A 470,181-nucleotide genomic window follows, 5' to 3' on the forward strand; every position below is an offset into this window, starting at 1 on the left:
TGTTGGCATTGTTTTACAGGATATCTCTAGAACTTATTAACCTTGCAAAGCTGAAACTTTATGCCATTGAAGAACCTTTCCCTCATCTCCCAGCTCCCAGCCTCCAGTACCAATCTATTCTCTGCTATTATTTTGACTACTTGAGATACCCTCTATAAGTGGAATCATGCAATATATGTCTTCCTTGATTGGCTTGTTTCACTTAGGAAAATGTCAAAATCCAGAAATAGCAAAATTAAAACCACTGAATCAATAAATAGTACTCAGTAAGAGTTTATTGTGGATATAAGAACAGTTTTTGAAGTGGAAGCCTTCAAATTCCAAGACTGATGTCAAACTCAGGGGCATGACATTACATGATGGTTTACAAAGTGAAAATAAAGAAGTTGTTTAATTTTTACAATGATTAGTTATTGAAGTGAGAGTTTCAAAAGGCAGAAAATGATTAAAAAGTGATTTTTTCCCTTTTTTTTATTGGGTTCAATTTGCTGACATATAGCGTAACACCCAGTGCTCAACCTGCCAAGTGCCCCCCTTAGTGCCCATCACCCAGTCACCCCAACCCCCCCGCCCACCTCCCTTTCCACTATTCATTTCCCAGAGTTAGGAGTCTCTCATGTCTTGTCACCCTCACTGATATTTTCACTCATTTTCTCTCCTTTCCCCTTTATTCCCTTTCACTATTTTTTATATTCCCCAAATGAATGAGACCATATAATGTTTGTCCTTCTCCAATTGACTTATTTCACTCAGCATAATACCCTCCAGTTCCATCCACATCGAAACAAATGGTGGGTATTTGTCATTTCTAATGGCTGAGTAATATTCCATTGTATACATAGACCACATCTTCTTTATCCATTCATCTTTCGATGGACACCGAGGCTCCTTCCACAGTTTGGCTATTGTGGACATTGCTGCTATAAACATTGGGGTGCAGGTGTCTCAGTCTTTCATGGCATCTGTATCTTTGGCGTCCCCAGCAGTGCAATTGCTGGGTCTTAGGGCAGTTCTATTTTTAAGTCTTTGAGGAACCTCCAGACAGTTTTCCAGAGTGGCTGCACCAGTTCACATTCCCACCAACAGTGCAAGAGGGTTACTCTTTCTCCACATCCTCGCCAAGATTTGTTCTTTCCTGTCTTGTTAATTTTCCCCATTCTTACTGGTGTGAGGTGGTATCTCATTGTGGTTTTGATTTGTATTTCTCTGATGGCCAGTGATGCAAAGCATTTTCTCATGTGCTTGTTGGCCATGAATCTGTGTTCACAAATTTCTCTGTGAAATTTCTGTTAATGTCTTTTGCTCATTTCATGATTGGATTGTTTGTTTCTTTGCTGCTGAGTTTAATAAGATCTTTATAGATCTTGGATACTTTTATCTGATAGGCCTTTTATCTGATAGGTCATTTGCAAAAATCTTCTCCCGTTCTGTAGGTTGTCTGTTAGTTTTGTTGACTGTATCCTTTGCTGTGCAGAAGCTTCTTATCTTGATGAAGTCCCAATAGTTCATTTTTGCTTTTGTTTCTCTTGCCTTCATGGATGTATCTTGCAAGAAGTTGCTGTGGCCAAGTTCATAAAGGGTGTTCCCTGTGTTCTTCTCTAGGATTCTGATGGATTCTTGTCTCACATTTAGGTCTTTCATCCATTTTGAGTTTATCTTTGTGTATGGTGTAAGAGAGTGGTCTAGTTTCATTCTTCTGCATGTGGTTGTCCAATTTTCCCAGCACCATTTATTGAAGAGACTGTCCTTTTTCCAGTGCTTTGTCGAATATTAGTTGACCATAGAGTTGAGGGTCCACTTCTGGATTCTCTATTCTGTTCCATTGATCGATATGTCTGTTTTTGCGCCAGTACCACACTGTCTTGGTGATCACAGCTTTGTAGTACAACCTGAAATCTGGCATTGTGATGCCCCCAGCTATGGTTTTCTTTTTTAATATTCCCCTGGCTATTTGGGGTCTTTTCTGATTCCATACAAATCTTCAGCTGATTTGTTCCAACTCCGAAGAAAGTCCATGGTATTTTGATAGGGATTGCATTAAATGTATAAATTGCCCTGGGTAGTATTGATATTTTCACAATATTAATTCTTCCAAATCATGAGCATGGAATATTTTTCCATCTCTTTGTGTCTTCCTCAATTTCTTTCAGAAGTGTTCTATAGTTTTTAGAGTATAGATCCTTTACCTCTTTGGTTAGGTTTATTCCTAGGTATCTTAAGCTTTTGGGTGCAATTGAAAATGGGATTGACTCCTTAATTTCTCTTTCTTCAGTCTCATTGTTAGTGTATAGAAATGCCACTGATTTCTGGGCATTGATTTTGTATCCTGCCACACTGCCGAATTGCTGTATGAGTTCTAGCAATCTTGGGGTGGAGTCTTTTGGGTTTTCTAGGTACAGTATCACATCATCTGCAAAGAGGGAGAGTTTGACTTCTTCTTTGCCAATTTGAATGCCTTGTATTTCTTCTTGTTACCTGATTACTGAGGCTAGGCCTTCTAGTAGTATGTTGAATAGCAGTGGTGAGAGTGGACATCCCTGTTGTGTTCCTGATCTTAGGGGAAAGGCTCTCATTGTTTCCCCTTTGAGAATGATATATGCTGTGGGCTTTTTGTTTTTTTTTTTTAATTTTTTTAATTTTTATTTATTTATGATAGTCACAGAGAGAGAGAGAGAGGCAGAGACACAGGCAGAGGGAGAAGCAGGCTCCATGCACCGGGAGCCCGACATGGGATTCGATCCCGGGTCTCCAGGATCGTGCCCCGGGCCAAAGGCAGGCGCCAAACCGCTGCGCCACCCAGGGATCCCGCTGTGGGCTTTTTGTAGATGGGCTTTTTGTAGATGGCTTTTAAGATGCTGAGGAATGTTCCCTCTATCCCTACACTCTGAAGAGTTTTGATCAGGAATGGATGGTCGATTTTGTCAAATGCTTTCTCTGCATTTATTGAGAGGATCCTATGGTTCTTGTTTTTTCTCTTGTTGATATGATCTATTACATTGATTGCTTTATGAGTGTTGAACCAGCCTTGCATCCCCAGGATAAATCCCACTTGGTCATGGTGAATAATCTTCTTAATGTACTGTTTGATCCTATTGGCTAGTATCTTGTTGATAATTTTTGCATCTGTTTTCATCAGGGATATTGGTCTATAATTCTCCGTTTTGGTGGGATCTTTGTCTGGTTTTGGAATTAAGGTGATGCTAGCCTCATAGAACGAGTTTGGAAGTATACTCCATCTCTTTCTATCTTTTGGAACAGCTTTAGTAGAATAGGTATTGTTTCTTCTTTAAACATTTGATAGAATTCCCCTGGGAAGCCATTTGGCCCTGGACTTTTGTGTCTTGGGAGGTTTTTGATGACTGCTTCAATTTCCTCCCTGGTTATCTACCTGTTCAGGTTTTCTATTTCTTCCTGTTCCAGTTTTGGTAGTTTGTGGTTTTCCAGAAATGTGTCCATTTCTTCTAATTGCCTAATTTATTGGCATATAGCTGCTCATAATACATTTTTTAAATCGTTTGTATTTCCTTGGTATTGGTGATGATCTCTCCTTTTTCATTCAGATTTTATTAATGAGTCTTTTCTCTTTTGTTTTTAATAAGGCTGGCTAATGGTTTATCTATCTTATTATTCTTTCAAAGAACTGACCCCTGGTTTTGTTGATCTGTCCTATAGTTCTTCTGGTCTCTATTTCATTGAGTTCTGCTCGAATCTTTATTAATTCTCTTCCTCTGCTGGGTGTAGGTTTTATTTGCTGTTCCTTCTCCAGCTCCTTTAGGTGCAAGGTTAGCTTTTGTATTTGAGTTCTTTCCAGTTTTTTGATGGATGCTTGTATTGTGATGTATTTCCCCCTCAGAACTGCTTTTACTGTATCCCAAAGATTTTGAATCATTCTCATTAGTTTCCATGAATCTTTTTAATTCTTCTCTAATTTCCTGGTTGACCCTTTCATCTTTTAGCAGGATGGTCCTTAACCTCGACGTGTTTGAAATCCTTCCAAACTTCTTCTTGTGGTTTAGTTCTAGTTTCAAAGCATTATGGTCTGAAAATATGCAGGGGATGATCCCAATCTTTTGGTATCAGTTAAGACCTGATTTGTGACCCAGTATGTGGTCTATTCTGGAGAAAGTTCCATGTGCACTTGAGAAGAATGTGTATTCAGTTGCATTTGGATGTAAAGTTCTGTAAATATCTGTGAAATCCATCTAGTCCAGTGTATCCTTTAACGCTCTTGTTTCTTTGGAGATGTTGTGCTTAGAATATCTGTGAATTACAGAAAGCGCTGTGTTCAAGTCTCTCAGTATAAGTGTATTATTATCTAAGTATGTCTTAACTTTGGTTATTAATTGATTGATATACTTGACAGCTCCCACATTAGGGGCATAAATATTCATGATTGTTAGGTCCTCTTGTTGGATAGATCCTTTTATGATATACTGTCCCTCTTCATCTCTTACTACAGTCTTTGGGATAAACTTTAATTTATCTGATATGAGGATTGCTACCCCTGCTTTCTTTTGAGGACCATTTGAATGGTAAATGGTTCTCCAACCTTTTATTTTCAGGCTGTAGGTGTCCTTAGGTCTAAAATGAGTCTCTTGTAGACAGCAAATAGATGGGTCTTGCTTTTTTATCCAGTCTGAAACCCTGTGCCTTTTGATGGGATTGTTCAGCCCATTCATGTTCAGAGATACTATTGAAAGATATGAATTTAGTGTCATCATAATACCTATTCGGTCCCTGTTTTTGTGTATTGTTTCCTTGGACTTCCTCTTTCTTTTATAGAGTGCCCCTTAATATTTCTTGCAGAGCTGGTTTGGTGGTCACATATTCTTTCAGTTTCTGCCTATCTTGGAAGCTCTTTATCTCTCCTTCTATTTTGAATGAGAACCTTTCTGGATAGAGTATTCATGGCTGCATGTTCTTCTCATTTAGGACCCTGAATATATCCTGCCCACCCTTTCTGGCCTGCCAGGTCTCTGTGGAGAGGTCTGCTGTTAACCTAATACTTCTCCCCATAAAGGTTAGGGATTTCTTGTCTCTTGCTGCTTTAAGGATCTTCTCTTTATCTTTGGAATTTGCAAGTTTCACTATTAAATGTCAGGGTGTTGAATGGCTTTTATTGATTTTAGGGGGAGATCTATCTCCTGGATCTGAAAGCCTGTTTCCCTCCCCAAGTTAGGGAAGTTCTCAGCTATGATTTGTTCAAATACACTTTCTGGTCCTCTGTCCCTTTCGGCATCCTATGGAACGCCAATTAAATGTAGATTTTTCCTGAGGCTGTCATTGATTTCCCTTAACCTTTCCTCATGATCTTTTAATTGTTTTTCTTTTTTTCCTCAGCTTCCTTCTTTGCCATCAACTTGTCTTCTATGTTGCTCACTCTTTCTTCTACCTCATTAGCCCTCCTTGTTAGGACCTCCAGTTTGGATTGCATCTCATTTAATTGATTTTTAATTTTGGCCTGATAAGATCTAAATTCTGCAGTCATGAAGTCTCTTGATTCCTTTATGCTTTTTTCCAGAGTCACCAGTAGCTTTATCATTGTGCTTTTGAATTGGCTTTCTGACATCGAATTGTAATCCAAATTCTGTAACTCTGTGGGAGAGAGGACTGTTTCTGATTTTTTCTTTTGTGGTGAGTTCTTCCTTCTAGTCATTTTGCTCAGTGCAGAGTGGCTAAAAAGAAGTTGTACTGTTAAAAGGAAGGAAAGGGGGCAAAAAGAGGGGGAAACAAAAAAAAAAAACAAGGAGGGGTATCCTCTCATTCTATATACTTTAAGTCCCTCAACTTCCCCTGGAGCTTTCCAGCGCTGCTTGATCAAGAGCTTACTCTTCCCCTGTCCTTCCAGCTGATCTTCTGGGGGAGGGGCTGCTGTGCTGAACTGAATCTCAGGTGTGTGTACCTAAGAGAGCTGCCCCCCCCACCCCCCGCCAGGTGCATGGTTTGGTGGGAGCTGTTTATCCTGTGAGGCCCCTGCTCCCTGGCGGCCGTGCTCAGTCCCAGGCGCAAGGTGACACCAGGACGAGTAACAACAGTGGCGGCAGCCAGCTCTCCAGCCCTAGAGTCAGCTCCTGCCGTAACTACCTCAGTCTCCCAGTCCGCAGGGGCCTGGATGCTCCGGGGGCGGGGGGTGCTGATCAGCACAGCTCCGGGCCGCCCGGTGGCAGGAGCGGCCTGAGTTGCTCCCGGGCCGAGCAGCCCCTCTGCCTGAGCTCCTGTGGGAGCTGCTCCCAAGGCCCTACTGGGTGCGCACTCCAGGCCTTTAGGGAGCTCCGCCATGGTGTGTGGCGCGCTTTCCCCCCCAGCGCAGGTCCTCTGTTGGTGCCCCTGGGAGCCTGAGGGCTTCCCCGCCCCTCCTGGGATCCTGCCGGAGCTCCTTGCCTTTCCCTCCGGGAAGATTGGTAAAGTTCCTTCTTCTCCGGGACGGGGCTTTCCTATCCTGGAGGCTCTTGCCACCGGGCCTTAGCCCGGCTCCTCGAGGGGACCCCTCCCCCACTGGATGCTTTTTTATTTATTTATTTATTTATTTATTTATTTATTTATTTTTTTCCATCTTCCTACCTTGATAGAAGCATGAACTCTTCTCACTGTAGTATTCCAGCTGTTCTCCCTTTAAATCTCAGGCTGAATTTGTAGGTTTTCAGGATGATTTGAAAGTTATCTAGGTAAGTTGGTGGGGACAGGTGACTTGGGGACCCTATACTTCCGCCATCTTGCCCCTTCCTGAAAGTGATGGTTTTTAATCAGAGAATGGTTAAAAGTGATTATCTTATATAATTTTTTGGAGGATGGCTTGTTTCTTTTATAAGGATCGACCCAAGTTAAGTTTCAGCTGGTTTTGCAGAATAAGCTAAATTAAGTTTCATTTATATTGCTCAATGTTTTTGTCTGCTCAGGGTATTTTCAAGTCTCCTCTCCATTTTGTATTTAATTTTAGCAATGTCCTCTGGGTTCATCCTTGTTGTCACCTATGGCAGGATTTCCTTCTTCTTAAAGGTGAATAACATCTCATTGTATGTATACATATTTTTCTTCATTCATTCATCTGTTAACAAGAGATTTGGGTTGTTTCCATATTGTGGCTATTGTGAATAATGGTTCAATTAACATGGGAGTAAAGATATCTCTTTGAGATCCTGATTTCAAATCTATTGAAAGTATACCTGAAAGTGGATTGCTGGCTCATCTGGTAGTTCTATTATTACATCTTGGAGGAAACTCCATACTATTTTCCACAGCAGCTGCATCATTTTACATTCCCACCAATAGTACACAAGGGTTCTAATTTCTCCATATTCTCACCAGTACTTGCTATTTCTTGTCTCTTTGATAACAGTTATCCTAACAAGTGTGAGATGATAGCTTATTGTAGTTTTGATTTACAATTCCTAATGATTGGTATGTTGGGCATCTGTTGGCCATTTGTATGTCTTCTTTGGAGAAATGTCTGCTCAGATCTACTGCCCATTTTAAAATCAGGTTATTTGTGTTTTTGCTATTGGGTTGTAGGCATTTCTTATATATTTTAGATATTAACACCTTTTCAAATATATGGTTTGCAAATATTTTCTCCCACTTTGTAGACTGCCGTTTTCACTCTCTTGTTTTCTGTGCAGAAGCCTTTAGTTTGATATAGTTTCACTTGTCTGTTTTTGTCTTTGTTGCCTGTGTTTTTGGTGTCATAATGAAAATGTCATTGCTAAGACCAATGTCAAGAAGTTTTCCCTTAAGTTTTCTTCTAGGAGTTTTATAGTTTCAGGTGTTATGTTTAAGTCTTTAATCCATTTGGAGTTTATTTTTAAGTATGGTACAATAGAAGGATCCAAATTTGTTCTTTTGCATGTGGGTATCCAGTTTTCCCAACACCATTTGTTGAAGAGACTATCCTTTCTCCATTGTGTATTCTTGGCACTCTTATAAAAAAATCAGTACACCATTTATGCATGGGTTTATTTCTGGGTTCTCTATTCTGTTCTTCTGGTCTATATGTCTGTCTTTATACTACACTGTTTTAAGTACTGTAGCTTTGTAATATATTTGAAAATCAGGGTACATGATACCTGTTGATCCATTTAACTTTGTTATTCTTTCTCAAGATGACTTTGGCTATTCAGGACTTCTGTGGTTCAAAATACATTTTAGATTTTTTTCTTTAGATGTCACTTTGGCCAGTTAGAGAAAGACAGATACATGATTTCACCCATATGTAGAATTTAGGAAACAGAACAAACAAGACAGGGGGGTAAAAAAGAGAGAGAGGCAAACCAAGAATGAGACTCTTAACTATAAAGAGAAAACTGATGGTTGCCAGAGGGGAGGTCAATGGGGGGATGGGTTAAATAGGTGATAGAGATCAAGGAGTGCCCATGTGATGAGCACTGTATGTTATATAGAAGTGTTGAATCACCATATCGTATACCTGAAACTAATATTACACTGTATGTTAACTAACTGGAATTTAAATAAAAACTTAAAAAAAAGTACCTTTGGAATTTTGAGGCAGATGGCATTGAAAAATGAGATTAGTTTGTTAGTGTATAGAAACAACTGTTTTTATCTGTTGCTTTGTGTCCTGGAACCTTACTGAATTGGTCTCTTAGTTTTAAGAATTTGTGTGTGTGTGTTGGAAACTTTAGGATCTTCTGCATGTAAATAAAATCATATCTACAAACAGAGATAACTTTACTTCTTCCTTTCCACTTTGGATAACTTTTATTTATTTTTCTTGCCTAATTGGTCTGACTAGGACTTCAAGTACTACAATTGGCAAGAATGGGCATCCTTGTATTTTTCCTAATCATAGATGAACAGCTTTCAGGTTTTTACTGTTAATACAATGTTAGCTCTGAGCTTGGTCATATATGGTCTTTATTATGTTGAAGTACATTCCTTCTATACCATTTGTTGAGTTTTGATCATGAATAGATCTTGAATTTTGTTACATGTTCTGTTTCTCTTGAGGTAATTATATAATTTTTATCCTTCACTTTGTTAATGTAGTATATCACATTAGTTCATCTGCATATGTTGAAACATCCTGGCATCCCAGGCATAAATCTCACTTGATTGGTGTGAGCTTTTTAATATATTGTTGAATTTGGGTTACTAGCACTTTTTTGGTGATTTTTGCATGTATGTTTATCAGGGATATTACACTGAAATTTTCTTTGCTTGTGACATCGTTGTGTGGTTTTGGTATCTGGATAATGCTGGACTTGTAAAATATGTTTAGAAGTGTTCCCTCTTCTTCAATATTTTGGAAGACTTTGAGAATGTTGGTGTTAACTATGCTTTAAATATTTGGTAGATTCACCTTTGTACTCTCTGGTCTTGTACTTCTTTTATTGAAAAGATTTGGTTACTGATTCCATCTCTTTACTAGTAATTGGCCTGATCAGATTTTCTATTTCTTTATGATTTAGTCTTGGTAAGTCTTATATTTCTAGTAACTTATCCACTTCTAGATTATCCATTTTGTTGGCCTATAATTATTCTTATTAGTTATTTATGATCTTTTGTATGTCTTTGGCATTAGTTACACTGTCTCCTTTTTCATTTCTGATTTTATTTGAGCCTTTTTTTCTTAGTTTAGGGTTTGTTAATCTTGTTTATCTTTTGAAAGAAGTAGCTCTTAATTTTATTAATTTTTTCTATTGTTTTTCTAGTCTCTGTTATTTCTGCTCTAATCTTTATTATTCTGTATGCTAACTTTGGGATTGGTTTGTTTTTCTTTTTCTAGTTCCTTGAGGTATAAAGTTAGGTTGTTTACTTGGAATCTTTCTCTTTTTTAAAGATAGACATTTATTGCTGTAAACTTCCATCTTGGTACTGCTTTTGCTGTATCCCATAAGTTTTGATATGTTGGGTTTTAATTTTCATTAAATTTCATTTAAATGAATTTAAATTTCATTAATTTTCATTTTCATTTGATTTCTCCTTTGATTTCTTCTTTGACACCCCACCCCTTTTTCCAGGATAATGTTGTGTAATTTCCATATTTCTAAATTTGCCAGTTATCCTCCTGTTACTGATTTTTAGCTTCATATCTTGTGGTCAGAAAAGATATGTGGTGCAATTTCAATTTTAAATTTGTTAAGTTTTGTTCTGTGGCCTAATATGGAGTCTATCCTGAAGAGTGTCTGTGTGTGCTTGAGAAGAATGTGTATTCTACTGCTATTGAGTGGAATATTCTGTATATGTCCTTTAGGTCCAATTGGTGTATAGTGTTGTTGAAGACCAGTTTCTTTACTGATTTTCTTTCTGAATGTTTTATTCACTGCCGAAAGTGGGATATTGTCTCTCTCTATTATTGTATTGTTGTTTCTGTCTTCAGTTTTATTAATGTTTGGTTTATATATTTGAATGTTCTGATGTTGGGTGTAAATGTAATTATTATAGCTTCCTGGTGAATTGATCCTTTTGTCATTATATAATGTTCTTCTTTGTTTCTTGTGACCATTTTTGACTTAAAGTCTATTTTGTTTGTTATAAATATAGCTATGCCTGCTCTTTTGTTTACATTGTGTGGAGCACCTTTTCCATTCTTTTATTTTCAGCCTATGTGTGTCCTTAAATCTAAAGTGAGTCTCTTATTCAGCATATAGTTGGGTCTTATATTTTATCCATTCAACCACTGTATATCTTTTCAGTGAGGAGTTTAATCAATTTATGTTTAAAGTAAATATTAATATATAAAGACTTAAAATTGTCATTTTCCATCTTATATTTGTTTTTGTTTTTCTTTATATGCTTTCCTTTGTACTTTGATTTTTGTAGTGATGTTCTTTAATTTCCTTATCTTTTGTGTGGCTTCTAAAGGTATTTTCTTTGTGATTACCATGAGGCTTCCATAAAACATCTTATAGTTTTAACAGTTTGTTTTAAGCTGATGAAAACTTAGCCTCAACCATAAACAAAAACTCTACACTTTTATTTCTTTCCCTAATACATCTTTGTTATTGATAGCATTAACTATCATTAACATAAAAGGAAAATACAAGATTTCATCATTAAAAGCTTGGGCTTTTGGGGATCCCTGAGTGGCTCAGTGGTTTGGCGCCTGCCTTTGGCCCAGGGCATGATACTGGAGTCCCAGGATCGAGTCCCGCATCAGGCAACCTGCATGGAGCCGGCTTCTCCCTCTGCCTGTGTCTGTCTGTCTGTCTGTCTGTCTCTCTCTGTGTCTATCATGAATAAATAAATAAAATCTTAAAAAAAGAGCTAGGGCTTTGGAATGAGAAAGATTTAGCTGTGTTGGTCAGAATTCTTTGGTTGGATGTAACAGATGTCAGTCAAGTTAGCAGGTATCTGTATCCAGATATTCAAATATTATCAGTGACCTCTCTCTCCCTCTTAACTTTTCTTTCCTCTATTTTGGCTTCATTTGCAGGCACAGTCTCTCCATTTCCCAGCTCTATGCATTTGTTGTATATATAGTGAGCCCAGAGAAGAGGGAATGCTTCCTTGTTTAGAGGATTCTGACTGGCCTGACCTGAGCTGTATGTCTGTGGTAGGTAGAATTTTAAGATGGTTCTGAAAATTTCCTACCCTTGAAATACACAGTATCCTTTTGCAGTTATTCTGTAAAGCACTTGTTTGGATGGTATTTTACAGACATAACTAAGGTCCCCAAATCAGTTGATGTTAAGATAGGGACATTGTCTGGGTGGTTCTGATCTAATCACACAAATACTTTAAATCCAGGTCTTGAGCTCAGAGATGATGACATCAGAGATTTTAAGTATAAGAAGCCTTCAACATACTGTTGCCAATTTGAAAATGAAGGAGGTTATGTGGCAAGGAATGTGGGTAGCACCTCCAATCTAAGAGTGGCCCAAAGCTAATAGCCAGCAAGGGAAAGGACCTTGGACCTACAAAGGCAAGGAATTGAATTCTGCCAATGACAAGAATGATTTTAGAAGTGGACTTCTCCCCAAGATGCTCAAGATGAGAATGCAGCCTGGCCAGCACCTTGATTTTAGCTTTGTAAACTCTGAGCAGAGAATGTAGCCCTGCTGTGTATAGGCTTCTGACCAACAAGAATTGTGAATGTTATTTTAAGCTTCTAAGTTTGTGGTGGTTTGTTATGCAGCAATAGAAAACTAATACAATGCCACCCCTGAATCAACCATCGTGGCCGGGAGGATAGGATTCTCTAGCTGGCCAGCCTGAGTTACATGTCTAATCCTATATTGGGAAAGGCTAGGACTGAGAGTCCCTGGGTGAGATGGAAGGTGGTCAAACAAAAAGTAATTCTGGGCAAATTACTTAACCTTGCTGTGCTTTGGTTTCCTTATGTATATAATGGCACATTAAAGAGTACCTACCTTTTATAGTTTTGAGGTTGCTTAAATGTGATAATGCATGTCAAGTGCTTAATGTAGTGCCTGGCACATAGTCTGAGTTCAATAATGGTAGCTAGTATTATTGTTAATGAAACCAATTCAGGCACACTTGGCAACATTAGTTATAATAACAAGAGTTGGAGAGAAGGAGAAGTTGCCAGCTCTTCTCTAGGTTTACCCTATAGCCTAGAAGGATGGTAACACCTTCCAGGACACAATGGTGTCCTGCCATTATGTTAGGGTTCATCTCTTTTTTATCTAGTATTTTGGCTGGGGTTTGGTGGTAGAGAATGAAGAATGAGCTGCAGGGGCTCACAAAAACAAAAATAAAAAGAGCTACATGATTAAAAGTCCAGGAAATAATGGCAGTCAAAGAGTTATGGTTTCTCATAAAGAAATATTTTCTTTTGGGATTCAGTGTTTCCATGAGTGCCATAATCACTTTTGGAGGGCAAAATGTAATAAGAATTATATGGGCCAAAGAAGATGAATGCTCTGTGGACATTCTCTACAGGAGAGTACGTTTTTAATTTAAAACATCAGCATATGCTTGTTCTCTCTGAAAGCCCATTGCTGGGAATCCTGGTTAAAAAAAAAATCAAGAATCCTAGTTACCACTAATTGATACCTTAGATCTCAGTAGGAACCCGCAGATGTTAACTGCTCACTGATGCACTAAAGCTTTCTAAGTTTCTCACAAAGGTTTAGAGTCATTGTGAAATATTTTCTGGAAGTCCATGGATTAGTGAAGTTGTTACCTGGGGAGGTGCTGTGAGGCCTGAGCTAATGTTGTAATACAAAGTCTCTCTGGGAAGAGCATACTTGGTGGGTTTCTGAGTTCTAAGGATAAGTGTTCGGCTGGGAAGTACAGGGAATGTTCATGTAGTCCCAGCAGAAGGAAGGCTTCAGATTTTATAGAATCTGAAGCTTATGGAATTTGAGGAGGTCCTCTTCAGGAAATAGATTTTAACTAATTACAGTAAAAAGAGTTGTACTTCTGCAAATTTTACAGAACCATATGACCACGTGAAATCATATGAGAGGGCCACCCAGGGTTCTAGAAATATTGCATACATATGTAGTAAGGCTATATTGGCTTTAGGGTAAATCCACCTCTGCCTGGCAGTGAGATTCAATAACCAACTTTTTATTTAGACGGTATGATCTGGAATTAGTGTCCTGCAGCCTGTTTTCACTCATACCTTTGGCTCACTGAGTGGTCTCCGGCAATTCACTTGCTCACTTACAATCTTAGTGTTTTGGTTTGTCCTAGAAAACATAGATTTTTACCCCTCTTCTGTGAGTGTGGCTGCAGCAATAACTATTTTTAAGGTAATATCTTTCCTTGGGAAGAAATACATATTACAACATTTTTTCATCCTAAATTCATCTTCTGAGTGACCTCAGACCCAGTGGAGCAAAGGCTCAAATTTAAAGTTGTCTTTTCATGTCTTTACATATCCATCAATATAACAATGGAAGATGGAAAAGCCTTTGGCTTGAAAACCTGTAAATTCTCCACAAAACCTATTTAATAAAAATCATGTATTGTTATAGAGACTAAAGTGCTATCAGAGAGCAGTTAATAAGAATAGAAAGTAAAACACAAAGTTTTCAAGCAGGTATTTCTAGGGTTACTTCAATATATATTTAAGGGAATGGAGGTATGAAAGTGTCTCGGTTAAAGTAAAAGTGAAACATAGTGAACCAATGGAGACACCAGGCTTATCTAGACCAAATAAGACATCTGCAGAATTCTTATGCTTTAGTCTCCTAAGGAAAGTATCCCAAATGCTGCTTTTGGGTTTTGAGGAAGTATGGTCACTTTTTTCAGTTTTGAGCCTGATTGATATATGTTCTTATTCAAGTCATAATAACTGTCTAATGTGAATTGAGACAAAGATTCTGAAAACTTGGCACTTGTAAGAACCAGATGAACACCACTCACACTATTTGAGACAGAATTGTTTACCCCTTCCTCCAGGTTCCCCTGACATAATCTGATATATTTATTTGTCTTTTTAATGTAAAACCAAACCATGTTGGCTTTCCCCTTCCATAGCTGGGGGACTTAGGTGTAACTCCCAGAAGCACATCCTGAGACTAGATCTGAGTGTAAGCAAGGAGTGGCCAGGCAGGACAGGGAAGCCAGCACAGGGTGTAGCAGCGGGCAGGTTACCCACATTTGGGATTGGGGTAATGCACACCTTAAAGCTGTCCCATTTGGGGACGCAACACTGGCTAATAATCTAACTTATTTGTGTCACTGGCTGAGAGCTGGCCTGGGGGTGTTCCCTCCCCAGTACCTCCCTCCTACCCAGGCAACTCAGCTGTCTCTCAACAGGTAGAGAGGCACAGGTGCTTGTTGTAGGAAGCTGTGGGCAGGTGTGGGAACTTTAACTGACAAAGGAGTAAAGGAAGGAATATCACAAAAGACATAGGACTTAACTGGAAAATGAAAAAAAAAAAAAAAAAGAAAAAGAAAAAACTAAACAAAAAATCCCTCTAGGTAGTTTAGGTGAAAATTGTCCCTTTTATTTTGGCTTTGGTTGTGATTTCAGAGCATAATGCTTTGTTTTTTTGTCTTTTTACTATGTTTTTCGGATTTTAAAGTCCGTAAGTGCATACAGTTTTCTCTAATTTTTAAACCTTTTCCTCTCCCCATTTTGACATTTGCACTTGGAGAACACTTGAGTTTTGAAGATTTTGGACCTCCACCCCAGAAAGTGGGAATTTGGTTTTTCCCTTCCGAACTGGAAGAACATTTTTATGAAGAATTTTTGTCTTGGAGAATTTAAACAGTGTTACCCAAGGTTGTGTCTTTAAGGGTGGTTCATTTTCTCTGACCCTTTGTTACTCAAAGTAAAGTACTAGGAGTCCTAAGAAATTTTCTGTTCTTGTACATTATACTGATTAAGTCAGGATTAATTTGATTTCAAAGCTAAGAACAGTGGTAAAAACTTGTTTACAGAAATGCATTTTGGAAGAGAAAAATATTGTCAAACGTGTAGTGAATGTTTCTTCAGTTTATTGTTCAGCCAATGAGGAGAGGGCATTGCCTTTCTTTTTACCATTAATCACTTCTCAATAAACATGAGATCCTGTTGAGCATCAAAAAAAAAAAAAAAAAAAAAAAGGTAAAGGAAGGTACCAATAGCTTCTGTTAGAGTATGAAATCACAATCTCAGTGCTGGAAGTAAATTTTGAGTTCCACTGTACAGAATTCAATTTCTGTCATTGCAAGATGAGGGTTGGAGACTAAATTCTAGTCATTTTTGTCTCTAACTTTGAAATTATTTCATTGGCTATAGATCTTTCATGTATGTATGATCCTGTACAAAATCATGCTCAGAATTCGATAGGTCGAAGTGTATTACCTAGAAGTGTATAGGGATACCAGCAGGCTTACAAATACTTTGGAAATGAACAAATTCAAATATTTTCATTCTATACCAACATTAGCACAGGGACTTTTTTTTTTTTTTTGAGTGTGCTAATAAGTGTGATGTGACATGTATCTGAATCAAAATAACTGTTCTTTTGAGGTGTTGGAGAAGAAAATCAAGTAGGGAACTTAGTATTTAACTTGAACCTGGTTTTAAAAGTGGTCATAACTCAGGCAATTGCTGAAGTTCAATACAGTGAAAGGTTAGATATTTGAAAATAGCAAGAGAATGATTTTCTGTATTTATCTCTGAGCTCTTCTTTCTTAAAAAGGGAATCAGAGAACAGTGTGTTTTCCCTTAGCGACCACGTTGAACTTTAAACTTGCCTGGTTCAAGTTTTGTTGTGTCTGCTATTGATCGATGCAGGTAGGAGGATTTATGGGTGCTCCACTGTGAACAGCACCGGCCAGAGATGCAGGCAAAAATCTCTTTGTGACTCACACTGGGAGCTGCCCCTCCGGAGCCAGGAATATCCACCAATAAATACCAACACAGGGGGTCAGAGGCATGCAGAGGAGCTACAGCTTTTGCCCATCCTGCGAAGCACCCTGCTGCCAGGGGCCCCTCTGAGTGTTGAAGATCTGTCCCCAATCTGTAAATAGTCTTAGCATCCCTCACAGCAGACATCTGCAACCTTCCTTTGCCTTGCACTCAGGGAATAGGATTATTCTAATCCCATGGGGACCCCGGGGCGGGAGTCATGCCAACTTTCTGGGAATTTCTAGTGATCTGAACTTTGAATTACCCTAATGCTACTGCACAGATGTGACTGTGTTGGCTGATATATTTAATTAAAAAAAATTTTTTTTTTGAGAGAGAGAGATAGCATGAGTGTGGGGGAGGGGCGGAGAGGGTGGGAGAGAGAATGTTGAACATTGCAGAGCCCTAGCCTGGCTCAATCTCAGGACCCTGAGATCATAACCTGGGTAGAAATCAAGAGTCATGGCTTTACTGACTGAACCACCCAGGCCCCTTGCTGATATATTTTAAATGCCTTTAAGGACCAATTACCATAAAATAGTAGAGATCCTCACACTTCAATCTCTTTATGAGTCATTGGGTGAATTTGTTAAAATGCAGATTTATGGGCCCTTAATAGTTGCCATATGGAGCCCATAAATCTGCATTTTAATATTTCCTAGGTAGATTTCAAGATGGATGCTCTAGGACTGCACCTTGAGAAATACCTTGTCATGTGGATCCTGTTCATTTTAACAGTGGCATAGGGAGGATACCTTTCTCACCTTTGAGTAGAGAGCCACAGCTGAAAGTAAATGAATTCTGGAATTATGTGTGGGGGCCAACACACACTCTCTCAGTTCATGTTGGAATGTATTTAGTTAAAAATTATATATTTAATATAGTGCATATATCTAGTTAAAAAAAGCTAGGAGACTTTTCTTAAGCCTCTGTACAAATGTAACCCAAGCAAGTAAAGAAAGAACCCCAAATTTGCTAATAGTGTAGATGTCCAAGACCATTCAGTCTTAAACAAGGTTTTGAGAGCTAAAAACAGCAGGCACCTAATGCTGGGGAGGATTTTGAAGGTGATATGAAGCCACCATGATGTTGGATAGAGAGAGGCAGAGACCCTGAGGGCAGGCTGTGGTTTAGCTCAGAGGGCTAAGTTGTGTGTCTTCCTTTGTGATCTGTCCTCTTTTCCTGTTGTTGCCCTGGTTCTCAGGCTGAATGGATCCTCCTATTGCAAGGAAACAGCATTTCTTAGCATAGACAGACTCGTTAGTTCCAGTGTGGATGTGTCAATGTCACAGTTTCTACATTTGTTACACTTCACCCTGAACTGATTATTATGGAAAGTTAGTCAGTGCTTGCATGGCATATACTCACTTCTGTACAAAGCCATATTGCTTTTGTCTGTTATTTCTCTAGACTTGTCCTCATTTGAGCTATTGTTACCAGTATCATGTACTATGTAAGGAAACTATAGGTTCTCAAACTCTTTGGAGTAGCAAAACTCAATATTTGATTATTTGAACTTACATCATAGGCCCTAAGCCCCTTTCAAATGTAACCAGAAAATTTGGGGAGACCCTTTGGAATATTTTTGACTGAGTTAGGCTTTTTAAAAATTTCATCTTCTTTTGTGGCATATGTATACAATGGAATATTACTCAGCCATTAGAAACGACAAATACCACCATTTGCTTCAACGTGGATGGACCTGGAGAGTATTATGCTGAGTGAAATAAGTCAATTGGAAAAGGACACAAATTATGTGGCTCATTCATTTGGGGAATATAAAAATTAGTGAAAGGGAATAAAGGGAAAGAGAAAATGACTGAAAATATCAGTGAGGGTGACAAAACATGAGAGACACCTAACTCTGGGAAATGAACATGGGGTAGTGGAAGGGGAGGTGGGTGGGGGGTTGGGGTGACTGGGTGATGGGCACTGAGGGGGCCCCCTCACTGAGGGAGCACATGGCGGGATGAGCACTGGGTGTTATGCTATATGTTGGCAATTGAACTCCAATAAAAAAATTTTTTTAAAATTTCATCTTCTTTTAGCTATTTTAATTTTTATATAGGTCTATTTATTAGACTTCTATGTATCTGCTTTACACTGTGGAAGTGTATTGTAAATAGAATTTTTCTTTCAATTATATTTATCTTTCTTTCTTTCTTTCTTTCTTTCTTTCTTTCTTTCTTTCTTTCTTTTCCTTTCTTTCAATTTATTTATTTATTCATGAGAGACACAGACTGAGATAGAGACAAAGACTTAGGCAGAGGGAAAAGCAGAGGGAGAAGTAGGCTCCTCTCAGGGTGCCTGATGCAGGACTTGATCCTGGATCCTGGGATCATGACCTGAGTTGAAGGCAGGTGCTGAACTGTTGAACCACCCAGGTGTCCCTATTTTTAATTGAAGTATAATGAACATATACTATAGTAGTTTTAGATGTACAACATAGTGATTCAACAAGTATTTACATTACCAAATGCTCACTCTAAGTGTAATTATCATGTCATTGTACAAAGTTATTATAATATTATTGACTGTATTCCCTAAACTGTAGTTTCATCTCCATGATTTTTTTATTTAATAACTGGAAGTTTCTACCTCTTAATTCCCTTTACCTGTTTCATGTATTCCCCGTTCTCCTCTCCCCTCCAGTGGTTTAGGTTTTTGGAAATCCAAGGTTAAGATTTTCCTTGTTAGATTAAAAGGATGGTTGTATGCCAGCCATTTCCTAAACTGCACAAACATGGATCACATTGCCTACTGGCTGGTTTCACTGAAGTGCAAAGAGAATATTGTGGTTGTGAGAAGCTTGACTCAGTTGCCTGAGATTGAGGACCATGCTGAGTTATTTTTTTATGTCCAGTATCCGGCATAGTGCTGGCTCATACTCAATTCTAATTAAATTGTACTCAAGTTCAGTTAATTGTTGAATGAATCAAATAAAGTTTGCAAGCCCTGGTGATTACATCAAGAATAGTAATTTACCAGATGAGAGAGTTAGGCAAATGGGGCAAATAACTAGCATGTATGTCACTGCTCTCTATTCTTGATCACTTAGCAAGACATTGCTAATGCATTATAATACCTTTTCTTGTTGGGCCAGGATGCTACCTCTTGATTATTTTAAACACAGAACTCCAGCAGAACCACTACCAGTCAATCACAATGGGGTTTGGTTGTGTGTGTGTGTGTGTGGGGGGGGGGGGGGGGGCGGGATTGAGGAAAAGAAAAGGAAGATTTTTTTTTTTGTCAGTTCAGTACTAAGGCTTAAATAAATTAATACTTTTTAACTGCCAAGAAGGTAAAAATTTCCTAGCGATTGCAAGGAGACTTTATCTTCCATGCCCACTCATCGTAATTGCTGGTGGCTGTTTCTAGCCCTGTTTTAGAATTCTGAGGTTGCAGGTAAGCATCTAAAGAGTCAACTAATGATTTTTGTCCTGGGCACATGAAAGATGAGTGGGGACACTCTGCTTGACATTTTCCATCCCTACCTGGCAGTATTTTTAGCCCATGGGCTATCATCTACACAAGCAGGGCAGTGGGAATAATGGAGTTGGGAGGAAAAGACAGTAATAGAGAAGAAGCAGAAGGAAGGGACGAGGAGAGGCTCTGTGCGACTTGAGGGAGCACTATGCAGTGGGCAGTGTGACAGGGTGTCACCACCAGGGACTCCAGGGGTTGTGTTGTCATTTCAGTGCCATAGGCTACCTGTTTCTGTGCTCAACTGTCATGGTCTAAATTGCCATTCTGTGCAGTAACTGCCACATTCAGAAGAAAGTTACATTGTGAATCTAGGAGTCATAATAGCAATGGAATTGAAGGGAGAAGAACGAGGGCCATGGGATTGAAAGGAACTCAGGGGAAGTAGTTTTAGTGCTTCAACACCCCGGCCCTCTCTACCCTGCCACTCCTATCCCAGCATTGCTATGGGGTTTAGGTAGCAGAGAGAGGACAACAAACCTCTTGCTACAAGATTTCATTTTTTATTCATCCATACTGTGGGAGGCTCTCTGCAAGTTATTGGGGCTTATTCAGAGATGAATAAGAACTGTGGTCCACCTTCAGGGGGGTCCCAATCTGGTGGTAATAAAAGATCCATCAACAACAGCACCCATTAAAAACGTGAGAAGCATCAAGATATATGTATGAACAAAAACTATTAATTCTGCCTGAGGGGGTTGGGGAATTTCAGCTGTGAAAAATATTTAATAATGCTGTACCTTAGGAGATACTTACTTTGATAGATTGTTAGTAAGATAAATAACTTGTCGTTGAAAGGGAGCTTCTAACCTAGTATAGAATTGCAAAGTAGATACAGCATACTCCACTGTATTGATGGATTTATTAGGAAGAGCTGGTAACACTTGAGTATGTCTTTCCTCTTTAAAAATAATGTACAATACATGTGCATTTAATGAAGCAAACCAAAGACATGGATAAATTTGCTGGTCGGTAAAAGACAAAGTGCTTTTTCTACAAAAGCCAATCTTAAGTGTTTGCTGATTGAAGTTGAATTTCCTGATGAAAAAGCTCTATTGCCTAAGATGACCCTAGAATACTTGTGTTTAATATCAGTACTCTAGTGATTCCTAAAGGCAAGAAGTCCAAAACAATCTAATCTTATTTATGTGAGGCCATCTAATCAGTTTGGGGCTGGTAGGTGTTAGTGTTTGCAGGCCTAATTGCTCATTGGACCATCCACTGGAGTCAGAAACACAGACAAAGGGAATCTATTCTTCTGTAAGAATGTTCTTCTATTGCAGACCTAGTGCCCATTGGGGATTTTCATTAAGTGGACTTTGCAGTGGGCGGTTCTGCTTTACATGCCCAATGGTTGCTCTATTGATCTGATCTTCTCAGAGGGTTGGCAGGCATTTCATGGTTTAGGATTGCCCAAAACATTTGGAAGGAATGTTTAATTTTAGCCCTATTTCCTAGATCCATCCTATTACCTGCCATGAAGTCAGGCCATTAGTCCCCAAGGAGCTTACACTAATTAAAGGGCAAGGTTCAAGAGAACATGCTTCTTGTTTCACCAAAAGCTTTTTATATGAAATAACAGCAAGAGTATATGGATAAACAGTCCAATAAAGATAGTGGGTAATTTCAATTTATATGGTGAGAAGTTGAAGTAGTCTTTTGGGAAGAAAAACTTGAAAATGAGATCATTGTGTAGATAGCATTTGCAGTAGGTTCTTTAGATGTGGCACCATTACTCGAAATAGGAAGTATCAGTTTGGTCAAAATCCATTACAGATTTAATTGGGAGTCAGAAGTATACAAGAAATTGTGTGGGTTGACAATATAAACATTACAAAAAGGTCAAAAAGCCTTCAAATCTGAGAAATTCAGACCATTCAGGGACTGACAAAAGAGATTTGAATCTATAGAGCAATTTGGAGTCAATTCGGGGTGATTTTGTTTCTTAACCCTTCTGACAAAAAAAAAGAAAAATTTTCTTCTGGGATTATACTGTCAGATATAGTGAGTCTGTTTCTCTTTTTATATGATTACTTACTATTTATCAGCCTTTATGTTTTTAAAGGCAAATATGAGCAAATGTAGTATATGTTTCTCTTGAGACATGGACAGAGCCAAATAAACTCATATTATCTTTCCTTTTTCTCTTTCTTGAATTTCTAACAAGATAAATTTTTTTCAGTCTATATAAATCAATCTACACTATAGGATTATTATGTCAGAGATAGAAGGGTTGTCAAGCAAAACCCTGTATGATTTATTCTGCAATAGAATAATCCCACCTCTGAACATAGTAGAATTCTTTATTTTTGGAATGGACATTAGGAGTTGAAGTATTTATGTTGTAATAATTGTCATACTGGGATAAAGTCGATTGCATAATTCCAATATTCTAAGGCTCTCTCTGTCAAATGAATAAATAAAAATATCTTTAAAAAAAACCCAAAGTAGTAATCTATAGACCAAATCCAACCTTAGACTCAAAAATAGATTTATAAAAAACATTCAAAAGGCATCTTTTGCTTGTATTGGGAAAGGCAAATTTCTCTTCTACCATTGTTCCCAGCTGAGAAATTATAACCAATTTCTTATGTATCTTTCCAGAGATAGTTTGTTCACATGTGCATATAAACAAATATGTGTCTATTCCCAAAGTCCAACCCCCAACTTTATACCACCCTTCTGCTTTTTTTCTTCCTTCCTCCCTCCCTCCCCACCCTCCATTCTTTCTTTCCTTCCCTTTCTTACCATTCTTTCTTGGAAGTCATTCCATTTCAGTATATTATTATTCTCTAATTCTATACTATGGATGCGCCAAAATTTGTTTAACTCTTTCCCTATTAATGTCCATTTTGGTGCTTGCAAATGTTTGTAAGTTTTGTGTGACTACAAGTACCACATCAGATATATGAGTGTATATCTATCCCATGGATAGATTCCTACATTTGTTGAAGTGAAATTGTAGGTTGGAGGGGTAGGTAAGGACTGTTGTAATTATGCTGTTGTTAAATAGTCCTCCATGGTGGCTGAGTGTATTTGGCCTCCCAGCAGCACTGCATGAAGGTGTCTTTTCCCTCCCCTTTGTCAGCCCAGTGTACTATCTCACTCTTTGATCTTTGTCAACATAAGGGGAAAATATCATCTCATTGTTTAGAGTTTTTTCATATGTTCAGGAGCCATTTTCACTTCCTCCTCTTTGAACTATTCATAGCCTTTTAAAATTCAGTGTTGGTCTTTCACATATTGGGTTGTATGGTCTCCTTTTAATTTAGCAATATTAGCTGTTGGGATGTATGTGTAAATATATTGTGGTTCTTTATTTTTTAATTTTTTATTCTTTTAAAGATTTTATTCATTTATTCATGAAAGACAACACAGAGAGAGGCAGAGACATAGGCACAGGGAGAAGCAGACTCCTGCAGGGAGCCTGATGCAGAACTTGATCCTAGAACCCCGGGATAATGCTCTGAGCCAAAGACAGAGGCTCAACCACTGAGCCACCCAGGTGCCCCTAGGTTCTTTATTTTTTTAATGTGTTGTGGTTTTTTTTTGCCTTTGCCATGTGGAAATTTGTGCTTTGCATATTTTAAATTATCAGTCTTTTATTTTGTGACTTTTGGATTTTGTGTCAAACTTAGAAAATCATGAGTTATATAAAAACACTTCTGCCATGACACTTCTCCAGGTATTTTTATGTTTAACTTTTTACTTTTAACGTTTTAATCCATCTAGAAATGATCCTGGTTCAAAGTGTGGATATTTTCCCCATAGCACTATGCATTTTTCCCAACACCATTACCCTTTTTCCTCATTTATTGGAATATCACCTTTGTGACATCCTAAATCATTTGGTAGTTTTGGGTCTATTTCAGAACTCATTGCTCTATCTGTTCATGTACCAGAGCACTGTTTTAATTATTGAGACTTTGTAATTTTATAAAAATTTAGTGATACTAGCTTTTCTTATTGCTCTTCATTATCAGAGTTTTGTGTGTATTATTTTTTTACATGGACTTTAAAATTCACTTGTTTGGTTAAGATATAAATTGGTATTCTTATTGGGATATTATTGAATATTTAATTACTTTAGGAAGTATTGACCTCCTTGTAGTATTGGGTCATTGTGTCTAAGAAAATGGTATGTCTTTCCATTTGTTCATGCCATTTTTTTGTTTTATTCAGTGACATTTTAGACTTTTCTTCTCAATATTCTTGTATATTTCTTGATAATTTCATTCCTTGGTGATGTGATGTATGGGGTCATTTCTCCTATCATATCTTTTATTTGTTATCTTTGCTTATATGAAGCTATTGATTACTCTTATTTTAGCCTATTCCCTTATTGAATTCTCTTATTGTTTGCAGTTAATTAGTTTGAATGTTCTATAGAGATAGATCATCTGCCTAAAAAAAATAATAAAAAAAAGGACCTCTTCCTTTCCAACATTTTATACCTCTAACTCTTTATTTTTGGCAGATTCTATTGGCAAGTAATATTAGTTAAATGTTAAATAATAAAGATAATAGGCATCATTTCTTGTTCTTGACTTTTGTGAAAATGTCCCTAGTGTTTTCTTATTAAGTTTGGCTTTAAAAAAAAATTTGGCTTTAAATAAATAACTTGGTTAAAAAAATAACTTGACCATGTTAAGACAGTACCCATATTTTTCTATTTTACTGAGTGTTATCCTTTCAAGAATGGTAGTTTATTTTTTATTTTTTTTAAATACATCTCTACAAGCCTCATGTAATTAATTACATACATTGTATTATTCTTATAAAGTGCTGCTAGATTTTTGCTTACAAATATTTTATTTAGGATTTTTGCACTAGTATTTGTAAATGAGATGCATCTGTAATACTCTTTTTTTTTTTTTTAATTTTTATTTATTTATGATAGGCACACAGTGAGAGAGAGAGGCAGAGACACAGGCAGAGGGAGAAGCAGGCTCCATGCACCGGAAGCCTGACGTGGGATTTGATCCTGGGTCTCCAGGATCGCGCCCTGGGCCAAAGGCAGGCGCTAAACCGCTGCGCCACCCAGGGATCCCTGTAATACTCTTTTTTATGCTATTTTGTCAGATGTAGCTACCAATGTTATACTTATTTCATAAAAATAATTTAAAAGTTCTGGTTAAGGGATCCCTGGGTGGCGCAGCAGTTTGGCGCCTGCCTTTGGCCCAGGGCGCGATCCTGGAGACCCAGGATCAAATCCCACGTCAGGCTTCCGGTGCATGGAGCCTGCTTCTCCCTCTGCCTGTGTCTCTGCCTCTCTCTCTCTCTCTCTCTCTCTCTGTGACTATACTATCATAAATAAGTTTAAAAAAAATTAAAAAAAAAAAGTTCTGGTTAATACCTGTAATCCAAGCACTTTAAAGAGCATTGGAATTAATTATTTTTCAGGATTCATTGGAATTATCTTGTGAATATACTAGGCTTAGTGCTTTTGTTGTTTGAAATTCTTTGACATGTTTCTCTATATTTTTAATGGAATTTATTTACTTTAGATTTTTCATTTCCTTCGTCAGTTTTGGTAAATGGCCTTTTCTGGAAAGTTATCTATTCCATACAGGTTTTAAAATTGATTTCCATAGAATTCAGCAAGTTCTATGCAAATTAATCTCTTGTGATTCTTTAAATTCTTCTGTTTGGGCTTCCATTTTATCATCTTGTCTTGTATATGCAATTTTTCTCCTTTGTTTTTTTCTTGATAATGATACTTAATTATTCACCCTTTCTCTTCCTTCATAAAAAGTTTTTGTATCTAATTATGAGTTCTACTATATCTCTATTTCTAAGTTATTACTATTATATTGTCTTTATTAATTCTCTTCAGATATTTCCCTTTTGTTAATTTTGCTGATCCATATATAAATTTTAATGTTGGATGCTTGTGTCATTTATCTTTATTCTTTATTATTCAAATAGGCAGTTAAGGCTATCAGTTTTTCTTTTAGCACTGTGTTAGCAATATCTTATCCTGATATGTTGCAGTATCATAAAATATTGTTTTCCAGAAATTTGGAATTTTGCTTTTTAGTTACTATTTTTTTTCCAGTTACTATTTTACTCAAGAGTGGTTGAGGGGGAATTTTACTGTTTCTAGATGGAATTGTGATTTCTACTTTTCCCAATTTACATGGTTATCTTTGGGGTCTAATACGTTGTTAATTTTTGTGAATGTTTACGTTTACATAAAATGAAGGTATAGTTTCAATTTTCCAGGGTGCAGAATTTTATATTTATCAGTCAGATCTCTGTTGTTAATCTTTATTTTATTCTTCTATAATTTTACTTATTTTTTGTCTATGCTATTTGTCAATAGACCGAGAGAAATGACTTCAAATCTCTTTCTTCTAATGTATTTCTGGGTATTTTCCTTTGAATTTCCTATAATTTTTTTTTTCTGTATTCATGACACTGCTGTTCTTTGGTACAAAAATATTTTAGCAGTTGTATTCTTGTAAATTTTACAAAACGTCGTTATAAGTAGATTTATTTGTCTTGTCTAATACTTTTTGCTCTGAATTCCACTCTGCCAGTTAAAATCATAAACCCTGCTTTCTTTTTATTTGCTTTTGCTTGTTAAAACACTTTCTCTTTATTTTCACTTTCTTAATAACGTTCACTTTTCCGTTTTATAGAATTAGGTTTTGACTTGTGATTCAGTTTTCGTCTTTCAATTAGTGTAGGCCATTTAGATTTATTGATATGGCCCATATATTTGGTCTGGATTCTATCATATTAGTTTATGCTATATTTTCTACTTTGAAGAAATTTTTACTTTGTGGTCTGTTTTCATTCGATTTGCCTCTGTGTAGTTTTTCTGGTAGTAAGAAGTTTGCATTTTTGTTTTGTTATCTTTTAATTATACTTTTATGTAGTATCATTAGTTCCTTCATGTTTTTAGATTGTACTTGTTAGTTTCCTACTATATGCAGTACTGAAATTCACATGTTCCCTCTTCCTTCCCCTTCTTTTCTTTTACTTTATTAACTTATTTCAATCAATACTACCAGCTTTTTAAGTGTTTCCCTTTGAACAGCTAAGTATGTTTAAATTTATATTATCTGACTCTGTTACCTTTGACATCCTTTGATTTCCGTGTATTAAAGATGAAGAAAGCAGAAAACTTACCACCTTCTTTCACAATCCTCTCATAATTTTAGTTAGTTGTATCATGTTAAAATATTCTTTCTTTTATTTATAGTGAAATACACTCAGTGTTCATCATCCATCTCTTGCTTCCTTTCCCCAGCTATATTTTGGTTGGATGAAACTTGTCATCCGGTAGTTTTCTTAAGGAAGAATCATGGCAATATTCTCTGAATTTTTACATATTTTAAGGGATTTGACTGAACATTTTATAAAACTTGAAGGATAGCTTGACTGGTCATAAATTCCACAGCTCACAATTCTTTCTTTGATAATCTTACAGGTATTGATTCTCTGAGTTTTGGCGTTGGACTCTATGGAGAAAGCTAGATCAGCTTTATTTTTTTTCTCTCTTTTCCTATCTATTGCTTGATATTTTTGCCTGGCTGTTCCAACATTTTGGGCTTATTTTTGAAATTCAAGAACTTTTCTAGTCTATGTCTCAATTTTGATCATTATGGATTAATTATTCCTGAGTCATTTCCTCTAAAGGAAAAACTCACAAGATTAAACATGATGTATTTGTTATAAAACATCATTTAAAATATAAATAGCGGGAGGCCTGGGTGGCTCAGCGGTTGAGCATCTGCCTTCTGCTGGGAGCATGATCCTGGAGTTCCAGGATCAAGTCCCACTTTGGGCTCCCTCTAAGGAGCCTGCTTCTCCCTCTGCCTATGTCTCTGCCTTCTCTCTTTGTCTCTCATGAATAAGTAAGTAAAATCTTTTTTAAAAAATGTAAGTAGCCCTCTACCAATGCATAAAAGAGCTTACATTTCCATTAGCACTAAAATACTCATTCAAATCTATTTTGTACTTATTAATGTCACTATGAATGATGGATATTTATAGGTCTAGTCTATCCAACAAAAGTTTGATGGCCACCTATGGTAATGGAAGTTGATGAAAATCATTCTAGGTCTTTCTGTACTTTATTTTGCTTCATCAAGACAATCCTATGTGTAAATTTTATTATTATCCCTATTTTATAGATCAGAGACTGAGGCTTACAAGAAACATGTAGCTTGCCCATGTCAGTAAAAAGTAGAGCCAGGATGTAAACCTAAACCAATTGACTCATAATCACTAGATCACCCAATTGTCTAGCTATTTAGATACCTTTCTTGATTCAATCTATCATTGTACCCTTCTTATGAAAACCATGTCCTTAAAGGTTTTTGAGCTTTAAGTCCAATGAGTTCTCAACTAGAGGTGATTTTGTTTTCAGAGGACATTTGTCTGAATGTCCTGAATGTCTGAAACATTTTTGGTTGTTATAACTCAAGCAAGAGGTGGTGCCACAGGTTGAGTAGAGGCCAGGGATGCCATTAAACATTCCACAATGTACAGGACAGCCTTTGCACAAATAATTATCTAGTCCAAAGTGTCCATAAAGCTGCTGTTGAGAGATTCTGACTTAGATACTGATTTTCTTGAAAGAAAAGTCCTTTTTCATACTTGTATAGCTCTGTAACTTAACATAGTGTTATGACAGAGAAGATGCATAGAAATGTGACAATTATTTTTAACAAAAATAATATTTAGATATATTTTTTAAAGTTCCAATACTCTTTAGAATTTCATTCCTTCAGTGCAAAAAAGGACAAGTAACCAGCTATACCTTATTCAAGATTTGACCTGGTTTTTAAAAAATTGCTTCTTCTTTCTTTCCTTGATATAGTTTTAAACCAATAAATATTTCAGGAATATTTGTCTCATTGAGTTAAAGGGAGGCTGTTCATTAAAGAACTTCATCACCATTACTGATGAAGAGCTCCAAATTAATTATTTCCTGATTGTATAGTACAGTATTTATGAAAATTAGTAAGAGTGGTTCATTTTTCTTTGAGGGTAGAGAAAGAGCTTGTTAGTATAATGAAATTGGACAGAATTGTCAGAGTTTCTATTTAAAATATCATTTTATTAATTAGTCTTTCTTTCCCTTCAGGGAATGAGATCAACACTGATTGAGATTTGCTCAAGATCACTTTCCTTACGTGAAGCTTACCTTTCAATTTCACACCACACTTCAGAACAAATAAGAACACTTGTACACTATAGTTATAATAAAGTCTGGCCACTCCAAAGACAAGGTCCGTTGCCAAAATGATTATTTAAGAATCTCTCTCTCTCTCTCTCCTTCTCTTATACCCTACCCACCCCCCATAAGCCACATGTATCCAAAGCCAGAACTTGTATTTATTGCCTCTGGATAGGAATGTGGAGGAGGGGCACAGTATTCTAAGTAAAGTATCTTTAAAAGGTAATAGTGATATGTCCAACAGGGAAGTTCCTAAAATGTGGCTTCAGTATTCAAAGCTATATGTTTGCAATTCCTCAATAGTATAATACCAGAAGCTACCAGTCAAATACTTGGGAAGTTTTAAAAACATTTCAGGAAAATGATTTTTACTGTAGGCTTCCATAAGCTCACAAAAAATTTTTTTTCTTTTAAACTGGTGATAAATCTTTTTTATCTTAATGAGCTCTCTTAGTAATTGAAGGAAACTGATTTAGGAAGGATGAATTGTGCATTTTAGAACAAAAATAAGAAGCATAACTAAGGTGTTTATCAGTATGAATTCCTCTGAGAGATGGTAAGTGCTCTTCCTAACAAGTTTTCCAGCTAAAGGTTCCCATTAGCAGCTGTTCGGTCGTTAATTGTCTTTCTTCAACAAGTAGTCACGGAAAGGTTTCATGGCACCAGAGTTCTTTCTGTGTGTCTCCTCCATCCAAATTCAAAAGCATCGTTAGAAACATCTGGAGGACAGTATGACAGATAGCACAATCCTTCTGGTACTTGTACTTCCATGTGTCTCTCGATGTCTTCTTAATTAGGATGCAAAGTAAAAGTGACAGAGCTGTTGCTGGTGAACAGGCAGCAGCTGGCACCTCCATGAGAGGGGGCAGATTTAGCAATCGGGGGTGTAGCATAATAATTCATATGCCCTGACAGACAGGAACACTTTTAAAAAGGGATGTTGCAAGGTTCTTTGCTAGTCTGCTGTTATTTCCTTGCTACATTTTGCAGCTCTGTGTGATGAGAATAAATGGGGCTACTCCAGTTCTACTAGATCTCTCACTTCTGAAGCATGCAGAACTGAGTTCAGGGGAGTTGAGTTTCCTTAGGAGATAGTGGGAAGAATTGAGATATTTCTTTAGGAAGGATAACCTGCATGTAGTCGAATAAAAATGTCCCAAGTCCTTCTAGAATCTCTTGGTGAGGGAGTTGATTGCATGCATTAAGTAATCAGCATTGTTAACGTGTGGAGGGTAGGAAAGTAAACCTTTGAGATAGGGTGCCAGAGTACTGTTTGTAAATTTTAGAATAAAATCACACATGTCTGTAAATTGGAAACTGTTATCTCTCTTCTTTTTTGTGAGATGGCTGTAATGGACAAAGAAAAGGTGATTTTTGTGCTATATTCATGGAATTCTCATATTCAGACTGAAATGGGAAAAATCAGTTTTGTCAGCTGGTGAAAATTCATCAAATTGTTTACTTTTCAGTATATATAAGGTTAATAAAACCTTAGAAAAAGTCACTTACCTGTTGCACCCTCGCAAAACCAACTGACCACAATAACTTTGCTCCCTTGCAATTGACCAAATTTAAAAATTTGCTTATTTACAATTGAAATGGGTTGTTTTCATACTGGATAAAACATGGTGTTGGTGTCCCACTACTTTGCCACTGGTGAGCTATATGTGAGTTCCAGGAAAGAGCTGCAATTCCTCTGAAGTTGACTTTCTCCATCTGTAAAGTGTAGCTAATTGTATCTGCCTTGTAGAAGTGTTATGAGGATTAGTGATCCCCAGCATCCAGCATTGCATCTGGCACATGGTAAACCCACCATAATTGGAAGCTAGTAACATGATTATGATGATGATTGATGACGATGATAATGTAGCTTGTAGTCCTGCAGGAAATGGAGGCAAAACAAGTTTAATGTAGCATAAAAACATATTCAGGTAGTTGTTCAGAAAATATATATTGAATACTTACTTGCTGTAAATCACTGTAGTAGTAATTTGGGGAAATAGTAAAAAGAATTGTAACTAGCTCATGCTGGCTGGGTAGGGTCTCAGATTGATCTTCTTATCCTAGATCTAATATGTGATGTTTCTGGAATGAAGTCTAGGCATTGGCAGTCTGCTTATCAAGGGAATGGCCAGGACCATTCTCTATGGTGCTCAACTTCTTTACATCCTCAAACACTAAGAGAGACAGTACTCTCTGTCAAGTCCAAGGCTAAGCCTTTGCCAAAGTCTCTCTGAGGCTTGAGTTCGCAGGGCCAGTAAGAGAGACCTGAAGCCACGGTTCTGCTGATCCTCAGACTTCCTGTGCTCCCTGCTGTCTGGGCTCCTGCTGCTGATCCCCCAGTTGATGGGACTGTGTTCAGTATCAGGCCTGAGAGAGGGTATATATCTTTTAGGCTCCTTTATACATTGTCCATTAGGCCATGGGCTATTTCTCTTTGGGGCCAGTTGTAGTCTGGTCAAGTACTGCAGCCTCCATTTCTGCCCCAATTAAAATACTCCATTTTTCTTATTCGTCTTTGAACCCCTCAGAAAAATTTTATTCACCTTTGAAGGCCCAGAATAAACATTAGCTCCTGACAAGATTCCACCCGGTCTTTCTAGGTATAATGTAAATCCTTATTATTCTCATTCTTTTTTTTTTTTTTTTTTTTTTTTGCACTGAATCCCCATTTCCTATTTCTCTTACAGCCTTCATCACATATCCTGATTTATGGTTGCCCATGTAAAGATGGTGCATTTCTGGAAGGCAGGAAATGTCTAACACATTCTGGTGTCTACTGAGATTAGAACACATTAACTAAGTGCTTGTTAAATGGCATTGATTTTAGAATCTTATCATTTGACCTCAAAACATATATAATTATAATAAATCCTAAGAAAATAGAATAAAAGTTGCTTACATTCACTTTTGGAATGTTTGGGGCCAAAGAGAGGAGACAAGGAGGCGAGGAGCTTATAAGTGAATGTGGATATGTATAATGTTCTGGGAATTTATTAATGAAGCTGTAAAGCATCTCAGTTCTCTTTGCTCAACTCCCTACTGGAACTTCTGCTCTATTTGAAAGCTGTTGTCTGGATCTCATCTTTCCCTTTACATTAGTGGGGGAGGTAATTAAGTGTTCCAAAACCAAATTATGTTTCAAAGTTCTATCTTTGTGTTGTGTCAGGTTTAGGACAAGGAGTAATGCTTTCTTTACTGATTTTTTTTTTTTAAATCATTGTAGGAGGATATTACAAATTTCTTGGCTTCTTTCTTTACCAGACTTGTGCCTCTCTCAGGCCCAACCTATGTTAATACTCTGATTTCCCTTCCTCTCTTCCATTAAAGTTACTCCAATAGGATATCCATATTTTCATAATTCCACCTCCAGTGCTTTGTGACAAGAAGAATGACCCACTACACATATGAAAGGAATTCCTGGTGGAAAGAGGCTGAATTGGGAGTCAACAGACTGGAAATCTAGTCCTGGTCCTTAAGTGGGTCGCCTTAGGCAAGTCCCTTAACCTCAAGGAGCATCAATCTCCGATCTGTAAGAGGAGCAATCAAATCTATTTCATGGTGTCTAGAGGCGAAACAGGTGACTGTTGGTAATGTGGCTAGAATACAGTAGCCATTCAATAACTCACAGAAATTGTAATTACTCTTGTTGCTATTATTATTATAGTACCCTTGGATCTTTTCTCTACCATTGTGCACATAGCTTCAACCTGGGTCTTTTCTTTCCTAAATTTTTTTTACCTCACAGTCTCTCTCCATTACCTTATCTCTAGTTGCCCACAAAATATGGGTGTTCTGCTTATCCTAAAATCTCACATGGACAGGATTCATGATCTGCACCCTCAGTTACTTCAGCATTCTTCCCTCATTGCCATCAAGAGCCCCCACATTCTTCTAACCCCCTCTGCGGAAGATGTGGTGCCATCTCTCCTTCATTGTTCTCCCTACTTGCAGCTCTGAACAATTCTTTCTCAGATTTGTCCCTTTCTACTATTACCCTTAAGTCCTAGCAAATGTTATTTTAGATTTTAAATCATTTCAATAGTATGCAATACTAGGCTTTCTGTCTTCAGTCTTCTACTGTCTTCAGTCTTCTTCTCCTACTTCTACTAGGCTACTGCTCAGATCTTTGTCCTTGAAGACTGATTTCATCATATCACTGGGTAACTCAAGAATCTTTAAAAACTCTCTGCTCTATAATGCAAAGATTTTCACTTTTTGGCCTTGCTTTTATTTTCAAATAATGACAAAAATCATTTACTCCCAATTGATCAAAGACAAGTTAGTATTTTCATAGGAAATGAGTACTTAACTCTAAAAGAGAAACAAAACATATATATAATATTAAAAAACTGTTTATATATAGAGAGAAATTTTAGGACAATCATTATATAACCTATTAACACATCTTGCAGAATCTGAGCCTTGAATTTCTTTCCTTCACTTCAGCCCTGAAGTTGGCATGGCCTCAAGTTGGTAGAATTCTCTCTCAGAACTTGCTTTTTTGGGGGCATCCAGGTGGCTTAGTGGTTGAGCAACTGCCTTCGGCTCAGGGCATGATCCTGGGGTCCTGGGATCGAGTCTCACATCGAGCTCCCTGTGGGGACCCTGCTTCTCCCTCTGCCTGTGTCTCTGCCTCTCTCCCTGTGTCTCTCATGAATAAATAAATAAAATCCAAAAGCAAAAACAAAAAAGAACAAAGGGTCTTGCCTTTTTTTTTCCTCCCTGGGTAGAGTCCTAGGGTCGACATCTCCTTAGATCCAGAGCTGAGCTTCCAGAGCTGAGCTTCATCTCAGCTCTGGCCAGTGGCTTCTCCTAGACCAAGTCAGCCAGTGTTGACCACTTATATGAAGAATATTCTGACCAGGACAGCCCAGAGCTCCCTAGCCTGAGGTGGAGTGGGCCAGTGAGTACCAGGTTGCAAGAACAAGTCCATGGCACTTTCCTATTCCACAAAGTCTGTGCTTTGTAGGGCCTCCTCATTCTTTCCTACTTCTGATCTGGGTGATGGCTCTAGTTTGATAACTTGCTAAACAGAAGTGATAGGCCCTGATCCTGGTAGACATCATGACCTTATAGGTTCTGTTCAGATGCCTAATGGCTGTCCCTGAAAAAGGGATCTTACATAATTCTAGTTCTCACAGACTCTGCCCATAACCCTGAGAAGCTCCTTTCATTCTCTGTTCCAAAATGCAATGACAGTGCTGTTCCACTCCTACTTGACCCTACTGTCTGCTGGCAATTTCCTTCTTAGCAACAGGTTAAGGGTGAGCTTTACGTAGCCCAGTCTGTTTCCTCTGTATCTGCTTTCTCAGCTTGAACTGGAGCTTTTATTTCTGTAACCTGCTGAGCTTGTCCTGTTCTGGCTCCTGCAGCTGCTGCTGGGTCTCAGCTGTAGATCTTCAGCAACAATTACTGAGAAAGACAAATACCTTTCTCCAAAAAGAAAACAGTTTGCAAAGTCCAGCCCTGCCCAAATCACCGGGGTGTTAGGTTCTCACAGTGGTGCTGCGTGTCTCCATTCAGAATGACTAAGGGGCCCAGAAACTGCTCAGTGCTCCCAATCTGAGCATTCTTCTTTATAAAAAAAAGTTTTTGCTGTGGAAGTCCCCCAATCATCACTTCAGTTGACGTGTTTGAATTGCACTGAAGTCTTTCACAGGTTGAAATTTGAAAATTTTTATATGACCACTTAATTCTGTTTTAATGTCCTTTGCTCCTTTTTTAAAAAAATTTCTTTTTATTGGAGTTCAATTTGCCAACATATAGCATAACACCCAGTGCTCATCCCATAAAGTGCCCCCCTCAGTGCCCATCACCCAGCCACCCCATCCCCCCGCCCACCTCCTTTTCCACTGCCCCTTGTTCGTTTCCCAGAGTTAGGGGTCTCTCATGTTCTGTCACCCTCTCTGATATTTCCCACTTATTTTCTCTCCTTTCCCCTTTATTCCCTTTCACTATTTTTTATATTCCCCAAATGAATGAGACCATATAATGTTTGTCCTTCTCCGATTGACTTATTTCACTCAGCATAATACCCTCCAGTTCCATCCACATCGAAGCAAATGGTGGGTATTTGTCATTTCTAATGGCTGAGTAATATTCCATTGTATACATAGACCACATCTTCTTTATCCATTCATCTTTCGATGGACACCGAGGCTCCTTCCACAGTTTGGCTATTGTGGACATTGCTGCTATAAACATTGGGGTGCAGGTGTCCTGACGTTTCCCTGCATCTGTATCTTTGGCGTAAATCCCCAGCAGTGCAATTGCTGGGTCATAGGGCAGATCTATTTTTAAGTCTTTGAGGAACCTCCAGACAGTTTTCCAGAGTGGCTGCACCAGTTCACATTCCCACCAACAGTAAAAGAGGGTTCCCCTTTCTCCACATCCTCTCCAACATTTGTTGTTTCCTGTCTTGTTAATTTTCCTCATTCTCACTGGTGTGAGTTGGTATCTCATTGTGGTTTTGATTTGTATTTCCCTGATGGCCAGTGATGCAAAGCATTTTCTCATGTGCGTTTTGGCCATGTCTGTGTCTTCCTCTGTGAGATTTCTGTTCATGTCTTTTGCCCATTTCATGATTGGATTGTTTGTTTCTTTGCTGTTGAGTTTAATAAGTTCTTTATAGATCTTGGATACTAGCCCTTATCTGCTAGGTCATTTGCAAATATCTTCTCCCATTCTGTAGGTTGTCTTTGAGTTTTGTGGTCTGTTTCTTTTGCTGTGCAGAAGCTTCTTATCTTGATGAAATCCCAATAATTCATTTTTGCTTTTGTTTCTCTTGCCTTCATGAATGTCCATGCTCATGGATTGGAAGAATTAATATTGTGAAAATGTCAATGTTACTCAGGGCAATTTACACATTTAATGCAATCCCTATCAAAATACCATGGACTTTCTTAGAGAGTTGGAACAATCATCTTAAGACCTGTGTGGAATCAGAAAAGACCCCGAATAGCCAGGGGAGTATTAAAAAAGAAAACCATAGCTGGGGGCATCACAATGCCAGATTTCAGGTTGTACTACAAAGCTGTGGTCATCAAGACAGTGTGGTACTGGCACAAAAACAGACACAAAGCTCAATGGAACAGAATAGAGAATCCCAGAAGTGGACCCTCAACTTTATGGTCAACTAATATTCAACAAAGCAGGAAAGACTATCCACTGGAAAAAAGACAGTCTCTTCAATAAATTGTCCTGGGAAAATTGGACAGTCATGTGCAGAAGAATGAAACTAGACCATTCTCTTGCACATACAAAAAGATAAACTCAAAACGGATGAAAGACCTAAATGTGAGACAAGAATCCATCAGAATCCTAGAGGAGAACACAGGCAACACCCTTTATGAACTTGGCCACAGCAACTTCTTCCTTTGCTCCTTTTTAGTTGTTTGTCATTTCTAACTTGATTCAGGACCTCCCGTTTCTTAGCTTCCAGAATCCGGGGAAAGCTGTGGCTAAGTAATACTCTTAATCACAAGCTGTAGCTCCCTCCTTCTCACTCTTTCTCCCACTCTGCCCTTTCCCTCTGACATCTCCTGTACCTCTTTCCTTGGTTTTCCTTATTTCTAGAGGAGCTAAGCAAACCTGTGCTGCATTTCCCACACTCCCCAGTTTTTCCGTTTCTTCTTCAGGCTTACAGCAGATTTTGCTTCTTCTCTCATCCCCTCTGCCAACTCTGCAGACCTTCCAAACTTGGCTCCAAGTGGCTGTCTCCCTGGAGGATCACTGTAACACAGCCACTGTTCCTGTAGCCATGTGGAGTCCCCAGAGCGTTTTCATCAAGTTACCAAGTAAGCCTCATGTAGCTCAGTTCTCTTGTCCTGGGTGATTCGTCAGAATTTAAACCCTTAGCACTATTGTAACTTGCATGTGGAGATGTTATTTGGTGGGTTCTCTGCTATTTCTGTGTGTAAACTCAGTCTTCCCACAAAAATGCTAAGTCTCGAGAACAGTAATTCTTTGATTTCTCTTAGAAATGCTCAGTTTCAAAAAAAAAAAAAAAAAAAAAAAAGAAATGCTCAGTTTCCAATTAGTACCACTGTTTAATGGGGGCAGTGCCTGAAGGAGGATGGTGTGACACAGGGCAAGTACTTCACTCAGGAGAAAGGGAAGGCTGGCCTCAGTGATCCCAGCCCCCAGCCCCCCACAAATGCCCCCCCCCCATGCTGAAGCAATGCCTTGTGATCAGTGGGCAGCCTGAGGCTAAAGGGAAAATCAGTCACACTGATCCTGTCTGTATTGAAAATTTTATTATTTTGTTCATCATGGATATTTTTTGTATTCGTTTGATTTTGAAAGCATTGCATCGAAGTAGGATCTATCTTGATTTCTCCATGTTGTGGCACCCCACTTACCTCACCCTAGCGCCTATCCACTGGGGCTCTGTCATCAAACATGGGAAACTTTTGCTTGTGAATTTATGTGTCTGCTGAAAAATGGGAAGAAGAGGGGCACCTGAGTGGCTCAGTTGGTAGAGCATTTGACTCTTAATCTTGGGTTTGTGAGTTCAAGCCCCATATTGGGTATGGAGATTACTTAAAAATAAAATCTTTTAGAAGAATTTTAAAAAATAATAAAAAGAAGGAAAGTAGAGATCCACTGACTTTGAGCAGTAGCTATGGAACTTCGGCAAGCATCTGACTCACGTGGAGGACTGGTCAAAACACAGATTGCTGGGCTCCACCCCTGACTCAGCCCAATCCGGGTAGACCAAGAATCTTTCTAGCAAGTTGCCTATGAAGCTGATGTTGCTACAGGGACACTGCTTTAGAAATCACTGACTTGGGAATTCCTCTGTGTCTGAAATTATTCAGCATAGATGAGGTGGGCACTCAAGGTGGGTTCTCTTTACTTAGTCTCTGAACACTTTTCTCCTTCCTTTTTTTTTTACTTAAGTAAGACCATTCTCAGCTTTTAGTTTTTTACAATGACTTTTCAGGGAAAAAATATATATTTTTTGTGGGCAGGGGAAAATGTCTTTATTAATTAAGCCTCAGAAAGAACTCTATAATATATTCTTTAAGTGTACAACCTGGTACGTTTTTACAGATTAGCAGACTTTATTTTTTTAGAGCAACTTGAGGCTTAAAGAAAAATTGAGCAGACAATATTCCCTACCTGCAACCACATAATTTCTCCTATTAACATCTTTCATTAGTGTGGTACATTTTTCACAATTAATGATTCAGTCTTAATATTGATATATTATTGTTAACTCCAGAAATTTAATTAGGGTCACTCTTTGTATATTCTATGTATATTTGACAAATATATAATAATGTGTCTCTACCATTACAGTATCATATAGACCAGTTTCACTGCCTTAAAAATCCCTTGTGCCTCCGCTATTCCTCCTTCCCTCCCACCTTCTGAACGTTTGGCAACCACTGATCTTTTTCACTGTCCCCATAGTTTTTCATTTTCCAGAACGTCTTATAGTTGGAATCATACAGTATGTTGTCTTTCAGATTGGTTTCATTCGCTTAGCAACATGCATTTCTGGTTCCTTGATCTGTTTGTGGCTCTATCGTTCATTTCTTTTATTAATGAAAAATATGCATTGTATGGATGGACCACAGTTTATCCACTCGGCTATTGAACATCTTGGTTGCTTGTAAGTTTTGGCAATCATGAACAAAGCTGCTATAACCTTTGTGTGCAGGTTTTTGTGTCAACCTAAGTTTTCAACTCATTTGGGTACACTGAGGAACTACAGTGAGTTTTAAAACCTGCCATCACTGTAATTCCAGTGGAGAAATATTGGCATGGGCATACAGTCCTCGAACTGAGCACTGCTAGTACAGCAACTACTGCTTGCTACTTTTATTTTTTTTTAAGATTTTGTTTATTTATTTGGCAGAGAGAATGCACAAGCAGAGGGAGTGGCAGTGGGAGAAGGAGAAGCAGTCTCCTTGCTGAGCAGAGAGCCTGATGTGGGGGCTCCATCCCAGGACCCTGAGATCATGATCTGGGATCATGACCTGAGCTGAAGGCAGACACTTAATCAACTGAGCCCCCAGGCGTCCTTGCTTGCTACTTTTTATGGAGTCAATGAGTTTATTCATATAAGACACCCAGAAAAGTGCCTGGCAAATAGTAAGCACTCAATAAAGATTGCTGTCATGATCATCATCATCATTATCACAGTTACTATGCTTCAAACCCTGTACTTGGAGCTTCATGTACTTCATCTCTTCTCAAAGAACTTGGCAAGTTAGGATTCCTTTTTCTTGCTTTTTTTTTTTTTTTTTTAAAGATTTATTTATTTATTTATTCATGATAGTCACACAGAGAGAGAGAGAGAGAGAGAGAGGCAGAGAGAGAAGCAGGCTCCATGCAGGGAGCCCGACGTGGGATTCGATCCCGGGTCTCCAGGATCGCGCCCTGGGCCAAAGGCAGGTGCTAACCCGCTGCGCCACCCAGGGATCCCCCTCTTTTTCTTGCTTTTGTATGGCTATCTGAAGCTTAGGGAGATTAAGTATCATGTCCAATGTCACAAAACTAGAGAGTGGTAGACAAAGACATAAACTGAGGCTTTTTTGATGCCAAGGCTTTAAAAACACTTCCATGGCAAGGCAAGAGCAGTTTATTTAAAAAGATTAGAAAAAAATAATACTAATAATTAAACATTGGTGTTTTTTAAAAGTCATTCTGAAAAAAAAAACAGGATTAATTTTATCAATGCTTGTGAAAAAATGCAAAACCATTGTGCTTTAATTACATGCCGTAATCATGAGTCTAACAATGGTAAATGGTTCATTGTGCATATTTGTACAAATTACAAAATGTGTTATAATTATTCCTACATTGTAAATAAATGGCAAGCGACTACATGCATGAAAAACATAATGAAATGACTTGTCAAGTACATTATTCTTATTAATGCAAAGGAATTCCATGTCACTGGAATTAACTTCTACCCAACCCCCAGATCAGCATTCCAGTCATAGCCATGCCTTTCTAAACTCCCCTGCTTGTCTCTGCCACTTCCTGAGATTAATAAATTTCTTTACCATTTTCTCCCAAAGTCTTGGGAATGCCACCTTTAGTTGCAGTGGTTAAATGCTTAGACTCAAAAGACAGACAGGTGTAGGTTCAAATCCTATGTCTACCCTTTATGAACTGTGTCTTGATGTGGGGAACATTTCCTGCTAGGCCTTGATTCTTCATGCGTGCAGTGGTGATAAAATGGATCCTAAGGGATTGTTGTAAAGATAAAAAAAAAACCCACTATGTGTAAATAAATATACACTTAGCACATGGTCTGGAGCATAAAAAGGATCCATACATGTTGCTGCTGTGATTAGGGCCGAGTTCTCATAAATGCTCTTTAAATGGTAAGTCAGAGATTCTGCACCTTGGCGAGATGGGGATGAACGTGTGGAAACAAGAGGGTATTACTTAGTGGTAAGTAATATTTTAAAAGATTCATTAAACACAAATCAAAATTTTATTTCTAGACATTTTACACAGAACCGAGGAGACACTTAACAATGAGACAGGTCTCTTGTATCACAAAACTCATGTGCCAGAGGGGGAAGATAGGTATGTGAGAGTATAAAGTAACGAACAATAAAGTGTCATAAAAAGGTACAAACACTGGGGCTCTGGATAGTTTTGGTTTCTGGCAATAGTAAACCACGAGAAAGAGCACTTAACTGCTTACCGTCACCTGATAGAGACCTGCAGCTAAATTCAAATCCATGCAAAATGAAGCCTTCTGGAGGTAGAGCCACACAGAGCTGGTGCATCTGCAAATCCAGCTGGAATGCGACTGCTAAAGCTTTAACATTGGTACACACAAGTGGGGTTACATTCAAGTTCTGGGCATAGCATAACTCTAATTTTGGTTGTTGATATCACATACAAGAAAAGAGCGCAGTATCAAATATTGAAGCTATATTTAATGCCTCAGTGTCACATTTCTAACCAATAGCTATTAACCAAAAAAGCCACGATTGACTCCTGGCCACTTCAGAAAATAACCTAATAACTTGATACAGAAATGAGAAGCTGAGAACCACAGGCTCGCTGTGAAAGATTTCTATGGCTCTCAAGGGGTGATGAAATCCTTCTATGGACACTGAGACTCCCTTGTAAACTTCCTGTGAGCTGCTTTTCTGACTTACTCATCTTTGTGTCCCTCAGGTCCTAGCAAAGGTCCTGTCACTCAGACTCTTGTCAAAAAGTTTATTTTATGTAAGTGGATTGCATTATTAGATTTTAAAGACTTGCAAAACTACTGAGCTGTTCCATAAAAAGAATGAACTTAATTAAAGCATACGAGGCCTATGATACATAAGTAAGAATTAATGCTTGGGGAATTCAATTTTTTTAAAGGACTATAAATTAACACTCTAGAAAGTATCTTTAGCTAAGTGCTTGTTATTATATTTATTAATAAATATAATTAATTATAATAAATAATGGCATTCTTCCTTTTTGTAGGAAAATAATGCTAACAACTACCCGTGGGGAAAATGTTTTAAATTGTTTCTTCCAGAAATGAAGAATAGCATTTTGTTCAGTTGTCCATTTTCTTGACTAGTTTTCATTAGTTTTACTACAAATTTGTTATTTTTAATTTTTAAATTATAAAATTCCAAACTTAACACTTGTCTGAAACAAATTTAGGAATTAAAAATGGAAATCATTCATTTCCTCCACCTTCTGTTCCTGATTCTGACTTTTTGGTGTATCCTCTTTCTAACATATGCATCAACCTATGTCCTTCTCATTTTAAGCTAGTCTTTTATATAAATTCAAATTTTATCTAGGCATATATCAGGATGCTATAACCAAATACCATAGACTGGGTAGCACACAAACAATAGGAAGTTATTTCTCACAGTTCTGGAGGCTGGAAGTCTGAGGACAAGATGCCAATATGATCAAGTGAGACCGCTCTTCAGGTTGTAGCTTCTTGCTGTGAACTCCTGTGATGGGTGGGCTTTGGGAGCCCTGTGGGAACTCATCTAAAAGGCTCCTTTTGGAGTAAGGATTTAAACATGAATTTTGGAGCACACAAATAGACCATAGTAGCACACATAGTAAAAGTACTCAAACAAAAAGGAGAAAAATATAAAAATATAAAAATATAATATAAATAATAATAATAATAATTGTCATCTCTCCCTACACCTAATTTCCATTTCTCAAAATGAGTACTAGTATTTTCAATTGCTTTTATTTTTTTTTTTTTTTGCTTTTATTTTTTATCTTCTGGAGCTTTCCTTTATAAGTTAAATAAAATATTTATGGTTCATAATTCACAATTTATATGTTATGTTTTAATTCTAAATAGTGAAAGATGAGGAACTTTGTACACATAGTTTCTTAACCACAATCCTTCCAATTTCTTGCTTTTTAAAAAAGGATTTATTCTTATTTTTCAAGGCCAGAATCTATATTTACAAAATGATCTTTAACTATGATTCAGCATTCTCCGATTTATCTGTAGATTGTTTCTAAAAACTTAAACCAAATAAAAATCACATAGTTATTAAATATTCTTCATTGCCAAGTCAGGTTTTCTTTTTGCTCTAAAAAAATAAAGAACTAAAATACTGTGTATCTGAACACTACTACTGAGAAAAAATATATCCTACATGCCAAAGAACATGGATTTGCATCTTTAGTTTTTCTGTCTTCTTTTAGGTTAATGCTTGGTTGCTATGGTTCCTTGTATCTCATTTTGTAGTCTTTCTTGCATTCTTTTTCTGTTTTGCTTTTTTCTAGAGAAATCATTTTCCCACGAGATGGATGAATGTAAACTTTCCAAATCCATACAAAGCTGAAAATATTTTATTCTTATATTTGATAATTTATATAGGTATAAAATTTCAGCTTGAAAATTATTTTTCCTTGGGCCTTTGAAGGTGGGCAATTTGGTATTCTAGAATTCAGTGTTATTGATGAGAAGCCTGGTGCCAGTTGTGTTTTCATTTCTTTGTAGGTAGGTGGGAGTCCTGTTCTAGCAAAATACTTCATGATTCTAACTTGTAGCTATTTGCTGATTGAATCAAATAGCTCTTAAAAACTTATTAAATAACATTTTTCTGTCACTTTTTTAAAAAAGCTTTGGGAATTACCTATTGATCTTCTATATTATAAATTGAAGATTTATCATTCAGTTCCCCAAGTAGTCTTCCATTCCACCTACCTTTCAATGAACTGATAATTTTGATTAGATCAGTATTAACATTTTTATGATTATGACCATGCAAACTTTATTCAAAGCTACTTGTATATCTTTTTGCTCTCCCTAGAGTAATTCACTTCTTTTTTATGTTCATTTTTTTTTACATAACCTCAAGATTTTATTGTCTTCATGATATAACAAAATATGAAGCTTAGAACTGGATTGCTTGGTCCTTTCTCTTCTTATCTCCTCCCAGTTCAAAATGCTTATATGTCTTAATAGCCAGCATTCTTTTAGATCTGCAATTGGGCTCAGTGCATTCAAGCCTTGGTGCAATCTTTGTAGTTTTCCTCTGGAAAATTGTCTTTGACTGCCCATGATAGCCACCCTGCTTCCTGTCCTAACATCACTCTCTGGGCAGAAAGAGAATCTTTGTTTTTCTTGTATTGTCACTTTGTGGGGTTGATGCTTGACACACTTCTTGCAGGAAGTCTGGTGGGTTTTAGGAACATTGACCATGTTTGTGAGAATGCTATTGGCCTGGAAAGGTTTTTTTACGATAGTTTTAAAAATCTATTTATCATTGATTTATACCCACACTTTCTGCTAATTCTTAAGTATTCTTTTGATAAATATTTGAGCACATGTGGTATGTCATCAATTTTTTTTTTCTTTTTGGAGAATCTCTCTGGAGATTTCTAAACTTCTCTAATTTGGACCTGTTTCTTTCCAGGCTTGTTGCATAGCTATCATCCTGGGCCTCCTTGCGCCATCATTTTGGGAATTTCCTTACTACATGTGAGTTGAATGCCTTGTTCCAGAATCTCACATTTTATTTCTTATTTGACTTATTTGACAGTTTGGAAGAATGCCTCTTCCTGCAGATTTCTGAGAAACAGTGCATGGGATATAAGCTTTGACATCTTAGATTTCTGAAAACATCTTTATTCTACCCTCATATTTGACTGATGATTAACTGGATTTAAAATAAATTCTGTGTTGGATTCCATTTCCCTTGGAATTTTTGAAGACGTTCCATTTTCTTCAAGTTTCCAGTTTTGACATTGAAAAGTCTAATACAATTTTGATTCTTTTTTTTAGATGTGCACACCACCTATTTTTAGCCTCTGAAAGTTTTTAGGACTTTTTCTTTGTTCCCAGTATTCTAATATTTATCCATCATATATCTAATTTTGAGAGATGGTTTTGCTCTGAATGCTTCTTATTAAAAGCATCCTAATTTTATTTTATGACTATAATATTTTCTTTTATTTCTCTGAGAATATTAAAGATAGTATTTTTCAAAGTTTTCTGTAAAACAAACTGTTTCCTTCAACTTTCTTTACTCTGAATATAGCTTTGGTCTTTTCTATTAGCTTTCGATATCTGAAGATATCGATATATATCGATATATATATAGATCCTTGGTTCTATGTTTATTTAAGAATAGGGCACTAAAAAGCTGATGGGAAGCTTTGTGAACATAGTTTGAGCTATTGACCATTGGTTTTCCAACAGGGATATTGACCAGGCAGTTTAATTGGACAATTCCTGATGTCAGTGTCCTTTGGTCTGTTCTTTTGGGTTGTCTTATTTCTCAGAGAAGAATCTTCTGGTGTTCTGTCTGAAGGGAAAATGCATCACTAAAAACATTTTGGGATCCAGGTGGGAATAGGGCACTCAAGATTCTGTGTATACTTACCTAGACTTTGACTTACTTCTCTGTTTTTTTTTGTATGATAACTGTTCCCTCAGCTATATCTCATTTCCCCTAGTCAAGAGATTCTGTTTAGTTCAAGTACTCTAAGTCAATAACCATTTATCTTTCTGTTTCCAGCTCCCTATTGTTATAATCTTTCTTCATGTTCTTTTTATCCTCATTAATATTTTTTATTTTAAAGATTTTTAAAGTCCTTCATATTTATTGTGATAAGTGATATGCTTGGATTTATGCTGCATGCTATCCTTTTTGTTTTCTAGTTTCCATTCAAGAACTTTTTCCCCGTTTGTTCTTTCTTGGATAGATCATTTTCTGTTCCATTTCTACCTCCATCCTGAGGTTTGGAAATCCTACAATCTTTGCATTATGTTTCTCATTTTTGGTGGTTGGTCTTAAAAATTTAATAGCAGTGAAGATTTTTCTAGCAATATTTTTAAGTCAATATCTATATGATTTCTCCAAAAATGGTAAGAACCTTAGAATCCTTATATTTCCTATTTCACTTCCCCCAGTTATTTACCATGTTGAGATTATCTGAGATTTTAGTTCCAGATTGTCAGAAATGTTTATGTACTTGTTATATTATTTTATTTATACCATTATGTTTTATATATTGTATAGTATATACATGGTATATAATAGATGTATTTATATCTTATAATTATATATACTATGATACAAATGACACAGTATATATATTATAGTATTATTCATATTATTATTTTTGCTTATCATTGCTTTTTTGGATCAAACTCTTAGATTCATTTTTTTGTTTGCCTTTTTGTCTTTTTTTTCTGAATTAAAACTGAATCATTCATTGAGAGAGAGTTTATTGGTTCAAAAAAATTCCGATTCCTTTTATGTTCAAAGATGTATTTATTTTGATTCACTCTTGAATGATAATTTTCTGGACCTAGAATCCTAGGTTAGTTTTCTCACATGATTTTTTTTTTTTTTTTTTTTGAGAAAGTGAGTGGGAGTGGTGAGAGAGGGGCAGAGAGAGAGAGAATCTCAAGCAGGCTCCATGATCAGTGTGAAGCCTGACTTGGGGCTTGATCTCATGATCTTGAGATCATGAACTGAGCCAAAATCAAGGGTAGGATGGAATGCTTAACCAACTGAGTCACTCAGGCACACTCCCCATATGAATTTGTAAGAGATGACCCCAAGAAGACATTTTTGCACGTACTGTGGATGATGAGAAGGCCTATGTCAATCTGACACTTGCTTCTTTATTTAGAATTAGAATATTTTCCCTTTGTGAAGCAATTGAGATTTTTGTCTTTCTCTTTGGAGTTCTGGGTATACACTATAATGTGTCTTTTTTTATTCATCCTGTTTGGCACTTAGTGGGTCCTCCCATCTTGGAGGTACTGTCTTCAGTTGTTGAAAATTGTCTTCCATTATTGTCTTGAATATTTACTACCTTCAATACTATATAATCTCCTTTCTGGGATATTTAGATAAATATTAGAACATCTGGGTCTAACCTTTTAACTTTTTTTGTTGTACATTCAATGTCTTGAGTTGCTTTGTGGAAGAATTCCTCATTCTGATCATCTAGCTCATTAACTTACCTTTTAAAAAAAAAAACAGTTTTATTTATTTATTCATGAGAGACAGAGAGACAGAGAGAGAGAGACATAGGCAGAGGGAGAAGCAGGCTCCCTGTGGGGAGTCTAATGTAGGACTTGGTCCCAGGACCCTGAGATCATGATCTGAGCTGAAGGGCAGACACTGAACCACTGAGCCACCCAGGCAACTCTATTTTTTTTTTTTTTTTATATATAAATGATCAAATTTCTAGTTGTCAAGACTTATACTTGATTTACTTTATAGATGTCATATTCACTGTTATGATTTTGTGGACATTATTTTTCCTAACCCAAAGGTTTATTCTGTTTGCTCTGTTTCCTCAGGGTGTGAACATTTCTGCTTGTTATGTTTGGTGATGTTCTACATCAAATACTGGTGCCTCATGGTTTTGCATTATTCTACAGATTGGAGCCTCCCTGTTAGCTTGTCCACAAAGCCTGCCTTTGAAAGAGGGTCAGTGACTGGAAGAGAGCTTATATCCAGAGGACAATGAATACCAGTTTCTCCTCCTTTTAGCCAGGGCTTAGTTCTGCATCCAAGGCCTAAGTGCTGCAGTCATAATTTTTACAAGGCCAGCATTTCTGTTGCTCAACAGCACAGCCTGTGGGCAGGGTGGGGCACTTGTCTTCTTAGCTGCCTCAAGGCCTACTTCTCCCTCCAGTAACTGTCAAGTCTGAGCTTCAAACACATAGGTCTCCTTCTTCTTTTCTCTTTAGTCCTTTTTTGCAGGTGTTTTGGTTTGTGGTTTCTTCCTTTGATCCCTTTTGACTTCTGCCTTTTATGAGTCCTCAAAGTTTCTGGTTCTATAAAGGTGTTCCTTGCTTTTCATTGTAGAAATGAATACTAAAAATTTTTTGTTGCTATTATTTCTGAGGATGGTCTGAGAAGGTAAGGCTATAGCTGGTGCTTAGTCTGCCATTCTGAATTTGAAGCTCCTCAATTTCATAAAGGAGCAGTTTTCAACTGGCCTTCTATGGCAGTAATACAGATGGCTAATAGAAACATCTTTTCTGCAGCTAAACTGTTCCTGGGTTTGGATTCTATCACTTACTAGCCAAGTGACTGTAAGTAAGTTGCTTAATTTCTCTGTGCCTCAGTTTCTTTATTTAGCAAATAAGGATGATAATAATAATAATACCTGCTTCAGAGAGTTGTTATAAAGATTGAATGTGTACCTGGCTTTTGTAAGGCCTCAACAAATGTCAGTCCTTTTAACTCCAGAAATTGGAAGGGGCTATTTGGCTCAACTGGCATTTAGCTCTTTGTGAATTATCTTGATGAGTGCCCCAGGTTCCATTTCTGTTTTTTGTATTAGTTGACCTAAATCTTGAAGTTTCATTGAACACTATAGTTTTAAAGTACTGTTTCCCTATCCTGTGTCTTTTGTTCGTTTGATCATGTTTGCTTTGTCTTTTCCTGGTTCCTTTGGACTTTCTGTTCTTCTGTGATAGAGGTTTATTAAAAAAGCCAATCACTTTTCTACCATTTCAATAGGACACAAGATGAGGAAAGATTCATGATGCATATGCCCAGTTTTCCATCTTGAATCTGTGTCCTGGCTTAGGGAAAGCTAAACTTCCCAGCTAGAATTGGCATGTAACCTGTGGCCATTGGCAATGGCACAGCATTTTATCCCTGAATACTGCACTGAATTACAGTTTTTTTTTTTTCTGGGTTTTTGTTTATTTGTTTGTTTTAATTTGCTTGCATTTCAATGACTCACAGTTTCTTCTTTCTGTGGCTAATCACACAACAGCATGGATATTTATGAAACTCAGCCACCCGTTCAGACTAGAACATTGGCACTTTTATATCTTCAGCCATAAGGCTGAGCAGCAGGTTCTGTTTCCAAGCTAGCCTCCTCAGTGTCTCACAGCCCCACATGTTCTGTTTCTTTATGGTTCACAACTAGGAAAACATGATTCTTTCAGGAAATTTTTCTTACATTGCTCCAAGAGCAAGCACAAGGTCTGGGACTAAGTAAACCTCTTTAAATTTTAAGATGGAAAAGGGCAAAAAAAGAGCAGAGTGTAATAAATTCAGATTGATTTGAATTTACTAGATTAGAAGCCACTCACTGGTTTAAAAACAACCATCTCGTAAGAGATTGAAGCAAGCTGTATTAATGGATACCACTCTCTGTAGGAAATAGTGTAGCTTGTGTACTATTAACACTTATCTTTTATAAACTGGGTCTGCATGAAAATGAATTTATGAGTGATAATAGTAATAGGTATTATTTAAGAGAAGAGTTTAACTTGCAAGGTGCTATATAATCACTTACATTCAATAGTTAAAATGGTTTAACTGTTAAGTGTGGTGCTGGGGAAAATATTTGGGGCTGCAGAGAATTAACACAGATACCCTTCTGTCTGTTTCCAACCAAATAAAGAGAGTCTTTCTCTTTTCTGAAATATAATAATCTTAGATTTAGCTGTGTGGGACACATTTCTCTAAGTAAAGATACCACTAATAGTCAATCTGTAGAGAAATACAAATAGCTACTGGAAAGCTATTATCCAGATCCTTAAAACTATGGTTTTAGCCAGAACTTTCTTACAAAGACATTGCTTTCACGTCTGTAATTACTAAAGTGTATAAATAGCCCCCAAATTAAAGCACAGTACTTTCTTTATTCCCTCTGCTCTGGAGATTAAAGTACACTTGACACCAGGGCAAGGCCTTGTGTATAATACTCTCATATCACTATGCCTACTTTGCTCAATTTAGACCCAAATGGATTGTATGTATTTTTTGGAAGATTTTTTTGGAGGATGCCTGCAACTAGGTGCTAAGTATTAGATGATTTTAAACCTGCAGAATGCCGAACCTTGCAGTTTTGTTCTCTTATACCCAAATCAGAAATACTCGGTGTGACTTCCATTTATTTCACTCACTACCAAACTAATACTAAGGATGGGTTAATAAGTTGGGTTAAAATGAATGAGTGTTTATTAATTAACCAGCCCAAGATAGTTTTTTTTTCTTAAAGATTTTATTTATTCATGAGAGACCCCCCCCCCGCCCCCACACACACACACACAGAGGCAGAGACACAGGCAGAGGGAGAAGCAGGCTCTAGGCAGGGAGCCTGACATGGGACTCGATCTTTGGTCTCTAGGATCACACCCTGGGCTGAAGGCAGCACTAAACCGCTGAGCCACCCAGGCTGCCCAGTCCAAGATAATTTTAAAGTTCACAAGAATTTGAAATAAAATATGGGGGTAGATTTCTGTTTAACTGTGACTCCTCCATAGATGGTGGCCCTACTGGTATTTAAAAATTGGGGTTGTGACATAATATTTCTAGCAGCTTTCTTACCTCAGAGTGGGAAGGCTTATTTGTCCCTGAAGAACAGAAATTTTCAAACTGTCCCAGGGATATCTGAGAGTTACCTGGAGGCTCTTGGGGTCTGTAGAAGAGGTTGGTTGTTGGAGAGAAGACAGCTGACTCAAGGCCAGATGCTACCCTGTTCCAAACTCATACCTTCACCAGCATAAACTCACAGGTTCTACTGATTTTATACAGATTGTGCTTCAACATAAAATTTCAGTTAATAAAGATTGTTCTCCTCAAAATAAAATAAACAAATAAAACTCCCTCATGTTTGGAAACTGGCGCTTTCAAAGAACATGTGTGATTCTTTCTGAGAGTAAAGTTATGTGTACGAATTTTGAGATTTTTCTGAAGGAAATACCAGTCAGAAGGATTGAAAACTCACTGTTCTCTGAATTCTTCTCCAGGAATTGGAGGTGGGTTGGGGCAGCAAGAGAATTAGAAGCCACGTATATTTGCCTTCAGGGACTGGATATGTCTAGCTTCAGGCTCAATTTGTATTTAGACTCAACCAACATTTGCAGAACTCTTGTATGTCTAGCCCCATGCTAGGAGTTTTTATGTATGTTACCTGGCCCATTTCCCAAAGCATATTTGAGGTATATATTATTATCCCTATATTATAATTTGAGGAAACAAATACTCATGGAGGCTAAATGTTTTGTGCAAAAGCACATGAATCCATAAGTGGTAGAGCCAAGATTTAAACCTAACTCCTCAGAGAGCTTTCTTCTATAACATGATTTGGGTCTTAGACCCCAAAACTCTGAGGGTTTATGTATTATATCCTACTTCCATATTATTAGTACTGTTTGTGATTTAAAGTATATTGTTAATGTTCAGTAAGTAAGTGAATAAATTGTGGTCTATCTAGACAATGGAATATTATTTGGCACTAAAAAGAAATGGACTAGCAATTCATGAAAATACATGGAGGAATCTTAAATGCATACTACTGAGTAGGAAAAAAAATCTGAAGAGTCTACATGCTGTTATAATTCCAACTATATGACATTCTGGAAAAGGCTAGGTTATGAAGACCATAAAACCATCAGTGGTTGCCCAGGGGTTGGGGAGAGGGAAGCATCAATAGGCAGAGCACAGAGAATCATTATACATTTGTCCCAACCCATAGAATGTACAACACCCAGAGGGAGCTGTAATGTAAACTGTGGACTTTAGGTGATAATGATGTGTCATTGTAGGTTCATTGGTTGTGACATATGTACCACTCTGGGATGGGGCAAGTTGATAATGGGGGAGGCCATGCATGCATGAGATTAGAGGGTATATGGGAAAATCTCTATACCTTCCCTTTAATTTTGCTGGGAACCTAAAGGAATATAAAGCCTTACTTTAAAAAAAAAAAGAAGTATATTTAATACTAAAAACTGAAAGTATATTTATTATAGGTAATAAAATTCTACTGTGGGTGAAATGACTCACTTTTACAATGATTGCACAAGGATGCCTTTGCATTTCCTGGGTTTTCCTACCCTTACAATAATAAGCCAGGGCAACTTGGGGAAGTCAGAGTATAAGGACAGCCAGGTTCAAGAACTCCTGTAGCTATTTCAGAGGATCAAGGTAATTACTTACAACCCACCCCACAACATTCTCCATTTTGAGGGTTTTCCAGTGGTTTCCCAGTATTAATAAAATACATTTTAAAGTGCTACTGATTTTAACCTGGAAGAAATTTCCCATATAGTTTGGAAGCAGGTTGTAATAAAAAGTAGATTTCATTTACGAGTGTTTATTTAGGGTCTAGTGAAGTTTTCTGACTTCTTGATGTGATTATATTTGATAACCTTTTAGTATTTGGATGTATTTTCTCGAGTTCTAAGATAATAACTATCCAAACTGTACCCAGAGAAGTTCTTTTCTTATTGTACCAAATTATGATGCTTTCTCAGCATTACTCAGTATTATTGTGTTCTTGCTTTTTTAAAAAAATTGTATTCTTATTTTGTATTTATAAAACACTAAGCACAAGGTGGCTTGTTAAATATAAGAGCTACTGCAAATATTTCTTTGAAGAAATGAAAACACTGAATCAGCATTGCTGCAACAAAGTTGGAAGCTGAATGTGTTTTCTCCTCTCGTGTCATTGGATGGCCTCTGCTTTGTTCTTGAATGTTCCCCGAAAGTCACTGCAGATTTCTCATACCAACTTATCTATAATATTTTTGGATAAAAGAACATTTATAGTTTACTACACATATATACACAAATATTTATGTATATATGCATATACATACTGATGTGTGCAAGCTGTGTAAAACTATTGATTGTCCAAGTCAGACCATAATTTCCTGGCCACTGTAGGATGGTGGGAATCATATCATATCAGCTCTTGGCTTCCAGAGCCAGAAAATAAAGGAAATCTTATGGAATCATTCTGCATGTTACTAAGAAATACATTTCTTGGGATAATGAAAATTGTCCAGGGAGTCGAATGCCCTGGATTCAAAGTCTAGTTCTGTTTCCTATTAACTGGATGGCCTTGGCAATGTCATCTTACCTCTATGTCTTCGTTTTCTCTTAAGTAGAATGGTGCCATTAGTCTCTAAGTCAGAAGGGCCTGCTATGAATAGCTGCTACTTAACAAGTACTTTCTCCGTGCTGGTTGTGGTGGAAAATGCTCTAATACATTAGATCATTTTATGTTACCAACAGTTCTTTGAAGTTAGATATTCTTAGTTGACCCTTCTTAAAGAAGTTAGCCTGCTTGCCCAAGGGCACGTAGTCAGTGAGTGCCTGAGATGGATTCAAACACAGATTCATTTCTCTGGACTCACAAGCCCATGTATTAGGGGGAACTGTAAAATTACCTTGTAAATTGGAAGGTCTTGTAGGTAAGGCATTTCCTTTGGGGAAAGGGAGAAAGAGAGTGAAGAAAGTGGAAGGGAGTAGAGAGGACAAGAGATGAGAGGGGAGAGATCTAGAAGCTGCAGGACTAGCACAGGGGCTGTTGTCTCTGTGTTCATGCCCCCCTCACCCCCAACTGAGGGAGGACGAGGAGATAGAGTGTCTGTGGACTGTGTAATGTTCACCTATCAAGTCCTCATAGTCAGTTGCACACACACATCTGCATTATGTTAGGACAATTTCTTCCAGCATATTCTAGGCACCTTGGTATAGGCAATTAGCCTTTTTGGGAAGGATACTGAACTCCTCCAGGTAAACACCCTGATGGATCCCAAAGCCAGACTGAAGCTAAGAGTTTCACCTTCTTCATCTGAGAGTCCAGATGAATAAACAAGACCTGTGGAAAAGGAAACATTCACAAAGCTTCTGCTTGCATAGGAAACCTGTTCATCAGAAGCCGATGTAGAAGCAGCCAGGACTCCCTAGCTGCATCTAGGAGCTCAATGGATTATTTTCCAGTCCTCTAGTTTCTTGATGCTATTTGAAATTCCAGTGTATGGTCAGTTAGCTAAGAATTGACTGCTCAAACTAAAAAATGCTAAAGATCCTTGCAGATTGCTATATTAAAACTTTCTTATCTGCTTAAATGTTCTTTACTTTCTTATACTTTATTGATTGCAAGCCCCCCCACCCCCACCCAAAGTGCTTTCTTTACTTCACTTCTCATGCCAAAGGGAAGTGGCCTCTTGAAAAGTAATTTCCATTTATAGAGGGGGAAACAGAAGGATTTTTGTTCTTTTCCATTGCAGGTCAGGGCCACATGAGTAATGAAGCCTTAACAAGCAGAGTAATCAATCTTTAACAATCGAGTATTTCTGTGGACACAGAGGACTTAACGGCAGCATTTTACAAAGGCTAGGTAGTGTCTCATAATAACAACAACAGTGAAGAATCGACATTTATATAGTATTATTGAGTTTATAAAGCATTTTCACAAGTCTCATGTAACGTTACCTCCAGCATTTAATATGATTTTAAAAAGTAATAGCTAACATTCCCTGAGTCTTATTAAGTGTCAGGCAGTTATATGAAACCCGTTCACTGCATTCTTTCATCAGTCCCCAAGACAACGTTATGTTTCCTCCACTGCCTAGATAAGGAAACTGAGGCTCAAAGGAGTTAATGACTCACTCAAGCAATCATCACTACATTGCACTTTCTATTTCTTCACACCCACACTGCCTGCAGAAGGCTCTGTTTGAATCATTACCTACAAGGTTAATCCACATCTCAATATTGGGATTGCCTTGGAGGAGATGAAGGCTGGGGGAGAGAGGTCCTTAGCCTCTGTCACTATGTGTTTTCTGAACTGTCGATCTGCAAGGTGCTAGGTGCTGTATAGATAAAAGACTCTGTGATCAAGTTAGTTTTTGAACTATTGAGTTATACAAAACTAAACAAGTTTTTTCCTTAAAACTTTTTTTCCATTGGGGGAAGCTGACCTAGGTTATTCCCTCAAAACAAGAGGCAGAGCTAGAAGGTGAGCCACTTCAGTCTCTCAGGGTCTGTGACCCATTCCTCTTTCTATCCTAAAAAATAGTTGGAAAAATACTGAAATGAAAGTGGCTTCACTTAGAAAAAGTGTATTAAACAAATATTGCTGCCCAGAGCCATACCCTGCATCTGATGTCTTTCCTACTTCCAACACCAGCTTCTGTGTTCCAGTTCAGAGCCCCTCTCAGCGCTTGCCCACCCTCCCCAGGGCAGCTCAGGGCAACATGTAGGACTTGGGAGGTGAAGGGCTTTGAGACCCAATCCCATCTCTGTCACCCTCCAGCACAATTGCTTTAGGTAAGTGTCCCCCGCTCTGTGTTTCCATTTCAATATCTGCTTTTGCAGATAGGAACAATAATATCTACCTCATCTAGTGTTTGTGTGGATTCCAAAAGGGGTTTGGTAAATATTGGCTTTGCTGGCTCCTTCTTGAGTAACATCAGCAATATTTTATATTAGCCACAAATCTCCATGTTATCCCTTAGCCAAAAAAATTGAAGATATAATGTATTTCTCCTACACAGCAGTAGGATCAAAGTGGACAGTGCTTTGGGAATCTTTTGTCCTTAGCATAATATAAGATTCTAAATGGACTTAAGAGGAACATGAAATAGAATACCCAACTCTTCCAATTCTATAGCATGGCACCATTTGTAAGCACTTTCCATGCTTAGTGTCAAACCTTACCTGTCCCTTCTGTTGAGGTAAAATCTCACTCTTACATGAAGAATCATCTTACCCTCAGGGACTTTGGAAAAGTGCACTGAGCCCTCTCCCTCAGGATGTGCCTTCCAATATCTGTTATCTGCTGTCATGTTCCCTCACAGTCTCCTCCCCATCGCTAATAGGGAGAATAAGGGACAGGAATCTGAATTGTTAGAATGATCCCCCAACTAACCATTCTATCTCCATAACTCATGTCTTTTATACTTTTTCCACACTGGAGAGATTTTTCTAAAACAAAGAGAAAACTTCTAGCTCTTCTGGAAACCTGTGGCCCCTGAATGAAACCAGAGTCCTTGGCAAGGTTTTCCCAATTTAGTCACAACCTCTCTTTCAAGTTACTCTCTCTGGCCCTCTCCCCTTCCCCTTGGCCTTAGTTACCATAGTAGACACACCCTCTTGACTCTGAATATGGCATATATTTTTATATATTAGTGTCTTGTTCAAGGTACTTTCTTTGACAAGAACATTCTATTCCTTCTTTCTTCCAGGCATACTTCTATTCGTTCTTAAGACTCAGGCTAAATTTTGCATCTTCCAACTTCCCCAGGTACTTATTTGCTTTCTTCTCCAGGCACCATAGCATATAAACATCACAACAGATAGAGGACTTATAACCCTCTAAATCAGTGATTTGGTTTATAATTGTCTATCCCACTAGACTATGAGCTCCTAGAAGGTATGGGCAGTGACTTGATAATCTTTGTGCACCCAAGCACTTAATGCAGTATTTGGGGCAACTTGGAAGATGCTTGATAAGTGTAGTTGAATAAGTGAATGAAGAGTAGAGGAGTGAAAGCATCCTTCTACCTCATGAATGGACAAACAGCCAGGGGCTGCTTGGAGTCAGGAGAGGTTGGTGGTTTGAGACTTGCATGTTCTGAGTAGAGTCATTAAAGTTTGGATAATTGTATCCCAGACTTAGCAATACCAGGAGAATATGTGGCTAAAAGTATGAAATGAAGGGGGGTGACTGTGTCTTATGCTTTTATCCTTGCTGGCTGGGTTGAGGAGAGGGGCTTAGGTGTGGCCCTGAGGGTCTGTGCAAGAATGTTCATTTTTTTTTGTAGCCAGAGTTGCCTTATTTTTACTTCTTTATTGAGTTATAATTGTCATATAATATTATGTTAATTTCATCTATATAATATATTTATCCAATATTTTTATATATCATGAAATTATCACCTTGATAAGTCTAGTTACCATATGTCACTATACAAAATTATTACAATATTATTGACTATATTTCTTATGCTATATATCACATCCCTGTGACTTATTTATTTTATGACTGGAATTTTATACCTCTTAATCTCCTTCATCCTTTCATAACCACCAGCTTTTTGTCTGTTTTTTTTTTTTATCTATGAGTCTATTTCTGTTTTGTTTGCTCATTTGTTTTGTTTTTTAAACAGCACATATAAAGGAAATCATATAGCATTTGTCTTTTTTGTCGTATTTCACTTAGCATACTAGGTCTATCCATGTTGTTGCAAATGGCAAGATTTCTTTCTTTTTTAATGGCCGAATAATATTCTGCTGTTTATGTATACCACTTCTTCTTTACCCATTCATCTATCCATGGTCACTTGAGTTGCTTCCATATGTTGTCTATTATAGATAATCTGAAATAAATATAGGGATGCATATATCTTTTTGAATTCGTGTTTTCATTTTCTTTGGATCAATAATCAAAGTGGAATTACTGGATCATATGGTAGCTCTATTTGTAATTTTTTGAGAAACCTCCATATTGATTTCCATCCTGACTTCACAACTTTACTTTCCCACCAATAGTGCATGAAGGTTTCCTTTTCTCCACATCATCACCATCATTTGTTATATCTTATTGTATTTTGATAATAGTCATTTGTACAGGTATAAGGTGATATTTCATTGTGGTTTTGATTTGCAACTCCCTGACTGGTGATAATGATCATCTCCTCATGTGTCTGTTGGCCATCTCTATGTTCTTTTTAAAAAAAATATCTATTCAGTTTCTCTGTTCATTTTTTAATTGAGTGTTTTTGATGTTGTTATTGAGTTATATGAATTCTTTGAATGTTTTGGATATCAGTCCCATATCAGATATATCATCTGCAAATATCTTCTCTCAGTTAGTAGATTGCCTTTTCATTTTGTTAATGCTTTCTTTTGTTAGGCAAAAGTTTTTTAGTTTTACATAGTACCATTTGTTAATTTTTGCTTTTGTTGTCCTTGCCTGACAAGACCTACCCCAAAAAATATTGCTAAGACTGTGGTGAAAGGGCTTATGCCTGTTTTTTTCTAGGATATTTATGGTTTCAGGTCTTTAATCCATTTTGAGTTTATTTTTGTGTATGGTGTAAGAAAGTGGTCCAGTTTCCTTCTCTTGCATGTTGCTGTCTGGTTTTTTTCCAGCAGCATTTGTTGAAGAGGCTGTCTTTCCTGTTGCATATTCTTGCCTCCATTGCCATAGATTAATTGACAATATAAGTAAGTTTATTTCGGGGCTCTCTATTCTGTTCTATTCATCTATGTGTGTGTTTTTGTGCCAGTACTATACTGTTTTGGTTGCTATAGCTTTTTGGTATAGTTTGAAATTAGGGATTGTGTTACCTCTAACTTTGTTCTTTGTCAATATTACTTTGGCTATTCAGGGCTCTTTTGTGGTTCCATGAGTTTGGGAGATATTTATTCCAGGTCTGTGAAAAATGCCATTGGTATTTGGGTAGGGATTGCATTGAATCTATAGTTTGCTTTGGTTAGTTTGGACATTTTAACAGTAATTAGTTCTTCCAATCCATGAGCACTGAATGTCTTTTCATTTATTTGTATTGTCATCAATTTCTCTCATCAATGTCATAGTTTTCAGAGTATATATCTTTTACTTCATTGGTTAAATTTATTCCTAGTTATTATAGAATTTTGAAGCTTCTTGAAAAAATTGTAGACTTTGGGACTCTCCTACCCAATGTAGCCTAGCCCTGAAAGTCTCTGAAGACTTGAAAAGTAAGTGATCCCCCCCAAAAGATGAGTCAGACTATCAGAGCAGAAAGCTCAGCTGACATGGAGAAGAAGGTGTAGGATTAACTGAGAGAGGGCAAGCCTCCCTGCGTTGGTGCATATGGACCTACATACGTGCCCAGCTCTGTGGTCAAGATAAGAAAATCTCCCTTTAGAGGTCTAGATTTCCCTTAAGTCACCTCCGCTTAGTCTGCTAACTTCAGCAAGTTTCCTTGGTGGCAGAGGAGTCAGGACTAGAAAACAAGTCATGACCCAATTAAGTGATCCTAGAATCTGAAACAGTGCCAGCTGCCACAGAACAAAGCAAGTTTTCAGGGACCAAAGGGCCCCTGAGGAAATCAAGAGAAAGCAGTTTCACTGGAAGTATGTAAATAAACTTTCTCATTTGATGAATAGGCATGGCTCCAAGTGATCAGCCAAGGGGATTTGTTACCTTGGGGGTGGCTGTGGAATTTTCTTTCCTGGGGATTAAACAGCAGGTTACATTTCTATCTGTCAGAGTTGTTTAGCAGCGAACCGTCCTGGAAGTGGGGAGGGAGTGGCAGCTTGAGGAGATTAGCCTACCCTTAATTATGGAATATGCTTTAGAGGAGGTATGAGGGGAACCGTGTATGATCTGTAGATGTATTTTTATCACAGGCAAGTTCCCTTCAGTTAGCCATGGAGAAATGGCTTGTTTCCTATGATGATTCAGAATTCATGGGATTCAGCAGGCTAACTGTGTCCCTTAATCAGTATCCAGAATAGTATAAGAATTCTGGAAGCTGAACAGATAGATATAAACTGAAAAGTTGCTGTAGCTCATCCTAAAGACTAAAATAGCCTTTAAAAACTTGAATTAGTAAGATTATAAGCAGGTTGTTAGAATAAATAACCACATACTTAATGTGAGAGGTAGCATAGTGTAACAAATTAGCCCTCAGCCAGACTTTAGGTTCAAATCTTTACTCTTCCCACTCACTAGCTGTGTGATCTTGGACAAGTTTCTTAACCTCTCTATGACTCAGTTTCTTCTTATAGAGAAGGAGAAAATAATAGTTCCTGCTTCAAACAGGCATTCTACATGTCTGATGAGTTCATTTGTGTAAAGCATTTAGTGTATAGTGCCTGGCATATGAATAGCACAACATAAAGTACAATATGGTAGCTGTTATTGAGTTTGCAAAATATGTATATATAATATATCTCTGTTTTTTCCAGTTTTATTGAGATATAATCAACACGTATCATTGTCTAAGTTTAAGGTATATAGCAAAATGATTTGAGTTCTAGAAATTGTAAAGTGATTACTGCAGTAAATTAGTTACTATCCATTCTCTCATACAGATACAATAAAAAGAAAAGGGAAAAAAGGAAAAATTTCTCCTGTGATGAGAACACTTAGAATTTACTCTCTTAACAATCTCCCTGTGTATTCTACAGCAGTGTTAGCGGGAGTCACCAAATTTATCTTATCACTGGAAGTTTATACCTCCTAACCACCATCTTCCAATTCCCCTTCCCTTCAGCATTCTGTCTCAGATAACCAGAAATCTGATCTCTTTTCTTATAAGTTTGATTGTTTTAAAGACAGTATAATGCCCTCAAGTTTCATTCCAGTTGTTGTAAATGGCAAGATTTCCCTTTTTTTTTTTTTAAGATTTTATTTACTTATTTATGAGAGACACAGAGATACAGAGAGGCCGAGATACAGGCAGAGGGAGAAGCAGGCTCCATGCAGGGAGCCTGATGTGGGATTCGATCCCGGAACTCCAGGATCATGCCCTGGGCCGAAGGCAGGCGCTAAACTGCTGAGCCACCCAGGGATCCCTCAGGATGTCCTTTTTTAATGGCTAAATAATATTCAGTGTGTGTGTGTGTGTGTGTGTGTGTGTGTGTGTGTATCGCAACTTCTTTGTCTGTTCATCCACTGATGGGTCCATGGATTGTCCCTATATCTTGGCTGTTGTAAATAATGCTCTATGAACATGGGGGTGCAGACACGTTTTTGAATTAGTGTTTTCGTTTCCTTTGGGTATATTCCCAGAATGGAATTGCTGGATCATGTGGTAGATCTATTTTTAATATTTTGAGGAACCTCCATACTGTTTTCCATAGTATCTGTACTAATTAACATTCCCACCAACAGTGCCCCAGAGTTCCCTTTTCTCCACATCTTCATCAGCATTTGTTATTGCCTGTCTTTTTAATGATGGCCATTTAAATAGGCATGCACCTCTAGTTTTTGTGTGGCCAAATTCCACTTGAATATAATAAGAGTATAGAAATGAATATCTTAGGGATTCTTACACTGAGTAGAAATGTCATCAGCCATGATCCTGGAGTCCTGGGATCCAGTCCTGCATCAAGCTCCCTGTGAGGAGCCTACTTCTTCCTCTGCCTATGCCTTTGCCTCTCTCTCTGTGTCTCTCATGAATAAATATCTAATATCTTTTAAAAAATCTCACACATCCTTCAAGACCCTTCAACTCTTGTCTCTTCCTACGCTCTCCATGAAGCCTTCCCAGACTTCTCCAAGGAAATGATTTCCCCTTTCTCCATATCTAATAATATTTTTTATATTTTTTAGGATTTTATATCTTATATGTCCTCTATATAAAACCTTCTTAAAAAAAAAAACCTTCTTTGTTGTGAGTGCTTGAAACCATTTTTTGAACTGAAGTCAATTTTGTAATGTTTTCTAGGAAAGACTTCTATTTTGGAGATGTCAGGTTTGAGTATTACCACCTATGTTTCTGGTAATAGGCTTTACTAGAGAGAGTGATTGAACAAAACTTTTATTCTTATGTAAGAAAATGTGTGTTCCTAGAAAAGGGCAGAAGTCTTTGCACCCAGGCCCAAATGTGTTACTGTATCATATTCTGATCTGTATCTTTTAACATGGACATTGGTCAAGTAAGATTTAGTTTCAAGTATAGCATCTGGGGGGGATGAAGGGTCTATCTCTAAATGAGGAAGTGTGAAAATTGGGAATGTATAGCCTGGTGAAGAAAGCTCTCATCGCCCTCAAATATTTGAAGAGTTGTCATGGTGATGATAAGGGTTTAGACCCTGAAATGCTTCAGAGGATAAAACTAGGACCAGTGGATGGAAATTACCAGGAGGCAGATTTCAGCCCAATATTAGCACAGTCTAATAACTTCTGCTCTTCCTCAGTGGAAGAGGCTGCCTTAAACAGCAATAAGCTCCCCAAATGGAGGTTTTTGAACACGGCTGGACAATCTTCTGGCTGTGAGAGTAACTCGGTAGGAGATTGGGCTTCATGACCTCCAAAGCCCCTTCTACCCTGAGATTAATTGATTTTATGGAAATCTGTATTTGTGCAAAGGGTGGTGGGATAAATATCCTGTATTGTACTGCATTTTGGATGCTGGCTAAGTTAGAGATTTTTTTAAAAAGTCAATGGCTTATTTTGTTGTCTTTCCCAAAGAAAAGTACATAGGGTTTCACTTAGGGATTAAAAAAAATCTATTTAGTTTGAATTTTTTGTCTCATAGCTTAAGGGCAAGGGGGTACTGGCCAGGTTTTCTATATGGTGCCAGGCTAAACTTGCTCCTTTGAATCCTATTTTGAGTCCATATTTATAGGCTGCACTTGATACTAGAACTGTATTTCTGTGCCTTGATAATTAGTGCAAAGATGCTCATGCTCTGCATATATGGAGGCGAAAGAGCTATTTGTAATCTTGTACTAACCTGAATTTCCTGAGTGACTTGAGCAGTTTTCACACACTTTCTACACTCCTGTGGATAATGACATTGCTAGCTTACTCTCATGCTGTTAATGTATTCATGTGTATTCTGTTTAGGACAAAAAAAATGTGCAGTGTTGGTGAAGTGGTCCCTTCATTTCCTCCTCCTCTGATCTCTCCTAAACAGAACCAAGTCTTTCCTTCCATTGATAAAGACCATGTTTGCATTTTCAAAGTAATTAGCCATGACTTCTTTTGCATTTTTTCTATGTTGTTTGTAGCTTATAGTCATATCATTAGATGCAGAACTTGCATTATACCTACTATTGACTAAATAATTTGTATCAAAGACTCACGTGTTCCTGCTATAATCTTACTGTGAGACAGTCTGAGCCAGACATTTTCTCATTCACTCAGTTATTGGAAAAGCAAGAAACTTTGCCTAATTCTTATTTAAAAGAAAACAATGTCTCAACTCTACCCCAATCCTGTACTATCTCTTGAGTTTGGCACAAAATAGTAAGGTTATTCTGGAAATTCTAGGTGTCTCAGGGCAGTTGGAGAAATGAATTGGCTTTAATTAAATTCAAACATAAATAGTCTTTCGGTTGAGGGGCGTTCCTCCTTGATTTTCACCTGCAACACTTACAGTAGAACAGAGTAATTGCCCTCACTATACTTATTTTGGGAAAAGCTTTGTTGCGGGCAGCTCTGATTTAATTAAATGGAATGACCTAAAATGGAATTCAGTTAATTCAGTTAATTTAAGTGACAATGGAGAATGTTATATATGTTAATAATGTTTGCATTAATTTATATTAGCTTTAGAAACTATTCTCCTTAAAATAATTATTGAACTTTATAAAAAGACCTTCTGAACAAACAAAAATGCCCCTGTCTCTAACCTAGAAGAGGAGGCAAAGAGAAGAAAAGTGCCTTTGGTAATCATTCACCTCATCACTGTTCTCTGTTATTGGGAGTATTTGTCTTTTTCTCAAATTCATGAACAATAGAAATAAGGAAGGAGTACCCTCTCCCCATATTCTACTTAAATCATTGGGCAAAAGTTTTGGCTAAAAACAGGCTCAATTATCTAGTTTTTCCTTAAGATCAAGAGGTAGCCTTCTAACACATTTCTTTTCTCCATGCTTACATTTTGTGCTGTTCTCAGTGTTTTATTTTGGATGTGATTGGTTTCACATACCACCAGATAGAGCAAAGAGAGAAATAATTTCCCCAGGAGGTCTCCAAGCTATTAGGATATTACTATAGAAACAGTCTGCCAGCACTGACATTCTCACACATCAAAATTTGTTTATATAGAAAATGAGGTATATAAACCATCCTGATTGCACTTGTCCCTTTCCTCAACCAACTGAGCCATGGTCTGGGTTTGGATTTTGATGTCATTCTCACAATTATTTATTCCACTAAATTAAAATCAGTAGGTTTCTCTTTGGTTATACATTACATCTGCAGCATGTTCTAAGGCAATCTGCATACAGAGTACCTTGAGCATCTTGCTCAGTCACAGAAATGTGATCAGAAATGCCATCTTATTTTATCATGTTGGATTTTGTTACCCAAGCTATATTTAGATTTTTAGGAGCAAAGTTGGAAGCTCATCATCACCAACTTTAATCCTCAGAGGTCAGGCTCTCATCTACATGGTGGCAGAGAGCTGTTTGGAAGGACATGCTGTCATCTTTGGTGTAAAACCCGTAAGTCTTTAGAAACTCTTGGTTTAGATATTAAGCTCAGATTTATGTGCTTACTAAATCACCATAGCTTTCCAAGTGTCAAGTTGGTTGTAACACCTTGAACTAAGAGAAAAATTCAGAATGAAACTTTAAAATAAAGGATAGAGCAGAAAGGGCTAGAGGAATTAATATTTCTGCAATCTGCTTTATAAAATCAAAGATGCTTTTTAGTTTAAAAGGGTAATGGCATTATTTCCTGCTTGCTGAAATGTTTTTTGTTTTTTTTTTCTGGAGGAGGGGGGGTTCTTTTTTTTTTTTTTTTTTTTTTTACCCAGCAACTTCTCTTGGCCTTTTTAGCATCACACTACATTTTTGACCATGAAGTAGTCTGCCTTATGAAAGCCAGGCTGTTGGGAGGCTGTACAATGAACAGAGAGAAGAAATCTCAGGGAGAGAATGCTTCCTTCTGGAGTTGCTGGTGTACTTGAACCTTCATAATGTCACCACTGTCTGATATTAACCTAACAGCACAAACAGCGAAGTATGTTACATACAATATTTAGGCTTCAATTATTCCACTTATTGTGTACTTAAAATCAGCTCAACATACATGAAAGGGAGTTTTTCTACCCCCATTTTTAAAACCACATCATCTGCTAGGAAATTGACACAATCCAAGTCTCTTTTATTCTTTATTTGATGGTTGTTTGCCACGAGAAACTGTCACCAGTTGCTGAGTGTCACTTCTGCAGTCAAAGTCTGAATTACTTATCGCTTGGGGTGAGATGGAGGGTTTTGAGGGAACAATAAGGATGTCAGGGTTAAGGCTTTTCATTCTTTGTGGAGTGTGAACACCATGGGCCCTGTAGGTGCAAGTAGTGATACTAGATACATTCATGCAGCACGGCTCAGAGAGTGTCGGGAAAATATATGAGATTAAGAAGGAAAACCCAAGGGATAATGCAGAAGGAGATACAAAAATGCTATAGTGAGGACAAGCAAAGGCAGGTAGGGGGCAATCCAAAGACAGAGCTGCAGAAGTTTAATTAGCTAGAGAACTGAGCCCTTATTTGTTCTCTGAGTAAGAACCAGGTTGTAAATGGTGATGTCTGTGGCATTTGTCTCCAGTGTCCCTATCTGCCATTTCTATGCCCTTTCCCTTCTGTTGCCAGCCTCTGAGCTCTTTCAGCTCTGTTTTCATATTCTTCTGTGTTCTAGATATACCATTTGTGAGTGCTATGCTGTTCTTTCATAGCTTCTCTGGTCTTTAAAATTTATCATGTCTCATTTTGAAATGCTAGATGATAGTCATCACTTCCTTTGTGACCAGATATTGTTTTTTTTCTGGCATGACGTAATTATCCCAGTATAGTTGACCCTTGAACAACATGGGTTTGAATGGCGTGGGTCCACTTACATGTGGATTTTTTTTCAGTACAGTACTGTAAATGTATTTTCCTTATGATTTTCTTAATCTTTTCTCTAGCTTACTTTATTGTAAGAATATAGCATATAAGACTTATACAAGATATGTGTTAATCAACTCTTTCTGTTATTGATAAGGCTTTCAGTCAATGAAAAACTTAGTAAAATTGGTTGGGGGACAAAAGCTATAGAGGGATTTTCGAATGTGTGAGTGGTTGGTGCCCATAACCTCTGTGTTGTTCAAGGGTCAGTTGCATGCAACTTGGGCTGTTTCCCCTTTGTTCTTTTATTTGCATGGGGCTCCATCACAGTCCTTTTCAGTGACTCATGGCAAATGTCATGACTTTTCCTGTGCTTTTAGGAGTTCTTTGTAGGAGGTGGAGTATACAGGATAGCTTTCCTGGACTCATGGTTGTTGCCAGACATTTAAAAACATGGCCTTTTCCTGGAGCCACCTCTGATTCCCTCCTAGTTGTCTGTTTGCCTCCATCTCTAGCGTGCTTGTTCTGCTCTTGGATTATATCCTCATGGGTTTATCTCAGGGTGCAGCTTTGTTCATTTGAAAGCGGTTTGTTTGAGGACTCTGAGAGCCTTGATTGTGATTGCTTAGATCATTCCTTTCCTGCTCCATCTTCTGTCATCGTCTGACCCCTCTGGGTCTCTGGAGGCTTTCTGCACATACTCCTGGTGAGAGCTTTCAGAGCTCCCGCACGTTTGTGTGGTGTTCCAGGATCCCCCCAGCGAGTGTGATTCCTCCCTGTGGGTGTGATCCCTTGGTGGGCTGCTTCCTGTTTCCCAGCTCAGTAATGTCAGATGCCCTCTGCTGTTTTCCTGACACTGGGAAACACCGGAAGCTGGAGAGATGAGGACAGAGACCTGCCCCTCAGCCTCACTCATTTTTTGAGGATTCCTTTTCATAGAGGTTCTCTCTCTCTTCCTCTCTTTTTTCTCTCTCTGCCTCTCCCCACTTTTTTTCTTTTATATTACACTGTTTTGTGAAAGGATTTGAAGAGATTCACAAACTTCTCCAGCAAGCTCCCATTATGTTCCTTTCAGAAGGTCCCCTGTACTAGTCAGGATTCTGCCGAGAAACAAAACCAGTAAGGTGTATATATATATATATATATATATATATATATATATATATATATACACACACAAGAGGAGACTTACTACAGGAATTGGCTCATGCATTATAGAGGTGAACGATGTTCCATGATTTGCTTGACTGTAAGCTAGAAGACTAGGAAATTCCATGGTGTAATTCAGCCTAAGTCAGAGGCCTGAAAACCAAGACCTCCCATGTGATTGTGGAGGAGATGGATGTCCCAGCTCAAGCAAAGAGAGCAAATTCCTCTTGCCTCCTCTTTTTTGCTCTATTCAGACTTCAGTGGTTTGCTGATGCACACTGGAGTTGGAGATCTCAGTCTTCTTCACTCAGTCTACCAATTCAAATGCTAATCTCTTCCAGAAACATCCTCACAGACACATCCAGAAATAATGTTTTATCTATTATCTGGGCATCCCTTAGCCCATTCAAATTGTCATATAAAACTAACCATCACACCATTCTTCCCCTTTTCGTTTAAATTGTTCCTTCTTTGGGTTCCAGGGTTTCAAATCACTGTCTTTGGACCTCCTACTTCTTGATGACTCCAATCCATTTTTATAGTTCCTTCGTCTAATTGCTCCTCTGTATGTCATCATCAAGGGCTGTATCTTTAGCCTTTTCTCCATACTTTTTCTAAGCAATTTTTACTGCACCGACTATATTAAAATCTTTTTCTGTCTGGTGAAGATGTCTTTGATACGTATCCCATTCTCTGTTAAACTTCAGACCCATGTTTCAAGTTGCTAATCAGATGCACAACAGGTGAATTAAATTTGGAAGATTCCAAAACTAAACACTTCAGCTTCCCACCAGAAACTATTTTACCTTAATTCAGTGGCCAGAATTAGTTTCTCAGGAACTAAGTAGTCATTCTGAATTCTTCCCTGGAATCCTCTATTCTGGAAATCTCTAACTTCTGTCAATTCTAGTACTGCTATAGACTGAATGTTAGTGTCATATTTTAACATTTCATATGTTGAAATCCAAACTCCTGATGTGATGGCATTAGGAGGCAGGGCTTTGGGGAATTGATCAGATCATGAGTGTGAATTCTTCATGAATGGGATTGGTAGCCATAGAAAAGATACCCTAGAGGAGATAATGTATGGCATGGTGAGCATAGCTAACAATACTGTTATATATTTGAAAGTTGCTAAGAGAGAAAATCTTAAAAGTTCCCATCACAAGAAAAAAACTTATAACTATGAGGTGACTGATGTTAACTTATTGTGATCATTTCACAACATATACGTATATCAAAACATGTTGTGAACTACTATAATTATATGTGAATTATATCAGTAGAACTGATAAAATATTTTAAAAATTAAAAGATTGAAATAGAAAAAATTTCTACCATTTGAGTTAACATTACATAGGTTGATATTGCCTTAACACCATTAAGATAAATTAAGCCTTTGTGTATTTTTTTAAAGATTTTATTTATTTATTAATGGGAGACACAGAGAGAGCAAGAGAGGCAGAGACCCAGGCAGAGGGAGAAGCAGGCTCCACGGAGGGAACCCAACATGGTACTCAATCCTGGGTCTCCAGGATCAGGCCCTGGGCTGAAGGCAGCGCTAAACCGCTGAACCATTCGGGCTGCCCATCCTTTGTGTATTTTGAATAAATGTACTGCTAAGAAATGTTTAGTAAGCTATTATATTTTCATAAAAAGGGATCTTATCTCGGTGTATATCAACATAGTTTTATAAATATCACTAATTTTTCACATTAATCATTGTTTTTAAAACTTAATGTAATTGAGCAATGCTTCAACAGCATTGAAACAGCTCGAGGCAAAGGAATTTAGCAAATAAAGTAGTAGATTTATTAGTATGAGATAAATTCTTGTCTCCAAACACCTATTTGCTATCAATGGGATCAGTCTATTCTAGAATATGGCTGGGAAATTTTTGTCACTTTGAAATGCTCTTTCCTTTGCTTTCAAATTTTCTGGCAAACAAAACACTGTTCAGAAACTCACTATCATAAAAGGAAAAATAGATTTCTGATCTTTTTCTTCCCTCAGTCAAGAGCAGCTTATATGTTCTTCTTTGACATTCTCTTCTTTTGATACTTTATTTGTAGACCCAACTTCTCACACCCGAATCTTTTTTCTAAGGCATACATTTTTTCATTTTTACACACATATAATCCCTTTTTGATATATGAAGAGCTTCTTTCATTTCATTAATATGTTAGTACATATAAGCAAACTTTTATCAATAGCATTGATACTTTGTTTACTTTCTCCTCCAGATTCTCCCATTAAGTTAGAAACCCAGGTGGTTGGGGACGCCTGGGTGGCTCAGTCTGTTGAGTGGCTGACTCTTGATTTTGGCTCAGGTCATTATGTCAGGGTCGTGGGACCCAGCTAGGCCTCAGGCTCTGTGCTCAGTGTGCAATCTGGAATTCTCTCTCCCTCTTCCTCTCCCTCTGCCCCTCCTGCTCATGCTCTCTCTTCCTCTAAAATAAATAAAATAAACCTTTAAAAACAACCAACCAAACAAAAGCAACCTGGGTGTCTGGTCTCTATCATTATTCTGAAATAATTTAGTCTAATACATTGGTTGTGATATCTTTATTTTTTGTTTAACTAAGAAGGCTTTGTTGGTACCATCTTTAGAACATAAAAACTGATATTTACAGCTACCTGTTCTATCATTATGTGCCTACAAAATTATTTTAATATTTATTTAGTTTTCATATTTTATTATTTTAAAGATGTCTTTTGAGGTCTTCACTTTACAGCTTTAAATTATTTTGTTTTGATAAAGAAAATTTGATAAAGATATAAAATATTTTCTCTTAATTTGAGTAGTATAATTCTTCTTCCTTTTTTTTTTTTTTTTACAGAAATGAGTATTGTTAAAGCAATTGTAATCCAGTGCCATATTGGAGTTAAAAAAGGAAAACTATTCTAACATGTTTTTCAGAAAGAAGATTATTTTCAAATAGGCCAGACCAATTCCAGAATAGGAATCAGCCACTAGAAAAATTTAAACACTCAATACTCCTTTTTAGAAATCTGATCAAACCTCATGTTAAAATTGAGAAGAGGGATCAGAAGTTCAATGGTTCTCTAAAAATATGTGGATGTTAAAAAAAATTTAATGAGTCTTGCTTATAATATGTAAATAAAGAAATGCATTTGATTTTTGCAAAATCTAAGTCATGCAATCATTTTATATGAAGAATGCTAATGGAGCAGATTGGATACTTCTTGAAATTTAGTTGATCTGACTCTTAAAAGCTTTAGGGCATACTGCTGCCCAGGAGTTTGGCTAAACTAAATTTTAACTCCCAGTTTGCACACAGGAGTACATTGATGAGAGCTAAAACTTTCCTTGTGGAAATATGCTTTTAATGTCTTTTCTGGGAGTTGTCGGTATAGCCAGGTGTGTCTTTCCTCAGATCTTTAGAATATCTGTACAGGCACATTACTTTATAGTGATATAATATTACTGTAGGGAAATGTTTTGAGCTTTGGATTCACAAGGGAGATGAGATGCAGTTTGTGGTTTTGACAGGGTGAGAGCCAGGCTATGGCCAAACCAAATGAAAGTTAAATAAAAAAAGGAAGAAGGTAGAAAAGTGTTAATCACACTCTTTTTATGTCAACTCCTGATTTCTCCCCCCTAAATTATTCTTCTGTTCCCATTCCCTTACCAAAGGACCCCTGTCTCATTCACACCATTAATTTGGTTCCTTAGGCCCCAAACTTTTTTGTCATCATTGAATATTTCTTTCACATCCCACATCCAGTCTACCAGCAAATCCTGTTGGCATTGCATCCATAATATATCACAAATTTGGTCATTTTTTTACCACTTGTGCCTCTACCATTCTAGTCACCATTCTGGTCACTGTTTTTCACCAGGAATATTGCAATGGCCTCCTAACTGGTATTCCCTATTTCTGTTCTTGCCCCCTTACTGGCTTTCTTGGGATCCTAATGTGATGCTTTAAAAATGTAAATCCGATCATTTCACTCCCCTGCTCAAATTTACCACCCCTTCCCATCACATTTGGTGCAAGACCTCATATCAGTGGTTCTCAAACATATATCTCTGCACATTAGAATCTCCTGGGGAATTTTGCTATTTATCTTTCTTTGGGTACCATCCCAAAACAGCTGGAGTCAGTTTTCTGGGATTAGGAACTGTGAATTTTAAAAGCTCTTCAGGAGGCACCTGGTAGCTCAGTCAGTTAAGCATCTGACCGGTTCAGGTCATGATCTCAGGGTCCTAGGACTGAGCCCCACATCAGCCTCCCTGCTCAGAGGGCAATCAGCTTGTCCCTCTCCCTCTGCCCCTCACCTTCTCGCCCCACTCATGCTCTCTCTGTTTCTCTCTCAAATAAATAAATACAATCTTTAATAAAAAAAAATAAAAGCTGCCCTGATGTTTCAAAGGCATACTGACGGTTGAGAGTCTTTCTGGCTACCTCTCTGACCCCATTGCCCATCTTTCTTCTCTTTGCTCTTTCTGATCTACTATGTTGACTTCCTTGTTGATCCTCAAGCTTGCCGGGGATATTCATAACTCAAGGCTTCTTCACTCATTGCTCTTCATTTCAGTTAGCCACATGGCTCATTCCCTCACTACATTTAGATCTCTGCTCAAATGTCACCTTCTCTAAGAGGCCTTTCCTGGCCATCTGATCTAAAATAAGTTATCAGTCCTCATCTTGTTCTATGCCATTGCCCTCTTTAGTTTTCTTGAAATAAGTGTTAATATTATGGCACAGCTGCTTGTTTGTGGGATTTTCCTCCCCTTGTGTCTCACCACTAAAAATCTAAAATTGAAAAGGCCCAAGAATTTGTCTGATTTGTCTATATTTCAAGTTTGTAGAACAGTTCCTAGCACATAGATATTGTAGAATCTTAATTCGTATTTATTAGCATTTAAAATTTATTCTTAAGCTTTTTTTTTCTTTTTTTTTTCTTTTTTTTTTTTTTAGTTTGGGCAGTAGTAGAAAGGATACCACTGCCTGACATCTGTGTCTTAAAAGTTTAGCTTTGCCTCTTACTGGCTTTTTTGGTTGCTTGTTTTGTTTGAACCTTTTTGGAATTTCCCCACAGTCCGTTTTCTGTGAAGCCTGGCCTGGGCACTTGCCTGCAGTGCACTCTGGGGCTTGCCAAGGCCCTGTGGTCCCTAATGAATCTCAAGGCCAAGGGGATGGGCGGAGCTCCAGCTCCACGTGAAGTAAGTACAGCTGGGAAGGCTGCAGAGTGAGCCCAGGAAACTGCAGTCGCCACTGTTTCCCCCAGACCACATGAGGGTCACAGGGAGGAAAACTAGACTGCAGGAAGGACCCAGCGGAAAAACACCTGGAGTTTTAAATCCAATTATTGCCCAATTATTTCAAGCTTCCGTTAAAGATGCAGGGGAGGTAAAATGGAAATTAGTTGTGTTTATTTACACAGTGATATAATTGACATGTTATATTCATTTCAGGTATACAATGATTTGAAATATGTAGTATTTGCAAAAGATGATCGCAATAGGTCTAGTTAACCTCCATCAGCACATTGTTAGTTTTTTTTCTTGTGTTGAAAGTTTTTAAGATTTAACTTAGCAACTTTTTAATATATAATATTGTTAACTATACTCACCATACTATTCATTCCATCTCCAGGACTTACTTATTTTATAACTAGAAATTTGTACCTATAGGTCACCTTCACCCATTTTTTACCCCCCTTCTCTGTATCTGTGAGTTCCATATTTTGTTTTGTATTTGGATTCCACACATAAGATCATAGAGCATTGTCCAACTTCTCTCATGTAGCGTATTGCCCTCAAAGTCCATCCATATTTTTGCAAATAGCAGGATTTCCTTCCTTTTTATGGCTGAGTAATAATCCGTTACACATATTTTCCACAACTTCTTTATTTTTTTATATGTAGATGGACACAGGTAGTTTCCACATCTTGGTTTTTGTAAATAAGATGGTAGCAAACATAGGCGTGCATATATCTTTTTGAGTTAGTGGGTTTTTTTCCTTTGGATAAATACCCAGAAGTAGAATTGCTAGATCATACGGTAATTCTATATTTAATTTTTTGAGGACCCTCCTTATTGTTTCCCATAGTGGCAGTACCAATTTATATTTCCCACCAACAGTGCACAAAGTATTCCCTATTCTCCACATCCTTGCCAACACTTGTTGCTCATTGTTTTTTTGAGAATAACCCTTCTAATAGGTGTGAGACAGATTTATCTTTCTTAGCACTCTATGGGCCTCCTAGATTTGGATGTCTGTTTTCTTCCTCAGGTTAGGGGAGTTTTGGGCCATTATTTCTTTCAAGGAGTGCCTGGGTGGCTCAGCTGGTTAAGCATCTGACTCTTGATTTTGGCTCAGGTCATTATCTCAGAGTTGTGAGATTGAGCCCTGCATTGGGCTCCATGCTGAGCATGAAACCTGCTTGAGATTCTCTTTCTCCCTCTGCCTCTTCCCACCCTACTTCTAAAAAGTCTGCCCTTTAGACTATAGCTATGAAGGTAAGCTAATAGGCTTTTTCACGGAAACATAGGGACTTTAATCTACTGTCTCTCTACTCTGCCCTGGGGTGGGACCTAGTAAAAATTCTTTCTCTGTTTGTTATAGTCCTGTGGGACCCACATACGTAAACCCCATTGGCCACCAGATCCAGGCAATCAAATTATGTCTTCTGGGCAGTAGCCACAAAAACCAGGGCTCCAGACATAGGCATGATGGCTTTCCTGGAGATACTGTTGAGCTGGAATGAGACAGAGGAAGAGCACAAAGATAGTATTTGCCAGCCTCTGTAGTCTTTGCAGAGTATTTCACTAGGCCCCTAGATGTGTGTTAAATTAGATGCCTGCCCCTTAGGCTGATGCTTTAAGATAAGCAAATAGATCTTTTTCCCAGAGCAACTGGGCATTTTAGTCCACTGCCTTTGTGCTAGGCTCCATGAGTGCTCACAAATCCTTAAGAACAGTGTCTCAGTACAGTAAAGCCTTGTGGGTCTTATGGATGCAAATCCTACTGACTTTCAAAACTAGATGTTTTAGGGTCTCGTCTCTTATGTACACTTAAAATTGGATTACCAGATGCAGGGTTCAAATCCTCTGTTCCTTAGAGAGAGACTTGGGTTGTGGCCATCCTCCTGATTGTGGGTTGCCATTCAGGTGGTGTGGCTTATGGCAAAATTGTCTCAACCTCTCCTATTCATTTCAATGTGTGTTTTTTTTTTCTCATCTGCTTGATGTGTGGGAGTCATTCATCTAGTTTTTGGATTTCTTTCAGAGCAAATTATTCTGTGTATAGCTATAGATTAGGCATATCTGTGGGAAGAGGTGAATTTAGAGTCCTCCTGAGTTGCTGTCTTGAACCAGAACTCAATAAATATATATTTAATGAATGAGTTAATTAACAAAAGTAGTTTAATTCAATGAAATATATATATATATAGGCTGCCTATTATGTCATAATCATTGTAGGAGGTTCTTCAAGCTATGAAAAGAATAAGATATGGTTTTCTTTCTAGGCAGGGGAGGCTCCCATGCCAATGGATAAAAATAGAATCCATACTCCTGCATGTGCTATAAATATGTGCTAGTGGCAACATAGGGATATTCACACTGGTGTATTTTAAGGAAGTTTCTAATATATACTTTTATTAACATGGAACATACAGTAGATGGGTTTTTCAACATCTCTTTGCAACTTCTTTGTACCTTTCTTGGCAACAAAAGCTGGAAGGCTAATAGTATTTTCTAAACTCTTGCAGTTAAGCTTCTGTATGCAATTTAAATTTGTCAATCAGATGCTTATATAGGACACCATAACTCAGAACTGATTTAAGGGGGAAAAGAATCACTGGTACATGACCTGTTCACACTGCTGGCATGGACTGAGCAGATACTATAAGACTCTGAAGTTAGCAGTTCCTACAGCCACTTTTCAATCCTAATATCACTGTGCTTACTGTAATCTGTACCCTAAACTTCTTTATTACTTCATTTGGGTGCCGTTGCCATAGTTTTTGAAGTAATTTTTGTTGGGTATACCATTCTAGATTGACTATACATCACTCTCCACCTATTTTTAAAGATGTTGCTATACGTATTTTCACTTGCATAATTTCTAATGAGAATTTTGCTCTTTTTTTATCTTTGTAAATAACATGTATTTTTTTCCTCTGCCTGCTTTTAAGATTTTCTCTTTATCACTGGTTGTGAGCAATTTGATTATGATGTGCCTTGGTGTAGTTTCTTCAGACTTCTTGTGCTTGGGATTCATTGATCTTTTTGCCACTGTGGATTCATTAATTTTGGAAAATTTTGAACAATTATTCCTTTAAATATTTTCCACCTCCTTTGAAGTTGTCCCCAGAGCCTACTGATGCTTCATTTTGTTTTCTATTATTCTATTTTTTTTCTCTGTTTCATTTTGGATATTTCCTATTACTGTGTTCAAGTTCACTAATCTTTTCTCGTTTAATATTCCTTAAGTCTTAGTGTATTTTTTTTATCTCACCTGTGATAGGCAGAATTCTAAAATGGCCCCCCGAGAATTTTTGCCTAATCTCCAGAACTGTGAATATGAAGAGATATCAGGTTCCCAATTATGTAATGCTACATAACAAAAGGAATTTTTCAGATGTAGTCAAAGTTACTAGTCAATTGACTCTGGGTTAGTCAAAAGGGAGACTACCTGGGTGGGTCTATGTAATTATAGAAGTCTTTAAAATAAGTGAATTCTTCAGGATTGTTATCAGATGAAACCAGAGATATATGAAGCACATGAAGGATTGAGGGTACTGTTGCTGGCTTGACGATAGAGGGATTCATATAAAAAAGATCTAAAAGTAGCCTCAAGGCTCCCAGTAGCCTCTGGTTCATGGCAAGCAAATGGAGACCTCAGCCTTATACCCACAAGAAACTTGATTTTGCAAACTACCTGAGTGATCTTGAAATTGAGTTCTTCCTCAGAGCCTCAAGATAAGAGTCTAGACCAGCCAGTAGCATAATATCAGCTATCTGAGACACTAATCATCTACCCTAACCAGTCCCTCCTGGACTTCTGACCCATAAAACTATGTACTAATAAGTAGGTGTTGTTTTAAGCTAGTAAAATGGAAGCAATGGAAGACCAGTATATCATACTTTATAATTTTTATCTCTAGAAGTTTATTTGGTGTCTTCTTTTATATCTTCCTGTCTCTACTTAAAATTTTAAGCATAAGGAATGTTATTACAAAATTGTTTTAAGGTTCTTTTTTATTATAAAAATTGTTTAATGTTCTGCTAGTTCTAATATCTTTGTTAGTTCTGTGTCAGTTTCATTTGTTTGATTTATCTATTATTCATTGTGAATTAATATTTTTTTTTTGTTTTTCATGCCTCATAATTTTTGATTAGATGCCATACATGATGGATACTTTGTTGGGTGCTAGACATTTTTCTTTTCCATAGCTCTTCTGAGTTTTGTTCTGGGGATACAGTTAGTTTACTTAGTAACAGTTGGATTATTTCAGGTCTTGCCTTTAATATTTGTAAGGCAGCACCAGAGTTGTATTTAGTTTAGTACTATTATTATTTTTTTCACTCAGAGGCAAAACCTTCTAAGTACTCTACCGGTTCCTTGTGAGTTATAAGGTTTTCCAATTTAACTGGTGAGAATACATGCTATTCTTGGTTCTCCGTAAGTACTAAGATACTATCTCTTATTCTTTCAAGTGGCTCTTTTTCTGGTAATTTTCACAAATGCATGAGCTGATCTATGCTCAGGTTTTGAGAATTTAGACTTCTCTGTGAAGCTTGCTCCTCTCTGGTATTCTTATTCTGCAAACTCTAGCCTCCTTTGTCTGCTTGGATTCCCATCTCTGTTTCTTAAATTCAAACATTCTACTAGGCTCCACCCAGGCTCCTTTTCCCTGTGCCATAGCATGGAAGTTCTCTAACTGGGCAATTATAGTGATTACCTCATTTGTTTCTTATCTTTCAGGAATTATTGGGGCCTTCATTGCCTAATGTCTACTTTCTTGAAAACTGTCGTTTCATTTGTTTTCTGCAGCTTGTGTGTGTGTGTTGTTTCAGGTTCAGTCATAAATCTGTTTACTCCATCTTAGCCAGAAGTCTTTCATTGATCTTTTGACATTTGGTGGTTTGTTGCAATACACTGCTCAAATCTAGAAAACATATCTTGTTAATAAGTATATATTGTAAGGCATAAGTCAATGAATGGCATGTATGGTGTACCACATTTATTTACACATTTAGTTCCATGTTGTTTTGATATACAATTAGAATTAGACTACTATTCAAACCAGATTAAAGTTGCCATTAGAGCATAGTGGAGAGGGAGATCCCTGGGTGGCTCAGTGTTTTAGCACCTGCCTTCAGTCCAGGGTATGATCCTGGAGTCCCCTGATCAAGTCCCCTGATCAGTGCCACATCGGGCTCCCTGCATGGAGCCTGCATTCTCCCTCTGCCTATGTCTCTGCCTTTCTCTCTGTGTCTCTCATGAATAAATAAATGAAATCCTTAAAAAAAAAAGTGGAGAAAAAGGCAAGTTGTGAGAATGATCAGGAATTGGCAGGAAAAGATATGGCAAAAATAAAATGATGAGAAAGGAGGAGGACATATTGTAAAAATCAATGTGGTAGTAGTGTAAGAGGAGGAATTCATTATGTAATGAATATGTGTTTTCATGTGCATGGGGTAAGGCTATTCTCTTTTTTCTATGTCTCTGTACTACTCACTTCTATACATGCATCTTTCCTACCTGCATTTATAGGCATATAGCTCTAAATAGAGGATATGATAAATGAGGATGGTTGTTCATTCCTTTAATAAGTAATTTTTATTTGTTATCTATTCTAATTGAGGCTATGATAAAAGATGCAAGTCTTAATAAGGTAGATACAGTTCTTCATCCAAAGGATGGTAGAGTCTAGCAAGGGGGACAGATAATAGACTGTAACAACAGACTTTGTTGCTAAGCTAAGTGCAAACAGGGCACTAATGGAGCCATAGAATGCCACCTATTCCAGAGCTGGGTTGGAGGTGCTCAAGGAAAGCATCTCTGAGGCGAGATTTGAAAGATGAAGAATTGGGTAAATAAAGGGGGAGAGGGAGGAAGGGAAGGGTGTTCCAGGCAGAGGCAACAAGGCTAGTGTCAACAGAGAATGGTTTTGCAGAATGGCAAAGCTCAATATGGGTGAAGCAAGCACTGTAGGAGGTAAGGGAATTTATTGGAAAATTTGAGAAATTTGGGGGTAGTTTTGGCACTTTCCAGGTGTTAATGTGAATGGTGGCTAGAGTCTAACAAGCATCCACCCTAAGGATTCCTAGTCATGTTTCCTGGATATAAACCTGTCTGCAGAAGAGACACTGAGTGGGAAATGAGATCTTTTTCTTATATTGGTTTTCCTGGGTAAATCCCTCTCTCATCATTTTATAGCTAGGAGCATACCGACTACATGATAAAATGGGGGATTCTTATAGACTTTATGTATGTATTCTGACAGATTGTAGAAACTCAAGACAGTGTTTTTATCTATTTCAAATAGTTGGACATGTTGCTTGTGACTTTTGCAAATGAAGAAATATTTTGTGATTTATTTTGCAAATAAAGCCTGGGCAATATGAAGCAATGGATAGGTGACTATGTCTTGAAAAGTTTTGTTTTTCAGAAGAATATTTGGTTTTCTTTTGAGCTTTGGGTGGGGCATTTGTGTGTCTTAAGCATCTGTTTCTTGGTCTGCAGGAATAAAGGAGTGAGGATGTAATAGCAGTCAAGGTATAACAAGTGAGGATGTATCACAGTGACTCATATTTTGGCATTTTAGAACATAAGCCAAGCAATTTTTTAATTGTCCAAATGTGTAGAGTGCTAGGAACAGGGTAAATTACCTTCTTCGATCACTCAAGCAGTTATAAATCATTGATTAAATATTTAAAGTTCTTTCTGTTATTTAGAGAAGGCCGATAACTTTAAATTTGCATAATATCTCATAATAGTTTATTAAAAAATGATGCACAATGTGGAAAGCAATATATCATTTAAATTACTTATGAAGTAAAAGGATTCACCTTCCCCTGCCTTGTGGTTTATTGGAATAATTTTGATTGTAAAATAGTATTTTCTTTAAGAGAATTTGTACATATTTTTGTATTAGTTTTCCAGATATAAAATGAGGAAAGGAAAGAATAATTGTAAATTCTCTATCCACTGGTGACCAGTCATTCCAGACAACAGAGGTAATATTAGCGTGATTGTCTTGAGCATCTGTCTGGGCTCAAGTTGGAGCTCTGCAATTCCAGCTGTAGACTTGAGCTTGTTATCTAAACTTTCTAAGCATCTGACCATCAGTTTGCCCACCTGTGGCACAGGCATTTCAATAACACTTTTATTGTAAGATTGCATTGAGAATTAAATTAGTTTTTTCATGCTAGTACTAGGCATATATTAGAGGCTCAATACATGTTGACTATTATTATTCTTATTAGCTTATAGTGTGGTTAAATGTTTTGGCTCCCTCTGAGATCTTTATGAAAACTATGGATGGTTCTTCAGAAAAAAATACTTGTGCTCTGGACATTTTACATGTATTTTCAAGAGTCTCACCAACCCCTTGAGGCTTTTTCATAATTAAGAGCTGATAAGAGGGGGTTACATCCAGTATACATGGGGAGAAATTAGATGGATAAGAACAAGAATGTTTATATATAAGAAAAATTGGTAAATTTGATAATGGGAAGATATGGGGTTCCCTTCTGTTGGTATCTATTTTCTCATTGAAATAAGAAATGAGAGCTGTTGGTTGAGAATAGGGAAAGTAGGGAGTGTTGGAGCCCTAAGGAGAGAAAAATGAAAAATCGGGAGAATGAGAAAATGAATTGCATAGGGGAAATAGAGCAGGATTGCCAGGCAGTGCTGGGGCCCACTGGAGATTTTTTTTTAAGATTTTATTTATTTATTCATAGAGATGCAGAGAGAGAGAGAGAGAGAGAGAGAGAGAGAGAGAGAGAGAGAGAGAGAGAGGCAGGCAGAGACACAGGCAGAGGGAGAAGCAGGCTCCATGCAGAGAGCCTGACATGGGACTCGATCCAGGGTCTCCAGGATCACGCCCTGGGCTGCAGGGGGCGCTAAACCGCTGCGCCACCGGGTCTGCTCCCACTGAAGATTTGTGACCACAAATTCAAAAAGAGACCAGACAACTGTTTAAGTACAAATGCAGAATAGAAAGATGATTGAGGGTAATCAGGCTTAGGTATTTCCAGATGAGTATCATGGAAAGAGAGGCAAGGGAATTGTGATATAATATTTCTCAGGTGACTTCACCTATCCCTTGTTACAGGCTTTGGAGAATCATGAGCCATGGGGTGACATGCAGACCCTCTGTTACTGGGAAGTGGTAGGATATCCATCGTGGCAGAAGGGCAGGAGTAACCTCCCTTCCTCCTACTTCTCCATTCCTCTCTTCCTTATTAGGAGCCAGAGGGCTCAGAATCTTCATCTGCTGGGCCTTGTAGGGAGGAAATGCCTTTCTGAGATGGGGCAGGGAGGGAATCTGTACTCTAGAATAGATATTTGTGCCTTTTTCTAACTATTACTATCTTAAGTAACTATATTATACCTAATTCCATCTTAGGGAACTACATTTCTGACAAGAGAGTGTTCTGTTGTATTTTCAAAGCATTCTTTGATAATCTAAGTATTTATGCCTTTAATAAAACATTTTACAAGAAGCACTTTGTCTATAGAAATGCAGCATGAGCTGCATTTCTGTTGACTTAAAGGGGGAAAATATATGCCTTATTTCACTTGCCTTAAAGCCTAGGAAAATAAAAATAAATGAAGATAAGGGGTATAACTTTCCTTGCTCTTTTTAGAAAAGTGTTCTAAATTTCTCTATGTATTTGACTCCACTGGTAGCATTTTATTTTCTCCATCAACTTATTTCTGCTAAACCCTTGAGAACAGGAGTTGCTAGCAGTTTCTTTCAGATCACTGCCAGAACTTGCACTATAATAGAACATAACCTAGGGAAGCCACAGGACCGAAGGAAAGCCAACAGTTTCTGCCCCTATCACCTCCAAAGGATCTGGGTTTCTCCTTTCAAGACTGAGTTCTAGGAGTACTCTTTCACTTCCTCTTATGTAGAGACCTTTGTTTCTCAAGCAAAAACTATTTTACCAGCTGGTGTGGAAATCCAGTGCATATCCTACTCAGGCAGGAAATTGAGAGTGTGCTCTTTTCTGCTATCCACTGTAGAGAAGCAACATGAGATGATAGTGGGAAAAGGTAGGCTTTCAAAGTCAGCCAGACATGTGCTAGAATATTGATTTCTTGCAATTTGTAGTAATTTTTCTGAGTTTGACCTGTAATTGAGGATTTTATTTTCTCCTCCTCATCATCTTTGTTGTCATCTTCCTTCTCCTCCTCTAGCTCCTACTTCCTTTCCAGGGTATTCTAGCTACAGACGACAAAAGCATTGGTGTCATAGTAGTTTCAACCATAATAAGGATTTAGTGGCTTGTGAAAGTGGAAGTCGCAGGTAGGACAGCTTTCAAATAACTTAATCTTATGGCCCCTCCTTCCCGTTTTTATATTTTTTAGCCCTTCTCTCTTTTGTATACTGAATTCATTCCCAGGTTGGCAGCAGTTCAGGGCTTTGCATCACAAAGAACATTTTTTGAGGAATGTCCAGAATGTCTTCCAGAAGGTGAGGAAGAACTTTTGCAGAAGCCCCAGGAAGCCTCTCCCTGGTATCAGTGGGTCACATGACAATTTACTAACCTCTGGAAAAGAGGATGAGATTTCTTTTATTTTTGTTTTCTTTTTTACTTAAATTAGCCAACATATAGTGTATCATAAGTTTCACATGTAGAATTCAACAATTCTTCAGTTGCATATAACATCCTGTGATCCTCACATCACCTGCCCTCCTTAATGCCCATCACTCAGTTACCCCATCCCCCACCCCCCTCCTCTCTAGCAACCCTCAGTTTATTTCCTATAGTTAAGAGTCTTTCATGGTTTTTCTCCCTCTCTGATGACTTCCCATTTAATTTCCCTCCCTTCTCCTATGATCCTCTGCTCTATTTGCTATAGTTTACATATGAGTGAAACCATATGATAATTGTCTTTCTCTGATTGACTTATTTTGCTCAGCATAATAACCCCCAGTTCCATCCATGTCAGTGTAAATGGTAAGTATTTTTTCTGATGGCTGAATAATATTCCATTTTATATATATACCACATTTTCTTTATCCATTCATTTGTTGATGGACATCTCAGCTCTTTCCACAGTTTGGCTATTGTGGACATCGCGTCTATAAACATTGGGGTGCAGATACCCCTTCGGATTAAAACATTTGTATCTTTGTGGTAATATGGAGTACTACAATTGCTGGATCATAGAGTAGATCTATTTATAGCTTCTTGAGGAACCTCCATACTGTTTTCCAGAGTGGCTGTACCAGCTTGAATTCCCACCAAAAGTGTAAGAGGGTTTCCCTTTCTCTGCATCCTTGCCAACATTTATTATTTCCTGACTTATAAATTTTAGCCCTTCTGACTGATGTGAAGTGGTATCTCACTGTGATTTTGAGTTGTATTTCCCTGATGCCAAGTGAAGTGAAGCATTTTTCTGTGTCTGTTGGCTATTTTTATGTCTTCTTTGGAGAAATGTCCATTTATGTCTTCTGCCCATTTCTTGACTGGATTATTTGTTTTTTTAGGGTGTTGAGTTTGATAAATTCTTTATAGATCTTGGATACTACCCACTTATCTAATATGTCATTTGCAAATATCTTCTTCCATTCTGTAGGTTGCCTTTTAGTTTTATTGACTGTTTCCTTTGCTGCGCAGAAGCTTTTTATCTTGATGAAGTCCCAATCGTGCATTTTTGCTTTTATTTCCCTTGTCTTTGGACATGTGCCTAGCAAGAAGTTGCTGTGGCTGAGGTCAAAGAGTTTGCTGCCTGTGTTCGTCTCTAGAATTTTGATGGGTTCCTGTCTCATCGGTCTTTCATCCATTTTGAGTTTACCTTTGTGTATAAGAAAATGGTCCAGTTGCATTCTTCTATGTGTGGCTGTCCAGTTTTCCCAGCACCATTTGTTGAAGAGACTGTCTTTTTTCCATTGGATATTCTTACCTGTTTGAAGATTAGTTGACCACAGAGTTGAGAGTACATTTCTGTGTTCTCTGTTCCATTGATCTATGTGTCTGTTTTGTGCCAGTACCATAGTGTCTTAATGATTACAACTTTGTAATACAGCTTAAAGTCTGAAATTGTGATGCCACCAGCTTTAGTTTTCTCTTTCAACATTCCTCTGGCTATTTGGGGTCTTTTCTGGTTCCATACAAATTTTAGGATTATTTGTTCCAACTCTGTGAAAACTGTTGATGGTATTTTGATAGGGATTGCACAAAAATGTGTAGATTGCTCTGGGTAGCACAGACATTTTCACAATATTTATTCTTTCAACCCATGAGCATGGAATATTTTCCCATCTCTTTGTGTCTTCCTCATTTCTCTCATAAGTGTTGTGTAGTTTTTAGAATACAGATCTTGTACCTCTTTGGTTAGATTTATTCTTAGGTGTCTTATGGTTTTAGATGCAATTATAAATGGGATTGATCCCTTAATTTCTTTTACTTCTATCTCATTGTTAGGGTATAGAAATGCAACTGATTTTTGTGTGATTGAATTTATATCCTGCCACATTGCTGAAATCATATATGAATTGGAGTGGAGTCTTTTAGGTCCTTTCTTTCTTTCTTTCTTTCTTTCTTTCTTTCTTTCTTTCTTTCTTTCTTTCTTTCTTCTTTCTTCTTAATATTTTATTTATTCATGAGAGACACAGAGAGAGAGGCAGAGAGATAGACATAGGGAGAAGCAGGCTCTCTCAGAGGGAGCCTGACGTGGGACTTGATCCCAGGATCCTGGGATTTTGTCCTGAGTAGAAGGCAGATGCTCAACCACTGAACCACCCAGGTGTCCTACTTTTGGGTTTTTCACATACAGTATCATGTCATCTGCGAAGAGTGAGAATTTGGCTTCTTCTTTGCCAATTTCAATGTCTTTTAATTCTTTTTGTTGTCTGATTTCTGAGGCTAGGACTTCTAGTACTATACTGAACAAAAGTGGTGAGACTGGGCATAACTGTCATGTTCCTAACCTTAGGCAAAAAGCTCTATTTTTCCCCATTGAGAACGATATTCGTTGTGGGCTCTTCATAGTTGGGTTTTATGATATTGAGGTATTTTCCCTACATTCCTACACTGTACAGAGTTTTAATCAAGAAAGGATCCTATATTTTGTCAAATACTTTTTCTGCATCAATTGAGAGGATCATATGGTTGTCCTTTCTCTTATTAATGTGATGTATCATGTTAATTGATTTGCAAATGTTGAACCAACCTTGCAGTCCAGGAATAAATCCCACTTGGTTGTGGTGAATAATCCTTTTAATGTGCTGTTGGAGCCTATTGGGTAGTATTTTGGTGAGAATTTTTGCATCCATGTTCATCAGGGATATTGGCCTGTAATTCTCCTTTTTGTTGGGGTCTTTGTCTTGTTTTGGGATCAAGGTAATGCTGGCCTCATAGAATGAGTTTGGAAATTTTCCTTCTATTTCTATGTTTTGAAACAGATTCAGAAGAATAAATATTAGTTCTTCTTTAAATGTTTGGTAGAATTCCTCTGGGAAGCCATCTGGCCCTGGACTCTTGTTTTTTGGGAGATTTTTTATTACGGCTTCAATTTTCTTGCTGGTTATGGGTCTGCTCAGGTTTCCTGTTTCTTCCTGTTTCAATTTTGATAGTTTATATATGTTTCCAGGAATGTATCCATTTCTTCCAGATTGCCTAATTTGTTGGCATATAGTTGCTTATAATATTTTCTTATAATTGTTTGTAGTTTCCTGGTGTTGATTGTGGTCTCTCCTCTTTCATTCATGATTTTATTAATTTGAGTACTTTCTCTTTTCTTTTTAATAAGTCAGGCTAGGGGTTTATCAATCTTATTAATTCTTTAAAAAAAAAACAGCTTCTAGTCTCATTGATTTGTTCTACTGTTCTTTTGGTTTCTATTTCACTGATTTCTGCTCTAATCTTTATTAGTTCTCTTCTGCTGGATTTAGGCTTTATTTGCTGTTCTTTTTCCAGCTTCCTTAGATGTAAGGTTAGATTGTGTATTTGAGACTTTTCTTATTTCTTGAAAAAGGCTTGTATTCTTTTTTTTAAAAAAGATTTTATTTATTTATTCATGAAAGACAGAGAGAGAGAGAGAGAGAGAGAAAGAGAGGCAGAGACATAGGCAGAGGAAGAAGCAGATTCCCTACAAGGAGCCCAATGCAGGATTTGATCCCAGATCCCGGGATCACACCCTGAGCCAAAAGCAGATGCTCATACTGCTGAGCCACCTAGGCATCCCAAAGGCTTGTATTCTTATATACGTCCCTTTTTGGACAGGCTTCACTGCATTCCAAAGGTTTTGAAGAGTTGTGTTTTCATTTTCATTTACTTCCATGAATTTTTAAAAAATTCTTCTTTTATTTCTTGATTGACCCACTCATTCTTTAGTAGGATGTTCTTTAACCTCCATGTAATTGTGTTTCTCCCAAATTTTCTCTTGTGATTGAGTTCTAGTTTCAAAGCATTGTGTTCTGAAAATATACAGGGAATGATCTCAATCTTAGTACCAGTTGAGACCTGATTTGTGAACCAGTATGTGATATATTTGGAGAATGTTCAATGTGCCCTTCAGAAAAATGTGTATTCTTTTGCCTAGGATGGAATGCTCTGTATATATCTGTGAAGTCCATGTGGTCCAGTGTGTCATTCAAAGCCCTTGTTTCTTTGTTGATCTCTGCTGAGTTAATCTGTCTATTGTTGCTTGTGGGGTATTAAAGTCCCCTACTATTATTGTATTATTATCAGTTGTTTCTTTAATTTTGTTATTAATTGGTTTATATAATTGGCTGTTCTCAAGTTAGCATAAATATTTATAATAGATCTTCTTGTTGGATAAACCCTTTAAGTATGATATAGTGTCTCTCTTCATCTCTTACTACAATCTTTGGTTTAAAATCTAATTTGATGTGAGGATTGCTATCCCAGCTTTCTTTTGATGTTTGCTAGCATGACAAATGATCTCCACCCACTCACTTTCAATCTGGAGGTATCTTGAGTTCCTCTGGGACCCCAACAATTGTAATATTGTTTCACTTTATGGTATCACTGATTTCTTGAAGCCTCCCCTCTCATGGCCCATTAGTTGTTTTTCTCTTTTACTCAGCTTCCTTCCTTTCCATCCTTTTGTCTTCTATGTCATTGACTCCTTTTTCTGCTTTATTTACCTTTTAGAGCATCCATTTTAGACTGTATCTCAGTTAAAGCATTTTTAATTTTGGCCTGATTATATTTTATTTCTGCACTAAGAGATTATCTGATGTCTTTTATGCTTTTTTCAAGTCTAGCTAGTAACTTTATAATCATTATCTTGAATTCCAGCTCTGATATTTTACTTATATCCATATCAATTAGATCTGTGGCAGAGAGTATTGCCTCTGTTCTTTCTTTTGTTGTGAATTCCTTCTTCTAGTCATTTTGCCCAGAAAAGAATGGATGCACGAGAAAACAAAATAAAAAATATCAACTATGACCCAAGTGAAATACATACTAGACAAATCCAAAGAGGTCAGAAACCAAAAAAGAAAAGAAAAAGAAAGAAAAAGGGGAAAAGGAGAGAATATAATCTCCCAGGTGGATGAAGCAGAGTGATCCACTTGGTCCTAGGTGTATTTTGGTCTGTTAGAGGACACTACATCTCAAAATTGTAGAAAGTCAAACACACACACATACACACACACACACACACACACACACACACACAAATTGAGTACAGCAAAAGAATACATGTATAAAATGTAAGTATAAAAATGAAAGTTAAAAAAAGACAACAAAAAATTGATAAGAAACTAATTGAAAAGGAAAAAAAGAAAAAAGAAAAGGAAAATTTTAAATTGAAAGATAAAAGAATCATAAGAAAAAACCCTCATATTCTATATACTATTTCCCTTAGTGTTGGAGTTTTGCAGTTCTGTGTAATCCATAAACTTGGTATTCACCTCATGTTCTAGCTGGTCTTCTGGGAGAGGGGCCTGCTGTTCTGATTATCAGGGGTCTCTGCCCGAACGGAGTTGCACCACCCCTTGCTGGGAGTCTGGGCTCAGTGTAAGCTGCTTTGGGTTGCTCTATGAGGCTATTGTTCCCTGAAGTCTTTCCATGCTGCTTTAGAGGATAAAAATAAAAATAACCGTCACCCAATCTCCAGCCTTGGAGCTGAAAGATTGTGGCCCCCCTCTCTTCAGCAAACCCTCAGGGAAAAGTAGTCTTTAGTTTTGTGTGGACCAAACTCTACAGACTCACTCGATGTGCACTTGTGCTGCTCCTCCTGGGGGAGAGAGGAGGGTTGCCTCAGGCCTGCCACTTGCACGGCCCCCACTTGGAGAGGGGTTGCCCAATCCTGCAGTTTGACAAACCAAACTGACAGCCTATTCCTGGACTCCCTGACCATAGCTGGTTTCCCTGCTCCAATGCTTGGGAACTCTGCTGGCTCAAGTACCCTCGTTCTTTCTGTGACCCCAAGTGTCCTGAGACCACGCTGTCCCACTTTGGATTGTGCCCCACTTCACCACATGAGCAGCTTTTAGGCAGGGATGTCTCTCACTGGAGCAGACTTCTAAAAGTTCCAATTTTGCCCTCTACTGCTAGATCACTTTGTAGTAGCTGGCTTATGGAGGCTCCCCTTATCCCCACCATTTATCTTCCAATACATCCCCTCAGATTCACTTCTCTACACCTCCTACTTTTCAAAAAGTGGTTGCTTTTCTATTTGTAGAATTACAGCAATTCTTTTCTTACATCTCAGATTGAATTCATGGGTGTTCAGAATGATTTGACAGATATCTAGCTAAATTGAAGGGACCAGATGAAAGAAGTCCTTTACTCTTCCACCATCTTGCCTCTCTCTGATGAGATTTCTTTTAGACAGCTAAGACTCATCCTAAGAACTGGAGGTGGGGTTAACTTTCTCTGAGGCTGTATAGAGGAAGAGAAAATCTATGGAAAGAAATAGAGACTTTGCTAGGAAGGAATAAGGTGGGAATGGATGACAGGTAGGTAAGAAATATCCAGTCTACCCAGAGCTCAGGCACTACTCTCTCTTAGCTCTTCTGCTTATAACAAGTAGGATCCTTCTCTATTTGGTTCCTGGTTAAGATTGCTCAGGCACCTGGTCCCAGAGGTTGCTTACATCTACCAATATCATTTTCCTGAAGTAGACTTTCTGGGCACACAGCCTATACTAGAGTCTTAGAGACTCTGCCCTCTTCCTTTGTCACTCATTCTTTCTTTGTGCTTTTGGTGGACTGGCTTTTCTGACAGGGTTTTGTACTTTCTTTCATGAATTAATTTTCTCCTTCACATTCTCACCATCTGAGGCTTCCAGGTCTCATTTGAGATTCATGTGCTCCACTCAGTGAGAACTACTTTTCCTAGGAGCTCATCATCTGGTCTTTTCTTGTTACAGACTTCAGCATCAACTTTGAAATATCTAAAATCCAACTATGTTTGATTAATCTCCACCCATTATACCAGATTATTTTCAATATCAAATTATCCTCATTGTCATCATCCAGGGACATGGACTGGGTAGAGGAGAAAATACATGGACTGCTACTGGAGTAGCATGGAAGATTCACAGCTATAATTCCATTATTGTGACAAGAATGACTTCCCAGCTTGTGGAGTGGAGGATGAGGCTCCATCTTCAACATGAAGAATTAGTCTGCTTTCTCTGTTTTGAGGAGTTGCTGCCACTGAGGAAAGGGAAAGCATTGTGTTCTTGTAATCATATACTTACCTGTGACTAATTTCAAGGAATTTTAAAGCATAGTCCCAATTTTTCAAAAACACATATTAAAAACTTATTTACTACAAGGTTGTTTTTCACTCCTGACAGCAACTATATGTCATAATCTGTCAAACTCCCTCCAGGGAGGAATATGTGTTACTGTGAATGAAGGGGCTGACACAGGCCCCTTTCTTATGTTCTCTTCCAGAGACAGTACTTTGTTTTTTTGGAAAGAATAGTGGCACTAACTTGGCACTTATAGATGCACATGTTAAGACCTTTTACATATATTTAAGACACTTATAAAAGGGTCAAGGATTCAAGGGATATTATTTTCATGTTATTATGTAGTATTAGTCAACTTTAACTGAGTGTAAGCTATGTGTGCTAAGTATTTAGGTGTATTGATTTGTTTAGTCTCCACAAACTGCTATGAGGGTAAGTGGTATTATTATTCATCTGTTTTAGTTAGGACCCAGAGAGATAAAGTAATTTGTCCAAATTAACCCAGTTGGTAAACAGAGCTGAATTAAAACTAGCACTCTGTCTCCAAAGTGTTTATTTTCACCACGTGCACCTCTTGGAAGTCTGCACTGCACCCTTTTACCACACATCCCTTGCATGGTTATATGTTGTGTTACTTCTCTTATTTTTAGGACTAGTCCTCTGTTGTCTTTCTTTCTTGGCTCCTATTCTCTCATTCCTTTTCATGATTTCAGTGTCCTTTCCATGTGGAGACAGGTTCATGCCAGCAAGGAGTGGCCTAATGGGGCCTGAGGGAAGAACCACGTAGAGTTGAGAGAGGGGTATTGAACTGGATGAAATCAGTGAATAACAATTAATTCCAGGAAATCAAAAAGATTCCAAAGGTCTAGAAAAGGGGGACCCAGAATCTTAGCAGATAGAAAGTTATATACAGTGGCCTTAGTAGGCAGTCAGACAGTTGAGTAGGGGGCCATAGACCTGTTTCTCACTTGGGCCTGTCCATCACTTGATCCACCCTATTTCTAGTTTTATTTGTGGTGACCAAAACTTTTATGTGCCCTTCCCAGCATTGTTTCTGTGACACATCTTTATTTTGCCTCCTGGTCCCACATAAAGATCCCTGCATGGGGCCTGCTTCTCCCTCTGCCTGTGTCTCTGCCTCTCTCTCTCTCTGTCTCTGTCTCTGTCTCTCTCTCTCTGTCTGTCTCTATGAATAAATAAATAAAATCTTTTTAAAAAATTAAAAAATAAAAATAGGCAATGGACCTGAATAGATGTTTTCCCAAAGAATACATACAAACAACTAACAGGTATATGGATAATCAGGGAATTGCAAATCAAACCTATAATGAGATATCACCTTATAGCTTTTAGAATATCTATTCTCAGAGGACAAGAGATTCTTTATATGAGTGAAATCGTATGGTATTTGTTTTTCTCTGACTGATTTATTTCACTCACATGTGGAATTTAAGAAACAAAACAAAGATATAAAACATACTCTTAAATACAGAGAACAAACTGATGGTTGTCAGAGGGGAGGTGGGTGGGAGGGATGGGTGAAATAGATGAAGGAGTTTAAGAGTACACCTATCTTGATGAGCACTGAGAAATGGATAGAATTTTAAAATCACATTGTACACCTGAAACTAATGTAGCACTGTTAATTATACCTGAATAAATAAAAGATGTAAAATCAGGAAAAACAAAATATTGGATGAAAAAAAAAGATAGTTAAGTGCTGGCAGGGATGAGGAGGAAAGAGAACTCTTGTACAATGTTGGTGGAATATTTTTTCCACATGGAAAACAGTATTTCTCCATGAAATTAAAAACAGATCTACCATATGATTCAGCAATCCCTTTTCTGAGTATATCCAAAGGAAACAAAATTATTATCTTGAAGTGACATCTGTACTCCCATGTTTATTGTAGCATCATTCACAACAGCCAAGATGTAGGAACGACTTAATTTTCCATCAGTGGATGAATAGATCTCTCTCTCTCTTTCACATGCACATATACACACAAAGGAATATTATTCAACCTTTAAAAAGATGAAAAGGCTGTAGTTTATGAAACTATGGATGAAACTGGAGCACATTATGCTAAGTGAAATAAGCCAGAGAAAGACAAATACTGCATGCAATCACTTATATGTGAAATTTTTTTAAAAAAGGTGAAGCTCATGGAAACATAGAATTGAAAAGTGGTGGCCATGGGCTGGGGATGGGTGAAACAGGGAGAGGTTGGTTAAAGGGTGCAAACTTTGAGGTATAAGATGAATGAGGTCTGAGGTTCTAATGTATAACATGGTGACTATAATTGATAACACTGTATTGAATAATTGAAATTTTCTAAGAGGGTAATAGTTAAATATACTCACACACAAAGAAGAGGGTGAATACATGAGGTGATGGATGTGTTAATTAACTGGATGGAAGGAATCTTTTCACAGTGTGTATGTATATCAAATCATCACTTTGTATACTTTTAATACAATTTATACACAGTTGTATTTCTCAATTATACCTCAATAAAGCTGGAAAAAAGCCCAACAAACATTTTCTGGAGCCTTTTCCTGTGATGGTGACAGTGAGAGAGAGAACATGGGAGCACATTCTGTGTGAAGTTTTTTCATAGGGGTCCCTGGAATTAAAACAGAAGTAAACTTTCATCACTACATGGGATGGGATGTTATGTTTGTCTAATGAGCCCTTATATTTTCTCTCACTTTTCCATTGTCTTCAGCTGTAGGATATCTGAAGCAGGAGTATGTGTGAGAACAGAAATTTTTCTCAGAGACCAAAGGTACATGGCCTAAATGAATCATGACAAAACGCTGCCTGGTGTCTTCCCAGGTGTCACATATATGTGAGAAAAGGGACAAAGAAGAGGTAAGTATTGGGTAAGGACTATGGGAGGTTTAGTGATTTGCTGTTGCATGTTTTTATACTCTGTTGAAAATGTACAATTACATGGCATGCTGATTTAAATTCATTTTAACACCAGATATAAAATTCTCAGAAGAAAGATTACCAACTTGCCTATTTATTAAAAATCAAGCAAGCTGTGGCTGAAAATGTTTAATGAAAATAGACTCTTTGGGGGAAACCATGCTGAACTATCGTTGCTTAAGGGACTGTGTGCAGATTCCTATTACTGGCAAGGTACTCACTCCATCAGCGTGAGTGACATCCTTCTCTCCTCTGGCCTTCCGCTCCACTGGCTCGTGGCTATTACCATTCTCAAGGTTAAGCTATGAACAAGAGTGTTGTTAGTTGGAAGCCTGAGAATGTGAGAATTTCTCCCTTTTGGTCCTAATTCTGAATAATGTTCACTAGCAATTCAAGCCTTTTTTTTCCACCCATAAAACCAATGTGATTCTCATACTTCATTCTTTTTACTTACTGAGCCTCAGTTTCCTTGTTCTATTAAGTAAAGAACATAGATTTCAGAGTTTCTTTCTAGCTCTGATCTCCTGTGGTGTCTGTGACCTGACAACCTTGAGAAAAGGACAAAAGTAGTTCATCAGTGAGGAACCTCATTTTAAGTATCGGGAGTTTCTGGAAAAAAAAAATGTGTCGAAAATTGAATTTTAAACATGCCCAAAAAATGGTTTCTGAGGGAAATTTTTAGTGACCTGCTTTGGAAAGTTCTTTTCTCCAACTTTATCTAATTTGATGTGTTTTGATAGCTTGACTTAAAATAACCACTTGTCTGTTGTTTTCTGCCTATAAAATACAAACTTGTTTTGCCAGATACTTGTTAAATGGTAAAAGCATCAATAAACTCCTCAATCTCCATGGTGCTGTGTGGAAATCATCTGAAGAGAGTTGAATATATAATACTTGCCTCTGGGAGAGTGTCTGATATAGCAATTGTGTATATAATGAAGGACAAAAAAAACAAAAGAAGAAGTTATGATATTTTAATTGAGTACAAGGAATAGCAAATATCTCAAGTGATATACTGAGTAAGTTTTTATTTAGTGGAAGGGAGAAGACATCATCTCCTGTAGTAAATTAAGAGCACAGGTTGAGAGACATCAGAATTTATGAACCCACAAAGCGAAAGAGAGATGCCCTCATCGATTTGGGGAGAAGTCTTGAGCATTTGATGACATCTGGAATACTTGAAAATGTGAGCTTAACTCATCCTGAGGAAGATCCAATTTTTTTTACTATAGTAGGTGGTATAGTGTCCTCCCAAAGATGTCTATACCTATTCCCTAGAACCTGTCCCTGTGTTACCCTGAATGGGGTGAAAGGGACTTTTGCAACTGTGATTAAGGTCGGGGAAATAAAACTGCTCTAATTTTATCAGTCCTTTAAGCCAGAGAACCTTTCCTAGAGATGTGATCAATTAAAAAGGATCAGGGAGATGGGGTGTCACTGACTTTGAAAATGGAGGAAGAGGCTATGAGCTAAAGAATTCTGGTAGTCTCTAGAGCTAACAAAAACAGATTCTTCTTGAGAACTTCCAGAAAGGAATGCAGCCCTGCCAATACCTTGATTTCAGTTGACGAGATGTCTATGAGACTTCTGACCTACAGAACTGTAAGATAATTAATTTATGTTGTTTTAGGCAATTGAATTTGAAGTAATTTGTTACAGCAGCAATAGAAAAACAATATACTTACTCAAATTCATACCCACGTAAATAAAAACTCTGATGTTTGAATGTTAAATGACTTTACAAAAAAAATAAAGATTTCATCCTCAAAATCTCTTATATTATGCTCTGACATGGAAGTGTTTATGTCTTGCAATACTGAAACCAGATCAAAATAAAAATGGGGTGCTTCTTTAATTTTTCTGACCACCTGTGGTCTTTCTTTGGCTTATGCAGGCTGATCTTTTTTTGGTGTATACTGGGCTTTCTTTTGGGGATGATGGCTCTTTGCCTTTCATCACTAACTTGGCTTAAAAGCCTTTCAATTTGTACTTTGTCATTTGAATTATTTTTGTTAAGTGTTTTAAGGTTTTTATGGAGACTACAATATTCTAATCTTTTTCTTGAGATTTCTTGCTTTAACTTATGCTTGTTTTTATTTGTATGTATTTTGAATGAACTTGGTTTGCTTGGTCTTTGTTCTTTCTCCTAATGTTCAGATTCTCTTGGCCTTGAATATTGAGACAAGATCTACCCATTCACTTGAACACATTTTGTATAATTTAATATGCAAATAACTCATTATAGGGATTCCTAAGTATAGAAGCCTCCAGGCAAATATTTTCTATAGATTTCTTCTGGGTCTCCCACTTCAAGGAGACTTGATGACATATATCTAAAGACTTGCCCTTTAGTCTCTTTCATCCAAAGGATGAAAGTCTGTATCTGGAAGAGGACCTTCACACAATCATATCACCCCCCCAATCTGGGATTTCTAGTGTCCAGAACTGTGAGAAGTAAATTTCTGTTTTGTAAGCCATCCACCCTGTGGCATTTTGCTATAGCAGCCTCAAGGGATTAAGACATCCCTCTCAAATTGACTCACTTAAAAATTGTGATTATTAGGCTACAGAGAAGTCTCGTAGAAGTCCTAAAAATGCTGAACAACTAGTACGTAGGAAACGCAGGCACTAGGGTAGCATGGGATTGCTCAGCAATCAGCTCATGGACTTTCTAATACTTTATCACTTGGAAGCTTTTCTTTCTCTTTGTCTTGCAACAGTCTGAGGTTCTCAACATCTCAATACAAACTTCTAGAAGAAGAATATGATTATCTTCCACCCTTTCCCACCGTGATGGCTCCTGGGACAACCATCTTGCTTGGGACAAGAACATGGATTAAGTATGGCCATTCAGAACTGGCCCTTATTGGGGCAAAGACTGGAAATGACTCCTAGAGAAAGTGCTTTGGTGGAGTGGGACATGTCTGGTCCCCCAATTCACATGTCCCACTCCTACTGCTCCTCTTTATATCCTCTATATTTTAGGTTTTTGCCCCTCAATTGGTATAACATTTTTTTGGTATTGTTTTCCTGCTTTTACTTTAATACTCTTTTTAGAATACAACTTTGGGTTTTCTCTTTAGCAATTTCTTATTACAATTAAGACACATTCTGGCCAATATTTTATCTTGGAGGTTATTATCAGCAGACTGAGTTCATTTCTTATCTTGTCCTTACTGCCATCAGGAGTTATAAGAAGCAGGAGACATTTGATTCCATCATTTCTTGTAGCAACAGCTCCTCTGGGCTATATGACCCAGAGATTATGACCCTATTTTGAATTTTAAAATGATCATTCTGGCTGCTGTGTGATGAATATAAGTCATAACAACACAGGAGACAAAGTAGCATAACCAACCTAGATGCTATTACAGTGGTCCAGGGAGGAGACAGGTGTGGCTTGGACTAGGGTGGCAGAAGTGGAAGCTATGTAAAGTGATCAAATTTGGCATTTATTGTGAAATTAAAGTCAATAGTACTTGCTGTGGTTGGATGTGGAGATTGAAAGAAAGGGAGAAGTCAAGAGTAACTCCAAGTGTTTTGTGGTATTTTCAGTAAATGTGGATGTTCATTTACTTAGCCAATGAATACTTGAGAAGAAACATGTTTAGGGAGAATGGGAAAGAATCATATCAGTTGAGCTCTTGACTTACATAATTATGCTTTGTTTGAAACATTGTCTTCATTTAACTTTGGAAAACATCTCTTGGCTTTTTTCCTGCATGCCTCCCACTCATTCTGTTTCTTTTTAAAATCCTCTTTCTCTTCCCAATTCACAAAGATTATAATAATGTAAAGCTACTTCTTATTTTTTTTCTGCCTAGGTGATTCTTCATCCAATCATGTAAATACTATCTACATGTGATTTTTAAATTTATGTCTCCAGGCCAAACATCTCTAACTGCAGGATCATATATAAATAACTTCCTCACCAAGTCAACTGGTCTAATGGACATCTCAGACTCTTGACTTTACCTTTTGGGCAAAGATTGATATTTCTCAGAACTTCACGTATTCTATAGCGGGCCTTTTTGATTTTTCAAACTATATCCTTAGGTTATAGACTTTTAATGTAATAAACTCACTGGCTAGGGCTTTTTCCTGGCCATTATATTCCAGATTTGTTTCATCCAAGAAATGCTATTGGAGAGCTTTTTTAGGGGTTTCTTATCCAAAGTTATCCTATAACTAGACTTCTGAAAGTGTACTCAGGCAGAAGTAAAATGTTTTATGACATGGCATAGTAATACCTTCATTATGCTCATTCTGTTGGTGAAATTTAAATCTCTTCATTGTTGCTAAATAATGGGGTTGTTAAAAGGTATTTGATAATTTCAAATATTGAGGTTTGGATCCCTGCTGGATTTTTTCTCATTTATTTACTTTAATATTGAATGAAATATTTTCAACATATGGATCTCAGGAAGCAGGATGACTGATGAGAAGTGTTTGTTTAATAATTTGATATTTAGTCTTCATTTTAGATAGATCATATTGAATTTTATAAGGTGTAAAGTTCAAAATAGATTTCAAAATATGATTCTTAGTAGGCACTCTGTTTGCCAATGTGGTGAGGGGGAAGGGCATAGACTTTGGGAGTCAGATATTTCTCAATTCAAACTCCAGCTTTACCACTTTCTAGTTGTGTGAACTTGGGCGAGTGTTTCAATTCTGTAAGTATCCTTTCTAAAGGAGGATATTTTTGCAATGAGGATTAAGTCAGGTTGTGTTTGTTAACAAGTTAGCACGCTGTCTGGCACTGAGTTATATCTCTTTCTTTATTACCTCCTTTGTTTGCTGAGTAAGTCCTCTTACAATGAGTTCGTTCAAATTTCAGTGTAGAGTTACTGAGATACTTGAAATTAGATTTCTACTGCCTGCTGTTCAGTGCTTTTCCTTTTAAATAGTATGCCAATCTTGTTGCCAAATGATAATTAATATATTCTTTTAATATCTAAAGTAGCAGGGGTCCCAGATTAAATCTAAATTATTTCCTCCCTAGGGTTCTAGGGGTATTTGATGGATCTTTGCTTTATCAAACCAAAGAACCTCATAGGAAAGAATTCAATCTATGAGAGGGAGAAATGGGGGTAAAATTCTGGTTTCAGGGCAATGGGCTATAGGGCTCAGAGAGGCCAACAGTAAGCTGAGTGTGGACCTTTGAGCCCAGAGCTAGACTTTAATCTAACCAGGCTCTTTGTGTTTCCTTGGAAGGCTTTTTAAAAATTTAATTTTAATTTTATCAGAGAGGAGTCTTATGCCTTAGAAAAATTTGAATACTTTGGCATGTATTGTATATAATGTTGGGACTTGGAGAAAATTTAACTCAGAAGTCAAAATGAACATTATTCATGCTAATGTTATGCTACTACTTTCTTCATATGCCTATAATATTTTCCAGGACTTAAGTTTTTTTCATCTAACATTTGGCAGGATTCTTATTTCTATTTAAGTTTGTAGGTCATGACTAATGTTCATCAATCAATTAATGTGCACAGGACATCAAAGTCAGCTGAGTTTATAGCCACTTATTTATGAACTTGTTTTATTATTAATGATTTCTTAATTTTTATTAGACACAGTTGTATCAAAATCACTTTCTTGAGTTTGCAACAATTTGTGTTTATCTCCATTTCACAATATGACTATTTAGAAAATATTCTTTTGATATAATGTCTATTTCTCTTGGGTGTGAAAAATAGATGTTTTAACCAAGGCAATTGGTTTAGATCTCTATTAGAAATATAGACATTTTTTTGTCACAACAAAGCATTGGATACATAAACTGATAGGCTAAATTAGGTTGTACAACTCATAAGAAACAGAGGAGGAACAGTACCCATCAATAGTAATTTAACAAATTGCTATTGTAACAAAGTAACAAAGTGATTTAAACTTATCAAATGTATTCCTGAAGTATGATCAAGCAATGAGTTTTCATCATCAAGCTCTTTTTTGAGAAGCAGTTGTTTTCAGTCCTTATAGTCATGTGGGGAGCTTCTAAGAAATGCTGATGCTCATGCTCCTGGACAAATCAGAATTTGCCTATATAATTCTAATATGCTGCTTAGGTGAGGGCCTGCCACTTAAGAGTTGAATTTAGCATTCATTAATTTCTGAGGAGAGCAGGTGAATATGACTTTCAGGGCAGCCTGAGGAGAGCAGGTGAATATGACTTTCAGGGCAGCCTGAGGAGAGCAGGTGAATATGACTTTCAGGGCAGCCTTGTGGGGTTTTTTTATATCTAGCCTGGTTGCTTGTCTGAGGAATTTAAAATTTTATGCCTGAGATGGTTCTAAACATTTATTATGGGATCTCTTGAAGTATTCATTTTCACCCTCCCTAAGGAGGGTTGCTACTAGTAACAGAAATAGAGTTCATAAGTGTTTGTTTGTTTCCCATCCCATTCACTTGTTGGGGAATTCAGATTCACACCTTTGATCATTTGCCTATACAATAGAAAACAACTGGCTAAAGAAAACTCAAGCTATGTATTCAGTTAACAGCTAATCTGCATTCGGGCAGTTACTTCAAGCTGCTCTGGAGGCTGCTATCATCTGTCATGGGAGGTATCCAGACAAAGGTATTAATTAAAACTCATTAGGATAGTCAAAATGGATTGTCTATTTTGCTTCCATCTTCATTCTCTTGCATCTCCATTAGTTTTACAGTCATAGCCTTGGCTGTGACTCTAAGTTTTGTTTACTTACCCTCTACATAGATCTGCCAATTTCACACCTGCATAAGTTTGCCATGCCTTCTCGGCATGCTCGCCTGGTGTCCTCACTCCTTGGTCCTCCCACTCATCCTACATGCTTGCTTCCCAAGCCTGCATCCCTATGCTGCCATTCTTGCTCCTGTTGTTCACTTGCCAACATCTTCTTTATCTGTCTCAACACTCATCTATTCTGATGCTCTCTTCTCTTGAGCCTGAGCTCTGTATCTATTCTCTCTTTTGACCTCTACCCATTTCTGCTAGCCTCCATCCACCCAGGAGACTTAACCATGAATTTCTACCAGATTATGTAAAAAAGGGGGTAGTTTTCCTTTCCTAAAAGAGATTTTAACCAAGCTTTGTTTTTATTCTATTACTATGAAGGCCTTTAATATCGGTGCTTGCCTGCATTTTGGTAAAATAACCCATTGTAAGATAAATGGAAAATTCTCTACAATGTATAATTAGAGTATATTATAAAATTGCATATACTCATAGAATATTGGGACAACAGGGAGCAATTAGCATGCAAAATACAACCTGCAATTATAATTAATAATAATTACATATAAGAGTATATAATTTTTATGTCTTATAAAATATAGCAAGGAAAATAAATCTGAAGCTGAAGTCTTATGTCTAGAAGAAGTTATGTCAACTTAAATAAGCATCAGTCTTTGGTGAGTGAGAGTAATAAAAAGGCCGGATCAATGGACACTTCTGCAGACAAATGATATTTTCTACCCTTATGAGCATAATTTCTGTCCACTGTAGGACTACATCAAAATCAAGTTTGTGGGTAATTTGAGGATCTGTGTAGTTCAGACTATGTCCAACATTTTATTGGGAATTTCATGTGCATTCTGGCTGTGGGAAAAAAAAAGGCATGTTTTTTTAGCTCAAATACTGTTTTTTGATATATACTCCATAGTATATATCCAATTAGGTTTCATTGGAATTAATGATTCTCATGGAGCTTGCTGAAACAAGGATATTTGACCATTTAAATTTCTGAGCATGGGAGTCCACATAGTACACAGAATATGCACCATTATAAAATAAATCCTTTTTATTTACAGTGATCCAGCAAAATCTGAGTGTCTTTGTATATAGATAACTAACAGAATTGGAAAATCAGGTGAGGAAAGTTCAAGAATAATATTTCCAAAGAAAGCTGTGGCCCAATGTGAATATTAAACATTAATGTTTAAAAGTAAAAAAATAAAAATAAAAAAAATAAAAGTAAAAAAAAAAGTCAAATTTTTGCAGAAGATTCTCTTGATGAAGCAATTCTGGAATTTTTATACTGTCTGGAAGACAAGGCAAAGATCTAGCTTTTTATGAGTGCTTGACATAATGTGAAAAGTGTTATTTTGTTTTCCCTTAGGGGTAAAAGGATAATAGGACAGTCCTAGATTCTCAAGATGGATTCTTATCTAGATAAGGTACAGAGGAGTGTTCCTCTTTATGCAATTCTCAGTCACTTCAGATGGGAAGGTCTGATTTTTGCTTTGTTGTGATATTAAAGGGGGGCAGTTTAGGGTAAAATATTAGAAGTTATGGCTTTTTTTTTTAAGTCTTATTGCATCATTAAAATGTCAATCCTTGAATGGAAAATGATAATTCACATTTTATTCAGAAGTTTCTGATTCCTAGAATTCTTAATAAAAATTCCATAGTTCCCAGAAACAAGTTTCAATGTCTATAATTTATGCTATTGAGTTGCTCTTATAACTTATGTAAGTAAACATAGGGAAGCATCTTTTTCTAAAAGCTTCCCGGAAAATGACAGGCAAAACATTCAAAGATAGCAATCAGTTTTGTGTCATGATTGAAGTACTGGGGGGATTTCCATATTGATCTAGACCAGTAGTTGTCAGAGTACCCTTCTCCCCCAACAACAATATTGGTATCACCAAAAGGGTGAGGGCAGGGCAGGGTAAGTGTCCTTAGGAATGCAAATTCTCTACCCCTACCCCAGATCTACTGAAACAGAAATTCTTCAGTTTTCTCTTCAGGAACCCAACAATCTGTATTTTAACAAGCCCTTCTGGTGATTCCACTGCATGCTAAAGTCTGAAAAATAGATCAGTGTGTCTATCCAACCATTCATTCATTCAAAATAGCTATTGCCACCAAATATGTACCATATACTATTCTACATTGCTATGAAGGAATTGGAGGCAAGGAAAGTGATAGCAAAAAAGGGAGGTAAAAATTGCATATCCGGATCACCTTTGGAGATTTGTCTAATTAAAATTCCTAGATTTCACCTAATACCCCAGTGAACCACCACCTTTCCTTGTATTAGTCATGCCTTCATCCAAGGAATAGGGAGGGCAGAATGGTGAAAGCTTTCCTAACCTCTGTTGAAAGGACAAAATATTGACGGAGGATCCCTTCTCTGTAGGCAAAGGCTGCGCACAGAGCAAGAGGAGAGTATTTCCACACTAGAGGCATCATTTGGTGGCAAGTCTGTTTACTACATTTGCAGGAAGGAATAGGAAACATACAGAGATAATAGAACTTCTAAGGAATGGGTGTTTCCAGGCATCACTCAGCTCAGAATATATTTTTTACAGTAGATATTTATAACACTCTTCCTGTCGCTGAGGTACAAAGCACAGGACTCTGGCAGAGCATGTATGGAATTTTAAAAGAGGAACTTAGGTTCCAGCCAAATTGGACCATCACTTTTTCCTGAACATTTCCCACCTCCTCCCATTTCCTAGGCTTTGATCAACCTCTTTCTGCCATCTGGAATGCCTCCACCTCATTTCTACTTCTCAAAATCCCATAAATTTACTAAGGCACAGTTAAAAAAAAAAAATCCTGTTAAAAATACTGGCCTGATATCCCTCTGCCCCTCAATGTAATACAATGTCTCCTTCCTTCAGTTTCCTCATAGCACTTGGTGTGTACTTTTGTGTTATGGGCCCTATGTTCACACTGGCTTATGTAGAAATATGTGTGGTTTCTAAAAATGAATCTAACTTATCATCCACCCCCATCAGCTGTAGAGAAGACTTGATTTTAGCACTTCAAGTTTACTCATTCTCTAGACAAGTCAGGATTTAAATTCGGTCAACTTAGGTTCATGCCTTCTACCAGGGTTGGTGGTCCCTTATAAGTATCACTCTTCTCCTTTCAGCCTCTGGAAGGGAAGCTCAGGGGCCTCATGACATAGGGGAAGCAGGTGTGCATAACTGGTCTTCTGTGACATCTCACTGTGTCTGTTCAGGAGGTATCTCTGGCTGTGTTGCTCATCTGTGCTCTTGGTATGATCAGTCTCTTCCACTATCTTCTCTTTCAACTCCCACTGGTGTGGCTGTCCCCAGAGTCCCCTGGCCTTGCAGCCTCTGCTAGGGGTCCTCTATCTCCCTGATGCATCATTCTCAAGTAGGCTTAAGGACTCTTCTTCACACACTGAGGTTCTTCATTTTTCAGATATCTTCCATGCTTTCTGAAAGGACTCCAGAGATTTTTCTGGGTTATTTTCTAGAGTAGAGGGTGGGGTTTATCTTAGACTCTCTCAGCCTAAACACAACTTGCTACTAATTCTACTCTGTGGGCCACCCTGAGGAGTGAGGAGTGAACTGGGTCACTCTCCTCCAAAAGTCCCTGGAGGAAGTGATGCTTAGGGATCCTGCATCCTGAGATAATGGGACCAAGACAGAAGCATATCAACTCTCTGGCTCTTTCCTCAGTTTCCTCCTCCAGCCTCAGGATGGGCTTTCCTCAAATCCCTCTTCTTTTCCCTACTGTCTCCCCATTCTATGTTTACAGCTAAAACTCTACAATTCAGTCTTCTGTGCTTGGCAGTTGGTATTTCAAAGCACATCTTTGAGTTTCTGAGAAAATGCTTGCCTTTCATGAATCTAGCTCTTGTATTTGAAAGCTAGGGGTTTTCATGTCTATTGTGAACCGTCTAAATTAAGAAAGTCATAGTGTGGCTGTGACTTCTTTATTCTAGGCAGAGTCACTCTCTCCTTGAAAATGGTGAGCATTTCATCTTTGGTGCATGGGGAGCCCCAGGGTGGAACATTTGATTGGGAGTGACAAATAAAGATATTGAAAAACAAATGAAAAATTTGACTTTTTCTGCTATGCCTCTTTTGGTTTATCACATACTATCTTTTATCATATTACGTATCTTCTTGTTTTCACATACCTCTTCTACTTCTCTACTAATTCTCACTCAGACTTAACTTGACATAAGGGTGGGGCCAAAGGCCTGTTCATCTCTAGATGCTTCTCAGTGCCTAATGTGATACTATCTTCAGAAATGTTCCTTGCATAGTATTAATTCTCAATATTTTATTAAGATTTTCTCCTATAAAATGGCTGTATGTTCATTACTGAAAAATATTTCCCTTGCCTGTGTCATCTTTTTGAGTTGCTTATTTAAATCTGAGTAGAAAGTAAAATTATCTCAGGAATTTGCCTGTGATTCCCTGAACTTACACTGCCTTTATTTATAGTGATGATACTAAAAACCACCACCTGATATTGATTTTTTAAAAAGGCACCAGTACTCATTAGCTTTGCCTAATTAAAGGAGTGCTCAGATAGATTCTTATAGCTGTTAACCACCTCTGTGAGTTCCCTACTCTTCCTCTCCTTCCCTCTTCCACCCTTCTTTCCCTTTTCTTCTTCCCTCCTCTCCCCCTTCCTCCCTCCCCTAGCTCACCTGAACATGCATTTTGAAAGCAGATGTATAGAATCCAAAGGAAGTACTTAAGCACACTAGCGCCTGAAGAATGGATCTAGGCAGTTATGATGGGCTAGTTGGCTTGCTCATTTTAGTTCTCCTATGTCCCAGCTTGGAACCAACAAGAACCTTGAGTCTGGTCTCTGAAATCTGCAAGATTAGAAGGATATTAGCAGGGTGGTTTTTTTTTGTTTTTGTTTTTGGTTTTGGTTTAGGACTCTAAAAACAGACTTATTATTCAAAATAATAAAAATTTGCGGGCACAAAAGGAATATCTATCTACCCATAGTGTTAATATAGATAATAGATAATACTTACTTGTTTACAGATTTGTTATTTCATAGATCAAGATTTGCATCTTTAATTCTCAGAGTTATTTCAATAATAAAAATATGAAACCTGCATATATGAATCAGAGTCCTAGAACTGACTTGAGCAGGAAGGGAATTTATTAAAGGAATAGCATGGATAGAATTGCCAAGAGTCTGGAGCACCTAGCTCAGACTCCATATCCATAAGTCCCTGTCATCATAGCTGCAGTGTTAGGTGCTTCACTTAGGTTGGCAACCTGGACCCTGCTGGCACAGAGCTCTGAAACTGCTGCTGCCAGGGAACCTGATATTGCTGCCGCAGCTACCAGACATAAGGGAGCTTCCCCTTCCTCTCATGATGCTTGCTTCTTTATGTTGCTGGCTGGAGCAGGTGTGTCTGATTTGGTCAGGTGCTGGCACCCTAGTTGCAAGGTTAGCTTTGGAAAGTGAGAATCTGACAGGCTTAACTTAGGTAATGGAAGAGAGCTCTGCCTCCCAACAGGACTGCAAGGAGAAAAGATTTTCAAATGAAGAGTGGAAGGAGGTTCAGATGAATGGCAGCCAAAGAAGGAGAGATGTGGACTTGATTGGAGGTAGAAGAATTGTGGGGGAGGGGCAGCATGGGTGGAGGGCCATTTGCAACAATTGGGCTCTTCCTTACCTAGGGAAAGATCTCTACGCTTTTGTTTTTGGAATACAGCAACAAAAATATTGGGAAAGAATAAACTGCTGGGCAAAGTTTGGTATCTATCTAACTAAATACTAAGTATTTTTATGTCCTCATCATTTTCCTTTTTCTTTTCTTCAGTGTTCTAAATAGAAAACTTTGGAAAAGAATAAAACTTTAAGTTAAAAGCCTCCAGTTTTATATGTAAATAATAGCTTAGCATAATCTCCCTTAACATTTTGGCTTTATATGCTCTCTCAGTGTCCCTCTCTCTCTCTCTTACGTAATGGGCATAATATATAAAGCCCAAACCATTAAAGGAACTGCCAGAGAGCAAAAGAACTGTTTCTTTTTGATTTCTTGCCATAGCTTTTCTGACTTTGTATGTCTTAGGCATCTAACAAATGAAATAAATAAATCATTTAGGTGAGAGCTCATGTTAAGAAACATAAGAAATATAATAAATATGACAGGCTTTTTCTAATTGGAAGAGAATAACTTTCTACCCTAACAAGAATCTTCTTATACTAAGGCTACTGATGCACTCTCAGAGGATGGGATGTAAAAGTTTATGGTGTCTCTGACCATTTCTCCTCTCAGAAGTCAAAATAAGAATGGTAACAGCAGCAAAATTACAGGTGTTCAATTTTATCTTTGATCCAGCCAGGAAATATCTGAAATTCCAAATTATAGTATATGAAGATGGAAAGTGGATGTGCAGGTGTTCAACCATTTAGCAGATCAAAAGTAGGTTGAATCTAAAGAGATGTATGTGGCATTGGGGGAGGTTATGAGTGAGAAGCTGGCTGATTTTTGAAAAAAAAAACACCTATAAATTGACTCTAATATCTTTAATGACATAAAATAAAAATGCAAAGCTATAAAACAAATATAGTCAGAGCAAAGAGCACTTGAAAATTCAAAATGATACTTGAAATTAAAAATGCTCATCATGATTTGGAAGATAAAATCAAGGAAAACTCCTAGCAAGAAAAAGCAATAAAGAAATGAACAGTAAGGGAGAAAAACTAAGACAATTAGACGTTTAATCTAAGCGGTCCAGTATACTAACAAATAGCAGTTTCATAAATAAAAAACAGATACAGTGATGAAGAGGACATTTTCAAAGTAATAATAAAAGAAAATTTCCTTGGATATGGGTCTCCAGATTAAAAGGGTCCACAATGTAGCAAGCACAATGAATGAAAAATATACTCCTATTGAACACGTCATTGTGAAATTTCGGAACTTCACAATGGATAGAGAGATAATTCTAAAAGCTTCCAGAGAGAAAAAAACAGACATATACAAAGGATTATGAATTAGAGTAGTATCAGCTCTCTCAACAACACTGAAAACTAGAAGAAAATCTTCAAAATTCTAGGGGAAAATTATTCCCTCCTTACTTGCAGATTCACATATATATTTGTTTCAGTTTTGCTAATTCTTGACCCAGTTAAATTGTCATTCAAGTATGGGAATAGAATAAGGTTATTTCAAATATACAAAGTCACATGCAAAAATTCACTATCCAGGGGCACCTGGGTGGCTCAGTTTGTTAAGCATCCAACTCTTGATTTCAGCTCAGATCAAGATCTCAGGGTCATGAGATCGGCCTATGTGGGGTTCCATGCTCAGTGCAGTCTGCTGGAGTTTCTTTCCCTCTCTCCCTCTCCTAGTACTTCCCCCACTCCTCTGCTCATGCATATGTATGCTCTCTCTCTCTCTCAAAAAGTTTACTATCCGTGCAACATTTCCCCCACCAACTCCTAAAGGGTATGACCCACTAAATGAGAGAGTAAAAGAGAATTTTATGAGATATGATCTAGGAGAGAAGCAAAGGACTCAGGACTCAAGCTATGCATCCAGCCTGGAAAACAAGCCCATTAGATTGAAGTGGGAGGATGAGGTGCTCCAGCAGGGTGCTTTCTGGATCATTTATCTGTTTGACCATTTAGAAAATTTTAGGAGAAGCATTTACAGAGTTGTTAGAGGGTTTATGAAAATTTAGCTTAGTTTCAAATAAAAGCAAGCAAAGGAAGAAGAAGAGACAGCAATTAACTCCAGGGCAAAACACAAAGCAAAAGAGAAGAAATGTAATCATAGTACATGTCATGGCTGAGCAGTGAATGATGTTTATATATGTATATGTTATAAACGAGAACATTAAATAGGTATCTAACTAAAAAATGTCATATAACCTTTAGGAACTGGGCATTATAAAAGAGCTAGAAACCCTACAATCATAATATGAAGTCAATACGTGTGTATAATTTTTAATTAGGAGATAATAGATAAATTGTTACTTAGAAATAAGGAGGTAAATGACAGAGAAAACTGCTAGCTAGAGATGAAAGTGGTTGCCTGGGAATGGAGATTAGAAGGATAATTGAGTGTAGGACATTTTCACTTTAGCTCTGTTTGACTTTTTATACCATGGGCATGCCTTGGTTATAGATATATATATATATATATATTTTTTTTTTTTATGATAGTCACACAGCGAGAGAGAGAGGCAGAGACACAGGCAGAGGGAGAAGCAGGCTCCATGCACCGGGAGCCCGACGTGGGATTGGATCCCGGGTCTCCAGGATCGCGCCCTGGGCCAAAGGCAGGCGCCAAACCGCTGCACCACCCAGGGATCCCGCCTTGGTTATAGATTGATTTGACAAGATAGTTTTTGAGTACCTACTAGATGGAAATAAGTTCTGGTTGCTCTGAAGAAGTTAAAAATGACAAACAGATTTGACCATGAAGGAGCTTCCAAAAGGGAAAAAACATATTTGAAAACTATAAATCTATATTTATCAATTATAACCTATATTACAATCTTTATATATGAAGCCCATGAATAAATGACCACAGATATGAGATGTCTAATAAAATAGCCACTAGCCACATGTGAATATTTAAAATTTAAATTGATGAGTTTAAAATTTAATTTTAATATAATTTTTAAAAAAAATTTATTTATTTATTCATGATAGACAGAGAGAGAGAGAGAGAGAGAGAGGCAGAGACACAGGAGGAAGAAGCAGGCTCCATGCCGGGAGCCTGACATGGGACTTGATCCCGGGGCCTCCAGGATCACGCCCTGGGCCAAAGGCAGGTGCTGAACCGCTGAGCCACCCAGGGATCCCTAAATTGATTCGTTTTAAATAAAATTTAAAAATTCAATTTCATTTACACTAGCCACATTTCAAGAGCTCAGTAGCTACATATGGCTATTGGCTACCATATTGGATAATACAATAAAGAGCATCATCATCGAAAATTCCATTGGACAGTGCTGCCTTAGACCATCCATATTTGCCCATGGGTCCTGAGTAATGAAAGGGCAAGGTTCTAGCTATATACCTATTTGTCCATTTGTTTGGGGACTCAACAGAGTAGGGATTGGTGTAGATACATTCCATCAGATTGAAAGCAAGCTGAAAAGCTATTTCTTTACATTTATAAGAAAAGTCTGCTGAGTTCTCACATCAAGTATTCTGGAAAACTGGCAGAAGGATAATCATTCTCCAGCACTTCTGCTTGAATGGCTAGACTGCTATTCCTAATTATACAGCTGCCAGTGAGAGCTGAAGCTTGTCCATAGAAAAGGAGATGCTTTTAGGATGAACTCATCCTTCTCTTGTGCAGGAAGGGTGGAGGCATAGAGTGAGGTGGACACAGGTGAGATTAAAGAGGAAATCCCTTTATATCAATGTTTCTGAAAGACTGGTCCTCTTCTATCTGTGTCAGAATCTTCTAGTGTGTGTAGGTGTACATGGTATATGTGTGTTTGTGTGCTTTGAGGGATAGGAAGCCAAAGCTGTTAAAAAAAGCTTTTTACTGGATCCCACTCTGAACCTAACGAAGTAGAATCTCTCGTGGTCAAGACAAGAAATCTGTATTTTTTTAAATTTATTTTTTCAATATAAATTCTATGTGGTTAACATACAGGGCAATATTGGCTTCTGAAGTAGAATTCAGCAAATTACCACTTATACACAACATCCAAAGTTCATCATAACAAGTGCCCTCCTTAATATCCATCACCTGTCTAGCCCATCCTCCATTTATCTCCCTCCATCAACACTTGATTTGTTCCCTGTCATGAAGAGTCTCTTATGGCTTGTTTCCCTTTCCTTTTTTTTCTTTCCCCCTTTCCCATATGTTCATCTATTTTCTTTCTGAGATTCTACATACAAGTGAAATCATACGTATCTGTCTTTCTCTGACTGACTTATTTCACTTAGCAGAATACACTCTAGCTCCATCCATGTCATTGCAAATAAAGATTTCATTCTTTTAAATGGCTGAGTAATATTCCAGTGTGTGTGTGTGTGTGTTTGTGTGTGTGTGTGTGTACACGTCTTTATCCATTCATCATTTGATGGACGTTTGGGATCTCCTCATAGTTTGGCTATTGTTAATGCTGCTATAAACTTCAGAGGGCATGTATCCCTTGAAATTTGTATTTTTGTGTCCTTTGGATAAATACCTAGTCATGCAATTGCTGGATCCTAGGGTAGTTCTATTACACTTTGAAGAATCTCCATACTGTTTTCCAGAGTGATTGCACCAGTTTGCATTCCCACCAACAGTGTAGGAGGGTTCCCCTTTTCCTGCATCCTTACCAACACCTGTTGTTTCTTGTGTTGTTAAGTTTAGCCATCCTGACAGGTATGAGATGGTATCTCATCATGGTTTTGAAGAAATTTGTATTTTTAAACAAATTCCTTAGGCAAATATTTATATGTTGAAGTTTGAGAACCTTACGTAGTTAAGGTCTATGCTACATTCTTACTGAGAAGAAACTGAAAGTCGCTATCTGATTCAATTGAATTGGATTCATAGCAAATACTTAGGCATTTATGTGCGTAAGATGTATCTTATGAGTTTTCTTGTATGTCTGATGCGTCTTCTATTAGAAACTCTATTAAAGGGATCCCTGGGTGGCACAGCGGTTTAGCGCCTGCCTTTGGCCCAGGGTGTGATCCTGGAGACTTGGGATCGAATCCCACGTCGGGCTCCCGGTGCATGGAGCCTGCTTCTCCCTCTGCCTGTGTCTCTGCCTCTCTCTCTCTCTCTGTGACTATCATAAATAAATAAAAATCTAAAAAAAAAGAAACTCTATTAAAGCAGTGTTCTAATTATTAACTACATGTTAAATCTCAATGGAAACTTAACTATAAGGTATGACATCCAGGGAGAATAGACTTTAAACTCTTTTAAATATAAAAATCTGCCCAACTTTTAGAGACTGTAAAAAGCTTTGTCTTTAAAATAAAAATTACCATAGAACTTTGGGGCATGTTGTCCTTTTATTCTGTTCCTTGAATAAGACATCTTAGTTGGGCAAGGCCCTACCTGTTCTTGGGAAGGTGTGGTGAGGAGTGTTGTGGCATGAAAAGTGCCTAAAGATTTACATTCTGTTGAAGGGTCAGAGTATCTCAAAATTATCTCTAAATTTACACAAAATGAAGCAAATCTCTTGCCTCTGAGATTTAAAGTTATTCATACATATCAGGTGAACTGAGGAAAGGGTTCAATGAAGTCAGATTATGGGAAAGGACAATAAAGCTCCACAGAAAAAGCTTGCCATTAGAGAAAAGATAATCTGGACTGCTTAATCCTGGAAATGCATTTGACCCAATCATTACTGTCTTGCACAAGTCTTTAAGGAAACAGATTGTAACAGAAGGACTTTAACACTAAAAACTATGGTGTTAGAGCCTAGGCAGTTTTAATTTGGGTAGTCTGAATTGAGTATAACAAGAAAAAAGGAGCATTAAAATTTTTTAATTTAAGTATAGTTGACGTACAATGTCATATTAGTTTCAGGTGTACAACAGTGATTCCACATCTCTGTACATTATGCTCACTGCAAATGTAGCTGCCATCTGTCACCATGCAATACTATTATAATATCATTAACTATATTCCCTATGCTATGCCTTTTATCCCTGTGGCTTATTCATTCCATAACTGAAGGCCTGTATTTTTTACTCCCCTTTACCCATTTTGCTTCTCCCCTACCCCCTTCTTTCTGGCTACCATCAGTTCTCTGTATTTATAGGTCTGATTCTGCTTTTTGTTTATCTATTTTTAAAATTTTTTTAGATTCCACGTATGAGTGAACTCATATGGTATTTGTCTTCCTTAGTCTGACTTATTTCACCCAGCATAATACCCTCTAGGTCATCCATGTCATTAAAAATGACAAGATCTCATTCTTCTTTTTATGGCTGCATAATATTTCTGTGTGTGTATGTATATGTGTGTGTGTGTGTGTGTGTGTACATGCCACATCTTTATCCATTCATCTATCAATTGAAACTCAGTTTGCTTTCATACCTTGACTATTGTAAATAATGCTTCAATAAACATAAGGGTACATATATCTTTTCAAATTAGCATTTTCATTTTCCTTGGGTATATACACAATAATGGAATTATTGGATTTCTGTTTTTAATTTTTTGAGGAAACTTCATATTGTCTCCCATAGTGGCTGTATCCATTTATACTCCAGCAACTAGTGTGCAAGGATTCCTTTTTCTTCACATCCTCACCAACACTTGTTATTTTTTATCTTTTTGATACTAGCCATTCTGACAACTATAAGGTGATATCTCATTGTGATTTTACTTTGAGTTTCCCTGATGATTACTGATGTTGAACACCTTTTCATGTGTCTGTTGGCCATCTGTATATCTTCTTTGGAAAAACATCTTTTCAGTCTTCATTTTTAATTGGATTTAACTATCATCCATGAAAGTTACAAACATGTACAATGGGCAGTGTAGCTGTGAGTAGTTCAATCAGGCCCTATCTATTTGGAAAAGCAGCAGGAAGGAGCCAATTCTAAAGTTATGATCTCCTGATAGGTGGTAGCAAGAGAGTTTGAGAAAGATGGATGATGTAGTAATGGGTAAAAATCTGGGATATGGCCATTAGAAAACTTACTTGAACTGAATAAAGCTTTTGAAACTATCACTCTGGGTTCTACAAAAATTTGGTAATCTAGATTCCTTATAAAGAAGTTGATATCTAGAAGAGCTTGATCCTGGGAGTGAATTGGCAAAAAGAATTGATTGTGTATAGATTATAAAGTAAAAGAAGGAACAGGAAAAAAGAATCCTGTAAAGAAGGGGTTGGCAAAGTATTTGTAAATATTTTAGGTTTTTCAGGCCTTATGGCCTTTGTCCCTTTGTTGCAACTACTCAATTCTGCTGTTATAGGGCAGAAGAGTCATAGACAATATATAAATGAATGAGCATGGCTGTGTTCCATCAAATACTTTTAGTTTTACATATAAGAATCATTCATAGTTCACAGGCAGCACAAAAACAGGTGCTATAAGCATAGGTGTTTACCAATCTATGCATTAAACTAGAAAAGACGAAGAGACTATATTTTCTAGCAGTATAAAACCAATGACAATGTTTTAATATTTGCCTAATCTCTTCCACAGGGGCTACCAAGTAATCCAAAATGAAAATGCATATTATTCCCCAGGCTCAGAGTGACTAGGGTATTAGGTGGAAAGTAGTAGGGCTCAGTAGGGAAAATCATGATAGTCAATAATTTTTATCAAAAAAAGCAGAAGAAGAAAAAAAAAAAAGCAGAAGAAAGGGTGCAGGGGCTTTCCTGTTACAGCTGCTAAGCATAAAGCATTTGGTGGTCATATTTTTGAAAGCTGCTGGTGACTGTAAGAAAATAATAGAGTGAATTGGTCCTGTCATATTTATTAAAGGGATAGAATTTGAATCAAACCAAATATAAACCAAGGGAATAAAAATGAATCATCTGGTTGTATCTTGGTGTTCATGTTTCTTTAAATTTTGCTTCAAATCATTTATTAATTTATGGTGAAATCACTATGATTGTCTATAAATGTTGATTGTGTATAAAGAACACAAGATGGAAGAAATGTGAATTTGAGTCCCAGCTCTAGCAATTAGCTGTATGTGTTTGGAAAGTTAACCTTTCCAAATCTCTGTCCTGTTTTTTCTTTTTTAGGATTAAGTATTTGACTATCTTAATCTGCAAAGTGACTTCCTGATCTAAAATTCTATGTCTGAATGTATTTAAAATGTTCAACCTAGGGGCACCTGGGTGGCTCAGTGGTTGAGTGCCTGCCTTTGGCTCAGATGGTGATCTCAGAGTCCTGGGATGGAGTGCTGCAATGGGCTTCCCATGGGGAGCCTGCTTCTTCCTCTGCCTATGTCTTCTCCTTCTCTCTGTGTCTCTCATGAATAAATAAATAAAATCTTAAAAAAAATGTTCAACCTGAAGTGTGTACAAAACAATATGCTCTCTTTTATTTCAGAATGTTTTGGGAAATGAATATATTATATTAAAAATGGGAAGACAAAAAGTGAAAAAACAAAGGGAGCAAGGAAGGAAGAAACAGAATAGAGCTAATGGAGAGAGAGACTAGACTTCTCTGATTAAAGTTCAGTTTGTAGATTTGGATTTGGAACCATGCAAATATTTCACATAATTCTAAAATAAAATAGTAGAAGAGCATTCTCATAATGGAAAGGAAATGAACCTGTTTATAGAGTTGGTGGCAAAATAGGAACTAATTCAAGTAACTGTAACAACTCAGTAATTTGATCATGCATCCTAATAGAACGTATCATCTTAAGGACAAAAAGAACTTAAAAACTTTGTAACTATTTTCAGTAAGCACATTATTGGGGTTACTTTTTTCCCTCATTCTGATATAGTATGGTGTTATGGAGATATGAGATTTTTGGTATAGGAGAAAAGAGCTAAAATTATCAGACTTATGAGATTAAGCACAAATATATAGATCAGAATTGAATTGGAGAGAATAGTATAAAATCATAATATATTCTATTTTGAAGAAAATATGTTTTCCCTATCTCTATTTCTGACCCAGTAGCATACTAAATACATTAAAGCACACCTTACTGTCCCAGCAGAACGAGACATTAGTATTTAGGTTTATTAAGTCTCCTAGTTCCCTGGTATATGGACTGGTTCTCAAAGTGGCCGAGAGCCTGGCTGAAGAGTCATCCAGATGGAGCTTCCATACCAGGGTGAAGTGAATCATTAATGGCAGTGGAATGATCCTTAGAGAGGATTAATGGAAATCATGACCAAACTTAGAGGTGACATACTAGTGATAGCCAATGTGGGGTTGATCAGCATGGGAAAATCATAAAGCTTTGGCTTAGCTGAAAGCAAACAGACCACGAGTGTGCTAGTCCCTGATATTAGCCACAGAAAATGGAATGCCAGGGGAAGCTAGACAAGGCCAAACTCACCTTAGCAGCCTCTATACCCACCTCATAGGTGAGTATTCAGGCAGGGGGCCAGGTCTCTCTTCCTGACTAAGGCCACGAAGTTATCTGAGCCACACTCCTTTCCCCACATACCCAGACATTATTTTGGAGCAGAAGAGGAAAGAGCTCTGAAATGTTCTTCATTTTCCTGATTTATATATGCCAAGTCTGAGTTCTGTATGGACACATTTTAAATTGTTGGGTTGAGATTATTAAGTGGGACCAAACAATTTGTTCCTTGTCTGCAACTCAGTGAATGGTGCTGATGAACAAGACCAGATCAATTACAGATAAAATAATAGGGCTATTTTTTTTTACAGATCTGAATTGTAAGGTAATTTCCATCTCACCAGTTTATTAAGACAGTCATTAATAATTTTCCTCTTTTTAAGAAAACAATCATTTACCAGTTGGCTATTGTTTCCTTAAATAAAACAGTATTTACCTTACCAGCTAAATGAAAAAGGTGCTCTCTCACGCACATACATAGACACACACATACACACACACCTTAAGTGTATAGTTTCTCAGAGTATATATAGAAATATGCCACACTAGGAAGGGACCAGGGACCTCTTCTCAAGGAGTTGCAAAGTTAAATACTCACAAGCACCCAGATAGAATGGGTGAGAATGGAAATGATGAAATCCCACTGGGTGGGACTGGAGCACCCTGGGGAGCCCATACTCTGCCAATGGGGAGGAGGCCAATGTTCTGTTCTGGGGTTAACAGATGTTATAAGACAATTGGAAGTCTAACCTTGTAACTGAAATCTGTTTTTTGATATTGGCACCTAGACAAAACAAAAAGAAAAAAATCCTACTATGAGAGCCAAACATACCAAATCTGCAGATTGGATTTAACTCAAGGACATCTGGTTTACAACCTCAAATCTAGTCCAATCATAGGTACTTAACACATTAAGAAACTGAGCTCAGAGAGCCTGTGACTTGCCCAATTGTTCAGTAATATTTTAACTGCCTTAAAGGTTGTATTATTTCTGAAAAAAAAATTTTAGTTATTTGCAACAGGGGATATGTAAAATGACTCAAAATACAATAGGGACATGATATATAAAAGATTATTATTTTTTAAAGATTTTATTTATTTGAGAGAGAGAGTGTGTGTGTGCAAGAGCACAAGCACAGGGAGCGGCAGAGGGAGAAGCAGACTCCCCACTGAGCAGGAAGCCCAACACTGGGTTCTAATCGCAGGATCCCAGGATCATGACCTGAGCTGAATGCAGATTCTTAACTGACTGAGCTGCCCCGGTGCTCCTATGAAAGATTATTTAAGGCCCTAGGTTAGCAATCAATGTTAACAATTGCTTGTATACTTTTCTAGAGATCTTCTATGCAACTCACCTATGCTACTGTATTTTTGTAAACAATAAAAATATCTTTATTAGCAGATGATATGATCCTTTTTTGTAGAAAATTTAAAAAATCTATAGGTAATTTATTACAAATAATAGAATTGAACATGGTGGATGGATATAAGGTTTTGTTTTTAACAAAAGTCAACTCCATTTTTTTACACCAGCAACAAATACTTAGAAAATACCTGGAGAGTATCAGAAAATATCAAATAAGTACTCAGGATTAAATCTCAAAAAATATATGCAAAATCTCTATGGAAGACTATAAAATGATATATATATTTAATATACAAAATAAACTATGAAGGATACCGTACCTGAGTGTATCCTTTATAGTTTGTATAACTATATATATCCTTTATACAAACTATAAATGAATGAGTGAAGGGAGAAACTGTGGGAAAGAAGTATTTGTAGAGATATCAGTTCTCCTCCAGTGGATCTAAAGATTCAAAACACCTCCAATCAAAATCTGAATAGGTTCTTTTCATGGATCATGGTAAGCTAATTGTCTCACACATTTTCGGGCAAATTCATCAGAATTTTTGGTGATTTTGGTGAAGTATTCTTGATGAGCAAAACTAACCTCTGCTTCTTTTTCTTCTTTACATATTTCTGATATGTATGTCTATAATGTGTGTTCATCTCATATCTAGATTTGAGCATCTGGTTAAATAATAAACAAAAGGCTCTGGAACCCTTATATTTGGACAAAGGGTCCTTTAATTCTAAAGATTTGCTTATTTTGAAAGAGAGAGTGTGTGTGAGTGGGGGGAGGAGCAGAGGGAGCAAATCTCAAACAGACTTTCTACTGAGAGCCAAGCCCATTGCTTGATCCCATGACCTGAGATCATAACCTGAGCCAAAATCAAGGATCTGACACTCAACTGACTGAACCATATAGGTGCCCCAAGGATCCTTCAATTTGATACCATTTTGTCTATCCACAAATTACCAACTCAGGACAATGCAAATTAAAATGTGGGCAGCTGTATTGCCTTCCATGCTTCTTGAAAATCCTCTTCGTCTGTGTGTGGAATCATCAATCTCCACATGTCAACAGCATTTTGGGTAGGGTCCATCCTGCTTCTGTGGGGTGGATACGACAATGAATTATGCAATACATTTGTTGCTGCTGTTTTTTTATTTTCTTTATATTCTGTATACAAATGTGAGTAAAATTGTGGTCAGCATATTCAGAGGCATGCAAACGTCAGGTAAGTTTTTCTGTCTACCTTGGGCTGGAGTGATGGCTCTAGAAAATGGCCTCAAGTGTAACAGTGGCAATACTGCCACCGCAGAATAGGACCTATGAGTGAGTGGACTCAGGACCAGCGGGAAGAAGTGAGAATAAAACCCTAGCTAGGTGACAGGACCCTCAGGCACCTAGTTACATTGTATTTTCATATAAAAATAAAGAATTTCGGGAACCCTGGGTGGCGCAGCGGTTTAGCACCTGCCTTTGGCCCAGGGCGCGATCCTGGAGACCCAGGATCGAATCCCACGTCGGGATCCCGGTGCATGGAGCCTGCTTCTCCCTCTGCCTATGTCTCTGCCTCTCTCTCTCTCTGTGACTATCATAAATAAATAAAAATTTAAAAAATTATAAAAAAATAAAGAATTTCAAAAAGCAAAGTATATTTTAAAAAGAAAAATTTTAAAGATTTTATTTATTTATTCAGAGAGACAGGAGAGAGGCAGAGACACAGGCAGAGGGAAAAGCAGGCTCCCAGGAGGGAGCCTGATGTGAGACTCGATCCCAGGACCCTGGGATCACTACCTGAGCCAAAGACAGATGCTCCACCACTGAACCACCCAGGCATCCCAAGAAAGTTTTATATTTGAGTATGTTTGACACACAATACTACATTAGTCTCAGATGTACAACATTAGTGATTCAACTTTTCTGTACATTATGCTGTGCTCACCATAAGTGTAGCTACCATCTGTCACCATAAAGCTATTACAATATTATTAACTATATGATATGGATTATATAGTCATGCCTTTTATTCTTATGTTGTGCCTGTGTGTTTATTCCTGTGATTTATTCATCCCATGACTGAAAGCTTGTATCTCCCATTCTCCTTCATGCATTTTGCCCATCCTCCTCTCCTCTGCCATCTGGAACCATCGGTTGTCTGTATTTGCATGTCTGTTTCTGCTTTTTGTTTGTATGTTCATTTGAAAAACCAAAGTACCTTGTTTCTTACTATGAAGTCTTCTAAAAATTTAAGTAATAATAAAAATCAATATGTGAAGAAGCTACGCCTTCACTGCTATCTTATCTATAAAGAAAATTAATTTGTACTTACAGATTCATTAGTAAGAAGTGGATCTCATTTTTTTTAAATAAAAGCTACTTTCTAAGTGTAAGAAATACTGGTTGCCAAGTATTGTGTACACTATGATCTTGTAAAAAAAACTTCCTTTACATTTATGAGCATAACAATGTAGAAGGATACAAAAAAAAATACCTTTTGAGGACAGTGAAATTGGTGAAGACTGTTAGGAAGACTATTTTTTCTTTAAATATATCTTTATTATATGCTGTGTTAAAATGAGTATGCTTTACTTATATAAAGAAAAAGGTAATTTTAAATGAAATAACCATTTCTCAACATTTCACTATAAATATTTTCAAACATATATCAAGGCTGAAAAAATTTTATAATAAACATTTGTATACCTATCATCCATCCATCTTATTTTTTAAAGATTTTTAAAATTTATTTATTTATTTATTTATTCATGAAAGACACAGAAAGAGGCAGAGACACAGGCAGAGGGAGAAGCAGGCTCCTAGCAAGGAGCCCAATGTGGGACTCGATCCCAGAACCCCAGGATCACGCCCTGAGCCAAAGGCAAATGTTCAACCACTGAGCCACCCAGGCGTCCCAATCCATCTTATTTTTTGATACACTTCAGAATAATTCTGGATATGAGTTTACTGCCCTCTTAAGTACTTAAGCATCTATATCATTAGTTGGAATTCTGTAGTTGCTTATAGTTTTTTGGAATGACTTTAATTATAAAAGTAATACATATCCATTGTAGAAAGTTGGAAATTGCAGATAAAAAATTTATAATTTTTTCAATTAGTATTTATTTGTATCAGGTATTGTGCTATATACTTTACTAGCATCATTGTATTTAATCCTTTCCCAAACCCTAAGAAGGAGCATTATCCCCATTTTATAGATAAGGAATCTAAAGCAAGTTACCACAGTTTCTACAGTGGCAGAGTTAGAATATGGACCAAGTATATCTCATACTCTTACCCTTAACTACATGCCACTCTGCTAGTCTTGACTCCATCGCACTGTACTTCAAGATAACCACTATTGACTCCTCTCTAGACCCTTTCCTAAGTGTTTGTGTTTCTACAACTGTATTTTCCCACAAAAATAGTATTGTGTTTTATGTGTTGTTTTATAATTCTCTTTTTTCCATGTTTGCAAACCGTTTCCTACTTTTTCCACGTTTGCAAACCTTTTCCAACAGCTTCTTATTCATGGCTGCAGAGCATTCTGCTGAGTAACTAAGCCATATATTTTTACTACTTTATTGTTGAATATTTTTCCAGTTATTATCAAATGTGAAAATATAAATCTTTATAAATATTACTAGTTACATCCTTTGGGTCCCAAGTAGAATTGGTGGGTCAGAGATTTTGTGGGTTTTTGCTCTCAATACAAATTTCCAAATTGTATTTGGGAAATTGTTTTTATCAATCTTCTCCCACCAGTAGTGGGAGATATGACTAGCAGGTTTTTCCACATGCCAGCCAACACTGACACTGCATATATAATTAAAAAAATCCTTTTTAGTTAGATAAGCAAAAACATCTATGCTTTGTTTGGCATACCTTGGATTATTAATGAACTTGAACCTATTTTTTCCCATATTTATTCATCATTTAGATTTTTCCTTTCAGGTACTGAATGCTTGCTTGTTCATGTTCACCCAGTTCATTGTTAAGTTACTCTTTTGAAGGATTTCCACCCATTTCATGTTAAAGCCCATATTATGACTGAAATTTTGTTTTGGATGCAGAGCCTCGTTTTTGAGAAGTGCAGTAAAGGCAGTCACACTTGGAGTACCTCAGTGACAGCAGAAAGGTTTGCATTTTCTTCTTTTTGACAAGATAAATCTCTGTGAGATTGCTGTGAAGCAAGGAAGGATTTTAGAATTCACTTGTACAGAGTAATCCTAGAGCTTCCCATTGACACAGTGGCCTTGGGAGACATGCCTGGGCAAACCATAAGGACAGAGGGTTAGCCAATTTAGTAGCTGGCTTTGAAGCCCTGTGAGGCCTCCGGGAGTGCCCTCCAGGGGAGCTGAGGAGTGCTCAACTGAGAAGGTAGACCACCCTAGTGAGGAAAGGGGGACTGTCTCTGAGCAAAGAAGGGGGGAGAGTGGGTAATGCTGGAGAAGCAGAGGATAGAGAGTGGGCTGATGGTTTAGCTTCACTTTTCTCTGATTAATAATCCTCACTCCCTCTGTCTGCCTTGCTTCACTATGAGGAAAATCAGAAAGTGTGCAGCCCTTGAGCCCTGAGTCCTATTTCCTCATTAGTGGGGTGACATGGTGGCTGTCATTCGAGTTAGCTCTCAGAGGATGGCTGAGAGATTGTCTTCAGCCTGGCATAGTTAGTAAATATATTTGGTCAAAATTCACTTATAGTTTCACCTGTGTTCCTTCTCCATGGGAGCATGATAATAAAATGCACGTCATAGGAGAAGAAAGATCAAAAGAAATTACTTGGAATAATATCAGTATTACTTGAAAATGTTAATACTGGTATATTACATATGATGATATTTTTACCTCTATTTTTCTTTATATTCCATAATGGTACATTTATATGTATAATGGAAATAATAATAAATTTACAGTTCTCCACCTGGGTGAGAATCTGCCCTAGCAACTAAGTTAGGTTCAAGAAATAGGAAATCTTGTTGTTTGTAAACATCCCTTCCAGCAAGTTAGAGCTTAGGAGTATGGGTTCTTTTGTATTAGTATGTTGGTAATTTAAACTTTAATAGAAGAGGTAGCAGTTCAGTAGCAACAGTAATTTAAATCCAGAACCCATCGTTCCAGATCCCCCAAATCCTTGTGTGGACAATGTGGCCGGCAGTGTGTGCTCCTCTTGGGGACTGGAGTGCCAAAGGAGTCCATGCTGAGATCTGTTACATTTGCTCTGATCCAATGCGGTGCTTTTGCTTAGAGACTTAAATTTAATCTCATTCAGTATGGATTTATATTTTTCTGCTAATTCCACACAAAGGCTCTAGAAGGAGAGGTTACCAAAGGAAACTTGCATAATGTGATGTCATTATTTCCCCTCATCACGGGTCCTGGGAGGGATGGCACTCAAGGTGAAATTTAAAGCCAGTCCTTCCAGTGAGTGGGATGGTATCCAAGCAGAGAGAGCCAAAGTGTAAAAGGTGCTTAAAGTGGGCATGAAAAAGTTCTTGAAAACTGGAAAAGGGTACCATTGTATCTTTTGTTGGCTTGAAATTCTTGGCATGTTAATTAGTCTATAAAAAGGTCCTTGCCAATGTCATAAGGCAAGTTCTAAAAGCCTCAGGCTTTTAAACTTGAAGTAGTACAGTGAAGGACGGACCTCACACAGAATGTTCATAATGTATTGCAAAAACTGACAAAAATTGATTAATTACTTATATTAAAACTAATTTGCAGTGATGGCATTAACATTCCGAAGCCAGCTATTTCTTTCAGTGTGCGTCTTGTAGCTGGGAACCTATCTTCGTTCTTTGTTCATTTCTTAAAGCAACCATCTTTCATTTACCCTCTTTTTTGGAACCATTTCTTCCTAGGACTACAAATATCTGAGGTTCACTTATCTAATCAAGATTTCCTTCTCGATAGAGGTTCTTAGAGAATTCAGTGGCAAAAAAATGGGTTGTATGTTTGAAGCCTGAAATTACTATGAAAAGAAAGATAAAAATTGATGATAGAAAGTTCTTTTTCTGGATAGGATGTTTGCAAAAATTCTATTAAGCAGAACCTGTTAAGGACATTGCCTCATATCAGTCACTGACTGCCTCCCTGAAAATTTTATTTTATTTTTTTTTAAGATTTTTTTTTTATCCACTCATGAAAGACACACACACACACAGAGGCAGAGACATAGGCAGAGGGAGAAGCAGACTCCATGCAGGGAGTCTGACATAGAACTTGATCTCGGGACTCCAGGATCATGCCCTGGGCCAAAGGCAGATGCTAAACCACTGAGCCACCCAGGGATCCCTGAAAATTTTAATTAACGAATTCTACTTAAGAAACATCTTTTTGGAGCTACATTGATTACCGGCAAGTAATCTATTTCCAAAAGTTATCCTTTGTACATTTATAAATGATACAGATGTTCAAACTTAAAAATTTTAAGTATGTGAAGTGCTTTTCATAGTGTCTTATCTGTAATAAATGCTCAATTAAAAGCAGCAAGTACTTTTCTATCTTGATGGAGGCATTTCTGTTCTGCCCCTGGTGAGAGTAATGAAGAGTGAGGAACTGCCTTCTCCCGTGTGCTCCAGCTGTCTGGGGCTGCAGGGCCCTCTGGATGGATAGTATGAGAAGTTGAGGACTCTTTATTGCATTCGTTTCTTTTTTGTGGTCTTTGCTGTATTCTATTGAGCAGAATTTTCCAAATGTGTTCTGTCCCAATGTCTCAATTGGGACAATGGTCTCAAAAGAGGCTCAATGAAAACAAATGATTATGTGTTCAAATGAGTTTGGGAAGCGCTAGAGAAAGAATGTCAAGTAAGTTTAGTATGTTCTACTTCAGCTTGAGAACTAATGATTACGCATGTCTAACTGGTGTGGATAAGTCATAATGGTAATTCTGTTGTATCATCAGCTTTTAAATGGTCGTAATGCAGTGAATCCTTCCGTATAAGGTATTTGCCTCCTGGTTCCAATCAGACTCCTTCCTACTGGGGCAATCGTTCTCTCCCCAATGACCATTGAAACCTACAGAGACTCCAAGGTTAACAAAGCCAACTGGAAAACCAGACACTGTTGTAACTCTGGTATGCCTCTGCTGGCATGGTAAAACACTCTGCATTTTAAGTTTAATCCATGGCACAGCATTAGTGATGAGATTTTATTTTCTTTCCCAAGAAGCTTTTCAAGTACAGATTTCTCAATGAGAACAGCCTGGTGAGGAGGGAGGCAGTTTTTCTGGAGGAAGGCCACTCCAGACTGTGGAGCCTAACCAGCTGTATTTGCTGGTAGACTTGCCATACATAATACATTTGATCTTGGGCAATTACTTAAGCTTTCTGTGATTTAGTTTCTTCACCTATAAAATGGGAATAATAGTGGGACTTACTTCATGGCGTTGTGGAGGTTAAATGAGATAGTACTTCTAGAAAAATAGTTGATATTCTTCTAGAAGTACTATGATTGATAACAAGTAGCAGTTACCATCATCCTTATTACTTTCTTGGAAGTACATGATGAATCATGTACTAGAAGTACATGATTGATAACAAGTAGCAGTTACCATCATCCTTATTACTTTCTTAGAAGTTAGAGTTAGCATTCAACCGGAAACTTCTTTTGAGTGTGTGTCTACAATTGGATTTCCTAGTCTCTTTTAGAGGGCATGTTACATTCAATAGCCATATGAGGCTTAGTCTACACTTAAGCAACTGAGTCCTGAGGAATTGATGTTAAAATGATAGCTTGCTAGAGCTGGGGAGGACTACAAATGTGACCAAATCCTGCTCTCATTTCACAGGTGAAGGTGCTCAGGTCCAGACAGGCAAGAGACTTTTCTAAACTCCACATTTTGCTCCAGGTGAAGTTGACAAGAGAACTTAGCCTCCTGATCCCAGGGCTCCTGCTCTTCTTTCTTCATACTACCTTGGTACTGGAGACCTCCGCATGTGGATAGTGACATTAGTTATTTTGTTTTCTGTTTGAATTTGTGTATTGTTTCATAGTGGAGGTTGACATTCCTGGAACATAAAGAAGCAATGTGAAAGCAGAGGAAGGGAAACATGTTGGAAAAGACATGAATTTAAAGCCAGAGAGTTCTGCTTTTCAGTCCTGATATGTGGCTGTGTAACTTTTGAAGGGAATTAGTGTGGCCTTCTGTAACTTTTACTTCCTTCATTTGTTTGGGAATAATGATAGTTGCTTTTCAGAATTCTTTAGAGGATTAAATGAGAAAATGTATAAAATTACTTGGAATATAGTAGTTACTAAATAGATGGCAGTTATCATTCAAAATGCTAATGAGAGCTTTAATAGATGATGTCATTGCCAGAAGCAGCTTCCTGAGAATAATAGAGTTGAAAACAATGTGATTTTGTTTGAAAAAACTTGAGGAAATTTTACGTGGCTAGTAATTGAAAACATTTAAAAATTACATAGATATTCTATGGAATAAAATTTGAAGTTAATAAACATTTTTTAATTTTTCTTTTTATTTAAGTTACATTTACCAACATATAGTATAGCACCCAGTACTCATCTCACATTAAGTTAATCAACATTTTTAAGAAAAAGCACAAGACTTCAAATACATTTTAGTTGTGCAGCAGACTGCTCCAAAATATGCAGCTAGCCTCCTATTCCACCACCCATCCCAAATTCCAGAGTTCCCACTTTCTATGGCTGTTGGGGATATTTTGATGGGAAAGTTTGAGAAGCATTGATTTAACCTGTCCTCTTACTTACTCCTAGGTTGTAAATCTAATCACAGAGGGAAAGTTAGACTAAGATGAACTGCCAATTTCGCTTACCAAGTGGTATGGTGGTGATGCTTGGAGGGTGGTGACAGTCAAATCATGTTGGCTTTCAGAGATTGTTTGGTCCCACCCATCTTTGCTAACCTCTCATTCTCACTTCTGAGAATGCTCAGTCCTTATTTTTGGGTTCCATTATTTTTGCCTGCTGATCATCTGTCCTTCCTTCTGCTGGTAATAGCTCCTGATTTTCTTTATCCTCCCCTGACTCAGCCCATCAGTAATGGATGGGACTGCTGGGCCAGGGTGGCCATACAATGCTAGCCTGACCATGGACTCACTCCTTTCTTTTCTGGCTTCTGTGGTGCTTTACCCCCTTGAACTTGAAGCTGTGAAGTTGTAAGCCTGGAGCTGTCTAATGCTCTGTCAATGAGGAAAGCTACACAGAGACACACAAGTCCTTTATTTTGTCTTTGCCTAAAAGTGTAGGAGTTGAGTTTTCTATTACTGGTATCATTCTGCATTGGTAGGTACCCTTGGCTTGTTCACTCTAATCAATTGTCAGAATTATCTTTATAAAGCCTATCTTTATCTTGAAAGTTAATCATTTATTCTTTCACACATTTATTTATTCTCTCATTTATACTTATAACAATCATAGAATATCTACTTTGGCAGATACTGACAGTGTTATGTTCAATATCCATTCCTTTCTCTTCTTTATTAACAGAATTATAATTTTATTCAGACCAATGATGTACCTACCATCTGAGGCCATGGGTCATGATTGGTTATATATTAATTAAACTAATTCTTTTTCACACCAATCCTATGTGCTTTCTCAGCCTCCTTTGTAGCTAGTGGTGGTCGTGTGACCCAGTTCTAGCAAATGAGGCGTCGCTGGAAGTTAGCTGAGGAATTCCTGGAAAATGTTGCTTTCTTGATTAAAGAATACATAGACAACTGGCACAGTCCTCTTCTTCTTCCTATGGCTGTGATGTGTTGAGCTTCAATCATCACCTTGCAACTATGAGGTTCCAAGAATGAGGGAAAGTCTTGGAGAATCACAGAGAAGACAAGCTTTAAGTTGTTGAGCTGATGTATCCTCACCAATCATCATTTCCTTCAAGATTTATTATATAAGAATTACAAATCTCTGCCATCTTTCTGTTACTTGAAGTGGAAAGTGTTCCTACCAGATATATCTGGGTATGAAAGAACTGGGTAATGGGCTGAATGCTGGAGATACATAGATGTAAAAAGACATGTCCTACTTTAAGAAGCTTGTCACAGAACTAATCATTCACTGCAGTGTGTGTTATAATTGCTACAGTGGAAGTATACAGAAGGGGTGGTGCCTAAAACACCTGAGCTTTGAGTTAACTCTTAAACAGAAATAAGATTTTCCAAGTGGACCCAGGCATGGAGTTGGGAGACTAGAACAATTAATGGGAGTTGGGACACAATGGACAAAGATAGATAGCTAATTCAGGAGGTATGAGCAGTTATAAGTTGTAAAATGTGGGGAAAAAATTAGTAGCCAGAGATGAGTCTATAGAAGTAAGCTTCAGATTTTAAGGGCCCTTATTTTCCATGCAAAGAAACTTAATCTAACATGTAGGTTGGTGGATTAGCACCTAGGTGAATCACCAATGGCTTTAAGAGTACAGTTTCCCAGTGCCTAGCGTAGATCTGCATTGCAATCTCTCTCTATATATATTACGGTCTGGGAATCTGTGTTTTTGAAAACTTTCACAGATGATACTGGTTAAGAATTACTGACATAGGTGATAAAGAGATAGTGAAAAATTGGATCAGAGTCATTACAAGATCATATCTGCCTTTAAGAAAGATCCAATTGTGTACCTAGCATATTTGAACAGAGTGCATCATTTTTTAAACTCATTCCTTTCTGTATGACAAAGCTGTTTTCAGTAATAATAATGTGAATATATTTTGTTCCTTTGTTTTTTAAAACTTAAGTATCTACAAAGAATAAATTCCATTTTGAAGATTCAAATTTATTAAAATATTTTGAGTATGAACTAAAATTTACATATACTAAACAACTTCTGTTTTTTGCACTCATTTCATTGTTTGAAATGTTAAACACAAATCAAAACATCAATTGGTTACAAAATGATAAAACTGAAGTAACACAAGTCCTGTTTATTCATCTTTATAATCACTGTACTATCATTGTGAATCTACCAAGTCATTGCTTTGCATGGTTCTGATGGACAGGAATTTTAGTTACCACAACTTAGATAAATAACACCAATCCCTCAACATCAAGGTTCCAATTTCAGTTACTACTTTAGTTTATTAACTGTGAATAATTGCATGAAGCACAAACTTCCACTGGTAGATGTTCAGCCTACAAGACACTATGTAGATAACAAATGTGCATTATGGTCAGTGACCGCCTAGACATTTTTTAAAAAGTCTTTGGTGATTGGTCACTGTGTATATGTTGGTCATTTTATGCACAGACACTAAAGTGTATAGTTGTGTTATATCCTTGTTGCCCAATGATAATCCACATGACATTTTACAAAAATGGATAAAAAAGAGGAAATTGACCATCAAAGATGAAAGTGCAACAAAGAAACAAAAGCAATAATAACAAAAGTGAAACTCAAATCTAAGTTAAACAGAGTTATGGGAGAAGTAGCCTGACCATGTGAATGTTGACACTGTCTCATTTGAGACTCCAGATATGTAGCTGGAGAATCTCCGTGAAGGTGAATTTACTGACATTAATGAGACAAGTGGCTGTAATGAAAAACATAAAGATGTCCCTGAGGAAGTGATACCAGCAAAAACTTACATTAAAGGAACTCTTGGAGATATTTCATGACAAGCAAAGGATAGAGTATTGGAAGCTTATCCAAACTTAGAAAGGAATATGACAATTTGTCAAGGCATAGAACAAATACTCCTTCCATATGAAAAAGTTCTAGAACAAGAAGAAGGCAAGCACCAAACTACTCTTTTTTTTTTTTTTAAAGATCTTATTTATTTATTCATGAGAGACACAGAGAGAGGGAGAGGCAGAGACATAGTCAGAGGGAGAAGCAGACTCCATGCAGGGAGCCCGAAACGGGACTTGATTCTGGGACTCCAGGATCATGCCCTGGGCTGAAGGCTGGCGCTAAACCGCTGAGCCACCCAGGGATCCTCCCAAACTACTCTTGATAGGTTTTTTAATTTTTTCAAAAAGGGAGAAAACACCTTTAATTCACAATATTTCTAATGTTTTAAATTATAGTATACTAAATAAACTTTACTACTTTCTCATTTCCCTATTCATTTATAATAATGAGTTTTTTTAATGTTTCAACCAAAAAATTTAAAAGTCACAAAGGAATCCTACATTTTCCATCAATTATGAAGATTGTTTTACAGTGATCATGAAGATTTCTGCATGTGTAGTTATTTTTACTCCCACAATGCCTTGCAAAGACTGCCTGTATTTGAGAATGTGTAGTAGCATAGGGATTGGAGATATAAACTGCTCCTGAAGTGAGCTTGAACAGTAATGAATCATGACAGACTTACTCATTGGATAAACACAGGGTGCTAACTGTGTAATTGGGAGTTCTCTGAATTGATTTCCATCTAATAGATGTTTTATCAAAGGATATGCAACCAAAAATGTGGTAATTTTAAGCTCATGTATATAATATTTAAAAATAGTAATCACAACAATTGTTTAGAACTTAGAGTGAGAAAATTTTTTTTTTTGGTGGGAGGAATGGTTTGTCACTGACTCATATTTGAAAACAAGTTTTTGTCAGTTTTAGTATTGTTTTAAACTCTCTTGGAGCACCTGGGTAGCTCAGTTGGTTAAGCATCTGCTTTGGGCTCAGGTCATGATCTCAGGGTCCTGGGATCGGGCACCATGTCGGGTTCCCTGCTCGGTAGAGAGCCTTCTTCCTCTCCCTCTGCTCCTCCCCACCACTCATACACTCATACTCTCTCTAAATAAATACATAAATTAATAAAAAAATCTTTAAACAAAACAAAACTCTCAATAGACTTGTCCACATATTTGCCTGCACTTAGGCAACCACCTTGCCATTGATTTGGCACTGGAAGCAGTGTGGGGGGAGAGTAGAAAGCAGAGAGATAGAGCTGAAAGGCATTTTGCAGAGGAACTGATGGAGAGGACTTGAGCTAGAATAGTCACATTGGAAATTATGTCAGACTATTGGTTTGTGTAATGATAATCAAGTTTAATTCCTGCCTGAGATGGCAGTGGCCATCTCAAAGTTGCTGCCACATCTCAAAGTTGCTACCACATCTCTATCAGACCCTCCCTCCGTAGTTGGTATTGCCGATTACTTTGGGGCTTTCATTGAACTTACCTGTGAACTTGCTAATTGCCCTTCAACTTGTCTCTAGGTTTCCGGCACTCTGTATCTAGGTATCTACATCTTACCTTCAGTGTGACTTAGCCATGCCCCCAGTTGAGCTTGATGGTCCAAACAATCTAGCCTATCATTAGAATTGTTAAGTGAAATAAAATTTTTAGTGAAACAGATTCTAGAATTTTTCTTTTTTAAAAAAATTATATTTATTCATGAGAGACACACAGAGAGAGGCAGAGACTTAGGCAGAGGGAGAAGCAGACTCCCTGCAGGGAGCCTGATGGGAGACTCAATCCCAGGACCCTGGGATCATGACCTGAGCCCAAGGCAGATGCTCAAGCACTCAGACACCCAGGTGCCCCTAGATCCTAGAATTTCTTTATAACACATTTTAGGATTTACTAACTTTAAAAGTAAGAACTTTGCCCGCACCCCTGCCCTGTTTTCCTGAAATGACTATGCCTATTTCCCTTCTACATCATTATCCTATAACACCCTTTTATAAGTTTGTTTCTTTCATTAGGCTGGAGACATATGTATTTATTTTAACATATATATTTATTTTTCCAATGTCTTGGAAAAAGTTCAATAACGACAAAACCTGGACTTATAATAATGTAGTTGCTAGAAATGACAAATTGATAGCCTGCAGGCCAAGTCCATACTTTAGCTGCATTTAATTTGGCTCATTTAAATCTTTTTAATTGGTTACTAGTATTTAAAAATTGAGATCCTCTGAACAAAAACATGGCTTTTCTGCTTTGTTTTCAGGGCACCTAGGTGGCTCAGTTGATTAAGCATCTGTCTTTGGCTCAGGTCATGATCCTGGGGTCCTGGGATAGAGCCCCACATTGGGCTCCCTGCTCATTGGGGAGTCTGCTTCCCCTCTCCCACTGCCCCTTTCCCCACTCATGCTCTCTCTCTGAAATAAATAAATAAAAATCATAAAAAAAGTTTTCATTATCACTGGGTCTATATTTCTAGGTAGTAGTCAATTGGTGCTAAATAGTGGCTACCACTTTTTGACAGGGTCTCTCTAAGCTTGATTTCTGCTTTTATGAGACCTACTTGAACCTAGTAGACATTTAAATTTGTAACTCATGATTTAGAATTTAGAATCTACAATATTATCAAAGGTCACATTAGTCAAACTGTTTCCTTCAGAATATATAATCAGACTGTTGACTGTCTATTCCCCAAAAGGCTACCCAATAAATTTAGGTTTGATCAACATGGGTTTTTTTTTTTTTTCAGCTTTCAACACCCATGCACAAAGATAGGGACAATTTTGCTTGGCTTTGGAAAAGAATTTGAATGAAAATGCAGGAGAGATATTTCTTCCCAATTATGCAGATAGGAATAAATTAAGTATTGTAAAAGTATGTGCAGATTTCCTAAACAGTGACACCCAGCACTTCTAGACCATTCTATCATGCCATAATATCTGGCAGGGGAATCTGTGAATACTTGCTTGCATGTCCATCCCAAGGTCTTTTCCAGTTCAAATTTTTCATCACCACTCTAGAACACCTAATAATTTAAGTCACTCGGGCGTGTTTTTTCTAAAGTGGAAAATAAAGTCCGCATAGTCATAAATCTGCCAAACTTACTGCACAGCCAGTTTACCTAACCAAACAGACTGCTCGGTTTTTCCCTCTAACTAACATACCTGCTATTTTGGTAAGTTCACTGTGGATAGGTCTTCTTTAAGAACGAAAGATGTACACTTGCTTTATGTTTTCATGATTAGAAGGTCTGTTGTATTGATTGTCCTAGAACAAAATGGCTTTCAGTCAGAGCTCCTTATTTTAGGAGACCAATAGAAAGTTGGTTTCACATTTTTAAAAATTTAAATAAGGGACACCTGGATGGTTCAGTGGTTGAGCAGCTGCCTTCAGCTCAGGGTATGGTCCCAGAGTCCTGGGATCAAGTCCCATATCAGGTTCCCCCCAGGGAGCCTGCTTCTCCCTCTGCCTGTGTCTCTGCCTCTCTCCCTGTGTTTCTCATGAATAAATAAGGAAAATCTTTAAAAAATAACAAAATAAAAATTAAAAAAATTTAAGTAAGCTTTTCTTTTAGAATAGGTTTTGATTTATAGGAAATTTACAAAGTTAGTATGAGAATACTCCTCACCAAGTTTCTACTGTTATTAACATTTTACATTACTGTGGAAAATTTGTCATAACTAAGGAACCAACATTGGTGCATTATAATGAACCGAAGTCCACACTTTATTTGACTTTAACTGGTTTTTCTTTAATGTCTTTTCTTTCTATTCCAGGATCCCATTACCACAAAAAACATGTTATATTTAGATATCATGTCCTTTAGGCTGTTCTTGATTGACAGTTTCTCAGATTTTCTTTCTTTTTCATGACTTTAACAATTTTGAGGAGTATTGGTTGGATATTTTATAGAAGTCCCTCAATTTAGGGTTTTCTTATGTTTTCTCCTGATCAGCCTGGGGTTATGAGATTTTGAAATAATAGCACAGAGGTCAAGTGCACCTCTTATTACATTGCATCATATCATGCATTACTCTCTCTTTTTTTTTTCATTTCAAGGGCGTGCTTTATTTTTTTCTTTCTTTTTTTTAAATAATAAATTTATTTTTTATTGGTGTTCAATTTGCCAACATACAGAATAACACCCAGTGCTCATCCCTTCAAGTGCCCCCGTCAGTGACCGTCACCCATTCACCCCCACCCCCAGCCCTCCTCCCCTTCAACTACCCCTTGTTCATTTCCCAGAGTTAGGAGTCTTTATGTTCTGTCTCCCTTTCTGATATTTCCAACACATTTCTTCTCCCTCCCCTTATATTCCCTTTCACTATTATTTATATTCCCTACATGAATGAGAACATATAATGTTTATCCTTCTCCGATTGACTTATTTCACTCAGCATAATACCCTCCAGTTCCATCCACATCAAAGCAAATGGTGGGTATTTGTCGTTTCTGATGGCTGAGTAATATTCCATTGTATACATAGACCACATCTTCTTTATCCACTCATCTTTCAGTGGACACCGAGGCTCCTTCCACAGTTTGGCTATTGTGGACATTGCTGCTATAAACATCGGGTTGCAGGTGTCCCGGCGTTTCATTGCATCTGAATCTTTGGGGTAAATCCCCAGCAGTACAATTGCTGGCTCATAGGGCAGGTCTATTTTTAACTCTTTGAGGAACCCTCAGACAGTTTTCCAGAGTGGCTGCACCAGTTCACATTCCCACCAACAGTGTAAGAGGGTTCCCCTTTCTCCGCATCCTCTCCAACATTTGTGGTTTCCTGCCTTGTTAATTTTCACCATTCCCATTGGTGTGAGGTGGTATCTCATTGTGGTTTTGATTTGTATTTCCCTGATGGCAAGTGATGCGGAGCATTTTCTCATGTGCATATTGGCCATGTCTATGTCTTCCTCTGTGAGATTTCTGTTCATGTCTTTTGCCCATTTCATGATTGGATTGTTTGTTTCTTTGCTGTTGAGTTTAATAAGTTCTTTATAGATCTTGGAAACTAGCCCTTTATCTGATACGTCATTTGCAAATATCTTCTCCCATTCTGTAGGTTGTCTTTGAGTTTTGTCGACTGTATCCTTTGCTGTGCAAAAGCTTCTTATCTTGATGAAGTCCCAATAGTTCATTTTTGCTTTTGTTTCTTTTGCCTTCGTGGATGTATCTTGCAAGAAGTTACTGTGGCCGAGTTCAAAAAGGGTGTTGCCTGTGTTCTCCTCTAGGATTCTGATGGAATCTTGTCTCACATTTAGATCTTTCATCCATTTTGAGTTTATCTTTGTGTATGGTGAAAGAGAGTGGTCTAGTTTCATTTTTCTGTCATGCATTACTATCGTGATTACTTGTCCATGATGATGTTAATCTTAATCATCTGATTTATCTAGTGTTTACCAGCTTTCTGTACTGTAAATTTACTGCATTCCCCCCACTCTACTTCCTTAGTTGAAAGCAGTCAGTAAGTAAAGTCCATACCCAAGGTGTGAGGAGTTAAAGCTTTATTTCCTTGAGGGGGTAGTATCTACATAAATTATTTGGAATTCTTCTGCATTGAAGTTTCATCACTCCTCTCTATTTATTTGTTCAGTAATTTATTTGTATAAGTAGAGGCTCACAAATATGAACTTTATATTATGGGTTATAATTCACTACTATCTTATTTATTTTGTTGCTTAAATTATTTCAACTTTGGCCTTTGAGAACACTTTCAGTCTGGTCATGTGTTCCTTTGATGTGCCCCCATCATTTTGTTTATTGAGCACTTCCTTACTTTATGGCATTGCAAGATTCTCTAGGCTCATCTTTTATATTCCCTGCCTAAGTCCTAGAATCAGTCAGTTCTCCAAGGAGGTCTGGTTTCTTTTATTAGAGAATGGTAATAGAAACCAAGATTTGGGCATTGGATGTGCTCATTGCTCCTGGGATGTCATCATTTCTAGGCCCTCTCAGTGGACAGTGCTAGGACTTGTAAAATCATTTCTCTACCTATCTGTATCATTTTAAGCCAAATACATGTTCGTACTGATGTTTCTGGCTCTACTCCAGAACCACATGGCTCATTCTGCTTCTACCTTGTTTATTTATAATGTCTCAGTAGTGAGAAACCTAGATCCTACCACCCATCATCCATTTACTCATTTATGTGATCCCAGTATAAGATTTTCTTATCTCCATAGTCTCTACATATAATGGTTCATGAGAGATCTTGGGGCCCAAACTCAGGTAGAAAAACCCTGTTATTTTTAGTTCTTTCTAAATAAAGATATAGGCATTTGTAAAGCACATTTGGCCACACTGCAAAATAAATATCCATTGAAATAGATAAGTATACATTAGCAGATAACATATCTGTGCATATGAGTATACTATTAGTATAATTGCTAATTAGGGGTATCAGCTCTAGAGGATTTATGAAGGCAAGTGATTGAACAGGTGAATATAGTCATTCAACATATCAGAGGTAGAAACTTTTTGTTTTTTGTATATAACAGAAACCCCTTGGGAAGCTTTAGCTATACTCATTATTTGGTTGCAAAAAAAGATTTCTTATAAAAGGATATTTTGTAAAGTTGTACAAATGAAACTTTATCCTTCGGGAGTAACAAAAACCAAGGTGAGTGATATTTAGGGAATTAAATTATAAAATGAGATAACATAAGTTTGGGGTATACTGAACTATTGCATTAGGAGTTATTTGAATGCAGAAACAGCTTAATGTATTTCTAGAGTAAAATAAATTTCTAGTTTTCTTGAAAAAATGCTAATGCAAACATATTATAAAAATTTCCCTTATCATTAGATGGAGGCAAGTAGAATAATGACTGTACTTCTGGGAAGGCCTGCAGTGCTTTTGGAAGAATTGATCATGTTCTCCAGTGAGAGCCTTGTTCTGGGTGCTGTAATTGTGCCAGAGATGGAATGTGAAACTACTTTTATTGCAGAGACATGGAGGACTAATACTAACAAGCACAAGGAAACCATTGAGAAAGACCAAAGATGCCCTCAGAAGTTCACAATCAATATAAAGTTTTGATACAACATGGAGTATGAGGTGAATCTATCACAGTAGGAGATAATTCCACAAAACTTCATTAAAAATGTGGCTCCTGGCCTATTACTGTAATTAGTGAACATTTGATCCTATCCACCAGCTATTCCTAGCTTAGTGATTTGTGTTGAAGAATTTAAGTGGCAATGTTAACTTTCAAGAGGGGTCTTATAGGTATCTCTAGTTCTCTCTGTGTCTGCATCCCCTAACTTAGGTCAAACAACACTCATTTCTACTGGGGACACATCTAGTTCTTGTAACCTCATGCTATTTAAGGTAGGAGGGGTACTTAGAAACCCTAACATTACTGCAGAGAGGAAGGAAACTCCGCCTGGGCTTATTAAATAAATAAATGAGTGTATGAAGTGGATTAAAGGGAGAAGCTAGGGGATCAAGTAGGGAAATATAGAAAGGTTTTGTTTATGGTATATTCTTGAAACATTTGATACATTATTCAAATCTATTCCCTTTCTTAATATGGAGGATTTAATGGACTAAATGGCATTCATTGGTTACTTTAGTGTGGATAACCAAGAACTGACTGACCAGAAGCATCTGGTGCAATTGCTTAAATTAGTGCAACTCTCACAATGAATGATTGTGTCTCTTACTGATAGTACATTCGTCACCTTGGGAAACACAAAAATATTACAAAAATAAAAATACTGACATGACCTTTCCAGATATTAAAAACTAAATCTTTTACAAGGTATGGTTCATTTTTGTTAACAAAAAAGGTTATAAAATATTCCTTATTGATGTGCCATGAATCTGTCAAATTGGGTAAGTACAGAAATAGATTTGACCTCTTTATCCTCAGTAGTGAAATCTGTTTTATGATTCCAAGTCAAGAAAATTATGTTCTATGTTATATCCATATTAAATGCTTTGAAAATATGATGTTTGTGTAATAATTTACCTTTTATAAAATATTTGCACAACCATTATTTCAACTGGAATTACCAAATAGGACAAATGTTAGATTTAAAAAATATTTTCTTAGAAATTCTGAAAGATAATGATTCTTTTAAATTATTTTATTTAAAAATTAAAATATTTTATCTATTCAGATATCACAGTTCCAAATCCATTGTATGTTATACTATTATCGTTTCAGCTTTAAGATAAAGTTTTAATTACATAGAAACTTATCAACAATGCAAAGAATCCTCATCATAGGAAATATTTTTTAATATTTTATTTATTTATTTGACAGAGTGAAAGCAAGAGAGCACAAGGAAGGAGAGCAACAGAGGGAGAAGCAGGCTCCCTGCTCAGTGGGGCTTGAGCCTAGAACCCAGGGATCAAGATCTGAACCAAAGGCAGATGCTTAACGCATTGAGCTACCCAGGCACTCCAGAAAAATGTTTTCATTAAAGAAAAGTCTTTCATTTTAATTTCATCCAGTTTGATTTGACCATTTCTAAACATGTATTCACTATGTGGAGAGTGCTATGCTAATGGGTTGTAAGACATGTATGTAAAATCACTTCTGTTCCCAAGAACTAATAATGACATATAAAGTCTAAGGAGTTCATGAGGATCTCAGCTATCTGCTATGGGCAGTGTGGGAGAGCGAAGACAAGGACAAAAGAAACTATGATGCTAAGCAGGACATGATGCCAGATATATAAAAGCAATGATGTGATGAGCACTAGGTGTCCAATAATTCATCAGTTGTAACATATATTGGATTAGGATCTAGTCATATGACCTTATTTGACCATAATTACTTCATTTTTAATTTTTTTAGTTTTTTTTTAGAGAGGGAGAGAGAGAGACAGTGAGAGAAAGGGGGCAGGGAGGGGCAGAAAGGGAGGGAGAGAATCTTAAGCAAGCTTCATGCCCAGCACAGAGGCTGAGATGGGACTTGATCTCACAACTCTGAGATCACAACCTGAGCTGAAATCAAGAGTTGAATCCTTAACCAACTGAGTCACCCAAGCACCCCCATAATTACTTCTTTAAAGGCCCTATCTCCAAAAATAGTTACATTCTGAAGTGGTATTGGGGGTTGGAAGTTCAACATATGAATTTGGAGAGACACAATTCAGTGCCTAACGCTATGTCACAGTCTGGGCTAAATGGAAGGAAATATAGATGCCATTTCTACAATGCACCCACTAAGCATATGTTATTTCATTTAATCCTCATAAACAGGCCCAATTACCATGATCATCTTTATGATGAGGAAAACAATTCTAAGAGAGGTTAAATAATATGGCTAGCACCACATATTTAGAAAATGATGGAATCAAGACTTAAACATTATGTGTTGAGCTGTGGATCTCCACTGCCACTTTGGAACAGAGGAATATCAGCCTCTGGTTGGGGATGAGGATATGAGATCCCTCTGATCCCTTTAAAACTACTTTTCCCTTTTCTTGAAGGTAAAGCTTTTGGGACTCACATTTAGGATATATTTCCTCTGATATTTGGTCCATAGGCTTTTTTCAAAAGAACAGGATGAGTATATTCTTTCCTTAGAAAAAGATGAAACACTGAAACTAATACTACACTGTATGTTAACTAATCAGAATTTAAATAAAAGCTTTTAAAAAAAAGAAAGATGAAACACCAAGTACATGCTTATTAATATACGGGGAAGTGTTATGTTAGTTACTCCTATTAATTTATTATTCTGGAAAGGTCATTCATAGGCTGTCACCTGCAATGTTGCTCACAGCTGTCTGAAGGGTTCCAAGGCCTAGGACCATTGCCTTCCTCCACCAACAATGGCTGTCAGGCAAGTTGCTCTCTTTTAGCTGACCCCCATTATGGCTCCTTTATTAATGACACTTGGGGTCATTGCTCCTGTAAAGAGGTAGGTAGAAACTATCTTCTTCTTTTTTTTAACTTTATTTATTTATTCATGAAAGACACAGAGAGAGGCAGAGACAAAGACAGAGGGAGAAGCAGGCTCCTCGCAGGGAGCCTAATGTGAGGGACTCAATCCCTGGACCAGGATCACTCCCTGAGCCGAAAACAAATGCTCAACTCCTGAGCCACCCAGGCGTCCCTGCCTTCTGGTCTTTTAAGAGATAAGTTTTCCTGAAGGCTGAATATAAAAAGGTTTTTGCCAAAGTAATTCTGTGGAAAATGAAATTTTCATTTGCACACAAAAATGGAGAAAAGCAAAATGGAGACTTCCAGAATAAGGTTTCAAATGTACAGACAGGTGTCCTGATAAAGACAGGCAATTCTCTCAGCACAATGCTCTTGTTTTATTTTTAATTATAGTGAGTTAGAAGGTTAGTCCTGCTCTTTGGTTGCACTTTAATTATTTTCCCAATGTTGTCTTTCTGTGTTATGATCTCTTTAAGAGGCAGGAGGAAATAGACATTTAATTAACCAGATGTCACTCAATAAATCTTAAGTGTTATTCTCTGTATCAGACAACCAAATGTAAAGCACTAAAAAAAGGCCTGATTTTTAAATATGAATTTGGCATAATTTAAGTTTTTAGTGATAATGATACTCTTAAAAGTAAAATTAAGAAAGTCTTTTAAAATGTTGGGCAGAAAAGGGTTTCTTACATGAGCAGTACCATTAATGACTGACCATGTTCTCTATCCTTCTATATGTTTGTCTATTGATTTATTCTGTAGTTTGTTTCTGAAGTGCCCTTTTCTTCACATAAAGGAGGCTGATTCCAGAGGAAGAGTCGACAGGCAAAAAGTTGAAGGTAGCTGGCACTTTAGATTTCATCAATAGCCATTCCCCTTCGAAAACAGAATTCTGATTTTTGCTCACCCTCCTTCTAGGTATACCTCCTTTAAGGATGGCAGGCTCTTCTGCAACCAAGGAAATAACTTATTATTTATCTAAGCCAATTGTACTGGTCTCATTCACTTTTAGAAGTAATTAGGTTTAAGTGTATGCATGCAACAAAGCCCTGCCAGTGAGACATGAGGGGAAATCTACTGAGCACTACTGAGAAGATCTTTTTCCCCTTACTGTTAGAAAGAGACAAAAGACAAGGTAGGTATATTTAACACCTCACAGAAATCTTGAAACTGAGCCAGCCATCTTGAGCTGAGAAGGGGTGGAGGTCAGCCTAAGAAACCAATCAATATGCTGGAGATATGTGGATGGCATAGCAGACAATAGAAGGAAACTACTTATAATTTTTTTTTGCTATTTAATTATTTTTTAAAGAGATTTTATTTTTTCAGAGCAGCTTTGAGTTCACAGCAAAATTGACCCAAAGTACAGTGATTTCCCATATCCCCAGGTCCCCACACGTGCATAACCTTCCCCATTATCAACATATCCCCCACCAGAGTGGTACATTTGTTGCAACTGATGAACCTGCACTGATGTCATTATCACCCAAAGCCCAGAGTTTACATTAGGGTAGACTCTTAGTGTTGTACATTCAATGGATTTGGAAAAATGTATAATGACATGTATCCACAACCAGTATAGTCCCATGCAAAGTAGTTTCACTGCCCTAAAGATTCTTTTTGCTCTGTCTATTCAGTCCTTTCTCCCCACTAACCTCTTGCAACCCCTGATATTTTCACTGTCTCCATAGTTTTGCCTTTCCCAGAATGTCATATAGTTGGAATTATGCAGTATGTAGCCTTTTCAGATTGACTTCTTTAATTTACTAATATGCATTTAAGGTTCCTCTGTGTCTTTTCATGGCTTGAAATCTCATTTCTTTTTAGTGCTGAATAATATTCCATTGTCTAGATGTACCACAGTTTATCCATTCACATACTGAAGGACATCTTGGTCATTCAGAGTTTGGCAATTATAAATAAAACTGCTATAAACATCTGTGAGCAGGGCTTTAGATGGACTTAAGTTTTCACTTCCTTTGGATAAATATTAAGTAGCACAGTTGCTGTATTGTATAGTAAGAGCGTGTTTGGTTTTGTAAGAAACTGTGTTCCAAAGTGATGATACCATTTTGCATTCCCACCAGCAATGAGAGAAGTTTCTGTTGCTCTGTATCCCCATTAGCATGTGGTATTATCAGTGTTTTGGATTTTGGGCAGTCTGACAGGTATGTAGCTCTTGTTTTTAAGAAACATACACTGAAATATTTGCAGGCAGAGAGGCATTGCAGTATAATCTTACATAGCTCAGAAAAACTGAACACATTCTAAACACTACAAAGTAGTATTTATTAGAAGGGATCCCTCTTTTTCCTAGCTTCCCCTCCCCCTCCCCCTCCCCCTCTTCTTTCTAGTCTTCAACTTTTCTGTTTTATATGTAAAACAGCAAGAAGAGTTTTTTAAATTTTTTAAATTATTTTTTATGGCCAGGGTTGATGGGAGGAAGTGGAAGAAACACATTTTAATTTCTTCTAACTCTGACCATAAATTCTGGAGCATCAGTTTTCATACTTGGCTACAACTTGGAATCATTCGAAGAGTTTAAATAAATACTGAACTGATGCCTGGGTCCATTCCTAGAGATTGTGATTTAATTGGATTGAGGTCTTGTCAGGATTTTTAAAAGCTCTCTAGGTTATTCCTAATTGCAGTAAAATGTGAAAGCCACTACCCTAGAGTGATCTTATTTTTTAAAAATATTTTATTTAAATTCAATTTGCCAACAGATAGTATAACACCCAGTGCTCATTCCATCAAGCGCCTTCTTCACTGCCTGTCGCTCCTTTACACCATCCCCCATTCTCCTCCCCTTCTGCAACCCTTTGTTTCCCAGAGTTAGGAAGTCTCTCATGGTTTGTCTTCCTAATTTTTCCCCACCCAGTTTCACTCCTTTCCCTATAGTCTCTTTCACTATTTCTTATATTCCACATATGAGTGAAACCATATGATGATTGTCCTTTGACTTATTTCACTCAGCATGATACCCTCCAGTTCCATCCACATTGAAACAAATGGTTTACCATGCTTTCTGATGGCTGAGTAATATTCCATTATATATACATAATGGAATATTCATTCCATTATATATATGTATATATGTACATATATATGTATATACCATGGAATATACATTCCACTATATATATATATGTATATACATACATATATATATGTATATACCACATCTGCACATCTGCTTTATCCATTCATCTGTCAAAGGACATTGTGACTCCTTCTAGAGTTTAGCTGTTATGGACATTGCTGCTATGAACACTGCAGGGTGCAGGTGTCATGTCATTTCACTACATCGTATCTTTGGGGTAAATACCCAATAGTGCAATTGCTGGGTCATAGGGTAGCTCTATTTTTAAATTCTTGAGGAACCCCCACATTGTTTTCCAGAATAGCTGCACCAGCTTCATTCCCACCAATGGTGCCAGAGGGTTCTCCCCTTTCTCCACATCCTTGCCAACATTAATTGTTTGCTGTCTTGTTAATTTTAGTCATTCTCACTGGTGTAAAGTGGTATCTCATTGTGGTTTTGATTTGTATTTCCCTGATGGCAAGTAATGTGGAGCATTTTTTCAGAGCTTATTGGCCGTATCTAGGTCTTCTTTAGAGAAATGTCTGTTCATGTCTTCTGTCCGTTTCATGACTGGATTGTTTGTTTCTTGAGTGTTGTGTTTGATAAGTTCTTTTTAGATCCTGGATACTGATCTATATCTGATATGTCATTTGCAAATATCTTCTCCCATTCTGTAGATTATCTTTTAGTTTTGTTGACTGTTTCCTTTGCTGTGCAGAAGCTTTTTACCTAGAGCGATCTTATGATTTACAAATGCAAAGAAAACAATTTGACAAGGAAAAAAGTTTGACGAAAATAAATCTGTATTCTAAATCCAGGATCAAATAAACCTGTAGAGACAGGTATATTTCTTGTGTGTGTGTGTGTGTGTGTGTGTTTTAGCAAAGCAAACTTTGTGCCGAGGAGCACAAAGTGATTCTTAAGGCCTCATGATCATAATCACTAGAAGAAACCCCTAAACTTTTAATTATTCAGATTCCACTCCATGCCTTCCTAATCATAACTTCTAGAGTAGGTTGTTTGAGTAAATGTTTGCTTTAAAATAAAACAAAACAAACAAAAATACAACCCTCAAGTAATTGTGCTGATTAGTGAGGGTTTGGAAAATATGAGGATTGTGTACAGTCTTCTAAACTTCAGTGATCCTCTGCCATTTCATTGACTTCAAAAGTATGTGTCTCTTCACATTAATGTATATTGAGTATCAGCCATATAGCAGCTTCTATGAGGTAGGATTTCTTAATCAGGCTCATGAATTCCCTTGGAGATCCAACTTGAAAGGGTATAGAAAACACCTGGAGAATTTTAAAGTGAAGTTCTTGGCTTGATGACTAGCAATCCAGATTTTGTAGTTCTGTGAGAGGCCCAGGAATCATTATTTTATTTTCTTACAATTATTTTTTAAATATTTATTTACAAGAGAGAGAAAATGCATGTGCACACATGTGAGTAGGGGGAGGGCCAGAAAGAGAGTCTTCAAGCAGACTCCTTGCTGAGTGGAGTGCCCAATCCCACAACCCTTGAGATCATGACCTGAACTGAAACCAAGAGTTGGATGCCCAACTGACTGAGCCAGTCAGGCACTCTAGGAATCATTATTGTAATGTTTAGGTTGATTTTGAAGCAGATGTTTCAAGGATCAACCTTTAAAAAATTCTTCCTTGGAAGAATCATAGATCCACCTCAAGGGCTCTTTCAGTTTGCAGTTTTATGCAAAATTGTGTGTGCATGTGTGTGTGCGTGCACATTTTTCTGAGGTGGAAGGCCTTACTGGTACACCAGATTCTCAAAGGGAGCAATGACTCTCTACCTAGGATAGAAGAGTAAGGTCCAGAAATTTGAGTAAGGTCAGAAAGGAGTTATTATCTAATAGGGAAATAAAACCAAAGATAGCATTTTTATAAGTCATGTTCTAAATGTAGTTATAGATATAAAGTAAGTACAGAGGGGCTGACAAGAGAATAAGATTAGTTCAGTACTGAATATGTGACAGGTAGCATATGGTGCTTTACATATCATTCTCACAATAACCAATATGCCAGTATTTATTATCTCTATTTTATAGACATGGTTAAGTAATTGGTTCAAGGTCAACACTGAAGTCTATTCTACTGCATCACAGTGGTTCTCAAAGTGTGGCCACAGGAAATCCCAAAGATCTTTTCAGGCAGTCTGTGTGGTTAAAACTATTTCAAAATAATCCTTAAATGGTATTGCTTCTTTCACTGTATCATTTGTAATGATGGAACAAAAGCAATGGTGGGTAAAAATGCTGGTGCAGAAATCAAGACAGTGGCTCCCAATTGTGCTTGAAGTCATTGTATTCCTTAATTGCTACACACTCACAATAAAACAAAGCACTAACATAAGAATGTCCTTGGTTAACAGTCAAAATTATTTATTTTATGAAATCTTGATCCCAGCATACATGTGTTTTTGATATCCTATATGATCAAATGGGAGTTTCTATGGAATCTTGAAATACAATGGTCATCTTAGGAAAAACATTTGCACAGTTGTTTTGTTGCTAGCTGAGTTAGTAGGGTTTTTTCTTTTATTGTTGTTGTTTTAGTGGCATTATGATTTTATACTAGTATGATTTTATACATTATGATTTTATACCAAAAGGAATGGTTGACAAACTTTTTTCAGATGTGAATATTTTGTAGACATTTTCTCAAAATGAATTAAGTGAGCTTATTACCTCAAAGAAAACAATTTGACAGTATTTGTTGCCAATGATAATACTCAAACTTTCAAGTGAAAATTGGAATTTTGGAAAATTTTTCATGAGTTTGACAGCTTCTCGATAGTTGAAGGCTTTTTAAATGAGATTGGTGGAGATATTAATGTGGTTTTTGAAAATATTGTAGAGTCGAATATTTGAAATTCTGCGTAACTCAATGAATCAGTATTTTCCAAATGATGAATGCATAATGTTAAAAAAATCATGCGTGGGTAAACAGATTTATTCCAAGTGAAAAATAGAATAAAAATTTAACAGTATGAAAAATTCATTAATATTATTTCCAATTCCACCATTGTAGCTAACATTTAAGAAACTTTTACCTTTGAAAAATTTGGTAGGGCATCAAAGAAGAATATCCACTATTACCCAAATAGGCTGCCAAAAATACTCTTCCCTTTTCCAACTACATATCATGTGAAGCTAGTTTTTCTTTAAATGTTTCAAACAATATATTGTAATATATTAACTGCAAAAGCAGATATGAGAATCTAGCTGTCTGTCTTCTATTAAACCAAACATGAAAGAGATTTGTAAAGTGTAAAGCAATGCCAAACTACTCATGATTTAGGGGAAAAGTTATTTTTCACAAAAAAATGTGTTACTTATGCCAAAATGTAATGAGTTTATTATTGTTAGCTTTAATGAATTAATATTTAAACATTTTTAGTTTTAATTTCTAATGTAAATATTGATAGGTATAATTAATTTAAACAAAACCTCCTTAAGGTCTTTATTAAGTTTTAAGAGTGTAATATGATTCTGGGACTGCATTGGTCCATCAGCACTCACTTGGAAAAAATCAAGAAAAACCTCCTAACATTTGGTGGGGTCTTCATCTGTTGGCTGGGAATTTAGCAATTGAAGATTGGGGCTAGTGTGTGAGGATGTTCCAGACAAAGGGATCAATGTGAGTGGAAGCCCAGAGGTGTGGAAGTTTGAAGAGAATTTAAGAAACAATAGAGAGTCCACTTCATTTCATTTAGCTAAGTATTTGCAGAGTGCCTTTTGTGTGGGAGGTGTGTGTGTGTGTGTGTGTGTGTGTAAGGTTTATGCTGAGTGTACAATGCTGAGGCATAAGACATAGTCTCTACCTTTAGCTCACAGTTCATTCTGGAGCACTGGGTTTTGAGTGGGAAAGCAGTCCAGAATACACATGAGTTGACCTCAAATTATTTTCCCAGGGGCTTTCTTTTTAAAACAATACAATTGGTTTCATTTAATAATAATTCCTCCTTTATTATTCAATGCAATAATTTATATTTAATTCTCTGTAATGCTCTCGGACTCAATTATCCAAGTGATCTTTATGAGCATTCTCACTTTTTCTTCACAGGAACCTTTTTCTCTATGCAGCCAGTTTTACACAGAAGCAGGTGAAATCTTTCAGTTGATATATGAGCACGTTATGTCCATTAAAATTAATGGGAAATGAATATGTGCACCGAGGGAAGGATATACTTCAAAAAGTCAATTTACACAATGTTCCTTGTTACATTCTCATTGTAGGATTTCTATTTCAATTATACTTAATGAATTGTATTAGATGCCCCTGTCTCTAAGGTTAGTGACATCAAATATGCTTCTAGTTCTATTCATGTCTTAGGCTGTCCAAAGCAATCTTTAGAAGTGGAATTAACCTCACTACCTGTGCTGTTTAGACGAACTTAATAGTTTCCAATATAGTTCAATGCCAAAGTCACCACAGCAAGAGGATATGATTAATAGACTAATAAATAGGGGATAACAGATCACCTGTAAAACCCATGTCTTGGAGAGATAATAAATGCCATGTTATTCATTAGAATATAGAAATATAGAAATAGAATAGAATAGAATTAGAATATAGAAAAATAAGCAAAAAAACAAACAAACAAACAAACAAAAACACACACACACACACACACAAACACATGGACTTTCAAGGGAGGAAATGGACCTTTTTTTCCTAAGAATCCTTTGTGGGTGGCACATAGTTTATTATCAGGTACATAATAAACCTGAGTTTCATTAATGATTGTTCATCCTTGTACTAATAAACCATATTCACCAAGAAACTCCAGGATGATATATTTATTATCTACTTATTGGCTTCTGGATATAAATTGACCTTCTGTTGACCTGGCTATTTCAGCCTTTCTAATTGGCTCAGGAACTGCCTAGGGTTTTTACTCACAGGAACCAATGAATCTGGTCATCCTTTGTTGTTATCTTTAATAATCTTTCCTAACATCTTCCAAAGGAACACCTAATAAATGCCTCAGCTCTCCATTGGCATCATGGACATTCCTGTTGCAGGAGCCTTTTTAAATTTCCTTGCCGTTCTGCTTCTGGTGGCTTTAATAGGTTCTTGGAGAGCACTACTCTAAGATTTCACATCAGGAAGCATTCCTTGGTTGAGCTTTTCTAATTTTCATGCTCGCTTTTGAGGAAGGAGGTAAGGGAAACTTATAGGGGTGGTTGGAACAGGTTTTCTGGCTGTTACTCAATGATTTTTTTCATAGCATTCCCTGCTGTCAAAACTCTTTTTTCCTCTGAGTACCTAAAAGCTAGGGCTATGCAAGGAATTTTATTTGTAGGATTCTCTCATTTACAACTCTCTTTGAGAAAAGTACTATAATCATTGCCCTTTCCTCCTTAAATTCAAAGACATTGAGACTGGGAGAAACTAACAAAGTGGCATGAAATTGCACAGAATTTGAATGCAAATGGATTGGCTCCCAGCTTGAGCTTTTAATAACTTCACACTTTGCCATATTGTGGGGCCAAGGAGGATTAAATCAACACCAAGCAGGCCTGTGTGTTTGTCATGACATGCTGTCCATGACCACCCTCCATCAAAACCTCTGTTCTCATCAGCTTCCCTCCCCCTCCTTATAGAAACTGATATGATTACACATTTATCCCCACGTATATGTGTCTATCCTGTCTTCTACTCAGGAATTTGCTTCAAATCCTTTCTGCAGGTAGATTTAATATAAATAACAATTACTTGATGAGGAGTGACATGGAAACATCTAGTTTTCTAATCATCTATTGTATGTTTTTTCTAAGGGGACGGCTTAATTTTACTTTTTCAAGCTTTTGCGGGGCATATGGCTCAGGATCTGACATCAGATAGACCTTGGTGGTAACTGTGGTTCTCTCCTGACTATGTGATATACACAAGTACCCTCACCTTTTTGAGCCTTAATGATCTCATCTGAAAAACAAGGTTAAATCCTGGGCTTACAGTGTTGTTGCAGGGGTATGTGTTGAACCTTAGTAGAGCATTATTAGAGTATGCACTCTGTGAATGTTGCTATTTTATTATGAGCTTTCACTTTTTGTCATCATGCATCAATCATTCTAGCTTTTGGGAAAGGTCATCATGACTTCATTCATTCATCTGGCACACATAGTAACAATCATTAACACTTAGTCACTCTTCTTAAGGAGCTTTAGGTTTAGTGACTAACAGAATACATATACTTTATTGTCAATGGAAATGAGATTGAAAAGATTTACTTTGCACTCAGTGAGTGACATTTTGGGTCTGCATGCTTATATTGACATATGAAGAACATCCTGAGCCAAAAGATAAAAGCCAAGATTATGTCTTATAAATAATGCTATTTCTTTTGCTTGTTTGTTTGAACAGTCTCTCTTGTTAAGAAGGCATTTCACTTTAGAGTCTGATGGCTGTGCTTCTCTAGACATGGAATGTGGGTGCCCTTGGTCCCTCTAAGTAGTAGTGACAGGCTACACTTGCAGATTCTAAGTGTAGAGCAGTGTTTGCACATCCTCTTGTTCCTTCCTTTGCTTTTAACTTGTTTGCTCCCACTCTCTAAGACTCCTCATAGAGACTACAGGTTTCCCAGGACCTTTTATTTTAAATCTTTTTATTTTTTAAAAATAATCTGTTCTCCCAATGTGGGGCTCAAATTCATGACTCCAAGATCAGGAGTCTCATGATCTACCAACTGAGCCAGCCGGGTGCTTCCCAGAAAAATTTTTGAGCTATAACTTTCCTTTCTTGACCTCTAAAAAATGCACTCTTGATCTCCTTTGTTTCTTGGTACCGGTGTTTCTGAGAACAATGCTCATTTCAGTCAGTATGGACATTGTTTCATGGTGAATGGCTTCAAACCATCTAGAATGTGTCTCAACATTGCAAGGAACAGAATTAGCACCTAAACTGAGTGATGAGGTATTGCATGGGCTGAAGGGGCAGCTTACTTTAAAGTTGAAACTTTATGATTGGAACTAAAGTATTTGAGGGAGAACACAGAAATCAATAGGTTTTGGCACAGTGGCTGTCCAAATAATGGCAGATGTGGAGGTGAAGAAGGAAAGCTACATGTAACCATGTTGTATGGTCTCAAAGTACTAGAATGAAGAAAAGAGACAACAAAGAAAATGGAATCTATTCACAAAGTGTAAATGTCAACTGATATACTAAACTGTAAAAAAGAATCTTTAATGGAAAGTGATGGGACTTACTAGTATAAACACTCTATATTTAAAAAAAAAAGCGAATCCATTCAAAATATTGTTGAGTAGATAAATCTCAGGTTGAATGTACACAGACAAGTCTGGCATCAATAGAAAATTCTGTGTAAGGACAGTTGATGTGATTTCTTTCCAGTTCAAATAACAATGTTTCTTTAAGGACTGCACTCTCTGGATTGAATTCCTCACAGATGAGTGCAGTTGGTATTATTTGGTTTGCCAGTCAGTAAAAATGCTGCATCAAGATTTAGAATGGTTTTCTCTTATTCTAGGAAACTACAAGTATTTTGATGAAATAATGCAATTTTAAATATTTATTTCATTTAGATTTGGAAGCCGTTGTGATAGTGGAAATAAAGAATGGACAGATTGGTTCAGAATACATAAAAATACTGTTTACACAGTACCACTCCAGTGATAACATCTATGCTAACCATCTATGCTAACAACAGTCTGCAATTTTTATGTTGCAATTATAGCATGAGGTAAAATTGAAAGCTGCCAGTATGTCTCCTCCTCACCCAGGTTTTGGATGCACACAAATGTGCTCCTACATGGGTTGTAAATCAGGGAAGTACTTGCTACTCTTTACCAACTTGTGCTTTCAGAATTTTGGGATCCTCTCAGCCATAGATTTTTGGTGACAGTTGAGTTTTACTATAGCTGTGATTCTTGTGTGGATGTGGGGCTCTGATTCTTTCATTTGCTGCTGTCACCTTCTGAATCATACACTTTCCCATTTCTGGTTTTGTTCTTTGTTAGTCCTGCAGTTGTTAATATTCATCATCATCCTCATGATCACTATTTTAACCACCTTACTGAAATCACTACTGAGAAACTGGATCTGAGATCTATCTAAGAGAACAACATGTTTTCATGTTATCACTTTTTAGAGGCTTAATTAAAAACTAAAGACTTTTAAGCTCAGTTTGGTCAGTTCTCATAATCTTTTTGTCTTTGGCTTAAAATCCTGAAAATAAAAGCATTCTAGCTGTTTTTAATTCATAGGTTTTTACTTATTTGAATTGTAAATTTATGATCTTATCAAATGCTTTTTACATTTCTTTCAACTTTGAGATTCTCAAAGCTTCCCTGGACTATGAAGTGGAATCCCCCTGCCACCTACACACACACACACACACACACACACACACACACATTATCAAACTTGCTTTTTTTCTCTCAGATGGATACTTTTGAAAAGTTTTAATCAAAAAAAAGGACATAAAATGTGATTTACTTTACAGGCAACCTTTATGTGACTGTATCTACTTCGTAAAGTGGGAAAAATTAGTTTTACAGTCAGGGCCACAACTCACATTTGCGGGAGCGAATGGATGAAATCTAGCTTGTGAGCCAGACCCAAATTCAGCTGGAGAAAGGGGCCCTTTTTCTACTTGGCCCATCCAGAGAGATTTTTTTTCTAACTCCTACAAATGACATGGCATAGGCTAGTGCATCACTGAATAAGATACGCTTAAAAGCAATTTTTAAATGTTTGTGAAAAGGTAAAATTTAACTCCTTCATCTTTTTAAACAAATCCAGCAATGGAGTCATGGCCATGTAAGACAGCCACGATACAAAGTCTTTTACATTTCTGGGAGCATCAAAATGTGTTTCCATTCTTACAAATGTGTGTGTGTCACTGGGGGTTATTCTGTATGTTGGTAAATTGAACACCAATAAAAAATAAATTTAAAAAAATAATAAAATAATATAAAATAAAAAATAAAAAATAAAAAAACAAATGTGTGTGTGTATGAAAAATACACACACACACACACACACACACACACATATATATATATAGAGAGAGAGAGAGAGAACCAATTTTCAGTATAGGTGTGGCCCCATATTTAATGATACTGATATCTCAGAGACCTGAAGGTAGTAACATTTCTGCTGTACATTCATACCAGAAAAAATTGATTATAAAAATCATTATGTAGCTATACATACTCACTGAGTTTAGAAAATACTTTTTTCTAGAAAAAAAATGACAGAATAATGATAACTAAATTTGTTTACTCATGATCCATAATGATGGTATTTGCTGTATGAATTTGCACAGTCTATTCTGTTTTGATCATTAAGAGACAACAAGCCAGTAAACAATTTGACAGGGAATTCTAGAAATCACCTTTTAGCCTGTGTTATGACTAGGGGCACCATGAAATTTATCTTCCAGACCTGGGTACTTTTGAGAGTGAAAGTGGAGACTATGTTGAGACAGGTGTTAACCAGAACCATCACAGCAATTTGACATCCATGTAGACTTTGGTTTGGTACACAGAATAAGCTGAATTAATACTTCTGTGTGGGTTCTAGGATATCGTTGTATCTCATACATCTCTTAATTTTTTAAAAAAGATTTTATTTATTTATTCATGAGAGACACACAGAGAGAGAGAGAGGCAGAGACACAGGCAGAGGGAGAAGCAGGCTCCATGCAGCGAGTCCGACATGGGATTTGACCCCAGGTCTCCAGGATCATGCCCTGGGCTGAAGGCAGGTGCTAAACTGCTGAGCCACCTGGGCTGCCCCATCTCTTAATTTTTTAAGCACACACTAGGCACTTAATGGTGTGCAAGTTCTTGACATACTGGAGTATGTACCATTATGAGCCAGTGGCAGATTCTGGCCTCAAGAAGCTTGCAATCAAATATTAGGTAGAAGATGGGCAGGTACAGCCTGGTTCACTTCCCTTAAGATGCGGCTTCTGGGCTGGTAAAATGTGTGCAGGCACACAGTCTAAGAAATGTAGAATTCCCAGACCAAGGTACTAAGTGCTCTGGGTGCAGGAGCCTGCACCTCTGTCCTCACTGTGTTCTCTTGACTATCTTTGTTCTTCTCCCCTCCACCTTGTCTCTGGCAGGGTCTCTAGGTTTCTCTCAGTTGCTCACCTCAATACCACTTCGTGGCTTCCCTTCCACCTTCCTGTCCCTGGCTGCTATCTCTTCCTCCTCTCCTGCTCCTTCCCCAGGCTCAATAGAATGTGAGTTCCTCCAGTTATTATGGAAAAATGGCAGCTTCCTACATGTTTTATGGATTTCTTTTTAGCATTTAGAGCATGGATTAATTTTATTTGCATATGTACACTGATTTGTTAGTGTGTGGGAGATTGTTTATTAGTCAATTTTCTCTTCAATAATATATTTAAGATTTTCAAACCACAGCTGCAACTCATTTTGAGTTTTATTACGTATTATAATTTTACTTTAAAATTGCACCATGGATGTAGAGTTGTCTCCTATTTTAACTTATTTTTATGTTGTCTCTCCCTGGCAAAAGTAGTGATTCTTTTTATTGTTTTCTGTCCAACAGAGCAGGAAAAGAATAATAAAACAAACCAATTAAAAAGGAGATAAGTTTTTAACTTCTCACAGAGATAATGCTCTGCCTACTGAATAATATTCCTCAAATCTATTTCCATGAGATCCTTTTAATATTAGATAATCATAATTTATTTATTAGCATAGAGCATGGGGAAGACAATGATTATAATTAAGGGAAAGGGAGCTAATTGCAGAAAGTCCAATATGAAACCTAGTGATGTCTGACTCTATTACCCTAAGGGAAGCAGATATTTAGCTGTTATCTCTTTGGTATGATTAAGACAGTCAAACTGGGTAATTGAGGCCCTAAATAAAGAGCCCTCAGAACATCCCCAGAGGGCCCATTCATGAATTTGATTCAATTCTAAGAGTTTGGAATTTCAAAAGGAAGAGTAGATTTCATATTTAGGAAAATACGAAGCCTTCAATATTTAACAACAACCAGTTCTTCCCTATTTCTTTTATGCCTAGCAATGTAGAGCACTGGGGTTTTAGTGGCAAATTAAATAGATCCCTTCCCTGTCCTTAAAGTTTTTAGTTTAGTGGAGAATAAGACATTGAATATGAAATTATGAATATGGTGAATGTTTCTGAGGACAGGTACATGGATGCATGAAAGCTGCATAGGTGAATCATAGACTGACAGACACTCAGATTTGATAGGGGCATTTTGACTACTCAGTGCCAGTGCCAAATAAAATTATGTCTAAGAGGTGAAGGTGTTTCAGCAGGTGGAGCAAATGTTGACAAGAGGGAAGACAGCATGGGCAAAGGAAAGAGGGAAGGACACAACCAGAGCATGGGTTGAAGTTATATTTTGACTGCCCTTGAAAATCTGGTCCAAGAGTTAGTGCTTCAACTGGCAGGCAATAGGGCCATTGAAGGTTTTCCTGTTTCTGTTTTTGTTTGTTGGTTTCAGCAGAGAAATGGTATCAGAAATTCACTTAAAGGAAAATTAATATGTTCAGTGGATTGGAACAGGAATTGAGTTCGGGAGGTTTTGCAGTAGTGTAGGGGAGAGGTAGGTAATGAGGTCGACCTTCTATGGTGATAGTGGGGCTGCAGAGGAGGGGCGTGAGGCAAGAGATAAAGCAGACTAGGAAAAGCAGTAAGGTAGTTCCTGAAAAAATTAAAAATAAAATTACCATATGATTCATCAATCCCACTTCTGGGTATATACCCAAAAGAATTGTAAACAGTCTCTCTCTCTCTCTTTTTTTTTTTTTTAAAGATTTAACTAATTAATTTATTTGATTGAGAGAGGGTGAGGGGCAGAGGGGGAAAGGAGGAACAGAGGAGGAGGGAGAGGGAGGGGGAAAGAATTCAAGATCTGAAACAAACTGCTCTGAGCAGGAGCCTAACATGGGCCTGGATCTCAGGACCCTGAGATCATGACCTGAGCCAAAATCAAGAGTCGAAGGTTTAACCAACTGGCTCCCCCAGGTCCCCCTTGAAGAGATATTTGTACATCCCTGTTCATAGTAGCACTATTCATGATACACCAAAAAAGGAAGCAACTCCAGTATCCATTGATGGATGAATGGATAAACAAAATGTGATATATACATACAATGGAATATTTTTCATTTAAAAAAAAATACATTTGACACATGCTTCCCATGGATGAACCTTGAGAACATTATACTAAGTAAGCCAATCACAGAAAAAGTCAAATAAATACTGTATGCTTGCACTTATGAGAGTTACATAAAGAATAGTAAAAAACATAGAGACAGAAAATAGAATAGTAATTGCCAGGGGCTAGCAGGAGGGTGAATGTAGAGTTGATTAGGGGGTTTAAAGCTTGAGCTTTGCGAGATAAAAAGAGCTTTGGAGATAGGTTGAGAAAGTGCCTATGTATTTACTACTACTGAACTGTATAACAAAAATGGTTAAGGTGGTAAATTTTATATATATTTTATGTCAAATTTTAAAACAATAAACATAGACATGTAAATTACTATTTTAATTGAGAAATACTACTGAGATCTTGACTGACTCTAGACACTATTTCAAAAATCCATGTTAACGATAAAGATTTATTCCATTATTTCTGTATTTTGTTCTTGGAAGTGATTTACTGATTAGATGCGACCTGGCCAAAATTAAATTTAGCCTCATCCAGTATTTGAAGACTGAGCTGTTTTATATAAGCTCAGCTTTGTTCTATACAGTACTGACTTATTTACTCTTTAAAAAAAAACAAAACAGAGAGCTATGTAGAAAACACAGTAAAATCAAGTCACAAATAACAAAGTAGCAGGATATGAAGTATAACTTTATCTGTTAGTATTATAAATACCTTGTTTATGCAATTTATGGAAGCTTTAGATGTGTAACTAAGTTTCTTAAGAATTAAATTAGTCATAACTTTATATAAGATGTAAATCTCATGGACCCTAGAAATTATAACGAAAAATGTATTGTAAATTTTAAACTATTGAACTTCCTATTTGAGTAAGTTTCAGACAATAGCACTTGGCTTCCAACTGTGGGCTATTCTCCCATCCTGCTTCTGTCGAGTTGCTTCTGTTGAGTCCCTCTGTCCTGGGGATGGTGAAGATAGCTGGCATTTGTGTGTTCACTGGAGTAGCACTTTTAATTTCCTCAAGAACTTTTCCTTTCCATTTATAACTTGACTAACTCTTTGGTTCAAAAGGCCTAGCTTTTGGCCTATCTCTGTCTTCCTCATTTAGCTTAATCATTTTTAGCTTTTAATTTAGAGTGAGAGAGCGCAACACTTCCTTTGTCTTAAACATGTAGAGGCCATTGCAGAGTTCTTAATTGGCCTAATTTCAATAGTTTTTTAAAAATTTTTTTAAAAAGATTCTATTTATTTATTCATGAGAGACAGAGAGAGAGAGGGAGGTAGAGACACAGGCAGAGGGAGAAGCAGGCTCCAGGCAGGGAGCCCGACATGGGCCTCAACCCCGGGGTCTCCAGGATCAGGCCCCAGGGCTAAAGGCAGCACTAAACCACTAAGCCACCCTGGCTGCCCTCAATATTGTTTTAACATACTTCCAACTTTTTACCTGATCGTGATTCTGGACCCTCAAGCTCACAGTCTAAAATCAAACTCATCCTCTGTCCCAAACCTATTCTTCTTCCTGTCTTTTTTTTTTCTGTAAAAGGTACCACCAAGCACCTGATATCTACCAAGTATTGTAGTTAGGACTTTAAACACATTTTGCCATTTAATTCCCTATTTTAGAGGTGAAGAAACTGAGGCTTAGAGAGGTCGAGGACTTGATTTTGGGTCTGTCAGCTGTAGAACAAGGATGTATAGATTGGCCAAACAAACTTCTGCTTTTCTCAATTTTTGCAGCATTTATTGGAATTCAGTTGCTTATATACCGCTGGCATAGGCTCTCTACAGGTTCCTCACATATTTGAAATAATCCCTTTTTGGCCAAGTCCAAGGCATTCTCGCCCTGAGTAATTATGTCCAAGGCAGATTCTACTTGGTGACCTGGCTTTTTGGTGGGATCCAACACTTGTGAAAAATACACCCAGCTGTGTAGGAGAAAGAGCTTAGTTCTAGTTTAAAGATACTCAATGTATGTTTCCTTTCTCCTTTTATCCTTCTTTCCTATTTTTTGTTTTATAGAAGATACAGGTTTTTAATTTTTTTTTTCACCAAGGAACACTATCATTTGATTTAGGGTTGTCCTTGTATTGATCCTCTCGAAAGGCACAGAGATCAGGCAAACAGCAATTGTAGAACATGGAATGGGTTATTTGAGAATCAGGGAATCGGCAATGGCTTCCATGTGATTTATCATCATGTTAATTAGACTTTGACTCCATCAGTCTGCCAAAGAAGGTTAGACTCCCCTGAACAGAGGACACACACTTGATCTTAGAATGAGAAGGGTAGATGAGTCATTTCTGTTATAAATTGATCTTGACAGGCAATGTCAGAAGCTCAGGGCCAATAAGTCAGTGTCACTTACTGAGTCCTAACCTGGCCACTGTATAATTACTCCTGGGCTTTTCCCCTTGAGTGCACCACTGTCTTCCTATTTGACAAGGTATTAATTACTAGACCTGGGAAGTTCAATGTGTCTGATTTCACTCAATCATTCAAAGTCATGTCAGTCTCTATGCATGTTACAATTAGGCATGGGGACTAAGGCTAGTGGAAAGTAAGGACTAACTTGATCTCCACAGTCCCTCCAGACGAACCTAATATATGTGTGTGTGTGTGTGTGTGTGTATACTTGGATGTCAGAGAATTCTTATTAGTTCATGCCATTCTGTGTTTTCATTATAATTGTCACTGCTGTTATTGTCATCACTAGGAAATCTACCACATGCTAAAAAAAAATGTGATTTTGCTACACTCTTAGACCACCTGGAGTTTAATTTGTGAATTGGAAGAAAAAATGATTCATACAGGTTTTCCCCTATTTACAAAATGTGTATTCTTGAAAGTTAAATATAAGTTTTATATATGTGAAGATTCATCTCAAAATTGTTTCTGTGTTAATTCACCTCTGGGCCTCGTCTTTGCCTTGGGCAGAGTACCCGTGGCCTTTGTGTCTGCATTATAACCACAGTCTACCTCTTAAGAATAATTCTTCTTCCTACATTTTCCCCTTTCCTCATTTCAAGCAAATAGAGCATTTTGGCCTTCTTATCTCAAAGATAGTTTAAGTTTCTGAGCCAAAAGCCACAGTTTCCTGCAAGATGCACACCTTCTGTGTTCTTGAAAAGCCTAAACCCATTGAGAAAGTATGCAAGGTATGTCGGAGGTCAATAGCACCATACAGGGGATTGGACCTTTGAGAAGCTAAGGATGGGAGACTTAGTGGAATCTGAGCGTAGGTACCAGAAAGAGCAGCAATTTGCATTCTGCTCTGCAGCAGCACCTGAGACGGTGGCATGATTCAGAGGGCAGAGGCCCAGCCCTCTGAAGGTGGCATGATTCAGCAGGGTCCAGGCCCAGCTAGGAGGTTCCCAGCCTTGTTGAAGGTGCCTTTTTCCTACAAAGGTGCAGAAACAGTAGAGCACTGGATCTGAAGGGCCCATGCAGACTACAATGTATTCCTGCTAAGGCAGCACCAGGGTAAGCTGTGGACCAATTGGATCCTTGACTGCAAGGATCTCCTGGTGCTTTGGCCCCATGTAAGATCCCGGGTCTTTGCTGGCCCTGCTGGGTTACTCTCAGCAGCAGTTTCGGATACTGTCCTCTGTTTACCAGTATAGAGTAACCAGCACTTTCACAGCAGAACTGACCTCTTTAATAGAAAATGTAATTCTGCTTTCCCACAAAGCAGTAACAAGAACTTTACCCTCTACTTTTAAACTCTTTGCCAGGCATTCTTTTTCCTAACCTAGTTTGCAAAGTTATCCAACCTATTCTGTCTGAATACAATTATTGGTTCTCTGGCGACCTTGGGACACCTGATATTAAACAGTAACACTAGTGACTCTGGTCCTTTCATTGACTTTAGTTACTGTGACCAGCTATTGCCCCCTTAGTTACTGGAATGAAGTGGACAAACCTGGCCTTTGTAGTAGGCAGATGATTCCAGGAAGGAAGTCTAGAGAGGTCAGAATAGACCCAATGTCAGACTCATCAAAACAGACTACAGCTAAGCAAGTAAAAACATATAGAACTGAAATTATGTAAGTTAAGGAAGGTGTGGAGTCTGTGTTGGAAGGTGCCTATCTACTTCTGGGGAGTTCTCTCTGCAGAATGGAAGGACAAGAATGTATTGTCAGCTATCTGCTTTTGTTTGACTTAGCTAGCTCTTGACTATACAGAATTGAACAGATAAATAATAGTCACAATGAACTTTAATAAACTTATTTTAGAACCTTTTGGAATCCCCAGGCAGGCTGGCTGGTTCTCTTACTGCCAGTAGATACCAGTGTCACATTTACTTTATAGTTCATCCACACGGTTGCATGGTACTCATTTAATTTCCTTTATATCCTGAATTAGTTCCTCTGTCTCTACTGACTTTGTCTTCCTTAAATCATAAATGCCTAGAGGTTAGATACCGTGTCTGTTTAATTAGCTTTGTAAAATGCCTAGCACAACTCTCCACACAGGAAATTATTAAATGTGCTTGGATAATGAGACAATGTTTGAAAAGTGGAAAAGGGCTCTTAGTCACTTAAAATAAAGATCATATTTCGCATGATGCTTCTTAGCCTCTTTTTGTGAATCTTTCGTTTATAGGAAGTATGGGGATATTACTGAGGACACATGGAGAAATGGTTTATCTCTGTGGATGAGAACTGAAGTCCCCATGTGGTTGCCTTGGTAGGCATCAAGAGTGCTTCATTCCAGTCATTCTAAGCATCTCCATCCCATGCCCATCTATTCTCTTAGAGACCCAGGGCAGCTGGCATTGAGAGACCTATTTGTAATCGATGTGAGCTTGGGCACAGGGAAATGAAACTTGTGGATGGCTTGCTGTATTCATTTGCTCGAGATAGGGACCAAACAAATCAAATCAAATTAAAACCCAAAAGCCTTGTTAGCTCAAAGAATGACTTTAAATTATCAAAGTTTTAAGGGACAAGAATCAGTAATAAAAGAAAATCCAAACTTCTCTGGATTTGTCTGGTCAAATTTTGGACATCCATTGTCCTTGAAATGTAAAGGATTGTGAATGTATTCATGACAGAAAACCTGAGAGACAATTGGACCAGAGAAGGCAGGCTATTGTTGACTCTGACAATGGGGTGAGGAATTGAGCTCACATAGTGGTGAGAGCCTCAGAGCTAATGAGGAATTAAAAAGAATTTTTTGAAGCCTTGCAATGTTTGCCAATAATAGTTCTGGAGCCATTATCACAAGCTGTCATGTCAGCAGGCCTATTCAATAACTGCGTTAAGTATTCAGCTTGTTAGGTATCACATACTTGGAGACTTTCTCTGGAAGATATTTACTGAAGGTGACAGCTAGGAAAAACTCCAACAGGCTTATTAAACTATTCAATGAAGACTTTGGAGAAGGCCCTAGAGACAAGAGATGGTTAGTATAGAGAAGAACAAATCTCTGGAAGTTTTGTCTCATTTGATTAATTACCTCAGGTTTAAATTGGAGGAGGAAGATTTAAAGGGCAGTTCTTGAAAGTGATGGATGTCTGGGGACTTGGTTTTACAGCCTACCAGCCATCCAGGAGACCAAGCATCTGAGGCAGAGTCAGCCATAGAGGTGTTCATGCCCAGCCCTCTGCTTGTCTCTCTCTGTCCAATGCCTCCATATCTTACTCATGCCTGTGTCTTCACCTATCAGCCTTCGAAGCAGATGGTTTCCACCTCTGTATCTCTGGCCTCATTCTCTCTCTGAGTTTCTATCACACATATTAAATTACTCACTGGATGTTTCCAGTTGGAGGCTAAAATTTGGCCCTTATAAACCTAACTCGCCAACTTCCATGAAAAACGGCTTGCCTCTCCTAACCTGTCCTGTTTCTAAAGGACACCGTCCCCCTTTTTTTCCTGCACCACCAAAAAGACACCCTAAGATCGCTATTGGCTTCTTCCTATCCCCAACATCTCCAAAAGTAATTACTCATCAGAACCAGCTAACTCTGTCTCCCAATATCTTTTCCCACAACCTAGGCATTTTTGGCACTTTTCTTGGCAGATGTGGATTATTTCACCCATCTCTGCACTGTACCTGTTTGTGGTTTCAATCTTCTACAAGAATGTGCTTTTTATTACTGAGGACTTTCATACCTGCCAATTCACTTGATCCTCCTAAGTATGGTAATGAGAAAAGAAACTGAAGGTCACATCAAGATCATAGCTATGCAGTGGTAGACAAAGTTGCCTGACTCCAAATCTCTAGGTCTTTTTGATCCAAGGAGTCTCTTTCAAGTCATGTAATTTTGGAGTCTGGTCAGTGCTCTTAATGTGTCTCCATGCCTGACTCTCTCCAGGTAGTAATAACAGATGATTCTATACTCAAGTTGTGACTGTCTCTTGAATCTCAGGGGATGCTCCAAGACCTACCACTTTACTCATCTCTTTCTTTTAAGCCCGACGTGGGATTCGATCCCGGGTCTCCAGGATCACACCCCGGGCCAAAGGCAGGCGCTAAACCGCTGCGCCACCCAGGGATCCCTCTTTCTTTTAAATAGACTTTTTAAGGGCAGCTTTAGATTTATAGCAAAACGAAGTGGAGGTTATACAGAGTTTCCATATATCTCTTTCTCTCTCATACATATAGCCTCCCCAACTATCAATATTCAACACCAGAGTGCTACATTAGTTATAATCCAGGAGCCAACATTTGACACATTGTGAAATCATCCAAAGTCCATAGTTTACATTATGATTCACTCTTGGTATTGTATGTTCTACGAGTCTTCACAAATGTATAATGACATGTATGGACCATTGTAGTATAGTACAGTATAGCTTAGTGACCTAAAGATCCTCTGTGCTCTACCTTTTTATCCCTGTCTCCTCAGTAATCCCTGGAAACAACTGATATTTTTATTGTCTCCATAGTTTTGCCTTTTCCAGATTGTCATATAATTGAAATTATACAGTATATAGATTTCTCAGATTGCCTTCTTTCACTTAATAATATGCATTTAGGTTTCCTCCATGTATTGTCATGGCTTAGTAGCTCATTTCTTCTCAGTACTGAATTATATTACATAGGGATGTACAATGGTTTATCCACTCAACTTCTAAAGGACATCTTGGTTGTTTCCAAGTATGAATAAAGCTGCTATAAACACTCATGTGCAGGTTTTTGTGTGGACATGAGTTTCTAACTCATTAGGATATATACCAAGGAGTGCAATTGCTGGATCTATTGTTTGGTTTTATAAGAAACTAACACATTGTTCTCCAAAGTGGCTCTACCATTTTTTGCATTGCTACCAGCAATGCCTGAGAGTACATGATGCTCCACATCCTCATCAACATTTGAAGTTTTCAGTGTTTTGAATTTTAGCCATTCTAATAGATGTATAGTGATATCTCACTTTTGCTTTAATTTGCAATGCCCTAATGATGTATGACGCCAAGGATCTTTTAAAGTGCTTACTTGCCATCTGTATATCTTCTTTGGTGAGGTGTGTATTGATATTTTTAGCCCATTTTAAAAATCAGGTTGTTCATTTTCTTATTGTTGAATTTTAAGAGTTATTTGTAAAATTTGGATAACAGACTTTTATCAAATGTCTTTTGCTATTATAATTTTCTCCCAGTTTGTTGCTTTTCATTCTCTTGACAGTGTCTCTTGGATAAGAGAACTTATTATAGAAGTCCAGCTTATTAATCCTCCCTTTCATGAATCATGCCTTTAGTATTGTATCTAAAAATTCATTGCCATCATCAGCATTTTCTTCTGTTATCCAGGATTTTTATAGTTTTGCATTTCACACTTAGGTCTATGATCCATTTTGAGTTAGTTTTTGTGAAGGGTGTGACGTCTGTGTCTAGATTAATTTTTGGTTTGGTTTGGTTTTTGCATGTAGAAGTCCAGTTGTTCTAGCACCATTTGTTGGGAAAACTGTCCTTCCTCCATTGAATTCCTTTTGTTCCTCTGTCAAAGATCAGTTGCCTATATTTTGTGGGTCTATTTCTGACCTCTATACTCTATTTTGTGATCTATTTTGTCTTCTCTTTTACCAATACCACATTGTCTTAATTACTGTAGCTTTATGGTAAGTCTTGAAATCAGGTAATGGCAGTCCTCTGATTTTGTTCTTCTTCCATATTGTGTTGGCTATTCTGGATCTTTTGCCTCTCCATATAAACTTGAGAATAGCTTGTTGTTATCTACAATATAAGTCATTAGAATTTTGTTGGAGAGTGTATTGAATCCGTAGATCAAAGTTGGGAAGAACTGACATCTAAACAATATTGAATCTTCTTGTCCATCAACATGGAATAGCTCTCCATTTGTTTAGTTCTCTGGTTCCTTTCATAAGAGTTTTGTAGTTTTTCTCATATTGAACTTATCCACATTCTGTTAGATTTATACTGAAGTATTTCATTCTTTCAGGTGCTAATGTAAATGGCATTTTGTTTTTAATATCAAATTCCAATTGTTCATTTGTTAGTATTAGGAGAACAATTGACTTTTATATATTAATTTTGCGTCATGCAACCTTGCTATAATCACTTATGAATTACAGGAAGACTTTGTGTTGATTCTTTCAGGTTTTCTAAACAAACTTTATGAATAGATAGTCTTTTTTCTTCTTTCCCTATCTATATACCTTTTGTTTCCTTTTCTTGTCTTATTGGATTAGCTAAGACTTCTGGTTTGATGTTTAAAAGCAGTGGTAAAATGAGACATCTTTTCTTTCCTGATATTAGCTAGAAAGCTTCTCATATTAAGTCTGATGTTTGTCCTTGTTTTTATTTATTTATTTATTTATTTTTTGCTTTTGGAGGTTTTTTTGTAGGTGTTTTTTAATCAAGTTGAGAAAATTCCCTTCTGTCTTATTTTCTGAGAGTTTTTATTTTATCCTGAATGGGTGTTGCATTTTGTAAAATACTTTTTCTGTATCTATTGATATAGTTATATGATTAATTCTTCCTTAGCTGGTAAATGTGATGGATTGCATTAATTAATTTTCAAATTTGGAACCAGACTTGCACATGGAACAAATCTACTTGATTATGGTGTATATACTTTAAAATATATTTTTAAATTTCTTTTGCTAATATTTTGTTGAAGAATTTACATCTATGTCTATGAGGGATATTGGCTTATAGTTTTTTTGCAATGTCTTTGTCTTATTTTGGAATTAGAATAATGCTGGCTTTATAGAGAAAGTTATGAAGAATTACCTCCACTTCTATCTTTTGGAAGAGATTTTAGAGACTGATATAATTTTTTGCTTTAATATTTAATAGAATTCGCTAGTGAACTTATGTGAGCCTGGTGTTTCCTGTTTTAGAAGGTTATCAATTATTGATTCAATTTATTTAATAGATACAGGCCTATTCAGATTGTTTATGTCTTCTTGTGTGAATTTTGATAGATTGTGTCTTTAAAGAATTGCTCCATTTCATCTAGGTTATCAAATTTGTGGGCATAGTGTTTTCATTATATTCCTTTACTATCCTTTTAATGTTCATGGAATCTGTAGTGATGTCCTCTCTTCTATTTCTGATATTTGTAGCTAGTGTCTCTTTTCTCTCATTTTTTTTTCCCCTTTTAGTTGGGCTGACCAGAGACCTGTCACTTTTATTGATCTTTTCTAAGACCCAGCTTTGGTTTTGTTAATTTTTCTCTATTGGTTTTCTGTTTTCATTTTATTGATTTCTTCCTTAATTTTTATTAGTTCTTTTATTCTGCCTACTTTGGATTTAATTTGTCTTCTTTTACTTATTTCCTAAGTTGGCAGCTTAGAGTGTTGATTTTATTTATTTATTTTTTTGTATAAAACATACATACCATGAATGTTAAATATAATGGTTTTTTTTTTAATTTATTTTTTATTGGTGTTCAATTTACTAACATACAGAATAACCCCCAGTGCCCGTCACCCATTCACTCCCACCCCCCGCCCTCCTCCCCTTCTACCACCCCTAGTTCGTTTCCCAGAGTTAGCAGTCTTTACGTTCTGTCTCCCTTTCTGATATTTCCCACACATTTCTTCCCCCTTCCCTTATATTCCCTTTCACTATTATTTATATTCCCCAAATGAATGAGAACATATAATGTTTGTCCTTCTCCGACTGACTTACTTCACTCAGCATAATACCCTCCAGTTCCACCCACGTTGAAGCAAATGGTGGGTATTTGTCATTTCTAATAGCTGAGTAATATTCCATTGTATACATAAACCACATCTTCTTTATCCATTCATCTTTCGTTGGACACCGAGGCTCCTTCCACAGTTTGGCTATCGTGGCCATTGCTGCTAGAAACATCGGGGTGCAGGTGTCCCGGCGTTTCATTGTATTTGTATCTTTTTAGATCTTTATTTTTTAAAATATGCATTCAATGCTATAAATCTCCCTCTAAGTACTGCTTTCACCGTATTCCATAGGATTCAGTAAGTTACATTTTCATTTACTTGAGAGTGTTTTTTAAAGTTTCTCTTGAGATTTCTTCTTTGACCTATGTGTTATGTGGAAATGTGTTGTTTAATCTTGAGGCATTTGGGGATTTTCTAGGTTTTTTTAAAGCAATTTTTGTTTAATTCCATTATGGTCTGAGAAAATACACTCTATGGTTTTTCTTTTTAAAATTTTGTTAAGGTGTATTTTATAGTTTTGAATGTCTGTCTTTGAGTGTGTTCCATATGAGTTTGAAAAGATGTGCATTCTGCTATTGTTAGATGATATGTTCTCTAGATACCAGTTAGATCTAGTTGATTGATGAGGCTGTGTCTTTACTGATTTTTTTCCTGCTGGATCTGTCCATTACTGATGGAGAGATGTTGAAATCTCCAACTATAATAGTGGATTCACCTGTGTTTCTTTTCTTTCTTTTTTCTTTTCCTTTTTAAATTTTTTTGCAGTTCTATCAGTTTTTGCCTATCTCCTCATCTTTTTTTGCTAAAACATATCTAGTTTGACTCTCCACACCCCTTTAGTTTGACAGCATGTCCCAACCAAATGTTCTGTTTGCTTCTCAGTTTTACCTTAGATTCTGCTAGCCCTGTTTTTATGTACTGTGGCCAAGGCAAGTTCAAACCTGATACCTGGACTCAATCCACTTTCCTCAGATCTTACCTGTTGGGAAGGGACAACTAGCAATGCTACTTGAATTAATTCCTCATTACTGCATGCCAAACTTTTGTAAGAAAATCATGTGGTAGTATATATCTGTCTCAACATGTTTTTCTGACATTAAAAAATTAGTGTAGAGGTACGCATTCTGTTCATTGGTCTCCGCACAGTGCCAAAAGTATACTTGACACTTATTATATATTTGTTTGGGAGTGGATGAGCACATTAGTTACAGCTTGAGGAAGAGATTTTTGTGGTCTAATGTTTTAGTTTGAATAAATTGATATCAAGGATGAAGCCTTTTTAAAAAGAAGAGGAAAAGGGAAGAAAACAGTTCTCTGGAATCAAAACTCCTACTCTCTAAAGAAAAAATAATATATCAATGTGTGTAGTCTGACAATAATACTATATTTGGGTTATGAAATCTAGACATGACTCTGGCTCCATAGTCTTGGACAATTTACTTATCTTCTCTAAGCTTTAAATAATACCTTACCGGGATCATGGTGAGGATACAATGAGACACGATGCTTTACAAATGCTATTAAATATTTCCATTAAATCTTTATTAAGGGTGAGAGTACAATGACATCAAATATTCATTCACAGATAACTGTTTGAAAAATACTGTCTGAGCATGTGCATACAAAACAGAGCAGCCTCTGACACACAGTCCACTTTTTCATTTCTGTTTAGAGAAGAGGTGAATTCTGATTTCACTGTTTTACTTGGCTTACATAAAAAAGTTCCACATTGTTTTACTAGTTTGTAGAATTTGAGATTAATGCTTAATGGATGTTTACAAAGACACATTTTATTTTTGTAGCATGAGTTCATGCTATTGGGCTTACACCATCTGTCTAATATAAACTCACTTCAATTCTCAGCTACAGATATTTTTCTAATTAGTGAATATATAATGGAAGCACTGAAAAATCTTTTCTTTCATCATGAAGAAGTGAGGCCTGAATTTATTTGTTGGTTTCATGTGTGCCTTTTTTTTGTTTGTTTAAGATTTATTGCCAAATGGAGATTTTATTCCCTATAATGCTTCAGCTGAACTAATATTTTCCATAATAGAATTTCTGAAATATTACTGATAGAGTGTATATAGGCTTTCTTAAAGTATAACTGATTTCAAGGAGGTCCCCATCAGGAACCTGATACTCTGCTTAATTTCTATTTAAAATGTTTTAAAAGCAAGTTCAACTGAGGCCTCAGTGAGGAGGACACTTCTCACTTGTTAATTCCTGTCTTTTCCTCACAGAAGAAGTCACTAATTCATGTTTTCCAATCCAAGCTTTGTTTTCCCAGACATCTTAACCATGCAGTCATGTCCACATGGGGTTGGGAGTTTGTCCTATTGCTATACCTGCAGTGAACCCTATAGAGCTAATTTGTGTGATAGAACTTTGGCTTCCATCCTTGAATAGCACCTAATTCTTCACCATCCGCAGCCCAAGCCCACTTGGGAGGCTCCTGATACCCTGCCAAGCTCTAGCCCTTCCCCTTTTCTGCAATAAAGTCTTGCTCCCTGCACCATCTCAATCCACTAATCAAAGAATAGAGAGAGATTGAGAAATCACTTAAATCCATAGCTACTACCAAGATTCCTTTTAAGTGTATCGACCATGTTGGATCTTCTTAGATATTTCATCTCTCATTGCTTGACCCCTGGAACTCGATACTCCAGCCATACTAAACTTCCTTTAGTACTTCTAAGGCTTTAGGCGCTCTTTGGTGTCTGAGTATTTTCATGTGCATATCCCTTGGTATGGAACAGTTTCTTACTTCCTCTCTCCAAAGATTTACAACCCTAAATTGTTCTATAGGTCTTCCAAGACATTCCAGTTTGGGTATTTTTCTATGTATTTTCATTACATCTTGTACTTTCCCTAGCATTATTATTCCACATTATAATTACCTGTTTCCTTACCTGTTACCCCAGTTCCTAGATTTTAATGGATCATGTCTATTATGTTCACAGTTGAATTTCCATGCCTAGTGTATATTAAGCCTGGCATACATTAAGCATTTGATGAAAACTTGTTGAGTGAATAAATGCTTGCTCCAACCAAGTATGGGTTTGCCAAACTCCAGGAACTGAATATCCAGCTGCCCTTGAAAAAAATAACAGCTCTGTAAACCATTTTTACTTCTCCTTGACCTTGTATTATCTAGGCCCAAATCATCCTCTTACCAGTCTGAAATACTAGAGCTTTGACATAATCCTAAGATCTTGCTGATCAGGGCTGGGGAAAGTATGTGGGAATGTCAACCTTGATTTATAGCATCTATCCTATATCCTATGATTCCTCTGAAACTCTTCCCCTTCAACTCTTCTCTAAGGAACTGTGCAGTCATATCTTTATCCTGATTCAGAACTTTCTGGAAGCCAGCATTTCCTTGCTCCTCAGCTATGCCAGAAACAGTAGTTTGCACTACTAGTAAAGACAAGGGAAAGAAGACTCTTCCCCTGCCTCCCCTGTCCTTAATATAAGCTTTTTTTCTCAAGATGGGAGAGGATCACAGACTCACAAGTGCTTCTGGGTCTCCTGAATAGATATCTGTGCATGGATGTGTTCCTGGGTCTGTCCCACACCCTTTGTACATGTTTGGTTGAAACAGGTAGGTGGACAAGACTAAAATGATATGGGTGTAATGAACCTCAATCAGATTTTATAATTTAAAGAGTATCTAGTTTTCCAAATTTTAATTTGGCTCCTTCCATGATAATCATAGGGGTCTAGGCTTATGACCCCCATGGACTGAGCCTAGCTCACAGACAGTTTTGTTTTGTTTGCATAGTATTGTCTTGAATAGTGTTCCTTAAAACTGTGCATTAATGGTCAGTTCTTCAAAATTAGATAATATATTTAAAAATTTGGATTTCTAGCTTCTCTTGAAAAAATTGAGAAGAATGGGCCCTGATTTCAGACATAATGACAATTATCTTGAGCTGAGTGGGGCTATCCTCTTTAAAGGAGCCTGTACTTTCAGGTTCACCACAAGCCTTATCACTTCCTATTCTTGTCTCCATGCACAGACCTGGCCAGTATTTATATCACCTCTTGGTTCCTTGAGCTTATGGTGGTCATGGTTTTTTTTTTTTTTTTTTTTAAGATTTTATTTTTTATTTATTCATGAGAGACACAGAGCGAGAGAGAGACAGGCAGAGGGAGAAGCAGGCCCCATGCAGGGAGCCCGATGTGGGACTCAATTCCGGGTCTCCAGGATCATGCCCCGGGCTGCAGGCGGCACTAAACCGCTGCGCCACCAGGGCTGCCCTATGGTGGTCACTTGAGTTTATGATTCCTAGTCCAGAGATCCCAAATCATCAAGTTTCTAACTTACTAAAAATAGGCAGTGTGTGATGTTACTCTAAAGACCACATCTAATCTACCTCCTTTCTTATTGTACATGTGACAGACTATGGACTAAGAACACTAAACTTCCTGTAAGAAGCCCAGATTATGCATGAAGAGAAGTAATACCAACTATAAGCATGGATGATCTATCTGGTGCCATATAGGGAACCATTAAAGATGATTTTTGGAAGATTTTTAGGGCAAAGGAAAATAAACATTTTATGTTAAGTAGAAAAATGCAGACTATATCATTACATATGATATAACTAACTTTACAAGAAAAAAAGAACATATATATATATGTTCTTTTATATATATATATATATAGGGATCCCTGGATGGCGCAGCGGTTTGGCGCCTGCCTTTGGCCCAGGGCGCGATCCTGGAGACCCGGGATCGAATCCCACGTCAGGCTCCCGGTGCATGGAGCCTGCTTCTCCCTCTGCCTGTGTCTCAGCCTCTCTCTCTCTGTGACTATCACAAATAAATAAATAAATACCTTAAAAAAAAATTATATATATATATATCAAAATTCTGGAAGGAAGGAAATGTATTGAAGTATAAAGGTGGTAATCTCTGGCTAGTGGGATTGAAAACAATTTTTTAGTTTCTTAAGGCTTTTTAAAATGCATTCTTGAATTTTTAAATTTTCTTTTGAATATCTGTTACCTTTATAATAAGAGGTAATTAAAAAATTAAATGACATTATTTTAACAGCTAAGTATACCATTCTAATAATATTTTTATGGAACTAGGGAAGATTTTTGGTCTGTGAGTATTTCAAATTACCCATTGTGTGTGTGTGTGTGTGTGCGTGTGTGCATATGTGTGTCTTTTTTAAAACAACATTGAAGGGCAGCCCGGGTGGCTAAGCGGTTTAGCGCCGCCTTCAGCCGACGGTCTGATCCTGGAGACCTGAGATCGAGTCCCACATCGGGCTCCCTGCATGGAGCCTGCTTCTTCCTCTGCCTGTGTCTCTGCCTCTCTCTCTCTCTCTCCGTGTCTCTCACAAATAAATAAAATCTTAAAAAAAAATAAAACAACATTGAAGGGAATATGGACCCCATTAATCAGAGCCTGAGGGACAGTTAGAGGATGGTTAAAAGAGAATATACTAATCACTTCCACTGCTAAGTGCCTTACTTCATAATTCTCCCTGTTCTACATTCCTGAACCTGTAAGAAATGAGCACTGAAGGTTCAAAGTGAAAAAATTGAGGACAGGGCAGCTGGGGTGGCTCAGTGGTTTAGCGCGCTGCCTTCAGCCCAGGGCATGATGCTGGAGACCTAGGATCGAGTCCCACGTCAGGCCCCCTGCATGGAGCCTGCTTCTCCCTCTGCCTGTGTCTCTGCCTCTCTCTCTCTCTCATAAATAAATACATAAAATCTTAAAAAAAAAATACTGAGGACATTAGGAATAGAAGAACTCACAGAAGCAAAAGGTTGAGAACAGAAATTGAGACTAAAGTGTAAAAAAGAGAAAGAATAAAAGGACAAATAGAGGATATTTAAAACATGGAGATATCGATGATTAAACAAAATTCAGGTAAAATAAAAACAATTCCCTAGAAGCTTAAAAATTAAGTGTTCAATAAATAAAGCGGCAAAATATAAAGGGAAAAAATGCAAAAAGGCTCAGGAATAAAACAAATGCAACCATAAAAGAACTAAAGTTAACTACAATGATGCAGTTTAAAAAATGAGCAAAAGAAACTAAAAAAACAAAAAATAAAAAACCCTAAAACTTTGAAAGGGTAGACTAAAAGATTACAAAGGCATAAAAATAGTAAATAAGAAAAAAATTAAAATGATTTAAAAGAAAATAAAATGGCAAAATCAAGAAGCTTAAAAATTAAAAGAAGGTATAAGACAATTCAGAAGAAATGTGTAATGATAGAACTGTAATAGCCAACTTATATTAGAAGATTACTGGGTACCAGGGACTTTATATTAATTCATGTTATCCTTTCCCTCACTCCTTGAGGTCAATGCTATTATCTTCCTCCTCCCCTGAAGCAAGAAGAAAGCAAGGCACACCTGCAGGTGCTGCCTGGGAGGGGGTGGCTCTGGGGCTTGAACTCTTCACCGGGCTCCAGATCTTAGAGTCTTCCTGACCACTTGATCATACATACTATGACTAAGTTTAGATGAAATGGTGATCTTAGAGATAAATGCTGCTAAAACAATATTCCCTCTGAAATTGAAACGTATTTAAAATAAAATTCTGATGAAGAAAACAGGAGGAGGAAGAACACAAAGACCAAGACGATAGAACTAGCAATGTCTACTGTGGTGGAGTGAAACTTCGAGGCATGGGCACAGATGCACGAGGTCAGAGGGCAGGGCCTGGGTAACATTCTGTACCCTTCCCCAGGAGACCATGCAGACTTGCACCATCTACCCAGAACACACACTCCCCTAGCCCCAAGAGGTTCATGCATCCAACACTGCTCTGACAGCAGTGTTAGCTGCTCAAACATTGTGAAGAAGGCTAACATAGAGCTAACTTTACTTATTAAAGGGGATAGAAGGTTTGGGAATAAGTAGAAAGTTATAAAAAATTATCATAGCTTTTCAGTTAAATCTTTCTTACAGAGGATTGTGATATTTGAGCCTCATGACTGTATACTTTGCTTTAAAAAAGGATCTTGAGGGCGGCCATGGTGGCTTAGCGGTTTAGCTCCGCCTTCAGATGAGGGTGTGATCCTGGATCCAGTCCCATGTGGGGCTCCCTGCATGGAGCCTGCTTCTCCCTCTGCCTGTGTCTCTGCCTCTCTCTTTGTGTGTCTCTCATGAATAAACAAATAAAATCTTTAAAAAATATAAAAATAAAAAAGGATCTTGATTACTATTTTATTTTCCAAAGCATCTTTAGTAGATAAATGCTGTAAATATAAATCACAAACTTGCTGCAGTGTGTCTGTAGCACATTATTTTTTTAAGACTTCTTATTTAATGTATACCAAGTGGGCACATGGGAAAGCAAAGAAGTGGTTTTACCAAAAAAGAATTGTGGGAGAGGAGGATTTGATGGCAATATCAAATATTAAGTGCTATTTTCAACAAAATTTTAGATATAACTGGTGATGGGCATTAAGGAGGGCATAAAGGAGGTAATGCAATGAACACTGAGTGCTATGTTCAAATGAAGACTTATTGAAAACTACATCTGAAACTAATGATGTGCTATATGTTGGCAAATTGAACTTAAAAAATATATGAATAAGTAAATAAAAGTCAAATTCAATTGGTTCCTGAAACTCAATACCTCACACATAGTAGATATAAGCAACTTAATGGAAAAGTACTACTTAAGATAATGCAAACACTTAAATATGGGAATTTTATTAGAAAGCCTACACGGAATCTCAAAGAAATTACATGTCAATCTTTTAGAATTCCTTGCTTTTAAGCAAAAGCTTGACAAAATTTTACAGGAAACATAGATCAATTTGTCTTTTGTTTCAGCAGTTGCTATTATGCTAAAATGCATATATGAATTACTATTCTCATTGCTTTAAAGTTCAAAATGTACTACAAAATACCATTGTAATCTACTTGGTCTTAAAATGTAAAAATTAATACAATAGTGTAAATGAGGGGAAAGGATGCTGTGCATTGCAGGTAACTTTTTTATGTTTACTTTTTTTTTTGAAATAAGGTAATATTGGACTTTCTGGTTAAAGACATTGAAATAAGGATTTTTCTGTCCCTATGTACATATTAAAACCAACTGCAAAAAAGAGGAGGATGAGAAATAGCAAACTTTTCTTTGATGAGATTAGAAAATACTCCAAACTCTGGAATGAAAAATAAACACAAAACTGCTAAGTGCAGTAAACAGTGGGCAGACAGTGTTTAGTGCACTCACATCCCAAGTAAGTGTGTGTGTGTGTGTGTGTGTGTGTGTGTGTGGTGGGCACAGGGGATGCCAAGAGGCAAACTTGTCTCTTCAGTCTCAAATAAAAAGTGCAGAGTGCAAGATTCTCATAGTTGGCAGCCTACATAGCGTGAGGTGCAGGGTTTGGTGTTTTATGAACCATGGAAGATTCCCTGAACTCTATTTAACTCCCAAGACTAGAGATGTAGGTGGAGGCTAAATGTTTAACTCAGGGTAGGATCTTATCTGGGATACCACATTACATTTAATTATCATGTCTCCTTAGACTCCTATTGGCTATGCCAGTTTCTCAGTTTTTCCTTGTTTTTGATGACCTTGACATATTTGGAGAGTTCTGGTTAGATATTTTGTAGGATGTTTCTCAGTTGAGAGTTGTCTTATGATTAGATTGAGGTTATAGGTTCTGAGGAAGAAGTGCCATTCTGATAATACTGTATCAAGGGTACATCAACATGGTTCATTACTGTTGATATTAATCTTGATAACCTGGCTGAGGTAATTGTCAATTTTTCCACTACAAAACTTCTCTTTTTCCTCCCTTTTCATAATGTATTCTTCAGAAGGAAATTGCTATCTTAAGGTGTAGTTGCCTCTCCTCAAAGGAAGAATCTACACAAATTATTTGGAATTTTTCTGCATGGATGACTTGTCTGTTCTCCATCCATCCATCCATCCATCCATCCAGTCCATCAATTTATATCAATATGGACTCATGCTTATTTCATTTATACTTTAGGTTATGATTTAATACTATTTGTGTTGTAAAAATTGTTTCATCATTGGAACTCTTTCAATTGGCTCATGTCTTTTTGACATATCTCATCATTGTGGGGTTTTTATTTTTTAGCACTTTTTATTTTCTGGTATTACAGAGTACTCCAAGTTCTTTTGTAAATTTCTTAAGAGAATGGTAATAGAAAACAAAATCTAGGACAAGATGTGCTCATTGTTACTAAGATGTCAATGCTTCTAGGCCTTCTCAGGTATGGAATGAAGATATATGTGTGTGCCTGCTAACCCATACTTATATCTACATCTATATATTTCTCTATATATCCAGATGTATCTACATATTAAACTAGACATGAATTCATTCTGATGATTTCAACTACAATCCATTACCTTATGGATCATTCTAGACTTCTCTCCTTGCTTGTCTGTAATCTCCTACTTCAAAAGTTATACACCTGAATCCTACTATCTGCTTTTAATTTACTTAACTGTTCAATTCCAGTGTATGTGCATAGTGATTCCAGAATTGTTTATAGAACTCTAATGAATACAATTTTATCAGAGTATAGTGCTTCTGTGAAGCACCTTATTCCTTTAGTTTTAGAGAATCTACTCATTTTCAAAGTTACTTAGGTCAGTGTATTTTCCCTCATTCCCTTCAATGAGGTTGTTTCATATATTTATAATATAGTTAGATCATTTTGTTGTAGTCTGCATTTCATCGTGGGATCCCCTTATAATATAAATGACTATTTTAATTGTATAGTTTAAAAAATTAAAATATATGTATTTAATATCTTATTTATTTATTTGAGAGAGAAACAGAATGCATGAGCAAGGCGAGGGGCAAAGAATCTCAAGCAGACTCTGCACTGAGCACAGAGCTGGATGCAGGCTGGATCCCACAACCAAGATTGTGACCTGAGCCAAAACCAAGGGTCAAATGCCCAGCTGACTGAGCCACTCAGGCACCCCTTTAATTGTATATATCAAAGTTCAGTCTTTGTACTGTAAAATTTTATGGGTTTTGACAAATGCATGATGCCATGTGTTCACCAGTAGAATATCATACAGAACAGTTCTCTCATTAAAAAATCCCCTGTGCTTTACCTATTTAATCCTCTCTGTCAAGCTCCTGAACTCTTGGCAGCTACTGTTTTGTTTACTGTTTCTGTAGTTTAATAATGGAATCATACAGTGTGTAGCTTTTTCAGAATGTTTTCTTTCACTTTGCACTATGCACTTAAGATATGCACCCATGTCTTTATATGGCTCAATATCTCTTATAGCTTATTTTATCATTAAATAATATTCTGTATTTTATCACTGAATAATTATATCACAGTTTGTTTATCCATTTACCTATTGAAGGACATCTTGGTTGTATCCAGGTTTTGGCAGTTTGAATAAGGCTGCTATCATCATTTACATAAAGGTTTTTGTGTGGACATAAGTTTTTAAGTCAGATGGGAATATGAGTACTGGGATACCAAGGAGTGTGATTGTTGTATTATATGATAAGACTATGTTTACCTTTCTAAGAAACTGCCAAGCTGTCTTCCTAAGTGGTTGTAACATTTTGAATTGCCACCAGCAATGAATGAGTGCCCCCGTTGTTCCAATCCTCACCAGTAATTGATATTGTTAAATTTTGGAATTTTACCCATTCTCAGAGCTATGTAGTAGTATTTCCTTGTTGTTTTAGTTTTCACTTCCCTAATCACACTTGATGTTGAGCATCTTTTCATATGCTTATTTGCCATCTGTACATCTTCTTTGGTGAGATGTCTGTTCAGATCTTTTGCTCATTTTTTAATTGGGTAGTGTTTCCCTTTTCTTATCTTGCAGATTCTTTCTTGGGCCTTAGCTTGTTCTTTTTCTGGTTTCTTCTCTAAGTGAGGAAATGCCAACCAGGCCTGATATTTGTATTCAACTAGTGTAGGATTCCCTTGGCCCCCTTCACCATTCACCTAGGACTTGGAGGAATGTCTTAGGCTCTTAGAGGGCATGTGATTTATAGAGCTTACTAGTTACTTACCTGCTGTGTATCTGCTGGGCTGGAAAAGAACTTGTTTCTGATTTCTTGCCTGATTCTGTTGTATGTGAAGAGAAATTACTCTTGATAATTTGAACCCATCTGTGTTTTCCCCTTGTCTGACCTCATGTATGAGAAACCACCAGAATCTATCATTCCCATGGCTCCTCTGTCATTTCTACTCCTTCTTCCTATGGACAGCACACCCTAGGTGCAATCAATACACCTCGCTTAATTTTTACTCCTAGATGCACTGAATTACTTAGACTTTCAGTCTCTAAAACAGATGAAGAAAGAAAGTTACTGAAGCATGGGATGAAGGATATTTCATTGAATACTTTAGAAAACAGGTATCCCAGTACGAGTGTAATTGCTAGTTTTTGCAAATATCCTGCATCTCCAAGGACAGTGATGCAGTGGAAGAAAGAAAAATCTCACTAAGCATGACAACTCCCATTATTAATCTCTTAAAATGTGCCTGGCACTTTGCTGAACAATATTGTAAATGTAGGGATCCCTGGGTGGCTCAGCAGCTTAGTGCCTGCCTTTGGCCCAGGGCGTGATCCTGGAGTCCCAGGATTGAATCCCACATCGGGCTCCCTGCATGGAGCCTGCTTCTCCCTCTGCCTGGTCTCTGCCTCTCTCCCTCTGTGTCTCTCATGAATAAATAAAATCTTAAAAAAAAAAAGAAAAAAATATTGTAAATGTATTACTACATTTAATTCTTAATGCAACCCTCTAAGATAGGAATAACAGATAAGGGGATATAAAACTTAGGGAAATAGCTAAGGACACAATGCTAGTAAGTATCAGAGCTGGGATTAAAACTGAGGACATTCTGACCCCAAAACCCATGTTCCCAACTGATGTTTTCTTCCTTCTTATTGAGCCTTGCTCTTCTGGGTCAGGTCCACAGTAATGCTTCATTCACTCAGTGAGATTTCTCTTTAGAGTCTGGAAATAGTGGTTAATATTCATATTTCTGATTCTGTAATAATTTTATATTTTAATGATTAAGAAATTTGAATGAACTATGAGTTGCTCATGAATTGCCATTTTTATCCGTCTGTACAATTGACATTAGAAAAAATCAATTATAAAAACAGATTTCAATTCCTAAATTACAGTCCACATTTATGAACTACAGAGCACCTCACTGCTGTGCTTTATTTCAATAAAGATACTGTAAATATTTTCAATTGATATAGCACCTTTCATTTGAAAACTTTACTGTCTCTATGTCATTCATAAATCATCAAGCCATTTTGGGAAGCAGGAGAATTACTTAATACATGACCCTCATTAATTTGAAGTTGAATGTTGAATTCTCTGATATTTTAAAATCTTTCCATATTCATTAATAGAGAACAAAACAAAACAAAACAAAGCAGTGATTTTCCAAAACAGGAATGAGGCTTAAATGTCTGAATCCTTTTAAGTGGCTCCTCTTTTCTTCTATCTTATCTCCCAAAAACATTAAATAAATGTTTTTTGAAAAGTTAAAATAGGGCAGCTGGGGTGGCTCAGCAGTTTAGCCCCACCTTCGGCCCAGGGTGTGATCCTGGAGACCTGGGATCGAGTCCCACATCGGGCTCCCTGCATGGAGCTTGCTTCTCCCTCTGCCTGTGTCTCTGCCTCTCTCTGTGTGTCTTTCATGAATAAATAAATAAAATCTAAAAAAAAAAAAAAAAAAGAAAAGTTAAAATAAATATATCACTTGGATTTCTGGGATAGAGTGTTGACTTTGGCCAACATAGCATATTATGTTATTTCTATTGTTATTTTAGTATAGGACTTCTCTTCTTATACCTAGATCATTGCAATAATCTTCTAATGGGTCTACCTATCTATGCTGTCTTTTCATATGTGCATTGTTGTGTTGTTAATTTCACTAATCACAGCTGGTGGGGGGGGGTCTCTTTCACATTCTGAAGGGGAAACACAGATCTAATCTCACATCCCATGGAGACTGCCTATCATTTGAAGTCAAGACAGCCCTGGATTAGAATTCTGTCTGCTTCACTGAATTAAACCTAAGCAAGGTAATTTAACCGAGCTAAGCTTTAATTTCTTATTCTTTGAGGAAACCTTGAAAGGTTGCTGAAAAATTCAATGAGATTTTTTTTTTTAAATTAGTTTCATTTCCTTATCCACAACTGGCTTCTACAGAACATTACAGCTTTGTTTCCCAAACTACTAGCTGCATTAGCTACCATTTTTCAAACAAGTTTTGTCTCTTCCTGGTTCTTATTCTATCATGTGTTTTCTCAGACTGGAATACACTTGACTCTATAGTTTCGTCTGCTGAAGGTATCTGTTCTTTCCTTGTCCAGTCTAGCTGCTAACATGGAGGATCTTCTTCTGGTGGCTTAGCACCATCATTTCCTAAGCTTGATGAAACTAATTTAAAAAAAAAAAAAAGCTAAGATCCTGGACAGAGCAGGCCATAAAAGAATACACTCCTCATCCTAGTGATATATGTGTGGTAACTTACAGGTATTCAGCCTATTAAGCCATAGACTTATCTGAACACCCACCAAATTTCTCCAGTATGCAAAATTGGGATTCTGTATTGGTTTTTTAACAGCACTGTAATTGTTCCTAAATGTTGGGAATGCCATCTTAGCCCTGGGCTCCAGTACTCTTGACTGGGATCCTGATGCTTCTTAATTCTTGATAGCTCTGGAGGAATGTCACTATCTCTCGTTGGCATCTTCATCTGCAAAAATCAACCCACACATGATATCACACCTAACTTATCTAGTTATCTAGGTATCCTCACTTGAGAAACTCATTCTACAAACTACATTCAGGAGTGGATCACAATTCTGGTATCTACCATGCCTCTTTGGACATTACAATTTTGACTTCTGGCTTCACAGAAACAAACTTTACAGCCAACCTATTTTTTTTTTTTTTGCCTTTCCAGGTATTCCTAATTATTCTCTGTCTTGTCACTGAGAATTGAGATCCTAGTTTGCTTCATAGCTATAGTCAGAAACAACTCATCAATGAAAGCTAGCTCAAATGCTTCTAGAACTCTCCTTCCACCCTGATATTCATATATGAGCCCTAAGCTCCTTCATTCAACAAATATTTATTGAGCATCTAGTATGTGCCAGACACTTAGGATTCAGCAGAGAAAAAAAAAAAAGAAAGCACAGTACCTCTGTCTTCATTGAGTTTTGTTTACATGACTTGTTGATTTTCAGATTGCCTTTTTATTAGTTATTTGTAAATATTATAATAGAAGAGCAGAAGCCAAATTATTTTGTCTAACCCCACCTGTAGTGGGTTGATTGGTAGACCTCCGAATGTATGTCCATGGTCTTAACCCCCAGAACCTATGAATGCGACCCTATTGGGAAGGGTCTTTGCAGATGTAATTAAGTTAAAGATCTGGAGTTAAAATCATCCTGGATTATCTGGATGGTCCCTAGAGCCAATGAAAAGTATCTTTATAAGAGACAGAAGAGAAGACACAGACACAGAGAAGGGGATCTTGTGAAGATGGAAGCAAAGATGGGAATAAGGTAGCCACAAGGCAAGGAATACCTGGAGCCACCAGATCTTCCTGGGAGAGGCAAGGAAAGATTCTTTCTTAGAGCCTTTGGAAGGAGTGCAGCCCTGCTGACACCTTGATTTCATATTTCTGGCCTTCTGAACTGTGATAGAATAAAAATTCTACTGTCCTAGGCCCCCATTTGTGATAATAGTTACAAAAGCCACAGGAAACCAATATATCAGCAAACTTTGCAGTTGACCAGGGCTAGTTAAGATCCTTAGAATTCATAAATACTAAAAAGATTATAGTCTCCTTTCTTCCATCCCTAGGTTGCAACACACAATTTAAAATAAAATAAATTAAAAATAGTAAAACCCAAATATGCATGCTGAAATTAAAATAGTTCCCTTTCAGCTTTTACAATTATAAAATTCTGTAGAGTTCATAAGGTATGATTTGTTCTTTTGTTTTTGTTATCAGCATAAGAGAAATAATAAGCCACCCTATAGGGTTATTGTGGGGATAAAATGATACAACATGTGAAAATGCCTTACATCATGCCCATTACTTAGTAAATGTGCTTCTGTATATTTTAGGACTGGTAATAAAGTAGTGGCAAGGGTATAATGAAGACTTGAGACATACTTTGATTTGTTTCTTGGCTCTCTCTGCTGACTCAGAGGTTCTAGATCTGTGCATTAGAAACGTGAGATAATTGTCCAGATAATTTGAATTCACATAGCCCTCCAGATCATTGTTCAGAAATCATTCTACCATCTAGCTGGCACTTAGTGCATCTGAAAGCTCTTCATTTTTGTACCGTGGTTTTTCCACTCATCAAATTAGGTCATTTGTGACTTTGTCATTGGGATCGTAGGGCCATGAGGCAAGATGTAGTTGCTGTTACTCCCAAGAAACAGATGGTAATATGTTAATTAACTGGAATTAAAATAAAAACTTTAAAAAAAGAAACAAATGGTAAAATAATTTTCCTTGAGAGGATTAGAGGAAAGTAAGCAAGAACTTTCTCCTTGAGATGTTTCCAGGATTGTAAGTGGCTGATTGAGTGGCTGTGAGCCATGTGTGGGCCTTAGCATTTCTTCCAAATGAGAGTGAAAATAACAGAATTTTGGGAGGAAATTTTTCACACTGTCAATTATATCTTACCTCCTGGAGAGAATAACCAGATAGACTCCATTGACAATATGTAAAAGAAGCATTTAAGTGCCATTGTGTTGTCCCTAGAGCTTTAGTCCCTCATAATACTTCCTCAAGACTATAAAAACATCTTCAAAAATTATTTTACCTTTTTGTTAATTAAAAGAATGTTTTGACCTTTTTCAAAGAGCTGCTCCCTAGAATATTCCTTTTAGCTGAAGTCATACTTTACTCTGGCCTTCCAAACAACCTAATTTCTATGCAAACAGGTTTCCTCATACTCATTTGAAAGTTGGGAAAATAACAGGGTTTTTTTGAGCCACAAAGTTATTTTCTGGATTGACTTCCAATTGAATTAGATCAAACAGACTGGGACTGTGATCACTAACAGGCATTCACATATCTGCTTTATCCCTAGGCAAATGCTATACATTTTTTATGTACTCTAACAAATTTTTGGTGTTCAATTTTCTGTATTCTAAGTTAAGCATAAGCTCAGTCTCAGTAGAACTTAGTAGCTACTATAATCATGATGTATACTTGTTATTTATAGCAAGTGTCTGTTCTGATTGACTGGTGCCCATTTTAGATATTTGGAATATCACCCTTGTTAAACAGCCATCATTTAAGACTGATATGTGGAATAAGTGCTTATAAAATACATAAAGTATTTAGAAAGTACCACAATGTTTGGGAAACATTTATTTCCTATAATGTGGTGAATCAAATCTCAGTCTTTGGAAGAATGGGAAAACTAGTGGGCAGTATTATGCCGTATAATCATGCATGTTTGTTCCTCCATTTAGTTTAGATGATAGTTATTGGGAGAGAAAATCTGGCATGGGCCTTGAGCTTCCTTTTACATTCTTGCTGGGTATACCAAGAAGGCAAGGCTTTTCCCACTCTTTAACAGACCATTTATCAGAGTTGTGTTTGCAGCAAGGAATCTTGAGAGATGAGGTACCATATTCCCCAAAGTCAAGGCTGGCTTACTGCTGTTTACTACAAAAGTGGTGAATCCCCAAGCTTAGCATTTCTGTCTTCTAAATGCAAGCCATTTTGTTTGCAGGCATCCATCATGAGCCCTTTGAGTTGCCCTCATGAAACTTGGGAGCATGAGGACCTGAAGCAAGTAGCCATGAAGCTTGCCACTACTTTTACTGTGAGTAACAGAGTTCTTTGTTTCCAACTCAGGGACCTCATGCATCCAAGAAATAGTAACATGCTCATTTGTTAGTAAGTAGGGTAAAATTTTAAGATCCCACACTGTTCCTAGTACCCTGGATATATTTCTATTTCTACCCATGAAACAGGTCCTATAAGGTATATCATTTCAAGCAATTTGTGACCATTATCAGTATAGAATCTTGGGTTTTGTTCTGTGTCCTCTAATAAGTGAATAATCTTGAGTAACTTTTTATTCCTCTGGGACTCTTTCTTCATCTATAAAATTAGAAGGTTCAACTAGATCAGTATTTTTCAAATATCCTCTAGAGAATCCATGGCCAATCATTTTGAGGACCCTGTCATGTGCCCCTTAGTGAGGCTGTTGGATAGTCAGAGGCAGGGATATGGTTGTGTTGACTGGCCTTGGCTTCTACCTTCAATAGGGCCACTGCTATGCTGTACTTGCTGTCCATTGTCAGTGCCTTTCACATTTCCCTGAGCCACCATTTCCTTTGTTGTTCTCCCCATACTTCTAAACTTTCCCATTTCCTGTTTCTCAAGCAGAAAAATGCAGACAATCAGAATTTTCCCTCTTGATCTCTTGACCACTAACTGTTTTCTGGGTACTACTAAGGAAAGAAGAGAAGAGTAGGTTCTCCGCTCTCAAATTCCTTCACCTACCTGCAATTGAATCAGTCTTTCTAGGGTTTGACTGCTGGCAAGGCACATGGCCCTGTCTCAGGGACTCTTGCTTTCCAAGACCATGGGATATTTCACTTAAACAGAAAAGCTGGCTCTTGCTGGGATGATCAACTGTATTGATTTTCCTGTGACTGAGGGTGTTCTTAGAAGATGAGATTTTCATTTTTTAAACCAGGATAGTCCTGGGCAAACCAGGCAAGTTGGTTGCCCTAATAAACCTCTAGAACTTTATGGTATAAGTTTATATCATAAGATCCTCAAAAAACTGGGGTTTTTAAGCTCAAAAGTCAAGATTTGGACTTTTTCCCTGGATTTTTCTCTAACATTCATATCCCAAGGAAGAAAAGAAAATAGTGGGGAATGTTGGCTAACATAAAAAGTATTATTCTCTTTAATAATTTATAGACTAAAGTGGTTTTATTATGATTTTTTGTAATGAATTCCCAGGTAGTTGGGCTGAAAATATTCATGAAAGTGCTTAGAGTAAAACCTGATATAGAAAAGAATAAAGACAGTAAGAGAAAGAATGTATATATACATTGTAAAAAGCAACTGTTAGGAAATAAAATTAAATATGAATAATAGTGGTTAATTCTGGGTTTTAATTTTTTAATATATATACTTCTTTGTGTTTCTAATTTATTATACATAAATGTTACTTTTATAATTGGAAAATCTTCATTAAACAAAGTTTAAAAAATGAGAAAGAAGAAAAGATATGTCAAGGCCAGAGTGTCGAAGACTATGTCATGAAGGGTTAGGATTCCATGCTAGAGACAATGGGAATCCATTGGTGATTTTTAAACAAGAAAATAACTTATACTGGATTAGAGAGAATTCAAGATTAGATTTTCAAAGGATCCTGGTGATACCTAGGGAGGTAGTGTCCTGACTGAGATATTTGGATAGAAACAGTGGTCTTTTGCTTTCAAAATCAAAAATAGAAGGACAGGCCTTCAGACAGGTTACTTGAGATTCACTTGAGGCAGAAGACCCAGCTCAGTGCCTGCCAAATAATTTCAGTTAGGTGAGCACTTCTTTCTCCTACTTAAGGGAGCTGCCCTTTTCTTCATCAAAATCATTTAAAGGTCAGCTAGAGCACTTGTTGAATTTGTCAATCTCCACTGCCTCTGAATTCCTGGTAATCTGTAGGTTTCTGTGTTGAGTGACCTTCTTTCTAAAGACAGAATTTTATGACTTTGATTTCATGTAATTAGTTGTACTCATTTGCAGTGATATGCTACTATAATGCAATGAGAAATTATGCAAATAAGCATGGGATATTTTTTTTCTTTGTCTTTCTTTCTTTCATTATGTACATATCTTGGAGTTTGGGATATTATGTACCAAAAAGAGAATTTGAGTAAAAAAAATATAAAGGGACTTCATCAAAAAGTGTTCATAGGGGCACCTGAGTGACTCAGTCAGTTAGGTATCTGCTTTTGGCTCAGGTCTTGATCTCAGGGTCCTGGGGTTGAGCCCAAAGTCAGGCTTTCTGCTGAGCAGAGAGCCTGTTTCTCCCTGATACTGCTCTCTGTCAGTATCTCTGTCTCTCTGTCGAATAAATAAATAAAATCTTTTCAAAAGTGTTCATTGCTACATTAATTAATGTGACTCAATACCATAATATGAGGGTATTATGAATCAGGCTAAGAAGTGCTACTTAGTTCTCTCTGGTATCATTTAGGCATGAGATTTCAGGGATTTAAGGTATGTGCTAAGATAACATGCTTTTGACAACTCTATGAATCTGTGAATCACCAGGTTTTTCTGAGAGTATCACTGGCTTCCATCTGCAGAGTTTAAGGTACATCACTGTATTGCATGGCTCTTTGCTGTTCTGCATTTTCAACAAGCAATGTCCAAAAGGAATTTCCCGTCTGCTGCTTGCATATCATGTTGTTGTCATCTTACTAAAACATGAAATGATTTAAGCTTCACAGCTGTTATTGTTTTCAATGGAGCAGCTGCCCCACACTTTCAGGCACAATGCCAGGTGCACAAAGAGGCTATCTATGCAAATTACAGTGAGAAATTGAGTGATAATCTGGTGGATTTGATCATTATAGACAACCAGTATAAATAATTCAGATGCAAATAATGCAAAGTTATTGTCACTGGCCAGAGTGATGCAGTAAATTGATGCTTTTTTTTTTTTTTTTAAGATTTAAATGCTTTTATTTACATATGTGGTAAATACTGTCCCCTACTAAAAAACAATGACATTGCCTTTCAATCGGTCAAACTTATTTAAAAAATTAATGTATTTCTTTTCTATATCATGTGTGGACATGGTACAGGATGCAGGATGTAAACATCAATTTAATAGACATTATTAAATAATTTTGCATATATGCACAATCTTGGCTAAATGGTTAAAATTACAGGTGAGCATTCAATGTGGGCACATGGATATTTCATGTACACCAATGTGTTTAACAGAAAATGTGTCTGCACTGGTTTCTGGAAACATCTTGGTTTCTGTGAATCTTTAAATACCCAATTCCAAATCTTCCAGCTCCTGGAGAAGGGCTTTCTCTTTTTGAATTTTCTCCAACTGATTTTTTTCTAGCTGGTTTATGTGATTTCGAACTTAGCCTAAGTGATCTACCTAACTAAATTCTCAAAAGGGTAATGTATGAACCCAAATGCCAGTTTAGAAATTTATAATGGGAACCACATTTCTTTTTTTTTTTAATTTTTTTATTTATTTATGATAGTCACAAAGAGAGAGAGAGAGAGAGGCAGAGACACAGGCAGAGGGAGAAGCAGGCTCCATGCACTGGGAGCCCGATGTGGGATTCGATCCTGGGTCTCCAGGATCGCGCCCTGGGCCAAAGGCAGGTGCCAAACCGCTGTGCCACCCAGGGATCCCAGGAACCACGTTTCTTGCTGGTAGATTCTCTCTTGGTAGGAAGATCTATGTGTGAAACTATGTACTATAATCAGAAAATTTGCTTATAATTATATTATTGACAATGACAATCAGTTATTATAATGGACAGTGATCCCAGTTATGGAAGTAAAACTGCCCAGTGATAGATCCAGGTTTTGAATCCAGAAAACATGAGCACGGAGCCACTTAAGCATTATAGCATGTTGTCTGGAACATTTTTCTTTATTAGTTTTAGTCTTCCCGAATTCTATTTTATGCACTTATTTTTTTAATTTAAATTGAATTAATTAACATATAGTGTATTATTAGTTTCAGAGGTAGAGTTCAGTGATTCATCAGTTGTATATAATGCCTCGTGCCCATTTTATCATATGCCCTCCTTAATGCCCATTACTCAGTTACCCTAGCCCCAAGCCCTTCTCCCCACCATATTTTACAGACTTCTATTGCCTTGAGTGTTTTCTAAATCTGCATCCCAGATTTATACATATTTACAAAATCCTGAATCATGTCTTCAAATGGCAATTTACTTGGATTTTTTCCATGTTTCAATTCTCAGATATTAAGCTGCTCATAAATTTTGAAGGCTCTTTACTTTGGGCCCTCCAATATGAGGGTTTTGGAAAACAATCAGTAAAGACTGTAGTCACTTGGTGGAGACAGACATCACTATGGGCTAGAATATGAATGAGTGGGAACATGATCTGGACCTTTATAACTGGCATTCTGAAATGCAGGAAGAGAGCCCCAGAGACCATGACAAAATTTATTTGCCTGGGTGAAAAGTTAATGCTGCAGAGATACCCAGATGAAGTTAAAAGTATGTGTTGGGGCCAGATTCTTAAATGCCAGGATAGTAAGCATGAATGTTTTTTAGCAAGTACTAGGCACCCTTGAGAGCTTTGGTTTAGAGGAATGACATGATCAATCCAGGGCTTGACAGAAAAATAAATTAAACCTCATTTAATAGAAAGGAGAGATGGAAAACAGAGCCGAGAGAACAGATAGGAGGCTAAAATAGTAGTCCAAATGGAAATAAAAACAAAATGGGCCCCAAGGAAGGTAATAGAGACTGTATTAGTTTCCTTTTGCTGCTGTAACAAATTAGCACAAATTTAGTGGCTTAAACCAACACAAATTTATTCTCTTAACAGTACTGGAGTTCAGAAGTCTAAAATAAAAGTGCTTGCAAGACAGTATTTCTTCTGCACACTTCAAAGGGAAACCTGCCTCCTTGTCTTTTCCAGCTATAAGAGGCCATATGATTCCTGGGCTCATGGCCTCTTCTTCCATCTTCCAAGCCTGTTGCTCCAACCTCTGCTCACTTTGTTCCATATCCTCCTGTACTGAATCTTTCTTCCTTCTCATGAGGACCCTTGTGATTCTGTTGGGCCTACCTGTATAATCTGGGATCCTCTCCCCTTCTCAGGATTCTTAATTTTTTTTAAAGATGTTTAGGGCATCTTTTTAAAAAAATATTTTATGTATTTATTCATGAGAGACACACAGCGAGAGGCAGAGACAGGTGGAAGGAGAGGCAGGCTCCTCGTGGGGAGCCCAATGCGGAACTCGATCCCAGGACCATGGGATCATGCCACTGAGCCACTCAGGAATCCCTTAGGATCCTTAATTTAATCAGATGTACAAAGTATTTTATAACATGCAAAGTAACATTCACAGGTTCTGAGGATTGAGATATGGACATTTTGACAGGGAGGCACATTATACAGCCTACAACAGAGATAGAAAAATATGCAAGTCTGGCTCCTGTCTCAGACTACTCCCCCTCAAAGACATTGAATTCCAAAAGAATATGATTACTTCTATCCAAACACACCTTCCTTTCTGCTTGTTAGCTGCTTGTAATTCTGCTCTTTTCTTCGCATAGAATACTTTCCTCAATATCAGTGGCCTCAAATCCTAGCTCAGATGCTTCTATCTTCCAGAATCCTTCTGCTACCCACTTCATTCTCTCCTTTTCATCCATGTGTTGAGGAAGAATTCTCACTTTCCTTTTTCTTACATTTGTATTTTATTTGCTCTTTTTTTGAATGAAAAACTTTTATTTTGAAATAATTTCAGCCTTGCAAAAATAGCGCAAAGAATTCTGTACACCATTCATTTAGCTTCCCCAAATCTTAATGACTTAAATAGTTATAGCATAATGATCAGAGCCAGAAAATTGGATTGATATACTACCATTAACTAATCCATACCCTTTTTTGAGATTCCAGCAGTTATCCTAGTAATGTCCTTTATCTGGTCCTTCATCTGGCATGCTCCTTTAATTTTCTTCAGAGACAGTTCCCCAGTCTGTTTTTCATGACCTCGAGACTTTTGAAAGAGTCTAAACAGTTATTTTGTAGAATGCCTCTTTTTCTGGGTTTATCTGATATTTGCTTATGATTTTATTCAGGCTATATATTTATATATAGCAAGAATATCACAAAGGTAAAGTGCCCTTCTCAGCGCATCATTATCAAGAGGTAAATGATATCAGTATGTCTCATTACTGGTGATGTTTAATTACTAGTTTAGAATGCTGTCTGCCAGCTTGCCTATTGCTCTTGACACATTTAGCCTTATATTCTATATATTTTTGTCCTGGCGTTTTCAGACTTGGGAGGATCAAAAACTGATTTGTCAATAACACTAAAAGTAACATAGTATCAAGTAATACACACTAAGAACTTATTGTATGCTGGGAACTACATACATTAGTTTGCTTACTCCTCAAACTACCTCTATAAAGTAGACACTTTATCAACTCTGCTTTACCTGGAGAAGACTGACAGATAACTACCTTGAGATGAAGGAATACAATTTGCTTATTTTTTTATGCCACAGAGAACCTAGCACAATGGTTTGCATAAGATAAGGAGACAGTAAATGTTTGCAAAATTAACTTAAACCTGAAACTAAATGGAAGACAGAGCGTTCAGGTTGTGTAATTAATTATGTATGTCGACAAAGGAGAAGTAATCATGGATAATTATTAAGTACAGAATTTTGGGAAGAAGAATTTAAAAAGGCGATAATTTATTTTCAAATGGGCAAAGCTAAGAAAGAAAATGAAATTACTGTTGTCCAGAGTGGGTTCAGAGCAAAGACTTGGTGAAAGAATCACATTTAGAGGGTATTTGGCAGAAGATAATTCAGAAAAGGAGAAAGGGAGTTAAATGTAAATAGAGTAGAAGAAACAAGATAGTATATAGAGTGATAGCAAGCCGATTTTTAAAAGTGGGTGAAGAAAATTAAATGAGGGTATGCATAGGGGCATTATTAAATACCAGTGGATATTTGGGGGAAACTGTGAAAAATACATTTATATGTATAATACATGTAAAAAAACATTTTACAAAGTTGTTGAAGTTTTTTGTTTTATTCTAATTTAGCCAACACACAGTTATCTATAGTAAGGGAAAAAAGAAAAATGTTAAGGTAAACAGAAGAGTGGATAAACTCCATGTAGAATTGACTATAAAGCCCATTGTATACGATTTCTGAGGCAGCACATTTCCCTTTCAATGTTTGCTAGATTTATATGAAGAATAGCTCTTATTTCTTAACACAAAATGTGAGTGGTGAAAAAGAAAGAGAACTGGTGTTTGAAAAGTGGTTGCGTGTTTATATTTGTGGGCTTATTATAAATATAAAAGTGTTTCACATTGTTCGAAATGTAAACTTGTTCTGGCTTTATCTATCTTCAGATTTACAACAAAGAGATCAGATCATTGGACCAGAACTCCGGTCTGGTTTCTATTCTTAGCTTCACCACTAACTTACTGGATAGTGAAACAGGAAAACTTTCAGGGTCTGTATGCCTTGGTTTTCTCACCTCAAAATTAAGAGACTGGCTAGATGATCTCAATTATGCCCTCAAACTAAAACACTATAGACGGTTCTATTGTTTTGGGGATGCTAGCTAAATAACTAAATAATAATTTCATACAAATTTGATTTATTGAATTATTTGACATGTGATTGCTTCCTTAAAGGCAGATTTGCTGGAGAAAAATATAAGTGGAGAGATTCAGATTCATTGCCAGTGCTCATAACATGGTAATTGTGGAATTAACAGTTATAAGAATAGCTTTTTATTTAAAACGGGCTTGGTATTTTCCATTTGTTTGGGGTTTTCTTGGGAATATAGAGGATGGCCCTTGCCAATTAGTTCTCACTCCCGGAGTCCCTGGATGAGCTGCTTCTGTGTGAGAGATTGGTCCTTAAAGTCCAAGGCAGCTGGGAAGAAGGATATTGAAGCTGAGTGCCCAGCAGTCTTTCAAAGGGGACAGATGGAGACCCGTAACTAAAGATGGGAGGATCCTGACAAAGGAATGAAATTAATTTGGATGGGACCCCTGGAGACTGGATAGAGTTAAATAGTCTAACAGTAGGAGGCTTATTTTGCAGCCAGAAGTAGTTTTCTTCTGAAAGAAGAGTCTTTTACACTGGGAAACATTCTTTCTTCTTCCATGGCAATCTCTGTTTGGAGTCTTTATTCTTAACCTTCCCCCTCCTCAATTTTGTCTTTCTTTACTCCCGCCTTCACTCTCTCTCTTCCTTTCTTTTTAACACATCCTTTCATGATTAGATTAATTTGTTTACGCAGAGAAGGGGGTGAATGAGAGTTTGCATACCGGTAAGAACAGGCTTCCTTTCCCAGTGCACAGCGGCCTGAGAACATTGAACTCTCCTTTCTGCCTGGTGGAGTCTGTCCGTAACAAAAGATGACATCCCATCTTAAAAAAAAGGGAAAGCTTCCAAGATCTTTTAAAATTCTAACTAATAAAAATCCTGTTGCAGTGAGGAGAGGGGAGTGTGTGCGTGCGTGCGTGTGTGCGTGCATGTGTGTGTGTGTGTGTGTGTACTGACCCACAGTTCTGAGACTGTCATGGGCAGTCTCTGCAGAGGAGCCAGACAATAATAAGGCTCTGCTAAGGACTGATGCCAAGGTGATGGAAGGTGGGAGGAAGCACGCAGGAGCTCTGGTATGGCCAAGACATTATCTTGAAGTAGGGGAGGTAGCCTGAATGGAATATGTTTCTCAAATAGTGTCATTTTGATACTGTCAAGTTCATTTCCCCAGGAAGTGGGAGTCTGGAGTAAGGGTCTAAAAATCTCAATTCTCACCTAAGTTCTGTTCCGTATTGGTGTTTAGCCCTCAGCAAGCTAGTTAACCTCTCTGAGTCTGAGTTTCCTCAAATGAAATTGGCATAGTCATATTTCTCATTTTTTTTGGAAAGGCATAAAATAGATCATTTCTGTGCTTGTGCTTAGAGAGCTGTGTGATATTAAATACAACTTTGAGCATTCAATTGCCATAGGTAAAATGGGAATAATGATACTTAGAGGGTTTTATGAGACTTTAATGAGATAACAGAGCCTGATATAGGAAAATGCTCAATACTTACTTGTTCATTCCCGTTCCCTTACTTTCCCTTGGGTGTTGGCTATCTTGGATATTTGGGACACAATAATAAATTAGTTTCTATTACTGACTTTAGATACTAGCTTAAAACCATAGTTAAGGGTTTGAACTTGCTGAAAATCACATAATGCATTCCAAAGTAAAATGGAAGAGCATTTAATTGGATTTGCTGTGTTTTATATTAGCAATCATTGATATAGCTAATTCAGAGTTGACTCTATATGCACAAATGATTAGCAGAAAAAGTATACAATCATATGATCTCATCAGCTTTCATCAAAACCAACCAGTGCCATGGGGGCACTGACCAATTAGAATGGATTGAAGTAGGGGCTCAGAGGCACCCTACTATGACATGCCAGACATTAACCCTTGAATTGTTGGATCATAGGGAAGTTTAAGGATCTGGGACAGAGGCTGGGGGAAACAGGAAGTCCTTGAAGGGATTTGGGACAGTGAATCTTTATTAACTAGTATGAAGGTATTTTGATATTTTAAAAAGTGGAGGGCTAAACACATGCAGACATACTGAGTACCCCTGCTCATTCAGAACTTCACAATCATCTCATATAAACAAATAAAAATATCCTTACACCACCCATTTTCCCTCCAAACACCAACTCTCAACCAAGTATTTTATTGATTGGCAAATTTCAGAATGGGCTTTCAAGTCACTGAAACATATTCTTTTGGTAAACCAACAGAATGGGGGCAAAACAGGGGAAATCTTTTTAGATGGGATCCCAGATATGTGTGGAACACATGGCTTGTGATAAAAAATATACATATACATACCCTTCTTTTGACACTTTTGATACTCTTCCATTAATTAGGAATCAATTTCTATAAGCAGTACTGTGAAGTCTAAACCTATCAATCATTCTATTTTAGAAGGACTTATTTAGTTTATTATGCTGAGGACCAGGGGACTCCCCTAGGAATTAGGATGTGAAGAGAGAAAAGAGATTATTTTGAGGGATGGTTTACTTTAGAAGTGGACAGACATGGTAGTGCACTACATTAGGGCATATTCATGAAGCACTCCTGAAGTTACTGGCTGCCTAGGAGTTATGAAAAAGGATTCCCAAGAAGTAGGAGGCATCGAGGCCTTCTCTCTGGTGGCTTACCCTTGGTATACATACCCTGCTTTGGGCATTCATAGCAGCAGATGATAATGTGGGCTCCAGCATTAGAGGGAGACAGTCACATGCACATGACCGTTCTTGTGCTGGGCAGCACTGTCTGCAAATACAGATGATGGAATGGAGTTAAAAGTGTTATTTTTCTCTAATTGCAAACACAAGCATGGACTCACCTATGACATTCAATAGTAGGAACCTGTATTCAGAGGAAGGTCGCTTGATGGAAGGGATCCTACGAAAGAAGGAAGACGGAGTCACAGAGAGCTCTAAGCATAGTTTCAATGGAGAATCTCTTGGAAGATAGTGAATAGCTAACTCATCAACACTGATTTCTGAACCACTGAGTTGCCTAGCTGGGAGGGCAGGATCGCATGAAGAAAACTTGCTCAGCAAAAGAGAACTTGCTAGGATTTTAACCCAAGGCACACAGGTTCCAGCTAAAGACCTCAGTAAACATAGATACCAATTTAGTTTTGCAACTGAAGTAAACTGTCATGAAAACTGGTTACAGTTTTAAAGTTTTATTATGCTATCTTCTTTCTTTATCCAGAATTCCTAAAAAACAGAATATTCTGGTTAATGGAATTTTTTAAAGGAATTGCCTTTAGCACTATATACAGATCAATGATTATTAAGAATTAAGTATAATAAAATATACTTAATAGTCCAGTAGTTACTTTGTGATTTAAGAAACTCTTGAAGAACTCATCCTTCCTAAAGCTCATCAAGGGCACCAAGTTTAGGATGTAAAAAATGGTTCTTAATCTGATGTCACCATAAGAATATACTTGAGAAATTGAATTGATTTTTAAATGGCTTTGCTAGGATTTATTTCTTCAATTTTCTCAAGCCTCAAATGCAAAAACAGAATAAAAATAATCCAAATCAAATTATGTATGTGTGAATACATGTATACATATGCATACATGTCACCTTAACATATATGCTGAGTAAAAGTATTTTTCCCCAGAATTTTCAGTTTTGAGCTTATTTGACCTAAAAATGGCTTTGAAATGACTTAAGAAACAGGATTTTTCTGATTTCTTTTACTAGAGCAATTTAAAAATAATCAGCAAAGAAGAGTTTCTCAATGGAACTCAGAGCATATAATAAACTTACTTCTAAACTTTCTGTTAGGGTGACTATGTTTGCTTAGAAGAAACCTGCTTCCACATAAGGAAGTTATTTTTTAAATGGAGGTAAATTTGCATACAGTGAAATACATAGATCTTTAGTGTTACAGTCTGATGAATTTTGACATATTTATACACCTCTGTAACTACTACTTTAATCATGATAGAGAATATTTTTACCACTTGAGGAATTTCCTTTATATGCTTTGCCAGTCAATGCCTGCTACTTTCTCTACCCCACAGCAAATACTATTCTTATTCTTATCAGCATAGGTTAGCTTTCTGTATTCTAGTACTGCATATCTGGTAGATTAAAGATGACCACATATTCTTTGACACTCTTTCCATCAAGACAGGAATCTGTACCCCTAATTTTGAATATAGGAGGACTCTATAAAAACTTAGCTGATAGAAATGATGGAAGTCATGCTGTGCCAACTTTTAGACCATGCTTTATGAGATGGGCAGCTTCTGCTTTCTGAATCTTGGGACACGCCAAGAACCCAGCTAGTGTATTGTGAAGAAGTCCAAGTAGCCCATGGAAAAATCCATATGGAAAGAAATTGAGAACCTTAACCAACAGCCCTGGCTGAATTTCAATATACAAAACCAATTTGCCAGCCATGTGAATGCGCTACCTTGGAAGTGTGTCTGACCGTCCCAGTGGAGCTATGCAGTGCCCAAGTTGCAGATTTGAGATCAAAATACTTAATTTTAATTTCTCTTAAACTGTGAAGTTTTGAAATAGACTGTAATAGACAGATAACTAGAAAATTTGTATAAATTGAATTCTACCATATGTACTTTTAAAAATCTGACTTCTTTAAATACTTTTTAAAAAGATATATCAATTTCATTATGGCTATCAACTTATGAATTAGTAGTTAATTCCTTCTTATTGCTGAGTAGTACTCCATTAACTGACTATGCCATAAATTATTCTTTCTGATGTTGAAGGATACTTGAGTTGTTTCCAATTTTCACCTCTTATGAATAATATTGCTGTGAACACTCATGTACAAGCTGTGTGTGGACATATGTTTTCATATCTCTTGGGTAAATATCGGAGAGTGGGAATACAGGGTCATATGGAAAGTATATACTTAACTATATAAGAAACTGCCAAATCTTTTTCCAAAACCATTACATAATTTTATTGTTCTACAAGCAATGTGTGAGAATTCTTGTTTTTTTTTTTATATCCTTTGCTACATTCAGTATTGTCAATCTTTTTAATTATAACCATTCTAGTGGGTGTGTAGTGATATCTTATTTTTATTTTAATCTCCATTTTCTTTCTCTTTTTTTGCTTTTTAAGTTTTTATTTAAATTTGTTAGTTAATATAAAGTGTTGCATTAGTTTCAGATATACAATACATGAAACACCATACACCATGACAAGTGTACTCCTGAATCTCCCTCACCTATTTACCCATCCCCCAACCCCCTCCTCCCTGATAACCATTGTTCTCCATAATAAAGAATTAAGAGTCTGTTTTTTGGTTTGTCTCTCTCTTTTATTTTCCCCTTTAGTCTTTTGTTTCTTAAATTCCATGTAGGAATGAAATCATATGGTATTTGTCTTTCTTTGACTGATTTATTTCACTTAGCATTATACTCTTTAGCTCCATTCATGTCATTGCAAATGGCAAGATTTCATTCTTTTTCATGGCTGAATATATTCCATTGTGTGTGTGTGTGTGTGTGTGTGTGTGTTTATCTATATCTATCTCACACTTGGGTTACTTTGATATCTTGGTTATTATAAATAATGCTGCTATAAACACAGGGGTGAATATATCCCTTTGAATTAGTGTTTTGTATTCTTTGGGCAAATACTGACTAGTGTGATTGATGGATCATAAGGTAGCTCTATTAAAAAAAAAACATTTTATTTATTTATTCGAGAGAGTGAGAGAGAGAGAGAGAGAGAGGCAGAGACACAGGCAGAGGGAGAAGCAGGCTTCATGCAGGGAACCCGATATGTGACTGGATCCCCGGTCTCCAAGATCATGCCCTGGGCTGAAGGCAGGCGCTAAATTGCTGAGCCACCTAGGGATCCCCAAGGTAGCTCTATTTTCCCCACCCTATATCTATACCAGACTGTCTTGTTTAATGTAGATTTATAGCAAGCCTTGAAATCAGTAATATAAGTCTTCTTCCAACTTTATTCTTTTTTTCAAGATTGTTTTTGCTATTATATATATTTTTCTATTTGCATGCACGTTTTAAAATCAACTTGTCAATATCTAGATTAAAAAAAAGAAGCTTGCATATATTTTTATTGAGCTTGTGTTAAATCCATTGATCAACCTCTTAACAATATAGTCTAATCCATGAACATGGTATATCTATCTATTTATTTGGATATTTATTTTCTCTCATTAAGATTGTTTTCAGTCCAGAGGTTTTGAGAATCTTTCATTACCTTACTAATTATGTTATTTTAGTTAATTATTTATAATAATTTAATTAATTATTCAAAGGTATCTGAGCATCTATGTTTCATGCACTGTTTTAGGTGCTTCAGACACAGGATGAGCAAGTCCCTTGCTTTCATTCTAGAAGTCAAGACATAAAACAAAATAATATAGCTTCACATCTTAATAAATATTATAACAGAACTAATCCTCTGAATAATAGAGAGTAATGAATGGGTGCTTTTTTTTTTTTTTTTTTTTTTTGAGAGAGAGAGAGTGATGGAGGGGGCTAAAGGGAGAGTGAGAATGTTAAGCAGGCTCCATGCCCAATGTGGAACCTGATATGGGACTCCATTTCACAGTCCTGAGATCATGACCTGAGCTGAAATCGAGAGTTGGACGCTTAATCAACTGAGCCACCCAGGCATCCCTGAAGGCGCATCTTTGTTGGAGTAGTCAGGAAGCATCTCTCTGAGAAAGTAACAATTTATCAGAGGCTTAAATAATGTTAAGGAACAAGTCCTAGCAAAAACTTTAAAAAAGAGCCTTATAGGCAGAAAGTCCACAGGCAGAAATACACCTGGTGTATTTCAAATATAGCAAGAAGTTTGTTGGTAATTTTGCAATATGATTTTGAGATATTCTCACTTGATTGCTTCTATTTTCTCAAGGAACAAGACTTGAAATAATTATTTGAGAAAGCATAAAGAATAAATGAATAAAGAAGAAATAAAGAATAAAAGAATAAAAGAATAAAGCATAAGAATAAATGTTGAAGAAAGGAGAAGTTATAAAATAGTTCTTGTGAGAAGTGAGAAAGCAATTGTACAAGAGAAATGTAGCAGTATTGCTTGGGCACTTCGAAATGTGGATTATGAACTGGTAAGTAATGATTGTGAATTTTACTGCAGCCAAATTCATCTGTTAGAGAGTAAATGTAGAGGTGGCATGGAGTTATGTTTCACTAGCACTGAATTTTTTTCGTTTTGCTGGCAAGAATGCCAGAGAAGGAGACAAAGGGAAGAGAGTGGACAATACATGCAATGAAGTGATTACAGTGATGTTTTGTGGAATCCAAGATGAGAGAAGTGAAAATATAAAGAGAATTTAAAAATGTGCCAATAGACTTGAGATTCAAACATCTTTGGAGTTCGGATATTAAAATACATGCATTCCTGGCTTTATAGCATTTCACTTCATGGTACTTCACAGATACTGATATTAATTAATTAATTAATTAATTAATTAATTAATTTATTTATTTTACAAATTGAAGATTTATGGCAACCCTGCAGTGAGCAAGTCTATTGGTACTATTTTTCCTATAGCTATTGCTCACTTTGTGTCTGGGTGTCAAATTTTGGTAATTCCGACAATATTTCAAGCTTTTTCATTATTATTAAATGTGTTTTAATCTGTGATCAGTGATCTTGGATGTTACTCTTGTAATTGTTTTGGGGTACCATGAGCCATGCCCATATAAGATAGCAAAGTTAATTGATAAATGTTATGTTCTGACTGTTTCACCAAGCAGCCATTCCCTCATCTTTCTATCTTTGTGGGCCTCCTCATTTTCTGAAACACAATGGTATTGAAACTTGGCTAATCAATAACCGTCATTATAAGGTTATTGACGTGTAAGTGAAAGGAAGAGTCACATGTCTCCCACTTTAAATAAAAAGTTACAGATGATTAAGCTTAGTGAAAGGACATGTCAAAAGCTGAGACAGTCCAAAAGCTAGACTTGTGCCAGTTATTCAAATTGTGAATGTACAGGAAGGAAAGTAAAAGTGTTACTCTAGTGAAGACATGAAAGGTGAGAAAGTGCAACAGCTCTATTGATGATATGGAGAAGGTTTTAGTGGTCTGGTTAGAAAATCAAACCAGCCTTTACATTTCACTAAGCTAAAGCCTAATCCAGAGCAAAGCCTAACTTTCTTCAGTTCTATGAAGGCTAAGAGGTGAGGAAGCTACAGAAAAGTTTGAAGGTAACAGAGCTTGGTTCATGAAGTTTAAGGAAAAAAGCTTTCTCCATAACATAAAAATGCAAGGTGAAGCAAGTGCTAGTGCTACAGCAAGTTACCCAGAAAATCTAGTTAAGACACTTAACAAACTAAACAACAGATTTTTAATGTAGACGAAATAGCTTTATATTTATAGAAGATGCCATATAGGACTTTCATAGCAAAAAAGAAGTCATAGAAGATGCCATATAGGACTTTCATAGCAAAAAAGAAGTTGATGCCTGTTGCAAGTCAATGTAAGTCAATGCATGGCTTTAAAGCTTTTAAAGATAGCTTACTCTCTTGTCAGTAGCTAATGCAGCTGGTGACTTTGAGTTGTAGCCAGTAGATCATGTACCATTCCAAAAACTCTAGGACTTTAATGAGTGATGATAAATGTACCCTGCCTGTGCTCTAGATAGCGAACAATGAAGCCTGAATGACTACAATCTGTTAACAACATGGTTTATTGAATATTTTAAGCCCACTGTTGAGAACTACTACTCAGAAAAAAAGTTAATTTCAAAAGGTTATTTTTCAGGATCCCTGGGTGGCGCAGCGGTTTAGCGCCTGCCTTTGGCCCAGGGCGCGATCCTGGAGACCCGGGATCTAATCCCATGTCGGGCCCCCGGTGCATGGAGCCTGCTTCTCCCTCTGCCTGTGTCTCTGCCTCTCTCTCTCTCTCTCTCTCTGTGACTATCATAAATTAAAAAAAAAAAAAAGGTTATTTTTCACTGACAATGCACCTGATTACCCAAGAGCTCTGATGGAGATGTACGAGATTAATGTTGTTTTCATACCTGCTAACACAACATCCATTCTGAAATCCATGAATCAAGGAGTTATTTTGACTTTTAAGTCTTACTTACTATTTAAGAAATACATTTTTTAAGGCTATAGCTACCATAGATAAGTGATTCCTCTGATGGATCTAGGCAAAGTATATTGAAAACCTGGAAAGGATTTATCATTCTAGATGCCATAGAGAACATTCATGATTCATGGGAAGAAGTCAAATATCAACATTAACAAAAGTTTGGGAAAAGTTGATTCTAACCCTCATGGATGACTTTGAAGGGTATAAGACCTTAGTGGGGGAAGTAACTGGAGATGTGGTGGAAAACAGAAAGAGAACTAGAATTAGAAGTGGAGCCTGAAGATGTGAATGAATTGCTGCCATCTTATGATCAAACTTGAAGGGATGAGGAGCTGCTTCCCATGGACGAACAAAGAGAGTGTCTTGAGATGGAAACTACTCCTGGTGAAGATGCTATGAAGTCTGTTCAAATGACAACAAAGGATTTAGAATATTACATAAAGTTAGTCGATAAAGCAATGGCAGGGTTTGAGAAAATTGACTTTAATTTGGAAAGAATTCTACAGTAGGTAAAATGCTATCAAACAGCATCTCAGCTACAGAGAAAGGAAGAGTCATTCATGACAGGAAGAGTCAGTTGATGGAGAAAACTTCGTTGTTGAATTGTTCTAAGAAATCTCCATAGTTACCTTCACCTTTAGCAACTACCACCCTGATCAGTCAGCAACCATCAACACTGAGGCAAGACCCTCCACCAACAAAAAAATTATGACTTGCTAAAAGCTCAAATGACAGCTAGCATTCTTTTTTTAGCAATAAAATATTTTTAAATTAAAGTATGTACTTTTTTTAGATATAATGCTATTGCACACTTAATTGCCAATATATAGTATAAACATAATTTTTATATGCATTAGGAAACCAAAAAATTAACTTTATTTTGTTTATTATGACTTTCACTTTATTGTGGTAATCTAGAACCAAACTCACAGTATCTCAAAGATATGCCCGTACATGATCTGGAAAGACAGAAATTAGTAAACTTTTGACTAAAGATTTGGGAAGTAATGTAGTGAGTAATTGCTAATGAAAATTTCCAAAACATAACCTTGAGAGTGGATAGCTTAAGTGAAAAGGACAAAAAAATAATGTCGAAGATAAGGAAGTCAATGAATGAGAGGCCTAGGTGTAAAATAAATATCAACATACATACAGAGGTCACTAAGAATGCTGACAGAGGTAATGGTGGAGAGTAATGGAGTGGACAACAACTGAAGAGAGAGGGATCCAAAGGTTGATGGTGCCCATAGCGTCACCATCTATACCACTATAGAATGGTATCCTAGGGTACAGTTTAATGGACTATGCTTCAAAGATTCGGGTTTTTATGGAAGGTGGGAAGAAAAGACATTTTCTATAAACAGCAATGAGGATCAGAGACTCTAATTTGCTATCTAGGCCTGTGGTGTCACATGGGATGTGAGAGAAAAAAGCCTCCATTAAGGGCTGTGAGGAGACAGCATATAGAGGGAGTAGCTAAATTTTTGTTAGATGAAAAAGTTGGAATTAAAATCTAGAAAAGAGTTAGAAGCTCTAGAGGAGAGTTGGAAGAGTAAGTTTCAGAGAATGTAGTGCAAGAGTTTGGAAGGTCAAAGATTTTGTATTAGAGAATGGACAGAGCTGTATCAAGTGTTGTGTGGCTATGAGGACAGTCTGAGAATTTTGGACTTCTGGCAGTGTCTGAGGGGAATAATGAGTTTCCTTCCATTATTCTCAAGGGCAAGGGAGTGGTCAGTTCTGATCATAGCTTCCTTCTCAAGATTTGTGTTTTGTGCCATTTGTGCTAGAGAGACAGGTAGTGTTAAAGTTGGGAGAGGCACAGTTTGACCGGGAACACTTGGAGCCCTTATTAACGAGATGCTTGATAAATGAGGCAAGATCTCATGGACCTGGTGCACTTGTTGGTAGTTATAAAAATGAAATACAATTGTAATTTTGTATTGATGGATTTAAAAGTGGTCTGTTACTTTTGAAAGAAGGAGAGGCTTGGGAATGCATGGACTTAAATTTGAGACACACTATTGACCAATTTTTAGGGTGTGTTTGTCTTCTTTTTTAATTATCCCAATTAATTAATTAAACACCATGGAAAATGGCATAAAAGGTCAGGGCACTAATGTTATAAAAAGGAAGACTGACAGTTAACATGATATTTATATTATTATATATGTAAACATATTCACATATATAGTTAACATAGCATATATATCACTAGATTACATTATGTCTTCACACAAGAGCCAAGCCTATTGTTTGCAGTATAATTTTTCATACCATAAAGATTTTTAAAAGCATATTCTATGTGCTTATGTTTATTTAAAATTTTAGAATCTGTTTCTTCAAATGTTGAAGAGTAACTTTAATCCAAGAAACAGCATTTTGATCCACATTTACTCTGGAGTTTTCCTCTGTCAGCTTGAGAGATACAAAAATAAAAGGGGAAAATATTTATGTTGAAGACAGAAGAAAATCTGTATTTATTATTAATGTTCTGTTCTGGGCTGGAAATTGATGTATCCTACACTTGGTAAATGAAAGTGAGTTTTTGTATATGATCAGATCCTGGAAAGCACTTACCTCCCTGTTTTCTTCTTTCTGCTTCCTCCTTTAATAGGAGAGTTCTTCTATTCTTATAGCTTAGACCATTATCTTTCTACAGCTGCCCTGTAAATTTAATTCTCTGCTCAAAATTCTCTCTGCTCCACAGCTACTCTCTACCTGACACTCAGATGTATCAACTTAGATGTTTTTTTTTCTCTTTGCAAGTTAAACATGGAAAAGACAAAAATAGAAGAGCTCATTAATCGATGTAAGAAAAACATGTCAGGCTGAGAGAATCAAGTTATGTTATAAGGGCAAGCGCTGTTGATTTTTAGCAAGTTGACCCAAGATCATCCTTCATTAAATAGCTGTAATGTAGGTCACAATTTGAATCATGCAAATATTATAAAATACTTATTTGACTTATAAATTTATTATTAATGAATGATAATATTAGTAATAAACTTGAACTAGACTCAGCTGCTTCATTTGACAATATAATACTAATAAATTTTGTGTTCAGATAAATAGGGAAAAAAGCAATAAAAACAATTTGCCAAAGGGCCCATTTCCCACTTGATACGACAGTTTTCTTAATTTGTTTTCTATGCCTTTACTCATTTTCTCATTTATTGCAACAGTTTCTGATTCTAGAAGTAAACAAAATTACATGTAAAATTGTAATTAAATTTTTCCTCAAGTTCAATCACCAAAGAGTTGGGTTTAGAGGCAAAAAAAGATGTTTTAGTGATATAGCAAGTAAGAATATTAACTCATTCAGAAGAATGCAATAAATCTGACCAAGAAAATCTGAAATTGGAGAAAGAAGTTTAGCCTTACTAAACTATGTCTCACAGGTGAATGAATACAATAGAGACTACATTTTCTCTTTAGAATATTTTTTTAGATATTAATTTGTTACCTTTCCTTTGTGTGAGTGTGTGTTTCCCTTTTTTTTTTTTTTTTTTTGCTCAGTTCCTAGAAGATATCAAAGACATTGTGTTCCTTTGCCTCTAGGAAGGACTGTGTCACAGGGTGGAAGGAAAAATTGCTTATAGACTACAAAGCATGACAAAGAGATAAAAGAACAACATGGAGCTAGTTTGGGCAATGGGAATCTCAGTGATAATCCTAGTGGCTGGGAAGAAGGGTCTTCCCAATGCCTTTATTCTGATAAAACCCTAGGCCCTTACGGGAATTGGGTGGGGCAAGTATCCTCCAGATACTTGAGTTAAATTTTCCATCAGTTTAGCAGAATGGAAGTTATAAGTGGAATTCATTTTATTTATTTATGTGTTTGTTGTTTTTGTTATAACTATTATTATTTATTTTTTACCTTAAGGCACCACATAGGACTAATTAGTATCCTTGGTTTATGATGTATTGTCATCATTGCTTATTCATGGCCTTCAGTTATTTTATTTATTTAATTTTATATATTCATTAACAATATGATGAAATTATATGAATCCATTGCCCAATTTAAGAACTGTAATCTAAAATACGTCTATATGCTATTACGAATTCGGTTTTTCTGTCTGCCCTGGAATAGCCATTACTTTGAATTTTTTGTTTATCCTTGCTCTGCCTTAAAGAAACATTAATATATGCATATATTTTTAAAATATTTTATTTAGTTTTGCTTCTTTTTGAATTTTACAAAGTGGGTATCATAATGTATGTATCTTCTGGGACTTCCTTCTTCCACTCATCATTATTACAATAAGACTCATCCATGTGTTAAATGTAGTTTGGTTCATTAATTTTCATTGGTATTTAGTATTATCTGATTATGTTATAGTTTAGTCAAACTCCTGTCAATGGACATCTGGATTGTTTCCACATTTGTGCTATCATTAATAGTGCTACTGCTAGGTGTTTTGTGGTATATATTTATTAAATTCACTTGCATAAATACCTAATATGAAATTGCTAATTTATTTGGTGTGCAAATATTCAACTATAGAAAATAATGCTAAATTGTTTACCAAAGCGATTATTCCAAGTTACATCCCATCAACAATATGTGAGAGCCCATTGATTTCAATCTCTGCAATACTTGGTACTGTCAACATTTTAGTTTTTGCCCGTTGAATGAATGTAAGATAACTTTCCCACTCTTATTTTTTTTTTACATTTCCCCAAATAATAGTTAGATTGAGTCTAACTTGATATGCTTTTTAGTGATATATGTTTTCTTTTCTGTAAAATACTTATTTAGGTCTTTTGCCCATTTTTCATTTCTTTTTATATTTTTATTATTGACATAAAAGTTTTTATAAATAATATTACAATTTTAATTTTTATTTCTTAGTAAATATTTTTGTGGTAGTTTAAGGAATCATTTGCAAAGTCAGAAAGATATTCATCTATATTTTCCTCTTAAAATTTTAAACTTTTTTAAACAATTCATCACTACTTCTGTTCAACAATTGTATGGGAGATTCTAGCCAGTTCTTTTTTTTTTTTTTTAAGATTTTCTTTATTTACAATGAGAGACACACAGAGAGAGGCAGAGACATAGGCAGAAGGAGAAGCAGGCTCCATGCAGGAAGCCTGATGTGGAACTCGATTCCAGGACCCCGGGATCATCACCTGAGCCAAAGGCAGACGCTCAACCAGTGAGTCACCCAGGTATCCCTAACCAGTTGTATAGAAAAAGGAATTAATTAAAAGTCATAAAGATAGGAAAAGAGAAAAAAAGTCATTTTTCAGATGATATGATTGTCTACTTGAAATCCCCCAGGTGATATTAATAATAACAATAATGATAATGATAATAAGGGAGTTAGGCAAAATAGCTAAACATAAGATGAATACACAAAAACACTTGATTTTACTTCTATAAACCAGAAACAATTAGAGTAATAACAACTATGAAAGACATCCTTTATAATAATAAAAATATAGAGTACAGTATTTAGGAATAAACCTAATGATGAATGTGTAAAACCTATATATAGAAAACTATAAAAACATTTTTGAATAAATATTTCTAGAAGAATATCTTAAAAATAGAGAAGTAGCCCATGCTCATCATGTGAAGATGTCATAACACCTGAATTCTTCCTACACCAATTTATAAATTCAATGTAACTTCAGTCAAATTCCCAGAAGGATTCTTTGTGTAACTCAGTAGAGGTCTCATCTTTCCAATTCTTCTCATTACCAGAGAATACCTAAGTTAGGTATAATGTCTTTAACTCTTAGAACTTTTTTAAAAAGAGAGGTGATAAAGGGAAGCTGGAGCAGCCCTGAGGAAAGCAAGAGGCCCCAACTATTAAAACTTTGAATCCTGAATATATGTCTTAACAGTTCTTATGTGTGGCAGATACCATTGGCTGATTACCACAACACCCATTCCATTTTATTTTTCACTTGCCTTCTTCCATTTTGGAAATGTTAAAGCTAAAAGTTTTTTTTTTTTTTTTTTTCTAGATTCCCTTTTCACTACAGATGGCTCTGGGACTCAGTTCTAGCCAATGAGACATAAGCCATCATATCTGTCAGTGCTGCCACTTCTGCTCCTCCTTTCTGCTGCCCAGAACATAGAAGCCATTCCAGAACTGTATCAGTCTTTAGTAAGGATGACAGAACAGAAAAGCAAGGGTCCTGCTTTCTTGATGGCATTCTTGAATTCTTATACACTCTGTAGATCTATCTGCCTGCCTACCTACAGCCTTTCATTACGTAAATCAGTTGCTATTTAGTCCATTTATTGGGCTTTCTCATACTCACTATTGAATACAATCGTATTCAATGTTTTACAAATAATACTTACTAGATCACATGTGTGTACCCGAATACAATGATTATAATTCATTCATTTGAATGTGTGCAACTTTAGTATACTTCTCTCAGAATTTAAAAATTCTGGTAGACAGAATTAAATAGCAAAGGCATAGATAAATTGAATCATACAATTGATACATTTAATCTTATTGGTATAAATAGGCCTTTATATTCCTTATGAAGAGAATAATAATTTCTATACATTTCTGGAAATTTCACAAAAAGTAATCATGACTTTGGCCATAAAATGTTAAATTTACTTATGGCATTTTCAGCTTTTTATAGGTCACAAACTCTGGTCATAAATCAATCATACTTGAAATGAATAGTAAATAGATAACCAGAAATTCTGACTACTTAGAATCATACTTCTAGAAGTATTATGTTGGGCCAGTGAGGAAATGAAAAGAAATAACATGCCATTTGGGGAGCATGAGAAAATGAGACTACTTCATCTCCAAATCTATAAAACACAGCAAAAGTTGCACTCAGGAGAAAATCAATAGTCTTAAATGTCCTCAATATTGAAGAAAAATAGAAAATAATGGAAGAAAACATGTTTAAAAATTAGAAAAGGAATAACAAAAGAAACCAAAAGAAATGATAAAGAGGAAAACTTAAAAGATGAACTGGATTTAATTAAGTAAAAAACAAGGGATCCCTGGGTGGCGGGGATCCCTGGGTGGCGCAGCGGTTTAGCGCCTGCCTTTGGCCCAGGGCACGATCCTGGAGACCCGGGATCGAATCCCACATCGGGCTCCCGGTGCATGGAGCCTCCTTCTCCCTCTGCCTGTGTCTCTGCCTCTCTCTCTCTCTCTCTCTCTCTCTGTGACTATCATAAAAAAAAAAAAAACTCTATAGTAAAGGAAAAAATAAGCCTAAAATATGGTTTTTAGAAAAGACTAATAAAACAGATAAATCTGATTAGAGCAGAGGGAGAGAGCAAAATATATACAAGATTAGGGATGAGAAAGTAGACAGAAGTACAGATATAGAAGAGATTTACAAGAATTATAAAAGACCACACACATATTTTCACAACAAACTTGGAGACCTGGAGGAGATGGATGGTTTTCTAGCAAAAGATAAAATATCAAGTTTGATCGAAGAAGATATAAAATCCTTGAAAAGATCAATTACCAAAGACAAGCTTGAAAAGGTGAATAAAGATGTACCATTCAGACACCAAAGTGAGATGGGTTCTCAGCCAAGTTCTATCTAACCTTTACAGAATAAAGTTTAGTCCAGGTTATTTAAACTATTTCAAACCATAGAGGAAGCTAGCAATCTTCCTAATTTATTATATAAATCCCACAAACTTAATAACAAAATTTTACCAATTACCAATATAGTATCCAAAACAAAACAAAACTTATTTGTCAATATATGCTAACACTCTAAAATACTGGTAAATAGAATATACCAACATAATAATACATTATTACTAAGAAGTAGCTCAGATATCCAAAGGTGATTCAGTATCAGTATAATCCATTATGACATCAGTAAAAAGACCAGGTGCTCATATAAATAGATGTTTAAAAGTCATTTAATAAAGCAATTTTTCCTAATAAAAACACAGTAAAACTGGATAAGAAACTACTTAGGTATGTTGTTTTACCACAGACTTACAATAAATACCATTCTAATTAGAGAAACCCTAAGACTTTCACTTAAACCAAGAAAAAAATATAATAGCTAACACTTTTATAGTGCCTACTCTGTGCAAGGACAGTTCTAGGCACTCTACATATAATAATTATCACAGAAATCATAGTTGATAGTTATTATTATAATTCCCATGCTAAAGATGGAAAAACCAAGACATAGAAAGCTTAAATAACTTGCCCAAGAACACACAAACAGCAAGTGGCAAGCTTGTAAATCAGAGTTATGCATTAATGCTTAAGAAATCATGCTCTTAGCCCTATGCTGTATAGCCTCTGTAACTACATCAACAATTCCTGTTATGATTGCTACTACTCAGCACTTTTTTGAGTAACTAGCAACTGTAGTACAATAAGAAAATGAAAGAAGTGGTGTTGGAGAAGAATAAATAAACAGATTTATTTTGCAGATTTATTCCTTGAAAACCAAAGACCATATAGTAAAATACCACAAAAATTAATAAGGAAATTTAGTAAGGTAACTGGACAAAAGACAAACAAATTGTTTTCCTTTACTCTTGCAATAAAGACCTAGAAATAGAAATATGGGGGAGTATTTCATTCTTAACAGTCACATATATGACAAATATACATACACTTATGAAGAAAACAGTTTTAAAAATTGGCAAAAATTTGATAAGAAAAGCACAAGACTTCTAGAAAGAAAACTATACTCTTATTAGAAAGCATACAAAGAATATTTGGACAAATGGAAAAACATGTCAAATGGAAAGACTCGTTGTTATTTAAAATTTAAATTCTCCAAAATTAACATATAACTTAAATGAAATCCCAAAAACAAAATTTAGGGGGCATTAGATAAAATTATCTTAAAGTGAAGACCAAAAATATAAATGTCCTAAAATAGAAAGAAAGTATGAAATAGATGAACAGTGAGGGGGAAATTTCATTACCAGTTGTTCCACATATCATAATCAATATGGGCACAGGGAGGGACAAATAGTTTGAAATCTCAAGGTTCTATGAGAAGTTTATATTTTATGAATGGGTGTTCAATTTAGTGGGAAAAGGATGGATTTTTTCAAAAATGGTATTTACGCAATTGCCTATTCAACCGGAATGGAAAATAGGGGGTTATTTTAGTTGTCCAGTCTGTAGCTTTTCAAGTGGTAGACCAAAAAGCCAAGCCATTGGCAACAGCCCAAGAGTTAATAAAAATATTACAAAGTTCATTAAAAGGGACATGGGCTCAAGCTATGAGAATTTAGAGTTTTACTTACTCATTGGAGCAACCGTGTCCATTTTTAGTTTGCATAGCTGGTATTGAGGTTGAAAAGCTATGCAGCCCAGCACACACTGTTAGGTTTCAACTTAGCCAAACCATTACTCAACTAGGTACAGGTGCTTAGGTGAACCTCAGTGAACTGAAGGTCTCAATGAGCCAGCAGTTTCCTTTAGGTGGTAAAGTAGTGGATAAAATTCCCCTCAAAGGAAAAGCTGTCATTTTTTTTTTTCCATGTAAAGCTGAGATGTGACTTGGGTCATGTCAGCTGTATTCTTGAATATACCGTTTCCATGTGACAATCAAGGCTTGTTAGGCCCTCCTGTCTGGCCTTTTGAGATAGGGAAGAATAGCGATAGAATACCTCAACTCTTACTATATATGCAGATATAGAAGAGATAGCAACAGTACATTGAATTGGCCCAAAGTTCCCCAAGGTGTCACAAAATCTGTTCTTCCCCACGGTGAACCTAACTCAAATCCCATTGGCTAAATCTAAGTGCCTTTTCCTTCCACATGTCCAAGTGGGATAGTGACTTGGTTGTCCATAGCCAAGACAGCCATACAAGTTTGAATCACTCCCACTCTGAAACTCCCCAGGATATTCAAATGACTGTATTTGGCCTTTGATTTGCCTTTGGGGACTGAGAGACCTTAGTCTCACCCATAATCATTTTTCTTAAAACAACTGAGGTGGTGTAGAGTGGGGAGGAAGTGATCCAGAAGCACCTAGGAAGACAGCTTTATGATTTTAAGGCATTAGATTTATGTTTGGCTTCAAGTGGTGTAGCCATTGCTAGCAACTCAACCAGACAAATTTTCAAAGTTTTGCCTCCCTACCACCATCTCCTCCACAGCCCCATGTTGAGTAACAGGGTTATTATTTGAGACATTTGTCTATTTCTGCCTTGAGGACTCCTTGATTTAGCAACCACGGCCATATTGTTTTTAGGCTAGGGCTATGGGGTTTGCATACTTGTGCTTGACTCATACCTTAATTTTTAAAAAAGAAATCAGCCTTGATCTGGGTCACTTCCTGCCCATTATTATGGTATAATTTCTTAAGTTTTTGCCCAATTTTAACAGTAGAGATAGGGGAGTTTTCCAGGCAATGAGACTGACAGTAAAAATATACGTAGAGTCCTTTGGGTTACTTTCTTGTTTCCCATTGATTCACTTTCATCAGCATTGTAAACCCAACTGGGCAGTAAAAGCCTGAATGCTAGTCAGTGATTTAGCTATAGGTTCCCCTAAGAGTTTATTGTTTTCAGAGAAATCTCTCCATGAGGGTCAAAGATCTCTCAAAGCCAACCAAAACCCATGCAAAAACTCTGAGATGTTTTTCTATCATATCTAAATGGATTCAAGTTTGAGTTGAGAACCTGCAGAAGGAAGTGAGAAATAAGATGTCACAGCTGCTGCTGCATTCTTTTTAAACAAGCATTAAATATCTCACACCCTTCTCTCCCAAATGATCCAGGCAGAGCACTAATAATTAGTTGGTTTCTGCCACAGTTTCTGCAGATGTGCCTTCTCTTATACTCCACATAGATGTTCATCTCTGTAAGTGTTGGGATGGAACTTTCTGCAATTCCAAGATGAATCTTAATACTAGTTGTCACAATGTGGAGGACTTGGGTTAATAGCCTAACTGTTAAGAATGCGTACTTACATCTGGATGAAAACTCACAACAACCTAGGCACATTTTGGGTAACCATCTTAGTATTTTTAGTCTTTGTTTTAATTCCAGTTTGTTAATATACAGTGCTATATTAGTTTCAGGTGTCCAATATAGTGATTCAATAATTTCATACATCACCTGGTGCTCATCCTGAAAAGTACACTCCTGGATCCTCATCACCTATTTAACCCATCCTCCACCCATGTCTCCTCTGGTAACTATCAGTTCTCTCTAGTTAAGAGTCTGTTTCTTGTTTTTTTTTTTCTCTTCCATCCCCCCTTTTAGTTGTTTGTTAAATTCCACATATGAGTGAGATCATATGATATTTGTCTTTCTCTGACTTATTTCACATAGCGTAATACTCTCTAGCTTTCTATCCATGTTGTTGTAAATGGCAAAATTTCATTCTTTTTATGGCTGAATAATATTCCAGTATGTATGTACACACACACACACACACACACACACACACACATACACACACACCACATCTTCTTTATTCATCAATCAATGGACACTTGGGCTACTTCCATATCTTAGCTATTGTAAATAATGCTTCTATAAACATTGGGGTGCATGTATCCTGTTGAATTAATGTTTTTGTATTCTTTGGGTAAATACTCAGGTAAATACTCACTAATGCAATTGCTGGTTCATAAGGTAGTTTGACTTTTAGCTTCTTGAGGAAACTCTATACTGTTTTCCACGGGGGCTGCACCAGTTTGCATTCCTACCAACAGAGCAAGAGGGTTCTCCTTTCTCTATAGCCTCCCAACACCTGTTGTTTTCCGTGCTTTTGATTTTAGCCATTCTGACATGTGTGAGGTGATGTCTCATTGTAATTTTGATTTGCATTTCCCTCACAGTAAGTGATGATGGACATCTTTTCATGTATCTGTTGGCCATCTCTATGTCCTCTTTGGAAAAATTTCTGTGCATGTCTTCTGCTCATTCTTTAATTGGATTATTGTGTTTTTTGAGTGTTGAGTTTTACAAGTTCTCTATATATTTTGGATACTAACCCTTTATTGGATATGTCATTTGCAAATATCTTCTCCTATTTGGTAGGTTGCCTTTTAGTTTTGTTGATTTTTTTCCATCACCGTGCAGAGATTTTATTTTGATGTAGCCCCCATGCTTTATTTTGCTTTTGTTTCCCTTGCCTCAGGAGACCTATTTGGGAAAAAAGTTACTATAGCTGTTGTCAGAGAGATTATTGCCTGTGCTCTCTTCTAGGATTTTGATGGTTTCGGGTCTCACATTTAGGTCTTTAATACATTTTGAATTTATTTTTTGTGTATGGTGTAAGAAAGTGGTCCAGTTTCATTCTTTTGTATGTACCTATATTTTCCCAACATCATTTGTTGAAGATACTCTTTTTACCATCGGATATTCTTTCCTGCTTTGTTGAAGATTAACTGACCATAGAATTGTGGGTTTATCTCTGGGTTTTCTATTCCATTGATCTATGTGTCTGTTTTTGTGCCAGTACCATACTGTCTTGATCACTACAGTTTGTAATTTAACTTGAAGTCCAGAATCGTGATGCCTTCAGCTTTTTCAGAATTGCTTCAGCTGTTTGGTGTCCTTTGTGGATACATACAAATTTTAAGATTGTTTGTTCTAGCTCTGAGGAAAATGCTGTTGGTATTTTGATAGGGATTGAATTAAATGTGTAGATTGCTTTGGGTAGTGTAGACATTTTAACAATATTTGTTCTTCTAATCCACAAGCATGGAATGCCTTTCTCTTTCTTTGTGCGATCTTCAGTTTCTTTTATCAGGGTTTTATAGTTTTCAGAGGATAGGTCTTCACATCTTTGGCTAGAATATTCCTAGATATCTTTTTGGTTTTGGTGAAATTATAAATGAGATTGTTTTCTTAATTTCTTTTTCTGCTGCTTCACTATTGATGTAAAGAAATTCAACCGATTTATGTATGTTGATTTTGTATCCTATGGCATTACTGAATTTGTTTATTAGTTCTAGCAGTTTTTTGATGGAGTCTTTCAGGTTTTCTATATATAGTATCATGTCATCTGCAAATAGTGAAAGTTCGGCTTCTTCTTTACTGATTTGGATACCTTTTTTTTTTTTTTTTCTTTTTGTTGTCTGATTACTGTGGCTAGGACTTCCAGTACTATGTTGAATAAAAGTAGTGAAAGTGGGCATCCTTACCTTGTTCCTGAGCTTAGGGGAAAAGCTCTCAGTGTTTCCCCATTGAGGATGTTAGCTGTGGGTTTTTCATATATAGCCTTTATTTGGTTGAGTTTTATTCCCTGTAAACCTACTTTGTTGAGAGTTTGTTTTTGTTTTTGTTTTTGTTTTGTCATTAATGGATGCTGTACTTTGTCAGATCCTTTTCTGCATCTATTGAAATGATCATATTGTTCTTATCATTTCTCTTATTGATGTGATGTGCCACATTGGTTAATTTGTAAATATTGTAAATATTGTAAATCCCACTTGATTGTGGTGAATGATTTTTAAAAATATATTGTTTGATTTGGTCTGGTAGTAGTTTGTTGATGACTTTTGCATCTATATTTATCAGAGATATTGGCCTGTAGTTCTCTCTTTTTGTGGGATCTTCATCTGGTTTTGGTATGAGGGTAACACTGACTTTGTAGAATAAATTTGGAAGTTTTCATTTGTTTTCTATTTTTTTGGAATAGTTTGAGAAGAAAAGGTATTAATTCTTCTTTAAATGTTTGCTAGAATTTTCCTGGGAAGCCATGTGTTCTGGATTTTTGGTTTTTGGGAGGTTTTGGATTACTGATTTAATTCCTTTGGTGGTGGTAATCCATCTGTTCAAAATTCTTTATCTTCCTGTTTCTGTTCTGGTAAGTTATGTATTTCTGGAATTTATCCATATCTTTTATATTGTTCAATTTGTTGGCATATGGTTTTTCACAATATTCTTTTATAATTGTATTTCTGTAGTGTTTGCTATTATTTCTCCCCTCTCATTTGTGATTTTATTTCTTTGGGTCCTTTTTCTTTTTTCTTCTTGATAAAGAAGTTATCAGTTTATCAATTTTGTTGACTTTTTCCCCCCAGAACCAGCTCCTGGTTTCATAGGTCCTACTCTAGTTTTTGTTATTTCCTTTCTTCTGCTGATTTTTGGTTTTGTTTAGTAGCATATTATTTAACCTCCATATATTCCTGGTCTTTCCAGATTTTTGTCTTGTGGTTGACTTCTAGTTTCATAGCATCATTGTCAGAAAAGATACATGGTATGACTTCAGTCTTTTTTAATTTGTCAAGGCTTGGTTTATGGCTTAATATGTAATCTGTTTTGGAGAGTATTTTATGTGCACTTGAAAAGAATGTGTATTCTGTTGTTTTAAGATAATGGAATGTTCAGAATATATTAAATTCATCTGGTTCCAGTGTGTCATTCAAAGCCATTGTTTCTTTGTTGATTCTATTTAGATAATCTGTCTATTGATGTTAGTGGGGTGTTAAAGTCCCCTACTATTATTGTATTATTATTGATTAGTTCCTTTATGTTATTATTAACTGTTTTATGTATTTGGGTGCTCCCATGTTGGGTGCATAAATATTTACAATTGTTATATCTTCTTATTGGATTGTCCCCTTTATTAGTATGTAGTGTCCTTCTTTGTCTATTGTTACAGTCTCTGTTTTATTTTATTTTTTTTTAATTTTATTTATTTATGATAGTCATCATAGAGAGAGAGAGAGAGGCAGAGAGAGAAGCAGGCTCCATGCACCGGGAGCCCGACGTGGGATTCGATCCCGGGTCTCCAGGATCGCGCCCTGGGCCAAAGGCAGGCGCCAAACCGCTACGCCACCCAGGGATCCCTACAGTCTCTGTTTTAAAGTCTATTTTGTCTGCTATAAGTATTGCTACTTTGGCTTTCCTTTGACATCCATTTGTATTATAAATGTTTCGCCATTACCTCACTTTCAATCTGCAGGTGTCTTTAAGTCTAAAATGAGTCTCTTGTAAGGAGTGTATATAGCTGGTTATTGTTTTTTTAAATCCATTCTATCACCCTAGTTCTTTTTATTGGAGTGTTTAGTCCATTTGCATTCAAAGTAATTATTGATAGCTATGCATTTATTGCTATTTTATTACCTGTTTTGTGGTTGTTTCTGAATATTTTTTCTGATCTTTTCTTGTCTTTCTGTCTTTCATGGCTTGCTGCTTTTCTTTAGTGATATATTTAGATTTCTCTGTCTTTGTTTTTTATGTATTAGTGATTTTTGATTTGTGGTTATCATTATATTTGTATATAACATCTTTGCATATAGAAGTCTATATTAAGTTGCTGGTTGTTTAAATTTGACCCATTTTTTTTTTGATTCCTTTCTCCCCACCTTTTAGGTATATGTTATCATATTTTACATTTTATTTTGTGAGTTCCTTCACTGATATTTTATGAAAATATTCATTTTTACTGCTTTTGTGTTTCTTATATTCAAACTGTCACTTGTAGTGTTTCCTTTCCACTCAGAGAGTCCCCTTTAATACTTAATGCAGGGCTGGTTTAGTGATCATGAACTCCTTTAGTTTTTGTTTGTCTGGGAAACTGTTTTTCCTTCTGTTCTAAATGATAGGCCTGCTGGATAGAATATTCTTGGCTGCAGATGTTTCCCATTGAGCATGTTGAATATATCATGGTACTCCCTTCTGGCTTGGAAAGTTCTGGTAAAAAAAAATCCCCTGCTAGCCTTTTGGGGTTTCCGTTGTATGTTACTGTGGTGTGTGTGTGTGTGTGTGTGTGTGTGTGTGTGTGTGGCGTTTTGTCTTGTTGCTTTTACATTTTTTTCTTTATCATATTTTGCCAGTTTAATTACAGTATGTCTTGTGAATATGCTTTTGTTGATTTTGTTGGAGGTTTTCTGTGCCTTCTGGATCTGGATATCTGTTTCTGTCCTCAGACTAGGGAAGTTTTTAGCTATTATTTCTTTAAATAAATTTTCTGCCGCTTTTTCTTTCTCTTCTATTGTTGGGACTCCTATAATATGAAGGTTATTACATTTGATGGAGTCACTGAATTCCCTAAGTCTATTCCCATTTTGCATAATTCTTTTTTCTCTCTTTTGTCAGCCCAATCACTTTCTATTGTTCTCTCTTCTAGGTCATTAATTCTTCCTCTGCTTCTTCCAGCCTGTTATTCCTTACATCAAGCATTTTTCTAATCTTGCTTATTTCACTCTTCCTCTCCAATTAGTTCTTTATCTCTGAGTGAAGGATCTCACTGATGTCTTCTATCCTTTTCCCAAATCAAATGAGTATCCCTATGATCATTGTTTTAAATACTCCATAAGATATGTTATTTATATCTGTTTTGTCTAGATCTCTGGCCATGGCCTTTTTATTTTCTTTCATTTGGACTAATTTCTCTGTCTTCTCATTTTTTCTAAGTCTCCGTGACTGTTTCTCTCTGTTAGGAAAATCAGCTATGTTTCCTGCTCTTGAAGGTAATAGCTTTATGAAGAAGAGGTCATGTAGTGCTCCACCATATAGTGCCCCCCATTCCTCAGTGTCCTGCCCTTCAGAGAGTTATCTCCAATGTATGCTGTGTGTGCTCTGCTGTTGTGTCCTAGCCACTTTATCCTTCAGGATAAAGTGCAGAGGGTCTCTTTGCCTGTTGTAGGCAGTGGTACCTAGCCTGAAAGTGGCATATTTGAACTATGTAGGCTCTGATCTGCTTTTGAAATGAGACCTGTCACCACCACCACCAGAACTGAAGCTTCACAAAATTCCTGGGTTAGAAGATACTGTGTGGGCAGGGGTTTGTGCCTGTCTTCTGGGGGAAGGGGTCCACTGCACTAGGACTGAGACAAATGTGCCTGGGAGGGGTATTTCCAGTAGGGTATGGGGGCAGGGCTTGGTGTAAGCAAATTAGGTATCAAGTGTCTGCACTGCACTGGTTCACATAGGTGGCCTGTGGTTATGTTGGAGGTTGGGGGAGGGAAATGGCACCTCCCAATTCTTTTGTTCTGGGAGGAGTGTCTCCATGAATGCTACCTCTCTGGGACATGTGCCAAGACGAGCAAATGACCACCCTACTGTGTGCCCCAAGTGCTCTTTAGATCACCATTTCTGTTATATGTCCACAGGCTGTTTGTTCTGCCTTTTCTCTAAGAGCAGCCCCAGTGCCTCTAGGCTCTCCCTGAGCCAAGCCCAATGACATGTAAAACTCCAGGCTTTAAGCCACACTAATTTCAAGCACTCATGAAATTCAACCCCTCTCTTTTTCTAAGCCAATTGCTATGGGATTCATCTTCTTTGTGCATTCCCATGTGTGGTTAGTCTGTCTCTCACCTTTCTCCATGACTATGGTTCCCTCCCCTCCCCAACAGTGGCCACAATCTGTTCTCTCCTAAATTGTGTCTTATTTGATGTGGTCACTTCTTTATTTTTAGTTGTAGAGTTTGTTCTGCCAGTCTTCAGGTCAATTTCTAGATGATTTGATAGTTATCTCATTGTATTCACAGGATGAGGCAAATTTAGGCTTCCCCTACTCTGCCATCATCTTCCCTTCTAGGCAGCTATCTTTGAATTGATTTCCCAGTAGTCAGTCCACAACCACTCCCCAATCCTTCCTCATTATCAGGTGATTAATTGGAGGACCATTTGTTGCACAGTTGACCAAATAAGTTATGGGCTTCCCTCAAATTTCTTTAATTGGCCCAAAAGATTCTCCTTTTTTTTTTTCCTCTAAAAGTTCATGCCTCTATCAGCATGATGTTCTCATCACACCAACTAGCAAGAACTATAACAAGTCTGAAGTTTGACCCTATTTTCAAGCTCATATGTTGGCCTGCCAGTTTCATGAACTTCCTGGGTCAGAGATGAAGAACAGTTTAGTTCTTATAACAATAGTAATAGCCAGAGTATTGGCATTTTTGGCATTAATTCCCTGAGCCCCAATTCTCATATCTGATACAAAGAGCCCCAGATAACACCTGCACGCACAATGAGTTATTTTATAGGAGAGAAATCTTAGATGTTAGAGGGCCTGAATCTTTTATACTGGGCAGTAAATATGCCTGAACTTTGCTCTAGAGAAAGATACTATCTTTATTCTAATACTCTCCTCTGCTCTGGAGGGAGACATTATCTCTATCTTTCAGGGCTATTCTCTATATAAACATCCTTGAAAAGGTAGTCTAGAACAAAAGGTAGTCACTTGTCACTCTGAAGATATATAATAATGTGAGATACCCATGGAGAATTGTCTCTTAACAATGATTTTATATTCTTTGCCAGAATGGAATAAAATTGAGGAAGACTCAAATTTTGTGGTGTCTAAACCAGCAGAAACTTTAAAAAGGATCATTAATTTAGACAACTAATTTGATGAAAATTACTGTGATTGACAGAGAAGAGTCAATCGGAAGTGTCAACAATTTCAAATATGTAAACTGAATAAATTTTATGCATCTTGAAGAAGATTGCAAGCAATTTCATGAAGAAATTCTGGGATGTTGAAGTTTTTTAGAAAATACAAGCAATACAGTAAGTATTTAGAACAAATATAGCATAATCACTGGCTGATCATTCTGCTTCTATTATTTTTAAAATTTCAGATTATCAATATAAAGAAGTTTTGAAAAATTGGCTCTAAATATACTTATGTCTTTTCAATTTTCATAAAGAATTTTAATTTTGGAAACAGCTTTTAAGTAGAACTATTTATAAATTTGTCAATGAAATTTAAAAAGAACAAGTTATTTTCAATAAACAAATGTTTTCCAGAAAAATATATGATTTCAAATTTTATAGTCCCCTTTCATTATAAAGAATCCCCTGGTGTAGATGACAAATTGTGAAAGTTAAATGAAAGTTACCTAGTGAGAGGAAGGAATTCTGAGTAATTATAGAAGACTAATGGGGAGTGGAGAAGTTTTAAAAAGCTTCCTTGAGAAATGTGAAAATGATTTCATACAGTATATGCACAGAAAAGTGCCATTCAATTCATTTATATTATCACAAATCATTCAGAGAATCATTGAACTTTTGAGATAGAAGGAAATTTAAAATGCATTTATTTTAATGCTCAACTTAATGAAATGTCTTTTTAAACACCCTTTACAGATTTAATTTTTATTTTAAAAGCATTAATTATATTTTTAAATAATTTAGGGGACATGTGAAAAATAATATGTCAGATATACCCAGTATAAGAGTATATCCTATTCATGCTACTACCATTTGGTTGGAAGAATTAACTAACTGTATTCTCTCTGAGGATTGACTTTCCTCCTTTCAGCTGAGTATGGGTTTGGTTGACTCTTTCAATTTAAAAGCTGCTTTTGTTTGGGGCATTTTCTGTACCTGCAGTAATATCAGTTTCTTGATGTCTTCTTTATTTCCATAAATATTTCCTACTTTTGGTTACTGTGTAATTTAGTCACAAAGATTGGCATGATGGGAATATAGCAAAGTTATGAAAAGGTGGCCCTCTGGGGCATGTGGGTGGCACAATTGGTTGAGCAGCCAACTCTTGGTTTCAGCTCAGATCATTATCTCATGGCCATGAGATTGAGCCCCCCTATCAGGCTCCATGCTCAGCGTGGAGTATCCTTGAGGTTCTCTCTTCCTCTGCCCCTTCCGCTTGTGCTCTCTCTAAAGTAAATAACTAAATCTTTTTTTTAAAAAATGAGTGCCTCAGTCAGTTGAGCATCTGACTCTTGATCTTGGCTCAATGGTTATGAGTTCAAGCCCTATGTTGGGCTATGCCCTGGTGTGGAGCCTATTTAAAAACTAAATAAATAAAAATTAAAAAAAAATTTTTTTAAAGCTGGATCTCTGAGGTCAGTGAGAACCAAGTTTGTGTTCCAGTTCTACCTCTTACAAGTCCTGTACCTTCAGTTATTGATCCCTGTACGCCTCAACTACCTTTACAGTAAAATGGGGATAATAACGACAATTCACTTACCACACTGTTTTAAGGATTAAATGAGGTAGTCTATGGAACACCTGGGTGGCTCAGGGGTTGAGCATCTGCCTTTGGCTTAGGGTGTGATCCCAGGGTCCTGGGATCAAGCCCCACATTGGGCTCCCTGCAGGGAGCCTGTTTCTTCCTCTGCCTATGTCTGTGCCTTTCTCTGTGTGTCTGTCATGAATGAATGGAATGAATGAATGAATGAATAAACAAATAAATAAATAAAATCTTGGGGAAAAAATGAGGTAGCCCATGTTAAAAAAAAACTAAGCACAATGCCTGGCAGCACTTAACATTCTATAAACATTAATGGTGATGAGTATGATGATAATGTTGACATAATACAAAAACCCAGGAGTCTAAAACCTCAGTGTCATCCAAATAAAAAGAGGCCATTGGTATCAGAATCTAATTCTAATTTTATTTTAATTGCTGATTTATGTATCCCCTCGCATTTCATGAGTTTAATGCAGAAAGAGTGCCTGATGACATCTGCCATTAGGCTATTTTCTCACCTGAGAGAATCCATTACGTGAGAGAAGGGAATGAATGATTTGAGTGGGAAAGGATGGTATTTAGAAGGATGAGCAGAATGTATATCCTTTGCTAGAGTGTGATTTTTGCAACCTGATGGTTTTTGAAAGCACTTTGCAAAGCTAGGATAACTAATCTGAATCATAGCCCTATTAGTAAAGTCAATATTTTTATCCCTGTTTTACGGGTAGAGGAACTGAGCCAAGACATGGTAAATGTCTTTGTCAAGGTTATGTAGAAAGTCAGGGGTAAAACTACACATTTATTTCAGAATCCTGATTCCAAAGCCGTAGGTTGTATAATTATGGCAATGCGCAAAACAACTGAAGACACACTCTGTATGGTGGTTGTTTCTAAAATAGAATAATGCAAATATCATCTTCAAGATCTCCAGATCAAAGTCACACCTGTGTAATTATTTATTTCTAACATTATTATTTATGCTGGTGGTAGTTGAAGCATGAAAGAAAACATATTTGTGAAAAGAAACTACTAATTATATTGATAAAGCAGTCTTTGCAACACGGAACTGGAGCTAGAGAGAGAAGTACTATAGAAGAAGGAATTGACTTAATACATTTAACAAATGTATACCTGATGCATTTTAATATCGAACTGAAATTCATGAAAAACAATATTGGTGGGATTTCTCCCCTGATGTAATGGCAGTTCTGGATTTCCTTCTTCTGCTGCTGCCCCAGCTCATCTGGATCTGTATGGCTAAGTGAAGGAAAGAGTCAGCAAGCCAGAGTGAATTCATCACAAAACATAGTAATCCTTGTCCAGCAGAAAAGAGCTATTTATTTCTTCTGTAAAGCAGGGTGTGGATAGACACCTTAATTAGAAGCACATTTAGATGCAGTGAATAACTACATTTCCTTTCTCTATTTTGGTCTTCTGTCTTTTGCTGAAATGTGTGATCAGGCGGCTCCTGGAAACCATTTTAAATTGGCATAGATGGATCTCCCTTGGCTAAATTTAGTAGGATAGTCAAAATTTTAGTAGTCTGTCTCACCCACTCTAAGTTAATTTCCCATTTAGCATTTGCGCCTGCTAACTGGCTGTTGTTTATGTGGAAATGTATAGTTTTGCTTTCTAAGAGGAAAGAGGTGGGGATCGGGTGTAGTCAGCCCTGAAAGAGTTCCTGTCCCAGGATTAGATATTATTTTTGTCTTCCAGGAGGAGATGAGCCAGGCATGTACAGACAAGTCTTCTACAAAAGGCCAGCTCAGAAAAGCTCTCTATAGAACATATCTACTTTCAGTATTGCTATTTCAGAGAAGTTACATTCCTAAATGTATATAGTTTCCAGTTGCTAAATCTGGTGGAAAATTTAATATTCCATTTGGATGGTGGATAAAAAGATACCATCCTGGTGACATCTGATACAGTAAAAAACAGTCCCATGTGGGTTACTTAAGGAAAAAAATCTATCATGCTTGGGGCTAATTTCAAATACGCTTTTGTGCTAAAGAACAGCCATATCAACAAGCCAGGTTCTATCACCACCTACAATAGGAATTTGAAATGTACTTGGTTAGCAAATCTACTGTGGCTGTTAATGATCACACTAGAGTCCAAATGGTGTGCTTATCTTTATTTCTCATGAACCAGGTGATTTCATGAAAAGGAAACCTCCCCCATTCCAGTTCATGACGAAGGCCCCACATAGTCTAGTTCCTACCTCCTTCTTAGGGTTCATGTTCCAGAGAGATGTCTGTCGTACTCTCAGCTGATGCTTCTAGAGCTAGCCACATCCAGCTTTGCTTAAGCCTGGAAGGGGACTTTTTCCCCTTCCCCTGGATATTTCCTTCAATTGGGTTTCTGGGTTGCTCCCCCATGCCTTTGTTTCTACCCTTGCTCTTTTTTTTTTTTTTTTTTTTTTTTGTCTCTGTGTAATTATATCTTCTTTGGTAACAGTATTTGCTGAATCCCCTCTCCCTGTCTCCAACTATCATCTCTTTAAGAGCAGAAAATATTATTGTATTCCTATGGCTTAGTTCAATAGCTAGCAGCAATAGAAGAAACTCAGTAAGTACTGGGTGAGTGAATGACTGAATAAATGAATTTTAGGAGAACTTTCTCCAAATCAGATGTCAGCAGAATGCAGAAGAGCCACTTACATCTGGAGCTAGGATTAGTGAGTGGCCTGAGATAATGGCAAACAGAAGAGGCTAAAATGTTGAAGACAGATTTCTCTAACCTCACAATTTTGCTTGAGGGCTCACTCTGTTACCAAGTACCAAGGTGCCTTGGGACAAGTTTACATCATTAGCGTCAGATTTTGAAGACCCTGATCTATAAAAGAACTGTTTCTGCAAGAACTTCCCAGATAATGGAAGTGATTTTTTTCCAGGAGTGCTTGATAAACTTAACTATAATCCAGAGTTAGAGAACTGAAAGGAGCCCCAAGAGAGAGGCACAGCCAAATGGAAATAACTTTGGGGCAGCAGGGCATACATGAAATTTGAATTGCAAGGTCATAGTGCGGAAGTATGTAGGATGCCCATTCTAATCGACCGGTCTAGGTGGCTTCCTGTTTCTTTGCTCTGCTCCATCTGTGTGATGACTGAGGTCCGGTCTGGGCAGTCATCTTTAGTCCCAAACCTCTCCAAATCGAGACAACAGCAGCACAGTGGCAGTTGAGGTCACATGCGGAAGACAGATGAAGGTATGTAGCAGGAAAGAGATCTCTTTGGCAAAACACATAGTTCTCTTTAGTAGCTGCCTTTTTCAAGATGTAGCCCTAAAAGTACTGGCGTGGGATTCACCTGTGTGCTTTTAAAGCATTCGGATTTGTGCTGCCTAGCCTCAGCTGCATCAGAATTTTCTGTTGGTTGGAGGGCAGGGGTGACTGGGGAGTTGTATTAGTTTGCTCAGGCTGCAAAATACTACAGGGTGGTTTAAGTAGCAGAAATTTATATTCTCGCAAATACTGGAGGCTAGAAGTCCAAGAAGATGGTGCTGGAAGGGTTGGTTTCTCTTGAGGTGTCTCTCCTTGGCTTGCAGATGGCTGCCACCTTGCTACCTCCGCTGTGCTTACGTACTCCTGGGGTCCATCTGTATATCCTAATCTCTTCTAAGGACATCAGTTAGGTTGGATTAGGGCTCACTCTAAGGACCTCAGTTTAACTTCATCACTCCTTGGAATGCCAAACAGTCACATTCTGAGGTATTGGAGTTCAGGGCTTCACCACACGGTTTTGAAGAGACATAATAGAAACATTAATTTAAAAACACTTCAGATGTTTCTAAAATCACTTCAGATGTTGTTCTAAAAACATACATTTGAAAGTCAGTGATTGTTTTTTATCTCTTTCCTTGTAGAAAATTGTATGGCTTTTGCTAATCCCTGGCAGAACCAGGAACCTTCTACCTTTTGCTGCTCTAAACTCATTAAGCACATCTGTCAGTGTCATAATCATTAAGGCCATGGAATGCCATGTGCTTTTTAACCTCATGTGATGATTCTTTCCTTCTAAATTTAAGTGTCCTCATTAAAAACTCTTAGAATATTCAAACAATGTAACTTGAAGCTAAGGAATATTTACAAACATAACTCTTATTTTGCCAGCTATGTCAGAACAGATATTGTTTCTATGAATTAAGAATTCCTAATGAAGACATCAACATCCATCCATTCATTAGCCAATGTCTATTGAGCTTCCATGTACAAAGAGCTCGAATAACCTTTCATCAGCACATCCTGGCAACAGTTTGCCAGTAGCCACGGCACAGAGGATTCAATGTGCCTGTCAAACTTTGCAATTTGGGGTGATTTTTCTATGGCTGTCTGATGGCATATATCACATGATATGATCATTAATTGTTTATAGATCTTTTTTGCCAGCTAGTAAATTTCTTGAGAATGGGGCCCAACACTAGACCTTATTGAGCTTTGTTTCTCTAGAATAGTGCCTGGCATAAATGTTTTTCAAATGAATGCATGATGAATTTATTTGGGAGCTATCTTTATGTTTGAGATTTGTCTGAAGAGCTACTTCCTTATCTCTTTACTAATCTCACTAAATCACACATTCCACTTTAAATTTGTGTGTATGGAGGTGGAATATATTTAACAGACAACATTTTATTCTAATATTTAATGTAATGTGCTGCATTATATTTTTATTTGTAATATAAAATCTTAATAGTAAACCAGTAAGATAAAAGCAAAAGAATAATCCTATTTGGGAAAAACAATATACCTGTGTTAGTCATTTACCTTGTTACCATGGGCTCAATAGAAATAAAGCGGCCCTCGAATGGGATGAATCAATTCTTCGAGGGAAAGGATGCAGAGGTCTCCCCTTGTCCCTCTGCTGCCACCACATACAAATAAGTGATTTGTCTCTAAAGAGAAGGCTGTTTCTGGGAAAAGAATCTTTTCTTCTCTGAAGAGAGCATCTATAACAAGTGTTATGGAGAAAAGCTGGCTACTGAGAATTTCCAGGGCGTGAGCACATTCTTTCACTGTGCTGCCACAAATAAGCAGGTCTTCATTTGGGACTAGGATTTTTTTATTTCTTTGTGGGAGTTTCTCATTTTATTCGTTATAACAGCAAAGCTATATTTGGGCTTTTCATTTGCATGAAGTAGAATCTTTAAAAAGTTATATTTTGAAAACCATTTTATATATTCTTAAAACAATGCCTTTAAAAAATATTTCTAGTTTAAGACTGAAATGTGAGCATTTGCTGGAGAGATAAAAATATTACAGAGAGCAAGCAGATGACTCAAAAGAACAGAGTTATAAAAAGAGCGTCTTAATAGTTTGATATCTCCCTAATGGGGTCTCCCATAATAATGAATTTTGATAATTCTGATAGAACTGAAACTGAAAATATCTTGTGTGCTTCTATAGAAAACCAAGATTTCTTTATTAAAGAGACGGCATAAATATGATCGTTAAGAAAGAATACATAAAACCTATTTGATGAACACAGCATTTTCATGTACCTCAGCACCACAAACCTATATATCCATGGCATAACATACTCTTCCTTTTACCTCTTTTATTCTTTCATCTCTTCATTATAAGTGGTGGTGAGATCTTCCAGAAAAATAATGCATTAGATCTTGCCATTAGAAGTGATGAGTATTGGCAAAAACAGTCTTTTACATACCCTACTCTGAAGAATAAAGAATCCACCCTTGCTCTCCCAGAGTGGATCCAGGAATGGCTTACCATGGCTTTGACAGCATGAGCAGTAGCTAGAACAAGCTGAGATTCCACGGGAAGACAGAGAAGATAAATTTTTGGATGCCCATCTGTGGATAATGCTAAACAGCCTGACAGGGACCTAGAGGACAGTAAAGGGATGCTGTGACTATCTTTTGGATTTGGGAATGTTTGGAATTGGCTGCTTACAAGATTGTGTTCTTTCTGACTGGAGATTTACCAGCATGCCCTTCCAGGTAACTGGTCATTTAGGCAGGATTGCACATACCTCTTTGTGAAAGGTAATCTTTATCGTATAATTCTCTTTAAGCACCCATAAACAATAAAAATGTATTTCTTTAAACATATTTTAGGAATCAGATTTTTAATTATTTTTTACTGGGCTTCATTTCAGTAAGCCCATCTCTGACCTGGTATCTCCAAACAGTTGGGTTCTCTAATTTTCCATGTCTGGTTACCTACTCTGTTTCTGCTGTTAGATTGGGGTCAAGCTCCCTCACAGGAGCAGGACCTTGTTTTAAATCTTTCTTATAATCTCTAAAGAGTAGACTATAATACGGGCACAAACAAGTGCTTCATAGAAATGTATTGCTTGTTTGGAATTTTAAAATACTGATAACATGGATCGAACAAGGTTCTGCTGATTTCTTTTTTTTTTTTCTTTAAAGATTTTATTTATTTATTCATGAGAGACACAGAGAGATGCAGAGACATAGGCAGAAGGAGAAGCAAGCTCCCCATGGGGAGCCTGATGCAGGACTCTATCCCAGGAACCCGGGATCACAACTTGAGCCAAAGACAAATGCTCAACCACTGAGCTGCACAGGCGCCCTGATTCTTCTGATTTCAACTCAGTTTTTTCTCAGCTTTTCTTAAATCTCCTGTTGACAGTTTTTTAAAAAAAGACGTGTTAAAGTTGCCAATTTCTTAAAAAAAAAAAAAAAAAAAAGACCTCCCTTTTCAGCCAGAAGCAGACATGTTACCAACAGTAGCTCACTGAGTCTTTTTACCCCATCACTAAGCAGATCTTTGTTTGTAAGTTAGTCGCAGGCTGAACTTTAGTGCTGTTCAGTTGACTAAAAAGGGACATATTTTGTGTTGGCTCCAACTACTCAACAGTTTTTCATCTACCATGTGTTGATGCAGATCGGCCCTCCCTCCCCCAACCCCCATCTGAGAATCTTCATGATCATTACCATGCCCTGCCTGTCCCCCATCCGTTACTTACAGCACAGCATTAGGAAATGGTAACTCTCATTTTAGAGAAGTAGGAAGTTCCTTTCTCCCTTCCATTCTCCATTCTGGATATTCCCACAGGGGTAGCCTGCCACTGGCCACCCAGCTTACTAATGTGATACCACAGCAGTGACCTTCTGTCACATTCTTTCATCATCCGCCCTGCATCCTAATGAATTTACGTGAATATGTACACCATTGCTCTTGAGAGGAATATAATGGGCCTGCTTAAAAATAACCCCTTTTGGGCAGCCCGGGGAGCTCAGCGGTTTAGCACCAGCTTCGGCCCAGGGCGTGATCCTGGAGAACAGGGATCAAGTCCCATGTCCGGCTCCCTGCATGGATCCTGCTTCTCCCTCTGCCTGTGTCTCTGCCTCTCTCTCTGTGTCTCTATGAATAAATAAATAAAATCTTAAAAAAAAAAAATAACCTCTCTTTTCCCATGCTGTGCTAGCTAGCTCATTCTCAGTAACCACTCTGCATTGGAAGAGACTTTTTGCTTTTGTGATGATTGTTAGAGGAGAGATCTGGCAAACACTGAGTATTGATTATTGTCAAGAGGAAATATGGAAATTAAGTTGGATTTTCTCTGGTTATTAGATAGGCATTGAATTGAGCAAAAAAGTTAATGGTAAGATTGCTGCTGTTAATGCCAATATTCTTAGGATTTTTTTGCTTGTGATAAATTTCTTGGCAGATATATGTCATGAAATCACAGAATTTTAGAAATAGAAGTAACCTGGGCAGCCCGGGTGGCTCAGTGGTTTAGTGCCTCCTTCAGCCCAGGGTGTGATCCTGGAGACCTGGGATCCGGTCCCACGTCAGGCTCCCTGCATGGAGCCTGCTTCTCCCTCTGCCTGTGTCTCTCCCTCTCTCTGTGTGTCTCTCATGAATAAATAAATAAAATCTAAAAAATAAAAATAAAAAAATAAAAGGAAATAGAAGTAATCTTATAAACCCCCTATTCAACCCCATGAATTTAGCTTGAAAAAGAGTTAACAAAAGAATAAAAGAATAAGTGATCTTAATATCATACTTGAACATTTTTTAAAATTAGATAAACTTGTAATTTTAGAATGTCAATTTGCAGAAACTTGCAAAGATAGGACAAAGAATTTCCATATACCCAAACAGCTTTCCTTATTATTGTCATCTTACATTGTTATGGTCAGGTATTCAATCTGTAGATGTCCCTCAGTTGGGATTCACTTGATGTTTTTATGATTAGGCTGGAGTTAGGTATTTTGGGAAAAACACAAAGGTAAATTACCATTTTTATGGCATCATATTAAGAATATATACTATCAACATAACTATTGATGTTGACCTTGATCACCTAGGTCAGGTAGTTTTTCAGGTTTCTCCATTGTAGTTAGTGGGCTTCCCTTGTTCCTGACTGTTCTCTTTATGGAAGTCACTGTGTGCAGCCCACGTTTAAGGAGTGGGGATCTATGTTATCCTTTTTTGAGAGTGGAGTGTCTACTTAGATTATTTGGGATTTTTCTGCATGGGAGATGTGATTCTTTTCTTTTATTCAGTCACTTCCTTATATCATTATGGACTTGTGGATATTTATTTTATACTTTGAGATAGAATCCAGTTCTTTATTTTGTGGTTTAAATTGTTCCAGATTTGACCATTGGGAGCTCTTTCAGTTGACTACAATTTCTTTTGATGTAATTTCAGCATTGTGGGTTTTGTTTTGTTTTTAAGCATTTCCTAACTTTCTGGCACTACTAAATGTTAGTAGTTCATCTTGCATGTTTCCTCCTCCAGTTCTAGAATCAGCCATTTCTCCAAATAATCTTGGCTCTTTTTATTGGAGAGTGGTATTAGAAAAGATCTGGATCCAAGTTAATCTGTATATCATCTCTATAGTTTTGCCTTTTCCAGAATGACATATAAATGAAATGATATAGATTGACCTTTTCAGACTGGCTTCTTCTACTAGCAGTGTATATTTAATATTCATCCATATCTTTATACAATTTGATAACCCATTCTTTTTTACTGCTGAGTGATATTCCATTGTATGGGTCTATCACAGTTTATTTATCCATTCACTTATTGAGGAACATCCTGGTTGCTTCCAGTTTGGGGGAATTATAATCATTCTTGTGCAATTCAGTGTGTGTTAGAGTGCAGGAGTGGGAGCTCTTCTCCATACAACCTTATAACCTAGGTTGATAAATAATCTGTCATCTTCAATGTTTTCCCTGGATATTGACCTCTGAGTGGCAGAGGTGGGGCAGGGGAGAGAAAGTAGAAGATTGTGCCATAGATTTTATGAGCAAAGTCTGAATGTAGTGTATACATCAATTCTTCCAATATTTCTTTGGTCAGGACTGTTGAATGAGCCTATTCACTATGAAGGAGTCTGGACTATATGCCCAGGAAGAAAAGAAAATGTGTTTGGTGAGCACAGCATTGCCTTTACCTTAGTATTCCCATTTGGTTACCAAATACCCGTTTTACTCTTCCTTCTACCTAGCTGCATGACCCAAAGCTACATAATCTATAGTCCTATCCAGCCACTATATCCACCCAGAGTCTAGGACCTCAGACTGGTATGAGCATTTGGATGTGACATTTCATGGTGTGGTGACTTTTGAACTCAAAAGACATCATGCAATGGTAAAGCTGGGGAAAGATGGCTACAATAAACACTCCCATTCTGAAAAGGGAAGAATGGAAGTCATAGCAGTCACTGGTGTAGAGCAATGTGGTAATCCCATGGAGTTGGCATTATGAAATTTTTCAGATCCCCATTAGCCCCTGATTAAACTTGTTTCTGTTTTTCAGTAGGTACTTCATGGCTCCTCAATCCACTCTGTAGGGGATTCTTCCTTTTCATTTCTCTTCTTGGCCACATCTGAAAGGGGCATTTGGTATGCCTTTGTTGGAAGCTATAGAGCTCCCTGTATGTGGAAGATCAAAGATTCAAGGACTATTTTAATCCTAAAGAGTCAAAGACTTCCTAAGTACATGCTATGGTTTCTTTGGTAATGAAATACCCTTAAAAACTTATGACTATTTTCTTCCAGTGACTCCACATGACAGTAACCTCACAGCAAATTCTTTTTTTTTTTTTTTTTTTTTACAAATTCTTTACTAGATATGATACTCAAATTATTTCATTTCTTGGATTCCCCTCTATCCTTCCCCAATCCTTTCTCTCTCAATTAAATAATGAATATTTTGAGGCCATTAATCTTGAGAGGGAAGGCCACATTCTTAAAGTGATTTTGTTGTGCGACTGGGTTTTAAAGATTTCTTTGGCACAAAGGCCGTTTTGATCTTAATCCTTAAATCTTAAATTGGGATAGAAAAGCATTTGGCTTTTCCAATCCTGGCCAAATTTCTAGACACTGGGCAGTTTTCTCTTATGTATGTCTTTTTTTTTTTTTTCCACTTTCATACCAAATCCAGCCAAGTTCATCAACACACACTAATCTATTCATTCTTTCTAACCATTTCCTCCAGAATGGCGGCTACTTCAGTAGGCACATGACCTGTTTTCAATATTATTGCAGTTTTCCCAAATGTTTTGCCACAGTATAACACTGATTGCCATCCTTCTGGCATGTTTAGTTTCCTTGCTGATACTACATATTTTGTGTTGCAGCAGCATCTTGCAACAAAAGTATTTTTTTAAAAAAAGTTTTATTTACAAATTTGACGGAGAGTCAAAAAGCATACATGCAGGGAATGGCAGAGGGAGAGGGAAAAGCAGGCTTCCCACTGAGCAGGAAACCTGACCTGGGGCTCCATCCCCTCAGGACCCCAGGATCATAACCTGGACCAAAGGCAGATGCTTAACCAACTGAGCCATCTGGGGTGCCCCTAAAGTATTAATTTCTGTATCAGGCAGGATAATTAACATTGCTATTGAGTCTTAACAAGAATCCATACATAAAAATATCAGTGACTTAGCCCATGAAAAGTATATTAATTGCTCTCATCACATTCTAGTATGGGGCTTCAGGGAGATCTTTTTCTATATAGTCATTTAGAGAACCAGATTGAGAGATGTTATCTCCAGCTTCAATACATGGCTCATGAGGTCATCTTGGGCATCAATATCCAGCAAACAGGCAGGAAAGACCCCACTGCTTCCTATATTTCACTGGCCAGAACTCAATTATGTTGTCTTAGTTAATTGCAAGGCAGGGTAGGAAATGTGGTCTACCTATGGGTATGTGTGACCAAGAGGATATATCTGTTTCTAGGTATGATTAACAGGCAGCATTGACTCTGCCACAATATCCTTGAGGTTCTGTTACCTTATCAATGAAATGAGGCCATTAATAACATATTTTATATACCCTATTGTTATATGTGAATACTATAGTTTATATAAACAATATTTGAGTTCCTGATATATTTTCTTATATTTGAAAAATGTGGATAATCTTATTTTCCTCCTCCTCTCTCTCTCACTTCTTCCCCACCCCACCTTTCTTTAGAAAAATTAACTTTGGTTGTTCTCTTCAAATTAGTAAAGTTAGCATTGGTGATCATATGCTATGCATCCTATGATCAATGGCATGAGATATAGCTGCTTGTAACTCAATACTCAAATTTGCTTTTACCACTCTCTTGATGTCTCTCTTCCTTTAGGTATACTTAACCCAAAAAACTTGTTAATTTTTATCAAACTAACTAGGCTTTATATACTACAGCCTCCTGATATATGGGTATTAGAGACGAAGAAGGGCTTCCTGGTCTTGTCTAAGATCATTGGATTCTTGTCCTTATCAAAAATCATTATAGTCCTGGAATACAAACTGTCTATAATTGAATTCACCAAGACTTTTATTAATTTATAAGCCAAACACTGAAGATAATGATCATCCCCAGATCATCGCTCCAGATATGTCAGGCAGCTCCTGGTGATAGGCTGCAAGAAATTACTATCTTCTCCCAGGGTAGGTACCAACATGTCAAGCTCCTTAAACTAATACATCATGATAATCAGTGCTTTAAAAAACAAAAAAACAAAAAAACAAAAAAAAAACACTGAGTGCTGCATAATGAAGACACAGAAACACTGGAAAGTCTCAGCGATGCTTCACCCTAATTGTCACACAACTGAAAGCCTGGGATCCCCCAACAGCTAGAACCTGCTGCTATGGAAACCTTAATGTTCCATCATCTGAGAGATTAAAAATTGAGGCTATTAATGGACTCGACAGTAGTTTGCATGTTTCATTAGTAAAAAATGCCATTATTCTAGGACTTAGGGAATTGGATTTGGGGGTGATGTTTTTTATTCTGTATTAAAATGGTCCAGGCATAATTTGAATGGTATAACAAAAGAGAGGAAACAACTGAGGAGGAATTAGGACATTTCTGCAAATCAATTCTTCTTCCTCTCCCTGATCTTCCCTTGCTGGCTGATTGTTTAACTGAGTACAGGTGAGGTTTAGAGGATGCGCAGGAGAGAGAAGCCGATTTCAGCCTCCATTCAATTCCTGTGCAGGTTTTTTATGAAACCCAGGCTCCTTTGTTTGGGAGGCAGCATAATTAGAGCAGTGTTTGGAAAACCAAAGACCACAACCCATTACTGAGTCAGAAAATAAAACCAGGGAGTCTCAATCAACATTTATTAAAAACAAAATGAAAAAGGATAAAAAGAAAAAAACTAAAAGGTCTTCCAATTGTTAGGATAAGTATTATCTTTAAAATTCTTTCTACTAGTTTACAGTGTAGTAGTGCTTTCTACTGTGAATCATGACCAAAAAATTTTGCAAAACATGGTCAGAGTGCATAATTAAGAGGCCAGGCTATGAAGCTAGACTGTCTGAATTTGAATCCTGATTTTACCACCTGCTGGCTATATAAACAAGTCATTTAACATCTCTGAGCATCCGTTTGCTTATCCATAATGCAGGAATAATAAAGTTGCTGTAAGAAGGAAACAATTAAAACAATACGAAGTACTTGGAATATGTCTAGTCCATAAAAAGTGCTCAAGTGAGAGTTAGCAATGGAAAAATGTCATTGATTACTTGGAGGAATTACATTTTTAGATCACTGAACATGTCTATCTTTTCATATTTATATTTGTAAAATAGGGCCAATTCTTGCCAGTTTAGAAAAGTATCATTATAAATTGTCCTGTTAAACCATACAGTACATCACATGACTTGCATTGCTCTTAAGACTACTGTGCAGGTTTTATTCCTTTCCCTTGATACCAGAATCATAATGGGTTCTACTGCATCATGAGGCCAATAGAGAACTGTTGTAAAGACAAATGCAAATATTAAGGCTCTTTTTTTCTAGGAAACAACAGAATTTTTAGCTCATTTCTCCTTAAAGGCTACATCACATCTGAATGGACCACTAGGGTACTATTTAGTGCTCAAAACATTAATCCACTAAATGGTGCCTGAAAGGTTAATGCAGCTTCTGAAAATGACCTGTTCCCAGAGGCCTGTCCTGGGAGAGCAGGGTTCTCCAAGTCAGATATGGGGCGTTGCTCTGGAGAAGCAGTCAGAGGAGAGCAGCATAAAATCTGGGAGGCAAACACATGGCCTCTGTTGGTAATGGTGCCTTGGGGATCTGAGTCTAGGGGTTGCCTTATTTCCTAAAAGTAAAAGATATCTAAACAGTTTCCAATGTCCTCTTTTAACTGATTGACACTTTGCTAAATGGAACTTACTGGGGACAGAAGTGTTATGAACACTAAAATGTGATGATAGTTTTGTGTGTTTGAAATTCTTTACCTTCACCCGATCACTAGATGGGGGAGAGTTAACTGAAAAGGACACATAATTTCCATGGGTGTTGTGTCAGTATCAGTCGAAGAAACTGGGGCCCAGAGAAATTGAAAGGGAGTTGGAAGGGGGTTTATTATTATAAATGATTTCATTTCCTGAACACTTACTAGGTACCAGGCCCTACAGGGGAAGCTTTGTACACATGAACTAATTGAATATCAGCCGTTGCTCTGTAATGTAGGAATTATTACTCCTATTTTCCAGATGAGGAAATTGAGGTTTTGAAAAATTGTTGGATAATTTACCAAAAGTTAGAATGCTGGTAACTACTCTAGCACCTGTGTGTCAATAGCTGATAAGAGACACCTTCAATCCATTGATTTCCATGCTTTTTCATTCCTCATCGCCCATCTACCTGTATCCTCACTTCTCTCCTAAGATTCCAGGATGCTTTTTAAAATTCACTGTCTTGCACAAGCCCTAACTCTTACCCATCTCTCCTCTAATTTTTCACCTGGGGAAACTCCAGCCTTGGTTAAACACAATCCTCTGCTTGCTCCACAGTGGTCTTCGAGCAGCCCTCCATCGTCCCACACATCCAGTTCTTCCATATGATAAATATATATTGATCTTACTCCACTATAGAGCCAGAATTCATCCCATTCTCTGGCTATCCATTGCTACCACCCGAGATTGAGCCACCATCATCTCTTGCCTAACTGCTGCCATAGGCTTTCAATAACCTCCTCGCTTCCACTCACACTCCCTACACTATTCCCCTGAATAGCAGCCAGAACAGTCTTTACAAATATTATTTACTTCATGTCCTCCATGTGCTTCAAGCCCTCCAGGGGTTTGCCATTGAGTATTGGATAAAACCCAAAGCCCAACATGATCAAGCCCCTGTGTGCTTTTGGACCTCAGTTTAAATCATGCTCCCAGCCACTCACGATGCCCAAGTTCTGTGGGCCTTCTCCTTGTTCCTTGAATGCTCTGAACTTTCTCCTGCCCCAGAGCCTTTGCAATTGCTATTTGTTCCATCTGGCAGGCTCTTTTGCCAGTTCATCGCATACCTTCTTATCACTCAAGTCTAGGTTCAGATCTTACCTCCTCTGAGAAACCTTCCCTGGACATCATGCTTAAGTGCCCTTCTATGTGACACCAGAGCCCAAGTTCTTTCTAGAACATCATGTTACCATTAAAATAATGTATTTGATGAGCTTCCCTTTAGGCACAATTTGCAATTAATTATTTCCATCTCTCTCCTCCACCCCTTTCTCAGTCCTAGCATCCCTGACATAACTACCCCCATGCTTAGCTAGTCAATATGTAAACCTCACAACTGTATTACTTGATATGGCCTGCTCTTAAGTATTAAGTGGCTGAGGGGAAAGGCAGGTTTTTAAAAAATTTCATTGGGGCAATGAAGCTTAGTCGTATTGAAGAGAGACTTTGGTGAGAGGATGGAGGTGACTTAAGGAGGGTCTCACCATAAACACCCTTAAATAAATTTATGTGTCTCTACCACAGCAGTGGCTACCTACTTCTACTTACATGCTAATTCTTTCCAATCTATATACCCACATCCTTGTCTGAATCTAGCGGTACCTGATCCTACAACTGTATTTCTCATGTGAAAGTAACCAGACCAATTAAAGGTTAATGCCCTATGTTACTTTCACTAACACAGATTCTAAATACAAGAACTAACTGCTTCAGACCCAATATCAGGACACAGTTTTGATAATGTGTATCTAGTAGCTGCTAAACACCTGAATGAATATTCTCCTCACATTAGTCCACTGTGCCTTTTGAGTACAAAAAATTATTTAAGAACTAGGTAGGAAAAGTTTGTGACTTGACTTTTTTCTCTCCTGACTGCATAATGAGGCTGTGCTGCCTTGCCCCTGGTCATGCTTTCCAAAGGCTGCTTTATATATCTTTTGGGCAATAACCATTATGCATTATCATTTTCTTGGCATGGTTTTTATTTGCTGGGGAAGTTATTCAAAAGCTTCCACGCCCTACTCAGTGACCCAGATAGATAGGATACTATCGCCACCTGTGCAGTCCTCATTACCAAGACAGCAAAATAGAGGCACTGATTAGTAGTACAGATAGAGTGGCATTTTAAAATTATATTCCAAACATTAGAATCCTCTCATTTTAAAAATCCTTTAAAAAATTCCTCTATAGAAACTCCTAATAGATGGTGGCATTTATGCCAAGATCAACATGAAACTTAGCTGAAACAAAATCAGCTCTCGAGAAACAACAAAAATTGGGCAGGAAAAAGAACATTTACACTCCTATCCTTATTTTTTTTTTAAGATTTTATTTATTTATTCATGAAAGACACAGAGAGAGAGAGGCAGAGACACAGGCAGAGGGCGAAGCAGGCTCCATGCAGGGAGCCTGATGTGGGACTCGATCCTGGAGCCCAGGATCATGCCCTGAGCTCAGGGCAGGCCCTCAACCGCTGAGCCACCCAGGCGTCCCTACACTCTTATCTTTAAACTAGAAGTATAATTAAATAATCTTGATGATGCTTCAATTCAGATTTAATAATGGATCTGAGTATGTGTTGTGTCCTGTGCTATTCACTTGCTGTCTCTCAGCTCCATGCTGCCCTTCTCTGCTCTGCTCTGTACAGCGGGGATGGTAGTCTGCAATCTACACTTTTCAGGCCCCCTTTCTGTTGGGTGTTGCCAATGGGAGGCATGGATGGGGAACCAGAAGGCTGAAGAGTGTAGAGATTTCGGTCTCGGGCACCAACTCCATGGCAGGGACTGGCAGTTGCTGGGGAGGAGAGAAAAATGAATGTGGGTTCCCCAGGAGCACATCTTTGTAGGTGTAACCAGTCCTGGCTGCAGTGGCACCCCTTAGGCAGGTCTGGGCCTAGTCATGGTGCTTTTAGTACAGGCAGTGGTGGCAACAGCTCTAGCAGCCAGGCAGCAAGTATGAGCCAGTGGGTGCCAGCCCCGGGCACATCAGCAACCTCCTGGTCTCCAGATATCCTGACTCCTTCCTTTTCCTCTCTTCTAACTCTGCCAATCCCTTTGTAGTCAGTTCCCTCTGATGAAATCTGTTTGTTTGTTTTTTTATTGGATTCTGACTGATACATAGGAACAAATTACTTAAACGCTTCTTACATTTTGTTTTTAATGGTCATCTAATGGGGCTTTCATTTAAACATTTGTAGTAGTAAATGATAAGAATGATGATTAACCTTTATTATTTACTGTGTGCTGGGTGCTGTTCTTAGCCCTCAGATCTTATTCAGTCCTCACAGTGACTCCTTGAGATACATATTATTTTTATACCCCTTTGATCCTGAGGACCATAAAGCTCAGAAAGGTCAAGTAGATTGTCAGTGCCCACTATCACCCAGTGGAGAGAGCCAGGATTTGATCTAGGACTACCTGACTTGATAGCCTGAATTCTTAATCATTATGGAATATTGCTCCTGGCCAGTCTACTTACAACCGAATGTACTTATCCATTGTAGACAATGAGGTCTTTGGTTAAACCACAGTCTTTTATGATGACTTTTGCAAATGTGCTCCTTGAAGTCACTTTAGAAGTTGGATATCTATAAGCAATGTAAAAAAATATATAAATACTAGTCACTTGTAGATTATAAGCTCCATGAGGCCAGAATGATTACCTGCCATATTCATCACTGTATCCCCAGCATCTGGGGTGGTTTTTGTCACATTTGAAGTTCTAATATGTTTACACAATAAATGTTCATTAATATGCAATAAATCATATATAAACTAAATCACATATACCATATATGGTAAATCAATGAATTGAAGCCTGCATGGGCTTGGATGTGGTTAATTTTTTGCAGTCAGACAACTTTTCTATTGCTAAATACTTCCTTTTGGAAAGAGATCTAGGTAACAAGCAAATAAGGTTTTGAGTTCATTTTCTCAGCCAGAATATGACACAATCTAAACTCAGGAGAGTACATTTTCATAAATGCAAAAATATGGCCCAGGAACATCAGGGATGAAAAGTACAGAATTACTTTATGATTGAATATTATAGTTAATGATTTCTTGTAAGTCCACAAGAGGTGTGTAAAAAAAATGAAGGAGATTCAGCAATACTAAGATATAAGATAATCTGGCAGATTATTAGGGTAGAAGAGGCAATAAAGAATGAATTTGACCCCCCTCCATTTCCTTATGAATGAAAATGTAGAACATTGAGAACGAACAGGTTCAACAAAGGCTTGAGCCTTTGCATGTTAGGTTCAGCAATATCATGAAAGAAGAAAGAAGATGACTTTGGGGAGTTACACACTGACACTACCTTGGGAGGGAAATGAATGGGATACAGGCGGGGCTCTAAATGTGGTGTCCTATTGAGCTGGCCACCCAGCTTGAGCTGGTGAAGAATTCAGTTTCTGTTCTGAGAGCTTTGCTGACAAAGGCGTAAGTGTAGGTCCTAAGTAAGGGAAGTTTGTGCAATAGGCCTCTGTGAAAAAAAGTGGATGATATTTATTCTATGGATGAAAGTGGAGGGAATGTTTCAGATTATTGATGAGCATGAGTCCATCAAGGTTGCAATCCAAAGTAATTAAATTGGAGGAAGTAGCATGTCAAAGTTGAGTAAGTGGGGTCAATCTGCCCCAGATACAAGCAAAAAGAAGTGCATTGTATATAGAGAAGGTAAAAACAATAACAAAACCATGAACGCTAATCTGTTATTATCACTATGAGCCTGCAGTCTAAACACTTTCAATGGAAAAATACTCCTCTGTGAAAAAACTTCTCGTAACTTAAGTTCTAAATAAGTATAGCAGTTACTGTTGTGTTTTAAATATATACATGATATGTAATATATATAATATGCTTCAGATTTAAAAGACTTATTCCTCACTGAACATTGTATTCCACTTGTAAATTACTTTAGCAAACTGCCAGATGTGAAGGTTGTCCCTGACACCTAAGACTCAGCTACATTTATTTGTTTCAAGGGTAAGTTTGTGATGATTTAGAGTCATTGGGGTTCCCAACTGTCATAATTTGTACCTTCACATATTCCTGTTTAAACCATAGTTTAAACTGTGGGTTTTAAATAATAGTTGTAAACACAATGAAAGAGAACTTGATTTATTTCAATTCTGTCCTTTTAGGTGACTACTTGGAGTTTTTATTTGTGTTTAAGATCTTTAAATTTGCAGAGACTAAAGCTAAAAAATAGAAACTGTAATGTTAACCAATTATGAGAATCCAACATAGGTATGTTTTTCTTTTTTTTCCCCAAAAAGTATCTTGAGTAAATCAAGAACACAAGGACATAATCCATTACTTTATTCCTTTTTAGAAATGAATGTTAATCCATCCATCCATCAATTTATTCATTTCTAGTATGATTATGTTTATTAAGGTGAATAAAGAAAACAATTCAGTCTATATTTCTTGACATTATTTTTGTTTCATGTCATAGTTATTACCAAAATTAATTTTGTTGTATAGAGGAAAAAATGTTTTCTGTATATCAAATATGCTAGGGATGTCACTGGTGGGAAATATATGAATTGCTGTGAATACATGGCAAATCTTTCCAAATTGTTATTGCAAATGAAGCCCATGAGACCCTGGGAAGATAAATACTATCAATTCTGTCCATCCTGTGCTTATTAACTGACTGCCATAATAGGGACAAAGAGTAGTGCTGGCCTATGATTTGAACCTTCCTCCATGTCTCATGAAATTCTTAATGATTTATCCGTTTAAGACATTTTGGTGAATCCTTTAGGTTTCCTATGTGATTTATAGCATTTCATTCAGAGTGACTTTCTTCAAGTGGATATGAGGTCTATTAGCAGTATATGCCTTTCCATTCTCAGAGCTAACAAGTTAAAGACAATTTGGTAAGGGTGTGCCATCAGTGAAGACTTTTTAGTTAGATATCAGTTAAGAACCAGTAATATACTGGCTAATTATCTACACCTCCCGTTGCTAGGAAGAAAATGCTGAAGTGCAATAAAGAAGAAAGACTTCCTTTACTCAAGTAAACATTGGTATAGCAACCAATAAACTTCCTATTTACCTTCCCTTCAGGATTTAAATGTCCAGGTAATGTTTTGGTACTATATTGTGAAATAAAGCAAGGGTAATAAAAATGAATTTGTTGCATACAGTTTTTTCAAAAAACTGGAAAAATGTAGACACATCATATCTGGTATCTGAGTTAGAATTTGGCAAGTATGATGAGAATAGAGAGGTTTAACATAGAAATTAGAGCTTCCAGGAATATAGGGAGAGCTGAATGGGTTCTTCTGGTCACCTGCTCATGCTGATCTCCTTATATACAAGTGACATGGTCACATCGTGGGTTCTGTGATAAGTGATCAAATCTATAAGGATCACAGTACTCAGACCCATGGCATCTATCTCTTCAACAGGAAGGGACAAGCACTACCAGGTTATTAGAATAATCTAGCCGACACTCTCCTCTCTGGATACTGTTTGGGTAGTCAGTGCCACGACCTGACTCTGTGATTCTTCTTTCTCAAGCTTTCGTGGCTGACCAATACCTCTCTTAAGTGATACCATCTTTCCTTTAATGTACAGTCTTTAATCAGATGATTACCCTATTGTTTCTAGATTTTTACCCCCAGTAAAACTGTCTGGGCCATTCTGCATTAATTTTATAATTTCACACTCAGAGATAATATTTTCTGGCAACTTACTATCACATACCAACTAGAGTGACCATAGGGAAGTTTGCCAATCAACCGAGGGTTTGATGAATCTCTCTTCAGTCCACTCACTTCTGAATTTATAGACAAGTATGAAGAATTGGAAAGGGTTCAGAGGAAAGCCATGAAGAAGATTAATGAATGTGAGAATGAAAATATGGAAAGATCAAAAGTACTGAGGGAGAGAAAACTGCATGTGAATTTAATAATAGTATCCAAAAATACTGGATTGTTAAACATAAGAGACCAAATTATTTTGCAGCATAAGGGAATTAGGCTTGACAGAAAGAAGAACTTCCTTATGGTAAGAAATGTGAGTGATGAATGGCTACCAAAAAAGGATTGAAATCTGCTCTGTAGAGTTTGAAAAATGATGTATTTTCACTTTTTATAGACTGTAGTCCTTTCTGAAGGCAGAGAAATGGGCCACATAACATTTCAATTTTTTTTTTCCGGATCTAAGATTTATGTATTCACTTTCTCAGGAATAGGGTAATGAATCCTTCCACAGTTAAGTGAACCAAGAACCTAAGAACTTCAGGTGGTGATTCAAGCTAAATTACAAAGAAATTCCTTTTTGTGTGCACTGGCTTTAACTTCTTTTTAGCAAAAGAACTCTTTTGAGATACTGATAGACCACCACATACAAATGTGTACATGTGCCAAATCTGCATACAATTTCTAGGTATTCATGGACTCCCCACAACCTATTCAATGAGCTCTTTAAGGGTCAAGGGATCCAAGTTAGTAAATCTTTTTTCAGAGGAAATTTATTCTTTCTTTCTTCCTTTTTTTTTTTTTTTTTCCTGGCTGCTTGGAGTTTATTTTCTACTTGGTACAAGGCACAGGGTTACATGGTGTCAGGAAAGCTTGTGTGTGGCTTGGATAGTAATGAGTGGGGTTTCCTCAATTTCTTTTTTGGTATTTTGCTGTTTTGATATAAAAGAACCCTACTGCTTCTGCTTGCTGTAGCCTGCCTGGTCTATGTGGAGAGGAGGGGAGGGGAGGGACGGGAGAGGACAGCACTCATGAGAGCCTGGCACTTCCTGAAGCCTAGTGGTGGCCACTCAGGGCTGGGGTCCAGTGTTGGCTTTGCCAGGCTACTCACCAGGCTCCTTCCTCATGGCCTCCAGAGCCATGTCACAAGTGATCATGCCACTGGAGGCTTGGGGACACTTGGAACATTCTGGGGACTCCAACACTATAGCCATTAATGAGAGAGTGGACTTCCCTCAAAAGAAGTTTGCCCATCAGTGACCTGGGTGGGCCCTAGAGAGACCTGGGTGGTGAGGGGTGGCTTCCCCAGGGTACTCTGAAGTTCTACAAGGGCTGTTAATGGAAGTGGAACCCAGGTGGCACCAGTAAGAGTCATGGGTGGCCATGAGCAAGCTGTGGGAGGGAAGTGCTGCCATGCTGTCACTTGTGGGCTGATGGAAACCTTGTCAGTGACCCCTTGTGGGCTTTGGTATATGATGGCTGGTGGTAGGGACCTGGATGCTAGGCCACAGAGGAGACTGCAGAAGGCCACTCCACCACTGAGGGGTGGGAAGAAGCTAGAGGAAATTTATTCTTATTTCAGACATGGCCAATCCCATTCTTATAGAAAATTTGTTCTGGGGACATCAGCCTTTGACTCAGGTCATGATCCTAGGGTCTATGATGGAGCCCTACTGCAGGCACTTTGCTCAGCAGGGAAGCTGCTTCTCCCTCTCTACCTCCTGCTCTCCCTGCTTATATTCTCTCTTTCTCTCTCAAATAAATAAATAAATTCTTTAAAAAAACTGGAATAGTCTTGGTATCATGAATCACCTTCACACCACAGGAAATGTATGACTTGTATACCTCTTTTCTTTCTCATCTTCCCTTTTGTTCTCCCTATTCTTTTCTTTTGAGTGTCACACATCCTTCCCTCATCTTCTCCCTTGGTCCTTCCTTTCTGTCAAGGTCTATAAGTTGCCCTCAGGGCATAAGGTAACAAAAAGATTGCCTATTAAAGCCTAGAATCTGATTAAATATGTTAAACAAAGATCACTTTAGTCACCACCCCCCCACCCCCGCCCCCGCATTAGTGGGTCAAAGTCCTTATTGTCATTTGTACTTTACAGCTACCTGTGAAGGAAGACCTCTTCATAAACACACACTTTAGAATCTGGAAGTGATTGTTGTACTCATGGAATTCTTCACTTAGAAAAATCTGGGAAGGGGTGCCTGGCTGGGTTGGTGGGTGGAGCATGCAACTTTTGATCTGGGGTTTTGGGTTCCAGCCCCACCTTGGTTTAGAGATTATCTAAAAATAAAATCTTAAAAAGAAAAAAAAAAGAGAGAGAGAGAGAAATATCTGCAGTTTTCTCTTTTGGTTGGGGTCAGAGACACTTAGAGAAAGCAAATTTCTCTAAGCTCGCCACAAAATTGGAATCAAGTTCCCTTAGAAAAGGTTTACATGAAAAGCCAAGGGGAGATTAGGGTAAGACTCACACTTTATCCCTAACACTTTTTTTCCTGCCCTTTCCTGGGAATGAAATTATGTGAGAAATCAATTTGCCTCCTTATGTTACTTTGCAGAATTTCCACTTCTGTGCAGCCCTTTCTCCTTTGCTGGTTCCTCTTTGAGGAGCTGTTATGAAGGCCATTTTCCTGCATTTCAAGGACAACACATTCATTAAATACTTAATTGAGTGTTTGTTCATGGAACTCACCTTCCCCAATTTTGTAGCATTCTAGTGTATGTAGGCCAAAGATACCTTCACTGGGATTCAGTTTGAGGAAAATCTTGCCATAAAATAAACTCTCTGTAAGTCTGAGTATTTATATAGAAGATCTAGAAGAGGAAATAATACCAGTAGACATATTTGGAAGATTTTCTCCTACTTTTAACTTAAAAACATCACCAGAAAGTAGTCAAAAATTTAAATTTTAATTTGAAGGCTTGACCAAGTTTCTGCTTTAAAGCACAAAAAATGAAGAAAAATAAGCTATCCTTTTCTTTTAAGCAACAAGCTTGATTTACAAAGGAATCTTTCGCTAACAGGTATTCCAGTAATTTTAGTCTAAAGATGACAAAGTCAAGAGAATGGCATTTCTTACTACCAAGTACTACATATTAAGTTGTTGTGCTACTTTTAAAAATTATTTTTTTTAATTGAGGTATAACTGACATATAACATTATATTAGTTTCAGGCGTATAACATATGAACGATTGGATATTTGTACACATTGTGAAATGATTAGTACAATAAGTCTAGTTAGCATTCATCACCATACAATCATATTACATTTTTAAGGTGAGTATCAGGTTGACTAGGGCCTGACCTATTTTAGTTGTTAAGTATTTTCTGTATCACACTGTGTTAAGGACAAGATGAATTCCATAGCTCACTGTATTTCCCTTCTAGGTTGGGCAACAGGGGAATCCAGAATTTACTATGTGGTTTCCCTTATCCCTAGGCAGAACCTTGAGGCATGCATTTCTATGAACTAACTCTCCTGAGCTTTTCTTTTTCTTCCTTTCACTTTGCTCTGATTTCTCTACCTTTAGAAAAAAAAAAATCTCATTGTCCTACTTGTAAGTACATAAACTACCTGAGATCTATTTTGTAGTAAGATAGGACATTAAATAAATAACACAGATAATTTTATGATGATAATAATCTTGAAACTTAAAATTCAAGAGGAAGTCAACACCTTTGAAAAATGAGTGAGTTGACAAGTTCTATTTCAGAAAATGTTTGTGATTCAAAGTAAATTGGACCAACCTGAAGTTTCTGCATAGCTCCCCAGAATGAAACCCACAGCAATGATAGACTCTTAAATAAAAAATATTCTTCAAAAAAAAAAAATATTCTTCCAAGTCCAGATTTATGTCAAACCACCAGGTATGTTTGGCAGAACATCATCTATAAGTAGTTATACAGAATTTGTAACACAAAATCCTATGTTTTCCCATTTCTTAGGATTTGGGGTCTGAATCGTCTGTAAAATATGGAAGCCATATTGTGGATCTTAAATATTTTTCCATGGATCTTGGTCATGGAAGAATTCTTTTTGGTAGCACTTAAGTATCCATTTCTGGTAGAACTCTCCAGTTTCTAGAGCCACTACTGTTTTTGTGGAAAGGCTGTATAATCCTCTGGAGAACAGAGTGGAGTGGTTGAGTAGAGAGGCTGGCTATGCAGCTGTGGTACAAGGCACACCATAGTTTAGGAATGAGTGCACCTATTTGTTGTAAAAGAATAATTTGGGAGAAGAGGGAATTTTTACTGAATAAGGTATGCAGGAATTCTAAGCACAGCACTTTTTTTCTACTGTCCACACTTGGCTGCTTATTTATGTGTTTTTTTTTTTTTTAGCTTAAACAATTTTCAACTTCGAATTTCTCCTTATAATCTGTGAATCAAGGAAATGACTCTTTTTTACAGTCACTTAGCTTTCCTTTGGCAGATATCATGGTATCCCAGAAAGGGACAAAGGAGAGGGAGAGTAAAGAGTTGAACGGAATCGCCCAAGAGGTAGAAATGAACAAAGAAACTGGGTTTCTTGCATTGGCCCCTGGGTGACAGAACTTTTAATTCTTGAGAATCCAGCATTTTAAGGGATTCCTTAGATTATGGTTAAAGCAATTATAAGTTTGGAGCCTGGTTAAACTAAAAATAAGCCCTCTACTAAAAGACAATCTTTTCCAGTTTCTGAAATCTTTTGGTAGAATCTTAGAAATACTTTTTCCCATTATGTTCTGTCTTTTCCTTTAAAGAAGACATTAAATGAACTGAGTTCTGGAAAATATGAGGTGCCAAATAAGATCACAAAGAGAGGTAACCTAAGGCTCCATCCAGATAAGAAAAATGAATAACTATGTCTTGCCCTTTTCCTGATGGATGCTGAGCATCCGCAGTTAACTCTTGTTATGTGCTGGTCATAAGACAGCAGTGTAGGGAAATGAAGCAGTAGTGCAGGAATCAGGGAAGCCTGTTCGGCTTGAGGAATATGACAGGAGGACTGTGTTTGGGAGCTCTGACATTAGACAAATTCAAGATTATGTGGGGCAGTTACTTCCCCTCTGTCTCTACTTTCCAATATGTAAGCATGTCCTAATCTGTAAACAGCAGAAAGATGCCATTAAATCCAGTTAAAAAATATTGTGTGAAAAGTCTCTGGCTGCGTATCTGGCACATAATCATGCTCAACAAATGGTGACCATTATTAGTGTTTATAATTACAAAACCTACTTTTTTGAGAATGTAAGATGTCCTTTTTGTGTGCCTGAATTTCAAACGTATATTGAAATAATTATGCCATCCATTTTTACTTCCTTAGAAGGGAGATGCCATCCATTCATATGCAGTTTTACTAATTTAAAATTATTTGCTAGAAGGTTAAACATAATGTTTTGCAATTCAGAACTACTGACTACATTAAAAGCAAAAGATGGAGCACTAGCTTCACCCATAGTAAATACTGTGAGAAATCTGGATTTTATTTATTTGCTTAATCCTAGAATGCATAAATGTAGTTTCAGAATTACCTATAATCTGCGAAACCAAATTTAATAAAGAAAATGCAAATATTTGTATCTTTTTTCTTTATTTTTTTTAAAGATTTTATTTTATTTTTATTTTTATTTTTTTATTTATTCATGAGAGACACAGAGCGAGAGAGAAAGGCAGAGACACAGGCAGAGGGAGAAGCAGGCCCCGTGCAGGGAGCCCGATGTGGGACTCCATCCAAGGTCTCCAGGATCACACCCCGGCCTGCAGGCGGCACTAAACCGCTGCGCCACCAGGGCTGCCCTGTATCTTTTTTCTTTAGCCTTACATACCTAGTAAATTATTTTTCAAAGTTACTTAGGTTGGTTAGTTTATTTATTTATTTATTTATTTATTATTTATTTATTTATTATTTATTTATTATTTATTTATTATTTATTTATTATTTATTTATTCATGAGAGACACAGAGAGAGAGAGAGACAGAGACACAGGCAGAGGGAGAAGCAGGCTCCATGCAGGGAGCCCGATGTGGGACTCTATCCCAGGTATCCAGGATCATGCCCTGGGCCAAAGGCAGACGCTCAACTGCTGAGCCACCCAGGAGTCCTGGTTAGTTCTTTTCTTCACCAACTTCTGCAGTGTGATTATTTATTCATTGGTAATACAGTTAGGTTAACTCTATTTGAATTTCATTTTAGGTTCCCTCTGTGCCCTGGTTAATTTTCATTGTTTAATTTGTTTTCAGCTATGTGAAATGTTACCACGGTTCTAAAACTCAGAGATACAGAAAAAAGTTATATTTTCCTTAATCTTTCTACCTAATTCCCACCTAGACACTGTGGATAACCATTCCCATGAATGTTTCTGGTTTGTTCTTCCTATATTTCTTTTTGTATACTTTCTTATTTTCTCACATTTCTTAATGAAGATAACACACTATAAATAATCTCTTGCACTTTGTTTCTTGTAATCAGCAATATATCCTGGAAATCATTCCCTATCCATTCATAGTGATTGTTCTTATTCTTTATCTTGATGCAAATTACTTCATTGTGTGGATATGTCACAGTTTATTCAAACATTCTCTTATGTATGGGTATGTGCATGTGTAACTTCATTATATAGTACCAAATTCCCCATCTAGAAGATTTGCGTTCCTAGCAATGTAAGAGAATGTCTCTTTCCTCATAGCCTGGTCAATACAATGTGGTGTGTTACTTCTGGATTTTCTCCAGTCTGATAGGTGAGAAATGGTAACTCAGTGTTGCTAGAATTTGTACTTCTTTAGTTGTAAGTGAATTTACACATCTTTACGTATGTTTAGGGGTCATTTATGTATTTTGTGTGTGTGTGTAAATTGTCTATTCATATCTTTTTACCATTTTCTATTAGGTTTTGGTCCTTAGTCCCAGTTTTTTTTTTCCTTAGTCCCAGTTTTTAATAGTTCTTATATAGTGGGGATTTTAGCTTTTTATTTGGGGTATATGTTATAAATATTTCCTCCAGTTAGTTGCCTTTTAACTTCATGGTATTTACCGTGTAATTAATTTTTTTTTCACGTCATCAGATTTACCAGTAGTTCTGTTTACTGGCTTCAGATTTTGAATCCTAGTCAGAAAGACTTTTCCTACATTGAAGTTAAAGAGGAATTTACTCATGTTTTTTTCCCCCCCAATACTTTTATGGTTTCATATATTATGTTAAAATTCCTGATATGTTTGGAGTTTACTCTGTGTATGGAGTGAGGTATGGACCTAATTTTATCTTTTGCCAAATGGCTACCATTTATTAAAAAGCCAATCTTGGGCAGGCCCGGTGGCGCAGCGATTTGGCACCGCCTGCGGCCCAGGGCATGATCCTGGAGACCTGGGATTGAGTCCCACGTCGGGCTCCCTGCATGGAGCCTGCTTCTCCCTGCCTGTGTCTCTGCCTCTCTCTCTCTCTCTCTCTCTCTCTCTCTCTGTCGGTCATGAATAAATAAATAAAATCTTTAAAAAAAAAAAGAACTTAAAAAATATAAAATAAAAAGCCAATCTTAAAAAATATTAAAATAATATAAAAAGTCAATCTTTGCCCCATTAATTCAAGATGCACTTTTATCATACTCTAAACTTTCATGTCTTTGGATCCATTCCTATTCTTTTTCTTTGGTCTACCTGTCTGTTCATGAGTTAGTAGCACAATGTTTAAATCATAGGAACTTTATCATATGGTGTGCTTTAGGTAGAGCTAGTTCTTCAGAGTTTTCTTTTTCAGTGCTTTCCTGATTACTCTTACATGTTTGTTTTCCACATGAACTTTCCTATCAACTTACCTAACTTCATTAAAAAAAACTTGTTGGCATTTTATTGGGATTGTTGTAAACTTATCCATTAACTTGGGAAGAGCTGATATCTTTATAATGTTGAGTCATTCTATTCAAGAACAGGGAGGTCTATGCATTTGTTCTACTCTGGTTCTATCAGAAGAATGCTATTAATATTTTAATCTAAAGAAGACATTGATAATGAAAGATTCAGGGCCCAAGGAGTCACTAGGCACCACTATCAAATATGATGTGATGGCCATTGCCTCCTTCATATTATCCATTCAACAAATATGTACTGAGCATTTACCTACCAGATGGTGGACTTTATGCTAGGTCCTGTGGATACAAAAGCAAAACACCTGGTCCTGCCCAGGAGGCACTCACAGTCTAATGGGAAAGACAGGTTATTAAATTGATGGTAGCAATTACTTTTCCTTTCTGAAGATACCCAAGTCCTTTCACTGAGGAGAACTAGATTCAGTGTCCAAGAGACATCAAGGATGTTGAAATTGGTTTTATGAAACCTAGATGGAAATTTGTTTCTCAATTTTATTTATGCATTCAATAGCTTTTGCCTACAACTGCATCTTAGAAGATAATTTAAAAGTCTAATTGTAATGTGTTGAAGCCCTTCTTGTTCATGCATGTGTATCTAGTGAGATATCATGTGGAATGTTGAAATTAGTTGACTCCAGCAGCAGCTGGTACACAGCAAGCTTCTCTTCTCAAATCACTTTATTTTCCAATGGTCATTAATAATTTGCTTAAAAAGGAAGCAAATCCTTAGACTTTTATTACTCTCCCCTGATTTTTCTACCAGTGCTTGCAATTTAACATTTGGCTAGCACTTTTGTGGAGGTAATAGCAACATTGGATATCATGTTTACATGCTTTTAACAAAATAGAGTTTCTCCCTAGGCTGAGCTAATAATCACTTCAAAACTTTCTTACTAACTCCTTCAATATTAATTCAATCTTATTTTAACTCCATGGAAAATCAAGCAGAATCTTGATCAAGTGTGATCCTGTTGGAAATTAATTAACCCTTTCAGGATGGTCACTGTTCCCGGAAAAGAGACTATTTACTTTCTGAGCTGTTTCTGGCCAGATATCTAGTATAAAATTCTCAGTATCACATTCTCTTGTTAGGGAACAATTCTAGGTTTCAAAATGGACATAAGATAATGATAGGATGTGGATGTGGATAGGATGTGCTTCTAACTGCTGAATTAGAGGTGGCAATTGTTGATACTAGGGAAAGGGGATGTGGTGGGAGAAGGGAAGTAACCCTAGGCTTTTCCATTTTTCTCTCATCATGGCTTGACAGTAAAAGGAGACATGTTCACTATAGGTTTTCAAAAAACAAAGACTGTTTCTTCAGGAAAACCTAAGAGTCCTAGAGGGAAAGGGATAGAGGCCTTTCAGAAGGAGAAGCAAGCAGCTATTATTCAAACATAAGCTGAAAATAACCTTACATGGAATTTGCTCAAGTAACTCCTAGAATTTTATTAGTGTGTTCTGTTTTCTTTTTCTTATTAATTTTATCCCTCTTGTGTTCTGCACAGCATTGTAGTCATTCAGTTACACCCATTCATTCCCCATCCTCCATACCTACCCCTACCAAGGAGTCTCCAACTCCTTTCTCCTTCACTTGCACCTTTGCTCTATCATGTCATTTTGGAGTGGTACTATGGGAGAACTACATGGTCTCTTAGGCTATGTGGTTCATCATCATCCTCAACAACCTTCATAGCTGTTCTTGATGCTTATCCCCATTTGCCCAAGAACATGTTATATCCAGAGATCACCTAAGTCACTGGTCAAATTAATTGATATCATAAGATTTCCTCCAGTCATTCTTCCATCAAACGAGAGTATTCCAAAATAATAGGCAACACTTATATAATGACACAATTTATGATCAGAAAATTTCAAAAACTAGGAAAGTGAAGGCTACTGTGCCAAAAGATGATTAAATACTGGCTGACAAGCTGGGAAATGTGAAATATGGAATGAAATATGAATTTTCCCATTTAGTTTTCTCATAATTATATAAGATTAGAACATCTTTGATCTTTTTTTTTTCCTTTCTTGGAATCTTTTTTATTCAGAGTTCTCAACAAGTTGCCAGCAGGAGATGGAGGCATACCATGGTGGCTTCCTACTGGTAACTGCTCTCTCTTTCACTTCTGCTAGTGTGGGATAGAACATTCCCCTCATCCTATGTGAATCTTCTAGTAAAAACAGGGATTTCTTACCACTATTTAGAGGTCAGCCTCTCAGCTGACCTAGAGGTAGTATTTAAACCTCATCCAATGCAACCACATCCATCAATGCACTTCATATATCAACTTCTGCTCCTTAGATGCCTTAGCCTCTTCACACCTGGTCACTTCCATTTCATTACATATTAAGATTCAGCAGAGTAAGTTATTAAAAAGAGCATTTCCGGATTTATTTGCTATATCACTGCTCCTTTCCCTTCAGTGGTTTTCGTTTTGTTCATTTTAAAAATGTCATGCAGAGAAAACAGAGGGATTATTTATAAATTGATTAAATGAATTGTTAATGTTAAATATTGCCTCCATGCCCTCCATCCCACCCTTTTCACTTCCCCCAGAAATTCAGAGTTTGGGTTTTATCATGTTTGGAGTAAAAAATAGAACTATGTAGTAATTAAAACTACTTGGTACTTAGTGGTTAATTGTCTTCCATGGATTTGGAAGTTACTATACCTAGAGTCTTAGAATAAGCTTACTCTGATTTAATTATTGTAATTCAGGACCAGCCATGCTTCTAACCAACAGCACTGCCCACATAAGCATACCAGTTCTAGCCCAGAGAGAGGTGGGAGAGAGCAGTTAGAAGGCAGGAGAGAGACCCCACTGTGAAATGGACACTTTGTTGCTAAGAGAAAAAAACTACATCAAATTTTTTCTTGACCCACTTTCTCTCCTATTGGGACTCCAATTATATTTGTCTGATATTATCTCACAGTTATAGATCTTCTGATTTAAAAACATTTTTTCCTTTTTATTTCAGTTTGGATAATTTTTTTAAAGATTTATTTATTTATTTAATTGAGAGCGAGCAAGTGAGCGAGAGAGAGAGAGAGAGAGTGCGTGTGTGTGTGAGTAGGGGGGAGGAGTAAAGGGAGAGAGAGAATCTGGAGTATACTTAAGAGCAGAGCTCAATATGAAGCTCAGTCTCATCACCCTGAGATCATGACCTAAGCTAAAACCAAAAGTCGGACATGCAACCAACTGAGCCACCCAGGTGTCCTTGGTTTGAGTAATTTTTATTGGCTTGTTCGAAATTCTCTCATCCTTTTTTTCTGCAATATCCAATCTGCTGGTAACCCATTTAATAAATTTTGACTTCAGATATTGCACTTTTAAGTTTTAGGATTTCTATTTGGTTATTTTATACTGTTTACATTCTTCACAGAAAATTAAGAGAAAATTTCATTTGTTTACCCACAATATACGTTTTCTTGTAAATTCTTTGACAAATTTATAACATTTATTTTAAAGTTCCTAATTTCAGTAACAAGGTTATCTCTGAGTCTATTTCTATGTCATCCAAATTTTATTTTACCACATTTTTCTGCTTCCTCAGATTTTTGAGAGAGAGGAAGAGAGAGAATGCAAGAGGGAGAGCAAGCACAAGTGTGAGCCAGAGAGATTTCCAAGCATTGTGAATGAAAGAACACTGCAGTGTTTTGATCTCGAGCCGGGAGGGGTTGACTGCACTTTCAGATATATTGGATTCACTTTTGGCCCTGAAGTCCAATCACTGTGTAAATGCCCAGGACGATGTGATTGCCCTTTCCTCATCAGCCCAGTCATCCAAAAAAGAACTGCCTATTTCCCCACAGTCTTCCTAGATCTGAGAGCTCACTTGGGCTCTGGATCCAGGTATGGAAGCTGCTACCATTCTCTGCTACCATTCTCACCTGTGATGGGCTCATTTCTCTCTGGAATATAGTTTATCAAGGCTTCTTTGCTGTCAGTATTTTCACTATAAGGCTCCTTTGCTGTCAGTATTTTCACTAGCTTCATAGAGAAGTATGGTTTTTAGTTTGTCTGGCTCTTTTCTTGTAATTACTATCAAAGCAAAGGTTTTTTGCATCCTTCTATAACCTAACTGGAAGCAGTTAGGTACTTCTTTAATTCAACATTTATATGCCCTCGTAAAGGTCACAGGAGAGTAAGGAATATCCATGAAGTCCCCAGAGAATTTCTATGGCATCAATGACTTCCATTACAAAATAGAAAAAAGATGGAGAATGAAATTTTTTGAGACCATATCATTTATAATTATCTTTTCCAAATGAAATGACAGAGAAATGCAGAGAAAGGGATGAATAAGCATAGGATCATTTAGGGCTCCACATCACAAAGTCAGAGAGTGTAAAGAAACTGTACCACTATAATCAGAGTATTTTAGGAATGCCTAGTGTCTTAGTGGCTGAGCATCTGCCTTTGGCTCAGGTCACGATCCTGGGATCCTCGGATTGAGTCCCACATCAAGCTCCCTACAGGGAGCCTGCTTCTCTCTCTGCCTATGTCTCTGCCTCTCTCTCTCTCTCTTATGAATAAATGAATAAAATCTTTAAAAAAAAATCACAGTGTTTTTGAGCCAGTAGAAAACCTTAGGTGGTCTAAAGTCCAAACTCCTTACAGACAGCAATGTATTTTTGGGTTCACTTGATAGACTGAATGTTTGCTTTACTTTTTCCAATGTGCTGGACAACCTGTAACTAGACATCAGTATTTCTCCCTCAGACCTATAATGGAGGTCAGTCCTTCCTTTGTTATTTTTCATAATCAAAAAACACAGGAAGCATGTCTCTTTTCCTGAGCTCTAAATTTGAAGTCTTTTTTTTTTTTTTTTTTTTTTTTTTGTTTTGTAAAACACCAAACTTAAACCTTATACCTCAGGGAAAAATTATACCATCTCTGCATAGTGGAGAGCAAGTTTTGGTAGGTGGTGGTATCATCTTTTGACAAAAGATAACACTTCAACTTAGTTTATCTGAGGTAGGGCAGGTCTGAAGGCTCAAGGGCATTTTGCAATGTATGTGCATCCTTCAAGATATGTAGGATATCATAGTAAAATATGCTAATTAAGAATAGACCTCAAACTCTTTAATACTGATTCACAGGCTCAGTGATGAAAAATTAATGCTTTGGGCATGTAAAAACTAAAATTAGAACTCAGAGTAGTTGAACTATTTATCCATAGTCTAAAAGGAATGATGTCTCCAGTTATTCTTGTCAGGATATAGTCAAATACTTAGTTTGGTTTTCAGTTTGAGCTGAGGTTTGTAACCTTTCTTTCTTAGGAGGTGTTTCTCAAAAGTTCTAGGAAAAGGTGTTTGAGAGTCATCTTCGTGCTCCAACAAGAGATCAATAGTCATTTCCTAAGGGAATTTCATAGTTCCAAACAGCTTAAATAATTCAACCAGAAATAGTCAAAGAAAAGAAAAAGTGTATCAACGATAAATACCCTGTTGAGTCAACACAGAATATAAGAGAAACAGAGAACTTGGGAGGTGTGCATATCTTTAGGGAGGAAAAGAGTAAAGTTTGTGGTTGATAGAACAGCATGATCTATGATTGGATACATCAACTGTGATATGGAAAATCTTTCTTTCAGAAAATAAACTGTTTTGAATATAGCCAGTGTATTCTTTGGAATTTATGGCACTACCATAAACCAAACATCTGTGAACATTCTTCCTCAGTCTCCCACAGAAAAGGTAATTTCATGATTGTAAGAACTTTAAAAATAGAGATTAAGCTCTACTAGCTTTAGAGTAGCTCACAATGGAGATGATTTGGAAAAGACTTAAAAATAATTTTGATTGCTACCTTCAACCTTTTCCAAGATTCTTAAGGACCATTTGTAATTTGCTGACAAAAATGCATTAAGTGCAGAAATTTTGTTTGCAGATTGCGCCCTCTTATTTGTACTTGGTTATGATTCCTTTTATTTGATATTTTATTTTGCCTTATTTGTTGTGATTATTTTAAGAAGATAGTCTTACCTTCCCTTCTAGTGGTGAGTATTACAGAGAGCATTGTCCATAAGGCAAAAAGTGGAAAATGGGAAGAATTATGACAGTGAGATTTGCATTTCAGTGACTTGAGGCACACAAGGAAGAGGAGAAATAGCCCCTCACTTCTTGCTACCCCTGACTGCCAATGCCCTCAATGATCAAACTCAGCCAGAAAACATAGGGTATAGAGGCCTTTGAAATGCAATCTACAGGGATCAGCTTTTATCCCTACCTCCCTAGAACAGAGCAGTGAGAGAAGGCAAAGAATGATTTAAAAAAAAAAAAAAAAAACATGCCCATGTTCAACTCAAAGCCCAAATCATAAAAGATCTTATCATTGAATGGCAATATGGCATTCATAGTAACAGTTCAATATTGCTCAGCTGGCATTAACCAAATCTCTTGCTATCCACTCACTTCATTTCCAATATTATGGAGGGCTTATTTAAAATGGGAAGATTTACTTACAAACAAGGGTTTTCCAGAAGGATTTAAGGAAAGATCATTAGAGATTACTTAGTTATTTATTAGAATAAATTCAAAGTTAATTTAGAATTTTAGTTGGTGTGGCACACAGATAATTGGTTGCATTGTTTATATACAGATCTTTCTTTTTACATTAAATGGCTATGTATACTATATTCTGATATATATAGGGCACAAAATCAGATCCTGTAGAATAGTCAGGCACAATACAGGCAGTATCAGATTTATACATCGAATCCCAGCATGTGATTGGAGAAAAAAGTCAGACTGGATTTGTAGGGTGAAGGAACTAGGGGTTCTGTAATACACAGTAAACACACATCTGATTTGAAGAACAGCTGCAGCATCTGCTACACTGGCCACAGTGCCTCTGAGGTGGTGGAGCTATTTGATATTGAACAATCTAGGCCTGCACCAGGTAGGGATCATCAGCATCGGGATGCAGCTGCAGGGGTTTGTGAGCCATTCCTGTCTGTAACTTTAGGAAACTGATGTTTCTCCTAGGCCATTTCAATATTACTACTTAAGTAATAACAGATCGGAAAATAAGGACAGTATTCACAACCTCCAGCTAAAATCCTATTGTGGTCTAGACAGTGGAGTGGCATACCATTAGAAAACGTCAGAACTGCAGCTCTTTTTGGATCCCCAAAGCATATGTGCATCCTCCTTCAAAGGTGCCTCTTCCCTGGGGAGTCAAAGTCACCTTCGCAGCATCTGAGGTTCCATTCATCCCAAAATGCAAGGGATGCTAAGGAAGATAGCATTTTTTATTCCATTAAGACTCTTACTCATGGTGGAAATTGGATGTACCCGCCTAGGTGTCTTCATTATACTTTCTGCCGAATCTGCCAGACAGTCCAATGGCCCAGGATGTGCAATCTTTCAGTTAGATCACCTCATAGGCAAGGCCAACCACCTGTTTGTGAGCCACTCTCCGCTGTTCCTCATCTGCATCAGCACCTAAGCTAGGGTGCAGATTCAGGGAGACACCTGCAACATTTACTTTGCTCCCTCCAAGCAGGTTAAAGTCTCCATGCTCCCTCAGGACCCACCCATGACAGCTCAGTGGGCAAACTCCCAGCCCTTCCCGCATTAGGTAATGGAATGAGGCTGGATCCAGATTGTAACCACATCTAGTAACATGGTTTTGGGGACAGCCACTTATCTTCCAAGCTTCACAAGTCAAGATATCCACTGGATTGGAAACAATAAGCAAATTGCAGTTTGGGCTGTTTTTTTGTTTGTTTGGTTTTTTGTTTTTGTTTTTGTTTTTTTACAATATTAGGAATGATGATTTTAAAGACGTTCATATTAAGCTGGACCAAATTAAGACAGCTTTGTCCCTCTTGCTGATGTGCCCCAGCTGTGATAATAAGCCGCTTGGAGTTCGCAGTCACATTATAGTCTTTGCCAGAGTCAATTTTTGGTGTTCATCCATCTATGGAACTGGTATTGTGGATACAGTGATGAATAAGATCCAGGGGAGGTCCTTGCCCTTGGGCAGATAAAAGGTACATTAAGCCAAGGGAGTGTGAGGTACCTGTGGTTAAAATAATAAGCTAAATGTAATGGCAAATTTTATGTGTCCGTATAGCTCGGCCATGGTACCTAGATATTTGGCTAAACATTATTCTAGATGTTTCCGAAAGAGTGATTTGGATAAAATTTACATTTGAATTGGTGGACTTTGAATAAAGCAGATTGTCCTTCATAATAGGTGGGCCTCATTCACTCATTTTAAGGCCTGACCTTCAGAACAAAAAAACTTACGTCTGAGCAAGAGAAGAACTCTAGCAGGTGGCAGATTTGAACTGCAGCATAGGCTATTCTCTGTGTCCCAGCATGCCAGCCCACCCTACAGATTTTGGACCTGCCAGTCTTCAAAATTACATGGATAATGTAATTATCCATGTGTGTATATAACTATATACACATATAGAATCTCATATATGACTATATACACACGTAGATGTACATACTCACACACACATCCTATTGGTTCTGTTTCTCTGGAGAACCCTGACTAGTACAATAAACTAAACTAAAATAAAGCAAGTATTAGGTTGCACTTCTGATTTTATGAAAAAGACTTTACATATTTTCAATTAAATCTTTTAGTGGGAACCAGGTTGTTAGGGTCCAACAGGGAGACTGCCGAAAAAGCAACTTCCTGTTAAAGGTGCTGAGATGTTAACAGTGGATGGTCCACCTGCCAAGGAACTGATTGGTTATTTCAGGAGGATAGGGTATTTCCTAGGGGAACTACCCCTCCAACTTTATCAAATAACCTTAAAAACAAGGAGTTTATCTCCCATGTATTGTTTTATGATTTTTAAAAAGATCATTATACATTTCATTAGAGAGAATGACATTCTTCCAGATTTGGGAGCCTAGCAATTCTGGAAGCCCAGATATTCTGAGAAGGAAGGTTCCAACTCGAAATTCAGTGAATTAGCAGGGTCAGGTGTTCTTGATTAATGAGGGCCAACTCTGTACATGGGACTGAGGAGAAGTAGAAAAGATACAGTGTTTACTTTTTTATTTTATTTTATTTTTTTTAAGATACAATGTTTAGTGAGCATAAAACCTTCATAGAGGAAAAAAGTGTGAATATCCAAATGTTCAAGAGTTTAAAAATTATGTAAGACAGCAATATAAGGCAACATACCTACCAACATATAAATCTCAGCTAAGTAGTTCAAATAAGGTCAATAGAAGGTCAGGAAAAACTTTCTTTGGGCTGTAGTGCTCTGGAGAAAGTGGAGCTTAGTCATAGCCTTAAATGGAATTTGTAGTATCATGGTCTGACCTTTATTTTTTTTTATTAAATTTATTTATTTATTTATTTATTTATTTATTTATTTATTTATTTATTTATTTATTTATATAGTCACACAGGGAGAGAGAGAGAGATGCAGAGACACAGGCAGAGGGAGAAGCAGGCTCCCTGCACCGGGAGCCCGACGTGGGATTTGATCCCAGGTCTCCAGGATCGCGCCCTGGGCCAAAGGCAGGCGCCAAACCGCTGCGCCACCCAGGGATCCCATGGTCTGACCTTTAAATGGAGATGAACACGTTGGATAGATAGCCTTTCAATTTAATATGACTTGACATATGTGTGCGCATATAAAAATACATTTTTATTTTTATAGATATTTAAGTATATATTCATATTTAATTTTATATAAGTTTAAATGAATTTTTTATGTGGCTCTCAAAAATGTGGTAGAAGCAAATATAAAACTATGCCAGTTGCAAAAGGCTATGTTGTAATGTAAAAAACAGCCCAAACTGCAAGTTGCTTATTCTTTCCAATCCAGTGGATACCTGACCTATACAGCTTGGAAGATAAGTGGCTGTCCTCAAAACCGTGTTGCTGGAAGTGGTTGTATGTTATAGAACTCCTGATTCCTTTACCCAACAAGTCCAGTCTAACTTTTTTCTCCAATCACAAGCTGGGATCCGATGTATAAGTCTGATATTGCACATGTTGTACCTGGATATTCTAAGGGATCTGATTTTGTGTCCTGTATATATCAGATGCCTCACTTGGAGGCCATAGGAGTACATACTGAAATGGATCATCCTAAATATGCAACACATAATAAACAGATTTCTACTCATGACACAGGCCAAATAATGTTACCCTACATTGTCACAGGGGCAGGAACTGTGTTTGTTACTTAATAAAGAAGACTCTACTGCCCTTAGCACACTATAGCTTTTTTTTTTTTTTTTTAAGATTTTATTTATTCATGAGAGACAGAGAGAGAGAGAGAGAGAGAGAGAGGCAGAGACACAGGCAGAGGGAGAAGCAGGCTCCATGCAGGGAGCCCGACGTGGGACTCGATCCTAGGTCTCCAGGATCCCTCCCTGGGCTGAAGGCAGTGCTAAACCGCTGAGCCACCCAGGCTGCCCACACTATAGCTTTTTGCTACCTTTCTTCTTGCTCCTCTCCCTTGTCACTTGTCCTTTACACTCACACATGCACACCCTCCTTCCTTTTTTGCCAAATATTTCCCTACCTCAGTGTTTTCCCCAAGCGTGGAATGGGAATAATGTTAATTCTAAGATTTGAACAGCTTTTTGTGAAGTTCTCTTATTCTCAGTGAGGGCTGTAAGTTGATCTTTTGCCTCTTGCTCTGTTCATAGTCACAGGCTTCAGCATCACACCCAGACATGTAGTAGTCGTCATGTTTGTACAGCTATGAAATGAACATGGGGGTTTGTGCTAGAGCATAAATGAAACAAGGTAGTAGACCTACAGATCATTTCATGCGTCTTGTCCCTTCTGCTTCCTTCTCTTTTGGCTGTTTTTTGTTTTGTTTTGTTTTGTTTTGTTTTGTTTTGTTTTCAGATCTGTATTTACAGATGGAGCCTGAATATGCAGACCAGGTGATTTTGCTCTTGAACGGGAAATGAACGGAAATGTTTGCAAAGAAAAGATTTATAATTCTTGGACACTTTTTGAATCTAATGATTTTGGAGAAAAATGTTTATGCTGCACTCTCATATGTTTTCTTCTCCATGAAAATAGTGTAACGTAGGAAACTCAGACAGAAACAAGTTTGTTAATGAATATTTTTATCTGTGGGGTGTTTCCTAGTTTTCTTGCTCTGAACAACAGAACCTTGACTAGACAAATGAGGCATGATCGGTCCAGTTTTCTGATTTTTATCCAGAATACTGGCTTTTGACCTTTTTAGGGTCACAGATCTCTTTGAGAGTCTAAAGAAAATGATGGACCCATTACCTAGGAAAATTTATATATTGACATGAAATTTTGTATAGATCTTTAGTCTTGATGCAAATATGCCTACAAGTCTATCCATGTGATTCCATTTAAGAGTCTTGATCTTGGATTGATCAAGGGATTTTGCTTACTCCAGACTTTGTAAAGGATTAATTGAGAATAGCTGAACCCAGTCATATTATGAAAAGAGCTGTATATTTCACTAAATTATTTCACTAAATTATTAGCCTAACAGTGAATCTCAAATGAATGGCAGTGGTTTTGTCACAAACATCCCATTTCCTTCTCACCAAAACCTGGAGAATATAAGGTATAGTCTCTGCCCTGGGGTAGCTCAGATTCCATGGTCCCTCAAGCTATAACAGGACTTGTTGCTCTTCTTCGAGAGCCATACTGAGACATACAAGTTTATAGTCAGGATCTAACTCATTCTTCATTTAGATACTTGTGCAAATTTCTTTCTAAGTACAAGTCTCTCAACTGTATTGCTAAGGAGTTATTTTTCTCTCTTAAAAAATGCCTGCTACCAGTAAGTTCCCAAAGGACTTTTCTCTCTGTTTGCAGGAAGCTGCAGTTTATGACCTATCTTTGTATTGAGTATATTCCATCACTCTTTGTTCTGTGCTCTTTGCTATCCTTTGGGGCTAGAAGAAGTTTTGAAACACCTCTTGGTTGAAAAAAAAAAATGTCTTTGTAATTGAGGTTTGAGCTACAAGCTACCCTTGCCCAAAATAGGGTAGAAACATGTAAGCCATTATACCTCCTGTACCTCTCCCCCAACTACTGGCTGAAGTATCTAGGGTACCCCTCATTACCTTGTTATGCTCAGCAGGCATGACAGATCAAGCAGAATATGTAAGCAGAAAATAAACTTACTTTATTTTGTAGTTATCCAGTCTTATCTCACACCTTTAGTGCAGATACTTTTAAAAGTTTGCTTCTGCTGAGGTTTGAAGCAAAATTCTGTGTTGTGAAACATTTTGAAATCCATATCCAAGCAAATAAAATCCAAGAAGGCAAAAATTATTTCTAAGGCCTGTGAGTTTAAAGGCAGTTAATATATTCATTAATTCTTTAACCCATTAATTATATACTATAACATATAGAATAAATATAAAATAATCCTTCTGCCTTCTCAAAAATTACTGAGTGATAAAAATAAAGATTTCACAGAAGAGATCAACTATTAGCTTTGGATTGAATCTACATAATAGATGTTATGGAACCAAATGTCAATTTCAAGCTTCTAGTGATTTAACAATCTGCTTTTAGGAGCCAGTAGAAGCTGGTTCCAGCATCATATATCAATTATCCATCTTATTGGCTTCTCTATTCTGTTTCATTGGCCTAGTTATTTGTTTCTATCTTAATTGATACAGATGAATAACAAGTATTGATAGGCTAAATTTTTCCATTTTATTCTTTTTGGGGAAAGGATGTTGGGTATTTGTGGGGGTTTTGTTTTCTTATAAACAGGAGTTATTTAGAATCTATTGTTCACTTTAGATTTTATTGAATCAATACTAACTCTATTAGGAACTTGAAATGCAACCTCCTGCATGGAACTGGTCTTTTGGAAGGTAAAAGAAGAGCTGAAAGGAAAGAAGTAATCACTTTTCCCGAGAATATCTTATTCTCTGCAATGCTGTTTTGATGATTTCTCTGGCCTTCACTGCTGCAGTAGAGTTTGGTCTATAATGGCATGCTGTTTCTTGACACTTTCAAAGAGAAGAAGAAAGGAGAAGTGCAGTTGAGGTTTATTTATCACATTTTAAAGGTTAAATTTCCACAGTAATTTCTAAAGTTGTAACTAGAGGTGGGAAGGAGGAATTCAGTTGGTATGAATTTTTGACTTGTCTTTGTAAGTAGTGTGTGGATGACATGGATGGTAGTTTCAAGTTGAAGTAATGGATCCATGCGTTTCACAAAGGTCTTCTCAGGTTATCTACATTTCTCACTAAATACCTATAACCATAGTGCTACTCAGAGTTAAAAACACCTTAACCTAACAAAATAATAAGTATTCTTTAGATTTTCTATATATAATATAAAAAGGAATAGAGATTTTTCTCACAAAATAAATGGAAATAAATGTAAACTTTTCAGTGTACTTTGTAACATAAAGGTTTTGGTCATTTGGGGGGAAAAACCATGGAATAGGAAAAAACAGTCTTTTGAACAAGTGATGCTGGGACAAGTGGATAGCCACATGATAAAGAATGGAGTTGAACTCCTACATCACACTATATGCAAAAATTAACTCAAAATGGATCAAAGACTTAGATGTAAGAGTCCAAACTATAAATCTCTTAAAATTAAACATGGAGTAAAACTTTGTGACCTTAGATTTATCACTGGATCTTACTTATGACACCAAAAGAATAAATGAGAAAAGAAAAACATAAACTGGCCTTCTTCAAAATTGAAAGACTTTTGTGCTTCAAATGGCACTATCAAGAAAGTGAAAAGACAACCTGAACAATGGGAGAAAATATTTATAAATAATATATGTGATAAGGATATAAAGAATATATAAAAGACTTTTACAACTCAATAATAAAAAGACAATCCATCTTAAGAATGGTCATATGACATTCACAGACATTTCTCAATGAAGATATATACAAATGGCCAGTAAATACAGGGAAAGGTGCTAACATTATTAGTCATCATGGAAATGTAAATTTAAACCAAAATGAGATGCAATTTCACATCCATTAGGATGGCTATATCTAAAAATAAGTGTTGGCCAAAAGGTGAGGAGAAACTGGAACACTTGTGTAATATAAAATGGGTGTAGCCATTTTAGAAAACAGTGTGACTGTTCTTCAAAAGGTTAAACATAGAGTTACCATATGACCCAGGAATTCTACTGCTTGGTATATAACCCACAAGATTGAAAACATAAATCCACACAAAAGTGGACAAATGTGCACAGCAACATAATGCAATAGCCAAAAAGTGAAACCAAATCAAATGTCCATAAACAAAATGTGGTATATCTACATAATGGAATGTTATTTGGCCATATTGAAGTACTAATACATGCTACAACATGAATGACTTTGAAAATACAGTAAAAGAAGCTAGTCACAAAAGACCACCAAAAAAGTCAATTAATATGAAATTTCCAGAATAGTCAAATTTATAGAGATAAACAGCATATTAGTAGTTGCTTAGGCCTGGGGGCAATAGGGAATTTGGAAGGTAATATCTAAAGGATACGCAGTTTCTTTCCAAAGTGACAAAAATTTTCTAAAATCAATTGTGGAGATAATTACATAATTCTTTGAATATTCTAAACACCATTGATTTATGTACTTTCAATGGTGAATTGTATTGAACTATACAGCAACAGAGCTGTTATAAAATAAAACAAAACCCAAAATACCCAGTGCAATGGTTAATTTTATGTGTCAACTTGGCTAGGCCATGGTACCCAGATATTGGGTCAAACACTAGTCAAAGTGTTGCTGTTGAAGATATTTTGTAGATGATATTGACATTTAAATAAGTAGACTCTGAGTAAACAGATTATCTTCCATATTGTGACTGGACCTCACCCAAACAATTGAAGATCTTAAGAGAAAAAAGACTGACATTTCCTAAGCAGGAGGACCAGCAGACTGCCTTTCGACTTCAGCTGCCACATCAAATTCTTCCCTGAGTCTTTAGCCTGCTGCCCTCCCCTACAGATTCTGGACTTGCCAACATCTACAATTACATAAACCAATTCCTTAAAATCAATCAATCAATCAATCAACCTCTCTCCATATGTGTGTGTATGTATGTATGTGTATGTGTGTGTATGTGTGTATATATTTATCTACATCTATATATCTTCTTGGATCTGTGTCTCTGGAGAACGCTGACAGTCCAACCAGAAACCATAAATGTGATCTAATGCTTTATAAGGATGCATATGTATAGCTATGACAACATATTTTCATTTTGCTACTGTTTTAGAGATTTTTTTTAAAATTTATTCATTCATGAGAGAGAGAGAGAGAGAGAGAGAGACAGGCAGAGGGAGAAGCAGTCTCCATGCAGGTAGCCCGGTGTGGGACTCGACCCCGGGACTCCAGGATCACACCCTAGGCCAAAGGCAGGCGCCAAACTGCTGAGCCACCCAGGCATCCCCTATTTTGCTACTGTTATCTATTGTTATGCTATTGGCATATAAAGTATAGTCTTGACTTGTTACTTGCTGATAGGGATCAGAAGTTACTCCTGCAGAGACTTACGAAATTCGGAAAAATAATGTTAATTTTAAACTTGTTGAAAAAGGAAAAGTTAATTTAAATTTTGTCCCCAGTGCTTGCTATACTTGGTAAAACTGGCACACACCAAAAGAAATTGGCAGTATACACAGACACAATATATTTGGAAAACAATAAATATCAGAGTATATAAAAATGTTTATATCTTTTGAACTAATATTCTAAGTTCTAGGTATTCATTTTCAAAACTTACATAGAAAATTAGAAAACACTATGTACATATATATGATACATATATAGAAATATATATAGATGTATAATTAGTTATAAGATGTTATATCATATAATTATATATACTTAGTTTTTTTAGTTGTGGGCTAAATCATGCCTCCCCCAAATTCATATGTTAAAATCCTAAACCCCTATAGCTCAGAATGTAACCATATTTGTAGATAAGGTCTTTAAAGAAGTAATTAAGGTAAAACGAGGTCTGTAGGGTGGGCCCTGATGTAGTATGACTTATAAGAAATGGAAATGTGGACACAGACATGCACACACACACAGAAGAAAGACTATGTGTAGACAGAGGGAGAAGATGTCCATCTACAGATCTAGAAGAGAAGCCTTAGAGGAAATCAACTCTGCCAACAGCTTGATCTTAGGCTTCTAGCCTCCAAAACTGTGGAAGATCAATTTCTGTTTTTTAAACTACCCAGTGTGTGGCGCTTTGTTATGGCAGTGCTAGCAAATAAGTACATGTTAAGATACATATGTCTACACAGATTAATTATAAGAGTAAATAAAATCTAAAGAAACAATAGCAAGAAGATATTTAGATTGAAATTGATGTATCAGTATGTTGGACTGTCATATAGTCCTTAAAAGGAAAATTAAGAGACTTTATTAAAAGAAGTTACAATAGGATGTAAACAAACAATAGAATGCTATTTAGTAGTCCAAAGAAATAAAACAAAAACTACATAAACTCACATGCAGAATTCTCCAAAACATAACACTGAATGATTAAAAAAACAACAATAGTGTGATTTATAGTTTGATTCCGTTAATATAAATGTAAAAGCACATTCACAATGAACAGTATATATTGCTCATGAGTAGATAGATATGCACTTAGATAAAGGTAGATAATATGTATTGGAAGAAAGTGCCTTAAGTGTATGAGCATGGGTGCCTGTGGCTCAGACTGGGCTCTACAAGGAAGGGAAGTAGCCAAGAAACTAAATATCCTGAGGAGCATGGATGAACTGATGAAGATAATGTGCCCGGAGGCAGAGGCAACCAGGGCTTCACTCTATCAATCCAACTCTGCCTCTCAAACTTAACTGGAAACAAATAGATGGTAGATGAAAGACCAGGAATGCAAAAAAAGGCCAGCTATTCTGTAGTGAAACATCCATGAAAGAACTTATATGATTGAACAAGAAATTGAATAACAGAAAAATAGATAAATAATGATGGTAACACTGGGGTTAAACTTAGCTCTTTATTTTCATTTTGATGAGAGATTTTTTCCTTTGCTTATTTTGTCCTATAAATCAAATTTCTGAGGCAAAAATAAAAGAACAAAAAGTTGCCTTTAGTCCAAGATCCTCCTTGTGGTATTCTGTTCTTTCCAGAGAAAAAAAATAACCTGGCTGTTGTCACCAACAAAATAAAATAGATATAATTATCCAAAAATTCAAGCAAAAAACTCTACTGTGACCTAAATTTTGTGTGCAATTGAAACGCAAAGTGGATTTGCCACTAGAGCTATATGGCTTCAGCTGAATTTTGTCTTTTTCATTCTGTTCTCCTTGTGTTTTCTTGTTCTCAGTTCCATCTCCTTTCCTGCTCTCTCTCCAACAAGCACCTGAAATAAAGTTTTTGACTATCTAGCTTCTCCTTGTGCCTAGCTGTCAAATGTAGTTAAGAGAACAAAGAAAAACCAATTTGATTCTGACTGCTCTGAGACCCTTTAATAGTCTTCTCAGTCACTAGGGGAGAAAATAGTCTTCTCAGTCACTAGGGGAGAAGAGAAATCCTGCCCGCAGATGCCAACCTGCTCCACTTCCACGTTCACTGGGCAGTGCATGGAGCTGCCACCCCAGCCAAGTCACGTGAGTGTGCTCTCTGTGGTTGAGAGAATCCACGGTAGGGGATTACTGCATGTGGAGGTGGCTGTTTCCTGTGTTCTGTCTTTGAAATTAGATCAAATTTCAAGCCTTTTAATTACAGTCAGCTATGATTTTTTTCCACCGTGAGGTGAGAAGCTTAAATGCTAGGCAGTGATTTTCAACTCCTGATGCACATTCAAATCACCTGGGACGTTTTGAAACATACCTGGGTATGTGTGCCAACTCAGACCAGATGAATCAGAATCTCTGGGAGTGGGTCACAGGTATTGGGAAATCAAATGTGCAGCCAGAGCCATGAACCACTGGGCTAGAATCCTCATTTATTCAGTATAGCTCTTCTATAATAAATAGAGTCAACGTGTTTAGCAGTAATGTCAGCCATCTACTGTAACAGATGTCAGGAGACTCTTATCTGTTTCTAATGAGACTGGATTATCTGTCAGCTTTGATATTGAAAAAGAGGAGCATAGCGGTGTGATTATTTCTTTTTAGGATGAGACCTTATTATTCTGTTGTTAATATGATTTAATATTGAATGAATTTACAGGCACTTTTATATTGCTAATCAAAAATATGTAAAAATACCTCCCTCTCCCATATTTCTTATTAAAAAACAAAGCAGATCAGGATATTTTTTTAAAAAACTGATTCTCTAGAACCCTTTCAGAAATGTAAGACAGAATTGGTAATAAAAGTGTAAATAAATATTCTTTTCAGAGTTTAACTTAGACCAGATGTCAGACTTTATTTCAGTTGCATGCTTCTCCCCTCATTGTCACTAAGTAATTATCTTAGAGAGACTAGAGAGAAGGGACTCAGGGAGATTGAATATCCTTCTTTCATGGGTACAAACATGCTATGTCTCCCATCTTTAAAAATAAAAAACAACAAACAACAACAACAACAACAAGACAAAACAACAAAACTTCTCATGGATCCTATATCCTTTCCAAGTGACATCCCAAAACTGTATCCCTTTAGAAAGAGTAGTTTATAATGGCTATTTCTCATTTTCATTTTCCCTGCTCCTGTTCTCACTTTAACTCTTTCGAGCCAAGTTTTGACCCTACATTCCACTGAATTATTTTTTGTAAAGGTCACTAATACCCTCCTTGCTTCCAAAAACAATGGTTGCATCTCAGCCTAGATCTTCCTCATCTCATAGTAGAATGTAGCAAGGTTATTCTCTTGATCCTCTACTTGGCATCTGGGATGCCCCTTTCTCTTGATTCCCATCCCATCTCCTTGAGTGTTCTTCTCTTTCCTGTGCTGACTCCTCCTTGACTCCCTGATCATTCATATCTGATTGCTCCAGGGCTCCTTCCCTTTCCATGCTATACTATTACTCTAGAGCCTAGGAGATTTCATATATCCTAAAATTCCACATATATTTTAATTTTTAATCATTTATATTTCCACCTTCTACCTTTTCCCTGAAGTTTAGACTCATTTGTCAATATCTCCTCTTGAATCTTAATAATCATCTTTAGTTCAATACATACAGTATGAACTCATTTTTTTTCTCCTCCAAACTATTCCTCCCACAATCCTCCCTATCTTAGTAAATGGCGTTCACCAGTTGCTTGGCCAAAAATCTTGCCTTCATCCCTGATTTCTCTCTTCAATACTCCATATCCAATTAATTAGCTAATCCTGACAGTTTTACCTTTGAAATTACACAACCACCTCCATTGCTACCACCTCCTTCATAATCACCACCGCCTGTCATCTGGACTATTATAGTAAGCTACTTATTGTCCTTTGTGTTCCCCTAATGTCAGCCCTTCTCTAGTCCTCTCACCCCTACCACACAAAGCAGCATATGATTCCTTGCTCAAAACTCTGGCAAGCCCTGATGCCTGGGTGGCGCAGTCAGTTTATAGGTCTGACTCCTGGTTTCCACTCAGGTCATCATCTCAGGGTTGTTAGATCTGCAATTGAGCCATGTTGGGCTCCACACTTAATGCCGAGTCTGCTTAAAAGACTCTTTCCCTCTCCCTCTGTTTATAACTATGTTGTAAACTCCACAAGACTATTTTGTTCACTTCTTTGTCAATAGCACCAAGAACAGTGCATGACAAATGGTAAATGCTCAGTAATTATGTACTGTCTGAATCGTAACTCTGATTTCTTTAATTTTTAGAAAATTTCTTTCCCAGTCCATGTTCTAAAGTTCTATTATTTGGTCACTTATTCTTTGAATTTTTAAAAGATTTTGTTTATTTATTTTAGAGAGAGAAAGAGAGAGAGAGCATGTGTTGGGGGAGTAAGGGGGTGGGAGGGGCAGAAAGAGAGGGAGACGCAGACTCTTCACTGAGCAGGGAGCAGGGAGCCAGAAGCAGAGCTCCATCCCAGGACCCTGAGGTCATGACCTGAGCTGAAGGCAGATGCTTAACCAACTGAGCCACCCAGGTGCTCCTATTCTTGATATTCTTAACTAAAATATATTAACAGATTCCCCTAAACCTTGGGTGAATATCTCTTATTAGGTACATCTCAGCACCATATTTCACTGAATACAAGACTTTATCAATTATAAGATGCATGATTATTTTTATATGCCACTAAAAAAAGGTTGCCACTTATATAACATGCTATTTATTGTAAGAAACATCTTTATTTATGAATTATTAAAATTTAAGAAGTAAATGTCTCTTAGAATTAATGAAATGCAGCATTAAGGGATACCTGGGTGGCTTAGCAGTTGAGCATCTGCCTTCGGCTCAGGGTGTGATCCCAGGGTCCTGGGATGGAGTCCCACATTGGGCTCCCTGTGGGGAGCCTCTTCTCCCTCTGCTTATGTCTCTGCCTCTCTCTGTGTCGCTCATAAATAAATAAATAAATAAATAAATAAATAAATAAAATCTTTTAAAAAATATGGCATTAAGCATATTCCATGAGGCAGATATTATCCCTCTAGTTCCTATATTAAGAGGTACAGAGGCTGGTGAGGAGAGAGACAGGTGTGTGTATGTATTCTAATAATGTGGGCCATGGTGAGTGGTATTAAAGAAAGGAGGAGGGTAACCATAGAGATTGTTTTGTTGTGCGTGCTTGGTATGCTGGAAGGCAGGGTGAAAGCTGATTTTATCTAAACAAGTCTTTTGTGTGTGTGTGTGTGTGTTTCTTTTAACCTCATTCTGTGGCTGTTGAGAAGTGTCTAGTTCTTTAAGGGATAGGCATAATGATAAAAATAGCACAAAACACAAAGACCAAGACAAATAATTTTCAAATTAATCCAACCTGTTTTTTTAGATAAATAAAGTCTAGTGTCATCTTTTGGTAAAGAACCAATTTCATTTGCGTTCATTTCAAAAGCATTTAAGCTTCCCCACAAGGATGTTTCTGGTGAATAAAATGGAAATCCAAGATGAAAAACTGCCAGGTCAGTTATCAGAGCATTTGATTTATTGCTGAGAGGCAGTTGACTTCAACTCTGCATGTCTGCAAGTCATTGTATCATCTGTACATTTTCTCTTGAAATCACTTGTACATAGATACTGAATCACTTTACATGCCATCTGGTCGTAAAGGATCCGGAGCTCAAGACACCATGCAATATTAGATTAGCAATAGTGTTTTACAGGAACATTATCACTGAGAACAAAGACACTGAAGGACAAAGAACAATTCCATTCTAAGCTAACACAATCTAACACATTGGATTCTATCCGATAAGTGTTTTCAGTGTCTACAAAGAAAACAAAATGCTTTATCTCATAAGGCAGATCATTTTCCACGGTGATCCTTTTATACTTAGCTCTTACCTCACATTTAATATTATTTAGATTCATCTTCCATTCCTGAAAGGCCTAGATTATGTACATTGAAAACTTGGAAGAAAGCAAAAAAGAAACTTTAAAGCAAAGAGTATATGCAAAGCTCTCTTCTCTCCTACCTCTTGTATCTTTTGTTGGACTCTTTGACTACTAGGTCTTTCTTGGACTGATCAGATACTGCACTCTAGGAAGAAAAAAAGTTTGAAAACAAGTGGAGTATAAGGTTCTATGTCAATATGGGGTGAAGCTACCTGTAAAGGGCCATCCAAGATCAGGGTGGAAACCAAAGGTACACAGAGAAAGAAGGAGGAGAAATGAGTTGGAATTTGACAGCTGGTACTGACAGAAGGTTTGAGCAGTTTCCACAAAAACTGGATCTTTGGGGAGACATGGCACTAAAGGAAAAGAAGCTTTGCTATGTTGTATGTGCTACACACTCACCTGTACACTGCTTCTGCCTCTTAAAACTTTAGTGAAAGCCTATAACCCTTTCAATGCTTTTTGGGTTTTTTGGATATGACAGTATATCAAGATTGGTTATAGAGTGAAAGCAAAGCAGTGTAAAAAGTCTAGCTTTATTTGAGTCCCATTTACTTACGTTCCCACGACTCAGGCCCATCTTGGCTGAAAAGTAAAGTATGCAGTGTACTTGGTTTCTCTAATGGCCTCCCCCTCTCTCTATCTCAGCACATCCACTGAGGTGCCACTGGCTACCAAGCTCCCCACTTGTATTCTCCCATTTTCCATACCATCCACCCGAAGTACCATGTCCTGGGTCCTGCTCCACTAGAGACACACTAAGGGAGTGACCAGTTGAAGGGCATGGCAGAAGAATGTAGTGGTTAAGAACATGGGGTATGAGGGAAACTGGGGAGCCTGCTTCACCCTCTGCCTATGTCTCTGCCTCCCTATGTCTCGAATGAATGAATCAATCAATCAATCAATCAATCAGTCAATCTAAAAAAGAACATGGGGCATGGAATCAAAGAGACCAGGTTTGAATTGGCTCTGCTTTTCCCAGTTATATGAAATTGGAGAAGCTGCTTAGTTTCACGGAGCCATTTTTTTCCTCAGGTAAAAGAAAGTGAATGCCTACCTCTTGATGGTGGTGAAGAATTAAATAGTGTTTGCACAGTAGACACTATTGTTTTGATTTCCCCAGCAGTCCTACTTTCCTTCTTCTGGTGACAGAGTCTGTCCCCAATTCAATACCTTATATCCCAGCTACAGTGAGTCCATCTGAGTCTATCCCTGGAATATGTTTCATCCTAGAGCTAAGGAGGGAATAATCCTTTTGTGCTCTTGTCATGATCCAGACCTGCTGATGGCCATGTCTTCTATTCTGTGGAAAAGCCAGGCTGAATGAATCAAGCTGAAGACAAATTTTGAGTAATATGTCATATTAGATTATTTAGACCAATTCTTACACTGAAAAAAATTGATGTAAAATATTTTTCTTTTGTTTTCTTAAGGTCATTGAGGAGCTAAAAATATAGTAAGCTTACAATCTAAGAATGGAAATGAGGGGAAGCTGCTTATACCCATAGAGGATTGCAAAACTGAGCTCCTGTCTTGATTAAGTCAGGTGTACAGGGGACATAAATTGAATCCTAAAATCAATCTAAGTTGGAATGTTTGATAGCGGACTTATCCCGATAAAGCTAAGGCCCCAAAGGGCTATGGCCTTAGAATAAAAGTAACTTAAAGTAAACCTGACTCCCCATCTCACCATCACTACCCACCAGAAGAGAATGCAAAGAGAAGATCCCTTGGACTGGTGCAGAACAAAAGGGGGGAATATCCCTGAGAATTTACAACTACAAGCTAGACTTCCTGCAGTTTTGCAGCCCCAAATCATATCACCTAAATAGCCCAAAAAACTTTAGGCCCAAATTTAGCTCAAAGTAGTCCTGAGCTGTAAAGACATGTGATATAAGCAAAAGAAAATCCCCACTAAAGAAATTTTATTGTAGGCCTTAAAGACTTGTCACAAATGGTTTTCCAGTAAATATATGTGGATCTTATAGTAAAAAATAACAAAACCCACAAGGAAACAAAGCATTATGAGTGAAACTTCCAAATTATAAGCAAGAAAAACAAAACTAGAGACCTCAGATGTTAGAATTCATATACAAGGATTATTTTTTTAAATATGTAACATAGTTAAGCAAAAAAAAGAAAAAAGACAGGCTTATAAATATCAGAAAGCAAATTTCAATAAATTTCAAAAGACTGAATCCATGTGGTGCATGTTCTTGGACCACAATGCAATTACAACTTTGAAATAAAAATTAAAAAGACAATAATAATGTCCCAATGTATTTGATTTTTAAGAAACAACATTTACAAATTAATAGAAAAAACTATGGGCATCAGAAAATATTTTTAACAGGATTATATTGTTTTCAAATAAAACAAATAAGACTTGTAAGGTATATTGAAGGTCAAATTTGGAGGAAATTTATAGTCCTAAAATACAAATAATTCCCAAAAATAAAGGTTAAAAGTTAATGAGCCAACATCCATCCCAGGAATTTAGAAAAGAGGAAAGTAAAGCCAAAGAAAGTATAAAGAAGGAAAAAATAAATATGAGAACATAAAGAAATAAAATAGAAAACAAACATGTGACAGGATTCAGCAAAGCCAAAAGATGGTTCTTTAAAAATGCTAATATGAATTATAAATCTCTGGTAAATCTTGTGAAGAAAACAGATTTCTGAGTCCAAGATGGGGCACAGAGTCTATATATTTTTAAGGAGCTCTATAGCTTAATAGTTGTGAAAAGATGCTCAATATCACTCATCATCAGGGAAATTCAAATCAAAAGTACAATGAGATAGCATCTCACATTTGTCAGAATGGCTAAAGTTAAACAACACAGGAAACAACAGGTGTTGGCGAGGATGCAGAGAAAGGGAAATCCTCTAACATTGTGGGTGAGAATGCAAGCTGGTGCAGCCGCTCTGGAAAACATTGTGAAGGTTCCTCAAGAAGTTAAAAACAGAACTATCCTATGATCCAGCAATGACACTACTAGGCATTTACTCAAAGGATACAAAAATACTGATTCAAAGTATTTCGAATGTTTATAGCAGCATTATCTACAAATTTTGAATATTTATCGCAGCATTATCTACAGTCACCATTTGTATGGTATATATATATATACAGTGGAACATTACTCAGCCACAAAAAAGAAGAGTTAAATCTTGCCATTTGCAATTATATAATGGAGCTAGAGAGTATTATGCTAAGTGAAATATGTCAGAGAAAGACAAATACCATATGATTTCACTCATGTGTGGAATTTAAGAAACACACAAACATGGGGTGGGGAGTCTTCAGCCCAGACTCAAGTATAAGAACAAATAGAGAGTTGCTGGAGGGGAGATGGGTGGGGGATAGGTTAAATGAGTGATGGGCAATAAGGAGGGCACTTGTGATGATCACCGGGTATTGTGTCTAAGTGATGAATCACTAAACTCTACACCTGAAATTAATATTACACTGTATGCTAAGTGGAATTTAAATAAAAACCTGGAAAGAAAAAAAAAAAGCTGTATGGCTTAATAATTCACATCATGTCAAACAAAGACCAATTATAAAGTTGTGTTTTATTTATCAACTTTTTGAAAGGTTATGGTTCAAATAGACATATTTACAATAAAAAAAGATAAATCTTAGTGGTGATTATTTATTCTTCTATGGTCCCTATTGTCTCTTATCCTCTTACTTAGATTATTCTTATTCTAGGGACTTCATAGATTTGAAAGTGGAATAGCCAGTATGACTGGGCCATTCTCCCAGATTTTGTCAGCTGCTTTTCAAAAAAGGCTAACTCTCTTAGAAGCCCTGGAACTGTGGGGCTTCCAGTCTTATCTCAGAGGTGGTAGAATTTGAAAGTAGGCAAAATTTGCCTTGAGGATCATCTCTCTTCCTGAACGTTTCCATCTCTCCTCCAGATGGTTTCAGATTCCAAGCTGCTGACTTCACCAGTCGAATACCTTCTTTTTACAACATACCAATTTGTACTGCTATACTCAATTTCTGGGGTTCTGTACCTCCTTTCTAGTCCTATTTCTAGAAGGATCCTAATCTCAGCTAGCTTTTGTGATAAACTAATTTGTTTAAAATACTAATAACTAAAATGATGTATTACTTCATTAAGGCTGGCAGTTACTCAACTTCTAGAGAAACAAGGTTGGTCTGAACATATCTAAGGCTTTATCTGGATCTTGAAAAGAATAGTATTAAATGACCAATTTCATCTTTTTTGGACACTCATTGATACAAGATCTTCTCAGAACTAAGGCTAGAAAATTTTGTTTACCATAATCCAGAGTGACTGAAAAAAATCTAATGAAGTTTAAAGAAACCATCTCAGTGGTTTTATTAACCAGAAATGTGTAATGATTTACTTTCCCTGTTTAAAATAAGCATTTTAGGGGTTATAGAATCTTGGTCCATAGAAAATCCCTAATCTGATTTTGTAAAATTATCATGACTTCAATCTTCACCAAGAATGTGAAGTATATACAAATTAAACAAAAAAAATACTGCCCTAAGAAAGATTTGAGGGTTAGTGTCAGTAAATAAAATAGGAAGTCTTTGCAAGACAACTCAAGTTAGTGATAGCAATGGATTTACTTTCATACAAAATCACACCATTGCCTCCAGACATTTGGATCACCAAAAGTGACATTTGATGGTCAAAGTTAATATGCATGCACATGACTATTTTCTCAGTTGTAAATAAGGGTTAAAATGCTAAGGTATACTTAATTAACACTTTTAGGTGTTTTATTTATTACTTTAATAAAATGCATAAGAATGTTTAATTTCATGAATAAGGAAATGGAGACACAGCAAGACAAAGTGACTTTCCCATAGTCATAAAGGAAGATGGTGGCACATTTCCAGTATATTTGATCTGTCCCTTTTTGCTCGCCTATGGTTCATTTAACCAGCTAAAGCACAGCAAACTCTGGGATTTGCCCACGTAATTTTTTCTATTTTCAAAAAAGGTGTGAAAACACTCACTTAAAGTGTTAAGGTTGGGCAGTGAAGCCAGATGTGGGCAGATGGCAAACTACATGTGTAAACAGCCCTGACTCTGGCAAGGGCAGTAGAAGGCTGTGGGGCATTCATTTGACATTCTATTCAAATCTATAATCTCTCAAGGCACAGTAGGAGGGAAGAGCCTCTCTGCTTTCCCATGACAACACAGTATAAGTGAAAATATGTGTTTCTGAAGGTCAGCCAAGGACCTGGAAAGAGGATAGTTGGCACTGACACTTATATTATCTACTTCTTGCTATCCCTACCCCTTCACTTGCCCTCTGATCAGGATCCAGCATGCAGATTCACATGTGCACAAGGCCACATACACAAAGTTATTCTTTGTAACACTCTAATAACAGGGCACAAAGGAAACAAGCCTGAGGTCCATCAGTAAGGTTATGGACAGGTTGCAATTTATTCATTAATGGGAAATTTTAAGGTAGTTAAAATAAATTAGTTAGATCTACAAGAATAATTAAGTCTTAAAAGCATAATGTAGGGCAACCTGGGTGGCTCAGTGGTTTAGCACCGCCTTCAGCCCAGGGCCTAATCCTGGAGATGCAGGATCAAGTCCCATGTCCGGCTCCCTCCAAGGAGCCTGCTTCTCCCTCTGCCTGTATCTCTGCCTCTCTCTCTCTCTTCTCTCTCTCTCTGTCTCATGAATAAATAAGTAAAATCTAAAAAAAAAACCAAAAAACAAAAAACAAAACAAAACCCAACAACATAATGTAGAAAAATAAAATGAAATGGAAGTTGCTGGTACCTTTTGACACCATCTATGTTGCTCCCTTTTGTCTGTGCAATCCTAATCAAAGCAAAAAAAGATTTTTCCAAGGAAATCTGCATCACCAAAATCTTTGATGTTATATTTTCTACTGTATCCTTTTATAGTAAAATAATCTATTACCACTCTTTATTAGAATAATTGGTTTCTTTTCTACTGTATCTGTTAATAATGCTGCTGACTCTGATAAATTCTATGTGCAAAATTCCCATGAAGATGTAGCATTAGACTACAGACCTTGTATGTGTTTAGAAAAAAATTGAAATGTAAACCTTTTATTATAAGACATATTTTCCAATTAAACTTTTATGCTTTTAAATTAGTTTTTAATACTCAATACATGTAAATAATTCAAGCATCAAAAAAGTATAGAAGGGTATACAGAAAAAGTTTGTCCTACCCCTTGTCTTCTTTCTACTGTTTTCACCCCTCCAACAGGTAAAAAGTGTTACTATTTTTGTGTTGAAACAGATCTTTAAGCCAATCAAAGAGATGTGTGATAGCTATGTAGTCCTAGTGATTTGTTTATTAGGAAATTTATATGAGCATATTTGTGGAGAAGTTGATGTCCATAAATCAATATGCCAGTCCGAGAGAAGTAAGGCCCATCTTCTCCTACTGCAGATCCTAGCCTCTAGGTGGGAAAACTGGCAAATTCAGTTGTAATAAAAGCCCCTGTATGATCAGTTTGGGGTTCATCCCATTGTCAGAATCCATGACACATCTCAAGTTCTGGTCTCTATTCCAAAAATATGGTCATAATAGCCATAACCAGTTGGATGAAAAAAAACCACAGAATTACAACTGACTGGTTAAAGAGAAGACATTTGCCATAACTTCAAGTGATGGGTATGACATTGACATTAAGACAAAGGCATTATGGACAGAAGAAACCACACTAGAGAACATGTAGGGGTCGGAGAGTATGAACACACTTAAAAATTTATAGGTAACCTGTTTCTGAAGGGTAGTATGTAGCTGAGATGTTGTTTATATTTTGGGAAATAATGAAAGGCAAGCCAGGAAAGTTTAATTTGAGAGAAGATGATGGGAAATCCCCAAGTCCTGAGGTCAGTAATTTGTGTTTAAATATGCATGCAGTAAAACCATTGAAAGCTTTTGCACAAGTATGTGGCATGATCAGGGCTGACCTCCAGAATGAGAAATTTAGAGAAGATGAAAAATTGAATTGGGAATGGGAAAACTGGACTAAAAAAAGATGAATTAGGGGCAGGAGAAGCATATATTGGGTTGATTATAGTTTATACCTATTTTCCTTATAAAATAATTAATAGCACAATATTTCAACCTCAAAAATATTTCGATCTGGATGATAAATTAATACGCTCTCCCAGTTAGAAGACTTTTGCAACATTCCGGGCACGTGAAATTTTAACTGGAACTTGAGAAGCATGTTCAGGATATGAGAGTTAATATTTGGGATGCTTGGTAATGAGATATGGGGGCAACAGAAGAGTCTTGTCAAAGAACCACTTTAAGATTTTGAATCCACTAAGTGAGAGGGAGATTTGTGGTACCAAGATATAAGATAGGACAGTTAGGGAAGGAACCAATTTAGAGGTAATTTAAGAGACATTTTTGGTAGCCTATTCAAAGCTTTTCCTCACCTCCACTACTTTCTCATTAGAAGAGATCCAAATTTGAAGATTTGAAGAGTTATTCACCTTATGCTATACAACTATATTCCTATGGGAAAGGAATCTAGATTAGTTACGGTAACTAATCACTGCCCCTGACTGACTTGGGAAGGGTCTTGTGACCTACTTCTGGCCAATGAGATGCTGGGGGAGGTCTAGTGGGAGGTAACACATCTAGAAAAGATTAGTTCTTATAAAGAAGCCTACAGGAGACATAGGGTCTCTATTCCTGCCTTCAGACGTTGTTATGAAAAAAATAGGATTCCTGAAGCTGCAGTAGTCATCTTGGGATCTGAAGTGTGAGCCTAGTAATGTGCTAAGACAGGCAGAGTGTAAGGTAAAAGGATGCCACTGATACTACTGGGCAACTGAATAATCATTTCTGGAGCCTCTCTGCTTCAGGACTTCTTGTTAGATGAGATGACAAATCCTTTGTTCGGAACATTTTGAATTGTGTCTTCTATTACTTATATTTCCAAAATTCTTTTCAGTGATAGAGAGGTAAGTGCAGGATTAGGGAGGTAGGAAATCATAATGTGACTTCTGATTAATATCACAAGCTGAAAAGTAAGCCCTTTATCACCCAAACTTCCATAGCATTTCATCTGTACATCTCATATGTCTCTCTTCCCATTCTAACCAATAGTATAGCCATCAGAGTAGATGTCCTGTGTCTTCTTTGAGATTGTAAACCCTCCTTGTTGTATCTTTGCAGCACAAAGACCAATGCTTATATAATGGAAGTCCTGAATAAGTAAGTCTTCAAGTAGAAAATGAGTACATTGAACAAAAGTAAGGCACTTAGAAGGTATACTGCCCCAGATGTCAAAAATATGTGTGTTATTTAGGCAATATTAGAAAGTAGGCTATTAGAGGTGTTTGAGAAAAGGTTATATGTATATCTACCATTTTGTAGCCTGAATTATCTGGATAATTTTATCACAGAAATGTTTTTTCAGAGTAATTGATCAAACTGTGTAAAAGTTTTTATTTATTTATTTTTTTAAAGATTTTATTTATTCATTCATGACGACACAGAGAGTGAGAGAGGCAGAGACACAGGCAAGGGAGAAGCAGGCTCCATGCAGGGAGCCCGATGTGGGACTCAATCCCGGGACTCCAGGATCATGCCCTGGGTGGAAGGCAGGCCCTAAACCGCTGAGCCACCCAGGGATCCCTGTGTAAAAGTATTTTAATAAGTAGACATACTTTTCTGAAGAAGTGCAAGAAACATGAGACTTAACCTCAATAGAATGGACACAATGGGCTTTAAAATCTACTTCACTAGAAACAATGAGGATAAATAACCTAATGTATGTAAAGTCACTTTGAGCCCTTTGGAAACTGCTATAGGAGTCAAATATATTATAAGTACTAATGATCCATATTTGCAGTCTTCCAGACTGTTAGTAGTGTTACACTGAAGCCTAAGTTCCAAAAATACAATTTCTTTTATCCCAGAAAATAAAAAAAACACAACAATAAATAGAATGACAAATAATAATTATTGCTTCTCATAATTATTATTTCTTAGCATAATTATTAATTATCACATTGCCACAGAACTCTGACACTTCACATTATTTTGACCGTGGAGGCAATTTCATGCTTACTAACACTTGAAGCTACCAACACTAACACTTGCTGAAGCAGAAGTTTGGATTTGTCAGATTATAAATATGAAGACTGGGGGAGTTCTGAAAGAAATGGCTATGGACCAAATGTGAAAAGAACCATAAATAACATGATTCATTCATTATCTAAATAAAAATTGTGTTTCAGATTAAAAGGGCTCAATAAAAGTAATTGAAAATATATAATTTTTATAATATTTATATATTGGACAGAAATTAATTTTATAGTGGATCTATAAAATATTTATATTTAAAACATTTTTGAAATAAATATATTTTTATTTATATACACCCATATATATGAAATATATTTATACTTATAAAATGTTGATATAATTAATACTAAATTAACATTTTATTATCAATTTATTTGTTGTGATAGCTGTTATATTTATTAAATGCTTACTATTTTTGTAAGCTTAAAGATCTATTTATAAATCAAATAAAAATATTAATATCCATTACATCAGTATATATTTAATAAAAATGTCAAAAACCTTCTCTATATCAATTACCTAAACATTAAAAATGTAAAAGCAGCAGGGACGTCTGGGTGGCTCAGTGGTTGAACGTCTGACTTTGGCTCAAGGCTTGATCCTAGGGTCCGGATCAAGTTCTGCATCGGCTCCTGGTGGGAGCCTGCTTCTCCTTCTGTCTGTGTTTCTGCCTCTCTCTTTTTCTGTGTCTCATGAATAAATAAATAAAATCTTTAATAAAATAAAAGCAGTAATAGTACTTATGATGTATTTATGTAATTTCTCTAATTATCTTTATTAATAGCATTTTCTGAAAAAAAAAGTTTTCAAGGTAGTCATTTTTTTTTCATCAAAATGCCTGAAATCTTCTTCAGAGGTTAAAATTATAGTTAATTGTATTTTCATTTGATTCATTTCTATAGATCATGATATTTTCAATAGAAAAAATACTCTTTCTAACTGATAAATTCAAAAACTTCCGACAAATGGATGATAGTGCCAATTACATTTTTTAACATTACCTTTCATAATATTTCCTCAAAAACTTATTGCCTCCATTTAGATTATCTTTCTTCAGGAAATATTTTTATAAGACAGAACTCATCAGTGAGCTACCTCTACTCATTATTCATTTGTATATTTTGCCGAATTTAGATACTACAGTATCTTTAAGTTTTATTAATTTTGTTTCATTCCAGGGCAAAATATAAATTTACATGATTAAAATATAAGCTACATCAAAAATTTCTCTTTAGGTCAAGATATTCCAAATTACAATTATGTGATTTCAAAATTCTTTCTTGTATGCTATTAGAACTCTCTTGGTTTAATTTGTTCATTTCCTTTTTTGCTTTAAGTACAATAATATTTCATATTTACAAATTTTTATTAACTTAAATTTGCTAAAAACTTCAAAGTTAAACCTTCTTCACTGCATTTCTTGATTATTTGACTAAATATGTCTTAGCGATTTTGGACAAAATGCAACTCTAATTAATATAAAAGATTTGCTTTCAAAAAGACCTAATATCATGGTAGAATAGGTTAACTTAAAAATCAGTCCTTTGGGGATGCCTGGGTGGCTCAGTGGTTTAGCACCTGCCTTCAGCTCAGGGCATGATCCTGGAGTCCTGGGATCAAGTCCCACGTTGGGCTTCTTGCATGGAGCCTGTTCTCCCTCTGCCTATATCTCTGCCTCTCTCTCTCTCTCTCTCTCTCTCTCTCTCTGTGTGTCTCTCATGAATAAATAATAAAATCTTTAAAAAAAATGAGTCCTTTAAAGCATCAAACATTTTAAAAATCCAATTTTTGATGGGCAGCCAAAAGAGAAATTCTATACTACCCTGCTAAATTTTTTTCAACATCAGCTCTGAACCATGCCTCCACCAATTCCAAGTATATTTCTGATCTATAGATTTTTTAATTTAGAAAAATTGTTTTTTATGATGCCTTACTCACCAAAATTTTATTTGTATTTTCACTACAAAAGCAATGAATTTTCCTTCAATGATGAACTTTTAAAATGATTTCACATTTATAGTAATGAGCTGTATTTTATTTTTGATAGAATGAAACTATAAAATTCTGTAATTTCACGAATTAGATTAAAAAATAAAATTATTCGTGAATTCAATTGATTTTGTATTGAAGCCTTTGCTGATACTGATGTCATATTGATGTCATTTAACTATTTGCACTTTTTTTTAGTACTGTGCAAACATGTTAGCTATTAATGATTCATTTCTCACATATGCACAAAAACTTGTATATATGAGTGAAGCAGTTATCTGATCTAAATGAAAAGTCATTTAAGTCATGCTTTATGAGGTCTTATGTAAACTTAACATCTGCAACTTTGTATGTTAAATTATTATCTTTGGGCACACTATTTCTAAAATCCTACTGTTTTTTAGGTAGATATTGAAGATTTTGATCATATTTGTATCTTCTGGTTCTGAAATAGTATTGTCATTGTGGCTCCAAAGTTATTAAATGTTAGCAAGTATCTTGTGCAAGTTCCATATTCATCATAATCATGAACTTTTTGTTTTTCATTTTTAGTTTAATTTAATTAATCTATTTGAGAGAAAGAGCAAAACTGCACACGAGTGCACAAGAGCAGGGAGAGCAGCAAATGAAGGGGGAGAGAATCTCAAGTAAATATGTTGAATGCAGAGCCCAAGGCCGGGCTCAATCTCACTACCCTGAGATCATACCCTGAGCTGAAACCAAGAGTCAGAAGCTTAACCAAATGAACCATCCAGGTGCCCTACTCTTGAACTTTTTAAAAGTTCAGTGCTTCTTAAACTATTTATTGCAAAAGGGTAAAGTATTACTAAAAAATTAAATCAATGTTTGTAGAACTCCTTGGCTTCTGTTTCCTATACACATTTCATGCTTGCCTAATCTACTTTTGTCCATGTTTCTCAGCAACGCTTCAGGGTAGAGATCCAGGAGCTTTGTGCATGCATCTCAGTGTAGAAAAAGATACAACCAGCTGGTACATCAAGTGGCCAGTGGAGTTAATATTATCAGATACTTCTCTCTCCACCATTAGAGAAAGAATGAGTCAGGTGTCCCCACCTACTTGTATGTAAGCATACCTCAATTTATTAGGAAGAGCTGTATGTGCTACCCTTTAAAATAAGGTGTGGTAGATCAGTATAATAATGGCCTCCAACAAAGCCTGCTTTTCTGTGTAAATGCTCTTTTGCAATGAAATGTTGTCACTCTTCCATCAAGAGATGGTATCTGTTTATCCATTCTCTTGAACTTGCTTTGACCAATAGAATGTATTAAAGATTATGTTGTATGAATTCAGGAGCCTAAGCCTTAGTAGTAAGGCTTCCAGCTTCTACCATGGAACCCTGAGACCATCATGCTATGAAAAAGTCCAGATAGAGGCCACATGGAGGAGTACCATATCATGCCAGCTGACAGCCAGTACCAAAACCACAGACATATGAGTGAAGTCATTTTGGGCCTTCAAACATATCCCAGTCACCAACTAAGTGAGCCGCACAAGTAAGCCCTGATGAGATTAATAGAAGAGCAGCCGGTCAATCCACAGAATTAGTAAACCATAAGAATGGTTTATTATCTTTAGCCACTATATTTGGGGTGGTTTAGTATGTAGTACTAGATAGCTAATACAGGTGTTAGTTAAATTCTCTCTGGAGGGATGCCTGGGTGGCTCAGCCATTGAGCATCTGCCTTGGATGCTCAGGGTGTGATCCCAGGGTCCCAGGACTGAGTCCTGTACCAGGATCCCTGCAGGAAGCCAGCTTCTTCCTCTGCCTATGTTTCTGCCTCTCTCTCTCTGTCTCTCATGAATAAATAAATAAAATCTTTTTAAAAATGAAATAAAAAATTATCGCTGGAAAAACTCAGCCAAGGAACAATAAATTGTCACTGGTCGAAAGGGGGCAAGATGGCAGAGGAGTAGGGTCCTCAACTCACCTGGCCCCACCACTTACCTAGATAACTTTCAAACCATCCTGAACACCTACGAATCTGACCTGAGATTTTTTTTTTTTTTTTTTTTTTTGACCTGAGATTTGAAGAGAGAACAGCTGGAATGCTACAGAGAGAAGGGTTTTCCCTTCTAACAAGGTAGGAAGGCGGAAAAAAATAAAACAGAATCAAGTAGGGGAGGGGCCCCCAGAGGAGCCGGGCTAAGGCCTGGGGGAGAGCCTCCAGGACAGGAAGGCTCAGACTGGAAAAGTGGGAACTTTAAAAATCTGCACCGGGTTCTTCCCGGTCGGAAAGGCGCTTAGCAGGGAACCCGGGCAGGATTGCAGGAGGGGCGGAGAGGCCTCCAGTCTCCGGGGGTCACTAACAGAGGAGGTGCGCCCGGGGGAGAGCGCCCCACACCCCACGGGCCGAGCGCGGTAAAGGGCTGGAGCGCCCCAGCGGGGCCTCGGGGAGAAGCCGGTGAGTCAGGCGGGGGCTCGGGGCGGAGGGGGCTGCGCCCTGCTGCCTTGGGGAGCCCCGGCCCGGGAGCGGGATTCCAGCGCGCAGGCCCCGGACCCCAGGGCACCGAGGGGACACAGCTGGGATCCTATGCTCCCCTGGGACAGGCAGAGGCAGGGAGGGCACAGGACAGTGAGGACACTCTACTGCTGGGCACCCCCGTGCTGTGGCGGGTCAACGCCCCCACCCTGGGAGCATCCAGGCCAGTGTGGCCTGGGAACTGCGGTGGTTACTGCGGGAGCTGACTCCAGGGCTGGGGAGCTGGCTGCAGCCAGTGCTGTTGTTCCTCCTGGTGTCACCTTGTGCCTGTGACGGAACAGGGCCACCAGGGAGCAGGGGCCTCATGAGGTAACCAGGTCCCAGTGAGCCCGGCACCCGGCGGGAGGTAGGGCAGCTCCCCCAGGTGCACACACCTGAGAATTAGCACAGCAGTCCCTTCCCCAGAATACCAGCTGGAAGGACAGGGGAAGAGCAAGTTCTTGACCAAGCAGTGCTGGAAAGCTCCAGGGGAGGTTGAGGGATTTATAGTATATAGAACTAGATGATACCCCTCCTGTTGTTTTTTTTTTCTTCCTTTTTCTAGTACATTTGTTTTTATATCAGACTGTAAATTTCCAATTTTTTTTCTTTTCTCACCTTAACTACAATATTTTACCACCTCTTCATTTTTAAGATTTTTCTTTTTTGGCTTTCATATTTCTACAAGTACAGGTCTTAGATATATTTTCCACTTCTAGATTCCTTTCAACATACTCAACTTAATTTTGGGAGATATACAAGATGTTTTTTTGTTTTGTTTCGTTTTGTTTTTTGTTTTCTCTGCCTCATTTTGTTCTACAGTGGAGGAAGTTAATACCTTCTAAAACATGACCAGCATGCACCCAGAACCAAGTGGTATACCGTGCTGGTTCATTCTGTGAGATTCCTCATTCCCATTCTGCCCCCGTCTTTTATCTCATTTATATTTTGGTAGTCAATGTTGGGGATTTGTACAAGTATTTCTCGTTTATATAAATCTGGGACTGAGTATCTTCTAACCTACAGAACTTAATATATTCAGAAACAATAGGATCACTCTCTAGAACCTCTCAGGTAGACTACATTCTCCTTCCACTACAACTTCGTCACCACCACTATCTCCCAGTACCCCTCCCAATTTTTTTCTTTTCTCTTTTTTTTTTTTTTTCCTCTTCTTCTTGGGGATTCTTAGCCTTTTATTTTTTACTACTTTGCTTTAACATTTGTTTTTCATTTTGATGGTCTTTTTGTTTTATTTCATTCTGATCTTTGTTTTCAATTTCTGGCCTCTGACCTCATCAGAATAATCTAGGGTGAAATTTACTAGGGTCGTGGTTGATATTATTGACTCAGCCCACTCACACAGCTACTCTGCACTGAGCAAAATGACTAGAAGGAAGAATTCACCACAAAAGAAAGAATCAGAAACAGTGCTCTCTGCCACTGAGTTATAGATTTTGGATTACAATTCAATGTCAGAAAACCAATTCAGAAGCACAATTATAAAGCTACTGGAAAGCTACTGGCTCTGGAAAAAAGCATAAAGGATGCAAGAGACTTCATGACTGCGGAATTTAGATCTAATCAGGCTGAAATTAAAAATCAATCATCAAGTTCTGATGGCAAGGAAGGAAGCTGAGGAAAAAAGAGAAAAACAATTAAAACGCCATGAGGAAAGGTTAAAGGAAATAAATGACAGCCTCAGAAGGAAAAATATATGTATAATTGGGGTCCCAGAGAACGCTGAGAGGGCCAGAGGGCCAGAAAGCATATTTGAACAAATCATAGCTGAGAACTTCCCTACTATGGGGAGAGAAACAGGCATTCATATCCAGGAGATGAGAGGTTTCCCCCCCAAAATCAATAAAAACTGTTCAACACCTCGACATTTAATAGTGAAACTTGCAAATTCCAAAGATAAAGAGAAAATCCTTAAAGCAGTGAGAGAAGAGATCCCTAACTTATATGGGGAGAAAAAATTAGATTAACAGCAGATCTTTCCACAGAGACTGAGCAGGCCAGAAAGGGCTGGCAGGAAATATACAGGGTACTAAATGAGAAGAACATGCAGCCAAGAATACTATATCCAGAAGGTTCTCATTCAGAGTAGAAAGAGAGATAAAGAACTTCCAAGATAGGCAGAAACCAACAGAATATGTGACCACCAAACCAGCTCTGCAAGAAATATTAAGGGGGACCCTGTAGAAGAAAGAGGAAGCCCAAAGAAATAATCCACAAAAACAAGGACTGAGTAGGTATTACGATGACACTAAATTCATATCTTTCAATAGTTACTTTGAATGTGAATGGGCTAAATGATCCCATCAAAAGACGCAAGGTTTCAGACTGGGTAAAAAAGCAAGACCCTTCTATTTGCTGTCTACAAGAGACTCATTTTAGACCTAAAGACACCTACAGCCTGAAAATGAAAGGTTGGAGAACCATTTACCTTCTAATGGTCCTCAAAAGAAAGCTGGGGTAGCAATCCTCATATCACATAAATTAAAGTTTATCCCAAAGACTGTAGTAAGAGATGAAGAGGGACACTATATAATACTAAAAGGATCTATCCAACAAGAGGACCTAGCAATCATGAATATTTATGCCCCTAATGTGGGAGCTGCCAAGTATATCAATCAACTAATAACCAAAGTAAAGAGATACTTAGATAATAATACACTAATAGTAGAAGGTTTCAACATGGCACTTTCTGCAAATGACAGATCTTCTAAGCACAACATCACCAAAGAAACAAGAGCTTTAAATGATACACTGGACCAGATGGATTTCACAGATACATACAGAACCTTGCATCTGAATGCAATTGAATACACATTCTTCTCAAGTGCACATGGAACTTTCTCCAGAATAGACCACATACTGGGTCACCCAGGAAATTAGAGAAGAATTAAAAAGATTCATGGAAACGAATGAAAATGAAGACACACCATTCAAAATCTTTGGGATACAGCAAAAGCAGTCCTGAGGGAGGAACTACATCGCAATACAAGCATCCATCAAAAAACTGGAAAGAACTCAAATACAAAAGCTAACCTTGCACCTAAAGGAGCTAGAGAAAAAACATCAAATAGATCCCACACCCAGCAGAAGAAGAGAGTTAATAAAGATTCGAGTAGAACTCAATGAAATAGAGACCAGAAGAACTGTGGAACAGATCAACAAAACCAGGAGTTGGTTCTTTGAAAGAATTAATAAGATAGATAAACCATTAGCCAGCCTTATTAAAAACAAAAGAGAATAGACTCAAATTAATAAAATCATGAATGAGAAAGGAGAGATCACCACCAATACCAAGGAAATACAAACAATTTAAAAACGTATTATGAGCAGCTATATGCCAATAAATTAGGCAATCTAGAAGAAATGGACGCATTTCCAGAAAACCACAAACCACCAAAACTGGAACAGGAAGAAACAGAAAACCTGAACAGGAGGATAACCAGGGAGGAAATTGAAGCAGTCATCAAAAACCTCCCAAGACAAAAAAGTCCAGGGCCAGATGGCTTCTCAGGGGATTCTATCAAACGTTTAAAGAAGAAACAATACCTATTCTACTAAAGCTGTTCCAAAAGATAGAAAGGGACAGAACACTTCCAAACTTGTTTTATGAGGCCAGCATCACCTTAATTCCAAAACCAAACACCCCACCAAAAAGGAGAATTATAGACCAATATTCCTGATGAACACAGATGCAAAAATTCTCAACAAGATACAAGCCAATAGAATCCAACAGTACATTCAGAAGATTATTCAGGGCACCCCGGGTGGCTCAGTGGTTTAGCGCCGCCTTCAGCCCACAGCGAGATCCTGAGGTCTTGGGATCGAGTCCCATGTTGGGCTCCCTGCATGGAGCCTGCTTCTCCCTCTGCCTGTGTCTCTGCCTCTCTCTCTCTCTCTCTCTCTGTGTGTCTGCCATAAATAAATAAATAAAATCTTAAAAATAAAAGAAGATTATTCAGCATGACCAAGTGGGATTTATCCCTGGGACACAATGCTGGTTCAACACTTGTAAAGCAATCAATGTGATTGATCATATCAACAAGAGAAAAAACAAGAACCATATGATCCTCTCAATAGATGCAGAGAAAGCATTTGACAAAATACAGCATCCATTCCTGATCAAAACTCTTCAGAGTGGGGGATCCCTGGGTGGCTTAGCGGTTTGGCGCCTGCCTTTGGTCCAGGGTGTGATCCTGGAGTCCCGGGATCAAGTCCCACATCAGGCTCCAGGCATGGAGCCTGCTTCTCCCTCTGCCTGTGTCTCTGCCTCTCTCTCTCTCTCAGTCTGTGTCTCTCATGAATAAATAAATAAAATATTAAAAAAAAAAAAAAAACTCTTCAGAGTGTAGGGATAGAGGGAACATTCCTCAGCATCTTAAAAGCCATCTACAAAAGCCCACAGCAAATATCATTCTCAATGGGGGAAACACAGGGAGCCTTTCCCCTAAGATCAGGAACACGACAGGGATGTTCACTCTCACCACTGTTATACAATATAGTACTAGAAGTCCAAGCCTCAGCAGACAACAAAAAGAAATAAAAAGCATTCAAATTGGCCAAGAAGAAGTCAAATTCTCCCTCTTTGCAGATGACATGATACTGTACCTAGAAAACCCAAAACACTCCACCCCAAGATTGCTAGAACTCATAAAGCAATTTGGCAGTGTGGCAGGATACAAAATCAATGCCCAAAATCAGTGGCATTTCTATACACTAACAATGAGACTGAAGAAAGTGAAATTAAGGAGTCAATCCCATTTACAATTGCAGTTAAAAACATAAGATACCTAGGAATAAACCTAACCAAAGAGGTAAAGGATCTATACCCTAAAACCTACAGAACACTTCTGAAAGAAATTGAGGAAGACACAAAGAGATGGAAAAATATTCCATGCTCATGGATTGGAAGAATTAATATCATGAAAATTCAATGCTACCGACAATGTGTGGTAATTTACACATTCAGTGCAATCCCTATCAAAATACCATGGACTTTCTTCACAGAGTTGGAACAAATAATCTTAAGATTTGTGTGGAATCAGAAAAGACCCTGAATAGCCAGGGGAATATTGAAAAAGAAAACCAGAGCCGGGGACATCACAATGCCAGATTTCAGGTTGTACTACAAAGCTGTGGTCATCAAGACACTGTGGTACTGGCACAGAAACAGACACATAGATCAATGGAGCAGAAGAGAGAACCCAGAACTGGGCCCTCAACTCTATGGTCAACTAATATTTGACAAACAGGAAAGACTATCCACTGGAAAAAGGACAGTCTCTTCAATAAATGGTGCTGGGAAAATTGGACAGACAGCCAGGTGCAGAAGAATGAAACTAGACCATTCTCTTACACCATACACAAAGGTAAACTCAAAAAGGATGAAAGATCTAAATGTGAGACAAGAATCCATCAGAATCCTAGAGGAGAACACAGGCAACACCCTTTTTGAACTTGGCCACAGCAACTTCTTGCAAGATACATCCATGAACGCAAGGGAAACAAAAGCAAAAATGAACTGTTGGGATTTCATCAAGATAAAAAGCTTCTGCACAGCAAAAGATAGAGTCAACAAAACTCAAAGACAACCTACAGAATGGGAGAAGATATTTGCAAATGACATATCAGATAAAGGGCTAGTATCCAAGATCTATAAAGAACTTATTAAACTCAACACTGAAGGAACAATCCAATCATGAAAAGGGGCAAAGACATGAACAGAAATTTCACAGAGGAAGACACAGACATGGCCAACAAGCACATGAGAAAATGTTCCATTTCCCTTGCCATCAGGGAAATACAAATCAAAACCACAATGAGATACCACCTCACACCAGTGAGAATGGGGAAAATTAACAAGACCGGAAACCACAAATTTTGGAGAAGATGTGGAGAAAGGGGAACCCTCTTGCACTGTTGGTGGGAATACGAACTGGTGCAGCCACTATGGAAAACTGTGTGGAGGTTCCTCAAAGAGTGAAAAATAGACCTGCCCTATGACCCAACAATTGCACTGCTGGGGATTTACCCCAAAGATACAGATGCAATGAAACGCCGGGACACCTGCATCCCGATGTTTATAGCAGCAATGTCCACAATAGCCAAACTGTGGAAGGATCCTCGGTGTCCATCGAAAGATGAAGGGATAAAGAAGATGTGGTCTATGTATACAATGGAATATTACTCAGCCATTAGAAACGACAAATACCCACCATTTGCTTCAATGTGGATGGAACTGGAGGGTATTATGCTGAGTGAAGTAAGTCAATCGTAGAAGGACAAACATTATATGGTCTCATTCATTCGGGGAATATAAAAAATAGTGAAAGGGAATAAAGGGGAAAGGAGAAAAAATGAGTGGGAAACATCAGTGAGGGTGATAGAAAATCAGAGACTCCTAACTCTGGGAATCGAACAAGGGATAGTGGAAGGGGAGGTGGGCGGGGGGATGGGGTGACTGGGTGATGGGCACTGAGGGGGGCACTTTGTTGGATGAGCCCTGGGTGTTATACTTCATGTAGGCAAATCGAACTTCAATGAAAAATATACAAAAAACAAAAAGACTTGTCACTGGTCATCTTTCACGTTTAACTGCATGTTGAGTGTGAACTATGATCACTACATGCATGTTTTACATGCTACTAAATAACACTGTATCAGAAACTGAAACTACAAAATGGAGGTCTATCTAATACCCTGGCTTATTTTAATGCCACTATTAATAAGGCATCATTAAAAAATTTTTAATGCATTCTGGGCTAATAGTAAAGCAGATGGGATACCAAGATACCAGGCACAAACCATGACTGACCCAGGAAAATGGGATATCTGATCATATTAGCCATAGTCCAAAGTGAATTTCCGATCATCAGAAAATCAGAGCTCTACCATACTATGCAAAATCCAAACAGGAAGCTCTTGAAAGTGCTCAAAATTCCATTTGTACCAATCTGGACCCACAGGAAATTATTATTTTTTCACTCTTCCTTGACAAACTAATGGTTAAAATATAGTTCTGTAGCTTTCACCTACATGGGGAGAGAAAATAAGATATCATTTTCCTAGTACTAAACATATTTAGATTTTTTTTCTTCATGAGATTGATGGTTTTCAAAACCTATGATAATATGTTCTCCCAAAACTCCTGAGAGCACTGGAATATCCGTGAGTTAAAAATTCTTCTCCCCACATTAAGAACTGTTTAAGGCATTTTGATAAACTCCTCATCACATTTTTGAAATCTTGCTTTTCTTATGAGCTCTTTCCTTGTCCTAGTGTGTTGTACCGAAATGGAAAGTTAATTGATTTTTGAATGGTGGAAGGGAAAGGGTAATATCCTAAGGCTGCTTATAATTCCATTTTCTCTAAGCATGTGACTTTTTGTATCTGTGCAGTAGCTGACATTCAAAAAAAAAACAACTAAACTAAAGGGTTTTGAAATTACTTCTGCCTAGAAACAATTGTTAAAAAAACAAACAGTTTTCTACAACATGCTGGCTAAGTACACAAACATATAGTAGCCCGTACATATAAGCACACATTCTTCAATTAAGTATTTGTAGAGTAGTTAGTAGAATCTATCTTACTTAGGGCTGCCACCGATCTTTGGAAATCTGTTGAAACTGCTAAGATGGTGTGTGTAGTGATTCTGTGATTGTAGTGATTCTGATAAATGTTAAGTGGTCATTGGGAATGCTAAGTGTAGCAGGCAGCACGTAATAGGATTATGCAGATGTATGCCCATTCTGCCTGTGCCTGCTACAACAAAGAAAGCAGGCGTTCCCAGTTTAACCAACAATCCTCACCTACTCACCAAATTCCCCGACATGGGCTTTTTTTTCCCCCCCCAAGGCACTAGTTTTTAAACTTTTATTTTCCCAATTCCCTTGAGTACTGAATAATGAGAAAGTTTCTTTGTAATAATTCATTTGGTGAGTAGCATTTATCACATAGGACTGTGTCAGAATTTCCATATGGTCTAACTCCTGGCTTCTGCAATTTGAACTTTTTCTTATACTGTTGTAAACCTAAATTTTTTTTTTTTTTAATATTCTTTAAACACACACACAGTCTCACATACGGGGGAAAGTTCCTGAACATCAAAAGCTACTGATACCACTGTTGGAATTCAAAATCCTTAATGTTTCAAAACTCTTCATGTGACCAATTTAAATTCTTGTACAGATTATAAAATTCAGCTTAAGTGGGACAAGGGAAAGGGGAGGGTAAAAAGTAGGGCCTGAGGTTAAAACCCCATGACTAGATCCAGTGGTTAAATTGGAAGGAGATCACTGATTAGACACAAATCCTCAGGGAGGAAAAAATACAGGAATGAGCTTTTTAAGCCTAGAGGAAGAACTGGTGTGATCACAGTAATAATGATCTAGAGCAGGATAATCATTCCTAGTTCCTGACAGAATCAAGGGCACTTAAACCTTTCTTGGGATAATGTTAGAAAATTCTTTTTTTTTTTTTTTTTAATGAAACATGTTATTTCATCAACAGATTACAAATATCACAAGCCACAGTCTATTAAGTAGATTGTCTCTTTGTTCTCATTCAGTTCTAATAGCAACTCCTATGTATATCTGAACAAAGCTGCAATCCCTAGTGTGTGTCTGCCCTCAGAACATGGAATCTGTGTTGTCTAGTTCACGGTAATAGTCATCCTGAGGATCTACCACAAGAGCGGAGTCCTAATAGCCTAACATTGTACATAACATTTTTGAGTGTTGGGCCATTTGAAATATTAAATTAGTTTTCTCTATGTCTGAGCTCCCTCAGTTGCGGTGGCAATCACAGTTATTTGTCAGGGCTTTACATCTAACTTGTTTAGGCTACTCTCTCATTTGTAGTCCCTAAACTACCCTCCAAAATATTGTGTCTCCATTTTACACACACAGACATCAGGCTCAAACTGGAAATACACGTTGTTATATTTTGTACTAACAATGTCAGTGATTGCCTACTTACATACCCTCCTTTGGAAAACTGCCTCGTCCACTGTCCCAGCTGCATCGAGGGTCATGTCCTGTGCCGGGGAGATCCACTCTCTATTCCCATTCCAACACTCTTACCCTGGTCACACACAATTGCTTGGTCGTGACACACTTAGCTGACCAAGGGACCTCCAGGAAATAGGCTTGCTAGCAACCAGTGACACATCTTGGAATAAAATGCTTATCTCAGCCAATCAGATAGTTACTCTTAGGAATCAGAGTTAGGAAACACAGAGTGAGTCACAGGAGTAGCAGAAACTGCAAAGTTAACGATTCATGGCCAACTTCACGGCTATGATCTGTGTAGTCATTCAGGACCCCAAGCGTACAAAGGCTCTACCTTCGGGGCTCTGCTCTTGCTGTCTTGAAGTTCTTAATAATTTTTTAACACTGGAACCTGTATAGTCATGTTGCATGGGGCCCCACAAGTTACATAGTCAGTCCTGCTCAAGACAGAGAAATCAGAGCAACAATTCTCAACTGGAGAAAAGGATTCTAAGAGAAATACCAGAATCTCTGGGGGATAGAGGAGTGGGGTAGGAGGAGGCAATTGTAAAATCTGAGAAGACATAATTGATCTTGTCGTTTGTTTTTATTTTATAAAAAATATAACAAAACTATTATATTTATAATGCCAGTTACAGAAAATGAAACACAACCACACCCATGCCGTTGCTAGGCTACAAAGAAAATACAGAGATTGCTGACTAGAGTTTTCCCTCCCCTAATCCGGAGGGACATGTTTGCATTTCTGGGGGAAGTGTGAATGAGATGTTTTTATTTATGAAAAGTTGGCATCAGTTTAAGGGGCTGAAAATGGAGCAAGGAGAAGTGGGGAACCATGATGTGTCCAGAGAGAGTGGACATGAAGAACAGAGAAAGCTGGAAATGATGGTGCTAACTTGAGAATTCAGGCCTTTCCTACTGCTCTGTTTCATCGGAGCACACAGCCAGCCCAGTCACAGATATATGGGATCTTCCCTGGCCCATCTGTTGCTCATTTATAAAGAAGAACAAAACAACTGTGCTTGCTATTCGAAAGGAATGTGGCCCTCCTTTGTCATATACAGACAATTAGCAGCTTATTAGTTTTCAAAATCAAATAATTTTTATTAGGACCAAATTGATGTAATCATAATGTTACTATCTCAGCTCCCTCTTTTTACCTAGAGAGGTCCAGAAGCCCTTTCAAATGCAGAGATTGGCTCCTTTCCCCAGCTCTAGGAACAGTTTTAAGAGAAAAGAGACTTTGTCAGATTTGAGAAGAAAACTGCCTTTTTCGAAAGGGTTGTGAATCATCTTTCAGCTTCTCTTAGCGACACATTTAACATTACTTCCTAGGTCATCAGGAAAACAGCTTTTCACGTCTAAGTACAAAAAATAGTCTCAGATTAAAGAGAAACAATCATTAGGGCTTTCAGCCATTACAAACAGTCTGTTAATGAGATAATTAAGAATTGCCTGAGAATATGCGATGTTTTTTCGTTTCAAAATATGTGGGGCATTTTGCATTTGATTTAGATGCCAAGTGTCTGTGGGCACAGAACACAACTTTGCGATTCATTTGGGAACCAGCACAGAATGAAAGTGTAAATACCATATCAGTAAATTTTTTTTGTTGTTTATTTCAGTTCTAAACATCCCCTTTTGTCCCTTTCATCACTTTGGAAAATTTCTGTACAGAAAATATGTATCTTTTTCAATTGAAGTGACTTACGTGTTATTTTGAGAAACTTTTCAGAATTTCATGACACTTCTTGAAATAGCTAAAGACCCCTGGGGTGCTGCAAATCCAAATAATGAAAGCATTAAAAATAGCAAAGAGAAGCCACCTGAAGCAATGAGGGATAAAATGTTACTTTTTTATGGAATATATGTACACACACACCACCATCTGCAAATACTCCCATGCTTACCCTTGGCCAAAAAGATTTATCTTTCCGGAATTTTGAAACCCTTTAACAATATTCTCATTACATCGTACTGGTAATAATTTTTTTTACAGCATTAGCTATTTTTTTTTCAGATTTCATTTCATTAATCCTTAGATCCTGGGAGGTAACAAGAGTGTCTGAAATTGCATAATAATGAAGAACTAAGGTAAAGAAAGGAAAATTTGCTTTTTTGTCTGCTCATTTCAAAACTATGGCATTTTAACTCTACTGAAAAAAAAAGGGGGGGAAACCAGCATTTTAAGAAAGAAGTGAGGGAATGATGGGGCACGGTAGCCTAAGTGGTAAACCAATTGATATTTTTCAGTGATCTGATTTTTTAAAAGTTACTTTGCCATTTTAAGGTCTGCTCTGAGGAAGCGAGGAGCTCTCTGTTTCTCCTAGAGAAAAGTTAAGGTAGTTATTGAAACTTTAAGTCTTTAGCATTGAAATGAAGTTGGAGATAATCTATATCAGTGGGTTTCAAACCATAGTTCCTGAACCAGCAACATCAGTATTACCTGAAAACTTGTTAAAAAATGTGAATTCTGAGGATCTTCTCCAGACCTACTGAATCAGAAACTCTGGGGGTGGCCTTGCAAACTGTGCTTCACCAAATCCTCTGTACTAGAGTTTGAGGACCACCATCTAGACCATCTATCTAGCCACTGATGAATTCTCTCCCATGGCAATTTGCACAGCAGCTCACCCATACATGTGATAGCGTATGTAAAGCACCCCTATCAGAGCATGGCATATAGTAGACATTTAATATAGTAGACATTTAATGTATTGTAATGATAAGAATTATAATTTAATATAAATAAATATCATCTCACCCTCTTCATAATCCACCCACTGCTTGCAAAATATCTCCATTGTCAGTCTACCTACGAGCCATCAACACTCCATTCTTTTAGGATACATCTCATTGTTAGAAAGTTCTTTTGTGCATAGTTAAAAACGCGCCTCTTTTTAGCAGTTACCCATTGACTCCAATTCTGCCTTCTTCAGTAAACTGGATTGCATTCTTTATTCCTTTACTATGACTTTTCAAATGTTTGGACATATGAAGCATATAATTTGAGAGACTAAGATCATAAAGATCTTGCCAGTTTAAGCTAATTATTTTCATGTAGTAAAAATCTGAGACCCCCAACATAGTTAAATGACACAAAGCTGCTGTACATGTTTATCACTGTTTTTTATTCCTGAGACTAAAAATCCAAACTCCCTCAACCTTCTTCTAATGGACCTGATATTCAGGATCTTCACCCTTTCTTCACTACTTTCTGAGCATGCCCTTCTTTGTCATTATCTCTCCTAACAGGTGGTATCTCTCATCTCATGCAAAAATCAAAATATGGCTTTACTATGAAAGAGTGCATTGGGAATGTTTCTTGCCATGATCTAGGGCTTTTTCTTCTTTTAGTGCTACTTAAAGATTGCATTTGCTTTTTATTTTTTTCCAGCATCTTTGAGACATAATTGACAAGCAAAAATTGTAAACATAGGGTATACAATAAGAAGAGAAGGCCAATATCCCATTCACCTCACAGATGTCATTCACATTCACAATGATTGATTTTCCAGATGCCAATCCATTGAACAGTGTAATTTCCTTGCATTTCCTTGTCTACCATCAGACAAAGTATATTATGAAAGTCTCTGTTCAGGGCTTTGCTAAAATAAAGACATGTTGTGTTTTTGAGCATTTCTTGATAAACAAACACATCAGTAAACTTCTCAAAAATGGTAATGAAATGAATTTGAAGCAACTTCCTTTTTTTTTAGTGGACCCAGCTTGTATGGTTTTTCATTGCATCATTCTCTCACAGACCTGTACTACGAGTTTCCCGGGGATTGATGTCAAGCCTATTGGTTGTAATTTCTGAGAATTTCCCATTATTTAGCCTTTTGATAACTAGGGATATTTGCTTATCTCCAGTTTTCTGGAAACATTTTCCATACTCTGACCTCTCAGCTGTGACCAACAGTGGCTCTGAGGTATAAGCTATGAAGCGGCAGTATCATTTTTCTGGGTCGGAAGAATTGACTTTATTCAAAGATTTTACAGGGTCTTTTATTATACTATTTTTGGTCTTGATTTTCAATTTTTCTCTTAATCATGTTTTGCCATTTCTAATTTAGTAAAATATTCCATTATCTGAAAAAGCTACCACAAAATAACCTAGTTATTCTCTCCGTCATCTGTAAGCTTTATCCCACCTTACACAAAATGTATGCAAAATGGTACTGCTAAGTGGTTAGGAGCTCAGGCCTGAAATCATACAAAGCAGGGTTTTGTGGGACACCTGGGTGGTTCAGTGGTTGAGTGTCTGTCTTTGGCTCAGGTCATGATCCTGGGGTTTTGAGATCAAGTCCTGCATCGGGCTCCCCGTGCGGAGTCTGCTTCTCTCTCTGCCTGTGTCTCTCCCTTTCTCTCTGTGTCTCTCATGAATAAATAAATAAAATCCTAAAAACAAAAAGCAGGGTTTTGTTGAAGTCTTTGACAATCTTGCATGCTGAGAAATAGAATTCCCCAAAAATGAGGCCTAGGGGAGTGAAAATACCAGATGTATGATTGATAGAGCTGATATAGAACTGGACTATTTGGTAGCTAGTGAGCTGGAATTGCACCCCAGGATCTAACTCCCTTCCCAGTCACTCACAGGCAGCTGTGGATCGCTGCAGATTTCCCCAAGGGGGCTGGAAAGACCTCACTTCTAAGTTGCATCAAAGCTAGAGTGTCTGAGGGCATTGCTGGCAGAAGGAGCTCTCTCCTGATTGTTGGAAGGAAAAGAAAGAGGAGAGAGAGAAAGAAGGAAGACAGAGGAATTGGCTGGCTAGCACAGTTGCTCCTTCTAAGCCTCCCTATCAGGTATTTATCCTTCCACCACTGCAGTGAAATGATGAGAGAGATGGAGAAGGGCCAGCATTAAAGGATGTTCCTCCACATGGAAGGAGACATGAGTAAGGTCTCACTGTTATGTTCACTATTCCACTGTTTGAAAGGTTTATGAGATTGCAGAAGTGACTTTACCTCTTTGCACCTTGGCTTTCTCCTCTATAAAGTGGAGGAAATGACACCATATACTTCATGATCTGCATTAGTTGGCGTATACCAATACTGTGTTTTCTTCAGTGCTCTTTTTTCTCTCAAGTCTCTGTTTCCTTCATTCTTTGACTTCCCTGATGTTCATGCTATTGTTCATGCTTGCCTTTGCTTTTCTTGATTTCCTTCATATTTGACTTGTCCTTCAAAGCCTGAGCTTGTCCTTACACAGCCATGCTAGTTTGTCCTGATGTCCACCTCCTCTCTTTGGGCTCTTATTTGAATTGTTTGAATATATAGTTAGAATTTCATTGCTCAGGATCTGTGATATTCATGAGTCATTTTTTTCTCAGTGTCTCTGGCTATTGGCATATAGTTATTATTCCTGGAAATGTTTGAAGTCAAGCTTGTAAGTCCGTCTGGTATGGGTGTCCAGAAATGTCTGGCACTTCATTCCCATTCTTTTGTAAATGCCTAGGTGACATTGTCTTTTTTCCCTATTTTTGTCACTCTTGTGCTGACACCAAGTCTTTCTTTGTTGTTCAGAATTAAGTTCCAGGAGCTACTTCATGGCTTCCCTTACTTTATGATGTTCTGCTTGAGGGCCTAGAATTTAAATGAATAATTCTGGGTTGAAGCAATTTATATAGCCTTGAGCTGTTTAAATGCCAAACATTAACTCATCCTATAGATTTTTATCATGTTTCTTCTTTTTATCTTGGCAGCCGCCATCATTCCTTAAAAAACTGTAAGCTTCTCATAATTAATCTCCATACTCATTGATTACTTTAATGACCTATTTTTTTTAAATAAATAAAGACTTGATATAGAAGATCTGAATTTTCTGGCAAATAGGCTTAGTATTCCCCAAACAGTACAATGATTGATAGAAACTTTTAACAAGTTGAAAATCTCTTTTGTTTGCATTTGTGAAGATTTATGTTTTTCCTAAAGTGAATATCTTTAGAAGGAAACACCATTAGGAAGAGGAGAGGAAACCCAACCTGTTGATTTTTAAGAAAAATGGATGAGAATTTCTTTTCAAGCAAAATAGGCAATAATGCTCAAGGACATAGTATACTAAATTAATGTTTGCATATCTTGTTTTTATTGTTTTAAATAGTCATTAAAATTATGGCAAAGACTATGTTATTTATTTAGGAAAAGTATGAGATTGCATAATACAAGGATTATTGTTTTAATATATATGCTATATCTAATACAGACTAAAAGAAATTCCATACCCTAGTCTGGTTATTGCTTACCTTTTAGGGGATAATAGTTGATTGAAATTGATAATGGATTCTCTCCCCAGAAAAGGTATGTATGAAATTACACTTGAAATTCTTCATAAAATTCTACCTTCCTCTAAAACCATTTGAGCATTTACTATGTATGTGCCAGATACTTAGCGTATGCATGTTGATTTTTCATTATTTGAGAAGTTGATCTATTAATCTGTGGGATTCAGACTATGTACAAAAGAGTAGCTGGTTAGAGCTATACTTTATATTTGCATAATTATTCAATCTACACAGGACACAGCTACTCAAGAGTAGACATGGTAATAATTAAAATGTCTAATTCAAATTTCTCAATTTTGCTTTTGGTTTTATTCCTTTTGTCAAAGTACAAAAGGTTAACAGGTGGCAAGAATATTTGATGATTTAAAGATCTTAACTCTTTATTAACTGTATATTCACTAAGTAATAAAGAACTGATCAAAATTGAGATAGGTAGGCAGGTTACTACCACTTTGCCTGGCCACCAGTAGATTTAGAAGGTGTTATATCACAACACATCTGTAAATTCTCTCCTTGTCTTCCTTCCTGGATCTTTCTTCCACTATTTTATCTATTAAAAAGTCTCCTGGGAAGCTATTCACTTGCTAGATAAGGGGAGTCCATTTAGGGATTTTCTATTTATAGAAGTAACTGTGTGCTATTCTGATCTCTCAGCATCTTTTGAGAGTGGTGAATGCTACATCAGGGCATGAGAGGTTAAAATAGGTTAGGTCTCACAGGGCTGCCAAATATCTAGAGCTTGCTGACTAGGATAGGAGAGAGCCAAGAGAAGGTGCCACTCCTGACAGGGAACAAAGAGCCTGCCCTGCTCCTTCATTGAAGACAGTAACACCTGAAGCCTGAGAACATTGACGTGGGATTGGAGAAAAGCTCAGTGTCTGTCCTAGTTGGCTAATGTCTACATTAGAAAAGTCCAATGTCCTAAGGACAGATATTAGAAGTGGTATAACACCCAGTTTCCCAGGAATTCTATCGCTTCCTTTGACATTAGCTAGTGATTTCATAATTAGACCTTCTACTCCCCATCAGCTTCTTGGAGGCTAATACTTAACCTTGAGGCACCCGATGATGGAAAAGCATTCCTAGATGTTACATCTTTTAGGCTAATGGAATCATCAGTATATTGGAACTTTGAGAAGTGATCAATTTGATGTTAGTTGCTGTTTCTCTCTCCTGGTGGACAGAGATATGTTTGTTTAAGAGAAAGTCGGGAGATTGACTCTCTTATTTCTGTCAATGAAAGAGAAGTCATTTCCCTGGCACAAGGCTATATCAGGAACTTGTGTGGTTCATAAAACTTTCCCCTTTTGGTACTTCTTTGGTTTATGAGCTTGTGGATGAGTAGGGGTTAAGGAATTTTGCAAAGATGTCTACTCCTTGGGAGAAATGGGATGGAGACTATGAACACCTACTTTTTGAGGTTCATTGTGATAAGATCCTGTCTATTGTGCTGGAGTATTCCTGCCTGAGGTTTGCTAGCAGGAGAGAACACAAGAGCCTCTTGGGGAGATGCTTCAAGCCGTGAGGGGAGTCTAACCTAATACACTTGCACTGTGTTCTGGAGTGGAAGCTGGCTATCTAATTTTCCATCCTCAGAGGGCATAATATTGCAGCAAAGTGTTATCATTTCTCACCTGTCAGACTGACTGTCTTAGTCCATTTGGACTCTATAATAAATATCATACACTGGGTAACTTATAAACAGAAATTTATTTCTAACAGTTCTGGAGGCTGAGAAATCTAAGATCATGGTGTCAATAAATTTGGACTAATGAGACCCAGCTTCCTTTGTGATGGCCATCTTTTCCCTATAACCACATATGGAAGAAGGGACAAGAGTTTTTTCTCAAGCCTTCTTGATAAGGGTACTAATCCTGTTTAATGAAACTCTGCTTTATGACCTAATCACCTCCCAAAGGCCTCACGTCCTAATAACATCACATTCAGTATTAGGATGCTGATGTGTGAATTGGGGCAGCAGGGAGGGCACACACATTCAGACCATAGCAGTAGCAAATACTAAAAAGTGTATGGTAGCATATTCTGTTGGTGAGGCTGTGGGAACACAGATGCTCTCACTCATTGCTGGTGGGAACACAAACCAGTATAACCCTTTAGAAGAGAATTTGGCAATATCTAATACAACTATGTATTCATTTATCTTTTGAGTCAGAAATCTCATTTGTGTGAATTTCACATGAAGAGACACTTGAAACTTGGTAGAAAAAAATGGGTGAAAAAAAAAACATAGTCAATTTGTGCTATACACACACACACACACACGTATACACACACACAACATACACACACATGGCCCTTCAACATATGAAAAGATATTCAGTCTTACTCATACTTAGAAAAAAGCAACTTTAAAAATCACACAAGAATATCACCTATAACCTATCAGATTGATAAGAACTAAAAAGTATGGGAACACATTCAGTAGGCATGACTGTGAGAAAACAGGTATGCATGTACATTTCTGATAGAAATACAAATGGGTACAATCCTTTTGAAAAGAAATGTGGAAATATATAACAAAACTACACATAAATTTATCTTTTGAACCAACAATCCCATGTCTAGGAATTTACTGTTAGAGTAAACTTCCCACAATACAAAAACACAATGCAACATTGTTTTGTAATGGCAAAATATTTGAAACAAACAAAATGCCCATACATAGGAGAATGTTTAAATAAATTTGATGCACCCACAAAACGGAGTACTATGTAACTATGCAGCTATATAAAAAAAGAAAAATAGGAACTCTCTATGAAATGATATGTAGTGATTTCTAGGGTATATTGTTAAGTAAAAGAATCAAAGTACCAAAGAGTATAATGTGCTACTTTTTGTGTAATAAAATATGCTACATTATGTGTAAGAAAGATATAGGGGAATAGAGGGATGGGAATATGGTAGAAGAAATGGGGGTAAAGATAATGCTCTGAAAAGATGTTTTTATAAAAATCTAACATTTAGAACCATGTTAATATTTCACATACTAACAACAACAACAACAAGAAAGTCCATAGATGAGAGTGACCCCAAATAGAATAGAAACAGAAACAAGGGATCCCTGGGTGGCGCAGCGGTTTGGCGCCTGTCTTTGGCCCGGGGCGTGATCCTGGAGACCCGGAATCGAATCCCACGTCGGGCTCCCGGTGCATGGAGCCTGCTTCTCCCTCTGCCTGTGTCTCTGCGCCTCTCTCTCTCTCTGTGACTATCATAAATAAATAAAAATTAAAAAAAAAAATTAAAAAAAAAAAAAAAGAAACAGAAACAAATGATCCTAATATATTTCAAATGAGTAACATAACCACACTGAAGACAAGAGGTAGTTAGAAACTAGTTGCATTTCACGTTGGGCCTGTAATTTCTACCTAGGAAGAAGAGTAAAAAGGGTTAGTATAACCCCTCCTGTTGGTAGGAAGAGTCCAGTCTGCAGAGCTTCAGACACCCCATTGTGGTCCACTCCCAAACACCAACAAGAGTAGCACATTTAAGCAGAGGGCTTGAAAGGGGAGTTAGAAATATCCAGTTATTTCCCTATACATAGCCAGTAAGGGTGGCGAATTTATAGGGAAAAAAGAAATGGCATCTGCCCTTTAATTGCAATCTGTTTCTTTCCATGTCCTCAAATACTGAAATTTCATCTCTTCACTATCAAGACAGTGACAATATTGTCACAATTGACAGAGGAAGTGACAATATCTCGAAATTCAGCAAAATATTAAGGTGTTCTGAAATTGTCTTTCAGTTCTAATGTTCCAAGTTTACCATTCACATTTTCATATTTTATAGTGTTTATGGTAACTTTTAGTTACATATATGACTTTCAATGTTTTTGAGCCCATCTCAGAATAGTGATACTGTCTTCACATTTATTCTCAGTGGTCTTTAATTTAGATTGAGTTTCAACAGTCCCTAGGGAATACTTTTCCCCTCCTTTCTCCTTTTCACTTGTGTACCTCCTCAGTTTATCTGCTATATAAACACCTTTTGTAGCAAATTATGTGAATTTAAATTGATCCCTTGAAGAATCAATTTTAGTATTTAAAAATTTTGTTGACCTAATACCTAAATATCTTCTAGTTTCTGCTTTTTTCTATTTAAGACATTACTTAGCTGTGATTATCAAAAAGATATCAAGCTTGATTAGCATTTGTTTGATTTTGGAGGATTAAAGCCACGGGACAGAATCCATATTTATATAGGTATGACTCTATCATCTGTCTTTCTCAGATAACACACAGATTAGAATGAATAAATTGCATGAAGTCCTTGCCTATGAAATAGTTTTAGTCTAGTGAGGAAACATTAAAAAAATGCTGTTTGATGAGTGTCATAATAAGCATAAGCATTAAGGGTGCTTTGGTAATACATAAGAGAATAAAAATAATAGCAAGCAATTATAAAGATTAAGTTCTTTGAATAGTCTTGTTAAATTTTTTTGTCTTGGTTATATATAAACATAATGACATAATTATCTTGTGAAATTTGCATAGTCTACTGAAACATATTAACATCAAATCATAATTGCATCTGTGTCTTTTCCAAAGAAGAAAGGCTGCACTTCATAGATAATTATAAAATAAGCTTTAGTATGTTACTTATATATGAAGGAGACAAGTATAAATGACCATGATGATTTTTTTAAAAAAATTAACATAATGTAATGATATTCATGATATTATGTAGAAAATAAAAAAGCAAAGGACAAAAGAAATAATAAAATATAATAAAGCAACGGACACTTGCAAGGGAAAAATGCTTCTTTGACTGTATGAGGACTGAACATTTTTGAAGGGCAAATCACCTGAGATAAGTTTATCGGAATGCTTTACTCTTGAATGGGCTTCTACAAATACTGAGAGACTTTCTGTCGTTAAGCATTTCCAGCATTATTTTCTAAATGTGACTTCTTTAGAACATTAATGTGCATTTCTCTTTTTCCCTTCATAGGTAATGGTGTCCCAGTTTATTGTAGGTAGTGAGATTGTTCTGTCATGCAAAGCATTTTCAAACAGTGTTTGCACACATTTGGTACATGTGCCTATGCTGGTGTAGACATGTCTCTGTTATCTGGATCTATGTGGGTAATAGTTGGTAACTAGAGACTCTTGTTTTCTAGAAGCTTTAGTCCCATAGCTAAATTGATAGACGATAGAAACATCAGCTATAGCTATGAAGGAAAGAATAAGCTGTGAACCATTTATCTCAGGGCTACTAGATCATAATATTTAATGACATAATATTCAACTTATAAAACACTCAAATATTGCACAATTTGTGGGTGTGCAAATAATCATGGTGTGAAATGTGACTAACTTTTAAAATATTGCATTATAAATATTTGTTAAATTCTCTGAAATAATGTTGGTAAAGAAAATACATGAAAATTACTCTGCTTCTAGAGATGTTCAGATACTCAACTGCTCAGAGGCAATGAGAACTAAACATTTTACAACAAATAAGGCTGTAAAACATGGTAATTATCTTTAGGAAATGGTAGTGCCCGATTAGCTCATGAGCTCCCAAGGCAAAGACTTAACCATCTGTTACTGCTGCACTTAAAGGAAGCTTGAGGTAGACTATGGGATTATGGTGTGTCAATTTCAGGATGTGTGTAAGACCTGGGACCTGAAGGAAGTAGCCTGTGTCTACATATCTAGTTAAGAGTGGGAAATAGGAATCCCATTTACAATTGCACCCAAAAGCATAAGATACCTAGGAATAAACCTAACCAAAGAGGTAAAGGATCTATACCCTAAAAACTATAGAACACTTCTGAAAGAAATTGAGGAAGACACAAAGAGATGGAAAAATATTCCATGCTCATGGATTGGCAGAATTAATATTGTGAAAATGTCAATGTTACCCAGGGCAATATACACGTTTAATGCAATCCCTATCAAAATACCATGGACTTTCTTCAGAGAGTTAGAACAAATTATTTTAAGATTTGTGTGGAATCAGAAAAGACCCCGAATAGCCAGGGGAATTTTAAAAAAGAAAACCATATCTGGGGGCATCACAATGCCAGATTTCAGGTTGTACTACAAAGCTGTGGTCATCAAGACAGTGTGGTACTGGCACAAAAACAGACACATAGATCAATGGAACAGAATATAGAATCCAGAAGTAGACCCTCTACTTTATGGTCAACTAATATTCGACAAAGCAGGAAAGATTATCCACTGGAAAAAAAACAGTCTCTTCAATAAATGGTGCTGGGAAAATTGGACATCCACATGCAGAAGAATGAACCTAGACCATTCTCTTTCACCATACACAAAGATAAACTCAAAAACTCTAAAAAGATAAACTTTTTAGATCAAAAGATCTAAATGTGAGACAAGATTCCATCAAAATCCTAGAGGAGAACACAGGCGACATCTTTTTTGAACTTGGCCGCAGTAACTTCTTGCAAGATACATCCATGAAGGCAAGAGAAACAAAAGCAAAGATGAACTAATGGGACTTCATCAAGATAAGAAGCTTCTGCACAGCAAAAGATACAGTCAACAAAACTCAAAGACAACCTGCAGAATGGGAGAAGATATTTGCAAATGACTTATCAGATAAAGGGCTAGTATCCAAGACTATAAAGAACTTATTAAACTCAACAGCAAAGAAACAAACAATCCAATCATGAAGTGGGCAAAAGACATGAACAGAAATCTCACAGAGGAAGACATACACATGGCCAACAAGCACATGAGAAAATGCTCTGCATCACTTGCCATCAGGGAAATACAAATTAAAACCACAATGAGATACCACCTCACACCAGTGAGAATGGGGAAAATTAACAAGGCAGGAAACCACAAATGTTGGAGAGGATGTGGAGAAAGGGGAACCCTCTTGCACTGTTGGTGGGAATACGAACTGGTACAGCCACTCTGGAAAACTGTGTGGAGGTTCCTCAAAGAGTTAAAAATAGATCTGCCCTATGACTCAGCAATTGCACTGCTGGAGATTTACCCCAAAGATACAGATGCAATGAAACGCCGGGACACCTGCACCCCGATGTTTCTAGCAGCAATGTCCACAATAGCCAAACTGTGGAAGGAGCCTTGGTGTCCTTCGAAAGATGAATGGATAAAGAAGATGTGGTCTATGTATACAATGGAATATTACTCAGCCATTAGAAACGACAAATACCCACCATTTGCTTCGACATGGATGGAACTGGAGGGTATTATGCTGAGTGAAGTAAGTCAATTGGAGAAGGACAAACATTATATGGTCTCATTCATTTGGGGAATATAAAAAATAGTGAAAGGGAATAAAGAGGAAAGGAGAAAAAAATGAGTGGGAGACAGAACATGAGAGACTCCTAACTCTGGGAAACGAGCTAGGGGTGGTAGAAGGGGAGGTGGGCGGGGGGTGGGGGTGACGGGCACTGACGGGGGCACTTGATGGGATGAGCACCGGGTGTTATTCTATATGTTGGCAAATTGAACACCAATAAAAAATAAATTTATAAAAAAAAAAAGAGTGGGAAACAGGGCCTCTTAGGTGGCTCAGTCAATTAAGCACCTGACTCTTGATTTCAGGTCAGGTCATGATCTTGGGGTCATGGGATTGAGCCTGGCATGGGGCTCCAGGCTCAGCACAGAGTCTGCTTGAGTTTCTCTCCCTCTACCCCTGCCCCTGCTATTTGTGTGCTCTCTTTTTCTGAAGTAAATTGATAAGTCTTTAAAAGAGTCAGAAAAAGAAACTAGAGCTTTGGGTTCTGGCTTCCAAGTACCATGAGTTAAGATATTATTTCTCCTTTCCAGGACCTAGAGATTTTTCTTCCTCTTAAGGGATCTGAAATTGAGCTGAACTGAGAAACCAATGCAAGGATTTACTTTAGGAAGAGTTTTTTCCATTAAGTTTGTGCATGAAAAATAAATTACTTAAACATTCTAAGATGCTTCAAATTTTTCCAGGCACCTAATATTTAATATTTAAACTTTACTATCATGCAAACTCTTATGTAGCCTTAATTTCCCAGGGTTTAAAGTGTGATGGTGTGTCATTAAAAGAAAATGAATCCTGGAGTTCAGGCAGTAAAAAAAAGAAGAGGAAAAGAATAAAATATATGTGTGTGATTTAAGTTTCCATTTCCTGTCTACACAACACTGCAAAAGTAAGGTCCTTTAGAAAAAGAAAGGAACGAGGGAGTGGGGGAGAGAGAGACAGACAGAGAAGTATATCCAAATTAAGTAGCCTATCATTTTGAGAGATCCTTAAAAAGCTTTTTACCAAAAAACAAACAAACAAACAAACATGTTTTAGGAATACGGTCATACCTAAGAAAAGAGGAGGAATTTAACGATCAGTATCTGGTTAGGAATTCCTTGCTGTTCTAAACTAAAAAACAAACGAAATGAAAGCAACTCATTTCAAGCTTATCTATTACTGATAACTAAAGTTTGCTTTCATGGTTTTCCTTTTGAAGATATAAAGTTAGGAAGCTTTGCAATCCTACATCAGTTGTAGTGGTGATCCATGTAGTAAGGTTATTCTCATGTTGATATACACTATACTCAATTAGTTGTAACATTGGCTTTGGGGATTTTTTTTTCCCTGATTGGTATATTTTTCTATGCCAAAGTTGTTCTCACTTTTGAAGGGTCAAAGTGTTATGCTAAGTTCAAGTCCTTTTATTATTGGTTGCTTACCTTGTTCAAATTACTTGCTAAATGGTGTCCAAAGACCCTGATATACTTACCTGTAGGCTCCCCATGGGATCCTAGAGCTGTGAAGATGGGTCTGTAAATTCCTTTCATTCATCCGTCTGCTCAGTCAACATTTATAAAATCCTACCATGCTAGGTAATATGAGGATGCAAAGTTGGATCAAATACATATTACTTAAAGAAGTTACATTCTATTAAAGGATTAAAGGTTCCTACCCAAGTAACTTCATTAAGAGATAAAAGGAGATTGTCATTAGGCACAAATGCAGTGAAAGGAGAGTTTAAAGAGGTGGGGTTTATCTCGAGGTGTTGGAGAAGACTGTGTGAAAAAAATAACATTTGAACTGTATCATCAAGGATGCATGGTATTTGATCACATAGAAACAGAAGAAAATTCCAGGAGAAGAAAACAAGATAAAAAAAAAAAGTAAGAAATTACAAGTGTTTCATCAAATAGCTTTACCTGTGCACAAAAAATACTGGGAAACCAGGGAAGTAGTAAGGAGAAGTAGTAATAGAAATTCGAATCCATTTCTTACACTGAAAGGATAAAGTATTATTCAAAAAATAAACACATTTTAGAAAGAAGTATGGGTCCAGTGAAGTGCAGTGTGGATGTTACAAATGCTAATTAGGAGAGGTGGTATAAAGGAAAGCACCGTCTTTTTTGGAGTCTGACAAACCTGGGTTTGGATTTCAGCTCAGCTTGTCAATAGTGTGTGAAGTGGGCATATCACTCAAAGTCTCTGAGATGCAGCTTTTTTGCTTGTGAAGTAATACATTGCAGAGTCACTGTGAGCCTAGAGATAATGATTTAATATGCCTGAAACATAATTGGTGTTCAGAAAATGGTAGCTAATGATATAATTTTGTATCAATTAGGATCATTTTGATTACAAGTAAAGAAAGGAACTCAAACTGATTTAAGCCAAAGTGACCTTTTGGGCTTATGTCGCTGAGAAGTGTAAGCATAGAGCTGAGCTTCTGGCATAGTTAGGATCAGTGTTGTTATGTTCTGAATGTTTGTGTCTCCCAAAATTTGTATGTTGAAATCCTAGCCCGCATTGTGATGGTATTAGGAGGTAGGGCATTTTGAAGGTGATTAGGTCATGAGGACAAAGCCCTCATAAATGGGATTAGTGCTTTATAAAAGATTATTGCCTAAGAAAGCTCCTTTGCCCCTTTGAGATGCAGCAAGAAGACAGTGACTATGAACCAAGAGGTGGGTTCTAATCAGATGCTGAATTTGCTAGTGTCTTGGTCTTTGACTTCCTAATCTCCAGAACTTAGAAATAAATTTGTGTTGTTTAAGCCACCCTATCTATGATATTTTCTTATAGCGACTGCACAGATGAAAACTAGTGTCATTATGGTACATGCGCTCCCTCTCTTTCTTCATCTTTCTCAGTTCCCTTCCCTTCTGTTGGCTCCATTCTCATTCATGCCCTTCCCACATGAAGGCAAAAATGGCATTGATGGCTCTAAGATTATAACCTTACAGATTAGCAATTCTGGCAGAAACAGATCCCCCTTTCCCAGCATCTAACGTCAGATTGCTAGTGATGCTGCTCATTGGCCTAACTTGAGTCACAAGCCTGTCCCGGGACCTGTCACTGCAGCCAGGTTTCTGGGGTCATTTCAATGGTCAGATCCTGGGTCACAGACCCCTGTGGAGGTGGAGATTGAGATCAGTCCCTGAAACTACATGGACTAAGAACTAGAAAGGAAAGCGTATCAGAGAAGGTTAGGCAGAAAAAGACATGCCCACGACCGTAGTGACTCAACCACTGAGTTGCAGTTGAGTCACTGGCCTGTCATCTCTTCAATGGAATTTAAGCAGAGTATAGAAGTTTGAATGCCTTCAGAAGCAACTAACATAAAACCTGCCTTAAATAATGAGGAAATGTATTACTTAATATCAATGGGGATTTTCCAAGTGGAAGAGACCTTAAAGTTCTTTGATTTATTGGCTGAAAGATATCGCTGAAGGCCCAGGTTCCTTCATTTCTTTACTCTGCCATCTTGGTGAGGCTTTCTTCCTCAAGCAGCAAGATGACCTTATATTCAGATCACACCATGTCCAGAAGCAGAAGAGGAGGTATCTCTTCTGCCTGTCTGTTAGAAGCAAGGACATAGGGGATCCCTGGGTGGCTCAGTGGTTCAGCGCCTGCCTTTGGCCCAGGGCGCGATCCTGGAGTCCTGGGATCGAGTCCCGCGTCAGGCTCCCAGCATGGAGCCTGCTTCTCCCTCCTCCTGTGTCTCTGCCTCTCTCTCTCTCTCTCTCTCTCTGTCTATCATAAATAAATAAATAAATCTTAAAAAAAAAAAAGAAGCAAGGACATATTTCCTAGAATATGCACCCCTTCTCCAGTCCCCAGCAAACTTCTCTCACATCTCATTGGCCATAATTTTGTTGCACATGCATTTCTAAACCAATCCCTGGCCTGGATTAGGATACTCATCAAAAATGGAATGACAATTGGAAAAGGACCCTCCATGTCTACTACATAAGGAACTGAATGTGAGAAAGAAGTTTCAGAAGCTTGGTTAAGTGAGTATAACAAATGCAATGGAAGAATAATTCTCAGAGACTATGCTTAGGAATCTTGATCTAGAAGTTGAAGCTCTTTTGAATATTAAAAAAAAATAGATAAAAATGGACTGCCTACCCAACTACTACAATGACATGCATTATAGAATGTGTAATTATGCCATTTAATGTGCTGATGAAACTGTCTGCCCAGCACCCCCTGAACTCTGTGCCACTCAGTAGACAGTTTGTGCCACTTATCTGAAGAACAGTCGAACATTAAGTAGTGATTACTCACACTAGAGAGAACTAAATCCCTGCAAAACGCAGTCTCTTAGCTATTTATTTAACAACATTTTTAAATATTATTTATTTATTTATTCATGAGAGACACAGAGCATGAGAGAGAGAGGCAGAGACACAGGCAGAGGGAGAAGCAGGCTCCCTACAGGGAGCCTGATGTGAGACTCGATCCTGGGTCTCCAGGATCACAACCCAGGCTGAAGGCGGTGCTAAACCGCTGGGCCACCTGGGCTGCCCATATTTCTTTATTTAAAAACAAATACAAGTCCAAAATTTATAGCAGACATCACAAAAATGGCACTGTGGCTGCTAATATGTACTTGGGGGGTAAATAGAACCACCTAAGAGAAGCAGATCTAATGTAAGAGCAAATTGGATGGGAAACACAGAACTCCCATTTATCCTGTCTGAAAATTAGGATTAGTGGACTTTCCATTAACTCTCCTGACGACAGCTTCTAATTTCCCCCGTGAATCTGTCTGTCTCGAATGGCTCATGTGCTATTTATCTTCATCTGCATTTGTACCACATTTCTGAATTCATGAATTACAATTACTTTATTTGAATGGAAAGGGATTCTATGGAGAGTTAAATTCATAAAACCAACCCGAGGCCTCTTTTTTCCTCAAAAAGGTAGGCTTTTGGGATCCCTGGGTGGCGCAGCGGTTTGGCGCCTGCCTTTGGCCCAGGGCATGATCCTGGAGACCCGGGATCGAATCCCACATCGGGCTCCCGGAGCATGGAGCCTGCTTCTCCCTCTGCCTGTGTCTCTGCCTCTCTCTCTCTGTGACTATCATAAATAAATAAAAATTTAAAAAAAAAAAAAAAAAAAAAAAAAAAAAAAAAAGGTAGGCTTTTTAAATTCAAAGAACTTTTTCTTTATTCTACCAGGGTTAGGGGAAACCAAATTGAAGTTGGTGTGTTCAGTTATTTAATTATTTTGTTCCTAATTTCTTCTGAAGCATATTTTGACATATGGGGTAAAATTAAACAGTGTAAGTTTATTTTGTTCCATACGTGCTTGTCTGAAATATTTGAAATGTAAATGTTTTCACACAAGAGCATTGTGGATTTAATACAAATGGAAATAATCTTTATCTCATTTTAATAAACACTTATGGAACTCCCTACTATCTGTCAGGCACCGGAGGTTATAAAAACAAGGACAGTTCCTGGTACCTCAAAATTTTTACAATCCAGAGACAGAAAAGTACACAATTATAGAAGAGTGTCATCTGTACTATGAAAGCAAGAGGTAGCTATGGCAGTGGGAAGCACAGTATGATAGGACAGAGAAAGGTCACTAGTGTGGTCCTTGAATGTTGTGTTAGTCTGGACTGCTATAACAAAATACCATAAACTAGTGGCTTATAAACAACAGAAATTTCTCACAGTTCTGGAAGCTGAGAAGTCCAGGTTCAAAGCACTGGCATATTCAGTGTCTGGTGAGAGCCTGCTTTCTAGTTCCTGGACAGCAGTCTTCTCACTGTGTCCTCACATGGTAGAAGGGGCAAAGGATGTCCACAGGCTCTGTTTTACAAGGGCACCAGTCCCATTTATGTGGTCTCATTCTCATGAACGACATAATCACCTCCCAGAATCCTCACCTCCTGATACCATTACCTTAGCAGTATTTCAACATATGGATTTTAGGGGGGGTCCCAGACATTTGAACTCTATAAACATCTAGACAGAAAACCCAGGAGTGGTGGTACCTGAGTATAGCATTTGTATTAGTTTCTTGTGACTGCCATAACAAAGTGCCACAAACTAAATAGCTTAAAATCACAGAACTTTATTCTCAGATTTCTACAAGTTAGAAGTCCAAAATCCCTCACTGAAGGCTCTAGAAAGGAATCCTTCTTTGCCTTATCTCACTTGTACTGACTACTGGTGATGGTTGATGTTCCTTGGCTTATAGCTACATCACTGCTTCCATTGTCACATACCCCTTATTGTCACATAGCTTTCTTCCTTATGTGTCTTTGTCTCCAAATCTCCATCTTCTTGTAAAGACACCATTTGTTTGGGTTAGGGCCCACTCTAATCCAGTATGACCTCGCCTTAATCTGATTACAACTACAAATCTTTTTTCCAAATAACACAGTCACAGGCTATAACGTTATGACTTCAACATATTTCTTTGGGGGGATATAAGTCAACCCACAACAGTACTGTAGAGAGAGTAGGAGTTAGCAAGATAAAGAAGAGATGGTGTGTCCATGTGCAAAGGCACAAGGGTGAGAGTTTGGATCTGTAATGAGCTGAAACAGGTTAGGCTTGTGGACACCCAGTAAACTCCATCAGTTATACATCCTGGGTAACTCTTCTACCCTAACCATTTTCTCTTTCTCCTTAACTGCAATCACAAATTTTATTTGTCCTTAATACAATCCCTTTAGGGACTTTGTAGGCAATTGCTATTGGTTATTGGCTGAATAAGTTATTGACTGATTAATCTGATTCTTTTGTGATAAGATCTTAAAATGGATGCTAGTGGATTAATGTATTTACCCCTGTGAGGTGATGTATGCATCTCTTATTAGTACTTTCCACCCTGTTTCAGAGAGCTAAAAGAGGGATTATAATTAAATAACAGACAGGAGAAGACATTTTGCTAAAGAATTGCCATTGTGTTTGTTAAATCATTTCCTCTGCCAATCGTTCCTCCCACCCCAATACTCCTTAAAGAATCTGCCCCCATTGCTCTCAGTCAGTGGAGTGCCAGCCCAATGGAGGCCTGAGCCAAGGAGAGCCAATTAAAGTCTCTCTTACAGGGATTTGGATTTGGGACTCAGGGGCTCTAGTGAGTCTGTAACAGCCTTAGAACAGGAAATGATGCAAAGCTGGGGCCTATAGGCATGCTTGACCTGTGCATCTCAAAACATGGGAAACCAGTCTGTAGAGAGTAAAACTAAGTAGAAATGTTGAAAGCAACAAATATGAGAGACCAAAGGGCCCTAGAGAGACAAGAGCTTTTCCAGAGGTGGTTCCATTCTTTGTGAGACCAGACTGTGTTTCTTGCCCTTAAGTCCAACCACACACACACACACACACACACACACACACACACTCTTAAGCCCACTGGAGTAAGTTCTGGTCTTTTATAACCAAACAAACCCTGACTGGACAATCCTTAACCTCCTTAACCACTTATGTCTGGAACTGGCTCTGAGTGGGTCCCCTAAATCCTGAAATCTTCAGCCGTGCCCCAGTTCTGTTTCTCCTCCTGCGGAATGTAGATCCTCTTCGGCTGCTGCCTATTCAGCTATTTTGTTCACACCACATCCCTTACCCACCATTGTGCAGAAATGTTAACTCACTTGGCAGAATGCTCTTCCTGACTCAGAAGCAAGGACTTTATAGTTAGATGCAGGTCTCCATAGGAGGATTGAACATATTAGTATGTTATATTAGTATTAGTATTATAAGTATCATGTGTATACTTTTATTTCTTCCAGAAAGCAACCCTTTTTATTACTTTAATGACATCAAAAAAATGACTTTAGAGTGAGTTATTATCCTACTTTATACCCTCCTTAAATGAAGCTTGCAAGATTAATTATATCCTTGAATGTTACTATATTGAAGAGTATTTAGTTTGGTTTGGCCTTCTAGAAATATGATGTGAATCATGTCCTATAAACTTAAACCTAAAAGGAAACACGTGAAGTGGTAAATACACAGCATCTAACAGATAAGTAACTTATAAAGAGATTCGTGCATAGTTATCAGCGCTTCTCACCTGAGACAAGAACATTCTGACGATGTAAAGGATGAATTGAGTTCTCTCTGACAGAGCTGGCTGTCTTCTGTCTTAGAACTGCAGTAGGGTGGTTAAAGTAAATTATGGTTAAAATCTATCTGACAAAACCACATTTTATGCTGAGGAATCAGCGTGATTAAACTGTCATCTTGTGGAGAAGTGTTCAGGTCCAAAAAATCTCTTAATTTGCAGCATATTGTCCTCTCAGGTTCTTTTTTCCCTTCTTGAACATTCTTCTCTCGACTCACAAGTCCAAAAGTCCAATATGATTCACTATAGCCTAATTCCTTGAGGGAGTCCAGCAGAAGTTAGGCTGTATGGAATTGGACAACTCTTTCACATGCCCCCTTTATCACCTCAATTCCTCTGTCTTAGTCCTAAGTAGTTGAATCTGTTCCCAATCCTTGGAGGGTTGGAATAAGAGATGGCAGAGGAAGATTTGTCCATTGACCTCTATGGTTTTCCTTCCCTCCAAATCTGTAAGCCACTAGATGAATTAAGGTAGATGGCCTTGGAGATCTAGAACTTCCTTGGGAATCATCTGAGTGGCTCCACAAACTGTGATTGAACTGGAACCTTAATATCATGTCTACTCTAGTGATACACTTTAACCTGACTCAGTCTACCCCCATCCCATGCCCAGTATACAAACAAAAGTGGAATGGGAATAAGTGATGTTATTATCTCTCATGTTCATTCCCATCTTTATTCCCAAGAATTAGCACATAGTGGCATTCAGTAGTGTTTATTAGATTTGTGAATGATTTTGCTATAAATTCATTGACTGTGCTCATCCTCTTTCTCGCTGACTATTTCTAAATAAGGCTGCCTTTCAGACTCCTCTAGTGGTATTCTGAACTTGGTCATTCCTGCATGTCTTCCAGTTCTACCCAGACTTAGTCCTCAACTACTCTCATTCCTTCAGTTCAGGGAGTCCCTGCTATAGCTTGTGGCCTCACTGAATCCCATCCAAGAGAAAAGAGATTCCTATTACTGACTTCTCAAGAGGCTTTGGTTTACAACCAGTTTAGTTCAAGGATAATTTCTTAAACTTTGGTTTAAGGTAAAAATGGATCAGCCTTCCGGCTCAGGACTGGAGAATATGAGCAGATGGTTATTCTAGTAGATTCTTTTTCATGCTATTCTTCCATTTCAAGTAGACTGATGTGGTAACTGAGAGCGAAAGCTAACCATACAATGGAAAAGCATGCAAAAAAAAAAAAACAAAAAAAAAAAAAACACCTTAATCTTTCTAAGTTCTTTTTTGAAAACTATACATTTTTGGAAAAAGTGTAACAAGACTTAATATGTATTGAGGTTTTACTACCTTCAGGCACTATGCTAAAAACTTTACTCCAATATTCTCTCCTGTAATCTGTGCAATGCTTGATAAATTAAGCACCTTATCACTCCCCAGTTTTACAAATTCGAAAACTTAGACTCAGAGATTAAATAACTTACCCAAATCCTGTCCAGCTACGAAGTATAACTCCATGAGTGCATTACCACTGGGGTGTAGGTAAGTGGCTACACTGTGCTATTCCAGATGTGCCATTCATATAGACTGTAACGTGATTATGTTCTTGGAATTGAACAAAGTGACTGCCCTTTCCACAGCATTAAGGAGTAGAATCAGCACTTGAACCCTAAATCAGCTTGCCTTCAAAATCCAGTCTCATCACCACTGAGCTATACTGAGATAAACATTGGGTTTTAGAAATCTGATCCATTTTTTTACTGAGCAATTAGAGGGACAAATAGGGTTGTATTATATTACAGTTACAGGTGTTAGCCGTTTTTTGTAACAATTAATACAAAAGACCTGGGCTTTTGGAGCAGAGCCATTTGGAGCTTAATGATAGTCAGTGGTAGAAACATGTATTTGACCAACTGGAGACCAGAGGAGGTTAATCTATACATCCAAAAAGAGTTCTTCAGTGAATTGGGGCTTATAGTTTAGGATATATAAAGGTGGCACCTTTCTCCACCTTGGGAAAATAATGGCAATCATATTCTATATCTATCAAGCATTTTACAGACTTTTTTAAAAAGCAATCTCTATACCCAATGTGAGGCTTGATTGAACTCATGACTCCAAGATCAAGAATTGCACACTCTACTGACTGAGCCAGTCGGGTGCCCCTATCCATTAAGCATTTTAAAAAGCCAATGTTTATAATGGAAAATCAGAAGGATTCTAAATGTCAAACAAGAAAATGACTTAATAGGCTATGAGTTGTCCACTCAATGGAATTGTATACTATCACCGTATAAAATATATATGTGTGAGGAAAATGGTGGAAGGTAATACACAAAAATGACAACAACCATTGTATAAGGGTAGTGCCATTATTGTGTGTGATTCATTTTGCTGTTGTTTTACTTTCCACTGGTTCTATTGCATTTACGTTTAAAAAAAAAGAAAAGCAAAAATAATTTTAAGGTACATTTTGTGTATAAGAGAAATATAATTGAACTTGAAACATTTGCTTACCAGCCCAAATTTCCTCCAAAAACAAGAAAAAAAATTCCAGTCAGAATTGTCCATTACCTAGAGTCATCCCATCCTGCAATTTACACAATCTAGTCAGCCTAATGGCCCGTTTTTCTAAAGATAACTGCCCTTGTAACCACACTGTAAACTATAAATTATTGTCATTTGTGAAATGGAGTAGAACCGTGAGACTGTGCGTGCCTTCCTGAGCATCCATCAAGGGAAATATTGATAATTACTTTGTACACAATTTGTAATTTGATTTTTAAAACCGGTGCTTCAGCCAATGTTGTTTTTTGGGCTGTTTTGTTAAACCCCCACTTTGCAAATACCATATTCTGGAATCAGAGCCCATCATGTTCTAAAAGGAACTGAATTGCCAAGAAACATACCTCATAACAAAGTTGACCATTTTTAAGATGCAATCGAAAGACAAAAGAAAACTGTTCTTACTCTGTGAGGCTTGGCTTCAGTACTGGACACTTGTGGTTTTCAATGAGGGATTTTTGAAAACCTGAGACAGGAAAGTAGTGAGCCCAGAGCAAAATGAATCAGTCTCAGCCCTTCTAGTAATAATACACCAACTCTCCTTTCTATTCCTTTTTGGTTGCTTTCCACACAAATAAGTATTATTGGTAAATAGCAAGATTATGGAAGACAACTTTTGTCTTCTGGCCTGGGGTCCCAGGTAGAGGTGGGAGGGAGTAGAAAGTAAAGAAGTAAGAACATTACAATGAGAGACACAAGTGTAGTTGAAATATCACCATCATCTTAGTGGTTGTGGTTGTTGCTGCCTCCATTGGGGCTGTCCTCAACCTGAGTGCAGTGCAGGTGTAGGCAGACATCGGACCTCAAGTCAGTGGTCTGGATTAGCGATCAGGCTAACCTCACTTTCCAAACATGTGACCTGGGGTATGCTACTCAGCTCCTCATCTCTGCAACAGAGCTGTTGCTTCAAAGAAATAAAAGTGTGAAAGTATTTTGTAAAGCACTGACTGTCCTTTCCCCGCCTGCACACTATTCTAGTACATAATGGCCTGTCTCAGTCTACTGTGTCTTTTTAAAGCAGTTTCCTCAGATTTTCTGTCTTGCTTTCATTCTTTCTGGCACTCAGACTTCTGGCTTTGGGTCCCTCTGGTTCTGGCATCCAGCCATCATCTCTTTGATCCAGAGTTCTCTTCCAACCTGGCTATTAGCTGTGCACACCTCCCTGACTTAAGTGTCTACCTTGGCCCTGGTGAACTCTTCCAGGCTCAGGGCTGGCTCCAGGGATCCTTCTTCCTTCTTGTAGCCATTTCCATCCCACCAAGGGACATGTGGAGAGTACCAATCACCAAGAAAGGTAGGGAATTCAAGAAGAGCAGGTTTATAAGGAAAGAGGGCTGAAAAATATTCAAATATGGTTAGACCATGTTGAATTGGAGATGCCTCTGAGCCCTCCAAGCAGATTTAGGAAGCAGAACTGGAGATACAGATTGGGAAGTCCTAATCTTGTAAGGGAGAGTATGTCAAATGAGAAGAGGAAGAAATGAGTGCAAGAGAGATGCCAAGTAAAGAACCAAAATATGTTCATTAGATTGACTCTGCGAGGTCATGAGTAACCTTAGTGAGAGCAATTTCCAGAAAGTAAGATAATGCAGCTATGTTGCGGTGGCATCAATAAATTGGAAGAGGAACATGTTTTTGGTCACTTGCCTGCCGACTATCTGTTGGTTTAATGTGCCAGCCAGTCACCATGGCAGGGGCGGGAGAACTGTCATGTTCTCTACAGAAAAGAGAAAGGGGTGGCAGCAGAACTTAGGATATTTGGAAAAGCTCACCCTGAGAAAGACAGATAGATAGATTGATTGATTTAAAATGCTTTGTGTGATTTTTTTTTTAAAGATTTATTTACTTATTCATGAGAGACAGACAGAGAGAGAGAGAGAGAGAGGCAGAGACATAGACAGAGGGAGAAGCAGGCTCCTTGCAGGGAGCCCGATGTGGGATTTGATCCCAGATCCTGGGATCATGATCTAAGCTGAAGGCAGGTGCCCAACCGCTGAGTCACCCAGGCTTCCCTCACCTTGAGATTTAAAAAAAATTGTGGTACCTGCATTATTTGTATCAAATTCTAAATCATAGCAAACCTTTTGCAGACACGGTGGTTTTTGGGGGTTCACGTTTGCAAGACTCAAAAAATTCCAATAAAAAAAACTATGGAACTTCTAAGTGGATTTATCAGAAAATGGGAAAATCCTAACGTTTTCGTGGTTTTTATGAAAGTACGATGGTGTATATGTATACAGGGGATGGTATAGAGGGGCAACAGAGACACCGAGAGGGTAAGTATAAGCACTGGCCAGCTCTTTTGAGCTCAGTGAGAATGCTAATTATGTGTCATTTCCAAAGGAGCAGGAAATGTATTGTGTTCCTAAAGGAGATGAGAACATGGAACAGAATCTGTGATATTATCTGAAAATACCTCTACCAAAGTTAGAGGGTTGGATGAATGTTGTAACTCTGTCTCTGGGTAACCCATTAGTGAAAAGGAGGGTCCAATGCTTCCTTTCCATTAGGAATTGGTCAAAGAGGAAACTATGTCAGGGCTGTGAGCCGTTGTGTCTGAAATAAACTCAGGCAGCCAGTTCTGTCTTCTCCTATAGCTTGATGCAGTTTCCCTTAGTCATCGCTCTTGGAAATCATCAAAATAGTGACAGTGATTTATAATCTTTAACAGTTCAGGAGATCCACTTCCCACAGTTGGAATTTCTTGTTAATTGAACAGAGAGAGCTGAGGAGGTTGAAGGCAGAAGCTGTGTTCATTATCTAAAAAAAAAAAATTCTAAAGGCAAAATCAGTGATTCATTCTTTCTGGGACTCTGGGCATTCAATATTGCAATGTTATATTTAGGCGCTCAGTGAGAATAATCATTAAAATATTTCCTGTGAGGGAAGTATAGGAAAGAAGTTTCCAGTTTTTATGAAGTCCTGCCCAAGAAGTTTTATTAAACAAATATGCTAATTTACAAGGGACCAAAATAAATTCCTAAAAAAGTCGTATAGAGAAGGCACCATTAATCTCTGTCCTAGCTCAGAGGCTCTGGAGTTGCTCTATCCAAACTCTTCTGTTTTGTGTGGGTGCCCTGAGGTGTTGAGAGGGAGACTGCCCTCTCAGAGTATGGTCTTGTGAAGTCTAGGGACACAGAGGAGCATCAGTCCTGGCTCACAGCCTCTGTAGAGGTGCTAGGTGATGACTCACCAATGACAGGGACAAGATCCCTGGGTGTAGACCGCCCACGCTTGCAAGGCCATGCTTGCAAGAATGAAGTGGTGCCAAGGATGACAACTCTCTCCCTCTCCATTTGTGAGCCCCTCAGGGTTTCCTTTATGGCTTCATATACCTTACATGGGGTGCCGGAGTCCCAGCAGTGTGGCCCATGAAGCCTCATACTTAGAAGGCTCTCATAGACTCTCCTCTGGGGCATTGCTGCTTTTCACTTCTCCTTTCTTCCCACCCCACCCCAGCAAGAGGAAATACTTTCTTGCCTGGAAGAAACCTTCTACTTTCTGTCTGCTTCTAAAAATCGTTTTGTCTATAGATACAAATCTCTTTTCTCTTAAGTCTTCTGGAAAAACAAACCCAGAGCTATATTCAATCAAAGCCAGTTCCCCTTTTCATAGAGGGCAAAGACAACTTAAACTTGAAACCCTTCAAGATCATTAAAAAAAAAAAAAAGGAAAAAAAAAACAGCTAATTGGCATATTAAAGCAGCTTGTTTATATCCTGCCAATGCAGCAAAAATCTAATTTTTGTTTTTTGTCAGAGTTGAAGTTGATGCAAGACCCAAACCAACAGATGATTTAAGGGAAAAAAAGACACATTACTGAAAAACATGCCTAGACTGACTGCTTTCAAGGAAGCAAATGTGTGAGGTATGGATTCAACATTTTTCCTTTACAACTCACAAGCAGGCATTGTTCTGGCTTTCTTGATTCTGTGCTTTTGAGTTAAAGGTCTCCATTTGACTCACCCCTGTTGTCTTTTTACATCAAGATGTTAAAAGATCAGATTTGGAGTTACTAAACCTTGGCACCCCTCTTCCATTCACTGAGTCCAAAGGTTTATGCAGGAAGGATCAAATACTATTTAGATTAAACATGTGAGTGCCTGATGGAGGAGACCTCATTCTGGTGTCCCACCTGCTTTAATATTGATTGAATAGCAAAATTAATCTTCAGTATTTAAAAAGTCAACATTTGATTTTGATAGTAGGATCTGGAGCCCAGTATGTTCTCTCTTGTAAGTATTCTCTGCTTCTGACATACTTTTTTACATAGGGTCAATTCACATATTCCATTTTAGGCAGGAATCAAGGAAGAGATAACACATTTCATTTTCATTATGTCAAAACTTCTTATCAAGAGTGTTTTCACATTGTTGGTTAGAATAAAAGGGATGCCATTTTTCAGAACTCAAGAGAACTAGATTTCCATCCTAAACATTCTTGCTGTTTGACTCTAAGGAATACATGTGATATCTTTATTATATCAATGAGAAAACTGATCCTGTGATGGTTTGATAGATAATATGCCACAAGTCACATATAATTTTGGGGCTGTGATTTGGATTCAGATCTGTTTGATGAAAATAGGAGAGAAAGAGGGAGAAGAAAAAATGTATTTGTGTATCTATACAGGGAGGCATAAATAGATGTAGAAATAGATATAGGCCTATATAAATCTGTAGTGGTTAATTTTATGTGTCAATTTAAGAGCATGCTTTTGGATGAGATTAACACTCAAATTGGTAAACTTTGAGTGAGAAGATTGCCCTTCCATAATGAAGGTGGGCCTCATACAATCAGTTGAAGGCCGAAATAGGACAAAAAGATCAGCCTCCCAGGATAAAGGGATTTCTCTAGGCAGACTGCCTTCAGATTGCATCTATACTATGGCCTCCCCAGCTTCAAGCCTGTAGGCCTTTATTGCAGATTTGGACTTGCCTGCCTCCATAATCACATGAGCCAAGTCTTTAAAATAAATATCTTTCCTATGATTGTCCAGGGATTGGTATTAAGTAATCTAGGTGATGGGGACATGGATATTCACTATACTATTCTTTTTACTTTGTATGTGTTTGAAATTTCCCAGAATAAAAAGGGCTTTTGAGTTGTTTTTTGTTTTTTGTTTTTTTTTGTCACCATTATGGGTGATGGTATTTTCCCCCTATACTTTTCTATCTTTTCCAAATTTTTTTTCACAATAATAGCAATTTACTTTAAATAATGGGAAGAATACTTTTTGGCAAGAGATAAGACAAAAAAATTAGTCCTTGTCTAAAATTGTACATACATACACATCTTATTGATTCTGTTTCTCTGAAAAACCCTAATGCACATCTATTAGCTAGCTACCTGGCTATGTATTTAATCAAAAAGAGAAGAAAATGAACAATTGAGAGAGGTTTGACAGAGATGATTGTGACATTGAGATCATGGTCACCAGCTATAGGTATAGGTTCTCTAATGTGTGGAAGAAAAAGATCAATTAAAATGTTTATCTTTTGATGGTATTCTTTCCTAAACACAAATGACTTTTAGTTTTGAACATAGTCCTCTGTATGATAGACTAGTTATATTACTTTATATATTGTATATGCTTTTAGATACAAACTTGGCAGATAGACATGTGTGCATGCGCACACATATAAACAGTCTTGGCCAAGAATACACATCTGAGTCTTTAGACTTGAAGATCATAGATGTCTTCTGTTATTTCCAGGGTGACATAGAATGAGCATGGACACGCAACCCAGAAAGACTTCCAATAGTAGACATTCCTTTCCCGAAAACACAGCCATGGCAGAAGGAACATTTTCTTATTTCACAACAAGTAGCATCTTTTTTCTAGTGGTGGGGAGGGCAAGATGCCTCCTGCTAAGAACTTGGAAGGTTATGTTGTGACGGCCCAGCTGGCGAGGCAAAACAGAGGATGGCAAACAACAAAAATGCATTTCATCTCTTCTAGCTCAAGTGGCTTCAGCTCTAGGATGATACGAAAGGGACTCAATAAAAGGATATTAAAAGACTGAAAATGTCATGGTGACATTATCTTTTGGAAATACCAGACCATCAGCTGAAGCGCCGTTTCCCAGCGGTACAGTTTGCGAGATTTGTGGCTGGAATTTGTGGGTTGCCAATTGCAGTTCGCAGAAGATGCTTCACTAACTGTTTTATGGGGGAAAACTCACCCTGCCCCCAACACAGCAGGAATTTTATCTAATTTTACTTTCTGTGCACATCCTAGCAAAATTTTTAGTGTTGGCAAATGGCAATAAATTGGGGACATATGACAACGAATTGCATTTGGTTATAGAAAGAAATTTTAGAGTGAAAACACATGTGCCTAAAACTCCCATGTTTCCTGTGAAGAGTATCATTGATTTTTATAGGACTACTGAGCATACTTGAAGTAGCAAAGATTTTTATTTCTTTCTTGGAGATTTACAAGGACTTCATCAATTGTGTAGATCTCCCAGCCACATCCAGAATGTAGAAATATACATTGCTAACTGGTATAGATGCCTTCCAGCAAATTCAGCTTTAGGGCTTATCCCATTTCCCTTGGATATCCTTTAAAAGTTAGACATGATTTCCCAAAAGGGCAGAATCTTTTAACAATCTTACCTGCTAGCTCTTAGTGGATAGCCCACTGACATGGTAGTTCATGGGGTACTCCAAATATTCTGATGCCAAATTATTAGTTTCAATTTAAGAACTTATGTTTTCCTCACTTTTCCTAATATCAACTTAGGAAAGTTGTTCCTTCAACTTAACACATTTTACCCAATACCATAAATATTTTTTTCTAATTACCATAGTCAACTTTATTGTCCTTATTTTCATGTCATTTTTTATTCAGTAGAGTTACTAGTAGACAAGCACAGTGGAGGAATGTATATCAAGAAACAGTACCATATCCTCAGGAGTTAACATTCAATAGAGGAACTTTCAATCTCTAGTAATATTTAACTTCTAATTAATACTGAAATTTGTATGTCCCTTCACAGTTTATGAAACTTATTCATATGAATTATCTCTTTTAAGCTTTCAACAACTTCTTATACCATAGGTAAGTTAGACATTTTTTTTTAAAGATTTTATTTATTTATTCATGAGAGACACAGCGAGAGAGAGAGAGAGAGAGAGAGAGAAAGAGAGACAGAGAGAGAGGCAGAAACACAGGCAGAGAGAGAAGCAGGCTCCATGCAGGGAGACTGACGTGAGACTCGATCTCGGGTTTCCAGGATCACGCACGGGGCTGCAGGCAGCGCTAAACCGCTGAACTACGGGGGCTGCCCAGGTTAGACATTTTTATGGCTCTAAATGTCAGAGAGGTGAAGTGACTTGCCCAGTCCTTGCCCATGTTCTTGATGGAGGGTGCTGGTTCAAATCTTGTGCTCTTTTCAATATACTATGTATGCACAGCTGTGATGGTTAATTTTGTGTTGACCTGAGTGGTCAAGGGATGCCCAGATATCTAGTTAAATATTATTTTGGGGTGTGTCTTATGAGAGTGTTTCTAGAAGAGATGAGCATTTGAATTGGGCTGAATAAAGCAGATTGCCCTCCACAAAATGTGGATATCATTCAATCCATTGAGGACCTCAATAGCGCAAAAAGGCAGAGGAAGGTTGAAATAACTCTACCTGACTGGGCTGAGACATTGCTCTTCTCTTGTCCTTACCATTCCTGAATAATAGGCCTTCAGACTCAGACTGATATCTACAGCACTGACTTTCCTGGGTCCTTAGCTTGCAAGTGGCAAATTATAGGATTTATCAACTTTCATAATCATGTGAGCCAACAATTTACAATAAATCTCTTTCTAGATATGTATATTCTATTGGTTCTGTTTCTCTAGAGAACCCTAATACACTAGCAAAGCTTTTTTTTTTTAACAGAATTTTGTATTTCTCTTTTGGTATATCTAATAAAGCATATATTCAAACCACATATAACTGGTAGTGCTATTCTAAAATCTAGAGGTTAAAAACTACATGTCATGGCTCACTGTTATAGTCTAGTCAGTTGAATTTCATTGGACCCAATGAAATTATATGATAATAAAATGGAATCAAGTCTAGTTTTTTTCTCATTGTTTCCACATTTTTCTCTGTATTGAAAAAAAAAAGGGGGATAAAGCTGAAGCAAAAAAGAAAGAGAATTTCATAATAAACCTACCTAGGCCTACCTAGGCACATAGAATGACTTATAATATCTTCTCTTAATGTAGTATAGCAGAATACTATATAACAGAATAAATGTTGAGAACCATCATATTATGTGATAATTCCATCCTTACAATTCTTGGGTTTTAGAATGAAAATTTCATACAATTAATTCATTCTCATCCTGCTCAATGTAGACAAAATTGACATTGTCTTAACAATACCTGTTGTTACCTTTCCCATTTCATGGGTACCATGAGTTTAAATATAACTGATCTCTTCATTCACCCTCCCCTGCAAAGATGGACTCTGATAAGTTTATCCAATCAGAAAATGCATGCCTTAGGTCAGTGTCATTGATTAGGATGGCCCAATTAACTGAAAGGTCAGGAATCTTATTTGATAGTTTGTGGAGAGAAGATTTTTACTTCTCTGCTTCCTTACCCCACCACCTACAGTTGATATGAATGAAGAAGCATGAGAGACACTGGGGTAAGAAACCATATTAAAACCATGGAGGAAGTCAGCCTAAAGATGACACCAATATGGAGCTGGGCAAATCTGAGCAAACTGCAAAAAGTGGGCCCAGAGTCTTAGCAGGTCTATGCCTGAAGCTCACCCTACCCCTGGACTTTTCTGTTCCTACACCAGTAAAATTCTCTAATTATTTAAACTTCTGTTACAGATCTCCCTTGACTTATGATTGGGTGGTATCCAGAAAAAAACATCATAAGTTGAAAATATTTTAAGCTGAAAATGCATTTAATACACATAACGAATCAAACATCATAGTATCATAACATCATGGCTTAACCTAGTTTCCCTTAAATGTGCTCAGAACACTTAACGTTCATCTATAGTTGAGCATGGTCATCTAACACAAAGACTATTGTATAATAAAATGTTAAATATCTCATGTAATTTATTGAATACTGTACTGAAAGTGAAAAACAAAGGCTTCTGGGTGGTTCAGTTGGTTAAGCATCTGACTCTTGGTTTGGATCAGGTCATGATCTCAAGGTCATGAAATCAAGCCCTGTGTCAGTCTCTGCACTCAGTGAAGATTCTGCTTGAGATTCTTTTCCTCTGTCCCTCCCCCACCAATGTGCACATTCTCTCCCTCTGTCTCTCAAATAAATAAATATGTCTTAAAAATAAAGAAAGTGAAAAACAGAATCGTTGTATGGGTACAGAAAGGTTACCCTTTGATCATGTGGCTGACTTAGAATGGTGGCTCATTGACTGTCTAGTACCATAAGAGAGGATCATACCATATATTGCTATCCCAGGAAAGGATCAAAATTCAAAATTGAAATACAGTTTCTACTGAATGCATATCACTGTCACACCATTTTAAAATTAAAAAAAAAATCACAAATGGAACCATCATAAGTCAGGGACCATTGTTATTGAGTTTCGTTATTTGCAACCAATAGTACCCTCTACTATCACTTAAATAATTCATTCAGATTATGTAGATAGGAATGAAAATGCCAGAGCTGGATATCATTTATAAATTTTAACTCATCTAGGGAAAGATTAAATTTTCCTGTACATTCATTAAAACAAAACAAACAATATGGATGTAGAAATTATTTGTGGACTTTCAAAAGTAAAAATTTCAAGAGGATTCTAACTAAGTTCAGCTTCCTTAAAAACCAAAAAGATCATCTCTGAGATAACATTCTACCAATAGGTGACTTTCTTGCTCAGCATTAGCACATCAATCCCACTGAAAAAATGAACACTTACGTCCATCTCAGTAACCTAATCACTGTATAAATTGGTGTACTTATGAAGTGATTGATTTTCTGCCATGTTTGGGATAATATTCTGTAATAGCTATTCACAAACTAATGCTCTTGCACACAATGTTTATGTTTCTCATGAAGAGAGTCATTCATTAGGTTAAGTAAGAATTACTATTTTCCTAAAACCTATGATTATATAAAAATTGTTATCATGGACAGGCCCTTGATTAAAATATCAAGAAAGGTTTCTATCACACAGGTAGATGATATTCAGGCTCACTATACTGGTAACATGGAAATGAATCTAGTGAACTAATGAAATCTAATTTTAATCCAAATCCAAAAACATCCAATGATGTCTCTATCAGTGAACATATTACAAACTGTGCTTTCATCACCTAACAAGTTTCTAGGCCACTGTCTATCCAAAATATCTCTATAGGCTGTGAATTATGCAACTTTCAAGAAAAACATAATTCACATCATACCCTTTCCTCTCTTACTGATCCAGAAGCAGACTTGCTCTATATACTACTCCTGTCTTGGTATCTTGAAACATTAGAGACATAAGAGAGACACATCCTCTAGAAAAAAACTGTTTGGCTCTAACTGTTCTTGATATTCTGTCTATCTGAAAAATATGTCTTACACTACAAACCTACGCAAAAATTTCTGTATGCAGAAAATTCCCATCAGAATATATAAACTAATCAATCACAAAGATTATATCTGTGGTCTAAACTAATGCATTAAGTTTGGGATGCTTGAATCACACATATTCAAAGGTAATATTCCTAAATATAGTTAAGTTTTATCTGTTTATAGGAAGTCAGGATTTCCATCTGATGAGATTTACATTGGTTCCCATTATTGTATGGATTTGAAACTGACTTTGGATAAGTCTTAAACTATTTGGGCCTCAATTTCTTCATCTGTAAAAGGAAATATTTAGAATGATGATCACTAAGATTACTTTCAGTTTAAAATAGCAAAGATAATAAGAATAGCATCAATAACAGAATCCCCATCTCAATAATTCTACTAAATACAGTAGCGGAATATACACAGACTGATTTTCAGTCTTGTTATCACTGCTTTCAGCAGGTCTGTAATCAATACTAGGTTGAAATAGATTGATCATCAAATATTTTACAACTTCTGGGTAGTTTAGGAGTTAACTCAGAATCCTCGAGTCTTCTATCCTTCCTCAGAGATAGGAACAGCAAAGGGACACCATTTCTCCTAATCACTCCTGGAACAGAAGGGAGTGTCCAGGACAATCCAATAAGTAAATTAAACAGCAGGTTACATTCCTAATAGATCACTTTTACTAAGGCTGTAGCTCTTTAGTTGGTGATGGCAGCTCTATCTAAGTGGTGGGGTTAAGGAAGAAAGCATTCCAGAAAGATGCTTTCCAGAATGGAAACACATTTGTTGGGTCTATTTATAGCTTCTAGCATTGCCACCAAATTGAAACCATCCAGAGAGTGGGGTTTTTTTTCCTATTTTTTTGTTTTAACTGAGGAATTATTTAAATTTCAGAGCAATTAAGTAAAAGCTTGACTTTGAAGTGGTAACAAAATCAAAACCAATACCAACTTCTGAATGAGTTGTTGAATTTCCTTTAACTACAAAGGTTCAATGCTCCATCATGGTTGGGAGGGCACTGTAGGGGAAGAAGGAAAGAAGAGCTTCATTGTTTCAACTGGATGTGATTTTTACAGAGTCCTGGTTTGTTATATGATATTTGTGTTCCTCTAAATTTGTGCATATTGCTTGTTTGATTATTCCATTGTTTTTCTAAATAATACCATAAGAAAAGTCATCTTGTACCCTTACAGGGGTAAATTCAAGCATAGAATGTATTTTACATTTTTAAAAACTTTGAATATAGCCAGATTTTTTAAAGTGGGATGGTATTATTCACTCATTCAACACGTATTTATTGAGCACCCACTCTGTGCAAGCATAGTACTATGCATTGCAAATACAGGTGAACAATACAGACCACATCCTTGTTCTCATGGAGTTTATGGTCTAATGAGGAAGACAGACAATTAAACAAGCAACTCCACCACAGTGTGGCAGGTGCTACCATAGGTAATGAAAAAAGTGTTGCAAGAACACAAAGAAGGCACATCTATCTCAATCTTAAGTCAGGGAAGCTTCCCTAAAAAGGTGCTATCTAAGTCAAAGAGTCTGATTGTTTGGGATTTGAGTTCAGGCAATGCATTCATAGTAGCAGACAGCTCACACATAAACATAGCAAAGACAATGAGTTCCTACTATGTGCCAGGTACTGTTCTCTGTGTTTTATATGCCATATTTCATTTGATTCTCACAAGAGATGGTCAAAATAAATACTGTTATACTTTATTATAAAGCTGAAGCTCAAAGTGATTGATTTTTTTCAGTGTTATATGACTAATAAGTAGCAAAACCAGGATTCTAATATTGGTATGTTTGACTTTAAAGCCCAGGATATTTCCAATGTCTAGCCATATAAGAGAAACCTTTTAGCTAAAATATGGGATAAAAGTTTAAAAATAGACTGGCTTTTTAAAATAGTACAAAAAAAAAATAGTACAATAATCATCAGAAGACATTACACTGATTGACCATTAAAGATGGTGGACTGACCACACACAATTGTGCCCTCTCTCTCTAGAAACTTTATTAAAGTGTCAGTAAGGGAAAAAAAGTCTCTAGAAAGGTACAGTGATAAAAAGAATGGTAGAGTCACCATCACTCATAAGCCAGGATGGCAATAGGTTTCTGGAGAACAAAAGGAAGAGTCACAGTTGCTGGTGAAACAAGGCAGAGGAAGCTGACACCCTATTAAATGTAAGAAGAAAAGGACTAGGAAGGAGCAGGTTTCCTCCTAGAATCTGCGAGAGACTCAAGAGTGGAGCTGGAGTGAGGGTGGAAGTAAGGCCTAGGACTGGAAATAATGGGGTCAATTAAATGTATGTATTTGGAACAATTGGACAAATCTTTCTGAAACAGAGATCACCTGTAAGTGGAAATTAAACTCCCAAGCAGAAAACTGAATGTTTTTTACTTGGAAGAGCTGAGTGGTTCTGGAGGCAGAACATGATAGCATCCTCTAATGAGAAGGATGGCTCTCTGTCTGATCCACCCAAGCAATGCCTAGCTGTCAACAAGCCAAAACAGTTTTTAGTGACTCATTCTTAAATATTAGGAATCAACTAAAACTCAGACATTTGAAAAAGCCTCCAATGTGAACAGCCAGGAAAACAAGCAAACAAGATGGGCAAAGATAGAAGCAGAAAGATCTCAGAGAAAATAAAGCCAGTTAATAGAACAAAAAAAAAGTTTAAAAAAAGAAAAGAAAGGAAAAGAAAACACTCAAATTAGCATCTTTTGAGATACATGAGAAGTTATTGAATCCATAAAACTAAATCAGCACACATAGAAAATGAACAATTGGGAACCAGAAAAAGTTCTTGAGAAATCAAACTGAGATTGGCAAAATACTAAATTCAATGGATAGTTTGAGAGATAACATCCAGGAAATCTCCCATAATGCAGAACAAAACAAAAAAGAGACAGAATGAGAAAGAAAAGCTAGAAGTTCAAAGATCAATTCAGGAAGTCCAGAGAGGAAGAAATAATCAAAGGCTAAATAGACAAAAATTTCTCAGAGTCAAGGACAACAAGAGTGGCAGTTTTAAAGGTCCCACTGATTTTTCAGCTTTTCCAATGGGCAGACACCCACACCAAAGAACATAATTATAAATTTCATAATAATTCTAGAATGAAGAGATGACCCAAATATCTCTAGAGAGAAATCACAGATCATTTTCAAAGAAGTGAAAATCAAAACAGCAGTGGACTTCCCAATAGCATTACTAGATCTTCAAGCTTTTGAGAAAGAAATTATTTTCATCTTAAAATTCCATACCCAGCCACTCAGGAAGAATTCTTTTTTTTTTTTTTTTTAAACACAGTCATGTAAGGACTCGAAACTCAACCTCCCACATACTTTTTCTTAGGAAGTTATTGGAAGCTGTGTCCAACAAAACAAGGACATAAACTGAGAAAAAGGAAAAAATAGAATAGAGGAAAAATTAAATCCAAAAATTGAAGTCCCAAGAAGACAACTGTGTTATCAGGCGAGCAACATATCCAGTCCAATTTAGAGTAGGAGGAAAGGGGGCTCTGGTAACAAAAAATGAGGACTCAAGCCACGCTGTTATAATACTTTGCTTGGAAATCTAAACACATGAAAATAGGCAAATGAACAAATATGCATGAGAAGAAAACAACAGAGACCTCAGGGGAAAAAGCTGTATAAGAAAGTAAGTGTAATCAAAATACACTTCTTAACCTTCTCATAAATAATGAATATATTATCAACTTAATTTAAAAGCTATGATATGAGTGTTTGGAGAGGATAGACATAGGAGAGGTATGCATCTGTGTGTGGGAATCAGACCCTCACCTGACACAATAAAGAAGTTAAGATATGATGTCCAAAATGGATAGATCAAGGAGCAGCCTGATAGTATATTACTTGGCAATTTGGAAATAACTACCAGAAGAATCAAATTAAAAAGTTACAATTAGTTGCCCCTGGAAAGCTGATTTGGAAAGTAAGGAGGGAGTGGGACCTAAGATGATTATTTTGTCATTACAAGGATTTTGAGGCTATATGAATTTTTAGCTATGTGTGTATTACTAACACAAATTGAGAAGTTTATAAAAGGAAAAAAATATGTAAAATCATCTGTTAAGAAGTCAGCATAGATTTCTGTTTAAATTTGTTAGTAATGCTTAGGATGAGAATCAATGACAGGAGCACCTAGGTGTTTCAGTTGGTTTGAGTGTTTGTTTTTTTTGTTTTTTTGTTTTTTTTTGATTTTTTTTTTGGTTTGAGTGTTTGACTCATGGTTTTTGCTTAGGTCATGATCTCAAGGTCTTGGGATTGAGCCCCTCATTGGACTCTACACTCAATGCAGTCTGCTTCAGATTCTCCCTCTGCCCCTCCCTTTCGGACCCTCCCTCTGCCCCATGCTCCTCCTAGCTCACACTCAAGCCTCTTTCTCTCTCACTCTCAAATAAATCAAATCAAAAAAAGAAAAAAAAAAAGGAATTGATGATAAGTATACATGTTCAATAAACAATTTCAATTCTTTGCCCACCATTCCATTCTTCTGAATATATGTAACTCTTTTGTTTACTTTTTGACTTTTTGTTTGACTTTTTGATATTGGTAAGTAGGAATTTTGTGTTACATAATTTTATTTTATATATATATTATATATAATATATAATATATAACATATATATATACATATATATGTATCATAACCAAAAACAAAATATACTTAATTCTATGAATTTGTTGAGGACTATTTACCAGAATGGGCAATTTTCAAACTGAAAATTACATAAGTGAATATTCTGAGGAATAAGACCAAAAAAAAAAATCCTTTACCCTGTTTATTTTGTGTTGATTTTCTGAGATTTGTTGGTATATTTTATATGACATTTTTTCCCTTAGAACTGCTTTTTGTTAAAGCAAAGAAAAAAATTAAACACAGAATAGTTTTTCCTAGATAGGCAAACAAGTTAGAGGTATATTCCTATCACCTATCTTTGAGGTCAGTATTACCTTCTGGTTTTGATGAAGGTAGAATAACGTATGCAACTCTTATTTGATATGAATTAAAATTCATATCATTGCTGTCTATATTTGTTCTACTAACATCATTCAACTTACCTCTAAAATGTAAAGAATGCCTATGACAAATAGAGTCTGTGTGTCGGTTCTGTTCTTTTCTTGATAGAGTATTTTCATTAATGATAAAAATGGCATTCTACTCTTTCTAGACATGTGTACACTTCTTTCCACTTGCTAGAGCTGGTGGCCCTGGCAGGGTATGGTTTGGTGGCTGAGTGGTCTGGGGTCTAACCTGGCTTTGAATCTTGGCCCAGGTATACATGGTATGTGACTTTGGACAAGTTACTTACTTCTCTAAGTTTCAGTTTCCTCCCTTTAAAATGGGGTTAATGAAAACACTAACTTAAGATTTGTGGAAAAGATTTAAAAGATAATACAAATAAAGTCCTTGATAAAGTGCTTGGAGCATAGTAAGTGCTCAATAAATGATAGCTATTACTGTTGTTAGAAACTTTCTATAACATGGCATGATTGAAAAACAAATGGACTGGATTTAGAAATACTAGATTATTCCCTTGGTCCTTTCGAGCTGTGGTATTCTATAGGGTATGATTAGGTCCTTGATACTATGATTTGCAAGATTATTGAGTGTACTTTAATAATACCAAATTAAAAAAAATAGTTACTAAGGAGTAATCATAAATATTTATGTGTGAAGAAAAATAATAGATTAAGGAGAAAGGTATAACTAGGAAAATGACTTTAAGAGTACGATTATTGGTGGGAAGGGCAAGATGGCAGAGTAGGGTCCTCAAGTCACCCGTCCCCACCAACTTACCTAGATAACTTTCAAATCATCCGGAAAACCTATGAATTCAACCTGAGATTTAAAGAGAGAACAGCTGGAACACTACAGAGAAAAGAGTTTGTGCTTCTAACAAGTATAACTCATTTTTAGCCACTCTGCACTGAGCAAAATGACTAGAAAGAACTCACCACAAAAGAAAGAATCAGAAACAGTACTCTCTGCTACAGAGTTACAGAATTTGGATTACAATTCAATGTCAGAAAGCCAATTCAGAAGCTCACTCATAAAGCTCCTGGTGGCTCTAGAAAAAAGCGTAAAGGATGCAAGAGACTTCATGACTGCAGAATTTAGATCTAATCAGGCTGAAATTAAAAATCAATTAAATAAGATGCAATCCAAAATGGAGGTCCTAGTGACATATTCTTCTCAAGTGCACATGGAACTTTCTCCAGAATAGACCACATACTGGGTCACAAATCAGATCTTAACCAATTTCAAAAGATTGGGATTGTCCTCTGCATATTTTCAGACCACAATGCTTTGAAACTTGAACTCATCACAAAAAGAAATTTGGAAGAAATTCAAACGCGTGGAGGTTAAAGAGTATCCTGCTAAAAGATGAAAGGGTCAACCAGGAAATTAGAGAAGAATTAAGAAGATTCATGGAAACTAATGAGAATGAAGATACAACTGTTCAAAAACTTTGGGGTACAGCAAAAGCAGTCTGAATAGGGAAATACATCGCAATACAAGCATCCCTCAAAGAATTGGAAAAACTCAAATAAACAAGCTAACCTTGCATGTAAAGGAACTGGAGAAAGACCAGCAAATAAAACCTATACCAACCAGAAGAAGAGAGTTAATAAAGATTCGAGCAGAGCTCAACGAAATAGAGACCAGAAGAACTGTAGAATAGATCAACAAAACCAGGAGTCGGTTCTTTGAAAGAATTAATAAGATAGATAAACAATTAGCCAGCCTTATTAAAAACAAAAGAGAAAAGACTCTAATTAATAATATCATGAATGAAAAAGGAGAGATCACAACCAATACTAAGGACATACGAACGATTTTAAAAACATATTATGAGCGCTATATGCCAATAAATTAGGCCATCTAGAAGAAATGGACACATTTCCAGAAAACCACAAACTACCAAAACTGGAACAGGAAGAAACAGAAAACCTGAACAGGCCGATAACCAGGGAGGAAATTGACGCAGTCATCAAAAACCTCCCAAGACACAAAAGTCCAGGGCCAGATGGCTTCCCAGGGGAATTCTATCAAATGTTTAAAGAAGACACAATACCTATTCTACTAAAGCTATTCCAAAAGATAGAAAGGGACAGAATACTTCCAAACTCATTTTATGAGAACAGCATCACCTTAATTCCAGACAAAGACTCCACCAAAAAGGAGAATTATAGACCAATATCCCTGATGAACACAGATAGAAAAATTCTCAACAAGATACTAGCCAATAGGATCCAATAGTACATTAAGAAGATTATTCAGCATGACCAAGTGGGATTTATCCCCGGGATGCAAGGCTAGTTCAACACTCGTAAAGCAATCAATGTGATAGATCATATCAACAAGAGAAAAAACAAGAACCATGTGATCTTCTCAATAGATGCAGAGAAAGCATTTGACAAAATACAGCATCCGTTTCTGATCAAAACTCTTCAGAGTGTAGGGATAGAGGGAACATTCCTTAGCATCTTCAAAGCCATCTACAAAAAGCCCACAGCAAATATCATTCTCAGTGGGGAAACGGAGCCTGTCGCCTAAGATCAGGAACACGACAGGGATGTCCACTCTCACCACTGCTATTCAATATAGTACTAGAAGTCCTAGCCTCAGCAATCAGGCAACAAAAAGAAATAAAAAGCATTCAAATTGGCCAAGAAGTCAAACTCTCCCTCTTTGCAGATGACATGATACTGTACCTAGAAAACCCAAAAGATTCCTAGAACTCATACAGCAATTCAGCAATGTGGCAGGAAACAAAATCAATGCCCAGAAATCAGTGGCATTTCTATAGACTAACAATGAAACTGGAGAAAAGAAATTAAGGAGTCAGTCCCATTTACAATTGCACCCAAAAGCATAAGATACCTAGGAATAAACCTAACCAAAGAGGTAAAGGATCTATACTCTAGAAACTATAGAACACTTCTGAAAGAAATTGAGGAAGACACAAAGAAATGGAAAAATATTCCATGCTCATGGATTGGAAGAATTAATATCATGAAAATTCAATGCTATCCACAATGTGTGGCAATTTACACATTCAGTGCAATCCCTATCAAAATACCATGGACTTTCTTCAGAGAATTGGAATAAATAATCTTAAGATTTGTATGGAATCAGAAAAGACCCCAAATAGCCAGGGGAATATTGAAAAAGAAAACCAGAGCCGGGACATCACAATGGCGGATTTCAAGTTGTACTACAAAGCTGTGATCATCAAGACACTGTGGTACTGGCACAGAAACAAACACATAGATCAATGGAGCAGAAGAGAGAACCCAGAACTGGGCCCTCAACTCTATGGTCAACTAATATTTGACAAACAGGAAAGACTATCCACTGGAAAAAGGACAGTCTCTTCAATAAATGGTGCTGGGAAAATTGGACAGACAGCCAGGTGCAGAAGAATGAAACTAGACCATTCTCTTACACCATACACAAAGGTAAACTCAAAATGGATGAAAGATCTAAATGTGAGACAAGAAGCCATCAAAATCCTAGAGGAGAACACAGGCAACACCCATTTTGAACTTGGCCATGGCAACTTCTTGCAAGATACATCTATGAACGCAAGAGAAACAAAAGCAACAATGAAGTATTGGGACTTAAGATAAAAAGCTTCTGCACAGCAAAAGAAACAGTCAACAAAACTAACAGACAACCTATAGAATAGGAGAAGATATTTGTGAATGACCTATCAGTTAAAGGGCTAGTATCTAAGATCTATAAAGAACTTATTAAAGTCAACAGCAAAGAAACAAACAATCCAATCATGAAATGGGCCAAAGACATGAACAGAAATCTCACAGAAAAAGACATAGACATGGCCAACAAGCACATGAGAAAATGCTCCGCATCACTTGCCATCAGGGAAATACAAATCAAAACCACAATGAGATACCACCTCATACCAGTGAGAATGGGGAAAATTAACAAGACAGGAAACCACAAATGTTGGAGAGGATGTGGAGAAAGGGGAACCCTCTTGCACTGTTGGTGGGAATGTGAACTGGTACAGCCACTCTGGATACTGTCTGGAGGTTCCTCAAAGACTTAAAAATAGATCTGCCCTCTGACCCAGCAATTGCACTGCTGGGGATTTACCCCAAGATACAGATGCAGTGAAAGACTGAGACACGTGCACCCCAATGTTTATAGCTGCAATGTCCACAATAGCCAAACTGTGGAAGGATCCTTGGTGTCCATCGAAAGATGAATGGATAAAGATGTGGTCTATGTATACAATGGAATATTACTCAGCCATTAGAAACGACAAATACCCACCATTTGCTTTAATGTGGATGGACCTGAAGGGTATTATGCTGAGTGAAGTAAGTCAATCGTAGAAGGACAAACATTATATGGTCTCATTCCATTTGAGGAATACAAAAGGAATAAAAGGGAAAGGAGAGAAAATGAGTGGGAAATATCAGAGAGGGTGACAGAACATGAGAGACTCCTAACTCTGGGAAACGAACAAGGGGTGATGGAAAGGGAGGTGGGCGGGGGCTGGGGGTGACCGGGCGATGGGCACTGAGGGGGGCACTTGACGGAATGCGCACTGGGTGTTATGCTATATGTTGGCAAATTGAACTCCAATAAAAAAATAGTAAGATTATTGCTTATTCTTGGAGAAGCAAACAACTGTGATATAGGACTTTAGGCAAAGAAGGTAGAAGAAGTCAGGAATCATTATTATTGGCATCACATTTGCCTAAGAAAATCCAGGCATTTCACAAAGATCCCTCCTTTGTATTTTAGAATCTTAGATCAAGATCTTGCAAATTGAATTTGGTTCAACAATATGGATTATGCTCAACCGTTTAGTTTTGAGGTACGAATGCTCCTGTTGTGAATTTTCTGTTGTAGTTTGGTTAGGATCCAAGACACCCTTCATTAGCTTCTTTATTAATATATTTAAATATTCCCTTGGCTTAATTAAGCTTCAAATGGCTTTATTCTCCATTCAGCAGTATTTATGTTCAATAGATTTACCAAGCCTCCTTATAAATCTTCACACAGCTGATGTTGAGTTGCATGTGGCATGAGCCGGTTCAGGTTGTGGGTAATGGTCCATGCTTTTTGAATTTAGGAAAGTTATGACTTTTGTTGCTACCACACCTCTATGGCTCTATGTATACTTCTTTGTCTAAGCCACGAAGGGACAAAAGAATAGTCCCAGGAGGACTCAGTCAGATGTTCTTCTAAGGTGTCCACCCCTGAGGTATTACATTTCAGAGGTAATATTTGTAATAAATTATCATGAGTTAAAGACTCATTAGGATTCACTGGACCCCTTCCTTCTATTGGCACTGCAAATCTCCCAAAGACTACCCCAGGTGTGTCTTGGTACTAACCATCAGACTGACCCTAATAAATGCAATTTAAGTAGATAATTCCAATTTCTCTCTCTAAACAGGCAAATAAGAGGAAGATCTAACTCCTTAGGACAGCACTATAATAGAACTTTCTGTGATGATGGAAATGTTCTACATCTATAGTAGCCACTTGCTATATGTGGATATTGAACCCTTGGAATATAGATAGTTTAACTGAAGGATTGAATTTTTATTTATTTTTTAAGATTTAATTTATTTATTCATGAGAGGCACAGAGAGAGAGAGAGAGGCAGAGACACAGGCAGAGGGAGAAGCAGGCTCCATGCAGGGAGCCCGACGTGGGACTCCATCCCAGGTCTCCAGGATCAGGCCCTGGGCTGAAGGCGGCGCTAAACCGCTGAGCTACCCAAACTGCCCGAAGGATTGAAGTTTTAAATTTTATTTCAATTTAATTAATCCAAACCCTAAAAAAAATCATTGTTTACATGGAAAGAACCTCTTTATTTTTGGTTGGTTTACTGAATGGATTTGAGAAAGTTTAACAGGTGTTCCTTGTGAAAGCCTAGGGAAACCTATAGGTGATTATATACCACAGATCTACACCGATATTCATCATTTTCATGTGTCAGAAGTCATTTTCCATTTTTCTTCTGAGTACAATCATTACAATAAGAATAAAACCCCAGGTTGATATACTTGAGATTTCTTTAATTTTACTTGAAGTTTAGGAGAAAGCTTTATATCAGACTTGAGGAAAATATTTTTCCGGCCATATTCCATCTCCCATTAAAACATTTTCATCATACTATCTATGATTTTACCCATTTCATTATCATTACTATCATTTTCACATTATGAATAAGAAGGCATTTCATATAATATGGGAAAAGGACTTCTTTTGTGGGGAAGGGTCTCTTGCTCATTGTTCTAAACCCAGGGCCTAGAATAATATCTGGGAAAAGATGGGCATCCCATAATATTTGTTGAATAAATGAGCAAATTAAAGATAGTATCTTCTTTTAATTAGTGCTAGTTTCTGGCATCTTCTTACTTTAATGTTACTGTTTGGGCAGGGAATAATAAGTAAACAACTAGACAAACATGAGCTTGGCTAAACAACTGACAACTGATTAGTTCTCCGTGACTCAGTGTTTCTCAAAAATGTGTGTACTCATTGTGTACAGAGGGATTTTTATCTCAATTGGCATCTTCTCTTTTTGTTTAATGACTAGAAGCCAGGTCATGTTAAAGACTGGAAGAAATTAGCAACTATTTAATATCTGAAGGTGAAAGAGTTCCTATCTGGGGGAAATGAAAGATTTGGTTCTGGAGTTGCTCTTTCTCCTCTACCTTCCCTGTTCATTGCCGGAGGTGCTCTGGTTGGTTAACAAATAGAATTTATCAAGGTGGACGTTACACATTACATGATTTCCACCATGTATAACTTGGCAACAGGGGGGTATGATTAATGATTTTTCCATTTAGCTTTGAAGAATGTTCCATTTGTCACTTGCAGTATTTTCAGTGGCTTTCCTCCAGAAGTTTATTCTGCAGATGGGTAATAAGACGTGTGACAGACTTGAGGAGAATGTTGCTGGCAGGAATTACCCAAACTATATCTGCTGGGGACTGAACATAAGCCCATGTCTGCAGGGAATAGAATTCTGGAGTGACTGGGCCACTAAAGAGTCCCAATAAACCATGGGAGACGGCTGTGTAGGTACCAGTTGGTGGGAAAATACTTCCATTCTGCTGAGATTAAGTCTGACCTGATAGATTCTTTCAGTCAGAACATGAATAAATACTGGTTCTGTTTTGCAGCAGGCCTTAAAAAGGTAAGGGATAAGACAGTAAAAAGACATCATAAAAAGCCAGTTCCCAAGCACAGTAATTATGCAGTTCTAAGAATTATAGCTCAGTTATTGTTCCCTTTGCCATATAAAGACAAAATCTTCCATATTTGACTAATTTGGATGTCTTTAGGAAATTATGGTTTCTGAATTACTATAGAAATCACCTGAATTTTTGTTTGCTCTATAAACGGGTGTGAGGCAGGGTTACTCACAATGGTGTTCTCTCAGCTAAAATGTGCCTTTTTCTGTTACTCATGTCTGATGTTTGGTTAACAAGTTCATATTCTAGTCAACAATGGGCCCAGCCTTATTACAATGGGTGTAGTCCTTAAGGGACTTTTTCCTGCAGCATAACCCAAGAATCTTCATTTTTAAGTTTTATTATATTTTCCTTTTTAAAAATAATGACTGCAGAATAACAAACTAGTAAGGCATACAAATCCTAAGCGTGGTGTTCAGTACATTTTACACATGTATTACATTTCACATATCCCACAAATTTCTCTCGTGCCCTTCCTAGTCATTACCCCTGCAAAGATAACCACTATTCTGACTCCCTTCATGAAAGATTCATTTTGCTTATTACCCAATATGCATTTTAATAAGGACCCCAAGGGATTCTTATGTACCTTAAAGTTTGAGAAACACCGATGAGGTTTTGAACATAAAGCAAAATAGACATCTCTGACCCAGGTCCTTTAAATAAAACAAAGCACAAAATCCATGTGTTTGGATTGATCTATAGTGTGGTGATCACAAATCAATATTTTCAATTTCATCATGAAAGCTCTGCAAGGAAATAAAATACAGCTTTGTGCCTGTAATATTGATGCTAAATATCAAAGAGGCTCACCTGAAGCCAGGCACCTACAAATTCCTATCATCATAAATAGACCATGATGCTTTCTGGACTCAGAGTGCAACTTCATTTACATGGGCAGGAAATTCAGATTCGGGTCATGTTTTTTTTTTTTTCCCTGTCAGCTGTGGTATATTTTCCTTACCATTCTAAATCTGTCATTTTCAGTCTCATGTGTAAACTTTATGGTTTACTGTACTGTAATTTTAATATTGAATGCAATCTTACCAGGCTGTAGGAGGTGGCACACCTTTCAATGAATTCAAACAAAGCTATAAATATTAAAATAGGAACTCTCCACATCTACTCTTTATGGTTTATGAAATTTTATTTTTGGTTGAATAAAGAAAATAGTATTTTCTCATCTTTGGTCCTCTTTCCCTATCCCTTTAATAATATCTTATAAGACCCCTATGACTCTTCAGGATACTGTCGGCAGTCCCTTTTGACTTCTGGACCAACTTCTGAGATCTGCCTGCCTGATTATCTATTCATCTCTTCTCAGCTAGCAGTGACTACTCAATACATTTAAATTTAGAACTTCTGAGAGCATCACATCAAATCAATATTTTCAAATTAAATAGACATTCAAACAAGGCTTCATTCAGTTTCTTTCATCTCTTATTGTGGGTTGCAATGGATCCAGCCACTCTCCAGAACATCTGAGAGGTGATAATGTTTGCTAATGTTTGTCAATGTCTATAGATGATTGTCCAAATATTTTCATTACTTATAGTCCCCATTATCAGATTCTACAGAAAAGGCACAGCTTCCATGGATATCAGTGGTCGGCAGTTAAGAAGATTCATTGAATCCTATCAAAGTTCACTTCCACTCTGACTCCAACACAGTCTTTGTGATTCATGCGAATGCTCTAAGTCAGACCAGGTCTGTGCTGTCAGAATGACCAGTGAAAATTTTGCACCAAAAATTTACATTTTATTCTTACCAAGTAAATCCTGTAAAGCAAAACTATGACTTACAAAGAGAAGAAATTAATAATGTTAATGTCCATATTCCATATTTGTATGGGCTACCTGTATACCTACATAGGTATTTCTGTTCACTTCTGAACAGCATTATTCACATTGTGATGCATGAAGTGAACTTTCTTCCTGGGAGTTTTTGGGGGAGTTTCTCAAGGATTTTATTTATTTGAGAGAGAAAGAAGGAGAACAGGGAGAGGAGTGGAGGGAGAGGAGTGGAGGGAGAGGGACAAGCAGACTCTGTGCAGAGTGCAGAGCCCAGTGCCTTGATCCCACAACTCTGAGTGCATGACCTGAGCTGAAATCAAGAGTCAGATGCTTAACTGACTGAGCCATCCAGGAGCCCCTTGTTTTGCTGATAATTGTGTCAGCTTTTTATTCAGTAGCACTAGGGTAAAATGAAGCAAGTTAATATCAACACTTTCCTAGAAACGAAAATTGACTTTGTGTTTTCCAATATAAAAATAATACAGATGTATTATAAATTATAGACAATACAGAAAAGTAGAAAGAAGTAAAAAACACTTGTATTCGCCCATCCATGGAAAACCATTACCATTGCGATATATTTCCTTGTAAGCTTTTTCTGCCTGCAATTTTGACATAGTTGTGATCACTTTGTAGTCTACTTATTTCATTTGCTATTTTATCATGATACTCCAGGTTACTGAAACACTTCATAAATACAATTGTTAACAATTAAATATTTTACTATGTGAATATAATACAATTTACTATTTGTTGAGTGTTGACAATTAGCCTGTTTCAAATTTTTTACTGCTAGAAGTAAAACTATGATGAACATCTTTGTTCATAAGACCTTTATATTTCTGATTATTTCCTTTAGATGGATACTCAGAAGAATTCATGCAGGTCAAAGGGAATTATCTTTGGAGTACATACTACTCATTTTTGTCCCAAAGAATTACACCAAGTAACACATCTGTCAATAATGTATCCTTTCTGTTCTATTGAACCCTTAAACCCCAAATTTAGCAAGCTCCTGTTTAGAATCTTCATACATAAAATGAGTTACACCCTCCTGGAGAAAAAAAGGAAGAAAAATAAAGGGGAAAAGGAAGGATGAAAGAAAAGAAAGAATGAAAATGAAAGAATGGAAGAAAAAGGAAAGAGAGGGAAGAGAAAAGAAAGACAAGAGAAAAGAAAAGAAGGAGGAAAAGCATATTGAAAGTAAGGGAGGAAGACAGGTATGCAGGAAGACAGGACTTTAATAAAGGAACCTGAATGTGCAAAGTTTCCCCAGTCCACAGGCTAGTCCTCTATGCTAGGTAGTTCTTCACCCCCTTCTTCTGATTTATGACTAGAGACTTACTATGCATAAGGAGGTTTCAAAATCCTAAGCTTGTGAAAATAGAGAAAGACTTAAAATTAGCTCTCTTGGGCAGCCTGGGTGGCTCAGTGGTTTAGCGCCGCCTTCAGCCCAGGGCGTGATCCTGGAGACCCGGGATGGAGTCCCACATCCGGCTCCCTGCATGGAGCCTGCTTCTCCCTCTGCCCGTGTCTCTGCTTCTCTCTCTCTTTCTGTCTCTCATGAACAAATAAATAAAATCTTTAAAAAAAATTAGCTCTCTTTCTCCTTTTGTCAGGCTCTATGAGTTTTGACACACAACATCTGTTTGACTCTCCAATTAATTGTTGTGAAATAAGTATTATTACCCCAAGTTCACAAATGGAAAACAAACTCAGAGGCATTAAGTGTCCTCTTCTGTGTCAGCTAGTAAATGATAAGGCCAGGGTTCACACCCAGGTTTTGTGACTCCAATTTTACTTTGTTTCAAGGTTTCTATGGCTTCTTGATTTCAATTCACATCTTTGATTTCTCATGTTGGCATTGCCCTGGCACTCTTGGATTTTTGCCTAGGCTTTGCTTCTTCAGTCTCGGCTTCTTGTCTAGTTCCTGCAGATTGCTGCTGCCCAGATCTCAACCTGTCAGTTTGCCAATTTTGTATTACTGAATTTTGTTCATTTAAGAAAACTTCCTTTGGGTGTGTTTTAGACAATGAGGAGACTTTATTAGAATAAATAATGGAGATTTTTTTCCCCTTAAATGTAACAACTGAGTCTTTCTGCATTTAAAAGTCTGATCTGTTCCTTTGCCACTACTCTGTTGTGTGCCTCCACCACCATCTTGATACAGGAGAGCAGATGTTCTTTCTGTAAATTCCCCACACTAGTCCAGTTGCTATCCCATTGTGGAAAAAAATGCTAATTTTTTTTTTTTTTTTTTTACCAACCTTATGTCTTATCTTCCTGAAAACATGGAGTACCTTCCCATATGACTAAGTTCTGGCCATTGGAATGTGAATGGAAGCCCAATGTGCTGTTTGTAGGCCTGGAAATGTCTTACATGTGCATTCAATTCTTTACACTCATTTTTTCCTTCACTGGCTTGAAGCAAACCTTTGAACCCATATGTTGAAGATCTCAGAGCTACATACCAAAAGAACCTGGGTTCTTCCCTTGAAAGAGAGCCAGCTGTCAACAAGGAACATCTGTTTAGGACTCTAAATGAGCAAGAACTTCTTTCTTGTTTGTCCCATTATACGTTTGGGGTTTATATGTTTCACCAGTTAACCTACTTCAACTAGTATAGCCATGAACATCTTTGTAATTGCTAATTAAAGAAAACCTCTTCAGTGTTGTGGTTTACCTATTTGGCAGCAGTAAAGACATTCATTTTTAAATGGGAATTTCAAAAGGAGTTTGTGTATGTGAATGGGCATGTTTGTGTGTGTATCAAATACTTTTGAGGAGCTAGGACCCTTACAGTTCCTTCAAGCTTTTAATCTATAGACAATTTCTGTTATTGATATTTTCCTTTTTTAAGTGGCATGTAGTCACATGGCATTAACGGAATCTTCCCCCAGGGTTGGGAGGGGACAGATCCTTGTGAGAGTAAAGTGTCATAACCCAGTCCACCGATGCAGTCCTAGGGCAATGGCAGCAATCTGCAAGGGAAGCCATGTGATCACTCAGTAGGCGGGACCACTAGGGAAGAATGCACCTACTCCCTCTTCCCGTGTTAGCTGCCAGCTGCAGCCAACAGTGTCACCAGTCCAACCAGTCATTCTTCAGGCTATTGGAGGGGTGATGAAGGATTAATTAAGAGGCCTCGATAACTTATGGGGGTGTGAGAAGCATAACAGGAAATTACTCCAGTGTTTAAATCCAGAAGATTAGAGGATTCGGGGCTCCATTAACAGAAATAAGGAAGTCAGAAAGAGGAAGGACTTGTTCTGAGGGGAAGACTGGCTTCTACTTTGGTGACACTGATCCTGCTCCTGACCCGCAGCCACTCGTTTCAGTATCTTCTCTTCTCTCCATAGGCCCATCCATTCTGTTGGATGACCTAATTCCCTTATCTCTGCCTTTGATGTGTGTTTTAATACACTACTGAGTGATCTCACATGCATTTCTAAGTATTAACATCTTTTGGAGATGTCTTGCCAGAAACTGAAATTTTAAAAAAGGGGAAAGGGATGCCTGGGTGGCTCTGGTTGGGCGCCTGCCTTCAGCTCAGGTCGTGATCCCGGGATGCGGGATCGAGTCCCGCCTCAGGCTCCCTGCGGGGAGCCTGCTTCTCCCTCTGTCTATGTCTCTGCCTTTCTCTCTCAGTCTGTGTCTCTAATGAATAAATAAATCTTTTTAAAAATTAAATTAAATTAAATTAAAAAGGAGGAAAAAACCCAAAGGAAAGAAGCCAAGTATAATTTATCCATATTTTATTTAATTCCATCCTGTTTTTTAAAGTCAAAAAAATAGTAATCAAATATTAGTCTAATTCTTGGGCCTATACAGCCTATATCATGTCTTTTAGCTAGGCTGTAATATCTTTGATAGACCAAATTTCTAGTAAAGAGATTGAATCAGTAATCAAAAACTTCCAACAAACAAAAACCTAGGACTAGACTCTTTCACTGGTGAATTTTACTGAACATTCAAAGAAGATTTAATACTTATCCTTAAACTCTTCCAAGATATTGAAGAGAAGGGAATACTTCCAAACCCATTTTACAAGCCCAGCATTATTCTGATACCAAAATCAGACAAGGATGAAAGAAAAAAGAAAAGAAAAGAAAAAAAGAAAAGAAAAGAAAGAGAGATGGGAGGGAGGAAGGAAGGAGGGAGGGAAGAAAGAAGGAAGAAAGACAAGAGAAAAAATTATAGACCACTATCCTTGATGAACATAGATGAAAAATCTACAACAAAATATTAGCAACCACATTTAACGATGCATTAAAAGAAGCATATTCCATAATCAAGTGATGTTTTGGGATTTATTTGTCTCACCAGAGAGTCTGCCCTACTGAGAACAATGATGAACATTTTTGCAGAGCAGCATTGCTGATTAAAGAACACCTCACAGGTGTTAACTATCAAGACATATTCACCAAAGTAATCGCACCATCACACTAGCTGAGTTTGGGGAAGAAACAAACCCTCATGGTTCTGGATAAATGAAAATTTAATTTAAAAAGTAATTTTAGTGGGCAGCCCAGGTAGCTCAGTGGTTTAGCGCTGCCTTCAGCCCAGGGTGTGGTCCTGGAGACCTGGGATCGAGTCCCACGTCAGGCTCCCTGCATGGAATGGAGCCTGCTTCTCCCTCTGCCTGTGTCTCTGCCCCTCTTTCTCTCTCTCTCTCTCTCATGAATAAATAAATTAAATCTTTTAAAAAAAGTAATTTTAGTTTGCTAAATTGTTGCAGCTCTATGTGAGACACCCCAACTCTGAGCTTCTTATCTCCAGAAGCCTGTACCTTTGTTCCTCCTCAGTTACCCTGTTCCTGGGTTCACATTGTGAACCACCATCACCCAAAACAGCTTAGAGAACCCACTGATTACAGCCCTTCTCATTCCAGAAGTAGCACCTGGCATGCATGTGATCTTTAAGCTCTCTGAAGTCTCTGATGCTCTGACCACCTCTACTTCCTTGCAGGTCATCGTCCACTCCCCCCCAGGCTCCCCCACCTCTCTGTCTGAATTCCTTCTGATCTAGCCCAGATGTTATGGCACATCATTTCAACAAATTTCTTGTCAGAATCACATCCCTCTGTGCCAGCCCTTGCTAACTGAAGACCCTTCTCAAACTTATCATTTGCCCTCTCTGCTTCTGTGCCCAGACTCCTGAAGACTAACACTGAACATCATGTGAAATATATGCTGCCTCCCACCTCAGCTGACCTCCCCAGGCCATTTTGATTAGCCCTCTTTCCCATTCCGTTCAGTGGCTGTCCCTAATGCCCATCACTCTCTCCAGGCATCATATCCTATCTCCAACCTCTTCTTCAGGAGGTATTACCTCACAGTTTGTGGAGAAAAAAGGTATCTATCAAGAATGGTCTTTCTCACCCTCCTTTGCCCACAGAAATACACTTACTGAGAACTGTGCCATCTTGGTCTCTTGTCCTAAAGAAAGAAAACATCTACCTAAGTCCTTCCATCTGTTCCTTAGATCTTAACTATTCTCGGTTACTCAAGGTCATGATACTCTCGATGACCTCTTCTCTTTCCTGCATCATCAACTTCCTCACAACTGGGTCCTTACTTCAGCATCCTATAAATAGGTTCTCCCTTTTCCCATTTAATCAAGAGTCTACCTTTGACCTATCCTTACTCTTTCCCTTTCCAAGTACCTTTCCCATAACAGTTGTTTGTACTTCCTGTCTCCACATCCCCTTTTGCATCCCTCAACCTTTTGCAGCTTGCTGCTACTTCAACCACACTATTGAAATCACTCTTGCTAAAACCATTTCCATGACTTATAGGTTTCTAAATTTAAAAACTAGGCTTTTCTTCTCTTACTTAATCTCTCTGCAGTATTTGATGCTCTTGATCAATCTCACCTCTCCAACTGCTTTCTCCTGGTTCTAGAATAACATTCTCCCTATTCCCCTTCTAATTCCTCTAACCAGTATTTCTCAGTCTGCTTCCTGGGCTCTTCTTTCTCTACATATCCAAAAATGTTTAAAAACAAATTGGCTGGCATCCCAGTGAATTTCTGGGCTGAGCTCAACATAGCAAGGCTCCATCATGACACTACTGTGTAAGGTATAGCTGCCAGCCCAGGTCTGTGGGCTTTAATAGTCTATATACCATAATCATGGAGTTTGATGACAATGTCAATTTACAGCAAGTCAAATACGGTGCTATCAGTTGCTCTGAGGAGGAGGAAGGGGGTCCTCACTGCTGCCAGTGAATAATTACATTTGGGAAAGTGTACACTTTCACACATCTCAGGAAATAAGCATTCCCTAGATGTGTGAATGGCCTGCTTTTTCTTCAGTCATAAAGCATTGTGCATTTGGGTCTTAGGCTGGTAAACATTTTGATCAGTGAACAAGATACATGCAAAATTGGTGACTGGTTGCTCTGAGAAGCTGCAAGATCTATGCTTCCACAGACTCTTCCTTACCGCCCAGATGGCACACACACCCACCAAGCCCTAGAACTCATGAAAGGAGAAACCATATGACCAAAACTGACATCTGTTCCTTTGTCATCACTCTCTGGCAAGTGACTAGCAAGGAAATGCCTCTCGGGAAAGCTCTACACTGTAGCGGCCCATAACCTTCATCTGTCTCTCTCAGCAGCTGCCTTCACTATCTCTGGGTAAAAGGCTTGAGAAGATCACCTAATGCTGCTGGATGGCCAGTGCTTTGCGGTGGTCAAGTGCAGAACTTGTTGTGGTTGATTTTAACTCTTTAAAAGCTAAATCTGGGAGTCCCTGACTGGCTCAGTCAGTAGAGCATGCAACTCTTGATCTCAGGGTCATTAGCTCAAGCCCCACATTGGGTGTGAAGCCTACTTAAAAAATTTGTTTTTAGGGATCCCTGGGTGGCTCAGCGGTTTGGCGCCTGCCTTTGGCTCAGGGCGCGATCCTGGAGACCCGGGATCGAATCCCACATCGGGCTCCCGGTGCATGGAGCCTGCTTCTCCCTCTGCCTGTGTCTCTGCCTCTCTCTCTCTCTCTCTGTGTGTGACTATAGTAAGTAAATAAAAATTTAAAAAAAAATTGTTTTTAAATTAAAAGCTGAATTTGGCTGGCTCTAAACCTGTATCAAGACAAGCTTTTGTCTTTGTTTCTATTCATTTTTAAAGAAATGAAGGTGTAGAAAAAAACCACTGATAGGAGAGAATTTTAGAAAATAAAGGTACTAGAAACTTGGAGAAATTTTTCCAAATTCTTGGGAATTTTATTATTTGTGATTCTATTTCCTCAAGGGAAAATTATTTTTAAGTGACCTTTGAATAACCATTAATTGAATTGGTGAACTAAGACCAATTCTAAGATCATATATACATAAATTTTACATAATTTATATTATATGATATATAAAGTGCATAAAGGCTTTGATTTCATCAGATAATGAGGGTGGAAGACAGACAGCATAGGTTCACAACTTGGCTTTGAAATTTGCCTACTGTATGAGCTTGAACAATTCATTTAATTTCTCTCTCCTGTTTACTCATCTATAAATGGAGATAACTTCTATGCAGTCACGCTGTCAGTACATGTAAAATGCTCAGCACTGTGCCTGGAGCATTTGTGGTCCAGTAAATGAGAGGTGTGCTGTTATTGTTATAGCTATTGTTAGTATACTGACCTCTCCTGAAGCAAAAAGAAGTCAAAATCTAAAAGTAATCCAAAAGAAAAATTAATGCATCATCTTGAACCTAAAGTAAAAATGGTCTTAAAGACTGTTTTCAAAAATCTTTGAACCAGAAACTTCTATTCATCTCCTATATTTGTTTATATAACACACACACCCCTTAGAGTAGCCTGAACAATTTGAAACTCTATTATTCAATAAGCAAAAAAATACAAAAATCCAAAATCTATCCATATTAAATAAATGCATTCAATGCCCTCTCAAAAATCTGTATTCTCACAAAAAGCAGTAAAACCATATCTCAAATGTATTATTCTCATTAATCTCTCCTGATTTCTTTATTTTTAAATTTTTGGGATAAAGACAAAGGCCTTAGTCTCTCTAGTCTAATTCCAGAGCTATAACAGTAACAAATATACTGATTGTGGACCTACTGGGTGCCTGGCATTGTTTAGGGCACTTGGGATGATCTCTGCTTTCCTGAAGCTTAAAGTCAAATGTGGCTCTTAAAAATGAGACCTGATGCTATTTTGTCAATTGTCAGTATTGTCTATGTTCATCTCTTAACATTGTATATTAACTAAAGTTGGCATTTTAAAGTTTATAGTAACATAAATATTAAATGCTGGAATCAAGAATAAAAACTCGTCTGCATATGTTTTCATTCATTTTTTTTAAAACTTATTAAATGTCTACTTTGTTCTAGAAAATGTGAAATTTTAGTCCAGATAGTAATTATCTTTTTCAGAGTTGTTTCTTTTATGTAAAATTAGAAAGCAGACTACTGCTATCATTATAGATCTTATTATAAGTGGCTCTTTTGGTTTTGCTGGAATCTAAACACATTACTGTCAAATTTTGGGTCAGTGGAACATAAAAAAGTCTTTAACAATTTATGCTACAGATTAATCAAGGTAACACATTTCCACATAGTTTTGTTCAGGAAGAAATCATATTTCACAATATGTATAACTATGTTTCTTTATTTAAGTGGAATAAACTAAATGTTGACAGATTTATCTCTAAGAAACCAATTACAAATACAATTAATAAAAGTCCCCTACTTCCAACATGTCTTCCATATTATTACATGTAACACCTGATAGACAAATATGTCATTAATAATTCCTACTATGTTATGTCAAAATCATCCAGGTGGGTACTCACTTGATTAAATTAACAAATACGTAATCCTCGTAATTGTCTGATAGGACAAGCTACATCTTCTTTTTTCTATCCAATAGCAAAAAGGAGGTATTTTAAACATGGTGTATAATATAATAACTAATATTTATTGATTATTTACTTAACAAAGTATTTTACTTGTATCCATTCATTTAATCTTAATTAAGTCTCACTGATGGATACTATTATCCTCATTGTAACTGAAATACAGAGGATTAAGTAATGCACCCACAGTGACACAGACACAATAGGAAGAGACGGAGTGGGGACCTGACTCTGCGTAGTCTGGCTCGAGGTCCTGTTCTTGGCCCCCACACCATATTCTCATACAGCCGTCTCCTTCCCAAAACAATTTGCTGCTCTTTCTATTTGCTAAAACATAAAAGTTTTTCTTTTTAATCCTAAGAAAAATGTTCAAAAGTATGACCTGTTTCTGTGTCTCCTATCAAGTAATAATGGTTCTAGTGTTCTGGACATTGATTTAGGTGCTTCTTTTTATCTCTAGGTTCTTTGAAAGCACCTATCATTATAATGCCTATGCACTCAGACAAATATATGAGACATGCTTTAAAGAAGAGAGATAAATTTCCCTCTGGTCTCTATTACACTTTAATAGTGTGAAGAATAATGCAGTGGACAGATAATGGAGTAAGGCAAGGAATTGTGGGAAGAAGCCTCTTTAATGTTTTTTGGCTTAATCACCAGATAAAAACTCAGGCCTTGGCTATCCTGGCATAGATTTCTGAATCTTGAACCAAAAAGGCAAGGAAGTAATGGTAACGTGGTGGTGTAATAGTATAAACCCTGCCATATACATCTAATCCATGAGATTTATAGTGGAAGACTAGGCTAATGTTAAAGTGTTTTAATCAGGTTTTCTTGTACTTCCAATAATAACTGTCTTTGCATAAGATACACAGTGAGTCTGCCTTATAATGAATTCCACAGTATAGAACAATCAGAGCACTGCTAGAGAAAGAATCTAAGTTGTTTACATATCAGATACGACTGCATAAATTATCAGGGAAACAAAAATGCCATGTTATAAAGATACTAGAAACACATCAGGATAAAATCTAACTCTAATGTTCTCATGTTTGCACATTCTTTGGGGCATGAGTGCCTTCTTCTCCTAGTTTATTTGCTTGCAAATGATTTAATTAGTTTAACAATTTTAGTTTTCCTGAGTTCTGTTTTCTCTAAGTTAGGAGTGAAATGGAAGCGTATTGAGCTCCATGTTCAGGCTCTGCCCCTTTGGAAGATCTCTGGAATAGTAATGACCATTTGTCACTCTCACTTATCATAGTTTGTCAGGCTTCAAGTCAACAGCAGAGAGATGAGAACTTGTCTCACAAGGCCCTGTCTCACAAACTCCTGAAATTGCTCATGCTAGTAGCAATGTGCCAAGGAGCAGCTGGTACCCTGGGGAAAGGCAGGGAGCTTCCCATTTAGAAACTCTCTGTGGATCACCCCCAAATGCCCTGAAGGACGCAGACAGAAAACAAGGAAATTGTTTAAATTTGGTGTTGGTTCCAAATATCACTTTTGGTGATATTATTTTGAAAGAAGAAAATTAATTATGATTTAGGTTCAGGTAACTTAGAAGACTAATTACAAAGTGCAATAGTTTACAATACCAAAACACCTTGAACACTCAGAATTTTGTTTAAGATTTTATTTATTTATTCATGAGAGACATACGGAGAAAGGCAGAGACACAGAGGGAGAATCAGGCTCCCCACTAGGAGCATAATGTGGGACTCGATCCTGCAACCCCAGGATCACGCCCTGAGCTGAAGGCAGACACTAAACCACTGAGCCACCCAGGTGTCTAACGATCAGAATTTAAAGTACTTTTCCTTCTTAAAATGAAGGAAATAGTCCCTATTGCCCAAAAAGATTTGTAGCTTAGTGGTTCTGGACCTCTTGATCTTTATGCTAAGTGAAATGCACAGTACCTGATGCTTTTTTAAAATATAAAGCATAACAACATTTATTTGTGAATATAATATTTACACAGAAATTTCTCACCTTATATTGCCCCAAAACATATATCAGAAAAAGCTAATTTGAATTAATAGTGTGCTTATGAAGAGACACTCTAAAAGGTGGATCTTTCACTTCTAAATCCATTTTCACCATTCTTACAAGGTAACTAGATTATAATTTGATTATTTTATTGTTGTTTAATCTTTATTTTCTTTCGGCATTTGTGTACAGACTTTTTGAATTATATTATGTGATAATATTACATTATATGAATCTTCAAAGTGACTACAAACAATCAGTAGTGATGGAGGTTAGTTTTATGCTGATTTCTTTTTGATGTTTGACTAAAAGCAACATACAATAAAAGTAAGTTAGTAACATATTGATCCCGAATAATGACTCACCTTAGACACTGTTTTGTTGGATTTCTGTGTCTCCTCTCTAGTTTCTATATTGAGCTGTCAGCCCTCACAGTACTGATTTCACAAAAAGTCAACTATTTACAACTACTGTACTGTTACACTCTACCCATCATTACATCATACTTACAACTACTGTACTATGATATGTTTCTCTCTGTCTTCCTTAGTCTTATTTTTACCTAAGCTTTTTAGTTAATTAAAAATTTTAAACCAATATGTTTATTTCTGAAATCAAATCAGTGCAGTCATAATTATCCAGTTTATATATTGTTATTTTTGAAATCTGTAGCCACATTCATCACTAAAAATAGTATTTTATTTTTTTAAAGATGTATTTATTTATTTTAGAGAGAGAGATGGAGGAGGGGTAGGGGGAGAGGGAGAGGGAAGGGGAGAGGGAAAAGGAGAGACTCTCAAGCTGACTCCCTGCCAAGCATGGAGCCCAATGCCAGGCTTGATCTTAAGACTCTGAGATCATGACCTGAGCTGAAATCAAGAGTAGGATGGTCAACTGACTGAGCCACCCAGGCGTCCCTAAAAAAATAGTATGCTAAAAGGTACACAGCTCATTGCTGTGTCTCAGTGTCTTATCTGATAGCTTTTGATGTTCTTCCATAGTTTATGTGAAAACCTAGAGAGCAAGAGATACTGGTATAAATAAAATTGAGAATCCTGAGTCGGAGAACCTGGGATCTAATCCTGAGTTTATCGCCTAATAGCATTGTGACATTTAGAGAAATCTGTTTTTGTATCTATAAAACTGGAATAAAACATCCTGTCTCCCTGAGCTGTTCAGACAATTTATGAACTATGATTTATTAAGTGACTCTCACCATGCGTGACCTCAAATAGGTGGTCAATGCATGTTCTTTTACCTTTCCTCATTTGAGTCACAGGTTCTCCATTTGTAAATCAGCAAGAATAACACCTTGATAGTCCAGTGGTATACTAGAGCTGGTTTATATAGCTTGTGAGAGCTGCTTGCTAAATTCTTAGGAACTCTGCAAGCCCGTTTTTAAACACAGCCAATAATAAAGATTAAATTATATAAATTTACAATTAAATAAACTATATTAAAACACAAAGGTAGTATATATTCAAAGTGTTATCACTTTGTATTTTGCTATTATCTATGTTCTTGAAGTTATTTAGGTGTACTGTAGCTATATGGTGAAAATATTATATAAAGGACACCACATTCAGTGAAGTTATCATGCTGAAACCTTGAAAACTGGCCATGGTGGGAGTATTTACAGTGCAGAAATTGTTAAGCTCTTTAAATCTGAGATTTTTTTCCCTAAGAGAGCTGATTGCTAAATCTTTCAGCACTATAGATACCTACTGATTTTGAAAAGGAAAAGCCTTCCATGCATATAGATAATTGTAGGGATTCCTTCTAAGTTTAAAGTTCTAATATTCCTATATAATGTTGAAAACATTGTAGACAAACATGCTGCTGGTGATCATGGAAACATCAACAGTTAATAGTAGATTGTCTATAAAGCTTGGAAGGAAGTAGCCCTGAAGATTGGATGTGAAGATGATTGGATCCTTGGATTCAAAGAGATATAAATATATGGGATGCCTGGGTGGCTCAGTGGTTTAGCACCTCCAGGGTGTGATCCTGGAGTCCTGGGATTGAGTCCCGCATTGGGCTCCCTGCATGGAGCCTGCTTCTCCCTCTGCCTGTGTCTCTGCCTCTGTGTGTGTCTCTCATGAATAAATAAATAAAATCTTAAAAAAAAAAGTATAAACATATGACCATTTTTTGGTCATGCCCCATGCCCCATGCCCCATGTTTTGTAGGCAGGTATTTTAGGAAGTAAACCCTGAAAATAGCCCTAATATCATTTAGTCTTTGTCCCTGAAAATGTATCTTAATTATTTGAAACTATGATATCCACCAAAAAAGGATAGGAGTAGGTTTTACTCAAAACTTTCCAGAAAAAAAAAAAAAAAAAAACCTGAAAATTTTAAATCATGCTAGTGGTGAGATATATGTATATATTTATATTTATATTTTTAAATTGTTATTTAGAATATTTTTTCTTGTTGCTGTTAAAAAAAGTTCTAAAATCCTAAAAAATTCTACCTTGAAACTCTACTTTGAAAGAGCTATTTGCACCTAAACTTTTTTTTAAACTTTGTTTATTTATTCATGAGAGAGAGAGAGAGAGAGCGGCAGAGACACAGGCAAAGGGAGAAGCAGGCTCCATGCAGGGAGCCTGACGTGGGACTCGATTCTGGGACTCCAAGATCACGCCCTGGGCCAAAGGCAGGCACTAAACAACTGGGCCACCCAGGGATCCCCTGCACCTAAACTTTTTTAAAATTCAGGTAACAAGTTGAGTATGCCAACAAAATAATCTTAGTGTGCCAACTTTGAAAGAATAAAAAATGAAAATTGTAATGTTTGGGAAAATACTATAAATTAGCCATTTTGAAAATAAAATCTGTAAAATATAAAGAATTAAGAATAAAATACTTGAATAATATTTCCAGCCATGATTTTGTTTTCTCTATACTAAAATTCATTTTACTTATCCAAGAGACCAGCTTCTATTGCAAATTAGTTTATTATAAAGAAAGTTATTCTAATCTAATTATGTAATTTTGTTCTAATTATATAAAATGATTTATTGATAACATTTTATACCAAAATTTATATTTTGCTTTTAAAATCATTAAATTGTTTTCCTATCCACATATTTCTCAGGCTAGTGCATAGCGGTTTTTTTGTTGTTGTTGTTGTTGAAGTATAGTTGACAGATAGTATTATATTAGTTTCAGGTGCACAGCCTAGTGATTCAATATATATTCAATATATATATTACATATAATATATGATATAAGAAACACCTAAATAAATCTAGCTACCACTTGTCACCATACAAAGTTGTTACATATGCTATACATTCTTCCCACATGTCTTATTTTTTTAATAACTAGAAGTTTCTATCTTTTAATTTCCTTCACCTATTTCACCCATTTCCTCACCTTCACCTTCCCTGGCAACCATCAGACTGTTCCCTGAATCTATGAGCTCTGCATATATGAGTCTGTTTCTGTCTTGTTGTGTTTTGTTTTTTAGATTCCACATATAAGTGAAATCATACTGTATTTATCTTTCTCTGTCTGACTTATTTAACTTAGCATAGTATCCTCTAGGCCTATCCGTGTTGTCTCAAATAGCAAGACTTTATTCTTTTTACAGCTGAGTAATATTCCATTTTATACAATTACCACATCTTTTTTATCCATTCATCTATTGAAAACATAGGCATTAAGTTCTCGGACATCAGTCTGAGCAATAGTTTTGGGATATCTCTCCTCTGACAAGGACAACAATAGCAAAAGTAAACAAATGGGACTACATCAAACCAGAAAGCTTATGCACAGTGAAAGAAATCACTAGTAAAATGAAAAGTCAACTTAGTGAATGAGAAGATATTTTGCAAATGATATAACTGATAATGGGCTAATATCAAAAATATATTTTTAAAAACCCACACAACTCAGCGTAAAAAACAAACAAACAATCCAATTAAAAAATGAGCAGAAGACCTGACATTTCTCCAAAGAGGACATACAGATGACCAAACAAACATATGAAAAGATGTTCAACGTCACTAATCATCAGGGAAATGCAAACCAAAACCACAAGATATGTCACACTTGTCATAATGACTATTATCAAAAGACAAGAAATAGCAAGTGTGGTCAAGGATGTGGAGAACAGGGAATTCTTGGTGGGAAAGCAAAATGGTGCAGTGACTATGGGAAACAGTAGGGAGGTTCCTTAAAAATTAAAAATAGAACTACCATATAATCCAGCAATTCCAGTTTGATGAATTTTCTGTAAAGAAAATGAAAACACTGATTTGAAAAGATTTATACACTCCTGTGCTCATTGCAGCATTATTCACAATAAGCAAGATATGGAAGCAACATAGTGTTCTTTTTAACATTGTAATTATGAGATTGTGGTTTTTATTGCTTACTGATCATGAATAATTCTTCTGATTCGTTTCCTGCACTCATAAAAACTAGGAAAACAGAACTGAAAAAGCAGTCCTAAAAATATTTTTATCAAGCAAACGTTGATTTCTACAAATGTTCCTATTGAAGATGATATAGAACTTTTCACATTCAAGTGTATTTCGTACGGTAAACTACTATGCCAATATCATACAAGAGTTCAAAATGCCATCAAGAGAGCAATCCTCATTAAGATCATTTTAAGCTTTCACTAAAACTTAGAACTTGAAACTAAATGAATATCAACAATACTACACTGAAATTGGTTGTATTACATACATGAGACTGAGTAAAGAATCTATCTAAATTGTAAGGCCCTATGAAGGTAAATTAAGGAAAATTTAGGCAAACCTCAACTCTCACATGAAATGAAGAACATTTGGAAAATAGTACAAGATACTTAGAATGCCTCAACTCTGCCCCATTTGTCACTGACTGCAAAGAATGAGAATGTTTACCCATTAGAAAACAAGACAAACAATTCTACATTTTCTTTCCTCCACTGCAACATGTGCATACATCATATTCCAATGAGGATAGGAGTTGATGGAGAGATGCCCTACCCTTTGTCCTTAGAAGACAATTCTGTGGTGCATTTTACATGTTTTTCCAAAGGTCTTCGATAAAATAAAACTCCAGTTGTCCACAGTTGTAATGAGCTCACAAACAACCTTTATGACTTTCTCTTCTTTCTGTGCCTCACATTCTTTCACTCTAGCTTCCTGGATCATGCTGCAAATTAACCAACTTGTACCTGAGTCCTTAGGATGGACTCTATTTTCAGAGAAACACAACCTAAGGCAAATGCCCTACTTCCCTTTCTTTGACTTCTTTATACTTTTATTCACTCTTTGAGACTTAGGTCAAATATTACCCCACAGAAAAGCCTTACCTGATTGCTCCACTCTGATTTAAATATCTCTTTTATTATAATATTATAATTTCTGATTAACTGGAGTCTTTCTCCCACTATCAGATTGCAGCACCCCCACCCCACCCCAAGTGTAAATCCGGACACTTCCCCCCCCCCTTTTTTTTCCCAAGATTTTATTTATTTATTCATGAAAGACACAGAGAAAGAGGCAGAGACACAGGCAGAGGCAGAGGGAGAAGCAGGCTCCATGCAGGGAGCCCGATGTGGACTCGATCCAGGCTCTCCAGGATCATTCTCTGGGCCAAAGGCAAACACTTAACTGGTGAGCCACCCAGGTGTCCCTCAGGACACTTTTCTATTGCTTTTCCACCCCAGTGCCTGGTACATGGTAAGCTCTCAATGTATATGTGTAAAATGGGTGACTGAAATGAATTTTAAAAAGGAGATAAAATAAGAAGAAATAAAGATAGACTTCACTTGCTAACATAAAATAGATTAAGATTTTGTGCCTGATCATCCCAAATTGAAGCTCCCTATAACCACACTATATCTCCTACTTTTGGCTTATAAACTCATCCTATAAAAATAGCCCTGAAAAAAGCTTCCATATCTTAATTCCTGAATGAAAGGTAAAGGTCTTCGTAAAATGAACTTGTCTAAGATTTTTTTCAGCAGCATTAGGAAAATAGACTTATCTTCTTAGACCTTTCTCTGATAAGAAATTATTTGGTACTTTCCCTTGATAGATAATTCTCAAGAACAAAGAAAAGTCACAAGGTTACACTTGGCAAATTATTCATACCTACAAGAGTGGTAGCAAACCCTAGAATGGTAGAGGAAACCCTAGGCCAACAGTGAATGAATGTTGTGCTGTGCCAGGTGGGATATATACAGACAAACCAGGGTTTTTCAGCAAGTGATAAAGAGGAAGGGGGTCACCAATGGGATGCGGAGCTGTGGCTGCCATGGTTAATACCTGATGGTGTTGTGAGACAAATGGAAATCACTAGTTAAATGGAACTTTAATAACACTAGAGAAGCTTTATCCCTTTACTTTAGGGCAAAGGAAGAGAAGGAGTGAATCCAGTCTTGCCTGAAATAATCAAGTTAACTAAGTATGCAAGTATGACAGCTGACTTTTCGTCTGCTATGGAAACTCTTAAATTAGGGAAAAAAAGGGCATGCAGTATAAATTCAAACCTTCTACATCAATGTATTATAAACTATAGTTTGTGATCAATTAATGAGACATGAAATCAGTTTATGAATTTGCCTAATATCTTTTTAAAAAATAAGATAAAATGGAATAGATTCAAGTAGAAAACATCAGAGGAGTTACAAACATGATGGGTTTTCACAATTGAGTTTTCTCCCATCTTCCTTTAAAGAATACAGATTTTGACAATCACCCACAGACAAGGTACCTTATATTACCATTGTGGAAGTCCAGAAGACACTGTTGAAGAAAAAAAAAATCCAATATTGGATGTACAGAAGAGGATAAGAGGAACAGCTTCACTTTACTGCTAACATTTTGCAAATCTCACCCCCACACACCCTACTCCTTAGAAGCTACCTGTACATGCTAAAAAGGTGGCAAGTGTGAACCTCTGCAGATGGCAAACTTTGCAGGTGAGCACATGCAGAAAACTAGCCTGATACTATAGGACTAGGAGAAAATACAACTTGACAATTCAGCACCACCCTAGGGAAAGCAATGGGAGTTTGGTAACAACCAATCTGGCTTTGCAAGATCAAGAGAAGGCATACAATTTTAAGGATTTAAGAAGGAAAAAGAAGTATAGAGCAGGCATATCCATAGAAAATGTCTAAGAAAGTCTCAGAATCTCTAGCAAGAATGACAGAAAGTATTTCTCTTCTGAAGCAGTCATTAACACTGGAGACATGACTGCATCTTCAAATGTGAAGGCAGCAATTCAAAATTCAAGGAACATGAAAATTAAGGAAGCATGATACCATCAAAGGAACACAATAATTTTCCAGAAGCTGAACCCAAAGAAATGAAGATCTGCATTTCACCCCACAGAGAATTCAAAATAGTTGTTTTAAGGAAATTCAGCAAACTAAAAGAAAACATAGACAGATAATTCAATGGAATCAGAAAAACAATACATGATTAAAGTGAGAAGTTTAACAGAGACATAGAAATCATTAAAAAAAAGAACTAAGGAGAAATTTTGAAGCTGAAGAATACAATGAATGAACCAAAAAAATTGCATCAATAGCAGACTTAATAAAGCAGAAGAAAAATATGTGGACTTAAACACAGCACATTTGAAGCTATCTGGTAGGAGAACAAATTAAAAGGAAAAAAGAGTGAAGAAAGCCCCTGTAAATTATGGAACACAATCAAAAACAAAATGAAACAAAAAACAAAATAATTGCAAATGTCCCAGAAGAAAAGTGGCAGCAAGGGGACAGAAAGCTTGTTGGAAGAAATAATGGCTGAGACCTTTATCCAAATCTGAGAAGAGATTTGGACATTCAAGTTCATGAAAATCATAGGCCTTGAACAGATTCAATCCAAAGAGAGCTTCTCCAAGACACATTGTGACCAAACTGTCTTAAGTCAAAGAAAATGAGAGAAATGAGCAGGAAGAAAACAATATTACATACAAAAGAACTCCCATTGGGCAGATTGGATTTCTCAGCAAAAACTCTGCAGGCCAGTAGAGTGGGTTAATATATTCAAAGTTTTGAAAGAAAAAAAAATGCCAACGAAGAATGCTTTACTTGGCAAAACTATCCTTTATATATGGAGAGATAAAGACTTTCCCAGGCAAACTAAGCTGAGAGAGTTCACTACCACTAGACCTGCCTGACAAAATTCTAAAAGGAATTCTTTAAGCCGAAATGAAAGGATGCTAATAGTAACATTGAAAATATATTAAAACAAGACACACTGATAAAGGTAAGTGTATAGTCAAATTCAGAATATCCTAATACTGTAATGTGTTGTATAAACCACTTACCTCTAGTATGAAACTTAAAAACAAAAGCGTTAAAAATAACTACAGTTATAATAAATTTTAATGGACACACAATATAAAGAAATGTAAATCATGACATGCAAAATATTAAAGTGAGAAAGGAGTAAAAGTGTAGAGTTTTTGTATGCAATCAAAGTTAAGTTGTTATCAATTTAAGAGAGACTCACAACTATAACATTTTTATGTACATTTCATGGTAACCACAAAGCAAACATTAGACATACAAAAGACAAAGAGAAGGTAATTAAAGTATATCCCTAAGGAAAATCATCAGTTCATGAAAGAAGACATAGAGAGGAAGAGAAAAACTACGAAACAGCTGGAAAACCATTAGATAGCATTAGTAAGTCCTTACCTATCAATAATAGTTTAAATGTAAATGGATTAAATTCTCTAATCAAAAGATATAGAGTGACTGAATGGATAAAAGAAATATGAGGCCCAACTGTCTGCTGCCTACAAGAGACTCACTTCAGCTTTAAAGATACACACACACTCAAAGTGAAGGGATGGAAAAAGGTATCCCATGCAAGTGGAAACCGAGAGACAGCAGGGATAACAAAACTTATGTACAGTGGATCCCTGGGTGGCGCAGCGGTTTGGCGTCTGCCTTTGGCCCAGGGCGCGATCCTGGAGACCCGGGATCAAATCCCACGTCGGGCTCCCTGTGCATGGAGCCTGCTTCTCCCTCTGCCTGTGTCTCTGCCTCTCTCTCTCTCTCTCTCTCTCTGTATGACTATCATAAATAAATAAAAAAAATTAAAAAAAAAAAAACTTATATACAGCAAAATAGATTTTAAGTCAAACACTGTATCCAGAGACATAGAAAGTTATTATATAATAATAAAGGAGTCAGGGCAGCCCGGGTGACTCAGCGGTTTAGTGCCGCCTAGCCCAGGGCCTGATCCTAGAGACCCGGTATCGAGTCCCATGTCAGGCTCCCTGCAATGGAGCCTGCTTCTCCCTCTGCCAATGTCTCTGCCTCTCTCTCTCTCTCTCTCTGTGTCTCTCATGAATAAATAAATAAATAAATAAATAAATAAATAAATAAATAAAAAGGAATCAATTCAGCAAGAAGATATAACAATTGTAAACATATATATATATATAGATATAGATATATACACTCAACAACAGAACATATATATATATATATATATATATATATATTAAACAATTACTAACAAGTCTGAAGGGATAACTAGATAATAATACAACAATGGTAGGAGACTTCAATACACCACTTTGAAAAATGCATAGATCATCCAGAAAACCAATATAGAAATACTGGAGTTGTCTACACAAATGGACCCAAAAGGTCTATACAGAACATACCATCCAACAGCAGGTGACTACACATTCTTTTCAAGCACACATGGAACATTCTTCAGGATATATCATGTTGTAGATCACAAAATAAGTCTTGAGAAATTTAAGAAGTTTGAAATAATATGAGGTATCTTTGCAAACAATGATGATATGAAATTTGAAGTCAGTAATGGTAGGAAACCTGGAAAAATTTATGAAAATGTAGAATTGAACAACATAGTTCTGAGCAACCAATCGGAGAAGGAAGAAATCAAAAAGGAAAGCAAAAAATACCTTGAAATGAAAATACAAATTCAAAACTAGAAATCTCAAAACTTATGGGATGCAGCAAAAATAGTTCTGAGGGGGATTTATAGTGATAAACATCAACATTAAGAAAATACTGTGATCTCGAATGAATAAGTAATTTTAAAATTCAAAAAACTACAAAAAGAATAAACTAAGCCTAAAGTTAACAGAAGAAATAACAGACTAAAGCAGAAATAAATAAAATACAGACCAGAAAAACAATTAAAAAGGTAAGTGAAGCTAAGAGTTGTTTCTGAAAACACGAAGACAATTGACAGACCTATTAGCTAGACTAACTCAAAAAAAAAAAAAAAAACAACTGAAATGTGTAAAATTCTACATGAAAGAGGAGGCATTAAAATTGATACTATACAAATAGAAAGGATCATAATATACAACAACAAATTGGGTAACCTAGAAGAAAAAGTTAAACTCTAAGAAACATACAACCTATCAAGACTAAATCATGAAAAAATAGAAAATCTGAATAGATCAATAAAAGTAAGGAGATTAAATCAGTATTCAGCAATCTCCTAACAAAGACATACTATCCCTAGGGCTTGATGACTTCACTGGTGAACTCTACCAAACATTTCAAAAATTAACACCAATACTTTTCAAACTTTTCCCAAAAATTGGATAGGGGAGAACACTTCTAAAGTCATTTTACAAGGGCAGTGTTACTTTGATACCAAAACAAGATACAGACACTACAAGGAAAGAAAGTGATAGGCCAATATTCCTCATGAATCCCCAAGAAAATGCTATGCAATAGAACTTTACAGCACATTAAAAGGATCATACAGCATGATCAAGTGGGATTTATCCCTGAGTTGCAAGGATTTAACATACATAGGATTTATACATTAACAGAATGAAGAATAAAGTCATATAAGCATTTCAATAAATGCAGAAAAACATCTGATAACATTCAATGACTTTTACAATGAAAACTTTCAATGAATTAATCATTGAAGGAACTGCCTCAACAACATAAAGACCATATATGACAAACTCACAACTAACATCAGACACAATGGTGAAAACAAGACAATATTGCCTACTCTCACCACTTTTATCCAACATATTACTGGAAGCCCTACCCAGAGCAGTTAAGAAAGCTCATGAAAGGGATCCCTGGGTGGCGCAGCGGTTTGGCGCCTGCCTTTGGCTCAGGGCGCGATCCTGGAGAACTGGGATCGAATCCCACATCGGGCTCCGGTGCCTGGAGCCTGCTTCTCCCTCTGCCTGTGTCTCTGCCTCTCTCTCTCTGTGACTATCATAAATAAATAAAAAAAAAAAGTTAAAAAAAAAAAAGCTCATGAAATAAAAACTAAAACAACTAGCACTACATCAATCTAAAGGCTTCTGCACAGCAAAGGAAACAAAAAATGCAAAGGCAACTTGTGGAATGGAAAAAAAAATTTGCAAAGCATATAACTGATAGAGGTTAATATCAAAAATACATAAGGAATTCCTACAACTCAATAGCAAAAAGATAGTTTGATTAAAAATGGGCAATAGATCTGAATAGACATTATTGCAAAAAATATAAATGTCCAACAGATACATAAAATGATCCTCAACCTCACTAATTATCAAGGAAATGCAAATCAAAACCACAATGAAATATCACCTCATATCTGTTAAGATGGCTTTCATTTAAAAAAACAGGAGATAACAAATATTGGGAAAGATATGAAGAGAAAATGGAACAGAGAAAATGGAGCAGAGAAAATGGAACCCATGTTCACTGTTGGTGGGGATGTAAATTGGTGTAACCATTATGGAAAACTACATGGAGGCTCCTCAAAAAATTAAAAATAAAACTACCATATAATTTAGCAATCTCATTTCAGAATATATATCCAAAGAAACAAAATCAGTGTCTCTTTTTTTAAAGATTTTATTTAAATCCAACTTGCCAACATATAGTATAATACTCAGTGCTCATCTCATCATGTGCCCTACTAAATGCCCATCACCCAGTTACCCTATCCCCCCATCCACCTCCTCTTCTGTAACCCTTTGTTTGTTTCCAGAGTTAGGAGTACAAAATCAGTATCTCAAAGAGATATCTTCAGTCATGTTCATTGTAGCATCATTCACAATAGCAAAGATGTGGAAATAACCTAAATGTCCATTGATGGATGGATGGATGAAGGTGTGATATATACATACATACATATATACATACATATTATATATGTGAATATGACATAATGAATATATATTATATATGTATATAATGAAATATTTTTCTGCCACAAGAAAAAAGGAAATTCTACCATTTGCAACAATATAAATGAACCTTAAAGGACATTTTATTATGCTAACTAAAATAGGCTAGACAGAAAGACAACTACTGTATGATATCACTTACATGTGAATTTTAAAAAAAAAGTCAAATTCATCTAAACACAGTAAAATGGTGGTTGCCAGGGACTGGGGTTGGGGAAAAGAGAGCATCCTGGTCAAAGGCTACAAGTCTTTCATGATAAGATGAGTAAGTTCTGGGGCACTAATGTAGAGCATGGTGACTATTACTAATAATTCTGTATTATATACTTGAAATTTGCTAAGAGAGTAGATCTAAAGTGTTGTTGCCACAAAAAAAAAAGAGTAACTATGAAGTGATAGTGTTTATCAATCTGATTGTGGTAATTATTTCACAAAATATACATATATCAAATGATTATGTTGTACATTTTAAATATATACCATTTTATTTTTCAATTATACCTCAATAAATCTTGAAGGGGAAAGAACCATTTTAAAAAATTTCAAGCAATACTTTACCACTGGGAATGTAGATTTACTCCTTACAGCTTTTGGTTATTCTTTATAAAATTACAAACTATGAGCCCCATGATGACATTTTGCTAAATAGTCTTGTACAGAATGGCTTTTGAACATGTATTGAATAAAAGTACACAATAAGAAAATCAGAATGTTCACATTTCTGCAAACACATGTACATGAATGCTGGGTCACAATATCAAGTATGTTCTTAAGTGAGTTGTGGTTAAAAATATTTGAAAGTCTCTGCTCTGGAACAGTGCTTTCCCAAATGTGGTCCAGATCCCCCAGATCATAAAGATCCAGATAAAAACATGGTTTCCTGACTTTACCTCAGAGGTTCTGATTGGATAAATCTGGAGTGGGGCCCAGAAATCTGCGTTTTAGAGAAACTACAGGTGGTCCTGACCAAAGCACTAAATTTACAGACACAAATAATAAATAGCACCTCTAGGGTTGCAATGAATAGATGTAAAGAAGAGCTAGTCATTCTATTTTATAGCATCACAGAGGGCTTCCTCATGATTAGAACTATGGTGAAGGCCTTTAATTCCTTTTTTTTTTTTCTGGAACTATTTTTTTTTTTTATTGAAGTATAGTTAACATACAGTGTTATATTAGTTTTGGGTGTACAATATAATGATGCAACAATTCTATACATTACTCAGTATTCATCACAGTAAGTGTAGTACTCTTAATATCCTTTATCTATGTCACACATTCTCCCATCCACCTCCCCTCTGATAACCACCAGTTTGTTCTCTGTATTTAAGATTCTGCTTTTTTTTGTGTGTCTCTTGTGTCTGTTTACTTTGCTTTGTTTCTTAAAATCCATTGATGAGTAAAATCATATGGGTTTATGCCTTTCTCTGTTTGACTTATTTCACTTAGCATTATACTCTCTAGGTCTGCCATGCCATTGCAAAGGGCAGTATCCCATTCTCTTTTATAGTTGTGTAATATTTCATTATATATATACCATGCTTTATTCATTCATCTATAAGTGGATACTTGGCTTGTTTCCATATCTTGGCTATTGTAAAGAATGCTGCAATAAACATGGTTGCATATAGCTTTTCAAACTAGTGTTCTCATTTTCTTTGGGCAAATACCCAGTATTGGAATTACACATCATGTTTTAATACTATTTTTAATTTTTTGAGGAACTTCCATACAGTTTTCCATAATGGTTGTACCAATTTGAATTCCCACCAATAGAGCATGAGGGTTCCATTTTCTCCACATCCTTACCAACACTTGTTATTTCCTGTCTTTTTTATTCTAGGCACTCTGTCAGGGATGAAGTGGTATTTCATTGTGGTTTTGATTTGCATTTCCTTGATAATTAATGATGTTGAGCATCTTTTCACCTGTCTGTTGGCTATTTGTGTATCTTCTTTGGAAAAATGTCTACCCAAGTCCTCTGCCCATTTTTCATCAGATAATTCAGTTTATTTTGTTTATATTTTGCTGTTGAGTTGTATAAATTCCTTATATATTTTGGATATTAACCCCTTTTTAAATGTGTCACTTCCAAATATCTTCTTCCCTTCAGTATATTGTCTTGTTGTTTTGTTGATTGCTTCCTTCACTGTGCAAAAGCTTTATATTTATATATAAAGTATGTTCTTAATCTTCTCCTAAGATTTAGGAGACCCCTAGTTTTCTAAACCCTGATCTAGACAATCAACAAAACAATAAATCATAAGCCCTACTGCTTGCCAATTTCCCTTGTGGCAGTACTCTCATCATTGTCTACTTCAGGTTACCAACAAGAAGTAACTGAAAATGAATTTGGAAAGAGATGCTAGAAGCATGCCATTTAAGCCTTCCCACCACAGAGATACAATATATGTAAATGATAAAATGTAGTAAAATAATTAGGAAGTGATAAATATTTAATATAATCGCCTATTTTTAACATTTAAAAAATTTTTAAGTTTATATGATTTAATTTTTATTAGTAGCTATAATTAAAAACTAGTTCATGAAATTCCTAAAAATTTAACAGTTTTTTTCACAAGCCAGTGTGAAGCTCCAGTATCTCAGTGGTTCGATCCCAGTCTCCTGCCAGTCTTCTCAGACAACTGAGAACCAATCCAACCCCTGCTCCTTGTTCCCTTTCAAACTTTACAAAAATGTTCTCTTCCAAAAGAGGTCAGAAACCTATTTTCTGGGTGTGTATCCTCTTGCCCATAAGCTAATTTTTTTAAATGAACCTCCTCTTGCAGTAATTATTTAGGCAGTCTAACTTTAAGGTAATTAAGTTTCTTACCCAAACTGTTGTGTATTAGAACTTGCAGAACTGAACAACCACTCATGTTTTTGTATCCTGAGTCACATTTGGTTTAAAAGAACGTGTGTATTCTTAAGAAGTTTCTGAAATTACAGCACTACCCAGTCTGGAAATCAATAACTTTGAGTAGAAAGTGAGATAGATATAAGAAAATGGATGTGAGCAGAATCGGTGATCTGTATTTTAAATTAGCCTGAGCATACGCAGTGTAATCGTGGACAACTGATTTCACTTATTTAACTTAAGCCTCAACTTTCTCCTTTATAGAAACTGAGAGTGGTAATAATGCTTGGTACTCTTCAAGTTTGTGAGGGCTAATATTGCTAAAGTGATTTGAAAACACTGGCTAATGGGGTTTTGGAAATAGAGGTCAACGTTTATCATCTTGACATGAATGTGAGATATTAAAGATTGTAATTCCATGAACCTGACATAAACACTTTAAGCTTTGAAAAATGTGCCTAGATTCTTAGGGGCAAATTGAAACTACCAAGTGAAATTAGCTTTTTAATTTTTATCTTCATTTTCTTCAGTGTTCTCTCTCCCTTTCTCCCTAGTCCATAAGTGCTTGAGAGGTGATAGCTGAAATTATTCAGACATGGGTTGTTGTCTTGGATCTGGAACAGACAGTCTACGGTATCAATCCCACTATTTTCATTTTTCCTTTCTCTGTCCTTCCTTTCTTACTCTATATTTTCCATTCTCTTTTTTTTCCCCTATCACTCTTCCTTTTTTTTTTTCACTTGCCAAAATACAATGTATACCCAAACATTTTAGGCTGGTGTAACCTTTGAATTAGTTTGAGGCATAAAGTTACATAACAATGTATATGGTTCTCTTTTATTTTTAAAAGATTTTATTTACTTATTTATGAGAGGCATAGAGAGAGGCAGAGACATAGGCAGAGGGAGAAGCAGGCTCCCCACAGGGAGCTCTATGCAGGACTTGATCCTGGAATCCAAGGATCAGGATCTGACCCCAAGGCAGATACTCAACTACTGAGCCACCCAGGTGTCCCTATGGTTCTTTTCTAAATAGTAGGCAATTAGATTCTAACGATCATTGAATCCCTCTATATCAGGCCATTTTATTACCTCATCCTCTTTCTGTTTCCAGGTACTACCTCTCATTCTGCTTATGGGTCCATATATCAAAAGACAGCCCAAACATTAATATAGCTCTTTAATAACAAGACAGGAGGACTGTGCATACTGGAGTTCACTCTGATAAAGCACAGCCTTAGCATGATAACTCTTGTTCTATGTATTCTGCAAAGCCCAGTTCAGTTTATTCTTTAGTCTCATGAGAATGTCAGCCTGGCCCATGGGTCCTTCCAGAGCCTGACCTATCTCCCTGGTATGAAAAGCCACTGTGACATCTGTATGCTTAATATTTACCCAATCTAATTATTCTTTACTATTATTGTACTTAAAGGTAAGTGTTCAAAATCACATCAAGTTGGAAAATATATTTCTCATTTTTAGTGGAATACTGTATTTACACTGAAAAGCTTTCATTAATGAGTACTTTGTTGAGGAGGGTAGTTGTAAAAATGCCATCCAACCCTGGGTTTTATTTGCCCTTTGTATGCATATGGATTTGAAAGAGAAAACACTTGCTTTTGTATCTGCTAAGATTAGTTACAAGCAATTGTGGTTAGCTTTGCTGAAACTCCTCATCCTAATGATGCAAACAAAAATCACAAAGCACAGAGCTTTAGGTTTCAGAGGTGACTCACAAAGACTAGCAATCCATCTTGGAAGTCTTAGCAGGCCTATTTTTGGGCTGTTCTCCGCACATGGCAAGGCTGAAGAATCCCAGGTGTTCTTGCTGAGAGCAAAGTGAGAGCATGAAGATTGCCCTGAGAAGCAAGAACATGCTCATTACAGTAGGTTTCTGGTGGAAGGTGAACCCGACTGGCAGTTCTGCATTTCTCCTTGTGGTGACCTCTCTTCTTGTTAGAGAGGGGGTCTGATGTCCAAATGTGTCTGGGTTTAATGAGTTGCAGTTCACTGGGGACCCAGAAAGGGTAAAAGAGTACCGGCTTGGTGGACCAAGAACAGTGCATTGCTTATTTCCTGGATTCTATACCATTTAAACAATGTAAAAGGTTTTTTTGTGAGACCTTTCTATCCCTTGAAAATCTAAAGTGGCATATGTGACAGGAAACTGAGAGCTATGGCATAATCGGGCTAATCCAGTTGGCTGTATTAATGATTCCCTTATGATAAAATCACTAAACTCTTCAAAAAATGATTTTGCAAGACAAACAGACATTCATCTCTCTATCACAAATGAAGATGGAATAAAACTAGAGAAACTCTTCTCACAGGTCTTATAGATATAGGATGGCTAATCAGGCGAACAATCTTTGAATACTAATAATCTAGGGAATTTGGTCACTATATTGGATCGTTTTATTCTGACAGATACTTATTAATAGCAAGAATACCTGGTCTTGCAGGGCATATTTCAATGAAATGGCAAATAAATGTGTATGTCTGTGAAATCAAAAGTGAGAAACTGTATATAACAAAATGTGAATAGCAAAGTGGCAATTTACATATGGTCAGAGAATAATTTTATCTGAAATATAAAGGGTATAATGCCTGTATAAGAAAATGCATGGGGGATCCCTGGGTGGCTCGGCGGTTTAGCGCCTGCCATCGGCCCAGGGCGTGATCCTGGAGTCCCAGGATCGAGTCCCGGGGATTGAGTCCCACATCGGGCTCCCTGCATGAAGCCTGCTTTTCCCTCTGCCTGTGTCTCTGCCGCTCTTTCTGTGTGTCTCTCATGAATAAATAAATAAAATCTTTAAAAAAAAAAAAAGAAAAAAGAAAATGCATGGCAACTATAGCAGTGTCAAAGCTCTCAAGAAATACCAAATGTATATCAGAAGCTAACTATTAACTTGGCATTAAGTGTTAAAAAAATTTTTTTTTCCTCTGCAATCGTATTTTGAAAGACTTTTTCCATCATTCAGAAAAGTAAGGGTTTTTTCTGCCAATATTCTAGAAGTAAATTCAAATGCAGTTAAGAGTATGAAAAACTTTTCTACTATTATTAGCATAAAAATTAACTACAAGGGACACCTGGGTGGCTCAGTGGTTGGGCATCTGCCTTTGGTTCAGGGCTTGATCCTGGGGTCCTGCTTTGGGCTCCCTGCATGGAGCCTGCTTCTCTCTCTGCCTGTGTCTCTGCCTTTCTCTCTTTGCATCTCTCATGAATAAATAAAATCTTTTAAAAAAATTAACTACAGGGGATCCCTGGATGGCTTCGGTCTGGGGTGTGATCCTGGAGTCCTGGGATCAAGTTCTGCATCAGGCTCCCTGCATGGAGCCTGCTTCTCCCTCTGCCTGTGTCTCTGCCTCTCTCTCCCTCTTTCTGTGTCTCTCATGAATGAATAAATAAAATCTTTAAAAATAAAAAAATCAAAAAGTAACTACAAAAGAACGTATTAAATGTCCAAATCAACGTATTAAATGTCCTTTTTACAGGATCGATTGCTTTATGATATAAATTTGCTTTCTCATGTTCAAATGAAAGTTCTAAATCTTTGGAATTTTTCTATAATACTTAACTTCCTATTATGCTATGGATTCTATAACTCTGGTCAATTCACTTAATTTTTGTTGAATTGTAGATGTAATTCTACCTCCTTATCACACTAGATAGGAGTAAGTCAAACTGAACATGAGTACACTGTTTTTATATAATATATAAACATATTATGTAAAGGTATTAATGCCCTTTTAAATTTTAAATCGTTACAACTGAGGAAAATTGCACAATTTTCCAAATAGGTGAAATGTAAGTATATAATTGAAATCATCACTGAGCACATCAGGTCAGCAGAGGAAGAAATTCATATAACAATATATATTTATTGATCACTTTCTGTAGCTGAGAACTTTGCATGAATTATTTCACTTGATTCTCATAATACTTTGAGGGAAGTACTACTATAAGATCTACTTTATAAATGGGAAAATTGAGAGTAGTGGAAGCTATGTACCTTACCTAAGTTCATCAAATCGGTAGTTAGAAAGACCAAGATGTGAACCGTCCTGTTTGATTTCACAGCCCAACTTCTTAATTGCACTATTCTGTGACTACCTCTCCAAATTCCCTGTTCACACAATCTAAGACTTTGCAATACTGCCCAAGGTGTTTTCTCAAAATATAAATGGAATGCTACAGGAGTTGAAGTTAACACGCAATTTCTGAGATCTTATCCCATTCCAAATTTTACGCTGAAATGCATGCCCTTTTGTCATCCATTATTGCAGGAGAATCTGTTCATAGGAGCTAGTAGGTGGGAGATGTGGAAACATTATGTCTCCTGCTTTGTTCATTGTCTGAGTTTGGTAAAGAAAATCTCATTTTCTTTAGAGATGATCAAATGCTTCCCATGCAATTCATAAAAGCCTCAAACAGAACATTTAGTCACATGTTCACTTGTCACCTCAAGGACAAAATGTAACCATGCATTTTTTGGAAGTTTCTTTCATCTTTAGAATTATAATAGATTTTTTTTTACCTTTTCCACAAAGGAATATGTTATGATCGTTCAGGAAAATGACATATTAGATGCATAATTATTATGAATGATCACCGCGGAATGAGTAAAATAGATAACCTACTCTATGATCCCATAGGTAGTACTTTTTTTTTATCATACTAAATATTTTAATTGTGGCAACTTTCTTTCCATAGCAGTTATTTTACCAGGAATAGATAATAAATTTAGAAAAAGGGAAACACATATTCTTTAAATATAGAGAAGAATGATACAGTGGTCATTTTTTAATTTTGATTTCTTTCAAAAGAATGTATATTTGTGTTTATTGAACATAGAAAAGTAAATTTTTAAAACTTATAAGTGGTATAAATTGCTATGGTTTTCAGTTATGGAAAAAAACCAATATTTTCCCCAAAATTTATTACATTTAAATATTTGAGCATCCTAGAACAGACTAGCTCAGTTTTTTTCTAGAATATGTCTATTTTTCTTGATGATATATATTATAAGCAAGTGTCACAGTGAGTTCACTCACTTTTAAAAGTCTTAGGAGATTACAAAATTGAGAGCTACTTAAACACCAGGGAAGAAACCTCAATTATTCAGAAACAACTACCTTTTGTAAAAGCTTCATCTAAATGAGGACTTTTGTGTAATGTAAATGAACTCCTTTTTCTAAAAGTAGACATTTACCATTGTTATTAACACTTTATCCCTAGGAGGTACAATTCCCCCCACCCATGCTAAGTGGTAACACAAAAATGCACGGTGATTGTTCTTCAAAAAAAACCAAAAAACAAAAACTGATGTATTATTCAATTTGTATTTATTTTATTATTTTGCAAAAACACTAGAACAAAAAGAAAAGATACACCATATAAAATTTCACTCCACATAAAACTAGGCTTCAGAAAGAACTGTTTTCCAGGCTGCCAGATGTTTTCTTCCTTTATTATAAGTTAACAGCAGTGATATATCAAGGATAGAGAGGAATTCACGAGTATTAAGTCTCCTGCTGCCGCTTAACTGTGTGTGTGTGTGTGTGTGTGTGTGTATTTTTTCTTTGGCAAATGAATAAAATTTGTACTCAGCATCTTCTAACTGAAAAGCTGTTCTTAAAGATACAGACACTGCTTTTTCATTAGGCCAATTTGTGTTACTCCATTTGCCTCAACCTGTAACTGACAGCCAAGGAAAATGAAAAGATTTGCCCTGGTTTGCTTTCATGAGAAAATACTACCTAAAATGATTTTGTTAGTGCTAAATTAGTCCTATAATTTTCCAGTTCTTTTTGTCTCCTAAAAAGTTATCCAAAATTTTAAAAAAAGGTCATACAAGATAAAGATAAAAAGGTCATACTTGGTAAAGTCTGGAAGCACCAGAGGGAGCTATCTAGGCAAGAAATCTCACCATCTGAGTGCTGCTGGGTGGTTTGGCCCTGGAGAGTTAGAGATGGAAACATGCACACATGCTCACATGCATACCTATGCTCACACAGACATGCACAGGGGCCCTTGCACACACATGTATACACAGAATATGCCATCAAACAGACTCCCATACTGTTATTTGGAATTTAACAAATATCATGCCATATCAAAATGTGACTAAATCAAATGTGTTAGAAAAGAAGTAAAAAGAAAGGCCAGCCTCCTTCCTGGAAGGAGTCCAGTGTCTGAAGCCCCTTGCAGTTCTAATATTAGATAAGTGAAGGTTCTTTTTGCCCACTCCTACCACTCTTGCCCACTTCTCCTTCTCAAAACGAGGCTAATAATGGCACCAAGCCTCCACTTTGGTTTTACACATCATCTATTAGATTCCACCTGTAAGTGCTTCAGAGTCGCCTGGACAGGAGCCAGCAATATGGACTGTTATTAAGTGGCATTAAAAGTTCAGAAAATCACTGGGCACAAAAACAGGTCAGTATCATACTCAATGCAATCTTGATCTATTAATCAACACCATGAATACTGGAAGATAAATTGATGTTAAAATTAGGGCAAAACCTCATATATTCTTAATAAAAGTAGTGAATACTTGTGACGAAAACATATGCACAATTTCAACATCTCTAATTGCTTTTCTTTTACTCTGGCTTACTCCAGAAGTAAGATGTAAACACTGCTGTTTTATACATTTTTTTAAAGATTTATTTTTTTTAAAGATTTTATTTATTTATTCATAGACACAGAGAGAAAGAGGCAGAGACACAGGCAGAGGGAGAAGCAGGCTCCATGCAGGGAGCCCGATGTGGGACTTGATCCCGGGTCCCCAGAATCACACCCCAGGCTGCAGGCGGCGCCAAACCACTGCGCCACCGGAGCTGCCCAAATTCTTTTTTTTTTTTTTTTTTTTAAGATTTTATTTATTTATTCATGAGAGACACACAGAGATAGATAGATAGAGAGAGAGAGAGAGAGAGAGAGGCAGAGACACAGGCAGAGGGAGAAGCAGGCTCCATGCAGGGAGCCCGATGTGGGACTCGATCCCGGGCCTCCAGGATCACACCCTGGGCTGCAGGCGGCGCTAAACCGCTGCACCACCGGGGCTGCCTTTTTTTTTTTTTTTTTTTTTTAAGATTTAATTTATTCATGAGAAACACAGAGAGAGAGAGAGGCAGAGACATAGGCAGAGGGAGAAGCAAGCTCCCCACGGGGAGCCCAGTGCTGGGCTCAATCCCAGGACCCCGGGATCATGACCTGAGCCAGATGCAGATACTCAACCATTAAGCCACCCAGGTAGCCCCGTTTTACACATTTTAATTCAAGTTTTATGTTTCATATATTTACCTTAAGGCAATTTTATAAAGGAACCTATTTTCAACAAATATTAAAACACATTATGCCAGCAGTTGTCCGTCTTAGCCGGCTGCACAGGTGAAACTGAGCCGGGTTCCCTTACCCTCTGATATGCTGAGAATCCTTGTCATGAAGCATAGCCAGGGCCAACATGCTAATAGATGTAGCTGACGAAGTGCTCTGGCTGAGACCATCCTATCATGTCGCTAGCTTGTCCTAGACTTCCCATGACACAAAGTCATAAAATAGGGCAATGTGAGAAGAGGGCTTTATGCTAGAGTAGAGGCCAAGAGTTTCAGTGAGGTGCTTTTTGGATATGCCTGGCACAGAGAGGACACTCATTAAATGTTCAAATTAAGTCAGCTTGATATAAGGAGAAGGGGAGGAAAGAAGAATTGGGGTTAAAAATGCTATGTACAAAAGTAGTATTAAATGTGCTGTTAATAATGAGCTATCAATTGTGTATACAATAGCAAATATCTCAGATAACGATATCTCTGCATCGGATGGCTTAATTGCCTCTTTGTTCTTTCTTTTTTTGAAGTTTCTTTTTTATGATTTATTTATTTATTTTGAGAGGGGAGAGAGAGAGAGAGAGAGAGCACACTGGGAGGAGGGACATAGGCAGAGGGACAGAGGATCTTGAGTAGACTCCCAGCCTAGTGCAGAGCCCCCCTGGGGACTCGATCCCACAGCCCTGAAATCATGACCCCAGCAGAAATCAAAAGTCCAACACTCAACTAAGCCACCCAGGCGCCCCTGGAAGTTTATTTCTAATTATTTTGTAATTAGGGAATTTGTCCTATCCTAGAAACAGATTTGCATGCTAATGAGGAACAGTGAAAATCTGAGAATTTCAAGTGAAATGAACATCTCTTTAGGTCAAGAACCAACTTATTAGAGTCTGGCATTCTTGTAGCTTATAATAAAGGTATCGCTTCCAGTTAAGATTTGTGGTGCTCATCCCTGACCTCAGACTTGATCTTTAAGGAACATCAAATACAATAAACAAACTTTGACAGAAATATACTTATGACTAGTTTGCTGACATCCATAGGTAAGGCAAAGAAAATTTCCAGGAAAGAAAGAAGAAAAAAAAGAAAAGAAAAGAAAAGAAAAGAAAAGAAAAGAAAAGAAAAGAAAAGAAAAGAAAAGAAAAGAAAGAAAAGAAAAGAAAAGAAAAGAAAAGAAAAGAAAAGAAAAGAAAAGAAAAGAAAAGAAAAGAAAAGAAAAGAAGAAAAGAAAGAAGGAAGGAAGGAAGGAAGGAAGGAAGGAAGGAAGGAAGGAAGAAAGAAAGAAAGAAAGAAAGAAAGAAAGAAAGAAAGAAAGAAAGAAACCCACTATTTTGCATCTGGCTTTCCCTCCTCAGCAGCTGCCTGAAGGGCTTGGTTCCGGACGTAGGGAAAGGAATCCTTTGGGAGGAGCCCTGCACCCACGCCTAGGACCCTGAACCATATATCTGGAGCCAACACAATGGGCCAGAGGAGTCTGCTTCTAACTTGTTAAAAAGCTCTGTTTGTATCTAGTGAGATAAATATTTACTTCCCTTAACCTTTACTTGTATACGATGATTTTACTTGAGGGGTGAAAAAAAAATCTGTTTCACAGAAATAGAAGTTTTCTGTTAAATGCCCAGAGTCCAACATTAAAAACAAACAACAATCCCCCCCCCCCCCCCCCCGCCACACACACACACACAAACCCTATATAATGAACATCTCATCTGTTATTAGTTACAGAAGTAGTTCTGCTTAAATTTCTCCCTTTCCTGTTTTAGGAGTAGTTGTGAAACGCCAGTACCAGCCTGAATGTTTATAATATGGTATCTAACACAAACCAGCATTTAAGAGACATGAACTCATGTGAAACACCGAACAGAGCATTAATTACTTGTTAAGAGTAATTAATGAAAATGACTGATTTTAAATATGTTCAAAGACTTGGAAAAGACTCATCCCAAGTTTCCTCACGAACACAAATCCAAATTATGAATTTGTATTTGATGTTAGATGTCTGTAGCCTAGGCTCTAGTTTAAACTTGTTACATAAGAAAGACAGGCCTATGGAGTTATTAAGTGCACATGAGAAAAATATTTTTAAAAATGTAATGAATTAAAGTCTGCTATGTTTTTGTAGTTGTGAATAGTTTACTATTGAATGATTGCCTTTCTTGATCACAGCATTTCATGACCAATTTACACGTGATTAAATTGATCTATCAGACAGTTTTCAGAATACATTTTCCAGCTTGGTAACAGAAACAATTTGTTTTTCTGTTCCTCTAAAACGTTATTCAAAATGTAATCGGTGGACCAGTATAGTATCTGCATTGAGGCTGTTAGAAATGCAGAATCTTAGGCTCTACCCCAGAACTTCTGAATCAGAAATTGCATTTTAACAAGCACTCTAGGTGATTTATGTGCACACTACATTTTGGGAAGCACTGAATTAAACACAGCTAAACACATTTCTTACAAAGGAAAGATGGGGGTTTTCTCATTCTCAGAACTAATTGTTAAAGTTAAATCAAAAATATTTTTAAAAATTCTACATTTTAAACTTTTAATTTTTAATCAATTCAATATGAGTATAACAGATTCTAATTTTTTCTACATACAGTTAGAAGTTCATCATAATAGTCCCAAATAACATATAATAAACAAATCACAAGTTACAGAATAAAATAAAAATTCTTTATGACAAATATAACAACAACAGCTAGTTTTGACTGATATAATATTTTTTAAACAGGCCAGGTTTATTATTTTGTCCTCACTAATCAAACACTTTGTACCTTGAATGCAGTATTTTCAGAATTCATGATAACAGAATTATGCTGTAAATCCTCCGGCAAAATTGCAAAAAGCTTTGTTCAGAACAAGAGTAACCTCTACTGGATTATCTTTATGGAAGTTCAAAACAAAATTCAGGATTTGCTCATTTTTATAGAGAAAGAACAATTGCTCTGTTTATTCTGACATAATCTCCCTTTATTTCCTGAAATAATCCAAAACTTCTAATGAATAATATGTTTGTTTCCTGAAGAGCACATTATTTAAATGATAACTGAGAATTGTGATATAGCATTTTATTGTTAAATCATAAAATCAGATTTATTTGGTTCACTTGTATGTGCCAATTACATACTTTCAACCTAAATTCAAATACAGAATGCATCACCTTCAAGCCTTTAAAAATAAGCTTCAGGGGAAAAAATATAAAGGAAAATAATAGTCTGAGGATTTCTTAATTTATTTCTTGTTCCCAATTTTTAAAATTTCCTAAGTATTTAACAATAAAGGGTTTATTATTTTATAATTTAAAAAAAAACTTTTATTTTAAAAAGAACAAAAAAATGCTTCATCTCTGGGTAACACTACAAAATAATTGCATATTAAAATAGAATGTGCATTTCTGATTAGGGTTCTTCTCATCTGCAAACTGTCCATAATATCAAATCTTTTAAATCTAGAGATGCTTAAATGAGAGTCAGTTAATCAGAGGAAAACTGTCTTATGTAATTAAACTTGTTAAGCAGTTATGTAAAGTTTAACCAGCAGTGGTATAAAATTCATAACAGTCTGTCCCCTCTTTTTGACTTTGTAAATTATATATTCTTGATGACAGGGTGGAGAAAACTCAAAAGGATAGAAGTGTAACCACAAGAAAGTATATATTTATACACTTTCAAATATATACATGAAAGTGTGTGTGTATATATATATATATTCTTCAAAAAAGAAAGCATAGTTTTGATTATAGTTCCACCTACTCAAAAACCTTCAACTGTCACCACTTCCTATTGAATAAATTCTAAACTCTTAAGTTCAGCTACAAAGTCTTCCATGATCTTGTCCCAAACTATCTTACCAGGCACCTCCCACCATTTGCCATCTTCTCTCCTCTTTGCTCCAACCAAACCAAACCATTTGCTATTTCCCTATATAATCTGAGTTTTTCATTCCACACTTATGTTCACACTGTTTCTGTTGATTGGCATATTCTCCCTCCAACACCATTTCACACACACACACCCCCGCCATAACCCCAAACTGCCAGGAAAAATTCTATTCTGTCAGTTAGGAGGCTTATAGCTTTCTGTAACAGAATACCCAACTAACTATGCCTTAAACAGTACAGATATTTATCTTACATGGCAACAAGTTCTGAGATAGAAAGAGCCATGTGCTTTTCTATCTTTCTACTTCACTAATTTCATGTTGGCCATTGTCTTCAGGCTTGTTTCCTTATAGTCACAAGATAGCTGCTGCTGCTCCAGGCATCACATCCTCACATATCCATGTCAAAAAGAACAGAGAGTTCCTCTCATATCTTTTCTCAAGGGAGAGGAAAACCCTTTGCAGCATGCCCTTAGCAGGCCTCTGCTAAGGTGCTAAATTGAAACCATTCTGTAGTTTCAAAGGTGAGAAATGTTAGCGTCTAGCATTTTCAGGCTCCAACAGGATTATACAGGATGGCTATTATGGAAGCAACCAGCAGTTGCTTCTAGCCCTCCAAAGCCCAGATCCAATGACATTGACTCCACGAAGCCCTCTCCAAGTCATCCAATAGAAGAAATCTCTCCTTTGGTTTTGTACGACCCTGTGTATCTCTTATATTCACATTTTTTCTTTGTATCACGATGATCTGTGTGCTTGCCTAATTTCAACTATGAGAACACAAGACTGTATCTTCTTTATCATTTATTCTTCATATCCTCTAGCAGAGTCCTTGACCCTTAGAAAGTCTTGAGTAAATATTTCCTGAACTGAAAACCTCACTAATTTGAGCCACAGATGGTTTACTTTAACTACAGGGAGAGAAAGAAATAACTCAAAATAAAACTTAGGGTTTTCACCATATTGGCAACTAATATAAACTCTGCTTTTTTGATAAGTACACCAGAAGGGTAAGAATCAGAAACAAAGTTAAAAATACAGAAGGGTTGATCTCATCCTCTTTATTGACCAAAGAAAGGGGGAGGGCAGAAAAAAACAGAAAAGGTTCCTGGAAAATATGGTATTTTCTAAAGAACACTTGTCCACTTGCTACTATGCAGTAAGGCTCCCAAGGGCTCATCTTAATGGGGTCCCAGATTTAAGCCAACTCAGACCAAAGGTTTAGGGCTGCCTCCTAGAGATGTAGGACTAATGAACTAGAAGCATCCTGAGTTGCTAAGGATTTTAGGGAAAGGCTGAAATAGCACTTCTGAACTTTAAATATTTAAACTTTTAAGAGGAATAAATTTACGTCTACTGAGTTTTCTGCCATTCACAGTTGAAATTAATCCCAATTAATGTACTTGGTCTCTCCTAGAGACTATTTTACTTGCTGAAGTTTTTGGAGATGGTTTTGGAGTCCAGAAGGCACTGCCAGTAGGAAAGTCCAGCCTCAATCCAGCTTGGAATTCAACTCAACTTGAAGATTGGCCAAACCTAGTTCCATCTAGGCAAGTACCATACAGTGTCTGCGCTCATTTCTCTTGACAAAATGCTGGCTGCATGTCTAGTTACTTAAGCAAAACAAAGGATAGTAACAAATTGTCAAAGATCCTAAACATCAACACTGCTAACTGTGTTTGGTAAAATGCCATTTTTTTCTACCTCAGCACTGAAAGAATTAAGTCAGGCCTTCCGAATGCCAAAGCAACTAACCTCCAACCAAGGGGTAGATGAGCTACATGGAAAAATCTGATTTAATGATTCTTTGCTTTTTATTTCATTGCTACCTCTTTTATCAAAGATCCTCAGACTAACATTATGGCAACATACCCAAGCAAAAACAGTCAAGTGTAGGGGAAGAAAAGTCAAGTCAATCTAAAAATGCATTTTGTGGGCAGCCCGGGTGGCTCAGCGGTTTAGCGCCACCTTCAGCCCAGGGCCTGATCCTGGAGACCTGGGATTGAGTCCCACGTCGGGCTCCCTGCATGGAGCCTGCTTCTCCCTCTGCCTATGTCTCTGTCTCTCTCTCTCATTAATAAATAAATAAAATCTTTAAAAAAATGCATTTTGTATTTTATCCTAAGGGTCAAGTTCATTGAAAAAGTTGTTTCTTTGGACTGAGTGGTGATTTTGCTGATATGACCAATGAAGTCAGTTAAAATAATAAGCTGGTTTGTACATAAAGATGCAAATAATTTGAAAAGTAGCCTTATTGCAGTACACATTGAGGACAGTTTACAAAAGCAGCAGAGGAGTCCCTTAAGCTAGGCCTTGCTAAAGACACTAGGATCAACATACTGGCAGAAATACAAGAGGAGCAGGAGTGCTTGTTCTTAGTCTCTCCACCCAGAGGGCAATTGTCCAGCCAAGATTAAGTTGAAAAGACATAATAAATTATTCTAAACTCTAATGGGGGGCATCCCTAGGTGGCTCAGCAGTTTAGTGCCTGCCTTCGGCCCAGAGCATGGTCCTGGAGTCCCGGGATCGAGTCCCACATCCCTGCATGGAGCCTGCTTCTCCCACTGCCTGTGTCTCTGCCTCTCTCTCTCTCTGTGTGTGTGTCTCTCATGAATAAATAAAATCTTTTAAAAAATTTTTAAAAATAAACTCTAATGGGGAGAATTTCACAACCATCTGATTCAACTGGAAATACAGACCTCAGATCAGATAAATAAGGTCAAAACATTCAAAAAAAGGTTTGAAATGTCTGATTTATCTTATATTGGTTTTATTACACCAATGTTCAAAATTGTCCAAAACTAAATTTCACTTTGTGGAAAGCATTTCCCAAAAATAGATGCAGCGAATAGTATAAAACTGATCATTTAAAGTCATGAAGGAAATCTATGAAGCCATTTAGATACTGGAAGTAAAATAGTGACATTACTCTTTTTTCCAAAAGTGCTTCTTTTGTAAACTACTGTTATTTGTTTTAATTTTAGATTTGCAAATAGAATTATTTGTGCTCTTTTCTATACAAAATATCTTATTCAGGGCCTTCTATTATTATTATTATATATATATTTTTTTACTTTTTGAAAGTGAATCATCAATAAAAACAAATTTATTTATTCATAAATTACATACATCTACCATGGAATCAATATATCATGTCCATTTTACTGTAAAAGAGAAAGGTTTAAAGTTGAGATAAAGTTGCAACATATAATATTTAAAAACTATTCATTAATGACAAAATCATTTGTTCCACATGAAGTACTAAATTTATTCGTACTGGATTTTACTAGTACTAAATCTATTACAAATATTTTATTATTTTTGAAATTATTTATTTAATATTTGAAGCACAGTGATTCAGGATTGGCTTCTAAATAGATACATTTATGCATAACTGGAAAAAGCGCCCTTGAAAGCTTTATATAAACAAATACATAATATATACTAAGATAATATTTGCAATGTTGGATTTCAACTCAGACCTTAAATAGGCTTCATATATTTTTTTCTTTTGGCTTGACTTTGAGTCAGAACCTCATGTGTCATCTTTGTGTCTAGTTGATGGTTGACAAAGAGCTCATGCCTGTGCCATTCACATGGGCTTATATTATTAGCACTCTCATCAATTATTATTATTACTATATTATTACCATTTCTTCACATACATTAAATACCATTGGAATGTAGTGATTTTGTGTTTATGGTTTAACATCAAAAATTAAAACCTAAAGACTTTGAAATTGAAATTAAATTATTTGGGTAATTTACACCCCATAATCCCATATACTATCCTTGTTAAGAAGAAAAATCTATTATATTCTTAATGTCTAAGAATCTAGAGCATTGTGATCATTATGGTACTTGTGAGAAACAATATAGCACAATGGTTAGGACGTAGACTCTGGAGCCAGATTTAAACTTTAAGACCTGGGGTTCAAATCCTAGCTGGACCAACCACTTACCAGTTATGTGAATTTAAGCAGATTGTTTAACCTCCAGTGTGATTCATTTTCCTCATCTATACCACATTGTTCCACTATGTCCCATTAAAAGGACAAAATGATTTAATATTAATATAGCACTTAGAATGGTGCCTGGGACATATTAATTTGACAATGAATTATGAAATATGTTGCTTATTAAATAAGAATTACTTCCATAAATAATACAAAATGTCTCCACAAATATGTATAAAGCTAATTTAAAATTACCCTGCCTAGATGTGACTAAATTACTCTAAAGACCATTAGAACATACAGGGCACCTGGGTAGCTCAGTCAGTTAAGCATCTGCCTTCAGCTCAGGTCATGATCTCAGGGTTCTGGGATGCAGCCCCACTTTGGGCTTCCTGCTCAGCAGGGAGTCTGCTTCTCCTTTTCCTTCTGCTCCCCACCCCCCAACCACTGGTGCTCTCTCTAACTAATAAATAATATCTTAAAAAACAACAACATAATGGCACCCAAGTTTAATTTGATTATCCAGTATTAAATTATTAAGAAAGCAGATTTGTTCAAGCAATCTCTCCAATGAATTCATTCTCATTAGAACATCTATCAAAGGATGAAAGAAAAATACAAGAGGTGGAGTATGGGATGCTCGGACTGTTACACATAGCCACTCTCCATTCATTCCTTCCAAGGTCAGAACAACTGGCCCTGAGAACTGACTTGCTAAATAGTGGCAGCATCTTTAGACTTGACATGGGAAGATTTCAATTTTTTTTTTTAAATTTGAGTGAAAAACCAATATACATGACCATCTTACCTAACTACTGAAATTGTCATTTGTCTCCTGTCTCTCCCTTCATCGCGGTTAGATTTCTTCCTGGAGCAAAAGGGTAGTAAAGAGTCTGATTCCATTTTTTAAGTATTTGACCTCTGACATTTTTACACCCTACTTCTCATTCTTCCTCTCTTGCCCCACATCTGGGTAAATCAGTAAGAAGGCCCCAGCACTCTTTCCCTGGGTGGGGGTAGGTAGGGTGGGGGGCAGGGAGGGAGTTCAACCCAAACAAACTCGGGGAATCCTCACCCTGGCCCCACCCCTTAACTGCAATAAAAATCAGATACTCTCTGCCTAAGCCATTCTAGACCAGTTTTGATGTCTGCTCCCTCTAGAAAGTCCCATTAAGTAAGTAATAAAGCTTTTCATACTTATTTGGGATGTGTGTATGGTGTCATCAATCTTAAAATCCAAACCAGTTTAGGGTGGGGAGGTTAATCCCAGCCTCAATGGGGCAACCAAAAACAGCTGGAGAAGCAAGCAGTGTTGCATAGTTGATGACCACATGACCACCTTTGCAAGGGGTCTTCCTTCTCTTGCTCTTGGCTTATGCACGGACTCTGATGCAAGCTGGGGAACATGCACTTGGAATCACACTGTTGCCTATTGTCAAGCTTGTGGTTTGAGTTGTGCTGTGGCAGTGCTGCATCTGCTGAGTCCTAGAGTTTCTGTTTAAGGAGTTATCTAAATTGAAGTTTCAAAAATTGGAGCTTAGGTACAGGATTATGGGACTGGAGGAGGGGTGTCACAGATCTCAAGTGGTCCTAGGTCATGTGTCCTGGCCCAGACTTATCAGTATGTCTTGGACTGAATCATGTGTCTCAATTCCAGCATAAGCTATGACCTACACTAGGCTCTGGGGGATAGGACCTACACTAGGCTCCTGTGACCATTGGTTGTATAGACCCCACTCTAGAGTGCTCACGAGAAAGAGTGATACTCTATACAATATACAAACCCATCATGTGGCCACTTGTGTAAGGGAGAATCTTTACTCTGAGTCATGCCAGACTCCATGTTCCTAAAAGCAGATGGTTCACTAGGACCCTTTGCCTAAAATGTCTCTGGTTCTACTGCTATCCATGGTTCTGTCACCAAAAAAGATCCGGATCATCAGGGCTATAAAGAAAAATACACATGGCATTCCCATAAGGCACAGAATATTATGAAAAGCAGACTCCTAAAGGAAAAGAGGATGCCATTATCCTACTGGATAACTGTAAAATGGACTCACAATTACTCTAGGTTCCATTGAATACAGAGATTTATCAGCATGCCAAAGAGTTATTTCAAAACTGACTTAGGCCCAGACTCCCTAACATGTAGAAAGCAACAATTACATGGGAGAGTTTCCTAACCCTGACAATACTGAGTAGGGACTCTTTATAAGAAGAAACATAAATAGGAGCAGAGTAAAGAGAACACCTCAAAAGTATATCCAGTGGCCACCTACAGGAGGTAGAACAGACCAATAGAGGGAAAGGAATCAAAAACTGAAATAGTGTTTGGCAATTTGACCCAATTATAAATCCAAGCTATATTAAAATAATTTATATAACAGTATACAGGCTTTTGTACTTCTACAACATAAATTCTAAATTAATCAGCTAAGATACACCAATGGGCCTTTATGACCTTGATCAATACTGGTGTTCAACTTACAATTATAGAGAGGAGTCCAATAAATTTAAATAAGGCACTTCCCATACTCTTATAGGAGTTACCAACAAATAGGGATGCCTCACCTTCACCACCAGAACTACTGTCTTTCCTAAATTTCCTATAGTCATAGGGCCCATTGACTAAAATAGCCCATGGTGGGCATGGATGCTTTAACCCAACAAGTAATAAACTGAAATAAAATTAGATCTTAAGAACTTACAATTTGCCTAACAAAATGGGATTTCATGGACCTTCCCCTACAGCTAAAATGGTTAATATAGCCCAATATAGATTAAAACAAGACCTCTAGGAATTGTGACTCACCACATAAGACCTACAAAAGGAGACATTATCCCTTCTGCTTTCCTCTTAGTTGTTCAATTTGGACAATGCTCAAACCTGATAAAAAATGAATGGTATCTAACAGTGGATTATTACAACCTTAATGCCATGGTATCAGCAATTAAGAACCTTATACTTAATATCATTGAAATCCCTGACTCTGTCCAATCAATAACTGGAAAATACTTTGCTATTTTTACATTTGGCAAATATGTTCTATTAAGTTTCTATTTCAACAGCCTCTCAGCCACAATTTGCCTTCACCTTTGATGGGGCACGATGCACTTTTACCGGCTGTCCATATGGTATCTCAACAGCCTTGTCCTCCCACACAATCTCTGCAGGCAAGATCTCCATCACATCCACCTTCCAGGAACACAGGTATGATCTTACACTGATGACATCTTCCTCTTCTGAGATTCATTTGACACATTCATTGAAGATATACAAATAGTAACAAAGGAACTCTCCAAAAGGGATGCATCATTGAGCTACAAAAAGTGTCTCAGTTAAATTCCTAGGAATTATGTTGTCAGTCAAGGCTGTTCCATCCCTAACACTGAGAAAATAATCAATGACCCTCTCAGCATCCATAATTTTAAACAAACCCAATACCTTTTCAGATTTTTTGGATTCTAGAGGCAACGTATTCCTCATTTACAAATTTTACTGCAGTTAATTTATGCTGTTACTTACAAACTGGCCTGCCTTGAATAGGGTCCCTTCCAACAAAAGGCTCTAGAATCTGTCCAAAGTACATCATAACAGGCCCTCCCATTTTTTTTTTTTTTTTTTTAGGCCCTCCCATTAATGCTTTCCAGAGACTCCTTTACTTGGAGGCTTTAGCAACCTCCTCTCATGCCTCCTAGAGTCTCTGGCCCACCTATGATGACAGTAAGTTGCCCATGTGCCTCTCATATTTTTTTTTTAAGATTTTATTTATTTATTCATGAGAGACACACAGAGAGAGGCAGAGACATAGGCAGAGGGAAGAGCAGGCTCCATGCAGGGAGCCTGATGTGTGAGACTCGATCCTGGAACTCCAGGATCATGCCCTGAGCCCAAGGCAGACGCTTAACCACTGAACCACCCAGGTGTCCCGAGCCTCTCATATTAGAAGCTGACCCCCTTACCTCTAGGCTGCACAGCATTTGAACATCAACTGGTGGCTGCATATTGTGTTTTTCTGGAAACAAAGGCCCTCAATTCATGACTCGCCACACCCAGGTACTCCTTATGCCTTGGATCACTGAGGCAGCACCCAGCAGACTGGGCGCAGTCACAGAGGCCTCCTTATTAAAATGGAAGTGGTAGAGCCAAACCTTGGCTTTCTGTAGGAGGAAGTAGCTTATCTGGACCTTAGTCCCTTGCCAAATGTAACGGTGCTAGAGGAAGTCATTCTCCCCCCCTAGACCCACTGGCCACCAGGAGAGAATATGCGTGTGTTTGATTGAAACTCAGGATGAGCTGAGTAATCAAAAAAAACAAAACAAAACAAAACAAAACAAAAAAACGGGGGAGTTCATTTACTTTACCTATGGTAAGATCACTGTAATGTGTCATGGAACCCTCTAGCAAGCTGCTTCTATCCATCCTCCAAGCAGGACAATCTTGATTAAGGACAAGACCCAACGGTCAGCACAATTGGCCAAACATGTAGTCATCTTAGCAGTAGAAGATGCTTGACTAAAAATTGGTCCAACATGTTTTTTTTTGTTTTTTTTTTTACAGAATCTTGGAAAATTGCCAATTATCTGGCCATTTAGTTTGACCAATGGCAAAAACAATCCCTGATCTGAGGTTACCTCCTTTGGGCTAAAAAATCCATGGGAATTTCTTGCCTCGGATACCCAAATTAAGAATCAAGGTCATGCATGCCTGTCCATACTAAAGCCAAAAAAAAAAAAAAAAAGGCTTCATCTTATCCCTTCTGGAGTTTCAGACATTATTGATGTTCTTCTACCAAGGCATGTATTACTCTTCTCAAAGTACACACTGCAGACTCCTCAATAAGATATCCCATGAAACTTCAATAAACCTTAATGGTTGCATGCTCTAAGCCTCGTAGAGGGTCATCATGGCTTACTTAAATAAGTTCAAAATCAATTAAATGAGCTGTAGTACCTTCAGTCATCCATCAAACATCAGTAGTGAATTAAATAATTGAGTCTGACTCCATCTGTGATGTCTGAATACTGACAACTTTCAAACCCCATTTTTGCTGTTCCCATTTTTTGCCCCACATATGGACAAGCCCATAAAAATACTTATGAGTTTCATCCCTTGGTATGAAACTCATCTGCTAGTTGTAACCATAAGGACCCAGAACCCTCACTCTGGCCCCACCCCCTAATCACTATGAAAAGAAAGCCAAGCCCTGCTCTCCCAGAAAATCCCATTATGGGAGTAATAAACCTTTTTATACCCTCTTGATGCATGTGTGATCATCGGTCTTAATGTTCAAACGAATTTGAGGTGGACGTATTTTCTTACCCTCTGGAGGACAACCACAGTTGTGTGAATCACCCTCCTGCTAATCGACCTTCAAAAGCTCCCCCACTGCCCACTAAATTAAATAGAAACTGTTTATCATAGCTACAGATTTATCTTTCTAGTCTCACTTTCCATCATACTCCTTATAAACATAATGCTTTAAATGTTATTGTGGCTAGGCACACTAGGTCTTTAATTGCCTCCATTCTCCTTGCTTATGCTGTTCCCTCTGTCTTCTGTTTTCCCTTCCATTCACCATGCTCCTTCTTCAAGATCACCTTAAAAGTGAATCCTTCCATAAACCCTTTTCTGAGTCTCCTAACCAGATAAACTCTCTTCCTGCTTTGAACTTTGTACCTTACTGTTCGAATCTCTGATAGTGCTTTATCATGTTCTACCCTATAACATAGTCCTTCACATCTTGCTTGCTCCTAAAGCTCTTGGGTTGAGACCATGGGCCCTGGAAACAGACCTGAATGAATGAATGAATGAATGAATGAATATTCCACATCTGATTCTTGCTACCTATTCGCCAGTGGGAAAGTCACCTCTCCTCACTAAGCCTCAAGTACCTCCCAGATGAGAAGAAATAAAATCTTACATGTGAAAAAAAAATCTTACATGTGAAGGGTTTTGCTGTCTGTTTTATACTCAACACTCAATAAAATGTTAGCTATTATCATACTTATTCTCTACTGGATCCAAAACAATTTTATGTCAGAAACTCATTTTTCAATCCAATGCAACAATAGTGCCTGGTGTATAGAAAGCATTTCACAAATATCTATTGAATGATATGAATAAATGGTTTATAGAACCTCATTGAAATTTTAAAGCAAATTAACAATAAGGACAATTGAATCAGATGCATGGAATCTAAGTCAATTCTAAGTATGCACACACAAATCATCTAAAAAGAGTAAATTCAAGCAAAGACACAGGTTTGTCTTGAAAACTGCTTGCTAACTTGTAACTAGCTAAATTAATTTCCCAGATGTTCCTCCACACCTCACACCACCTCTCCCAGCCCTGTAACCTACAAGTGTGTGTAGAGACACACACATACCACTTTAACTGCCTTATGGGCTTAGCTATTCCCTAATTTTGTTACTTTAACAAAAAGTAGACATTTGTGGATTAAAAACAGTGACAAGTTAAATGGCAACTTAAGGTTTCTTTCTGTTCAAAATCCTGTTCACAGATCATTCAACACTCTGTAAAAAGTATGATGTTAGATTTAAAATATATAGTGAACTCTGCTAGTTGTGTGTTTAATATTCCTAATTTAAACAGACATCAAAAATATTTTTAGGGGTTAGAAAAAGGATTATGGCTTTTTAAAAAAAAGATTTTATTTATATATTAATGAGAGAGAGAAAGACAGAGAGAGAGAGGCAGAGACACAGGCAGGGGGAGAGTAGGCTCCATGCAGGGAGCCCGATGTGGGACTCGATCCCAGGTCTCCAGGATCAGGCCCTGGGCCAAAGGCAGCACTAAACCGCTGAGCCACCCGGGCAGCCCAGATTATGGTTTTTGATGCAGTAATTCTCCTTCAAGGATCTACTTTAAGGGAAAAATGAAAGATGTAGAAACACAGAGAGGTACAATAGTACTTGTGAGAACATTAGTTTAAATTGCAAGAAACATCCTATATGTGTAAAATATGTGATTGCCTGTGTAGCTTAAAACCAGATATAAGGGTACCTGGGTGGCTCAATGGTTAAGTGTCTGCCTTGAGCTCAGGTCGTGATCCCGGGGTCCTGGGATCGAGTCCTGCATCAGGCTCCCCGTAGGGAGCCTGCTTCTCCCTCTGCCTATGTCTCTGCCTCTCTCTCTGTACCTCTCATGAATAAAAACATAAAATCTTAAAACCAGATATAAAATTGTTTTTAATGATACTGTGGAATGTTCATAACATCGTAAGTGAAAAGGCAAGCTACAACGTGGCAGAAACAAATGGCAGTTTACTCAATCTTGAATTTTTTCTGTAGTGATAGGATAACTCATGATGTTTCCCTCCTGCATAAATAATATACAAGAAACATGCATGAGTAAATCTTAAAATGTCTTTTAAATGTTTAATAGCCATGTATTTGCCTTGATCTGTAAGAACAACCACAGGATGTCTAAGTGAAAGATAAAGTCCTCTTTAAAAACAGTTCACTGACTGTATTTTAAAACTTGGAGAAACTCGCATACAGAGAAATGTGTATTTGCAAATTGATCCACCTAATCTTTCAGTCAGTGCAATTCTCCTGGATGCAAATAGTCACCTTGAAATGTTGTGTATCATGGTTCTCCCTGGAGAAGACACAGAAGTAGGAATAGGACCGCAGGGGTAGAGAAGTAGGGAAATTTTTAAAATTCCATTTTCTCAAAAAGGCCATCTTGATAACATCCTCAGGTTCTTTAAAATATATTATTAAATATTTACTTTTCACCAAAAAGTATTATAGTTAGTCATATTTTAAGGCTCTACTTCCTTAAAAACTGCATCCCTACGCTGACCACATTAAACTGTGAATCACAAATAAATCCCATTATTATAAAGTGTCAGCTAAACATAAACTGCATTTTTTTATAAACTTTTACATACAAGTTTATAACAATCACAATCCTGAACCTTAAACCATATTTTTATTTTCAATAGCAAAGCAAATCTTAATTACCCATGTGATACATTATGAGGCACTCGTGATAGATTTCTCTTAAAATTCACATAAGAAACCTTTTGTGATCCGTGGCATACATACTACAGTGAGGACATAGGGACTCTCATGTTTGGTCCCATGTACATGAAGACAATAAACAAACACATCAGCAGTAGGGCTGCCAGGATTTGGCCCATCAGTCCACTGGTTTTTCCTGCATGATACAGATTTGCATTGATTTAGATTCCCTGTTTGATCTAGGCCCTCAAAGCATGGGTGGTAGCATGCACCTGACGCAGGCACAGGCCAGAGGACTAGACCTGAGCATGCAAAACTAACCCTCTCTCTTGTCATGAACTTGGTCTCATTTGTTTAATGTTCTGACCAGCTGAGCTAACTCATTTTTAAAGACAGAATTATACAAGCTAGCACACAGCTTTCCAGAGTTTTATTTTTCTTTTCAAAAGAAATACCATCATTAAATTTCCAAAATATTTCCTATCATAGACCCAGAGGAGCTTTATGGTAATATGATTGCTATGAAAAAAATTATCTCAAACATATTTAAGGCATTTGGAGGAATCTAAAGCATAATTTTTAACACAATAGAAGTGAAATTTAGATCAAATCAAAACATATTGAATGAGTGAGTACAAAGCAAAAACAATAAAACTAATATATTCACAGCAATTGCCTTTTATTTTGGATGTGGGAATTCCAAAGGTCTGAAGGTAGGTAATTAGTAATACCATCAAGTGGCAAAGAGCATGAGAAGGGGAGTTGGGAACCCTGAGATCTAGTCTTGGTTGTCATTACACAGCATAATGATACATCACAATTATCAATTTCTTCATCTGTAGACTAGAAAAGTGGGCTTGACACATCTAAGAGCCCTTCCAATTTTGAAATGGTAAGAGTTTTTACTCCTGTTTAAATTATATAAATCACATATTAAATATTTTTTCATCTAGATTTAACCATGACCAAGTTAGAGCTGCTAAAATGTTTTAAGATAAAACACAAATGAAGCCAGCCTGCTTTTTGAATCATTTATAAGGATAGAACAGAAAAATAATTGTACAAAACACCCTCAAGGATCTGTTTTTCTCCATCTCAAAGAAGACAGAATCACCTGGTTTCTTAATTATTTCTAATGCAGCACTGCAATATTACTGAAAGATTTATAAAAGACACTGTCAAGGTTTTTTTTCATATATTTTCTAGAAATATAATTTCCTTCCTTCCCTCTCTTTTACTGTGAAAAATCCTCACACAAGTATAAAAGTGAAACCTGAATCTCATCTAATAAATGTCAGTCTTCACTTTATGGTGCTGCTCTTTGAAGGATGGATGACTGAATGGATTTTGGAGCAGGAAGAAAGCATATGCCAAATTGTTTTTAACCTTGTAAATCCTTATGGTTATCTCTTTTAGTGTAGTCTTCAGAGAAAAACTTAAATGGAAAGCAGAAATTATATGAAAGACTCCCAATATAGAGCTGCAAAGTCTATAATGTCCTCAAGAAGGTAAGCTCTGTATTGAAACCTTAGGCCAAAAGGGGCAGAGTAAAACAGCACCCCTAAGGAAATAATCACAGTTCATTGGGACCTTCTTCTTTTTTTTTTTTTTTTACATCTATCTTAATCAAAAAGACAGAAAACAAAAATATTATTTCTAATTAAACACTGAGCACAATCCACATTTGCTCCTACTCAAGATACTGTAAAAGAATTTACCATTTGTGACTTACTCATTTATATCAACTCACTTTCCCCACTTCTGAAAAAAAAAAAAAAAGAAAAGAAAATCATGTCTATTATTGATAGTATCAATCTACGTAGCTCCTTTTCCTTTAAAAAATTTTATTGACTGTGCTTCAAGCTCTTTTTATTTTGTCAGAAAAATCCATCAGGCAAAAGTACAAATGTGCCTTATAGGTTACCACTGAATCACAGGAGGCACCAAAATTGATGATATATGTATCAAACTGAATGGTTACATTGAAAGGGGTGGTTACAATTCAGGGTCAAATAGTGTATTATCCTAAAATCTTGCACTTTAAATAGAAACTTATTGGACATTTTAATAGCTTTTTAAATTGAGGGATTTATCAAGTGCTTAAATTTTTAAGTATTTTTCTAACTTTCTTCAAATGAAACTTGTAAAGGATAAATGATGTTTATTTTAAAAAATGAATTACTTGTAAGCTTCCAGGATTAGTAACGCATAATGATACTAAAGACCAGTGTTTAAAACACTTAAAGTTATGATACTTTTAATTTTGTTTCATTTTTCCTTTATTCCCATATGCTTATTGGATTTATATAGCACATATCTTCTAAGGAACTTAGACTGCCTTAGGAGTTTATAGACTTAAGAGTATTATGACTGCACAATAGCAATTGTTTCCAACAGTAATATCTTTTGTCCAAAGAATATTCTGTTGTTATGTATTGGAGAATAGCAAGGAGTGGTGTGACAGAAAAGAGAGCAACAACAAATTGGGCAGTTCATGCAAAGGAAGAAGGCAGTTCGTGCAGAAGTTCATGCAAGAGGACGAAAAAGTAAGAAATCGTAACTTCACAAAAGCCATCCACCTAGCAGGTGAAAACAGCTTTGCTTTATCCTGGATCCTGCTTCAGTAAGTGGATGAGAAAAACTAGACTAATGAATCTGCTGCTTTCTTGGATCTTAGATAGAGCTCAGTTTTCAACTATTAGATTATCATATAATGAAGAAGAAATAATTCTTCTAAATAGACTATAAGTATTACAATTGCTTTCCACAATATCAGCCGACTTTCTAGTGAAAGTCTATCAGTAGTTGATTTCTAAGATGGTGTGTGTGCCCTTATTTATTAGATGTTTTCACTATTTTTGGCAGGCTAATATCTTCATCATTCTTAGGAAATAATGGCAGCTAGCCAGCTTATGAATTCCTGGTGAACACTTAAAATGTTTAATGGAATATTAAGTACCATATATTTAACCTTTCCTCGGGTAATTAATTACAGGATCTGAAATATCTCCTATAAGTAATAAATACCATATTTCATAAAATGAGCCTTATGAAACTTAATATAGTTAAAACTTCATATTCTGACTACAGAGTCTAAACAAGGAAGATTCATAAATTTTTAGCCTAATTTTGAAAACTTCTCAATTTAACTCAAAGAAGGAATAGGCAAAGATCTCTAGAACCTAAAGGACTACAACCCTATATCCTTTATAAAAATATAGAAATGTACATTTTATTTCAAATATAAAACAGTATAGAACACTATCAATTTAATGAGAAATAAAGCCCGAAGACTTATTGATACAAGTTTACCTACACTGTATGTTAAACAATAATGGCTAAAGTCACTTTTTATAATAGCTTGGAGATTTATGGAATTCACTTTTAAGCTTAATTGGCAAATAACAAACTGAAAAAAAGAAAATCTTGTCTATTACTGATAGTAGCAATTGGTTAGCCACTTGCTGCTTATTTACACCTAAATGTGATTTATTCTTCACAAGGGTGTATATACTAACACAGAGCTTAGATAAAATAAAAATATTCCCAAATTCTTAAATACTGAACTGAACACAACCTATGACAAGTTGAGACACTTGTTTATGGATATAGACATCTCTTCCTCAAATTCATATCCTGTCATGACAGTTTTTTAGACATACAAGCAGGATCTCTGATAAACTACTGACCATGTATGTCCCATTTTAAATGTTTTTTTTAAAGATATTCTCAAGAAAATCTAAGTCCCAATTTATATTATCATCTTAGGAAAATTTTTTTTAATTTACACTTTTAAATCTTTTATTTTAGAATATTGTGTTTTTAAGGTACTTCATTTCAAAACATTTGCATTGTATGTTTCATATTCTACTCTAAAAACCCACAGAACAATTTCATATAGAAAGTTTTATTAAGAAATTTTGTTCCATTCTAACAACTTAGCCTAGAAAAAGCTCCAATCTGTGAGCTATCTATCATACAGAACCGTCCCCTCCTACCAACTTTATAATGCTCTTATAAAATTGTTTTCATGAATAGCATTAACTTTGGGACCAGGAGAAGTCTATTACATGAATATTCAAATTCTCTATTTAAATCCTGAAAGGATCCACCATCTCAAAACTATTTTCAAAGTCTATTTATTTGAGACACCACTCCACTTTCATTTTCAGCTATAACTAATACCTTAAATACCATCAGAACCAAGACCATTCAACATCATTGCCCCTAATCCTTTTTTTTTTTTTCAAATAGCAAACTTGAACACAACTGTAATTCTTTTAAGAATCTTTATTGAAGTTTTTCTTAACAATTTAGTCTGTTGGACCTCAATGCAGTTTATAAAAAAACTTCAGTATAGTTTCATATAAACTGCAACCAAAAAAGTAATTCACTTTGTCAAAGAAGTTATCTGAAGTTGCAAGGTATTTTTTGTAATAGGTAGAACAGTAAAATGTAAGCATGCTCTCGGATGCAGGTGCTCCTGTGTACTACGGAGTTACTTTGAAGAGCTTGCTAAGATCTGCAGGCAGTTTATGGAATGCATTTATTTTCTCCACAATTTAGGTACATGAGAATCAAACTGATATTTATGAATAAAGTATTTTTCTCAAAAAAGTTGAGGCAGCTTTTGTTGAATGCTATCTGTGTGGGTACACTGGCTACACCTCGAACTGTACTAAGAGAAACAGACAGCCAGGAGTCCATGTTCATGCTGAAACTTGAAAAATTCCTCCACAAGTGTTGAGTTCCAAGAAAAGGGAGAGGATAAAACACTATGCACAGTTTTTCATCGTCTTACGTTAACAAGACACACCAAGAAACTTCGCATAAGGAGGGAGCAAATTCCCTTCACGGCCTTCAGTCAAGGTCAGTGGTGTCCAGAGTGGAGGAGGGTGGAAGTGGAGCGAGCCTAGACGAAATAAAGCTTAAGTCTACGTCTCATGCATAGGTGCCCTTGTTCTGTCCCCGACTGTTTCTCAGACATCCGAATTGGAACTGAGGTTTGTTAACCTGGGGTCTGCATTGATTTCGTATCTGTAGTGATACCCTTCCATGTGATCCCTGCAGGCATCTCTGATGTTATGCATCCACTTCTTTATCCCCTTGCGGTTCAAATACAAAACCAGTAGGAAGATGGCGCCTATCAGGGCTAAGACAATACCTAGGAAGACATAAGAAGTCTGCAGGGATGGAGGGAGGATAGGGTCACAGTCCAGGTGGGAGCTGTTGAGTTCCAAGAGGGCCCGATTCCTCATTTTCTCCGGGAATGCACAGGTGAGCCCGGCTTTGCCCGGCACCACCTCTGTCTCCTTGAGCCAGGCCACCATGTCTGCCATGTGACAATCGCAGACCCAGGGGTTGTTGTCCAGGAAGACCCGGACGTGGGGCAGGCTCTGCAGCTCCGCCAGGGTGGCGTTGTGAAGGACCTTGAGGGCGTTGTCCTCCAGGTGGAGGCTCTCCAAGTGCGTCAGGTTGCGGAAGGACACGTAGGTGAGGCTCACCAGGGAGTTGTTGCGCAGGTCCAGGTGCCGGAGGCCGGGTAGCTGGGCCAGGACGTCGCGAGGCAAGTAGAGGAAGCGGTTGCCGGCCAGCTCCAGGCACTGCAGCCCGCGAAGCGCGCGGCCCGCTCGGAGGGCAGCCGCCACCATGCCCTCGAAGCTCCGGTTCTGCCGCCGGTCGTCGGGGGGCACGATGTGGTTCAGCATCAGCTCCACCAGGGGGCTGGGGCCCGAGCGGCTGGCGTCGCTGCCCGCGAAGGCGAAGGCGCTGAGGTTGCCCAGCGGGTTGTGGCTGAGGTCGAGCTGGCGCAGGCTGGGCAGGTGCTCGAAGGCGCCGGCGCACACCTCCCGCAGGCTGCTGCCGCTCAGGTTGAGCGCGGCCAGCTCGGCCAGCGGCGGCCGGCGGGCGAAGGCGCCGGGGGGCAGCACCGCCAGCTGGTTGCCCGTGAGGAAGAGGTTGCGCACGTAGGGGGGCAGGTCCGCGGGCACCTCGGTCAGGTTGCGGTTAACGCACTTGACCGTGCGCGCCGCCTCCGAGCACTCGCAAGGCTGGGGGCACTGGCCCGGCAGCGGGGGCGGGGCGGACGCCGCGGAGGCCGGCGGCGACGTGGAGGCGGCGGCGGAGGGCGCCCAGGAGGTGAGCGAGGACGAGGAGACCCAGCCCAGGAGCACCAGCGCCAGCCGCGCCAGCCGCAACCGCCCGTCCCCGGCGGCGGGGCCCCGGGAGCACCCCCCAGGCATCGCGGCGCGGCGCGGCGCTCCCCGGAGCTGGGCTGGGACGGCGCCCGCTCCGAAGGCTCAGGGCTGGGGCCGGAGGGCGCGCGCCGGCCCGAAGCGGCAGGAGAAAACTTTCCTCGCGTGGGAGCGCAGGAGGGAGGGACCCCGAGTCACCCGGCGCCCCCTGCCGGGGTCGGCTCCCCGCCCCTGCCCTCTCCAGAAAGTACGCACGGCGGGCGCGTCGGGGCTCTCGGCTCGGCGCTCCTCCTCCTCCCGCTCGTCTTCCAGCCGCCGCCCCGGGGCCACCTCCCGGCCTCTCTAGTTGGCGCCGCACGCTCGGTCTGCTCCGGGACCTGGGGCAGGCGGGAGAGAGGCGTGAGGCGGGAGGCGGGAGGCGCGGCGGCGGCCGCAGCTCCCCCGAGCGCGGGACCCGGGCTCTCCCAGCCAAGTCGCCCCACTCGGTCCCCGGCACCTCCCCGCGAAAGCCCGTCCGGGTCCCCCCCCCCCCCCCGGTTCCACGCACATGCTTACCCGGGAGAGGGGTGCGCGTCCCGGGGCACCCAGCGTAAAGCCTTCCTTCCGCCCAGGCCCACACTGCATATATATACACACACCCCCTTCCAGCCGCCCGCCCTCCTCCCCTCCCGAGCGGTTCGCCCCCCCCCCCCCCCGGTCTAACTTCTCGCTAAATCCCCAGCGCCTTCCCGACCAAACTTCCCACTCTCCCAGCTCCTGCCCCCGCCGCCCCCCCACCCCCGGCGACCTGCCTTCCGGGGTCTCCGCCCCCGCCCCCGCCCGGACCTCTCCTCCCCGGTCCAGGTTTGGAGGAGAGGGAAGTTTCAGGTTACAGGAGTCTTTTGATCTCTTTTGGTACCTTCCCGGATTAGCAGGAAGTGGAGGACCCAGCAGCTGTCGCCGCCCCCTCCTCCTCCCCCCTCCCTCCCCTCTCCCCCTCCCCCCTCCCCGGGCCGCGCCCCCGCTAGCCCCTCGGATCCCGGAGGGGGGTTCGAGTCCGCTCCGAGGAGGAGGGGAGACGCCGCGAACAAAGCGGCCGTGGGACCCCGGAGCTACCTACTCTCCCTGCAGAGGGCGGGGGGTGCCCGCGCCGCCCGGGGTGCGCCTCCGCCGCGGGCTCCCCGCCGCTCGCCTCCGAAGACCACGCCGTCCGCCCCGAGTCTCGGCGACTTCTCCGCTCGGCGCGGCGCTGCGGGCGCCGACTCTCCTCGCACCCCAGCCCCTGGCCCAACCTCCGCAGCTGGGAAAAACCAAGCCGGGGGGCGGGGGAGGGCCGGGCCTGCCGGAGGCGTTTCCCCCCGCGCCGCCCACCCGCCAGCGCGCAGCCCGGGGGTTGAAGGAAGGACTCTGGGGTGGAGGGGGGCACCTGGGCCGCGCGCTTCCTCCTGGTGAAAATTAACGAGGAATGTGTCGGAAAAGGTGAGGGGATCCCTCTCTCCCCCCCCTCCCCTGTATCCTTTGGTGGTTCCTCATTTTGCCTACTGTATTTACCTTGGACACGAAGAAAACCGCGGGTGAATCTCGTGGAGTTCACCCTGATTTTAGGGACCTAGGGCCGCAAGGAGATAGATTTAGGGGTGACAGCGCAACGCGAAGCCGCGACATCAAGAAAGGAGCAGAAAAGCTACAGCGGCGGCAGCAAAACGCCCAGCAAGCTGCAAGGGAGCTTCAGAAAGTCTCCCACCAAAGTGCTGCTTACATGCCTACTTGAGGTTTAGGTGTAATTATGCGGCCCCACCTGTCCCGTCCTGCCTAGCCCCCCCCCCCCCCCACTTCTTGGATAGTCACGGAACTTCAGAACGGAGAGAGCCAACTTTAAAGGGGTGGGGGAGGATGGGGGAGACAAGATTCGTTCTTGATTCATTGCCTTTTTTTCTCCCCAAATTAAAAGCAGAGGGAGAAAACAGCAGCCAAAGCATCCTAGAAAGAAAAGGCAAATAGCAATGACTTGAGTCACCCAGGAAAGCGGATGTGGCCCCGGTGTGTCAGCGCAAGTTACTTAAACTGGGAGAGCCCACGCGGCGGAATGGGGGATGGAAAGTGGCCGCTCTTAGAGGACAGAAGTGTGGTCCAGAAGTCTATCCTTCCAGGGGTGCCCGGCCAGAAGGGGGAAGTGGAGAGGATGGAGTCGGGGGAAGGGACAGATTGACTCTACCTGGAGGAGCAGATACATCGGAGGGCTTTAGGGTCCTGAAGGCTCCACCCTTGCTCTCTCAAGGACTCTGTATTCCCAGAATTTTCCTGAGAGGGTGAGAAGGTGCTGGTAGTCCCAGGTTCTTCATTTGAGAGGGAGAATGGCAATTAAAGGAAATAGTTGGGAAAATTAAGTTCTGGAAGGTAATATAAAAAGGAGCAAATAAGGAATGCTGAAGTTTGTGCCTGTGATACGTCCCTGTAGCGTGAAGAAATGCCCCAACCCTCAAGCTGATTCCTGATTACTTTTTAGAAAGAGATAGTCTGCAGAGTCAACAGCAAAAAACGGCCCAGACAAGACCTAGAGGGGTTGGAGTCTGCCGAGATTTGTACAAAAAGCCAGCCTTGCTAATTGGTATCTTCAGGGTTATCTAAGTTTTTTTTTCCCCTCTTATTTTTAAGTGTTTTGCAACAAGAATGTGAAACACTTTGAACAAAGAATCTCAAAAGCTATCTTCATGTTCTGTATCCAGACTGTAGTAGCGGTTACATAATTCTATATGGGTTAAAATTAATTAAATTTTATACACCAAAGAATTGATTTTACTGTATGATAATTTTTAAAACAAAATTAATTACTCAGGGGGGAAATTGTAGCAATGCTTTGGCGTGGTATGAACTCTGGTTCTGATCCAAAATGCAAGTACTCAAGGAGAATGAGAAGCACTTTAGAATTGGGAAAGGTAAAAAAAAAGAAAAAAAAAGAATTGGGAAAGGTAATACATATTTCTCATCTAATACTCAAATCAACTTGGCAATATCGATGTCATTAGTACTCCTGTCTTGTCTGCTTATTGATGTTGTTACTCTGTTTTACAAATGAAAAAACTGGGGTTCTAGGCCAGTAATAACTAGCATGGACTGAGTGGTATTTCCCTAGCTAAGCCTTGTGATCGCTTTAAAGAAATTATGTCTTATACTCATCGTGGCAGTATTCAGGTAGGTCCTCTTACTCCAGTTGTACAGACAAGAAAATTGAGGCAAAAATAAATTATGTAATTTGTTTGGATGAGTGGTGGATACGGGGGCCCAGAGTCGTCTGCCTCGCCTACATACCCCACATTCCAACTCTAGCAAGATTAAGGAGTTTGTGCGGTCCTGCTCAGCTACACTTTGACAGAACCAAAGCCTCACCCTGGTTCTCTTTCCCCTTTTCTCCTTATTGCTCCCTGCAGCTGGCAGTTGGCTATGGCTGCTAAATTAGGACCCAGAAACTTGGGACCATCTCTAGCTCCCTCATTGACTATTTGCCTTTGTATACCTCTGTTTCTTATTCTGTAAAATAGAACCACTAATAAAACTTTAAGGTATTTGCATTAGAATTGAGATAATATATGTAACACACTTAGCAAAATTGCCTGTTATTATTGTGCCCTCCTGAATTAGTCTCCCTCTCAGGATTTATTGTGCAACTATATATCTTTAAGTATGCTAATGACAAAAGTATAAAGATGAATAGTTTATGGTCCTCTTACAGTAGAATTGCCAGAATTAGCAAACAAAACAAATACAGGGCATCCAGTTAAATTTGAATTTCAGATAAATAATGAATAATTTTTCAGTATAAGTATGTCCTACATAGTATTTGGGATGTATTTAATAGTAAAAAAAAAAATCCATTGTTTACTTGAAATTCTAATTTAACTGGGCATACCCTTATTTGATCTGACAGCCAGGGAACTTGTACCCTGGTGGAAGAAACAGTCACAGAAACTAAAGCTTTCAATGTACAACATTGACTGCAATTTGTTGTGTATCTTTCCAGTCTCCTCTCTCTTGTATATATTTTAATTGTTTCTGCTATTTTTATATGAATGGGATCATAGTGTATGTATTATTCATAAATTTTCTTATTTTAGGACATTCATATATCATTCTATGTCCATACATATAGGTTTGCTTTCTTCTTTTTTAAAGATTGCAAAATATTCCGTGCTTTGAATTGTTATACCACATTTTTTAAATCGCCTTATTGAAAGACATTTAGATCAGTAACTGAACTGCTTTTTAAAGAAGTTTCCTTCAAGTGAGAAAAGCTTAGTATGATCCATTATATTTGGATTGTCTTAAGCATTTAATTATCTTAAATTATCATATTTGCCTTACTCCTGACAGCTTGAAAAATTTTTGTGTGAGATGCTATTTCCATGCTCTAGAGGAGGACAGAAGATTTCAGAGCACATTTGTTCCCCATTTATTCTTTCATTCCAAAATGAAATAAAAGGAGGATCTGAATGTCCTAATGGAGAAGAACCAATTTAGTGTATTTCAATAGGTCACTTTGTAGCCTCCAGGAAAATGTCTCTGTACTATCATTTATTTAGATTGTCTCTACAAGATCTACTTTTCTTCTAATGACCCAAAGGAAAGTCATTAATAAATTGCTGAAATATAGTTGTTAAGTCCTAGGAAGGCAAGGAATAATGTAGTATTAAAAAAAAAAAAAAAAAAAAGGATGATTGATTATGGCCACCCTCATGAGGCAGAGGGAAGCCAAGTAATTCAACATGGACAAACATCAACATAATTTAAGACCACTTAATTTTGGTCTCTGCTTTAAATTAGCAAAATAACTGATAAAAGTAAATAATCTCAAATCTGAAAAATAATCTAAAGCAAAATCAAGTATTGGTGAATAACATCAAGCACATATGTCATAAAACCATGAATCAATACTTTAAACCACAACAAACAACAAAGATATGGGCTTCTTGTCTAAGATATATAAAGAAGGTAAATTAAGTAAAAAATTAAACTAAAGCTAAATTAAGTAAATTATGTAAAGCTAAATAAATTAAGTAAATTATAAACTTGGGTTGGGTCAAAAAGGACATTTTTTTCATGAGTCCCTACAGTGGGGTTTGGAGCTAGTAAAAGAAAAATATAACAAAGATGTTTCCAAATGTATTGGAGTTTAAATAAATACTAAAGAAAGAACAAGGTAGAGTGCCATAGTTGGTGGAGAGGTTAAACTGGATGGAACTATGTGACTCTTCAAGGAAAAATATTGAAAGATAAATATATGGTAATCTGCAGAACTCCAAATAGCTAATATTAGAGGCTCATTCAACTCTGAAAGTGTTTAACTTAAGACTTTTCCATATGGCCTCTACCTCATTGATGTTCTTGAGGTGCAAAGGTAGAGAGCATAAAAATCCCTACTGTCAGATTAAATTCACAGTCTAGTGGCAGAGGCTGACTATCTAACAGTAAGCATGAGGAGAGATTGTCTGGAGAAAGCTTCACTGTAGAAGCAATGCTTGAATAACTTTTTGAATTATTAGTAAGAACTCAGAGACCACAGATGGGCAAGTTGGTAGAAAGACTCAGAGAACTCGTTCAGATCTAGAGAATACATGGGGAAGAGCACAGCACATGTTGGAGGGTGTACAAGGTCAAATTTGAAATACAGTGGGATCAGATTGCTGTTTTCTTTTCTAAAAAGTTTGACTTCATCCCTTATGGTTGGGGAGCCTCTGACCATATTCAGCTAGGAAATGACAGGACCAGATGTGCATTTTAGGAAGATCGCTTTTGCTATCTGTTTGAAAGGTGAAATATGGGCAGAAAAGACTAAGGACAGGGAGAGAAGTTGAGAGATCCAAGTGCTAGTTGTTGCAGAACCTAACTAAAGTAGTGGTAAAAGATTAGCAAGGCAGGAACAGGTTACATAGACCAGTGGTTCTCAACAGAGTGACACTGCCCCTGGTGGACACTTTGAATACTTGTGGAGGCATTTTTTTCTGGCTGTCCCTATGATTGACATTTAGTGTGTAGAGGCTAGGGATAATATGCAATGAAAAGTTGTTCTGCTACCTACATGGCATTCCAATATCCACCTAGACATTCTTGTAGATGAAAAACCAGATTATAATTATCTCAGCCTAGAAACAACTCCATTTTACATTGAAACTGCAAGTATTTATAGTTATATTGTTTTGTTTGGAACTTTACAAAATTTTATTTCTGACAGCTATGCCACTCATGCTATTTGAATCTCTAATACAACCTACAGTATCAGTTTGCATTTGTAGTTATTGCATCCACGGTGATCTTACTTCAAAATGTCTAATACAAAGAAAAATTATTTTCACTATTTATTTGAATATTGGTCTACTTTCTCTTAATATCAGCCTGTTTATAAATAGGTGGAAGTATATTACCACATTAGGTCTTCTAATATAGTTATGCCCAAACATTTATAGGTTAATATTATTTAATATTTAATTATTCTCCTTTATATTATATTATAGTATATACTTAAAATTTATGTGTGAAGGTAAATTTTATGTAAAGAGGGGTTTCATAAAATACTGGTTTTAAAAAGGAAATACAAGTTTTAAAAATAACCTATACAGATATTTAAGAGCTAGAATCTATAAGTTGTGGCGACTTAGTATGGAGGTAGGAATACAGACCTTTATCATTCGAAAAATTATAACATTTTAAATAATTTCAATATTTTCAGTGATGTCCAGGAGAAATCCTAATAATTCTAGAATGAAGAGTCAAATTTGGCTGTAACAAGCTGAAAAATAGCTAAAGAATAGAATAGTGAATTTTGTTTAAAGAAAAATCTACCTTATTTGGTTGAAATTATTTTTTTCAAAGGAAATTCTGATAAATATTTAAATCAGTGATATTACCTAATACTCTTTTTCTAATGTTAAGTAATTCAACTTTGAAAGTGACATTGAAGCTTTTCCATTTCTCTAGTTCTTGCCCAAACTGGGTTCTAAACCAAAACGGGAATTCAGTCAAGAAATGGGAGCAGTTGTAATTGTATCCACCATCCAAATTCAATTAATTTCAATTAAATTTAATACAGTTCAATAAATGTTTATTAATGTGCTTTTTATTGTGGTACTTACTTTGTCTTCCAAACAGAACCACCTCCAAAGTCAGAAATTCTCCTTTAAAAAATGTCAAATCCTGACACATTGACAGGCAATCTATTGCATGTCCATGGCAGAGGTTCAGCAGACAGACCTAGGCCAAAACCTGACTACAGGACCCAAGCCTCTCTAATGTATTTTATAAGTCTTACTCAGTGAGCTAAAATACATAGGTTAATAAGTTGCCTGCTAGCACTGCTTGAAATATTTGAGGCCAATAAGTGAATATGTATCAGATTCAGTTTAGATCCTGATATAAAAGCCCAAGAAGAGAGAACTAAATATATTATGTATTTTGGAATAGAGATTTATCACATCACCTTGGCAGTGAAAATAAAAATGGAAGTCAAGAGTTTAACTACCGAGACAAAATCAAACCAAGGTCAGTCATATGGCTTGAGCAGTGTGGATGATAGTAGCATAAAGGAGTTGGTACTGAGTGCATGCCAAAGGATGCCTGTACTGAACTTGAACAAAACCTTTTGGAAGGTTGTGTAGCATCATGAAGTACTTGACCCCAAGAACACTGATGTGATGACATTTATGAAGGGATGATCCTCAAAATTGTTTAGCAATCAGAATGGTGCATGCAAACATGGACTAATAAGTGTTTAATAATCAGACAGGGTGCCAATAGGACTTTGTTGGTACAAGTTGCCTGAATGTAAACGTATATAGAATATATAACTATAGGTAGGCAGGTAGGTGATAGATAGATAGATAGATGATAGATAGATAGATAGATAATAGAGTTTTCTGATAATATCAACTACACACCACGGTACGGGCTGACACTCTAAAATTGTTCCATAATTTCTAAGCTTTACCATAGGAACTGGAAGATTTTTTAAAATAAGAAAATAACCAGTTATTATGAATAAGCTGAATTTATTTGTAACTTATTAGATAAATAATTTTGAAGTGTATGATGAGTGCTTCTAGGCACTGTACTGAGAGCTAAGAATGCAATGGTGAATAAAAGAGGCAGGGGCCCTGTTTTCATGAAAACTTATTGTTTCCACAAGTTTATTAAATCAATTATCTGAAGTGTGGGAAATCTAGTTTTCTTTTTGAATTGAATGTAAATATTTTGTTATTAAATATAGAAAACACAGTATAACGAAAATCTGTGTAGTTACTGCTCAGCTTTACAAATTCTAACCTTTGGTTTCTTTTTCGATTTTTTTTTTTTTTAACATTTTATTTATTTATTCATGAGAGACACAGAGAGAGAGAGGCAGAGACACAGACAGAGGGAGAAGCAGGCTCCATGCAGGGAACCCGATGTGGGACTCAATCCCGGGTCTCTAGGATCAGGCCCTGGGCTGAAGGCGGTGCTAAACCGCTGAGCCACCAGGGCTGCCCTCTTTTTCAATTTTCTTTTGCATATAATTAAAGCACCTAACTTGGTAAGTTTTGACTTATGTGTACCCTTGAATAAAGAAAATGAACATATTTATCACCCTCAAAAGTTTCCTCATGACCTTTAATAATCACTCCATCTACATATTACCTCTACCCAAATTCATCCCCATGCAACCATTGATTTCATTTCTATCACTATAGATTAGTTTGAATTTTCTTGAATTTTATATAAATGGAATCACATAGTATGATAACATCCATGTTGTTTTGAGTATCAGTAATTCATTCTTTTTTTTTAACTGAGTAGTATTTTATGGTATGGATATAGGATATTTTGTTTATCCCTTTACTTGTTGATGGATATTAGTTTTGCTTCCAGTTTGGGGCTATCATACATAAGGCTCTGATAAACAATCATGTTCAAATCTTTGTGTGGATACATGCTTTCATTTCACCTGGGTAAATTACAAAAGATGGAATGGTTAAGTCATATGGCAAATTTATTTTTAACTTTTTCAGGAATTGCCAGACTGTTTTCCAGAGTGGTTATATTATTTTATATTACCTCTAGCAGTGAAGATTTCCAGTTGGTCCACATCTTTCTAACACTTGACGTGGCTAAACTTTTTAATTTTAGATATTCTAAAAAGTATGTAGTAGTATCTCATTTTGCTTTTCATTGGTCAGTGATAGTGAGCACCTTTTGATGTTCTTATTTGCCACCTGTGTTATCTTCGTTCATGAAGTGTCTGATCAATTCATTTGTCCATTTTCTAACTGGGGCTGTTTGTTTTCATGGAATTTTTGTTTTTAAAAAAATATTTGTTTATTTATTTATTTGAGGGAGAGAGTGCATGAGGAGGAGCAGAGGGAGAAGGAAAGAGAATCTCAAGCAGAAGTGGAACATGGAGTCAGATTGGGGCTCCATCCCATCCATGACCCTGAGATCATGATCTGAGCCAAAATCAAGAGTCCAACACTTAATTGATTAAACCACCCAGAAGCCCCATGGGACTGAGTTTTAATTAAGAGTTCTTTATATATATATTCTAGCTATTAAGAAATAATAATAAACTAGAACTATGCAACTAGACAAATACTGCTGAAACTCATAATTTAAGAGAAAAGTAAAGAATCCCAGAATCATTTAAGCAAAAAACTGGCATTTGTGAAGGAAGAAAAACTGAACTTATTTCAGAATTTTTTTCTGCTCTAACAATTGCTAGAAGAATTCAGAGCACAAGGAATACCCTGAATTTAAAAAAATAATTTATTTTATTTTTTATTTCTTTACAGATTTATTTATTTATGTATTTATTCATGAGAGACACAGGGAGAGGGAGAAGCAGGCTCCATGCAGGGAACCTGACATAGGACTTGATCCTAGGTTTCCAGGATCACACCCTGGGCCGAAGCTGGTGCTAAACTGCTGAGCCACCCGGGCTGCCCTCAATTTATTTTTTAACATACATAATTCATTTAAACAGTTGAAAATTAAAAAGTAACAAAAAGGTATACAAGGGAAATTCTCTTTCCACTCCTCCTGTCCTTCAGCTATCTGGTTAACCTTTCTATAGGCAACTAACTTTTATCAGCTTTTCTTGTGCATCCTTCTAGTCATGTGCATATTATGCAAATTTATTTTCACAAATGATTGACTACTTCACAGTGTTCTGTATTTAATTTAATTGAACCATAAGTGTCAGAGACTATTTCTTATTACTATAATATAGAACTCTTTTGTGGATAGATGGTATCCATTGCAGTGTATTAGCTATCTATAGCTGTGTAATAAACCATCTCAAAACTCAGTGCCTTGAAACAATTCTTTATGTGTATAGTGTATGCACCTGCAGGATTGTATAATCTGAGTTGGAGTTGGTTGGCAAACTCTGCTAATCTGGGTTTACTCCTGCTTCTAGAAATTGACTGATATGCCCTACTCTAGGCTGGGCCTGACTGAGACGCCTATTTGAACACAGTTCTTCTCCAAATGCCTATGACCTTCCTCCTAAGATGAATGGAGTAGCCGAGGCATGTTCTTCTCTTGACAACTATAGAAGCACAATAGAAGGGAAGCCTAAACCAGGTAAGTCCTTTTCCAAATATTGCCGGCATCACATCTGTCAACATGCTATCAGCCAAAGCAAATCATGTGCTAAGGCTAAAGAGCAGGGAACTACATCCACAGTAGAAGAGCACTACAAAATGATACAGTAAAAGGCTCGTACAGAGGAAAATCTGAAGAAATGGAGCTAGTGTGCAATTTACCACAAACCGATGTGACATAATTTATTTAAACAACCTCATATTAGAAGGTTTTCTGCTTTTTGCTATTACAAGGAGTGCAGCAATGATTAATGAGTATATATATATATACATTATCTTTCACATTTGCCAGTATATCTCTAGGGTAAATCCTTAGAATATGAATATGGGCTTTTGTGATTTTGATAGGTACTGTCAAAGCACCATTCAGAGATTATTGTAACAATTTATATCTTCACCAATAATGTTGGGACTGTGTTATCATTTTTTCATTCCTGCCAACCTTGCACATGAAAATGTAATATTTGTATAGCTCTAATTTGTATTTTTTTAATTATAAGTGAGGTTGACAATCTATATGTTTAAAAATCACAAATATTTATTTTTTAAATCTGTATGTTCATATGTTTTGCCCATTTTGTTCGGATTTTTTTCTTTTCCTAATTGATTTGTATATATTGAAGAAATTAGCACTTTATTTTTTAAATTAAGAGCCCTCAAAAACAATAGCTCCTCTTAATTAAGAACACCAAACAGAATCATAGGCCAGCTAGTTCACAGAGAGAGTCAGTGAAAGAGCAAAGAAGAAACCCAACCCCCCCAAGGTCAAAACACAGATACTGACTTCAAACACTACCCCTGCTTGAATTTGTTAATTTATGCCTTAATCATCTCAGATTGCCATAATAAAATATCATAAATTAGGTGACTTAACCAATATGAATTTATTTCTCATGGTTCTAGAGTTTGGGAAGTCTAAGATCAAGGTGTTGTCAGGGTAGGTTACATGCTGAGGCCTCATATCTTGGCTTGTAGGTAACAACCATCTCTGTATGTCCACGTGACCTTTTCTTTGTGTACAGGCAGAGAGGAAACTCTTCTTCTAAGGACATTAATATTATCATGGACATTATCATCAATGGCTCACCTCCTAATACTATCACATTGAGGCTTCAACATGTGAATTTGTTGGAGGGTGGATGCAACCCCCCATAACATTTAGTTAAAATGTTATTATATAAAGAAAAGAATTCATTTTAATTATAAAAGGTAGTATAAATGCATGTCTCTTATTTTTCTTAACTGATTTAAAACACAATTGTATAAAATACCATGTATACAATTATATGATTAGATAAGAACATATAGAAATATATTTGCCGGGATCCCTGGGTGGCGCAGCGGTTTGGTGCCTGCCTTTGGCCCAGGGCGCGATCCTGGAGACCCGGGATTGAATCACACGTCGGGCTCCCGGTGCATGGAGCCTGCTTCTCCCTCTGCCTGTGTCTCTGCCTCTCTCTCTCTCTCTCTGTGACTATCATAAATAAATAAATTAATTAATTAAAAAATATATATATTTGCCAACAATAGTACAAAGAAGGGTAATGTTAACAAAGTCTTATTGGGCTAAGAAAATGACACTTGATGGTAACTTGAATCCATGGAACATATGCAGAGAACCAAAAAGAGTAAATAAGGTTAATAAAACAAACTCTGTAAATATAAGCTTGTTTTCCTCTCTTTACTTAGCTAGATTAATAGGATAAAATTATACAAAGTAATAATTATAACAATATATTGGTGGGTTAGTAATATACATATATATGTATATATAATGTATATATATAATATGCATAACAATAATAGTCCAAAAGGGAGAGAGAATAGAGTTGTACAGAAGTGATGTTTCTGTATCACACTGTTATTAAGTTTGTATAAATCTAAAGTAGATTCTGATAAGATGTATATAGTAATCCCTAGAGTAATCACAGACAAAATAAATTTTAAAATCATGAAAAAGTAATTATAGTAATTAAAGTATAACTCAAAAAAATATTTATTTAATCCAAAAGAGAGAAATAGGAGGAATAGAAACAAAAAAGACATGAGATAATAGAAAGTAAAAATTTAGAAACTAAAATAGCGGGCATAAATACAATTATATCAATTATAACATTAAATATGAATGGGTTAAATAATCTAATCAAAAGGCAGAGATTGTCAGACCAGATAAGAATACCTGATCCAAGTATATGCTGTCTACAGAAGAAGCATTTTATATTCAAAGATACAAATAGATTGAAAGTAAAAGAATGGAAAAAGGTATATCATGTAAATAGCAACCACAGGGAATCTAGAATGGATAATATAATATAATAAAATATTATCAAACACAGTAGACTAAAATGAAAAATGTTACTAGATATGAAAAGGGCATTTTGTAATGATGAAAGGGTCAGTCTACTAGGACATTATAACAATTATATATGCACCTAACAGTGGGAGCCCCAAAATACATGAAGCAAAAACAAACAAATTGAAAGGAAAAATAGAAAACCTGACAATAGTAATTGAATAACTCAATACCCCCTTTCAATAATGAATAGAACATCTGAGCAGAATATCAACAAAACAAATAGAAACTTGAAAATATATCTAAAATAGACCTAACAGACATAGAATATTCTATGCAACAACATAGAATTCTAACAACAGCAGAATACACATTTGTCTGAGTACATGGAACATTCTCCAGGATAAACTATGTGCTAGGCTCTAAAACAAGCCTCAGTAAATATAAAAGGTTTCAAAATTTAGAAAGTATTTCTCTGATCACACTGGAGAGAAATTAAAGATTAATAACAAAAAGAAATTTGAGATATTCACAAATAATGAGGAAATTAGACTCTACATAACTAAATAACCAATGGGTAAATGAGGAAGTCAAAAGAAAAATTAGAAATTACTTTAGGATGAACAAAAATAAAGATACAACATACTAATAGTGAAAAAATGCAGTTAAAGCAATTCTTAGGAATTAATAGCTGTAAATGTGTATGTTAAAAAAAAACTCAAACGATCTGACATTTCACTTTAGATAGTAGAAAAAAAGAATAAATTAAAATCAAAGCAAGCATAAAGGAGAAAATAATCATTAGAACTCAAAGTAATGAAATAGGTAAAGAAAAATAATAAAGAAAATAAAATATACAGATGGTTCTTCAAAAAGATAAAATTGATAAAACTTTAGTTTAACCAAAAAGAAAGGCTCAAATTACTAAAATCAAGAATGAATGCAGACACATTATTACCAACCTGATAAAAATTGAAAGGATTATGAAAAAAATACTATGAACAATAGTGTTCCAACATAATTTAGATGAATGGAAAAATTCCTAGAAAGACTCAAGCTACTAAAAATGACTCAAAAAGAAATAAGACATCACTGTAATTTATGCTAATGACTTAAAAAAGAATTAATTCTTCACAAATTTTCCAAAAATAGAAGTGAATACTTCCTATTTCATTCAATGATGCCAATATTACCAAATACAGACACCAAAGATGTCACAAGAAAAAATACATGCCAAAATTTCATATGAATATAGATGCAAAAATCCTTTTAAAAAAAGTACTAGGAAACCACATCAACATTATATAAAAAGGTTTACACACTATGACCAGGCAGAATTTACATCCAGGAATACAAGGTTGGCTTAATATCTGAAAACCAATTAATGTAATACACCATATCGTAGGATCAAAAAAAAAAAGAAAAAAGAAAAAAGGACCAACTTGATTGATGCAGAAAAAGCATTTAACAAAAGTTAACACTTCTTTGTGATAAAAACACACTTTCCACTAGAAATATAAAGAACTTACTCAACCAGATGAAGGGGATCTATAAAAAATACACAGCTAGCATCACATTTAATGGTAAAAGACTGAATGGTTTCCCTCTAAAGATAGTAATAACACAAGAATATTTTCTTTCACCACTTCTATTACATCCACATATTAGCAATGAACTATCTGAAAAATGAATTAAACAGTTTGACTTAGAATAGAATCAAAATAAATAAAATATTTAGAAAGAAATTAACAAATTTGATATGCTGAAAACTACAAGGTGATATAAAAGGTGGCAAAATAAGAGTTTCCTACCATCACCCCTCCATGGAATATCGATTTTGGTAGTCATCTTTGGACAAGCACCTTTCTGGGCATCTAGCAGAGAAGTTCTAGCACACAACTGGAGCAAAGACATCCAAGAATAGATATGCTAAAGAGGGAATCAAGAGCAGTTTCACTTTTCCTGCATCAGCCCTCCCCAAGGCGGCATGATTCCATGCCAGGACAGATCCAATGGCTCATGATTTCTCCCATGGGGAAATGTGAGAGCATGTGAGAAAGTGCCCAGCTTCCCCAGACATGCGGGATGTCAAGAGGCACACTTTTTCCCATCTTACCTAAATTACTGAAGTGAGCAAGACTGAGGGTTGATAGAGGGTGGGAATAGCAGCCAGGTCTCCAAACTCATTAAAGGGATACTCACCACTTCTTCCTATTAACTGATTTGTGAACTCCTTCAGGAAACCTGCCCACAAGCCACTGGGAATATCTTGCCTATAGGCTTCCACAACTGACCCATAGATAACCACATCCCACCAATACCCTCTTACCATCCTACCCCCCAGGACCAACTCCCAGCACATGGTTCCTCAGACAGCAGAAGAGAGCCTTTGCAAACAACTAAGTGCAGAATGCCAGCCTGACTCTGTGAGATTGGGAGAATGCTCAGAAAGTTGAGCATTTCAGGGCACCACTCTAGGGAAAACAAATAGGAGACTCTCAGCACTTAATGCAGTTTTGCAGGATCAATAGAGGATAGAGAATCTTAAAAATTCCCTCAAGAGGGAACAACATGTGCGGGCACATCCATAGAAAACATCTGAGAAACCTTCAGACTCCCCTGTTGGACTGTGACCAGGTATGGGTATCTTGTTCCTGAGGCCAGTGAGTAAAGAATAGAGGAGGTGACTGCTTCTTCAAATAAGAAAACAGAAATGCAAGGACTCAAGGATCACAAAAAAGCAAGGAAACATTGCACTACCAAAGGAACACGATTATTTTCCTGTAACTGACCACACACAAAAAAAGGAAAACTGTGAATTCCCTGACCAAAAAAAAAAACAATTTTCAAAATAATTATTTTAAGGAAGCTTACCAAGCTACAAGAGAAAACAGACAACTTAATGAAATCAGGAAAACAATACATAAACAAAATAAGAGAGCCAACAGAAAGAAATCATTAAAAAAAAAGAATCAAGCAGAAATTCTGGAGATGAAGAATACAATGAAGGAAATGAAAATGCAATGGTAAGCATCAACATCAGACTTGATTAAACAGAAGAAAGAATCTATGAACTCAAATACAAGGCATCTAAAATTATACAGTCAAGTGAGAAATAGGAATGAAAAAAAGTGGTGAACACCTACATGAATTATGGGACACTATCAGAAGAAACAGTTTTCATAATATAGGAGTCCCCAAAGGAGAAGAGAGAGAAAGGGGGTAAAAAGCTCATTTAAAGAAATAAGGGCTAAAAATTCCCCAAATCTGGGCAGAGTCAAAACATCCAGGTACCTGAAGTTCATACAGGTAAAGCCCAAAGAGGAATTCACTGAGATGCTTTATAATAAACTGTCAAAAATCAAAGACAAAGAGAATTTTGAAAGCAACAAAAGAAAATAAACTCTTCTCATACACGAGAACACCCTCCAGACTATGATAGGATTTCTCAGCAGAAACCTTGCAAGGGCACCTGGGTGGCTCAGTTGGTTAAGCATCTGCCTTCGGCTCAGGTCATGATCTCAGGGTCCTGGGATTGAGCCCTGGGTCAGACTCCCTGCTCAGTGGGGAGTCTGCTTCTCTCTTTCCCTCTGCCCCTCCATCCTGCTCATGTTTTCTCTCTCTCTCAAATAAATAAATAAAATCGAAAGAAAGAAAGAAAGAAAGAAAGAAAGAAAGAAAGAAAGAAAGAAAGAAAGAAAAAGAAAGAAAGAAAAAAGAAAAGAGAAAAATCTTTCAGGCCAGGAGAGAATAGGATGATATATGCAAAGTGCCAGCATGAATATTGTGAATACTTTGCAAAGCTGTCCTTCAGAAATGAAGAATTAAAGACTTTCCCAGACAAGCTAAAGCTGAGAGAGTCATCACCACTAGCGCTGCCTTATAAGAAATGCTAAAAGGATTTCTTAAGCTGAAATAAAAGGACACTAATTCATAACATAAAAACATATGAAAATGTAAAACTCATTAGTAAATGTAAATATGGTCAAATTCAAAGTACTCTAATACTATACTGATGGTGCAGAATTTGCTTTACTCCAATATAAAAATAAGATAAAGGTATTAAAAATAACTATTGGTATAATAATTTTAATTGGTGTACAATATAAAAAGATACAAATTATATCATCAAAAATATATAATGGGAAGAGGAATAAAAAGGTAGAGTTTTTGTATGTGATTAAATTTAAATTGTTATCAGCTTAAAGCAGATTGTTGTAAGTTTAAGATATTTGGGGGTGGGGTGGAAAAAAAAAAGTTTAAGATATTTTATGTAAGCCTCATAGTTACCACAAAGCAAAAGTCTATAGTAGATTCAGAAAAGTTAAAAAGAAAGGAATTAAAGTATACCACTTCAGAAAATCATCACATCACAAGAAAGATAGCAAGAGAGGAAGAAAAGAACAAAGGAACTGCAAAACATTCCCCATTCAAAATATTAACAAGATGGCAAAAGTAAGTCCCTAATTGTCAATAATTAACTGTAAATGAATTAAATTTCCCAAAGGACAGAGTCATTGAATGGATAAAATAAAAATGAGAACCAACTATGTGATTCCTACAAGAGACTCACTTCAGGTTTATAAACACATAAGCTGAAGCTGAAAGGTGAAGAAAGATATTCCATGCAAATGCAAATACAAATGAATAAAGCTAAACTCCTATCAGAAAAAAAAATAGACTTTAAGTAAAAAACTCTAACAAGAGGAAAAGAAGATTATTATATAATAATAAAGGGGTCAATTCATCAATAGAATATAATATATATGCAGCCTCATTGGAGCACCTAACTAGATTAAGCAAATTTTAACAGATTGGAAGGCAGAAATAGACAATGCAATAACAGTTGAACACTTCAGTGCCCTACTTTTAACAATGTATGGATCATCCAGAGAGAAAATATAATAAGGAAACATTGGTCTTGAACTATACTTTTGACCAAATGGACCTACCAGACATATACAAAATATTCCATCCAACAGCAACAGAATACATTTTCTTCTCAAGCACATATGGGATATTCTCTGGAGTAGCTTCTATGTTAGGCCACAAAACAAGTCTTAACAAATTTAAGACTGAAATCATACCAGGTATTTTTTCCAAACACAATGATATGAAATGAGAAATCAGTAACAGAAGAAAGCTGGAAATTTTATAAATACATGTGGAAATTAAACAATTCACTTCTGAACAACAAATGGATCAAAGAAGAAATCAAAAGAAAAAAAAATATTCAAACAAATGAAAATGGAAATACACCATTAGCAAACTGCATCAAAAGCAATTCTTTTTTTTTTTTCTTTTTTTTCTTTTTTTTTTAGGATGATACCAGGATGTTTTTACAAAATTGCTGCAGGAAAACATCATTAGCAGCTAGCATCCTCTGGCCTACTATGCTAAGCAAGCAGCTCCAGCACCAACTTCTCAGAGAATTTTACAGATGGAGAGTATAGCGGAGGTCTTTTTTGCCAGATGGGAGCACCTCGGTAAAGACTCCTTTAGGGAAATTTTTTGGTTATGTCTTTAGAGATGATTGGAAGGCCCATCACTCTGTCTTCATTCCTCCAATTAGCCAGGGTGTCAACTGTCTTTTCCAATGTCAGCTTGAAAGAAATAACTACTTTGAGAATTTCATCAAAGTTTCTGCCAGTGGTAGCTAAATAGAGGATGACAGCTTCAATTTCTTATCAGGACCAAAAATAAACATCACACAAGCTGTCATAGGAATGCCCTGTATATTCTTCTCTGCTGTGCCCAGAATGCCCAACAAGATTGTAAACTCTTGATTCTTATCATCAATGATTAGAAAAGGTAACATTTCTGTGGACTTCTCACCATTGTAAGCAGTGATACCCTTACTCCAGGAGGATGGTCTTCAGCATGGTCTATTAAAAGAGCAATCATCTTTTACATTCCTCTTGCTAAATTGTAGTGCTAGATTTGCTGCTCTACCAAGCTTTGCAATACACACTGTGGTAAGGGATCCCTGGGTGGCGCAGCGGTTTGGCGCCTGCCTTTGGCCCAGGGCGCAGTCCTGGATATCCGGGATCGAATCCCACATCAGGCTCCTGGTGCATGGAGCCTGCTTCTCCCTCTGCCTGTGTCTCTGCCTCTCTCTCTCTCTCACTGTGTGCCTATCATAAATAAATAAAAGTTAAAAAAAAAAAAATACACACTGTGGTAAGATCTCAAGCATGGGACAAAAGAATGCCCCATGTGACCTCTCAAAAAGTCATAGAGATGGATATGGCCAATGATAGTATTGGCCTCAAAGTTGGGATATTTATTCCCAATAAGGAGACATCCAGTCATAGCAGCAGCAGTGATGTGGGAGGATGAGGAGGTATAACATCAGGAGTTACCAGGAAGCTGGTTCTTGTGATGGAGGTCCAAAGCATTCTAAAAGGGCAAAAATAGGCAATAAATTCCTAATTAAGAAAAAGGAAATATTTCAAATGGCAATCTAAATTTATACCTCAAGGAACTAAAAAAGCAGAACTAAGCCCAAAGCTAGCAAAAGTAAGGAAATAACAAAGATCAAAGGAAAAAACTAGTGAATTAGAAACTAGAAAACCAATAGAAAAGATCAATGAAATGAAAAGTTGTTTTCTTCAAAACATAAACAAAATTGACAAGCCTTTAGCTAGACTAAGAAAAAAAAGAAAAAACATCAGAAATGAAAGGGAGACATCCAACAAAAGAATATAACAATTATAAACATCTATGTACCCAACATTGGAGCACCTATATACATAAAGCAAATATTAGTGAACATAAAGAGAGAAACTGATGATAATACAATAATAGTAGGAAACTTAAATACCCCCACTTACATCAGTGAATAGATAATCCATATAGAAAATCAATAAGGAAACTATGTCCCAACAAAGGAATAGATAGATGGCTTCACTGATGAATTCTACTGAACACTTAAAAAAAATTAATGCTAATTCTCCTCAAATTCTGTTTAAAAACTGAAGAGGGGTAAACATTCTAAATCATTTTATGAGGCATCATTGCACTGATACCAAAGCCAGAAAAGGACACATGGAAAGAGAATTCTATATCCATGATGAACATAGGTGAAAAAATACTAACTGAATTTAACAGAACATTAAAATGATTATACATCATGATCGAGGTAGGTTTATCCCTGGGATGCAAGGATGGTTCAATATACACAAATCAGTAGATTAACAAAGTGAAGGATAAAAATTCTGTGATCGGGGGATCCTTGGGTGGCTCGGTGGTTTGGTGCCTGCCTTTGGCCCAGGGCGCGATCCTGGGGTCCCGGGATCAAGTCCCACATCGGGCTCCTGGCATGGAGCCTGCTTCTCCCTCCTCCTGTGTCTCTGCCTCTCCCTCTCTCTCTCTCTGTCTCTCTCTCTCTGTGTCCATCATAATAAATAAATGAATAAATAAATAAATAAAGCTTTAAAAAAATTGTGTGATCATCTCAATAGATGCAGAAAAGCATTAGACAAAATTCAACATGATTTCATGATAAAAAGTCTCAAAATATTAGGTAGAGAAAGAACATACCTCAACATAATAAAGACCAGATATGACAAGTCCATAGCTAACATACTCAACAGTGAAAATCCAAAGGCTTTTCCTCCAAGATCAGTAATAAGACAGATGCTCGCCTTTATTCACCATATTCTATTCACTGTATTAGTGGAAGTCCTTGCCAGAGCAACTAGGCAAGAAAAGAAAGATATCCAAATCAAGAAAGAAGTAAAAATGTTCCTATTATAGATGGCATGATCTGAAACATAGAAGCCCCTAAAGACTCCACCAAAAAATTGTTAGAGTGGGTAAATTTAGTAAATAGGATACAAAATCAACATACAAAAATCATTTGTGTTTCTATTTACTAACAATGAGCTATACAAAAAAGATGTTAAGAAAACAATCGCACTTACAATAGCATTGAAAAAAACTTAAGCAAATATTAACAAATTTAATTAAGTATTAACAAACTTAACCAAGGAGGTGAAAAACCCAAACTTGAACAATGAAAACTATAGATTTGAAGGTAGAAATTGAGGAAGACATAAATAAATGGATTGGAAGAATTAGTATAGTTAAAATGTCCATAGTACCCAAAGTGATCTACAACTTCAATGCAATCTCTATAAATATTCCATTGACATTTTTCACAGAAATAGAATAAACAATCCTAAGATCCATAAGAAACCATCTGAAGATCCTTAGGGAGCTATAATTGTGTTGGATGTGTTCTAATAAAATTGTGAAAAATAGGCAATAATAATAGCTAAGATTTTTTTAGTACTTTCTATGTATCAGGCATTTTAAACAAGCTTTCTCTTATTTAATCTTTGTAATCCCATCCTTAGGGAGGCACTATCATTATTGTTGTTTTATGGATAAGGAAAATAGGTTGCAGAAAGATAAACTGTCTAACATCAGACAGTAAATGGTGGAGTACCTATGCTCCTGCAGACTGATACAAGAAACCATGCATTTAATCACTATTTAAAGAGTCTAATCTAATCATAGTAGAGTTGCGTTCATTCAAAAATAAGCTGAAGACCAGAAATAAACCTTCAAATATATGGCCAAAGAACCTTTGACAAGGACATCAAGAAAACTCAATGAAGGAAAAGAGTGTTTTCAACAAATGGTGCTGAGAAACTGGATATCCACATGGAAATGATCCTGGATCCCTAGATTACACCACTAACAAAAATTACTTGAAATAAATTAAAGACTTAAATATAAAACCTAAAACTATAAAATTCTTAACAGAAAAAAAGGGAAAAGCTCCTTGACATTAGTTTTGACAATGATTTTTTTGGATATGACACCAAAAGTATAGGCAACAAAAGCAAAAATAGACAAGTGGGACAACAGCAAATGAAAACACTTTAGCACAACAAAGGAAACCATCAATAAAATGCAAAGGCAATCCTTGGAATGGGAGAAAATGTTGGCAAACCATATATGAGAAATGAGATTAATATCCAAAATATATAAGGAACTCATACAACTCAATAGCAAAAAAAAAAAAAAAAAAAAGGAAAAAAGGGGAAAAAAGATTAAATAGTTGACAAGAGACCTGAATAGACATTTCTGTAAAGAAAGCAAAGATGAAAATTGAAGAAGAAGAAGAAGAAGAAGAAGAAGAAGAAGAAGAAGAAAAAGAAGAAGAAAAAGAAGAAGAAGACAACATACAAATGACCAATAGATACATGAAAAGGTGTTCAACATCACTGATCATCAGGGACATGCAAATCAAAACCACTATGAGACATCACCTCACACCAGTTAGAATTGCTTTTACTTAGAAAAACAAGAAATAACAAGTACTGGCAAAGATGTGTAGAAGTGTAGAAACAAGAACTCTCGTACACTGTTGATAGGAAGGTAAATAATGCACTATGGAAAACAATTTGGAAGTTCCTCAAAACATTAAAAATGGAACTGCCATGTGATCCCTCAATCATACTTCTGGGTATAACAAAATCAGTATCTCAAAGAACTATCTGCACTCCCATGTTCATTGCTATATTACACATAGTAGCCAACATATGGATATAGCCTAACAGTCTATTGATGGATAGATGGATAAAGAAAATGTGTCACATATACAGGAATATTATTCAGCCATAGAAAAGAAGGAAATCTTGCCATTTGTGACAACCTGAATGAATTCGGAGGGTATTATGTTAAGTGAAATAAGCCAGAGGAAGACAGATAATGTAGGTATCACTTATATGTGAAAAAAAAGTTAAACTCATTGACACAGAAAGTAGAATGGTGGTTTCCAGGGGCTAAAGATGGGGGAAATGAGGAGATGTTGGTTACAAGGCACAAACTTTCTATTACAAGATGAATAAATTATGAGGATCTAATGCATAGCATGGTGACTATTGTTTATAATATTATATTGTCTACTTGAAATTTGCTATGTGAGTAGATCTTACACATTCTCATTGCAAAAATAAAAAAATAGTAACTATGTGAGGCAATGGTTTATCACATTACAACTTTAAATATATATAATTTTGGGCAACCCGGGTGGCTCAGCGGTTTAGTGCCGCCTTTAGCCCAGGGCATGATCCTGGAAACCTGGGATTGAGTCCCATGTAGGGCTCCCTGCATGGAGCCTGCTTCTCCCTCTGCCTGTGTCTCTGCCTCTCTCTGTGTGTGTCTCTCATGAATAAATAAATAAAATCTTAAAAATAAATATATATATATATATATAATTTTATTTTGCAATTATACCTCAGTAAAGCAGGGAGGAAAACTATAAAACTTTGCTGAAAGATGTTAAGAAGACGTAAATAAATGGATAGACATCTCTTGTTCATGTATTATAAGACTTTAATATTGAGATGACAATATTCACAAATTGGTCTATAGATCCAATACAATCCATATTAAATTCTCAGTTGAGTTTTTTACAGAAGTTGATAAATTGATCCTAAAATTCATAAAGAAATGCATGGGACCCAAAGTGGCCAAAATCATATTGAAAGTTAACAAAGTTGGAGGATTCACACTTGATGACTTCAAAACATATATTACATAGCTGCAGCAATCAAGAGAATGTTGTGCTGGCATAAGGACAGTCTAATAGATCAATGGAATAAAGCTGAAGGTTTAGATATAAACTCTCACCTTTGTATTCATTTAGTTTTTGAGAAAAGTGCCAAGACCATTTAAAAGAAAGATTACCTTCAACAAATGGTGCTGAGACAATGAGATGTCCACATGCAAAAAAAAAAAAAAAAAAAAAAGAACTTGGACATCTCCCTTCTAAAAAAATGAACTCTAAATGAATCATAGACCTAAAAGTAAGAACTAAAACTATAAAGCTTTTAGAAAAAATATAAATAAATCTTCATGACCTTGGGTTAAAGAAAGCCTTTTTAGATATAACAAGAACACAAACAGTAACAATAAATATATTAATTGGATTTCATCAAAGCCAAAAACTTTTATGCTTCAAAGGACACCATCAAGAAAATGAAAGATAACCCACAAAATGGGAGAAAACATTTATAAATCATATATCTGATAACAGATTTGTATCTAGAATATATAAGGAATTCTTACAACTCAGTAATAAAAAACAAACCAATTTTTTAAATGGACAGAGAAACTGAATTGACATTTCTGTTGGCAAGGATGTTCTTGCACTGTTAGTGGGAATGCAGACTGGTGCAACTATTTTGGAGAACAGTATGGAGGTTCCTCAAAAAGTAAAAGATATACAATAGCCAATAAGACCATGAAAAGATAATATCTTTAGTGATTAGGAAAATGCAAATCAAAACTACAATGAGAAAAAAAAAACTACAATGAGATAATCCACAACTACATGGTGAACTAATATTCAATAAACCAAGAAAGAATATCCAATGAAAAAAAGAGTTTCCTCAACAATTGGTGTTGGGAAAACTGGACAGCCACATGCAAAAGAATGAAACCAGACCACCTTCTTACATCATAAGCAAAAATAAATTAAGAATGGGTGAAAGACCTAAATTTGAGACAGAAAATGATCAAAATCCTAGAGGAGAACACAGGAGGCAACCTCTTCAACCTACAGCAACTTCTTACTAGATATGTCTCTGGAGGCAAGGGAAACAAAAGCAAAAGTAAACTATTGGGACTTTATCGAGATAAAAATCTTCTGCGCAGTGAAGGAAACAATCAGAAAAACTAAAAGGCAGCCTCTGAAATGGGAGAAGATATTTGCAAATGACATATCTGATAAAGCGTTTGTATCCAAAATCTATAAAGAACTTATCAAACTCAACACCCGAAAAACAAGTCACCCAGATAAAAAATAGGTAGAAGACATGAACAGACACTTTTCCAAAGAAGACATCCAGATGGCTAATAGACACATAAAAAGACGCTCAACATCACTCATCATCAGGGAAATACAAATGAAAACCACAATAAAATATCACCTCACACCTGTCAGAATGGCTAAAATTAACGACACGGAAACAACAGGTAGAGAAAGGGGAATACTCCTTACATTGTTGGTGGGAATGAAACTGGTGCAGCCACTCTGGAGAACAGCATGGAGGTTCCTTAAAAAACAAAAATAGAACTATCCTATGATCCAGCAATTGAATTACTGGATACTTACCCAAAGGATACAAAAATACAAATATGAAGGGGTATATGCACTGCAATGTTTATACCAGCATTATCAACAATAACCAAACTATGGTGAGAGCTCAAATGTCCATCAATTGACGAATGGATAAAGAAGCTATGGTATGTATATACAATGGAATATTACTCAGCCATCAGAAAGAATGAAGTCTTGCCATTTGCAATGATGCTGATGGAGCTAGAATATATTACACTAAGCGAAATGAGTCAATCAGAAAGACAAATACTATATAATTTCATTCATATGTGGAATTTAAGAAACAAAACAGTTGGACACATGGGAAAGGGGAATGAGAGAAACAAACCATAATAGACTCTTAATGATAGAGAACAAGCTGAGGGTTGAGGGAGGGAAGTGGGTAGGGGATGGCCTAGATGGGTGACGGATATTAAAGAGGGCACTTGTGATGAGCACTGGGTATTGTATGTAAGTGATGAATCACTGAATTCTACTTCTGAAACCAATATTGCACATATGTTAACTAAAATTTAAGTAAAAATAAACTACAATGAGATAACACTTTACTCCCACGAGGATGGCTACAACCAAAACAAATAATAACAAGTGTTGGTGAGTATGTGGAGAAATTAGAATCCTCATACACTGTGAGTGGGAATGTTAAATGGTGCAGCTACTTAGGAAAACAGTTTGGCAACTCCTTAAAATGTTAAATGAAAGGTTACCACATAATTCAGCAGTTACATCCCTTGGTATGTATTCAAGAGAAATAAAAACACATCCCTATCAAAATCTGTAAATGAGTATTAATAGCAGCATTATTCATACTAGCCAAAAAAATGTTTCCACATTTTGGACATTGTTTAAACGGTATTTGGACATTGTTCCCAAATGTCCATCAATTGGTGGATGGATGAATAAACAAATGTGGTATATTTATACAATGGCATATTATTTGTCGATAAAAAGGAATGAAGTACTAATACATGCTATGACATAAATGAATCTTAAAAACATTATGGTATATGAAAAAAGCCAAAGGAGGCCACATATTATATGACTCTGTATGAAATATCAAGAATAGGCAAATTTGTAACAATAGAAAGTAGATTAATAATTGCTTAGAACTGGAATTGGTAGTGGGTGAAATGGGAACTGTCTGCTAATGAACATGGATTCTTTTGGGGCTGATTGAAATGTTCTAAAATTGATTATGGCTATGGTTTCATAACTGAATATACTAGAGAACTGTTGAATTGTATACTTTAAATGGATGAATAATTTGATATGTAACCTATATCTCAATAAAACAGTTAAAAGTAATAATCAAAATTTTTGAATTAAAAGAAAATTGGATGAGGCACCTGGGTGGCTCAGTCAGTTAAGTGTCTGCCTTTGGCTCAAGTCATCATCACAGGGTCCTGGGAATTGAGTTCTGCACCCGGCTCCCTGCTCAGCAGAGAGCCTGCTTCTCCCTCTCCCACTGCTGCTCTACCTGCTTGTTCTCTCTCTCTCTGTTAAATAAATAAAATATTTTTTAAAAAAATCAGACAAGTGAATTTTAAACATAATCATGACCATAATTAAGAAAGTCCCAGGAGAGCTCATTTCTAATGCATTCTCCATACTGTAATGGAGACATCTTTTTAAAGACAAAATTCTGAGCTGTTCACTCTCTGCTCAAAGCCTTAATGATACCTTATCACCTCCAGCATGAGGCCCAGACCCTTTAGTGTAACCTTCATGCCCTGCACATCCCTTGCCTCAATTACTCCTTGTATCCCACTCTCCCACGATACCGATAAATTTGTGGATGCCTTTACATGTTATATTTTTTTCTTTCATTGATTTTGAACATTCAACACTACTCAGAGGACTTTTCACACAGATACTTTCTTTACCTGCCTGGTAAACTCATGTTCATTCTCTAATACTCACCTTAGCATCACCTTTTTGAAATGTTATAGCCTCAGAGAGTATGCACTGCTCCATTCTATGCATTACCCATGTGAATTATGATACCTCATGTATGGTAATTATTTGTTTACATCATTGACTTTTACATCAGATTATCATCCTTTCTTCTTTTTATTCCCACTGCCAAGGAAAGCACCTATTGAAGGACTACATGGATAGATAGATGGGTTACAAAGTATCTCAATCATTTACTTTAATCCTAGTGCAATTTGAAATACTTAAATAATCAATCTGATACCTTAATAGCTAATAGGATTTTAGAATAATCTTTAACTTCCAGAAAAAAAATTAGAAATTATAGCATTTTTAAGGGAATAGACCTTTCTTTTACTCTCTTTCCTAAAGGAAAAAGATGATTCACTCCATCTGAAAAAAAAAAAAAGTTAAAAAAATAATACACTTTTCATGATGTAGATTCAATGGTGGAATATTCACTGCACCAAACAACAAGATTTAGGTTGGTACTTCAGCAGCTTGGTGTTATGAGAAGTTTTGTAATTTCACCAAAGCTTATCAGAGCTCACATAAAGAAAATAAATGTAAATAGTAATTTGGAGGTAGTGACTGAAGTGTTTTTAAAGAGTTATCTAAATAGCCAAAACAATCTTGAGAAAGAACAAAGCTAGAAGTATCACAATGCCAGATTTCAAGGTATACTACAAGGCTATAGTAATCAAAACAGTATAGCATTGGCACAAAAACAGATACATAGATCAATGGCACAGAATGAAAATAAATCCATGCCTATATGGTCAATTAATCTACAGTAAAGAAGGCAAGAGTATACAATCAGGAAAAGACAGACTCTTCAATAAATGGTGTTGCAAAAACTGAGCAGCTACGTGGAAAAGAATGAAACTAGACCACTTTCTAACACCATACACAAAAATAAACTCAAAATGGATTAAAGACCTAAATGTGAGACCTAAAACCATAAAACTCTGAAAAGGAAATAGGCAATAATCTCTTGTACAGCAGCGTTAGCAACATATCTTTGGATTTGTCTCCTCAGGCAAGGGAAATAAAAGCAAAATTAAACTATTGGGACTACACCAAAATAAAAAGATTTTGCACAGCGAAGGAAGCCATAAACAAAACAAAAAGGCAACTTCCTGAATGAACAAGATATTTGTAAATGATATATCTGATAAAGGGCTAATACCTAAAATATGTGAAGAATTGATACAACTCAATACACACATACATACAATATGATTAAAAAATGGACAGAGGACTTTAGTAAACATTTTTCCAAATAGTACATACAGATGGCCAACAAACACATGAAAGTATGCTCAACATCACTAATCATCAAAGAAATGCAAATCAAAACCAAAATGAGATAGCACCTCATATCAGTCAGAATGACTAATACTAAAAAGGAAAGAAATAACAAATTTTGGTGAGGATATGAAGAAAAGGGAAACATCATACAGTGTTGGTGGGAATGTAAATGGGTGTGACCACTGTGGAAAACAGTAGGGAGGGTCCTCAAAAAATTAAAAATAGAAATATCATATGATCCAGTGGTTCCACTCCTAGGTATTTACTCAAAGAAAACAAAAACACAAATTCAAAAAAATATACACCCCTGTGTTTATTGCAGCATTATCTACAGGAGCCAAAATTAGGAAGCAATCCAAGTGATCATGAATAGATAAATGAATAAAGAAGATGTGGTGTGTGTATATATAATGGTATCTTATGCAGTCATAAAAAACGATGAGATCTTGCCATTTGCAACAACATAGGTGGGTCTAGAGGGTATTATGATAAGGGAAGTAAGTTAGATGGAGAAAGACAAATACCATATGATTTCACTTACACATGAAATCTAAAAAAGCAGAAAAAGGAACAAAGAAAAACAGAGACAGAATCATAAATACAGAGAACAAACTGGTGGTTGCCAGAGGGCTGGGGGGATGGGTGAAATAGGTCACAAGGATAAAAAGGAATATAGTCAATGATATTGACTATAAAATAACTAGTTATAAAATAAATAGGTCACAAGGATAAAAAGGAATATAGTCAATGATATTGTAATAACACTTTATGGTGACAACACTTACCCTGGTGAGTATTGAATAATGGATAGAATAGTCAAAACACTATGTTGTATACCTGAGACTAATAATATTGTGTGTCAACTATATTTCAATAAGTTTAATACTAATAACAAATAAATTAAAAGTTATCAAATATATGTGTATATAGCTAATGTGACAAATACATTTTATTGTAAGCAATTTATTATAACATTTTTTAGTCTTTGGACAGAATGCAAAAATGTACTTATTTGATCTCAAGTTGTACCTAATAAAAGTATAGAATTCTTACTTATTTGAGCATGAAATATTTTTTATTATATTTCTAAAAAACTTTATTAGGTTTCCTATTAAAATATCTGCTATAAATTCTTTCGTGTGTATAATCTCATTATAAATTGATTTCTGGCTGAGAAAAAAGACACCTAACATATCAGGTTCCATTTTATGATAAAACTTTTATTGAGAATATTTTCATGCTCAAGAAGGCTGCAACAGTATATCGTCAGTACAAATATTGCATGGTTTGTTCTATTGCTTAGTTTTGTATTCTTAAAAGTTTGTGACTTAAAAAGAGACAACAAAACATTAGATTTTCTTTTTATAACTAAGAGAGAAGTATTCTGCTTTGTCTCTTTAGTATTTTGGAGTGTTTTTGTTTTTTTTTAGAGCCCAGTGTAGTTATCACTGAGTTAAAGGCCCATCTCAGATTTCTCTGTCTTTTTTTTTTTTTTAAAGATTTTACTTATTTATTCATGAGAGACACAGAGAGAGAGGCAGAGACACAGGCAGAGGGAGAAGCAGGCTCCATGCAGGGAGCCCAACGTGGGACTCAATCCTGGGTCTCCAGGATCACACCCTGGGCTGCAGGCGGTGCTAAACCGCTGCACCACTGTGGCTGCCCAATTTCTGTCTTTTATAAGCCCAAGGCTGCTTACTACTAAACTTCAACTGGTGAACTTACTAGTGGAACATGTTTAAAGAAATTTCTAAGGCATGGAATTTGGGCTAAGCTTAGCCATTATCACAAGAAATAATGAATTGCTTGGTGCAGAAATAATTTTTTTAGATTATTCACAGCCCTTAATATTTTTCTTACGCATCTTATTTCTTTCCACATTGCTTTATGGTTGCTTATATGCAATGCTCATTCTGCCTCCTATATTGTAAGTAGGAGACTGAGTTTTACCGATATTTTTAGAACTCCTGCTCCTTTTCACAGGGATTTAGCATACAGGAATTACCTAATCGATGTCATTCAAATGCCAAATTGTTCAATTAATTCACCTAACATCATGTATAGAATTGTGATAATGCCAAAGGTATATTTAGAGAAAATGATAAACATCAATGATACGACAATTAAACTTTGCTCTATAGATCAGCTTAAATGCAGATAGAGGTCATTTTCATCCTCCTTCTAGTTAGTTTTCTTGAATAGGCAGTCACTCCTTGCAGTACTTCCTGTAAGAGGGCTCTGATGTTTTAGCACTCTCCAGAGGATTCCAGGGTATTTCGGCACTTGTCCTTGGAGGATGTGCAGGTGTGCTGCTAGCAGAAGCCCAGAATTTTGCATTAGAGGGATAAAGGTTGCCAGGACCTGCTACACCTGGCATGTCTTCCTGAGACTGAAGCAGCTTTTTCAGAAAGTATATCTCAGCAGCTTAAGGAACCTAGCATTTGGGTCACTCACACTAGAGCTGATCATAAGTAAGAGATGCAAGCCCCTAAGAGATATGCAAGATGACCTTCAAAATGTGGAAAGAAAATATTACAGCATCCACTTACATATTTTGCCCAAAAATGTAGAAAATATACTTTATTACTGTGTTTAATATACAGATTGTCAAAATATGGAACTCAATATTCCCCTGAGGAAAGAAGGGGGATGGTAGATAGATGTCAGTGCTGTTCTTTCTTTGTTTACTTCAATTTATCACTATTTACTAATCTTAACCTTAATCCTAATCCTCACCATCACCAGGTGTAGCAGACACTGTAGATACCATGGGCCATACTTGCTGAGCCCACCTGAATTGACCTTAGGGGCAGTAAACAGTTTGCAGCACACTAAAAGCCTTCCACCACTAACACCGGTATCTCTCTTCTGTGCCTGATTCTCCAGCACCAAGGGAGTTTGGAGTTCACTCTGCCAAAGAAGGATGTAACCCAGAAGTGAAAGGGAATTAAAGCCACTGGAAACAACCATCAATCAATGGGGAATGAAAGTTGGTGGATAAATGCCCCAGCTGCCCTGGTCATCCAGGAAAGGATGATTCTGAGGTATATCCAACATGACTTGAGAGGTCGCTATTGGGAGTGAGCCCACAGCAGCAACGTGCTCCATAACACACCCTATATATCACTGTGCCCTTGAGCTTGTGAAGATCACCTCCCAAGAAAACGACCTGCATTTAGTCCTTCCCTCGGGAGCTACTATCGTGGGAATCCAAAGTCAGGTGAGATGGACTTATGTACTGTAATCTAGTTAACTGAATGAATACTTACATAACGGAAACATGTTTTTTAAAAATTCTTTCAAAGAAACTTCATAATAAGATAATACTGATATGCAAGAGTGAGTGAACAAGAAACTGACAATCCTGACACTTATCTAAATCCAAGAAAGGTGTCAGGCAAACTGCAATATAAAAGTAACAAAAATCTAATCAGATCTAACAAGAAGTGGGCAAAAATCAAAATTTTCTAGGAATATTTTAAATAGGCATTTATATCCATTATAATGATAAACCTCATTGTATCCTGTGCTTTGAGATACTAGTTAATGATTATATGATACATCACAGTTGATAAAACATGTATAAATAACCATATTATTTAATCCTTATCGTATGTTTCCATTTTTTTTTAAAGATTTTATTTATTTACTCATGACAGATACAGAGAGAGAGAGGCAGAGACACAGGCAGAGGGAGAAGCAGACCCCATGCAGGGAGCCTGACGTGGGACTCGATCCGGGTCTCCAGGATCACACCCTGGGCCGAAGGCGGCGCTAAACCTCTGAGCCACCGGGGCTGCCCTCTGTTTCCATTTCTATGTTTCATAACATACTTAATGTATTAGTAAAGTAGTATTTGTACAGATTAATACATTTATGAATAATTTACAAATTTGTCCATCTGGCACTTTCCTAAATGGGGGTACTTGCTCAGATTTCTTTGCTATTAAGAGTCCACAATCAAAAATCATTAGGACCATTGTGTAAAGGATATTAGACTTTGTAACTATATAATTATCGGAGATTACCATGTTGAACTTTGTTTTTACAGAGGCACCTGGGTGGTTCAGTCAGTTAAATGTCCCACTTTTGATTTAGGCTCAGGTCATGATCGCAGGGTCATGAGATAAAGCTCATCCAACTCTGCACTCAGTGCAGAGTAGAATTGAGAGCCTCTCCCTCTGCCCCTCCCCCTGCTCACATGCTCTCTATCTCTAAGATAAATAAAACTTTTTAAAAATTGATTTTACAGATGAGAAAGGTGAGTTCTAGATAGTTTAGTGGCTTTTCAAGGATTGCACTTCTAAATGATCATAGAATCAAGTCTTCTGCTTTCCAGTTCAAAAATCTACTGCAGAATGTAAGACATCTGAAGTGACTTTACCCTCATTTTGAAGGTATTCTTGTCTCTGGCACACATTCTCTTTTGCTGTCTGCTCTCTGCTCTCTCACCCATGACCCATTTTGGCTCTCAGTTTCTTTGTATTCTTGACTCCTTTACATTTATTGACATTAATCCATTCCTCCATGTGGACTGCTCTTTTACTTTCACTCATTCTATAGCATCTACTCACTTTGTCCTGAATGGCAGCTCCATACTATGTTTTGTCCCGTCTTATAGCCTTATCTTCTCAACTCAGTGCTACCCATTGTCCAACGTGACAAGAGCTAATACTCACCAAGATATCCAGACATAGCTCCTGGGGTCTAATGTTGCTTGGGTTACAGGAACCGTGCTGGTTGTTTGTAACTCTACTTGTTATTAGGCCAATGGACCCTATTTTCATCTCCAGTTTTCCTTTAAATTCTGAACTAACTTGGTTTTGAATTATTCTAGGATTAGTTGAGGGGTTGGAGGAACCTGAAAATAGGAATTTACTTCCAGATCTATATCTGTAAATTTGTTAATTGAGAACTATTGTATCTCATAGCTATAACGGAAAAATAATTAGGATCTCAATGTAATACACAGAAGCAGAGCAAAGGAACTGTAAGGAAGTGCAGTGATTGAGAGCACGGATTTAAAATGAAACAGTGATCTAATTCTGGCTGTCACTTATCAGCTGTATAGACTTTTTTTTTTTAATTTTTTTTTAATTTTTATTTATTTATGATAGTCACAGAGAGAGAGAGAGGCAGAGGGAGAAGCAGGCTCCATGCACCGGGAGCCCGATGTGGGATTCGATCCCGGGTCTCCAGGATCACGCCCTAGGCCAAAGGCAGGCGCTAAACCGCTGCGCCACCCAGGGATCCCCAGCTGTATAGACTTGGATAAGTCAGTTCACTTCTCTTTGTCTGTCTCCCCATCTATAAAATGGGAATAATAATTATACCTACCTCAGAAGAAATGTGTAAATACTAAGTAAGGTAATATAGCTAACACATTTAGAGTAATGTCTGGTGAATAACAAGTGCTGTGTTAGTATTAGATGGTAATCTTTATGAAATAAAAGTGTTAGGTATATATTCATTTATTAACAAATGTCTGATAGTCTATTTTTGTATACAAAATTGGGCTACGGAATTTTAATGTAGGGAATATAATAAAGTACAATACATAACACTTAACCTCGAAGGAAATGAGATAGGGTGAGGATCTGGGCTAACACAGTAGAAATGGTAATGGAGATAGATGAATGGACAAACTTTTAAATTTAAAAATGAGAATACACATGGTATACACATGGTTATACTTGGTAACCAATTAAATACAGGAAAAAAAGAAGAAGAGATTTTAAAAATGCACTTTTTACCCATACTCAGGGTTGAGGATATATATAAACTATGTCTTAGATTGAGGGAGGGATTGCAGAAAGAGGAATAGGCTTTGGGTAAAAGATAATGTAATTGATTTAGATATTTCCAGTTTGTGGTGCCTATCAGTAGAAATGAAACTGAAGCTCAGGAGAAAGGGAGTTGAGGTGATTATTGAGGACATAAGAGTCACTCAGACCACCCAGTGAAGACATTTAAAGGAAGAAAAAAATTCAGATTAGCCCAATATTTTGAAAAGAACAGCAATGTCAAAAAAAAAGTTAGAAATGTGAAAGTACTAACAGTATAATATGGTAGAAACAAAGGATAGAGAAAGGTCTAAAAGTCCAACATTGACCACTGCTGTGGGAGACTGAATAGGATAAAATTGAAAATAAACCTTTGAGTATGATGAGTAGGCAACAATTGGTTACAGTGAATTGGTGCAGACAGTACACATGTGGATAATAGCAATGACATAGACAGCACCTATAGGATGAAACTGGAGTTTATGCTGCCACCTACTCACTGTTGGATTTGCTGAGCAATCTACTAACACTGGCTAAGCCCATCTGTATAAAGAAGACTACTATTGATACCCATACTTCATTCAGTCCTTGGAAGATAAAAATGAGATAATATGTGTAAGCTATACACTGCCTGGCACACATTATTCACTCAAAAAATATTACCTATTAATAATAATAATAATATCATCAGTTAATGAGCAAATGGGAGGTTAGGACATGGAGACGTCTCAAGAAGTCTGTAAAAAAGAGGAAAGGCATGAAGCATTTACTTGAGTAGTAAACTCTCCAAGAAGGGATTTTTTAAAATTCTAGGATGAAGAAAGGCTTGAGCATGTTTTTAGGCAGAGGAGAAAGAGCCAGTAATAGAATAAAAATACTATTATAAGAATTGGGGAGTTCTACATTTAGTGAAAATTTTCTCATAACAGATAAATTTCATAAAGAGATAATATGACAAGTTCAATAAATCAATAACAGAGAACAATATTTGAGTTGAAACATCTATGGATGAATCTAATTTATGAAACCACCTACAATTTGTTGGCTGTTTCTTCTGTAGAGCATTTTCAATTTACAATTCTTTACTGCTTCTGAAATTAATGTGAATTCCTAAAAGAAGTGGCTAAGAGTCTGAACAGCTTTATTGAGATGAGATATCATCTCTTTCCAAAATGATAGAGAGAGAGAGAGAGAAAAGAAAGTATCCCAACTAACCAGGCATTCAATTCCCCAAGCAGATCTCATGGTATAGGGATTAGCTTCAGTGGGTAGGATGCATGAAGAATATTGAGTAGACTTTGTTAGCCATAAATATTCAGCAAAGAAGTAAAAAAGTTGGGGAACCCCGAGTTTAGCTCAGTGATTTAGCGCCGCCTTCAACCCAGGGCATGCTCCTGGAGACCCGGGATCAAGTCCTGCTTCCGGCTCCCTGCTTGGAGCCTGCTTCTCCCTCTGCCTCTCTCTCTCTCTCTCTCTGTCTCTCATGAATAAATAAATAAAATCTTTAAGAAAAAAAGTCAAAAAGTTTTTTCCAAAATGGGTGGAGATCAGTGACTCCACAATAGTCACAGAAATGAAAAAGGGAAGACAGGAATACAGAATATTTTCATCTTAGTAAGTAGTTTGGTTCAAAGAATAAGTGTTAAATACTATGTGTTAAAGAAGTGATAAACCATTTTGACTGCCAGATACCATTTTGAATTTTTCCAGAATCATATCAATACTTGTCATACTTAAAGTTTAGAAAGGCTTAACAGCCACTTCTTCACAATGTTGCCTAGAGTTGCCTCTTCAGGCAAGTGAAGAAGATCCCTTTAGCTCAGTTCTCTAGATGGCTTCAATCCAAGTACACCCTCCCTCCAAAGGAGCTTTGGTTTCCTAGTCAGTGAAAACAGTGATGGGAGATAAGTACCTCTCCAGATTTTTCTCTCAGGGAGTTGCAACAAACAACTCACTTCAGTAAAAACTTCTCTGTTGAATTCTCACTTTCTTCTTGGCCATCTATTGTTATCAGGAAAAGAATCTAATAGACCAATTCACGCTGAGTTGCTGATGACTGATAATGGTTTATTATGATATCCCTTCAGGCTACTTACATTTGAGCAAAAGAAAGCATTAACTCTGAAGGTAGGAATTTTAAGTGCTTTGGAATGCTCTAGGGGAGATGTATGAAGACTTCAGGCTCTTCCTAGCACTTCGCCAATTATATCATATAAACAACAGCCTGCTATTAGCTCTGACTATTCTTGGCAGGCTACAAGGCTGAGGATACTAAGAACAATAACCACGTGACCAGGGTCTCAATCCTAAACCCTGCCTAGAAAGAAAAGTCTTCATGATTTAGGAAGACAGGTGAAATTACCTCCTTCCTTTGTGTATGGTTTAGCTGTAACAATTAAATATATCTTGTACTGTTTGTTTTTACTCCATTGGTTACAAAATATATCCTCAACAGTTTTTCTAATGTGGGAAAAGAAGAAAAGGAAAGAATGTAGTTCAAAGAAACTGTATTCTAGAAAAAGGAAATCCTCAAGCTACCTTCAGGAAGTAAAGAATTTTCATTGATGAAAAATTTAGCATGCAGAAGCACTGAATATATATTTATTAGTCAGGTAGTAACATTTGTAGGGAAGACAGTATATTAGTGGTTGTAACATATAAGAGACAGTAAGAAACTACTAAATACATGAAAACAAATGTAAGAAACAGAGATATAACCCAGAACAACTGTGCATGCCTCTGTGTGTGTGTATGTGTGTGTGTGTGTAATGTGGATGAAGAACATAATAAAGTTATCAAACATTGCTTTAAGGCAAAGACAACGGCAATCCTCGTCTTTATGTAGGGCAATTGCTTTCACAATTTTTTTCATTTGATCCTCACAGCCACCCTAAGAGCTTAAGTATTAAGACACTAAAAACTTAAGTATAGCAGAGATCCAGAGAAAAGAAGGGAGGTTTGTTTAAAAGGCCATGCAGCAGGTGGACAATTAGGAGAAGGGATGAAAAAGGAGTCAAGACAAAGTTCTGCCACTTGGCATCATTATTGACTTGAGCATAATTTTATTATATATTCTGTTTATGGAAACTTAAGGTTACTCAAGTTATAATTCTCACCATTCATGTATAAAACATCTTATTTCAATTAAAGTATTCACCACTCCCATATATTTAGCCCGAAATAATCTGACACAGATATGAAATGACAAATATGAGGCTATTCATTTTACATTGTTTTTAATGGCAAATGTTTGAAAACAATTTAAATATCCATCAGTAGAGGGCCAAGTAAATAACTTATGCTTCAGTCACACAATAGAATATCAAATAGAATGAAGCAGCTCTCTATTAATATGGAAAGATCTCTGTATTAGTTTCCTAGAATTGCCCCCCCAAAATGCCATAAACTGTATGACTTAAACCAACAAAAATGTATCACAGTTCTGGAGACTAGAAGTCCAAAATCAAGGTGTTGGCATAGTCAGGTCCCCTCTGAAACTTATAGGGGACAGTCCTTTCCTGCGTCTTCCTGGATTCTGGTGATTTGCCAGCAAGCCTTGGCATTCTGTGGCTGGCAGCAACATCATGCCAATGTCTGCCTCTGTTGTCTGTTGTCACATAACAGTCTCACTGTATGTCTCTGAGTCTTCTTGTAAGGACACCAGTCACATTGGATGAAGGATCCTATTCCAGTGTGATCTCATCTTAACTATTCTACAATGACCTGGGTGGCTCAGTGGTTGAGTATCTGCTTTTGGCACAGGTCATGATCCTGGAGTCCTAGGACTGAGTCCTGCATCAGGCTCCCTACAGGGAGCTGCTTCTCCCTCTGCCCATGTCTCTTCCTGTCTCTCTGTATCTCTCATGAATAAATAAATAATCTTTTTTAAATGAATTTCTTTTCAAATAATGCTACCTTCTGAGACTCTAGAGGTTAAGACCTCAACATATTTTGGAGGGAGGCACAATTCAATCTATAAAAATCTCCAAATTAGGTGAAAAAAGCAAGGAGCAGAACAGGATATATTGCATGATATCTCCATGTAAAAGAAATATGCACATACAGATTACATAAATGTTTATAAATGTAGTAGCATATCTCTAGAAGCACTCATAAAATATTAGTGGCTTTCAAATAGAACTACATAGCTGGTAGAAGTAGGACAGAAAAATTATACTTTTTAGTTATTGCTTTTTTGTACTTTTTGAATTCTCTGTTAATTTTTTAATCCTCTTCCACAACTATTCTTCAGTTACCTTGAATCTATTTAACATTTAATTTCCTCAAATATTAGGAGAAGGTATTCAGAGCTTTTAAGCTGCTCTGGCAAGATTAATCCTAGAGAGAATTCACTCCATTTAATGCCTGCCCAAAATATTAAGTAGAGAGAGACAAAGAAATCAGAACCAGGATGAGAGACTGAGCTCAGCAATTACACAATCAGAATCTGAAGCAAAGAAGAGGCACATGGCAGAAAGTGAGTTAAGATTCTCCAACAGGATTATCATCAATTTGAAAGCAATGTGGATGTCATGGTCAGAGTGGCCAGGCAAGCCCCAAAGTTGTGGTACAAAGTGCTATATTTCCTAAACCCACCAGTCCTAAGAATCACCTTTTTCTTACATGCAGATTCCTAGGTCCCTCTCCTGGGAGTCTGATTCAGTCAGTTTGAGGCTGTGGCCATAAAATGTGCCTGTTTAATACACACAGAAAGGAAGTTTGGCAAACACTAAAGAGCAGAGCAGAGAATATTCAGTGTTTCTTTCTCTACCTAACTCTGCTTAAAATTGACCCTGATCCTAAAGCATAAGCATGACACTCAGTTCAGGACTACTTGATAGCCTATCTTGTGCCATACTATCCTGTTGTTATCCTTTATTCATATCTGCATTTAGCCAGTAACTCAAATATAAAAAGTTCTCTGATACAGGTTTTTATTTCACCCTGGATCATTTAGACCCCATGGGAACATAGTTGACCTGATATTCCAGAGTTTCAAGATAGAGCAATCCTGAGAAATCAAGATCCAGCATGCAATTGGATCAAGATCTAGAATGAAAACTCCTGGGGATGAAAATGACATCTTTTATAATACAGATTTAGGAAATCTATTGTTGATAAAAAGAAAAGTGCTTCAAACCATATTTTGAAGTAACTTGCTTTGTCAGGAATAAATAGTAAGCTACTTAAAACAGGTTTGGTAGTAAATAAATTTGAGAAAAACAAAAAATAATTTCCTTCTTAAAGATTCACAATGCATATTACCATAGTGGAGGCTCTGGGAAGTCCTTGATGTAAAGAAATTTATTTAATTTTGTTGAACACAGAATTTATAAAGTATATTTGGTTACAGATGATTTTCTTAGATTTTACTTATTATTCTTACAGATCTGAGATTCCAGGGAGCAGTTTGGGAAACACTACTGTAAATGCTTTTATATCATTTGCCAAGAGTTTGGAGCGCAGTTTGGGAAAGGAAATATTTTCATAGAAATGAAGTCAGCTGAGAAGATGAGATAGGACTACTTATAGGAGCATTTATTTATTTAATAAACATGTATTGAATACCATCTAGGAGAATAAATCATACAAAATATTTTTTCACAGCATTTTTCAGTAAGCATAGAAACAAAGGGAATTTTTAAATAAATTCCTTTATTAACATATATTACTTTGCAATTTTGTTTTAAAAAATTGTAGGCATTTTCTGACATAGTCTCCTTCCCAGAATATTCACACCTTGATTAATAGGAGAGCACACTAGCTTGCTGGGCCAACAAATATTTATTTATTGGCTCAAAAATAAAAATTCCAGACAATAAGAACATTGGAGTATTTATTTTTCAAATATGGAGTACAGCAAATGTTTTGGTTTATAATGAAGTTATTTAAATGGCAATAAAATATTAGAGTTAATGACAGACGTAAAAATATTTAATGATAGAATGAGGCTTCCAATTAAACATGGCAGTTGAACATGGTTGCTTATTTTTATACTCTCCTAAACCTTCACACAAATGGCAGCAAAGCCATTGTTAAAAGGAATAAACCCATTATAACAAAGTGAACAGGGTGGGTAATAACAGCAGCTTAGAGATATCTTAAAGATTTTAGAAAATGGGGAGTGAGTGAATGAGTGGTAAAAGACCACTCAGCAGAGCAAGTGAAGTCCAACTGCCTGGGATGAGAGATGCTCCAACAACAAGTATACCCATTGAACTATAAATGCCGAAAAGGCTCAGGGTTTGAAGATACTGGTTATTCCTGAAGAACCAGGCTATAGAGTAGGATGAAAAAGAAGAGAATTAACCAAAAGATTATAAACAATAGTTAGACCTCCCAGATGCCCTCTTCAGCCAATAAAGTCAGGTACCCCTTTCAGCTCCAGGTAGAAGGCAGAATGAAGAGTCAGATTTACCATAAAGCTAATGGAACTGAGGCCTTAGGCTCCTCATTTCCACAGATCCCTCCTAAGGTCCTGCATTGAGTTTTGCTTCATAATTTTATATACATATTTTTTGTCTGGAAGAGGACCCCTCAAATTCTATAAGATTTAGGTCCCAACCAACCGAGATATACCTTACACAGGGTGGAGAAGTTGAGCCAGGGGACAGCATACTAAAAATAAGGGGATTGGGCAGCTTGGGTGGCTCAGCGGTTTAGCGCTGCCTTCAGCCCTCGGCGTGATCCTGGAGACCTGGAATCGAGTCCCACGTCAGGCTCCCTGCATGGAGTTTTCTTCTCTCTCTCTCTCTCTCTCTCTCTCTCTCTGTGTGTGTGTGTGTGTGTGTGTGTCTCATAAATACATAAATAAAATATTTTTTAAAAATAAAAATAAAAATAAGGGGATTGTGTGAGTCTATATGAAAAACAGTTCTTCTACCCCTTTCACAGCTCAGTTCCCAAAGCTCCAGTGGCCAGGCTTATACTCCCAGGCAAAATATTAGAAAAAAAAAAAGGGGGGGAGGCGGGGGGATCCCTGGGTGGCGCAGTGGTTTAGCGCCTGCCTTTGGCCCAGGGCGCCATCCTGGAGACCCGGGATCGAATCCCACGTCGGGCTCCCGGTGCATGGAGCCTGCTTCTCCCTCTGCCTGTGTCTCTGCCTCTCTCTCTCTCTCTCTCTGTGTGTGACTATCATAAAAAAAAAAAAAAAAAAAAAAAAAATTAAAAAAAAAGAAAAAAAAAAAGACCAGCTCAAAGTAAAAAGTCTACAGAAACTGACATTTACAGGAGCCTATCTGTCTCTTCAGGGGATCCCTACCCCAACCCAATCTCTCTACAGCAAAGCTCACTAGTTGGCAAATTCTGAAGTTGAACGGCCTCAGTTTTAAGTATAAACAGACAGCCAAGAATCACCAGGGAAAAGCTTTTAATAAAATAGAAAAAAGCAGAGGAAGCCCTGAACAACAAAAACAAATGTTAAACAAATATCATCAGAAAGGAAAGAGAAAACGTTGCATTCACTTAAAAAAGTTTATATACACATATATAAATATACACGTACACACATTCAAAAAAAACAAAAATATTGGATATTTAAAATAGGATAGCAGATGGATTGAAATATAACACTGAGGGAATTGGATTAATAACAAAGATTCCAAAAATGAAGTATAGAAATAAGGTGAAGAAATTATCAAAAAAATATCAGAAACAGATGTCCCAGCTGTGAAAATCTGAGTTTCTAAATTGAGTCAATTAATATCCAGCTCAATAAATCTGTAATAATAACAGTAACAGCCAATGTTTATATAAGTTTTGTTATGCACCTAGCACTGTTTTAAACATTTTGAAGTGTTATTACTATCCTTCCCAAGACCCAATGCTGTGGGCACTAGTATTATCTTCATTTTCAGCCAAAAGAGGCACAAAGAAGTTGAGGAAACTGCCCAAAGTTATGGAGTTAGTTAAGAGACTCAGCAGTCCTGCCCTAGAACCTGTGCTCCTAATCACTACACTTTTTGCCTTTCCAGAAAAAAAACAAAAACAAAACCAGATCTTGTGAAAGCCAGATGTTTGAAATTTTAGAAACCTAAGGCTCCCAGTGGGGGGGAAGGGGGGGGAACATGTCACTTACCACGGCCTGAGAACAAGAATAGCATCAGAATTCTCAGTAGCACTACTGAAAACCAGAAGGCAATGGAGCAATGCCTCCAAATTTCTGGGGAAAAATCATTTTCAAACTAGAATTCTATACCTAGACTCTCCATCAAGAGTGAGAGTGGAATAAAAACATTCTCAATCATGTGAGGTTGCAGAAATTTACTTCCCGTGCCACCCTCTCAAGAAGCTACTGGAGGACTAAATCAAGAAAGAAAGATAGGAGTATCCAGGAAAGGACCTCCACCAAAGAGAGAGTCAGAGGGAAATCCTGAAAGACAATAAAGGGAGGCCAGGGTATCAGCTGTGCCTTAGACCCAGAAACCTACCAGACAAGACTGGAGCAAGAAGGCAGAGGTCTCTAGAAGGAATGACGAAAGAGCAAAAAAAGAAGAGGAGTAAGAAGAAAACCTGGGAGATTAACTGTAGTGTTTGTGTTTGAACATATCGAGAGAAGTTGTATAGTTCTGGCAGCATGTTTAGGAATGAATTAGTTCTCAGTAAATGGAAAATGAAACAAATGCAAATTTGTTTCTCAGATTCAGAGAAAACAAGTGGTTGTACAATAAATGAAAGGTAATCATAGTACAAGTTTTGCCTCAGTGTTGTGTAGTATTTGTCTAGTTATGCCAATGAAAACATCAAAAATGTTGGTATAACTGCACTGGGTGTATGGAGGAAGGGGGCATGTATCTTTTCCTCTTGTTCTTCTTTTTTTTTTTCGTATCATAGATCACTTTCTGGAATTACTAGATTATTTGGCTACTTGTCTATTATTTACCATTTTACAGCAGTATGTAAGTTCATAAATATGGGGACTTTGTCTTATTTAGTGGTATATTCCCTATTATTTGCAGAAAGGCAGAGGACAGGGAGTGTATATCTGAAATAGAAAACCCTTTAGATCCTTTAGAGTAGAAAATCAGTAGGCAACATCAGTATTGAAAAGTCTGGGGAGCAGAAATTTGGAGTGTGAAGGGAAAAAGCAGGAGAGAGCTGTGTTCTATTATAAGCCTTATTGTATTTTCTGATTCTTAAATTATGCACATGTATTACTTTGGCAAACAAATGATAATCAAACTTTGAAAGGAGAAAACATATAAATGTATATTATAAGTTTATGTATAGCAAAGTGAAGTTTCATTGTACATTTAAAGCAATTAGTGTTTTAGATTTACTGATTCCACAATATGTCGAATTAATTGAATGAAGTAAGAGATTCAAAGAAAGAAAGAAAATCAGAAAGGAGACTGAGATGATTAAGCTAATAGGTGCTGAGACCCTGAACTAGATGGGTATTCCTAAAATTGTAGTAGTGACATATATTTTGGAATATATTTTGGAAGTTAAAAGTATTTAAAAAGATATCCAGCAATGACCACATCTTCCATAGCCATCATTCACAATCATTCTCAAGTAATTTTTCAGGACTTTTAGAAATAGTGAGTGCAATCCTATAACTTAAACACTTAATTTTAAGGAAATCAAAGGTTATCCTTATTTAGCAATATTCCTTTCAGGATGTTATAGTTCTACTGTCCACGAAGAGCTAAAGTCTTTACAATTTTTTGGCACATAGGGTAACTTTCAAAGCGTGAGATGGAATTGCAGTATCTATGTCACATTATTATCTACAGTTCCACAGGTTCAGAAACTAGCTTTTAGAAGTCAACATCCTCTGATTTTTAGGAATTTTCTGCCATGTTCCTGATAAAGACCTTCAGTTATTTCTCAGCCCTTTGAAATAGCCAAACACCTTATTTTTCCTGCCTTATAGCTTTTGCCTTATTTTGCCTTGTATAATTCTGAGTTATTTTTAACCTTCTTATGCATCAATAAGGCCACTTGGGCCAGGATTTGTACCATAAAGGTGCTCAGTAAAGATTTTTTGCATTAAATTGAGTATTCATATTTGTAGATGCTTGTAGTAATTTAATAATTTACTCCATTCAAGAGGAGAGTTCAGTGTGCTCGTTGAATAAGGAATTAAGCTAGATTAATTGTTCTTAACCCTGACTGCACATTAGAAATGTTAGGGGGACTTTAAGTATTTTGATGTCTGGCTCAATAAAATACCTGAGTAATTAAAAAAATATATCCTGTTGATTCTAACAGAGATTCAGAACTGCTGAATTAGATGATCTACAGCTTTGATTCCCAAACTTGGTTAGGTATCAGAATCACCTAAAAAGCTTTCCAAAAATGTATCCCTTTCAGCTCCAAGCTCTGTGATTATGACAAAATAGCACTCAGGCCACTGCTGTTGATTTTTCTAATTTAGTAAATTAAATGTGACAAATTATTGAGGCAAATAACTTATTGGAGTTGTTCCACTTAGAAACAATCTTAAGGGGAAGCCCCGGTAGACCAGGGCATGATCCTGGGGACCTGGGATCGAGTCCACGTCAGGCTCCCTGCATGGAGCCTGCTTCTCCCTCTGCCTGTGTCTCTGCCTCTCCCTCTCTGTCTCTCATGAATAAATAAGTAAAATCTTTAAAAAAAAAAAAAAAGAAACAATCTTAAGTTTGGACTTGGGTACAAGGAATTGATGAACTAGCAGGGAGAGTGTAAATGTCTTTATCCCTACTCAGGTTCCCCTTCCTTGCAGATGTCTCTCTCTTCTTTCTACTTGGCTTAATTCCTACCTAGAAAGGAATTTGGGGGTTGGAGCAAATCAGCACCTACAAGCTGGTTCCAAGACCCAAGGGAGTCTGAATGACATTACTGAAATGCTTTATGTAATGCTATGCTTGCAAAAGACTGTGTGGCTCTTTTACCAGAAATAGGTATTATCTAATAATAAATATTGTCACCATTTCCTCCTAATACCACATGATACAATATTCTTAACACTATTTTCACAGCAAATAAACATATCAGTTACTAAATAACAGTATCTTATTTATTTAATCACTTCACAGTTATAAGCTCTAGAAGCTTCATGACATTCTGTCAGCTTGAGATATCCTCACTCTGCACATGAGCAAACTGAAGTTGAATCTTGTTATAGCAGTCAAGCCAGATTTCTGTCACCTGGTTCCAGCTCTAGTGCTCTTTCTATTCAAGTATGTTTACTGTCTCTTTTGTGGAGAGACTGGAAACTTTTCTCTTTTAAAGAATGTCAGATTTCAAGTTTCAAATGTGCAGCTTATTTCCCAGTGCATACTTCCCTTTGAAGAAGAGAATGTTTGGGGTGGTGGACATTCAAGCAATCAGGCCAATACAGTTTTATACAGTAATTTTATACATTGCTCATATTTGTCATTTTTCTACATGGAAATCACTGGCCATGTTAAAGGCTATAAACTTCCTACAAAACTGCTAGCAGTATGACTTTGAAGTTGATTTTAATCCTATAATAATGGAGAAGAATGTGAGATGTGAGTGTCAAAGGATTGGTCTTCCATGTTGGTGTAGTGGGTACTTAATACCTGGTTCTTAAAAATAATAACCACGCATGTTAGTCTTCATGATGCATGCACCTTGCTCAACATGCATGCATCAACAAGACACAATTTGACCTTGCTGTGCAGAAAAAAAAGAAAGTATGTATGTTGAAAAGCCAAAAGGAGACCGAAGTGTTTATATAGAGGGGTCTAATTACAAGTATTTAAAACATAAAATCGTGGTTTAGAATACTTCACATAGAAAAGCTTGTCTCTACCAGCTGTATTTTTCCACATTCTTTTCTGCTTTTGTGGCAATCAGCTCCTTTGTTACCCTTCCGAAATGTTTAAATAGAATGGAGCTATATTTTGAGAGACAATTAGAAACTCTTGAGCCCTACAAAAGGTTAAAGAAACAAAGAGAACTTTTCTAATTAATCCTCTTAGTTTTACTTCATTTTAGAATGTAAAATGAGGGGAAGAAAACCTGAATGGGGCATTGAGACCTTATTTCTGGTCCTGCTTCTGCCACAAATTTATTATAACCCTTGGGCATATCACCTAACTACTCAGAACCTGTATTTTTTCTTCATCTGTGAAATGAAGGCACTAGACTAGAATGATCTTTTTTCCTAGCCAGAAAGTTCCATAATGCAACATTTTTACAGTTCTTAAATTTAATCCTCATTCTACACTGAACATATCTTAAATACAAAATTTTAGTAGATCTTCTCTTAAGAAATTAGTTTGCTGTCACTAACACTGTTTTTCAAATTGTGGTCCTTAAACTGCCATATAACAGAATCACCAAGAATGCTTATTTAAATGCAGACTCTTAAAAAAAATAAAAATAAAAAAATAAAAGGCAGACTCTTTTGTGGTCTCATACAAATTTTAAGAATGACGTTCTGAAAAAAGCTGTTTTGTATTTTGATGGGGATTGCATTAAATCTGTAGATTGCTTTGGGTACTATAGACATTTTAACAATATTTGATCTTCCAATCCATGAGCATGGAATGTCCTTCTATTTCTTTGTGTTGTCTCAAATTTCCTTCTTCAATGTTTTATAGTTTTCAGAGTTACAGGTCTTTTACCTCTTTGGTTAATTATTCCTAGATATTTTATTGCTTTCAGTGCAATCGTAAATGGGATTGTTTTCTTAATTCCACTTTCTGCTGTTTCATTATTAATGGATACGGATGCAACAGATTTCTGTACATTGATTTTGTATCCTGTGACTTTACTGAATTCATTCATTCTACTAGCTTTTGGTGGAGTCTGTAGGGTTTTTAGATACAGCATCATGTCATCTATAGATAGATTTTTACTTCTTCCTAACCAAGTTGGATGCCTTTTCTTTCTTTCTGTTGTCTTATTGCTTTGACTAAGGATTTCCAGCACTATGTTGAATAAAACTGGTGAGTGGACGTCCTTGTCTTGTTCCTAACCTTACGGGGAAAACCCTCAGGTTCTCACCATTGAGTATAATGTTGGCAATGGGTTTTTCATATAAGGCCTTTATTATGTTAAGGTATGTTCCCTTTAGACTTACTTGGCAGAGGGTTTTTATCATGAAAATGTTAAAATGTTGTACTTTCTAGAATGCTTTTTCTTTATCTTTTGAAATGATCATATGGTTTTTATCCTTTCTGTTATTGATGTGACATGTAACATTGATTGTTTTGCAAATATTGAGCCAACCTTGCATCCCAGGAATAGCCAAAACACTCTTGAAAAAGAAAACAAAACTGGAGGCATCACAATTCTAGATTTCAAGTTATATTTCAAAGCAGTAGTAATCAAAACAGTATAGTACTGGCATAAAAATAGACACAAAGATCAATGGAATAGAACAGAAAATGCAAAAATAAACCCACAATTACATGATCAATTGATCTTTGACAAAAGAGGAATTAATATAAAATGGGGAAAAGACCAGTCTCTTCAACAAATGGTACTCAGAAAACTGGACAGCAACATGCAAAAGAAGGAAACTGGACTATATTCTCTTACCAAAGACAAAAATAAACTGAGTTAAAGACCAAATGTGAGGCCTGAAACCATAAAAATCCATAGAGAGAGCACAGGTAGAAATCTCTCTCACACTGGCTATAGCAAGGTTTTTCTAGATCTGTCTTCTGAGGCAAAGGAAATAAAACAGAAATAAACTATCGAGACTACATCAAAATAAAAAGCTTCTGCATAGTAAAGAAAACAACAAAACTAAAAGGCAACCTACTGAATAGAAGACATTTGCAAATGATGTATCCAAAAAAGGATTAGTATCCAAAATATATAAAGAATTTATAAAACTCAACACCCAAGAAACATATAATCTAATTTAAAAATGAACAAAAGACAGGGCAGCCCCGGTGGCTCAGCGGTTTAGTGCCGCCTTCAGCCCAGGGTATGATCCTGGAGACCCGGGATTGAGTCCTATGTCAGGCTCCCTGAATGGAGCCTGCTTCTCCCTCTGCCTGTGTCTCTGCTTCTTACTCTCTGTGTCTCTTATGAATAAGTAAATAAATAAAATTTTTAAAAAATGAACAAAAGACATAAACAGACATTTCTCCAGAGAAAACATTCAAGTGGCCAACAGACACATGAAAAGATGCTCAACATCACTCATCATCAGGAAAATGCAAATCAAAACTACAATGAAATATTACCTCACAGCTGTCAGAATGGCTAAAATAAAAAACACAAGAAACACGTGTTGGTAAGGATGTGGAGAAAGTGGAACCTTATTGCATTGCTGGTGGGAATGCAAAGTGATGCAGCCACTGTCAAAAACAGTATGGAGCTTTCTCAAAGAGTTAAAAATAGAACTACCCTGCAATCCACTAATCACACTACTCTGTATTTACCTCCAAAATGCAAAATACTATTTTTATATCTGTGTTATTTACAATAGCCAAGATGTGGAAGCAGCCCAAGTGTCCATCGATTGATGAATGGGTAAAGAGGAAGTGGTATGTATATATACAATGGAATATTATTCAGCCATAAAAAGGAATGAAATCTTGCCATTGCAACAACAGGGGTAGAGCTAGAGAACATAATGTTTAGTGAAATAAGTCAGAGAAATACAAATACCACATGATCTCACTCATATGTGGAATTTAAGAAACAAAGCAAATGAACAAAGGAAATAGAGACAAACCAAGAAACAGACTCTTAACTGTAGAGGACAAACTGATGGTTACCAGGGAGGATAGGTGAAATAGTTGATAAGGATTAAAGAGTACACTTATTATTAAAAATAATAATAATAATAAAAGAAATAAAAAATAAAAGCAGATTCTTGGACCCTGATTCAAGCCTACTAAATAGAAAATTATAGGATGAGATCTAATGTCCAGCAGGGTGACTATAGTTAACAATACTGTATTGTATACTTAAAACTTCCTAGGAAAGATCAGGTCTACTGACCCTGAAAATTCTAAGCACACACATACAAAATGGCAATACTATGTGATAATAGATGTGTTAACTAACCTTATTGTGGCATTTTATAATATATACACAGATCAAATCATCATTTTACACAACTTAAACTTGCATAATGTTATATGTCAAATATATCTTAGCAAAGCTGGCAGAAACATTTTAAAAATAAAATAATGTTCCTAAGAACTCATAGTATGGGAGGAGGGATTTAAGACTGTATGTGTCTAAAGAAATATGGGCTTATCAAAAAAAGAAAAGAAATATGGGCTTATCCATATTTCCTCTAAAGTCTGAGAACAATTGAGAATCCAGGAATAAACAGGAGAAGGGAGGGAAGGGTGACAGTGAAAGAGTGATAATTACTACCTAACTTTGGATGAGGAAGAAACAGGTGTAGGGGAAAAGGGGGAGTGATCTGAGTGGCAAGGGTATCCCTGGAGAATGCATTTCTTTATTGCTCACACTGGTTTCATGTTTGAACAGACGGAAATCAGGCACTAACCCTGAGAACGGGTCAAGTGGAAATGCCCATATCCATAACATCAACTGATACAGTAGGTCTCTAGCTTTTGTGTTCCATGATATTCAAAACCAAAGAGGTCATAGTTATGTTTTATGAATGAGAAAATGACCTTCCTCAAGAAGCAGAGAGAAAACTGAGGTAAATAATGACCGTATAGGATTTCCAAAGATTTTTTAAAGAGTGGAAATAAACCCTTTAGGGAATTAAAATATATTCTTTTCATGCTTGGGGATTTTGTTCAAATTTTGTTTATCCTCTTTTGAGGACCATCTGTTATTCTGGAATGTTTTTCCTGTTTTGTTTGTTTTGTTTTGTTCTAAGTAGGTTCCTCACTGGGCATGGAGCCTAATGTGAGGCTTGAACTCACAACCCTGGGATCAAGACCTGAACTGAGATCAAAAGTCAGATGCTCAACCAACTGAGCCACCCAGGTGCCCCTGTTTTGAAGTGTTTAGGGTAGATCATTTATGAGACCTTGTGAAAAAAACACATGCTTTATCAGCATGATTTCACACCATGACTGTATACTTCCATAGTGAGCGCATATGTAGGTTCTGTGACAGTGTTGCCTTTTTAGCACAAACACACTATATATACAAAACAGAGAAAGAAGGGAGAGTCTCATCTAGTGTCTTAGCTTCAGACAAATTCAAGATCAAGCCTCAGGGAATCCAACTCATCTCTTGACAAGTCAAATGCCCTGTGTGAAAGGACACTGAATTGCACAAGGCATTTGGTGAAGTTCAAATAAATCTACCCTTGACTTTCATGGAGAGAAGATCAGGTGCAGGAGCTGCTCTGGCTTAGAAGGCTCTTTCAAGAACCATAGACACATGGGTAGACCCCAGCGGAAGAAAGGAAGTCCCTGCAACCTTAAAAGGACTTTGAGGAGTAACAACAATATAATAGCAATACTTCTGTTTTGCATTGGTGGAAGAGTGAATTTCTAAAATCATGGCAAGCAGGTTCCTGTGGCCATCTAGCTCCCAGTCATGCTTCATCTTAATGAAAAGGAGAATAGAAATAAAGGGGAAATGGTAAGCACGGTATTTCATTTCACTTCTCCAAGGCTTCCAAAATAAATGAACAACTATTTAAGGAGGCTTTCTTTGACTATTCATCCTGCTTCTCCACTTTTTTTCATAATATTTATGCCTTATTTTGTTTATTGCCTGTATCTACTTGACTGGAATCTATGCTCCATGAAGGCATTGATTTCTGTCTACTCTGTTCATAGCTATTTCCCCAGTGCCTAGAGAGTTTCTGACACTTAGTAGCTACTCACTAAATACTTGTTGAAAGAATGAGTAAGTTCCTACTAGATTATTGCCTTCCCATGTTTAGTGATAATTAGTATGATAATTTTAGGCAGTTTTGGAAATATGTCCCCAAATATGTCAATAATTTGTTTAGGGAGATGGACTGAAGAGGAATGTTTACCAGCCTGCTTATTTCAGGCTTTAAATGAGGTAACTTAGTTATTGAGAGCTGTGGCTCTGGAATTGAACTATCTAGGTTTGAATCCTGACTCTGCTGTTAACTGGCTGTCAGATCTCCATCAAGTTAATTCTCCATCCCTCAATTTCCTCCTCTGTGCAATGAGATAATACAGTAGCTCTGAGTATCAAATGTATCCAAATGGGGCCTTGCACATAGTACAGAAGAATAACATTTATTGTGGTGGCTTTCCTATGAGTATCCTGAGTTATTTCTTCCATTGATGATGCTTTCTATAGACCATGAACACACGCTTACATTTGTATTCTTGACTTAAATCTGCATTTCTTGGAATATGTAGCTGCATGACCCTTACGAACATTAGAACTTACAATTTGAATGCAGGAAAAAAGGAGGGGCATCTTTGGACAAAGAAGCCCATGTTACTATTTGATTGTTGTTATTTTACAACAATCAAATAGTAACTGTTATCTTTTTAGTATTTTAAATCTATCTATTCACCCTTCTACCTATCTACCCATCCATCTGTCTATCTACCTATCCTACCCTAATTGTATGACCTTATCACTTAAGAAGTTATTTATTTATGGATGTTTCCCATTTGAAAAAATAAAACGCCAAACACACATACAGCAATTATTTTGTGCCAGGTACCATTCTAAACACTTAGAGAAATTTTCCCATTTGTCAGTGTAAACATCCATGTATTTGCTCACTACTTTAGAAATTCTTTCTAAAAATTTCAAACTTAGAACACACTTTCATGTATAGTTAATGTTATTGTTCTTGTTTGTTCTGATTGAGTCATACAGGCTTTATGTGATTATATTCCTGCCCTCTGGAGTTAACAGTAGAGGTCTGTCACCATGGTCTTCAGCACTAATTAGATAATAATATGTAGACACAACCCAACATCTCTGAGGATTTTTAACAGACTCACAATTTTCCTTAAGGTTCCTAATTGCCTGCTTCTCCACATGTACTTCCTCCTAACATCCTTCTCCAAGGATGTGTGTACGAGCCCCATTCTCTCTGAAGGGCTCCACCTGGGACCTTAATCTGTCTTCTTTCATGCCCCCTAGAGCACTAATTTTTACAGAGCTGTTACTTGTAGCTGACTTTTATTGATGTTTAGAGGGAAGAATGGCATGGTGGGAGAAGATAGGGTAAAAGGAACAGGATGATAGTAATTTCAACATAGAACACAAAATAATCTTCAACAAGTACAGACATCACTAATCCTACCCTTATGGACCATTTCCCAACGCTGACAATTTCTCACTGCCTGTCTCCTGCCATATCTTGAGGTTCCTTTCTTCCACGACCTGTTTTGCTTTTGTTTCTCCCTGTGTTCCATGACCTTTACTCATTTACTCCTCTCTTCAGAGTTTCCCCTAGAAATATAAATATGTTCTCACTCCCAACCTCACCTCAGGAAATGACAAGGGGGACTTTCTTAACCAAGATAATCATGTCATTATGATCTTTTCCTTTAAAAAACTATTTGATACAGAGTAAGAGCGAGAGATCACAGAGGGAGAGGGAGAGAGAGAGGGAGAAGCAGACTTACCAATGAGCAGGGAACCTGATGCAGGATTTGATCCCAGGACCCTGAGATCATGACTTGAACTGAAGGCAGATGCCTAACCAACTGAGCCACCCAAGCACCCCCCATTATGATCTTTTCTTAAAAGAACCATCTAACCCAGGATTGAATTGTGATATTCCTTATGACAGTTCCAGAAATTTCTATGTAGAAGGGGCTTTGTAGGGATAGTCTAAATGAAAGGGAATTAAGAAAATATATCTTGAAATTGCACTCGCATAGCAATCAAACTATTTTAACTTAATCATGTAGCATTCAAAACCCTGACAGAAATCAAAATTTTATTTAATAGGGTTTAACTAAAGAGACTTTAATTAAGGGAGTGTCTCCAGAAGTGTGGGCAGGTTAGAGAAACCAAAAAGGAACACTGAGGCACCCAGGGATAGCAACAGTAGGAAGCCATTACACCCCTAGGCCTGAAGAACAGGAAAGGAAATGGTGTCTTTAAGTGTGGAGCTCTCCACAGCTGGAGGTGTGGAAGAGCCGGTAGGAACTGTTATCACAGGGGTTATAGGCACCAAAGCAGGGGGGATTAGGGGAGGAAATACTCTGATCCCCCATTCGTCTTACTCTCTAGGCTCCTGCAGTTGCTTCTCATGGGCTGAACCCAACGAGAAGCCAGATGGCAGGGCAGCCCTGGGGAAGTCATTTGCCAGATTCCCTATCCATGGACGAGAGCAAGTGGCGTGGGATCGAGTGATGGAGAATAACTGGAGCAAATTATGTATTTATTTGGGAGTAACTTTGAAAGCAGAAACTGAGGAAGATTAAGGTAGGTTCAACCACTGCTAGCCTCTTCCTAATAAAGAGAGAGAGAGAGGGAAGCAAACCATAAGAGACTATTGACTATAGAGAACAAAGTGAAGGCTGATGGAGGGAAGTGAGCGAGGATGAGAGAAATTGGTGATGAGTATTAAGGAGGTGCTTGTGATGAGCCCTGAGTGTTATATGTAAGTGATGAATCACTAAATTCTATACCTGAAACCAATTTTACCATATATGTTAACTAAATAGAATTTAAATAAAAACTTGAAATAAAAAACAACATAAATAAAAGGCAGAAACAAATGCAGTTAAGCTTTGTTTCACACTGAAATTTTCTCCTCCTAATACACTAGAAGGCTGCTGGGGAGACAAGTAAGGCTTCCCCCCTTTCCCCACTTCTGGGAAAAGCTCTGAGTTACAAGCAGAGCAAGGTGCAAGGGAAGTATTCAAGCACTGTTCACCTTGTCTTATCATCTTGGTACCTCTCCTCCTTTGTACCACAGGTTAGCTTGAAACACTCTAGTATTATAAGGAATAGAAGAAAGATAACTATTATGTGCTTTCACTCATATGTAGAATATAAGAAATAGTGAAAGAGACCATAAGGGAAGGGGATAAACTGAGTGGGGAAAAATTAGAGAGAAAGACAAACCATGAGAGACTCCTAATTCTGGGAAACAAAGGGTTGAAGAAGGGGAATGGGGATAGGGTAACTGGTGATGGGCATTAAGGAGGGCACTTGATGAGATGAGCACTGGGTGTTATACTATATGTTGGCAAATTGAATTTAAATAAAATTTTTAAAAAATAAATAGAAAAGCAATTTTTGAGGCATAAAGCTAACCTGTAACAACCAATCTAGAGCTCAAGCTAGGCAGCTGGAGAAGCTAACACAATTGAGGATGTACATCTTTGAACTCTGAATTCTTTTTTATTGTTTCTAAACGCAAGTTCTCAACCAACCATGAAAAGAGTTTACATTACTCTTTGAAATCAGTGAGGCAAGAACAAATTACCAAAATGGATAAAGATTAGACAAAAGATTTATTCTTTCCTCAGGGCTGAATACTAATATGAGGGATGTCTTTGTTTCTTGGCAGAGAATGGATGCTGCAATATAAACCCTAGGTGCTTCCAGACAGTTTGGTTGCCTGCCTGGCTTTCCTTCTTCTGGTTGTGTCTGCAATTGCCAAGGGAGTGGTGGAAGACTTTCTGGAAGACACTTAGGTTCAACCAGACTCCTTAGATGGGTTAGTGACTACCTCAACTCCTAGGATCAATGATAGCATGTAGATATGGCTCTGACCTACATGTACCTGGGGTGTACTATGAATGTCTAAGAGAGTGTCATGAAACTTCTACTATGAAAATACTGTCTTCTGGAAGCTCTGACATGACTTGAGGAATAAAAGAGAGAAATATCCTTTGACATACATGTTGCCCAGGCCTCTCCTTCACATTTTTGGTGTCCAGGATAGCCTGTAGAAGAGGTGGTAAGCTAAGTTCTTTACCTTAATCACCTCAAAATAAATCTGAGAGGTGCATATTAAAATATCCGTATTTTAAAGAGAAAATGGGTGTAAGGAAATCATTGGTTTGCTTAAAGACACATAAACTTTTGCAAGGTAGAGCTGATATTAAAACCCAGTAATATGTTCAAAGCTTTGCCCCTAACATGACACCATACTGAATGAATATGTCAGGGAGTTTGGAAGGAGGATACTAAGATGGTATTTCAAAAGTTGTTTCCAGAACTATGCATCTACAATATTATTATTTATAAGAAATATATATTCGATCATTCAGATAACCAAATTTTTTACTCACATATATTTAGTCTTCATCCACAGTTCCTGGCTCACAGCTTCTAAAACCCCTATAATTTCTTCTAAGTATTGAAAGTGATCAAGATGTCTTTTGCTATTTTAATGAGATAAATTTTGGAAACACCTAAGGATGGGGGCGGGTTACCAGGAGAACTAACTTTCAGTCCCACCTTCTGACTTCTGGGGACAAGAGTGGGGTTGGATGTTGGATCAATCCCAATGGTCAACAATGTAATCAGTCATGCCTAGGTAATATGACCTCCATAAACTCAAAAGGTCAGGGTTCGGGGTGAACGTTTAGAGGTGCTGGGAGAGTGACTGCTCAGAGAGAGGGTGGAAGCTCCAAGCCCTTTCCCCTTACCTCAACCTATATGTCTCTCCTGTTTCTGAGTTGTATCCTTTTATAGTAAACTGATAACCTAGTAAATAAAACATTTCTCTGAGTTCTGTGAATTGCTCTAGCAAATTAGTCAAATCTGAGGAGGATGTCTTGGGAATCTCTGATTATATAGCCAGTCAGTCAGAAGTACAAATTATAATCTGGACTTGTGACCATCATCTGAAGTAGGTGGAGGATTAGGGGGGAGTCTTATAGGACTGAATCCTTAACCCATGGAATCTAATGCTATCTTTTGGTAAATACCATTAAATTCTCAGAAATTCTCAGAAACTGCTGATGTCCAAGAATTTCTTGGTGTTTTGTGAAGTTCACTTCTCCCATATAATGCAGATGTTGGAATTGATCCAAGAACCCCCAAATTGTACAAGAATAAATTTAATTAGCCAGTACTCTTGGTTGGAAGTAACAGAAACTCAATTCAAGCCAATTTAAGCCAGAAAAAAAATTGGTTTCTTTAACCCAAAAGCCCAAGGGGTAATAACTTCCAGAATAGAACTAGGTACTTAAATTGAAGTTTCCAGGAATCATTTTATGCATGTATTAATTTACTAATATTGCTTTTTTTGTGTGTTGGTTTTAATTTGTAGGCTGGCTGTGTCTACATAATGGAGAAGATGAGTATTGATGGCACCAGATTTACACAGTCCTTGTAGTTCATAACCTCAAATGAATAAACAGCCTTCTCTCTTTGCTTATTCATAGCAATCCTTAAAAACGTTCTGTCTTCCTTTTATCACTTGCCCATCCTTAGACCAATCACTGTGTTTGAGGAGGAATACAATACTCTTGTTAGCCAGCCTGAGTCGCAGGTTCACTCTTAGTGGGACAGGTGAGGCCATGTGTTCCACAGCTCTGATTCTAAAAGTTACCCAAACAGGAGTCTGGGCAGATAAAGAAAGGTAAGAAAATAAATATGGTTACAAAAATTACTAAATACATAGGGAAGTCTCTGCTGTGGGTGCCTAAATGAAAGATGTGAGCAACCCAAAGCATATGAGAAAACATTGCTTGCTAACTCATTGAACAAGAGATACAATATGTCCAAAATAGCTCCCTTGAAGAGAGTACACTTCTTGGACAAAAGAAATGTTTTCCTTCTTTTTTTTTTTAATATTTACTTATTTATTCATTCAGAGAGAGAGGCAGAGACACAGGAAGAGGGAGAAGCAGGCTCCATGCAGGAAGCCCAACTCGGGACTCAATCCCGGGTCTCCAGGGTCACACCCTGGGCTGCAGGCGGTGCCAAACCGCTGCGCCACCAGGGCTGCCCGTTTTCCTTATTCTTAACATGTAAACCTATACTACTAAAATAATGATAACTCCCATCCCTGAGACATTAACTCACCTCATTACTCTGAAAACAAAAATCAGTTTAGGAGTAAGAGCTATGGGATGCTGGGTGACTCAGCAGTTGAGTGTCTGTCTTTGGCTCAGGGCATGATCCTGGGTCCCGGAATGGAGTCCCTCATCGGGCTCCCCATGGGGAGCCTGCTTCTCCCTCTGCCTATGACCCTGCCTCTCTCTGTGTGTCTCTCATGAATAAGTAAATAAAATCTTTTTTTTTAAAGGAGTAAGAACTATTATAATTATTTTATAGAGGGAAAAAAATGAGAGAAAAATGTCTTCATCCAAAGTCATTGCCTGATAGACTGAATGAATACAGGCAACCTTTATTTTAGAAACTCTCCTGACAGAGTAGCATCTGAGTGCCTACATCTGGATTCTGTCAAGTTCAGCATCCCCTCAGAGCTGTGTTTTTGGAAGACGATCTTAGCTTTCACCCTTTGAATTCTTCTCTCCAGCCTCTCCTTTCTGACTGGTCAGTGCTCAAGGGATCTTGGACTAAGAGCTTGTGGTTAGTGCTACAGGTGAACTAGGCCAGGGAGTCCTTTCTTGTCTCCATCCCATTCCCCTGCTTCCTCCAACCACATGAGGCACTAACCTCTAGACACTGCTCAACCAGCATCTCTTTTGTGCATTCTTCTATCACAGAATTTTTCTTATTTTTGTCCTATTTGTTTATATGCACATCCTTCACCATTTTCTCTCAGCCCCCCATTATTGACAAGATTAATGTTTATTCATTCTTATTTCTATAGCAGTTTTTACACTGCCTGACATATAGTAGGTACTTAACAAATGTTGGTTGAGTGAGAACTTGACCATTGTTTGTAAAGTAGTGATTCTCTGGTTAAGAGACAGGAGAGAATTCAGGGAATTTTTCTTTTGCAGAACTCAAAGTACTACAGATATCCTAAAGTTAATTAAATAGCTAAATGGATAATTTTATACTAAATTGAGTTTCATACTTGTTTTTATTATGGAAAAGTAGAAACAATATCAAAGGTTTCAATATTAAGGAAAGCCATAAGATTAAGATGAGAATGGGGGCCAAAAAACCTAGGTTCTATTATTGGCTGTTCTGGTGTCATTAATTAATAATGAATTACTTCAACTCTAACATAACAACCTAGTAGTTCTCACTTGGAATCACTCATGCATTTGCAGTTAAATATAGGGCTGTAGGCATCTGAGAGCTTGCCTCTGCTAGAAATTTAAATGGTTTACTTAATGACCGACAGTTGATGCTGAGCTGATGACCAGAGTGTCTGTCTGTGGCTTCTCCAGCATGGAAGTCTCAGGATGGTCAGATTTCTTACCTGCCAGTTGGCTTCTACCAGAACAAGCAGCACAACAGAGCCAGGTAGAAGCTGCATGAACTTTTCTGACCTAGTCTCAGGGATCACAAAATGTCACTATTGGATTCTGTTGATCATAAGTGAGTCACTAATGCTGGCCTAGATTCAAGGGAAGGGGACAGAGAGTCTGAGAGAAATGTAGAAGAATTTGAGGACATGTTTAAATCTACCACATTAGCTCTACCACCTAGTATTTGAGCAGTGTGTGGGAAAATTAGTCATTTGTGGTTTTTTCTATATAAAATAGGATCGTTATGAAGATTAAATAAGATGATGTAGGGACACCTGGGTGGCTCAGTGGTTGAGCATCTGCCTTTGGCTCAGGGTGTGATCCCAGGTCTGGGGATCCAGTCCTGCATCAGGCTCCTTGTGAGGAGCCTGCTTCTCCCTCTGGCTATGTCTCTGCCTCTCTCTGTGTGTGTTTCTCATGAATAAATAAATTAAAAATCTTTTAAAAAATAAGATGATTTATGCTAAACACCTAGATCATAGTAAACTCTCAGATGTTCTTTTATTGTTGGGAGAAAACTTTTTTTTTTTGGGGGGGGGACTCTTAAAACCAAGAAAATATCCAATAATTGTATTACCCTGAAAACTGGGAAAAGACCATTAGTCTCTTGTAGTTTTCTGTAAAAACTCCTTGTGGAGTACCATTGTCTAATTTTAACATAGCTTTAAAAGCACTAAATTCTAGCAATATTTTTGATTATCTAATCATTCCAAATTCTGATCAGCTGATCTAAATGTGAAACTTTTGAAACCCAACTCATTTGTACTTGCAAAAGTGGTTTCCATATGTGTGCATGTATATCCATATGTGTGTATGTATTTATTGTGCTAATAATACATAACCTTACTATCCCACCAAAGAGATTAAAAAAAAAAAAGTTTACCAGAAAAAATCTGTTAGTCATCGGCTGATACGACTTTGCATTACGCTAAAAAATACTAGAAGAGAGACGGATGGTTGATCTTCATTTAACACAAAAACAAGACTTTAAAGACTATCAGAGTTTTTGCTGAACTATCACATTGATTCAATAGCTAGACACATGATTAGTAAAGAATAGGAAAATCATGGGTGAAGATAATCATCCTTGTAATCAATCTTTTATAAATTCCCTGTACATAATTAATTTCAGACAATACTAGCCAGTGTTGTAATTTTCTCCCTGTTCTTTCCTTCCCCCAAGCCTAGAAATACTTGAAATTCAATACAAGAACTCTTGCCACAGAATTATATTAAAAAATTTAATTAATGGGAAATTCTGCATAGCATATATATCAACTACAAGAGAATTATTCTCTACAGAGATCCCATGGATTCCTGAGCAACCTCTGCTTATAGAGCCCATTCACCTAAATGACAATCTCTGACACATTGTCTTCCAGAGAAGCTGTGGCAAGACGTTGGTATGCAATTACTTTTATATTCAACTTCCCAGGACTTTCTGGAACTCTTCATGCAATGAATCTTGAAGCAATTGAGAATTTCCTCTTGGCTGTTGGCCTGGGGAGTCATCATCTCTCCACTCTAGTAGCCCTCACTCCATTTTTCTGGCTGTTACCTATTCACTCAACACCTTCTGGGAAGCCACTAAACAAGATAAACAATTGGCTCTAGAACCTGGAGAGGTATGAGAACTCTCTTTGCTATTGCTAAAGGAAAAGGAACTTAAACTCTTTGCTAATGATCACCATCTTGTTTCTCTCTATGATGACTTTCTTATCTTGGGCAGAGTAATGTCCTCTCCCCACTGGGTCTTCCAATGGCCTTACTACCTTTCTCATTCTTCCAATGCTCCCTTATAATACATTCTTTCAAAATAGTCTCATTTGAGGAGATATACTAGAGCATGCACAAATGGAAGAGAAAAAACTAGCTCCAATAATAATGATATCAGTGATGAAGTAATACAATCTAACCAATATTGAATATTAATGAGGCATAAATGAATTGACCAACAACCAAACTCTATTCTCAGCTCTCCTGGAAAGATTCCTGTCTTTACTGTCTTCCTTTAATCCTCAAATATTGGTTTCTTCTTTTTCTTTCTCTTTTCAATGCTGCTTCGCTTCATTAACCTACTATTTCTTTTATTGACTGAGAATCATTGAGAAGGCTCTCAATGATTTGGAGGACAAACACTCTTCCTTCCTGTCCCCTTCCTATACAAAACATTTTCTTCAATAGGATATTTACTTCATCAGAGTTAGTTTTATTGTTTGAGAATATCCTTACAGATATGCGTGTGTGTGTGTCCTTGTAATATATATGAATTAAAGAATCAGATATTGGGATCCCTGGGTGGTGCAGCAGTTTGGCGCCTGCCTTTGGCCCAGGGCGCGATCCTGGAGACCCGGGATCGAATCCCACGTCGGGCTCCCAGTGCATGGAGCCTGCTTCTCCCTCTGCCTATGTCTCTGCCTCTCTCTCTCTCTCTGTGTGTGACTATCATAAATAAATAAATAAATTTATAAAAAATAAAAATAAAAATAAATTTAAAAAAAGAATCAGATATTATTTCGATGAGACAGTATGCTAAAAGAATTGGTTTATTTTATAAATCCAGACTACTTATTATTTGGAAAATTGTTAGATGATGGGCTCAGAAGATTTGAGACACTGAATATGACAACACATAGGATCGGTAGCTCATAAAATGTTCTGGAGATCATGGATACTGGTGACTTTAGAGAAAGGTTCTACAGAGAGATAGGAACTGTTGCATCCAATGTGGAAAACATTATGAATATGTGTGGAAAACATTATGAATATAAGTTGACAGGACTTTTCTACTGATATTTGCTCACCAGGATTGCACTAAGATTATGAAAAAAGATGGCTGAGTATAATTTTTCTTCCTTTATTCCTTCTGTATTTGAAGTGTAAAAGTTCCCAATTAATCATAGTTCTTACAGAGGTATCAGTTACTGCAATTTTCAGACCCCAAAGTCTTGATAATGAGGGACATTTTACAACCATATATATATATTTTAAATTTGATGCTAATTGCAGCCATTAATTCTTCCTCACATTTAAATAACATTTTGTGGGTTAATAATAAGCACTTGTTTTCTTTCTTTTCAGGTTAATGGAAACTTTTAAGGTATAGGGAACAATCTATATGTGTATAAAACTATTTTTTTCAAAAAAAAACACAGCAGAGCAGAAATATACCTTAAAAATAATAGAAGTGTTCATGTGCATCTTTCAGCTAGTTACTGTCTCCAGTTTATTTGCTTATTTTTAATGTTTAATTGTGGTAAAAACATAAAGTTTACCATCTTAACCATTTCTAACTGTACAGTTCAGTAGTGTTAACTGTAGTCACAGTGTTCTGCAACAGATTTTCAGAATTTTTTCATATTGCAAAACTGAAATTCTAAACCAACAACATTCCTTATTTCTCCTTTCCAAGTCCCTGGTAATCACTATACTACTTTCTGTTTCTATGAATTTGACTACTCTAGATACTTCATATAAGTGGAATCATTCCACATTTGTCATTTTGTGACTGGCTTATTTCACTTAGCACAATGTCCTCAAAATTCATCTATTCTGCAGCATGTGACAAGATTTCTTTCCTTTTTAAGGCTAAATAATATTTCTTTGTATGCATATACCACATTGATCATTGATGGATCTTTAGTTTGCTTTTACTTCTTGACTATTGTGAATAGTTCTCCAAATGGACATGGGTGTGCAAATATCTCTTTGTGATCCTGCTTTCAATCCTTTTGGAGTTTTTTTGGATATATTGCTGGATTATACAGTAGTTCCATGGGATTACTGGGTCATATGATAGTTCTATGTTTACCATACTGTTTTTTGCCATAGCAGCTACTCCATTAATTTTTAATTTTTAAATTTTTTCTCCCAAGATTTTATTTAAATCCAACTTAATGTGTAGTATAGTATTGATTGCAGAAGTAGAATTTAGTGGTTCATTACTTACATAAAACACCCAATGCTCATCACAACATATGCCCTCCTTAGTGCCCATCACCCACCTCCCCTACAGAAACTCTTAATTCTCTATAGTTAATGGTCACTTATAATTTGCCTCCCTCTCTGATTTTATCTTATTTTTTCCTTTCCCCAATATTCATCTGTTTTGTTTCTTAAATTCCACATATGAATGAAATCATATGGTATTTGTCTTTTTCTGACTGACTTATTTTGATTGGCATAATACAATCTAGTTCCAGCCACATAATTGCAAATGGCAAGATTTCATTATTTATGATGGCTGAATAATATTCCATTTACATATAAACCACATCTTCTGTATCCATTCATCTGTTGATGGACATTTGGACTCTTTCCATAATTTGGCTATTGCTGATGTGATGTGATGAACATTGGGGTGCATATACCCCTTCAAATCTGTGTTTTTATATCCTTTGCACAAACACCTAGTAGTGCAATTGCTGGGTCATAGGGATGTTATATTTTTAACTTTTAGAAGAAATTCCATCTGTTCTCCAGGATGGTTGCACTAATTTCATTCCCATCAACAGTGTAAGAGGTTCCCCTTTCTCCACATCCTTACCAATAAGTTGTTTCCTAAGTTGTTAATTTTAGCTGTTAAGTGTGAGGTGGTATCTCATTGTGGTTTTGATTTGTATTTCCCTGATGATGAGTGATGTTGAGCATTTTTTCATGTGTCTGTTAGCCATTTGTATGTCTTCTTTGGAGAAATATCTGTTCATGTCTTCTGACCATTTTTTAACTGGATTATTTATTTTGGAGGTGAGTTTGATAAGTTCTTTTTTTTTTTAAGATTATTTATTTATTCATTCATGACAGACACAGAGAGAGAGAGAGGCAGAGACACAGGCAGAGGGAGAAGCAGGTTCCACGCAGGGAGCCCGATGTGGGACTCCATCCCGGGACCCCGGGACCACGCCCCAGGCCGAAGGCAGGCACCAAACCGCGGAGTCACCCAGGGATCCCCTGATAAGTTCTTTATAGATTTTGGGTACTAGTCCTTTATGTGATACATCATTTGCAAATATCTTCTCCCATTCCGTAGACTGCTTTTGAGTTTTACTGATTGTTTCCTTCATTGTGCTGAGCTTTTTATCTTGATGAAGTCCCAATAGTTCATTTTTGCTTTTATTTCCCTTGCCTCCAGAGACATGTCTAGTAAGGAGTTGCTAGGGCCAAGGGGTCAAAGAGGTTGCTGCCTGTGTTTTCCTTTAGGATTTTGATAGTTTCCTGTCTCACATTTAGGTCCTTCATCCATTCAGAATTTATTTTTGTGTATGGTGTAAGAAGATGGTCTGATTTCATTATTTTGCATGTGGCTGTCCAGTGTTCTCAACATCATTTGTTGAAGAGACTCTCCTTTTTCCATTGCATATTCTTTCCCGTTTTGTCAAAGATTAGTTATGGGTCCATTTCTGGGTTCTCTATTCTGTTCCAATGATCTATGTGTCTATTTTTGTGCCAGTACCATACTGTTTTGATGATTACAGCTTTATAATACAAGCTTGAAGTCCAGAATTGTGATGCCTCCAGCTTTAGCTTCCTTTTTCAACATTACTTTGGCTATTCAGGGTCTTTTCTGGGTTCATACAAATTTTAGAATTATTTGTTCTAGCTCCGTGAAAAATACTAGTGGTATTTTGATAGGGATGGCATTGAATGTGTACATTGCTTTGGGGAAGTGTAGACATTTTAACAGTATTTGTTCTTCCAATACATGAGCACGGAATGTTTTTCCATTTCTTTGTATCTTCTTCAGTTGCTTTCATAAGAATTCTATAGTTTTTACCTCTTTGGTTAGGTTTATTCCTAGGTATCTTATGGGTTTTGGAGCAATTGTAAATGGGATTGATTCCTTAATTTCTCTTTCTGCTGCTTCATTACTGATGTATAGAAATGCAACAGATTTCTCGATGTTGATTTTATATCTTGTGACTGCTGAATTCATATATCAGTTCTACCAATTTTTGGTGAAGTCTTTGGGGTTTCTACATAGAGCATCATGTCATCTGTGAAGAGTGAAAGTTTGACTTCTTTGTTGATTTGGATACCTTTTTTTGTTGTCTGGCTGCTGTGGCTAGGACTTCTAGTACTCTGTTGAACAACAGTAGTGAGAGTGTACATCCCTGTCATGTTCCTGACCTCAGTGGAAAAGCTCTCAATTTTTACCCACTGAGGATGATATTAGCTGTGGGTCTTTTGTATATGAGCTTTATGATGTATATGGCCTTCTGTCCCTACTTTCTTGAGGGTTTTTATCGAGAAAAGATGCTGTATTTTTTCAAATGCTTTTTCTGCATCTATTGAGAGGATCATATGGTTCATATCATTTCTTTTATTAATGTGGTATATCACATTGATTGATTTGATATCGAACCACCACCCCTGCACCCCAGGAATAAATCCCACTTGATCATGGTGCATAATCCTTTTAATGTACTGTTGGATTTGATTAGCTAGCATCTTTTTGAGAACTTTTATGACCATGTTCATCAGGGATATTTGTCTGTAATTCTCTTTTTTTAGTGGGGTCTTTGTTTGGTTTTGGAATCAAGCTAATGCTGGCCTCATAGAATGAGTTTAGAAGTTTTCCTTCTATTTTTATTTCATGGAACAGCTTCAGAAGAATAGGCATTAATTCTTTGAAAGTCTGTTAGGGGAGGCACCTGGGTGATTCAGTCAGTTAAGTGTTTGCCTTCAGCTCACGTGAGGCTCAATCCCAGGACCCTGGGACTCCCTTCTCAGATGGGAGTCTGCTTCTCTCTCTCTCTCCTTCTCTCTCTCTCTCTCCCTCTCCTGTCCGCATGTGATCTCTCTCTCTCAAATAAATGAATAAATAAAATCTCAAAAAATAAAAAAGATAAGTCTGGTGGAACTCCCCTGAGAAGCCATTCTCAGAGAATGAGACCCTAGACCCTAGACTCTCATTTTTTGGGAGATCTTTGATTATTGATTCAACTTCTTTGCTGGTTATAGGTCTGTTCAAATTATCTATTTCTTCCTGTTTCAGTTTTGATAGTTTATATGTTTCTAGGAATTTATCCACTTCTTCCAGATTGCCCAATTTTTGGCATATAATTGCTCATAATATTCTTTTATAATTGTGTGTATTTCTGCTGTTGTCGGTTGTGATCTCTCCACTTTTATTCATGATTTTATTCATTTGGGTTCTCTCTTTTTGATAAGTCTGGGTAGGAGTTTATCAATTTTATTGATTCTTTTTTTTATTTCTTTTTATTGGAGTTCAATTTGCCAACATATAGCATAACACCCAGTGTTCATGCCATCAAGTGCCCCCCTCAGTGCCCGTCACCCAGTCACCTCAACCCCCCGCCCACCTCCCTTTACACCACCCCTTGTTCGTTTCCCAGAGATAGGAGTCTCTCATGTTCTGTCTCCCTTTCTGATATTTCCCACTCAGTTTTTCTCCTTTCCCCTTTATTCCCTTTCACTATTTTTTATATTCCCCAAATGAATGAGACCATATAATGTTTGTCCTTCTCCGATTGACTTATTTCACTCAGCATAATACCCTCCAGTTCCATCCACATCGAAGCAAATGGTGGATATTTGTCGTTTCTAATGGCTGAGTAATATTCCATTGTATACATAGACCACATCTTCTTTATCCATTCATCTTTCGATGGACACTGAGGCTCCTTCCACAGTTTGGCTATTGTGGACATTGCTGCTATAAGCATCGGGGTGCAGGTGTCCCAGCGTTTCACTGCATCTGTATCTTTGGGGTAAATCTCCAGCAGTGCAATTGCTGGGTCGTAGGGCAGGTCTATTTTTAACTCTTTGAGGAACCTCCACAAAGTTTTCCAGAGTAGCTGTACCAGTTCACATTCCCACCAACAGTGCAGGAGGGTTCCCCTTTCTCCACATCTTCTCCAACACTTGTTGTTTCCTGTCTTGTTAATTTTCCCCATTCTCACTGGTGTGAGGTGGTATCTCATTGTGGTTTTGATTTGTATTTCCCTGATGGCCAGTGATGCGGAGTATTTTCTCATGTGCATGTTGGCCATGTCTATGTCTTCCTCTGTGAAATTTCTGTTCATGTCTTTTGCCCATTTCATGATTGGATTGTTTGTTTCTTTGCTGTTGAGTTTAATAAGTTCTTTATAGATCTTGGATACTAGCCCTTTATCTGATAGGTCATTTGCAAATATCTTCTCCCATTTTGTAGGTTGTCTTGTAGTTTTGTTGACTGTTTCTTTTGCTGTGCAGAAGCTTTTGATCTTGATGAAGTCCCAATAATTCATTTTTGCTTTTGTTTCTCTTGCCTTCATGGATGTATCTTGCAAGAAGTTGCTGTGGCCAAGTTCAAAAAGGGTGTTGCCTGTGTTCTCTTCTAGGATTTTGATGGAATCTTGTCTCATATTTAGATCTTTTATCCATTTTGAGTTTACCTTTGTGTATGGTGTAAGAGAATGGTCCCTCAACTTTATGGTCAACTAATATTTGACAAAGCAGGAAAGACTATCCACTGGAAAAAAGTCTCTTCAATAAATGGTGCTAAGAAAATTGGACATCCACATGCAGAAGAATGAATTTTATTGATTCTTTCAAAGAACTAGCTCCTAGTTTCATTGATCTGTTCTTTTTTTTGCTTTTTTTTTTCATTTCTATATCACTTATTTCTGCTCTAATCCTCTTCCCCTTCTGCTCATTTTAGGCTCTTTTGCTGTTCCTTTTCTAGCTCCTTTGTGTGAAGGTTAGGTTGTATATTTGAGACTTTTCTTGCTTCTTGAGGAAGGCCTGTATTGCTATATACTTCCCTCTTATGACTGCCTTTGCTACATCCCAAAGGTTTTGGACTGTCGTGTTTTCATTTTCATTAATTTATATATATATTTTTATTTCTTCTTTAATTTCCTGATTAACCCATTCATTTTTCAGTCTGATGTTCTTTAATCTCCATTTATTTGTGGACTTTCCAAATGTCTTCTTGTGATTCACTTCAAGTTTCATAGTGCTGTGGTCTGAAAATATGCATGGTATGATATCAGTCTTTTTGTACTGGTTGAGGTCTGCTTTGTGACCCCGTGTGTGATCCATTCTGAGAATGTTCCATGTACATTCGAAAAGAGTGCTGCTTTAGGAGGAAATGCTCTGAATATATCTGTTAAGTTCATCAGATCCAGTGTGTCATCCAAAGCCATTATTTATTTGTTGATCTTCCTCTTAGATGATCTGTCTGGTGCTGTGAGTATTAAAGCCCTCTACTATTAGTGCATTATTATTAATGAGCTTTAAGTTTGTTATTAATTGATTTATATTTGACTGCTCCCAAGTTGGGGCATAAGTATTTACAATTGTTAGGTCAACTTGTTGGATAAACCTCTTTATGGTGATATAATGCCCTTCTTCATCTCTTATTACAGTCTTTGGTTTAAAATCTAGTTTGTCTAATACAAGTATGGCTACACCGGCTTGTAGATTATCTTTGTTCCTTTCTAGTCTTTGTTGCTTTTAGTCTCTCTTTCCTGCGCCAAGGGTCCCCTTTAATTTTTCTTCCAGAGGAGATTTAGTGTTCATGAACTCCTTTAGTTTTTGCTTGTCTTGGAAACTCTATCTCTCCTTCTATTCTGAATAACAGCCTTGCTGGATTTAGTATTCTTGGCTGTATATTTTCCCCATTTAGCATGTTGAGTATATCATGCCACTTTTTTTCTGGCTTGTCAAGTTTCTGTGGACAGGTCTGCTGCTAACCTTATGTGTCTACCCTTGTAGGTTAAAGAATCTTGTAGGATCTTTTGTCCCTAGCTGCTTTCCAGAATTTTCTCTTTGTATTTTGCATGTTTCATTATAATATGTCTTGGTGTCAACCTGTTTTTTGTTGATTTTCAGAGTTCTCTATGACTCTTAGACTTGAATGCCTATTTCCTTCTGAAGATTAGGGAAGTTCTCAGCTATAACTTGTTCAATTAAACCTTCCACCCCTATTTCCCCACTTTTCTTCTTGGACTCCTATGATACAGATATTATTGCACTTTGTGGAATCACTGGGTTCCCTAAGACTATATTTGTGATCTAATAGCATTCTTTCAGTTTTCTTCCCAGCTTCATTATTTTCCATAATTATATCTTCTTTTAGAAAGATTATGGATTTTTGTTCCTCTACTTCTTCCATACTCATGGTGATTACATCCAGTCAGTTTTACATTTCTGTTATAACATTTTTTTGTTTCAGCCTGACTAGTTTTTAGGTCTTTTTATCTCTGCAGCAAGGGTTTCTCTGGTGTTTTCTCTGCTTCATTCAAGTCCAGTTAGTATTCTCATGACTATTGTTCTAAATTCTTGTTCAGATATATTGCTTTTATCTCTTTTGAGCAAATCTCTGGCTGTGATTTCTTCTTGATCTTTCCTCAGGGGAGAATTTCTCTGTCTTATCATTATATCTAGGTTTCTGTCTTTTACATGCTATGATAGCTTGCTATATTTACTGTTCCTGAGAGAAATACTATATTAGGAAGTGGTCATGCACTGTCCAGGACCTGGAACCTCAGGAAATGTTTTTGGTATATGCTGGCAGCTACACCATTTTAAAATATCACCACCAGTGCACAATGTTCCAATCCCTTTGTATCCTCACCAACACTGATTATTTTCTGTTTTTTTTTTTCAATAGTTGGCATCTGAATAGGTCTGAAGTGATACCTCATTGTGGTTTTGATTTACATTTCTCTAATTATTAGTGATGTTGAACATCTTTTCATATGTTTGTTGGCCATTTTTATATTGTCCTTATAGAAAGACCTATTCAACTCTTTTGTCTTTTTTAAAATTGAGATTATTTTTTGTCTGTTGTTGTTATTCTTTCTAGTTATAGGAGTTCTCTGTGTATTCTAGATATTAATCTCTTTTCTGATATCTGATTTGCAAAGATTTTCTCACATTCTGTGGATTGCCTTTTTACTCTGCTATTTGTGTCCTTGAATGCTCAGCAGATTTAAAGTTCCATTTGCCTATTTTTGCTTTTGTTTCCTGTTCTTTTTGTATATCCAGGAAATTATGGCCAAATTCATTGTCATGAAACTTTTCTCTTATACTTTCTTATAAGAGTTTTATGATCTTGGGTCTTACATTTAGACCTTTAATCCATTTTGAGTAATTTTTGTATATGGTATAAAATAAAGGTTCAGTTTCATTCTTTTGCATATGGATATCCAGTTTTCTTATCACCATTTGTTGAAGAGACTATTTCCCATTGAGTGCTCTTGATATCTTTGTCAAAAATCATTTGACTGTATATGCGAGGATTCATTTCTATACTCCAGTTTGTTTCTAAATGAATTCAAATCTACCACAGTTAGGCAACTCTTTGTATATAGATAAAACGCACAGCCTCTTGTATCAGTCTGCATGAGTGTAAGTACCCCAGCATTTATTAACTATATGACATTACATAATTTATCTTTCTGTGCCTCACTTTCTTTATTTGTAAAACAGAAATAATGATAGTACCTCCTGCACAATGGGATTATAGAGATTAAATAAGTTAAACTTGTTAGAAAAGTCCTGATACATAGAAAGTACTCAAAAAATCTTAGCTATTATTTTTGCTTAAATTTGCCTTCCTTGGGCAGCCCTGGTGGCTCAGTGGTTTAGCGCCACCTTCAGCCCAGGGCTTGATCCTGGAGACCCGGATGGAGTCCCGCGTTAGGCTCCCAGCATGGAGCCTGCTTCTCCCTCTGCCTGTGTCTCTGCCTCTCTCTCTCTCTCTCTCTCTGTCTTTCATGAATAAAAACAAACAAACAAAAAATTTGCCTTCTTCATAATTTTAATAGGCACATCCAGTACAATTATAGCTCCCTAAAGATCTTCAGACCATAGCAATTCTCTCAATTCTAGATGCCAACACTATTCATACCTACTGTGCATTCTCTATTGGTGTTCCAACACCAGGGGTTTATTTTTTATCTTAACCTCATAAAACCACTTACTTGTAACCCTTCTATGCATCTCACACTTTCCCTGAATATAGGAAATAAAGAAAGATCAATATTAGGAAAATACAAAAGAAGGTAAAGGTCTCTGTAGTTTCTCAAAGTTGGTATTCAGTATATATTGATCTGTGAACCTGAAATAGGTTTGAAAAAGATCAGAGACTTTCCCCCCCTTTTCTGTAGTCCATTGTGAAATGACTAAGGTCAGATGGAGAATGTGAGGGGATAGAGGAAAACTAAAGTCTTATAGGACAGCTTAATTTGAAATTCACAGGCAGCTACCACAAAAATGTCCCTGGTTTTTTAGAGAGCTGCACTGTTTAAATCCTCATCTGATTGGTACCACTGCTTGCATAAGGAGAGAACAAGCTTATGTGAAATTAAAAGGAGTATATTCAACAACTATGTTGTATACCTAACACTAATGTAACATCATGTATCAACTCTAAAAAACAAACAAACAAATATGAGTGTATTAACTATACTAGCAGCAGAACAATTCAGAATAAGTAAAATCATAGTAAATCTAAGGAAAATTGTATAAATCTAAGCAAAAGTAAGTGTTAACATTGGTGCCATACAATGTAGTCTGGTGCAGCTGGGGTTAGCCGTATCTCTGTACTTTTGGTTCTTTCAGATTAATTCTTTCTGTTAGAACTTATGTTCTTTTCATTACCTTTTGATCTCTTTCCCTTTCTATAATAAAAGACCTCTGGAAAACCAGAAGTATAAACGTTGTTTATAAAAATTTTTCTTGTTCCAATATTAATGCAAATTAACTAACTATGCCTGAGAGATCAGTGTCCAACTGATCTCAATATTAAAAAAAAACTCAGCCATATTGCAGTTTTAATTAAATTGATAGCTATCTTTAGTTCACATTATTTTATCCTGGAAAAGACAAAAATGTTTAAAGTGGATATTAAATATTAAGAAAGCTTTTATTCTTAATATACTTAATACAGTATTTATCAGCATGTAATTATCAAATATGGAAGGTTAATAATTTTTTAAAACCTTGGAACATAATGATTTCATTGTCAGGAAAAACTTCCATGGATATTTTTAAAAGCAGGGATCCCTGGGTGGCGCAGCGGTTTGGCGCCTGCCTTTGGCCCAGGGCGCGATCCTGGAGACCCGGGATCGAATCCCACGTCAGGCTCCCGGTGCATGGAGCCTGCTTCTCCCTCTGCCTGTGTCTCTGCCTCTCTCTCTCTCTCTGTGTGACTATCATAAAAAAAAAAAAAAAAATTTAAAAAAAAAGCAAAGACTATAATTGAATATTGTTTTTGAAAAGAGAAAAACTTGCAGAATTATTCGAAAGACTAGCAAGATACTTCATTCATCTTTCAAAAGTTTCTCTGATAGAAATAAAGAGCATGTATTCTACAGTTTGACTCAAAACCTGTAGACTCATTTATAGGCTTCTATTGTTTCTGTGAGTAAAATAAACTCAGAAGTGGGAAAGTCGCATGTTATTTCAAATCACATCTTGTATCACATCTTGTATGTGTATGTATCACATGCATGCATGTGAGGAATCATAACTTACTTTTGGTGCCCTCCCCCCTTTTCTCAATCTAATTCTTGTTTATATAGTCAGCCAGATGCACGGGAAGCACATCTAAGGGACACATTAAATATTTAAATAAGTGAGTTGTTTTCTTCCCTTTTGTTTTCTGGGGAAAAAAGTTTTCAACCATTTTTTTCTGTTAAGATTGGATTTAGAAAGGATCTAGAAAAGATGTCATATAGTCATTGATCCAAGTTTATCAATTTTAAAGGTTTATTTCTATATGTAAAAAGAATAATATTGTGCTGCAACTTGGTCCTCAGTTATTCCTGTTTCCAGATTATGACAGGGCTCCCACATTAAGAGCTGTATGTACTTGGCAGACCCAAATCAAGTGTTTCTTTCAAGGGGTGGAGAGGACAGTTCATCCACAATTAAGGTTGTGCCACTGGGCTTAGTGCTATGGGGAAAAAGAAGACTATGATGTAGAGGTCTCTTCCAGGGAGGAAGAAAAGAAAAAAGTCTCTCCTCTTCCAAAGAAAGATAGTTAGAGGTTGGATATTCAACTCCTGGAGTGCCTCTTTGAGACAAGATGCAGATGGGAATAGCTAGAATGTCACAATGGACTTTCCAGTTACATTTCACTACATACTAATCAGAGACCACTTCAGACCATCCACCAGGTGGCAAAGACCATTAGAAAATAATTAGTAAATGCCAAAGGGCCACATTGCTAAGAGTACTTTCCCCTACAGACGTTATCTTGAGTTTTTCTACTCAAGGAACATTCCTAGTAGAGAGCTGATCTTTGAATCAACAATATGTATATATATATATTTTAAGATTTTATTTATTCATTCATGAGAGACACAGAGTCAGAGACATAGGCAGTGGGAGAGACAGACTCTCTGTGGGGAGCCCGACATGGGACTCGATGCAGGGACTCCAGGATCAGGCCCTGAGCTGTAGGCAGACACTCAACCAGTGAGCCACCCAGGTGCCCCTGAATAGACAAAATATTTACCTGAACACGACTATTTCATCTGGAAGTTCTTTTAATTGGCAAGTTAAAGGGTCTCTTGTTCTGCCACTGTACACCTAAAAATGGTTGTATTTTACCATAATCTTTAAAAATTCAAACTTAAATTTTTGAAGTGTCTGTTGTTCTTTCACCTACTTCCCAACCCAGTCATAGGATATAAAGGAATTTTCCTTCTTCACATACATAATAATACAACTATAACCTTGAATACCCCCCTCACTCAGAGATATACACATGTACCTTCTATTAAAATTTATAAGGCTTTTCCATCCTAGGACCCTTTACAAACTATCCTTTCTTTTAAGGGTTCCTATTGTAAGTGAAATATCTCCAGGATTTGAGTTCACACCTGAAATGTGATCTGGTACTGGATTTGTTTCTTCTGAGTCCCTCACAGTCACATAATTATATTTACTCACATTTCACTAATAAATATAAAAACATAATTGAGCCCAGGCCTGTACTCTGACTTGTCCTCCCTACAAATCCCCAAATCTAGAGTCTCTGGGGAAGTGTACATATCACATTCCAAAGGAACTTGTAAGATGGTTGGTTCCACAAACTGTTTTAATAATTATATAAACTTTTCTCACTATTTCTCCATCCCTAATATATACTGGTAGCCAGTTCCCCAAATTCCTGCTTTTTTCACATATGTAACTATTACCAACCATGTCAAAAACCTCTATCTCTTGGGATGCCTGAATGCTTCAGTGGGTTAAGCATCTGCCTTCGCTCAGGTCCTGATCTCAGGGTCCTGGAATTGAGCCACACATGTAATTCTTCCTCTGCCCTGCCCACCACTCATGTCCTCTCTCTCTCTCTCTCTGAAATAAATAAATAAAATCTTTTTTTTTTTTTTTTATTCATGATAGTCATAGAGAGAGGAGAGAGAGGCAGAGACACAGGCAGAGGGAGAAGCAGGCTCCATGCCAGGAGCCCGACGTGGGACTCGATCCCAGGACTCCGGGATCGCGCCCTGGGCCAAAGGCAGGCGCCAAACCGCTGAGCCACCCAGGGATCCCAATAAATAAAATCTTAAAACAAAAACAAAAACAACCCTCTATCCCTACATAAAAGCAAGTAAATTGAACTGAATGTGAAGCCAGATTAGACTGTACCATTCATGAACTATGTGACTGGGCAATTACTTATCTCTTTGATTTTTAATTTTTTCCTCCATAAAATGAGGATAATTTAAATTCTTGAGGCTTATTGTGAGGATGAAATAAAATAATGAATACAGAGTACTTAGTCATTATATTTTGCTATTGTATCTCCTTAGCCCCTCTCATTTCTATTTCTTTTTTTTTTTTTAAGATTTTATCTATTTACTCATGAGAGACAGAGAGAGAGAGAGAGGCAGAGACACAGGCAGAGGGAGAAGCAGGCCCCACGCAGGGAGCCCAACGCGGGACCCAACCCCGGGACCCCAGGATCACTGGGGATCACCCTGAGCTAAAGGCCGCACTAAACCTCTGAGCCACCAGGGCTGCCCCCTCTCATTTCTATTTCTGATATGATATAATTGTAAATAAATTTCACTGTACTTTCAACATTTTCTTCTGGTCTTTTCCAGAGTACCTACTATGGACCAGATAAAATGCTAACTTCTAGTGATCTGAAAATGAGTAAGACACAGATAGCTCAAGACGTTTTGGGTAGCAGAAAAAACAAACAAGTGTTCCAAAAGCCCAAAATGAGGAACAACTGAATCTTCCCAGAGTGGGAGGAGGGTGGAGGAAGACTTTTTAAGAGAAAACATTTGAGTTGTGCAAAGGGGAGAGTACAGGCAGCTTATGGTGTGCTCCTTGGGCCTCTTCCTTATGAAGAGGGTGCCAAAGGTATCCATGAATCTCTGGACTGCAGGTGAAAACCTGCTTTCTTTAGATGGAGGATGAAACACAGGATGTTTCTCCTCCTCATGGGGAAATAAAGTTGTTGTTGTTCCCTTATTCATGCGTGTTTCTCCTTTCTTTTATTTATTCAATGTGACAGATACTAGGGATAGAGAGAGAAAAAAAACTCAGTCTAGTAAAAGAGACAAGAAAACAAAATGAGACCTCTAACAGAAATTCTTAAGGGGACTTGGGGAGCAGTGTTAGGGTGACCAACTTTTCCAGTTCACCTTCTATCCCTGATTTAGCAATGAAAAAGAAATCCCTCAGTCCTGTTCAAACTGGGATAGTTAGTCCCCTGCTTCCAGGCCAGAATGGACTCCCCTCATGCAGCCTGGGGTAGGGCGTGGGAGTATGGTCATATTAGAATGATGTCCAGCATAAATTTAATGAAATACTGGATGGATGAGAACATTCAAAACCTTTGTTAAGTGAATTAATTTAGCACATGGGAACAACATTACATTGAGTGTTTAGGAAAATTCCGGTGCTCACAGTTCCCAGAACTGTATGAAGATTAGGTGATTTAAATACTTCTGAGCACCTGTCGTCTGAAAAGATCATTCTGACAAAGTCATTACCTACAATAAGCTTATAGTTCAATAAAAGATAAAGCTGTGTATAAAAATCGTGATAGCATAAGGTAGAGACAACCTGAAAGCTTATCTGGGTTTCAGATAAGGAGTAGCTTTGGAGACCGAGGGACGAGGGACGACTGCCTGGAATGAGTGTGGGAGAACAAAGGAGAATAGAGAGAGGATGGGAAAGAAGGCTCTCGGGTGGAGAAGCAAGAACAACTCCACAGAAACAAAGCAAAAAAGTCACCTGGCACCATGGGCCCCAGTACAACTGAAGTGTGGGATGGAGAAACTCTGTCCATAACTGTCCATACTCTCCTACACGCTTAACTTTGTCTCCCTCAAAATCTCTCACTCCTGCAAAAAGTTTCCCAGGAACTATGAAAATGTGCTCATTTGGAGTTGGTTGGACTATGGTTATGCTTTTTGTGTAGAGTCAATATACTAGGGTGTTTGTGGCCTGAAGCTTTCTTTGCAGTGCTGACAGGGGTTGAGTTGAGCAGGTTGTGGATGCATTAGTAACTATCACCAATGTGTTGTTTATTAACCACTTTCTTTTTCAAGCTGATTCTGAATGATAATTGGTAGCAAAATCCAAGTTTCTGCATTTCTTTTTTTCCAGTTGGTAGTGCTGTGAACTCCCATAAACTCAACCACACCATTCACTGTTGCTTCTCCCTTGGCTCCCCTCCTCCAACGTTTGCTACCACAAAATATAGTTAGTGTTCATGTCTCATTTCTCAGCAAAATTATGAGCTGTGTAGAGTGAATTCACATTAATAATATTTTAGCAAACAACACTTTGAAGAGTCTACAGACCATTTACCAAGGAAACTAAATTATTGCAAATACTTGTGTCAAAATAAATGAACCAAGGCTTTTCTGATGTAATAGCCCAACATTTTATTATGGGTATAACAACTCTCTGATCTCTAAAATTCAGCAATCCTCATTAGATTCTTTCTTCATTAGAGAAAGTAAAAAATGTTCCCCTATAGATTTTTCCATAACTGTTAATAGTAGAATAGGGCATTTTTTTCCTAAAGTAATTCAAACTAATATGAAATCCTTTTCTAATACAAAATTGTCTTTAGAACACCTTAGAATTATTGTAAACCATAAGTAGAATTTATTAAGGTTATGAATCAAAGAGAAATGTTGTGTGTTCTTGTTGCCATTAAAAAAAATTTAGAGGTTAATCTTTTCCCCATTTTTTGGCTTAGCCATGACTCTGGCTTTTTTTCTCTCCTAATAGGTTCTCTTTGGTTCCAAGGCATTCCCAGCTGCTGACACAGTCACAAATTCTGTCTGAATAGGAGGGTGACCTTTTCAGAGAGGAGTCAATGTTTGTAAGCTAAAATACAAAGGAAGGGGGAAAAAAAGTTCACTGAGCGACTGTGCACTGGAGGAAGAAAGCTTGTTCCAAACAACCCCTCTCCGTCCCTACTCCAACTGGCACGCAAGTGTCCCACGTCCATCCCCATTCCTCCCTGACCTTACTGGCCAGGTAGATCTGTCTGCTGCAGACACAGTCTGCGCAGGCTCTTTGATGTCTGAAATTCTGCCTCCGTGTCTGCTTGTCTCTTGCAGGGAAGAAGCAGCATCTGGCACCTCGGCTCTGTGAAACATCAATGACTGCTCCTGGGAAGGGGAATCAAGAAGCAGCCGACCTGCCTTAGGAAGGCAAGTGACCTGGGTTACTCCTACCCACTGCCAGTCACATCGATTTTTCTGCATATGACCAGATGTCCTCAATTCCCCAGGCCTGAATACACTTAACCTTCCTTCTCCAAACTGCTTTATATTCCTTACCCACCTCCTTCTCCCTCCATTCTCAGCTCTTAAAAAAAAAAAAAAAAAAAAAAAATCACAGACACTGCAGTTGTCACACATCTTCTGACTTTTCATCAGAGCTTTGCATACCCCTTTCAAATATTATTCTCTTCCTTTCTCTCTCTCTTTATTTAACTTCACAATTTTGCTTTCTGGCAACCGACCAAAGATTTCTCTGTGCAACTTAAAAGAAATATTACAAGACCAACCCTCTCCTGGTACAAGAGCTACAAAATTATTTGCATATGTAATCTCATCCTGTACCTCCTGCTAGCCTGGGACTCTTCATCTCCAATCCTCATGGTGTAACAAAAGAATAAATTATGGTACTACTGATAGAACATTAAACTGACAATCTTCTGAGGCACTGGCAGTTTTAATGGAAACCAAAGAAAATTCAAGATTATACATTTTCTTGTAAATGTATTTCTTTCTCCTGTCTGCCTTCTCACATATTATCAGTTTTCTTGCCTTCTTATTATTCAGTTTCCTCTGAAACAGGAAGCAACAAATCTAAAGCTGCCTTTGAGCCAATCTCTCATCAATTGAACTATATTTGCTGATAGGGAATTAAGGTATGGCAAATCTGTTACAAGTCATTTAGGCTTATGATTTAAAGATTTAGTTAAATTAATAAGCTGTAGCAATTTTTAAAACACTAAATGGATTACTTTACCTAGTGTTTTGCCTCCTTCCTGGCTACTTTGGAAAGATGGGTAAAGTGAAAATAAAGGTGTTTCTATACTGCCATCTAGTGGAGACATCCAAAAATCTCTGTTTCTTCTCCGAATTGTTTAAAGGAACCTAGAAAACATTTGCTACTATTAGGATCTGGTCCAGGTTTAATTCTAGTTTTGTTTCACCTCCTCTGAGGATAATGCAATCCTGGGGGCTCCTTTTGGTGTCACTGAGAGTTTTAAGCTTTAAGCTGGTTTTGGAGAGCTAAAAAAGATGAAAAAATCTGAGTACTTAACCGTCCTAGTATTTTAACTTTAAACTCCTTGCTGTTCCACCTCTGTCTTGCTAAAACAAAACACTGACTCTGCTAAGAACAGGAAATGGTAACAATCTAAGAAAACTGCAGTGATCACCCTACTTAAAATAGAATTCTGCTCCCCTCTTCTCTCATATCTATGACTCTAAAATTTTATTTTAAAGATTTTATTTATTTATTCATGATAGACATGGAGAGAGAGAGAGAGAGACAGAGACAGAGACACAGGCAGAGGGAGAAGCAGGCTCCATGCAGGGAGCCCGATGCGGGACTCGATCCCAGGACTCCAGGATCATGCCCTGGGCCAAAGGCAGGCGCTGAACCACTGAGCCACCCAGGGATCCCTTATGGCTCCAAAATTTTAAATATTATGAATATGAAGAAGCAAATTAGAAAAACAATAAATAGCCCAATAGGAAACTACTGTCTAATTTATTTGTTTCCCAGAATCATTTTTGTCCTATCTCTAACTTGTAGTTCCTTTGACTGTGAGATACTTCCAGCACCAAATCTCTCTCCTGCCCCACACTTACCAGCTGCTGTTTCCAACACATTTCCACCTCTCCTCAAGTCTGCCTGTGGCAATCATCCCCTGCTCCCCAAATGGCAACCAAGGTGGATTCTTGGCATGTTTACCTCAGAGACTTTGAGTATCTTAGAACCTCTTCCTGTTTTTGTATTCTTTCATTCTGTCATAAGTGTGTGGATAAATTGTGAATTTGAATTGAAATATAAAACATGCTGAGCAAATCTAAAATGGTAGGAGGTAGTTAAACAGATGATGCTCAGACATCATATGATGTTGGCTGAGATATTGTTATATCTGCTGAGTCAAGGGGCTAAATCTGTAATTTCCCAATACGACCCATCATCTGGAAATTTCTCCTTAAATAAATTTGATCTTCCTCTTACAGTTCCCTGACACTTATGAAAGGGTGTCTTTGTCCTTATTTTTTTCTTCGTTAAGATACTCATAACTGTGAAAATGAACATCATTTTTCAGGATGGCAGATTAAAGCATGCTATACTTTTACCATGTTAATTATAACGAGAGTAACTAAATGCAGTATGTCTGTCTAAAGCAGTTTTAACTCAATTCAAAAACTCAAGACCTCTCTTATTAATTTCAGCTACACTAACCATAGAATTTTCCTTTCAGAAACAAGATAGTGACCTCTTGATCTCTATGGTTTCAGTAGTCCCAAAGCCCTCAATTCAAAGGATCCTGTTTTATTGATGGCATTAGCAATGATTTTATAATTGGTACTTAGAATTGATATACAGTGAAATTTAAATGGTTGTTGAGATCTTTGTTGATTAAAGATTTTTAAATTAAATACCAGTGTAGTATCTGGTGTTATTTGAAAGGGCCAATCTTCCACAGCAGGAATTTTAGTGGAAGAATGCCAAGCAATGTTCACTTTATGTCTCACTTCCAACCCTCTCTAGTGGTGCCAAGTTTATTATAGGTTAGAAACTGAACAGGATCTAGCAACCCACTTCTAAAATGTAATCATTTAATTTTCATATAATTTCATGAAGGCGGTTTAATTATTTTATAATTACATATCCAGACATGATGTGATGCGAGGTCATGATGAATATACTATCTTACAACCTTAAATATGGCAAAAAAAGTAATCAAGTCACATACAGAGATTCAGTTAAAGTAATACATAATCTGTAGTAGCATCTCTTTCTTTTTTCAGATCATGCAGTAAGAAAAGCATTCCTTCTGTGTTATTATGATTTCTCTTAGTTCTTGAACTTTCTAATCACCAATGCAACACTATTTTGTGCTGCCCTTCAAGGTAGAATAATGAAACCCAATAGTAGGATAGAATAACAACCCGACTTGAGAAGACCCTCCTCAGAATGTGTCTGCTTATCTCTTCTCCACTCTTGTTAATGACATGCTCTGTGCCC

The 470,181-nt window shown here is 37.1% G+C and overlaps 2 protein-coding genes, 4 long non-coding RNA genes and 3 pseudogenes across 11 annotated transcripts; 4 read left to right on the forward strand and 5 right to left on the reverse strand.

The window, feature by feature from the left end:
* Nucleotides 1-36,590: 36,590 nt before the first annotated feature.
* On the forward strand, nucleotides 36,591-133,771 carry LOC144317199 (uncharacterized). Its single transcript, XR_013383133.1, has 4 exons — nucleotides 36,591-36,745; nucleotides 90,474-90,619; nucleotides 132,171-132,422; nucleotides 133,636-133,771. It is a non-coding gene; the product is annotated as an uncharacterized LOC144317199 (long non-coding RNA).
* Nucleotides 43,307-43,614, reverse strand: LOC144316803 (large ribosomal subunit protein eL42-like; annotated as a pseudogene).
* LOC144317198 (uncharacterized) lies at nucleotides 116,381-286,289 on the reverse strand. Its single transcript, XR_013383132.1, has 4 exons — nucleotides 286,149-286,289; nucleotides 187,808-187,866; nucleotides 187,635-187,734; nucleotides 116,381-121,755 (listed from the first exon to the last, which is right to left on the reverse strand). It is a non-coding gene; the product is annotated as an uncharacterized LOC144317198 (long non-coding RNA).
* LOC144316804 (pancreatic progenitor cell differentiation and proliferation factor-like) lies at nucleotides 235,467-235,728 on the reverse strand. Its single transcript, XM_077902629.1, is given in 2 exon segments — nucleotides 235,467-235,558; nucleotides 235,596-235,728. Coding segments are annotated over 2 exon segments (225 nt in total).
* A 54,647-nt stretch (nucleotides 286,290-340,936) lies between the features above and the next one.
* Nucleotides 340,937-341,589, forward strand: LOC144316691 (proto-oncogene serine/threonine-protein kinase mos-like; annotated as a pseudogene).
* Nucleotides 341,590-388,259: 46,670 nt separating this feature from the next.
* Nucleotides 388,260-391,460, reverse strand: TPBG (trophoblast glycoprotein). Of its 4 annotated transcripts, none has more exons than XM_077903253.1 (2): nucleotides 391,274-391,460; nucleotides 388,260-390,555 (listed from the first exon to the last, which is right to left on the reverse strand). In XM_077903253.1, the coding sequence occupies exon 2, from the start codon at nucleotides 390,224-390,226 to the stop codon at nucleotides 388,964-388,966; it is 1,263 nt and encodes a 420-aa protein (XP_077759379.1). In that variant the 5' UTR covers nucleotides 390,227-390,555; nucleotides 391,274-391,460; the 3' UTR covers nucleotides 388,260-388,963. The 4 variants fall into 4 exon arrangements, with proteins under 4 accessions (XP_077759379.1, XP_077759381.1, XP_077759380.1 ...); XM_077903255.1 differs by having other exon boundaries at nucleotides 391,278-391,291; XM_077903254.1 differs by lacking the exon at nucleotides 391,274-391,460 and adding an exon at nucleotides 391,004-391,108.
* On the forward strand, nucleotides 391,194-402,444 carry LOC144317202 (uncharacterized). Its single transcript, XR_013383135.1, has 3 exons — nucleotides 391,194-391,636; nucleotides 400,593-400,759; nucleotides 401,802-402,444. It is a non-coding gene; the product is annotated as an uncharacterized LOC144317202 (long non-coding RNA).
* A 6,062-nt stretch (nucleotides 402,445-408,506) lies between these two features.
* On the reverse strand, nucleotides 408,507-409,384 carry LOC144316692 (peroxiredoxin-6 pseudogene; annotated as a pseudogene).
* Nucleotides 409,385-444,527: 35,143 nt separating this feature from the next.
* On the forward strand, nucleotides 444,528-469,246 carry LOC144316805 (uncharacterized). Of its 3 annotated transcripts, XR_013382659.1 has the most exons (5): nucleotides 444,528-444,776; nucleotides 466,684-466,777; nucleotides 467,019-467,115; nucleotides 467,767-467,836; nucleotides 468,733-469,246. It is a non-coding gene; the product is annotated as an uncharacterized LOC144316805 (long non-coding RNA). The 3 variants fall into 3 exon arrangements; XR_013382657.1 differs by having other exon boundaries at nucleotides 466,684-467,115; XR_013382658.1 differs by having other exon boundaries at nucleotides 467,019-467,836.
* The last annotated feature ends 935 nt before the right edge of the window (nucleotides 469,247-470,181 follow it).

Source organism: Canis aureus, chromosome 7 (assembly GCF_053574225.1).
Source record: "Canis aureus isolate CA01 chromosome 7, VMU_Caureus_v.1.0, whole genome shotgun sequence".
Lineage (NCBI taxonomy): Eukaryota > Metazoa > Chordata > Mammalia > Carnivora > Canidae > Canis > Canis aureus.

Excerpts from the sequence above, each read along its gene's own strand:
- TPBG (XM_077903253.1), bottom strand. The coding sequence starts at position 390,226 with ATGCCTGGGGGGTGCTCCCGGGGCCCCGCCGCCGGGGACGGGCGGTTG.